Source organism: Pseudophryne corroboree, chromosome 7 (genome assembly GCF_028390025.1).
Source record: "Pseudophryne corroboree isolate aPseCor3 chromosome 7, aPseCor3.hap2, whole genome shotgun sequence".
NCBI lineage: Eukaryota > Metazoa > Chordata > Amphibia > Anura > Myobatrachidae > Pseudophryne > Pseudophryne corroboree.
The window spans coordinates 80,462,840-80,907,562 of NC_086450.1; the positions used below are offsets into that span (position 1 = coordinate 80,462,840).

Below are 444,723 nucleotides of genomic sequence, written 5' to 3' on the forward strand. Positions count from 1 at the left end.
GTAGCCCCTTGCGACGGTGTGAAGAGCGCCCGTAGGGCGCGATGAAGCACCTAGTTATGAATATTAAGCCCACTCCACTATCCACCACTCCCCTACATATTAAACACCCCTTACCACCCTGGAAGCCATATACCGGGGCCCCTTCATTTAGCCCAATGCCCCCTTCTACAGTTTAGCCCCATCTGTGCAGTAAAGGAGTAATTAGCAGAAATTACTGCTGCAGGTCCTAAATGCTGAGCAGAAGATAGAACACCCCCTACTGCCCGCGGGACATCAAAGCTGCTGCTGATAGCACCCCCCACCCCTACCGCTAGAGGATAAGTAGGGAGCCCAGTGCATTGCTGTGCCCAGGGGCCTACACTGCTGTTAAGACGGCCCTGCACTCGCCTTGGTGGGGCTTGCGAATAGTTCCCTCAGGAGCTCAGTGTTCTGTCAGCGGGGAACGGGACCATTAACCCTTCAAGAGGTTGGGCCGTCCCCCCCCCCCCCCCACGAAGCAGGCAGGCTGGTGCTAACCAGCCCTGCCTGAAAATAGCAAACATATAAAATAAATGCAGAAAACTCTTCAGAAGCTCTTCGGCGTGACCGCCTCCTCCGGGCACATTTTCTAACCTGAGTCTGGTAGGAGGGGCATAAAGGGAGGAGCCAGCCCACACTATCAAATTCTTAAAGTGCCCATGGATCCTAGTGGACCCATCTATACCCCATGCGACTTAATAGACCTCAGTATCCTCTAGGAAGGAAGAGAAATCTCGTTCATTAATGAACGAGATCGTTCATATCTTTCAGTGTAATTGGCCAGTGTGTATTACTCTCAGGGGGCCCCAGTGGGATGAACCAGGAGTTCCACCCATGAAAACCAGAATATTGTGGTATATTGGGGTTATGTGACAACTGCCAGGCACATTTACAAAGGGCTCTGCTTATAAATGCAGTTATTTTATTTCCAGGTATTGCATGTGAGTATCCTAGGAAGTGCTGTAGTGTCAGATCAGTGCTCTAGATCATACAGCACATGTGTGTGTTGCACAAATATCACCTTCTCTTGCAGAACTCTCATTTTCCAGAATTGCTGCTTATACCAGTAGTCTTTGCTAGCAATATGGTCATATTTTCCACTGTCACACACTACATAATATACAGCAGTAATGTGAGTGTGTGTGTGTGTATATGTGTGTGTGTGACACGCCCCTCATTCCCTAATTCCCTCCCGACCGCATCACTTTCATTGTTTCCACGTCTGCGGTCGCCAAGGAGGGAATCGTCCCAGTCTCCCAGAGGGGCGGGGACAGACGTGGGGAGAAGCGCCCACGTGGATGCGCCGCAGCCAATCAGATCACTAGCATCCGCCTCGCTCCCTTTGATGCCTTACCTCTCGTGGGCGTGGCTCTGGAGGAGAGTGGGCCGGAATGTAGTGGGGAGGGGACGCAACAGGAAGTGTGGAGCGTACTAGCCGGAGCCGCCGTGGTCGCTGCTTCAGCTCATGTAAATATATTGATGGGGACGGTGTGAGTGTTGGCTGGGGGCGGGGGAGAAGGGATAGCTACCGGGCCGGTGCTGTGGGCGAGTCGCACCCTTGCCCCAGGGTGGATGAGGAGGATAGGCTGCTGGGGCAGCTGTCTGATTCCATGGGAGCTGCGTATTAATATTCATGTCAGCGCCGTGTGTGGTGTGCTGGCTGCATGGTAGCATCACGTTGTGACAATGAGCAGTGTAGGGGTTATGCTGGTAAAGATGCAGGATGGGACCTGCCATCTCCTGCCCAGTGCTATTCCCACTGTGTCTCCTATGCACTGGCATTGGGATTGCTAAGTCAGTCATTCTGCATGCAGTCATTCAGTTCACAAGTTTGCTGGACCTGTATTGGAAGATGATGTGTGCATGGTTATGGAGGGGATTTATGTTCTTTTTATGTTGTATATGATGATTTGTAAGAAATACGGTATTCAATTGTACGTGATGTGCTGCATGCTTCAAGCGTTGCAAGTTCTCCGTGCGGGACAACTTGCGAAGTTGGCACTACCGTATATTGGGCAATATAGGCACAGTCTGGTATCACCCGTGTTCACCGGCAATGCGTTGCTTTGAATTGAAGGTCATCCATACACATATTTGTGGTTCACTCTATAGCAGCGGTTATCAATCATTTGCCACCTGGGTACCCCCTGGCAGGCCATTTGCGTTATTTGTCCCCCCCAACATGTGCAAAGCAGTACATCCGTAACGAGTATAGTTGCTATTAGATAGAATGTATAGGTGATGTGTATAACAGCAATATATTTACTTCTTGAACCAAGATTTATTAAAAAGTTAAAAAAAAAGACCAAAATAAAATGAATTCCCCATGTAGATGTCTCACCTGACCCTTTCTAAAAACCAACAACTTTTAAATTGACATTAAAACTATAGTCACATGTGCTTTTTTTTATTTTTACATGAATGGACGTTTTCATTTTATCAGCGTCTTACTGTGATACATGGAAGTCAAGATCCCTAGGATGCTGCATTCCTTATTATCACCTGGATGTCCCTTCCTGTCATTACAGGAGTACCCCAGTAGTTCCCCAGGTTATGAACTGCTGCTCCTAGACTGTTGGAAATGTATGGACTTATGGGTTGGAAATGTATGGACTTAGGGGGTCATTCCTAGTTAATCGCTCGCTAGCAACTTTTTGCAGCGCTGCGATCAGATTAAAACTCGGCAAAACTGCGTATGCACCGCAATGCGCAGGCGCGTCGTATGGGTACAAAGAGGATCGGCGATGAATTTAAGGAAGAATCCATTCACACAGTCGATCGCAAGGTGATTGACAGAAAGAGGGCTTTTATGGGTGTCAACTGACCGTTTTCTGGGAGTGTTTGGTAAAACGCAGGCGCGTCCAAGTGTTTGCAGGGTGGGTGTTTGACGTAATTTCTGGGACCAAAAAGACTGAAGTGATCGCAGCGTCTGAGTAATGCTAGCCATACATCAGACCAACTTTTCTCCAACACTCCAAACTTCCAACCATCCAACTTGTCTGTTCAACTAAAACAGTGCCCCACACATCTCACCAACTTTTTACCAGTGCTCCACACATCTAACCAACTTTTCATCAGACCAACCAACCTTCCAACTTCTGTCCAACTTGTGATGTCACCAAAGTAGGCGGACAGTGCCTGCCTACAGTTCTTCAGTTTTGTTTTGTTTTTTAATTTCAAAACATGCAGACGTGTCTTTTTTTCAGTGAAACTGGGCTTTTCTTTCACCACCATACATTTATTAGATTTACTTATTTTTATACTGAACTATGGATACCAGCATGGTTGGGCTGCCAAGGCAAATTTTATATATATATATATATATATATATATATATATATATAAGATGTAGATATTCGGCACTATATATTTTTAAAAAGATTATTATTATATATATATATATATATATATATATATATATTTTTTTTTTAAATGGAATGGGAAAAACCCGGAAAAAAATTGCGTGGGGTCCCCCCTCCAAAGCATAACCAGCCTCGGGCTCTTCGAGCCGGTCCTGGTTCTAAAAATCCTGGGAAAAAAGGGACAGGGGATCCCCCGTATTTTTAAAACCAGCACCGGGCTCTGCGCCTGGTGCTGTTGCAAAAAATACGGGGGACAAAAAGAGTAGGGGTCCCCCATATTTTTTACACCAGCATCAGGCTCCACTAGCTGGACAGATAATGCCACAGCCGGGGGTCACTTTTATACAGTGCCCTGCGGCCATGGCATTAAATATCCAACTAGTCACCCCTGGCCGGGGTACCCTGGGGGAGTGGGGACCCCTTCAATCAAGGGGTCCCCCCCCCCTGCCACCCAAGGGCCAGGGGTGAAGCCAGAGGCTGTCCCCCCCATCCAAAGGCTGCGGATGGGGGGCTGATAGCCTTGAGAAAATTGAAAGAATATTGTTTTTTTTCCAGAAGTACTACAAGTCCCAGCAAGCCTCCCCCGCAAGCTGGTACTTGGAGAACCACAAGTACCAGCATGCGGGAGAAAAACGGGCCCGCTGGTACCTGTAGTTCTAGTGGAAAAAAAATACCCAAATAAAAACAGGAGACACACACCGTGACAGTAAAACTTTATTTCACACATGTCGACACACACATACTTACCTATGTTGACACGAAGCAGTCGGTCCTCTTCTCCAAGTAGAATCCACGGGTACCTGAAAATAAAAGATAATTATACTCATCTGATCCAGCGTCCTTATACGTAATGCCACCCCTGTAGTAGTAGCATCCTTATACGTAATGTGCCCCCAGTAGTAGTACCGTCCTTATACATAATGCCCCCTCAGTAGTAGTAGCATCCTTACATGTAATGCCCTCCCAGTAGTAGTAGCACCGTCCTTATACATAATGCCCCCTCAGTAGTAGTAGCATCCTTACATGTAATGCCCTCCCAGTAGTAGTAGCACCGTCCTTATACATAATGCCCCCCAGTAGTAGCGTCCTTATATGTAATGCCCCCCCAGTATTAGTAGCCTCCTTATACATAATGCCCCCCAGTAGTAGTTGCATCGTTATATGTAATGCCCCCCTGTAGTAGTAGCGTTCTTATACATAATGCCCCCCCAGTAGTAGTAGCATCGTTATATGTAATGCCCCCATGTAGTAGTAGCGTTCTTATACATAATGCCCCCCCAGTAGTAGTAGCATCGTTATATGTAATGCCCCCCTGTAGTAGTAGCGTTCTTATACATAATGCCCCCCCAGTAGTAGTAGCATCGTTATATGTAATGCCCCCCTGTAGTAGTAGCGTTCTTATACATAATGCCCCCCAGTAGTAGTAGCATCGTTATATGTAATGCCCCCATGTAGTAGTAGCGTTCTTATACATAATGCCCCCCAGTAGTAGTAGCATTGTTATAGGTAATGCCCCCCCAGTAATAGTAGCGTCCTTATACATAATGCCCCCCCAGCAGTAGTATCGTTATACGTAATGCCCCCCCCCAGCAATAGTAGCATCCCTATACGTAATGCCCCCCCTATAGTAGTAGCGTCCTTCCATGTAATGGCCCCCCCAGCAGTGGCGTCCATAAAGCACGCACACACACACAGACATACCTCACACACACACAATTCACACATATATATACACACACACACACACACACACACCCCCCCTCTCACCCTCCACTTACCAAGTCTGGCTGGCCATCACTGCAAAGCTGTCTGGTCCCGTGTAGCTCCGCCCCCTCGTGCCGCCGTAGCTCCGCCCCCTTTTCAGGCCTCGAACTGCACAGCCCGCTGTCACAGGTGATTGGGGGGGGGGGGGATTCATGCTGCCGCGCAGTAGGCGGACACTAGCAGGCAGTGTCCGCCTACTTATCGTTCAGTTGGGGGGAAAGTTTCCCCTACACCTGAACGATTGGTTGGGAAAATCAAGCAGGTTTGATTTTCCCAACTAGTTGGACAGACCGTTTCTGTCCGTTTTTCAGCGTGTGGGAGCAAACGGCTGATAATCGTTTGCTCCCACACACTGCCACATTATCTTTCCAACCAGCCAACTAGTTGGCTGGTTGGAAAGATATCGTCCTGATGTATGGCCAGCTTAAGTCCAGAGCTACTCAGAAACTGCACAAAATGTTTTTGTACTGCTCTGCTGCAAAGGCGTTCGCACACTTGCAAAGCGAAAATACACTCCCCCGTGGGCGGCGACTATCTAATCGCAGCGCCGCAAAAAGTTGCTAGCGAGCAATCAACTCGGAATGACCCCCTTATTTCCATCATTCTAGTTTGTCAATGTTTTTGTATATCGCACCTATGATTGCTATTTGGAAAAATGACGAAGCAGAATACAGGTCTTAATGTGATTTCCCCCCAACTGACCTGCCCACAGAGATTAGCTAACCCTGACATCGCCGGGGCATGTCCTTGATGATACAGGGGTCGCTTTCTTGTCCCAGTGTAATGATAATTCCCAGCTTTGTTATGTTCATGTTACTCTACAGCAGGGATGGGGAACCTTTTTTTTTTTACCAAGGGCCATTTGGATATTTTTAAAATCCTTCGGGGGACATACAAAAATTATCAACTTAAAAATGACACTACCCCCCAGTAGTTATGCCCCTTAGGGGTACTGAGTGCGGGTGGTCTTCAGTTTGCCGGCTGTCGGGATCCTGGCGCACAGTATACCGGCGCCAGAATCCCGACAGCCGGCATACCGTCACTTTATCTCCCTCTTGGGGGTCCACGACCCCCCTAGAGGGAGAATAAATAGCGTAGTGCGCCACCGTGCCCGCAGCATGGCGAGCGCAGCGAGCCCGCAAGGGGCTCATTTGCGCTCGCCACGCTGTCGGTATGCCAGCGGTTGGGCTTCCGGCGCCGGTATGCTGGTCGCCGGTGAGCCCGGCCGCTGGCATACCATAGTACACCCCTGAGTGCACGTGCCAAAAAATGGGTGTGGACAATTAAAATGGGTTGGGATACACCTATGCCCCAAATAGTGCAGTGCCAAATGCCCCCACAGTGTCAGATCCACAAATGCCCCACAGTGCCAGATCCAAAAATGCCCCCGCAGTGCCAGATCCACAAATGCCCCCCACAAGTGCCCCCGCAGTGCCAGATCCACAAGTGCCCCCGCAGTGCCAGATCCACAAGTGCCCCCGCAGTGCCAGATCCACAAGTGCCCCCACAGTGTCAGATCCACAAATGCCCCGCAGTGCCAGATCCAAAAATGCCCCCGCAGTGCCAGATCCACAAATGCCCCCCACAAGTGCCCCCGCAGTGCCAGATCCACAAGTGCCCCCGCAGTGCCAGATCCACAAGTGCCCCCCGCAGTGCCAGATCCACAAGTGCCCCCCGCAGTGCCAGATCCACAAGTGCCCCCCGCAGTGCCAGATCCACAAGTGCCCCCCGCAGTGCCAGATCCACAAGTGCCCCTGTGGCCCTCCAGTTGCTGTGGAACTATACATCCCAGCATGCCCTGTCTCAGTTTTGGCATGCCTTAATAGCAAAACTGTGACAGGGCATGCTGGGATATGTAGTTCCACAGCAGCTGGATGGCCGCAAGTTGAAGACCCCCCCCCCCTCGCTCTCTGTATCTATCTATCTATCTATCTATCTATCTATCTATCTATCTATCTATCTATCTATCTATCTATCTATCTATCTATCTGTCGCAAGAAAAAAACTGCGTCACTCCAGGTCTTGTGCAAAAGTAAATAATTTAAGTATAAAAATCACTATGGTAACCAAGCCGCGGACCTAGCGTGCAGCCTAGCAACGAGACGCCGGAAGTGGAGAGGCGGGGCAGATGACGTAGTTCTCGCGAGACGCCGGAAACCCCCGGCGTCTGGAGCGGCTGAAGGCGCGGGTTATGCTCCTCCTCACGGGTGAGTATTTCATGCTTTATAAGGTAAGATGAGTTCACACTGCACACAATCACTCCTTGACAAAGGGGATATGGGCCCCGAAACGTTGAAAATGACACTGTGATTTTTATACTTAAATGATTTACTTTTGCACAAGACCTGGAGCGACGCCGTTTTTTTTCTTGCCATGTTCAAACCATATGACGGAGGGCACCCAGGCTATTGATCCAGGGAGGACCAGGAGTGCCGGGCATTACAGCTATCTCTCTCTCTCTCTCTCTCTCTCTCTCTCTCTATACAGGTTGAGTATCCCATATCCAAATATTCCGAAATACGGAATATTCCGAAATACGGACTTGTTTGAGTGAAAGTGAGATAGTGAAACCTTTGATTTTTGATGGCTCAATGTACACAAACTTTGTTTAATACACAGTTATTAAAAATATTGTATTAAATGACACCCAGGCTGTGTGTATAAGGTGTATATGAAACATAAATGAATTGTGTGAATATACACACACTTTGTTTAATGCCCAAAGTTATAAAAAATATTGGCTAAAATGACCTTCAGGCTGTGTGTATAAGGTGTATATTAAACATAAATGCATTCTGTGCTTAGATTTAGGTCCCATCATCATGACATCTCATTATGGTATGCAATTATTCCAAAATACGGAAAAATCTGTTATCCAAAACACCTCTGGTCCCAAGCATTTTGGATAAGGGATACTCAACCTGTATCTATATATATATATATATATATATCTATATATATATCTATATATATCTATATATATATCTATATATCTATATATATATCTATCTATATATATATATATATATCTATATATCTATATCTATATATATATATATATATATATATATATATATATATATATATATATATATAGAGAGAGAGAGAGCAAAGACAAAAGAGGCGGCACTTCCAGATTTGTAAAGGTGAAAATGTTTTAAGTCATAGATCGACGTTTCGGGGGGTCTTACCTAGTGATGAGCGGGTTCGGTTTCTCGGAAACCGAACCCCCCCGAACTTCACCCATTTTACACGGGTCCAAGGCATACTCGGATTCTCCCGTATGGCTCGGGTAACCCGAGCGCGCCCGAACGTCATCATCCCGCTGTCGGATTCTCGCGAGATTCGGATTCTATATAAGCAGCCGCGCGTTGCCGCCATTTTCACTCGTGCATTGGAAATGTTAGGGAGAGGACGTGGCTGGCGTCCTCTCCGTTATTGTTGAACTTGATTGTGCTGTGCACTATTGCTTAATTGTGGGGAGGGCTGGGGAGCAGCTGTATATAGGAGGAGCACAGTGCAGAGTTTTGCTGATCAGTGACCACCAGTTATCCGTTCTCTGCCTGAAAAAAATGCTCCATATCTGTGCTCACAGTGTGCTGCATATATCTGTGCTCACACTGCTTAATTGTGGGGACTGGGGAGCAGCTGTATTATATAGCAGGAGTACAGTGCAGAGTTTTGCTGACAGTGACCACCAGTATACGTTGTCTGCCTGAAAAACACTCCATATCTGTGCTCAGTGTGCTGCTTTATTGTGGGGACTGGGGACCACCAGTATAATATTATATAGGAGGAGTACAGTGCAGAGTTTTGCTGACCAGTGACCACCAGTATATAATATATAGCATTACGGTACAGTAGGCCACTGCTGTACCTACCTCTGTGTCGTCATTAAGTATACTATCCATCTACATTCTATACCTGTGGTGCATTTTAGTTTTGCAGTTTGCTGACACAGTGACCACCAGTATACTATATATAGCAGTACGGTACGGAAGGCCACTGCTGTACCTACCTCTGTGTCGTCATTAATTAAGTATACTATCCATCTACATTCTATACCTGTGGTGCATTTTAGTTTTGCAGTTTGCTGACACAGTGACCACCAGTATACTATATATAGCAGTACGGAAGGCCACTGCTGTACCTACCTCTGTGTCGTCATTCATTAAGTATACTATCCATCTACATTCTATACCTGTGGTGCATTTTAGTTTTGCAGTTTGCTGACACAGTGACCACCAGTATACTATATATAGCAGTACGGAATGCCACTACTGTACCTACCTCTGTGTCGTCATTAAGTATACTATCCATCTACATTCTATACCTGTGGTGCATTTTAGTTTTGCAGTTTGCTGACACAGTGACCACCAGTGTACTATATATAGCAGTACGGAAGGCCACTGCTGTACCTACCTCTGTGTCGTCATTCATTAAGTATACTATCCATCTACATTCTATACCTGTGGTGCATTTTAGTTTTGCAGTTTGCTGACACAGTGACCACCAGTATACTATATATAGCAGTACGGAAGGCCACTGCTGTACTTACCTCTGTGTCGTCATTAAGTATACTGTCCATCTACATTCTATACCTGTGGTGCGCCTCTTTTTTTCTTTGCATCATGTGCTGTTAGGGGACAATTTTTTTGAAGTGCCATCCTGCCTGACACTGCAGTGCCACTCCTAGATGGGCCAGGTGTTTGTGTCGGCCACTTGTGTCGCTTAGCTTAGTCACACAGCGACCTTGGTGCGCCTCCTTTTTTTCTTTGCATCATGTGCTGTTTGGGGACTATTTTTTTGAAGTGCCATCCTGCCTGACACTGCAGTGCCACTCCTAGATGGGCTAGGTGTTTGTGTCGGCCACTTGTGTCGCTTAGCTTAGCCATCCAGCGACCTCGGTGCAAATTTTAGGACTAAAAATAATATTGTGAGGTGTTCAGAATAGACTGGAAATGAGTGGAAATTATGGTTATTGAGGTTAATAAAACTATGGGATCAAAATGACCCCCAAATTCTATGATTTAAGCTGTTTTTTAGGGTTTTTTGTAAAAAACACCCGAATCCAAAACACACCCAAATCCGACAAAAAATTTTCGGTGAGGTTTTGCCAAAACGTGTCCGAATCCAAAACACGGCCGCAGAACCGAATCCAAAACACAAAACCCGAAAAATGTCCGGTGCACAGACTCTCACCCCATCATCAGGATAACAGGTGTACATAAACAATAAAACATTTATACTCACAGTCTGCCTGCTCTCCCGCCCACCGCCGGCCGCAGCCCCGGGACCCGTCTGTACAGTTCCGGAAGCCAGCCGTTGACGTCACCGGAAGCGGGGAACCAACGGGGACCTGCGTCGGAAGGGTAAGGGAGGAACACACAGAGCACCCATGAGTCCCCATGACAACATATACACAAAAGGCACACCAGTAAGGTTGGTTTTATGGGGCCACGCTGTCCCTAATGAGTGCCGGGTTTTCTTCTTGGATATATATATATATATATATATATATATATATATATATATATATATATATGCGTGCGCGTATCTTGCGGTGTCTGCCACCATTTGTGTAATGGCTTGTCATTAGTGTGTATGTGCACCGCCATATGGTGGGTACATACGATACTACTGGAAACAGGTGTAACTGCACTTACATTGAAAACTGTACAGCTCGCAGTTCCATTAAGATGCCCTCACTAAACTTAACCCATGCGTGGATGGCCCATTACAAATGAAGAGGCATAACTGTGCTTTTAGTACAGCTGTGTTTGAAATGGGTTGGGCATGCGTGACTATCCCCGCTCTATGGGTGCTGTGGACACCCACGAGTGGAAATAGTCCCTGCTAATCGGCATGCCGATTGTCGGGATTGTCAGGGTGGCGGGATGTAGGGGGAGGTACTGTGACCGGCTGTCACATAACTATTTCCTGTTTGAAATGTGTACAATTCTGCATTGAGTAGCTTCTTCTCTGGGTCAGAGCATTTGCAACCTCCTCAGGTACTCCAGTGACGCAGGAGGAGTCGCCATTATCTGAGCCCTAGCTGTACTGTAGGAGAGGAATCACCAGGCTGTAGCGCTTACCACAAAACGGGTTGACTGCCTTTAAAAATGGGACTTTAAAACTCCTCCTGCCCAAACCCTTTTGTGCTCAGGGTATCCTGCTTCTTCTCACTTGGTAATAACATGGCTAATAACCTGGGCTTAACTTACATTATATCTGCCCATGCTATGATCTCTATTTCTGACATAGGGGGTAATTCAGACTTGATTGCTGCTGTGTGTTTTCGCACAACAGGCGATCAGGTCCAAACTACGCATGCGTATGACCCGCAATGCACAGGCGCGTCGCACAGGTACAAAGCGGATTGCCGCTCAGCAATAGGTATGTGCGACTGATCCGTTCGCACGGGCGATCGCAAGAAGATTGACAGGAAGAAGGCGTTTGTGGGTGTCAACTGACCGTTTTCAGGGAGTGTCTGGAAAATCGCAGGCGTGTCCATGCGTTTGCAGGGAGGGTTCCTGACGTCAATTCTGGTCCCGGATAGGCTGATGTTATCGCAGCGGCTGAGTAAGTCTTGGGCTGTGCAGAGACTGCACAAAATCTGTTTGTACGGTTCTGCTACACATATGCGTTCGCACACTTGCACAGATAAAATACACTCCCCCTGTAGGTGGTGACTATCTGATCGCAGCAGTGCAAAAATCGCTTGCTAGCAATCAGGTCTGAATTGGGTCCATAGTTTGGACGTCACATAAGTGTTATAATGGGGTAGATGCATGAAGCAGTGAAAAGATTGGAAAAGTTGTCCATGGCAGCCAATCAGCTGCTATGTATAGTTTGTTGGAATGTACTTGATAAAAGTTACCTCAGAGCTCCACTGGCTCACTTCTCCACTCTTTTCATTGCTTCATACATGTCACCCCTACACTTCTGCCTAAAACTGAGAGCTGAGCAGACTGCAAGCTTGTAGCATGAGGAAAGTTATACCTCTTTCAGACTAGAAGCAAAATACTGGGTTATTGTACATGAACGCGCTTCATCCCAGGATAGTCTGAAAGGGGCCCAGGTCATCTGACCTAGGACCCGTGTACAGCATAGCAAGAGCCGACTTCAGCGATTGGAGATGACATCATCTCAAAGTGCCAGCAGAAGTGGTTACACTCCATCAGTGTGCCGAGTAAACGGCCTGACCTGGGAGTAACAGCTCTAAATGCCAGGTCCGCCTCGGGAATTTGAATACGTGTCCAACACGGGTCGGACCTGGCATTTAGATCTAAAAGTCATATGAGTCTTTCTATTCCTTTCCCTTACAGACCAATAGGAACACTGCCTTGAGATCTGGAAAATTATGGACTTGCATTGGCTGTGTTGCAGTCTCATAGGGCAGACTAGTGTTCCCACTAGGATGTGGGCAGGGCAGGGCACAGAGTGCAGGAATAGTATCGCTGGCCGGGGAGGGGGGCACAGCCCTGCCATCATCACTATTGGGGGCGTGCCCAGACATCTGCGTCACATCTTGGGGGCGTGCCCAGCACTTACAGAGGTGCTGGGCTTCCCCCAAGCTCTGCCCTTAATTTGAACAGATGTCCTGTGTATGAACAAGGCATCTATTCAGGCGGTGTCAGCACGGCACTGGGCAGGCTAGTTTAGCAGGGTGCCGCTAAAGGGCTGGGTGCATTTTGCTCTTTAAAAATCAGCTAGGGCGCGACACCCTGCTAAAACAGCCTAGCGTGAAGACTAGCAGACTGTGCTAGATGCAGGCAACATAGGTGGTATCCTATTTGCTATGACGGGTGGTTTGGTAAAATAGAAAAGTCTTGTTTTAGAGCGCCACTGACAATTGTATTGCATACTTTTGTCTTAAAGCACTTTTTTGCACATTTACCTGCATGTCAGATTTTATTATGGTCTCCCGTTGTAGTGATACATTGTAGATTTGTTTTTGTGGCCTGGAAGATTGGGCCATACTTCTGTTGACTCATCAATGGCCAAAGAAGGCTTTTGCTTCGATAATCTTTATATTGCAGCATAGGCCAGGGATGGAAAGGTGATAGTTATAAATATGTCTCCCAAAAGTTATAGGCCCTACACACTGGTCGATCTGACTGAAAGATATGAACGATTTTGTTCATTAATGGAGGCACAAGCGATGAACGATGTGCGGCCCTGCGCTCGTTTATCGCTGGTGCCCCGTCGGCTGGGCATGCAGGCCAATATGGACGATCTTGTCCATATTTGCCTGCACTTCTATGGAGCCGGGTGACGGGGGGAGTGAAGGAACTTCACTGCCCCCCCACCGCCAGGTCGCCCGTATCCGCCGTCGGGCAGCTCGGCGGCGGATAGTTAAATGTGTAGGGCCCATTAGTCTCCAACATCCATGGCGCGGGTCTTTTCCTTATTTGAAATGGGTAATTGGCAGAAGACGGATGAATGGAGGTTTTATTTTTTTTCTTCACTTATCTTTGTTTTATTCAAGATCTCAGTCTGCTAGAGAGTGAACAAAGTATAGGACTATGGGATCTATTCATTAAGCAGTGAAAAGTGTGGAGAAGTGAGCCAGTGGAGAAGTTGCCCATGGCAACCAATCAGTTCCCCTGTATATTGTTAAAGTATGCAAATTATAAATGTTACATCAATCCTGATTGATTGCCATGTGCAACTTCTCCACTAGTTCAATTCTCCATACTTATCACTGCTTCATGAATAGACCCCTTAGCCAGACCATCTTTACAGTACCTGCCAAATTATTTTGCTTCCATGAAAGGTATTAGGTTGGTGCCAAGTACCAGAAAAGGACGTCCATAAGCTGAGTGCTGTCATTTATGGTTGTTACAGTTTGCCTTAAGTGTAAATAGTTAATTGGATAGTCTGCACTTACCCTGGACTCAGAACATAGTGAGCCTGTCTACTAAGATTGTGTGGAAGCTCATTTCTTGTCTCTCTAATTAGAAGAACACCTCGCCCGTCTCAGCATTTCCCTAAGCAGCGTCTGGGTAAATGACAAATGATTCTCTCTTCATATGCCGGCTCTCGGAAGCGTGCCTGTGGCCACATGTGAAGTATCTGCATTAGAAAGCGCTGCTCAAGCCTTTGTTTTTATGTCATTTTTCAATACACACAATGTTTCCTGTTCTTAGGGCTTTCTCATTGTGTCTGATTGAAAAAAAAAATGGCCCCATTTCACCGTCTATTGTTAATATTCCTGCTTGTATCTATTTATAACGTGCCAACACATTATACAGGGCAGCACAATAGGAAGCCAAAGGGCGTAAATGATACACATATACTTCCAATCCACAGCCCCAATGTCATGTACTGCCAAAGCTAGAACCTAAGATGCAGTCATAATGGTTAAAAAGAAGATTCATTTTTAGGGAGATCCAGCTATGCCATATTCTTCATCCAGCCGAGGGGGCTGAGATTCCCATGTTGTCTCTACATTCCCTAATGAAAGTGCCTTTTAGGGTAAAATCAATTTTCATTCCATCATGTACTCCCAACCTTTCCATATTGCAGCTGTGCTGAGATTTTTCGTTTTCCAAGTAGAATTTCTTGGATAACAATGATTATTAAACAATGGTATCATTTTTTGGCTGCAGTGTTTTGTACCTGGTTCCAGGTAATTAATGTGTATTTTCTTACTATTGTGTTCTTAATGAAAGCAACTGGTAAGTGGCCTGAGGAGTGTGTCTGCCAGTGGCCGGGATCTAAAAACATCCAGCTTGGGAGCTTGCAGTGACTTACTGCCTTCTGAGTGAATATGGTGAAATTACATGGTTTTCTGTTACGTCCTAGAGGATGCTGGGGACTCCGTAAGGACCATGGGGTATAGACGGGCTCCGCAGGAGACATGGGCACTTTAAGACCTTTAATGGGCGTGAACTGGCTCCTCCCTCTATGCCCCTCCTCCAGACTTCAGTTAGATCCTGTGCCCAGAGGAGACTGGTCACACACTAGGGGAGCTCTACCGAGTTTCTCTAGAAAATAGACTTTGTTAGGTTTTTTTATGTTCTGGGAGACCTGCTGGCAACAGACTCCCTGCTTCGTGGGACTGAGGAGAGAGAAGCAGACCCACTTTTCTGGACTGATGGGCTCTGCTTCTTAGGCTACTGGACACCATTAGCTCCAGAGGGTCTGAACACTGGTGTCGCCTAACTGTTCGTTCCCGGAGCCGCGCCGCCGTCCTCCTCACAGAGCCGGAAGATTGAAGCCGGGTGAGTATAGGAAGAAAGAAGACCTCACATGCGGCAGAAGACATCAGAGCTTCGGAAGGTACCGCGCAGCGGTCGCGCTGCGCGCCTTTGCTCCCGCACACACACTAGGCACTGCAAGGGTGCAGGGCGCAGGGGGGGGCGCCCTGGTCAGCAAGGAGTACCTCATAAAAACGACTGGCAAGCTATATACACTGCATTACAGGGTATTTGAAACCCCCGCCAGTATAAATATTAGCGGGACCGAAGCCTGCCGTCGAGGGGACGGGGCTTCGTCCCTCAGCTCTAACCAGCGCCATTTTCTCCACAGCTTGGCTGCAGAGACGCTGCTCCCGGACCCTGCCCTGATATCTGCAAGTAACAGGATACAAAAAGAGGGGGGGGGGCACAATATTTGGTGCTGATTTGATATATATTATATATATAAAACGCGCTATACAGGTCTGGGGTATTGTTATATTTCAGACTGGCGGCGTTGGGTGTGAGCTGGCAACTTCCTCTCTGTCTCTCCAAAGGACCTCCTTGTGGGTCTGTCCCCTATAATTCAGTGTGTGTGTGGGTGTCAGTACGTGTGTGTCGACATGTCTGAGGCGGAAGGCTATTCGAGGGAGGAAGAGGAGCAAAATGTGATAGTGACTGCGTCGGCACCGCCGACTGCTGATTGGGTAGACATGTGGAATGTTTTGAATGCAAGTGTGGCTTTATTGCATAAAAGATTGGACAAAGCTGAGTCTCAGAACCAAGCATGGAGTCAATCTATGGATATTGCTGTGTCTCAGAACCCGCCAGGTTCCCAGAAACGTCCCTTTACCCAGATAGCAGATACCGACACGGATTCCGACTCCGGTGTCGACTATGATGATGCAAGGTTACACCCACGGCTGGCCAAGAGTATTCAATACATGATTGTAGCAATAAGGGATGTATTACATATCACAGAGGACCCTTCTGTCCCGGACACAAGGGTCTGTATGTTTAAAGAGAAGAAACGTGAGGTAACGTTTCCACCATCTCATGCACTGAACGCGCTATTTGAAAAGGCTTGGGAAACTCCAGACAAGAGGCTGCAGGTTCCCAAGAGAATTATTATGGCGTATCCTTTCCCCTCACAGGACAGGTTACGGTGGGAATCCTCTCCCTCGGTGGATAAAGCCTTGACGCGGTTATCCAAAAAAGTGGCCTTACTGTCCCCGGACACTAAAGGATCCTGCGGACCGCAAGCAGGAAACCACTTTAAAATCAATTTATGCGACTACGGGAGCCCTCCTCTGACCGGCAGTTGCGTCGGCATGGGTGAGTAGCGCGATTGCAGCTTGGTCAGATAACTTGTCATCTGACATGGACACCCTTGACAGGGATACTGTTCTGTTAACTTTGGGTCACATCAAAGACGCAGCGTTATATCTAAGGGAAGCTGCGAGGGATATTGGCCTCTTGGGATCAAGGGCCAATGCCATGGCAATTTTAGCTAGGAGGTCGCTGTGGACCCGTCAATGGACTGGTGATGCTGACGCCAAGAGACTTATGGAGGCTCTGCCTTACAAGGGTGAAGTTTTGTTTGGGGATGGCCTAGCGGACCTGATTTCCACAGCTACCGCGGGTAAGTCTTTTTTGCCTTTTGTTCCCCCACAGCAAAATAAAACGCCTCAGTACCAGATGCAGTCCTTTCGGTCTCATAAATTCAGAAAGGTGCGTGGATCGTCTTTCCTCGCCAGAGGTAGAGGAAAAGGGAAAAGAACACCAGCTACGGCTAGTTCCCAGGAGCAAAAATCCTCTCCGGCTTCTGCCAAATCCACTGCATGACGCTGGGGCTCCCCTGCGGGAGTCCGCACCGGTGGGGGCATGTCTTCGGCTCTTCAGCCAGGTCTGGGTTCAGTCGGACCTGGATCCTTGGGTGCTAGGAATTGTGACCCAAGGGTACAAACTGGAGTTCGAGGACGTGCCTCCTCACCGATTTTTCTCTGACGTCCTAGTGGATGCTGGGAACTCCGTAAGGACCATGGGGAATAGCGGCTCCGCAGGAGACTGGGCACAACTAAAAGAAAGCTTTTAGACTACCTGGTGTGCACTGGCTCCTCCCACTATGACCCTCCTCCAAGCCTCAGTTAGATTTCTGTGCCCGGCCGAGCTGGATGCACACTAGGGGCTCTCCTGAGCTCCTAGAAAGAAAGTTTATTTTAGGTTTTTTATTTTACAGTGAGACCTGCTGGCAACAGGCTCACTGCATCGAGGGACTAAGGGGAGAAGAAGCGAACCTACCTGCTTGCAGCTAGCTTGGGCTTCTTAGGCTACTGGACACCATTAGCTCCAGAGGGATCGACCGCATGGAACTGGCCTTGGTGTTCGTTCCCGGAGCCGCGCCGCCGTCCCCCTTACAGAGCCAGAAGCAAGAAGAGGTCCGGAAAATCGGCGGCAGAAGACATCAGTCTTCACCAAGGTAGCGCACAGCACTGCAGCTGTGCGCCATTGCTCCTCATACACACTTCACACTCCGGTCACTGAGGGTGCAGGGCGCTGGGGGGGGGGCGCCCTGAGCAGCAATAAAAACACCTTGGCTGGCAAATATATCACAATATATAGCCCCAGAGGCTATATATGTGATAAATACCCCTGCCAGAATCCATAAAAAAGCGGGAGAATAGTCCGCGAAAAAGGGGCGGAGCTATCTCCCTCAGCACACTGGCGCCATTTTCTCTTCACAGTGCAGCTGGAAGACAGCTCCCCAGGCTCTCCCCTGTAGTTTGCAGGCTCAAAGGGTTAAAAAGAGAGGGGGGACACTAAATTTAGGCGCAATATTGTATATACAAGCAGCTATTGGGAAAAATTCACTCAATATAGTGTTAATCCCTAAATTATATAGCGCTCTGGTGTGTGCTGGCATACTCTCTCTCTCTGTCTCCCCAAAGGGCTGTGTGGGGTCCTGTCCTCAGTCAGAGCATTCACTGTGTGTGTGCGGTGTGTCGGTACGGCTGTGTCGACACGTTTGATGAGGAGGCTTATGTGGTGGCAGAGCAGATGCCGATAAATGTGATGTCGCCCCCTGTGGGGCCAACACCAGAGTGGATGGATAGGTGGAAGGTATAAACCGACAGTGTCAACTCCTTACATAAAAGGCTGGATGACGTAACAGCTGTGGGACAGCCGGCTTCTCAGCCGCGCTTGCCCAGGCGTCTCAAAGGCCATCAGGGGCTCAAAAACGCCCGCTCCCTCAGATGGCAGACACAGATGTCGACACGGAGTCTGACTCCAGTGTCGACGAGGTTGAGACATATACACAATCCACTAGGAACATCCGTTACATGATCCCGGCAATAAAAAATGTGTTACACATTTCTGACATTAACCCAAGTACCACTAAAAAAGGGTTTTATATGTGGGGAGAAAAAGCAGGCAGTGTTTTGTTCCCCCATCAAATGAGTGAATGAAGTGTGAAAAAGCGTGGGTTCCCCCGATAAGAAACTGGTAATTTCTAAAAAGTTACGCCAGAGGATAAGTTACGCTGGGAGATATCCCCTAGGGTGGATAAGGCGCTCACACGTTTGTCAAAAAAGGTGGCACTGCCGTCTTAGGATACGGCCACTTTGAAGGTACCTGCTGATAAAAAGCAGGAGGCTATCCTGAAGTCTGTATTTACACACTCAGGTACTAGACTGAGACCTGCAGATAGTGCTGCTGCAGCGTGGTCTGTGACCCTGTCAAACAGGGATACTATTTTGCGAACATATTAAAGACGTCGTCTTATATATGAGGGATGCACAGAGGGATATTTTGCCGGCTGGCATTCAGAATTAATGCAATGTCCATTCTGTCAGGAGAGTATTAGAGACCCGACACTGGACAGGTGATGCTGACTTTAAAAGGCACATAGAGCCTTATAAGGGTGAGGAATTGTTTGGGGATGGTCTCTGGGACCTCGTATCCACAGCAACAGCTGGGAAGAAAATTTTTTACCTCAGGTTTCCTCACAGCCTAAGAAAGCACTGTATTATCAGGTACAGTCTTTTCGGCTTCAGAAAAGCAAGCGGGTCAAAGGCGCTTCTTTTCTGCACAGAGGCGAGGGAAGAGGGAAAAAGCTGCACCAGTCAGCCAGTTCCCAGAATCAAAATTCTTCCCCCGCTTCCTCTGAGTCCACCGCATGACGCGGGGGCTCCACAGGCGTAGCCAGTTACGGTGGGGGGCCGCCTCAAAAATTTCAGCGATCAGTGGGCTCGCTCACAGGTGGATCCCTGGATCCTTCAAGTAGTATCTCAGGGGTACAAGCTGGAATTCGAGGCGTCCCCCCCGCCGTTTCCTCAAATCTGCCTTGCCGACAACTCCCTCAGGCAGGGAGGCTGTGCTAGAGGCAATTCACAAGCTGTATTCCCAGCAGGTGATAGTCAAGGTGCCCCTACTTCAACAAGGACGGGGTTACTATTCCACACTCTTTGTGGTACCGAAACCGGACGGTTCGGTGAGACCCATGTTAAATTTGAAATCCTTGAACACATACATAAAAAAATTCAAGTTCAAGATGGAATCGCTCAGGGCGGTTATTGCAAGCCTGGAGGAGGGGGATTACATGGTATCCCTGGACATCAAGGAGGCTTACCTACATGTCCCCATTTACCATCCTCACCAGGAGTACCTCAGATTTGTGGTACAGGATTGCCATTACCAATTCCAAACACTGCCGTTTGGACTGTCCACGGCACCGAGGGTCTTTACCAAGGTAATGGCAGAAATGATGATACTCCTTCGAAAAAAGGGAGTTTTAATTATCCCGTACTTGGACGATCTCCTTATAAAGGCGAGGTCCAAGGAGCAGTTGTTGGTCGGAGTAGCACTATCTCGGGAAGTGCTACAACAGCACGGATGGATTCTATACATTCCAAAGTCACAGCTGGTTCCTACCACACGCCTACTGTTCCTGGGGATGGTTCTGGACACAAAACAGAAAAAAGTATTTCTCCCGCAGGAGAAAGCCAAGGAGCTGTCATCTCTAGTCAGAGACCTCCTGAAACCAAAACAGGTATCGGTGCATCACTGCACACGAGTCCTGGGAAAAATGATAGCTTCTTACGAAGCAGAATTCAATTCGGCAGGTTCCATGCAAGAACCTTTCAGTGGGACCTCTTGGACAAGTGGTCGGGATCGCATCTTCAGATGCATCGGCTGATAACCCTGTCTCCAAGGACCAGGGTATCTCTACTGTGGTGGCTGCAGAGTGCTCATCTTCAAGAGGGCCGCAGATTCGGCATACAGGACTGGGTCCTGGTAACCACGGATGCCAGCCTTCGCGGCTGGGGGGCAGTCACACAGGGAAGAAATTTCCAAGGACTTTGGTCAAGTCAGGAGTCGTCCCTACACATAAATGTTCTGGAACTGAGGGCCATTTACAATGCCCTAAGTCTGGCAAGGCCTCTGCTTCAAAACCAGCCGGTACTGATCCGATCAGACAACATCACGGCGGTCGCCCATGTAAACCGACAGGGCGGCACAAGAAGCAGGATGGCGATGGCAGAAGCCACAAGGATTCTCCGATGGGCAGAAAATCACGTCTTAGCACTGTCAGCAGTGTTCATTCCGGGAGTGGACAACTGGGAAGCAGACTTCCTCAGCAGACACGACCTACACCCGGGAGAGTGGGGACTTCATCCAGAAGTCTTCCAACTGTTGGTAAACCGTTGGGAAAGGCCACAGGTGGACATGATGGCGTCCCGCATAAACAAAAAACTAGATATTGCGCCAGGTCAAGGGACCCTCAGGCAATAGCTGTGGACGCTCTAGTGACACCGTGGGTGTACCAGTCGGTTTATGTATTCCCTCCTCTGCCTCTCATACCAAAGGTACTGAGAATAATAAGAAAACGAGGAGTAAGAACGATACTCGTGGTTCAGGATGGGCCAAGAAGAGCTTGGTACCCAGAACTTCAAGAAATGATATCTGAGGACCCATGGCCTCTACCGCTCAGACAGGATCTGCTACAGCAGGGGCCCTGTCTGTTCCAAGACTTACCGCGGCTGCGTTTGACGGCATGGCGGTTGAATTCCGGATCCTAAAGGAAAAGGGCATTCCGGAGGAAGTCATTCCTACGCTGATAAAAGCCAGGAAGGAAGTAACCGCAAACCATTATCACCGTATTTGGCGAAAATATGTTGCGTGGTGTGAGGCCAGGAAGGCCCCAACAGAGGAATTTCAGCTGGGTCGTTTTCTGCACTTCCTACAGTCAGGAGTGACTATGGGCCTAAACTTGGGTTCCATTAAGGTCCAGATTTCGGCTCTGTCGATTTTCTTCCAGAAAGAACTGGCTTCACTGCCTGGAGTTCAGACATTTGTAAAGGGAGTGCTACATATTCAGCCCCCTTTTGTGCCTCCTGTGGCACCTTGGGATCTCAACGTGGTGTTGAGTTTCCTAAAATCACATTGGTTTGAGCCACTTAAAACTGTGGATTTGAAATATCTCACGTGGAAAGTGGTCATGTTATTGGCCTTGGCTTCGGCCAGGCGTGTGTCAGAATTGGCGGCTTTGTCATGTAAAAGCCCTTATCTGATTTTCCATATGGATAGGGCAGAATTGAGGACTCGTCCCCAGTTTCTCCCTAAGGTGGTATCAACTTTTCACTTGCACCAACCTATTGTAGTGCCTGCGGCTACTAGGGACTTGGAAGATTCCAAGTTACTGGACGTAGTCAGGGCCTTAAAAATGTATATTTTGGACGGCTGGAGTCAGGAAAACTGACTCGCTTTTTATCCTGTAGGCACCCAACAAAATAGGTGCTCCTGCTTCTAAGCAGACTATTGCTCGCTGAATTTGTAGCACAATTCAGCTGGAGCATTCTGCGGCTGGATTGCCGCATCCTAAATCAGTAAAAGCCCATTCCACGAGGAAAGTGGGCTCATCTTGGGCGGCTGCCCGAGGGGTCTTGGCTTTACAACTTTGCCGAGCTGCAACTTAGTCAGGGGCAAACACGTTTGCAAAATTCTACAAATTTGATACCCTGGCTGAGGAGGACCTTGAGTTCTCTCATTCGGTGCTGCAGAGTCATCCGCACTCTCCCGCCCGTTTGGGAGCTTTGGTATAATCCCCATGGTCCTTACGGAGTTCCCAGCATCCACTAGGACGTCAGAGAAAATAAGATTTTACTCACCGGTAAATCTATTTCTCGTAGTCCGTAGTGGATGCTGGGCGCCCATCCCAAGTGCGGATTGTCTACAATACTTGTATGTAGTTATTGCCTAACTAAGGGTTATTGTTGAGCCATCTGTTGAGAGGCTCAGTTATATTTCATACTGTTAACTGGGTATAGTATCACAAGTTATACGGTGTGATTGGTGTGGCTGGTATGAGTCTTACCCGGGATTCAAAATCCTTCCTTATTGTGTCAGCTCTGCCGGGCACAGTGTCCTAACTGAGGCTTGGAGGAGGGTCATAGTGGGAGGAGCCAGTGCACACCAGGTAGTCTAAAAGCTTTCTTTTAGTTGTGCCCAGTCTCCTGCGGAGCCGCTATTCCCCATGGTCCTTACGGAGTTCCCAGCATCCACTACGGACTACGAGAAATAGATTTACCGGTGAGTAAAATCTTATTTTCAAATCGGCCTTACCAGCTTCTCTCCCAGAGAGAACAATAGCTTCAGCGGCAATACAAAAGCTGTGTCAACAGCAAGTGATTATCATGGTTCCCCGGTTACACCAGGGGAAGGGGTTTTATTCAACTCTTTTCGTGGTTCCGAAGCCGGACGGCTCGGTCAGATCGATTCTAAACCTAAAATCCCTAAACCTGGATTTGAGAAGATTCAAATTCAAGATGGAATCTCTCCGAGCGGGGATCTCCAGTCTGGACGGGGGGGAGTTTATGGTCTCACTGGACATAAAGGATGCATACCTTCATGTCCCCATATACCCTCCACATCAGGCGTTCCTGAGATTCGCTGTACAGGATTGTCATTACTAATTTCAGACGTTGCCGTTTGGGCTTTCCACGGCCCCGAGGATTTTCACCAAGGTAATGGCAGAAATTATGGTGCTCCTGCGCAAGCAGGGGGTCACAATTATCCCGTACTTGGACGAGCTCCTGATAAAAGCGAGATCAAGAGAACAATTACTGAAAAATGTGGCGCTCTCTCTGAGGGTGCTACAACAACACGGCTGGCTTCTAAATTTGCAGAAGTCGCAGTTGGTTCCGACAACTCGGCTCTCGTTCTAAGGCATGATTCTGGATACGGAAAGACAGAGGATTTTTCTTTCAGTGGAAAAAGCTCAGGAAATCCAGACCATGGTCAAGCATCTGTTAAAACCAAAAAGAGCATAGATTCATCAATGCGCTCGAGTGTTGGGAAAGATGGTGGTGGCCTACGAGGCCATTCCGTTTGGCAGGTTTGATGCAAGAGCTTTTCAGCGGGACCTACTGAACACGTGGTCAGGGTCCCATCTCCAAATGCATCGGTTGATATGCCTGTCCCCCAGGGCCACGATTTCTCTCCCGTGGTGGCTCCAGGGGCCTCACCTTCTAGAGGGTCGCAGGTTCGGAATTCAGGATTGGGTTCTCGTGACCACGGACGCGAGCCTCCGAGGATGGGGAGCGGTCACACAGGGAATAAACTTTCAGGGAATATGGTCAAGCCAGGAGGCTTGTCTGCACATAAATGTACATATACAACGGCCTGAGACAGGCGGAGCACCTTCTTCGCAACCTACCGGTTCTGATTCAGTCAGACAACGTCACTGCCGTGGCGCGTGTAAACTGACAAGGCGGAACAAAGAGCAGAGCAGCAATGGCAGAGACCACCAGGATTCTTCGCTGGGCGGAAAATCACGTGAGCGCTCTGTCAGCAGTATTCATTCCAGGAGTGGACAACTGGGAAGCAGACTTCCTCAGCAGACACTATCTCCATCCAGGAGAGTGGGGACTTCATCAAGAGGTCTTTGCAGAAGTGACAAGCTGCTGGGGACCCCCTCAAATAGACATGATGGCGTCACGCCTCAACAAGAAGCTTCGGACGTATTGTTCAAGGTCAAGGGACCCTCAGGCGATAGCGGTGGACGCGCTGGTAACACCATGTGTGTATCAGGCGGTCTATGTGTTCCCTCCACTTCCGCTCATCTCGAAAATATTGAGAATAATAAGAACAAAGGTTCAGACGATTCTCATTGTTCCAGATTGGCCTCGAAGGGCCTGGTATCCAGATCTTCAGGAAATGCTCACGGAAGATCCTTGGCCTCTTCCTCTCAGAGAGGACCTGTTACAACAGGGGCTGTGTGTGTTCCAGGACTTACCGCGATTACGTTTGACGGCATGGCGGTTGAACGCCAGATCCTAGCTAGGAAAGGTATTCCAGGGGAAGTCATCCCTACTCTACTTAAAGCTAGGAAGGAGGTTACAGCGAAGCACTATCACCGTATCTGGAGGAAGTATGTGTCTTGGTGTGAATCCAAGAATGCTCCTACGGAGGATTTCCTGCTGGGTCGTTTTCTCCATTTTCTATAGACAGGAGTGGATATGGGCCTGAAGTTAGACTCCATTAAGGTGCAGATTTCGGCATTATCAATATTCTTTCAGAAGGAATATCGGAGAAGCCACTCTTCCAGAAGTGCAGACTTTTGTGAAGGGAGTACTGCACATCCAACCTCCTTTTGTGCCCCCAGTGGCACCGTGGAACCTTAACGTGGTGTTACAGTTCCTTAAATCACATTGGTTTGAACCTCTTCAAACTGTTGACTTGAAATTTCTCACTTGGAAAGTGGTCATGTTATTGGCCTTGGCTTCGGCATGGCGGGTATCAGAATTGGCGGCCTTGTCTCACAAGAGCCCGTCTCTGATTTTCCATGTAGATAGAGCGGAATTGAGAACTCGTCCTTAATTTCTAACCAAGGCGGTTTCGTCGTTACACATGAACCAATCTATTGTGGTGCCGGTGGGTACGGATGTCTTGGAGGATTCCAAGTCCCTTGATGTGGTCAGGGCTTTAAAAATCTATGTAGCCAGAACGGCTCGTATTAGGAAAACAGAGGCACTGTTTGTCCTGTATGCGGCCAACAAGATTGGCGCGCCTGCTTCCAAGCAGACTATTGCACGCTGGATCTGTAACACGATTCAGCAGGCTCATTCTACGTCTGGTTTGCCGTTACCAAAATCGGTAAAGGCCCATTCCACTAGGAAGTTGGGCTCATCTTGGGCGGCTGCCCGAGGCGTCTCGGCATTACAGCTTTGCCGAGCAGCTACTTGGTCGGGGTCAAACACTTTTGCACAGTTCTACAAGTTTGATACCCTGGCTGATGAGGACCTCATGTTTGCTCAATCGGTGCTGCAGAGTCATCTGCACTCTCCCGCCCGGTCTGGAGCTTTGGTATAAACCCCATGGTCCTTACGGAGTCCCCAGCATCCTCTAGGACGTAAGAGAAAATAAGATTTTAAACCTACCGGTAAATCTTTTTCTCCTAGTCCGTAGAGGATGCTGGGCACCCCTCCCAGTACAGACTGAAATCTGCAATAATTGGACATAGTTATTGATAAGGTACACACAGGTAGTGTTGCTGTTGAAATCAGGTTGTTGCTGTTTTCTGTTGTTGTTCATACTGTTAACTGGTTTACTTATATACCATGTTGTACGGTGTTTTTGTGGTGTGAGCCGGTATGTGTCCCACCCTTGATTAACAAAATCCTTTTCCTCGAAATGTCCGTCTCCTCTGGGCACAGTTCCTATAACTGGAGTCTGGAGGAGGGGCATAGAGGGAGGAGCCAGTTCACGCCCATTAAAGGTCTTAAAGTGCCCATGTCTCCTGCGGAGCCCGTCTATACCACATGGTCCTTACGGAGTCCCCAGCATCCTCTACGGACTAGGAGAAAAAGATTTACCGGTAGGTTTAAAATCTTATTTGTTCTATAAAATATAGGATTAATGTAATTTGGAGAGATTGAATTATAAAGGCCTTCAGAATAGTGCTGCAAAGGTCTGACCCAATCATGGCTAAACAGATGGCCATTTAATTTATACATGTGTCCACAAATCACGACAAATACCCCGACTTAGGGCCTATTTCAGATCTGATTGCAGCAGCAAATTTGTTAGCTAATGGGCAAAACCATGTGCGCTGCAGAGGGGGGCAGATGTAACGTGCAGAGAGAGTTAGATTTGGGTAGGTTATAGTGTTTCTGTGCAGGGTAAATACTGGCTGCTTTATTTTTACACTGCAATTTAGATTTCAGTTTGAACACACCACACCCAAATCTAACTCTCTCTGCACATGTTATATCTGCCCCCCCTGCAGTGCACATGGTTTTGTCCATTAGCTAACAAATTTGCTGCTGCGATCAGATCTGAATTAGGCCCTTAGTGCGGAAGAGACTTTGCAGCTAATGGGGTCCATACTTCAGGCAGCTATTGGGGCAGTTACCTGGGTCGGGGATTGTGAAAACCCAACATGTTAGAAATCCTCAGTTCGCCAGTTCCAACCCAAAATTGAAGTATTTTTGGCATGCAGTATTTTGCAAGTTGCCCAACGGATTGTCAATCATAGATGTCTGCGGCTCAGCATGTTAGATCGTATATCATTGGATCCGCGCCATCAATCTGGGAATCGACCCATAGATGTATAGGCCCCATTAGCCACACCAAAACATTAATCTTAAGTACCTTGTAGAAGTAAGCGGACTCGTGTACGTGAGCCCTCCTCGCTCTTCCTATTTGTCAGCAGTGGAGGAGAGATTGTGGTGCCTGTGTGTTACTTAGCATGATGGGCACACTAAAGTACATCTACTCTCCTCAGTTATTATTATTTTCTCTAACGTCCTAGTGGATGCTGGGGACTCCGTCAGGACCATGGGGAATAGCGGCTCCGCAGGAGACAGGGCACAAAAGCAAGCTTTTAGGATCACATGGTGTGTGCTGGCTCCTCCCCCTATGACCCTCCTCCAAGCCTCAGTTAGGTTTTTGTGCCCGTCCGAGCAGGGTGCAATCTAGGTGGCTCTCTTAAGGAGCTGCTTAGAAAAAGTTTTTAGGTTTCTTATTTTCAGTGAGTCCTGCTGGCAACAGGCTCACTGCATCGAGGGACTTAGGGGAGAGAAGTTCAACTCACCTGCGTGCAGGATGGATTGACTTCTTAGGCTACTGGACACCATTAGCTCCAGAGGGAGTCGGAACACAGGTCTCACCCTGGGGTTCGTCCCGGAGCCGTGCCGCCGACCCCCCTTGCAGATGCTGAAGATGAAGAGGTCCGGAACCAGGCGGCAGAAGACTCTCAGTCTTCATCAGGTAGCGCACAGCACTGCAGCTGTGCGCCATTGTTGTCAGCACACAGCGGTCACGGAGGGTGCAGGGCGCTGGGGGGGGGCGCCCTGGGCAGCAATGTATAATACCTGTATGGCGAAAAATACATCACATATAGCCCTTGAGGCTATATGGATGTATTTAACCCCTGCCAGATATCTAAAACTCCGGAGAAGAAGCCCGCCGAAAAGGGGGCGGGGCCTATTCTCCTCAGCACACAGCGCCATTTTCCCTCACAGAAAGGCTGGTGGGAAGGCTCCCATGATCTCCCCTGCACTGCACTACAGAAACAGGGTTAAAACAGAGAGGGGGGGCACTGATTTGGCGATATGTATATATATTAAAATGCTATAAAAGGAACACTTATATAAAGGTTGTCCCTGGATAATTATAGCGTTTTGGTGTGTGCTGGCAAACTCTCCCTCTGTCTCCCCAAAGGGCTAGTGGGTCCTGTCCTCTATCAGAGCATTCCCTATGTGTGTGCTGTATGTCGGTACGTGTGTGTCGACATGTATGAGGAAAATATTGGTGAGGAGGCGGAGCAAATTGCCTGTAATGGTGATGTCACTCTCTAGGGAGTCGACACCGGAATGGATGGCTTATTTATGGAAATGACGTGACAATGTCAACACGCTGCAAGCCGGTTGACGACATGAGAGGGCCGGCGAACAAATTAGTATCTGTCCAGGCGTCTCAAACACCGTCAGGGGCTGTAAAATGCCCATTTACCTCAGTCGGTCGACACAGACCCAGACACGGACACTGATTTCAGTGTCGACGGTGAAGAAACAAACGTATTTTCTTTTAGGGCCACACGTTAAGGGCAATGAAGGAGGTGTTACATATTTCTGATACTCCAAGTACCACAAAAAAGGGTATTATGTGTGAGGTGAAAAAACTACCTGTAGTTTTTCCTGAATCAGATAAATTAAATGAAGTGTGTGATGATGCGTGGGTTTCCCCCGATAGAAAATTATTGGCGGTATACCCTTTCCCGCCAGAAGTTAAGGCGCGTGGGAAACACCCCTCAGGGTGGATAAGGCGCTCACACGCTTATCAGAACAAGTGGCCGTACCATCTACGGATAGGGCCGTACTTAAGGAGCCAGCTGATAGGAGGCTGAAAAATATCCTAAAAAGTATACACACACATGCTGGTGTTATACTGCGACCAGCGATCGCCTCAGCCTGGATGTGCAGAGCTGAGGTGGCTTGGTCGGATTCCCTGACTAAAAATATTGATACCTTTGACAGGGACAGTATTTTATTGACTATAGAGCATTTAAAGGATGCATTTCTATATATGCGAGATGCGCAGAGGGATATTTGCACTCTGGCATCAAGAGTAAATGCGATGTCCATATCTGCAAGAAGATGTTTATGGACACGACAGTGGTCAGGTGATGCAGATTCCAAACGGCACAAAGATGTATTGCCGTATAAAGGGGAGGAGTTATTTGGGGTCGGTCCATGGGACCTGGTGGCCAGGGCAACTGCTGGAAAATCCACCGTTTTTTACCCTAAGTCACATCTCTGCAGAAAAAGACACCGTCTTTTCAGCCTCAGTCCTTTCGTCCCTATAAGAGTCATATCTGCCCAGGGATAGAGGAAAGGGAAGAAGACTGCAGCAGGCAGCCCATTCCCAGGAACAGAAGCCCTCCACCGCTTCTACCAAGTTCTCAGCATGACTCTGGGACCGTACAGGACCCCTGGATCCTACAAGTAGTATCCAAGGGGTACAGATTGGAATGTCGAGAGGTTTCCCCCCTCGCAGGTTCCTGTAGTCTGCTGTACCAATGTCTCCCTCCGACAGGGAGGCAGTATTGAAAACAACTCACAAGCTGTATTCCCAGCAGGTGATAATAAAATTACCCCTCCGACAACAAGGAAAGGGGTATTACTCCACACTATATGGTGGTACTGAAGGCTAGGTGAGACCTATTCTAAATCTGAAAAATTTGAACACTTGCAAGGGTTCAAATCCAGATGGAGTCACTCAGAGCAGTGATAGCAAAGAACAAGGGGACTATATGGTGTCCCGGGACATCAGGGATGCTTACCTCCATGTCCCAAAATTTGCCTTTTCTCACCAAGGGTACCTCAGGTTCGTGGTACAGAACTGTCACTATCAGTTTCAAGACGATGCCGTTGGATTGTCCAAGGCACCCCGGGTCCTTACCAAGGTAATGACCGAAAGGAGGATTCGTCTTCAAAGAAAACGGACGACCTCCTGATAAGAACAAGGTCCAGAGAACAGTTGGAGGTCGGAGTAGCACTATCTCAAGTAGTTCTACGACAGCACGGGTGGATTCTAAATATTCCAAAACCGCAGTTGTTCCGACGACACGTCTGCTGGTCCTAGGGATGATTCTGGACACAGTCCAGGAAAAGGTGTTTCTCCCAGAGGAGAAAGCCAGGGAGTTATCCGAGCTAATCGGGATCCTCCTAAAACCAGGAAAAGTGTCAGTGCATCATTGCACAAGAGTCCTGGTAAAAATGGTGGCTTATTACGAAGCGCTTCCATTCGGCAGATTTCACGCAAGAACTCTTCAGTGGGATCTGCTGGACAAATGGTCCGGATCGCATCTTCAGATGCATCAGCGGATAACCCTATATCCAAGGACAAGGGTGTCTCTCCTGTGGTGATTACAGAGTGCTCATCTTCTAGAGGGCCGCAGATTCGGCATTCAGGATTGGATGCTGGTGACCACGGAGGCCAGCCTGAGAGGCTGGGGAGCAGTCACACAAGGAGTGTGATCAAGTCTGGAGAATTCTCTCCACATAAATATACTGGAGCTAAGAGCAAATTTATAATGCTCTAAGCTTAGCAAGACCTCTGCTTCAAGGTCAGCCGGTATTGATCCAGTGGGATAACATCACGGCAGTCGCCCACGTAAACAGAAAGGGCGGCACAAGAAGCAGGAGGGCAGTGGCAAAACTGCAAGGATTTTTCGCTAGGCGGAAAATCATGTGATAGCACTGTCAGCAGTGTTCATTCCGGGAGTGGACGACTGGGAAGCAGACTTCCTCAGCAGGCACGACCTCCACCCGGGAGAGTGGGAACTTCATCGGGAAGTTTTCCGCATGATTGTGAACCGTTGGGAAAGACCAAAGGTGGACATGATGGCGTCCCGCCCGAACAAAAAATGGGACAGGTATTGCGCCAGGTCACGAGACCTTCAGGCGATAGCTGTGGACGTCCTGGTAACACCGTGGGTGTTCCAGTCGGTGTATGTGTTCCCTCCTCTGCTTCTCATAACCAAGGTATTGAGAATTATAAGACATAGAGGAGTAAGAACTATACTCGTGGCTCCGGATTGGCCAAGAGGGACTTGGTAACCGGAACTTCAAGAGATGCTCACAGAGGACTAATGGCCTCGGGAGCTAAGAAGGGATTTGCTTTCAGCAAGTACCATGTCTGTTCCAAGAGGAACCGTGGCATCGGCCTTTAAGAAAGGACCTGCTCCAGCAGGGACCTTGTCTGTTCCAAGACTTACCGCGACTGCGTTTGACGGCATGGCGGTTTGAACGCCGGATCCTAAGGGAAAAGGCATTCCGGAAGAGGTCATACCTACCCTGGTCAAAGCCAGGAAGGAGGTGACCGCACAACGTTATCACCACATGTGGTAAAAATATGTTGTGTGGGTGAGGCCAGGAAGGCCCCACGAAAAAATTTCAACTAGGTCGATTTCTGCACTTCCTGCAAACAGGAGTGTCTATGAGCCTCAAATTGGGGTCCATTAAGGTTCAAGTTTCGGCCCTATAGATTTTCTTCCAGAAAGAATTGGCTTCAGTTCCTGAAGTCCAGACGTTTGTCAAGGGAGTATTGCATATACAGCCCTTGTGTGCCTCCAGTGGCACCGTGGGATCTCAACGTAGTGTTGGGATTCCTCAAATCATATTGGTTTGAACCACTCAAATCTGTGGATTTGAAATATCTCACATGGAAAGTGACCATGCTGTTGGCCCTGGCCTCGGCCAGGCGATTGTCAAAATTGGCGGCTTTGTCTTACAAAAGCCCATATTTGATTTTCCATTCGGACAGGGCAGAACTGCGGACTCGTCCCCAGTTTCTTCCTAAGGTGGTGTCAGCGTTTCACCTGAAACAACCTATTGTGGTGCCTGCGGCTACTAGGGACTTGGAGGACTCCAAGTTGCTAGACGTTGTCAGGGCCCTGAAAATATATATATATATATATATATAATTCCAGGACGGCTGGAGTCAGAAAGTCTGACTTGCTGTTTATATTGTAGGCACCCAAAAAGCTGGGTGCTCCTGCTTCTAAGCAGACTATTGCTCGTTGGATTTGTAGTACAATTCAGCTTGCACATTCTGTGGCAGGCCTGCCACAGCCAAAATCTGTAAATGCCCATTCCACAAGGAAGGTGGGCTCATCTTGGGCGGCTGCCCGAGGGGTCTCGGCTTTACAACTTTGCCGAGCAGCTACTTGGTCAGGGGCTAACACGTTTGCAAAATTCTACAAATTTGATACCCTGGCTGAGGAGGACCTGGAGTTCTCTCATTCGGTGCTGCAGAGTCATCCGCACTCTCCCGCCCGTTTGGGAGCTTTGGTATAATCCCCATGGTCCTGACGGAGTCCCCAGCATCCACTAGGACGTTAGAGAAAATAAGATTTTACTTACCGATAAATCTATTTCTCATAGTCCGTAGTGGATGCTGGGCGCCCATCCCAAGTGCGGATTGTCTGCATTACTTGTACATAGTTATTGTTACAAAAAATCGGGTTATTATTGTTGTGAGCCATCTTTTTTAGAGGCTACTTCATTGTTATCATACTGTTAACTGGGTTCAAATCACAAGTTGTACGGTGTGATTGGTGTGGCTGGTATGAGTCTTACCCGGGATTCAAGATCCTTCCTTATTGTGTACGCTCGTCCGGGCACAGTACCTAACTGAGGCTTGGAGGAGGGTCATAGGGGGAGGAGCCAGTACACACCATGTGATCCTAAAAGCTTGCTTTTGTGCCCTGTCTCCTGCGGAGCCGCTATTCCCCATGGTCCTGACGGAGTCCCCAGCATCCACTACGGACTATGAGAAATAGATTTATCGGTAAGTAAAATCTTATTATTATCATCATCCGTTATTTATATAGCGCACACATATTCCGCAGCGCTGTACAGAGAATATTTGCCCATTCACATCAGTCCCTGCCCCAGTGGAGCTTACAATCTATATTCCCTACCACATGCATACGCACACACATTCACACTAGGGTTAATTTTGTTGGGAGCCAATTAACCTATCAGTATATTTTTTTGATTGTGGGAGGAACCCAGAGTACCCGGAGGAAACCCACGCAAGTACGGGGAGAATATACAAACTCCGCACAGTTGGGGCCATGGTGGGAATCGAACCCATGACCTCAGTGCTGTGAGACAGTAATGCTGACCATTACACCATCCGTACTGCCCAGTTGAGCATATGACGGGAAAATAAGATTTTAAACCTACCGGTAAATCTATTTCTCCTAGTCCGTAGAGTATGCTGGGGACTCCGTAAGGACCATGGGGTATAGACGGGCTCCGTAGGAGGTAGGGCACCTAAAAAAAGAACTTTGACTATGGGTGTGCACTGGCTCCTCCCTCTATGCCCCTCCTCCAGACCTCAGTTAGAGAACTGTGCCCAGAGGAGATGGACAATACAAGGCAGGATTTAGCAATCCAAGGGCAAGATTCATACCAGCCCACACCAATCATACCATGTAACTTGGAACATACATAACCAGTTAACAGTATGAACAAACGACAGTAACGGTCCAAGACCTATTCCACCTGTAACATAACCCTTATGTAAGCAACAACTATATACAAGTCTTGCAGAGTTTCCGCACTGGGACGGGCGCCCAGCATCCTCTACGGACTAGGATAAATAGATTTACCGGTAGGTTTAAAATCTTATTTCTCTAACGTCCTAGTGGATGCTGGGAACTCCGTAAGGACCATGGGGAATAGCGGGCTCCGAAGGAGGCTGGGCACTCTAGAAAGATCTTAGACTACCTGGTGTGCACTGGCTCCTCCCACTATGACCCTCCTCCAAGCCTCAGTTAGATTTCGTGCCCGGCCGAGGTTGGATGCACACTAGGGGCTCTCCTGAGCTCTTAGAAAGTTATAGTCTTAGAATTTGTTCTTTTCAGTGAGACCTGCTGGCAACAGGCTCACTGCAGCGAGGGACTAAGGGGAGAAGAAGCGAACTCGCCTGCTTGCAGCCGGATTGGGCTTCTTAGGCTACTGGACACCATTAGCTCCAGAGGGATCGACCGCAGGCCCAGCCTTGATGTTCGGTCCCGGAGCCGCGCCGCCGTCCCCCTTACAGAGCCAGAAGCAAGAATATGGTCCGGAAAATCGGCGGCATGAAGACTCAGTCTTCACCAAGGTAGCGCACAGCACTGCAGCTGTGCGCCATTGCTCCTCATACACACTTCACACTCCGGTCACTGAGGGTGCAGAGCGCTGGGGGGGGGCGCTCTGAGGCAGCAATAAAAACACCTTGGCTGGCAAAAATACCTCAATATATAGCCCCAGGGGCTATATATGAGGTAAATACCCCTGCCAGAAGTCCATAAAAAACGGGAGAATAGGCCGCGAAAAAGGGGCGGAGCCTATCTCCTCAGCACACTGGCGCCATTTTCCCTCACAGCTCCGTTGGAGGGAAGCTCCCTGGCTCTCCCCTGCAGTCTACAAGGGTTAAAAAAAGAGAGAGGGGGCACTAAATTTAGGCGCAGTATACATTATATATATATATAGATATAAAGCTATAGGGGACATAACTCAGTTAGTCCCTGCAGTATATAGCGCTCTGGTGTGTGCTGGCATACTCTCACTCTGTCCCCCCAAAGGGCTTTTGTGGGTCCTGTCCTCGTTTAGAGCATTCCCTGTGTGTCTGCGGTGTGTCGGTACGGCTGTGTCGACATGTTGAATGAGGAGGCTTATATGGTGACGGAACAGAGGCCGATATATGTGATGGCGCCCCCTGTGGGGCCGACACCAGAGTGGATAGAGAGGTAAAAGGTATTAACCGACAGTGTCAACTCCTTACATAAAAGGGTGGATGACGTAACAGCTGTGGGACAGCCGGCTTCGCAGCCCGCGCCTGCCCAGGCGTCTCAAAGGCCATCAGGGGCTCAAAAACGCCCGCTCTCTCAGATGGCAGACACAGATGTCGACACGGAGTCTGACTCCAGTGTCGACAAGGTGGAGACATATACACAATCCAATCCGTGACTTGATCCCGGCAATAAAAAATGTGTTATACATTTCTGACTTTAACCTCTATAAATGGGTTTTAGGTTTGGGGAGAAAAAACAGGCAGTGTTTTGTTCCCCCATCAGATGAATAAATGAAGTGTGTGAAAACCGTGGGTTCCCCCGTTAAGAAACTGGTAATTTATAAAAAGTTACTGATGGCGTACCCTTTCCCGCCAGGAGGATAAGTTACGCTGGGAGATATCCCCTAGGGTGGATAAGGCGCTCACACGTTTGTCAAAAAAGGTGGCACTGCCGTCTTAGGATACGGCCACTTTAATAGGTACCTGTTGATAAAAAACAGGAGGCTATCCTGAAGTCTGTATTTACACACTCAGGTACTAGACTGAGACCTGCAGATAGTGCTGCTGCAGCGTGGTTGGTGACCCTGTCAAACAGGGATAATAGTTGGCAAACATAAAAACATATTAAAGACGTTGTCTTATATATGGGGGATGCACAGAGGGATATTTTGCCGGCTGGCATCCAAAATAAATGTAATGTCCATTCTGTCAGGAGGGTATTAGAGACCTGTCACTGGACAGGTGATGCTGACTTAAAAAGCGCATAGAGAGCCTTATAAGGGTGAGGAATTATTTGGGGATGGTCTCTGGGACCTCGTATCCACAGCAACTGCTGGGAAGAAATAATTTTACCTCAGGTTTCCTCACAGAAAAAGGTACAGTCCTTTCGGCTTCAGAAAAGCAAGCGGGTCAAATGGCGCTTCCTTTCTGTACAGAGACAAGGGTAGAGGGAAAAAGCTGCACCAGTCAGCCTGTTCCCAGAATCAAGATTCTTCCCCCGCCTCCTGTGAGTACACACCATGACGCGGGTGCTCCACAGGTGTAGCCAGGTACGGTGGGGGGCCGCCTCAAAAATTTCAGCAATTAGTGGGCTCGCTCACAGGTGGATCCCTGTTTCTTCCAAGTAGTATTTCAGGGGTACAAGCTGGAATTAGAGATGTCTCCCCCCAGCCGTTTCCTAAAATATGCCTTGCTGACAACTCCCTCAGGCAGGGAGGCTGTGCTAGAGGCAATTAATAAGCGGTATTCCCAGCAGGTAATACTCAAGGTGCCCCTACTTCAACAAGGACGGGGTTACTATTCCACACGGGTTGGGGTACCGAAACCGCATGGTTCGGTGTGACCCATTTTATATTAAAATCCTTGAACATAGAAAAATTCAAGTTCAAGATGGAATCGCTCAGGGCGGTTATTGCAAGCCTGGACGAGGGGGATTACATGGTATCCCGGGACATCAAGGATGCTTACCTGCATGTCCCCATTTACCATCCTCGCCAGGAGTACCTCAGATTTGTGGTACAGGATTACCATTACCAAGTCCAGACACTGCCGTTTGGACTGTACATGGCACCGAGGGTGTTTTATCAAGGTAATGGCCGAAATGATGATACTCCTTAAAAAAAAAAAAAAAAGGGAGTTGTAATTATCCCGTATTTGGACAATCTCGTTATAAGGGCGAGGTCCAAGGAGCAGTTGGTAGTCGGGGTAGCACTATTTTGGAAAGTGCTACAACAGCATAGGTGGATTCTAAACAGTCCAAAGTCACAGCTGGTTCCTATGACACGTCTACTGTTCCTGGGGATGGTTCTGGACATAAACCAGAAATAGTGTTTCTCCCGGAGGAAAAAGCCAAGGAGTTGTCATCTCTAGTCAGAGACCTCCTGAAACCAAAATAGGTAGCGGTGCATCATTGCACGCGAGTCCTGGGAAAAATGGTAGCTTCTTACGAAGCAATCCCATTAGGCAGGTTCCATACAAGAACTTTTCAGAGGGACCTGTTGGACAAGTGGTCCGGATCGCATCTTCCGATGCATAGGCTGATAACCCTGTCTTCAAGGACCAGGGTATCTCTACTGTGGTGGCTGCAGAGTGCCCATCTTCAAGAGGGCCGCAGGTTCGGCATACAGGACTAGGTCCTAGTGACCATAGATTCCAGCCTTTGAGGCTGGGGGGCAGTCACATAGGGAAGAAACTTCCAGGGACTTTGGTCAAGTCAGGTTATTTCCCTACACATAAATATTCTGGATCTGAGGGCCATTTACAATGCCCTGAGGCCAGCAAGGCCTCTGCTTCAAAACCAGCCGGTACTGATCCAATCAGACAACATCACGGCAGTCGCCCATGTAATCAACAGGGCGGCACAAAAAGCAGGATGGCGATGGCAGAAGCCACAAGGATTCTCCGATAGGCGGAAAATCATGTGTTAGCACTGTCAGCAGTGTTCATTCCCGGAGTGGACAACTGGGAAGCAGATCTTCTCAACAGACACGACCTCCACCCGGGAGAATGGGGACTTCCTCCAGAAGTCTTCCAATAGGATTGTACACCATTGGGAAAGGCCACAGGTGGACATGATGGCGTCCCGCCTTAACAAAAAGCTATAAAAGATATTGCTCCAGGTCAAGGGACCCTCAGGCGATAGCTATGGACGCTCTGGTAACACCGTGGGTGTACCAGTCGGTTTAGGTGTTCTCCCCTCTGCCTCTCATACCAAAGGTACTGAGAATAATAAGAAGGCGAGGAGTAAGAACAATACTCGTGGATGGCCAAGAAGAGCTTGGTACCCAGAACTTCAAGAATTTATATCAGAGGACCCATGGCCTCTGCCACTCAGTCAGGACCTGCGGCAGCAGGGGCCCTGTCTGTTCCAAGACTTACCGCGGCTGCGTTTGACGGCATGGCGGTTGAACGCCGGATCCTGAAGGAAAAGGGCATTCCGGAGGAAGTAATTCCTACGCTTACTAAAGCCAGGAAAGAGGTTACAGCAACTCATTATCACCGCATATGGCGAAAATATGTTGCATGGTGTGAGGCCGAAAGGGCCCCAACAGAGGAATTTCAACTAGGTCGATTTCTGCATTTCCTGCAAGCAGGAGTGACTATGGGCCTTAAATTGGGTTCCATTAAGGTACAGATCTCGGCTCTGTCGATTTTCTTTCAAAAAAGAACTCGCTTCAGTACCTGAAGTTCAGACATTTATAAAAGGAGTGCTGCATAGTCAGCCCCCGTTTGTGCCTCCTGTGGCACCTTGGGATCTCAACGTGGTGTTGAGTTTTCTTAAAATCACATTGGTTTGAACCACTAAAAACCGTGGATCTGAAATATCTCACATGGAAGGTGGTTATGTTATTGGCCTTGGCTTCTGCCAGGCGAGTATCAGAATTGGCGGCTTTGTCTTGTAAAAGCCCTTATTTGATTTTCCATATGGATAGGGCAGAATTGAGGACTCGTCCCCAGTTTCTCCCTAAGGTGGTGTCAGCGTTTCACCTGAACCAGCCTATTTGGTGCCTGCGGCTACTAAGGATTTGGAGGACTCCAAGTTGCTAGACGTTGTCAGGGCCCTGAAAATATATGTTTCCAGGACGGCTGGAGTCAGAAAATCTGACTCGCTGTTTATCCTATATGCACCCAACAAGCTGGGTGCTCCTGCTTCTAAGCAGACTATTGCTCGTTGGATTTGTAGTACAATTCAGCTTGCACATACTGTGGCAGGCCTGCCACAGCCAAAATCTGTCAATGCCCATTCCACAAGGAAGGTGGGCTCATCTTGGGCGGCTGCCCGAGGGGTCTCGGCTTTACAACTTTGCCGAGCAGCTACTTGGTTTGCAAAACTCTACAAATTTGATACCCTGGCTGAGGAGGACCTGGAGTTCTCTCATTCGGTGCTGCAGAGTCATCCGCACTCTCCCGCCCGTTTGGGAGCTTTGGTATAATCCCCATGGTCCTTACGGAGTTCCCAGCATCCACTAGGACGTTAGAGAAAATAAGAATTTACTCACCGGTAATTCTATTTCTCGTAGTCCGTAGTGGATGCTGGGCGCCCATCCCAAGTGCGGTTTATCTGCATTACTTGTACATAGTTATTGTTAACTAAATCGGGTTATTGTTGAGCCATCTGTTGAGAGGCTCTATTGTTTCATACTGTTAACTGTGTTTCATATCACGAGTTGTACGGTGTGATTGGTGTGGCTGGTATGAGTCTTACCCGGGATTCAAAATCCTTCCTTATTGTGTACGCTCGTCCGGGCACAGTACCTAACTGAGGCTTGGAGGAGGGTCATAGTGGGAGGAGCCAGTGCACACCAGGTAGTCTAAGATCTTTCTAGAGTGCCCAGCCTCCTTCGGAGCCCGCTATTCCCCATGGTCCTTACGGAGTTCCCAGCATCCACTACGGACTACGAGAAATAGAATTACCGGTGAGTAAATTCTTATTTTTCTCTTACGTCCTAGAGGATGCTGGGGACTCCGTAAGGACCATGGGGTTTATACCAAAGCATCCAATCGTGCGGGAGAGTGCGTATGACTCTGAAGCACCGACTGAGCAAACGCTAGGTCCTCATCAGGCAGGGTATCAAACTTGTAGAATTTAGCAAAAGTGTTTGACCTCGACCAAGTCGCCACTCGGCAAAGTTGTAATGCCGAGACGCCTCGGGCAGCCGCCCAAGAAGAGCCCACCTTCCTAGTGGAATGGGCCTTAACCGAATTTGGTACCGGCAATCCAGCCGTAGAGTGAGTCTGCTGAATCGTATTACAGATCCAGCGAGCAATAGTCTGCTTCGAAGCAGGAGCGCCAATCTTATTGGCCGCATACAGGACAAACAGAGCCTCTGTTTTCCTAATTCTAGCCGTACTGGCTACATACATTTTTAAGGCCCTGACTACGTCCAGGGATCTGAAATCCTCCAGGTAACTTGTAGCCACAGGCACCACAATAGGTTGATTCATATGGAACGAAGAAACCACTTTAGGCAAAAATTGCGGACGTGTCCTCAATTCAGCTCGATCCACATGAAAAATCAAGTAGGGGCTCTTGTGTGACAAAGCCGCCAATTCTGACACTCGCCTTGCTGATGCTAAGGCCAACAACATGACCACCTTCCAGGTAAGAAATTTCAACTCAACCTTGTTAAGCGGTTCAAACCAGTGTGATTTTAGGAACTGCAACACCACGTTCAGGTCCCATGGTGCCACTGGAGGTACAAAAGGGGGCTGGATGTGCAGCACTCCCTTTACAAACGTCTGGACTTCTGGAAGAGAAGCCAATTCCTTCTGAAAGAAAATCGAGAGGGACGAAATCTGTACCTTAACAGAGCCCAATTTCAGGCCCATATCCACTCCTGTCTGTAGGAAGTGGAGAAGACGACCCAGATGAAAATCTTCCGTAGGTGCATTCTTGGTCTCACACCAAGACACATACTTTCGCCAGATACGGTGATAATGTTTTACCGTCACCTCCTTCCTAGCCTTTATTAAAGTAGGGATGACCTCTTCCGGAATCCCCTTTTTCGCTAGGATTCGGCGTTCAACCGCCATGCCGTCAAACGTAACCGCGGTAAGTCTTGAAATACACAGGGCCCCTGCTGTAACAGGTCTTCCCTCAGAGGAAGAGGCCAGGGATCTCCTGTGAGCATCTCTTGTAGATCAGAGTACCAGGCCCTTCGAGGCCAGTCTGGGACTACGAGTATCGTCTGTACTCTTCTTCGTCTCATGATCCTCAACACTTTGTGATGAGAGGAAGAGGAGGAAACACGTAGACCGATTTGAACACCCACGGTGTTACCAGAGCGTCTACTGCTACTGCCTGAGGGTCCCGAGACCTGGCGCAATACCTCCGAAGTTTTTTGTTGAGGCGTGACGCCATCATGTCTATTTGAGGTGTTCCCCAAAGACGTGTTACATCTGCAAAGACTTCTTGATGAAGTCCCCACTCTCCTGGATGGAGATCGTGTCTGCTGAGGAAGTCTGCTTCCCAGTTGTCCACTCCCGGAATGAAGATAGCCGACAGAGCGCTTACATGATTTTCCGCCCAGCGAAGGATCCTTGTGGCTTCCGCCATCGCGACTCTGCTTCTTGTCCCGCCTTGGCGGTTCACATGAGCCACTGCTGTGACATTGTCTGATTGAATCAGAACCGGTAGGTTTCGAAGAAAACTCTCCGCTTGTCGAAGGCCGTTGTAAATGGCCCTGAGTTCCAACACATTGATGTGTAGACAGGACTCCTGGTCTGACCAAAGCCCCTGAAATTTTTTTTTTCTGTGTGACCGCTCCCCATCCTCGGAGGCTCGCGTCCGTGGTAACCAGGATCCAATCCTGAATTCCGAACCTGCGACCCTCCAGGAGGTGAGCACTTTGCAACCACCACAGGAGGGTCACTCTGGTCCCTGGGGTCAGAGTTATTTTCCGATGTAAGTGCAGATGGGACCCGGACCACTTGTCTAGAAGGTCCCATTGAAAAGTCCTTGCATGGAACCTTCCGAAGGGAATGGCCTCGTAGGCCGCCACCATTTTCCCCAGAACTCGAGTGCATTGGTGAACTGACACCCTTTTCGGTTTTAGCAGGTCTCTGACCATGTTCTGGATGTCTTGGGCTTTCTCTATTGGGAGGAAGACCTTCATTTGTTCCGTATCCAGTATCATACCTAGGAACGGTAGCCGAGTTGTCGGAATCAACTGTAACTTCGGTAGATTTAGAATCCAACCGTGTTGCTGGATCACTCTGAGAGAGAGCGCCACACTGCTCAGCAATTTCTCCCTTGATCTTGCTTTTATCAGGAGATCGTCCAAGTATGGGATAATTGTGAATCCATGCTTGCGCAGGACCACCATCATTTCCGCCATTATCTTGGTGAAAATCCTCGGGGCCGTGGAGAGTTATTATCGCTCTGAGAGATTCCATTTTGAATTTGCATCTTTTTATGTACAGGTTTAGGGATTTCAGATTCAAAATAGGTCTGACCGAACCGTCCGGTTTCGGGACCACAAATTGGGTTGAGTAGTAACCTCTTCCCTGCTGGTGCAGGGGAACCTTGATTATCACTTGCTGTATACACAGCGTTTGAATTGCAGCTAACACTACATCCCTTTCCGATGTGGAAGCTGGTAGGGCCGTTTTGAAAAATCGGCGCGGGGGCACCTCCTCGAATTCCAATTTGTAACCCTGGGAAACTATTTCCAACACCCAGGGATTCAGGTCCGAACTGACCCAGGCCTGGCTGAAAAGTCGAAGACGTGCCCCCACCGGTGCGGACTTCCTCAGGGGAGCCCCAGCGTCATGCTGTGGGTTTTGGAGCAGCCGGGGAGGACTTTTGTTCCTTGGCACCTGCCGAAGCAGGTGCTCTCTTGCCTCTGCCCTTACCTCTGGCGAGGAAAGAGCAATCCAATGTCCCTTTGAGCATCCCTCATAAATAAGACTGCGTCTTTAATATGGGCTAGAGTTAGGAATATAGTATCCTTATCCATATTATCAAATTGATCTGTCAGCTCATCTGTCCAGGCTGCAATTGCGCTACACACCCATGCCGACGCAATTGTCGGTCTTAGCACAGCACCCGTATGAGAATAAATACCCTTTAAGGTAGTTTCTTGCCTGCGATCTGCAGGGTCCTTAAGGCCCGCTGTGTCAGTAGACGGTAGCGCCACTTTCTTGGACAAGCGCGTCAGGGCCTTGTCCACAGTGGAGGGTGATTCCCAAATCTCCCTGTCCTGCTTAGGGAAAGGGTATGCCATATAAATTCTTTTGGGGATCTGCGGTCTCTTTTCCGGAGTCTCCCAAGCTTTTCCAAAGAATTCATTTAATTCATGAGATGTGGGAAAGTTAATAATCTGTTTCTTTCCCTTAAACATGTGTACCCTTGTGTCGGGGACCGAGGGTTCATCCACAATATGCAACACATCCCTTATTGCCACAATCATACACTGAATGGTTTTAGTCACCCTAGGGTGCAATTTTACTTCGTCATAGTCGACACTGGAATCAGAATCCGTGTCGGTAGTAGTGTCTTGTGTTAAGGGACGCTTTTGAGACCCCGACGGGCCCTGTGAGTCGGTCCAATCTGAGGATTGACCCCCTGAGTCCCCCCTAAATCAGCCTTATCAAGCCTTTTATGTAAAGATGCCACACTTGCATTCAACATATGCCACATGTCCATCCAATCCGGAGTCGGCATAACCGACGGGGACACACCACTCATTTGCTCCACCTCCTCCTTGGAGAAGCCTTCCGCCTCAGACATGTCGACACACACGTACCGACACCCCCCACACACAGGGATTAACCTATAAGGGGAAAAAAACCCCAACCAGGCCCTAAGGAGAGGCAGAGAGAGAGTATGCCAGCACACACCAGCGCTTAAAAACACTGGAAAAAATATGTCCAGATAGCGCTTTTTTATATATAATAAAGCCAATTCCCACTCACTGCGTCGCTAATGTGCTCCCCTCCTCTTTTTCAAGCCTGTGAAGTTCAGCAGGGGAGAGACCAGGTAGCCAGCGTTTTCTCATGCAGCTTCTGTGGAGAAAATGGCGCTGGTTAGTGCTGAGGATCAAGCCCCGCCCACCCGACGGCGGGCTTCGGTCCCAGTGATTTTTCAATAAAATGGCGGGGGATCATAGATTTACTGCCTCCGCAGTCTAATCCAACTGTATTTGTGCCAAAATGTGAGGTTTATTGCTGCCCAGGGCGCCCCCCATTGCGCCCTGCACCCTTCAGTGCTGCTCTGTGTGTGTGACTGGGAGCAATGGCGCGCAGCTTACCGCTGCGCGCCATACCTCATGAAGATCTGATGTCTTCTGCCGCCTAAGATGTCTACTGCCTTCTCTATCCGGCTTCTATCTTCGGCATCTGTGAGGAGGACGGCGGCGCGGCTCCGGGACGAACCCCAGGTGAGACCTGTGTTCCGACTCCCTCTGGAGCTAATGGTGTCCAGTAGCCTTAGAAGCAGTGCCCAACTTGACAAGCCAGCTCTGCTTCTCTCTCCTCGGTCCCACGATGCAGGGAGCCTGTTGCCAACAGGACTCCCGGAAAATAAAAAACCTAACAAAATTCTTTTTCAACAGAAAACTCTGGAGAGCTCTCTGCAGTGCACCCATTCTCCTCTGGGCACAAGATCTAACTGAGGTCTGGAGGAGGGGCATAAAGGGAGGAGCCAGTGCACACCCATAGTAAAAGTTCTTTTTAGGTGCCCTGTCTCCTGCGGAGCCCGTCTATACCCCATGGTCCTTACGGAGTCCCCAGCATCCTCTAGGACGTGAGAGAAAGTGTATTTTATTTTGGAGATTGTAATTTTTTTAATAAAACTGAACAGCACCCTTTGTTCCTCCAAGGACTGTTCCATGTTAATACTTGCATGACGTCACTCATTTTTAAAAAAATACCTCTTGGAGAGGGTTCAATTTGATTTGCCGATGGACAAGATGCCGGCTGTCAGTATACCGACAGCGTCATCCCATCAATCATAATCCCGATAGGCCAGCAGTAAGCCCCCCCTAACCCTTCTCTGCCCCCTACCCTATCCCTCCTCGCTTGGCGGCTAACCCTAACCTCCGCTTGTATGTGCCTAACCCTAATCCTCCCTCCCCGGTCCCTAATCTTCCCGGCCCTACACTGTAACACTAGCACCCCTTCTCATGCCTAAACCTAACTCCCGCTCCCCCCCCGCCCTGCCTGCGGAGGATGCCAGCTCACGGCGTCGGTATCTAGACGCTGGCACTGCATCCTATTTTGGGATCCCGGCGTCTGCGTATCGGCCGCCGTCTGTCGGGAAGCTAACTGCTTCCCTTTAGAGACATTGGGGGTAATTCCAAGTTGATTGCAGCAGGAAATTTTTTAGCAGTTGGGCAAAACCATGTGCACTGCAGGGGAGGCAGATATAACATTTGCAGAGAGAGTTAGATTTGGGTGGGTTATTTTGTTTCTGTGCAGGGTAAATACTGGCTGCTTTATTTTTACACTGCAATTTAGGTTGCAGATTGAACTCACTACACCCAAATCTCTCTCTCTCTGCACATGTTATATCTGCCCCCCTGCAGTGCACATGGTTTTGCCCAACTGCTAAAAAATTTCCTGCTGCGATCAACTTGGAATTACCCCCATTGTTTCACAGCAAGAAGTATATGTTTATGTAGTAACAGTTATTTATGTAGAGCATACATATTAGCAATTACTCTTTGGCCATTCACATCAGTCCTTGCCCCAGTGGAGCTTACAGTCTATATTCCGTACCATATGGACACAAATTAGGGTAATTTTTTTTTTGTCAGAAAACAGTTAATCTAGCAGTACGTCTTTGAATTATGGGAGTTAACTGGAGTGCGCAGAGGAAACGCACACAAACACGGAGAGAACATGTCAACTCAACACAGATAGGGCCATCAAATTTGTAGCAGCATCTTCGTTTGGGGCGTGGTTCATCAAATCGACAGTGTCTAGGTCGACAATGTTTAGGTCGACCACTATAGGTCGACAGTCACTAGGTCGACATGTGCTAGGTCGACAGGTCTAAAGGTCGACATGAGGATTTTTTTTTTGGTGTCGTTTTCTTCGTAGAGTGACCGGGATCCCAAATTAGTGCACCGTGTCCCCTCGCATGGCTCGCTTCGCTCGCCATGCTTCGGGCATGGTGCCTTCGCTTCGCTCGGCACACTTTGCCGTTCCAAACGTAGTCCACGTGGATTGTTAAGTATGAAAAAATAAAAAAAAATAAAAAAAATGTGAAAAACTCATGTCGACCTTTAGACCTGTCGACCTAGAAACCCTGTCGACCTAGTGACTGTCGACCTATAGTGGTCGACCTAAACATTGTCGACCTAGACACTGTCGATCTTCAGACCGGATCCCCTTCGTTTGTTAGTCTTAGGTCATGTTTCCCACCTCAATGGTTCTCAACCTCGGTCCTCAAGTACCCCCAACAGTTCATGTTTTCCAGGTCACCTAGCAGTTGAACAGGTGTATTTATTGCTCGCTGACACATTATAAAAGACCTACAGGTGGAGCAAATTATTTCACTTGCAATCCTGTGAGGAGACCTGGAAAACATGAACTGTTGGGGGTACTTGAGGATCGAGATTGAGGACCACTGTCCCACCTTATACATTGTGTTTTAACAAAGGGTTTCAAGCATACTATATTTAATTATGCATTAAATATATATAAATATCTGACTAGCCATAGCTGGTACAATAAGCTGGAGCATTATCCGCAAAAGTGCTGTGTACACATTATTCCTTAAAAGTTATAAGAGAAAAGGATACGGGAAAGGGTGGACAGAGGAAAATTATAGGGGAGAGCACAGAGCGAACGGGTCCATGACTAAAATATATTAAGATGGAAGTGAGGTCTGTGTGCCCCATACTGGGGGTAAATTTACTAAGATGGGAGTTCTATTTAAGATGGGATGTTGCCCATAGCAACCAATCAGATTCTACTTATCATTTATCTAGCACCTTCTAGAAGATAATACCTGGAATCTGATTGGTTGCTATGGGCAACATCCCATCTTAAATAGAACTCACATCTTAGTAAATTTACCCCATCGTGTTGGCAGTGGAGGAGAAAAGATTTAGTAAAAAGTGACCCCATGCTTTTGATGTGCTCTCCAAATTGTATTTAATGGCATTGAGTACTGCTGTATGCATCAGACTCAGAGACTGTAGATTTGATACCTTCTAAAGGAAAATGCAAGGTCTAAAATAAAATACAAATGCAACCAGGAATAAAATGTAGTTTGACTGAGTAGTTTCCGGCATGTGGATTACCTTCCTCCATATGCTGCATGTCACAGCCAAAGGAATTATGACAGGTGGGCTGGCCAAGCGTCTCACATCACCGTGCACTGTAGTCCAATCCCTAGTGTAAAACCTACAGCTCATTCATTGGCCTGCTCTTGTGAGTAGCCAGCAGGAGTGTACCCCGTACAGAGACATGCCCCTAGCAGGTGCTCATGGACAAGAAGGGAACATCTTGGCTCAGGCAGTGACTGTGTCTGACGTGTCACAGCGCAGTTGCTGATGGGTGGGTATGAATGTGCAATATTGCAGCTGCATACGGTTTCCCCTAGGTAACGAGATTGCTTTTGGAGAGCTGCCTGGTCACACAATGGAAGAGTGAGCAGACTGCAGAGGAGTAACTGTTGAACTTCGATTAGGGATTCTATTTGCAGAAATGTAGATGCCTGATCTATCTAGGACAAGTACTTTAAACTCTGAAAGGGACACTGTGACTGTGTATGAGGCATTTCAATATTAAAAGTCATACGTCAATATATTTTCCATATTGTCATTTTAATGCTATAATGCACAGCAAACCCACGTAACACATGAAAGTTCTATATTAGAGATACCTGATTGAGATGCGTATTCTGGCTCTTTAGTGTTCTAGCACCCTGCACCTAGTCAGTAAGGAGGGAATATTTTAATTGTCAAGGGCAAAAATTTTATTTGTGATGTATCACTACAGTAGCTGTAGAAATACATCACGTCTAAAGGTGCCCATACACTAGAGCGATATCGGCCCTTTAGGTGCAATTTTGGCATATCGGGCCGACGTATCGCGAGTAAAAGTGCCACATCGTGAGTATTCCACTTACGATTACGATCTGAGGCACATTCCCGGGGGGTGGTGTGATGGTGGATCCTATGATCTTACCTGCTGCTGGTAAGATCTGGCCATGTTGCATGCGATCTATCATGAGTACATTGTGAGTGAAGATGAGCGGCATGTATGATATGAGTCCAGGAGCTGCCGACGAGTTCAAGGGAAATCGCATGCAATATGTCGCTGTCGTGTATGGGGCCTTTAAAGTTTGCACTTCAAAATTATATTATGCTCCCCCCACACTGCCTAGGTACAGCAGTAGATACTCGATGATGACGGACCAATTTGGTTAACAACTACCAATCTTGACAATCATATTAGTTCAGCAGAAAAGTGGAAATAATAATTTGGTAACGGCAATTATCATTATGTAATGACTTGACTCAACAACAGTAGAATCAAGTCAGAATCTGGCAAAAGAGCTTAACTGCGTGCAACTAACTACAATAAATGTGTTTATGGTTTATTGTGCTTCGTCTAGGCCAGTGGTTCCCAAGGACCACTAACGGTCCAGGTTTTAACCACTTAACTGACAATTTTTCCCTTCAAAACTGTTCATAACACATTTTCTCTAACGTCCTAGTGGATGCTGGGGACTCCGTCAGGACCATGGGGAATAGCGGCTCCGCAGGAGACAGGGCACAAAAGCAAGCTTTTAGGATCACATGGTGTGTACTGGCTCCTCCCCCCATGACCCTCCTCCAAGCCTCAGTTAGGTTTTTGTGCCCGTCCGAGCAGGGTGCAATCTAGGTGGCTCTCCTAAAGAGCTGCTTAGAAAAAGTTTTTAGGTTTATTATTCTCAGTGAGTCCTGCTGGCAACAGGCTCACTGCATCGAGGGACTTAGGGGAGAGATTTTCAACTCACCTGCGTGCAGGATGGATTGGAGTCTTAGGCTACTGGACATAGCTTCAGAGGGAGTCGGAACACAGGTCACCCTGGGGTTCGTCCCGGAGCCGCGCCGCCGATCCCCCTTACAGATGCTGAAGATCGAGGGTCCGGAAACAGGCGGCAGAAGGCTCTTCAGCCTTCATGAAGGTAGCGCACAGCACTGCAGCTGTGCGCCATTGTTGCTACACACTTCACACTGAACGGTCACGGAGGGTGCAGGGCGCTGCTGGGGGCGCCCTGGGCAGCAATATTTAATACCTTTGATGGCAAAGAATACATCACATATAGCCATTGAGGCTATATGTATGTATTTAACCCAGGCCAGATATCTCAAAACCCGGGAGAAAAGCCCGCCGGATAGGGGGCGGGGCTTATTCTCCTCAGCACACAGCGCCATTTTCCTGCTCAGCTCCGCTGTGAGGAAGGCTCCCAGGACTCTCCCCTGCACTGCACTACAGAAACAGGGTAACAAAGAGAAGGGGGGCATATTTTGGCGATATTTATATATTTAAAGCGCATATAACAAAAACAACACCTTTTAGGCTTGTTTATATACATTTTATAGCGCTTTTGGTGTGTGCTGGCAAACTCTCCCTCTGTCTCCCCAAAGGGCTAGTGGGGTCCTGTCTTCGATAAGAGCATTCCCTGTGTGTCTGCTGTGTGTCGGTACGTGTGTGTCGACATGTATGAGGACGATGTTGGTGTGGAGGCGGAGCAATTGCCGGTAATGGTGATGTCACCCCCTAGGGAGTCGACACCGGAATGGATGGCTTTAATTATGGAATTACGTGATAATGTTAGTACATTACAAAAGTCAGTTGACGAAATGAGACGGCCGGAAAACCAGTTAGTACCTGCTCAGGCGTCTCAGACACCGTCAGGGGCTGTAAAACGTCCCTTACCTCAGTCAGTCGACACAGGTACCGACACAGATGAATCTAGTGTCGACGGTGAAGAAACAAACGTATTTTCCAATAGGGCCACACGTTATATGATCACGGCAATGAAGGAGGCTTTGCAGATCTCTGATACTGCAGGTACCTCAAAAAGGGGTATTATGTGGGGGGTGAAAAAACTACCTGTAGCTTTTCCAGAATCAGAGGAATTGAATGACGTGTGTGATGAAGCGTGGGTTAACCCAGATAGAAAACTGCTAATTTCTAAGAAGTTATTGGCATTATACCCTTTCCCACCAGAGGTTAGGGCGCGCTGGAAAACACCCCCTAGGGTGGATAAAGCGCTCACACGTTTATCAAAACAAGTGGCGTTGCCGTCTCCAGATACGGCCGCCCTCAAGGATCCAGCAGATAGGAGGCTGGAAACTACCCTGAAGAGTATATACACGCATACTGGTGTTATACTCCGACCAGCAATAGCCTCAGCCTGGATGTGCAGTGCTGGGGTAGTGTGGTTGGATTCCCTGACTGAAAATATTGATACCCTGGATAGGGACAGTATTTTATTGACTCTAGAGCAATTAAAGGATGCGTTTCTTTATATGCGAGATGCTCAGAGGGATGTTTGCACTCTGGCATCGAGAGTAAGTGCGATGTCCATATCTGCCAGAAGAAGTTTATGGACGCGACAGTGGTCAGGTGATGCGGATTCCAAAAGGCATATGGAAGTATTGCCATATAAAGGAGAGGAATTATTTGGGGTTGGTCTATCGGATCTGGTGGCCACGGCAACTGCCGGCAAATCCACTTTTTTACCTCAGACCCCCTCCCAACAGAAAAAGACACCGTCTTTTCAGCCGCAGTCCTTTCGCTCCTATAAAAACAAGCGGGCAAAAGGACAGTCTTATCTGCCACGAGGCAGAGGAAAGGGTAAGAGAGGGCAGCAAGCAGCCCCTGCCCAGGACCAGAAGCCCGCCCCGGGTTCTACAAAGCCATCAGCATGACGCTGGGGCTTTACAAGCGGACTCAGGAGCGGTGGGGGGTCGACTAAAGATTTTCAGCAATCAGTGGGCTCGCTCACAGGTGGACCCGTGGATCCTGCAGATAGTATCTCAGGGTTACATGTTGGAATTCGAAAGATCTCCCCCTCGCCGTTTCCTAAAGTCTGCTTTACCAACGTCTCCCTCAGAAAGGGCGACGGTATTGGAAGCCATTCACAAGCTGTATTCTCAGCAGGTGATAGTCAAGGTACCCCTCCTACAACAGGGAAAGGGGTATTATTCCACACTATTTGTGGTACCGAAGCCGGACGGTTCGGTAAGACCTATTCTAAATCTGAAATCCTTGAACCTGTACATACAGAAATTCAAGTTCAAGATGGAGTCACTAAGAGCAGTGATAGCGAATCTGGAAGAAGGGGACTTCATGGTGTCCCTGGACATAAAAGATGCTTATCTGCATGTCCCAATTTACCCCTCACACCAAGGGTATCTCAGGTTCGTGATACAAGACTGTCATTATCAGTTTCAAACGCTGCCGTTTGGTTTGTCCACGGCACCTCGGGTCTTTACCAAGGTAATGACCGAAATGATGGTTCTTCTACGAAGAAAAGGCGTATTAATTATCCCTTACTTGGACGATCTCCTGATAAGGGCAAAGTCCAGAGAACAGCTGGAAGTCGGTGTAGCACTAACCCAAGTAGTGCTTCAACAACACGGGTGGATTCTGAATCTTCCAAAATCTCAATTGTCCCCGACAACACGTCTGCTGTTCCTGGGAATGATTCTGGACACGGTTCAGAAAAAGGTGTTTCTCCCGGAGGAGAAAGCAAGGGAGTTATCCGAACTTGTCAGGAACCTCCTAAAACCAGGAAATGTGTCAGTACATCAATGCACAAGAGTCCTGGGAAAGATGGTGGCTTCTTACGAAGCAATTCCATTCGGCAGATTCCATGCACGAATATTTCAGTGGGATCTGCTGGACAAATGGTCCGGATCGCATCTGCACATGCATCAGCGGATAACACTGTCACCAAGGACAAGGTTGTCTCTCCTGTGGTGGTTGCAGAGTGCCCATCTGTTAGAGGGCCGCAGGTTCGGCATACAGGACTGGGTCCTGGTGACTACGGATGCCAGCCTACGGGGCTGGGGAGCAGTCACACAGGGAAGAAACTTCCAGGGTGTATGGTCAAACCTGGAGACGTCTCTTCACATAAATATACTAGAGCTAAGAGCGATCTACAATGCTCTAAGCTTGGCGAAACCGCTGCTTCAGGGTCAGCCGGTGTTGATCCAGTAGGACAACATCACGGCAGTCGCCCACGTAAACAGACAAGGCGGCACGAGAAGCAGAAGAGCAATGACAGAAGCTGCAAGGATTCTTCGCTGGGCGGAAAATCATGTCATAGCACTGTCAGCAGTGTTCATCCCGGGAGTGGACAACTGGGAAGCAGACTTCCTCAGCAGACACGACCTTCACCCGGGAGAGTGGGGACTTCATCCGGAAGTTTTCCACATGATTGTGAACCATTGGGAAAAACCAAAGGTGGACATGATGGCGTCTCGCCTCAACAAAAAACTGGACAGATATTGCGCCAGGTCAAGAGACCCTCAGGCAATAGCTGTGGACGCTCTGGTAACACCGTGGGTGTACCAGTCAGTGTATGTGTTTCCTCCTCTGCCTCTCATACCAAAGGTACTGAGAATTATACGGAAAAGGGGAGTAAGAACAATACTAGTGGCTCCGGATTGGCCAAGAAGAACTTGGTATCCGGAACTTCAAGAGATGCTCACGGAAGATCCGTGGCCTCTACCTCTAAGAAGGGATCTGCTTCAGCAGGGACCTTGTATGTTCCAAGACTTACCGCGACTGCGTTTGACGGCATGGCGGTTGAACGCCGGATTCTAAAAGAAAAGGGCATTCCAGAGGAAGTTATTCCTACCTTGATTAAAGCTAGGAAGGAAGTGACCGCACAACATTATCACCGCATTTGGAGAAAATATGTTGCGTGGTGTGAGGCCAAGAAGGCCCCAACGGAAGAATTTCAATTGGGTCGATTCCTACATTTCCTGCAGGCAGGATTGTCTATGGGCCTCAAATTGGTGTCTATTAAAGTTCAAATTTCGGCCTTATCAATCTTCTTCCAGAAAGAATTGGCTTCAGTGCCTGAAGTACAAACTTTTGTCAAGGGTGTACTACATATACAACCCCCAATTGTGCCTCCAGTGGCACCGTGGGATCTAAACGTAGTTTTGGAATTTCTCAAATCTCATTGGTTTGAGCCTCTCAAATCGGTAGATTTGAAGTATCTTACATGGAAAGTAACCATGCTATTGGCCCTGGCTTCAGCCAGGAGAGTTTCAGAGTTGGCGGCTTTATCGTACAAAAGCCCATATCTGATTTTCCATTCGGACAGGGCAGAACTGCGGACACGTCCTCATTTTCTCCCTAAGGTGGTTTCGGCTTTTCACTTGAACCAGCCTATTGTGGTGCCTGCGGCTACTAGCGACTTGGAGGACTCCAAGTTACTGGACGTTGTCAGAGCATTGAAAATATATATTTCAAGGACAGCTGGAGTCAGAAAATCTGACTCGTTGTTTATCTTGTATGCACCCAACAAGATGGGTGCTCCTGCGTCTAAGCAGACGATTGCTCGTTGGATCTGTAGCACAATTCAACTTGCACATTCTGTGGCAGGCCTGCCACAGCCTAAAACTGTAAAAGCCCACTCCACAAGGAAGGTGGGCTCATCTTGGGCGGCTGCCCGAGGGGTCTCGGCATTACAACTTTGCCGAGCAGCTACGTGGTCAGGGGAGAACACGTTTGTAAAATTTTACAAATTTGATACTCTGGCTAAAGAGGACTTGGAGTTCTCTCATTCGGTGCTGCAGAGTCATCCGCACTCTCCCGCCCGTTTGGGAGCTTTGGTATAATCCCCATGGTCCTGACGGAGTCCCCAGCATCCACTAGGACGTTAGAGAAAATAAGAATTTACTTACCGATAATTCTATTTCTCGTAGTCCGTAGTGGATGCTGGGCGCCCATCCCAAGTGCGGATTGTCTGCATTACTTGTACATAGTTATTGTTACAAAAATCGGGTTATTATTGTTGTGAGCCATCTTTTTTAAGAGGCTACTTCTTTGTTATCATACTGTTAACTGGGTTCAGATCACAAGTTGTACGGTGTGATTGGTGTGGCTGGTATGAGTCTTACCCGGGATTCAAGATCCTTCCTTATTGTGTACGCTCGTCCGGGCACGGTACCTAACTGAGGCTTGGAGGAGGGTCATGGGGGGAGGAGCCAGTACACACCATGTGATCCTAAAAGCTTGCTTTTGTGCCCTGTCTCCTGCGGAGCCGCTATTCCCCATGGTCCTGACGGAGTCCCCAGCATCCACTACGGACTACGAGAAATAGAATTATCGGTAAGTAAATTCTTATTTTTTTTTAATTTAATCTAGTTTAAAAAGTATTTTTTTTTATTAAATATTATATAATGCACACCTGCAGAGCGGTTTCATGTGATCTGACCATGCCAGTTAAGTATATCCATGCTTAGACATCGGTGATTTAGCTAATTAGTACCGATGATTTAACCATCTGTGCTGAGCCATGGATATACTTAAAACCTGGACTGTTATAGGCCCTACACACTTGGCGATATTCTGAAAGATATGAACGATCTCGTTCATAAATGAACGAGAACTCGTTCATATCTTTCAGTGTGGAGACTTAAGCGATGAACGATGCGCGTCCCCGCGCTCGTTCATCGCTGGTCTCCCGTCGGCTGTGCATGCAGGCCAATATGGACGATCTCGTCCATATTTGCCTGCACTTCAATGCAGCCGGGTGACGTGGGGAGTGAAGAAACTTCACTCCCCCCGTCACTGCCCCCCCGCCGCCGGGTTGCTCGTCGGCCGTATCGGCCGTCGGGCACCTCGGCGGCACATCGCCAAGTGAGTAGGGCCCTTTAGAGTTCCAGATAAGTGACAGAAGCTGGTTGGTTGGTTTGGGCACTCTCTGAGGCTTGATGCATCTCTCCCTCCGCCTGCTACCTCCTTACCTGCTCTCTGATTTATTTTCAGTCCTTCCTGCATCTGACCATGCCCACCATAACATCATACATGTGCATTGGTAAATATGACAGGAGAAATATGGGTAGAAGGTATTATGGATAAGGGAACAGAATGGCACTGCTAGCTGCAGGGCCATAAGGAGGGGCCTGTGGCCAGTGTGTGTGTGTGTGTGTGGGGGGGGGGGCAGTACCAGCTGTACCTGCCCTCGACTGCAGGGCACCCCCGGCTCACAGCTCCCACACTGTGTGGGGAGAGACACTATGGGTGGAATTCAATTTCTATCACTCCCGCTAGCAGTTATTCAAATGTTGTTGCCGACAGGTGCGACATCAGCATTTCAGCTCGCTTTCCCCGAGGGTGGCGAGCTGAAATGCGCAAAAAGTGACCCAAAGGTACTTTCCGCAATCGCGCCCATGACCCACGCATAAAGTAGCAAAACCCAACCGCTATGGGCACGATAGGGGCAATAATGGGGGTCAATTGTATATCCCCCCCCGCGATCTCCCGTCACTTAAGACGGGAGATCAGGCGCGATATATCAATTGAATATTGCCCTATGTCTTCTCCCCTAGTGCTGTGGGAGCTGTGCTGTTGCTTGGAGCATCTGTAAGCAGCAGGGCGGACGCAGTGAGACCCACCCGTCCGTCCTGGGACAATTAGTAATGACTGCTTGAGCAGGGGGCGGGTGAAGCACAGGGGGGTTATTGGGGCACTGTTATAGAGTTGGATAGCTGCCTTATTACTATCCTCATAAAAAAAAAATACACAAAGTTCCAAAAAACATTCGGTTGTATAACTGAAACCATTTAAAATGACATTAACCGAATGCAAATGGGAAAGTGAAACAATGCATTCAGCCAGATGTGCTCTTTATACACTTCACCTTCAGTTAGTGTACAGAGAGAGGCAGGATAAAGATCCACATGTCACCCAATGGATACACACTGCATTATGTTTAACCCCTAATAACTAAGGCTTGATTGTATTTGCTGGCACCTACCCATCACCATTAAAACGCATGCTGGAAGACAAAGCAATGGAGTAACTGAAAATAATATCACTGGTGAATCATTTTCTTTAGGGCTTTAGCGAACTGTGGGCTCAGAAAATACACTGCGTTCCCAGCACAGAATCTGTATTTGTACATATCAGTGCAGCCTTCAATCTGATGCCCATTCAGAAGAAAAGTGACTGCTTAAAGCATTTTAAATGGGTGTAGTACAAATTGGGAATCACAAATTTGTGGCCTGTGTGTGAAATATATCTTATCTGAGGCGGGCATAGCCAAATATGATCCAAATGCCATTGGGACAGAAGTACTGCACATTTCCTACAGAAGTGTCTTCATGCCTGAACTATTTTACTTCAGTCGGTTTAACTTGTGTGATTTAACGTTTCACTGTCCATTATTAGATTCAAGTTTTCTTATATTCTAAGAGATGCTAATAATATTCTGAACTACCCATATGGAGATATATAACAGCGTACAGATAAATTTAACTGTTGTCTATGCTCTGTGTATTGTTCAGAAAACGTCAGCAGTATGTGTGACTTCTGTGTGAAAATGATAGTGTGATGAAGCGCCTTGAGTCCTGTTGGAGAAAGAGCACAATATATATAAAATTATTATTACCTTCTTTAAATCTCTTGCACCCATAGGCGGTCAAATACTGATGCCTTGTTGTACATTACCTTAAAGTAGTGTGTCCCAAATGGAGTGCCACAGGTTGGTGGTCTATGGTCAAATCATATTATTTATACCCAGTGTGACAGACAAAACCAGTAATAAAATATGTGGAATAACAGAAGCACAACCTATCCACTGCCACATAACTGACCCTAAGGATGACAGGTCAGCACAATTTACTTAAGCTCATTTTACACTGCCATATAGTCTCAGGTTTTACACGGGATTTTGGTTGATGGGAAAGGAGACTACCCAGAACTAAGGGGGACATTTACTAAGCAGTGATAAGAGCGGAGAAGTGAGCCACTGGAGAGGTGCCCATGGCAACCAATCAGCACTGAAGTAACATCTATAATTTGCATGCTATAAAATTATACAGAGCTGCTGATTGGTTATTGTGGCAACTTCTCCGCTCTTATCACTGCTTAGTAAATGTCCCCCTAAGTCTACGTACGACATCGCCTGTGATGGAGCCCCGACATCAGCAAGTGCATACACACTTGCCAATGTTGCCTGCGATGTGGCGGGGGGGGGGGGAGTGGGGCAGCATGGCTCTCATAAGCAATATCTTATCTCATATGGGATTGCATGCAATGCTGGATATGACCTGCGGGAGCCCGCATCGTATCGTGCATACACACTATACAATATCGCAACAAACCGACTGATATTGCATAGTGTGTACGCACCCTAAGTCATGGTGCTAAGACCCGGGAATTTGACGGGTTGATAGACCCAGCAATTTCCTGGGACACAGTGCAAAAGGGGCTTTAATTTGATGAGTCTTCCTAAATTTCTCACCTTTTGGCCTAGTGGTACCATGGAAAAGATGCTGATACTCTGGGGCGCTGTGATTTAGGAACTACCTTATACCCTTTCACACCAGCACCTCAGAACACGGGTTATTGGCACATGAACGCGCATAACCCGTGTTCATGTGCGGTATGAAAGGGTACCGGGCTGAAATACTGGGTCCAGTGACCCGGTATTTCAACCCTGCTCTTGACCAGGGTTGAACCCGCGCTCAACCCGGCTCACTGTGCGGTCAATGCGCCCCGGCTCCCGTTCACTCTCTACGTACAGGCGGCGCTTGGAGATCATATGATCTCTAGCGCCGTCACGCTGACGTCAGCAACACGGCAATATGCCGGGCTGCTGACTGCGGTATGCAAGGCGTCTTACCCGGCAATGTCCCTGCATGATCCTGGTACCGTATTCCCGGGTAAGACCTGGCATTTTTGGTGTGAAAGGGGTATTAAAGGGAGAAGCACTTTAAACTTCCTCTAAACAGCCGTACAAATGAAGTACAGTTTCCATATTGGTGTCTAAAACATATACAGGCTAATGTTAATTCTAAACTTTAATCAGTTCCCGCTAGGAATTATCTGGAAGCTGCAGACGCTGCAGCTAATTATACTAGTGGGTGTCTGGTTTTGTACGCTATGCATATTCTAATGTAAATCTTTGGATCACCAATTATGTCAGTTTGCTTCAACGAATTAAGTAACATTCATTTGAATAAACGTTTGTAGTCTGGTCTGTTTAAACTTGGAAGATATTATGAGGACATTTTGCAAATCTAGTTTGTTTTCTTTTAACCACACAGTGATAGGACTGCCAGTTGAAATGTCAAGGCTTTGATTGGAGAGGTCATTCTGCATTTGCTGCATTACATGAAACAAGTGAAACACAAGTTCTCCATATGACAAAACAAATTCTAATCTTAATGGTTATCTTAACTTGAGCTTTACATTGTTGCTGTTGTTTCATAGCCAGGATTATACAGAGCTTTCCGTGCTGGAGGATTTGGAACTGACCTTCGCATTCAAGCTGCTAGGTCAGGTGGTGTTTATTGAGTGCAGGACATAACTGGATAGTCAGCTTCTCATCAGCCAGCTCCCAGGAAACATTATTTACTTGCTTAGAGCATTCTAAAGTGCAGAAGCTTACTCGTTCTGTAGAAGCAGGATTCTGCCGGTTTCCTTAGACAACAGTGGAGGTCCCAGGGTAAGGACTTGTACCAAAGTGATACACAGAGATTCAAGGTGGTTGTCAAAATGGGCAAGCTTTCTAAATGTGCAATTTGGGAATGCGTTGCATGTGTCTGAAGTTTTCCCAAAGTAGTTATACATTTTTAACCACTGTAAAAGTATTCTGAATGCTAATGTATCTGGCTTGGCAAGACTCGTGAGCTGCTGCTTTTGTCTTTAGTCTACAAATCCATATTTGTTTAATTGATTTACTGTAAGCACCCTGTACGCAATTACTCTTCCATCTATTACACTTTTGATTCATATACATTTCCGTAGATACCCTATTGTGACTAGTAGTAGTCGACAGGAAAATCTTTGATTTGCCATAAAGCACCTCTTAAACCCAAATTTGGAATACTCGGATATGAAACGTGATGGTAAACTAAATTGATCAGTTGCTCTGATTTTCCCACTGCATTTCCTCTGATAGATAGGATTTCCTCCTTCTCCTCTATAGACATGAATATCCTCCCCCGTCTTTATGACATGTATCGGAGGGATCAGCGACTCCGACCCTGTGTATTAATCCACTAATTCACACTTCTCTTCAGTTCTGCAAAGCTTCTACTCAGCGTTTGCATGCTTTGTTAGAGAAGTTTCCTAACATGGCATTGTCAGAACATGGTTGGCATGCTCTGACAATCCATCAGTTATTGCACAGCCTTAGGCTGTAATGCCCTCTAACTTAGTCTGTATCTTTAATGTATATCACTCTTGTTACCTGGAAGAAGAGAGATTGTTGTGTTAAGTGATCATTTACGTTGCTATAGTTAATACATATGATTGGCTACCATAGTCACATGACATGAAATGTAATGAACACGGCGTCCTGTTTTCAGCAGCCTGTGCCCCCTCCCTGCTTAGCCAATCAGCCATGAAGCTGTTTCTCAGTCACGTGATGGCAGTCAATCCAGGGAACAGGTTACACTTTCCCCTTTGAAATGGACCCAGTGCTTGTATTCAAGAGGTTATTTTTCTGTTTTTTTTTCTTGCAGTGACAGCCATGTAAATCTCCCACGACAGATTGATCTTACAGAATGAACACTAATTACTTATAGAATCTCCTGGAAAAATGAATCCGCTTCAGTTAATTTTAAAGCGGCACAAAACTTGCAGTTTAAAAAATAAATAAATAGAAAACTAAAAACTGCACCATTTCGTAGTAAATACATGTTAAAGACTTGTGATTCCCCTAGCAGGACCCCAAGCCCAATTACTGCAGCTCTTCCTCCAGTTCTCCAGTAACCAGCTAATTGGTTACATTCACCAAATGTCCGGGAAGGACAGGTGTGTGAGAGAACCTATCACAAGCCGCCATCGCTTGCTCCAAGGCAAAACTTGGCTGTGCCCCAGGGTTTAATCAGAAGCAGAGGCACACTGGCAAAGGTGCATACTCTTTGTAATGTTGGACACTTTAGTTTATTGTTCACAAAAAATATAAATTACTTCCTCTATGTAAGGGGATGAATGAATACCACTACTGTAATTGAAGTACAGTACTTCACGTAACAAACACAATTGGTATCTGTCTGAACAGTATTTTCCTGTTCTTTTTTTCCTCACAGTAAGCAGACTGTGGTTGCGTTTTACAAGCAGAGTTGTTCCCTTATCTTCACAGTTGTTTGTATAGTGATAAGATAAAGGCCCTAAGTGTAACAGATAGGGTGAAGTGGTGTATAACATTAGAGACAGGTGTTATTTCCAGGCATGTGTCTACATGTGTATATTTCCAATATATAAAAGTGTATGTCATGTATATAAAAATGGGCACACCAGGCATAACAGGCCATCCACTTTGGTTCTTTGTGGCCTCTTGGCTGGCCGTGTAGCCCATCCTGATACATGAATTCTGGGAATTTATCCATCGGGGCAGTTATTTAGGTTGGCTGACAGCCTCCATGGCCTCTGCTGTGAGGTTATTACAAATGGGGAATGGTGAGATCAGTCATGGGGGTCTATTTACTAAGACTTGGACAGAGATAAAGTGGATGGAGATATAGTACCAGCCAGTCAGCTCCTAACTGACATTTCTCTTACGTCGTAGAGGATGCTGGGGTCCACATTAGTACCATGGGGTATAGACGGGTCCTCTAGGAGCAATTGGCACTTTAAGAGTTTAATAGTGTGGGCTGGCTCCTCCCTCTATGCCCCTCCTACCAAACTCAGTTTAGAAAATGTTTCCGGAGGAGCCGGTCACAGCTAGGGGAGCTCCTAGAGCTTCTTTAGTTTTATTTTTTTCTAAGAGTTAGGCACAGGGAGCCTGCTGGCAACAGCCTCCCTGCTTCGTGGGACTTAGGGCGGGAGTAGTGTCCACCCTGAGAGGATCGAAGCCATTATCTCCGCTGACAGGACACTGAGCTCCTGAGGGTGATGATCGTTAGCCGCCCCCAGGCGACCGCTCACTCCCGCAGCATGCCGCCACCCCCTAACAGAGCCAGAAGATTCCGTTGGCGAGTGAGTCACCGACCCCCACAGCAAGCGGGGAGCCGGTGTGAAGATAGCGGCAACAGGGTGGGAGCGCAGTACTAGCTGTGCTCCGGAGGATCAGCGGTACACAGTGCGGCGCTTTGAGGGGCGCCCTGAGCCAGCGTCTATACCCTACACTGGTCACCAAGGCTGTCAGGGACCTTGGTAACGCTGCCAGCACCATTCCTCAGGCCAGTATAAAGAAGTGAAGAGCGGGAAGCAGCGCCCTGTTCAGGGGGCGGAGCTTCTCCTCAGAGCGGACCCAGCAGCGCTCAGCGCCATTTTTCTGCCTGCAGATCCAGTACAGAGACGCTGACAGGTAGAGCTGTCCTTCCACACACCTCCAGCTATCCTGTGCAGTACTAGGGGGTTGTAGTGGGGATAGGGGGTCTGTGTAAATACTGTGTAGTCTATTAAGGTACACAGTCAGCGCCAGGTAGTTGTATTATATCTACCTAGGGAAGCGCTGTGTGTGGGTTGGCTCCAAACGTATGATTCTCTGTGACATACTTGGGGGGGAAACTGTGTCCGACATTTTCCTGTGTGTGTTTGGTCTCACATAGCCATGTCTAGGGACTCTGTGTCTTATGCTGCAGAGGACATTTCCTCTCAGGAGGAATCCATTCCATGTACATAGGAATGTAATGTTTTGTCTCAGATCCCTATTACTGAGGCTGAGTGTTTAACCTCTATTAAGGGAATGATCTCTCAGATCTCTACAAGGGTAGCTCATACTGAGACTGAAACTCGGGTATTAAAGAAGTCTATGGCAGTTTGGTCGGCTTCTGTCCCTATTCCTTCAAAATCCCCTAGCATATACCCACAAAAATGTGCACTTGCCCAGATTATGCAAGATGACATGGATACCGACTGACACTGCTGACGGTGATTGGGATGTGCTGAGGGGGGCAGCATCCCTGGCCAAGGGGGTGCAGCTCATGATTGAGGCTGAGATGTGTTAAACATTTCTGACACAACACCTGAGCAGGTTGAGGAGGCTTACTTTACAGATAATAAGAAAGCCTCGGTAACCTTCCCTGCGTCTAAAGAATTAAACACTTTATTTGAAAAATCCTGGGAGAACCCGGAAAAAAAATTCCAGATTCCCAAAAGGGTTTTGTTTGCCTTTCCTTTTCCCATAGTTGACGCATCTGTTTCCAGACTGTCAAAGAAGGTGGTTTTAACTGTCCCTGGGTCTACCGCGTTAAAAGAACCGGCTGATCGTAAGATTGACACAACGCTCAAATCCATATACACTGCTTCAGGGGGGGAGGCTTTGAGGCCCGCTATTGCCTGTGCATGGATTTCTAAAGCTGTAGTAAAGTGGTCAGGCACGTTATTAGAGGATTTGGATTCAATGGATAGAAGTGACATTGAATTATTTTTATGTAACCTACAGGATTCTGTGGGTTTCATGGTGGAATCCATGAAGGACCTGGGTACGCTGACTGCAAGGGTATCTTCCATGTCTGTCTCAGCTCGCAGGGGTCTCTGGCTATGCCAATGGGCTGCAGACGCGGAATCCAGTAGAAATGTGGAGAACCTACCCTACACAGGTCAGGCTCTATTTGGGGAAGCATTGAATGCGTGGATTTCCACGGCAACCACGGGTAAGTCACCTTTTCTTCCCTCAGCTACGCCTTCTACGAAGAAACCCTTTTCTTCATCTGCATTGCAGTCCTTTCGGACTGCTAAGACAAAAAAGTCAAAGCCTCCTACCACCTTCTTTAGAGGTGGTCGTGCAAAATCCAAAAAGCCTGCACCCGCAGGCTCCCAGGACCAGAAACCGGCTTCTGGTTCCTCAAAATCCTCAGCATGACGGTGGTCCGCGAAGCCTGCAAGATGGGCTGGTGGGTGCGAGGCTCAGATGTTTCAGCCACGTCTGGGTGTCGTCCGGCCTGGATCCCTGGGTACAGGATGGTATCCGTTCACATGGTCGACCATGTTATGGTCGACAGTCATTAGGTCGACCACTATTGGTCGATATTGACATGGTCGACATGGACACATGGTCGACACATGAAAATGGTCGACACATGAAAAGGTCGACATGAGTTTTTTAACTTTTTTTTCTGTTGGGGAACTTTTCCATACTTTACGATCCATGTGGACTACGATTGGAACGGTAATCTGTGCCGAGCGAAGCGAAGGCACCATGCCCGAAGCATGGCGAGCGAAGCGGTGCACTAATTGGGGTTCCCAGTCACCTTACGCAAAAAACAACACCAAAAAAAGTAAAAAAACTCATGTCAACCTTTTCATGTGTCGACCTTTCATGTGTCGACCATGTGTCCATGTCGACCATGTCAATGTCGACCAATAGTGGTCGACCTAATAACATGGTCGACCATTCATACCGGAACCGTACAGGATATTGTGTCCCAGGGGTACAGACTAGAGTTTCAAGACCTTCCGCCGCACCAATTCTTCAAATCAGGCTTGCCAGTTTTGCTGGCAGACAGGGCTGTCCTACAGGAAGCCATCCAAAAATTGGAAAAGTCACAGGTCATTGTCCCTGTTCCACCTTGTATGCAAACCAAGGGGTATTATTCAAACCTTTTCGTGGTACCGAACCCGGATGGTTCGGTCAGACCAATTTTGAACTTGAAATCGTTAAACCCTTATCTGAGGGAGTTCAAATTCAAAATGAGAGAGAGGGAGAGTTTCTGGTATCCGTGGATATCAAGGATGCGTACCTCCACATTCCGATTTGTCCGCCAAACCAGGCTTATCTCAGGTTTGCACTGTTGGACTGTCACTATCAGTTCCAGGCGCTGCCATTCGGCCTCCCCACGGCACCGAGGATGTTCACCAAGGTGATGGCAGAGATGATGGTTCTCCTCCGCAGACAGGGGTGAACATAATTCCATATCTGGACGACCTGCTGATTAAGGCATCGCCCAGTGAGAAGTTGTTATAGTCCATTGCTCTCACGACTCATCTACTCAGGGAGCACGGTTGGATCTTGAACCTTCCAAAGTCACATTTGGAGCCGACAAGGAGATTGTTGTTGCTGGGAATGATCCTCGACACAGAGGTGCTGAGGGTGTTTCTACCGGAGGAGAAAGCGTTGGTGATTCAAACAATAGTCTGGGATGTCCTGAAACCAGCCCGGCTATCGGTTCATCAGTGCATTCGCCTTCTGGGGAAGATGGTTGCCTCTTACGAGGCTCTACAGTACGGAAGATTTCATGCTCGGTCATTCCAACTGGATCTCCTAGACAAGTGGTCGGGATCTCACCTACACATGCACCAGAGGATACATCTGTCGCCGAAAGCAAGGATTTCACTCCTCTGGTGGCTGCAGCTGCCTCACCTTCTGGAGGGCTGCAGGTTCGGGGTTCAGAACTGGATCCTTCTAACCACGGATGCAAGTCTCAGAGGTGTGGGTGCAGTCACCCAAGGGGAAACCTTCCAGGGAAGGTGGTCAAGTCAGGAATCCCTTCTCCCAATAAACATCCTGGAGCTAAGAGCCGTGTACAACGGTCTTCTACAAGCAGCACCACTTTTTTAAGATCAGGCCATTCAAGTGCAGTTGGACAATGTAACGACGGTGGCCTACATAAACCAACAGGGCGGAACGAAGAGCAGAGGTGCAATGTCAGAGGTAACAAAAATCTTCCTCTGGGCAGAAAGGTACGCAGTGGCGCTGTCAGCAATCTTCATTCCGGGAGTGGACAACTGGGAAGCGGACTTCCTCAGCAGGCACGATCTCCATCCAGGAGAATGGGGCCTCCATCCGGAGGTGTTCACGGAGTTGACCAGTCGTTGGGACGTACCTCAAATAGACATGATGGCCTTGCGTTTCAACAAGAAACTTCGGAGGTACTGTTCCAGATCGAGAGACCCAAAAGCGGTGGATGCCCTGGTTACGCCGTGGGTGTTCAAGTCAGTGTATGTGTTCCCTCCACTTCCACTCATTCCAAGAATTCTAAAGCTTGTAAAAAGAACGAAAGTTCAGGCGATCCTCATTGCTCCGGACTGGCCAAGGAGGGATTGTTACGTGGATATGCTGGATCTATTGCTGGAAGATCCAAGGCCTCTTCCGGAGGATCTTCTACAACAGGGGCCGTTCCCTTATCAAGACTTACCACGGCTACGTTTGACGGCATGGAGGTTGAACGCCAGATATTAGCTCGAAGGGCATTCCGAACAAGGTTATTCCTACCCTGATACAGGCTAGGAAAGGAGTTACGTCTAAACACTACCATAGCATTTGGAAAAAGTATGCGTCTTGGTGTGAATCCAAGAAGCTTCCTGCGGTGGAGTTTCAACTTGGACGGTTTCTCCTCTTTGTGCAAGCAGATTTCTGCTTTATCTATTTTCTTCCAGAAACAATTGGCTGTCCTCCCTGAGGTTCAGTCTTTCTTGAAAGGGGTTCTGCACATCCAGACTCCCTTTGTGCCTCCTACGGCACCTTGGAATCTTAACGCGGTGTTGCAGTTCCTGCAATCGGATTGGTTCGAGCCTCTACAGTAGGTTGAGGTCAAGTTTCTCACTTGGAAGGCGGTCACACTGTTGGCATTAGCTTCGGCTAGGCGTGTGTCTGAATTGGGGGCATTGTCCTGCAAGAGCCCCTGCTTGATTTTCCATGAAGATCGAGCTGAGCTCAGGACTCGTCAGCGGTTTCTTCCAAAGGTTGTGTCGGCTTTTCATATCAACCAACCTATTGTGGTGCCAGTGACTACTGTCTCCTCTTTTACCTCAAAGTCTTTGGTTGTTGTGAGAGCTTTGAGGATTTATGTGAAGAGGTCTTCACGTCACAGAAAGTGGGACTCTCTGTTTGTCCTTTATGATCCCAACAAGATTGGGTGTTCTGCTTCTAAGTAGACGATTTCTCGCTGGATCAGGTTCACTATCCAGCATGCTTATTCTACGGCAGGTTTGCCGTGTCCAAAATCCGTTAAGGCCCTCTCTACTCGTAAGGTGGGTTCTTCCTGGGCGGCTGCCCGGGGTGTCTCAGCTTTACAGCTTTGCCGAGTAGCTACTTGGTCGGGGTCGAACACGTTTGCTAAGTTCTACAAGTTCGATACTTTGACCTCTAAGGACCTAAAGTTTGGTCAATCAGTTCTGCAGGAGCCTCCGCGCTCTCCCTCCCGTACTGGGAGCTTTGATACATCCCCATGGTACTAATGTGGACCCCAGCATCCTCTAGAACGTAAGAGAAATTAGGATTTTAATTACCTACCGGTAAATCCTTTTCACATAGTCCGTATAGGATGCTGTGCGCCCGCCCAACGCTTCGTTTTCCTGCAGTTGTTGCTTGTTTCAGTACTGCCTTCTTACTTGGTTTAGTACTGTGTTGTTACTTGATTAAGTACTGTTATTCAGCTGTTGCTGAGGTTGTTCAGGCTGGTTGGCCTGGTTTACCTTGTTATGTGTGAGCTGTTGTGAATCTCATCACTATCTGTGTATTTTTCTTCTCTCGAAGTATGTCCGTCTCCTCGGGCACAGTTTCTAGACTGAGTCTGGCAGGAGGGGCATAGAGGGAGGAGACAGACCACACTATTAAACTCTTAAAGTGCCCATGGCTCCTAGTGGACCCGTCTATACCCCATGGTACTAATGTGGACCCCAGCCTCCTCTACGGACTACGAGAAAAGGATTTACCCGTAGGTAATTAAAATCCTATTTTTTGTTTTACCGTAAACATTATATTTTGCAAATTCATTGTGGTATTATAAATGCTATTCCGGAAGTCAGATTAGATTTTTGGGCATATGAAATTGTGCAATTCACAAATTGCTATTTCATGTGCTCGCATTTCTTGGCTCATTGTCCTTATGGGCTCATTCACAGAGAAATACTTTGAAAATGGATCAAAGTAGCATGAAAACGAATGCCCACTTTTGTTGTATATATTCCATATTTTGTGCTTTTACCAATGCAATCTATTGTAACGGTTGCACACATTATTGTGCGACAATTAGAAGCACCCCTTCATATCGGGACCACCTGTTGCAGAGGCGTACAAAAAAAAAAAAAAAAAGCTGAAAGTATTTAGTTAAGTGTAAGCTCTCCAGTTATTTTATGTATATTATTTAGCTTCTGCTGGGCATACATTATGCAATTATCTGGGCGATCTGCCTGACAGACGCAGATCGCCCAGATAATTGTACTGTGTATGTGTGCGGCCTATCTCAAAATATCAACCGGCCGAACATGCCGGATCGTCCAGCATGTCTGTCCAATGCAATATTTTTAGAGTTGCAAGTTGGCTGCGTCGGGCAGGGAACACACTGCCAACCAACGGACAGTAGAGGAACAGGGAAATGTCTCCAGGAACCCAGATATTATGTGGCCACACGCTATGCATAGAGAGCAAGACCCTGAGCATGCTTGACGTTACATGGCAGAATATCTGGAAAGCCTTGAAAGAACAAACTGGACAGTCGTTTGGTCAGCTGGACTTAAACTACAGACCCCCTCTTTCTGATCACCACTATACTAGTCATTGCTGGTCGTATAGAACACCTATTGGATATGTGAAAATAGAGCTAGTGCCACCCCAAGGTAGTATTGAAACTTTGGTGTAAGGATCGCTTTCAGTGTGCAGCCTAGAAGGGTCTGAAGGGTCCCCAGTCTCCTTCCAAGTTATTTTTTAAGCCCAAATATTCCCTCGGCATTGACCAAAAAAATTGAAGAGGAAAGGTAATAGTGCTGTATGCTCCAAGAGGGACGTTCTGATAATAACCCAGACTTTGTTGACCTTGATGAGTGTTATTTGAGGCATATAGGTAGTAATCTTTAATAACTTCTACACAGCACTTTGGATTGCAATCAGAAAGTATTCAGAGTACCGGTACTCAGTCGTTTTTTTTTCTTTTTAAAAAGAAAAACTATAATTATGTGATACAGAACCAAGAGATTCTAAACGTCAACGGTGCACTCACAATTTTGTTCTAGGTAATTGCCATTTAATCACTGTAGTCCTTGGTACTGTGTAATTTGAATATTACGTTGCCTGTGTCCGTACCCATACTGTATGCTTCCCATTGCAGGTGGTGGTAGCTGCATTCTGTAGGGAGAGTTGGGAGGGGTGCTCTGTTGTGTCCAGGGTTTTCACTGTTGTGGACCGCTGTTGATCGTTCATTAAGCCAGTGGTTGTGCTGCATCGTTGCAGAAGCCGGGGAGCTGGCAGCCAGCCCTTGCTCAGAGCCGCAGAAACTTGTAGCTAGCTGGCAGGGACTTTCTGAACTTTTTCCTTTGGCAAAGTCACAATTTCAAGTAGGTTTTAACATAATTGCCAACACTAAATCTGACCCTTGAATCAAATTCCCATTTAGTGTAGACTTCTGCACTGCTGCCAAAATAGTGTTGGGTAGGTTCAGTTATTTTATAGGGTGTGTTCTTTCTCTGTATGTTTTTTTCCGTGGTGCTTCTTTGTAGAGGAGAAGTTTTAAAGCAATGTCTAATTATAATGGGGTAATTATCCATGATGTGTGACTGTACAAATCACGGATAATTGCAGGAGAGCAGTATGCCTCATTTCCAGAGCCGGCCCTAACCAATATGATGCCCTAGGCAAGATTTTGGCTGGTGCCCCCTAGCACCACCGCTGGTTCTGCCTCTGACCTTGCACCTCTTTCCCAGCACCATCACCCCTCACCCATAGCAGTCCTTGTACCCCCTATATTTTAAATAGGAACAGTTCGCACATTTGACGCACAGCCCAAATAGGGGCATCTTCTTGCTGGGAAGGGGCATGGCCACACAATAGTAACCCCAATTCCAATTACGCCACACAGTACTGCAACTTTATTTACATTTTATCTTGCGATAGTGTCCATAATTCATATTACATCCCACAGTAGTATCACTTTACCTTATAAACGTTACTCCTCACAGTAGAGCCCCTTATTCACATTACATCACACTGAATTGCTCCTTATTCACATTACACCATACCTTATTGCTCTTTATTCACATTAGACGACACAGTAGTGCCCTTTCTATTTGCAACGCCACATAGTAGAGCACCTTATACACATAATGCCACACATTCGTAATGCATTTATACACAATTCCACACAGTAATGCCCCTTACACATATGAGACACATTAATGTCCTTATAAACATAATGCACCTTACACATTATAACAACCTTTATTAATGCCCTTTTACACATAATGTCCCTTACACATATGCCGCACATTATTAATGCCCTTATACACATAATGACACACATAGTGCCCCCTACACATTTGCTGCACATTATTAGTGCCCCTATACACATAATGACACACATACAGTAGTACCCTGTTACACATATGCCGCACATTATTAATGCCCTTATACACATAATGACACACATAGTGGCCCTTTACACATATGTTGCACATTATTAATGCATTTTTACATGACACACATAATGCTCCTTACACATATTCCGAACACTACTGCACAACCAACCCTCTCACATGCACACAGCACTCACACTTCCACTAACACTGTGACCTCTGCCTCTGCTTGGATACAGATGTGTCCTCACAAATCTTGCATCAATGCTAACGTTGGGCACCTTTTTTTTAATGAAAATGCATCTTATTTGCATTGCTATGTGGCTAGGATGCACAAGCAGCTTCTGCTGATTAAACTGATATGTAGCATGCCTATATACTGTGTGAGACTGTGGCTGTATCTGCATATGAAATGCTACATACAGAATATAGGCATGCCGCATATCATTTTAATCAGCAGAAGCTGATGATGCCCCTAGGCATATCAAATGCCCTAGGCAATTGCCTAGTTTGCCTATGCCTATGGCCGGCTCTGCTCATTTCTCTTACGTCCTAGAGGATGCTGGGGACTCCTTAAGGACCAAGGGGATAGACGGGCTCCGCAGGAGACATGGGCACTTTAAGAAAGACTTTAGGAATGGGTGTGCACTGGCTCCTCCCTCTATGCCCCTCCTCCAGACCTCAGTTTACTACTGTGCCCAGAGGAGACTGGGTGCATTACAGGGAGCTCTCCTGAGTTTCCTGTCAGAAAGTATTTTGTTAGGTTTTTTATTTTCAGGGAGCACTGCTGGCAACAGACTCCCTGCATCGAGGGACTGAGGAGAGAGAAGCAGACCTACTTCTGTGAGTTTCAAGGCTTTGCTTCTTAGGCTTCTGGACACCATTAGCTCCAGAGGGAGTCGGAAAACAGGTCTCACCCTGGAGTTCTTCCCGGAGCCGCGCCGCCGTCCTCCTCACAGAGCCGGAAGATAGAAGCCGGGTGAGTATGAGAAGAAAGAAGACTTCAGAGGCGGCAGAAGACTTCAGATCTTCACAGAGGTAATGCACAGCAGTAAAGCTGTGCACCATTGCTCCCACACAGCACACACAAACGGCAGTCATTGTAAGGGTGCAGGGCGCAGTGGGGGCGCCCTGGGCAGCAATATAACCTAATTTTCTGGCAAAAGTACATATATACAGCTAGGCACTGAATATATAAAGAGCCCCCGCCAGTTTTTTATATATTTTAGCGGGACAGAAGCCCGCCGCTGAGGGGGCGGGGCTTCTTCCTCAGCACTCACCAGCGCCATTTTCTCCACAGCCCAGCGCTGAGAGGAAGCTCCCCGGACTCTCCCCTGCTTATCCACAGTGAAAGAGGGTTTTAAAGAAGGGGGGGGGGGGGGCACATAATTTGGCGTAAAAATAAAGATTACAGCGCTATCTGGGTAAACATATTGTGTGTTTCTCTGACGTCCTAGTGGATGCTGGGAACTCCGTAAGGACCATGGGGAATAGACGGGCTCTGCAGGAGACTGGGCACTCTAAAAGAAAGATTAGGTACTATCTGGTGTGCACTGGCTCCTCCCGCTATGCCCCTCCTCCAGATCTCAGTTAGAATCTGTGCCCGGCCAGAGCTGGATGCACCTAGTGGGCTCTCCTGAGCTTGCTAGAAAGAAAGTATTTGTTAGGTTTTTTATTTTCATTGAGATCTGCTGGCAACAGACTCACTGCTACGTGGGACTGAGGGGAGAGAAGCAAACCTACCTGCGTGCAGCTAGCTTGTGCTTCTTAGGCTACTGGACACCATTAGCTCCAGAGGGTTCGAACACAGGGCCTGACCTCGATCGTCCGTTCCCGGAGCCGCGCCGCCGTCCCCCTTGCAGAGCCAGAAGACAGAAGAAGGAGATAAAATCGGCGGCAGAAGACTCCGGTCTTCATTAAGGTAGCGCACAGCACTGCAGCTGTGCGCCATTGCTCCCACTGCACACCACACACTCCGGTCACTGTAGGGTGCAGGGCGCTGGGGGGGGGGGGCGCCCTGGGCAGCAATAAGAATACCTTTTGGCAATAAATACAGATAATACAGTCTGTGACTGTATATGTGTAAAACCCCCGCCATTTTTAGTCAGAAACAGGACAGAAGCCCGCCGCTGAGGGGGCCGGGCCTTCTTCCTCAGCACACCAGCGCCATTTTCTCTTCACAGCTCCGCTGGAAGGAAGCTCCCCAGGCTCTCCCCGGCAGTATCCTGGTACACAAAGGGTGAAAAGAGAGGGGGGGGGGGCACATAAATTTAGGCGCAAAATTTGTATATACAGCAGCTACTGGGTAAACACTGAGTTGTAGTGTAATCCCTGGGTTATATAGCGCTGGGGTGTGTGCTGGCATACTCTCTCTCTGTCTCTCCAAAGGGCCTTGTGGGGGAACTGTCCTCAAATAGAGCATCCCCTGTGTGTGTGGTGTCGGTACGCGTGTGTCGACATGTCTGAGGTAAAAGGCTCCTCTAAGGAGGTGATAGAGCGGATATGTGTGTGAGAGGGTGTCTCCGTCGACAACGCCGACACCTGTTTGGATATGTGTAAGTGCTAAGGTGAATTTATTGCACAAAAGGTTAGGGAACAGACAGGATATCTACCTAGGTCTGTCCCTATGTCACAGAGACTTTCAGAGTCTCTCAATGCTCACTATCCATAATAACAAACACTGGTATCGACATGGAGTTTAACTCCACTGTCGACTACGATAATGCAAAGTTACAGCCAAGATGGCTAGAAGGTATTCAATATATGATTATTGAAATAAAAGATGATTTGCATATCACTGATGACTCATCTGTCCCTGACACGAGAGTACACATGTTTAAGGGGAAGAATGCTGAGGTAAATTTCCCTCCTCTCATGAGGAAAAAGAGCGGGAATCTCCAGACAAGAGACGGCAGCTTCCCACAAGAGAATTCTCAGGCTGTATCCTTTCCCCACTAGGGCCAGGATATGTTGAGAATCTTCCCCTGGGGTGTCCTGTTTGCACAGACGGTAGCACTTGCTATTCTCAGGGATCCTGCAGATAGCGTCCACATTCTAGTATACTACCTAGACCGTCGATTGTGTCGGCATGGGTTTATAGCGCTGTGGCAGCGTGGACAGGTACCTTATCAGCAGAGATGAGACCCTAGTATGCAATATAAATATATTAAAGATGCTGTCTTAAGTGATAGATATATAGTTATAAAGCATGCCCAAAGAGATATGAGTATACTGGGTCCTAGAGTCAAAGCTATGTCGATCTCTGCTTGACGTGTCCTGTAGAATATGCATTGGACAGATGATGCCGACTTAAGAGGCATATGGAAGGCTGAGGATTGTGTGGAGAAGGGTTCTCGGGCCTGGTCTCCACAGTTATAGCTGGTAATTCTGCTAGTTTGCCTTATATTCCTGCACAGCCTAAGAAAGCACGACATTATTAATTGCAGCCTTTCGAATAAAGAAACAAGAAAGTCTGAGGTGCGTCCTTTCTAGTCAGAGCCGGGCAGCTAGTTCCCAGGAACAGAAGTCCTCCCCGGCCCCTACAAAAATCCACCAATGTCGCTGGGGCTCCACAGGCGGAGCTAGGCCCGGTGGGGACACGCCTTCGTAAGTTCAGCCACAAGTGGGTTCACTCCCTGTTCGATCCCTGGGCAATAGATATTGTGTCTCAGGGATACAAGCTGGACTGTGAGAAGATGCCCCCTCACCGACGGCCCTGCGGGCTTCCCCCCAAGAGAGGGAGCCAGTGTTAACTGCAATTCACAAATTGTATCTTTAACAGGTGGTGGTCAAGGGTCCACTCCTTCAACAAAGAGGGTGTTATTATTAGACCATGTTGTAATCCCGAAACCAGACGGTTCGGTCAGACCCATATTGAATTAAAAATCCCTGAACATATACCTTAGAAGGTTCAAGTTCAAGATGGAATCGCTAAGAGCGGTCAGTGCAAGCCTAAAAAGGGGGAGACTTTATTGTGAATCGGGACATAAGGGATGCATACCTTCAGGTCCCCATTTATCCACCTCATTAGGCGTACCTAAGAATTGCGGTACGGGATTGTCATTACCAATTTCAGATGTTGCCGTTTGGTCTCTCCACGGCTCCGAGAATATTCACCATGGTAATGGCGGATATGATTGTGCTCCTGCGGAACAAGGTGTCACTATTATCACGTACTTGGACGATCTCCTCATAAAAGCGAGATCAAGAGAGCAGTTGCTGAACAGCGTATCACTTTCTCTGGAAGTGTAACGGCAACACGGCTGGATTCTATATATTCCAAAGTCGCAGTTGGTTCCTACATATCATCTGCCTCTCCTAGGCACGATCCTAGACACAGACCAGAAAAGGGTTATCTCCCGATAGAGAGAGCTCAGGAGCTCATGACACTGGTCAGGAATCTATTAAAACCAAAACAGGTGTCAGTGCATCACTGCACTCGAGTCCTGGGAAGGATGGTGGCATCATACGAGGCCATCCCCTTAGGCAGGTTCCATGCGAGGACCTTCCAATGGGACTTACTGGACAAGTGGTCCGGATCACCTCTTCAGATGCATCGGTTAATCACCCTATCCCCCAGGGCCAGGGTGTCTCTCCTGTGGTGGCTGCAGAGTGCTCACCTTCTCGAGGGCCGCAGATTCGGCATTCAGGACTGGATCCTGGTGACCACGGATGCAAGCCTCCGAGGGTGGGGGGCAGTTACACAGGGAAGAAATTTCCAAGGTCTGTGGTCAAGTCAACTGACTTGCCTTCACATCAATATCCTGGAACTAAGGGCCATATACAACGCCCTAAGTCAAGCGGAGATCCTGCTTCGCGACCAACCGGTTCTGATCCAGTCAGACCGCAGGGGTTCATGTAAACCGCCAAGGCGGCACAAGGAGCAGTGTGGCGAGGGTAGAAGCCACCAGAATTCTTCGCTGGGCGGAGAATCAAGTAAGCGCACTGTCAGCAGTGTTCGTTCCAGGAGTGGACATCTGGGAAGCAGACTTCCTCAGCAGGCACGACCTCCACCCGGGAAAGTGGGGACTTCATCAGGAAGTCTTCACGCAGTTTGCAAATTGATGGGAACTGCCTAAGGTGGACTAGATGGCGTCCCACCTCAATAAAAAGCTAAAAAAGGTTTCTCTAACGTCCTAGTGGATGCTGGGGACTCCGAAAGGACCATGGGGAATAGCGGCTCCGCAGGAGACTGGGCACAAAGTAAAAGCTTTAGGACTAGCTGGTGTGCACTGGCTCCTCCCCCTATGACCCTCCTCCAAGCCTCAGTTAGATTTTGTGCCCGAACGAGAAGGGTGCAATCTAGGTGGCTCTCCTGAGCTGCTTAGAGTAAAAGTTTAAATAGGTTTTTTATTTTCAGTGAGACCTGCTGGCAACAGGCTCACTGCATCGAGGGACTTAGGGGAGAGAAACGAACTCACCTGCGTGCAGAGTGGATTGGGTTTCTTAGGCTACTGGACATTAGCTCCAGAGGGACGATCACAGGCCCAGCCATGGATGGGTCCCGGAGCCGCGCCGCCGGCCCCCTTACAGATGCTGAAGCAAGAAGAGGTCCATAAATCGGCGGCAGAAGACTTTCCTGTCTTCATAAGGTAGCGCACAGCACTGCAGCTGTGCGCCATTGCTCTCAGCACACTTCACACTCCGGTCACTGAGGGTGCAGGACGCTGGGGGGGGGGGCGTCCTGGGAAGCAATGAATTTACCTTAGTTGGCGAAAAATACATCACATATAGCTCCTGGGCTATATGGATGTATTTAACCCCTGCCAGTTTTCCAGAAAAAAGCGGGAGAAGAGCCCGCCGTGAAGGGGGCGGGGCCTATCTCCTCAGCACACAGCGCCATTTTTCCCACACAGCTCCGCTGGTAGGAAGGCTCCCAGAATCTCCCCTGCATCCTGTAACTACAGAAACAGGGTAAAAAAGAGAGGGGGGCACTTATTTGGCAAAATAACAGATATAAGCAGCTATAAGGGATAGACACTTATTGTAAGGTTGTCCCTATACATATATAGCGCTCTGGTGTGTGCTGGCAAACTCTCCCTCTGTCTCCCCAAAGGGCTAAGTGGGTCCTGTCCTCTATCAGAGCATTCCCTGTGTGTGTGCTGGGTGTCGGTACGTGTGTGTCGACATGTATGAGGAGGAAAATGATGTGGAGGCGGAGCAATTGCCTATAATGGTGATGTCACCCCCTAGGGAGTCGACACCTGAATGGATGGCCGTAATTAAGGAATTACGTGACAGTGTCGGCACGTTACAGAAAACTGTTGACGACATGAGACAGCCGGCAGCTCAGTTAGTGCCTGTCCAGGCGTCTCAAACACCGTCAGGGGCTATTAAATGCCCGTTACCTCAGTGGGTCGACACGGACCCAGACACAGACACTGACTCCAGTGTCGACGGTGAAGAAACAAACGTATTTTCCAGTAGGGCCACACGTTACATGATCACTGCAATGAAGGAGGTTTTGCACATCTCTGATACTGCAAGTACCACAAAAAGGGGTATTATGTGGGGTGTGAAAAAACTACCCGTAGTTTTTCCTGAATCAGATGAATTGAATGAAGTGTGTGATGAAGCGTGGGTTACCCCCGACAGAAAACTGCTAATTTCTAAAAAATTATTGGCACTATATCCCTTCCCACCAGAGGTTAGGGCTCGTTGGGAAACACCCCCTAGGGTGGATAAGGCGCTCACACGCTTATCAAAACAAGTGGCGTTACCGTCTCCAGAAACGGCCGCCCTTAAGGAGCCAGCAGATAGGAGGCTGGAAAATATCCTTAAAAGTATATACACACATACTGGTGTTATACTGCGACCAGCAATCGCCTCAGCCTGGATGTGCAGTGCTGGGGTGGCTTGGTCGGATTCCCTGACTGAAAATATTGATACCCTGGACAGGGACAATATATTATTGACTATAGAGCATTTAAAGGATGCATTCCTATATATGCGAGATGCACAGAGAGACGTTTGGACTCTGGCATCAAGAGTAAGTGCGATGTCCATTTCTGCCAGAAGAGGATTATGGACGCGACAGTGGTCAGGGGATGCGGATTCCAAACGGCATATGGAAGTATTGCCGTATAAAGGGGAGGAGTTATTTGGGGGCGGTCTATTGGACCTGGTGGCCACGGCAACGGCTGGGAAATCCACCTTTTTACCCCAAGTCACCTCGCAGCAAGACAGCTTCTTCCCACGACCAGAAGCCCTCCCCCGCTTCTGCCAAGTCCTCAGCATGACGCTGGGGCCTTACAAGCGGACTCAGGCACGGTGGGGGCCCGTCTCAAGAATTTCAGCGCGCAGTGGGCTCACTCGCAAGTGGACCCCTGGATCCTGCAGGTAGTATCTCAGGGGTACAAATTGGAATTCGAGACGTCTCCCCCTCGCCGGTTCTTGAAGTCTGCTTTACCAACGTCTACCCCCGACAGGGAGGCGGTATTGGAAGCCATTCACAAGCTGTATTCCCAGCAAGTGATAATCAAGGTACCCCTCCTACAACAGGGAAAGGGGTATTACTCCACGCTGTTTGTGGTACCGAAGCCGGACGGCTCGGTGAGACCCATTTTAAATCTGAAAACCTTGAACACTTACATAAAAAGGTTCAAGTTCAAGATGGAGTCACTCAGAGCAGTGATAGCGAACCTGGAAGAAGGGGACTACATGGTGTCTCTGGACATCAAGGATGCTTACCTCCATGTCCCAATTTGCCCTTCTCACCAAGGGTACCTCAGGTTTGTGGTACAGAACTGTCACTATCAGTTTCAGACGCTGCCGTTTGGATTGTCCACGGCACCCCGGGTCTTTACCAAGGTAATGGCCGAAATGATGATTCTTCTTCGAAGAAAAGGCGTCTTAATTATCCCTTACTTGGACGATCTCCTGATAAGGGCACGGTCCAGAGAACAGTTAGAGGTCGGAGTAGCACTATCGCAAATAGTACTACGACAGCACGGATGGATTCTAAATATTCCAAAATCGCAGCTGATTCCGACGACACGTCTGCTGTTCCTAGGGATGATTCTGGACACAGTACAGAAAAAGGTGTTTCTCCCGGAAGAGAAAGCCAGGGAGTTATCCGACCTAGTCAGGAAACTCCTAAGACCAGGCCAGGTGTCAGTGCATCAGTGCACAAGGGTCCTGGGAAAGATGGTGGCTTCTTACGAAGCGATTCCATTCGGCAGATTCCACGCAAGAACTTTTCAGTTGGATCTGCTAGACAAATGGTCCGGATCGCATCTTCAAATGCATCAGCGGATAACCCTGTCTCCAAGGACAAGGGTGTCTCTCCTGTGGTGGTTACAGAGTGCTCATCTCCTAGAGGGCCGCAGATTCGGCATTCAGGATTGGGTCCTGGTGACCACGGATGCCAGCCTGAGAGGCTGGGGAGCAATCACACAGGGAATAAATTTCCAGGGCTTGTGGTCAAGCATGGAAACGTCACTTCACATAAATATCCTTGAACTAAGGGCCATTTACAATGCCCTAAGTCAGGCAAGGCCTCTGCTTCAGGGTCAGCCAGTATTGATCCAGTCGGACAACATCACGGCAGTCGCCCACGTAAACAGACAGGGCGGCACAAGAAGCAGGAGGGCAATGACGGAAGTGGCAAGGATTCTTCGCTGGGCGGAAAATCATGTGATAGCACTGTCAGCAGTGTTCATTCCGGGAGTGGACAACTGGGAAGCAGACTTCCTCAGCAGACACGATCTTCACCCGGGGGAGTGGGGACTTCACCCAGAAGTCTTCCACATGATTGTAAACCGTTGGGAAAAACCAAAGGTGGACATGATGGCGTCTCGCCTCAACAAAAAACTGGACAGATATTGTTCCAGGTCAAGGGACCCTCAGGCAATAGCTGTGGACGCTCTGGTAACACCGTGGGTGTACCGGTCAGTGTATGTGTTCCCTCCTCTTCCTCTCATACCAAAAGTACTGAGAATCATAAGAAGGAGAGGAGTAAAGACTATACTCGTGGCTCCGGATTGGCCAAGAAGGACTTGGTACCCGGAAATTCAAGAGATGCTCACGGAAGACCCGTGGCCTCTACCTCTAAGACAGGGACCATGTCTGTTCCAAGACTTACCGCGGCTGCGTTTGACGGCATGGCGGTTGAACGCCGAATCCTGAAGGAAAAAGGCATTCCGGATGAAGTCATCCCTACCCTGATCAAAGCCTGGAAGGATGTAACCGTACAACATTATCACCGTATTTGGCGTAAATATGTTGCGTGGTGCGAGGCCAGGAAGGCCCCTACGGAGGAATTTCAACTGGGTCGATTCCTGCATTTCCTGCAAACAGGACTGTCTATGGGCCTCAAATTAGGGTCCATTAAGGTTCAAATTTCGGCCCTGTCGATATTCTTCCAAAAAGAACTAGCTTCTGTACCTGAAGTTCAGACGTTTGTCAAGGGAGTACTGCATATACAGCCTCCTTTTGTGCCTCCAGTGGCACCTTGGGATCTCAATGTAGTGTTGGGATTCCTAAAATCACATTGGTTTGAACCACTCACCACTGTGGACTTGAAGTATCTCACTTGGAAAGTGGTAATGCTGTTAGCCCTGGCTTCAGCCAGGCGTGTATCAGAATTGGCGGCTTTATCCTATAAAAGCCCTTACCTAATTTTTCATACGCACAGGGCAGAATTGAGGACTCGTCCTCAATTTCTCCCTAAGGTGGTTTCAGCATTTCACTTAAACCAACCTATCGTGGTGCCTGCGGCTACTAGGGACTTGGAGGATTCCAAGTTGCTGGACGTAGTCAGGGCCCTGAAAATATATGTTTCCAGGACGGCTGGAGTCAGAAAATCTGACTCGCTGTTTATCCTGTATGCACCCAACAAGCTGGGTGCTCCTGCTTCTAAGCAGACGATTGCTCGTTGGATTTGTAGTACAATTCAGCTTGCACATTCTGTGGCAGGCCTGCCACAGCCAAAATCTATAAAAGCCCATTCCACACGGAAAGTGGGCTCATCTTGGGCGGGTGCCCGAGGGGTCTCGGCTTTACAACTTTGCCGAGCAGCTACTTGGTCAGGGGCAAACACGTTTGCTAAATTCTACAAATTTGATACCCTGGCTGAGGAGGACCTGGAGTTCTCTCATTCGGTGCTGCAGAGTCATCCGCACTCTCCCGCCCGTTTGGGAGCTTTGGTATAATCCCCATGGTCCTTTCGGAGTCCCCAGCATCCACTAGGACGTTAGAGAAAATAAGAATTTACTTACCGATAATTCTATTTCTCATAGTCCGTAGTGGATGCTGGGCGCCCATCCCAAGTGCGGATTGTCTGCATTACTTGTACATAGTTATTGTTACAAAAATCGGGTTATTGTTGTTGTGAGCCATCTTTTCAGAGGCTCCTTCTGTTATCATGCTGTTAACTGGGTTCAGTTCACAAGTTGTGTGATTGGTGTGGCTGGTAATGAGTCTTACCCGGGATTCAAAATCCTTCCTTATTGTGTACGCTCGTCCGGGCACAGTATCCTAACTGAGGCTTGGAGGAGGGTCATTGGGGGAGGAGCCAGTGCACACCAGCTAGTCCTAAAGCTTTTACTTTGTGCCCAGTCTCCTGCGGAGCCGCTATTCCCCATGGTCCTTTCGGAGTCCCCAGCATCCACTACGGACTATGAGAAATAGAATTATCGGTAAGTAAATTCTTATTTTTACGCCGGGTCAAGGGACCCTCAGGTGATAGCTGTGGTCGCACTAGTAACACCGTGGGTGTTCCAGTCGGTCTCTGTATTCCCTCCTCTTCCTCTCATACCCAAGGGCTGAGAATTGTAATAAAAGGAGGAGTGAAAACAATATTCTTTGCTCCGAATTGGCCAAGAAGGACTCGGTACCCGGAGCTGCAGGAAATGCTCTCAGAGGACTCAGGGCTTCTGCCTCTCAGACAGGACATGTTGCAACAGGGGCCCTGTCTGTTCCAAAATTTACCGCGGCTGCATTTGACGGCATGGCGGTTGAACGCCGGATCCTAGCGGAAAAGGGCATTCCGGATGCAGTTATTCCTACGCTGATAAAGGCTAGGAAAGACGTGACAGCAAGACTTTTTCACTGTATATGGCGAAAATAGGTTGCTTGGTGTGAGGCCGGGAAGGCCCTACAGAGGAATTCCAGCGGGGTCGATTCCTGCACTTCCTACAGTCAGGAGTGACTATGGGCCTAAAATTAGGATCCATAAAGGTCAAGATTTCGGCCCTATACATTTTCTCTATAGATGAACTTGCTTCACTGCCTGAAGTTCAGACGTTGTTCCGGGGGTGCTGCATATTCAGCCTCCTTTTGTGCCACCGGTGGCACCTTGGGATCTTAACGTTGTGTTGGATTTCCTGAAATCCCACTGGTTTGAGCCACTTAAGACCATGGAGCTAAAATATCTCACGTGGAAAGGGGTCATGCTATTGGCCTTAGCTTCGGCTAGGCGTGTGTCAGTATTGGCGGTTTTGTCATGTAAAAACCCTTATCTGATCTTCCATATGGACAGGGCAGAATTGAGGACTTGTCCCCAATTTCTTCCTAGGGTGGTATCATCGTTTCATTTGAACCAGCCTATTGTGGTGTCTGCGGCTACTAGGGACTTGGAGGATTCCAAGTTGCTGGACGTAGTCCGGGCTTTGAAAATGTATGTTTCCAGAACAGCGGGAGTCAGAAAGTCTGACTCGCTGTTTATTCTGTATGCAGCCAACAAGGTTGGCGCTCCTGCTTCGAAGCAGACTATTGTTCGCTGGATCTATAGCACGATTCAGCTGGTTCACTCTGCGGCTGGATTGCCGCATCAAAAATCGGTGAAAGCCCATTCCACAAGGAAGGTGGGCTCTTCTTGGGCGGCTGCCCGAGGGGTCTCGGCTTTACAGCTTTGCCGAGCTGCTACTTGGTCGGGGTCAAACAAGTTTGCTAAGTTCTACAAGTTTGATACCCTGGCTGAGGAGGACCTTGCCTTTGCTCATTCGGTGCTGCAGAGTCATCCGCACTCTCCCGCCCGTTTGGGAGCTTTGGTATAATCCCCATGGTCCTTACGGAGTTCCCAGCATCCACTAGGACGTCAGAGAAAATAAGAATTTACTCACCGGTAATTCTATTTCTCGAAGTCCGTAGTGGATGCTGGGCGCCCGTCCCAAGTGCGGACTCTCTGCAATACATGTATATAGTTATTGCTTAACTAAAGGGTTATTGTTATGAGCCATCTGTTACTGAGGCTCAGTTGTTGTTCATATTGTTAACTGGGTATGGTTATAATAAGTTGTACGGTGTGATTGGTGTGGCTGGTATGAGTCTTACCCTGGATTCCAAATCCTTTCCTTGTTGTGTCAGCTCTTCCGGGCACAGTTTCCTTAACTGAGGTCTGGAGGAGGGGCATAGAGGGAGGAGCCAGTGCACACCAGATAGTACCTTATCTTTCTTTTAGAGTGCCCAGTCTCCTGCGGAGCCCGTCTATTCCCCATGGTCCTTACGGAGTTCCCAGCATCCACTACGGACTACGAGAAATAGAATTACCGGTGAGTAAATTCTTATTTTTATTTCCTGGGTCATATAGCGCTGGGTGTGTGCTGGCATACTCTCTCTCTGTCTCTCCAAAGGGCCTTGTGGGGGAATTGTCTTCAGATAAGAGGATTCCCTGAGTGTGTGGTGTGTCGGTACACGTGTGTCGGCATGTCTGAGGTAAAAGGCTCTCATAGGGAGGAGGTGGAGTTAATGACTGTGGTGTCTCCGTCGGCAACACCGACACCTGACTGGTTGGATATGTGGAAGGTTTTACTGCTAATGTGAATTTATTGCACTGAGTCTAGGGAATGTACAGGCGTCAAACCCTGCCTTTCCCCTATGTCACAGGGACCTGCAGGGTCTCAAAAGCGCCCACTATCCAAAATAGTAGACACTGACGCCGACACGGATTCTGACTCCAGTGTCGACTACGATGAGGCAAAGTTACAGCCAGAATTGGCAAATACAGTAGTATTCAATATATGATTATTGTAATAAAAGATGTTTTGCATATCACAGAGAAACCCCCTGTCCCTGACATGAGGGTACACATGTATAGGGTAAAGAAACCTGAGGTAACCTTTCCCCCATCTCATGAACGAGTTATTGAAAAGGCTTGGGAATCTCCAGACAAGAAACTGCAGATTCCCAAAAGGATTCTTAGGGTGTATCCTTTCCCGACTAAGGACAGGATACGGTGAGAATCTTCCCCAAGGGGGGAAAAAAGCGTGGACACGCTTATCCAAAAGAGTAAGCTGCCATTCCAAGATATGGCTACCCTCAGGGATCCTGCTGATCGCAAACAGCAGGCTACCTTAAAGTCCATTTACACACATTATAGTACCTTACGCAGACCGGCAATAGTGTCGGCTGGAGTTTGTAGCGCGGTAGCAGCGTGGATAGGTACCTTATAGACGTAAATTGATACCCTGGATAGGGGTACCATTTTATTGACCCGGGGTCATATTAACGAAATCAACGCTATGTCGATTTCTGCTAGACGAGTCCTATGGACCCGGCAATGGACAGGTGATGCCGACTCAAAGAGGCATATGGAGGTTTTACCTTACAAGGGTGAGAAATTGTTTGGGGAAGGTCTCTCGAATCTGGTCTCCACAGCTACAGCTGGTAAATCAAAATTTTTGCCTTATATTCACTCACATTATAGGAAAGCACCACATTATCAAATGCAGTCCTTTCGGTCACACCTCCCCAAAATCCATAGGGCTCCGCTAAGGGAGTCCGCCCCAGTGGGGGCACGTCTTCGAATTTTCAGCCACATCTGGGTTCACTCATGGGTGGATCTCTGGGCAATAGAAATTGTTTCTCAAGGTTACAAGCTGGAATTCGAAGAGGTGCCTCCTCGCCGGTTTTTCAAATCAGCCATGCTGACTTCTTCCCCAGAAAGGGAGATAGTGGTAAATGCAATTCACAAATTGTATCTTCAACAGGTGGTGGTCAAGTTTCCCCGACTTCAACAAGGGAGGGGATATTACTCAACCCTGTTTGTAGTCCCGAAACCGGACGGTTCGGTCAGACCCATTTTAAATTAAAAATCCCTGAACCTATACTTGAAAAAGTTCAAGTTCAAGATGAATCGCTCAGGGCGGTCATCACCAGCCTGGAAGGGGGGGATTTTATGGTATCTCTGGACATAAAGGATGCGTACCTGCATGTTCCCATGTATCCACCTCATCAGGCGTACCTGAGATTTGCGGTACAGGATTGTCATTACTAATTTCAGACGTTGCCGTTTGGGCTTTCCACGGCCTCGATAATTTTCACCAAGATAATGGCGGAAATGATGGTGCTCCTGCGCAAGCAGGGTGTCACAATTATCCCGTACTTGGACGATCTCCTCATAAAAGCTAGATCAAGAGAGCAGTTGCTGAACAGCGTCTCACTTTCACTGAAGGTGTTACAGCAACACGGCTGGATTCTCAATATCCCGAAGTCGCAGTTGGTTCCTACGACTCGTCTGACCTTCTTGGGCATGATTCTGGATACAGACCAGAAAAGGGTTTATCTTCCGATAGAAAAAGCTCAGGAACTCATGACTCTGGTCAGGAACCTATTGAAGCCAAAACAGGTGTCAGTGCATTACTGCACTCGAGTCCTGGAAAAGATGGTGGCATCATATGAAGCCATTCCCTTCGGCATATTCCATGCGAGGACTTTCCAATGGGACCTACTGGACAAGTGGTCCGGGTCACATCTACAAATTCATCAGTTGATCACCCTGTCCCCCAGAGCCAGGGTATCTCTCCTGTGGTGGCTGCAGAGTGCTCACCTTCTAGAAGGCCGCAAGTTCGGCATTCAGGACTGGATCCTGGTGACCACGGACGCGAGCCTCCAAAGTTGGGGAGCAGTCACACAGGGAAGAAACTTCCAAGGTCTTTGGTCAAGTCAAGAGACTTGTCTTCACATCAACATCCTGGAACTGAGGGCCTTATACAACGGCCTACAACAGGCGGAGACCTTACTTCGCGACCAACCAGTTCTGATCCAGTCAGACGACATCGCTGAGCGGAAAATCATGTAAGCGCACTGTCAGCAGTGTTCATTCCGGGAGTGGAAAACTGGGAAGCAGACTTCCTCAGCAGACACAACCTGCATCCAGGAGTGGGGACTTCATCAGGAAGTCTTCGCACAGATTGCAAGTCAGTGGGGACTGCCCCACATAGACATGATGGCGTCCCGCCTCAACAAAAAGCTACAGAGGTATTGCGCCAGATCAAAAGACCCTCAGGCGGTAGCGGTAGACGCCCTAGTGACACCGTGGGTGTTCCAGTCGGTCTATGTGTTTCCTTCTCTTCCTCTCATACCCAAGGTGTTGAGAATAATAAGGAAAAGAGGAGTGGAAACAATTCTCATTCTTCCAGATTGGCCACGAAGGACCTGGTATCCAGATCTGATGGAAATGCTCACAGAAGATCCGTGGCCTCTTCCTCTACGACAGGACCTGTTGCAACAGGGGCCCTGTCTGTTCCAAGACTTACCGCGGCTGCGTTTGACGGCATGGCGGTTGAACGCAGGTTCCTAGCGGAAAAAGGCATTCCGGATTAGGTCTTTCCTACGCTGATAAAGGCTAGGAAGGACGTGATAGCTAAACATTATCACCGTATATGGCGAAAATATGTTTCTTGGTGTGAGGCCTGGAATGCTCCTATGGAAAAATTCCATCTGGGCCGTTTCCTTCACTTCCTACAGGAGTGAATATGGACCTAAAATTAGGCTCCATTAAGGTTCAGATTTCGGTCTTATCCATTTTCTTTCAAAAAGAATTGGCTTCTCTCCCAGAAGTACAGACTTTTGTGAAGGGAGTGCTGCATATTCAGCCTCCTTTTATACCTCCGGTGGCGCCTTGGGACCTTAACGTGGTGTTGAGTTTCCTTAAGTCGCACTGGTTTGAACCACTTCAAACGGTAGAGTTAAAATATCTCACTTGGAAGGTGGTCATGTTATTAGCCTTGGCTTCGGCTAGGCGAGTGTCGGAATTAGCGGCTTTGTCTCATAAAAGCCCCTATCTGGTTTTCCATATGGATAGAGCGGAATTGCGGACCCGTCCTCAATTCTTGCCTAAGGTGGTGTCATCTTTTCATATGAACCAACCTATTGTGGTGCCTGTGGCTACGCGAGACTTGGAGGATTCCGAGTCCCTTGATGTAGCCAGGGCTTTGAAAATTTACGTGGCCAGAATGGCTAGAGTCAGAGAAACAGAAGCACTGTTTGTCCTATATGCAGCAAACGAGGTTGGCGGCCCTACTTCAAAGCAGACTATTGCTCGCTGGATCTGTAACACGATTCAGCAGGCGCATTCTACGGCTGGATTGCCGTTACCAAAATCGGTTAAGGCCCATTCCACAAGGAAGGTGGGCTCGTCTTGGGCGGCGGCCCGAGGGGTCTATGCCGAGCTGCTACTTGGTCGGGTTCAAACACCTTTGCAAAGTTCTATAAGTTTGATACCCTGACTGAGGAGGACCTCCTGTTTGCTCAATCGGTGCTGCAGAGTCATCCGCACTCTCCCGCCCGTTTGGGAGCTTTGGTATAATCCCCATGGTCCTTACGGAGTCCCCAGCATCCTCTAGGACGTAAGAGAAAATAAGATTTTAAACCTACCGGTAAATCTTTTTCTCGTAGTCCGTAGAGGATGCTGGGCGCCCGTCCCAAGTGCGGACTACTTCTGCAAGACTTGTATATAGTTTTGCTTACATAAGGGTTATGTTATTGTTATGTTATTGTTTTCATCGGTCTTGGACTGATGCTATGTTGTTTTCATACTGTTAGCTGGTTATTATATCTCAAGTTATACGGTGTGATTGGTGTGGCTGGTATGAATCTTGCCCTTGTATTAACAAAAATCCTTTCCTCGTACTGTCCGTCTCCTCTGGGCACAGTTTCTCTAACTGAGGTCTGGAGGAGGGGCATAGAGGGAGTAGCCAGTGCACACCCATTCCTAAAGTCTTTCTTAAAGTGCCCATGTCTCCTGCGGAGCCCGTCTATCCCCTTGGTCCTTACGGAGTCCCCAGCATCCTCTACGGACTACGAGAAAAAGATTTACCGGTAGGTTTAAAATCTTATTTTTACTGTGCACCTGTATGGGGGTGTAAGGTGCCGCTGTTATGCGCGTCCTAAACACATTACCAGCATTGCGGATAATTGAATTACTCACAGTGGGGGGAAATCAATTTGCCGCTGGATATACGGTTTTTAGCTCCTGGGTTAACTGTTCAAAGCTATTCAATTGTTTCCCACAATAATCCCGCGGCTAACATGAGGTTAAGGGGTAGCTGCCAATTTACGTGCCCATAGCTATGCTTATACTATCCGCATTTAACTCTGAAAGCACTAGTTAACATGTTTATCTGCCCCCACCCCTGGAAGGTGCAAGCAGAAATCCACATTAAGTGCTCTTTTGGTGCTAATCGCGGGCTTTCCGTGGGTAGCAATTGAATGGCTCCAGGCTCTCATTCCTGAGCAGTTACTGTGGGTTTTCTGCCCGCACCTCAGGAGGGTGCACGCAGAAAGTGCTCTGTTGGTGGTATTCGCGGGTTTACCGTGTGAGGCTCCAGGCACTCATTCCTGAAGGTAAAAACCCACAGTAAATCCTGCAGCTTATTGATTCCCCCCCAAATGTGTGAAACATTTCTTGCTAAGTAAGACCAGTGTAAAAGCATTGGTCACTGCAGTAAAGTGTACGGCTGGTGTTTCAGTTCTGCAGAATGGCAGCGCCCACTGATAAATCAGTGGCAGCAGCAACTATGTGTACTGAACAAATATTCATGAGCGTATTCGCCTGCAGGAATATACAAGCAATTGGATAAAAAGCTAAATGTAAACTCTTGTACTAGGAAAGTCATAGGATATTCTGGCCTGCTCAAGATGCATAGAAAGTATGACTGAAAAGTAAAGACTCTAGTGCCTGCCTGGCTCTTTTAGTTCTTAGACATTGAAAAGGAAACCATCCTGCAGCCATTATCATGTTATTGCGTGTATGCTCTGCGCCCTCTTTACACCTCCCCTCTTTATAACACCTTGATTGCTTACCCACCAGGATTGTCTCTGCACAAGAGTAAATAAAGGTGACTTCATTCCACATGATACACTCTTTGAATCCCTGTCTTTGGCATGTGTGTCAGGCCAGTGTTCAAACGGGAACCACTGTAGAAACACATAAGTAAAAGAAATAGATAAAACCTTTCATTCAGGACCATAAGATATTTTTATGATTGGAAAGCTCTGATCTACTGCTAACTATTTAGTATTAACTACTTTAACTGTCATTGCCCTCATGTGTTACCCAGGAGAGGACGCCAGTTTAATGCGTAGTTTCTGATGTCTGTGATGTCTTATCTGTAGGGGGCTGGTTGTTCCAGGTGTTGCTGTGTTGTTTTATAACTACTATTCGTGTGGCATTATGTTAGTGTCTTTTAGATGTTTTATTTTCAGAACGTGTACATTTCAATAATTTGCTTTATTTATTTTGATTTGCAGAACAGTAACTAAGCAAGATGGATGCCACTGTGATCCTACCAATACTGAAGAAGAAGCTGGCTTTCCTTTCAGGTACGGGCAGCTTGGCAGCACTTGTACATTTATTTGAAGTAGTATGAACTACTAGTCCCTTTCGTTGTTTTTCTTACACACAGGATTTTCAGAAGCAATTTAATTTGTTTTAACATTTTAGTACATGTGTTAGTGGTTTTGGCAGGGCAGTATCTGGGTGCACCTTAGCTTGGTTAAACTGATCTTTCCAATGTAGGTCTTAAAAATATATCAGAGCTTTATTTTCCTTCCAGCTAGTTAGTTTGGAGACAGAGGGGCAGATGTATTAACCTGGAGAAGGCATAAGGAAGTGATAAACCAGTGATAAGGGCAAGGTGATAAACGCACCAGCCAATCAGCTCCTAACTGCTTATTTGCATATTGGAGCTGATTGCCTGGTGCGTTTATCACCTTGCACTTATCACTGGTTTATCACTTCCTTATGCCTTCTCCAGGTTAATACAATCTGCCCCAGTATCTGCAGCACCCTTCTGCAGGAAGCCAATCAGATAAATGTCTGGTGACACCACTTGTATAGAAGATCCGTGCTAGAACTTGGCAGGTCATTCCAAAGCTCTGGTCTTTTTTGTTTTCGTATATTCCTTTATGGAAGATCCAGATTATTTGGAGAGTCCTTATTTCATAGTTATGATATATTTGCTGGGACTTATGTTTGCGTAGATTGTGCCATTCATTTTACTTCTCCCTTATTTCATTTTTAAAATGTGCTTTGAACTTCACTCACGTGTCACATCTCATGGACTTTTTGGAGGAGATGTACTCAGCCTTTGAGAGAGATAAAGTGGACGGAGATAAGGTACAGTACCAGCCAATCAGCTCCTAACGGCTGTGTTTGAAAAATGACAGTTATGAGCTGATTGGTTGGTAGCTTTTCTCTCTTCACTTTATCACTGTCCATGGCTTAAAACATCTGGCCCTTTGTGTGTTGTGTTATAAAAGTGTGACCACTTATTTAGAAATGGGTCTGAATTCATGGTGTTACTCCTCAGTATGTCTATACTACCAAGTACAAACCTATAAATCTCTCTCCTCTGTCTCTCTCCATCCCCACCCCCTCTTTCTCTCTGTTTCTCCCTCTTCTCTCTCTCTCTCTCTCTCTGTTTCTCCCTCCTCCCTTCCCCCCTCTATCTCCCTCCTCCCTCTCTCTCCCCTCTATCTCCCTCCTCCCTCTCTCCCCCCTATCTCTTTCTGTTTCTCTCTTCTCTTTATTTTTCTACACCCCTTCTCTCTTTCTGTCTATCCCTTCCCCCCCCCCCCCACTCTACAACCTCGGTCTCTCTCCTCAGTCTCTCTCAAGTTTGATCAGGATCACTTCTTTCTAGGCTTTCCTCACATGAATAAAATGATTAGACATAAATGCTTATACCTCTTATCCTATATTTCTGCAGCGGGGTACACTGGTAATTCCACAGGGAATAACATCGGGGTGTAGAGTTGGATCTTGATCTGAGGCACCAACAGGCTAAAAACTGACTGTTCCCATGATGCACCGCACCACTTCCTCTATATAGCCCCTCCTCCGTGCACAGGAGCTCAATTTTAAAGGTGGTGCCTGCAGTGCAGGTCACTAACAGAGGGGGCTGCCTTAGGCAGCCTTGAAGACTTTGATGAAATGAAGAAAGCTTTTACTATGCTACTGAGCCGCAGCACTTCTATGTCTGGGAGACATGCTGTGCTGCGGCTCCATCACCTTGCGGCGCTGTATACTCCCGCGGCCTGGTTCCCGGGTACTTACAGCGGACGGTACTTACAGCGGGGACGCACCAGTGTTTTGGCACACCGCTGCTGCTCATCTCCAGGATTGCGTGGCTGCAGGACTTGGGGAAGGAGGTAAGAGGGTCCCCCAGGGGGACCCGCCGGGTACAAATCGCAGTTCGCTTGCGGCCCATGGGAGACGGACCGCGCTGCTGGCGTGGGCACTGTACTGCTCAGGGACCCCACTATATCCACCAGGGCCGTAAACGGAGCACAGGTATTTCTTTTAGGCTCCTTAAGTTACCGGTTGTGAAGTAAAGCCTTGTGGGGATAGAGTGCTGCCTGTAGCCCCTCCCCACAGCTTCGGGCGCCATCTACTGCAGATGTTCCCGCCCTGGAGTTATTCACTTTCCCCTCACTCCCTGCTGAGACCTAGCGCCATTTTAGCTGAAGGGCTGCTCTCTATGGGATTGCGGTGTGCTGTCTCCTCTGTATAGCCACCTGTTCCAGTGCCGTGCTTATACAGGACACTTGAGTATTCTACCTGTCTTTTGACTGTGTTAAGGCCAGTACTCACCGGCAGATGTGGGGAGAGATGTGTGCTGAGCATGCGGGGGGAGACGGGGGGGGGGGGGGCGCTCGCTTCACCCAGCGGGTGGAGTGAGCGACCTGCTTGATTGGCCTGTCTAGCACCAATGATAGCGATGCGCGGGGCAGCGCATCGCTATCGCTGTGAGGGGTACACACGGAGTGATCGCTGCTTAAAATCTAAGCAATCTAGTCAGATTGCTTAGGTTTTAAGCAGCTATCGCTCCGTGAGTACGCCCCTTTAGTTAATATATAAGTGTGTTACTGACAGAATAGATAGTACAATTATTCTGTGGTATACATCCAGTACTGCTGTGCATTGTTATATCTCTCTGCATATACATATCTGCTATTGTATGTAAATTGCCTGTCCAGTACAGTATTATTGTTGTGTACATTATTCCTGTATTGTGTTTGTGACTGAGTGTGCCATATAGGCACGCATTATAGTTAATATAACTAGCCCTAACATAAAATTAACTAGTCCTATAATAAGACTGCATAGGAGACCACAAATAAGTTGAACTCAATGGACAATTGTCTTTTTTCAACCTTAGTTACTATGTGACATGGATGAGATATAGCTACTGTGTGTGCTCTCCTTTTCAAGTGTATCACACCCTTGCTATCACTATATCCTGAATCCTGTGAGGATAAGTGCGTCATGGTCCACATTTATTTGTCAATGAATATACATATATAGTGCTACACAGTCTATACATCTCAGTGTATTTTTTCTGTGTATTTCAGTCACCCCATACAGATTCATTTCTCTGTTTGTGTCCTGCTTTTATTAGCACATACACCAGGGGATTGCGGTATTACTATTGTTTGGCTAGGTTGTACTGTGTGCCCCACGGCTACATTCCTCATAATGTGTGCCACACAGGGCGGAAATTCCGTGGACACTTCTGCATCAGGCAGTACTGCTCCCACAGATTTACCAGGAGGGGAACCTGCTGCTGGGGATGTGGGTACTGGGTCCCTTACATCTCCCACTCCACCTGTTGCCCCCGTGGCCAACTAAGAGCCACCGTGGGCCACCTTTTCTTGTATGTTAAATACTTTGGTAACACGTCTTACGCTCCCTGGGGGACGTCCTGTACCATTTCAGCCACAAATTGTCCCTGTAGCAAATCCGCCTTGGGCGGACACTATCTAACCAGATACAGGTTTTGAATAAATCCTTGGTTAAACAGAAGTCTACACCTCAGCCTTCTAAGCATGTGATTTTCTCCTCTCAATCCACTCATGTTTCAGATACTTCTGATGAAGATGGGGCCTATACAGATCCGACTGATTCTGACTCAGCAGACTCTGATGGGGAGCATGTACCTCAGGTTGATGTCCCTGAATTAGTGGAAACTATCAAAATGGTTCTCCAGATTGATGATGAAGCTAATCCCAAAAAAGCCTGATAAATTCAAGCATCAGAAGGTGGCAAAGGTAGTTTTTCCTCACTCTGACCTTGTAATTGACATGCGTCAAGAGGCTTGGGTCTCCTCAGGAAAGAAGTTTGCCTTATCCAAGAAGATGTTGGCTCGTTTTCCTATCCCTGTGGAGTTAACTAACAAGTAGGAAACTCAACCGCTGGTCGACTCGCAGGTCTCACGGATCGTGGTTTCCCCTTCTTTGCCTGTCACCACTGTCACCTCCCTGAAGCAGCCGACAGTTAAGCGTGTGGAGGGATGCCTGAAGTGTATTTATTCCCTAACTGGGGCAACTCACTGGCCCACTGTTGTGGCCTCCTGGGCTGCAAAAGCTATTGATGCATGAGTCCAGGTACTGGAGGAAGAGCTACCTCAGGATATTTCTGACATTGCCAAACAGTGTCCGTCTCATATTACCACCGCTTCCCATTATATTGAAGAGGCGTCCTCTGAGGCAGGTATTCTGGCGTCCAAAGCGTCCACTACGTCTATTTTGGCTCGCCGGATTCTGTGGTTGCGGTCCTGGAAGGTGGACCTAGATTCTAAGAAGACTCTGGAGGTGCTCCCTTTTAAGGGAGACTTCCTTTTTGGAGAAGATCTTAATAAGATCGTGACTGACTTAGCCTCTGCTAAGACTGCGTGCCTTCCTAACACTACTCCTTCTGCTCCGAAAGCTAAAAGTACTACTTTTCATTCCTTTCGGACCTCAGGTAAATCATAGGGTCAGGGGTACTCGAGCAAGCCTCGTACTTCCAAGACCGGTAAGCCTAAATCTAAACAACCCTGGGCTGCCCGTCAGCCTGCTTCCAAATAGGACAAGCCTTCAGCATGACGGGGCGGGCCTCCCCTGGGGGCCCCAGGGTGGGTAGGCTGACTCCTGCAGTTCACCCAGGTCTGGTTAAGGACCACCTCAGACGCGTGGGTGCAGGAAGTTGTCTCTCACAGGTACGCGGTCTCTTTCAAGAGACGTTCCCCTCGCCAGTTCTGTGCAACGGTCATTCCATTGGACCCGTTGAAAGGCGCAAGCTCTACACTTGGTTGTTAAATCACTACTGGAGACAGCAGTGGTGGTGCCGGTGCCTGTCTCCTAAACGGGGAGGGGCTACTACTTGACCCTGTTTCTAGTACCGAAACCCAGTGGGTCTTTCCGGCCTATTCTCAACCTCAAGTCACTGAACAAGTTTGTGAGAGTTTCCAAGTTCCGTATGGAAACACTGCGCTCCATTGTACTGGAACCCGGGAACTACATGACATCCCTGGATATACAGGATGCTTACCTGCATATACCTATTGCCATTTCGCATCAGCAATATCTGCGGTTTGCTATTGGCAACCTCCATTGTCAATTCAGGGCTCTGCCGTTTGGTCTGACTACGGCCCCTCGGATTTTCACCAAGGTCATGGCCGTGATGACAGCTCATCTCCGTCAACAGGGAATCAGGATCCTGACGTATCTGTATGACCTGCTGATCCTGGCAAGCTTCCAAGATGTCATTCTGAGTCATTTCCAGCTGACGGTGCAATTCCTCACAGCCCACGGATGGATGATCAATTGGAAAAAGTCCTCCCTGGTCCCTGCGCGGCGCATGGTGCACCTGGGGGCCCTGCTGGATACGCACAGCCAGAGGCTGTTTCTGTCTCCAGAGAAGGTCCTGAGGCTTCAGGACAGAATCGGATACTTCCTCTCTCGCCTAAAAGTGTCTATTCACTCGGCGATGCAAGTACTAGGCCTGATGGTGTCGACTTTCGACTTGGTGGAGTATGCTCAATTCCATTCTCACCCTCTCCAATGGTTAATCCTCTCCAAGTAGGACGGTCTGCCTCAGCGGATCAGGTCTCAAATGATGGTCTGGACTCCGGAGGTCCGCTTATTCCTGTCCTGGTGGCTCCAGGATCAACAGTTGAGCAGGAGCTATCCCTTCTGGATTCCTCACTGGGTCCTCCTGACGACGGACGCCAGTCTGAGCGGCTGGGGCGCCGTGTTTGAGCAACACACTCTCCAGGCTCGCTGGACCAAGGAGGAGTCTCTCCTCCCCATCAATATTCTGGAACTGCGGGCAGTGTTCAACGCTTTGACACTAGCCTTGCCTCTGTTAAGGAACAGGCCTGTTCAAGTACAGTCGGACAACACCACCGCGATGGCGTACATAAATCGTCAAGGAGGCACTCGAAGCCGAAAAGCAATGATGGAAGTGTCCAGAATTCTTCAATGGGCGGAACGCCATCTGCCAGCAATATCGGCAGTGTGCATTCCGGGTGTCCTCAACTGGGAAGCGGATTTCCTCAGTTGTCAGGATGTACACGCCGGAGAGTGGAGCCTTCATCTAGAGGTGTTTCAACTCCTAGTGGACAAATGGGGCCTACCAGACGTAGACCTGATGGCGTCTCGACACAATCACAAAGTTCCTGTCTTCGGATCACGGACAAGGGATCCTCAAACAGCATTCGTGGACGCACTAGCAATTCCATGGAAATTTCGACTGTCATACGTGTTCCCTTCGGTGTCACTCCTGCCCAGGGTTCTGCGGAAGTTCAAGCAAGAAGGAGGAATACTACTTCTAGTCGCTCCAGCGTGGCCCAGACGGCATTGGTTCTCAGACCTGCAGGGTCTATCGATGGAACGTCCTCTACTACTTCCTCAACACCAAGACCTCCTCGTTCAGGGCCCTTGTGTCTATCCAGACCTGGCCAGACTGGCTTTGACGGCGTGGCTCTTGAAGCGTCACTCCTGAAGGCCAAAGGTTTCTCTGAGGCAGTCATCCAAACTATGTTGAAGTCCCGTAAACCGGCTTTGGCTCGGATTTACTACAGGGTCTGGAACTCTTGCTTCACCTGGTGTGCTGCTAAGAACTATGATGTATACAAGTTCAGAACCTCATGGCTTCTGGCTTTACTGCAACAGGGCCTGGATTTAGGTCTTCGTCTGGCCTCCCTCAAGGTTCATATTTCTGCCTTGTCGGTGTGGTTTCAGAGGAAAGTTGCGTCTATTCCTGACGTTCATACCTTCACTCGGGGTGTCTTGCGGATACAACCTCCCTATGTCCCTCCTGTGGCTCCATGGGATCTATCTGTTGTCCTTAATGCCCTGCAAGGGTCTCCCTTTGAGCCTCTTGATTCTGTGGACCTGAAATGGCTTACTATTAAGGTCCTGTTCCTGTTGGCTATTGCCTTTGCTAGAAGAGTGTCGGACTTAGGTGCTTTGTCCTGTCGTCCTCCTTTCTTGATATTTCATCGTGACCGGGCAGTTCTCCGTACTCGCCCTGGTTATCTGCTTAAGGTGGTGTCAGCTTTCCACCTTAACCAAGAGATTGTGGTTCCGGCCTTTATCTCTGCTGGTTTGTCTTCCAAAGAAAGGTTTTCGGATGTGGTACGGGCTCTCCGTATATATGTGGAAAGGACTGCCTCCATTCGGAAGTCTGATTCCCTCTTCGTACTGTTTGGTTTTCACAAACGTGGCTGGCCTGCAAACAAGCAAGCAAACCTTGGCCAGATGGATTAGAATGGTGATTGCACAAGCTTATTCGCAGGCTGGTCTCCCAGCTCCTGCTGCTATCAAGGCCCATTGTACTCTGTTTGTTGGACTTTCTTGGGCGGCCCGCCGTGGCGCGTCCACAGAACAATTGTGCAAGGCGGCTACGTGGTCCTTAGTGAACACGTTCATCAGGTTCTATGCCTTTGATACTTCGCCTCCCAGGATGCCTTCTTTGGACGCCGGGTTCTTGTGCCAGCTACAGTGCGTCCCCTCCCTTGAGGAACTGCTTTACGACATCCCCAATGCTATTCCCTGTGGAATACCAGTGTACCCCGCTGCAGAAAAGGAGATTTATGGTAGACTTACCATTGTTAAATCTTTCTGCGAGGTACACTGGATTCCACAGGGCGCCCACCCTGACGCACTTTGCTTCTTTGGGTTTGTATGGCATTAGTCACTGGTCCCTTCTCCTGTCGTGAGAACGTGGTTCTATGTGACTAACATCTACCGTCTCTTTACCTGCTACTGCATTGGACTGTTTAACAAAACTGAGCTCCTGTGCACGGAGGAGGGGTTATATAGAGGAGGCTGTGCTGTGCATCCTGAGAACAGTCAAAGCTTTAGCCTGTTGATGCCTCGGATCAAGATCCAACGCTACACCCCGATGTTATTCCCTGTGGAATTCAGTGTACCTCGCAGAAAGAGATTTAACAATGGTAAGTCTACCATAAATCTCCTTATTGTCTGTTTAATGTAATGTTTCTTTAGTGGCTACTGATTGTTAGCTAGAGTATCTGTGGCGAAGGCTTGGATTAAACCTTAAAAATGAAATATGTATGTTATGCAGAGTAAACAAGCATACTCATTGTGCTCTTGCAAAGCTTCCAGCAGGAGTACACTCTTTCAGGGATGGAAATAAAGGATTTAATCTAAAATTTTCTCTATGCGAATGCTCTGAAAGCATTTCTGAATGCAAGAATGAAAATGCTTCTATTAACACTCCATACAAGAGATTCAGGTCTTCAAAATGACAAATGCGTAGTATGTAAAGTATGACTTTACATCTGTCTTGCTCTTGTTGACTGTAAGTTGCCATAATGTCCTCTTTAGGGGGTCTATTCATGAAGCAGTGAAAAGAGTCGAGAATTGAGCCAGTGGAGAAGTTGCCCATGGGAACCAATTAGCAATGAAGTAACATTTATAATTTGCATACTATACAATTGTACGGAGCAGCTGGTTGTGGAGAAGTTGCCTATGGCAACCAGGCTCACTTCTTCACTCGTTTCACTGCTTAATGAATAGATCCCTTAGTGCTTGGCGCAGTGTTCCTATGGTCCGAGGCTGGAGAATGAGGGTCTATCACCAGCTATGGTCAACTTCTCCAAAGGATCACTTCTCCACACTTTTCACTACTTCATGAATAGACCCCTAGGTGCGGATTAAATAGAACTAATTACACATGGAGAAGACAAATTCGGGTGCTATGCTGTGTTAACCCCTTCACTGCTGAGCCTATTTTGGTAGTTTTTGGGCATGTCAATATCTGTTATTTCTCTAACGTCCTAAGTGGATGCTGGGGACTCCGTAAGGACCATGGGGACCAGCGGCTCCGCAGGAGACTGGGCACAACCATAAAGAAAGCTTTTAGACTACTGGTGTGCACTGGCTCCTCCCACCAAGACCCCCCTCCAGACCTCAGCCAAGATTCTTGTGCCCGGCTGAGCTGGATGCACACTAGGGGCTCTCCTGAGCACCTAGAAAGAAAGTATATTTAGGTTTTTTTATTTTCACTGAGATCTGCTGGCAACAGACTCACTGCAGCGAGGGACTAAGGGGAGAAGAAGTGAACCTACCTAACAGGTGGTAGTTTGGGCTTCTTAGGCTACTGGACACCATTAGCTCCAGAGGGATCGACCGCAGGACCCGACCTTGGTGTTCGTTCCCGGAGCCGCGCCGCCGTCCCCCTTACAGAGCCAGAAGCAACGAAGAGGTCCAGAAAATCGGCGGCAGAAGACTTCGGTCTTCACCAAGGTAGCGCACAGCACTGCAGCTGTGCGCCATTGCTCCTCATGTACACCTCACACTTCGGTCACTGATGGGTGCAGGGCGCTGGGGGGGGGGGGCGCCCTGAGGGCAATAAATAACACCTTGGCTGGCAAATATACATCATATATAGTCCTAGAGGCTATATAGATGTAAAATTACCCCTGCCAGTATTACAGAAAAAGCGGGAGAAAGTCCGCCGAAAAGGGGCGGGGCTACTCCCTCAGCACACTGGCGCCATTTTTCCCTCACAGTTCCGCTGGAAGGAAGCTCCCTGGCTCTCCCCTGCAGTCTGAATACTACAGAAGGGTAAAAAAGAGAGGGGGGGCACTAAATTTAGGCGCAGTATAGTTATTATATATACATAAGATATATAAAAAAGCAGCTATAGGGAAAACACTCATTGATAGTGGGATCCCAGTGTTATATAGCGCTCTGGTGTGTGCTGACATACTCTCTCTCTGTCTCCCCAAAGGGCTTTGTGGGGTCCTGTCCTCTGTCAGAGCATTCCCTGTGTGTTTGCGGTGTGTCGGTACGGCTGTGTCGACATGTTTGATGAGGAGGCTTATGTGGAGGCGGAGCAGATGCCTGTAAATGTGATGTCACCCCCTGCGGGATCGACACCTGAGTGGATGGTGCTGTGGAATGAGTTACGTGATAGTGTCGACTCCTTACATAAAAGGTTTGACGACATACCAAATGTGGGACAGCCGGCTTCTCAGCCTGTGTCTGCCCAGGCGTCTCAAAAGCCATCAGGGGCTCTAAAACGCCCGCTACCTCAGATGGTTGACACAGATGTCGACACGGATACTGACTCCAGTGTCGACGACGATGAGACTAATGTAACTTCCAGTAGGGCCACACGTTACGTGATTGAGGCAATGAAAAATGTGTTGCACATTTCTGATGTTACCCCCGGTACCACAAAAAAGGGTATAATGTTTGGAGAGAATAAACTACCAGTAGCTTTTCCTCCATCTGAAGAGTTAAATAAAGTGTGTGTAGAAGCGTGGGCTTCCCCTGATAAAAAGCTGGTAATTTCTAAGAGGTTACTAATGGCGTACCCTTTCCCGCCAGAGGATAGGTCACGCTGGGAAACATCCCCTAGGGTGGATAAAGCGCTCACACGCTTGTCAAAGAAGGTGGCACTACCGTCTCCGGATACGGCCGCCCTGAAGGAATCTGCTGATAGAAAGCAGGAGGCTATCCTGAAGTCTATATATACACACACAGGTGTTATATTGAGACCGGCTATAGCTTCAGCCTGGATGTGCAGTGCTGCTGCTGTGTGGTCAGATTCCCTGTCAGAAAATATAGATACCCTAGACAGGGACACTATTTTGCTAAACGTAGAGCATATAAAAGACGCACTTTTATACATGAGGGATGCACAGAGGGATATTTGCCGGCTGGCATCCAAAATTAGTGCAATGTCCATTTCTGCCAGGAGAGGGTTATGGACTCGGCAGTGGACAGGTGATGCAGATTCCAAACGACACATGGAAGTTCTGCCTTATAAGGGTGAGGAATTGTTCGGGGATGGTCTCTCGGACCTTGTTTCCACAGCAACAGCTGGGAAGTCTACATTTTTACCCCATGTTCCCTCACAACCAAAGAAAGCACCGTATTATCAGGTACAGTCCTTTCGGCCCAATAGGGGCAAGCGGGTTAAAGGCGTGTCCTTTCTGCCCAGAGGCAGAGGTAGGGGGAAAAAGCTGCAGCATACAGCCAGTTCCCAGGAGCAAAAGTCCTCCCCCGCTTCCTCTAAGTCCACAGCATGACGCTGGGGCTCCACAGGCGGAGCCAGGTACGGTGGGGGCCCGTCTCAAAAATTTCAGCAATCAGTGGGCTCGCTCACGGGTGGATCCCTGGATCCTTCAAGTAGTATCTCAGGGGTACAAACTGGAATTCGAGACGTCTCCCCCCCGCCGTTTCCTCAAATCTGCCTTGCCAACCACTCCCTCAGGCAGGGAGGCAGTGTTACAGGCAATTCAAAAGCTGTATTCACAACAAGTGATAGTAAAGGTGCCCCTACTTCAACAAGGAAGGGGTTACTATTCCACAATGTTTGTGGTACCGAAACCGGACGGTTCGGTGAGACCCATTTTAAATTTGAAATCCTTGAACACGTATATAAAAAAATTCAAGTTCAAGATGGAATCGCTCAGGGCGGTTATTGCAAGCCTGGACGAGGGGGATTACATGGTATCGCTGGACATCAAGGATGCTTACCTACATGTCCCCATTTACCATCCTCACCAGGAGTACCTCAGATTTGTGGTACAAGATTGTCATTACCAATTCCAGACGTTGCCGTTCGGTCTCTCCACGGCTCCGAGGGTCTTTACCAAGGTAATGGCGGAAATGATGATACTCCTTCGAAGGAAGGGAGTTTTAATTATCCCGTACTTGGACGATCTCCTGATAAAGGCGAGGTCCAGAGAGCAGTTGTTGGTAGGGGTAGCACTATCTCGGGAAGTGCTACAACAGCACGGCTGGATTATAAACATTCCAAAGTCACAGCTGGTCCCTACGACACGCCTGCTGTTCCTAGGGATGGTTCTGGACACAGAACAGAGAAAAGTGTTTCTCCCGGAGGAAAAGGCCAAGGAGCTGTCATCTCTAGTCAGGGGCCTCCTAAAACCAAAACAGGTGTCTGTGCATCACTGCACGCGGATCCTGGGAAAAATGGTAGCTTCCTACGAAGCGATTCCATTCGGCAGGTTTCATGCAAGAACCTTTCAGTGGGACCTGTTCGACAAGTAGTCAGGATCGCATTTTCAGATGCATCGTCTGATAACCCTGTCTCCGAGGACAAGGGTGTCTCTGCTGTGGTGGCTGCAGAGTGCTCATCTTCAAGAGGGCCGCAGATTCGGCATACAGGACTGGGTCCTGGTGACCACGGATGCCAGCCTTCGAGGCTGGGGAGCAGTCACACAGGGAAGAAACTTCCAAGGACTATGGTCGAGTCAGGAGACTTCCCTGCACATAAATATTCTGGAACTAAGGGCCATTTACAATGCCCTAAGTCAGGCAAAACCCCTGCTTCAAAACCAGCCGGTACTGATCCAGTCAGACAACATCACGGCGGTCGCCCATGTAAATCGACAGGGCGGCACGAGAAGCAGGACGGCGATGGCAGAAGCCACAAGGATTCTCCGATGGGCGGAAAATCACGTGTTAGCACTGTCAGCAGTGTTCATTCCGGGAGTGGACAACTGGGAAGCAGACTTCCTCAGCAGGCACGACCTCCACCCGGGAGACTGGGGACTTCATCCAGAAGTCTTTCAAATGATTGTAAACCAGTGGGAAAAACCACAGGTGGACATGATGGCGTCCCGCCTAAACAAAAAGCTAGAAAAATATTGCGCCAGGTCGAGAGACTCGCAGGCGATAGCTGTGGACGCTCTGGTAACACCGTGGGTGTACCGATCGGTTTATGTGTTCCCTCCTCTTCCTCTCATACCAAAGGTACTGAGGATAATAAGGAGAAGAGGAGTAAGAACTATACTTATTGTTCCGGATTGGCCAAGAAGAGCGTGGTATCCGGAACTTCAAGAAATGATGTCAGAGGACCCATGGCCTCTACCGCTCAGACAAGACCTGCTGCAGCAGGGGCCCTGTCTGTTCCAAGACTTACCGCGGCTGCGTTTGACGGCATGGCGGTTGAACACCGGATCCTGAAGGAAAAGGGCATTCCGGAGGAAGTCATTCCTACGCTGATTAAAGCTAGGAAAGAAGTAACCGCAAACCATTATCACCGCATACGGCGAAAATATGTTGCGTGGTGTGAGGCCAGGAAGGCTCCAACGGAAGAATTTCAGCTGGGCCGGTTCCTGCACTTCCTACAGTCAGGGGTGACTATGGGCCTTAAATTGGGTTCCATTAAGGTCCAGATTTCGGCTCTATCGATTTTCTACCAGAGAGAATTGGCTTCACTACCTGAAGTTCAGACTTTTGTTAAGGGAGTGCTGCATATTCAGCCCCCTTTTGTGCCTCCAGTGGCACCTTGGGATCTCAACGTGGTGTTGGATTTCCTAAAGTCACATTGGTTTGAGCCACTGAAAACCGTGGATTTGAAATATCTCACGTGGAAAGTGGTCATGTTGTTGGCCTTGGCTTCGGCCAGGCGTGTTTCAGAGTTGGCGGCTTTGTCATGTAAAAGCCCTTTTCTCTATCGTCCTAGTGGATGCTGGGGTTCCTGAAAGGACCATGGGGAATAGCGGCTCCGCAGGAGACAGGGCACAAAAAGTAAAGCTTTAGGATCAGGTGGTGTGCACTGGCTCCTCCCCCTATGACCCTCCTCCAAGCCTCAGTTAGATTTTTGTGCCCGGCCGAGAAGGGTGCAATCTAGGTGGCTCTCCTAAAGAGCTGCTTAGAAAAGTTTAGCTTAGGTTTTTTATTTTACAGTGAGTCCTGCTGGCAACAGGATCACTGCAACGAGGGACTTAGGGGAGAAGAAGTGAACTCACCTGCGTGCAGGATGGATTGGCTTCTTTGGCTACTGGACATTAGCTCCAGAGGGACGATCACAGGTACAGCCTGGATGGTCACCGGAGCCTCGCCGCCGGCCCCCTTGCAGATGCTGAAAAGAGAAGAAGGTCCAGAATCGGCGGCAGAAGACTCCTCAGTCTTCTTAAGGTAGCGCACAGCACTGCAGCTGTGCGCCATTGCTCTCAGCACACTTCACACGGCAGTCACTGAGGGTGCAGGGCGCTGGGAGGGGGGCGCCCTGGGAGGCAATGTAAACCTATTTTTTGGCAAAAAATACCTCACATATAGCCTCCGGGGGCTATATGGAGATATTTAACCCCTGCCAGAATCCGTTGAAGAGCGGGAGACGAGCCCGCCGAAAAAGGGGCGGGGCCTATCTCCTCAGCACACAGCGCCATTTTCCCTCACAGAAAGGCTGAAGGGAAGGCTCCCAGGCTCTCCCCTGCACTGCACTACAGAAACAGGGTTAAAACAGAGAGGGGGGGCACTAATTTGGCGTTAGAAATATATAAAAAGATGCTATAAGGGAAAACACTTATATAAGGTTGTCCCTATATAATTATAGCGTTTTTTGGTGTGTGCTGGCAAACTCTCCCTCTGTCTCTCCAAAGGGCTAGTGGGTCCTGTCCTCTATCAGAGCATTCCCTGTGTGTGTGCTGTGTGTCGGTACGTGTGTGTCGACATGTATGAGGACGATGTTGGTGAGGAGGCGGAGCAATTGCCTGTAATGGTGATGTCACTCTCTAGGGCAGTGATTTTCAACCTTTCTCGACTCGCGGCACGCCTAACAAGACTTCAAAATTTCCAAGGCACACTATCGGTTACCCACGGGGGGGAAAAACAAACATTGTCCCCCACAGATATCAAATAAGCACATTGGTCCCCACAGTAATTAAACACATTGGCCCTAACAGTTATGAAGCACATTGGCCCCCACAGGTATAAATCAAACGCACTGGCCCCTACAGTAATTTCACACACACTGCCCCCCCCCTTGTAATGGCACTCACAGCCCCCACAGAAATGGCACACACTGCTAACTCCTGTAATAGTAATAACAGCCCCCACAGTAATGGTACACACACACACTGCCCTCCCCCTCCTCCCATGTAATAGTACTCACAGCCCCCTCTGTAATGTCAGCCTGAAGTACTGCACATCCGAGCTGGAGTAGTATGAGTAGTGCAGGGCAGTCCGTAGCACACATCAGCACCAAGCGCGGGCGGAAATGCGCACGTCACCATAGGTCACGGACCGGGCAGCAGGAGAGCTGACTGTGCTGCCGTGCATGACTGCTGGAGGACCCAGGTATCTCTGGTGTGCGGCGGAGGAGCACTGTCGGCGGGCAGCGGAGCACTGTGCAGGGCAATTCTGGTGGCCGGTGACCGGCAGGCTGCGGCACACCTGACAACTGCTGGCGGCACACTAGTGTGCCGCGGCACAGTGGTTGAAAAACGCTGCTCTAGGGAGTCGACACCGGAATGGATGGCTTATTTAGGGAATTACGTGATAATGTCAACACGCTGCAAGGTCGGTTGACGACATGAGACGGCCGACAAACAATTAGTACCGGTCCAGACGTCTCAAAAACACCGTCAGGGGTTTTAAAACGCCCGTTTACCTTAGTCGGTCGACACAGACACAGACACGGACACTGAATCCAGTGTCGACGGTGAATAAACAAACGTATTCCTTATTAGGGCCACACGTTAAGGGCAATGAAGGAGGTGTTACATATTTCTGATACTACAAGTACCACAAAAGAGGGTATTATGTGGGATGTGAAAAAACTACCTGTAGTTTTTCCTGAATCAGATAAATTAAATTAAGTGTGTGATGATGCGTGGGTTCCCCCCGATAGAAAATTATTGGCGGTATACCCTTTCCCGCCAGAAGTTAGGGCGCGTTGGAAAACACCCCTTAGGGTGGATAAGGCGCTCACACGCTTATCAAAACAAGTGGCGGTACCGTCTATAGATAGGGCCGTCCTCAAGGAGCCAGCTGACAGGAGGCTGGAAAATATCATATAAAAGTATATACACACATACTGGTGTTATACTGCGACCAGCGATCGCCTCAGCCTGGATGTGCAGAGCTGGGGTGGCTTGGTCGGATTCCCTGACTAAGAATATTGATACCCTTGACAGGGACAGTATTTTATTGACTATAGAGCATTTAAAGGATGCATTTCTATATATGCGAGATGCACAGAGGGATATTTGCACTCTGGCATCAAGAGTAAGTGCGATGTCCATATCTGCCAGAAGATGTTTATGGACACGACAGTGGTCAGGTGATGCAGATTCCAAACGGCACAAAGGTGTATTGCCGTATAAAGGAAGAGGAGTTATTTGGGGTCGGTCCATCGGACCTGGTGGCCACGGCAACTGCTGGAAAATCCACCGTTTTTACCCTAAGTCACATCTCTGCAGAAAAAGACACCGTCTTTTCAGCCTCAGTCCTTTCGTCCCTATAAGAGTCATATTTGCCCAGGGATAGAGGAAAGGGAAGAAGACTGCAGCAGGCAGCCCATTCCCAGGAACAGAAGCCTTCCACCGCTTCTGCCAAGCTCTCAGCATGACGCTGGGACCGTACAGGACCCCTGGATCCTACAAGTAGTATCCCAGGGGTACAGATTGGAATGTCGAAACGTTTCCCCCTCGCAGGCTCCTGAAGTCTGCTTTACCAAGGTGATAATCAAATTACCCCTCCTACAACAAGGAAAGGGGTATTATTCCACACTATATTGTGGTACTGATGCCAGAAGGCTAGGTGAGACATCTAAAAAAATTTGAACACTTACAAAGGTTCAAATCAAGATGGAGTCACTCAGAGCAGTGATAACGAACCAGGAAGAAGGGGACTATATAGTGTCCCGGGACATCAGGGATGCTTACCTCCATGTCCCAAATTTGCCCTTCTCACTAAGGGTACCTCAGGTTCGTGGTATAGAACTGTCACTGTCAGTTTCAGACGCTGCCGTTTGGATTGTCCACGGCACCCCGGGTCTTTACCAAGGTAATGGCCGAAATGATGATTCTTCTTCGAAGAAAAGGCGTCTTAATTACCCCTTACTTGGACGATCTCCTGATAAGGGCAAAGTCCAGGGAACAGTTGGAGGTCGGAGTAGCACTATCTCGGATACTGCTACAACAGCACGGATGGATTCTAAATATTCCAAAATCGCAGCTGATCCTGACGACACGTCTGCTGTGCCTAGGGATGATTCTGGACACAGTCCAGAAAAAGGTGTTTCTCCCGGAAGAGAAAGCCAGGGAGTTATCCGAGCTAGTCAAGAACCTCCTAAAACCAGGAAAAGTGTCAGTGCATCATTGCACAAGGGTCCTGGTAAAAATGGTGGCTTCCTACGAAGCAATTCCATTCGGCAGATTTCACGCAAGAACTTTTCAGTGGGATCTGCTGGACAAATGGTCCGGATCGCATCTTCAGATGCATCAGCGGATAACCCTATATCCAAGGACAAGGGTGTCTCTCCTGTGGTGGTTACAGAGTGCTCATCTTCTAGAGGGCCGCAGATTCGGCATTCAGGATTGGATGCTGGTGACCACGGAGGCCAGCCCGAGAGGCTGGGGAGCAGTCACACAAGGAAAAAATTTCCAGGGAGTGTGATCAAGTCTGGAGACTTTTCTCCACATAAATATACTGGAGCTAAGGGTAAATTTATAATGCTCTAAGCTTAGCAAGACCTCTGCTTCAAGGTCAGCCGGTATTGATCCAGTGGGAAAAACATCACGGCAGTCGCCCACGTAAACAGACAGGGCGGCAAAGAAGCAGGAGGGCAATGGCAAAAGCTGCAAGGACTTTTCGCTGGGCGGAAAATCATGTGATAGCACTGTCAGCAGTGTTTCATTCCGGGAGTGGAAACTGGGAAGCAGACTTCCTCAGCAGGCACGACCTCCACCCGGGAGAGTGGAAACTTCATCGGGAAGTTTTTCCACATGATTGTGAACCGTTGGGAAATACCAAAGGTGGACATGATGGCGTCCCGTCTGAACAAAAAACGGGACAGGTATTGCGCCAGGTCAAGAGACCCTCAGGCAATAGCTGTGGACGTTCTGGTAACACCGTGGGTGTACCAGTCGGTGTATGTATTCCCTCCTCTGCTTCTCATACCTAAGGTACTGAGAATTATAAGACGTAGAGGAGTAAGAACTATACTCATGGCTCCGGATTGGCCAAGAAGGACTTGGTACCCGGAACTTCAAGAGATGCTCACAGAGGACTTATGGCCTCTGCCGCTAAGAAGGGACTTGCTTCAGCAAGTACCATGTCTGTTCCAAGACTTACCGCAGCTGCGTTTGACGGCATGGCGGTGGAACGCCGGATCCTAAGGGAAAAAGGCATTCCGGAAGAGGTCATTCCTACCCTGGTCAAAGCCAGGAAGGAGGTGACCGCACAACATTATCACCACATGTGGCGAAAATATGTTGCGTGGTGTGAGGCCAGGAAGGCCCCACGAAGAAATTTCAACTCGGTCGATTCCTGCATTTCCTGCAAACAGGAGTGTCTATGGGCCTCAAATTGGGGCCCATTAAGGTTCAAATTTCGGCCCTGTCGATTTTCTTCCAGAAAGAATTGGCTTCAGTTCCTGAAGTCCAGAAGTTTGTCAAGGGAGTATTGCATATACAACCCCCTTTTGTGCCTCCAGTGGCACTGTGGGATCTTAACGTAGTTCTGGGATTCCTCAAATCACATTGGTTTAAAACCAGTCAAATCTGTGGATTTGAAGCATCTCACATGAAAAGTGACCATGCTCTTGGCCCTGGCCTGGGCCAGGCGAGTGTCAAATTGGTGGGTTTTTTCTCAAAAAAGCCCATATCTGTTTGTCCATTCGGACAGGGCAGAGCTGCGGACTCGTCCCCAGTTCTCTCCCTAAGGTGGTGTCAGTGTTTCACCTGAACCAGCTTATTGTGGTGCCTTGCGCCTACTAGGGACTTGGAGGACTCCAAGTTGCTGGATGTTGTCAGGGCCCTGAAAGTATAGGTTCCAGGACGGCTGGAGTCAGGAAAACTGACTTGCTGTTATCCTGTATGCACCCAACAAACTGGGTGCTCTTGCTTCTAAGCAGACTATTGCTAGTTGGATGTGTAATACAATTCAGCTTGCACATTCTGTGGCAGGCCTGCCACAGCCAAAATATGTAAATGCCCATTCCACAAGGAAGGTGGGCTCATCTTGGGCTGCTGCCCGAGGGGTCTCGGCTTTACAACTTTGCCGAGCGGCTATTTAGTCAGGGGCAAACACGTTTGTAAAATCCTACAAATTTGATACCCTGGCTAAGGAGGACCTGGAGTTCTCTCATTCGGTGCTGCAGAGTCATCCGCACTCTCCCGCCCGTTTGGGAGCTTTGGTATAATCCCCATGGTCCTTTCAGGAACCCCAGCATCCACTAGGACGATAGAGAAAATAAGAATTTACTTACCGATAATTCTATTTCTCGGAGTCCGTAGTGGATGCTGGGCGCCCATCCCAAGTGCGGATTATCTGCATTACTTGTACATAGTTACAAAAATCGGGTTATTATTGTTGTGAGCCATCTTTTCAGAGGCTCCGCTGTTATCATACTGTTAACTGGGTTCAGATCACAGGTTGTACAGTGTGATTGGTGTGGCTGGTATGAGTCTTACCCGGGATTCAAAATCCTTCCTTATTGTGTACGCTCGTCCGGGCACAGTATCCTAACTGAGGCTTGGAGGAGGGTCATAGGGGGAGGAGCCAGTGCACACCACCTGATCCTAAAGCTTTACTTTTTGTGCCCTGTCTCCTGCGGAGCCGCTATTCCCCATGGTCCTTTCAGGAACCCCAGCATCCACTACGGACTCCGAGAAATAGAATTATCGGTAAGTAAATTCTTATTATCTGATTTTCCATATGGATAGGGCAGAATTGAGGACTTGTCCCCAGTTTCTCCCCAAAGTGGTATCAGCTTTTCATCTGAACCAACCTATCGTGGTGCCTGCGGCTACAAATGACTTGGAGGCTTCCAAGTTGTTGGATGTAGTCAGGGCCCTAAAAATTTATGTTTCCAGGACAGCTGTAGTCAGGAAGACTGACTCGCTCTTTATCCTGTATGCGCCCAACAAGTTGGGTGCACCTGCTTCTAAGCAGACTATTGCTCGCTGGATCTGTAGTACGATTCAGCTTGCACATTCTGCGGCTGGACTGCCGCATCCTAAATCAGTAAAAGCCCATTCCACGAGGAAAGTGGGCTCTTCTTGGGCGGCTGCCCGAGGGGTCTCGGCTCTTCAACTTTGCCGAGCTGCAACTTGGTCAGGGGCAAACACATTTGCAAAATTCTACAAATTTGATACCCTGGCTGAGGAGGACCTTGAGTTCTCTCATTCGGTGCTGCAGAGTCATCCGCACTCTCCCGCCCGTTTGGGAGCTTTGGTATAATCCCCATGGTCCTTACGGAGTACCCAGCATCCACTTAGGACGTTAGAGAAAATAAGAATTTACTCACCGGTAATTCTATTTCTCATAGTCCGTAGTGGATGCTGGGCGCCCATCCCAAGATCGGATTGTCTGCAATACTTGTATATAGTTATTGCTTAACTAAATCGGGTTATTGTTGAGCTATCTGTTGAGAGGCTCAGTTGTTATCATGCTGTTAACTGGGTATTGTATCACGAGTTATACAGTGTGATTGGTGTGGCTGGTATGAGTCTTACCCGGGATTCAAAATCCTTCCTAATTGTGTCAGCTCTTCCGGGCACAGTATCCTGGCTGAGGTCTGGAGGGGGGTCTTGGTGGGAGGAGCCAGTGCACACCAGTAGTCTAAAAGCTTTCTTTATGGTTGTGCCCAGTCTCCTGCGGAGCCGCTGGTCCCCATGGTCCTTACGGAGTCCCCAGCATCCACTACGGACTCTGAGAAATAGAATTACCGGTGAGTAAATTCTTATTTTTTTATTCCGTGCCCACACAGATTATACCTTGTTTTTTTCCGGAGCCTTTAAATTTCTAGAAAATTGCATTAGCTTGCTTATTTCTCCTCATGCGAAAAAACCAGACCCATATAACTGTTTTTTTTTGTAACTGCAATTGCAAGAACGTGAATAAAAACACACTGTTTCTTGCCATAATTATGTACTATTGCAGCAGTTATCGCAGGTCTAAGGCGCATTTATTGCGGATTATGCTTCACGTGACTCAGGCGAAGCATAATCCCCGATAAGTGCCGGTATCGGGGATAAACGCTGGTTTATCAGGGCTGATTGGATACCACCCTGTGCAGTTCTTGCCTCAAAAATAATCCCCATCTTTAAAATAGCAAAAATCATAATTCTATTTGTAGATTTTCAAAATAAAAAATGTGCACTTGAAAGTAATCATTTTTTTTCTTTACATGTTTGACTGAAAAGCATAAATTGTGTTGGAATAATAGGACAGCTCAGCAAGCCATTACATTTTCAAAAGTAGACAACTTACTCAAATGAGTTCTGAGCCAGTGGTTTCCAAACTGTTTTGAGTCATTGCGCAATAGAGCACAGGTTCTCAAACTCGGTTCTCAGGACCCCACACAGTTCATGTTTTGCAGGTCACCTGTGAATTTTTTAAAATGTGACAGTTGGTGATACACAGTGCACCTGCCGGGTGACCTGGAAAATGTGACCTGTGTGGGGTCCTGAGGACGGAGTTTGAGAACCACTGCACTAGAGTATCAGAATTTTTTGCACAGCACCCCTAGGCCAAAAGTTTCTTTTTGAGAAATTCAGAAGAAAATATGTCTTCCTTCGGTTCAGTTCTTTGGTGAGTGGAGTGATTTGCTTTTGTTTGACCACATATTTTATGAGTGGAAGCCACAAACACTGGTTTTGCCTATTACATTGATCATAAATAAATTGAGTTGGTCATGGACCACCAACTCGAGGCTCCCCTGCAAGTTCCCTAAGGCAAACCCGGGGGCGCCATGACACCCTGTTTGGGAAACACTGTTCTGAGCATTAGAACCCCCACCCCCTTCTACACGCAACTGTCAAATGAGGGTGTCCCTGAGTTCATTGAAGCCCTCAACTTCATAATGATGTTTTTTGGTAATCACAACTGTTCACAGAGAATTAAGCTGGGTACACAATAGGCAATATGCACCATGAGTGATATCATCAATGTTTGCCCTTGAACTACTGGGCAAACAACATAGGGCCTAATTCAGAGTTGATCGCAGCAGCAAATTTGTTAGTTGGGCAAAACCATGTGCACTGCAGGGGGGGGGGGGGGGCAGATATAACATGCGCAGAGAGAGATAGATTTGGATGGGGCGTGTTCAAACTGAAATCTAAATTGCAGTGTAAAAATAAAGCAGCCAGTATTTACCCTGCACAGAAACAAAATAACCCACCCAAATCTAACTCTCTCTGCAAAAGTTATAGCTGCCCCACCTGCAGTGCACATGGTTTTGCCCAACTACGTTTCTAGTTGTCGTGGGTATGTATGTATGACAGTACAGGTGTGTGATTTATTATGCTGATTGATTCGCTGTATCTGGTAATCATCTTTGAGTACTATGCCTCATATATAATTAACATGGCACCCAGCGTTCTTTTCCTCATTGCTATATCATGCCGGTCAGCGTTGCAGTGCTGGGGTCTTTTGATTTTATTGCAAACATTGTGCAGTGTTCATGGAGTTAATATGTTCTTCATGTGTTTTGGTGGACTTTCTCCAGTCCTCTGGTTCCTTTTGCAGACGAAAGCCTATCTTAGTGATCGTTCTAGCACTCTGTACCTATCACAACCCGTGCAGTTCCTTTTTCCTGCCCTGGGTGTCGCTCTCTACTCTAGTGCTCCTAACACACTCTGGCCTGTATCTCAGCGCTGAGGTACAGGCCAGAGTGTGCTAGAAGCACCAGAGCAGAGCGACACTCCAGGCAGGGAAGAAGAACTGCATGGTTTGTGACAGGTGCAGAGTGCTAGAATGAACACTATCTGATAGTCTAAATAGTGCAGGTGTGTGAATTTCTGTCCCTGTGATAGAGAATTAGGTTATAGCTTCCACTGGGGTAGTAACTGTTGTCTCCTTTCAGACCGCCACCTGTGAACTTGGGGTATTGGCACATGAGTGCGCATAACCCGTGTTCAGGTGCGGTCTGAAAGGTACCAGGGTTGAAAGACTGTGTCGTGCGCCCCGGTATTTCATTCCTGGTTGCAAGCAGGGTTGAACTCGTGTTCAGTCCGGCTCGCTGTGTGGTGTGAATGGGAGCCGGGTCGATGCGACCCGTTTCCTGTTCACTGTGTGTGTAGTACGGGCGGTGCTTGGAGATCATCTGATCTCCATCGCCGCCGCGCCATGTCACCGCTGATGTCAGCAACCCGGAAATATGCCGGGTTGCAGACAGTGACAGCGGGGCGCCTGAGGCTGGTCGCACTCTGGGAGCTCCTGGGTGCGGCCCACCTCACGCGGTCTGAAAGGGGTAGAGTACTATGTAATATGCTTCCGCTATACAAAGAATAGTCACAATAGTAAGTTGTTTATCAGTGCTACTTACTATGTCTGTAGACTTTGGGGCAGATTCAGATCTGATCGCTGCTGTGCGTTTTCGCACAAACTGCGCATGTGTATGCTCCGCAATGCACAGCTGCGTCACACAGCTACAAAGTGGATCGTCGCTCAGCAGTTGGTTTGTGCGAAAGATCCATTCGCACTTGCGATCGCAAGGAGATTGACAGGAAGAAGGCGTTTGTGGGTGTCAACTGACCGTTTTCAGGGACTGTTTGGAAAAACGTAGGTGTGTCCATGCGTTTGCAGGAAGGGAGTTTGACGTCAAATCCGGTCCCGGACAGGCTGAAGTGATCGCAGCGGCTGAGTAAGTTGGGGTTGGGCTGCGCAAAGACTGCACAAAATCAGTTTGTGCAGCTCTGCTACACATGCGTTTGCACACTTGCACAGCTAAAATACACTCCCCCCATTGGTGGCGACTATCCAATCGCAGGGCTGCAAAAATCGCTGCCCAGCAATCAGGTCTGAATACTTCCACTGAGAGATCCTGCCTGTGTGTGTGGTGTAACATTAGTAGTTACTGGAAATATATGCAGTATAGTGTATATTTTGTAAATAAAGTGTGTATATACAGCAAACAAAACCATCTATCAGGATCCTTCCTTTTGTGGCTATTTCTCACTGCAGAGAATACTTGTTTAGTAGTTCTAGGTCCTACACTAAAAACGTTTATTTGGTATAAAAGAAACAACAACCGTATTTCTTCCTGCAGATGATGTAAAATGCAGTAATTCTGGGTACAACAAGCATGTTGTTCCCTACCTGATAATGTGTCTGGCCGCTGTATCCATCAACATTGATTTACCAGACTTTGAGTTAGGGCAGGTGGTAAGAAAATCCATATTTATTATCATTATGGCCCTTAGATTTATTCGTCCCTGCTGCTACAGTCATCCCTTATCTTCTACAATGAAAACAACTATTTTTAAATATGGACAGAGTTTATTTTATTCAGTTTGTTATGATTGGCAATGTGTGTATGTATATATATGTATATATATATATATATATATATATTTCTCTAACGTCCTAAGTGGATGCTGGGACTCCGTAAGGACCATGGGGAATAGCGGCTCCGCAGGAGACTGGGCACAAAAGTAAAAGCTTGAACTAGCTGGTGTGCACTGGCTCCTCCCCCTATGACCCTCCTCCAAGCCTCAGTTAGATTTTTGTGCCCGAACGAGAAGGGTGCATGCTAGGTGGCTCTCCTGAGCTGCTTAGAGTAAAAGTTTATTTTAGGTTTTTTATTTTCAGTGAGTCCTGCTGGCAACAGGCTCACTGCATCGTGGGACTAAGGGGAGAAGAAACGAACTCACCTGCGTGCAGAGTGGATTGGGTTTCTTAGGCTACTGGACATTAGCTCCAGAGGGGCGATCACAGGTTCAGCCTGGATGGGTCCCGGAGCCGCGCCGCCGGCCCCCTTACAGAGCCAGAAGAACGAAGAGGTCCGGTGAAATCGGCGGCAGAAGACGTTCCTGTCTTCAACTAAGGTAGCGCACAGCACTGCAGCTGTGCGCCATTGCTCTCAGCACACTTCACACTCCGGTCACTGAGGGTGCAGGGCGCTGGGGGGGGAGCGCCCTGAGACGCAATAAAAACAGAAATACCTTAGGATGGCAAAAGAAATACATCACATATAGCTCCTGGGCTATATGGATGTATTTAACCCCTGCCAGTTTTCCAGAAAAAAGCGGGAGATAAGGCCGTCGTGAAGGGGCGGAGCCTATCTCCTCAGCACACAAGCGCCATTTTCCCTCACAGTTCCGCTGGAAGGACGGCTCCCTGACTCTCCCCTGCAGTCCCTACAGAATCAGGGTAAAAACGAGAGAGGGGGGGCACTATTGGCAGCTAAATTATAAACAGCAGCTATAAAAGGGAGTAACACTTATATAAGGTTATCCCTATATATATATATATATATATATATATATATAGCGCTCTGGTGTGTGCTGGCAAACTCTCCCTCTGTCTCCCCAAAGGGCTAGTGGGGTCCTGTCCTCTATCAGAGCATTCCCTGTGTGTGTGCTGGGTGTCGGTACGATTGTGTCGACATGTATGAGGAGGAAAATGATGTGGAAGCAGAGCAATTGCCTGTATTAGTGATGTCACCCCCTAGGGAGTCGACACCTGACTGGATGTTTGTATTTAAAGAACTACGTGACAATGTCAGCACTTTACAAAAAACTGTTGACGACATGAGACAGCCGACAAATCAATTAGTGCCTGTCCAGGCGTCTCAGACACCGTCAGGGGCGATAAAACGCCCGTTACCTCAGTGGGTCGACACAGACCCAGACACGGATACTGAGTCCAGTGTCGACGGTGAGGAGACAAACGTAATGTCCAGTAGGGCCACACGTTACATGATCACGGCAATGAAGGAGGCATTGAACATTTCTGACACTACAAGTACCACAAAGAAGGGTATTATGTGGGGAGTGAAAAAAACTACCAGTAGCTTTTCCTGAGTCAGATGAATTAAATGAGGTGTGTGATAAAGCGTGGGTTTCCCCCGATAAAAAAGTGCTAATTTCTAATAAATTATTGGCACTATACCCTTTCCCGCCAGAGGTTAGGGCGCGTTGGGAAACACCCCCTAAAGTAGATAAAGCGCTCACACGTTTATCTAAACAAGTAGCGTTACCGTCTCCTGATACGGCCGCCCTCAAAGAACCAGCGGATAGAAGGCTGGAAAATATCCTGAAGGGTATATACACACATACTGGTGTTATACTGCGACCAGCAATCGCATCAGCCTGGATGTGCAGTGCTGGAGTGGCGTGGTCTGATTCCCTGACTGAAAATATTGATACCCTGGATAGGGACAGTATATTACTAACTATAGAGCATTTGAAGGATGCATTACTATATATGCGTGATGCACAGAGGGATATTTGCACCCTGGCATCAAGAGTGAGTGCTATGTCCATTTCTGCCAGAAGAGCGTTATGGACGCGACAGTGGTCAGGGGATGCGGATTCCAAACGACATATGGAAGTATTGCCGTTTAAAGGAGAGGAGTTATTTGGGGCCGGTCTATCGGACCTGGTGGCCACGGCAACGGCCGGAAAGTCCACCTTTTTACCCCAGGTCACCTCTCAGCAGAAAAAGACACCGTCTTTTCAAACTCAGTCCTTTCGTTCCCATAAGTACAGGCGGGCAAAAGGCCACTCATTTCTGCCCCGGGGCAGAGGAAGAGGAAAAAGACTGCACCAGGCAGCCTCTTCCCAGGAGCAGAAGCCCTCCTCTGCTTCTGCCAAGTCTTCAGCATGACGCTGGGGCTTTACAAGCGGACTCGGACACGGTGGGGGCCCGTCTCAAAAATTTCAACGCGCAGTGGGCTCACTCGCAAGTGGACCCCTGGATTCTGCAGGTAGTATCACAGGGGTACAAACTGGAATTCGAGACGTCTCCCCCTCGCCGGTTCCTGAAGTCTGCTCTACCAAAGTCTCCCTCCGACAGTGAGGCAGTTTTGGAAGCCATTCACAAGCTGTATTCCCAGCAGGTGATAATCAAGGTACCTCTCCTACAACAGGGAAAGGGGTATTATTCCACGCTGTTTGTGGTACCGAAGCCGGACGGCTCGGTGAGACCAATTTTAAATCTAAAATCCTTGAACACTTACATAAAGAGGTTCAAATTCAAGATGGAGTCACTCAGAGCAGTGATAGCAAACCTGGAAGAAGGGGACTATATGGTGTCTCTGGACATCAAAGATGCTTATCTCCACGTCCCAATCTACCCTTCTCACCAAGGGTACCTCAGGTTTGTAGTACAAAACTGTCATTATCAGTTTCAGACGCTGCCGTTTGGGTTGTCCACGGCACCTCGGGTCTTTACCAAGGTAATGGCCGAAATGATGATTCTTCTTCGAAGAAAAGGCGTTTTAATTATCCCTTACTTGGACGATCTCCTGATAAGGGCAAGGTCCAGGGAACAGTTAGAAGTCGGAGTAGCACTATCTCAGTTAGTGTTACGTCAGCACGGGTGGATCCTAAATATTCCAAAATCGCAGCTGATTCCAACGACACGTCTCCTGTTCCTAGGAATGATTCTGGACACAGTCCAGAAAAAGGTGTTTCTCCCAGAGGAGAAGGCCAGGGAGTTATCCGAGCTAGTCAGGAAGCTCCTAAAACCAGGCCAGGTGTCAGTGCATCAGTGCACGAGGGTCCTGGGAAAAATGGTGGCTTCTTACGAAGCGATTCCATTTGGAAGATTCCATGCAAGAACGTTTCAGTGGGATCTTCTGGACAAATGGTCCGGATCGCATCTTCAGATGCATTAGCGGATAACCCTGTCGCCAAGGACAAGGGTGTCTCTTCTGTGGTGGCTGCAGAGTGCTCATCTACTAGAGGGCCGCAGATTCGGCATTCAGGATTGGATCCTGGTGACCACAGATGCCAGCCTGAGAGGCTGGGGAGCAGTCACACAGGGACCAAATTTCCAGGGCTTGTGGTCAAGCATGGAAACATCTCTTCATATAAACATTCTGGAACTAAGGGCCATTTACAATGCCCTAAGTCAAGCAAAACCCCTGCTTTAGGGTCAGGCGGTATTGATCCAATCGGACAACATCACATCAGTCGCCCACGTAAACAGACAGGGCGGCACGAGAAGCAGGAGGGCGATGGCAGAAGCTGCAAGGATTCTTCGCTGGGCGGAGAATCATGTGATAGCACTGTCAGCAGTGTTCATTCCGGGAGTGGACAACTGGGAAGCGGACTTCCTCAGCAGACACGACCTTCACCCGGGGGAGTGGGGACTTCATCCAGAAGTCTTCCAAGAGATGGTAAACCGTTGGGAAAAACCAAAGGTGGACATGATGGCGTCCCGTCTCAACAAAAAACTAGACAGATATTGCGCCAGGTCAAGGGACCCTCAGGCACTAGCGGTGGACGCTCTGGTAACACCATGGGTGTACCAGTCAGTGTATGTGTTCCCTCCTCTGCCTCTCATACCAAAAGTACTGAGAATCATAAAAAGGAGAGGAGTAAGAACTATACTCGTGGTTCCGGATTGGCCAAGAAGGACTTGGTACCCGGAACTTCAAGAGATGCTCACGGAGGACCCGTGGCCTCTACCTCTAAGAAAGGACCTGCTCCAGCAGGGACCTTGTCTGTTCCAAGACTTACCGCGGCTGCGTTTGACGGCATGGCGGTTGAACGCCGGATCCTGAAGGAAAAAGGCATTCCAGAAGAAGTCATCCCTACCCTAATAAAGGCCAGGAAGGATGTAACCGCAAAACATTATCACCGCATTTGGCGAAAATATGTTGCGTGGTGTGAGGCCAAAGAGGCGCCTACAGAGGAATTTCAACTGGGTCGCTTCCTACATTTCCTGCAAACAGGACTGTCTATGGGCCTAAAATTAGGGTCCATTAAGGTTCAAATTTCGGCCCTGTCGATTTTCTTCCAAAAAGAACTGGCTTCAGTGCCTGAAGTCCAGACGTTTGTCAAAGGGGTACTGCATATACAGCCTCCTTTTGTGCCCCCGGTGGCACCTTGGGATCTCAATGTGGTTTTGGGGTTCCTAAAATCACATTGGTTTGAACCACTCACCACTGTGGAATTAAAATATCTCACATGGAAGGTGGTAATGCTGTTAGCCCTGGCTTCAGCCAGGCGGGTCTCAGAATTGGCGGCTTTATCTTATAAAAGCCCTTACCTGATTTTTCACACGGATAGGGCAGAATTGAGGACTCGTCCTCAGTTTCTCCCAAAGGTGGTTTCAGCGTTTCACGTGAACCAGCCTATTGTGGTGCCTGCGGCTACTAGGGACTTGGAGGACTCCAAGTTACTGGACGTAGTCAGGGCCCTCAAAATATATATTTCCAGGACGGCTGGAGTCAGGAAATCTGACTCGCTGTTTATCCTGTATGCACCCAACAAGCTGGGTGCTCCTGCTTCTAAGCAGACGATTGCTCGTTGGATTTGTAGTACAATTCAGCTTGCGCATTCTGTGGCAGGCCTGCCACAGCCAAAATCTGTAAAAGCCCATTCCACAAGGAAGGTGGGCTCATCTTGGGCGGCTGCCCGAGGGGTCTCGGCTTTACAACTTTGCCGAGCAGCTACTTGGTCAGGGGCAAACACGTTTGCTAAATTCTACAAATTTGATACCCTGGCTGAGGAGGACCTGGAGTTCTCTCATTCGGTGCTGCAGAGTCATCCGCACTCTCCCGCCCGTTTGGGAGCTTTGGTATAATCCCCATGGTCCTTACGGAGTCCCAGCATCCACTTAGGACGTTAGAGAAAATAAGAATTTACTTACCGATAATTCTATTTCTCATAGTCCGTAGTGGATGCTGGGCGCCCATCCCAAGTGCGGATTGTCTGCAATACTTGTATATAGTTATTGTTACAAAATTCGGGTTATTATTGTTGTGAGCCATCTTTTCAGAGGCTCCTTCGTTTATCATACTGTTAACTGGGTTCAGATCACAGGTTGTACGGTGTGATTGGTGTGGCTGGTATGAGTCTTACCCGGGATTCAATATCCTTCCTTATTATGTACGCTCGTCCGGGCACAGTATCCTAACTGAGGCTTGGAGGAGGGTCATAGGGGGAGGAGCCAGTGCACACCAGCTAGTTCAAGCTTTTACTTTTGTGCCCAGTCTCCTGCGGAGCCGCTATTCCCCATGGTCCTTACGGAGTCCCAGCATCCACTACGGACTATGAGAAATAGAATTATCGGTAAGTAAATTCTTATTATATGTATGTGTGTATATATATATATATATATATATATATATATATTTCTCTAACGTCCTAAGTGGATGCTGGGGACTCCGTAAGGACCATGGGGAATAGCGGCTCCGCAGGAGACTGGGCACATCTAAAGAAAGCTTTAGGACTATCTGGTGTGCACTGGCTCCTCCCCCTATGACCCTCCTCCAAGCCTCAGTTAGATCTCTGTGCCCGAACGAGAAGGGTGCACACTAGGGGCTCTCCTGAGCTTCTTAGTGAAAGTTTTAGATTAGGTTTTTTATTTTCAGTGAGACCTGCTGGCAACAGGCTCACTGCATCGAGGGACTAAGGGGAGAAGAAGCGAACTCACCTGCGTGCAGAGTGGATTGGGCTTCTTAGGCTACTGGACATTAGCTCCAGAGGGACGATCACAGGCCCAGCTTGGATGGGTCCCAGAGCCGTGCCGCCGGCCCCCTTACAGAGCCAGAAGGCAGAAGAGGTCCGGAAAATCGGCGGCAGAAGACGTCCTGTCTTCAACAAGGTAGCGCACAGCACTGCAGCTGTGCGCCATTGCTCTCAGCACACTTCACATTTCGGTCACTGAGGGTGCAGGGCGCTGGGGGGGGGGGCGCCCTGAGACGCAATAAAAACACCTTGGATGGCAAAAAAAATGCATCACATATAGCTCCTGGGCTATATGGATGCATTTAACCCCTGCCAGAATCCATAAAAAAGCAGGAGAAAAGTCCGCGAAAAAGGGGCGGAGCCTATCTCCTCAGCACACTGGCGCCATTTTCCCTCACAGCTCCGTTGGAGGGAAGCTCCCTGTCTCTCCCCTGCAGTCACTACACTACAGAAAGGGTTAAAAAAAAGAGAGGGGGGCACTAATTAGGCGCAGTATTAACTATACAGCAGCTATAAGGGGAAAAACACTTATATAAGGTTATCCCTGTATATATATATATATAGCGCTCTGGTGTGTGCTGGCAAACTCTCCCTCTGTCTCCCCAAAGGGCTAGTGGGGTCCTGTCCTCTATCAGAGCATTCCCTGTGTGTGTGCTGTATGTCGGTACTTTTGTGTCGACATGTATGAGGAGAAAAATGATGTGGAGACGGAGCAGATTGCCTGTAATAGTGATGTCACCCCCTAGGGGGTCGACACCTGAGTGGATGAACTGTTGGAAGGAATTACGTGACAGTGTCAGCTCTGTATAAAAGACAGTGGTTGACATGAGACAGCCGGCTACTCAGCTTGTGCCTGTCCAGACGTCTCATAGGCCGTCAGGGGCTCTAAAGCGCCCGTTACCTCAGATGGCAGATATAGACCCCGACACGGATACTGACTCCAGTGTCGACGGTGAAGAGACGAATGTGACTTCCAGTAGGGCCACACGTTACATGATTGAGGCAATAAAAAATGTTTTACACATTTCTGATAATACGAGTACCACCAAAAAAAAGGGGTATTATGTTCGGTGAGGAAAAACTACCTGTAGTTTTCCTGAATCTGAGAAATTAAATGAGGTGTGTGATGATGCGTGGGTTTCCCCCGATAACAACGGATAATTTCTAAAATGTTATTGGCATTATATCCTTTCCCGCACCGTTGGGAAACACCCCCTAGGGGGGATAAAGCGCTCACCCGCTTGTAAGGGCTCTACCTTCGCCTGAGATGGCCGCCCTTAAGGATCCTGCTGATAGAAAGCAGGAGGGTATCCTAAAAGGTATTTACACACATACTGGTGTTATACTGCGACCAGCAATCGCCTCAGCCTGGATGTGCAGTGCTGGGTTGGCGTGGTCGGATTCCCTGACTGAAAATATTGATACCCTAGATAGGGACAGTATATTTTTGCCTATAGAGCATTTAAAAGATGCATTTTTATATATGCGTGATGCACAGCGGAATATTTGCCGACTGGCATCAAGTCTAAGCGCGTTGTCCATTTCTACCAGTCAGTGGTCAGGTGATGCGTATTCCAAACGGCATTTGGAAGTATTGCTTTATTAAGGGAGGAGTTATTTGGGGTCGGTCTTTCAGACCTGGTGGCCACGGCAACAGCTGGGAATTCCACGTTTGTACCCCAGGTCGCCTCTCAACATGAGAAGACGCCGTATTATCAGGCGCAGTCTTTTCGTGGACAAGCGGGCAAAAGGTTCCTCATTTCTGCCCCGTGACAGAGGGAGAGGAAAAAGGCTGTAGAAATCAGCCAGTTCCCAGGAACAGAAACCCTCTCCCGCCTCTGCCAAGCCCTCAGTATACGCTGGGGCTTTACAAGCAGAATCAGGCACGGTGGGGGGCCCGTCTCAATGAATTTCAGCGCGCAGTGGGCTCACTCGCAAGTAGAACCTTGGATCCTTCAGGTGATATCTCCGGGGTACAAATTAGAATTCGAGACGTCTCCCCCTCGCCGTTTCCTAAAGTCGGCTTTACCGATGTCTCCTTCTGACAGGGAGACAGTTTTGGAAGCCATTCACAAGCTGTATTCCCAGCAGGTGATAATCAAGATACCCCTCCTGCAACAGGGAACGGGGTATTATTCCACACTGTTGTGGTACCGAAGCCGGACGGCTCGGTGAGACCGATTCTTAATCTAAAATTTTTGAACACTTACGTACAGAGGTTCAAATTCAAGATTGAGTCACTCAGAGCAGTGATTGCGAACCTGGAAGAAGGGGACTACATGATGTCTCGGGACATCAAGGATGCTTACCTTCATGTCAAAATTTACCCTTCTCACCAAGGGTACCTCAGGTTTATGGTACAGAACTGTCACTATCAGTTCAGACGCTGCCGTATGGATGGTACACGGCACCCCGGGTCTTTACCAAGGTAATGGCCGAAATGATGATATTCCTTCGAAGGAAGTGAATTTTAGTTATCCCTTCCTTGGACAATTCCCTGATAAGGGTAAGATCCAGGGAACAGTTGGAGGTAGGTGTAGCACTATCTCAGGTAGTGTTGCGGCAGCACGATTGGATTCTCAATATTCCAAAATCGCACCTGGTTCCGACGACGTGTCTTCTGTTCCTAGGGATGATCCTGGACACAGTCCAGAAAAAGGTGTTTCTCCCGGAGGAGAAAGCCAGGGAGTTATCCGAGCTAGTCAGGAACCTCCTAAAACCGAGCCAAGTCTCAGTGCATCAATGCACAAGGGTTCTGGGTAAAATGGTGGCTTCCTACGAAGCAATCCCATTCGGCAGATTCCACGCAAGAACTTTCTCGTGGGACCTGCTGGACAAATGGTCCGGATCGCATCTTCAGATGCATCAGCGGATAACCCTGTCACCAAGGACAAGGGTGTCCCTCCTGTGGTGGTTGCAGAGTGCTCATCTTCTAGAGGGCCGCAGATTAGGCATTCAGGACTGGGTCCTGGTGACCACGGATGCCAGCCTGCGAGGCTGGGGAGCAGTCACACAGGGAAGGAATATCCAGGGCTTATGGTCAAGCCTGGAGACATCACTTCACATAAATATCCTGAAGCTAAGGGACATTTACAATGCTCTAAGCTTAGCAAGACCTCTGCTTCAAGGTCAGCCGGTGTTGATCCAGTCGGACAACATCACGGCAGTCACCCACGTAAGCAGACAGGGTGGCACAAGAAGCAGGAGGGCAATGGCAGAAGCTGCAAGGATTCTTCGCTGGGCGGAAAATCATGTGATAGCACTGTCAGCAGTATTCATTCCGGGAGTGGACAACTGGGAAGCAGACTTCCTCAGCACGACCTCCACCCGGGAGAGTGGGGACTTCACCCAGAAGTCTTCCACATGATTAAAAACTCGACAGGTATTGCGCCAGGTCCAGGGACCCTCAGGCAATAAGCTGTAGACGCTCTGGTAACACCGTGGGTGTACCAGTCAGGGTATGTGTTCCCTCCTCTGCCTCTCATACTCAAGGTACTGAGATTGATAAGATGGAGAGGAGTAAGCACTATATTCGTGGTTCCGGATTGGCCAAGAAGGACTTGGTAACCGGAACTTCAAGAGATGCTCACGGAGGATCCGTGGCCTCTACCTCTAAGAAGGGACCTGCTCCAGCAAGGACCCTGTCTGTTCCAAGACTTACCGCGGCTGCGTTTGACGGCATGGCGGTTGAACGCCGGATCCTGAAGGAAAAAAGGCATTCCGGATGAAGTCATCCCTATCCTGATCAAAGCCAGGAAGGATGTAACCGCAAAAACATTATCACCGCAATTGGCGAAAATATGTTGCGTGGTGCGAGGCCAGTAAGGCCCGACGGAGGAAATTCAACTGGGTCGATTCCTACATTTCCTGCAAACAGGAGTGTCTATGGGCCTGAAATTGGGGTCCATTAAGGTTCAAATTTCGGCCCTGTCAATTTTCTTCCAAAAAGAACTAGCTTCAGTCCCTGAAGTTCAGACGTTTGTAAAAGGGGTACTGCATATACAGCCTCCTTTTGTGCCTCCAGTGGCACTTTGGGATCTCAATGTAGTTTTGGGTTCCAAAAGTCACATTGGTTTGAACCACTTAAATCTGTGGAGTTAAAATATCTCACATGGAAAGTTGTCATGCTGTTGGCCCTGGCCTGGGCCAGGCGCGTGTCAGAATTGGCGGCTTTATCCTGAAAAAGCCCTTATCTGATTTTCCATTCGGACAGGGCGGAATTGAGGACTCGTCCTCAGTTTCTCCCCAAGGTGGTTTCAGCGTCTCACCTGAACCAACCTATTGGTGGTGCCTGCGGCTACTAGGGACTTGGAGGCCTCCAAGTTGCTAGACGTTGTCAGTGCCCTGAAAATATATGTTTCCAGGACGGCTGGAGTCAGGAAATCTGACTCGCTGTTTATCCTGTGTGCACCCAACAAGCTGGGTGCTCCTGCTTCTAAGCAGACTATTGCTCGTTGGATTTGTAGTACAATTCAGCTTGCACATTCTGTGGCAGGCCTGCCACAGCCAAAAATCTGTAAATGCCCACTCCACAAGGAAGGTGGGCTCATCTTGGGCGGCTGCCCGAGGGGTCTCGGCTTTACAACTTTGCCGAGCAGCTACTTGGTCAGGAGCAAATACGTTTGTAAAATTCTACAAAATTGATATCCTGGCTGAGGAGGACCTGGAGTTCTCTCATTTGGTGCTGCAGAGTCATCCGCACTCTCCCGCCCGTTTGGGAGCTTTGGTATAATCCCCATGGTCCTTACGGAGTCCCCAGCATCCACTTAGGACGTTAGAGAAAATAAGAATTTACTTACCGATAATTCTATTTCTCATAGTCCGTAGTGGATGCTGGGCGCCCATCCCAAGTGCGGATTGTCTGCAATACTTGTACATAGTTATTGTTACAAAAATTGGGTTATTATTGTTGTGAGCCATCTTTCAGAGGCTCCTCTGTTATCATGCTGTTAACTGGGTTCAGATCACAGGTTATACGGTGTGATTGGTGTGGCTGGTATGAGTCTTACCCGGGATTCAAAATCCTTCCTTATTGTGTACGCTCGTCCGGGCACAGTATCCTAACTGAGGCTTGGAGGAGGGTCATAGGGGGAGGAGCCAGTGCACACCAGATAGTCCTAAAGCTTTCTTTAGATGTGCCCAGTCTCCTGCGGAGCCGCTATTCCCCATGGTCCTTACGGAGTCCCCAGCATCCACTACGGACTATGAGAAATAGAATTATCGGTAAGTAAATTCTTATTATTAGACCCGTCATTGCAAATGAAGCATTAAAGTACTAGTAGTTGTTTACTTTGCCGCCATAACAAGGATTTTTAAAAAAAAACTTTTTCCCCCCTGGACTAAAACTCTGTGCCTGATTCAGAGATGTGTGTAATGTCGGTGTTGTACGCAGCCGAGCAGATTAATTTGCCACTGCACATGTGTCGCAATGGTCCTGCGACAGCGGATGCTGAAAGGATTTATTCTTAAACTGATTGTCAGTCAGGGAGCATTTAGGGGAGTGGTGACTGGAATGCAGGTGTGTTGCGACCGTTTCGGGAGCGTGTTACAGTTTCCGACTGTGATTCCTTATGGCTTAGGCATCTTACTTCCGTCAGCCGTGCTGTGCAACTATACAGTCACTCAGAAGATTGGTGATCGACTGATGTGGGTCCGATGGTTGCCTCTTCGTACACAAGTGGCGGATCTTAGAGTCCTCCAGTGGCGTCTTTATACAGATCCCGGCAACCTTGACATTTGCATATTTTCGCACACTTGCTGCGTACTGAATCTGCGATGGCATTTGCGCCCATTTCTCTATCAGGCTCATGGTTTGTTGAGTTGGTGTACCACTAATGTCCAAATGATATTTGTAATATGTCCTATTTCTTGAAAAAGTTTGTGGTATAATACATCGACAGTGTTATGGTCGACACCAAATGGTTGACATTTATTAGGTTGACAGGTCTAAAAGGTCGACATGACAGTGGTTGACACGGAAATAGTCAACACATGTTTTTAAGTTTTTTTTGTTTTTTTTTAGCTAAACCTTGTATATTTCATGTTCTCTGACCCCCATCAGTACAAACGTAGACCTTCACAGACTCGCTCCACTCTCCTCCCAATAGATGTCCACATGGATAGTAAATCTAGGAAATGTTGGGAAAACATGACGCCTTTTGTACCTGCCGACCTAACGCAAGTCAACCACATGGTGTTGACCAATACACTGTCGATCTATCATCTGGATACCTTGTAAAAAGTATGTTCTATTAATATACTCCCGATCACTGGCTTTCTGTATAATACACTTAAGCTGAGTACACACTTGAACAATATTGTGCTGACTTGTCCGATCCAGGCGAATCGGACCGACAAATCGTATATTTCGTGTGGTCTGTGTGGCCGATTGGGCACTCCCGCGGGTCGCATGCAAGGTCGTGTGAATGGCCCTGGTGCACGGCCAATTACACAACCACGCATGCGATGCAGTGAATATTAATGAGGGACGGAACAGTGATCGTTCCGTCACTCATTAATATCTGCCTAGTGTGTACTGGCAATCTCCTGACGGACAAGCCAAAGGGTAATCTCCCTGCACATTGGCACAATTTCTAGCCACACTGAGGTGTACCCAGGCTTAAAGAAAGCCAAAGACCTTTATAAAGAAGATTATAAGTGGCTCACTGAGTGACAGTCGATATTGGCTTCTTCAAAAGGCAAATATGAAGCGGTCAACTCATTACTCCTGGTTGGGGATGGACCGACTGAGGCCGAAGGGCTGCGTATGGCTAGCAGTGAACACGCTCTGTGTATACATTGCTCTTATTGTGGGACACAATTATAAGCAAAGGCCTAGAGGAAGAATATGGAGAAGCATTTGCAGACTATATCAGTGCTCAATACCAGGCAGCTGCTGCATAGATTAAAGTGCATTACTTGGAGGCCTTTTTTGTTTGGCCAGGGCTTAATCCTTACTAACATGATATATTGGTTGCTGTTTCCATTATGTCCGATCAATGGAAAGTAAATGAAAGTACATATAAAATGGCAATTTAATAAAAAGGAGGCAGGAAGCATCTTCCTTAAAGACGCACAACATGCAATTAAAAAAAAGAAAGCAAAAGCAAGAGGAAAATAAATCTTTGTTTCTCTTACGTCCTAGAGGATGCTGGGGACTCCGTAAGGGCCATGGGGATAGACGGGCTCCGCAGGAGACATGGGCACTTTAAGAAAGACTTTAGGTATGGGTGTGCACTGGCTCCTCCCTCTATGCCCCTTCTCCAGACCTCAGTTTACTACTATGCCCTGAGGAGACTGGGTGCATTACAGGGAGCTCTCCTGAGTTTCCTGAAAGAAAGTATTTTGTTAGGTTTTTTATTTTCAGGGAGCCTGCTGGCAACAGACTCCCTGCATCGAGGGACTGAGGGGAGAGAAACAGACCTACTTCTGTGAGTTTCAAGGCTCTGCTTCTTAGGCTTCTGGACACCATTAGCTCCAGAGGGATTGGTACGCAGGTCTCACCCTCGCCGTCCGTCCCAGAGCAGCGCCGCTGTCCTCCTCGCAGAGCCGGAAGATAAAAGCCGGGTGAGTATGAGAAGTAAGAAGACTTCAGAGGCGGCAGAAGACTTCAGATCTTCACTGAGGTAACGCACAGCAGTAAAGCTGTGCGCCATTGCTCCCACACAGCACACACAGGCGGACACTGTAAGGGTGCAGGGCGTGGGGGGGTGGGGGTGGGGGGTGGGGGGGGGGGGGGTGGGCGGGCGCGCGCGCCCTGGGCAGCAATAAACCTTGTTTTCTGGCAAAAATATATATATACAGCTGGGCACTGTATATATAAAGAGCCCCAGCCAGGTTTTTTTACATATTTGAGCGGGACAGAAGCCCGCCGCTGAGGGGTGGGGCTTCTTCCTCAGCACTCGCCAGTGCCGTTTTCTCCACAGCACAGCGCTGAGAGGAAGCTCCCCGGACTCTACCCTGCTTATCCACGGTGAAAGAGGGTTTTAAAGAGGTAGGGGGGGGGGCACATATTTGGCGCAATATACAGATTACAGCGCTATCTAGGTAAACATATTGTTTTTTCCTGGGTCATATAGCGCTGGGTGTGTGCTGGCATACTCTCTCTCTGTCTCTCCAAAGGGCCTTGTGGGGGAACTGTCTTCAGACAAGAGGATTCCCTGAGTGTGTGGTGTGTCGGTACGCATGTGTCGACATGTCTGAGGTAGAAGGCTTTCCGGGGGAGGAGGAGGAGAAAATTTATGTGGTGTCTCCGTCGACAACGCCGACACCTGACTGGATCGATATGTGGAATGTTTTAAGTGCTAATGTAAATTTATTGCACAAAAGATTAGACAAAGCGGAAGCTAGGGAACAGCCAGGGAATCAACCCATGTCTGTCTCTATGTCGCAGGGACCTTCAAGGTCTCAAAAGCGCCCACTATCCCAAATAGTAGACACAGATACCGACACGGATTCTGACTCCAGTGTCGACTACGATAATGCAAAGTTACAGCCAAAACTGGCTAAATGTATTCAATATATGATTATTGCAATAAAAGATGTTTTGCATATCACAGAGGAACCCCCTGTCCCTGACACAAGGGTACACATGTATAAGGATTAGAAACCTGAAGTAACCTTTCCTCCCTCACATGAGCTGAACGAGTTATGTGAAAAGGCTTGGGAATCTCCAGACAAAAAACTGCAGATTCCCGATAGGATTCTTATGGCGTATCCTTTCCCGCCAAAGGACGGGATACGGTGGGAATCCTTCCCTAGGGTGGACAAAGCGTTGACACGCTTATCCAAGAAGGTAGCGCTGCCATCCCAGGATACGGCTACCCTCAGGGATCCTGCTGATCGCAAGCAGGAGGTTACCTTGAAGTCCATTTACACGCATTCGGGTACCTTACTCAGACCGGCTATTGCGTCGGCCTGGGTGTGTAGCGCTGGAGCAGCATGGACGGATACCTTATCAGTGGAAAGATGCTGTCTTATATATGAGGGATGCTCAAAGAGACATTGGTCTATTGGGTTCTAGAATCAACGCTATGTCGATTTCTGCTAGACGAGTCCTATGGACCCGGCAATGGACAGGTGATGCCGACTCAAAGAGGCATATGGAGGTTTTACCTTACAAGGGTGAGGAATTGTTTGGAGAAGGTCTCTCGGACCTGGTCTCCACAGCTACAGCTGATAAATCCAATTTTTTGCCTTATATTCCCTCACAGCCTAAGAAAGCGCCACATTATCAGATGCAGTCCTTTCGGTCACAGAGAAACAAGAAAGTACGAGGTGCGTCCTTTCTTGCCAGAGGTAAGGGCAGAGGAAAGAAGCTGCACAACACAGCTAGTTCCCAGGAACAGAAGTCCTCCCCAGCCTCTACAAAATCCACCGCATGACGCTGGGGCTCCGCTACGGGAGTCCGCCCCAGTGGGGGCACGTCTTCGACTTTTCAGCCACATCTGGGTTCACTCACAGGTGGATCCCTGGGCAGTAGAAATTGTTTCTCAGGTTTACAAGCTGGAATTCGAAGAGGTGCCTCCTCGCCGGTTTTTCAAATCGGCCTTGCCAGCTTCTCCCTCAGAGAGGGAGTTAGTGTTAAATGCAATTCACAAATTGTATCTTTAACAGGTGGTGGTCAAGGTTCCCCTACTGCAACAAAGGAGGGGATATTACTCAACCCTGTTTGTAGTCCCGAAACCGGACGGTTCGGTCAGACCCATTTTAAATTTAAAATCCCTGAACCTTTACTTGAAAAGGTTCAGGTTCAAGATGGAATCTCTCAGAGCGGTCATCGCCAGCCTGGAAGGGGGGGATTTTATGGTATCCCTAGACATTGGGCAGTACGGATGGTGTAATGGTTAGCATTACTGCCTCACAGCACTGAGGTCATGGGTTCGATTCCCACCATGGCCCTAACTGTGTGGAGTTTGTATATTCTCCCCGTACTTGCGTGGGTTTCCTCCGGGTACTCCGGTTTCCTCCCACAATCCCAAAAATATACTGGCAGGTTAATTGGCTCCCAACAAAATTAACCCTAGATTGAATGTGTCTGTGTGTACATGTGGTAGGGAATATAGATTGTAAGCTCCACTGGAGCAGGGACTGATGTGAATGGGCAAATATTCTCTGTAAAGCGCTGCGGAATATGTGTGCGCTATATAAATAACTGGTAATAAATAAATAAAGGATGCATACCTTCATGTTCCAATATATCCACCTCATCAGGCGTACCTGAGATTTGCGGTACAGGATTGTCATTACCAATTTCAGACGTTGCCGTTTGGGCTTTCCACAGCCCCGAGGATTTTCACCAAGGTAATGGCGGAAATGATGGTGCTCCTGCGCAAGCAGGGGGTCACAATTATCCCGTACTTGGACGATCTCCTGATAAAAGCGAGATCAAGAGAGCAGTTGCTGAGCAGCGTGTCACTTTCACTGAGATTGTTACAGCAACACGGCTGGATTCTCAATATCCCGAAGTCGCAGCTGGTTCCTACGACTCGTCTGAACTTCTTGGACATGATTCTGGATACGGACCAGAATAGGGTTTATCTTCCAACGGAAAAGGCTCAAGAACTCATGACTCTGGTTAGGAACCTATTGAAGCCAAAACAGGTGTCAGTGCATCACTGCACTCGAGTCATGGGAAAGATGGTGGCATCTTACGATGCCATTCCGTTCGTCAGGTTCCATGCGAGGACCTTCCAATGGGACCTACTGGACAAGTGGTCCTGGTCACATCTACAGATTCATCAGTTGATCACACTGTCCCCCAGGGCCAGGGTATCTCTCCTGTGGTGGCTGCAGAGTGCTCACCTTCTAGAGGGCCGCAGGTTCGGCATTCAGGACTGAGTTCTGGTGACCACGGACGCGAGCCTCCGAGGTTGGGGAGCAGTCGCACAAGGAAGAAACTTCCATGGTCTTTGGTCAAGTCAAGAAACTTGTCTTCACATCAACGTCCTGGAGCTGAGGGCCATATACAACGCCCTGCGTCAAGCGGAGACCTTGCTTCGCGACTTAGCAGTTCTGATCCAGTCAGACAACATCACCGCAGTGGCTCATGTAAACCGCCAGGGCGGCACAAGGAGCAGAGTGGCAATGGCGGAAGCCACCAGGATTCTTCGCTGGGCGGAAAATCATGTAAGCGCACTGTCAGCAGTGTTCATTCCGGGAGTGGACAACTGGGAAGCAGACTTCCTCAGCAGGCACGACCAGCATCCAGGAGAGTGGGGACTTCATCAGGAAGTCTTCGCACAGATTGGAAGTCAGTGGGGACTGCCCCAGATAGACATGATGGCGTCCCGCCTCAACAAAAAGCTACAGAGGTTTTGCGCCAGGTCAAGAGACCCTCAGGCAGTAGCGGTGGACGCCCTAGTGACACCGTGGGTGTTCCAGTCGGTCTTTGTGTTTTCTACTCTTCCTCTGATTCCGAAGGTGTTGAGAATAATAAGAAAAAGAGGAGTACAGACAATTCTCATTGTTCCAGATTGGCCACGAAGGGCCTGGTATCCGGATCTGCAGGAGATGCTCACAGAAGATCCGTGGCCTCTTCCTCTAAGACAGGACCTGTTGCAACAGGGGCCCTGTCTGTTCTAAGACTTACAGCGACTGCGTTTGACGGCATGGCGGTTGAACGCCGGAACCTAGCGTAAAAGGGCATTCCGGATGAGGTCATTCCTACTCTGATAAAGGCTAGGAAGGGAGTGACAGCTAAACATTATCACCGTATATGGCGAAAATATGTTTCTTTGTGTGAGGCCAGGAATGCTCCCATGGAAGAATTCCACCTGGGCCGTTTCCTTCACTTCCTACAGACTGGAGTGAATTTGGGCCTAAAATTAGGCTCCATTAAGGTTCAGATTTCGGCCTTATCCGTTTTCTTTCAAAAAGAATTGGCTTCTCTCCCAGAAGTACAGACTTGTGTGAAGGGAGTGCTGCATATTCAGCCTCCTTTTGTACCTCCGGTAGCGCCTTGAGACTTTAACGTGGTGTTGAGTTTCCTTAAGTCGCACTGGTTTAACCACTTAAAACGGTGGAGTTAAAATATCTCACTTGGAAAGTGGTCATGTTGTTAGCCTTGGCTTAGGCTAGGCGAGTGTCGGAATTGGCGGCTTTGTCTCATAAAAGCCCCTATCTAGTTTTCCATATGGATAGAGCGGAATTGCGGACCCGTCAATTTTTGCCTAAAGTGGTGTCATCTTTTCATATGAACCAACCTATTGTGGAGCCTGTGACTACACGAGCCTTGGAGGATTCCGAGTCCCTTGATGTGGTCAGGGCTTTGAAAATTTACGTGGCCAGAACGGCTAGAGTCAGAAAAACAGAAGCACTGTTTGTCCTGTATGCAGCCAACAAGGTTGGCGCTCCTGCTTCAAAACAGACTATTGCTCGCTGGATCTGTAACACGATTCAGTAGGCACGTGCGACGGCTGGATTGCCGTTACCAAAATCGGTAAAGGCCCATTCCACTAGGAAGGTGGGCTCATCTTGGGCGGCTGCCCGAGGGGTCTCGGCACTACAGCTGTGCCGAGCTGCTACTTGGTCGGGTTCAAACACCTTTGCAAAGTTCTATAAGTTTGATACCATGGCTGAGGAGGACCTCCTGTTTGCTCAATCGGTGCTGCAGAGTCATTCGCACTCTCCCGCCCGTTTGGGAGCTTTGGTATAATCCCCATGGTCCTTACGGAGTCCCCAGCATCCTCTAGGACGTAAGAGAAAATAAGATTTTAAACCTACCGTTAAATCTTTTTCTCGTAGTCCGTAGAGGATGCTGGGCGCCCGTCCCGAGTGCGGACTACTTCTGCAAGACTTGTATATAGTTTTGCTTACATAAGGGTTATGTTATAGTTTTCATCGGTCTACGACTGATGCTATGTTGTTTTTTCATACTGTTAACTGGTTAGTTTATCTCAAGTTATACATTGTGAATGGTGTGGGCTGGTATGAATCTTGCCCTTGTATTAACAAAAATCCTTTCCTCGTACTGTCCGTCTCCTCTGGGCACAGTTTCTCTAACTGAGGTCTGGAGGAGGGGCATGGAGGGAGGCGCACACCCATACCTAAAGTCTTTCTTAAAGTGCCCATGTCTCCTGCGGAGCCCGTCTATCCCCATGGTCCTTACGGAGTCCCCAGCATCCTCTACGGACTACGAGAAAAAGATTTACCGGTAGGTTTAAAATCTTATTTTTTATTTATCTGTACTTTTCCTAATGAACAAACTCTCTCACTTTTATTTAGTCATTCTATAAATAGTCCTTTCATTGCACAACCTTCCATGTTGCCTAGCTTATTGACAGGCTTATGGTACATACTGTATGTGAAAGTGCCATAGTATATAATACTTACATACAGTGATTTATTGGTGCAGATGAAACAGTAAATGTGAGAATGACACCTGTTATCTACCCGGTATTGTGGCTGCTGTATCCTGAAACTGGCCACAAGTAAATATGGATTCTCACACCACCTGTCTGCTATCACTTTCTTCATTGAATGAATCCATGTTATGACGGAAAGACTAAGCGAAGTTGAACAGATTCTGGTGTTATTATAAATACAGTTATAAATCTGGTATTATTATAAATACATTTACAGTTACAGGTCTATTAGTAGTTCATTAAAAGTTCATAAATCGGGTTCAGTATGATTTACCGAGGGACACAATACCGACGGTCATAATCCCGACAGCCATTGACCGACAGTCAAAATATGGACACGGTCAAAATACAGACATTCATTATGTCGACATGTTCAAAATGTCGACATAGGCCCTCATTCCGAGTTGTTCGCTCGCTAGCTGCTTTTAGCAGCAGTGCAAATGCTAAGCCGCCGCCCTCAGGGAGTGTATCTTAGCAGAAGTGCGAATGAAAGGATCGCAGCGCTGATACAAAAAAAGATTGTGCAGTTTCAGAGTAGCTCGAGACCTACTCCTAGCTTGCGATCACTTCAGACTGTTTAGTTCCTGTTTTGACGTCGTAAACACGCCCTGCGTTCGGCCAGCCACACCTACGTTTCCCCAGCCACTCCTGCGTTTTTATCTGGCACGCCTGCGTTTTTTCACACACTCCCCGAAAACGGTCAGTTACCTCCCAGAAACACCCACTTCCTGTCAATCACTCTGCGGTCAGCAGTGCGACTGAAAAGCGTCGCTCGACCTTGTGTGAAACTGCAATGGCTTTTGTGAAAGTACGACGCGCATTGCGCACCATACGCATGTGCAGAAGTGCCAATTTTTAGCCTGATCGCTGAGCAGCGAACAACGGCAGCTAGCGATCAACTCGGAATGACCCCCATAGTCAGAATACCGACATTTGAAATGACGACATTTCAAAATATCAACATTAGTTTTTCTGTGGTTTGTTGTATGTGTCAGTGTCGACATGGGCATAGTGTAAGTGTACCGCGTCCCCTCGCATGGCTCGCTGCGTTCGACACATTATTATATTACCACTCCTGGTCCACTGGGATGGTAAAGTATAAACAAGTCTGTTTTTGGCAAAAAAAAAATTAAAACCGCAAGTCGGCATTTTGACACGTTGCCATTTCAAATGTCAGTATTCTGACTGTTGGCATTTTGAACATGTCGGTACAACGAATGTTTGTATTTTGACCATCGGTCAATGGCTGTCGGGATTATGACCGTCGGTATTGTGTCTATCGGCAAATCAACTGCTACCTCGTAAATCCTATAGATTCCCCTTTATACATCTGTCTGTTTTGTATTATCCAGTCTTGTTTTACTACAGTGTTTGTACCCAATAAGAAAATGCTATGCGGTATACTGGTGCTAATGAAATACGTGTTAATAAAATATGTGGTCTGTTTTCAAACTCCAGAACTTTAGTTTCCATCTTACCTGCAGCTTCCCGCTATATTGACTCACCATCGGCAATTGTATGATGGAGTTGGGGTTCTCTTACGGGCATTAGCTGGACAATTGCATTTTCTTTCTTTTTCATAAGGTTTCTTCCCACTGTGGGTGTTTGAAAACATTGGTTCAAATCATCAGATTATTTGTTGTTGATTATTTGATTATTGGCTGTTTTAAGTACTGCAACTTTTTTCTTCCTTGTAGCCTGGCGTCAAATATCCGAAACGTTTCCTGTCGCTGCGTTAGAAGTTGATATTAGTATCCTCAGAGGTAGAGAGGAATCTGGGTAATGGATATAGGTAAATAGAAAGTCAGCCCTTTATATAGAGGATATGAACTCAGAAGATGTAATGTACTGTGAGGCAGTGATCTAACCATAGTGCCACCCTGTTGTGTTAGCCCCTCACAAACCATGTCTACTCTTTGTGGGCCAAAGGCAAAAATGTGTACGGTCCAGAAGCCTGTGTCCTGTCAGTTGGCCAACATGATCTGCTTTCATAGGTGGAAAAAGGAAAACCAAGGTTAGGTATATTAAGTTCATATAAAAGATCCTATAGATTCATGACTTAAGGGCCCTACACACTGGCCGATCCGCCGCCGAGCTGCCCGACGGCGGATACGGCCGACGAGCGATCCGGTGGCGGGGGGGGGGGGGCAGTGACTGGGGGGAGTGAAGCTTCTTCACTCCCCCCGTCACGCGACTCCATTGAAGTGCAGGCAAATATGGACGAGATCGTCCATATTGGCCTGCATGCACTACCGACGAGGGACCAGCGATGAACGAGCGCGGGGCCGCGCATCGTTCATCGCTGGAGCCTCCACACTGAAAGATATGAACGAGTTCTCGTTCATTTATGAACGAGATCGTTCATATCTTTCAAACAAATCGGCCAGTGTGTAGGGCCTATTACAGTAAGTGCATTGAACTCTTAAGCTGTTCCTAAATAAGTTTGATACTTCTGTTGAGAAAGCCTTTACGTGTGTATTTGTCCCTCTATGTTCTTATAGTTATGGTCAACAAAGATTAAAATATATTCGGCATTGAATGCTTCAGTTGCCCAATAAAAGCAAATTATACTTACCGATAATTTCATTTCTCCGAGGTACTTCATGGCAGCCCTTACTCTTGGGATTGTATCCCATTCCTAGACTTAGACAGGGAATCCTCTCCACACTTTAGGACCACCCACCTTGGGTATATAGCCCTGCTCCTCCCCTTCCTCCATTAGTCTTTTGAGTGTCTCTTGTGACCAGACTATATTTAAACTTCACTAAGGGAGGGTATATTGTAGGCTGCCATGAAGTACCTCGGAGAAATGAAATTATCGGTAAGTATAATTTGCTTTTTTCTCCTACACTACTTCATGGCAGCCCTTACTCTTGGGATATACCAACACTCAATATAGGGAGGGCAATAAAAAAATACCACAGACATCTTGTCAATGCTGAAAACTATAATTTGTTTAATTCAATGCTGCATCAAAGACACGTTTCCCAAAGTGTGCCTCCATAACATCCACCGCATAATGACTGGAGAATGTATGCATAGAAGACCATGTGGCTGCTGCACATATATCCTTCGCCGAAAGCCTTGCCTTCTTAGCCCAGGAAGCTGCCATGGCCCTGGTAGAGTGTGCCTTTAGCTGCTCCGGAACCTCTTGACCATTCTGTTTGTAAATAAACGCCAGGAGTTTTGTGATCCATCTGGAGATGGTCTGTTTCGTAGGTTTCTCACCCTTCCTTGCACCTGAACATAGCACAAACAGGTGTTTCGTCTTACGGAACTCCTTCACTCTGTCCAGATATACTGAAATTGCTCTGATTAGATCCAAACTATGCATTCTCTTCTCCTCCTCATTCTGCGGCTGTGGGTAGAATGATGGTAACACGATGTCTTGATTCAAATGGAAATCTGACACCACCTTAGGCAAAAATTCTGGATTCGTCCTTAAAACAAGTCTACCCGGAAGGAAATTAAGGTAGGGCTCCTCTGACCACAGGGCCTGTAGCTCTCCAACTCTTCTGGCTGACGTAATGGCTACCAGGAACACTACTTTCCAAGTTAGAAATTTAACTGAGACGTCCTGCAATGGCTCAAACGGAGACAACATTAATGAATTTAAAACTAAATTCAGATCCCACGGAGCGACCACCGACCTGAAGCGAGGTCTTATCCTTTTAATTGCCTGACAGAACTTCCTCACTAAGCTCTCATCAGATAATCTTCTCTCCAATAGGACACTCAGTGCTGCTATCTGGACCTTGATGGTAGATACCGCCAGCCCCTTCTCAAATCCATCAAACAAGAATTGAAGGACCTGCGATGTCTCTGCTTCCTGCGGGTTAAATCTTGAGCCCGACCAGGAAATGAAAGTTTTCCAGACTCTATAGTAGATCTTAGAGGATACCTTCTTTCTCGACTGAATCAACAAGTTAACAACTTGCTCAGACAACCCTTTATCTCTCAATAATTGCCGTTCAATTTCCATGCCGTCAAATGCAGTTGTCGCAAATTCGGGTGCAGCAATGGACCCTGATGCAACAGATTCGTTATTAGCGGCAACGTCAAAGGTTCCCCTGCCGCCATCCTCAGTACTGAAGGAAACCACGCTCTCTTTGGCCAATATGGAAGAACTATTATGACCTGCGCCCTCTCTTCTCTGATCTTCCTTAGGATACGTGCAATCATTGGAAACGGAGGGAAAACATATGCTAGTCTGAACCCCCATGGGAGAGAGAAGACATCCACCCCGCTTGATCCTGGGAGATGATATCGGGAGAAGAACAGAGGAACTTTCGTATTGACGTGTGTGGCCATCAGATCCACCTGTGGCTGGCCGAACCTTTGTACAATCTGATTGAACACTGCGTCGTTCAATTCCCACTCTCCCGGTAACACCTCTTGTCTGCTGAGGAAATCTGCCACGTAATTGTCTACTCCGGGAACATGTAGTGCTGATAGGGATTCTAGATGACGTTCCGCCCAATGAAGTATGTTTGACACCTCTTCCATTAATACATGACTTCTGGTGCCTCCTTGCCGATTGAGATAGGCTACCACTGCTACATTGTCTGAAAATATCCTGAGATGTTTCCCCTGTAACTGCTTCTGGAAATATTTCATCGCCTTCCACACAGCTCTCATTTCCCTGTGGTTTGAGGATAATCTTCTCTCCTGGTGGTTCCACCTTCCTTGGCAGTTCTGTTGCAACAAGTGGGCCCCCAACCGACTGCACTTGCATCTGTTGTTAGAATGAGGAAGTGACGATCCGACAGAGTCGTCTTCCTGTCGACCAGTTCTGTTTCCATCCACCAGTCTAGAGAACGTTTTGCCCCTTGACTTAACCCTATGCGATGATTCAGGGAATAACGTCTCCGACAATAGCCTAGTATCTCTAGCTGAAGGTCCCTCATCCGCCATCTTGCCCACGGGACCACGTCTATGGAGGAGGCCATCATACCCAAAAGACTCATCCCCTGACGCAGAGTCACACTGTTGCATTCCCTTAGCAAAGAAGCCAGACTCCGAATCTTCGAGCATCTTTCTTCTGACAGACCTATTGTATAACTGGCAGTATCCACCTGTACTCCGAGAAACTGAATTTCTTGTCTTGGTTCTAGTTGACTTTTCTTCCAATTTATTAACCAGCCATGTTCTTGTAGGATCTGCAGCGTCACTTCTAACGCCATCTTTACTTCCTGTTTTGACTCTCCGCACACTAGTAGATCGTCTAGATATGCCCAAATTGCAATTCTTTGACCTCTTATTACGGTTACCAGTGCCGACAGTACCTTGGTAAATATCCTTGGAGACGATTTCAGACCGAAAGGGAGGCACGTAAACTGAAAATGCTTGCCCATGACCGAAAACCTCAGGTATCTTCTGTGCCGTGTGTGTACCGGCACATGAAAGTAAGCATCCTCTAGGTCTATGGACGCTAGGAAATCCTCCTTCCTTACCCCTGACAGAATGGATTTCATCGTCTCCATACGAAATTTTATCGTCTTTACATAATCGTTGAGCTGTCTGAGATCTAGTATCGTTCTGAAATCTCCCGACGCCTTTCTTATCAGAAAAATTCTGGAATAAAACCCCCTCTTTCTTTCTGAAGGAGGAACAGGCTCTACCGCATTCACCTGGATCAATTTTTCCAAACTGTCTTCCAGAGCCTTTAGTTCCAGACTCGCAGCTGGGCTTCTTGAACTCACAAATTTGTCCCTCTTTGGAACTTCGGAAAACTCTATCCGGTATCCCTGAGATATCACATCCAGTACCCAAGTGTCCTGAATTGAATACTGCCAGAGACTGGCAAACTTCTGAAGCCTGGCTCCCACCGGAAAGGATACCAGAACTTCGCGACAGTCATTGTCTCCGTCCACCTCTCCTATAGGCCTGGCGAAAGGACTGCCTATTCGTCCCCGAGGAATACCTTCCCATATAAGCTCGCCCCGGCCTATAACTTCTTGCTTCCTTAAATTGTTGTTTAGAAGAAGGAAACGGAAATTTATTCCTCTTGTCCTGAGGCAGCCTCGCTGACTTACCCCCTGACATCTTTTGTATAATAGCCTCAAGCTTATTTCCAAATAATAGGGAACCCTCATACGGTAATGACACCAACCGGTTCTTGGAATGCATATCCGCCGACCATGATCTAAGCCACAAAGCTCTTCTAGCCATAACACCTGCCGCCATGGATTTCGCTGCGAAATCTAACACATCCAAAGAAGCTTCGCACAGATACTCTATGCCCTTGAGCATAATACCCAGGCTTCTCTGCAAATATTGCCTTGAGATTTTCTCTTCAATATCTGTGGACAACACTGATCCCCAAACTCTCAAAGCTCTGGAGACAGATGCAACAGCCACACCGGACCTTAAGGATACTGCCGAGGACATATGTAATTTTTTTAGCGCACTCTCCATACGCTTATCCATGCCATCCTTAAGGACAGCTCCGTCCTCTAACAGAATCGTAGTTTTAGACACCATTTCTGCCACTGCCGCATCAATCTTAGGCACTGTGCACCAGCCCAGAAATTGCTCTTCTTCTACTGGAAACATCCGATCCACTCGTTTAATACTTCCAAGTCTCTTATCTATGTTTTGCCACTCCTTAGACACTACATCCTTCAGTGCTCTGTGAACCGGAAAGTATCTGCTCCTTTTGGACTTATCTCCAAACAAGACATCCTTATCTTCATCTCCTTTATCCTTTTGCCTATAGTTCATGGTCTTAAATATATTCTTTAAGAGACTGTCAACGAGATCCAAATTGAACTCTCTAACTTCCTCCTTCTCTTCTGACCCAGAACTAGAGGAAACCTGATAATCAGCATACAAAGAGGCCGACTCGTCCTGAGAGTCAATACTAGCCAGGGATCTAGACCTCTTATTTCCCTGCAAATCAGCCAGCTGTTCTCTCGTAACAAAAGACCTCTTCATCCAGTCCTTCAATTGCTGAATCTGACTGGTTTGACTGGCCTGCTGAATGTCACTCTGTATACAGTCCTCACAGAACTTCACATTCTCAGTAGAAGAAAAGATCTTATCGCATGCTGCACACTGTATATCCATATGCCTCTTCTTGCACAGCCTCTTCTTAGGAGGAGACACACTAAAAAATGAACAGCAGTAGCACTACATTAAAATCCTAACCACGCAGAAAATAAAAAACCATATCCTTTATGAGGACTTACCTCTTCCGGGCACTCATCGGCTTATGGGGAGAAGGCTCCCTATCCATCCTGCTGGTAAGCATACACCTGCCCAGCTCATAGGAGACTCTCACTCCTAGTGTGCAGCGCCATATTTAAGCTCCAAATCAATCATAGAGAGCGGCGCTGAGCAGACCGTCCCAGCTACAGGACGGCCGCCCCAGCACTTCCGCCCGCCAACCGCCGCACGCTGTCTCTCACAGCGCTTCCGCCCGCCAGCCGCACTTCCCCTTCGCCCCGCTGCCCTTCCGGCCACCCGCACTTCCGGTCTCGCCGGAGATACAGGCGCTGCGGCTAGTGGAGCAAAGCACCCGGGGAAACGGCTTCAGACAGCGGCACTAGGGAGAGGGACCAGCAGCAAAACAGCGGGCGGACACCTTAAGCTGAACAGCGGGGACTTACAATCGCCCCAAGCACACTCTGCCTTCTCCAGGGAGCCACCCTCTTCCAGTACGGCTACACAGAGGCGTATTACTGGGAATAGAGGTAAAAACGTTTCTCAAAAATTAAACACATAATCCCCTGTCAAGCTAGGAGACAGGAAAAAGACTAATGGAGGAAGGGGAGGAGCAGGGCTATATACCCAAGGTGGGTGGTCCTAAAGTGTTGAGAGGATTCCCTGTCTAAGTCTAGGAATGGGATACAATCCCAAGAGTAAGGGCTGCCATGAAGTAGTGTAGGAGAAAAATGGTTAATACAATAAATATCAAGATTTCTAAAGGGTTGTTTTTATATTAGAACAGGGTTTCCCAAATTCAGTTTTCAGTGTTCAACAATCCAGGATTTAAGTATATCGATGCTTGAGCTCAGATGGTTTAATAAAAGTATGGTAGTAATTAAATCTCACCTGTGCTTAAGCATGGATATCCTTTAAAACCTGGACTGTTAGAGTGCCTTGAGGATTGAGTTTGGGAAATACTGCATTAAAAGATAATGTATAAGTCTCCCAGACTATTACCCAGTGTGAACCATAGTACGCCTTGTCTTATCACTTTGTTAAACATGTTGGGTTATTGGGGATGAGGGATGAAGGATGTAGGGCCTGATTCATATTACCACAGTATAGCGATGTTTTCCTATCAGCGCATGCGCAGAAGCGGCACGGTATGTGTGCAGATCCTGATGTATGATCTTGCTCGTGGTGCCCCAAAGCTACAGAATGATTTACACACTGCGGTCATTTGGGGATGGGGTGGCACGGGGCAGGGTTCCTGAAAATGCAGGTGTGCTGGCACCTTTTTCTGGGAGTAGCTATGTCAGGGGCCAGTGGGCTCAGCTTCACTGGCCCCGGCAGCGTGAAACGACCCTTAATCGTAACCGTTGAGTAACCTTGTGGCGTCCGGATGCAGCAGCGTGTCACATAAGCGTGCAGTGAGCAGCTTTCTACAACAGGTGCCTGCTGTTGCTTTGACATACTATTGCATCACAGCTGCGCACAAAGACGCGATGGCGATGCCATTACCGTGATAGTGTGAATCAGGCCCATAGGGAGGTGACCTACAACAGTCAGGCATACAAGTGAAAATAAAATAGGCTTTAGTACCATTCATTTTTTTCTTCGACACTGATAATGTTGATATTATCTTTAACCATAAAGCTATACCTTTAAACACACCTTTACCATGGAGCCGCTACGGCCGCTAAACTTAATATTCACTCTATATACCTTTTACGCTATTTGCGTAATGAGTCCCGTACCGTGTACGAACTCTGCTTACAAACGCCGCGCTGGGGGTACAAAGTACACGCAGCGCGTACACACTTAATTAATACACTTTAAAACCTTATACAGTTAGGCAATGTAATACACTTTAAACCCTAGCAGGGAAAAGAGGACACAACACCGATTTGTAGTTAATCACTGGGTTCCGACACCACAGAGTAATATATCTGAAAGGGGGTTTACAATACAAATTATGCACTACAATACAACAGAGTAAATGGCTACAGTCAATGTACATACGTGAGAATATTCGCATGCGCTTCCTGGTCCAGTCCTCCGCTAATCAGGTAGATAGCGTTGAGAGTCTTGTGTCTTGCCGGGCTGCAGCAGGCTTTATTTATACAAGTCTTCCAAAAGCAATACAATGGATACTGTAATCCCTTTGTCCATTGGACACAGGGATGCATCTTTACAGTACAGGAGAGGTCATAGGTTGATTTGAAAAGGTGGGCGATGTCTTTCTCAACTGCTCTTGTGGGTGGTCTCCTCTGGATTCCCGCCGCATACATAATATACAGTAAATACAGTTTATATCTATATTCTGCTTCTGCACATAACTATACGCATGAACATGCGATCTTCCTCAAACCAACACCGGAATGTTACCCTTAAAATACCCTACAGCTGGATACCAGACACCACCTTATAACCTTAGTCTGTCCCCTCCTATCATGCAAAGGGGAATCCCTTTGTTCTGGAATCATTTAAACTGTTGATACTTGCTGATGTGGTGCAGGGGCACTATGTGTACAATGTGCACTATTTGGATTAAATATGTAATGTTTTGATAGCCCTCCATGCGTTCACAAACTCCGCCGTAAATACCCATACCACGCGCAGGACCGCGTGAGCGACCATACGCAAATTGCGGATATGTGCACGCACGACGGAACAAGTGCACGCGCAGTGGGCATGTGTGTGTATTTTATACGTGCTGTGTGTTCTGTAATATTTTTCGACTTTGACAACACAGAACAAAAATATATTTTCTCTTCTATATAAAAGCATTTTGTTTGTAGAAGAAGCAATCACTGTCCGTAGTTTATACTAGATTAAAGTAGAACTAATGCTCTTTCATACGTGACGTCCATGCTGGCACACTGGTTAGAACATTATTAAGGCTTGTCTTTTACTAGGGCTCACAGCACATTTGTTATAAAGCTTCATCTTCCGCTCATTTCTATGTAACTAGGTTTAAAGAGTGTGGGGATAGAACAACCTGGAGAAAATCAGAGAATCGTGATTGTCCAAACATGGCTGATAATCTCAGTAGATGTATCTTGTTAGAGCTAGTTACTTGTCCATTCTTGTGATTGTGTAAATTAAGACAGGGATTCATGAGAAGTTGCAGTTTGAAGAAGGGAATAGAGGTAGGTGGGAATCAATAGACAGAGGGTTGAGAGTGCAATGGGGCAGATGTATTAAGCCTGAAGAAGTGATAAGTGGAAAGTGATAAAGCACTAGCCAATCAGCTCGTAACTGTCAAGTTACAGGCTGAATTTGAAAAATAACAGGAGCTGACTGGCTGCTGCATTATCACCTTCTACTTATAACTTCTTTATCGCTTCTCCAGGCTTAATACATCTGCCCCTGGTTACTAATCCCCTGTCCTCAGGACCACTAAGCTGGGTACACACTAGGAGATATAACGAGCCCGTCGGTTGGTATGTACCACCTATATGTCTGTGAACGACGTTTCTCACAGATATATTTCATTGGCTGTGCGTCGCAGGTGATGGCCAATATATTTTATAATATATCATTGCATCTGGCTGTGTGTGCAGACGGTCCGTCGACCACCTGTACACTTGCTTTGAGGGGCTAATGTCACAGCCGTGAAGGAAAATTAAAATGCCTGGCCACCTGGGTTATCTGACTGGCACGTCGAGCTCCCGTTCGGTAAGTGTGTATACTTACCTGGATCGGCCACTCAGTTGACGCAACTGTGGGTCTGCCGCCGTGTTGGTCAGGTGTGTATCCTGCCTAACACAGCCAGCCCAACCAATATGAAGCCCTAGGCAAGATTTTGTCTGGTGCCCCCTCTCTTCGCCGCTAGTTCTGCCTCTGACCCTTCACCCCTTTCCCAGCACCATCACCCCTCAACCATAGCAGTCCTAATTTTGGTGCTCCTACCGCCTATATTTTAAATAGGAACAGTGTGCACATTCGGCACGCAGCTCAAAAAGGAGTGTGTTCTTGCTGGGAAAGGGTATGGCCCCACAATAGTACCCCCAATTCAAATTACACCACACAGTAGTGTAACTTTAATCACATTATATCATGCGATAGTGTCCTTTATTCACGTTCCATCACACAGTGGTACCACTTTACCTTATATACGTATACTCCTCACAGTAGTGCCCCGCATTCACATTACATCACACTGAATGCTCCTTTCTCTGACGTCCTAGTGGATGCTGGGGACTCCGTAAGGACCATGGGGAATAGCGGCTCCGCAGGAGACTGGGCACAGCTAAGAAAGATTTAGGACTACCTGGTGTGCACTGGCTCCTCCCACTATGACCCTCCTCCAGACCTCAGTTAGAATCCTGTGCCCGGCTGAGCTGGATGCACACTAGGGGCTCTCCTGAGCTCCTAGAGAGAAAGTATATTTTAGGTTTTTTATTTTACAGTGAGATCTGCTGGCAACAGACTCACTGCAGCGAGGGACTAAGGGGAGAAAAAGCGAACCTACCTAACTGGTGGTAGCTTGGGCTTCTTAGGCTACTGGACACCATTAGCTCCAGAGGGATCGACCGCATGGAACCGGCCATTGATGTTCGGTCCCAGAGCCGCGCCGCCGGCCCCCTTACAGAGCCAGAAGCAAGAAGAGTCCGGAAAATCGGCGGCAGAAGACATCAGTCTTCACCAAGGTAGCGCACAGCACTGCAGCTGTGCGCCATTGCTCCCCATACACACTTCACACTCCGGTCACTGATGGTGCAGGGCGCTGGGGGGGGGGGGGGGGGGGGGCGGCCCTGAGCAGCAATAAAAACACCTTGGCTGGCAAATATATCACAATATTTCTCTGACGTCCTAGTGGATGCTGGGAACTCCGTAAGGACCATGGGGAATAGCGGCTCCGCAGGAGACTGGGCACAAAAGTAAAAGCTTTATGACTAGCTGGTGTGCACTGGCTCCTCCCCCTATGACCCTCCTCCAAGCCTCAGTTAGATTTTTGTGCCCGGCCGAGAAGGGTGCATGCTAGGTAGCTCTCCTGAGCTGCTTAGAGTAAAAGTTTAAATAGGTTTTTTATTTTCAGTGAGACCTGCTGGCAACAGGCTCACTGCATCGTGGGACTAAGGGGAGAAGAAGCGAACTCACCTGCATGCAGAGTGGATTGGGCTTCTTGGCTACTGGACATTAGCTCCAGAGGGACGATCACAGGCTCAGCTTGGATGGGTCCCGGAGCCGCGCCGCCGGCCCCCTTACAGAGCCAGAAGAGCGAAGAGGTCCGGAAAAATCGGCGGCAGAAGACGTTCCTGTCTTCAATAAGGTAGCGCACAGCACTGCAGCTGTGCGCCATTGCTCTCAGCACACTTCACACTCCGGTCACTGAGGGTGCAGGGCGCTGGGGGGGAGCGCCCTGAGACGCAATAAAACACGTTTTAAACCTTATATGGCTAAAGAAATGCATCACATATAGCTCCTGGGCTATATGGATGCATTTAACCCCTGCCAGTTTTCCTAAAAAAAGCGAAAAAAGAGAAAAGGCCGCCGAAAAGGGGGCGGAGCCTATCTCCTCAGCACACAAGCGCCATTTTCCCTCACAGCTCCGCTGGAAGGACGGCTCCCTGACTCTCCCCTGCAGTCCTGCTACAGAATCAGGGTAAAACAAGAGAGGGGGGGCACTAATTGGCAGATAATACAAATACAGCAGCTATAGAAGGGAGAAACACTTATATAAGGTTATCCCTGTATATATATAGCGCTCTGGTGTGTGCTGGCAAACTCTCCCTCTGTCTCCCCAAAGGGCTAGTGGGGTCCTGTCCTCTATCAGAGCATTCCCTGTGTGTGTGCTGTGTGTCGGTACGATTGTGTCGACATGTATGAGGAGGAAAATGATGTGGAGGCGGAGCAATTGCCTGTAATAGTGATGTCACCCCCTAGGGAGTCGACACCTGACTGGATGGTCGTATGGAAGGAATTACGTGACAGTGTCAGCACTTTGCAAAAAACTGTTGACGACATGAGACAGCCGGCAAATCAGTTAGTTCCTGTCCAGGTGTCTCAAACACCGTCAGGGGCTCTAAAGCGCCCGTTACCTCAGATGGTCGACACAGACCCAGACACGGATACTGACTCCAGCGTCGACGGTGACGAGACAAACGTAATGTCCAGTAGGGCCACACGTTACATGATCACGGCAATGAAGGAGGCTTTGAACATTTCTGATACTACAAGTACCACAAAAAGGGGTATTATGTGGGGTGTGAAAAAACTACCCATAGTTTTTCCTGAATCAGATGAATTAAATGAGGTGTGTGACAAAGCGTGGGTTTCCCCCGATAAAAAACTGCTGATTTCTAATAAATTATTGGCATTATACCCTTTCCCGCCAGAGGTTAGGGCGCGTTGGGAAACACCCCCTAGGGTAGATAAGGCGCTCACACGCTTATCAAAACAAGTGGCGTTGCCGTCTCCTGATACGGCCTCCCTCAAGGAACCAGCTGATAGAAAGCTGGAAAATATCCTAAAGGGTATATACACACATACTGGTGTTATACTACGACCAGCAATCGCCTCAGCCTGGATGTGCAGCGCTGGAATGACTTGGTCGGATTCCCTGACTGAAAATATTGATACCCTGGATAGGGACAGTATATTTTTGACTATAGAGCATTTAAAGGATGCATTACTATATATGCGAGATGCACAGAGGGATATTTGCACCCTGGCATCAAGAGTAAGTGCGCTGTCCATTTCTGCCAGAAGAAGTTTATGGACACGACAGTGGTCAGGTGATGCGGATTCCAAACGGCATATGGAAGTTTTGCCGTATAAAGGGGAGGAGTTATTTGGGGTCGGTCTATCGGACCTGGTGGCCACGGCGACGGCTGGGAAATCCACCTTTTTACCCCAGGTCACCTCTCAGCAGAAAAAGACACCGTCTTTTCAAACTCAGTCCTTTCGTCCCCATAAGGGCAAGCGGGCAAAAGGCCACTCATTTCTGCCCCGGGGCAGAGGAAGGGGAAAAAGACTGCAGCAGGCAGCCTCTTCCCAGGATCAGAAGCCCTCCCCCGCTTCTGCCAAGTCTTCAGCATGGCGCTGGGGCTTTACAAGCGGACTCAGGCACGGTGGGGGCCCGTCTCAAAAATTTCAACGCGCAGTGGGCTCACTCGCAAGTGGACCCCTGGATCCTGCAGGTAGTATCACAGGGGTACAAATTGGAATTCGAGACGTCTCCCCCTCGCCGGTTCCTGAAGTCTGCTCTACCAACGTCTCCCTCCGACAGGGAGGCAGTATTGGAAGCTATTCACAAGCTGTATTCCCAGCAGGTGATAATCAAGGTACCCCTCCTACAACAGGGAAAGGGGTATTACTCCACGCTGTTTGTGGTACCGAAGCCGGACGGCTCGGTGAGACCGATTTTAAATCTGAAATCATTGAACACTTACATAAAAAGGTTCAAATTCAAGATGGAGTCACTCAGAGCAGTGATAGCGAACCTGGAAGAAGGGGACTATATGGTGTCTCTGGACATCAAAGATGCTTATCTCCATGTCCCAATCTACCCTTCTCACCAAAGGTACCTCAGGTTTGTGGTACAAAACTGTCATTATCAGTTTCAGACGCTGCCGTTTGGATTGTCCACGGCACCACGGGTCTTTACCAAGGTAATGGCCGAAATGATGATTCTTCTTCGAAGGAAAGGCGTCTTAATTATCCCTTACTTGGACGATCTCCTGATAAGGGCAAGGTCCAGGGAACAGTTAGAGGTCGGAGTAGCACTATCTCAGGTAGTGCTACGTCAGCACGGGTGGATTCTAAATATTCCAAAATCGCAGCTGATTCCAACAACACGTCTACTGTTCCTAGGGATGATTCTGGACACAGTCCAGAAAAAGGTGTTTCTCCCGGAGGAGAAGGCCAGGGAGTTATCCGAGCTAGTCAGAAACCTCCTGAAACCAGGACAAGTGTCAGTGCATCAATGCACAAGGGTCCTTGGAAAGATGGTGGCTTCTTACGAAGCGATTCCATTCGGAAGATTCCATGCAAGAACTTTTCAGTGGGATCTGCTGGACAAATGGTCCGGATCGCATCTTCAGATGCATCAGCGGATAACCCTATCTCCAAGGACAAGGGTGTCTCTCCTGTGGTGGTTGCAGAGTGCTCATCTTCTAGAGGGCCGCAGATTCGGCATTCAGGACTGGATTCTGGTGACCACGGATGCCAGCCTGAGAGGCTGGGGAGCAGTCACACAGGGAAGAAATTTCCAGGGCTTGTGGTCAAGCATGGAAACGTCTCTTCACATAAATATCCTGGAACTAAGGGCAATTTACAATGCCCTAAGTCAAGCAAGGCCTCTGCTTCAGGGTCAGTCGGTATTGATCCAATCGGACAACATCACGGCAGTCGCCCACGTAAACAGACAGGGCGGCACAAGAAGCAGGAGGGCAATGGCAGAAGCTGCAAGAATTCTTCGCTGGGCGGAAAATTATGTGACAGCACTGTCAGCGGTGTTCATTCCGGGAGTGGACAACTGGGAAGCAGACTTCCTCAGCAGACACGACCTCCACCCGGGGGAGTGGGGACTTCACCCAGAAGTCTTCCACGTGATTGTAAACCGTTGGGAAAAACCAAAGGTGGACATGATGGCGTCTCGTCTCAACAAGAAACTAGACAGATATTGCGCCAGGTCAAGGGACCCTCAGGCGATAGCGGTGGACGCTCTGGTAACACCGTGGGTGTACCAGTCAGTGTATGTGTTCCCTCCTCTGCCTCTCATACCCAAAGTATTGAGAATCATAAGAAGGAGAGGAGTAAGAACTATACTCGTGGCTCCGGATTGGCCAAGGAGGACTTGGTACCCGGAACTTCAAGAGATGCTCACGGAGGACCCGTGGCCTCTACCTCTAAGAAAGGACCTGCTCCAGCAGGGACCTTGTCTGTTCCAAGACTTACCGCGGCTGCGTTTGATTGAACGCCGGATCCTGAAGGAAAAAGGCATTCCAGATGAAGTCATCCCTACCCTGATCAAGGCCAGGAAGGATGTAACCGCGAAACATTATCACCGCATTTGGCGAAAATATGTTGCGTGGTGTGAGGCCAAGAAGGCTCCTACAGAGGAATTTCAACTGGGTCGTTTCCTGCATTTCCTGCAAACAGGATTATCTATGGGCCTAAAATTAGGGTCCATTAAGGTTCAAATTTCGGCCCTGTCAATATTCTTCCAAAAAGAACTGGCTTCAGTGCCTGAAGTTCAGACGTTTGTCAAAGGGGTACTGCATATACAGCCTCCTTTTGTGCCTCCAGTGGCACCTTGGGATCTCAATGTAGTGTTGAGTCTCCTAAAGTCACATTGGTTTGAACCACTCACCACTGTGGAATTAAAATATCTCACATGGAAAGTGGTCATGCTGTTAGCCCTGGCTTCAGCCAGGCGTGTCTCAGAATTGGCGGCTTTATCATATAAAAGCCCTTACCTAATTTTTCATTCAGACAGGGCAGAACTGAGGACTCGCCCTCAATTTCTCCCTAAGGTGGTTTCAGCGTTTCACATGAACCAGCCTATTGTGGTGCCTGCGGCTACTAGGGACTTGGAGGACTCCAAGTTGCTGGACGTAGTCAGGGCCCTGAAAATATATGTTTCCAGGACGGCTGGAGTCAGAAAATCTGACTCGCTGTTTATCCTGTATGCACCCAACAAGCTGGGTGCTCCTGCTTCTAAGCAGACGATTGCTCGTTGGATTTGTAGTACGATTCAGCTTGCACATTCTGTGGCAGGCCTGCCACAGCCAAAATCTGTAAAAGCCCATTCCACAAGGAAGGTGGGCTCATCTTGGGCGGCTGCCCGAGGGGTCTCGGCTTTACAACTTTGCCGAGCAGCTACTTGGTCAGGGGCAAACACGTTTGCTAAATTTTACAAATTCGATACCCTTGCTGAGGAGGACCTGGAGTTCTCTCATTCGGTGCTACAGAGTCATCCGCACTCTCCCGCCCGTTTGGGAGCTTTGGTATAATCCCCATGGTCCTTACGGAGTTCCCAGCATCCACTAGGACGTCAGAGAAAATAAGAATTTACTTACCGATAATTCTATTTCTCATAGTCCGTAGTGGATGCTGGGCGCCCATCCCAAGTGCGGATTGTCTGCAATACTTGTATATAGTTATTGTTACAAAAATCGGGTTGTTTATTGTTGTGAGCCATCTTTTCAGAGGCTCCTACGTTTATCATACTGTTAACTGGGTTCAGATCACAAGTTGTACGGTGTGATTGGTATGGCTGGTATGAGTCTTACCCGGGATTCAAGATCCTTCCTTATTATGTACGCTCGTCCGGGCACAGTATCCTAACTGAGGCTTGGAGGAGGGTCATAGGGGGAGGAGCCAGTGCACACCAGCTAGTCATAAAGCTTTTACTTTTGTGCCCAGTCTCCTGCGGAGCCGCTATTCCCCATGGTCCTTACGGAGTTCCCAGCATCCACTACGGACTATGAGAAATAGAATTATCGGTAAGTAAATTCTTATTATAGCCCCAGAGGCTATATATGTGATAAATACCCCTGCCAGAATCCATAAAAAAGCGGGAGAAAAGTCCGCGAAAAAGGGGCGGAGCTATCTCCCTCAGCACACTGGCGCCATTTTCTCTTCACAGTGCAGCTGGAAGACAGCTCCCCAGGCTCTCCTCTGTAGTTTTCAGGCTCAAAGGGTTAAAAAGAGAGGGGGGGGGCACTAAATTTAGGCGCAATATTGTTTATACAAGCAGCTATTGGGGGAAAAATCACTCAGTTATAGTGTTAATCCCTGTATTAGAAACCCGGCAGTGGACAGGTGATGCTGCCTATAAAAGGCACATGGAGATTCTGCCTTATAAGGGTGAGGAATTGTTTGGGGATGGTCTCTGGGACCTCGTATCCACAGCAACAGCTGGGAAGAAATTTTCTTTTTACCTCAGGTTTCCTCACAGCCTAAGAAAGCACCGTATTTTCAGGTACAGTCCTTTCGGCTTCAGAAAAGCAAGCGGGTCAAAGGCGCTTCCTTTCTGCACAGAGACAAGGGAAGAAGGAAAAAGCTGCACCAGCAGCCAGTTCCCAGGATCAAAAATCTTCCCCCGCTTCCTCTGAGTCCACCGCTTGACGTTGGGGCTCCACAGGTGGAGACAGGTGCGGTAGGGGCGCGTCTCGGGAACTTCAGGGACCAGTGGGTTTGCCCACAGGTGGATCCCTAGGTTCTGCAAATAGTATCACAGGGATACGGGCTGGAGTTCGAGGCGACTCCCCCTCGCCGTTACCTCACCTCAGCCTTGCCTGCTGCCCTCGGAGAAAGGTAGTACTGGCGGCAATTCACAAGCTGCACCTCCAGCAGGTGAAATCAAGGTACCCCTCCTTCAACAAGGCCGGGGTTACTATTCCAAAATGTTGTGGTACCGAAACCAGACGGTTCGGTGAGACCCATTCTAAAATTGAAAGCCTTGAACACTTATATACGAAGGTTCAAGTTCGAAATGGAATCGCTCAGGGCGATTATTGCAAGCCTGGAGAATTTCATGGTATCACTGGACATCAAGGATGCTTACCTGCATGTCCCTATTTACCCTCTTCACCAGGAGTACCTCAAAATTGTGGTACAGGATTGTCATTACCAATTCCAGACGTTGCCGTTGGTCTGTCCCCGGCACCGAGGTATTTACCAAGGTAATGGCCGAAATAATTATCCCGTACTTGGACGATCTCCTTATAAAGGCGAGGTCCAAGGAGCAGTTGTTCGGCGGAGTAGCACTATCTCGGGAAGTGCTACAACAGCACGGCTGGATTCTGAATATCCAAAGTCGCAGCTGGTTCCTACGACGCGTCTACTGTTCCTGAGTATGGTTCTGGACACAGAACAGGATAAAAAGGATTTCTCCCGGAGGAGAAGTCCAAGGAGTTGGCGTCTCTAGACAGAGACCTCCTAATACGTATACAGGTGTCGGTGCATCAATGCACGCGAGCCCTGGGAAGGATGGTAGCTTCTTACGAAGAAATTCCATTCGCCAGGTCCCATACAAGGATTTTCCAGTGGGATCTGTTGGACATGTGGTCCGGGTCGCATCTTCAGATGCATCGGCGGATAACCCTGTCTCCAAGGGCCAGGGTGTCACTGTTGTGGTGGCTGCAGAGTGCTCATCTTCTAGGGGGCCGCAGATTCGGCATACAGGACTGGGTCCTGGTGACCACGGATGCCAGCCTTCGAGGCTGGGGGGCAGTCACACAGGGAAGAAACTTCCAAGGCTATGGAAAAGTCAGGAGACTTCCCTACACATAAATATTCTGGAACTAAGGGCCATTTACAATGCCCTAAGTCAGGCTAGACCCCTGCTTCAACACCGGCCGGTGCTGATCCAGTCAGACAACATCACGGCGGTCGCTCATGTAAACGACAGGGCGGCACAAGAAGCAGGATGGCGATGGCAGAAGCCACAAGGTTTCTCCGATGGGCGGAGAATCATGTGTTAGCACTGTCAGCAGTGTTCATTCCCGGAGTGGACAACTGAGAAGCTGACTTTCTCAGAAGACACGACCTCCACCCGGGAGAGTGGGGACTTCATCCAGAAGTCTTCCAAATGATTGTACACCGTTGGGAAAGGCCACAGGTGGACATGATGCCGTCCCGCGTCAACTAAAAGTTACAAAGATATTGCGCCAGGTCAAGGACCCTCAGGCGATAGCTGTGGACGCTCTGGTAACACCGTGGGTGTACCAGTCGGTGTATGTGTTCCCTTCTCTGCCTCTCTTACCCAGGGTAATGAGAATAATAAGAAGGAGAGGAGTAAGAACTATACTCATTGTTCCGGGTGGCCAAGAAGAGCCTGGTAACCAGAACTCCAAGAAATGATCTCAGAGGACCCATGGCCTCTGCCGCTCAGACAGGACCTGCTGCAGCAGGGGGCCTGTCTGTTCCAAGACGTACCGCGGCTGCGTTGGACGGCATGGCGGTTGAACGCCGGATCCTGAAGGAAAAGGGAATTCCGGAGGAAGTTATCCCTACGCTATTTAAAGCTAGGAAAGAAGTGAACGCTAACCATTATCACCGCATATGGCGGAAATATGTTGCGTACTGTGAGGCCAGGAAGGCCCCAAAGGAGAAATTTCAGCTAGGTCGATTTCTGCACTTCCTACAGTCAGAGGTGACTATGGGCCTACAATTGGGTTCCATTAAGGTCCAGATTTCGGCTCTATCGATTTTCTTCCAAAATGGAACTGGCTTCACTGCCTGAAGTTCAGACTTTTGTTAAGGGAGGGCTGCATAGTCAGCCCCCGTTTGTGCCTCCAGTGGCACCGTGGGATCTCAACGTGGTGTTGGATTTCCTGAAGTCGCATTGGGTTGAGCCACTTAAATCCGTGGAGCTGTAATACCTCACGTGGAAAGTGGTCATTCTGTGGGCCTTGGCGTCGGCCAGGCGTGTATCAGAATTGACAAAAGCCCTTATCTGTATTTTATATGGGAAAGGCGAAATTGAGGACTCGTTCCCAATTCCTTCCTAAGGTGGTATCAGTTTTTCATGTGAACCAACCTATTGTGGTGCCTGCAGCTACTTGGGACTTGGAGGATTCCAAGTTACTGGACGTAGTCAGGGCCCTGAAAAGTATATGTTTCCAGGACAGCTGGAGTCAGGAAGACTGACTCGCTATTTATCCTGTATGCACCCAACAAGCTGGGTGCTTCTGCTTCTAAACAGACGATTGCTCGCTGGATCTGTAGCACGATTCAACTTGCACATTCTGCGGCTGGACTGCCGCACCCTAAATCTGTAAAAGCCCATTCCACGAGGAAAGTGGGCTCTTCTTGGGCGGCTGCCCGAGGGGTCTCGGCTTTACAACTTTGCCGAGCTGCTACTTGGTCAGGGGCAAACACGTTTGCAAAATTCTACAAATTTGATACCCTGGCTGAGGAGGACCTTGAGTTCTCTCATTCGGTGCTGCAGAGTCATCCGCACTCTCCCGCCCGTTTGGGAGCTTTGGTATAATCCCCATGGTCCTTACGGAGTCCCCAGCATCCACTAGGACGTCAGAGAAAATAAGATTTTACTCACCGGTAAATCTATTTCTCGTAGTCCGTAGTGGATGCTGGGCGCCCGTCCCAAGTGCGGACTGTCTGCAATACTTGTATATAGTTATCATTAACTAAAAGGGTTATTGTTGAGCCATGTGTTGAGAGGCTCTGTTATGTTCATACTGTTAACTGGGTATCATATCACGAGTTATACGGTGTGATTGGTGTGGCTGGTATGAGTCTTACCCGGGATTCAATATCCTTCCTTATTGTATCAGCTCTTCCGGGCACAGTATCCTAACTGAGGTCTGGAGGAGGGTCATAGTGGGAGGAGCCAGTGCACACCAGTAGTCCTAAATCTTTCTTAGCTGTGCCCAGTCTCCTGCGGAGCCGCTATTCCCCATGGTCCTTACGGAGTCCCCAGCATCCACTACGGACTACGAGAAATAGATTTACCGGTGAGTAAAATCTTATTTATTCACATTACATCACACCATATTGCTCTTTATTCACATTAGACCACACAGTAGTGCCCATTCTATACGTTACGCCAAACAGTAGAGCAGCTTATACACTTAATGCCACATATTAGTAATGCCTTTATATGCATAATACCACACAGCAATGCCCCTTACACATATGCCGTAGGTTATTAATACCCTTATACATTGAATGACACACATAGTGCCCTTACACATATTCCGTACATTTTTAGTGCATTTATACACTTGACACACATAATGCCCCTTATGCCGAACACTATTGCACAACCAACCCACCTGCACACAGCACTCACATGGCCACTAACCCTGTGACCTCTGCCTCTGCTTGGATACAGATGTGTCCTCATACATCTTGCCTCAATACGCCATGCAGCAGGCAACGCCTGGTGTGAGTCAGCTGGCAGCTCTGCTAACGTCAGGCGCCTTTCTTGCCGAAAATGCATCTTATATTGAGTGCTATGTGGCTTGGATGCACGAGCAGCTTCTGCTGATTAAAATGATATGTGGCATGCCTATATTCTATGTGTAATTGCGGCTGTATCTGCATACGAAATGCTACGTTACAGTGATTTACAGGAATATACTGTAACACAGCATTTCGTATGGAGATACAGCCATAGTCGCACACAGAATATAGGCATACCGCATATAATTCAAAACAGCTAGGGCCGGCTCTGCAACCTAACAATTCATTTTTTCCAGGTCACCTAGCAGTGACATAGGTTTATTACACACCATCATATTTTAAAGATACAGGTGACCGGGAAACATTTACTATTTGGTGTACTGGGGACCGAGCCTGAGAACTTCTGAGCTAGAGGAAGGAACAGGTTCTTCAAAAAGCAATATAGGTATATGAGAGGCTTTTATCAACTACAACTCTGTGTGATACGTCTTCATACATTTATTTATTGATGCATTTACTTTAACTGCATAGTGCTTTTCTGCATTGGCTCCCTCTAGTCACTTGTTAATGCTGAATGTTGACGTATGCATACAGCCTAGTATCCATGACTGAATCGAGGACCAGGGCCCATCTATGAGTCCCTTGAGTACTGGTCATAGGTGGACAAGGAAAACCACTCAGACACAAGCTGGTAGTGCTTCCCCCCAACTCAGTCTGACCACCTCCATAATAACACATGAATAGTGTATTCTCTGTGCATATTACCTACATCCCCAGAACATGTATCTAGTCTCCAATTGAATGGATTTAGTATGAAATACCTACAATCAAAATCCAGATGGTCAAAGGGGTGTGGTATAATAGACTGTGTCTAGTTAGACAGTCAATAGATAGACACCATATTTTGACAGTCAAAAGGTTGACAGGGTCAAAAGATAGACATGAAAAAAGTAGATATCATTTTTTTGTGCATTTTTGGGATTTGTGTGGATAGTTTTGTCATCTGGGACCCCCAATTGTTGAAAGGCCTCCGCTCGCCACGCTTCGGGCTCGGTGGCTCGCTGCGCTCGCCACAAAGTTTATAACCGACTCTATGCCGACATGGATAGAGAAGGCATGAAAAAGTCCAAAAACATGTAAAATTTACAAAAAAATCTGCCTACCTTTTTTGTCTACCATTTTCATGATGACCTTTTGAGCCTGTTGACCTTTTGTACTGTCTACCCTGTTCATGTCAACCTAAAGTTGTCTGTCTATTGACTGTCTAACTAGACACTATCTATCATTTACCTGTCAAAAAATCCCGACAACAGTTGACTGACCGTCAAAATAGAGACAAGCTCAAAATACCGACATTTAAAATGTTGACAGGTCAAAAAGTTGACATGAGTTTTTCAGCGGTTTTTTTGTGCGTGTATGTCGACATATGTTGATATGGGCACCGTGTCCGCTCGCCGTGCTTTGGGCCCGGTGCCTCGCTGCCCTTGGCACACTATTATATTCCCCCTCCAGGTCCACTGGGATGGTAAAGTATGAACAAGTCTGTTTCAATGAAAAACTTGTGTCGACTTTTCGGTCAGTGGTTGTTGGGATTTTGACCGTCGGGATTTTAATTGTACAGTTGTAAAATGACATTACATGGGAGTCGAGCACTTAAACAGTGGTAATATCTGGCGTTTTAAAACAAAAGTGTTTTTTTTAATGGAAATTTAGAAGGAGCTGGACTTTGGATTTTTTTCAAGTCTGGGCCTCATGACTCTGTTATGTCACTATTTTCCAGTAAATTGATATGGTTCCCTCCCCTCTAGGTGTATGAAACACGAACACTTCAAATTTGTCGTATTCGGGGTAACCACCAGCATGTGTTGTTTTCTGTAGCTCAGTGCAAGCAGTTCCGTGTGACCGATTTAGGTAATAAGTTCCATTGAACATACTAGGCATTCTTCTACGTAATTACACTTCTGCAATAAATGCATCTTTGTGTGCAGTCTGAGGCCTCGATCCTCCGGGGACTTTAAATCAACAGCTTGTGTTTCTGATTCTTGAGAGTTCTTGACGTTGCTGGTTAAATTGAAAGCATTTTATATGGAAGCTCAAAGCCTGCGCTCTAATTAATTTCCTGATTTTAATAGTGAAGGTAAAGCTAATTTTAGGTATTTCATCAAAAGTGATCTGGCTTCATCCTATGTTCAAACAGATTGCATAAGAGACGTTAAATTAAATCATGTCTCCCAATGAGTCGAATGAATTAACTAAGACATTCTATAATTGGTAATGCAGATTGCCTCTTGACTTTTCTACAGTATGTTGCAATACCACTGGCGTGCCTGGAAACCGATACGCCATAGTATATGAAATACTCATTTTTTTGTTAGCTAATTGTACAAAAAAAATATATAAATAAAAAAAAATGTGTGTATGTATATAGATATATAAACACATAGCTGAGTTCAGAACAATTCCATTCAGAACAGACACGGCACTACAGGTCTCAGTGTGAATAATTTATATAGCCATAAGTTCAACGCACTGATACATACAAATCCGGTATGGCAGCATCATTTATTTATTTATTTATTTATTAACAGTTTCTTATATAGCGCAGCATATTCCGTTGCGCTTTACAATTAGAACAACAGTAATAGAAAAAAACTGGGTAAAAACAGACAGACAGAGGTAGGAAGGTCCTGCTCGCAAGCTTACAATCTATAGGATCATAAATGTATCCCGTTCATGATATGCATTCACAAAGGCGTAAGCACTAGCATATTAACAATGCAGCATTTCGGGCCACAACAGGACCCATCATCCGGTACAGCAAGTGCTAGAAGAGAAGAATCTTACACATCACAACACATCATACTTACCTAAATAGTCACCCTATGTTGGCGTTCAGGTCCGTGGCGCGGCGAGGAACTTCCGAACTCCCGGGGGCGCAAGGCCGATGATGTCATCGGGAGGCGGCGCTAACCATGTCAGAGCTACAGCATTCCTCTGTCGAGGGAGGAGAACCTTCCAGAACGACAACTATCTCTACAGCAATCCCCAAATCAGGTCTGTATGATAAAGTGGCCAGACGGAAGCCACTCCTTAGTAAAAAGCACATGGCAGCTCGCCTGGAGTTTGCCAAAATGCACCTGAAGGACACTCAGACCATGAGAAACAAAATGATCTCGTCTGATGAGACAAAGATTGAACTGTTTGGCGTTAATGCCAGGCATCATGTTTGGAGGAATCCAGGCACCACTCATCACCAGACCAATACCATCCCTAAAGTGAAGCATGGTGGTATCAGCATCATGCTGTGGGGATGTTTTTCAGCGGCAGGAACTGGGAATCTAGTCAGGATAGAGGGAAAGATGAATGCAGCAATGTACAGAGACATCCTGGATGAAAACCTGCTCCAGAGCGCTCTTGACCTCAGACTGGGGTGACTGTTCATCTTATAGCAGGACAACGACCCTAAGCACACAGCCAAGATATCAAAGGAGTGGCTTCAGGACAACTCTGTGAATGTCCTTGAGTGGCCCAGCCAGAGCCCAGACTTGAATCCGATTGAACATCTCTGGAGAGATCTGAAAATGGCTGTACACCGACACTTCCCATCTAACCTGATGGAGCTTGAGAGGTGCTGCAAAGAGGAATGGATGAAACTGCCCAAAGATAGGTGTGCCAAGCTTGTGGCATCATATTCAAAAAGAGTTGAGGCTGTAATTGCTGCCAAAAGTATTGAGTAAAGGCTGTGAATACTTATGTACATGTGATTTCGTGGTTTTTTATTTTTCATAAATTTGCAAAAATCTAAAAAAAAACTTTTTTCACGTTGTCATTATGGGGTATTTTGTGTCTAATTTTGAGGGGAAAAAATGAATTTCTTCCATTTTGGAATAAGGCTGTAACATAAAATGTGGAAAAAAGTGAAACGCTGTGAATATTTCCGGATGCACGGTATGTGTGCGTATGTATGTATGTATGTATGTATTTATGTGTGTGTGTGTGTGTGTGTGTGTGTGTATATATATATATATATATATATATATATATATATAGGCAAAAAATGGGAGCACTCACCAGTCTTCATTTGAGCAGAGTTTTAATTTATAATTTCATACCAGACAGAGTAATCGACGTTTCGGTCCTCACTTGGACCTTTTTTGCCTGTGTATTGTACTGGTGACTTCTAATAGGTCTTCAGTTTTGGACGGCACCCCAGCATAAAACCTTGAAACGTGAGTGTGGACCCAACGCTTGGTATATATATATATATATATATATATATATACTAGGTGGTTTATCGCGCCCTACGGGCGCTCTTCACACCGTCGCAAGGGGCTGCGCCCCCTTAACCCCTGCACGCCTTCCTGGGGTTTAATATTTTTATTATGTGGAGTATTACCTGAGAGCTGTTTGTAGCCATTTTGGACCCCAGTGGGAGTCTTAAAAATGTTTCCCCCACATTGACATAAAAAAAACCCCCACCCCAAATCTAAAAAAAAAATTTGTGTGCATGCATGACAAGGGGGAGTGGCCTTGTTAAAATGTGCATGATTTCTGTAAAATGGGAGTGGGCTTGTGTGAAAAGATGACCTCACACCCCAATTGTTGCCCCTGGACCAACAGATCACCGGCACCACAGGAAAAAAATAATAAATCCACCATAATAAGCCCCACACAGTAATGCCCCCTGCACCATATTATGCCACACACTGCAATGGCCTTGATACACTAAATCCCCATTTTACACATTACGGCAGGCAAGAGTCCCCATTTTACACATTACGGCAGGCAAGAGTCCCCATTTTACACATTACGGCAGGCAAGAGTCCCCATTTTACACATTACGGCAGGCAAGAGTCCCCATTTTACACATTACAACAGGCAAGCGGATGAGGAAGGGGGTCCGTGGGCGATGCAGGTGAGGGAGGGGCCAGTGTGTGGGTGCCACGGGTGGGGGAGGGGCAGGTGCTGGTGTGTGTGTGTGTGGGAGTGGGGGAGTAGGGTGTCGGGAGGAGTCGCGGGTGGGAGCAGTGGATGAGGGTGGTGGTGCGGGGGCGCTGTGGGTGCATGGGTGGGGAAGGGGCGGGTGCGTGGGTGGAGGAGAGATGGGTGTGGTGCGGGCAGGGGGAGTAATAAGTTCCGTATGTAAGGACAATTGGTGGGGAGGATGTAGCTGTATTGTAATCTCTCCTGCCAGGGGTTACACAGGGAGACCCTTTTTTTTAACTCTCAGGCAGAGTGGCACAGTGTAGGCATTGTATATCTGGCAAAGTGTCGGCATTGTATATCTGGCACTGTGGGGGCAATGTCTAGCTGGCACTGTGGGGGCAATGTCTAGCTGGCACTGTGGGGGCATTGTATAGCTGGCACTGTGGGGGCAATGTCTATCTGGCACAGTGAGGCATTGTATAGCTGACACTGTGGGGGTTATGTGTAGCTGGCACTGTGGGGGGCAATGTCTATCTGGCACTGTGGGGGCATTGTATAGCTGGCACTGTGGGGGCAATGTCTATCTGGCACTGTGGGGGCATTGTACAGCTGGCACTGTGGGGGCAATGTCTATCTGGCACTGTGGGGGCATTGTATAGCTGGAAAGTGGGGGCGTTGTATAGCTGGCACTGTGGGGCATTGTATAGCTGGCACTGTGGGGGCATTGTATAGCTGGAAAGTGGGGGCGTTGTATAGCTGGCACTGTGGGGCATTGTATAGCTGGCACTGTGGGGGCAATGTATAGCTGGCACTGTGGGGGTAATGTATAGCTGTCACTGTGGGGGCAATGTCTATCTGGCACTGTGGGGGCATTGTATAGCTGGAAAGCGGGGGCATTTTATAGCTGGCACTGTGGGGCACTGTATAGCTGGCACTGTGGGGGCATGCAGGTAGGAGGGGGGCCTGTGCGGAGGGTGTGTTGGGAGCTGTGGGGTGAGGGTGTGCAGGGTGTGCGTGATTTGGGGTGTAGGTGGCTGTTTTGGGGGGTAATCCTAGGGAGTGGTGCATGGTTACCACTACCAGGCACTGTGGGGCGTCCGTGCACTGGTGGCTTGTGGCTGGGGATGGTGGGGGGATTGTGTGGCTGCTGCTCCAGTTCTGCTAGTGGTATAAAACAATAGATAATGGAAAAGAGAGAAAACACCAATTTCTGCGCAATTAACACTCCGAGTGCAGCCAAGTTTTAAACAAGGGATTCACCAAAAACCCGAACAAGTGCACAATACAAACTGAATAAAACCAATGGCGCAAAACAGAGAAATAACATGCATATAATGGCAACACCACGACCTGATTCACTTCTTGATGGGTGTTCGTGTTGCTTCCTTATTGGTAACAAGTCCATTCCAGATATTGACCTCAAAAGAAAAGGATAAATAGTGCAACACCGTTTGATAAAAGAGTATCCCAATTTTTATTAATATTCCACTCACATGAAGGAAATATATATATATATATAGAATTCCACAATGTGGCCACGGCAATACTCCTTTCCCGTTGTTCTTTGGATCAATACCTCGGAAGAAATTTATTTAGTGCAACACTGTGAGATTTTTAACAGCTACAGTAACAGACACACATATAGCGGAGAAGCGGCACTCACGGCTGGATACAAATGAAGACAACACCACAGAGGTATGTATCAACTTTTCAGTTCAGCAGAATTTTTCGTCAGGATACAAACAATCCAAAATACTCACCTTATATCCCACACCAACTGTGTTCAGGTGTGCACGCTGATCGGTCCGGAAGCGGCACCCAGAAATGACGTCACCGCGTGTGCGTCAGACGTCGATGCGTCCCATCACCATGGTAACCCGGGAGTGTATACACGGGGGAACTAGGGAAAACGAAAGCTGCACATTGATATAACAACAGTGTCGAACTCATAGCAGTACATTCAGCGTACTAAGTAGTCATATAACATTACTGAAATCATCAGCAAATATGCAGATACAGCGTGAGAGACACATATGAAAAATATGAAAAATAGCACATATAAATATAGACATCACTCATATACCATAAAGCGTAATTCATAATAAATAAAGATGCTGCCTACGTTATATATAGAAAATTAATTAATACCAAGTATCAATTAAATCATTAAAACAAGACAGGGGGATTAAATTAAATTAAATGATATGCCCTCCCTGTCTTGTTTTAATTAATTATTTAATTGATACTTAGTATTAATTAATTTTCTATATATAACGTAGGCAGCATCTTTATTTCTCTTACGTCCTAGAGGATTCTGGGGACTCCATAAGGACCATGGGGTATAGACAGGCTCCGCAGGAGACATGGGCACCTCTATGGAACTTTTAGTATGGGTGTGCACTGGCTCCTCCCTCTATGCCCCTCCTCCAGACCTCAGTTAGATCCTGTGCCCAGAGGAGAAGGGTGCACTGCAGAGAGCTCTCCTGAGTTTTCTGTGGAAAAAATAATTTTGTTAGGTTTTTTATTTTCAGGGAGCACTGCTGGCAACAGGCTCCCTGCATCGTGGGACTGAGGGGAGAGGAGCAGACCTACTTAAATGATAGGCTCTGCTTCTTAGGCTACTGGACACCATTAGCTCCAGAGGGAGTCGGAACACAGGTCTCACCCTGGGGTTTGTCCCGGAGCCGCGCCGCCGTCCTCCTCACAAAGCCAGAAGATAGAAGCCGGGTGAGTATGAGAAGCAAGAAGACGTCAAAGGTGGCAGAAGACTTCAGATCTTCATGAGGTAAAGCGCCATTGCTCCCACACAGAAAGCACTGATGGGTGCAGGGCGCAGGGGGGGGCACCCTGGGCAACAATAAACCTCGTTTTTGGGCAAAAAAGGTCACATTAGGCTGCGGAGGCAGCAAATAGATGATCCCCCGCCATTTTATTAAAATGGAAGATGGACCGAAGCCCGCCGCTGGAGGGGGCGGAGCTTGATCCCTCAGCACTAACCAGCGCCATTTTCTCCACAGAGGCTGCAGAGAACGCTGGCTCCCCGGACTCTCCCCTGCTGAACACTTCAGAGGGCTGAAAAAGAGGAGGGGGGCACATTGGAGCGCAGTGAGTGGGAAGATTGGCATTATATAATAATATAAAAGCGCTGTCTGGATTTTCCAGTGTCAGTTTGGCGCTGGGTGTGTGCTGGCATACTCTCTCTCTGTCTCTCCTAAGGGCCTGGTTGGGGATTTGTCCCCTTATAGGTATATCCCTGTGTGTGTGGGGTGTCGGTACGTGCGTGTCGGCATGTCTGAAGCGGAAGGCTTCTCCAAGGAGGAGGTGGAGCAGATGAGTGGTGTGTCCCCGTCGGTAGTGCCGACTCAGGAATGGATGGACATGTGGCATATGTTGAATGCAAGTGTGGCATCTTTACATAAGAGGCTAGATAAAGCTGAATCCAGGGAGGCATCAGGGGGTCAATCCTCGGATTGGACCGACTCACAGGGCCCGTCTTGGTCTCAAAAGCGTCCCTTGTCACTAATTGTGGACACAGATATTGACACGGACTCTGATCCAGTGTCGACTATGATGAAGCTAGATTGCACCCTAAGGTGACAGAGTATTCAGTGTATGATTATTGCAATAAGAGATGTGTTGCATATTGCTGATGAACCCTCTGTTCCAGACACGAGGGTACACATGTTTAAGTAAAAGAAACAGATGATAAACTTTCCCCCATCTCATGAACTTAACGAGTTATTTGAAAAAGCTTGGGAGACTCCAGATAAGAGGCTGCAGATTCCCATAAGAATTAATATGGCATGCCCTTTCCCTACACAGGACAGGGTACGTTGGGAATCCTCTCCCACTGTGGACAAGGCTTTAACACGCCTGTCCAAGAAAGTGGCGCTGCCGTCTTCAGACACAGCGGCCCTCAAGGACCCTGCGGACCGCAGGCAGGAGACTACATTAAAGTCTATTTATTCACATACTGGTGCTTTGCTCAGACCGGCAATTGCGTCGGCATGGGTATGTAGCGCAGTTGCAGCTTGGACAGATACCCTGTCGGCTGACCTTGATACCCTAGATAGGGATGCTATTTTGTTAACTCTAGCCCATATTAAAGACGCAGTCTTGTATATGAGAGACGCTCAAAGGGACATTGGGTTGCTGGGTTCCAGAGCCAATGCCATGGCTATTCCAGCGAGACGATCCTTATGGACCCGCCAATGGACGGGTGATGCGGATTCGAAAAAGCATATGGAGGTTTTACCCTATAAGGGTGACGTGTTGTTTGGGGATGGGCTCGCGGACCTGGTTTCCACAGCTACCGCGGGTAAATCTACCTTTTTACCTTTTATTCCCCAACAGCAAAAGAAAACTCCACAATATCACATGCAGTCCTTTCGGTCGCAAAAGTCCAGAAGAGGTGGGGGATCCTCCTTCCTTGCCAGAGGTAAGGGTAGAGGAAAGAGAACACCTGCTTCGGCTGGTGCCCAGGAACAGAAGTCCTCCCCGGCTTCTACAAAACCCACTGCATGACGCTGGGGCTCCCCTGCGGGAGTCCGTACCAGTGGGGGCACGCCTTCGACTCTTCAGCCAGGTCTGGGTCAGGTCAGACGTGATTCCTTGGGCATTAGAAATAGTTTCCCAAGGCTACAAACTGGAATTCGAAGAGGTGCCCCCACACCGATTTTTCAAGTCGGCCTTAACAACTTCTACCCCAGAGCGTGATGTAGTGTTAGCTGCAGTTCAAACGCTGTGTCAACAGCAAGTAATTATCAGGGTTCCCCTGAACCAACAGGGAAAAGGGTACTATTCGACCCTCTTTGTGGTCCCGAAGCCGGATGGTTCGGTCAGACCCATTTTAAATCTAAAATCCCTAAACCTGTACTCGAAAAGATTCAAATTCAAGATGGAATCGCTCCGAGCGGTAATAGCCAGCCTGGAGGGGGGGGGGGGATTTTATGGTGTCACTGGACATAAAGGATGCTTACCTTCATGTCCCCATATATCCCTCTCATCAGGAGTACCTGAGATTTGCTGTACATGATTGTCATTACCAGTTTCAGACGTTGCCGTTTGGGCTTTCCACGGCCCCGAGGATTTTCACCAAGATAATGGCGGAAATGATGGTGGTCCTGCGAAGCAAGGAGTCACAATTATCCCATACTTGGACGATCTCCTGATAAAGGCGAGATCAAAAGAGCAATTGCTGAGAAACGTGTCACTCTCTCTGAGAGTACTCCAGCAACACGGTTGGATTCTCAATCTACCGAAGTCACAGTTGGTTCCAACAACTCGACTAGCGTTCCTAGGTATGATACTGGACACAGAACAAAAGAAGGTTTTTCTCCCGTTGGAAAAAGCCCAGGACCTCCAGAACATGGTCAGAGACCTGCTAAAGCCAAAAAGAGTGTCAGTTCATCAATGCACTCGTGTTCTGGGAAAAATGGTGGCAGCCTACGAGGCCATCCCCTTCGGCAGGTTCCATGCGAGGACGTTTCAATGGGACCTTCTGGACAAATGGTCCGGGTCCCATCTACAATTACATCAAAAGATAACACTGTCCCCCAGGGCCAGGGTGTCTCTTCTATGGTGGCTGCAAAGTGCTCACCTCCTAGAGGGTCGCAGATTCGCCTTTCAGGTAGAGATGAGCGCCTGAAATTTTTCGGGTTTTGTGTTTTGGTTTTGGGTTCGGTTCCGCGGCCGTGTTTTGGGTTCGAACGCGTTTTGGCAAAACCTCACCGAATTTTTTTTGTCGGATTCGGGTGTGTTTTGGATTCGGGTGTTTTTTTCCAAAAACACTAAAAAACAGCTTAAATCATAGAATTTGGGGGTCATTTTGATCCCAAAGTATTATTAACCTCAAAAACCATAATTTACACTCATTTTCAGTCTATTCTGAATACCTCACACCTCACAATATTATTTTTAGTCCTAAAATTTGCACCGAGGTCGCTGTGTGAGTAAGATAAGCGACCCTAGTGGCCGACACAAACACCGGGCCCATCTAGGAGTGGCACTGCAGTGTCACGCAGGATGTCCCTTCCAAAAAACCCTCCCCAAACAGCACATGACGCAAAGAAAAAAAGTGCAGTGGAGAATGATTTCAACGTTGTGCAAGGTTCTGATGCCCTTTGAACTTGCCACACGTGAAGTCAGTTCAGACACTGCCAGCCTGAGTCAGGTCATTCCCCTCATCAGGCTTTTGCAGAAGAAGCTGGAGGCATTGAAGAAGGAGCTAAAAGGGAGCGATTTCGCTAGGCATGTGGGACTTGTGGATGCAGCCCTTAATTCGCTTAACAAGGATTCACGGGTGGTCAATCTGTTGAAATCAGAGCACTACATTTTGGCCACCGTGCTCGATCCTAGATTTAAAGCCTACCTTGGATCTCTCTTTCCGGCAGACACAGGTCTGCTGGGGTTGAAAGACCTGCTGGTGACAAAATTATATAATATATATAGATGATGCAGCACACTGGCCTGAGCCTGAGCAGTGCACACAGATATGGTATGTGACTGACTGAGTCACTGTGTGTATCGCTTTTTTCAGGCAGAGAACGGATATATTAAATAAACTGCACTGTGTGTCTGGTGGTCACTCACTATATAATATATTATGTACTCCTGGCTCCTGCTATAACCTATAACTGGCACTGCAGTAGTGCTCCCCAGTCTCCCCCACAATTATAAGCTGTGTGAGCTGAGCAGTCAGACAGATATATATAATATTATATATAGATAATAGATGATGCAGCACACTGGCCTGAGCCTGAGCAGTGCACACAGATATGGTATGTGACTGAGTCACTGTGTGCTGTGTATCGCTTTTTTCAGGCAGAGAACGGATTATAAATAAAAGTGGTGGTCACTGGTCACTATCAGCAAAACTCTGCACTGTACACTACTGAGTACTCCTAATGCTCCCCAAAATTAGTAAATCAAGTGTCTCTCTAATCTATTCTAATTCTAAACGGAGAGGACGCCAGCCACGTCCTCTCCCTATCAATCTCAATGCACGTGTGAAAATGGCGGCGACGCGCGGCTCCTTATATAGAATCCGAGCCTCGCGATAGAATCCGAGCCTCGCGAGAATCCGACAGCGTCATGATGACGTTCGGGCGCGCTCGGGTTAACCGAGCAAGGCGGGAAGATCCGAGTCGCTCGGACCCGTGAAAAAAAACATGAAGTTCTGGCGGGTTCGGATTCAGAGAAACCGAACCCGCTCATCTCTACTTTCAGGACTGGGTTCTGGTAACCACGGACGCGAGCCTCCGAGGATGGGGAGCAGTCACCCAAGGAAGACATTTTCAAGGACTATGGACAAGCCAGGAGTCCTGCCTGCACATCAACGTGTTGGAATTAAGGGCCATATACCACGGCCTTCGACAAGCGGAGAGTCTTCTTCGAAACCTATCGGTGCTGATTCAATCGGACAATGTCACAGCAGTGGCTCATGTGAACCGCCAAGGCGGGACAAGGAGCAGAGTCGCGATGGCAGAAGCCACCAGAATTCTTCGCTGGGCGGAAAATCACATAAGCGCTCTGTCAGCTGTCTTCATTCCGGGTGTGGACAACTGGGAGGCAGACTTCCTCAGCAGACACGATCTCCATCCAGGAGAGTGGGGACTTCATCAAGAAGTCTTTGCAGAGATAACTGGTCTTTGGGGAGTTCCCCAAATAGACATGATGGTGTCACGCCTCAACAAGAAGCTGCGGAGGTATTGTGCCAGGTCCCGGGACCCTCAGGCAATAGCAGTAGACGCTCTGGTAACGCCATGGGTGTTCCAATCGGTCTACGTGTTTCCTCCTCTTCCTCTCATCACAAAGGTGTCGAGGATCATAATGCGAAAAAGAGTACAGACAATACTCATTGTTCCAGACTGGCCTCGAAGGGCCTTGTACTCAGATCTTTAGGAGATGCTCACAGAAGATCCTTGGCCTCTTCCTCTAAGGGAGGACCTGTTGCAGCAGGGGCCCTGCATGTTCCAAAACTTACCGCGGTTACATTTGACGGCATGGCGGTTGAACGCCGGATCCTAGCTGAGAAGGGTATTCCGGAAGAGGTCATACCTACTCTAATAAAGGCTAGGAAGGAGGTGACAGCAAAACATTATCACCGTATCTGGCGGAAATATGTCTCTTGGTATGAAACCAAGAATGCTACTACGGAAGATTTCCATTTGGGTCGTTTTCTCCACTTCCTACAGACAGGAGTGGATATGGGCCTAAAATTAGGCTCTGTTAAGGTACAGATTTCGGCTCTGTCGATATTCTTTCAGAAGGAATTGGCTTCTCTTCCAGAAGTCCAGACTTTTGTAAAGGGAGTGCTACACATCCAGCCTCCTTTTGTGCCCCCAGTGGCACCATGGGACCTGAACGTGGTGTTGCAGTTCCTAAAATCACACTGGTTTGAACCCCTTAACACGGTTGAGTTGAAATTTCTCGCCTGGAAGGTGGTCATGTTATTGGCCTTGGCATCTGCAAGGCGGGTGTCAGAATTAGCAGCCTTGTCTCACAAGAACCCCTACTTGATTTTTCATGTTGATAGAGCGGAATTGAGGACTCGTCCTCAATTTTTACCTAAGGTGATTTCTTCATTCCATATAAACCAACCTATTGTGGTGCCTGTGGCTACGAGTGACTTGGAGTATTCCAGGTCCCTGGATGTAGTCAGGACCTTAAAGATTTATGTAGCCAGGACGGCTAGAATTAGGAAAACAGAGGGTCTGTTTGTTCTGTATGCAGCCAACAAGATTGGCGCGCCTGCTTCAAAGCAGGCTATTGCTCGCTGGATCTGTAACACGATTCTTCAGGCATATGTTACGGCTGGATTGCCGTTACCACATTCAGTAAAGGCCCGTTCCACTAGGAAGGTGGGCTCTTCTTGGGCGGCTGCCCGAGGCGTCTCGGCATTACAGCTTTGCCGAGCAGCGACTTGGTCGGGGTCAAACACTTTTGCTAAATTCTACAAGTTTGATACCCTGGCTGATGAGGACCTAGCATTTGCTCAGTCGGTGTTGCAGAGTCATCCGCACTCTCCCGCCTGATTGGGAGCTTTGGTATGAAACCCATGGTCCTTACGGAGTACCCAGCATCCTCTAGGACGTAAGAGAAAATAAGATTTTAAACCTACCGGTAAATCTATTTCTCCTAGTCCGTAGAGGATGCTGGGCGCCCGTTCCAGTGCGGAAAATCTGCAAGACTTGTATATGGTTATTGCTTACATAAGGGTTATGTTACAGTTGGAATCGGTCTTGGACCGTTGCTGTTGTTTGTTCATACTGTTAACTGGGTATATGTATTCCAGGTTATATGGTATGATTGGCGTGGGCTGGTATGAATCTTGCCCTTAGATTTACAAAATCCTTTCCTCGTATTATCCATCTTCTCTGGGCACAGTTCTCTAACTGAGGTCTGGAGGAGGGGCATAGAGGGAGGAGCCAGTACACACCCATACTAAAAGTTCTTTATAGGTGCCCATGTCTCCTGCAGAGCCCGTCTATACCCCATGGTCCTTACGGAGTCCCCAGCATCCTCTACGGACTAGGAGAAATAGATTTACCGGTAGGTTTAAAATCTTATTTTATTATGAATTACGCTTTATGGTATATGAGTGATGTCTATATTTATATGTGCTATTTTTCATATTTTTCATACGTGTGTCTGACGCTGTATCTGCATATTTGCTGATGATTTCAGTAATGTTATATGACTACTTAGTACGCTGAATGTACTGCTATGAGTTCGACACTGTTATATCAATGTGCAGCTTTCGTTTTCCCTAGTTCCCCTGTGTATACACTCCCGGGTTACCATGGCGATGGGACGCATCGACGTCATTTCTGGGTGCCGCTTCCGGACCGCCGGGCCGGTCAGCGTGCACACCTGAACACAGTTGGTGTGGGATATAAGGTGAGTCTTTAGGATTGTTTGTTTGTATCCTGCCGAAAATTCTGCTGAATTGAAACGTTGCTATGTACATCTGGGGTGTTGTCTTCATTTGTATCCAGCCGTGAGTGCCGCTACACACACACACACACACACACACACACACACACACACACACACACACACATGTGTCCTCTTACAGAGGTGTTCAATCGGATTCAAGTCTGGGCTCTGGCTGGGCCACTCAAGGACATTCACAGAGTATGGGGACTTCTACCAACTATAGGAACAGAAAATGGAACAGGAAAATTGCATCTCCAAAAAGGACTGCACTTCTCTTGGGAGATATCATTATTAGAGGAATACATCTGGGAAATGCAAATGAAGTAGAGAAACAAGTAAGGTGCTTACCTGGAGCCACAGCTCCAAGGGATAAAGAGTGCATGCTAAGAAATGTGAAGGCAGCAAGAAAAGATGGGGATGTGGATGTCATTTTCCACCTAGGGACAAATGACCTGGCAAATGCTGAACTCATGGCCGTAAAAGATGAATTTAGGAAGTTAGGGACTGCTCTGAAGCAGCAGGTGGCAACCACTGTATCTTTTTCAGAAGTACTGCCAGTACACAGAGGGGAAGACAGAACTCATCGCATCAGAAACTTCAATGTTTGGCTAAGGACATGGTGCAGTGAGGAGAGATTTGGATTTATAGGCCATAGTCACACCCTCTGGCAAGATAGGAGCTTATACAAAAGTGACGGCCTGCACCCATCTTCAAGGGGAACGAGAATACTAACTTAACAGTTTGGATGCTTCATCAAGAACTATTTAAACTAACAGAGGGGGGCAGTGAACCAAACAGGAATAAAGAAATCTGCTCCCCAAACACAGAGGTATTGTTTCTGCAGGCAAAGGGAATAGGAAGCATAGCCACAGCAACAGAAGATAATTCAGATCAAAACCAAATAAACATAGGCAGAGAGAAGAACATAGCTAGGAACAGAAAAAGCACAAACAAAACTCTAAAAGCTATCTGTGCAAATGCTAGGAGTTTAGGAAATAAAATCCCAGAACTAATTGCAATAATGACAAGGGATGATCTAGACATTGTGGCAATTACAGAGTCATGGTACAATGAAAATCATGACTGGGACATAGCTATACCGGGATATACTTTATTTAGGAAGGACAGAATTGGAAAAATCGGAGGAGGGGTAGCAATGTATGTAAAAAAAAAAGCATAAATACTACGTTAATACAAAGTATTGAAGAAAAAACTGAGGCCCTTTGGGTGACCATAGAAACAGGAGAGAAGTTGATTATTCGTATTGGCGTGATATACAGGCCACCAGGTCAGGAAGAGGAATTCAACAAGAACCTATTGCAGGACATAACTAAAATGGCATTAAAAGGAGAGGTAATAATCATGGGAAACTTTAATCTTCCTGATGTAAACTGGGAGGTGTCTGTTGCTAGTTCCACTAGAAGTAGGGAAATTTTAAATTCCCTTCAGGGAGCATCCCTCCACCAATTGGTGAGGGAGCCCACTCGGAAAGACGCAATATTAGACTTAATACTTACAAATGGAGACAGAATATCGGACGTAAAAGTGGGTGAAAACCTGGGACCCAGTGATCATCAAGCAGTATGGTTCAGCATAAAGACAGAGACTGACTCATCCCATACAAAAACAAAGGTGTTGGATTTTAGGAAGGCTGATTTTGTAGGGATGGGAAAATGTGTAATCGATTGTTTGGCAGAGTGGAGGAATTTGGAAGCAGTGCAGGAGAGGTGTGAAACATTAAAATGTGCAATATTAAAGGCAACAGACCTTTGTATCAAAAGTGTTAGGAAAAACACAAGGAAAAGGAAGCCAGTGTGGTTTGCGAAAGAAGTAGCAAATATTGTGAAAGCACAAAAGATGGCTTTTAGGAAATATAAGCAGACACAAAATAATGAAGACATAGAGATATATCTTGTTAGACAGAAGGAGACTAAGAAGGTAATCAGATGTGCAAAGGCACAAGCTGAGGAGAAAATGGCCCAGTCAGTGGGTAAAGGAGGCAAAACTTTTTTTAGGTATATAAGCGAAAGGAGAAAAACAAAAGGCGGAATAATAAAACTACAGACAGAGACTGGGAGTCTTGTTGAGGGAGACAATGTAATAGCAGATCATCTTAATAATTATTTTTGCTCAGTATTTACTACTGAAAGAGAGGGGAAGGGGCCACAGTTAAGTTGCAGGGATATTCAGGAAAATTAAACAAGTACATTTACAGAGGAGAAGGTCCTAACAGAACTCTCAAAGCTGAAAGTGGACAAATCTATGAGGTCAGATGGGATACATACAAGGATACCAAAAGAACTTAGGGGGTCATTCCGAGTTGATCGCTAGCTGAAAATGTGCGCTGCGCAGCGATGATGCCAAAAAACGGCACTTCTGCGCATGCGGTGCAATGTGCACGCGCGTCGTACTGTCACAACGGCCGATGTAGTTTAACATAAGGTCTAGCGAAGCTTTTCAGTCGCACTGTTGGCCGCAGAGTGATTGACAGGAAGTGGGCATTTCTGGGTGTCAACTGACCGTTTTCAGGGAGTGTTCGTAAAAATGCAGGTGTGCCAGGAAAAACGCAGGCGTGGCTGGCCGAACGCAGGGCGTGTTCGTGACGTCAAAACAGGAACTGAACAGTCTGAAGTGATCGCAAGCGCTGAGTAGGTCTGAAGCTACTCTGAAACTGCACAAATTTTATTTGTAGCCGCTCTGCGATCCTTTAGTTCGCACTTCTGCTAAGCTAAAATACACTCCCAGTGGGAGGCGGCATAGCGTTTGCACAGCTGCTTAAAACAGCTAGCGAGCGATCAACTCGGAATGACCCCCTTAAAGAGGTGCTGGTAGCACCATTGACAGAATTAGTCAACCAGTCATTAGCTACAGGAGTAATTCCAGAGGACTGGAAAAGAGCAAACGTAGTCCCACTGCACAAAAGTGGAAGCAAGGAAGAGGCAAACAACTACAGACCAGTGAGTCTTACATCAGTAGTAGTGAAATTGATGGAAACACTCTTAAAAGAAAGAGTTGCAGATTATTTCAAATCCGGCAATTTACAGGATCCCAAACAGCATGGATTCACTGGGGGGAGATCATGTCAAACAAATCTTATTGACTTTTTTGACTGTGTGATTAAAGTGATGGATAAAGGTGGAGCCATGGATATAGCTTATCTAGACTTTAGTAAGGCTTTTAACACTGTTCCACATCGCAGACTGCTAAATAAACTTGAAAGTTTGGGATTGGATATTAGGATTATTGAATGGAGAAGATCTTGGTTGAAGGATAGAAAACAGAGTTGTGGTAAATGGAGTGCATTCAGAGGAGGGAAATGTTACCAGTGGAGTACTCCATGGATCTGTACTTGGACCAGTGCTTTTTAATATCTTCATTGGTGACTTTGCAAATGGCATTAAAGGGAAAGTATGCCTTTTTGCAGATGACACAAAGGTATGCAACAGGGTAGACACACCAGGTGGTGTAAAACAAATGATTGAGGATCTAGGTAGACTAGATGAATGGTCAAGAGTGTGGCAATTACAGTTTAATGCCAAAAAATGCTAAATCATGCACTTGGGTCTCAAAAATCCAAAGGCTAAATATAGTATTAATGGCACTATACTGGAAACTACTGAGGAGGAAAGGGATCTAGGAGTCACTATTTCAGGTGACTTAAAGGCAGGTAAGCAACGTAACAAAGCAATGAGGAAGGCTAGTCAGATGCTTGGCTGCATTGGGAGAGGAATCAGCAGCAGAAAGAAGTAATAATGCCACTGTTATAGGTCATTGGTACGGCCTCATCCAGAATACTATGTTTAATACTGGAGGCCATATCTTCAAAAGAATATTAATACATTAGAAACTACAAAGAAGGGCAACTAAAATGGTGCATGACCTACATCACAAAACTTACCCAGAAAGACTAAGAAATCTCAATATGTATAGTTTGGAGCAGAGAAGGGAAAGGGGAGACATGATAGAAACTTTCAAATATATCAAGGGTTTTAACAAAGTCCAGGAGGGAGACATTCTCCAAATGAAGAGAAGCAATAGGACACGAGGACATGCACTGAGACTGGAGGGGGGGGGGGGGGGGGGGAGGTTCAGGGGAAATTTGAGGAAAAATTACTTCACATAAAGGGTAGTGGACAAGTGGAATAGCCTCCCATCAGAGGTGGTAAAGGCTAAGAAAGTGGAGCAATTTAAACATGCATGGGATAGACATAAGGATATCCTTACAAAGAAATAAGGATCAAACAAGGTTAGGGAAAAAAATAATGTAAAAAAAAAGGGGCAGACTAGATGGGCCCAAGTGGTTCTTATCTGCCGTCAAATTCTATGTTTCTATGTTTACAGCTTTGCTCTGTGCGCTACAAGTTGCAATACACATAACGCTGGTGTGTTGCATGACTGTATCCCCCATCATCTTCTTTTAAGTTTTTTCCACGAAAATGCATCAAAGTAATGTAATAAGACCCACAACCAGCTTCTTCTGTTTAAAATTATATGCAGCATGCCTATATTCTGTGTGTGACTGCGGCTGTATTTGCATACACAATGCTATGGCATTTCGTATGCAGATAGATCCGCAATTGCACACAGAACATAAGCATGGCACATATCATTTTAATCAGCAGAAGTTGCTTGTGCATCCTCTTACTGTATATTACTTTGTGTCTAAGACGCATTCTCACGGGAAAAACACAAAATAAGACGGTCGGTGCTACCGAGTCCTGCCATGACATAGCACCACTTCAAGGGCTTTTCAACGTGACTGCAGCAAGGATTAAGAGGACACGTATGTGTATGTATGTATGTATGTGTATATATATATTGTGTGTGTATGTATATATTACATAGGTCCAGTTGTTTCTGTGCAAATACACTGAGTGGTATGGAGGCGATCTCTTTGCTTTTCTGGAATGGATTTGGCACCATTAGACGGAAATGAAGGTTGGTCTGGGCTGCAGTATGACTGCACACTGGCCAGTCATGGGTTGCACACTTCTTTCCATGTCTGCTCACTTGCACCTGCCGTTTATTTTATGAGGATTTTTACTGTAGTCGTTCAGCCAGGGTGTAACACACAGACATTATTCATATGCCCTTGAGGAAGAAATCAAATTACTTCCCAGCCTGTGGAAGCACTTGTTGAGTGCACCTGAGTCCTTTGCAGTAAAACAGATTGCAGATGCAGATTAGCGGCATGATGACATGCTTGCGATAACCACAGGTTTCTTACAGCAGGTTATCCAGTTCCTCCGATTGCCTAATTGCTTAAACTGGAATGTTATATCATTTAGAAGCAGCAGTAGCGTTCTCAGTAATACTGCACTTGCTCCAACACTTCCAGACAGGGAAACTATTTTCTTTATAGTAGTCTGAGAAATTGATTGAATGTAAAAACTATAGAATGTAGCAGAAGTCTAGAAAAAGAGGTAACCAACCCAAATTAATATCAACTGCAGTGTTAAAGGGGTTTCTACGCAGATTAATTTAATATGTTTGCTTTTAATTGCCCTTCTTTAATTTTTAGCAAATACATTGCTTTCTGGTTTCCCTCTGTTCTATTTCAGCCGTCTATATTTCATTTGTTTCCATTACCTTGGATATGAGACAGCATTGCTTGCTGAATATAACTGCTTTCAATCTAGACAGCAGAACTGTATTCAAGGGAAGAGTAAAAAAAATAAACACCATTGTTCGATTTATACCTGGCTGAGAAACGCAGGATGCATAAATACTTTTTGGTTTTGTAATGTTTCATGAAATGTAGAAGTCAAAGTGTTCTTACAACCGGTATGTAGTCATGTGCGCCGGTCACTATACAGACACCGGAATCCCGAGCATTCGACAGTCGACATGCCAACTAACAGGGACTACTCCCACTCGTGGGTGCCAATGACACCCATAAAGTGGGAATAGAACCTGTTCCGAGCGCAGTGAGCCTACAAGGGGCTCCGTTGCGCTTACCCCCCTGCCGGCATTCTGGAGACCGGGATCCCGGGGTCGGTATGGTGACCTCCGGGTTCTAAAAGCCGGTCTCCCAATACCAACCCCTCACAGCCTGTTCAAGTAAACCTTTAAGGGGCTGTTTCAATTACAAGCTCAGTCATGTGGGCGTCAATAGGGTCACACAAGCTTTCTTGGGTCTTGTAGTGTTAGCCCAGAGTCTGTAAAATGATGAGCGCTGTCAGCATGCACTTAAAGCTTTCTTAAATGGCTGTAACTCTGGGGTCTATTTACTAAGCCTTGGACGGAGATAAAGTACCAGCCAACCAGCTCCTAACTGTCATCTCACAGGCTGTGTTTGAAAAATGACAGGCGCTGATTGGCTGGTACTTTATCTCCATCCACTTTATCTTCATTCAAGGCTTAGTAAATAGACCCCTCTGTCTCCAAATCATAGGTGTAAATTGTTTTCACAAAAAAAAAATACAACAGGTTTACATTAAAGCCTCCATATCGTGTAAGCGTTATTTTTCTGGTGCTAAGCGCACCCAAAATCTTAATATATGCATGAGCTGTAAAGAGGGCACCACAAGGTGTCTGCGGTTTGTTGCTAGTGGCTGTTGTCAAGCCCTCGCAAATGATACGGGTTGGACAGGGGTGTGTATATGCATAACTGCAATAGATGGAAACCTGGGGGTATCTTTACTAAAAGTCGATTTTGGGCCAATTTAAAATCGACAAGAATAGAACCAACATCCCCACAAAATTGATTAGTGTTTCAGCTACAAATCGCTCATTTCAAAAGTCAATTTTGGGTTCCATTTTTTTAATTACTGGGTTATGTGAGTTCTTTTTGAAGTTCTAAATGTGTTCTATTGCCCAATAATCGACCCAACATAGACAGCATTCCTATTGGCCATGTTCACTGTCACATGCACTATATTACCCACAAACACCTTCATTCCTGTGCTAATTTGCATATCCACACTTTTTTTTTTACAATCATTGTTGTGCCTTTAGATGCCATGATTTATGCAGCCAGGGTGTCGGCACCCACATGCTTCTTTCCCATGTTTTTCCAATATATTGAGGTTTCAGATAATTCTATATGATTTAAATCAAATAGAACTGTTTTTGATGGTTCTGTTGAGAATGGTGATTTGTGGTTGATTTTGAGTCGATTTTCAAATCGACTTATAGTAAATATGGTTTGGAATTGAACTCTATGTTAAAGTATTGAAGGTTCTATTTAAGTGCAAAGTTCTATGCCAGTTGATTTTGACTTTAGTAAATTTCTGTCACACAAAATCGACGGATTTTTTGTTAACTACATAGCCACCCTTGATTTGCAGTCAATGACTTTTATAAACCGTTTCCATCCCCGAACCTTATTAAGATGTGTGATACAGTATAAGCTTACAAACTTGACTGTAGAGTATCTTCATCAACAGTCTGATACTCTCCTACTTTGCAGCGGTATCCGGTCTTGACATGACAATGGTCGACACAGCATATGGTTCGACATGAGTTTTTCATCATTTTTTTTTTCTTTAATTTTTTTTACTTACTTTGCCATCCCTGTGGACTATGTTTGGGAATAGTAAACTTGCCTGAAGCTCACTCACCATGCGAGGGGACGTGGTACACTAATTTGGGGTCCATGTGCTAAAAGTTAAACTGACACCCCAAAAACCTAAAAAAAACCCTCATGTCGACCATTTTATATTGACTATATTCACGTTGACCTTTTGCTTGTGTCAACCTTGTACAAGTTGACCTTTTGGGGTTGAGCTAGACACTACTGACCTGTTTACTGTTGACCTATTGAACCATACCCCTTTGTACCAAACTACGCTCATTAGCAGTGTAACAAGCCATGCGTTAGCTCCCACCTGGCCATTGAGCACTGTGAGTGGATAATGACAATCGGGCAATTCTTCTGCACTGAAAAGTATGCAATCCATGCAGTATTAATTGCTATTATCTAGTAAAGAAATCCCTGATTGCATAATAAGGCTGTTGGAACGGCATGTAGTTATGTGACTAACGGTCAGGAGACCGACGGTCACAATAACTTCCCCTGCATCCCGAACCTTCACAATACCAACAGTCGGTGTGCCACCAAGCCCACAAGGAGGTTCAGGATGCTGGCCGCCGGTAACGCAGCCCCAACCCATTGGATCAGTGCTTCCTTTTGCTGGAGCAGGTAGACTCCCTTTCCCCACACCTTTTAGCAGTTACACCTGTATAACATTCCCATACGGCACATACTATAGTGTGTTGCTATCAGTGCGTTAAATCCAGCATTGTACTAAATAGCTATAAAGGGATTTACCCCATCTGCAATGCTGCAAGTGATCATTGTGCCTTACATTTGGTTAAAAAAAAATGGAATAAAATGTGTTTTTTTTTTTCCATGTCCCTTTATATATATGTATATATATATATATATATATATATATATATATATATATATAGGGGTTTAGTTAGTGAATTGGCCAATGCACGGAAGCCTGCAAACCGCTCGCCAAGGTACCCCACCTTCTTGCAGGTCCTACACTATCACAAAGTCTTAAAAATTAAAACCTGGCAACTGTATCACACATAATCAGTGGTGCAAGTGGGCGGGTACGGGTGGGTACGGCGTACCTGTAAGAATTTAGCCGTGGGTACGCCGTACCCACACCGACGGGCCGCCGCTCCTCTTCCTTCCCTCCCTCCCCCACGCCGCACCGCCGCACACGCCTCTGATGTGAGGGCAGGAGAGTGCAGCCTGCGCCTCTCGTTCCCCTCAGTCTCCGGTGGGTGTTTCAGTTTACTTCAGCGCCGATCCGTGAGCCAATCAGAGCTCGCACCCGCGAGCTCTGATTGGCTCACGGATCGGCGCTGAATTAAACTGAGACACCCGCCGAAGACTGAGGGGAACGAGAGGCGCAGGCTGCACTCTCCTTCCCTCACATGACAGACAGGAGGACAGCGACGGCAGCGGTGAGTAGGGGAGGGGGGCATGTTATACCTGGCACTGGGGGGGCATGTATACCTGGCACTGGGGGCATATCTGGCACAGGGGGGCATATATTATATACCTGGCACTGGGGGCATATCTGGCACAGGGGGGCATATATACCTGGCACTGGGGGATATCTGGCACAGGGGGGCATGTATACCTGGCACTGGGGGCATATCTGGCACAGGGGGGCATATATACCTGGCACTGGGGGCATATCTGGCACAGGGGGGCATATATACCTGGCACTGGGGGATATCTGGCACAGGGGGGCATGTATACCTGGCACTGGGGGCATATCTGGCACAGGGAGGCATATATACCTGGCACTGGGGGATATCTGGCACAGGGGGGCATGTATACCTGGCACTGGGGGATATCTGGCACTGGGGGGGCATGTATACCTGGCACTGGGGGATATCTGGCACTGGGGGGGCATGTATACCTGGCACTGGGGGATATCTGGCACTGGGGGCATATCTAGCACAGGGGGGCATATATACCTGGCACTGGGGGATATCTGGCACAGGGGGGCATGTATACCTGGCACTGGAGGATATCTGGCACTGGGGGCATATCTGGCACTGTAGGGGCATTTCTGTATCTGGCACGGGGGGCAATGTATATCTGACACAGTGGGGGCATTTGTGTATCTAGCACTGTGGGGCAATGTGTATCTGACACTGTGAGGCAATGTATGGCACTCTGGGGGCATTTCTGTATCTGGCACTGTGGGGCAATGTGTATCTGGCACTGTGGGGCAATGTGTATCTGGCACTGTGGGGCAATGTGCATCTGGCACTGTGGGGCAATGTGCATCTGGCACTGTGGGGCAATGTGCATCTGGCACTGTGGGGCAATGTGTATCTGGCACTCTGGGGACATTTGTGTATCTGGCACTGTGGGGCAATGTGTATCTGGCACTGTGGGGCAATGTGTATCTGGCACTCTGGGGACATTTGTGTATCTGGCACTGTGGGGCAATGTGCATCTGGCACTGTGGGGCAATGTGTATCTGGCACTGTGAGGCAATGTGTATCTGACACTCTGGGGACATTTGTGTATCTGGCACTCTGGGGACATTTGTGTATCTGGCACTGTGGGGCAATGTGTATCTGGCACTGTGGGGTTATATGTATCTGGCACTGTGGGGCAATGTATATCTAGCACTGTGGTGCAACGTGTATCTGACACTATTGGGGTCATACGTGTATCTGCCCCTCCCCCATATGTGTATCACGCCCCCATTTTCATTGGCCACGCCCCATGTGGCATTTGGCCACACCCATTTTTTTTGCGCGCGCGCCTTCGGCGCGCGCACACAGTACCCGTAAGACATTTTTTCTACTTGCACCACTGCACATAATATAACTGAAAATATGCCCACTAGGTTTAAGGTATACCTGCCACATATCTTATGGCTTTTAAAGGTACACTAGTCACCTGACACTGGCTGATAAATTACTAAGGAACAGCTGACACAGGTTTAGAACAAATGAGTTTACACAGGGGTGCATGAAAAAGGCCTGTGGCCACAGTTAATAAGAGTTAACCAAAGATTAACCCCGCAATATACAAACAAATATAGAAAACTATATATATATTTTTTTTTATAATTTATTTATTTTTATTTTTTCATTGATACATAATGAAAAATGGAAACTATAAACTGGATATTAACAAGTTCTTTTTATGTGTGTATTGTATTATGACCAACATGTATTTTTCCAATAACTTTTATCTTTAATTCTGTGGGAAGCTCTATTCTCTTGCATCTTGGCCTGGCTGACTCAGAGGGCTTCTTCCTGCTGCTAACATTGTGTGTCCTCTCTCTAGGTGGGAAGGACAGGAGAAGCGGCCTCATTCTGACAATCCCATTGTGCTCTGAGCAGACCAATATGGATGAGCTGAGCGTCACCCTGGACTACCTGCTCAGCATCCCAAGGTGACATTTACCTCTAGCATAAATCATTTACACTGAGCTTTACAGCTTTATGCAAGTGCATGTTTTATTCCAGATTGCTTTTATTCCTTTTATGCTTAATTGACCGTCTTTGTTTTTTTTAAATTTGTTTTAAACTGCAATTTTGGTGGGTTAAATCCTTGATCTGGTCACATTGCGCCGATTTGTATCTGATAGAATGGTTTGACAATAGAACGTTCAGATTAGTGACCACTGGAGATGCATGTGCAATAAAAAGAATACCTTCACTGCTGGTTCCCACCATAAACAGGGAAACCCCCAGCATGGAGTCCTTCTGTCTGCTTGGGGATGGAGACTGTATGAAGAGAGGTAGAAACCCCAAAAGCAGCTTGTTCCAAATTTTACAAGCCCTGTACTAAACCATTCTGGGGCTCTTAATAGGGGTAGCAGTTGATTTACCGACGAACACAGTACCGTCGGTCACAATCCCAACAGCCATTGACGGTCATTATGCCGACGGTCATTATGCCGACATGCTCAAAAATGCAGACACACTAAAAAATGCCGGCATGATAAAAATGCCGACATGCTCAGAATACCGACAAGCTCGAAATGACGACATACTCAGAATGCAGGCATTTGAAATGCCGACATGTCAAAATGTCGACATGCGTTTTTAAGGAATTTTTACCCTAAAACAGACTTGTTCATACTTTACCATCCCAGTGGACCTGGAGGGGGACTATAATAATATGCCCAAAGCATGGCGAGCGCAGCGGTACACTTTGACGGTGTCCATGTCAACCTATGTCAACATTGACACAAAAAAAAAAGAAAAAGAAAAACTAATGTCGGTATTTTAAAACAAGACAGAATTGTACCATGAAAGCTGAAAGAGTTGGATAGTGTACAGTAGAAAGTGAGAGTTCAGTTGTGTCAAAAAGCAGGAGAGAGGTCCAGAAAGAGTATGGAGAAGAGATGCGTATCTCTTGCTGTAGGTAGATCATAGATCAATTATAAGGGCAATCTCTGTAATACATTGAAGAACAGAAGCCCATTTGCAGACAGCCGAGAAGTGAGAGTAGAGAAACTGATAAGTACTGTATATAGGTGTTTGTAAGAAAATTGCTCAAGTACAGTAGCTTGGCGGTTAGGGAGCGTTGACATACATATGGTGGTTACTGGTGAGAAATGGTTTTCTTTTAGGTTTGGTGAGGAGAGCGCAAATAGGCGCTGGAAATGTGCCAATGAGAGAGGCAGGATGAAGAAGTGTGCAAGAGTTGGGTATGCAGGGTGCAAGAGACGTTGGGAGGGAAGATAGGAGGTTTAAGTAAAGAGATTGTGCAGGGACTATGTCCTCGGCTACTGAGGAGATTTAACTTCGGGTGGTTTGGGGAGGGTAGAAGAAGGTACAAACACTTTCCAGTCCCCAACTCTGGTATATAAATGCCAAGGGAAAGGTCAGTGCACATGTGTCTGGTGCACCATCACCAGGACAGTCCCATCTGTAGAGTAGTGTTTCTCTAGTAGAATAATAAAGGGTGAAAGTTAAGAAAGAAAAAGTGATGTGCATTGGCACGAGTCTTGTCAAGGAAATAAAATCCTAGTACAGGTTGAGTCTCCCTTATCCAAAATGCTTGGGACCAGAGGTATTTTGGATATCGGATTTTTCCGTATTTTGGAATAATTGCATACCATAATGAGAAATCATGGTGATGGGACCTAAATCTAAGCACAGAATTCATTTATGTTTCATATACACCTAATACACACAGCCTGAAGGTCATTTAATACAATATTTGTAATAACTTTGTGTATTAAACAAAGTTTGTGTACATTGAGCCATCAGAAAACAAAGATTTCACTATCTCACTCTCACTCAAAAAAGTCCGTATTTCGGAATATTCCGTATTTCGGAATATTTGGATATGGGATACTCAACCTGTAATCCTTTATAGGCACATCACCAAAAGCGTGTTATACGGCCGTGTTTCTTCTATTAAATATTATTATAGAATAAAAACATTAGTGGCGATATTTCTTCTGTTAAATATTATTATAGAATAAAAACATTAGTGGTGATTTATTTGCCAAATACATCCAATGAAATGAGAGATTGTTATGTTCCCCAGTGTGTCTCAGCATACTGTCTCATTTAATAGAAACACGCAGGCTGTAGAGACTAGGTTTGTTCCTTCAGTGACTGCGGTGATGAAAAATAAAAGTCTGGGAACATCTGTTATTAGTCGCTGCCTCCCCTCCTTTCTATAAAATAGAATCCCTCTCATTTCCCCTGTGCCCACCTGTTCTCCCAGCCCCACTATAGAATTACTTATTTGTACTGTACTAGTGATATTTGTAACATACCAAACGTACAGGGTACTGTGGTCCTGGTGTTTATTGGCCACAGAACTTGTATAATTATGTGTTTGTAGTGAGTTCAGAACCCTGCTTGGAACCTGCTGAAAAAAGGTCCCTATGTATAATGACTAGTGGACTCATGACTTGTATTTAATGCTTATAGGACCTGATTCATGTTTGTAAGCAAGCAACTGCAAAACCATGTTGCCCTGCAGGTGGGGGCAGATGTAACATGTGCAGAGAGAGAGAGTAGGATTTGTGTGGGATGTGTTCAAACTGAAATCTAATTCTGGGTACACACTAGACAATGTGTGTACCCGGCGATATTGGCGGTGACGGGAACCAGCGGGGTGCAGACATCAGCAAGGGCATACACACTTGCCGATGTTGGCTGCGACGTGGTGGGGGGAGGAGCTGGGCCATACTACGTTCGACAGCATAGTATTGAGAAAAAGGAGAGGACTGATTGTACAGCTAAGCAGCTACTGAGGAGTGTGTAAGGCTCCTTAAAAATAGAATAAATATAAAATTAATAGAAGCGCTAGGGTTTTAAGAAAATAAACAATATACTGCGGTTTGAGAAAATAAAAATATATTTATTTATACAATCAATATCATATTAAAAATTCATGCATGTAAAATAGAATAAAGTGCTTTTGAGGAATGTATACGCTCTAAATGCCAATTTATAAAAGGTGGAATGCCGACTCCTGATTCTGGAACAATATAGAATATAGAGTCTTGCAATATAGGGAGATGCCAGTTAGTATATGATGTATCCGGTAGATTACCCAGTTTAGGATGAGAGGTTTATATTACCCAATCCGTGTTTGTAGTCCTTCTGATCCTCTGATAGAGGCGCTGTTATATGAACGGACAAGTGATGGGCTCTGAAGATGGATCTCTCTCTCTCTCTCTCTCTCTCTCTCTCACTTAGCCGAAAGATATAAGGTGGTTTCAATTGGTGTGTCTCCTTTGCATCTCTCTTCTCTTACGTCCTAGAGTATGCTGGGGACTCCGTAAGGACCAATGGGATAGACTGGCTCCGCAGGAGACATGGGCACTTTAAGAAAGACTTTAGGTATGGGTGTGCACTGGCTCCTCCCTCTATGCCCCTCCTCCAGACCTCAGTTTACTACTGTGCCCAGAGGAGACTGGGTGCATTACAGGGAGCTCTCCTGAGTTTCCTGTCAGAAAGTATTTTGTTAGGTTTTTATTTTCAGGGAGCCTGCTGGCAACAGACTCCCTGCATCGAGGGACTGAGGAGAGAGAAACAGACCTACTTCTGTGAGTTTCAAGGCTCTGCTTCTTAGGCTACTGGACACCATTAGCTCCAGAGGGATCGGTACGCAGGTCTCACCCTCGCCGTCCGTCCCAGAACCGCGCCGCCGTCCTCCTCACAGAGCCGGAAGATAGAAGCAGGGTGAGTATGAGAAGAAAAGAAGACTTCAAAGGCGGCAGAAGACTTCATGATCTTCACTGAGGTAACGCACATCGGTGAAGCTGTGCGCCATTGCTCCCATACACCTCACACACGGCAGTCACTGTAAGGGTGCAGGGCGCAGGGGGGGCGCCCTGGGCAGCATATAAACCTCTTTCTGTCAAAAATAGACATATATACAGTTGGGCACTGTATATATAATGAGCCCCCGCCAGTTTCAGTATATTTGAGCGGGACAGTAGTCCGCCGCCGAATGGGCGGGCTTCTCCCTCAGCACTCACCAGCGCCATTTTCTCCACAGCACAGCGCTGAGAGGAAGCTCCCCGGACTCTCCCCTGCTTATCCACAGTGAAAGAGGGTTTTGAAGAAGGGGGGGGGCACATAATTTGGCGCAATTATACATGTACAAACAGCGCTACTGGGTAAACATATATTTATATAGTGTTTTTTCCTGGGTCATATAGCGTTGTGGTGTGTGCTGGCATACTCTCTCTCTCTGTCTCTCCAAAGGGCCTTGTGGGGGAACTGTCTTCAGATAAGAGGATTCCCTGAGTGTGTGGTGTGTCGGTACGCGTGTGTCGACATGTCTGAGGTAGAAGGCTTTCAGGGGGAGGAGGAGGAGGAGAGAATGAGTGTGGTGTCTCCGTCGACAACGCCGCCACCTGACTGGATGGATATATGGAAGGTTTTAAGTGCTAATGTAAATTTATTGCACAAAAGGTTAGACAAAGCTGAAGCTAGGGAACAGCCAGGGAGTCAACCCATGTCTGTCCTTATGTCACAGGGACCTTCGGGGTCTCAAAAGCGCCCACTATCCCAAATTGTAGACACAGATACCGACACGGATTCTGACTCCAGTGTCGACTACGATGATGCAAAATTACAGCCAAAAGTGGCTAAATGTATTCGATATATGATCATTGCAATAAAAGATGTTTTGCATATCACAGAGGAACCCCCTGTCCCTGACACGAGGGTACACATGTATAAGGGGAAGAAACCTGAGGTAACCTTTCCCCCCTCACATGAGTTGAATGAATTATGTGAAAAAGCTTGGGAATCTCCAGACAAAAAACTGCAGATTCCCATAAGGATTCTTATGGCGTATCCTTTCCCGCCAACGGACAGGATACGCTTATCCAAAAAGGTAGCGCTGCCATCCCAAGATACGGCTATTCTCAGGGACCCTGCTGACCGCAAGCAGGAGGTTATCCTGAAGTCCATTTACACACATTCTGGTACCTTACTCAGACCGTCGATTGCGTCGGCCTGGGTTTGTAGCGCGGAAGCAGCATGGACAGATACCTTATCAGCGGATATTGAGACCCTAGATAAGGATACCATTTTATTGACCCTAGGGCATATAAAAGATGCGGTCTTATATATGAGAGATGCTCAAAGAGACATTAGTCTACTGGGTTCTAGAATCAACGCGATGTCCATTTCTGCTAGACGAGTCCTATGGACCCGGCAATGGATAGGTGATGCCGACTCAAAGAGGCATATGGAGGTTTTACCTTACAAGGGTGAGGAATTGTCTGGGGAAGGTCTCTCGGACCTGGTCTCCACGGCTACAGCGGGTAAATCAAATTTTCTACCTTATATTCCCTCACAGCCTAACAAAGCACCACATTATCAAATGCAGTCCTTTCGATCACAAAGAAACAAGAAAGTACGAGGTGCGTCCTTTCTTGCCAGAGGTAAGGGCAGAGGAAAAAAGCTGCATAACACAGCTAGTTCCAAGGAACAGAAGTCCTCCCCGGCCTCTACAAAATCCACCGCATGACGCTGGGGCTCCCCTACAGGAGTCCGCCCCAGTGGGGTCACGTCTTCGAATTTTCAGCCACATCTGGGTTCACTCACAGGTGGATCCCTGGGCAATAGAAATTGTTTCCCAGGGTTACAAGCTGGAATTCGAAGAGGTGCCTCCTCGCCGGTTTTTCAAATCGGCCCTACCAGCTTCTCCCCTGGAAAGGGAGATAGTGTTAAATGCAATTCACAAATTGTATCTTCAACAGGTGGTGGTCAAAGTTCCCCTGTTTCAACAAGGGAAGGGATATTACTCAACCCCGTTCGTGGTCCTGAAACCGGGCGGTTCGGTCAGACCCATTTTAAATTTAAATTCCCTGAACCTATACTTGAAGAGGTTCAAGATGGAATCGCTCAGAGCGGTCATCGCCAGCCTGGAAGAGGGGGATTTTATGGTATCTCTGGACATAAAGGATGCATACCTTCATGTTCCCATTTATCCACCTCATCAGGCGTACCTGAGATTTGCGGTACAGGATTGTCATTACCAATTTCAGACGTTGCCGTTTGGGCTTTCCACGGCCCCGAGGATTTTCACCAAGGTAATGGCGGAAATGATGGTGCTCCTGCACAAGCAAGGTGTCACAATTATCCCGTACTTGGACGATCTCCTCATAAAAGCGAGATCAAGAGAGCAGTTACTGAACATCGTGTCACTTTCACTGAGAGTGTTACAGCAACACGGCTGGATTCTCAACATCCCGAAGTCGCAGTTGGTTCCTACGACTCGTCTGACTTTCTTGGGCATGATTCTGGATACAGACCAGAAAAAGGTTTATCTTCCGATAGAAAAAGCTCAGGAACTCATGACTCTAGTCAGGAACTTATTGAAGCCAAAACAGGTGTCAGTTCATCACTGCACTCGAGTCCTGGGAAAGCTGGTGGCATCATACGAAGCAATTCCCTTCGGCAGGTTCCATGCAAGGACTTTCCAATGGGACCTATTGGACAAATGGTCCGGGTTGCATCTACAAATGCATCGGTTGATCACCCTGTCCCCCAGAGCCAGGGTATCTCTCCTGTGGTGGCTGCAGAGTGCTCACCTTCTAGAAGGCCGCTGGTTCAGCATTCAGAACTGGATCCTGGTGACCACGGACGTGAGCCTCCGAGGTTGGGGAGCAGTCACGCAGGGAAGAAACTTCCAAGGTCTTTGGTCCAGTCAAGAGACTTGTCTTCACATCAACATCTTTGAACTGAGGGCCATATACAATGCCTTACGTCAAGCGGAGACCTTACTGCGCGACCGACCATTTCTGATCCAGTCAGACAACATCACCGCAGTGGCTCATGTAAACCGCCAAGGCGGCACAAGGAGTAGAGTGGCAATGGCGGAAGCCGCCAGGATTCTTCGCTGGGCGGAAAATCATGTAAGCGCACTGTCAGCAGTGTTCATTCCGGGAGTGGACAACTGGGAAGCAGACTTTCTCAGCAGACACGACCTGCATCCAGGAGAGTGGGGACTTCATCAGGAAGTCTTCGCACAGATTGCAAGTCAGTGGGGACTGCCCCAGATAGACATGATGGCGTCCCGCCTCAACAAAAAGCTACAGAGGTATTGCGCCAGATCAAAAGACCCTCAGGTGGCAGCTGTAGACGCCCTAGTGACACCGTGGGTGTTCCAGTCGGTCTATGTTTTTCCTCCTCTTCCTCTCATACCCAAGGTGTTGAGAATAATAAGAAAAAGAGGAGTGAGAACAATTCTCATTGTTCCAGATTGGCCATGAAGGACCTGGTATCCGGATCTGCTGGAAATGCTCACAGAAGATCCGTTGCCTCTTCCTCTACGACAGGACCTGTTGCAACAGGGGCCCTGTCTGTTCCAAGACTTACCGCGGCTACGTTTGACAGCATGGCGGTTGAACGCAGGATCCTAGCGGAAAAAGGCATTCCGGATGAGGTCATTCCTACGCTGATAAAGGCTAGGAAGGAAGTGACAACTACACATTATCACCGTATATGGCGAAAATATGTTTCTTGGTGTCAGGCCAGGAATGCTCCTACGGAAGAATTCCATCTGGGCCGTTTCCGTCACTTCCTACAGACTGGAGTGAATTTGGGCCTAAAATTAGGCTCCATTAAGGTTCAGATTTTGGCCTTATCCATTTTCTTTAAAAAAGAATTGTCTTCTCTCCCAGAAGTACAGACTTTTGTGAAGGGAGTGCTGCATATTCAGCTTCCTTTTATACCTCCGGTGGCGCTTTGGGAATTTAATGTGGTGTTGAGTTTCCTTAAGTCGCACTGGTTTGAGCCACTTCAAACGGTGGAGTTAAAATTGAGTTTCCTTAAGTCGCACTGGTTTGAGCCACTTCAAACGGTGGAGTTAAAATATCTCACTTGGAAGGTGGTCATGTTATTAGCCTTGGCTTCGGCTAGGCGAGTGTCGGAATTGGCGGCTTTGTCTCATAAAAGCCTGTATCTGGTTTTCCATATGGATAGAGCGGAATTGCGGACCCGTCCTCAATTCTTGCCTAAGGTGGTGTCATCTTTTCATATGAACCAACCTATTGTGGTGCCTGTGGCTACGCGAGACTTGGAGGATTCCGAGTCCCTTGATGTAGTCAGGGCTTTGAAAATTTACGTGGCCAGAACGGCTGGAGTCAGAAAAACAGAAGCACTGTTTGTCTTATATGCAGCCAACAAGGTTGGCACCCCTGCTTCAAAGCAGACTATTGCTCGCTGGATCTGTAACACGATTCAGCAGGCGCATTCTACGGCTGGATTGCCGTTACCGAAATCGGTCAAGGCCCATTCCACTAGGAAGGTGGGCTCGTCTTGGGCGGCTGCCCGAGGGGTCTCGGCACTACAACTATGCCGAGCTGCTACTTGGTCGGGTTCAAACACCTTTGCAAAGTTCTATAAGTTTGATACCCTGCCTGAGGAGGACCTCCTGTTTGCTCAATCGGTGCTGCAGAGTCATCCGCACTCTCCCGCCCGTTTGGGAGCTTTGGTATAATCCCCATGGTCCTTACGGAGTCCCCAGCATCCTCTAGGACGTAAGAGAAAATAAGATTTTAAACCTACCGGTAAATCTTTTTCTCGTAGTCCGTAGAGGATGCTGGGTGCCCGTCCCAAGTGCGGACTACTTCTGCAAGACTTGTATATAGTTTTGCTTACATAAGGGTTATGTTATAGTTTTCATCGGTCTTGGACTGATGCTATGTCGTTTTCATACTGTTAACTGGTTAGTATATCACAAGTTATACGGTGTGATTGGTGTGGCTGGTATGAATCTTGCCCTTGGATTAACAAAAATCCTTTCCTCGTACTGTCCGTCTCCTCTGGGCACAGTTTCTCTAACTGAGGTCTGGAGGAGGGGCATAGAGGGAGGAGTCAGTGCACACCTATACCTAAAGTCTTTCTTAAAGTGCCCATGTCTCCTGCGGAGCCCGTCTATCCCCTTGGTCCTTACGGAGTCCCCAGCATCCTCTACGGACTACGAGAAAAAGATTTACCGGTAGGTTTAAAATCTTATTTTTTAAATTCTGTCCAGATAGAGCCAGTGGATCCAAGCATATAGGTCTGTATTGGGGCTCAACGCGTTTCAGTGTGGAAGTGCACCCACGCCTTCCTCAGGAGCATATGGACCATTAAAAAAGAGATGCAAAGAAAGAAATACGCATCTTCGCAAGCGTATGCCCTATTTAGAGATCTCATTAGTTTCTATTCAGCCGCTAAATCGCCGTTCCTGGGCGGTAACAATTTGAATGCAAGAGAACCGTTTTGTAGGAGTGTCCGTGTGCGTCATGGGCGTGTTGCTCACTGTTCTGACCTGTGCATATACGTTCTAGTTGTCACATTCAGACAGCTCTCTTGCACCTGGTTTGGGTTATGTGCAAGTGTCAGTGATGATGTTGTTGGCTACTCAGTCACGTGTATGGGGAAAGGTGGGGGTTCGTTGGCAAGGGTGCTTATGCTTTACAATGTGCTTATAGTCACATTAGCACCCTAAAAGCAACAGAGAAAGTAATGCTGCGCCTGTGTCTTTATTTGCTCAGTGAATCAATATCTTATCTTAAGACAGGGACTAAATAATGTCAAATGCAAGGGTGCCTCTATAAGGAGATGTGCGAACTCCTATGTAAATTAATTTAAAAAAAAGAAAAAATAGAAGCGCTCATGTCACTCAAACATTATAGTGCCCTGAAAACAACCAATGAGTCAAGGAATTAAAAAATATGTATTTATTATTATAGAAATAAAAAAAAAAAGCACTTGCTTTAAAATATCCTAATCAATGAGCATGTTATGCTAACCTTATTAACACTGAATTGCCATAGTACAAGAATATAAGATAATCACACGAATATATAAATATGAATCCAATAGCTGGTTTAGAATTGTCAAGTAAAATAAATTAAATGGCTACTTGTAATCCAAATGTAACGAAATGTTCTTCAGCAGATGTGCAACAAAGTAACCAGTCCTGCTATGAGGGATTGATTCTAATTGTATCGGGCACAGTTACTTCAGTGTATGGTAGTCGCTGATTACAAGTATAGGCTCTAAGATGGTATTTAACCGTTAGTGGCTAACTTCAAGGTTCAAGTGCTTTTTTTTTATTTCTATAATAATAAATACATATTTTTTAATTCCTTGACTCATTGGTTGTTTTCAGGGCACTATAATGTTTGAGTGACATGAGCGCTTCTATTTTTTCTTTTTTCTTTTTTTACATTAGCACCCTGTTTACATTTCATTTACATTCAGAAGGCAGCAGAATTTCGGACTTGAACATTTATTAACAGGACTAAACCTATTTTAAATAATATATTTATTTAAGTGATTAGCAGAATCTATTCACACTGTGTGTGTAATGGAACAGAGGAACCATTGACTTTGGATCTTGGGTACAGTTTAACTTAAATCCACATTTATTGTCCAGCTTTCTATAACCTTCCTTTGCCATGCCAGATACATTCTGTTCCTTCAGTCACATGAGACAATGTAATGCATTTGGCAGCTAGAATATAACTGATCTAATATTTCTATTGCTGGTTCTGTCCGGAATTCTAACTCTCCATTCTGGAATGTAAGTGTCCTTCAGTATTCTATTCATTAAATAGAAATCCCTGATGCAGAAAGGGTCCGAATCAGAGATGGACGCAACCGCTCGTCTGTATGCAGCAGCCACGTCCATCTGGTATGTGCACACACAGCAGCCGGAGTGCGCATGCGTTACCCTTCTCCTAACAGCGGTGGGCATTCGGCAAGCAGCGTTTCGACGGGCAAAATGGGGGCGTGTCGCAAGCGTTTTCAGGGCAACTGCGTGACGTCACACGCAGCAGCTCCCATAGACAAAATAGCAATGGACCGCCACGCAGCGCAGCCAGGCTGCATTGGCAGGGGTCGACCTTAAATCGAATTGCAGACTCGTTGTGAGGCGTCGCCACACACATTCTGGGCGGCCTTGCCCTGTGCTGGGCGCCCCCCATCATGTGAGGAGATGGAGGCAGATGTTGCTGCGGGAAGTAAGATCTGCATCCATCTCTGAATAACTCGCCATAATCTTTTCTATTATAAATTGGGTTTTATGGTAGAATACTATTACTGTAATAATAAAAACACAACTGTAGAGTTTTGCAATGCTGTGTTACTTATCCTATAGGCAATGGATAATGGAGAAATGGCCAAACCGGGTTCACTACGATATGCCGGCGGTCGGGCTCCCGGCGACCAGCAAACCAGCGCCGGGAGCCCGACCGCCGGCTTACCGACAGTGTGGCGAGCGCAAATGAGCCCCTTGCGGGCTCGCTGCGCTCGCCACGCTACGGGCACGGTGGCACGCTATTTTATTCTCCCTCCAGGGGGGTCGTGGACCCCCACGAGGGACAAGAACTGTCGGTATGCCGGCTGTCGGGATCCCGGCGCCGGTATACTGTGTGCCGGGATCCCGTCAGTCGGCATACTGAAGACCACCCGGCCAAACCTACACACTCTACAAACTGAGCGAGAACATTATTTGTAATCAATGCGTCATATACCACATATAAACTAACCTGGGGGGCTAACGGTGAGCTTTAAAAATGTATAGAGGGCAATATTTCCATGCTTCTCTGCCGGTTGGAGCTAGAAATTTAAAGCAGGACTAACATTTAGTGTAATGCCCAGCGTGCTTTATACTGAGTGTTGGCGCCACTTTAAATTTTCAGCTCCTTTCCGCCAAGAAGAAACTGCTGACAAAAGCTGTCGCTCCGCCAATATAGCCCTGAGTGTATGTCAGGGAAAAGAGTTAATGGTGTGCTTTTGGAAAGCAATTGTCCAGCATGTAATGTAGGCTTCTTTCTGTGACATAGACCCTGTTTAAGCTCTAAATGAATGATGCAGTGAAGCAATCAGATGAAGTGATCCACTTTAAAACAATTCCTTTTATCTGATCCTTCTACAAGGACTGGAAATGGGAGCAGGGTCTCTATAAAGTAATACATCTTTATTAGTGCCTCATTGACCACGGAACACAGCTGATGGTATTTTCCGGTTGGTCACTCAGGTGACAATCTTTTTAACTGTAGTAATAATTTAAACACAGTGTTGGGTAAATGACTCTCATGTTGCATTATTCTGTTTGAATTTGAGTCAAAAACTTGTTATAAGGATGAATTAACTGAAATCCTACATGGGTGAAGTTTACATAACAGTTGACATTGTTTAACATGATAACTAAAGTGGATCCTGGTACCGACAGAAGAAGCTCTATTCACAAGAATGTAGACCAGCCTACAGATCAGTCTGGTGTGATAGGGCTTTCTCTTCTCGTGTGGAACAATTACCTCAAACTCGCTTGTGTAAGAAATAGTGACCAACATGTTCTGAAATGTAATATTTTATTTTCCAGCGACAAATGCAAAGCCAGAGGGTTTACAGTCATTGTGGACGGAAGGAAGTCACAGTGGAACATAGTGAAGACTGTTGTTCTCATGTTACAGGTAATGAATCGTATGGTGGCTTAATTTGTGTTGATGCTTCGATGAGGTAGCAGGATCTGAGACCGAATTAATCAGGCACTAACAATTAACAAGCACTAGTAGTAGACTAAGGTGGCGATTCAATTCTTTCAGAGCAATTTAGCTCCCAGTTTAAGTGCTGCCCACTATTTCCCGCAATGATGCCCGGTATTAGCCGTGATAAGCTACTCAATAAAGCTGTCAGGTTGCGACTATCTCCGAAACACTACTTAACGTGGATTTCTGCCTGCACTTCAGAAGGGTGTGAGGCGAAATCTGTGGTGATTGTAGTCTCTGGGCTGGCCGCTAATTGAATAGCTCACGGGAGTTAAATTCCCACAGACTACATGAATTGCCATCCAGCTGCTGCTCTTAAAATAATGGGATACTGAACTATTTTGTGAAAAACTATTAATATTTTTTAAATTCAGTGTTTTTTATTGAGTTTTTTGCAATTATAATATACAACTTAACTGTAAACCCCCCCCCCCCAAAAAAAACAAAAAACAAAAACAAAACAACAGTCATCACTGCATGTAATATTGCAAATGCAGGCAAGGTTTCTAGTAAAGAGCATTATAAACAAAATATCGTCCATGGTCATTGCTTTTTGTGATTATATACTGTAGAAATACAAATATAGAGCACATAACAGAGTCACCAAAATGTACTCTTAAGTAGACAACTTTTATAGGCAGCACATTACTAGCAGCAGATCTAATTTAGATTCTCATTGCTGCATAAACGGAGAGTCTAACCATCTATCCCAGATTTTATAGTATTTAGCTTCCGCTTGTCTAGACAGATACACATATTTCTCATGCTTGACAACCTCATTTGTGAGCGATAGCCAAGCTGCGGTCCTAGGGCCATTAGAAGACAGCCATAATCTGGCTATACAAACTTTTACCAACGTACAAAGGTTGACGATATACCGCTACGTATTTTTGTCAAGACATCATCATCAAAGGCAGCCAACAAACACACTGAAGGAGTACACACGTCCAGGGGAACACCAGTGGAGGCAATAATCCAAATAGTTTCAGTCCAAAATAGGTTAATCACTGGGCAAGACCATAGTAGGTGCCAAAACGTACCATCCAATGATTTACACTTAGGACATCTATAATCCTCCCTACCTCCTATCCTAAGTAGACGCTCAGACGTCCTGTACACTCTATGAAGTATAAATAGTTGGTTTTGCTGAAACCTTGTTGAAGTGGAGGAAATACGTGGACCAGTCAAGGCAGCATCCCAGGTATCCTGGGATATTGGACCAAAGTCAGCTTCCCATTGTGCACTAAGGTGGGGCAAGTCATTCCAAGCAGAGTAGAGTATATCTGGGAAACAAGGTGAGAGCCACCCAATGATATCAACATTTGTTTGACATGTGATTGTTGTAGATTAAGAGAGTTATCAGGGAATTGAGCAGTGTAGGCATGTCTTTATTGTAGGTAACGATAGAAATGGGTATAACCTATACTTACAAAGTTATGGATTTTCACTGTTCAGTACACGCAGCTCAGAAGTCACTATACAGAGCGTTAATCAGATGTATAATCAGATGTATTGTAGGTTACAAAAATAATTAATGTGGGTATGCACAACAGCCTGAATATAAAGGACAATCCGTTCTGCACATAAGATGAACATAAGACGAAAGAGGATATCTTTAATTCTTAGTAGTGTTTTGTCAAAAGCTTAGGTGTCTAAGTATAAATGCAGACAGATCGCAGCTGTAAGGACAGTTGGAGCAGATTCCTCTATAATCAAACTCAGATTAGGAAGCCAAGCTTATATACAGTTCAATGAAGGAAGCCAATCTTTAATACAATTGATGGTCTTGTCCAATTACCTTATTACCTTATAAAATCTCCAGTGTTAGTATAGGCTTAAATATGCGTGAAGGTCGCAACCGTGCCCAAAGTGTGGCCAGTGCAGCGAGCCCGTGAGGGGACACACTGCGCTTGCCGCCGGTATTCTGGCTGTCGTATCCCAACTTCGGTCTCCTGACAGCCGGCATATCATACTGAATACCTGTCAGCTGATCTTGATAACACAGCTACTAAGAGGTTGGTGATAGGCAATGTCAGAATCTGAGACCGATGCGCCTGCATCTGTTTTTCACACTTTGAGAATTTGGGATCTTAAGCACTCATCCCATTTTGACCTTATCCTCCCTACTAGAAATGTTTATTTTCGGACGTCAGAGAGATCATTGCACCATCTTCAGATCTCCTATTGGGTACGGCTAGGCATTGAGTCCTTAACGGATTTTCTCTTCCAACCTCTATCCTACCATTTAGTGACCTTAGTGTTAAATTTAATTTAGGTCCCTCTGCTTGGTTTTATTATTTCCAACTTCAGCATTGGGTAGATAAAATAGGTATTAATTATGCTGTATTTCAGACTCCCTCGTGTCTAGTGTCTCGAGTAGAGTGTCTAAATCCTCCTCCCGTGGTGCCATATGTTTTTGGTATGGCTTATTGTCTCCCCTTAACGGTCAAATCTTCTGTTCAGCTTCAGTTATAGGCGGGCCATAAACATACCTTCACCCTTAACAACGGGAATTTATCCACCTCTCCTCCTCCATATCTAAATGTACCAACCATACTGAAATGTACATAAATCTATTCGATTTTATCTAACCCCTTCCAAACTACATAAGATATGGTCTACCACTTCCAATCTTTGTTGGCGTCTTTGTTACTCTGATGGTACCATTTTCCGCGTCTTCTGGGAATGCCCCATTTTGCTCCCCTTTTGGGTGGAAGTGTTTGCCCTAGTTCTTACACTGACCCCAGACCCTTAGCCCTTTTACATTGTTACCCTATAATGTTCCCAAATCTGCCAGTTATGTTCTTGGTTACATTTTAATATCTGGCAGTGCCACTGTTGCTCAGCATTGGAAATCTCCCTCCCCTCCTCCATTTGCGAACGTTATCTCTAAAACTCAATTCTATCTTGAAACGGGGACTAGAGATGTCCCTTATTCTACAGCGCTCTTATCCCGTTATGAAATGACTCCCATGGCAGGTATATATAACAGAAGGTAGGGCTGCTCCCCCCGCACCACTCTGAGAAGCTCTTCCCCTCTTTTAATTTAAATGAACCCCCAACCAGAGACTCAGATGAATTGATTTCTATATTTTGTGATTTGTGATTTATTGTTTGTTTGATGCCTATAGTTGACCTGTCTCCCTTGTGTTTTTGCTCTCCCCCCCCCCCCCCCCCCCAGTTAGCTATCCCCTTTCTTTTTTCTGTATCCCCATGCTTTACTTTATACAGTACATTTTCAATACAAAGTTAATGTTGAAAAAAAAAACTGAGACAGATGTACAGAATACAAAGTATTCTCTTCACCTCTCTAATTTGATGGTTTCCTTAGGAGGTAACAGAACTGGCACTGAGGTTCCATTTGGGGATACACTAGCATGTTTATCATTATATTTTTTTGGGAAACTAGAGGATCTAGATAACCTGAAACAAATAATCAAACTTATTGGCACTTGGCGTGTCCAATATTATGGTGACTTTTAGCTCTCGCTACTCTGGGGAAGGAGCAGGCTGTAGTGTATCTGAGTTTGATACATTGGAGGAACCCAGCTAATGCCAGTAATGGTGGGTACACACTAAGCGACGTGCTATATGAGCGACGTCGCCTAGTGTTTCCCCTCCCGGGCCAGGGCGGTCGGCGGCAGTGCATATACACTGAGAGATATGACGACCATATCGCTCAGTGACATCACACCGCGGCTGGGCCCTGCATGCAGCTCTTGGACGACAGTTTAAATTGAGCTGCATGCACTGCCGACAGCGAGGGTCGTTAACGACCCGCTGGGCCGCGCATCGCCCATCGTTGGCATACACACTTGCCGAGAAAGTTAATGACGTTGCTTAGGAAGGATGAAAATGAGCGATGTCGTTCATTTTCTTGGCAAAGTCAAACTTTGTATTTTGTTTCAGGTCACCTAATTTAAAAAAAAAAAGCTAATTATTATTTTCTTCTTTTGTGTATGTGTTTATATTATTTGTTTGTACTTTTAGTTTTGAGTGGGATTAGCTGTTGCCTCGACCTTGCACAATGTTTTTTTGTTGTTGTTGTTTTTTAGACTATTGCATATCTGTACCATCCGTATAGAAGACTGATATTTCATTGCTGTCTCACCATTATAATTAGGTATGTAGTAAGAAAACTGATCTGATAGATTGGGAAGACCTTTACATGGTGCACATATACTATATATATGCTAGTGCATTATAAGATTTCTTTAGGATCATTCAGCTTCAATTGCAAGAGTACAGTACACATGCTGCAATCTACTCTATACAGTATATAGGATGCTTTCCCCACATAAATAATATGATTAATCTACACCTATTGGATACTCGCACTCATTAAGCTTTAAAAGGTTGATGTGTGCAAACCTTTTTGTTTTATTGATAGAGGAGGAACACGGAGAAACAGTAGCGTTTCTATGAAGGGTCTTCAGCAGCACAATGGATTCATTAATCTGGGGCTGGTGGTGTTTCCCATGTTCTTGAGTGACATAACACATTTTACTGGCTGCACCAATATCCCCTTAGGTAACCTCTTAATCTCCAGGTTTATTTTACCAGCAGTAATTCCGACAAACCTGTTCAGCGTAGCCTATTAACCGCCTACTTGCTTATATAATGCCAGACAAAGAAGATTAGCACGGCTTTGTTTTCAGTGTTTGGGTGTTTTTTTTTTACTAGTAAATGTCTTTTAGAGAGATTTCACAAAATACAGATGTTCTTAACTTCAGTGGGTTGGTCATGTGGTCAGATGTGCCTTGTACACGCTTGGAAAGAGCACATTTGTGGCATGTTTATAGGGCACCAAATCCTGTAATAACTCAAGTGTAAATACATGGGACTTTAATCTGCTTTCAGTTTGTCTTGAGCAGAAATCGCCCCATTGATTAGCTGCTAGCCTGGAAGCTATGAAAAGGAAATACCATGATAGTGTTAGTTACCCTTCATTACGATTGATTCAGGCTCCGAGCAATGCTGAAGGTGGATGAATGATGGAGGCACACGTCTCACACTACTGCACCCCCCAGGCCTGTCACTCGCACCGTGCGACCAGTAGCAGCAATTAAGATAATACATTTGTTTTGCCCAGAGGCTTCTTTCCTAATGTAAAATCTCTATGACCTGCTTAGAGGTTGAAAGCAGCTCTACTTCAAAGAGGTGACAGAAGTCCGTAATCGCTAGAGTTTACCTAATATTTACATGCTAAGAAAAATAAAATATCAGGGTATGTATAAGAATTTATACTTTGTTTTGTGCCCATATTTTCCATATTTGAAGCATTTGTTCAATACATGCAAAAATTAGAAGAATGCATTTAAGAATAAAACCGTAATACAGACCATGTACAATTTTATATCAGAGCTCTGAATGAAAATCAAGCACCATTTCGAAGGCGGAAATGAAATAATCTTCTATGTAATAGCCCAGATCTGTCACTCTGTGTCTGTGTGTATAACGCTGGGCGTGGCTAGGAGCTCTCATTGGGTTAGCAGCAGGTCTATCACAACCAGTTCACAGCTGATTGGACGAGAAACGCCCTCTCACACAGGTTACATCCAATGGGAGGCTCTGCCCTTTGGCACTGTGTGTTCCCAGAGCAGGATTAACAATGGGGCTGATGGAGCTGCAGCTCCAGTTCCACACCCCAAAATAGGCCCACTGCATCTGCAGCAACATACCCTCCAACAATTTACACATAAAAATCGCTACAAAATCGAAAAGGGGGCATGGCCACGGGTAAAGTGACGTGGCCACGCCCCTTTTCCTATACTTTCAATGGAAGTGTGGAGAGCCAAAAATCGGTGCAGACCATAAAAAAAGGGACTGTACCTGCCAAAAAGGTACAGCTGGAGGGTATGCCACTGCATCTGCAGCAAGTCTCTGCGCTGTAGATAGGGGGGGAAAAAAATCCTTTTACTGCAGCGTCCTATGTCCTGCTGCTAGTCCGCCTGCCCCCTCCGACATCAACAATCCCCACTCCCTAGCCGCGGAGCAGGTAGAACAAAAGCTGCTGCGGCCACCGGCATAGATGTGTATGAAAGCGGCGCAGCGTAAGGCTTTCATAGCCCTCCCTTCGCCGCATACTTTCTGAGCCCCGGAGCCTCCTCTGCGTGTGATGTCACTGACACTGCACAACACTCTCACCTTTTACATTGATTCAGCGAGTCAGTCAGTTCTGCCAGCCAGTCACTATTGTTAGCACCGGTGTCCCAACATGCTGCATTACAGGGAAGTAGACGCACTAAATAAACTACAGCTCCCAGCAGCCCTTAGCGCCGAAGCATTCCAGCACTAAGGCCTGCTGGGAGCTGTAGTTTATTGAGTGCATCATCATCCCTGTAATGCGGCACATTGGGTCACCGGCGCTAACAATAGTGACTGGCTGCTTGGCTGCTGTGCGAGTCTCCGGGAGAGCCACTGCCAAAGGGAGGACAGCAGCTTAGCTGCTTCCAGGAGGAGAAGCAGGAGAAGCATTACCCGCCTCTCCCCCACTCACAGTACCTCTGGGCCCCATCGCGGCACCCCCACACACACCCCTCCACCACCCGCGGTGGCTCCGTAACCTCTCCCCCACCCGCAGCAACCCCGCACCCGCCCCTCCCCCACCTGCGGCACACCCGCCCCTCCCCCACCCACGGTGGATCCGGACACCCTCCCTCCCCAGCAGCACCCACGCACCCGCCCCTCCCACACACGAGGCACCCCCGCACCAGTCCCTGCCCCATTCGCGGCACCCCCACAACCACCCCTCACCCACCAGCGGCACCCCCGGACCCCCTCCCCATCCATGTCTCCCCCACACCCGCCACTCCTCCAACCACAGCACCTACTAGGTGATTCGTCAGGACCTGCGTGCGCTGTTCACACTGTTTGCAAGTGGCTACGACCCCTTAACCATTGCACGCCCTTTGTCCGTGCATTATTTAACCACTCACACAACTATATTTGCAGGTAATACTCCATATTATACAAATATTGCATGCCACAAGGGCATGCAAGGGTTAAGGGTTCGTAGCCCCTTACGACAGTGTGAAGAGCGCCCGTAGGGCACGCTGAATCACCTGTTACAACACATAAATACCATTATTAAAGACAATCCTAAGACAAATAGAGTAAATAGAGCAAATAGGCGTGTGGGGGATATCCAAGTGTGAAGAGGAAAAAGGAAAAAAGTAGAAGGTTTTGGATCTTCCTGGGGAAGCAATCTAGTTTCTGACCACGTTGATTGAAAACATCTATGAAGGTGGGCTTTAATGGAAGGTGACAATTTACCAATAAAGCAATCCCACATATTAAACAATTGTTGTACACGTTTTTCTTTGTGAATAGATGCCTCGACCCAATCCATGTGGAATATATAATATAATTAAACTCTAAAAAGGGGCATTATTAGGATAGTTATGTAACCACATGTGTAATACACTCTTATGAGCTGATGATGATACAGCTAACATTATTTTGGGGCCTTTCTGAATACGAGAACCCTCAATGTCCCACTCTGGAGCGGGGAAGAGACTAACTAAATGATGGATAGCAAATTTCCAATCAATAGCAAGACAGTACCAAAGGTAGTGAAATAAATGAGCGGGTATTCTTCTGTATGCCGAATGTCGGGATCCCGGCGCACAGTATACCGGCGCCGGAATCCCAACACTCGGCATACCGACAAGTATTCTCCTTCGTGGGGGTCCACGACCCCCCTGGAGGGAGAATAAAATAGTGTGGCGCGCGCCACCGCGCCCATAGCGTGGCGAGCGCAGCGAGCCCGCAAGGGGCTCCTTTGCGCTCGCCACGCTGTCTGTATGCCGGCGGTCGGGCTCCCGGCGCCGGTATTCTGGTCGCCGGGAGCCCGAGCGCCGGCATACCATACTACACCCAAATGAGCCATAGAAGCCGCACAGTTTGGACATTTATTATCAGTGGTCAAACCAATTTGGAAGCTACTCTTTGGAGACAAATAAGCCTTATGATATAAATTATAAAACATTCCTGTATAAGTTATGGCCGGAATGGTACGAGAGGAAGTGGCTAGATCGTAGGAGAACCTCAATTGTTAAATGAGGAAAATGTTCCCTCCTGTAGAGGTCTTAGAATAATCCAGTGGAGAATGTAACAAATTATAAAGTATTGAAATGGCCTTATGTGTTATGGGTGGCAATTGTAACCTCATGTCCAAAGAATTGGACACATCGGGGTGGAATTCACTCATGTCCAAAGAATTGGACACATCGGGGTGGAATTCAGTTGCAATGGGAGCGAATTACAGTTGCTGTGGCATTTAAGCGCTGGCAATGGCACGTCCTCTCGCACCCATCATCCACCTGGCTGAATCCCAAATTCACACAAAACCTTATGTTGCTGCAAGCAGTTTTGAGGGAGTTTGCGCTGCCGTAAAGTCCGGCTGATGTTGCACTGATTTGGCCCAGTGCCGTAACTAGACATTGTAGTGCTGTGTGCAAGAAATATCATCGGTTCCCCCCTCCCCCAACCCTATATACAAATAAGGACCAGTGCGCGCCGCAGGTGTGCGCCAAGAATATAGGTTTGTGGCTTCATGGGAAAGGGGCTTGGCCGCATAGCTTCCTTTTACACATTACGGCAGGCAGAGCTCACTTTTACACATTACGGCAGGAAGAGCCCCCTTTTACACAGCACGGCAGGAAGAGCCCCCTTTTACACAGCACGGCAGGAAGAGCCCCCTTTTACACAGCACGGCAGGAAGAGCCGCCTTTTACACAGCACGGCAGGAAGAGCCCCCTTTTACACATTAGGCAGGTAGTGCTTTCTTTTACAAATTACGGCAGGTATATCTCCCTTTTTTACATTACAGTAGGCAGAGCTCTCTTTTACACATTAGGCAGGCAGAGTCCCCCTTTTACACATTACAGCAGGCAGAGTTCCCCTTTTTACACATTAGGTAGGCAGATTCCCCCTTTTTGACACATTAGGCAGGCATAGTCCCCTATTGTACACATTATGGCAGGCAGCCCCCCTTTTTTACACATTATGGCAGGCAGTCTCCCCCCCCCCCCCCCCATTTTTTTTTTTTACACCTTATGGCAGGCAGTCCCCCTTTTATGGGAGGAAGGGAGGGGGGGGGAGAGAGAGAGAGTGTGTGTTATACTCACCCACATTTGTGATCCGGTATCCACGGCAAGCTGTCAATGGCAGAGACCTGGGAGCTGGCGGCGGCAGGAGGCTGGGCGGCGGCAGGACTCGGAGCCCTAAGATCGCGGCAGGGGGGTGGGGGTTGCCAGTGGATTTGTCTAAAAGGTGACCTAGAGTCCATATTCTCATCTCATCCCAACAAGTAAAAGGGTAGGCTGCCTCGTCATCTTGAATTTCCAAATTTTTGAAACATGGGGCTTTAAACTGGACTTTTTTTGCAGTAAGAACCATATTTTTCCAATGGGCATCAGTGAAGGGTTGTTGGAGACACTAGGGGTTCAATTTACTAAGATGGGAGATTTTTAGAACTGGTGATGTTGCCCATGGCAACCAATCAGATTCTACTTACCATTTATCTAGCTGCTTCTAGCAGATAATAGATATAATCTGATTGGTTGCTATGGGCAACATCACCAGTTCTAAAAATCTCCCACCTTAGTAAATTTACCCCTAGGAGTAAGTTCTGCGTGATACATATGTAAAAAAAATCTAAAAGATGGGTATCTAACAAAAATCCTTGTTCTAGAGTCATGTCCGTATAGACATGGGAATTTTGAATCCAGTCCCTAAGGTCAGAGCCAGCTCTAACCAAAATGATGCCCTAGGCAAGATTTTGGCTGGTGCCCCCTAGCACCACCGCTAGTTCCACCTCTGACCCTGCACCCCTTTCCCAGCACCATCACCCCTTACCCATAGCAGTCCTTATTTTGGTGTTCCCACCCCCTATATTTTAAATATGAACATTGCGCACAACCCAAGGTGTGTGTTTTTGATGGCAAGGGGCATGGCCACACAATAGTGCACCCAGTTCAAATTCTGCCACACAGTAGTGCAACTTTATTCACAATTTATCATGTGATAGTCCCTAATTCATGTTACATCGCACAGTAGTATCGCTTTACCTTGTATACGTTACTCCTCACAGTAGTGTCCCTTGTTCACATTACATCACACTGAATTGCTCCTTATGCACATTACACCACAACATATTGCTCTTTATTCTCATTGGACCACACAGTAGTGCCCTTTATACACATTATGCCACACATTAGAGCAACTTATACACATAATGCCACACATTAGTAATGCATTAATGCACATAATACCACACAGTAAGGCCCCTTACATATGACACATATTATTAATGTCCTTGTAAGCATAATGCGCCTTACACATTATGCCAACCTTTATTAATGCCCTTATACACATAATGTCCTTTACACATATGCCACACATTATTAATGCCCTTATACACATAAAGACACACATAATGTCCCTTACACATATGCCGCACATTATTAATGCATTTATACACGACACACTTATTGCCCCTTACACATATGCCGAACACTATTACACAACCAACCCACTCACACAAACACAGCACTCACATGGCCACTAACACTGTGACCTCTGCCTCTGCTTGGATACAGATGTGTCCTCATAAATCTTGCCTCAGTGCGCCATGCAGTAGGAGATGCCTGGCGTGAGTCAGCTGGCAGCTCTGCTAACGGCAGGTGCCTATTTTTGATGGAAATTCACCTTTTTTTTGTAAAACTTTTATTATTTTCTTATTTTCATGAGGTAAAGGGTACATACAGCGGCAGATCAAACAATAAAAGAGAAGCAGACATACATACAGCCACACATTTCTGAAATTGCGGGTATCTCATTACACTATATCTTGTGCCATACAATTCTGCATACCCTGCACCTATACACTGTAAGCTAATATACACTACCAATAAACATCAGAAAATGATAAGGGGACACACAAGAAGGGAGGGAAGGAGGGAAAGACCAGACATTTCACTCCGTAGTCGCGTGGAGCACGTATAGTACATAGAATCTATGAACTCATCATCTGCAGAACATCAAGGTACATAGATATCATCAATTAGCATCTACACGTTTATGAAGAATCCAAGAGGTATTTTCAAAGAGCTTTTCAATATGAGCCTGTCTAAGCTGTCGATGTAAAGCCCCCATTTCGAATAAAAGCAAGCAACACCCCTCTCAATGTCTGGCAAGGTGGCTTGGCGTTCAAAGTAGAGAACACGTAGAAGTACATTTTTTAGTTCCCCTAAAGAGGGAGACGACCTTTTCGTCCAATGATTCAAAATAACTTTGTTAGCCACCGTGAGAATGGGCGTAACTCACCTCCTATCTGGGCCAAGAGGCCAACTCTCATAACAGTTACACAGACACGCTATGGGGTCCCTATAAACCCCCAATGAGAGAGTCTGATTAATAAATACAATAACTTTGTTCCAAAACGTAGCAATTTTCCCACATGTCCAAAAGCAATGGAAAAAAGAGGTCCGTGACACGAGGCATTTTAAACATTCACTAGTCCCGTCCGGGATCATATGCACTCTTTGGGCTGGAGCTATATACGCCCTATGCAGTATCTTAAAACACACTTCCTGAAGCTGTGCCGAGTGCAAATATTTAAATGAAGACTGACACGAACTCAGTAGAGTTGACTGAGACGGACAGCCCGGTACATCACCCTCCCAATTGGAAAACGTACGGTACCACAATTTTTTCTGACGTCCTAGTGGATGCTGGGGACTCCGTAAGGACCATGGGGAATAGCGGCTCCGCAGGAGACTGGGCACAAAAGTAAAGCTTTAGAACTACCTGGTGTGCACTGGCTCCTCCCCCCATGACCCTCCTCCAAGCCTCAGTTAGATTTTTGTGCCCGAACGAGAAGGGTGCACACTAGGTGGCTCTCCTGAGCTGCTTAGTGAAAAGTTTAGTTTTAGGTTTTTTATGTTCAGTGAGACCTGCTGGCAACAGGCTCACTGCATCGAGGGACTAAGGGGAGAAGAAGCGAACTCACCTGCGTGCAGAGTGGATTGGGCTTCTTAGGCTACTGGACATTAGCTCCAGAGGGACCGATCACAGGCCCAGCCATGGATAGGTCCCAGAGCCGCGCCGCCGGCCCCCTTACAGAGCCAGAAGACAGAAGAGGTCCGGAAAATCGGCGGCAGAAGACGTCCTGTCTTCAACAAGGTAGCGCACAGCACTGCAGCTGTGCGCCATTGCTCTCAGCACACTTCACACTCCGGTCACTGAGGGTGCAGGGCGCTGGGGGGGGGCGCCCTGAGACGCAATAAAAAACACCTTGGATGGCAAAAAAAATGCATCACATATAGCTCCTGGGCTATATGGATGAATTTAACCCCTGCCAGAATACACAGAAAAACGGGAGATAAGGCCGCCGAGAAGGGGGCGGAGCCTATCTCCTCAGCACACTGGCGCCATTTTCCCTCACAGCTCCGTTGGAGGGAAGCTCCCTGGCTCTCCCCTGCAGTCACTACACTACAGAAAGGGTTAAAAAAGAGAGGGGGGCACTAATTACGCGCAGTATTAAAAATACAGCAGCTATAAGGGGAAAAACACTTATATAAGGTTATCCCTGTATATATATAGCGCTCTAGTGTGTGCTGGCAAACTCTCCCTCTGTCTCCCCAAAGGGCTAGTGGGGTCCTGTCCTCTATCAGAGCATTCCCTGTGTGTGTGCTGTGTGTCGGTACGTTTGTGTCGACATGTATGAGGAGAAAAATGATGTGGAGACGGAGCAGATTGCCTGTAATAGTGATGTCACCCCCTAGGGGGTCGACACCTGAGTGGATGAACTGTTGGAAGGAATTACGTAACAGTGTCAGCTCTGTATAAAAAACAGTGGTTGACATGAGACAGCCGGCTACTCAGCTTGTGCCTGTCCAGACGTCTCATAGGCCGTCAGGGGCTCTAAAGCGCCCGTTACCTCAGATGGCAGATATAGACGCCGACACGGATACTGACTCCAGTGTCGACGGTGAAGAGACAAATGTGACTTCCAGTAGGGCCACACGTTACATGATTGAGGCAATGAAAAATGTTTTACACATTTCTGATAATACGAGTACCACCAAAAAGGGGTATTATGTTCGGTGAGGAAAAACTACCTGTAGTTTTCCTGAATCTGAGAAATTAAATGAGGTGTGTGATGATGCGTGGGTTTCCCCCGATAACAACTGATAATTTCTAAAATGTTATTGGCATTATATCCTTTCCCGCCAGAGGTTAGGGTGCGTTGGGAAACACCCCCTAGGGTGGATAAAGCGCTCACACGCTTGTAAGAACAAGGGCTCTACCCTCTCCTGAGATGGCCGCCCTTAAGGATCCTGCTGATAGAAAGCAGGAGGGTATCCTAAAATGTATTTACACACATACTGGTGTTATACTGCGACCAGCAATCGCCTCAGCCTGGATGTGCAGTGCTGGGTTGGCGTGGTCGGTTTCCCTGACTGAAAATATTGATACCCTAGATAGGGACAGTATATTATTGCCTATAGAGCATTTAAAAGATGCATTTCTATATATGCGTGATGCACAGCGGAATATTTGCCGACTGGCATCAAGTCTAAGTGCGTTGTCCATTTCTGCCAGTAGAGGGTTATGGACACGACAGTGGTCAGGTGATGCGGATTCCAAACGGCATTTGGAAGTATTGCCTTATTAAGGGGAGGAGTTATTTGGGGTCGGTCTTTCAGACCTGGTGGCCACGGCAACAGCTGGGAAATCCACGTTTGTACCCCAGGTCGCCTCTCAACATAAGAAGACGCCGTATTATCAGGCGCAGTCTTTTCGTGGGCAAGCGGGCAAAAGGTTCCTCATTTCTGCCCCGTGACAGAGGGAGAGGAAAAAGGCTGCAGAAATCAGCCAGTTCCCAGGAACAGAAACCCTCTCCCGCCTCTACCAAGCCCTCAGTATGACGCTGGGGCTTTACAAGCAGAATCAGGCACGGTGGGGGCCCGTCTCAATGAATTTCAGCGCGCAGTGGGCTCACTCGCAAGTAGACCCCTGGATCCTTCAGGTGATATCTCAGGGGTACAAATTGGAATTCGAGACGTCTCCCCCTCGCCGTTTCCTAAAGTCGGCTTTACCGATGTCTCCTTCTGACAGGGAGGCAGTTTTGGAAGCCATTCACAAGCTGTATTCCCAGCAGGTGATAATCAAGGTACCCCTCCTGCAACAGGGAACGGGGTATTATTCCACACTGTTGTGGTACCGAAGCCGGACGGCTCGGTGAGACCGATTCTAAATCTAAAATCTTGAACACTTACATACGGAGGTTCAAATTCAAGATTGAGTCACTCAGAGCAGTGATTGCAAACCTGGAAGAAGGGGACTACATGATGTCTCGGGACATCAAGGATGCTTACCTTCATGTCCCAATTTACCCTTCTCACCAAGGGTACCTCAGGTTTATGGTACAGAACTGTCACTATCAGTTTCAGACGCTGCCGTATGGATGGTCCACGGCACCCCGGGTCTTTACCAAGGTAATGGCCGAAATGATGATACTCCTTCGAAGGAAGGGAATTTTAGTTATCCCTTACTTGGACGATTCCCTGATAAGGGTAAGATCCAGGGAACAGTTGGAGGTCGGTGTAGCACTATCTCAGGTAGTGTTGCGGCAGCACGATTGGATTCTCAATATTCCAAAATCGCAGCTGATTCCGACGACTCGTCTTCTGTTCTTAGGGATGATCCTGGACACAGTCCAGAAAAAGGTGTTTCTCCCGGAGGAGAAAGTCAGGGAGTTATCCGAGCTAGTCGGGAACCTCCTATAACCGAGCCAAGTCTCAGTACATCAATGAAATGGTTCTGGGAAAAATGGTGGCTTCCTACGAAGCAATCCCATTCGGCAGATTCCACGCAAGAAAGATGCATCAGCGGATAACCCTGTCACCAAGCACAAGGGTGTCTCTCCTGTGGTGGTTGCAGAGTGCTCATCTTCTAGAGGGCCGCACATTCAGGACTGGGTCCTGGTGACCACGGATGCCAGCCTGCGAGGCTGGGGAGCAGTCACACAGGGAAGGAATTTCCAGAGCTTATGGTCAAGCCTGGAGACATCACTTCACATAAATATCCTGAAGCTAAGGGCCATTTACAATGCTCTAAGCTCAGCAAGACCTCTGCTTCAAGGTCACCCGGAGTTGATCCATTCGGACAACATCACGGCAGTCACCCACGTAAACAGACAGGGTGACACAAGAAGCAGGAGGACAATGGCAGAAGCTGCAAGGATTCTTCGCTGGGCGGAAAATCATGTGATAGCACTGTCAGCAGTATTCATTCCGGGAGTGGACAACTGGGAAGCAGACTTCCTCAGCAGACACGACCTCCACCCGGGAGAGTGGGGACTTCACCCAGAAGTCTTCCACATGTTTATAAAACTCGACAAGTATTGCGCCAGGTCAAGGGACCCTCAGGCAATAGCTGTAGACGCTCTGGTAACACAGTGGGTGTACCAGTCAGTGTATGTGTTCCCTCCTCTGCCTCTCATACCCAAGGTACTGAGAATTATAAGATGGAGAGGAGTAAGCACTATATTCGTGGCTCCGGATTGGCCAAGAAGGACTTGGTAACCGGAACTTCAAGAGATGCTCACGGAGGATCCGTGGCCTCTACCTCTAAGAAGGGACCTGCTCCAACAAGGACCCTGTCTGTTCCAAGACTTACCGCGGCTGCGTTTGACGGCATGGCGGTTGAACGCCGGATCCTGAAGGAGAAAGGCATTCCGAATGAAGTCATTCCTATCCTGATCAAAGCCAGGAAAGATATAACCGCAAAACATTATCACCGCATTTGGCGAAAATATGTTGCGTGGTGCGAGGCCAGTAAGGCCCCGACGGAGGAATTTTCAACTAGGTCGATTCCTACATTTCCTGCAAACAGGAGTGTCTATGGGCCTGAAATGGGGGTCCATTAAGGTTCAAATTTCGGCCCTGTCAATTTTCTTCCAAAAAGAACTAGCTTCAGTCCCTGAAGTTCAGATGTTTGTGAAAGGGGTACTGTATATACAGCCTCCTTTTGTGCCTCCAGTGACACCTTGGGATCAAAATGTAGTTTTTGGGTTCCAAAAGTCACATTGGTTTGAACCACTTAAATATGTGGAGTTAAAATATCTCACATGGAAAGTGGTCATGCTGTTGGCCCTAGCCTGGGCCAGGTGCGTGTCAGAATTGGCGGCTTTATCCTGTAAAAGCCCTCATCTGATTTTCCATTCGGACAGGGCGGAATTGAGGACTTGTCCTCAGTTTCTCCCTAAGGTGGTTTTCAGCGTTTCACCTGAATCAACCTATTGTGGTGCCTGCGGCTACTAGGGACTTGGAGGACTCCAAGTTGCTAGACGTTGTCAGAGCCCTGGAAATATAGGTTTCCAGGACGGCTGGAGTCAGAAAATCTGACTCGTTGTTTATTCTGTATGCACCCAACAAGCTGGGTGCTCCTGCTTCTAAGCAGACTATTGCTCGTTGGATTTGTAGTACAATTCAGCTTGCACATTCTGTGGCAGGCCTGCCACAGCCAAAATCTGTAAAAGCCCATTCCACAAGGAAGGTGGGCTCATCTTGGGCGGCTGCCCGAGGGGTCTCGGCTTTACAACTTTGCCGAGCAGCTACTTGGTCAGGAGCAAATACGTTTCTAAAATTCTACAAATTTGATACCCTGGCTGAGGAGGACCTGGAGTTCTCTCATTTGGTGCTGCAGAGTCATCCGCACTCTCCCGCCCGTTTGGGAGCTTTGGTATAATCCCCATGGTCCTTACGGAGTCCCCAGCATCCACTAGGACGTCAGAGAAAATAAGAATTTACTTACCGATAATTCTATTTCTCGTAGTCCGTAGTGGATGCTGGGCGCCCATCCCAAGTGCGGATTGTCTGCAATACTGGTACATAGTTATTGTTACCAAAAAATCGGGTTATTGCTAGCCATCTTTTCTAGAGGCTCCTCTGTTATCATGCTGTTAACTGGGTTTAGATCACAAGTTATATGGTGTGATTGGTGTGGCTGGTATGAGTCTTACCCGGGATTCAAAATCCTTCCTTATTGTGTACGCTCGTCCGGGCACAGTATCCTAACTGAGGCTTGGAGGAGGGTCATGGGGGGAGGAGCCAGTGCACACCAGGTAGTTCTAAAGCTTTACTTTTGTGCCCAGTCTCCTGCGGAGCCGCTATTCCCCATGGTCCTTACGGAGTCCCCAGCATCCACTACGGACTACGAGAAATAGTATTATCGGTAAGTAAATTCTTATTTTTCCGTCTGCGCCACCCGTTTGTGATCATATTAGTATGATAGTCGATAGGTAGAGGTATTTATGAGAGTGAGGAGGGTGGCTAAAGGGTCCGGGATGTCTGGTGAGGACATTGGGGCGGCCATAGTAGTGATAAAGTGTCGGGCTTGCAAGTACATATAGAAATTGGAATTCGATATAACATATCTGGATTTCAATTCCTCAAAGGGCAACACATGCCTCCCACGTCTCTAATAGTCGAAATTCCCCGCTCCCTCCACAGCTTAAAAGTAGCATTTTCCAACCCAGGACTGAAGCAAGGGTTCCCCCAGAAAGTTGTGTATCGGGAAGAGCTCGGGTGTCTATGTAATTAGAATTGGAATAATGCCAGGCTTCGTGAGTATCAAAAAGAAGAACATTCGTCCTGAGCGATGCCGGCAGTTTGTTTTTTGGGGTGTGAAGAAGAGCGCTGGGGGAAAAGGGGGCAAACAATTCCTCCTCTTATGGATAATTGGTAAAACAGGAGCGCTGCCATAGCCAGTCCGTGACGTAGCGGAACATGACAGCTCTACTGAAAACTTCCAAGTCTGGGATACCCAACCCCTCCTCCACGCGCGGCAGCTGAAGCTTAGCATAAGAAATCCTCGGCTTCCTCCCTCCCCATAGAAACCTAGAGAACATGGAATTCACAGACCTGCAGTCCTTTTTTGTTAGGCGTAATGGCAACATCTGTAGTATATATGAAAGCTTTGGGAACACCATGCTCTTTAGGACAGTGGCTTTACCTAGCAAGGACAAAGGCAAATTTACCCACCCGTTCAGGAGGTTACGGAGAGCCGTCAGGACCGGTGTAACATTAACAGCATACAGCAATTCCAGTGATGTGGGAATCATTATCCCCAAATACTTAAGAGCCCTCTTGGTCCTAGGAAACAGATAAAACAGGGTGATCTTTAAAGATGACGAATCTCCCGATAGAGGCAGTAGTTCTGATTTGGAAAGATTAACCTTGTAACCAGCAAAAGATCCAAAGCTATCAATGATAGAAACAATAGGTTCTATTGAGTTGCAGGGGTCAGAGATAAATAGCAACATGTCATCAGCAAACAATGCTATCTTAACCTCCAGTCTGCCAACAAAAATGCCTTGAAAGGAAGAAGCGTCACGGAGAGCTATCGCCAGCGACTCCAGGGCCATAGCAAAGAGTAGTGGGGACAAGGGGCACCCCTGGCGAGTGCCTCTCTGAATGTAGAAGGGGGAAGAAATATAGCCATTTCCTAACACCTGGGTGGCAGGGTCCTTGTATAAGCGAGCCAGCACATCTACAAAGGCAGACAGGGCACCAAACCTATGTAGGGTATCTAATAAATGGTCCCAAGTCACCATATCGAATGCCTTTTCGGCATCAAGTGGCAGGATAACATAGGTACCTGTATCTGAGGAAGAATGTAACCCCTGCATCACTGTTAAGACTTTTCTGATATTGACAACAGCCCGACGGCCCCAAATTAATCCCGACTGATCTGGGGGAACAATGGAGGGCAAGATAAGTTTCATCCTGTCGGCTAAAATCTTTGTGAATAACTTATAGTTTGTGTTGAGCAATTAGATGGGCCGAGAGAAGGGTTTTTGGGAGCCGCACCGGTCTGACAATAATTTTTGTATGAATAGAGATCTGGATAAAGTCCTCTGAGAAACTGAAATTTCTATCAAAGAATTACTTCGGATTACGGTAACTGTGCATATAGAAAGATATCATATCTCTTCAGATGCACAATGTTTAGTTACCATTCAGTGGTGCTTCCCATGAGTCAAAAATATATTGAAGAAAATACCCAATAAGAGAAATGGAGAAAGAAGTAGACTCTTTTTTGGGAGCACTCTACCTCAGAGGAACTAAAGTGTATCAATATCTTATACTGGTAAAATCATAATTTTAATAGATTCTAGATAAAATATGTAGAATTGTCGGAGTTCAAAAATATGTGTGATTCAAGACTATTAAGCAAAAATATTTATATCAATTAAAGTAAATAATTAGCAAAAAATCGCTATGATATAATTTAAGCCGGAAAAGCTTTAAATAAAAATACAAAATGAAGGAGGGAAAGTCGCCTTTTAGTCTCAGTAGTGTCCGTCAAATGAGTATATGACCATCATTCATACTGCAAGAATCCCAAATGGAAAAAGTGATTAGGCTGCCTAATCTTAAGTCACAGATAGGTACTCGGATCTTTATGACCAATGATTTAATTCTCTGCAACCACTTTTTCCATTTGGGATTCTTGCAGTATGAATGATGGTCATATACTCATTTGACGGACACTACTGAGACTAAAAGGCGACTTTCCCTCCTTCATTTTGTATTTTTATTTAAAGCTTTTCCGGCTTAAATTATATCATAGCGATTTTTTGCTAATTATTTACTTTAATTGATATAAATATTTTTGCTTAATAGTCTTGAATCACACTTATTTTTGAACTCCGACAATTCTACATATTTTATCTAGAATCTATTAAAATTATGATTTTACCAGTATAAGATATTGATACACTTTAGTTCCTCTGAGGTAGAGTGCTCCCAAAAAAGAGTCTACTTCTTTCTCCATTTCTCTTATTGGGTATTTTCTTCAATTAGATGGGCCTATAGCAGTGATTTTCAACCTTTTTTTATTCACGGCACACCGAACAATATTTTAAATTTGCCAAGGCACACCATCAGTTCCCCACAGAAGAAAACAAAAAACACACATTGGCCCTCGTAGTAAAAAATATCCACACATACATTGGCCTACACAGGAAAAACAATCACATTGCTCCCCACATAAATCATATTGCTCCTTACATAAATCATATTGCTCCCAACATGAATTATTCACATTGTTCCCCCCATAAATCCTTATTCTCCAAACATAAATCCTATTGTTCCCCACAGGAGAAATAAAATAACAAATATTAACCCCTACCGGTCAGCTGTCCTCCCCCCTGTCCCTCAGTGGCGGGGGTTGTTCATAGTGGATTGCAGCAAATACTGAGCAGCGGGCGGTCGGGCAGGTGTTGATGTGGGTGGGCAAGGAAAGCTGTGGATGCAGGCAGGAACTGGAAGATGTGTGTGCCGGCGGGTGGGCTGGCTGGGTGGTGAGATGCGGCGGCTGTGACCTCTGATATCACACCGCCGCGTCATCAAGGCATACGTCACAGCCGAAGCACGACTGATCTCTAAGAAGAGCCTGGGCCAACAGTAAACTCTGAAGGTGCAAGAAGCTGCTCTGGCTCCGCGGCACACCTTGCAACTGGTCGCGGCACACTAGTGTGCCACGGCACGCTGGTTGAAAAAGCCTGGCCTATAGGATTCCGGGAGTTCTGGATCCCTACCCGGCTTTGGCAGCACCCTAAGAAATGCTGCGTTAAAGAAACTTGGCAAGGCCTGACCTGAAAGCAACTCATTAAAAAATACCTGTAATGTGTCACGTATATGGGGCAATAGGATTTTATAATAATCATTGGAGAGGCCATCCGGTCCCGGCGCCTTTCCAGTCTTTGGTGCTTTAATCACCCTTTCCACCTCCTCCACCGAGATAGGTGCCATAAGAGAAGAGGCCTGAATGTCAGACATCCGAGGCAAACTGAGATTAGCCCAAAAGGCTTCTTTATTGGGTAAATTCCTAAGAGGCTGAGAGTACAATTGGGAGTAGAAAGAACTCAGCACCTCAGTAATCTTGGCATTAGTCCTGACTCTAGTATTGTCACCAGTGCGGAGGGATTTAATTACCGTAAAAGAATGACGCCCTTTCAATAAAAAGGACAGTAATTTACCCGGTTTATTACCATATCTATAAAAGGAGGCATTCCTATAAAAAGTATGTTTAGCTTCTAAATGGTTCAGTATATTATCAAAAACGGCCTTTTTATTATTATAATCAGCCCTATTAGTTGGGGTTGAGAATTGCTTGAACCGTTGAAAGGACGCTGTCAAGTTAGCCTGGGCTTCCAAATATGAACCAATTGTCTATCCCTGTATGCACAATAATACAAAATAACCCCACTCATGACGGGCTTGGATGTCTGCCAGAACGTCAGAGGCTTCTCAGACTCAAAGCCAGCATTATTACTCTTGTAATCTAACCATGCTGCTTCCAACATGTTACGAGATTTAAATTAATTAGCCAGATGTGCCGGGAAACGCCATTGTCTCACTGGACCCTTGTCTACTTGCACCGACATTTTCATCCAGCACAGGGCATGATCAGAAATGTTAATAGCTTTGATCCTAGCATCCATAACTTTCGGGAACATATGTTCTGACAACAGCAGGTAGTCAATGCGGGAGAGCGTACCATATGCAGCAGAAAAGCAAGTATAATCCCGTTCAAGCGAATAGCACGCCCTCCACACATCCACCACCCACAATCGGCGTGTCATATAAGGGATACCAATTTTCGGGGTGCTATTCCCCTGACCCAAAGCCATATTCCTATCCAAAACAGGAGACGAAACCACATTAAAATCCCCACCTAGCACAATATTAGAATCTGTATGACCATATAGTTTGTTCAATAAATCTAAGAAAAATGCTTTGGGGCGACTATTCGGAGCATATATGTTACATAGCAATAAGCGTGTGCAATCTACTGTAACGTCTACGATAACATACTGACCCTGCGGGTCCATATGCACAGAATGAACAGTATGGGATAATGGCTGTCTAATTAGAATGGCCACCCCCCCGGGCCTTAGAGTTGTATGAGGCAGCGGCCAACACCGACCACCTTAGTGTGTTAAGTTTGGCAATCTCCAGAGGGAGGAGATGCGTCTCCTGTAGAAATGCTACATCCATACGAAGCTTATTCAAATACATGAGGATTTTCTTTCTCTTAGCCGGGGAGTTAATGCCCCCCACATTCCACGTGCTAATTGTTAAAGAAGACATGCAACCAATCTTAACAATCCAATAGAAATAATGACGAGTACATGGAGGAGGCAGTGGTCCAGCCACCGCTTCTCAGTCCACCACGACTCTTGAGCAAACATACAAGGGAGACAGAACAGGACACAAATAGGGTAACGACACATAGAAAAAAGAAACATAACAGGACATGAGGCAACAAAGCACCCCAGCCGTCCAAGAAATAAGAACTTCCAGCCATGTAGAAACCCGTAAGGCTAACTTCAAACATGACATGCTTACCCCTAGCACACCACAGCCAGTAAAGACATTCAAAGAGGTAAATGAGAATCCCAGCTTCCCCCCAGCCTAACTAAACAGAATAAACTTGAGGCTTAGAAGAAGAGGGTGCCGGATACGTATAAACTAGATGATAATCATTTAGGCAGTAATAATTCCCAGCTCGTGGATATCATACACCTTTCAAGCAAATAAGCAGTCCCGTCCGGAACCCACAGGCCATCCACCAGGTATCACATGTAACCCTCAGCTCGGGGCCTATGATGTGGAACGTGGAGAGTTAGGAGAAGATGAATGTCCCGATTTCCTGCCTTCAGATAAATACCCAGCCTCATCCGCTGCATTGGAAAAGTCCCGAAAGGAGTCCCCCTCAAAGAGCCATAAACGTGCGGGGTACAGCAGTGCAAACTTCCTGCCCTCCTGGACAAGGCGGGAGCAGATCTGAAAGAAGTCCCTGCGGGCTCTGGATACTTCCGCAGAATAATCCTGAAAAAGACGAATGTCACAACCATACCATGAGAGATCCCTGTGTCTCCTGGAAGCAGTCCAAATAGCTTCTTTGTGAACAAAGTTTAAACAGCGAAAAATCACCACACGCGGTCTCGCATTCTGACCCGTCCGGGGCGGTCCTAAGCGATGGGCCCTCTCCACTACCATGTCTGCACATGTTTCTTGGATCTCCAACATCTCCGGGAGGGACACTTGTAAAAAACGGTATACGTCTGGCCCTTTAAGGGATTGTACTAAGCCCATGATCCTGAGGTTATTTTTCCTCGACCTGTTTTCCAGGTCATCTAATTTATTCATAACTTGATAATAAGATTTGTGCGTAGTGTCAGCATTCGTTTTGAATTCCGCCACATCTTGGAATACTTCCCCCAATCTTTGCTCAGTAGTTAATACTCTCTGGGACAACTGTTTCAGCTGAGACTTAATGTCCTGTGCCACCTGCATCAGGTTAGCAGCGTGCGCGTCCATAAGGGGGCCCCATCGTTACCTGAATTGCTTTCACTACATCCCCATATGAGACCGGAGCTGCAGGGTCAGGGGAGGCAGGCTCAGATCCGTCATCCAGCGTCTGTGTGCCCTCCAGTGTGTCTGGTGCGGCGGCCATGTTAGATTTCACACACCACCGTTCAGAGCGGGATCTCTGCTGCTTTGCCAGCATGGGAGAGGTGAGGAACTTCTCCATATGCTGGAGGCGGCTTTCCCTTCACCTAAGCTGCGGGTACCGCCGGGATTCAAGCCGCTAACGCGGCGCTGCGTGCTGTGATGACTGGAGTAGCTGCGGAGCTCTCACACCAGGCACCCGTTCACATGGGAGCCGGAACCGGAAGTCGGAAATGCACCTTATTTGCATTGATATATTGCTAGGATGCACAAGCAGCTTCTGCTGATTAAAATGATATGCTGCATGCCTATATACTGTGTGCGACTGTGGCTGTATCTATGAAATGCTACACACAGAATATAGGCATGCCACATATCATTTTAATCAGCAGAAGCTGCTGGTGCCCCTAGGCATGCCAAATGCCCTAGGCAGTTGCCTAGTTTGCCTATGCTTAGGGTCGCCTCTGCCTAAGGTGTCCAAGAAGAGCTGCCTGATTTGCTGTTTTTGTGATTTGATCGTTTGTTGTCATTTTCTAAAACTTACCCAAATAATTCTACTGTACAGGCATTTACTTCACCATTTTTTGAAAGAGCAAGAACATGGAAAATCAGAAGCATGCTTCAGAAGAGATACCTATATCTAGGGTTGGGTGGTGCTTTCCATGTGCTTAGTGACTCAACCATAGCAACACTATACACATATATATGGCAGGATTATTTTGCTGGTATTCATGCTGTCAAAACTATTTCCAAATAATGGTCATAGCTCTTTAACCACTTGACTGTCGTGATTGCATCAGATGCGACCACACCAGGCTAGGCTTTTTCCTGACATATTAGCTTCTGATGTGACCAATCAGAAACGTCGCCTGTGCGGCTGCTGGAACATAATCTTCCTGCAGCTGCCAATCTCAGAGGGACCTTATTCTTTGTCCATGTAATTTTAATATTTTATTTTACACCGGCCATATGTATTGTTATTCAAATTTGATATTATTATTTGATATTATTAATAAACCTATTAAGTGATTGAAAGTGCCTCTATTACTTATTTGTTCTGTTTGTTAAGTGGTTAATAGCTTTTGTAATGCTATATGGATATGGAAAAGAAAGGTTTTACCCAACAATTTCTGTAATGTTAGAAAAGAGATTACACATACTGCAATGTTCATGAGCAGATAGAGATAATATAAAATAACTGTGTTTATCAACTCTACTCATTGGAGACGGCATATATGGAAGGCTAGGTATCCTGTCATCTCAGTAGGAATTAGGCAGAGGACAAGTTGAGATGGTGCCCATAGCAATAACCTGCTCACACAACACCCTTGAATTGCTGGTGAAATGGTACTGACCTCCCAATTCCCAGCAAATTGTGCCATTGGTAGTACAGCCCCCAAAGGTTTGGACTGTCCTACCAGAATCGGGATAGATAAGAAGTACACATGCTGGTTTAATTTTTCGGCAAGTACTGTGTCACGGTGCACTTTTTTCGGGGGCTAAACCCTCTTCAGGTGTAAATGAATTTGTTGAAGGATATAAACCCCACATTTGCTTTGTTTTATCACATTCACTTTTGTGGCCCATAATTTGGTAGATGGGTACATTTTATTAAATTCTGCTAAGAAACATAACAATGTCAACACAGAATGGGGAGGGATTGAGCATTTTTCCTGGAAAACACCAAGCTGGAAACTGCCTGAGGGCCTTTCCAGACAATGGGGCAGATGTATTAAGCCTGGAGAAGTGATAAAGAAGTGATAAGTGAAAGGTGATAACGCACCAGCCAATCAGCTCCTAAAGGCCCATACACACTAGACGAGAAAATAAAAGATCTCGCTCAGAATGGCCATTCTGAGCGAGATCTTTTACAATCTCGTCTAGTGTGTACACTCAATATCGTTAACTATACGCGCTCCCGCGCATCGTTAATGACCCTCTCCATCGTCTGAACATGTACAGACGAGGAAGGTCCTCGTTAAGGACAGCTATGTTGCAGCATGCCCCCTCCCCCCACCATTGCTCCCTTCCCCGCTGGCATCGGTAAGTGTGTATGCCCTTGCCGATACCAGCACCCTGCTGGGTCCTCGCCGCTGCCAATATCTGTGTTGTTGGGGGCTCGTTTAGTGTGTATGGGCCTTTACTGTCATTTTTCAAACCCGTAATGATTGTCTGGTGCGTAATCTACTTCCACTTATTACTTCTTTATCCATTCTCCAGGCTTTATATATCTGCCCCCATGGGTGGGCAAAGTGGAGCAATAATATGTTGAAGAAATGTATACAAAGAGACAGAGATGACTCTAAACTAAAATATTCAGTTACAAACATATATGTTAATAAGACGTGAGAGGAAGTTAATTTTCACCTAAAACAAAATGGCAGACTAACATTTTTTTTTTCTAGATAATTTACTATAGTTTGGTTTTCAGTCAAATATACCTGTTTGTGATGGTTTTTTTTTTTTTTGTATATCTGCAATAAATTCACAAGAATTTAGTGTCCTGTTGTATGTACCCTCTTTCCATGATGCAAATTTAATAGGCCCTACATACTGGGCGATATTAGTCAAAGATATGAACGATCTCGTTCATTAATGAACGAGATACCGTTCATATCTTCCAGTGTGTAGGCACCAGCGATGAACGATGCGCGGCCGCGCGCTCGTTCATCGCTGGTGCCCCGTCGGCTGTGCATGCAGACCAATATGGACGATCTCGTCCATATTTGCCTGCACTGCTATGGAGCCGGGTCGCCCGTCAGCCGCATCCGCCGTCGGGCAGCTCGGCGGCGGATCGTTAAATGTGTAGGGCCCTTAACTGACTGGAATTGTTTAGTGAATGGTTAAGAGCTGTGCAGTATTTTTGTTTGTTTTTATGACCATCATTCCATCATTCACCATCTTTTTCGGTTATTCCCTGTTCTCTCCCTACTACCAGGCAAAATTTGCCTAAAAATCTCCTTTTGTTTCTTAATGACCTGAAACTGTTCACTTTTAGCAGGTACAATGAACTTGATTAAACCAATTAAATACAGTTTAATGTACAAAATGAATTCTTATTAGCCGTGTTGAAGTATTTGTAACCAGTTTGTAATATATTGTGGGAGTATTATGTGACCACCGAGGGAAAAGATATAGACAGTTTTTTTTATATTTGACAGCTTTATGAGTTGCTGCAATTCTGCATGCTCGTTAACTTAATGATCACAGAAACACTTCATATGCAGTGAGTCATTATATATGAAAACATGAGGCTATTTCTTTTTATTTATTTTTATATGCGAGCAACATGAATATTCTGCCGTAAATAATACACTGTTCCGGAGTGCCAGGCACTTATCTGTACTAAATACCCGTACACGTACTGAGAAATAACATTAGATTACAATAGGGCGCATTTATGATCCAAAAATAGTGTCCCTAGATTTCAGACGCTGACCATAATAAAGTTTACATCCACGTTCATTGTCACTTGTGTGATTACTGTAAATTGTTTAGTGACTCAACTTGTTAAAAACTATAGTGTCTAGTTTGAGGCATATTCTGTAATTTTTCTAGCAACGTACTTTGAATGTAATCACTGTTAGCATGTTCTAGCCAATTAGCTGCTGTCGGTGAAATCTTCTTTCTGAATTCTTTAGAATTTTTGTCTTTTTTTTTTTTTTTTTTTTTAAGTGGCATCAAATTCATTTTTCATTAGAGCGATCGGTGGCCCGTGTTTTAGGGGTCTATTTACTAAGCCTTGATGGATGTAAAGTACCAGCCAATCAGCTCCTAACTGCCATGTCACAGGCTGGGTTTGAAAAATGATAGGAGCTTGTTGGCTTGTACTTTTATCTCCGTCCACTTTATCTCCAGCCAAGGCTTAGGGGGGAATCCAATTGGGAGTGAGGTTTAGCAAGGTAAGAAGTGGGGCTACTGGGAGTCCCGGGGGCTTGCAGGGAGATGTAGTTCCACACACCTTGCATACCGCTGCTGCAGAGGACCGGCTTCCGATGCTGGATGAAGACGACCCGCTTCGGAAGGTGAGTAATAACTGAGTAATTAAGCCAACTGGAAACTTCCAATTGCTTAATTCGTCCTCAGGGGGTGGGGTAGGGGGGGGTCCCAGAGCAAGCTCCACTGATTTTTTTCTAAAATTAATGATTTTAGGAAAAATCAGACGTGCTCTGGAGATGCGAGAAAAAGGACGCAGTGATTTCTATAGAAAGCTGCGGGGTTTTGTGGGAAAAACTTTTAAAAATCCCACCTGCAATTGGATTTCCCCTTTAGTAAATAGACCCCTTTGTTTTTAAATTTTTGTCTGTTTTGTATACCTTAATCTGGCATAAATTTAAAGTTGTTAAACAACCTTTCTGGAGGCCAAAGCAAGAGACGGCCAACCTGGGACTCACAACATCAAGTGGTTTCCCAATGTCCACTTTTGTGGTTTCGTGATAGTCACGTATACAATTCATTGTATGCCATGATTGTCACATATGCAATTTATTCTGTTGGGAACCTCCACTGTTGGGTTCTCTGAACAGTAGCAAAAAATGTTAGGAAAATAGGGTATACTGTATGGCTGTCCGGATCCCAAATGTAGTTTAGCTGGTTATATCCGTTCTTGTTCCTGCAGCATGAAGAAAGCCATCACAATATATTCCTTATCTCTAGTCATAAGCAGCTCCAATAATTATTCATGCCTTTAGGGATGGTGATTGGCTACATGCATGCTGGAAATATAACCTTTGAACACTTTTGTGTGCAAATTATATTGTGTATACAGCAAATATTCCCTCCTGCTGAGAGTGCAGTTAATAGGCTAGAGTTTGGAGAACTCTGCTGTTTTCATACTTTTCCCTTGGAATGGCAGCATTGCAATGTGACTTCACTGGCAGACTTGTTGTATAAGGAAACACTGAAACATTGCCACATTATGGAGAAATCTGCAGTTCCATTCTTGCATGTGTTTCTGATATAAAGTTATATTTAGGATAAATTGTGAAATTACATTTTTGTTAGAGATTTGTTAAACAAAGATTGCAGCGTCCTAATGTTATTAAGGGGGAGATGTATTAAGCCGGGATACGGTCATTAGGTCGACACCACTTAGGTCGACAGTCATTATGTCGACCACTATTGGTCGACAGGGTCATGAGGTCGACATGGTCATTAGATAGACATGTACTAGGTCGACAGTTCAAAAGGTCGACATGAGTTTTTCCCAATTTTTGTACTTTTTCATACTTTACGATCCACGTGGACTACAATTGGGAACGGTAACCTGCGAGGGGACACGGTGCACTAATTGGGGTTCCCCGTTACTTTACGAAGAAACCGACACTAAAAAAGAAAGAAAAAAACTCATGTCGACCTAATGACTGTCGACCCAATGACCCATGCCCATTAAGCCTTGGTGACTGATAAAAGTGGAGATAGAGTACCAGCCAATCGGCTCTTGTCAAATTACAGGCTGTTTTTGTTAAATGACAGATTATCACTCTCCAAGGCTTAGTAAATCTGCCCCGTAGTGAGGAAATTGAGCATTTGCCAATGTAGACTTTTCTCTAATTCCACAATTAACAGTTGCATTTTTTTTTTAACCTCTGCTAGAGTTTAGATGGCTTTTTGGGTATATTGCAGATGTAATTATGTGTCATATTGTTATTGTATAGGTGCTCTTTGAACCAGTCCCCCCCCCATGGTATTTAGCATAACATGGGCCTTTTAAAGGGGGTACACATGGAGAGATCTGTGTTTAAAATCTAAGCAATCTGACTAGATTTCTTAGATTTTAAGCACAGATCTGCCGTGTGTATGCCCCCCAGCGATAGCCGCGCATCGCTATCGCCGGTGCTAGATTGAGCCCGCATGCAGGCTCAATCTAGTGGGTCGCTCACTTCAGCGCTGTGTGAAGTTAGTGCCCCCCCCCCCCTCGCTCAGCACATCGCACTGTGCTGAGCGGGGGGAGAGATGTGTGCTGAGCGGTCTGTGTTACGATCACTCAGCACATATCTTTCCCGTCAGTACTGGCCTTAAAGGGGGGTACTCACAGAGCGGTATTCTAAGCAATCTGACTAGATTGCTTAGAATGTCAGCCTGATCGCTCCGTGTGTAGCCCCCTCAGCGATAGCGATGCGCGGCCCCGCACATCGCTATCGCTGCTGCTAGATTGGCCTGCATGTGAGTGCCCCCCCCCCCCCGTCTCCCCCCGCACGCTCAGTACACATCGCGCTGTGCTGAGCGGCGGGAGAGATGTGTGCTGAGCGGTTCGCCCAACACACATCTCTCCCAAATCGGCCCGTCTATATGGGCCTTAAGTCCAGTATACACTGGAGAGATGTGTGCTGAGCGATCTGTCACAGACTGCTCAGCACAACGCGATCTGTGCTGAGGGAGGGGGAGGCGCTCATTTCACCCAGCGAGTGAAATGAGCAATGTGCCTGCATGCAGGCCAATCTAGCACCGGCGATAGCGCGCTTCGATATCGCTGGGGGGCATACACATGGAGAGATCCGTGCTTAATTTCTAAGCAATCTAGTCAGATTGCTTAGGTTTTTAAAGGGGGGTACTCACGGAGCGATCGCTGCTTAAAATCTAAGCAATCTGACTAGATTGCTTAGGTTTTAAGCAAGATCGCTCCGTTTGTACCCCCCAGAGCGATAGCGTTGCGCAGCTCCCCCGCACGCTCAGCACACATCGCGCTGTGCTGAGCGGCGGGAGAGATGTGTGCCGAGCGGTTCGCTCAGCACACATCTCTCCCACATCGGGCCGTCAGTACTGGCCTTTAGAACAGACCTCTCCATGTGCACCCCCCTTTAGGAGATAGAATATGCCCTGCAGGCAGTCTTTGTCCTGATTGTGGACTATCACTGTAAGCTTAGGAGCACACTGCACGGGAATTTCAGTTCTGTAGAGTAAACCTTAGTGGGAAAGTGAATAACATTAAGATGATTTATAAATCCCCCATTAGTACCTTTATCCAAGTAATTAGCTCCATAGTGAGAAGTCATGCAAATGAGTAATGCATTAACACAATGGTATGTAAATATTACTCTCTGAAGTAGAAACTACTGTAATTGTATTTTGTTCAAGATATAGATGAATGAAAAGATTTGTGTGTCCTAGGCTTTTAAATGTCAAAATTACGAAAATAAACATTTGTACGATGGTTTGTACGTATTATTTTGGAATCACTGCGTGTTGTGATACATAGCATGTTGTGATACATTGATGCTACAAGAGCCTTATGCAAGCATGGTCCCATGTGTATTATCTTGCAGTAAACATTGAGCTGGTCAGATACTGGCAATATCAGGGTTTGCAGTCCCGGAAAATGGGTGCGTACATGTAAATGCCCTTTGGAAGATGACAACTCTGCCTGTGTATGCTGGCACGGATCTGTTCCATTGGCTGCAGTCATTTTATTCAGTTTAGTTGCCGACGTGACTTTGGTGGGGCTATGTATTTGTTTCAGAATGCAGCGGGTCTTAGTCAGAGTTGGACAGAAACGGAACCACACAATGGGGGTAATTCCAAGTTGATCGCAGCATGAAATTTTTTAGCAGTTGGGCAAAACCATGTGCACTGTAGGGGGGGCAGATATAACGTGCAGAGAGAGATAGATTTGGGTGTGGTGAGTTCAATCTGCAATCTAAATTGCAGTGTAAAAATAAAGCAGCCAGTATTTACCCTGCACAGAAACAAAATAACCCACCCAAATCTATCTCTCTCTGCACATGTTATATCTGCCCCTTCTACAGTGCACATGGTTTTGCCCAACTGCTAAAAAATTTCCTGCTGCGATCAACTTGGAATTACCCCCAATGTATCTAAAAAGAAAGCCTCTGTGTCCAATTTTTTTTGTTGGTTATGTAGCACTTACAAACATACTGTATGTGTAGTCTTCCCCTACCACAACATGACACACTTTTAGTTGTGCAAAAGGAGTGTTCAGTGGTTATGTATGGATTTTATTTTTTTTATTTTATTTTTAAAACAGGGTTGCAGTGTTTTCATGTGTTTGTATAAATGGGTGTGCTTGAGATGTGTTCGTCCAGTTAGAATCAGGTTTTGTCTGTCATCATCCATGTGCATCTGCAAGCCAGGACCTAGCTGTATATGCAGCAATATCAGCAGTAATACAGATTGACCTAATGCCTGGTCACGTGTGGCATTTGGTAGACATCAGTTACACTGACAGAAGGGTTCTGGGATAAGGAGAATGGATTCTGCAGAAGAGAAAACAAGCGGTGAGATTATAGTAATTAGTAAGCTTTGCAAACAGCCTTTTATTTGCACCATCATAGAAAGTCCTGAAACAGGAAACCTATTTAAATACAAGTAAATATACACAAACATTTAAATTCACCAGAAGAAGTATTAATAAGATTGCTTATTGTAAGGTGTGTCATTCCTCATTCAGAAAAGCATGGAAGTGACAGTGCCTGTGATTAATTCTTCTTGCATTGGTAAAGAGACGTGCTGCCACAAAATTTTTGTTTGTGTACATATTGGGCATATATATATTGTTATGCAGCTGGTACCTTGTACAGTAGACATAGTGCAGGCTTATTGTTTTTCTATTTCTCTAACGTCCTAAGTGGATGCTGGGACTCCATAAGGACCATGGGGAATAGCGGCTCCGCAGGAGACTGGGCACAAAAGTAAAAGCTTGAACTAGCTGGTGTGCACTGGCTCCTCCCCCTATGACCCTCCTCCAAGCCTCAGTTAGATTTTTGTGCCCGAACGAGAAGGGTGCATGCTAGGTGGCTCTCCTGAGCTGCTTAGAGTAAAAGTTTATTTTAGGTTTTTTATTTTCAGTGAGTACTGCTGGCACGGACACGGTGGGGGCCCGTCTCAAAAATTTCAACGCGCAGTGGGCTCACTCGCAAGTGGACCCCTGGATTCTGCAGGTAGTATCACAGGGGTACAAACTGGAATTCGAGACGTCTCCCCCTCGCCGGTTCCTGAAGTCTGCTCTACCAAAGTCTCCCTCCGACAGGGAGGCAGTTTTGGAAGCCATTCACAAGCTGTATTCCCAGCAGGTGATAATCAAGGTACCTCTCCTACAACAGGGAAAGGGGTATTATTCCACGCTGTTTGTGGTACCGAAGCCGGACGGCTCGGTGAGACCAATTTTAAATCTAAAATCCTTGAACACTTACATAAAGAGGTTCAAATTCAAGATGGAGTCACTCAGAGCAGTGATAGCAAACCTGGAAGAAGGGGACTATATGGTGTCTCTGGACATCAAAGATGCTTATCTCCACGTCCCAATCTACCCTTCTCACCAAGGGTACCTCAGGTTTGTAGTACAAAACTGTCATTATCAGTTTCAGACGCTGCCGTTTGGATTGTCCACGGCACCTCGGGTCTTTACCAAGGTAATGGCCGAAATGATGATTCGTCTTCGAAGAAAAGGCGTTTTAATTATCCCTTACTTGGACGATCTCCTGATAAGGGCAAGGTCCAGGGAACAGTTAGAAGTCGGAGTAGCACTATCTCAGTTAGTGTTACGTCAGCACGGGTGGATTCTAAATATTCCAAAATCGCAGCTGATTCCAACGACACGTCTCCTGTTCCTAGGAATGATTCTGGACACAGTCCAGAAAAAGGTGTTTCTCCCAGAGGAGAAGGCCAGGGAGTTATCCGAGCTAGTCAGGAATCTCCTAAAACCAGGCCAGGTGTCAGTGCATCAGTGCACGAGGGTCCTGGGAAAAATGGTGGCTTCTTACGAAGCGATTCCATTCGGAAGATTCCATGCAAGAACGTTTCAGTGGGATCTTCTGGACAAATGGTCCGGATCGCATCTTCAGATGCATCAGCGGATAACCCTGTCGCCAAGGACAAGGGTGTCTCTTCTGTGGTGGCTGCAGAGTGCTCATCTACTAGAGGGCCGCAGATTCGGCATTCAGGATTGGATCCTGGTGACCACAGATGCCAGCCTGAGAGGCTGGGGAGCAGTCACACAGGGACAAAATTTCCAGGGCTTGTGGTCAAGCATGGAAACATCTCTTCATATAAACATTCTGGAACTAAGGGCCATTTACAATGCCCTAAGTCAAGCAAAACCCCTGCTTCAGGGTCAGGCGGTATTGATCCAATCGGACAACATCACGTCAGTCGCCCACGTAAACAGACAGGGCGGCACGAGAAGCAGGAGGGCGATGGCAGAAGCTGCAAGGATTCTTCGCTGGGCGGAGAATCATGTAATAGCACTGTCAGCAGTGTTCATTCCTGGAGTGGACAACTGGGAAGCGGACTTCCTCAGCAGACACGACCTTCACCCGGGGGAGTGGGGACTTCATCCAGAAGTCTTCCAAGAGATGGTAAACCGTTGGGAAAAACCAAAGGTGGACATGATGGCGTCCCGTCTCAACAAAAAACTAGACAGATATTGCGCCAGGTCAAGGGACCCTCAGACAATAGCGGTGGACGCTCTGGTAACATCATGGGTGTACCAGTCAGTGTATGTGTTCCCTCCTCTGCCTCTCATACCAAAAGTACTGAGAATCATAAAAAGGAGAGGAGTAAGAACTATACTCGTGGTTCCGGATTGGCCAAGAAGGACTTGGTACCCGGAACTTCAAGAGATGCTCACGGAGGACCCGTGGCCTCTACCTCTAAGAAAGGACCTGCTCCAGCAGGGACCTTGTCTGTTCCAAGACTTACCGCGGCTGCGTTTGACGGCATGGCGGTTGAACGCCGGATCCTGAAGGAAAAAGGCATTCCAGAAGAAGTCATCCCTACCCTGATAAAGGCCAGGAAGGATGTAACCGCGAAACATTATCACCGCATTTGGCGAAAATATGTTGCGTGGTGTGAGGCCAAAGAGGCCCCTACAGAGGAATTTCAACTGGGTCGCTTCCTACATTTCCTGCAAACAGGACTGTCTATGGGCCTAAAATTAGGGTCCATTAAGGTTCAAATTTCGGCCCTGTCGATTTTCTTCCAAAAAGAACTGGCTTCAGTGCCTGAAGTCCAGACGTTTGTCAAAGGGGTACTGCATATACAGCCTCCTTTTGTGCTCCCGGTGGCACCTTGGGATCTCAATGTGGTTTTGGGGTTCCTAAAATCACATTGGTTTGAACCACTCACCACTGTGGAATTAAAATATCTCACATGGAAGGTGGTAATGCTGTTAGCCCTGGCTTCAGCCAGGCGTGTCTCAGAATTGGCGGCTTTATCTTATAAAAGCCCTTACCTGATTTTTCACACGGATAGGGCAGAATTGAGGACTCGTCCTCAATTTCTCCCAAAGGTGGTTTCAGCGTTTCACGTGAACCAGCCTATTGTGGTGCCTGCGGCTACTAGGGACTTGGAGGACTCCAAGTTACTGGACGTAGTCAGGGCCCTGAAAATATATATTTCCAGGACGGCTGGAGTCAGGAAATCTGACTCGCTGTTTATCCTGTATGCACCCAACAAGCTGGGTGTTCCTGCTTCTAAGCAGACGATTGCTCGTTGGATTTGTAGTACAATTCAGCTTGCACATTCTGTGGCAGGCCTGCCACAGCCAAAATCTGTAAAAGCCCATTCCACAAGGAAGGTGGGCTCATCTTGGGCGGCTGCCCGAGGGGTCTCGGCTTTACAACTTTGCCGAGCAGCTACTTGGTCAGGGGCAAACACGTTTGCTAAATTCTACAAATTTGATACCCTGGCTGAGGAGGACCTGGAGTTCTCTCATTCGGTGCTGCAGAGTCATCCGCACTCTCCCGCCCGTTTGGGAGCTTTGGTATAATCCCCATGGTCCTTACGGAGTCCTAGCATCCACTTAGGACGTTAGAGAAAATAAGAATTTACTTACCGATAATTCTATTTCTCATAGTCCGTAGTGGATGCTGGGCGCCCATCCCAAGTGCGGATTGTCTGCAATACTTGTATATAGTTATTGTTACAAAATTCGGGTTATTATTGTTGTGAGCCATCTTTTCAGAGGCTCCTTCGTTTATCATACTGTTAACTGGGTTCAGATCACAGGTTGTACGGTGTGATTGGTGTGGCTGGTATGAGTCTTACCCGGGATTCAATATCCTTCCTTATTATGTACGCTCGTCCGGGCACAGTATCCTAACTGAGGCTTGGAGGAGGGTCATAGGGGGAGGAGCCAGTGCACACCAGCTAGTTCAAGCTTTTACTTTTGTGCCCAGTCTCCTGCGGAGCCGCTATTCACCATGGTCCTTACGGAGTCCCAGCATCCACTACGGACTATGAGAAATAGAATTATCGGTAAGTAAATTCTTATTTTTATCTTATAAGTATCCTATACTGTAGGTCAGAAAAAGCTTCTTTTTTTTTTTGTGTGTGTGCGCGCGCGCAACTTAATTGTACTGTGCACTTAATACCACACAACTTGTCTGGGATGGCGGTATCCATAGTTACAATGATAACCAAGAGACTAGACAACTATTAAGTATGCGATTCCAGGCTCTTGATTGGATAACAAAGTACCAACATTATTATCTGTGGGAGCATGGCACAACCCGCCCAGGATGTCAACTTACCCATAAACCAAATATAGTTACTCCTTTTATTAAATCCTCCCTCTACAAAAAAAGCTTGCCAGGCAATTGCCACTGCTGTTCAGGAAAGCCTGGCAATTCTGCTAAACTTGATCTACATAATTGTGGATTTAGCCATTTGTGAATACAGCGCTTAAATCCCTGTATTGCATGACTATATTGGCCTGATCAACTGTGAATACTGGTGTATCCAGCATTGTTGTTTTAATATTGTATCATACTGATTTTACATGTGGGAACAACACTACCGTTAAAGCGGTTATTTGCCCCATAAAGCTCTTCCAGTAGCCATTGATATGAACCCCTGATTAAGTCCTTTGGGACGAAACGCGTTGGGTTTGGCTCTATTGTGAGAACATCAGGCATCTTTTAAGGAACACCATTGGATGAAATAATCAAGATGCATTTTACAAAATTTAAGTCTGCATTTTAATTGTATTTGCCGCTGTACATTAATGCAAATTCTTTTATGTCCTACATTGTTCTGTTCAATAGTAATGTGTGAATAAATCGAACATTTTTTAATTAATTTTTGGTCAAAATTTGGGAGAGAGTTTCTTGTATAAAGTAAATATCTGCCTAGCTCCCTTAAGACACATTCTGTTCCTAATATATATATATATATATTATCTGTAATATGCAAATAACCGTAGCAAATAAGTAAAGAATAAAGAATGATTCTGTACGGTTTATAAAGAATTGTAAAATATATACTTTCAGAGCAGATTTATATAATTAATGTAAAAAAGACGTTTTAAAAGGTGTATGTTCCTAATACCGGTATACAAACACAGTACAAAAAGACAAAATAGACAACATATAAATAAAGAAAGGATAAAGATTAAAGAAAATTGTTAAAAAGTTTTAAACAAGTACAGTAGAAACGCAAGTGCGGTTTACTCTACTGACTGGTGCAGAATAAATGTCTGATAGTTTTGTCTCCGTTCAGTAGAGTAAACCGCACTTAGAAGTTGTCTATTTTGTCTTTTTGTACTGTTTGTATACCGGTATTAGTAACATACACCTTTTAAAACATCTGTTTTACATTAATCATATAAATCTGCACTGAGAGTATATATTTTACAATTCTTTATAAACCGTACAGAATAATTCTTTTTCTCTGACGTCCTAGTGGATGCTGGGAACTCCGAAAGGACCATGGGGAATAGCGGCTCCGCAGGAGACTGGGCACAACTAAAGAAAGCTTTTAGGTCACCTGGTGTGTACTGGCTCCTCCCACTATGACCCTCCTCCAAGCCTCAGTTAGATTTTGTGCCCGGCCGAGGTTGGATGCACACTAGGGGCTCTCCTGAGCTTCTAAAAAGAAAGTATATAATTAGGTTTTTTATTTTACAGTGAGACCTGCTGGCAACAGGCTCACTGCAGCGAGGGACTAAGGGGAGAAGAAGCGAACCTACCTGCTTGCAGCTAGCTTGGGCTTCTTAGGCTACTGGACACCATTAGCTCCAGAGGGATCGACCGCATGGAACTGGCCTTGGTGTTCAGTCCCGGAGCCGCGCCGCCGTCCCCCTTACAGAGCCAGAAGCAAGAAGAGGTCCGGAAAATCGGCGGCAGAAGACATCAGTCTTCACCAAGGTAGCGCACAGCCCTGCAGCTGTGCGCCATTGCTCCTCATACACACTTCACACTCCGGTCACTGAGGGTGCAGGGCGCTAGGGGGGGGTGCCCTGAGCAGCAATAATAACACCTTGGCTGGCAAAAATACCACAATATATAGCCCCAGAGGCTATATATGTGATAATTACCCCTGCCAGAATCCATAAAAAAGCGGGAGAAAAGTCTGTGAAAAAGGGGCGGAGCTATCTCCTTCAGCACACTGGCGCCATTTCTCCCTCACCGCTCCGCTGGAAGTAAGCTCCCTGGCTCTCCCCTGCAGTCTACACTACAGAAAAGGGTAAAAAAGAGAGGGGGGGCACTAAATTTAGGCGCAGTATATATAACAGCAGCTATAGGGGACATAATTCAGTTAGTCCCTGCATTATATAGCGCTCTGGTGTGTGCTGGCATACTCTCACTGTCTCCCCAAAGGGCTTTTGTGGGTCCTGTCCTCTGTCAGAGCATTCCCTGTGTGTGTGCGGTGTGTCGGTACGGCTGTGTCGACATGTTTGATGAGGATAATGATGTGGATGTGGAGGCGGAGCAGATGCCTATAGAAGGGATGTCACCCCCTGCGGGGCAGACACCTGAGTGGATGGACTTATGGAAGGAATTGCATGCACGTGTCGACTCCTTACACATAAAATTTGACGACATGCCAAATGCGGGACAGCCGGCTTCTCAGCTCGTGCCTGTCCAGGCGTCTCAAAGGCCATCGGGGGCTCTAAAACGCCCGCTACCTCAGATGGCAGACGCGGATGTCGACACGGATACTGACACCAGTGTCGACGACGATGAGTCTAGTCTAATGTCCACTAAGGCCATTCGTTGCATGATTGAAGCAATGAAAGAGGTGTTACAAAATTCTGATATAAACCCAGGTACCACTAAAAAGGGTATTATGTTTGGGGAGAAAAAACTACCCGTAGTTTTTCCCCCATCAGAAGAATTAAATGAAGTGTGTGAAGAAGCGTGGGCTTTCCCTGATAAAAGATTGGTAATCTCTAAGAAGTTACTAATGGCGTTCCCTTTCCCGCCAGAGGATAGGTCACGTTGGGAGACACCCCCTAGGGTGGATAAAGCGCTCACACGTTTGTCTAAAAAGGTGGCACTACCGTCTCCGGATACGGCCGCCCTCAAGGAACCTGTTGATAGAAAGCAGGAGGCGATCCTGAAGTCTGTATATACACACTCAGGCATTATACTTAGACCAGCTATTGCGTCAGCATGGATGTGCAGTGCTGCCACTGCGTGGTCAGATTCCCTGTCAGAAAATATTGACACCCTAGACAGGGACACTATTCTGCTAACCATAGAGCATATAAAAGACTCAGTCTTATACATGAGAGATGCACAGAGGGAGATCTGCCGGCTGGCATCTAAAATAAGTGCATTGTCCATTTCTGCTAGGAGAGGCTTATGGACTCGCCAGTGGACAGGGGATGCAGATTCAAAAAGGCACATGGAAGTTTTGCCTTATAAGGGTGAGGAGTTATTTGGGGATGGTCTCTCGGACCTAGTTTCCACAGCAACTGCTGGGAAGTCAGCATTTTTACCCCATGTTCCCTCACAGCCTAAAAAGGCGCCGTTTTATCAGGTACAGTCCTTTCGGACTCAGAAAAACAGGCGTGGAAAAGGCGGGTCCTTTCTGTCCAGAGGCAGAGGTAGGGGAAAAAGGCTGCAACAAACAGCAGGTTCCCAGGAGCAAAAGTCCTCCCCCGCTTCTTCCAAGTCCGCCGCATGACGGTGGGGCTCCACAGGCGGAGCCAGGTACGGTGGGGGGCCGCCTCAAAAATTTCAGCGATCAGTGGGCTCGCTCACAGGTGGATCCCTGGATCCTGCAAATAGTATCTCAAGGGTACAAACTGGAATTCGAGGCGTCTCCACCCCACCGGTTCCTAAAATCTGCCTTGCCGATTACTCCTTCAGACAGGGAGGCTGTGCTAGCGGCAATTCACAAGCTGTATTCCCAGCAGGTGATAATCAAGGTGCCCCTACTTCAACAAGGACGGGGTTACTATTCCACACTGTTTGTGGTACCGAAACCGGACGGTTCGGTGAGACCCATTTTAAATTTGAAATCCTTGAACACATACATAAAAAAATTCAAGTTCAAGATGGAATCGCTCAGGGCGGTTATTGCAAGCCTGGACGAGGGGGATTACATGGTATCCTTGGACATCAAGGATGCTTACCTGCATGTCCCCATTTACTATCCTCACCAGGAGTACCTCAGATTTGTGGTACAGGATTGCCATTACCAATTCCAGACGCTGCCGTTTGGACTCTCCACGGCACCGAGGGTGTTTACCAAGGTAATGGCGGAAATGATGATACTCCTTCGAAGAAAGGGATTTTAATTATCCCGTACTTGGACGATCTTCTAATAAAGGCGAGGTCCAAGGAGCAGTTGTTGGTGGGAGTAGCACTATCTCAGGAGGTGCAACACCAGCACGGTTGGATTCTGAATATTCCAAAATCACAGCTGGTTCCGACGACACGTCTACTGTTCCTGGGTATGATTCTGGATACAGTCCAGAAAAAAGTGTTTCTCCCGGAAGGAGAAAGCCAAGGAGCTGTCATCTCTAGTCAGAGACCTCCTGAAACCAAAACAGGTATCGGTGCATCACTGCACGCGGGTCCTAGGAAAGATGGTGGCTTCTTACGAAGCAATTCCTTTCGGCAGGTTCCATGCCAGAATCTTTCAGTGGGACCTGTTGGACCAATGGTCCGGATCGCATCTTCAGATGCATCGCCTAATAACCCTGTCTCCAAGAACCAGGGTGTCTCTGCTGTGGTGGCTGCAGAGTGCTCATCTTCTAGAGGGCCGCAGATTCGGCATACAGGACTGGGTCCTGGTGACCACGGATGCCAGCCTTCGAGGCTGGGGGGCAGTCACACAGGGAAGAAACTTCCAAGGACTATGGTCGAGTCAGGAGACTTCCCTACACATAAATATTTTGGAACTAAGGGCCATTTACAATGCCCTAAGTCAGGCAAAATCCATGCTTCTACACCAGCCGGTACTGATCCAGTCAGACAACATCACGGCAGTCGCCCATGTAAATCGACAGGGCGGCACAAGAAGCAGGATGGCAATGGCAGAAGCCACAAGGATTCTCTGATGGGCGGAAAATCACGTACTAGTACTGTCAGCAGTGTTCTTTCCGGGAGTGGACAACTGGGAAGCAGACTTTCTCAGCAGGCACGACCTCCACCCGGGAGAGTGGGGACTTCATCCAGAAGTCTTCACGCTGATTGTAAATCGATGGGAACGGCCACAGGTGGACATGATGGCGTCCCGCCTAAACAAAAAACTAGAGAGATATTGCGCCAGGTCAAGGGACCCTCAGGCGATAGCTGTGGACGCTCTAGTGACACCGTGGGTGTACCAGTCAGTTTATGTGTTCCCTCCTCTGCCTCTCATACCAAGGGTACTGAGAATAATAAGAAAACGAGGAGTAAGAACAATACTCGTGGTTCCGGATTGGCCAAGACGAGCGTGGTACCCGGAGCTTCAAGAGATGATCTCAGAGGACCCATGGCCTCTGCCGCTCAGACAGGACCTGCTGCAGCAGGGGCCCTGTCTGTTCCAAGACTTACAGCGGCTGCGTTTGACGGCATGGCGGTTGAACGCCGGATCCTGAAGGAAAAGGGCATTCCGGAGGAAGTCATTCCTACGCTGATTAAAGCCAGGAAAGATGTAACTGCAAAGCATTATCACTGCATATGGCGGAAATATGTTGCTTGGTGTGAGGCCAAAAAGGCCCCAACAGAGGAATTTCAACTAGGTCGATTTCTGCATTTCCTACAAGCAGGAGTGACTATGGGCCTGAAATTAGGCTCCATTAAGGTACAGATCTCGGCTCTGTCGATTTTCTTCCAGAAAGAACTAGCTTCACTACCTGAAGTTCAGACGTTTGTGAAAGGAGTGCTGCATATTCAGCCCCCGTTTGTGCCTCCAGTGGCACCTTGGGATCTCAACGTGGTGTTGAGTTTCTTAAAATCACATTGGTTTGAGCCACTTAAAACCGTGGATCTAAAATATCTCACGTGGAAAGTGATCATGTTTTTTGCCTTGGCTTCAGCCAGGCGTGTGTCAGAATTGGCAGCTTTGTCATGTAAAAGCCCTTATCTGATTTTCCATATGGATAGGGCGGAATTGAGGACTCGTCCCCAGTTTCTCCCTAAGGTGGTATCAGCTTTTCACTTGAACCAACCTATTGTGGTGCCTGCGGCTACTAGGGACTTGGAGGATTCCAAGTTACTGGACGTAGTCAGGGCCTTGAAAATTTATGTTTCCAGGACGGCTAGAGTCAGGAAAACTGACTCGCTATTTATACTGTATGCACCCAACAAACTGGGTGCTCCTGCTTCTAAGCAGACTATTGCTCGCTGGATTTGTAGCACAATTCAGCTGGCGCATTCTGCGGCTGGACTGCCGCATCCTAAATCAGTGAAAGCCCATTCCACGAGAAAGGTGGGCTCATCTTGGGCGGCTGCCCGAGGGGTCTCGCCTTTACAACTTTGCCGAGCTGCTACTTGGTCAGGGGCAAACACGTTTGCAAAATTCTACAAATTTGATACCCTGGCTGAGGAGGACCTTGAGTTCTCTCATTCGGTGCTGCAGAGTCATCCGCACTCTCCCGCCCGTTTGGGAGCTTTGGTATAATCCCCATGGTCCTTTCGGAGTTCCCAGCATCCACTAGGACGTCAGAGAAAATAAGATTTTACTCACCGGTAAATCTATTTCTCGTAGTCCGTAGTGTATGCTGGGCGCCCATCCCAAGTGCGGATTGTCTGCAATACTTGTACATAGTTATTGTTAACTAAAGGGTTATTGTTGAGCCATCTGTTGAGAGGCTCAGTTGTTTTCATACTGTTAAACTGGGTATAGTATCACGAGTTATACGGTGTGGCTGGTAGGAGTCTTACCCGGGATTCAAAATCCTTCCTTATTATGTCAGCTCGTCCGGGCACAGTGTCCTAACTGAGGCTTGGAGGAGGGTCATAGTGGGAGGAGCCAGTGCACACCAGGTGACCTAAAAGCTTTCTTTAGTTGTGCCCAGTCTCCTGCAGAGCCGCTATTCCCCATGGTCCTTTCGGAGTTCCCAGCATCCACTACGGACTACGAGAAATAGATTTACCGGTGAGTAAAATCTTATTATTCGTTACTTATTCGCTACGGTTATTTGCATATTACAGTCATATCTTTTTGTACCAGAAAATAAACATTTATACATTTTCTTTTTCTGTGTATAATTGTCCTTTGTTTAAAGTATAGCGCTGGGAGTTACCAACACACACATACTCTAATAGGGCTAGTGGAATCCCTCATCCTCCATAGCTGCTTTTTTAAACATAAGGTGTTAGCGCAGGTTCCGGTATGAATGGTCGACCATGTTATGGTCGACAGTCATTAGGTCGACCACTATTGGTCGACATTGACATGGTCGACATGGACACATGGTCGACACATGAAAATGGTCGACACGCGAAAGGTCGACACATGAAAATGTCGACACGGGTTGTTGTTTTTTTACTTTTTCTGGTGTCGTATTTTGCGTAAAGTGACTGGGAACCCCAGTTAGTGCACCGCGTCCCCTTGCATGGCTCGCTTCGCTCGCCATGCTTCGGGCATGGTGCCTTCGCTCCGCTGCCGCTTCGCTCGGCACAGATTACCGTTCCAGTCGTAGTCCACGTGGATCGTAAAGTATGGAATAGTTCCCCAAAAGAAAAAAAAGGTAAAAAAACTCATGTCGACCTTTTCATGTGTCGACATTTCATGTGTCGACCATTTTCATGTGTCCATGTTGACCATGTCAATGTCGACCAATAGTGGTCGACCTAATGACTGTCGACCATAACATGGTCGACCATGTGAACGGATACCGTTAGCGCAGCCCTCACAATATTTTTAATACATATTCCCACAGTACCCAAGAAAGATTATTCCTTTTTGGATGATCATAGTCTTCTAGGAATATTTATCCCACATCCTATATATTTCATTTGCATAATGTGATTACCAATAATATTAGCATCTTTGTGCTTTAGAAGTCTTTCATCTAATGAATGTTTTCCTTGTAATTACCTGTTTAGTTGACTATTCATTGAATTGTAACAATATATGAAAATATTGGGATCCGGTCTGAAGATCGACAGTGTCTAGGTCGACAATGTTTAGGTCGACCACTATAGGTCGACAGTCACTAGGTCGACATGGATGGAAGGTCGACAGGGTTTCTAGGTCGACATGTGCTAGGTCGACAGGTCTAAAGGTCGACATGAGTTTTTCACATTTTATGTTTTTATTTTTTCATACTTAACGATCCACGTGGACTACGATTGGAACGGTAAAGTGTGCCGAGCGAAGCGGTAGCGGAGCGAAGGCACCATGCCCGAAGCATTGCGAGCGGATGCGGTGCACTAATTTGGGATCCCGGTCACTTTACGAAGAAAACGACACAAAAAAAAAAAAAAAAATCATGTCGACCTTTAGACCTGTCGACCTAGCACATGTCGACCCAGAAACCCTGTCGACCTTCCATCCATGTCGACCTAGTGACTGTCGACCTATAGTGGTCGACCTAAACATTGTCGACCTAGATACTGTCGATAAAACGAACCACACCCGAAAATATTCTACTGTACCCAATCCATAAACGGCTGTCGTCCGTCCTCAGGTGACAAGTATGCTGAATAATGCGCCAGTGGCCTACAACCCCTCCCCCTTTTAAAAAAAAAAGAAAGAAAATGATGGATGTGCCGTATGGTTAAAGGGAATACATACGCTTTGCCGGCGGCCAGGATCCCGGCCACCAGTATGGTATGCCGACAGCGGGGCGAGCACTTGAAAGCCCCTTATGGCCTCACTGCACTCGCCACACTGCGGGCATGGTGGCTCGCTGCATTGCTACAGGTTATATTCTCCCACTATGGCTGTTGTGGACACCTACAGAGGGAGAATCACCTACCTCACCGGTATTCCGGCGGCGAGATTGTACCCCTGTCGGGATAACGGCCTCGTTGTTGTGATAGCCAGGATCCTGACGGGCGGTATTGTAACTGCATACCTTTGTAGGTTATATTCTGTATAATATGTTTACATGAATCTATTATGTTTTTGAATCTATTATGTATTTTTCCCTACATGTTCCCATATCGTTAACATTAAGTAAGCCCATAGTGGGAGAAAAGCCTGTGGCGCTTGTATTCCGGTGTCGGCATTTCACCACCTGTCGGGATTCCGGTGTCGGCGTTATGACTGCTGGGATCCCGACAGGCGGTCTCAGGATTGCCTCCTGGTTAAAGGGTATGGCACTTATCTCCATGACCTCATCATCAACACCCATAACTATAGCTATTCTGATATTTAACAAGGGCCATAAAGATTAACTTCTACCTTATAAGCTTTAGTTACATACTTTGAAGTACAAATTTTCCTCAGCACATGTATTCAATTACAAGTGTGGTTGGTCATATAAATGATGCATAGAACAATAGGAGACAAAGTGGTTTGTCAAAGATTACAAGAACCAGACACTGATTTACACCAGTGGGCAGTCAGTAGCTCTCGTACGGCCCTGTCTCTGCAGCGCCCCTCAGTGAGCCCTTTCTACAATACAGATGTTTGTCTCACGCACTCCCCTGTGTGTAAACTAATCCTCTCAACATTGAGCAGAGAACAGGCTACACTCACAGTACTTATACATATTTTTACTGTTTGACAACACAAGATAAGTGCTCCCATGATTAATGCAGGTTGGGCTAAGGTTCTGCCCTGTATATTGTTACCAGCTGAAAGCACTGAATTATGGATTGAAATAGGAACTGCTGGCAATAATAGAGCTTTGTGGACCTTTTCTATCAGATAATCTACATTTGTTTGTTCTCTATATCTCATGTCATTTGGGGGAAAATATAAACGACTTCCTTATTTTTGGGCAGTGTGCAGGATCAGCTCTTTCGGAATGTTTGACTTATCTTCATTGCTTTTAGTGTAATATACTGTATTTTTGAAGAAGAAGCTGGTGATTGGGAAAGGAGATAGATATATATATATATATATATATAAATAGAGAGAGAGAGAGAGAGAGAGAGAACGAGAGTAACAGCGGCACTCCACAGTCTGTTGCAGTTGAAAGTGATGTTTATTGCATCCTATGTCGTTTCGGGAACTAGCCCCGTCGTCAGGGATATGCGTTCCACAATGATACACATCAAATGAACAACATTTATACCCTTTAACAAACATACATTACTCAGATTGCACTCACCTGTCCGGCGCCGCTGCTCCCGTCGCGTCATATATACATACACACACTTAGGAATGGATGAAAGGGAATACTATCTTATCCACATAATGTGATTTGTTGCTTCCAGGAACCTGTCATATTCTTTTAAACTAAAAAAATATTTTAGTGGAAATTTACTAAGGTCCCTGAATCCATTCGAGTTTGTCTTTTTTTCCTAAGGGTCTTCTCGGTACTAAACACAAATCTCGGCAGTGTTGGGGCTATTCGTATTGAGATACACTGCCGTCCACACAAATACGAATCAATAGACCATCGGTCAAATGCAGCTGTTAATTTATAAAGCACTGTAATTTACTGTCCCGGCAGTGTTTGGCCAACAATAGCCAAACACTGCCGGGAAAGCATTGAATTCATACAGAAATAGTACTTTCAAATAGAACTGCTTTTGGCTGGCGTGTTTGGAGAGTCATGCACGGATTAGTGAGATCCATGCATGCATCTCTGTGTAAAAGTGTCCGAAATAGGTAAAAATATAAAAAAAAAATGTGTGGGGTACCCCCTTCTAAGCATTACCAGAACCGGGCTCATTGTGCTGGGGCTGCTTGTTAAAATACGGGGGGGAAATGCGCAGGGAACCCCAGTATTTATACAACCAGCACCGGGCTCTTGGGCCGGTCCTGGTTCCAAAAATATGGGGGACAAAAGACGTAGGGGTCCCCTGTATTTTTAAAACCCGCACCGGGCCCCACTAGCCAGGGACATAATGCCATAGCCGGGGGACACATTTATGTAGGTCTCTCTGGCCGTGGCATTACCCCCCAACTAGTCACCCCTGGCCCGGGGTTCCCTGTGGGAGTGGGGACCCCTTAAATCAAGGGGTCCCCCCCTCCAGGCACCTAAGGGCCAGGGGTGAAGACTGAGGCTGTCCCCAGCACCCCTGGGTGGTGGGTGCCGGGCTGATAGCCAAAAGTGTGTAAAAATCAAATGTTGTGTTTTGCTGTGGAACTAAAAATCCCAGCAAGGCCCCCCCCCATGCTGGTACTTGGAGAACCACAAGTACCAGCATACAGGGAATTAACGGGCATGCTGGTACCTGTAGTTCCACAACAAAAGAAATACCCCAAAAAAACCACAACACACCGTGATAGTAAAGTTTTAATAAAACACACTTACACACTCATACATACTTGCCTACATCCCACGCTGCCATTCACGCCCACTTGTTCATGTAGAATCCAATAGGATACCTGTAAAAAAATAAAAAAAAATAAATATATATATATATATATATATATTCACAAAAAATCCCGTGTAGATCGGTCCTCTTCTTTCCCTGTCGGCATCTATGGGTTCAAAAAATAACAATCCGAACAACCCGAACCAACACAATAAAGGGGATTCATGTTTAGACATGGAACCCCGTTCCCCTAATGCCGGAACCCCCTGTGACTGCTGTCACTAGAGGACCCGGCAGCCAATCAGGGAGCGCCATGTCATAGTGCTCTCTTGATTGGCTTGTACGCACCTGTCCTGTCAATCAGGTGGAGTGCACCGGCTATAACGGAGTTTCGCGGTCCTCCATTATAGCCAATGGTGGGAAAATTGCGGTCTGCGGCTAACCGTAAGGTTAATTGAGGTCACCCACAAGAGTGAGATACCTTTAGCAAATAACAGACAGCCACAAATGAATTTATTTCTTCCTAGAGTGGGTATTTAAAACAAGTGGCTCCCATCATATATGTAATGCCCCAAATGTACATATTTGTCATTACAAGCTGGTATCACCAGTCATTACAAGCTGATATCACCTGAGGTTTAGCTCCGAGGATAAAGCTATGAATATCCAACACTGCTATGCAGACGTGTAACCAATGGGCTGCCCATCCTGCTTCACACTCAATGCTGTGTTCTAGGTTAATACCAAATGGTCTCTTATATGTAACCCCAATTAAATGTGTAATTGTTTGCTAGCAACATATATACTACCCATTATGCAAAGAGAGTTATCCCCTATTTATATTTTGTAAATTTAGGGGCAGATGTACTAAGCCATGGACAGAGTTTAAAGTAGCAACCAGTGGCGGATTTTACCTATGGGATACAGGACTGGAGCCCCACCAGTAAAATCTGCCACCTTAGCTCAGTGAGCCTGTTGTAATCCATAAGTGGCAGTGAATTCCTATTGGAAGTCTTACCTGTCATGTTTCCTCCCGCCGGGACTGCAAGACCGGGCTGCGATTAGCAGAGAGCTGGCTTTCTGTAAGGCCTTTCAGCCCTAGTGGGTTTCTATGGGCTGCAGCCGAAGCAGTCCGTAGAAGCTGGTGTTTTGCGCATGTGCAGTACCGCCGCCGCTACTGCGCATGCGCTGGTCCAGGCACCTGTCTGCTACATTGTACAGGTTCCGGGATCCGGCCGACTGCGGGAACAAGGTGGAAGGGACCAGGCAGCCCACCTCCTCCATCCAGGTAGGAACCACAGCTGGTAGCAAACATTCAGCCTTCTAACTGCAATTGCTCAAACACAGTCTGTAACATGACAGGAACTTATTAGCTGGTACTTTATCTCTCTCTCTACTTTATCACTTTCCAAGGCTAAGTACATCTCCCCACATGTCTTCTCTCTGCCTGCTTACTAGTCCACGTTGCCTGGAGAATTGCTTTGCTTCTTCACTCAGTGGTAGCTAATGACTGTGATATGAGTGGAGAACATGGAGCCCTTGGACAGGCCTAGCTGTCCAGCTGTTGTGAAACTACAAGTCCCAGCATACCCCCCCACCAATCAGCTAGTTAAGCATTCTGGAACTTGTAGTTTCACATTAGCTGGAGAGCAGCATGTTGACCAGGTCTGCCATAGAGCATGTGACTTGTGGAGGGCTGTGCGATGGAACATTCCCTATACTGCTGGTTGCAGTGGAAACCATTGGTTATCATGTAGGATGTCCATCTGTCTTTAAACTGAATGCATATGGGCATGAAACACCTATGCATCATCTAATATATAGGCCCAGTAGTAGGTTATATTCTGTATAATGTTTACATGAATCTATTATGTTTGTAATATGTTTTTCTGCAGCGGGGTACACTGGGGTTCCACAGGGATAACATCGGGGTGTAGAGTAGGATCTTGATCTGAGGCACCAACAGGCTAAAAGTTTTGACTGTTCCCAGGATGCACAGCGCCGCCTCCTCTATAACCACGCCTGGAGCTCAGTTTTTAAGTTGGTGCCCTGCAGGCAGGTCACTAACAGGGGGGCTGCTCCAGCAGCCCTGAAAAGAGCTTTTATAAAAAGAAATAGAAGACTTCAAGGGCTGCAGCATAGTCACTCACAGTGCTAGATGTCATTCTGACAACTCATGATGCAGCTTCATCACCTCCCCCGGCGGCGGTGTATAATCCCGTGCCCTGGTTGCTGGGCGCTTACAGCGGAGGACTCCAGCGCTGCCTAGCATACACACACCTGCCGCTGCTCTCCGGGATTGCGTGGCCGCACCAAGGGAGGAGGTAAGAGGGTCCCCCAGGTGGGACCCGCTGCAAACCGAGATCCAGTGCGGCCTTTGTGAGACGGGCCGCGCTGGCTGGTGTGGACACTGTGGTAGTACAGGGACGCCACTAGACCACCAGGGCAAGGACACAGGTTGGATTACATTATTAATCTGTTTTACAAGGCCCGCAGTACCCGGTGGTAAAGTCCAGCAAGGGGATAAGGCTCTGGCCTGTATCCCCTACCCCAGCCCCAGGGCGCCATTTACTGAAATGTTCCAGCCCTGGAGCTGCATATTTCTCTCTCTCTCACTCCCTGTCAGCGTTTGGCGCCATCACTACATGCTGGGCTGATTCTGGGACTGCATGGGCAATGTCTCCTCTGTAATGCCGCCTGCATCATCAGCGCTGTGCATTTACAGGACACTTAAGTATTCTACATGTCTTTAGACAGTGTTAGTTAAGAAACAGTGCATTACTGCAGGGTTATTTAGTGCAAGTACCCTGTGATATACATCCAGTCTTTACTGTGCATTGATATATCTATAAGCCTATATAGCTTTACTTGGTGTTACTTAGTATTGCTAGTCCAGTGCAGTTTTATTGTTTGTCATAATTTCTGCATTGTACATGTGACTGTGTGTACATATAGCTGCTGTGTGATACCTACTCCGTTTATCTCACTCATACTGCTATCCCTATATTCTGTACCCTGAGGGGGGCTAAGTGCGTCAGGGTTTTTGTTTGATATAGGTAGTTCACAGGATATACTTATTTTGTATTTTTCTCTGTGATTTTCAGTCACCATATACCTCTTGAATATTCTATTTGTGTTGTCTCACTGCACAGGGGGTTCTTGGTCAGGTATTTTATCTGCTGATATTGTACTGTGTCGCCCATGGTTTACGCTTTCATATCATGTCAGCTGCAAGGGGCGATAGTTCAGTGGCTGATAGCGCAATACGCGGTGATGATGCCGCGGACTGATTGGAGTATAACATAGCAGCTGAGGGTTCAGGTTCTGGGGGTTCTCTACCCCCCAGTCGGGTTGCGGCAATGGGGGCACATCAAGACCCGCCTTGGGCTGCTTTCTCTACTTTACTGACTACGCTGGTAACTAGATTCGCGCCCCCCTAAGGGACCTCCCGTGCCTTTACAGCCACATATCGTTCCTGGGGTTAATCCGCTGTGGGCAGATCACCTGTCCACTCAGTTACAGCAATTGAATCACTCATTGGCTAAACAGAAACCTAACCCTCACCCGCCTAAGACCAAGGGGTCCTGTAAGCGGGCCATATCTTCCTCACAATCCACTCATGTTTCGGATACTTCTTCCGTTGAAAATGGCGTATATACTGACCCCTCAGACACTGATGCAGATGCTTCCGATGGGGAATCTATTTCACAGGTGGATTTTTTTGACCTCCTGGAGGCTATCAGGCTGATTCTTCAAATTGATGATGAAAAGAACCTGCAGATACCTCTAAGAAACCTGATAGGTTCAAACGTCAGAAGGTTACTAAATTAGTTTTGCCTCATTCTGACCATTTGGTTGACATACATCAGGAATCCTGGGAGAGTCCAGGAAAGACATTCACACCTCATAAGAAGATGCTAGCTTGCTATCCCCTCGCTGCAGAGTTAAGTAAAAATTGGGAAACGCCACCACCGGTGGACTCGCAAGTCGCTCAGCTGGTGGTGTCATCTGCTCTGCCTGTCACTACCATCACCTCTCTTAGGGAACTGACAGATAAGCGTGTGGAGGGTTGCTTAAAGTCTATTTACACACTTGCAGGAGCTGTGCATAGGCCCACTCTTGTGGCTTCTTGGGCTGCAGAAGCTATTGCAGCCTGGGTTCAGGAGGTGGAAGCGGAGCTGCCATCTAATTTTCCTGATAATGCTAGACAATGTCTTTCATATATTGTTACAGCCTCTCATTACATTCAGGATGCGGCTTCTGATGCCAGTGTTCTGGCTGCCAAAGTGTCTACTACGTCCATTCTGGCTCGCGGATTCTCTGGTTGCGGTCCTGGTCTGTAGATCTGAACTCTAACAAAACCTTGGAGGTGCTCCCTTTTAAGGGGAACATCCTTTTTGGAGAGGATCTCAACAAGATTGTCGCTGACTTAGCTTCTATTAAGACTGCATGTCTACCTAGTACTGCTCCTTCGGCTCCAAAGGTTAAGAGTACCTCCTTTCGTTCCTTTCGACCTCCAGGTAAAGCAAAGGGTCAGGCGTACCCGAAACAGTCTCGCACTTCCAAAACCAATAAGCCCAAACCTAAGCGTGCCTGAGCTGCCGGTCAGCCTGCTTCCAAAACAGACAAGCCTGATGCATGACGGGACGGGCCTCCCCCTGGGGGATCCCAGGGTGGGAGGCCGACTTCTACGGTTTACCCAGGTATGGTTGAGGACCACTTCGGACGCCTGGGTAAGGGAAGTCGTCAGTCACGGATACGCCATCTCTTTCAAGAAACGTCCCCCTCGTCAATTTTGCCTGACAAACATCCCTTCGGATCAGGAAAAGGCAAAAACTCTGTCTGGTGGTACAATCCCTCCTGGACACAGGAGTGGTAGTGCCGGTGCCTCTGGCTCAGAGAGGCAGGGGGTACCATTTAACGCTGTACCTAGTCCCGAAACCGAATGGTTCCTCCCGGCCCATTCTCAACCTCCAGTCTTTGAACAAGTTTGTGAGGATATCAAAGTTTTGTATGGAAACTCTTCGCTCTATTGTTCTGGCTTTGGAGCCAGGGGACTATATGGTATCCCTGGAACCTCTATTATCAATTCCGGGCCTTACCTTTTGGACTGACCACGGCTCCGCAAATCTTCACCAAGGTCATGGTGGTGATGACGGCCCTGCTCCGCCGTCGGGGTATCAGGATCCTGCCATATCTGGACAACTTGCTGATCCTGGCGAATTCCCCAGAGGTTCTCCTCCGTCATCTGGATCTGATGGTCCAGTTTCTGCAAGCCCGCTGGTGGCTCATCAACTGGAAGAAATCATCCCTGGTCTCTGCCAGAGCATGCTGCACCTGGGGGCGTTGTTGGACACACACAGCCAACGGTTGTTCTTGTCACAGTAGAAGGTCCTGAACCTTCAGGACAAGATACGATGCTTCCTCTCTCAGCCGCGAGTGTCGATACACGTGGCGATGCAAGTATTAGGCCTCATGGTGTCGGCTTTCGACATGGTAGAGTACGCTCAATTTCATTCCCGCCTTCTGCAGAAGCTGATTCTTGCCAAGTGGGATGGCCTGCCTCACCGGATCAGGTCTCACATGATCTTATAAACAACAAAAAAAGAAGAACACCTACACTCAAGTAGTCCCCCTGGCGCCAGTATAATTAGTTTTATTCAATTACCAACATGTATATGTCCCAAATCCGCATGCAGCTCACCATACACAGAGGGACTTCCCAACCCCCTTCAAATGGACAAGAAAACTAAAACAAAAGAAATACAGATAGCGCTTGCAGATTTATTATTATAATAAATTTATTAATTAACTATTATCTCAATGATAATTCTCCACTAGTACTATTATAGTACCAAGGATATAGATTAGTAAAAAATCTTTCCCTTGCCTTGACAACAAATTTTCATATATAAAAAAAAAAAACTAAAACCACATTGACATCAATTAATAATATATAAGAAAATGCTCTGCTCCACAAATTGGTTTAGCTAGCCCTCTTAGTACAGAAAGAGATACAATAGTTTCAATGAGTCCAAGTGTTTCACTTAATTGCTACAAAGCTGTAACAGCTGAGTCCATTGTCTGGTTACTTAGTTTCATTTAGTTCATTGAGTTGAAACTCTTGGAAAAGGGTATTAATTTTGCCCCCGCAAGTAAGCCAAATTTGTTCACCCTCTTTGTTGATCTAAATAAATACGTGCGTACATTAAGCCGTAAAAGGTATTTTGCCTTAAAAGCACTGAAAAGATCTAATATATGTGGTACTCCAATTATGTTGGATGCCGAGGATCAAGAGATCTTGGACATTTTGGAAGAACTCCAAGATGCCCCAGAAGATCAGGAATATTCAGCTGTAAAGATCTATGATACAAGGAGGGTGGACAAATTTAAAGAAAGATCTGAGTTTTACCCACTTCAATATAAAGGCCCCTATATTAAGAGCTTCTACAGTAGTACATTGGAGAACTTCAAAAAACTCTGTGAAAAGGCAGAAAAGGGAAGTTTTAAAGATAATCTGCAGAGGGGAGAAAGAAAAGCTCTGAAAACTTTATACTCAGATGAAAGCATAATCATCAAGCCGGCTGATAAGGGCGGCGGGATTGTGATCTTGGACGTAGAGGATTATATATCCGAAGCCATTAAACAGCTAGGCAATAGGACCTTCTATGTCGAGTTGGGCCACAATCCCTCCGCCCTCTATCAAAGGCAGCTTAAAGATCTGTTGGATGATGCCCTTAGGAGTGGTGCAATTTCAAACGAGACGTTTAAATTTCTTTATAGTACACATCCCATCACACCCACATTTTACTTTTTACCTAAAATACACAAGTCACTTACCTCACCCCCGGGTCGTCCCATAATTTCTGGTGTTGGGTCACTCACAAATAATTTATCTTTTTTCGTTGATTATTATCTACAAAGCCACGTGGGGAGCCTTAGGTCCCATATTAAGGACACCAAACACTTCCTAAATCTGATTAATACGGTTAAATGGAAAGAGGGCTATTCTCTTATAACATGTGATGTGGAAGCTCTATACTCCAATATCCCCCATGATTTGGGATTGGAGGCGGTAAAATATTACCTTGATACAGATGAGGAGATGCCTGACTCCCTGCGTGGTTTTATTCTAGATTCAATAGATTTTATTTTAAAGCATAATTATTTTTTGTTTCACAATAAAATATATTTACAGACACGGGGGACTGCGATGGGGACGAGATTCGCGCCGAGCTTCACCAACCTGTACATGGGGAGGTTTGAGGAGGAACATGTGTGGGGGGGCGGGTTCGGTGCGAGTCTCGTCCTCTATGGCAGATTTATAGATGATTTATTTATTATTTGGGATGGTGATGCACTTTCGATAGACACTTTTTTCAGAAGATAAATCAGAATGAATATGGTTTGAAGTTCACATGCAATCAAAGTAAAACAAGGTTGAGTTTTTTGGATATTGCACTATCGGTAAAGGCGGGGCAAATTCTAACGGAGACTTACATTAAACCGGTAGATCAGAGTAGATATCTAAATTATAGAAGCTCTCATGCTAAAGTATGGAAAGTTAATATCCCAAAAGGGCAGCTAATTAGGATTAAACGTAATTGCTCCAATCAGGAGTCTTTCGAGAGACAAGCTGATCTTCTGTGTGGGTCCTTTTTGGAGCAGGGTTACCCAAAAGAAATTCTACAGAAGGCCCTTAGGGAAGTAGAAATGTTGGGGAGAGAGGATTTGCTTGCTATGGATCTACAGCATACATCAAAAAAAGGAAAGAAGGAAGATAGATCATCTCTGTTTATAACAAAATATAATAATTATTCATCTGACATAAAAAAGATAATTAAAAAGAACTCAGAACTTTTGAAGCTAGATGCAGTATTAAGTAAGACCGTGGATCTTAATGGAAAGGTGGTGTTTAGGAAATCAGACAATCTAAAACAAAGGTTAACAAGGAGTCATTTCAACCCAAAGAAGAACGAGGGGGGACAGACAAGAAGGAATTGGATACCTATAAGACCGATAGGCTTTCATAAATGTGGCACTGATAAATGCACTACTTGTTCACACACAAATAGGAAAATAACTGAATTTAGTTCAAATAAAAATGGAGAAAAATTTCAGATAAAAAGCTTTATAAACTGCAGATCAAAATTTGTTATATATGTTGTGCAGTGTGGTTGTGGGAAACAATACGTCGGACGCACGACACGTATGCTCCATACGAGATTTATGGAGCACTGGAGGAATATAAACAAGAATGTTAGAACACATCCCCTCTCCAACCACATTGCACAATGTAGTGTATGTGTATCTAGCAATGTCAAAATAATAGGTATTGAACAAGTGAAGAGTACTGCACGAGGGGGGGATAGGTTCAATACTCTTTGTCGAAGGGAGGCTTACTGGATTTTCAGATTGGGGACCATGTGTCCTGATGGTCTGAACGACACGGTTGAATTGAATCATATCCGTTAAACCGTGGGTAATTGGAGTATGGTGGTCTGTGGGAACTCTTGTAAAGTTGGTAGGTTAAGGGATTAGTATTGTGACGGAAGATGTGCTGTCCAATTGATGAATTAATTTTACTGGTTGATATTTATTCTCATAGCAAAAATCTGGATGTGACCATTCAATGGGTTAAAAGTAAAATAAGGGATAGGTTAGATAGAAAAAATTTAAATAATAATAATTACAGTATTTGCTGGCGTATAAGACTACTTTTTTGCCCTGAAAAACATGCCTCCAAGTGGGGGGGTCGTCTTATACGCAGGGTGCACTTCAGTTGGGATAGACATAGCTGCCATAGTGGCCTTCTGATACTCGCCCAGTGCCCATAGTGGCCTCCCGATGCCCGCCCACCTCATTCTACATACCATCCAGTATCGCGCGGTATCCAGTGCGGCCGCGGCGGGTCACTAGTACCAATTACAGGGAGATGCAGGGACTGGCCGGAGGCGCTGCAGTCACGTTGTGGCCGTACAATGGTGACAATGACAGGTACTGTAATGGCACTAATACTAATACTAATGGCACTCATGTGAAACCGGTAACACTAAATGCACACAGGGGTATACTTTTATACATTTTACAACTTTCTCCTCGCCCCCTCCCCCCTTCTTATGCATACCTTGATAAATACTCCCTATCCAAATCTCTTATCAGGTCATAATATACAGTATGTCACAAATCTGATGTTCTTTTACGTTTTATTTGGTGTGTGGAAGGGGGTAGTCTTATACGGCGAGTATATAATAAACTCTATATTTTGAGTGGAAATGTTGGGGGTCGTCTTATATGCCCAGTCGTCTTATACGCCGGCAAATACGGTATAAAAAATATACACTTCTCTATATAGGATTCTGAATTCAACAGGTTAATGTAGTCAATAGATTGAAATTAACCACTGCCCTTTTTAGATAGTCTAAATATGTGGATATATGCAGGTTTTGATTTGATCTGCATATTTATCTATACACTGTATATCTAGACAGGTAATATGATGTATGAATTTGGAATTTATGTTATAAAAATAGGATGCAATATGAGCCATATAGAATATGGCGTGTATATGTCTCATAGTAAAGGATTGTGTTTTTTTAAATGTAATTTTAGCTAAATGTTGCTCTGTTCCTAGATAAAGGGTTGCTGTATATCATAATGTACATATGTTACCAATTTTAGCTAAATGTTGCTCTGCTCATAGATAAAGGGTTGCTGTATATTATAATGTACATATATTATCAATGAGCTTTGAGCCCGCTGAACCTGCTGGGGCTCTATACAATTATTACGTGTCAAAATACCTGAGAAATCAGCTGTGTGATACTGAAGGAGTATGAATAGCTGTCATTGATGGGCCGAGATCTGATTAAGTCACACACAGCTGGGCAATATCAAGCTCAGAAACACTAATTTGAGTAATATGACAACAAGGTGTGGAACGCATGTAGGACGCGTCGGTGCACCGGAGAAATCGCGAGGATAAAAAGGAGCAGGGCGGCAGATGCAAAGTATCAGACTGAGGAAGCTGCCGATGCCAGGAGGTAGTGAAACGCGTCTCTGTATTTGTACCTGCCAGTGTCAACCTACTCTACCACTCACGCCGAGCATCAGGAGGACTTTGGACGTATCTCCGGATAAGGCTCGTTTGGAACGGTAAATTAGTACCAGAGCCGGGAGGACTACAAAGACGGAAACCTGAGGCGGAGTGGTAATAAAAACTTAACATGGCCATGTCTTATAAAAACTGTGACTATATTCATTAATCCTACTGCTTCATGATGAAATTGCTGTTAACCTGATCAGCGTCATTTAAAGTGGACAAAAAAGCTGCTAAATACTATACGTATTATGTGTGATTGAAAGCAAGCCCTATTATATATATCATACATTATCTAATGTTATAACATCTATTTCAAGATTACCATCACCAAAGAAGGGAAACAGCAGTGAACTAAATGAAACTAAGTAACCAGACAATGGACTCAGCTGTTACAGCTTTGTAGCAATTAAGTGAAACACTTGGACTCATTGAAACTATTGTATCTCTTTCTGTACTAAGAGGGCTAGCTAAACCAATTTGTGGAGCAGAGCATTTTCTTATATATTATTAATTGATGTCAGCGTGGTTTTAGTTTTTTTTTTTATATATGAAAATTTGTTGTCAAGGCAAGGGAAAGATTTTTTACTAATCTATATCCTTGGTACTATAATAGCACTAGTGGAGAATTATCATTGAGATAATAGTTAATTAATAAATTTATTATAATAATAAATCTGCAAGCGCTATCTGTATTTCTTTTGTTTTAGTTTTCTCACATGATCTCCTTGTCTCTGGAGGTTCATCTGTCACTGAGCTGGTGGCTACAGGACCTATGATTGAGCAGGGGTCGTCCCTTCTGGATCTCCAACTGGGTCCTCCTGACAATGGATGCCAGTCTGAGGGGTTGGTGCGCAGTGTTTTATAGCAACACTCTCTTCAGAGTCGGTGGACCAGGGATTAGTCTCTCCTCCCGATAAACATTCTGGAATTGCGGGCGGTGTTCAATGCTCTAAAACTGGCCCAGCATCTGATACAGAACAGGCCTGTTCAAGTACAGTCGGACAACGCCACCACGGTGGCGTACATAAATCATCGAGGCGGCACTCGAAGCCGCATGGCAATGATGGAAGTGTCGAGAGTTTCCGTTTGAACCTCTTGAATCTGTGGACCTTAAGTGGCTTACTCTTAAGGTCTTGTTTTTGCTGGCTATTGCCTCTGCTAGACAGGTTTCAGACTTGGGTGCCTTGTCCTGTCGGTCACCCTTTCTGATTTTTCACCGTGACCGGGCAGTTCTCCGAACTCATCCTGGTTATTTGACTAAGGTGGTGTCGTCTTTCCACATTAATCAAGAGATTGTGGTTCCGGCCTTTACCTCTCCAGGTTTATCCTCCAAAGAGCGGTCTTTAGATGTGGTACAGGCTCTCCGTATTTATGTGAAGAGAACGGCTTTGCTTAGGAGATCTGATTCTCTCTTTGTCTTTTTTGGTTTTCACAAACGTGGCTGGCCTGCTAACAAGCAGACCTTGGCCAGATGGATTAGAATGGTGATTGCACATGCTTATGTACAAGCTGGCCTTCCAGCTCCTAATACCATCAAAGCCCATGCTACTCGGTCTTTTGGACCTTCTTGGGTGGCCCGCCGTGGTGCGACCCTTGAACAATTGTGCAAGGCGGCTACGTGGTCCTCAGTGAACACGTTCATAAGGTTCGATGCCTTCAATACTTCCACCTCCCAGGATGCCTTCTTTGGATGCCGGGTACTTGTGCCCGCTATAGTTCGTCCCCTCCCATGAGGAACTGCTTTAGGACATCCCCGATGTTATGCCTGTTGAACCCCAGTGTACCCCGCTGCAGAAAAGGAGATTTATGGAAAGAACTTACCTTTGTAAAATCTCTTTCTGCGAGGTACACTGGGTTCCACAGGGTGCCCACCCTGACGCACTTAGCTTCTTTGGGTTTGTGGGGGATTAGCCGCTGACACCTTCTCCTGTCGTGAGAATGTGGTGTATGTGGCTACTAACGGCTGTCTATTTTACCTGCTACTACATTGGACTGGTTAACAAAACTGAGCTCCTGTGCACGGAGGCGGGGATATAGAGGAGGCGACGCTTTGCATCCTGGGAACAGTCCAAGCTTTTAGCCTATTGGTGCCTCGGATCAAGATCCTACTCTGCACCCCGATGTTATCCCTGTGGAACCCAGTGTACCTCGTAGAAAGAGATTTAACAAAGGTAAGTTCTTACCATAAATCTCCTTGTCTCCTGCAGGGTCCACAGGATAAACATAGGGATATGAGGTAGCGACAGCGGATTGGCACCAAGGATCAAAGCTTTCGTCCTCCCAGAATGCAACAGGCCAGTCCCCTATATCCCCACCTCCTGGCTCAGGCAATTCAGTTTTTTGTTAGGTGCAGGAGCAAGACCATGGTCAAGTGGGCTGCTGTTTTAGCATTCATAAGCTTTTTTTTTTGTAGTCTTACACTTTTTTTTTGAGCGATCTTTCTAAAAAGCGTCTTATACGTACCTTAGAAAGAGTAGCTCCAAAAACTCCCCGCCTGGTCGCGACAACGCTTACCCCACGTGTACAGTGCTGTTTTGGCGGGCGTCTCTTTAGGATGTACTAGTGAGTCCAGCAGACCGTTACCAGGCTGTGACGGGAGTACAGGGAGAAGGTAAGGAATCGGTTCTGCTTAGCAGGGGAAATGCGAGACACTGCCGCACTGTTTTAGTGATCATAGGCTCCAGGGGTAGTATGAGGCCACGATTCCTTGGGTTGATGTCAGCAGTGGGGAGTTAGACGCTCCCCTGGTTGCCCCTCCCCCCGGTTCATGAAGTTTCCTCTGAGTTTCAAGCCATGACCTGTTTTAGCGCTTCCGTCTGAGACGCTGTGTATCTAAAAGGACCCAGTCGCAGCATAGGCGGCTGTATGACTGGTACATCGGTGTTCACTTTGGCGTCTGTGTTCACTGTAGATTCACGCGGTGGTTGTGTACACTAATAGCGTCTGGATCCACTCAGCGTTCACTAACGTTTTGATCGATCCTGGAAGCGGTGTGAAGTGTCCCTGTATCCCACTCTCCTGAGCAGGGTGATACAGCACTAAGTCTCTTATCTGCCATTGAGTACGAATAGTTGTATAAGTTCCTGATGCATATGAGTCTGTAAACTATTGCTGCTGTTTCTTTTGCTGTGCGACTGAATATGTTTAAAGTAAGGTAATGCAGAAATATGTTTCTTCTACATACTTGAAATGTATCTGTAGTTGAATATGTGCTAATATTGCTTATTATACTAATGTATAACCTGTGACTGATTGCTAGTGTGATTGCTGACTTTACTAATTTCTGTCAGTTTTCTGTGTACCGATCCTCAATGCTGGTGCAAAGCAGGGAGGGATCAGATTGTATGTCACTTTAACAAGTTTTAAAGTGATTTCAGTCACAAATTGTGTAGTTAACACCGAACAGGTGTGTTATTTGTTTAACATGTCTAAGAGGCAAGTATACACTCTCCACAACAGCACCAACACTCATTTCATGTTTGTCTTGCAAAGCTGGGTTAACCTCTCAGGACCTTGTTCAAAATGGATTATGTGCAAACTGGTTTAGTTTTCACCAAAGCCTCCTGAATAATCTAAGGTAGGCACAGGTGAAAATGGAACCCCCGTGGTCTACGTTTGCACAGACATTATCCAGTATAGCTGAGCGGGTAATGCCAGCTCCTATACCAGGGATAGGTTACCTTATTAACCCTTACATGCAACATTCCGCCTGGGGTTTATCACATCCAGTACAGAAATCTTCAGCCTTTCATCAAAAACAGGCCGAAAGGCCAATGGAAAGTAAATCACATAGACATGAAACAACATCTTCACAATCTACACGTTTCAGATGGGGACTCGTCGGAGGATGAGGACTCATCACACTCTGAGTCTGCATACAGAGATGAGAATGAAGGTCTCAGCTCAGTGGACATACCTTAGCTAATTAGTGCTATGAAAGTCATTCTATCCTTAGAGGAAGCAGCAAAGCATTTGTTAAAATCTAAGGCACCTGTGTTTAAACGTCCCAAAACTGAAGGACTGAATTTCCTGGGTTAGAACAGCTGACGTAAATTATGCAAGAGGCTTGGGTAACACCCAGTAAGAAGAAATGGAATTCCCATTATCCTCTTCCGGCTGGGGACTGTTTACAAAAAGGAGATGGCTCCCAAAGTAGATACGCATGTCATTCGATTGGTGCGAAAATCTACATTACCTCTGCCTTCAACATCATTAAATAATGTCACGTATAGGAAAATAGATGGTTTTCTTAAAACCATTTTCTCCTTTTCTGGGCCAATCATAAGACCAGCCATGGCTTCAGCCTGGATGGCAAAAGCAGTGGCAGCCTGGGCTGATGCATTGGAGGATGATCTTTCATTGTCATCTAGAGAGCAAAAATCCCATATTGCACATATCAAACAGGCAGCTATTTTTATGGAAGAAGCAGTCTTGGATGTGGGTACAATTGCCTGTCAGGCATCAGCCTCAGCAGTAGCAGCTCGCAGAGTGGTTTGGCTACATAAATGGAAAGCTGACTCAGAATCCAAGACGGTTCTGGAATCTCTGCCTTTTACTGGAGATATTCTTTTTGGTAAAGAATTAAACAGTGTTTTCTACTCGGAAGCAGACTCCAAGAAAGTGACGTTTCCTTCCACACACAGAGCAAAACCTATATTTCCAGCTTTTCTTCCCTTTTGAACTCAGGGAAAAGCAGAAGGAAAAGGCTATGGCAAACAGTCTCAATCTGACAAGTCTGGTAAGACTAAAAAGTACATTTAGGTACCTCTGTTTCATATGGAGACTTTACGTTCCATTATTTTGGCCATGGAGGATTTTATTAAGGATTTTATGGTATCCCTGGATATCCAGGATGCTTACCTACATGTTCTGATAGCATTGTCCCATCAGTGCTATCTCAGGTTTGCTATCGTCCAGCAACATTTTCAGTTTCAGGGCCTACCATTTGGACTGGCCACAGCTCCCAGAGTATTTACCAAAATTATGGTGGTAATGGCAGCTTCTCTCCGTCAGCAAGGGATAAGGATTTTTCCATACCTCGACGATTTATTAATCCTGTCAGAATCTCAGGAATTGCTTCAGTGTCATCTGCAACAAACAATGGGGGTAATTCTGAGTTGATCGCAGCAGCAAGTTTGTTAGCAATTGGGCAAAACCATGTGCACTGCAGGGGGGGCAGATATAACATGTGCAGAGAGAGTTAGATTTGGGTGGGTTGTTTTGTTTCTGTGCAGGGTAAATGCTGACTGCCTTATTTTTACACTGCAAATTAGATTGCAGATTGAACACACCCTACCCAAATCTAACTCTCTCTGCACATGTTAAATCTGCCTCCCCTGCAGTGCACATGGTTTTGCCCAATTGCTAACAAAATTCCTGCTGCGATCAACTTGGAATTACCCCCAATAGCTTGTTTGTAGAGACACGGTTGGCTCATAAATTGGGCAAAGTCGTCCCTGGTTACGTCACAACGGATGACTCACTTGTAGACTGTGTTGGATTCGGGTCTTCAGAGAGTAATTTAATTTCTGAACAAAATATCCAAAATTCAGTCAAGGATTCAGGAGCTGCTAAACAGTCAAAGTGTATCCATTCACGCAGCAATGCGCGTGATGGGATTGATGGTGTCGACATTTGACATGGTGGATTATGCTCAGTTCCACTCGAAGCCTCTGCAACATCTGATCCTTTCCAAATGGAATGGTTTTCATCAGACCATAAAAACGCAGCCTATGGTCCTTCCTCTGGTAGTAAGGAGGTCATTAACCTGGTGGCTACAGACATCTAATCTGGACATAGGAAGACCCTTTTGGATATCAGATTGGGAAATTCTGACAACAGATGCCAGTCTTCAGGGCTGGGGAGCAATGTCAGGAAGAAGTTGCTACCAAGGGCAGTGGACCAAGGAAGAAAGTTGCCTGCCAATAAAATTATTGGGGAAACCAGTTCAAATTCGCTCGGACAATGCAACAGCAGTAGCGTACCTCATCAAGGAGGAACACGCAGCCAAAAAGCAATGAAGGAGGTAAGCCACACGTTAAAGTGGACAGAACTTCATCATCCAGCCTTGTCTGCAGTGTTAATTCTGGGAGTCCTAAACTGGGAAGCAGATTTTCTTAGTCGACACGCAATTCTTGCAATCGAATGGGCTTTACACCCGAGGTCTTCCAGAATCTGGTAGACAAATGGGGGTTACCGAAGATCGATCTCATGGCGTCCAGTCAGAACAACAAAGTTCCCGCGTACAGCTCAAGAACAAAGGATCCCAGAGCAACCTTTGTGGATGCCCTGTAAGTGAGATGGGACTTTTGTCTGGCCTATGTGTTTCCACTGATCGCCCTGTTGCCCAGGGTGATGCGAAAGGTAAAACAAGGAAAGGGCGCCTTGATACTAATAGCTCCGGCTTGGCCCAGAAGACATTGGTACACAGATCTGCAGAGGCTGTCGATGGATGCTCAATTCCTACTCCCTCAACATCCAGAACTGCTGTCACAGGGTCCTTTCTATTACAAGCACCTGGATCAACTGTCTTTGACAGTGTGGCTCTTGAGACTTCCATTCTGAAAGCAAGAGGATTCTCACAGCAGGTAATTCAAACAATGCTCAGAGCAAGGAAACCATCCTCAGCTCGCATTTTTCACCGAATATGGCAAGCCTATATTCAGTGGTGCAGTGACCGGAAATTTGACCCTAGGTCTTTCAGAGTTTACAGAGTCCTAGCATTCCTTCAGGCAGGAATGGACAAAGGGTTACGGGTGGCTTCCTTGAGAGTGCAGGTGTCAGCATTGACTGTATGGTTCCAAAAGAAAATTGCTAACCTACAGGATGTTCGCACTTTTTTTCCAGGGAATACTTCACATCCAACCTTTCTTTGTTCCTCCTGCAGTGCCTTGGGATTTAAGTTTAGTCCTAAAAGTGCTTCAAGTTACTCCATTTGAACCACTAAAGCAAGTGGATCTTAAATGGTTGACAGCTAAAGCTTTCTTTCGACTGGCTATTGCTTCAGCTAGAAGAGTTTCAGATTTAGGGGCATTGTTATGTCACCCTTCTTTTTCTGATTTTTCATCCAGATAGAGCGGTTTTTAGAACCAAATCTGGGTATCTTCCTAAGGTTGTGTCTAAATTCCACCTCAACGAAGAAATTGTTGTCCCGGCCTTCCAAGGGCCGGACCTTTCTGTGGGAGATGCATCACTGGACGTAGTCCATGCCTTAAGAATCTACGTGGATCGTACCAGTGCCATCAGAAAGACAGACACTCTCTTTGTTCTCTATGGATTTCACAAGAGAGAATTGCCTGTTGACAAGCAGACATTGGCGAGGTGGCTTTGGATGACGATTTCAGAAGCATATTCTCAAGCTAATCTTCCTATTCCGGCTAATGTCTCTGCTCACTCTACTCATAAGGTAGGTCCGTCATGGGAAGCACAACGTGGTGCTTCAGCTGAACAGATATGTAAGGCAACCACATGGTCTTCCATTAACACATTCATTAGAAATTATGCCTTTGATACCTTTGCCTCTGAGGTCGCTGAATTCGGGCGAAGGATTCTCCTGTCCAATCATGAGCATCCCCACCACTAAATTTGCTTTGTGACATACCAATGTTTATCCTGTGGATTACCTGTGGACCCTGCAGGAAAAATGTTATGGTAGACTTACTGTTGATAACTCTATTTCTCCTAAGTCCACAGTATCCACAGAGATCCCACCCGGACGCACCTGATTTGAGGATCCTTTCACCTACTAACCTCTTCCCTCTTGTACAGAAGGGTGTGCATGTGTGTTCTTCTCGTCTGATTAGTGCGCTCTATGATGCTCCTGCCTTGAGCTTTGGATAACAACTGAATTGCCTGAGCCAGGAGATGGGGATATAGGGAACTGGCCCGTTGCATTCTGGGAGGCCGAAAGCTTTGATCGTTGGTGCCAATACTCTGTCGCTACCTCATATCCCAATGTTTATCCTGTGGATACTGTGGACTTAGGAGAAGTTAGTCTACTATAACTATTATTCTTCCCTACATGTTCCCATATCTTTAACATTAAGTAAAACTTAGATGTCGTTAGATGACCCTCAATTGTGTTCTGCTGGGTTGACACTTGATTTAAATGAATAATAGACACTAAGGGGTCAATTTACTAAGGTGGGAGGTTTTTTTTTTTTTTAGAACTGGTGATGTTGCCCATAGCAACCAATCAGATTGTATCTGTTATCTTCTAGAAGCAGCTAGATAAATGTTAAGTAGAATCTAATTGGTTGCTATGGGTAACATCACCAGTTCTAAAAAAACAACAACCTCCAAATTTGGTAATTTTACCCCAAAAGATATAAAAAGATATAGTGTTGTCATTAAGAATGTCGTTATTATGAATGTTGACACAAGACTGTGATGAGGGCTAGGTTTAGGATCAGTAATACGGCCTCTAAGGACATCCTCATGGCCATTGGTATTCACAGTGTCAACATCTCTGCAATATCGACATTTGACATACCAAGTGTCGACATATTTTACCCAATGAGAATAGAGTGTTGATATATTTGGTTTTTTTACAAGTAAAATATACTCTGTATATGTATGATAAGGAACAGAGAAAAGTACAGAAGTTCCATTTGTGTATATACAATAAATGATAAAATATTGCTAGTGACCAGTGTCTCCGCTCTTGATTGTCAGCCTTTCAACCTCACTCTGCTGCATGAATCCTCTAATTCCATTTCCGTCTTCTCTTACAGAATGTAGTTCCAGCTGAGGTGTCGCTAGTGTGCGTAGTGAAGCCGGATGAGTTCTGGGATAAGAAAGTAACACATTTTTGCTTCTGGAAGGAAAAAGATCGACTGGGGTTTGAGGTATGTTTTTGGGGACTTAAAATGTAGCTGAAGATGTTGCTTTGCGGGGAGGGGGGTGATGTGCAAACTCTATACATAACATCACTGTTGGGCGTTTACAGTAATACAGATAAATGTATTATTATTATTATTATTATTATTCTGATGCAAAATATTACTTTCAAAATCAGTATTGACTGTCTTGAACAAACTGTATCCTGCCTGATGTCTCTCATATATTTCTATAGAAAATACAAAACTACTGATTAGTTACATGCATCCGCTTAACTTAAATCAGTCAGGTGTTAGTTGATTGACACCTTATTGTATGGCTAGTCACGCATGTCCATTTAAGCGCTGTCCATAGTGCTGATTGCTACTTCATGCCACACTTGATTGTTTTACTCGTGGTAAATAAGATGGGGCGGTCCAGCAGTATATGGCTCAGTACATTCAGTCCTCTACAGCATTGCTGTGAGCTGCAGCCACCAACCTGCTACATTATTCCTATAACAAATGTATGGAAATCGATACATGTAGAGGGGTACATGTATTTATTACATGACAAATTGCTTTTCTTCCTATAAGCTGATTTTAAGTAATGTCTTTTGGGCAGGCAGAGGCAAGTTTTATTTTATTTCTCTGACGTCCTAGTGGATGCTGGGGACTCCGTAAGGACCATGGGGAATAGCGGCTCCGCAGGAGACTGGGCACAGCTAAGAAAGATTTAGGACTACCTGGTGTGCACTGGCTCCTCCCACTATGACCCTCCTCCAGACCTCAGTTAGAATCCTGTGCCCGGCTGAGCTGGATGCGCACTAGGGGCTCTCCTGAGCTCCTAGAGAGAAATTATATTTTAGGTTTTTTATTTTACAGTGAGATCTGCTGGCAACAGACTCACTGCAGCGAGGGACTAAGGGGAGAAGAAGCGAACCTACCTAACTGGTGGTAGCTTGGGCTTCTTAGGCTACTGGACACCATTAGCTCCAGGGGGATCGACCGCATGGAACCGGCCATTGATGTTCGGTCCCAGAGCCGCGCCGCCGGCCGCCTTACAGAGCCAGAAGCAAGAAGAGTCCGGAAAATCGGCGGCAGAAGACATCAGTCTTCACCAAGGTAGCGCACAGCACTTCAGCTGTGCGCCATTGCTCCTCATACACACTTCACACTCCGGTCACTGAGGGTGCAGGGCGCTGGGGGGGGGCCCTGAGCAGCAATAAAAACACCTTGGCTGGCAAATATATCACAATATATAGCCCCAGAGGCTATATATGTGATAATTACCCCTGCCAGAATCCATTAAAAAGCGGGAGAAAAGTCAGCCGAAAAAGGGGCGGAGCGATCTCCCTCAGCATACTGGCGCCATTTCTCCCTCACAGCTCCGCTGGAAGGAAGCTCCCTGGCTCTCCCCTGCAGTCTACACTACAGAAAGGGTAAAAAAGAGAGGGGGGGCACTAAATTTAGGCGCAATATACATATAGCAGCTATAAGGGGATATAATTTAGTTAATCCCTGTATTATATAGCGCTCTGGTGTGTGCTGGCATACTCTCTCTCTGTCTCCCCAAAGGGCTTTGTGGGGTCCTGTCTTCTGTCAGAGCATTCCCTGTGTGTGTGCGGTGTGTCGGTACGGCTGTGTCGACATGTTTGATGAGGAGGCTTATGTGGAGGAGGAGCAGGTGCCTATAAATGTGTTGTCACCCCCTGCGGGGCAGACACCTGAGTGGATGGACTTGTGGAAGGAATTACGCGAAAGTGTCGACTCCTTACATAAAAAATTTGACGACATGCCAAATGCGGGGCAGCCGGCTTCTCAGCCCGTGCCTGCCCAGACGTCTCAAAGGCCATCAGGGGCTCTAAAACGCCCGCTACCTCAGATGGCAGACACAGATGTCGACACGGATACTGATACCAGTGTCGACGACGAAGAGACTAATGTAATGTCCAATAGGGCCACTCGTTATATGATTGAGGAAATGAAAAATGTTTTACACATTTCTGATGTGACCCCAGGTACCACAAAAAAAAAAAAGGGTATTATGTTTGGGGAGAAAAAACTACCAGTAGTTTTTCCCCCTTCTGAAGAATTAAATGAAGTGTGTGAAGTAGCGTGGGCTTCCCCCGATAAAAAATTGGTAATTTCTAAAAAGTTACTAATGGCGTACCCTTTCCCGCCAGAGGATAGGTCACGCTGGGAAACACCCCCTAGGGTGGATAAAGTGCTTACACGCTTATCAAAAAAGGTGGCACTACCGTCTCCGGATACGGCCGCCCTAAAGGAACCTGCTGATAGAAAGCAGGAGCATCTCCTGAAGGCTATTTATACGCACACTGGTATTATACTGAGACCAGCTATTGCTTCAGCATGGATGTGCAGTGCTGCAGCTGCGTGGTCGGATTCCCTGTCGGAAAACATTGACACCCTAGACAGGGACACTATATTGCTAAACATAGAGCATATTAAAGACGCTGTCTTATACATGAGAGATTTACAGAGGGATATTTGCCGGCTGGCATCAAAAATAAGTGCGCTGTCCATTTCTGCCAGGAGAGGTTTATGGACTCGGCAGTGGACAGGTGATGCAGATTCTAAAAGGCACATGGAAGTTTTGCCTTATAAGGGTGAGGAGTTGTTCGGGGATGGTCTTTCGGACCTAGTTTCCACAGCAACAGCTGGGAAGTCAGCATTTTTACCACATGTCCCCTCACAACCAAAGAAAGCACCGTATTATCAGGTACAGTCCTTTCGTCCCCAAAAGAACAAGCGGGGTAGAGGCGCGTCCTTTCTGCCCAGAGGCAGAGGTAGGGGAAAAAAGCTGCAGCATACAGCCAGTTCCCAGGAACAAAAGTCCTCCCCCGCTTCTTCTGCTAAGTCCGCCGCATGACGCTGGGGCTCAACAGGCGGAGCCAGGTACGGTGGGGGCCCGTCTCAAAAACTTCAGCAATCAGTGGGCTCGCTCACAAGTAAATCCCTGGATCCTTCGAGTGGTATCTCAGGGGTACAGGCTGGAATTCGAGACATTTCCCCCCCGCCGTTTCCTAAAATCTGCCTTGCCAACGACTCCCTCAGACAGGGAGGCTGTGATAGAGGCAATTCACAAGCTGTATTCTCAGCAGGTGATAATCAAGGTGCCCCTACTTCAACAAGGACGGGGTTACTATTCCACAATGTTTGTGGTACGGAAACCGGACGGTTCGGTGAGACCCATTTTAAATTTGAAATCTTTGAACACATATATAAAAAATTTCAAGTTCAAGATGGAATCTCTCAGGGCGGTTATTGCAAGCCTGGAAGAGGGGGATTACATGGTATCTCTGGACATCAAGGATGCTTACCTGCATGTCCCCATTTACCATCCTCACCAGGAGTACCTCAGATTTGTGGTACAGGATTGTCATTACCAATTCCAGACGTTGCCGTTCGGCCTGTCCACGGCACCGAGGGTATTTACCAAGGTAATGGCCGAAATGATGATACTCCTTCGAAAAAAGGGAGTTTTAATTATCCCATACTTGGACGATCTCCTGATAAAGGCGAGGTCCAGAGAGCAGTTGTTGGTCGGCGTAGCGCTATCTCAGGAGGTGCTACACCAGCACGGTTGGATTCTGAATATTCCAAAGTCACAGCTGGTTCCTGCGACACGTCTACTGTTCCTGGGGATGATTCTGGACACAGTCCAGAAAAAAGTGTTTCTCCCAGAGGAGAAAGCCAAGGAGCTATCATCTCTAGTCAGAGGCCTCCTGAAACTGAAACAGGTGTCGGTGCATCACTGCACGCGAGTCCTGGGAAAAATGGTAGCTTCCTACGAAGCAATTCCATTCGGCAGGTTCCATGCCAGAACTTTTCAGTGGGACCTGTTGGACCAGTGGTCCGGATCGCATCTTCAAATGCATCGGTTGATAACCCTGTCTCCAAGGACCAGGGTGTCTCTGCTGTGGTGGCTGCAGAGTGCTCATCTCAAAGAGGGCCGCAGATTCGGCATACAGGACTGGGTCCTGGTGACCATGGATGCCAGCCTTCGAGGCTGGGGGGCAGTCACACGGGGAAGAAACTTCCAAGGACTTTGGTCAAGTCAGGAGACTTCCCTACACATAAATGTTCTGGAACTAAGGGCCATTTACAATGCCCTAAGTCAGGCAAAGCCCCTGCTTCAAAACCAGCCGGTTCTGATCCAGTCAGACAACATCACGGCAGTCGCCCATGTAAACCGACAGGGCGGCACAAGAAGCAGGACGGCGATGGCAGAAGCCACAAGGATTCTCCGATGGGCGGAAAATCACGTGTTAGCACTGTCAGCAGTGTTCATTCCGGGAGTGGACAACTGGGAAGCCGACTTCCTCAGCAGGCACGACCTCCACCCGGGAGAGTGGGGACTTCATCCAGAAGTCTTCCAAATGATTGTAAACCGTTGGGAAAGGCCACAGGTGGACATGATGGCGTCCCGCCTAAACAAAAAGCTACAAAAGTATTGCGCCAGGTCAAGAGACCCTCAGGCGATAGCTGTGGACGCTCTAGTGACACCGTGGGTGTTCCGGTCGGTTTATGTGTTCCCTCCTCTTCCTCTCATACTCAAGGTACTGAGGATAATACGGAGAAGAGGAGTAAGAACTATACTCATTGTTCCGGATTGGCCAAGAAGAGCTTGGTACCCGGAACTTCAAGAAATGATCTCAGAGGACCCATGGCCTCTACCGCTCAGACAAGACCTGCTGCTGCAGGGGCCCTGTCTGTTCCAAGACTTACCGCGGCTGCGTTTGACGGCATGGCGGTTGAACACCGGATCCTGAAGGAAAAGGGCATTCCGGAGGAAGTCATTCCTACGCTGATTAAGGCTAGGAAAGAAGTAACCGCAACCCATTATCACCGCATATGGCGAAAATATGTTGCGTGGTGTGCGGCCAAGAAGGCCCCAACGGAGGAATTTCAGCTGGGTCGATTTCTTCACTTCCTACAGTCAGGGGTGACTATGGGCCTAAAACTGGGTTCCATTAAGGTCCAGATTTCGGCTATGTCGATTTTCTTCCAAAAAGAACTGGCTTCACTACCTGAAGTTCAGACATTTGTCAAGGGAGTGCTCCATATTCAGCCTCCTTTTGTGCCTCCAGTGGCACCGTGGGACCTCAACGTGGTGTTGGGTTTCCTAAAGTCACATTGGTTTGAGCCACTTAAAACCGTGGATTTAAAATATCTCACGTGGAAAGTGGTCATGCTTTTGGCCTTGGCTTCGGCTAGGCGTGTGTCGGAATTGGCGGCTTTATCATGTAAAAGCCCCTATTTGATTTTCCATATGGATAGGGCAGAATTGAGGACTCGTCCCCAGTTTCTTCCTAAGGTGGTATCAGCTTTTCACTTGAACCAACCTATCGTGGTGCCTGCGGCTACTAGGGACTTGGAGGACTCCAAGTTACTGGACGTAGTCAGGGCCTTGAAAATTTATGTTTCCAGGACGGCTGGAGTCAGAAAGACTGACTCGCTATTTATCCTGTATGCACCCAACAAGCTGGGTGCTCCTGCTTCGAAGCAGACTATTGCTCGCTGGATTTGTAGCACAATTCAGCTTGCGCATTCTGCGGCTGGCCTGCCGCAGCCTAAATCGGTAAAAGCCCATTCCACGAGGAAGGTGGGCTCTTCTTGGGCGGCTGCCCGAGGGGTCTCGGCTTTACAACTTTGCCGAGCTGCTACTTGGTCAGGGGCAAACACGTTTGCAAAATTCTACAAATTTGATACCCTGGCTGAGGAGGACCTTGAGTTCTCTCATTCGGTGCTGCAGAGTCATCCGCACTCTCCCGCCCGTTTGGGAGCTTTGGTATAATCCCCATGGTCCTTACGGAGTCCCCAGCATCCACTAGGACGTCAGAGAAAATAAGATTTTACTCACCGGTAAATCTATTTCTCGTAGTCCGTAGTGGATGCTGGGCGCCCGTCCCAAGTGCGGACTGTCTGCAATACTTGTATATAGTTATTGTTACCTAAAAGGGTTATTGTTGAGCCATCTGTTGAGAGGCTCTGTTGTGTTCATACTGTTAACTGGGTATAATATCACGAGTTATACGGTGTGATTGGTGTGGCTGGTATGAGTCTTACCCGGGATTCAAAATCCTTCCTTATTGTGTCAGCTCTTCTGGGCACAGTATCCTAGCTGAGGTCTGGAGGAGGGTCATAGTGGGAGGAGACAGTGCACACCAGGTAGTCCTAAATCTTTCTTAGCTGTGCCCAGTCTCCTGCGGAGCCGCTATTCCCCAGAATGGTCCTTACGGAGTCCCCAGCATCCACTACGGACTACGAGAAATAGATTTACCGGTGAGTAAAATCTTATTTTTTTTCTGAGCTCATAGTAAATCTCAAGCCTGCTTCATATTTTCACAAGGATTACAGCTAACCAGTGCAAACACAGAAAGGCTAACATCCCAGCCACAAGTCTGCATACTGCGAAAATATATGTATTAAATTTTTTTATATATATTGCGTGATTCCATTCTTTGCCAATCGGTTATTAGTGCCGCATCAGCATCCAGTTCTATTTGAATCTTTATGAGGGCACCAAACCAAGTAAAGGTATTCATGTGGAGTGCCGGGACATTTGTGTTATATATATATATATATGTGTGTGTGTGTGTGTGTGTGTGTGTGTGTGTGTATATATATATATATGTGTGTATATTATATACAGGTGCCTGGCACTCGCCGCAGACTTTAGGTAAACCTGGGTACCCTCCGCAATTAGTAAAAGTACAAGCAAGGAAGAACGCAGCGGCACTTTGGGATTTGATGAAAATGTACAAAAACTTTATAGAAAAAACGTCGCTTACAGCCAACGTTTCGGGACCCGTAGCCCCTTTGTTCAAGCCTTGACCGGTATCTTTCAAATAAGATTTGAAATCTTATTTGAAAGATACTGGTGATGTTTTGAGAAAATTAGCTGATATAGATGATGTATAGAATTGCTTTTTGGTTAGTGCTGATGTAAGCACTTTAGACACGATTTTCCAATATGAAAAGGGCTTACAGGCTGTATCGTTCTGCTTGGATATAAATGGAGTTCAACAATACTTAAAAGAATTTATATTGGAGAGTATTAGTTTCACCCTCACAAATAATTATTTTTATTTTGACGGTTATATGCAAATGGGGACCAGGTTCGCCCCCAGCTATGCAAACTTATTTATGGCCCATTGGGAAGATACGTTTGTATGGCAAGATGGACAGCTGGGGGCGGACCTTATCTGTTGGTATCGCTTTATAGACGATCTCTTGTTTTTGTGGAGAGGGGATAGGGAGAGTCTCACCTGTTTTTGTGATAGGTTAAATAACAACTTGGATATAAAACTTACCTTCTCTATTAGTCAAAAGGAGATTTCTTTTTTGGACTTATGTATCTATAAGGAAAATATCAAACTAGAAACAAAAATTTGCCGTCAGAACACTGATGAAAATTCTTATATAGAAAAACAGAGTGTGCACCATAGAAAATGGTTAAATAATATTCCTTTGGGGCAATTTAAGAGAGTTAAGCAAAATTGTTCACAACCTGCGGTTTTACAAACTCAGATGAAATGAAGGACCGTTTTGTGAAAAAAGGCTACCAAGAGGATTCTATTAATCTGGCAATTGAAAAAATGAACAACATAGATAGGAAGGACCTCTGTACGGTGTTGGATTGGTGTACACATTTGATTAAGTTTGTGCAACCTCACTTCTTTTGGGGTTACAAATTAGGTAACCTCATAAACTATAGGGATTATTAAAGTGGGTGCGTTTTTTCCTATAAATTCCGTTGTAGATTGGGTACTTCTACATTTATTGTCATCTATGGTGATTGTTATAAAAAAAAAAAAAATCTACTACACCAGTGGTTCCCAAACTGTGTGCCGTGGCACCCTGGGGTGCCTCGGGACACTTGTAGGGGTGCCTTGGATTGGTGGTCCAGGACCAATTAAAATTATTTATGGTCAATGTAATAGGCAAAGCCGATGCTGGTGGCTGCTAATCATAAAATACGTGGACAAACAGAAGCAAATCTTGTCCCTCACCACACAATTTAACTTATGGATGACATATAAACACAATTTACTTCATTTAATATTTCTTTCTAAATTTCTCAATAAGAAGCTTTTGTCCATGAGGTGCCGTGAAAAAAATTCTGATGCTCGAGGGCGCCGTGATTCCAAGAAGTTTGGGAACCACTGTACTACACTATTAAAAAAAAATGTATTTCTTTTTTTTCCTCTAAGGAAACATTAAAACAGAAAGGTCGCCATTCCCATAGATATTTTGCTTTGGAAACCCATAGACTCAGGGCTATCCGAGTGGGTGGAGTTAGAGACCGATATTGATGAGCCTTGTAGACACTCTTTGGTACTCTTGGGGAGTCCATAAATTTGTATACTTTGGACCCAATATAAAGTGTATTGGGGGCTAATTTCCAAAATGATACCGTACTAGAAATACAAGGATGCATGTATGGTTCGTGAAATTGGTTTCCAATGACACTTAGAAGTTGTAGCCATTGTTCATTCTTTATCTGTATTAAATCCAGAATTACTTTCACTCATGACCACTTTGCTACGTTTGGAAACACTGGACCCAGTATCCACACTTCACTTCATTATAGGTAAAATGAGTATGGTATGTTAGGCCAAAAGTTATCATGTTGACCTTATTAGGTTGCTGACAGTGACGATGTTAACATTCATATTGTCTTCACATGATAGAATGTCAATGTAGTGTCCCCGGCGGGTCAGTGGTCACCTACCTGTCCCAGTGGCTGCTGCGTTTCAAGCTTGGCCTCCGGGTCTTGATGGTCATGTGCCCGTCACTTGTGGTGCAGACCTCTGACAGCACTTTGGTTTTGGTAAGTATTTTAGCCCTAACCTTAACATCCCTGCAGCCTAATCCTATCCCTCCCGGCTGCACCTAACCCAGACAGTCGACATTCTGAGGATGTTGACATGGGAATGTTGAAATAGTAACTGTTGACAACTGTGACTGAATCCCATGTAAAACGTGGTAGGCAAAGAATTAATAAAGAAACTACATATGTGAAGGTGGCCAATTTATGTCCAGAAGGTGAGAATCTCTTTACATTCTATAACATTTCCCTTGTAATTCTGATTGCGGTGTCCTTCAGTGACATTACTGAAAGAACGTCTTCCGCAGGAAGTATTAGTAATTTCTGTATTTTATATTAACCACCGTGTTTTGGGCTTAGATACCTGAGCTGACTTTTTTTTTTTTTTATGAATTACTTGTCTTTATAAAGTTTTCTGGGCACTTTTGAGTAAGTTTTGGTAAGTATTTTAGCCCTAACCTTAACATCCCTGCAGCCTAATCCTATCCCTCCCGGCTGCACCTAACCCAGACAGTCGACATTCTGAGGATGTTGACATGGGAATGTTGAAATAGTAACTGTTGACAACTGTGACTGAATCCCATGTAAAACGTGGTAGGCAAAGAATTAATAAAGAAACTACATATGTGAAGGTGGCCAATTTATGTCCAGAAGGTGAGAATCTCTTTACATTCTATAACATTTCCCTTGTAATTCTGATTGCGGTGTCCTTCAGTGACATTACTGAAAGAACGTCTTCCGCAGGAAGTATTAGTAATTTCTGTATTTTATATTAACCACCGTGTTTTGGGCTTAGATACCTGAGCTGACTTTTTTTTTTTTTATGAATTACTTGTCTTTATAAAGTTTTCTGGGCACTTTTGAGCACAATCTGGAAGACGTCTGCCATCATTTCTTTGTTCCAAGTAAGCACATTAGCAGATTAGGGAGTCCGTTTTAACAACTGTACACTGTTTGCATCGCAGTCTTGCCCTCATTCGTCACTACAATTGGCGATTTGTGGTATCTCTCAGCTAGGCCATGATGACATGTTTCGCAATGAATCACAATCATCATGGGTCCACACACTTCACTAGGAAATTTGATATCTAATCCGGGAGGATGGTCTACTCCAGGAGGACTCCCCAAAATTCTCGAGTCACCAAACATTCTGAGAGAGGAGACAAATATGCTGTAAAATAATACTTGCCCAGACAGGAAATCTAGTTGCTTTTCTGCTTTTTGCTGAAGTCCTTGTACGGTCACTAATTACATAACAGGTTCTTTTCCAGCTATAGGCTGTTCCAGGGGAGTATGCAAAATGGAAGAAAGAAACAAAACTGTCTTTATGTATTTCACTGGAGCAAAAATAATAAAAATTTCTCTGACGTCCTAGTGGATGCTGGGGACTCCGAAAGGACCATGGGGAATAGCGGCTCCGCAGGAGACTGGGCACATCTAAAGAAAGCTTTAGGATCACCTGGTGTGCACTGGCTCCTCCCCCTATGACCCTCCTCCAAGCCTCAGTTAGATTTCTGTGCCCGACGAGAAGGGTGCACACTAGGGGCTCTCCTGAGCTCTTTGTGAAAGTTTTAGTTTAGGTTTATATTTTCAGTGAGACCTGCTGGCAACAGGCTCACTGCATCGAGGGACTAAGGGGAGAAGAAGCGAACTCACCTGCGTGCAGAGTGGATTGGGCTTCTTAGGCTACTGGACATTAGCTCCAGAGGGACGATCACAGGTTCAGCCTGGATGGGTCACCGGAGCCGCGCCGCCGTCCCCCTTACAGAGCCAGAAGAGCGAAGAGGTCCGGAAAAATCGGCGGCAGAAGACGATCCTGTCTTCAGATAAGGTAGCGCACAGCACCGCAGCTGTGCGCCATTGCTCTCAGCACACTTCACACTCCGGTCACTGAGGGTGCAGGGCGCTGGGGGGGGCAGCGCCCTGAGACGCAATAAATCGATAAAAAAACCTTATATGGCTAAAATAAATGCATCACATATAACTCCTGGGCTATATGGATGCATTTAACCCCTGCCAAAACATACAGAAAAAGGATGATAAGGACGCCGAGAAAGGGGCGGAGCCTATCTCCTCAGCACACTGGCGCCATTTTCCCTCACAGCTCAGTTGGAGGGAAGCTCCCTGGCTCTCCCCTGCAGTCACTACACTACAGAAAGGGGTTAAAAAAGAGAGGGGGGCACAAATTAGGCGCAGTATATAACAATACAGCAGCTATAAAGGGAAAAACACTTATATAAGGTTATCCCTGTATATATATATAGCGCTCTGGTGTGTGCTGGCAAACTCTCCCTCTGTCTCCCCAAAGGGCTAGTGGGGTCCTGTCCTCTATCAGAGCATTCCCTGTGTGTGTGCTGTGTGTCGGTACGTTGGTGTCGACATGTATGAGGAGAAAAATGATGAGGAGACTGAGTAGAGTGTCTGAAATAGTGTTGTCACCCCCTAGGGGGTCGACACCTGAGTGGATGTACTGTTGAAATTGCGTGACAGTGTCAGCTTTGTATAAAAGACAGTGGTTGACATGAGACAGCCGGCTACTCAGCTTGTGCATGTCCAGACGTCTCATACAGGGGCCCTAAAGCGCCCGTTACCTCAGATACAGACGCCGACAAGGGTACTGACTCCTGTGTCGACGGTGAAGAGACAACCGTGATTTCCAATAGGGCCACACATTGCATGATTGAGGCAATGGAAAAAGTTTACACTTTTCTGATAATATGAATACCACCAAAAAAAGGGGTATTATGTTGGTGAGGAAAAACTTCCTGTAGTTTTCCTGAATCTGAGAAATAAAATGAGGTGTGTGATGATGCGTGGGTTTCCCCCCGATAACAATTGATAATTTCTAAAAAGTTATTGGCAGTATACCTTTTCCCGCCAGAGGTTAGGGTGCATTGGGAAACACCCCCTAGGGTGGATAAAGCGCTCACACGCTTGTAAAAACAAGGGCTCTACCCTCTCCTGAGATGGCCGCCCTTAAGGATCCTGCTGATAGAAAGCAGGAGCGTATCCTAAAATGTATTTACACACATACTGGTGTTATACTGCGACCAGCAATCGCCTCAGCCTGGATGTGCAGTGCTGGGTTGGCGTGGTCGGATTCCCTGACTGGAAATATGATATCCTAGATAAGGACAGTATATTATTGCCTATAGAGCAATTAAAAGATGCATTTCTATATATGCATGATGCACAGCGGAATATTTGCCGACTGGCATCAAGTATAAGTGCGTTGTCCAATTATTCCAGTAAAGTGGTCAGGTGATGCGGATTCCAAACGGCATTTGGAAGTATTGCCTTAAAAGAGGGGATGTACCCCAGGTCGCCTCTCAAAATAAGACGCCGTATTATCAGGCGCAGTCCTGGTTGGCAAGCGGACAAAAGGGTTCCTCTTTCTTTTTCATCCACTAGGGGTCACTGGAGTACTCTTGGGATATGGACGGGCGGAGCCGAACAAAGGCACTGAATATTCAAATTTAGGACCCTCCCACCCCTCCATATCCCCGAGTACCTCAGTGTACTATCTCAGTGTTTTTTCGGTGCTCACAGCACGAACATCGGCTTGTGGTATAGCCACACTTGGATTTTTATTTTTATTTTTATTTTTACATACATCCCTTCCCAGTTTCTGGAAAAACATGGGTCCGGGATAGTGCCGCTGCACGGGCAGCGCATGGCGTGTCGGTCCTCACAAAGAGCACCCTCACAGCCACAGACAGCATGGCGTGTCGGTCCTCACAAAGAGCACCCTCACGGCCACAGACAGCACTGCCTCTACAAACAGCAGCCAGGACTAGAGAGCTGGACGGGCTTGCAAGAAGCCGTCGCAGCCATAGATCACTGGAAGCTGACTGGAGCTGGACGGAGCTTACAGACATAGAAGCCCCGTCACAGCCAGGACTACAGAGCTGACGGAGCTTACAGAAGGCCGTTGCAGCCATGAGTCACACCACTGCAGCTGGCCGGAGCTTATACAGAAAGTCCCGTCACAGCCAGAAGTTACAGAAAGGTAGGCTGGGGAGCGGGGCGGTCAGCGCAGGCTGCCGCCCCGCTATGTGTGGGTTAAGGTGCAGTAGGTTAATACAATACAGCTCCGTCCCGCCGCACAGCAGGGGGAGCTCATACCCGCCAAGCCAGCCACTACCTTCTGAGGAGACAAGCCGTCCCCCGACAGCCGCCAACTCCGTCCTGCCGCATAGCAGGGGGAGATCAGACGACGCTAAACAGCCGCTATGTATCAAGACGGGGACATCAAACGCCCGTCCCAGCGCTCCGGTCGCCGCCAAGCTCCCTCCTGCCGCACAGCAGGGGGAGATCATACGAAGCAGCTGCTCCGTCTGACATCAGGCCGCCCGTCCCAGCGCTCCGGTAGCCGCCAGCTCCGTCCTGCCGCACACTGGGCTCCGTACGGCTGCACAGCAGACATACTTAGTACCAGTATGACCGCCGCTCCGTCCCGGCCTGCATACACAAATGCCAGGGCAGGCTTCCAACACGGCCGCCCAGCTACGTCCGGCCGCCCATCAGTCTCAGTACAGAGACGATCACAAGTGCAGGCTTCCCGCAGATGATCATAGGGGGGGAAGAGGCACGGTGGAAGCTGGCGGATATATGACCAGCTGGGTATATATATATATATATATCTATCACAGATATAAGCTTGTTACCGGTACTGACAGTAATAATTGAACTATATTACTGGCTGTGATTTTCAGAGTTGAACCTATATTAATGGCTGCGATTAACAAGGCGAGGGAGCCTATATTAATATATTAATATTAATGTCTGGTGTGATAATGGCCTATCAGCTTATGTATATATTTATTCATAGAACAGTTGTAACCGTCCTGTGGTTATACTGTATAATAACCTATACGGAAAGGTCAGCATGGCAAAGGGGCCATTTTAACCATGCTGCCTGTTGTTTTCCAGTTTGTGATTCTGGAACATTCCTGCCCTACATCTCTGAGCCACCAGAGGCGCAGGGGTGTTAGTGGGAATTTTTAATCAGCATAAGTAAGCCATGTAAACTGTTTTTCTACATGATTCTAGAACATTCCTGCCCTACATCTCTAAGCCACCAGAGGCGTAGGGGGGTTAGTAGGAATTTGGTTCGGGTTTCATAGGCCATGTGAACTGCTTTTCACATAAAGATTACTCTGTTTTTTCTTCACAGCGAATAAATCTTTTGTTTTTCCTAAAGATTTCCGTAGAGAGAATCAACCTTGAGTTAATATTATTTTGCTGTTCACCAATACAATATATATATATGACATGATAACGTCATAAGGCGTGCAATGGCTGTCCGTGGCCTATTGGGGTGTCTGTCTGCATAGCGAATAAGGCTCTAGTGCAGACTAAAAATAACATTGGCATCGGAGTCTCGGAAGTTATTCCGCCAGCTCTAACAAAAGACAGTTTTCCAAAGGAATTCCCTTTGGGTACCACAGTGTTTATTTAACTGGTCTTCTAATGTAATGCACGATTCTATGTCAAATCTCACACAGATAACTACGAGTGAGAAGGGTTCATTAGACCTGCACTCAGATAGTGCAGGGTTGTTGCCAACATACATTGCTAAATTACAGGGAGTCAAGGTCTCCATTGTTCCACTTAGTAGACTTTGACCACTATTTAATCGTTTACAATATGACGCCATCCGACATTGGTAAATGCGTCTGTGTCAAACATTATAAAGACCCATGAAACATTTGGGTCACTAGACATTACGGTTAAAAGAAGCTACAGAGTATATCTGTAAAGCTTCTAACGACGTTTCATCGTCGCCAGTTCAGCACAAGGCCACAGCTTGTTGGTCCTACATTTGATATTCAGCCGTTAATCGAAACGGAATTCTTGTGCCGGCATTTAATCCCTTTAGACTTCAGTTTTCAAGGCGGTGATACACACACTCACGCCTTGTAACGACAGGTCGCTACGGTCTGCAAGCCAGTAGTTTGATGACCTCTTTTCCAATTGTGGGAGCGCGTCTTTACATGTTACCTTTGCGGGGTTTCCAGACTTCAACAGGGACATGACTGCCTCTGTCGAACGGATTGGCAGGTAGCCATTTGGTTTCTACTGGGTTTCAGCTGTCTTTATAATACAGGCAGAGTCAGGGTGGCTTATTCCCCTCTGGTTGGGGGAACCAATCCATACAGCTCCGTCGCAGTTTCAATCAGCAAATCACTTACTGCAGTTTGAAAATGGATTTGCTGCGGGTAGTATTGACATATTGGAGCCACAAAATTGAATACTGGCATTTGATCTTCACAATGCGTATATACCCATTCCGGTTTGTTCATCACAGGTTTTAGCGTTTGCAATTCGCCACAACCATTAACCATTTCATGTCTACCGTTGCTTATCGCTTTGGGTATTTACCAAAAGTGATGTTGGGATGATAGCTCATCTCACATAAGAACTCTGTCTCAACAAAGTTCCTCTAACTTGCGCTACTAAGGTATACTGCGGTAGCAGATCAAGTTCGAAAACAATCGCATCTAATTCCGTCTAAACGATGTCAAGGCCTAGGTAAGATGATAAATACGGTAAATCAAAGACTTTTACCTACTACACCAGCAATAACAAATGTACGTCTAGTAATTAGTGCAAAGCACGCACACTAGCGGTACATTGGTGTATTCACCTATTAAGAATAACGATGGGTTTTTCAATTTAGTTCGCCACCCTTCACTCGCATTTCCCACAGAGGGAAAAGGGTGCATATACTCTGGACGACAGTCGCAGAGGGTCAGGATTTGTAGTTAAAATCAGCAACAAAGGTTCTAAAACACGACAGATTGCTGTCGATATATGTCCTAGAACTCTGTGCATTTTACAATGCTATACATGATTCGCTTTCAGTCGGACCAGGTATATACTCTGGTTTCTCTTCAGGACGAATAAATCTTTCGCCTTGTACTAAAGATTGCTGTGGAGAGGAACAACCATGAGTTTCATGTAAATTTTTGATGCCTGTCTCACGCTGGCCTTAAGCAGTCAAACAAGGCAACGGCAGTTGCATACACAACAACCAGTGAGAACCAAGTAGCCGCATGGCAATGCGGCAGGTAACTCAAATCCTCAATGGCTCAGAACACCATTATGTGAAAATGTCAAGAGATCATTATGTGAGTGGACATCTGTTAGACAGAGGATCTCACCCGTCAGGATTTGGATCCTGAAAACTGGACATTAAATCTAGAGGTGTTTCATATGTGAGTCCACAGAAGGGGGTTACCCTCAAGTATACATGATGGCATCTCGCCACAATTACGAAAGCTCAGTATGTGTACAAAACAGATCACAAGGGCAGTGGCGGTGGAGTCTCTCACATTCATGTGGTCATTCAGCATCGTGTATCTGGCTCCACCATTTTCCGCTGCTCTCTCCGTTGTCAAAACGGATCATAAGACAGTTTGTCACAGTCATACTGGTGGTATCTCATGGGTTTCGGAGAAGTTTGCTTCTCGAATTTTCAAGGAATACTTGCACACGATCTTGGCCCGCTCATAATACGTCCAACCTGTTACATCAGGGAACGTTAGTTTACCCATAGTTACCTATGTACCTATTATCTAAGTACCGCAGCTGCGGTTGACGGGGTGAGGGTTCAGACCGCCCTCTTAAGAAATTGAGCATTACAGTATCGGTTATACTAACCATGTTACGAAATAGTAAGCCGTTTAAGGCAGCTCATTTTTACAAAATTTCGTGTGCTTACATAGGTTGTAAACCTCGGAAGTTCCAACATCATCCTTCAAGTAACCCGTATTCTGTTAAACGGGGTGGGATGGAAAACTGCGTGGATCTGCACGAAGAGTGCAGGTATCTGTGTGGTAAACTTATTTTCAAAGACGTTTGCTTCTGTTTGCGTCTGTACACATCTTTCTACAAGGTGTCATCAAAGTTCACACTCTATTTATCCCACCTACAGCGCCAGGCGACTTGAAGTTGGGTTCAGATTTCTTACAGTTTTCATATTTTGAACCCTTCAACAAATGGGAATTAAGTTTCTCACTTTGGGAAAACATTTTTCTTCTAGCCTTGGCTTCGGCAAGGGTTCTGTTTTCATATTTGGGTGCCTTGTATTCCAAGCCACCGTATTTCAGTTTTCTCATGACAAAGCAGATCTTCGGACGAATCACGCTTTCGTATTCTTCACATCAATGTACCAATAGGGGTTCCTGTGTGGACAGCACATTCTAGAATTCTGAATGTGGTACACGCATTACGCGTTTATATATGTCCCGAACGTCAACAGTACGTGATATGAATACGTTGTTTGTTCTCTATGATACTGCCAACTGGGGTTAGCCAGTTTCTCAGCAGACATTATCCAGTTGGGTAATAATAATGACTACAAGTCAGGCTTACTTTAAGGCTAGGTTACAATCGCCTACGTCAGTAATAACTCATCCCACAGGTTCTGTGGGAATGTCAGACCCAGTGGGTCGTGGAGTGTCTAAAACGCGGCTATATAGCCTTCATGTGCACCATGTTGGTGCACGTTTACACGTTATAAATGGGGCGCCATCAGCATCTAGCCTTGGGCTGCCTACTGTTACAAGTATCAAACAGCTCTCCCGCCCACGAGGGAAGCTTTGGTACGTCCCAAGAGTACTCCAGTGACCCCTAGTGGATGAAAAAGAAAATAGGATTTTGGTACTTACCAGGTAAATCCTTTTCTTTGAATCCATAGGGGGCACTGGACGCCCACCCAGAGCAGTTTACCTGGGTTGTTTTAAGCTCAAGGGAGCTTAGGGTAACAAGTTTTACTTGATTGATATTAAGCTCAGAGGAGCTTATGGTAACACATTTTCACCGATTGGTTCAAATTATAAAGTTCTATCGGTTATGGCGTCAACTGTTTAGTTGACAGTAAGGTTATGGGTCAACATTGTTGTTGTCCGTTATGTATAGGTATTCTCCATTGTCAACCTCTCTATATCGTTCCTGTTCGCTCAGTAAAAAACACTGAGATAGTACACTGAGGTACTCGGGGATATGGAGGGGTGGGAGGGTCCTAAATTTGAATATTCAGTGCCTTTGTTCGGCTCCGCCCGTCCATATCCCAAGAGTACTCCAGTGCCCCCTATGGATTCAAAGAAAAGGATTTACCTGGTAAGTACCAAAATCCTATTTTTCTGCTCGTGACAGAGGGAGAGGAAAATGGCTGCAGAGATCAGCCAGTTCCAAGGAACAGAAACCCTTTTCCGCCTCTGCCAAGCCCTCAGTATGACGCTAGGGCTTTACAAGTTCAGGCACGGTGGGGTCCCGTTCTCAATGAATTTCAGTGCGCAGTGGGCTCACTCGCAAGTAGACCCCTGGATCCTTCAGATAATATTTCAGGGGTACAAATTGGAATTCGAGACGTATTCCCCTCGCCGTTTCCAAAAGTCTGTTTTACCGACGTCTCCCGCTGACAGGGAGGCAGTTTTGGAAGCCATTCACAAGCTGTATTCCCAGCAGGTGATAATCAAGGTACCCCTCCTGCAACAGGGAACGGGGTATTATTCCACACTATTGTGGTACCGAAGCCAGACGGCTCGGTGAGACCGATTTTAAAATCTAAAATCTTTGAACACTCGCATACAGAGGTTCAAATTCAAAATTCAGTCACTCAGAGCAGTGATTGCAAACCTGGAAGAAGGGGACTACATGATGTCTCGGGACATCAAGGATGCTTACCTTCATGTCAAAATTTACCCTTCTCACCAAGGGTATTTCAGGTTATGGTACAGAACTGTATCAGTTCGGACGCTGCCGTAGGGATGGTCCACGGCACCCCGGGTCTTTACTGAAGTAATGACCGAAATGATGATATTCCTTCGAAGGAAGGGAATTTTAGTTATCCTTTACTTGGACGATTCCCTGATAAGGGTAAGATCCAGGGAACAGTTGGAGATCGGTGTAGCACTATATCAGGTAGTGTTGCGGCAGCACAATTGGATTTTCAATATTCCAAAATCGCAGCTGATTCCGACGACTTGTCTTCTGTTCCTAGGGATGATTCTGGACATAGTCCAGAAAGAAGGTGCTTCTTCCGGAGGAGAAAGCCAGGGAGTTATCCGAGCTAGTCAGGAACCTCCTAAAACCTAACCAAGTCTCAGTGCATCAATGCACAAGGGTTCTGGGTAAAAATGGTGGCTTCCTACGAAGCAATCCCATTCGGCAGATTCCACGCACAGTGGAACCTTCTGGACAACTGGTCCGGGTCGCATCTTCAGATGCTTCAGCGGATAACCCTGTCACCAGGGACAAGGGTATCCCTCCTGTGGTGGTTGCAGAGTGCTAATCTTCTAGAGGGCCGCAGATTCGGCATTCGGGACTGGGTCCTGGTGGCCACGGATGCCAGCCTGCGAGGCTGGGGAGCAGTCACACAGGGAAGGAATTTCCAGGGCTTATGGTCAAGCCTGGAGACATCTCTTCATATAAACATTCTGGAACTAAGGGCCATTTACAATGCCCTAAGTCAAGCGAAACCCCTGCTTCAGGGTCAGGCGGTATTGATCCAATCGGACAACATCACGTCAGTCGCCCACGTAAACAGACAGGGCGGCACGAGAAGCAGGAGGGCAATGGCAGAAGCTGCAAGGATTTTAGCTGGGCGGAAAATCATGTGATAGCACTGTCAGCAGTGTTCATTCCGGGAGTGGACAACTGGGAAGCAGACTTCCTCAGCAGACACGACCTTCACCCGGGAGAGTGGGGACTTCACCCAGAAGTCTTCCACCTGATTGTAAACCGTTGGGAAAAACAAAAGGTGGACATAATGGCGTCCCGTCTAAACAAAAAACTAGACAGATATTGCGCCAGGTCAAGGGACCCTCAGGCAATAACGGTGGACGCTCTGGTAACACCGTGGGTGTACCAGTCAGTGTATGTGTTCCCTCCTCTGCCCCTCATACCAAAAGTACTGAGAATTATAAGAAGGAGAGGAGTAAGAACTATACTCGTGGTTCCGGATTGGCCAAGAAGGACTTGGTATCCGGAACTTCAAGAGATGCTCACGGACGAACCGTGGCCTCTACCTCTAAGAAAGGACCTGCTCCAGCAAGGGCCTTGTCTGTTCCAAGACTTACCGCGGCTGCGTTTGACGGCATGGCGGTTGAATGCCGGATCCTGAAGATCCCTACCCTGGTCAAGGCCAGGAAAGACGTAACCGCAAAACATTATCACCGCATTTGGCGAAAATATGTTGCGTGGGGTGAGGCCAAGAAGGCCCCTACAGAGGAATTTCAACTGGGTCGTTTCCTCCATTTCCTGCAAACAGGACTGTCTATGGGCCTAAAATTAGGGTCCATTAAGGTTCAAATTTCGTCCCTGTCGATTTTCTTCCAAAAAGAACTGGCTTCAGTGCCTGAAGTTCAGACATTTGTAAAAGGGGTGCTGCATATACAGTCTCCTTTTGTGCCTCCAGTGGCACCTTGGGGATCTCAATGTTGTGTTGAGTTTCCTAAAGTCACATTGGTTTGAACCACTCACCACTGTATACTTAAAATATCTCACATGGAAGTGACGAGTTAGCCCTGGTTTTCAGCCAGGCGTGTGTCAGAATTGGCGGCTTTATCATATAAAAGCCCTTACTTAATATTTCATTCTGAAAGGGCAGAATTGAGGACTCGTCCTCAAATTTTCTACCTAAGGTGGTTTCTGCATTTCACATGAACCAACCTGTTGTGGTGCCTGCGGCTACTAAGGACTTGGAGGATTCCAAGTTGCTTGACGTGGTCAGGACCCTGAAAATACATGTTTCCAGGACGGCTGGAGTCAGAAAATCTGACTCGCTGTTTATCCTGTATGCACCCAACAAACTGGGTGCTCCTGCTTCTAAGCAGACGATTGCTCGTTGGATTTGTAGTACAATTCAGCTTGCACATTCTGTGGCAGGCCTGCCACAGCCAAAAATCTTAAAATGCCCACTCCACAAGGAAGGTGGGCTCATCTTGGGTAGCTGCCCGAGGGGTCTCGGCTTTACAACTTTGCCGAGCAGTTACTTGGTCAGGAGCAAATACGTTTGTAAAATTCTACAAATTTGATACCCTGGCTAAAGAGGACCTGGAGTTCTCTCATTCGGTGCTGCAGAGTCATCCGCACTCTCCCGCCCGTTTGGGAGCTTTGGTATAATCCCCATGGTCCTTACGGAGTCCCCAGCATCCACTAGGACGTCAGAGAAAATAAGAATTTACTTACCGATAATTCTATTTCTCGTAGTCCGTAGTGGATGCTGGGCGCCCATCCCAAGTGCGGATTGTCTGCAATACTGGTACATAATTATTGTTACCAAAAAATTTGGGTTATTGTTGTAGTGAGCCATCTTTTCTAGAGGCTCCTCTATTATCATGCTGTTAACTGGGTTCAGATCACAAGTTGTACAGTGTGATTGGTGTGGCTGGTATGAGTCTTACCCGGGATTCAAAATCCTTCCTTATTGTGTACGCTCGTCCGGGCACAGTATCCTAACTGAGGCTTGGAGGAGGGTCATAGGGGGAGGAGCCAGTGCACACCAGGTGATCCTAAAGCTTTCTTTAGATGTGCCCAGTCTCCTGCGGAGCCGCTATTCCCCATGGTCCTTACGGAGTCCCCAGCATCCACTACGGACTACGAGAAATAGAATTATCGGTAAGTAAATTCTTATTTTCTCTTACGTCCTAGAGGATGCTGGGGTCCACATTAGTACCATGGTTATAGACGGGTCCACTAAGAGCCACTGGCACTTGAAGAGTTTGAGAGTGTGGGTTGGCTCCTCCCTCTATGTCCCTCCTACCAGACTCAGTTTAGAAAATGTGCCCGGAGGAGCCGGTCACAGCTAGGGGAGATCCATAGTAGTTATTTTATTTATTTATTTATTTTTATATTTTTTTCTAGAGTTTAGGCACAGGGAGGCTGCTGGCAACAGCCCTGCTTCGAGGGACCTTGGGGGGGAGTAGTGTCCGCCCTGCGGGGTCGGAGCCACTATCTCCGCGAAAAGGACACTGAGCTCCTGAGGGAATCGAACGTTCGCTGCCACAGGGGATCGCTCACCCCAGGAGCATGCCGCCACCCCCTTACAGAGCCAGAAGATCAGTGGTGTTAGTCACCGCCCCCCCCTGGCAAGCGGGGAACCGGTGTGAAAATGGTGGCAACAGGGTAGGGAGCGCAGTACTAACTGCGCTCTGGGGCTCAGCGGTACATGGTGAGGGGCGCCCTGAGCCAGTGCCTACGCCCTACACTGTCCAGCAAGCCTGTCGGGGTCCCAGGATCGCTGCCAGCACATTTCCTCAGGTCAGTATAAACTTCAGAAGAGCGGGAAGCAGCGCCATGAAAGGGAGCAGAGCTTCTCCTCAGAGCGGACCCAGCAGTGTTCAGCTCCATTTTCCTTCCTCCAGAAGCGCTGACAGGGAGAGCGGTCCCTCCAGAGCAACTCCAGCTATCTTGTACGGTACCAGGGGGTTGTAGAAGGGGGGGGGGAGGCTGTGTTTCTGTACTGTGTAACCTATTAAAGTGCACAGTAAGCGCTGGGTAGGGGTTTCCCTATATCTTGAGGCGCTGTGTGTGGGTTGGCTCCAATCTCTGTGTCTCTCTTGGCATTCTTAGGGGGGAAACTCTGTCTGCCCTTTACCTGTATGTGTGGAGTGTTTGTTTGTCTCCATAAAACTATGTCCAGGGTCTTTGTGTCATATGTTGCAGAGGATAATTTATCTCAGGACATTCCATGTAATCAGGATTGCACTGTTTTAGCGCAGGTCCCTGCAAGGGAGCCTGAATGGTTAGCCTCTCTTAAAAGTATGATTTCTTAGATCTCTATTAGGGTTGCACAAAAGAAACTGTAACTCAGGTTTTACAGAACTCTATGGCAATTTGGTCCGGTTCTGTTGCCTCAGGGCCCCCTAACGTACGCTCTCAAAAACGTGCTCTTGCCCAGATTATGCAGGATGACACGGATACCGATTCTGACACGACAGATGGTGATGGGGATGTGCTGAGGGGGGCCGCATCTCTTGCTAAAGGGGTGCAGTTGATGATTGAGGCCATTAGAGATCTGTTAAACATTACTGACACTACACCTGAGCAGGTTGAGGAGGCTTACTTCACTGACAATAAGAAAGCCTCGCTGACCATCCCTGCATCTAAGGAATTAAACGCTATATTTGAGAAATCATGGGAAAACCCAGAGAAAAAATTTCAGATCCCTAGAAAGGTCCTGGTTGCTTTTCCCTTTCCTGAGGAGGATAGGAAAAAAATGGGAAAACCCACCCATAGTGGACGCATCTGTTTCCAGACTCTCAAGAAAGGTGGTTTTACCAGTTCCAGGATCTAATGCGTTAAAAGAACCGGCTGATCGCAAAATTGACACTACGCTCAAATCCATATACATGGCTTCGGGGGCGATATTACGTCCTACTATTGCCCTTGCATGGATTTCTAAAGCTATAGTAAAGTGGTCAGGCACGTTACTTGAGGAATTGGATTCAATGGATAAAAGTGACGTTGAATTGTTTTTACGTAACATACAGGATTCTGCAGGATTTATGGTGGAATCCATGAAAGACCTGGGTTCGATGGCTGCAGGGATATCTTCCATGTTTGTCTCGGCTCGCAGAGGACTTTGGCTGCGCCAGTGGTCTGCCGACGCGGAATCCAGGAGAGGTGTGGAGAACCTACCCCACACAGGTCAGGCTCTCTTTGGGGAAGCGTTGGATGCGTGGATTTCCACGGCAACCGTGGGTAAGTCACCTTTTCTTCCCTCAGCTGCGCCTGCTTTAAAGAAACCTTTTTCTTCAGCTGCGTCACAGTCCTTTCGGGCTGCCAAATCAAGAAAGACCAAGCCGTCTAACACCTTCTTTAGAAGTGGTCGGGCAAAATCAAGAAAACTGCTGCTGTGGGTTCCCAGGAACAGAAGCCTGCTTCAGGTACGTCAAATTCCTCAGCCTGAAGGTAGGGCCGGTGTGGGCGAGGCCTGGTACAGGATATTGTGTCCCAGGGGTACAGACTGGAGTTTCAAGGTCTCCCACCTCACCAATTCTTCAAATCGGGTTTGCCAGTTTTGCTGGCAGACAGGGCTGTCATACAGGAAGCAGTCCAAAAGTTGGTAGAGTCATAGGTCATTGTACCAGTTCCACCTCATCTGCAAAATAAAGGTTACTATTCGACCCTTTTTGTGGTACAGAAACCGGATGGTTCGGTCAGGCCCATTCTGAACTTGAAATCGCTAAACCCCTTTCTGAGGGAGTTCAAGTTCAACATGGAGTCTCTGAGGACGGTGATATCAGGTCTGGAGGAGGGGGAATTCCTGGTATCCCTGGATATCAAGGATGCGTACCTCCACATTCCAATTTGGCCGCCGCATCAGGCTTTTCACCGATTCCACTGTTAGACAGTCATTTTCGGTTCCAGGCACTGCCATTCGGCCTCTCCACGGCACCGAGGGTGTTCACCAAGGTGATGGCGGAGATGATGGTTCTCCTCCGCAGACAGGGGTGAATATAATCCCGTATCTGGACGATTTGCTAATAAAGGCATCGTCCAAGGAGAAGCTGTTGCAGTCCATTGTTCTCACGACTCATCTGCTCAGGGAACACGGTTGGATCCTGAATCTTCCAAAATCACATTTGGAGCCGACCAGGAGGTTGTCTTTTCTGTGAATGATCCTCGACACGGAAGTGCAGAGGGTGTTTCTTCCGGAGGAGAAAGCTTTAGTGATACAAACAATGGTCCGGGATGTCCTGAAGCCAGCCCGGGTTTCGGTTCATCAGTGCATTCGTCTTCTGGGGAAGATGGTGGCCTCTTACGAGGCTCTGCAGTACGGGAGTACTCGGCCCTTCCAACTGGATCTCCTGGACAAGTGGTCGGGATCTCATCTACACATGCACCAGAGAATACGTCTGTCCCCAAAGGCCAGGATTTCTCTCCTCTGGTGGCTACAACTACCTCACCTTCTGGCGGGCCGCAGGTTCGGGATTCAGGACTGCATCCATCTAACCACGGATGCAAGTCTCCGGGGCTGGGGCGCAGTCACTCAAGGGGAAACCTTCCAAGGAAGGTGGTCAAGTCTGGAATCCGGCCTGCCAATAAACATTCTGGAACTAAAAGCCGCCTACAACGGTCTTCTCCAAGCGTCCCATATTCTGCGAGATCGAGCCATTCAAGTGCAGTCGGACAATGTAACGACAGTGGCTTACATAAACCGACAGGGCGGAACGAAGAGCAGAGCTGCAATGTCATAGGTAACAAGAATCATCCTCTGGGCAGAAAAACACGCGTTGGCACTGTCAGCAATCTTCATTCCGGGAGTCTACAACTGGGAAGCAGACTTCCTCAGCAGACACGATCTCCATTCAGGGGAGTGGGAACTCCATCCGGAGGTGTTCACAGAGGTAACAGATCTTTGGGGTGTACCTCAAAGAGACATGATGGCCTCTCGTCTCCAACAAGAAGCTTCGGCGGTATTGACGCCCTAGAGACTCCGTGGGTGTTCCATTCGGTATACGTGTTTCCTTCATTTCCTCTCATTCCAGGAGTTCTAAAACTCATAAGGAGAACAAGAGTTCAGGCGATCCCCATTGCTCCAGACTGGCCAAGAAGGGCTTGGTACGTGGATCTTCTGGATCTACTGCTAGAAGAGCCGAGGCCTCTTCCTCTTCGGGACGACCTGCTACAGCAGGGGCCGTTCGCCTATCAAGTCTTACCGCATCTACGTTTGACGGCATGGAGGTTGAACGCCAGATATTAGTTCGGAAGGGCATTCCGAACAAGGTTATTCCTACCCTGATACAGGCTAGGAAAGGAGTAACGTCTAAACATTACCATCATATTTGGAAAAAATATGTATCTTGGTGTGAGTCCAAGATGTTTCCTACGATGGAGTTTCAACTGGGACGGTTTCTCCTCTTCATGCAAGCAGGTGTGGATATGGGCCTGAGGTTGGGATCCGTAAAGGCCCAGATTTCGGCCCTATCCATTTTCTTCCAGAAACAGTTGGCTTCCCTCCCGGAGGTTCAGACTTTTCTGAAAGGGGTTCTGCACTTCTAGCCTCCCTTTGTGCCTCCTACGGCGCCTTGGGATCTTAACGTGGTGTTACAGTTCCTCCAATCGGATTGGTTTGAACCTCTACTGAAGGTTAAGGTCAAATTTCTCACTTGGAAGGCTGTCACTTTGTTGGCCTTAGATTCTGCTAGACGTGTGTCGGAGTTGGAGGCTTTGTCTTGTCAGAGCCCCTACTTTAACTTCCATGAAGATAGAGCCGAGCTCAGGACACGTCAGCAGTTTCTTCCGAAGGTTGTGTTGGCATTTCATATCAACTAACCTATTGTGGTGCCAGTGGCTACTGACTCCTCAATTGCATCAAAGTCCTTGGATGTTGTAAGGGCTCTGAAAATCTATGTGAAGAGGACTGCTCATCACAGGAAATTGGACTCTCTGTCCTGTATGATCCCAAGAAACTTGGGTGTCCTGCTTCTAAGCAGACGATCTCTCGCTGGATCAGGTTCACTATCCAGCATGCGTTTTCTACGGCAGGATTGCCGTGTCCTACATCTGTTGAGGCCCACTCTACTCGTAAGGTGGGTTCTTCCTGGGCGGCTGCCCGGGGTGTCTCGGCTTTACAGCTTTGCCAAGCAGCTACTTGGTCTGAGTCGAACACGTTTCCAAAGTTCTACAAGTTCGATACTTTGGCCGCTGAGGACCTGAAGTTTGGTCAATCAGTTCTGCAGGAGCCTCTGCACTCTCCCTCCTGTTCTGGGAGCTTTGGTACATTCCCATGGTACTAATGTGGACCCCAGCATCCTCTAGGATGTAAGAGAAAATAGGATTTTAATTACCTTCCGGTAAATCCTTTTCTTGTAGTCCGTAGAGGATGCTGGGCTCCCGCCCAGCGCTTCGTGATCCTGCAGTGGTTACTTTGTTCAGTACTGCTTAGTTCTTGGTTAAGTACTGTTTTGTTACTTGGTTAAGTAATATTTTCTTCAGCCGTTGCTGATGTTTCATGCTGGTAAGCTTGGTTTGCCTTGTGTGTGAGCTGGTGTGAATCTCGCCACTATCTGTGTAAAATCCTTCTCTCGAAGATGTCCGTCTCCTCGGGCACAGTTTCCAGACTGAGTCTGGTAGGAGGGGCATAGAGGGAGGAGCCAGCCCACACTCTCAAACTCTTAAAGTGCCAGTGGCTCCTAGTGGACCCGTCTATACCCATGGTACTAATGTGGACCCCAGCATCCTCTACGGACTACGAGTAAAGGATTTACCGGTAGGTAATTAAAATCCTATTTTTACTTTTTATGTTTTCATATTTAACAACCATATCATGAAACAGCGGAATATGATAAAACAAAGTAAGTGTGTCTAAGTTAGGTGTATTGTGTATTCATGAAGTTTATGTCTTGGATGCATGAAAAATGGGCAAGCGTAATGATCTGAATGACTTTGATAAGGGTCAAATTCTGATGGCTAGATAAGCATCTCCAAAATGGCAGGCCTTGTGGGGGTGTTCCCAAATATTCAGTGGTTAGTAGCTACTAAAAGAGGTCCAGGAAAGGACAATTGGTGAACTGTTGACGGGGTCATGGGTGCCTAAGGCTCACTGATGCAAGTGGGGAGCGAAGGCTATCCCATCTGGTCCGGTCCAACAGAAGTGCTGCTGTAGAAAACATGCTGAAAAGGTTAATGTTGAAATGTGTCAGACCACATAGTGCATCTCAGCTTGGTGCCCAGCTGTAGACTGATCAGAGTGACCCCTGTACACCACTAAAAGTGGCTACAATGGGCACAAGGATGTCAGAACTGGACCGTGGAGCATTGGAAGAAGGTGGCCTGGTCGGGTGAATAATTTTATTTGACATCATGTGGACGGCAGGATAGTGTTCACTCTAGAATCCGGGCAGGGCAGGGCGCCGGATCTAGAGGGGCACTAGCGCGCGTGCGGCGAAAAAGTTGGCGTGGCCATGCAAAATAGGGGCGGGGTCACCGCGGGTAATACAAGGGGGCGTGGGTGGCCGGCGGCGTCACTGTTGGGGGCGTGCCCAGCTCCTACGGAGGTGCTGGGCTTCCCCCAAGCGCTCTCTCAGCATGAATGGAGGCATCTTTACACGCTGTGAGGGCAGGAAGCGGGCGGCAGTTTTAGTAGGGTGCCGCAGAATGGGCAGGGCAGATTTTGCCCCAAAAAATCGGTCAGGGCGCGGCGCCCTGCTAAAATTGCCTAGCGTGAATACTAGCATGAGATGTGTGTGTTTCCTGGGGAAGAGATGGCACCAGTATACACTATGGGGAAAAAGGCAAGCTGGCAGAGGCAATGTGGTGCTCTGGGCAATGTTCTGCTGGGAAACCTTAGGTCCTGGCATTCATGTGGATGTTACTTTGACATGCACCACCTACCTAAACATTGTTTTAGACCGTGTACACCCCTTCATGGCAAGGGTATTCCCTGATAACAGTGTCCTCTTTCATCAAGATAATGCTTTCTGCAACACTGCGAAGTTTGGTCAGGAATGGTTTGACGACCATGACAGAGTTCAATGTGTTGATTCGGCCTACAAATTTCCCACATCTCACTCCGATCGAGCATCTATGGCATGTGCTGGACAAACAAGTCCGAGCCATGGAAGCCCCACCTTTCAACTTACAGGAAGCAACGGATCTGCTGCTAACGTCATGGTGCCAGATACCACAGGAGATCTTGTGGGGTCTATGCCGCAATGGGTCAGAGCTGTTTTGGTGGCATGAGAGGAATCTACACAACATTAGGCAGCTGGTTTTAATGTTATATATGGGTATATATAGTATATGGGTATATATAGTATATTTTTTGTTTTATTGTGTTTTTTCGGTGATTATAGTTCTTAACTATCAAAATTTTTGTTCCAGTGTACTACATAGAGACCATCTTGTTTCTTAAATGTTGCTTTTAACCACAATTACCTGTACTAGCACACCCCTATGGGGTATATTCAATTAGGGTCGGATCCATTCCGACATGCATTTGTCAGAATGGATCCGACAAGTGCTATTCAATGGCCATCTCAATTCGACTTTAAAAAAGTCGAATTGAGATGAGGGACCGGAGAGGGGGGAGACGGGGGACAGCAGCGCTGCATGTGGATGGGGCACAGCCACCAGACCTCACGGCAGCGTCCACCCGGCTCCAGCAAGTGTGACCTCACTTGCTGGAGCCAGGTGGATGCTGCCGTGAGCGGCGGCTGTGACACATCCTCCTGCAGCGCTGTGCTGTAGTGCTGCTCTCCCCCGTCTGCCCGCGACTCTCCCCCCTCTCCTATTCTCAGGTCCCTCATCTCTTTTTAAGTCGAACTGAGATGGTCAGAAACGGGGCCAAAACCTGTCGAATTTGGCCACGTTTCCCTCAGAAGCACGGCAGCTACACTGTCGATTCACGTACTATTCGACAAGTCGAATTCCCCGACTTGTCGAATAAAAATGCTGGGGACTGAATAGGTCGGAACCCCTTCCGTCCTGAAAAAGTCGACAACTGCCGTCTTTTCGACAAGACTGCAGTTTCGACCTTAATTGAATATACCCCCATATCTTCTATTCTATATCATACTGTATACTTTGGCAACTAATAAAATATATTTTCTAGTGAAGGTGCTAAACGCCTCCTGTTGAGTGTGCCAGGGCAGTGCCAGAGTGACATGTATATTTAATTGTCTATTACACATAACTTATGCAAGCGACTTGCACCACAAGGAAGGAATTGGTCTTCAAGATTTCTCCTCCCAGTGGGTATTTTATACCCCTTTCACACCAGAAATGCAGGGACAAAACCCGGGAATTCTGCCACGGGCTCATGCAGGGACATTCCCAGGTTGGCACCATTCACACCAGCATTTTTTGCCGAGACATCCCGGGTCTGCACCTTTCATACTGTATCCGGGATGGCCCTGCATTTTCTGAAAATGGGCGTCTCAGAAAAACCACAAGACCAGGAAGTGCCCTGAATAGCCAATCAGCATCAGCAGAGGCAACTCGGGAAGGTGGGACATGTCCCTGCACCATTCACACTGTCCAGGGACGATCCCGGGACCAACCCTGGTCAATTGCAGGGACAGAAATCCCGGATTTTTGTCCCTGTACCCTTTCACACCAAGAAATTTCTTGGGTTGATGCGCGTTCATGTGTTTTAACCCGGGAAATTTATGGCTGTGTGAAAGGGGTATTAGTGTTTTGTTTTTAGTACTAATTTACATTGTGCTATTTTTAAAAATTGTCTAATTATTAAGGCAAACAGCTTGGAGGCTTAGAATAAAACTTTTCTTTTTTCCATGAGCAATCTGTGTTCCAAATGAACTAGACTTAAATTATTCATACATTGGGTTTTTTAATGAATGCAAATTAATTACAACACACTTCCTTTAGAAGTTAGTGTTTCTAGTATTTGAAGGCACCTGATGTCACTTATGTCTAATGGTCCAAAATAAAAAATATGTAAAAAGACTTCTTTAATATGAGTGGTATTTTAATTGTTTTTCATATTTTATATATGTATAGGGTGTCAGACAGGCTTACAAATAGGACAAACACAAATGCAATGTAAACAAAATGACAGATACATGGCTAAAGGTAAGCATAATGAGACCTATGTGGATAGTCATGGGCCAGTATAGATATAGGTACGCATTCCGTGGGTGTTAATGAAAAATTGCAGATGATGCAGCTAAAGATGAGTCGGGGTTTTACAGAAACCACAGACGCAAGACACGGGGGGATTCAGCATCAATTTGCCATTATGGGTTGCCCAGGAAGGATACGTTCACTCGATTTTGCTCTCACCTCAGATATGAGCAAGGTTCCCCCTCTGTAATAACGTGCTCTGTGCACAGCACTTTCATGCAGTGGTGGCAGCCATTTTTTTTTTAAAGGGGGGGGGGGGGGGTAAGATCTATTTCCCAGATGGGGAAAGTCAACAATAACTAGAGACAAGAGATGGAACTGAGACAGCGGTGAATATCTCCTAGTGAGTGGTCTACATTCTCCAACAAAGTCTTGTTATTACTTTTAATGTACTTAGATTCACTTTGTTTCCTACAGATTATAGTGTTTTGAGATTTGTCAGAATGACGGTTACCCTGAAAATGTCTGAGTGCTTTATTGCTTTAAAATAATGTGACCTTTGAATAATGCATCTTTCTAACATACAAGTGAGCTTGTTTTAATGCACAACATCTGCTGCTTTTCTAGTTCGTATGATTTTAGGTTTTAGGTTTTTTGTCTGTTCGAAGAGAATCTGTTTTGCTTTTAGTTTTGTGTTAATGACATAATGCTCAAGACACTGTGTATCAAATAAAAATAGCCACTCGCAGCCAGGTTCTGGTCCACTTACAGTGCTGAGCGGTTTTCTCTCTCAAAACATGCATTTTATTTACATGAATAAAACATCTGAGAGTGACAAAACTGCTAGATTTCACTAATCAATTAGATATCTGACACTTGTATGTCTGTGTGCGTACGAGTCTGAATCTGTTTAAAAAGTGCTACAATGCAGTAGCTGCGGCTTCCTCTGCAACTTTTGTACATGTTTAAAATTAATTCCTGTGCCATTAATGTTGCAGCCTAGCGCCTGTAGCACACTGGTGAGTGGCACATCACTGCCTCACTGACAGCAGCCCATGCCTGCCTCACTGACAGCAGCCCATCCCTGCCTCACTGACAGCAGCCCATCCCTGCCTCACTGACAGCAGCCCATCCCTGCCTCACTGACAGCAGCCCATCCCTGCCTCACTGACAGCAGCCCATCCCTGCCTCACTGACAGCAGCCCATCCCTGCCTCACTGACAGCAGCCCATCCCTGCCTCACTGACAGCAGCCCGTCCCCCGCCGCATTTGACCGCAGCCCGTCCCCCGCCGCATTTGACCGCAGCCCGTCCCCCGCCGCATTTGACCGCAGCCCGTCCCCCGCCGCATTTGACCGCAGCCCGTCCCTTGCCTCATTTGACAGCAGCCCGTCCCCCCGCCTCATTTGACAGCAGCCCGTCCCCTTCCTCATTTGACAGCCGCCCGTCCCCCGCCTCATTTGACAGCCGCCCGTCCCCCGCCTCATTTGACAGCCGCCCGTCCCCCGCCTCATTTGACAGCCGCCCGTCCCCCGCCTCATTTGACAGCAGCCCGTACCCCGCCTCATTTGACAGCACAGCAGCCAGTCCCCGCCTCACTGACAGCAACCCATCCCCGCACATCTGCAACTTTGTACGTGTTTAAAATGAATTCCTGTGCTGTTAATGTCGCAGCCTAGCGTTTGTAGTACACTGAGTGGTGAGTGGCACGTCGCTGCCTCACTGACAGCAGCCCGTCCCCACCTCACCCAGCAGCCCGTCCCCACCTCACTGACAGCAGCCCGTGCCCGCCTCACTTGACAGAACAGCAGCCCGTCCCCACCTCACTGACAGCAGCCCGTCCCCGCCTCACTGACAGCAGCCCGTCCCCACACCTCATTTGACAGCAGCCCGTCCCCACACCTCATTTGACAGCAGCCCGTCCCCCGCCTCATTTGACAGCAGCCCGTCCCCCGCCTCATTTGACAGCAGCCCGTCCCCCGCCTCATTTGACAGCAGCCCGTCCCCCGCCTCATTTGACAGCAGCCCGTCCCCCGCCTCATTTGACAGCAGCCCGTCCCCCGCCTCATTTGACAGCAATCTGTCCCCCGCCTCATTTGACAGCAATCTGTTCCCCGCCTCATTTGACAGCAATCCGTCCCCCGCCTCATTTGACAGCAATCCGTCCCCCGCCTCACTGACAGCAGCCCATCACCGCCTCACTGACAGCAGCACATCTGCAACTTTGTACGTATTTAAAACAAATTCCTGTGCTGTTAATGTCGCAGCCTAGCGTTTATAGTACACTGAGTGGTGAGTGGAACGTCGTTGCCTCACTGACGGCAGCCCGTCCCTGCCTCACTTGATAGCACAGCAGCCCGTCCCCGCCTCACTGACAGCAGCCCGTCCCCGCCTCACTGACAGCAGCCCGTCCCCGCCTCACTTCACAGCACAGCAGCACATCACTGCCTCGCTGACAGCAGCCCGTCCCCGCCTCGCTGACAGCAGCCCGTCCCCGCCTCACTGAGAGCAGCCCGTCCCCGCCTCACTGAGAGCAGCCCGTCCCCGCCTCACTGAGAGCAGCCCGTCCCCGCCTCACTGAGAGCAGCCCGTCCCCGCCTCACTGAGAGCAGCCCGTCCCCGCCTCACTGAGAGCAGCCCTTCCCCGCCTCACTGACAGCAGCCCTTCCCCGCCTCACTGACAGCAGCCCTTCCCCGCCTCACTGACAGCAGCCCTTCCCCGCCTCACTGACAGCAGCCCTTCCCCGCGCCCGTCCCCGCCTCACTGACAGCAGCCCGTCCCCGCCTCACTGACAGCAGCCCGTCCCCGCCTCACTTGACAGCACAGCAGCACATCACTGCCTCACTTGACAGCACAGCAGCACATCACTGCCTCACTTGACAGCACAGCAGCCCGTCCCCTCCTTACTGACAGCAGCCCGTCCCCTCCTCACTGACAGCAGCCCGTCCCCTCCTCACTGACAGCAGCCCGTCCCCTCCTCACTGACAGCAGCCCGTCCCCTCCTCACTGACAGCAGCCCGTCCCCTCCTCACTGACAGCAGCCCGTGCCCGCCTCACTGACAGCAGCCCGTGCCCGCCTCACTGACAGCAGCCCGTGCCCGCCTCACTGACAGCAGCCCGTGCCCGCCTCACTGACAGCAGCCCGTCCCCACCTCACTTGACAGAAGCACCTCGCTGTCTCACTTGACAACAACATGTCACTGCCTCACAGATAGACATACACATTTTTGACGGAAAAATTATTTTCTGCAGGTTACATTGGTTTCCACAGGGAAACATCGGGGTAGAGTGGATCGTGATCCAAAGGCACCAACAGGATAAAGCATTAGGCTGTCCCAGGATGCATTGGGGCCTCCTATAACCCTGCCTCCAGGCACTGTGAGCTCAGTTTCAGTTGGTGTCTGCAGCAGCAGGTCACTAAAAAAGCTTTTTCTGACCGAAAGTTTCTTCAAAGCTGGGCTGTCAGCACTGTATGTCTTGGTGCCACTTCAACGCTGCAGCTCCATCACCTCCCAAGCAGCGTCACATACTACCGCGGCTTGTTCCCGGGTACTTGCGGCGCAGACGCTCCGGCTTTAGGCAGACGGTCACAGTCGCTCTCCTGATTCATGTGGCTGCTACGGGGAGGAGGTAAGAACGTCCCCCAGGTGGGACCCGTCATTAAATCGCGTTTTGTCCGTGACCAATGGAGACGGGTCAAGGTGCTGTCATGGACACTCAACGAGCAGGGACCCCGCTAGACCACCAGGGCAATAGAGCACAGGTCAGGTGTACTAACGCCCCATTTAATAAGGCTTGCTAGTACTTGGGTGGAAGTCCAGCATAAGGGAGCTGGCGCTTGACCTGTAGCCTCTCCCCGGCTCAAGGCGACATTTACTGCAGATTTTCCCACCCTGGAGCTGCCTCACATCCTCCCTCATTCCCTGACTGAGACGATGGGCGTTATCTTATAAGCATAGTTGCTGCTAGTCTCTGGGACTGCAGGGCAAGGTCTCCCTTGTAAAGCCGCCTGTATACAGTGCTGTGACTTTACAAACACTTGAGTATTCTACATGTCTTTATACAGACAGCATTAGTTAAGAAAAAGTACCTATTACAGGATATATTGTACGAGTATTCTGATATATACCTCCGGTCTAGGACAGTGTTGTGTTATATATACTAGTCCAGTGCAGTTTTGTCATAATAATTATCTGCATTGCCTGTGACTGTGTGTGCCTGTATCTGCTGTGTGGTTTCACTTTCAGTGTTTCCCAGATAATATCTATCACTATATTCTGTACCCTAAGGGACTAGGTCAGTATCATCTATATAGTGCGTCACCGTATTTACCTAATATGTGTATTCTAATGTGTGCACAGTCACGTAATACCGGATTTATTCGCTGGTGTTGTGTACTGTGGCTACAGTCACATACTAACGGATTTATTTGCAGGTTTTGTACTCTGGCTTTATCGTACTAATTCGCTCTTGTTGCATTTCTATACAATGTCTAACAAGAAGGGCAGTAAGTCTGTGGATGCTCCTGCATCATGCAGAGCATGTGCCAAAGATTTACCAGAGGGGGAAGCTGTGTGTGATGGTCTGTGTACTATGGGGGTCATTCTGAGTTGTTCGCTCGTTGACGATTTTCGCTATTCTGCGATTAGTCGCTTACTGCGCATGCGCAAGGTTCGCAGAGCGCATGCGCTTAGTTATTTTACACAAAAGTTAGGTATTTTACTCACGGCATAACGAAGCTTTTTCATCGCTGTGCTGATCAAAGTGTGATTGACAGGAAGTGGGTGTTTCTGGGCGGAAACTGGCCGTTTTACGGGAGTGTGCAGAAAAACGCAGGCGTTTGAGTTGCAAAACGCAGGAGTGGCTGGAGAAACGGGGGAGTGGTTGGGCAAACGCTGGGTGTGTTTGTGACGTCAAACCAGGAACGAAAAGGACTGAGCTGGTCGCAATGGCTGAGTAAGTCTGGAGATACTCAGAAACTGCTAAGAAATTTCTATTTGCAATTCTGCTAATCTTTCGTTCGCACTTCTGCTAAGCTAAGATACACTTCCAGAGGGCGGCGGCTTAGCGTGTGCAATGCTGCTAAAAGCAGCTAGCGAGCGAACAACTCGGAATCACCCCCCATGTATCATACATTTCCCAGTCAGTCTGCAGCTCCTGTAACCAATCAGGAGCCACCCTGGGCTGCTTTCACAAACCTACTGGGTACTCTGGTGGAACGCCTTACGCCCCCTATGGGACCACCTGTGCCATTACAGCCACAAATTGTCCCTATGGTTAATCCAACTTGGGCGGAAAATTTGTCTAACCAGGTGCAGCAATTAAATAATTCCTTGGTCAGACAAAAATCTACTCCAGGTCACTCTAGTATCTCTGGCTCACCTAAGTGGGCTGCTTCCTCCTTACAATCCACGAATCTCTTAGCTGTTTCATCTGAAGAGGAGGGGGAGCATACTGTCCTATCAGACACTGAATCAGGTGTTTCTGACGACGATTCTCCATTGCAAATTGATGTCCCTGCCCTTGTGGTTGCTATTAAGCAAATCCTACAAATCGTTGTTAATGAGGATTCCACTACTGTGGCTAAGAAAACTGATATGTTTAAACGGCAGAAGGTGGCTAAAAATCTATTACCCCATTCTGACCATTTGGTGGACATTAAGCAGAAGCCCTGGTCTAATCCAGGGAAGAAATTCCCTCTGTCTAAACGGGCCTTGGCTCGCTATCCTCTCCCTGCAGAGTTATGTAACAAGTGAAAAAAATTCACTGCCGGTGGATTCTCATGTTACTCGCCTAGTGGTGTTGTCCTCTCTGCCTGTCACCACTGTCACTTCACTGCAGGAACTGACAGATAAGCATGTGGAGGATGCCTGAAGTCTATTTACTCCCTTACAGGTGCTGTACATAGACCCACTATTGCGGCCTCTTGGGCTGCAAAAGGAATTGAAGCATGGGTTCAGGCATTAGGGAAGAGCTGCCCGAGGATATATCTAACGATGCCAGACAATACCTGTCTCACATTACCACCGCCACCTATTACATTCAGGAGGCGTCCTCTGAGGCGGGTGTGTTGGCAGCCAAGGCGTCGACTATGTGTGTCCTGGCTCGCCGTATTCTGTGGTTGAGGTCATGGAAGGTGGACCTAGACTCTAAAAAGTCCTTGGAGGTACTCCCCTTTAAAGGGGTAATTTTGTTTGGGGAAGACCTAAATAATATTGTGTCTGAATTGGCGGCTGCTAAGACTGCCTTCCATCCAAATACTAATCCTTCTAAAGGTACCTCTTTTGGTTCCTTTCGACCTCAAGGGAAAGCAAAAGGTCAGGGATATCTGAAACAATCTTGTGCTCCCTAAACCACTAAGCCCAAGGCAAAGCAGTCCTGGGTGGCCCGTCAGCCTGCTTCTAAACAAGATAAGCCTGCCGCATGACGGGTCTTTTTTGGCCTATACTCAACCTCAAATCACTGAACAAGTTTGTGAGAGTGTTTTCTGTATGGAAACACTGCGCTCAATTATACTAGCTATGGAACCCAGAGACTATATGGCAGGCATGTCCAAACTGCGGCCCTCCAGCTGTTGAGAAACTACACATCCCAGCATGCCCTGACACAGCTTTAGCATTCTCTGACATCAAATCTGTGTCACCACTGGTGGTGAAGTCAAGCATAGGGGATAAGACGCTGACCTGTAGCCCCTCCCCCAGCTCCAGCCGCCATCTACCTCTGTTGTTCCTGCTCTGGAGCTGCAGTATTCTCTCCCTCACTCCCTGACAGAGATTTTGGTGCCTTCACATAGCTGGGCTGGTCTCCGGGACTGCTGGGCACTGTCTCGTCTGTAAATCCGCCTGTATCATCAGTTCTGTACACTTACAGACACTTAAGTATGGGTGTAGTACGGTATGCCGGCGGTCGGGCTCCCGGCGACCAGCATACCGGCGCCGGGAGCCCGATCGCCGGCATACCGACAGCGGGGCGAGCGCAAAGGAGCCCCTTGCGGGCTCGCTGCACTCGCCACGCTGCGGGCACGGTGGCGCGCTACGCGCGCCACACTATTTTATTCTCCCTCCAGGGGGGGTCGTGGACCCTCACGAGGGAGAATAGCTGTCGGTATGCCGGATGTTGGGATTCCAGCGCCGGTATACTGTGCGCCGGGATCCCGACATTCGGCAACCTGAAGACCACCCTTAAGTATTCTACATGTCATTTTAAACACAGTTAGTTAAGAACAAGTGTACTGCTATCTGAATATTTAGTACAAGTATTCTGTGATATACATCCAGTGTTTACTGTGCATTGTTATATCTGTATACATACATATCTATGTGTAACTACTAGTCCAATGCAGTTTTATTGTTTATATGTAATAATTCCTGCATTGTACCTGTGACTGAGTGTGCCTGTAGCTGTGTGGATTCCATTCTTGTGTATCACAAGTTTTGCTATCACTATAGTCTGTACCCTGGGAGCTTGGTGCGTCAGGGTCTCATATAATATATAGTGCTACACAGGGTATACTGTTTTGTATTTCTCACTGTGTTTTTCAGTCACCCCACACCGCTTAAATCCTCTGTTTGTGCTCTGTGTTTACTGTCACAAAACATAGGGGATTATTTGCTGGTTCTCTGTTTGTCTGGCTATATTGTACTGTTACGCCCTAAGGCTACATCCCATACAATGTCTGCTACACAGGGCGGGACATCCGCGAACGCTCCTGCATCATGCAGTACTGTCACCATGGATTCACTAGTGGGGAAAGTGTTAGCTGCTGGTTCAGGTCCTGGGTGTCATACATCCAATGCATAACATCCAATGCTTAACCTAGTTCTTAGGCTGCTCCTCCATCCCCCTGCCCCATGCCTTGGACATCTCTGCTTTGCTCGCATACCACCATCAGGCTTCTACCTGCTTGGTTGCACCTCATGTCATCTGTCTGTCGCTCCTCCCCACCTAGATTGTTAGCTCTTCAGAGCAGGGCCCTCTTTCCTCTTGTCTAAGCCCTCTTCTCGACACATTTCACTCAGCGACCATTTTTATTTGCTTTTTCTCCTACTGGTAAATGGCCCCCCTCTATCTATGGCCGCCAGCCCCAAGTAGTACAATGATTACTCCCTCGCTACTTACATCTAAGCTGTATTATGTTTTGAGAATTGTGGTGTTCTTTGTTACCTGTACTCCATTTTTGTTATTTATTTATTGTTATGCTAAGTTTTGTCTCCCTGTACTGTCCTTTGTTCGGCGCTGCGAAACACTTGTGGCGCCCTATAAATAAAATATAATAATAATAATCTCCCAGTCCGCCTGCGGCATCTGTGACCAATCAGAACCCACCATGTGCAGCGTTTTCAAATATGCTGACTACGCTTGTAACATGTCTTACGTCCCCTTTGGGACCTCCTGTGCTATTACAGCCACATACTATGTATTGTCCTTGTAGTTAATCCGCCATGGGCGGATACTCTGTCTACCCAGTTACAGCAATTAAATCAGTCTTTGGTTAGACAAAAGTCCACCCCACGCCCCTCTGGGGCCAAGGGGTCATCTAAGCAGGCCATTTCTTCCTCACAATCCACTAATATTTCGGATAAATGTTCAGATGAGGATGGGGAATATACTGATCCGTCAGACAGTGATACAGTTGATTCTTACGAGGAATGTACAACCCAGGTTGATATTCCTGACCTTGTGGAGCCTATCAAGCTGATTCTCCAAATTGATGATGACATTGAGCCCCCTGCTACGTCTAAGAAACCTGATAAGTTCAAACGTCAGAAGGTTGCTAAAGTAGTTTTACCACATTCTGACCTCTTAATTGACATACATCAGGAATCCTGGTCATCTCCAGGACAGAAGTTTTCCCTGTCTAAAAAGATGCTAGCTCGCTATCCTATCCCTGCGGAGTTGAGTAACAAGTGGAAAACTCCACCACCGGTGGACTCTCATGTCGCCCGTCTTGTGTTGTCATCTACTCTGCCTGTCACCACTGTCACCTCACTGAAGGAACCAACAAATAAGCGAGTGGAGGGATGCCTGAAGTCTATTTACACTCTTACCGGTGCTGTACACAGACCCACTATGGCTGCCTCTTGGGCGGCAAAAGGAATTAAAGCATGGGTTCAGGCAATTGAGGATGAGCTGCCTCAGGATTTTTCTGACACTGACAGACGATATCTGTCGTATATTACCACAGCCTCTCACTATATTCAGGAGGCAGCCTCTGATGCAGGGGTCATGGCGGCCAAGGCATCTACTACGTCTATCCTGCCTCGCCGGATTCTGTGGTTGAGATCCTGGAAGGTGGACCTGGACTCTAAAAAGACCCTGGAGGTGCTTCCTTTCAAGAGAAACATACTATTTGGGGAGGATCTGAACAAGATTGGGACTGACTTGGCGACAGCCAAGACTGCGTTTCTCCCTAGTACTAATCCTTCTGCTCCGAAGGCTAAGAGTACAACTTTCGACCTCCAGGTAAAGCAAAAGGTCAGGCGTACCCGAGACAGGCGCATACTTCCAAAACCACTAAGCCCAAATCTAAACAATCCTGGGCCGCCCGTCAGCCTGCTTCCAAACAAGACAAGCCTGCTGCATGACGAGGCGGGTCTCCCCCTGGGGGACACCAGGGTGGGAGGCCGACTTTTGCAGTTCGCACAGGCCTGGTTAAAGACCACTTCAGACGTCTGGGTGCAAGAAGTTGTCTCTCACGGGTACACAATCTCTTTCAAGAGACGTCCCCCTCGCCAGTTCTGTTCAACGGTTATCCCCTCGGTTCCATTGAAAGCACACACTTTACACCTGGTTGTACAATCCCTCCTGGGAACAGGAGTGGTAGTGCTGGTACCTCTGTCCCAAAGAGGCAGGGGTTACTATTCGATCCTGTTTCTAGTCCCGAAACCAAATGGGTCTTTCCGGCTTATCCTCAACCTCAAATCATTGAACAAGTTTGTGAGAGTGTCCAAATTCCATATGGAAACCCTACACTTTATTGTGCTAGCCATGGAACCCGTGGACTATATGGTATCCCTGTACATTCAGGATGCTTACCTGCACATACCTATTGCCATTTCGCATCAGCAATATCTGCGGTTTGCTATTGGAAACCTTCATTTTCAATTCCAGGCTCTGCCATTTGGACTGGCCACGACACCTCAGATTTTCACCAGGGTCATGGCCGTGATGACTGCTTTCCTCCGTTGTTAGGGAATCAGGATCTTGCCGTATCTGGATGACTTGCTAATTCTGGCGAACTCCTAAGAGGTCCTCCTCAGTCGACTGGAGATGTCTGTCCTATTCCTACAAGCCCACGGGTGGCTCATCAATTGGAAGAAGTCCTCGCTGGTTCATGCTCGGAGCATGGTGCATTTGGGGGCGCTGCTGGACACACACAACCAAAGACTGTTTCTGTCTTCGGAGAAGGTCCTGAAACTTCAGGACAAGATCAGATACTTCCTCTCTCGCCCAAGAGTGTCGATAAACTCGGCGGTGCAAGTTCTAGGCCTCATGGTGTCGGCTTTCGACATGGTAGAGTACGCTCAATTTCATTCCAACCCTCTGCGGAGGTTAATCCTTTCTAAGTGGGATGGCCTGCCTCATCGAATCAGGTCTCAAATGATCTCCTTGACTCCGGTGGTTCATCTGTCACTGAGCTGGTGACTACAGGACCGACAGTTGAGCAGGGGCCGTCCCTTCTGGATCTCCAACTGAATCCTCCTGACAACGGACGCCAGTCTGAGAGGTTGGGGCGCGGTGTTGGAGCAACACTCTCTCCAGGGTCGGTGGACCATTGCGGAATCTCTCCTGCCGATAAACATTCTGGAATTGCGGGCAGTGTTCAATGCGTTGACGTTGGCCCTGCCTCTGGTACAGAACAGGCCTATTCAAGTACAATCAGACAACGCCACCACGGTGGCGTACATAAATCATCAAGGCGGCACTCGAAGCCACATGGCAATGATGGAAGTGTCAAAAATCCTCCTTTGGGCGGAACGCCATCTGCCAGCTGTATCGTCAGTGTTCATTCCGGGAGTCCTCAACTAGGAAGCGGACTTCCTCAGTCGTCAGGACGTGCACGCCGGAGAGCAGAGTCTTCATCCTGAAGTCTTTCAACTCTTAGTGTACAAGTGGGGCTTTACCAGCTGTAGACCTGATGGCGTCTCGACACAATCACAAGGTTCCGGTCTTCGGATCAAGGACAAGGGGTCCTCAAGCAGCGTTCGTAGACGCACTGGCAATACCATGGAACTTTCGGCTGCCATACATGTTCCCTCCAGTGTCACTCCTGGTAATACGAAGCTCAAGCAAGAAGGAAGAATACAACTTCTAGTTGCTCCAGCGTGGCCCAGATGGCATTAGTTTTCAAACCTGCATGGTCTCTCGATAGAGCATCCTCTTCTACTTCCTCAACGCCCAGACCTCCTCGTTCAGGGCCCTTGTGTCTACCTGGACCTGGCCAGACTAGCTTTGACGACGTGATTCTTGAGACATCACTCCTGAGAGCCAAAGGATTCTCTAAGGTGGTCATCCAAACTATGTTGAAAGCCCACATACCGGCATCTCCTCAGATATATTACAGGGTCTGGAATTCTTACTTCACCTGGTGTGCTGATAAGAATTATGATGCATACAGATTCAGAAGTACCAGATTTCTGGAAAGAGGCCTAGTCTTAGGCCTTAGTCTAGCCTCCCTCAAGGTTCACATATCTGCCTTGTCGGTATGGTTTCAGAGAAAAATTGCATATATACCTGACGTTCATACATTAACTCAGGGTGTCTTACAGATTCAGCCTTCCTATGTCCCTCCTGTGGCTTCATGGGATCTGTCTCTTGTCCTGAATGCCCTGCAAGAGTCTCAATTTGAACTTCTTGAGACGGTGGATCTTAACGGTCTTACGGCCAAGGTCTTGTTTTTACTGGCTATTGCCTCTGCAAGAACGGTGTTTGACTTGGGCGCATTGACCTGTCGTCCACCCTTTCTAATATTTCATCATGACCGGGCAGTTCTTAGAACTCGCCCAGGTTATTTACCTAAGGTGGTGTCATCTTTTCACCTTAACCAAGAGATTGTGGTTTTGGCCTTTATCTCCTCTGATTTGTCCTACAAAGAGCGGTCTTTGGATGTGGTATGGACTGCCTATATCAGGAGGGCAGATTCCCTTTTTGTTTTGTTTGGTTTTCAGAAACGTGGCTGGCCTGCGAATAAGCAAACCTTGGCCAGATGGATTAGAATGGTGATTGCACAAGCTTATGCGCAGGCTGGTCTCCCAGCTCCTGCTGCTATTAATGCTCATTCTACTCAGTCTGTTGTGCCTTCTTGTGCGGCCCGCCGTGGCGCATCCACAGAACAATTGTGCAAGGTAGCTATGTGGTTCTCTGTGAACACGTTTATTAGGTTCTAATCCTTTGATACTTCTGCCTCCCAGGATTTGGATGCCGGGTTCTCATACCCGCTAAGGCCAGTCCCCTTCCTTGAGGAACTGCTTTAGAACATCCCCGATGTTTCCCTGCGGAAACCAATGTAACCTGCTGCAGAAAAGGAGAGTTAAGGTAGACTTACCATTGTTAACTCTCTTTCTGCGAGATACATTGGGTTCCACAGGGCGCCCACCCTGACCCACCTAGCTTCTATGGGTTTGTATGGCATTAGCCGCTGCTCCCTTCTCCTGTCGTGAGAATATGGTTCTATGTGACTAACATCTACCTCCTCACTTACCTGCTCCTGCATTGGACTGGTTAACGAAACTGAGCTCACAGTGCTTGAAGGCGGGGGTTATGGAGGAGGCCCCAATACATCCTGGGACAGCCTAAAGCTTTAGCCTGTTGGTACCTCTGGATCCAGATCCACCCTACCTCAATGTTTCCCTGTGGAACCCAATGTACCTCGCAGAAAGAGAGTTAACATTGGTAAGTCTACCATAACTCTTCTTTTATTCACTTAGACTGTTATTCAGTTACATGTTTATTCATTACAAATCATTCAAAGGAAATAGCCTATTCTGAACAAAGTTTTCCTCCTATTCTGCATGTTTCACCCTATTTCACCACAACAGTCATTTTCTAAGATAACTATAACACTTTTCAGTGTGTGGTTGTGCTCTGATATACGCATGCCAAGATATGCGTATATCAGAGCATGACCTCACGCCCAAGAGTGGTATATCTATTACATATACAGATGGGTCCACGTTTATCTTGGCCTTTAATAGGATTAATTGAGCCAGGTCAGTCAGACTTAATCCCCTGCTGTAATGACTTAATCCCCTGATGTATTGTTCTCTGTATTGTATTGCAGCTGAGGACAATAGATGGAAGGGTTTATGTTAATAAACCATGGTGTGCCTAGGCGCAAGAAAGAAGTCAAGATAAAGGTGGACCCATCTATATATACTGTACATAATTTTATTGTATGTCTAGTGTCCACCGTCTTAATACAACTCACTTATGTCTTAAATTTGGAGATGCCTATTTAAGTTACTGAATATTCCATTTCCACCTTGTAACTTTATTGTATAATGTGTCCGTTATTAAACATCGAATGCTAAAATTGAAAAAACCTGATTCATATTTCACACATGGGATCAAAGTGCAGCTTTAACGTTGATGAGTTATCTTCTTGCTTTGCTAAGCGAGATTTAGAAACCTCTTTAAAAGAAAAATATTGCAGTGACGATTTTTTTTTATTTTTTTTTTACAAAAGTGACAAACCCCTCTAGAGCAAATGAAACGTTCCACCTCCCTCCCTAGGAATATGTATTGCTGTAACAACGCAGTGCACCAATAAAACAGAGGAGTCTTGTTAAGTATTTTGCTTATACAAATTCCATTACACTCATAGCATTAAGTGAATGTGTTTCCCAACTGTCCAGATGCTTAGGTAAATCCTGCTATCAATTTACAAGCTTAAAAACTCATTACAGGTTGAGTCTCCCATATCCGACATGCTTGGGACCAGAAGTATATTGGATTTCGGATTTGTTTCGTATTTTGGGATATTTGTATACCATAATGAGAGATCTTGGGAATGGGACCCAAGTCTAAACATGAAATGCATTTATATACACCTTATACGAGACTCAGTCAGAATCCTGACAGCGGAATCCTGACGGTCACAATGACAACTGATCCTGACAGTGAGTGTTATGGTTAGTTTTAGGGTTGCGGTCAGGCACTAGGGGGAGGGTTAGGGTTAGGCTGCAGGAAGGGATGGTTAAGGTAAGTTTGCAAAGGGGACGGTTAGGGTTAAGCTGTGGGGAGGGATGGATTAGATTTAGAAGAATACACACCAAGATCCCGTCAACATTGTGACTGTTGGGATTCTGACCATTAGGATCCTGATCAATGGCATGTCTTACCCAACCCCCTTACACATGTAGCTTGAAGGTAATTTTACACAATATTCTTAATAATTTTATTTCTGAAACAAAATTTTTGTACATTGAACCATCAGAAAGCAAAGGTGTCTCTACCTCAGTAACGCTAAGATAAAAATTGGTATCGGCTTTTCGGATAACTTTAACAATGTATCTTTTTATGTATGGGGAGTGATATTTATAATCTTTTCTTATTGAATCAGAACAAGGATGGATCTAAAAAAACAAACCAAAAAAAACCTGCAGTATGAAAAACATGCACCAACATAACGTGCTCAAAATAAGAGATAAAGTTAAGGCACATAAGGAGTGATAAATGTCCAGCCTATCAGCTTCCTAACTATCATTTTTCAAACACAGCCTGTGACATGGCAGTTAGGAAGCTGATTGGCTGGTGCTTTATCTCTCCTTGGGCCTAATTCAGACCTGATCGTAGTTTTGCACGGCTACGATCAGCCACCCTGACGTGCACGGCGGCTATTCTAGTGCACCCGGCAAGTAAGTCCCTTCTGTGCTGGTAGGCGACTTTTCGCCGTGTCCCGAGTCGCAGCAGCTGCGTGTAGCGTCTCGCAGCTGCCCCTCCCCCCGCACGGTTCGGACCGCGCCCCCAAAATGGCGGCCGAACGCTGCCGGCCGGCCCTCTCCCGCCCAGCGATTGTATCTCTAGAATGCACATGCGCACTGCAACGCATGCACAGTTCAGACCTGATCACCGGCTGTGTGAAAACGTACAGCAGCGATCTGGTCTGAATTAACCCCTTATGCGTCTCAGATTTATCTCTTGTGAAGTCTTAATACATTTGGGCCTGTATGCATAACATGTACTGCAATTGGCTTTTCCCCAGGTAAAGTCACCTACAGGCTGTAACAATTAGCGCCCAAGTGCATATCTATCATTTTCACAAGCTGATTCATCCTCTTCCACTTTAAATCTGGTTGAATAGACAGAGCTAACGAGTCACACTGACACTTACGGGTTTTGGCCTCATTCCACAGACTCCTCACTCTGGGCAATTATTGTACTTGTAATTTGTATCTGTTGATCTGACATGTAAATGTTTCTTCATGGTTAAAAGAAGATATCAGTTTAGGACAGTCTGAGTAGCAGAAGCCACCAGGCTGTGAAGGCATGAAATTAATTTGAATTTAGATGATATTTTCTCCGAGTGAAGAATCTGCTTTCCATCCATATCCAATATTGTGGTTTTAATCAAGTTCCGTGGCTGGCAGCCAGAGATTTGTCTAACTGAAATATTTGCACATTGTTACATTCAATATTAGAGTTTACAAAGATTTGAAAACCACATATTAACTTTATGGCCTAGAGTTCAGACCATACTTTTATATCCATGTTCATTATAGGGGATTAACCCTGTTCTATTTGTTCAGCTTTTATTGGCTTTAATTTCTTAATACGTTTATAAAAGCATATCAATGTTCATTTAAAAGTTGACATTAATACCTGTATATGCACAGAGAGGTGCAGGTGTAGTGTGATCATGAGTGGAAAACATTGAAAGGTCATTGGCTTAATTGTTTCATTTTCTTTAGTGTTAATGTTTTGTTCTAGCAACTACTGTTGGAATGATAAGTAGGACGATTAACATTATGGGGTGTAATCAATTGGGGGCACTTTTCGCTGTTTTTTTTTAGGGAGAATGGGGGATTCGTCCTATTCAATAGCAGGGCCGTTTTTTCGCCTAGGTGAAAGATTAAGCAGGAGCGAAAAACATGTGGATTGGCACAGGGCGTTTTCATCGGTTTTGAGACATTTTTCGACAATGCCTTTTCACTAAAAGAGTGAAAAGGCATTGGCGAAAATGCCTTAAAAAGAGGCGAAAACGGACCACAATTGAATACGCAGGGGGGCGAATTCGATAGCGCCAAAATTGTTGGAGGTAATTGAATACCCCCCTTTGACCTTCTAATGGCGCTTACTATACATTTGTCTAGGAATGTACATTTTTATTTATATGAAAAGGAATAATAATTTAGCTTTATAATAATTTAAAATAAATAAAAACAAAATATAAAATTATTGGTATTGCATACTGAGCTGCAAAGCAATCTTTATTTGTTGTGTGTCTTCTTAGATTCTGTTATCAGTGCTTTGATGTTCTCTGTATACTTTTTGCTATACATTATGATTTTGCCCTACAAAGGGGCTGATGGAGAGATGAAGGCAAGTCGGTTGGTGAATGTATGTTGTCCAGCTCCGCCCTGCACATGTGCCAGAGCTGAGTGTTTGCAACTAGGGGCGAGGCACAGTCGTTCCCAACTCTGGGCCTAATTCAGATCTGATCGGATCAGTTTCTCTGACATGCGGGGTCCGACCAGCACATGGCTAGTCCGCCCCCAGCAACCCCCCCTCACAAGGGTGCTTTTGCACCCACTGAGTAGCTCCCTGCCAGCGCAGCTCCTGCGTGCTGGCAGGGGGCTACCCAAGTCGCATCGGCTTTGTGTGACATCACGCAGCCGCCATGGCCCGCCCCCGATACGGTCCGGACACACCTGCGTTGTCCGGACCGCACCCTGCCAACGGCATTCTAACGCTGTTGGCATGCCCCCTCCCGCCCCACAACCGCCTCTGCCTGTCAATCAGACAGAGGCGTTCACAGCCCTGAGATGCTTTTAACATCTCACTGGGCTCCCGGGGTCCATGTGCGCACTCCACAAAGGAATTCAGTCTGCGATCGCTGCCGCTGCAGCGATCGAGTCTGAATTACACCCCCTGTTGTAGTTACTCTTATGACTGGAGGGAGTATAACCTGGCTGGAAATGGGTCATTCGCTAGTAGGCAAAGTTCAAAGGTATACATTCAATTTCTCAACATAGCGCTTTGCTCTTCTGCAAGTTTGTCCTCATGTAGCCCATACACTTGTGAGATATCAGGTACAATTCTTCGATTTCGACCGCATCTGTGAGAGAAATCGAAGGATTGTATGCACACCGGTCGAGTCTGGCGTCTCAAGATAGTATGTGCTGCACTTGATATTTATTGCATCGCAGTGTGATCGCATGTGTTTTACCATGCGATCTATCACATAATCGCATGGTAATCACTTTGGCAGTACAGGTGCAATTTCATTGCACCTGAACTGCCGGTGCGATGACGCGTCACGGGGCATCACACAAGTGTATGGGCACCATAACACTATATAGAGGTACAAAGGCAATCTTGCAGTGTCGGCATTACCGTAATTTCTTTTAGGCTTGCAGTCTGGCATTGTGGCATACCCAATGCTTAATTGAATTCCTTCCAGAGAGTTGCACGTTTGTGTAAATATGACTGATTTCAGATGGATCGTTGGCACCAGGGATAGGGCCGGTACATGTACGAACTGATTTGACTGACTGCTATGAACCCAAGCACATTGGATTTTGGATAGTCCATCCTCAGCAATGTGCACAACTTTGCATAAGGGTGTATATACACAATGCTGGAGCAATTATGGCGGACTTGGGTTCAATTGTGTATCAGCCCCGCAGTATATATGCCTTTAGTCCACTACATGATCTGCTTAATTTGCCCTGTGCTTCCCTCCTGAGAGACACAGGCAGTATTATAGTAATGGCAGAAGGATATGGGTTTTGGTATTCATGTATTCTCTGTGGCCATTGCTTGCACTGCTGACAGATAGTTGTAACCTTGGAACATGGCATATTCATGGGTTTAACAGAGATGGTAGCAGGAAATATTTACTAACAGTGTAGACCTTTGTTTTGACTTGGGGACACATATTAATGGTTTAGCACAGTAGTGTTGTCATTGCTCTTCACATGTAGAAAACAGGTAACATTATACTTGGCATATTTCACATTCTGGCGTTTTAGCACGTATTAACGTGTGATGTGCAGTGCACCAAGCTGGACAGCTGCACCGTGGATGGCTGGGTCAGCCAAGAAAAGATTCTTTGTTCTTGCCCAGAATCATAAGTTTGTAAGTTGCATAGATGCCCGGAATGTTTGAGAGTTCATGTATGCATTGCCGGCAGAATAACGGGAAACTTTATAGCACTCATAAAATTTTTAACATCTAATCTAATGTCATGCAAACCACATCGTATCTAAACCCACCTCACATTGCGCATATGTCTCTCAGCCTTTAACAAAAATTAAGCTGGCCATGATATCATCACATCACACCAATAGTCTCAGTTTATAGTCCTGTTCGAAAATCTACCCAACACTTGATCCCAGTGCACCTGTGTGTGTGTGTGTGTGTGTGTGTATATCTGCTGAATGCAGCACGTCCCTGTGAGGTCCGGAAGCTCATCCTAAGTGCTGCACATCCAACTCATCCTGTAGCCATGGCTGTCTTAACAGCGTTGTAGACTCTGGGCAAAGCAATGTGCTGGAGCCCCTATCCTCCCATACATGGGAATAAATGAAAAAATAAATAAATCATAAATTACCCCTCCTGCGTGCTTCCATACAGTGAATGGCTGTCAGCACTTTGACTGGTGGGTAGCCCCAGCGGTATCCGTTTGGATGGTCGACCATGTTATGGTCGACATTCATTAGGTCGACCACTATTGGTCGACATTGACATGGTCGACATGGACACATGGTCGACACATGAAAAGGTCGACATGCAGTTTTCAAAAAAAAAAAAAATATTTTGTGGAACTTTTCCATACTTTACGATCCACGTGGACTACGATTGGGAACGGTAATCTGTACTGAGCGCAGCAGTAGCGGAGCGAGGCACCTTGCCCGAAGCATGGCGAGCGAACGTGGTGCACTAATTGGGATTCCCCGTCACTATACGCAGAAAACGACACCCAAAAAAAAACAAAAAAAAAACTCATGTCGACCGTTCACGCGTCGACCATTTGTCCATGTCGACCATGCCAATGTCGACCAATAGTGGTCGACCTAATGACTGTCGACCATAACATGGTCGACCATTCATACCGCAACCAGCTCCAGCCAGCCACAAATCAGAATGCTGATAGCCATTCACTGTTTGTTTGCAGGCCTGGAGGCAAGCTGAGAATGCTACCTGGCTGCTCTGATTGTGTGTAGTTCAAAATCTGAGCAGCATTCTCTAAAGTATAATTGGGAACGGACTGTAAATTCAGTGAATGTTGACTGTATTGACGCTGTATGCAATATTGCGCAATCTAGCTATTATTGCTGTCTGCCAGTCTTTATATGTGGCTGAATATGAAAGCCATCCGGGAGAGCAGGTCTGCAAGTATATGGCCACTTTGGCATTACAGACAGTCTTGGTGGGGTTTTAACCCTAACCACCCCTTCCGCGGCCTAATGGTGCGTACACACTGGCCGATTGAACGGCCGATATATCGTGGGTCTGTCAGCCAGTATGTAAGAGCTATATGTCTGTGAATGCCATAGTTCAGACATATCGTGTCGGCCCTGTAGCACAGCCAATGGCCAGTATATATAACAATATATTGGCGCATCGCTGTGTGTGTGTGTACGGGTGGTCAGCCGACCGTCCATACACTGATTGACAGCTGAACTGGTGTGTAAATGCCCACCCAGTTCATGGTGTCAGTCCCGACGGATCGGGCAGTGTGTATGCTCAATAGGCTGCCAGGTCCGTCCATAGCTATATCTGCAGATCAATTGATATATCTCCCATTCCCTCCCGTAGTCTAACGCTAACCGTCCCCTCCTGCAGCCTAACCCTAACCTCCTCCACAGCATAACCCCAGTAGTTAACGGGGGGGATCTGTCGGGATTCCACTGTCAGGATCCTGACTGCATTCCGCCTGGGAGAGCTAAAATGATTAGCTTAATAGCTCAAAGTGATGCAGTTCTCAAGGTTCCTTAAAATGGCTGTTGGTATCCCGGCAGTCAGAATACCGACGCTGGAATACCGACCCTATTCTGAATGTCAACACCATCATCCAGAATAGGTACACCATCCCAGCGCCGGAATATCATCAGCCAAGATCCTCAATGAGGACACACCATGCCGCAAGCCAGGTAAGGCGCGGGTGGGGGGGGGGGGGGGGGGGAGGGTTAGGTTTAGGCAGTGGGGACAGGGGGTTAGGTTTAGGCAGCGGGGACAGGGGGTTAGGTTTAGGCACCTACGGGGGGTGATTAGGGTTAGGCTGCAGGGAGGGTTGGGGAGAGGGGGTAATACCTCTTACTCACCCCTGTTGGCTTCTCAAACATCGGGATCCCAACGTCGGTAGTACTACCGTCGGGATCCCGCTCGCTGGCAAGTCATACTGATCCCCTTAAAATCACATTTGCACAGTATGTAAAAGTTGGGCCCCAGTTGTCACTTTGCATATTTCACTGAATCTCTGAAATGAAGCTGCCACAAACTATGCGGGGAACGTGCTGAAATGTGACCTATTTCTTCAGATTTTACTGAGGATTGACAGTGTATTGGTTGAATTTGGTTTCAGTGTTATTGGTCCCTGCCAGTCAGTACTTAGTATCGGCTCCTTATAGCAGAAATTGCAGCATCCACACATTCATTTTGTAGCCAGGAATTCTTTTTCCACTTTTTCCACTTTTCCTAGCAGAACTGTTCTAGCTTATGTTTAGTTTACTATCTCCCAACAAGTAATAGTATCCAACTCTAGGAGCCCTGTAAAGACCATTCCACAGCTTTACTATCCTGTTCCTCTAAATACTTCATGGTTGGTTTTGAGTTTACCAAGCTTCTCGCTAGTCTGTACCCTACCCCTAGGCAGAGAGGGCTGCGTCATGCAATGTATAGTAATAATCATCTGGAAGACTGTAGAAGCTGTCGCACAGGTCATTGTTAGATTTTGATTTTATGTGTTAACTCCAGCACAAAAAAAGTTATTGTATTACATTGTACAGAAATGTTATGTGTAAAGTTTTCTACAGATTAGTTACAGGTTTGATGAAACATTCAAAGTAATCTAAGGTGTCTGAACATTTGCATCCAGCTGTAGTTATATTTTTATGGATGTCACACAATGCCTTTCCATATTATATCAATGTATATGTTCTATTTTGGCATGATTTAACCTCTGGGTATTTCTCTAACGTCCTAAGTGGATGCTGGGGACTCCGTAAGGACCATGGGGATTAGCGGCTCCGCAGGAGACTGGGCACATCTAAAGAAAGCTTTAGGACTATCTGGTGTGCACTGGCTCCTCCCCCTATGACCCTCCTCCAAGCCTCAGTTAAATCTTTGTGCCCGAACGAGAAGGGTGCACACTAGGGGCTCTCCTGAGCTTCTTAGTGAAAGTTTTAGTTTAGGTTTTTTATTTTCAGTGAGACCTGCTGGCAACAGGCTCACTGCATCGAGGGACTAAGGGGAGAAGAAGCGAACTCACCTGCGTGCAGAGTGGATTGGGCTTCTTAGGCTACTGGACATTAGCTCCAGAGGGACGATCACAGGCCCAGCCATGGATGGGTCCCAGAGCCGCGCCGCCGGCCCCCTTACAGAGCCAGAAGACAGAAGAGGTTCGGAAAATCGGCGGCAGAAGACATCCTGTCTTTACCAAGGTAGCGCACAGCACTGCAGCTGTGCGCCATTGCTCCTCAGCACACTTCACACTTCGGTCACTGAGGGTGCAGGGCGCTAGGGGGGGGGGCGCCCTGAGCAGCAATAAAAACACCTTGGCTGGCGAAAATACATCACATATAGCCCCCAGGGCTATATGGATGAATTTTAACCCCTGCCAGAATCCATAAAAAAGCAGGAGAAAAGTCCGCGAAAAAGGGGCGGAGCCTATTTCCTCAGCACACTGGCGCCATTTTCCCTCACAGCTCCGTTGGAGGGAAGCTCCCCTGGCTCTCCCCTGCAGTCACTACACTACAGAAAGGGTTAAAAAAGAGAGGGGGGCACTAATTAGGCGCAGTATTAACAATACAGCAGCTATAAGGGGAAAAACACTTATATAAGGTTATCCCTGTATATATATATATAGCGCTTTGGTGTGTGCTGGCAAACTCTCCCTCTGTCTCCCCAAAGGGCTAGTGGGGTCCTGTCCTCTATCAGAGCATTCCCTGTGTGTGTGTGCTGTATGTCGGTACGTTTGTGTCGACATGTATGAGGAGAAAAATGATGTGGAGACGGAGCAGATTGCCTGTAATAGTGATGTCACCCCCTAGGGGGTCGACACCTGAGTGGATGAACTGTTGGAAGGAATTACGTGACAGTGTCAGCTCTGTATAAAAGACAGTGGTTGACATGAGACAGCCGGCTACTCAGCTTGTGCCTGTCCAGACGTCTCATAGGCCGTCAGGGGCTCTAAAGCGCCCGTTACCTCAGATGGCAGATATAGACGCCGACACGGATACTGACTCCAGTGTCGACGGTGAAGAGACAAATGTGACTTCCAGTAGGGCCACACGTTACATGATTGAGGCAATGACAAATGTTTTACACATTTCTGATAATACGAGTACCACCAAAAAGGGGTATTATGTTCGGTGAGGAAAAACTACCTGTAGTTTTCCTGAATCTGAGAAATTAAATGAGGTGTGTGATGATGCGTGGTTTTCCCCCGATAACAACTGATAATTTCTAAAATGTTATTGGCATTATATCCTTTCCCGCCAGAGGTTAGGGTGCGTTGGGAAACACCCCCTAGGGTGGATAAAGCGCTCACACGCTTGTAAGGGCTCTACCCTCTCCTGAGATGGCCGCCCTTAAGGATCCTGCTGATAGAAAGCAGGAGGGTATCCTAAAATGTATTTACACACATACTGGTGTTATACTGCGACCAGCAATCGCCTCAGCCTGGATGTGCAGTGCTGGGTTGGCGTGGTCGGATTCCCTGACTGAAAATATTGATACCCTAGATAGGGACAGTATATTTTTGCCTATAGAGCATTTAAAAGATGCATTTCTATATATGCGTGATGCACAGCGGAATATTTGCCGACTGGCATCAAGTCTAAGTGCGTTGTCCATTTCTACCAGTAGACGGTTATGGACACGTCAGTGGTCAGGTGATGCGTATTCCAAACGGCATTTGGAAGTATTGCCTTAATAAGGGGAGGAGTTATTTGGGGTTGGTCTTTCAGACCTGGTGGCCACGGCAACAGCTGGGAAATCCACGTTTGTACCCCAGGTCGCCTCTCAACATGAGAAGACGCCGTATTATCAGGCGCAGTCTTTTCGTGGACAAGCGGGCAAAATGTTCCTCATTTCTGCCCCGTGACAGAGGGAGAGGAAAAAGGCTGCAGAAATCAGCCAGTTCCCAGGAACAGAAACCCTCTCCCGCCTCTGCCAAGCCCTCAGTATGACGCTGGGGCTTTACAAGCAGAATCAGGCACGGTGGGGGGCCCGTCTCAATGAATTTCAGCGCGCAGTGGGCTCACTCGCAAGTAGACCCCTGGATCCTTCAGGTGATATCTCAGGGGTACAAATTAGAATTCGAGACGTCTCCCCCTCGCCGTTTTCCTAAAGTCGGCTTTACCGATGTCTCCTTCTGACAGGGAGACAGTTTTGGAAGCCATTCACAAGCTGTATTTCCAGCAGGTGATAATCAAGGTACCCCTCCTGCAACAGGGAACGGGGTATTATTCCACACTGTTGTGGTACCGAAGCCGGACGGCTCGGTGAGACCGATTCTAAATCTAAAATCTTTGAACACTTACATACAGAGGTTCAAATTCAAGATTGAGTCACTCAGAGCAGTGATTGCGAACCTGGAAGAAGGGGACTACATGATGTCTCGGGACATCAAGGATGCTTACCTTCATGTCAAAATTTACCCTTCTCACCAAGGGTACCTCAGGTTTATGGTACAGAACTGTCACTATCAGTTCAGACGCTGCCGTATGGATGGTCCACGGCACCCCGGGTCTTTACCAAGGTAATGGCCGAAATGATGATATTCCTTCGAAGGAAGGGAATTTTAGTTATCCCTTACTTGGACGATTCCCTGATAAGGGTAAGATCCAGGGAACAGTTGGAGGTCGGTGTAGCACTATCTCAGGTAGTGTTGCGGCAGCACGATTGGATTCTCCATATTCCAAAATCGCAGCTGGTTCCGACGACTTGTCTTCTGTTCCTAGGGATGATCCTGGACACAGTCCAGAAAAAGGTGTTTCTCCCGGAGGGGAAAGCCAGGGAGTTATCCGAGCTAGTCAGAAACCTCCTAAAACCGAGCCAAGTCTCAGTGCATCAATGCACAAGGGTTCTGGGTAAAATGGTGGCTTCCTACGAAGCAATCCCATTCGGCAGATTCCACGCAAGAACTTTCCAGTGGGACCTGCTGGACAAATGGTCCGGGTCGCATCTTCAGATGCATCAGCGGATAACCCTGTCACCAAGGACAAGGGTGTCCCTCCTGTGGTGGTTGCAGAGTGCTCATCTTCTAGAGGGCCGCAGATTCGGCATTCAGGACTGGGTCCTGGTGACCACGGATGCCAGCCTGCGAGGCTGGGGAGCAGTCACACAGGGAAGGAATATCCAGGGCTTATGGTCAAGCCTGGAGACATCACTTCACATAAATATCCTGAAGCTAAGGGCTATTTACAATGCTCTAAGCTTAGCAAGACCTCTGCTTCAAGGTCAGCCGGTGTTGATCCAGTCGGACAACATCACGGCAGTCACCCACGTAAACAGACAGGGTGGCACAAGAAGCAGGAGGGCAATGGCAGAAGCTGCAAGGATTCTTCGCTGGGCGGAAAATCATGTGATAGCACTGTCAGCAGTATTCATTCCGGGAGTGGACAACTGGGAAGCAGACTTCCTCAGCACGACCTCCACCCGGGAGAGTGGGGACTTCACCCAGAAGTCTTCCACATGATTATAAACCGTTGGGAAAAACTCGACAGGTATTGCGCCAGGTCAAGGGACCCTCAGGCAATAGCTGTAGACGCTCTGGTAACACCGTGGGTGTACCAGTCAGTGTATGTGTTCCCTCCTCTGCCTCTCATACCCAAGGTACTGAGATTGATAAGATGGAGAGGAGTAAGCACTATATTCGTGGCTCCGGATTGGCCAAGAAGGACTTGGTAACCGGAACTTCAAGAGATGCTCACGGAGGATCCGTGGCCTCTACCTCTAAGAAGGGACCTGCTCCAACAAGGACCCTGTCTGTTCCAAGACTTACCGCGGCTGCGTTTGACGGCATGGCGGTTGAACGCCGGATCCTGAAGGAAAAAAGGCATTCCGGATGAAGTCATCCCTATCCTGATCAAAGCCAGGAAGGATGTAACCGCAAAACATTATCACCGCATTTGGCGAAAATATGTTGCGTGGTGCGAGGCCAGTAAGGCCCGACGGAGGAAATTCAACTGGGTCGATTCCTACATTTCCCGCAAACAGGAGTGTCTATGGGCCTGAAATTGGGGTCCATTAAGGTTCAAATTTCGGCCCTGTCAATTTTCTTCCAAAAAGAACTAGCTTCAGTCCCTGAAGTTCAGACGTTTGTAAAAGGGGTACTGCATATACAGCCTCCTTTTGTGCCTCCAGTGGCACTTTGGGATCTCAATGTAGTTTTTTGGGTTCCAAAAGTCACATTGGTTTGAACCACTTAAATCTGTGGACTTAAAATATCTCACATGGAAAGTGGTCATGCTGTTGGCCCTGGCCTGGGCCAGGCGCGTGTCAGAATTGGCGGCTTTATCCTGTACAAGCCCTTATCTGATTTTCCATTCGGACAGGGCGGAATCGAGGACTCAGTTTCTCCCTAAGGTGGTTTCAGCGTTTCACCTGAACCAACCTATTGTGGTGCCTGCGGCTACTAGGGACTTGGAGGACTCCAAGTTGCTAGACGTTGTCAGGGCCCTGAAAATATATGTTTCCAGGACGGCTGGAGTCAGAAAATCTGACTCGCTGTTTATCCTGTATGCACCCAACAAGCTGGGTGCTCCTGCTTCTAAGCAGACTATTGCTCGTTGGATTTATAGTACAATTCAGCTTGCACATTCTGTGGCAGGCCTGCGACAGCCAAAAATCTGTACATGCCCACTCCACAAGGAAGGTGGGCTCATCTTGGGCGGCTGCCCGAGGGGTCTCGGCTTTACAACTTTGCCGAGCAGCTACTTGGTCAGGAGCAAATACGTTTGTAAAATTCTACAAAATTGATACCCTGGCTGAGGAGGACCTGGAGTTCTCTCAATTGGTGCTGCAGAGTCATCCGCACTCTCCCGCCCGTTTGGGAGCTTTGGTATAATCCCCATGGTCCTTACGGAGTCCCCAGCATCCACTTAGGACGTTAGAGAAAATAAGAATTTACTTACCGATAATTCTATTTCTCGTAGTCCGTAGTGGATGCTGGGCGCCCATCCCAAGTGCGGATTGTCTGCAATACTGGTACATAGTTATTGTTACCAAAAAATCGGGTTGTTATTTGTTGTGAGCCGTCTGTTCAGAGGCTCCTCTGTTATCATGCTGTTAACTGGGTTCAGATCACAAGTTGTACGGTGTGATTGGTGTGGCTGGTATGAGTCTTACCCGGGATTCAAAATCCTTCCTTATTGTGTACGCTCGTCCGGGCACAGTATCCTAACTGAGGCTTGGAGGAGGGTCATAGGGGGAGGAGCCAGTGCACACCAGATAGTCCTAAAGCTTTCTTTAGATGTGCCCAGTTTCCTGCGGAGCCGCTAATCCCCATGGTCCTTTCGGAGTCCCCAGCATCCACTACGGACTACGAGAAATAGAATTATCGGTAAGTAAATTCTTATTTTTTACTACAGTTTCTAAATCATACGGCTACACTTCTGTACGGCTGTCTCTCCCTGGCCCCGTCTACCTAATGGATTCAGTTCCCCTTATTCCTACTTCCCTCCTTATTTTGATATATGCACCCCTCCTTACCTGTGACTACTTCTCATAGGTATGATGTAAGCTAATGTAATATATCAGGCAGCAGACAAGACCCTTTTTTATTTTGTTATTACAATGATGTTTTCTTTTTTATTGTTATTATATAGGTTATATTGGTGTCAGGTAACAAGCTCACCAGATATATAGAACCTTCCCAGCTCACAGAAGAATTTGGGGGAAGCCTTACATATGATCACATGGACTGGTTGAATAAAAGGCTAGTAAGTAGTTTTGCAGCATTTTCATTCAAAAGTATATATACAGTACATACTGTATATAAAAATCCGTGTACATAATGTGTATCTGTTATTACTGATGCCATCTGCAAACTGCCCGCTGAACTTCAGTTGTTTCATTGGTAAATTGTTCTTTGCCTTACTGGGCAGAAAACAATATATGGGAGGCGGTTATGTTACCGGCGCTCGGGATCCCGGTGGCCAGCATGCAGACGCCGGGTTCCCAAACACTAAAAATGCCACTAGTTGGAATACCGACCCACAGGGTCTGTTCCCACTCGTGGGTGTTCAAGACACCCATAGAGTGGGAATAGAACCCGTGGTGAGCACATCGAGCCACCGAACCAGCTGCATGGTGAACGCAGCTTTCCCGCAAGGAGCTTTGTTGCGCTCGCCCTCCCCCCCCGCCAGCATTCTGCAGCTGGGATCCCGGTGTCTGTATGCTGAACGCCGGGATCCCGGCAGCCGGCATAACTAACCCAACCCCAATACTGTACATAGATATTTTTTATGTAGATAAGAGGTGGTTCAAAGTCAAACTGTTTTAAACAATATTTGTTAAGACCTTTGGCTGCGACATTTGTGATATCACTGGTCCCTCCTGATTTGTTTTTTGGTGTTTTGCTAAACAAAAACATCATTATATTGTCTATTTTTCTATTAATTTCCTTTTAAACAAATATTATCTTATATTCTCTTAAATAAATTGATGTTAAAATAATATCCGTGTAATGGTGGCCATACAGCTACAATTTCCCGTTCTGCTGATCCGATCTCCACCCATATCGTCAATCAGCGATCTGTCTGTTAATCTGTAAAAGAACAGCGCTTTTCAAGTCCCAGACTCACATAGAAATAACTTTTAACCCATACATTTTCATTATATAAAAGTACATTATTTGTGACTTCAGATATGATATATTGTGCCTTATTTTAAAGCTGTGTGTCATTTATTTTAAGAGTTTTGTATTCACTGTCTGTAGTCTGGCAAAGTCCTTGTTCTGTTGAATGGGATAATGTTTTTGCCACCGCATTGCAGGTATTTGAGAAATTCACAAAAGAGTCGACGTCGCTGCTGGACGAGCTAGCTGTTATCAACAATGGGAGCGATAAGGGAAATCAGAACGAGAAAGACAGGTTTGTGATTGTACTTTACATGTGCTAGGTAGCGCTATCATCATAATCCCGTTATCAGGAACCATGTGTGCTGACTGCCTTTCACGTCTGACAGAGGCAGGAGTGGAGAGCTTTATGCCTGCTCTATAAGAAGCCTTGTTCAGTCAATCACAGCCAAAAGCAGTCTGTAATGAATTGTTTCCTACAATATTTGGGGGGACTTAATTTCCTCCAGATAAGGGGGGTCATTCCGAGTTGATCGCTAGCTTCCGTTGTTCGCTGGGTAGCGATCAGTGAAAAAAACGGCTAATCTGCGCATGCGTATGCACCGCAATGCGCACGCATGTCGTACGGGTACAAAGTCCTTTGTGGTTTTGCACTGGTTCTAGCGACGATTCCAATCGCACAGCCGAACACAAGGAGATTGACAGGAAGTGGGAGTTTCTGGGTGGCAACTGACCGTTTTCTGGGAGTGTTTGGAAAAACACAGGCGTGGCCGGGCGTGTATCTGACGTCATTACCGTGTCATTCGTCGCAGCAATCATCGCACAGAATAGGTAACTACAGGGCTGGTCTTGTTCTGCACAAAATGTGTTTGGTGCCGCGCGGCTGCACAGGCGTTCGCACTTCTGTAAAGCGAAAATACATTCCCCCGTGGGCGGCGACTATGCGTTTGCACGGCTGCTAAAAGTAGCTAGTGAGCGATCAACTCGGAATGACCCCCCATGTTTGATTCAGGTCCCCGTTTTGGGCTGCCCCTTTCCTAATCTATACTATAACCCACTCGGGGACCCCTTTGTAAATAATTCCCTTGCCAGGATCATATCCTGCCTCCCCCTTGTTACCGGAGTCTTAAAGCAGTGTGAATCAGCTCTCTTTATTTTGGAAAATGCAGAGTACTTTCTGGGGAAGAAAAATCGGAGCTCTAAGATTGTATCGCTGTAACGTTTCACCTATCAGAATATTTCCTATTCTGGCTCTAAATACAATATGTGCAACGTTTTGCCGTGACTTCTAATTTCTAGCTGTTTTTGTTTATATGTTGCATGCACTTTAGTTTTGTTGCTTTTTGTTTTTCGACCAATGTCCCTTTGGTTCCATGGCTTAAAAATAAAGCAACATACCTGTGTGAAGTTCCAAAATATAAAGATCACTTTCAGATGCATCTGGGTTTGTTTGAACCCTATTCCGTGCTTATTCAGTTAAGTATTTGGTTGTTTTCCATAAGCCAGATAGGTGTCGTTCATAGGGTCGACAATGTCTAGGTCGATCACTATAGGTCGACAGTAACTAGGTTGACAGGGATGCTAGGTCGACAGGGTCTCTAGGTCAACATGGTGTAGGTCGACAGGTCAAAAGGTCGACATGAGTTTTTAATGTTTTTTGGTGTCGTTTTCTCTGTACAGTGACGGGGAACCCCAATTAGTGCACCGTGTTCCCTCGCATGGCTCGCTTCGCTCACCATGCTTCGGGCAAGGTGCCTCGCTGCGCTGGGCACAGGTTACTATTCCCAATCGTGGTTCACGTGGATCGTTAAGTATGAAAAAGTTCAAATTTTTTTATTTATTTTTTTTAAAAAAACCCTCATGTCGACCTTTTGACCTGTCGACCTAGAGACCCTGTCAACATTGACACCCTGTCGACCTAGTTACTGTCAACCAATAGTGGTTGATCTAAACATTGTCGACCTAGTTACTGTCGACCGGATCCCAAGCCAGATGCCCATATTAATTCCAGCGATGCATTAAATCTGCAGTAACGCTTTGCACCATGCTTATGTCGCATACTGAACAACTCTCGGTAGTACGGAAGGTGTAATGGTGAGCATTACTGCCTTAAAGCAATGATGTCATGGATTCGATTCCCACTATGGCCCTAACTGTGTGGAGTTTGTATATTCTCCCTGTGCTTGCGTGGGTTTTCTCCCACAATCCAAAATATACTGGTAGGTTAATTGGCCCCCAACAAAAAAATGAACCCCAATGTGTACATGGGCAGACTAGATGGGCCTAGTGATTCCTATCTGCCATCACTTTCTATGTTTCTCTCCTGGAATGTTCAGGAGAGTCCTGATTTTGGGGGGAACTCTCCCAGACTCCCGAGAGGATTGAGTATCCTCCCATATGCCCCTTTTCCCCATCTGACGTCAATGGCCCAGAGGATTGATCATGTCTCCTCTCTCCACTGTACAGTGCTGCAAATTTGTGTGCTTGAGCAGTGGGGCAGAGCTACAACAGTACGATCACTGCACCACGCAAGCTGCACCGCCATTATGGAGTCTCTCAATTGGGGCTTTGCCAGAGTTTGCATCATACTACCTGCATACTCTCATGGTGCAGATACTCGGGGAGAATATCTATTCAGTCCTATAGTCTGTTTACAGCATAACGTGGATTTTCGTCATTATAATCAAACTATACTTCATCTTTTTTACATTTCTTTTAAATAGTAGCACAGGCTGTGTTTTTTTTCCCCATGGGAGCACACTAGTTTTGTTGTGTATCAGGCTGTAAAAAGCGGAAATGAATTCATCACGGTGAGCAGTCCTGTGAGACGTGAAATGAAATGTAACCGCTATGAATGAGGCAGAGCAATATGTTCATTCTATGAAGAAATGTTTGTTTGTTCGTGCAGAATGTTTCCTAGACACTGCAGTGTAGTACAGGGGTTCTTAACGCCAGTCCTCGAGTACCCCCTGCAGGTCATGCTTTCTGGATTTCTTTGATCATGCACAGGTGAGTTCATCACTGTTTCTGGGTCAGTAATTATCCTGCTGTACCTATTTCCACAGATAGAAATTCTGAAAACTTGACCTGTTGGCAGTACTTGAGGATTGGAGTTGAAATCCCCTGCTATAGGAGATGGTGGCAGCAAACAGAAAAAACTTACTTTTTTGTTTTTCATTTTAAGGTCCATGGAATTCAGTTACCTTCCCTCTGTTGACCCCGAAACTGTTCTTCAAACAGGTACAGTTTGTATTATTGTAATAATAAGATCTATTATAGTGTGTGGGGTCACTCTTGTCTTGTGTTTCTCTTGTGCATTGCTATTCCCTTTTGCTGAGATTGTTTGCGCTTGCCTATAGCATTGCTTATTAAGAGTCAAGAGGTTCTGATGAGTCTGCAAGCATCCCGTCTGGCATTTTTTCTCCCCCAATATGGGGTGAATCTGAGTTGGAGGCAGGTAAAGTATTAGGCACAAGTGTCTTCGGGCTAAATTCAGACCTGATCGTTGTTGTGCAAAATCGCACAGCGTCCGATTATCAAGCGACTGCGCATTCGTATGCACCGCAATGCGCAGACGCATCTCCAAACAGCGACAGGTAGCGGGCGTTTGTGGGTGGTAACTGCCCATTTTCTGGGAGTAAATATAAAAGATAGATAAGGAAGCGGGGTGTGGGGATGAAAGTTGGCGCACTGGGTTGGTCCCTTGAGGGGGGAAGAAAATATGAATCTTATTAACTGAACCGGTATGTGAGTAGAATATCCATTTGATTAATTATCATGCAAAAATTGAGAAACCGGCGGTGCTCCCCAGGGTTGTAAATGATACCTTTAGAATTGAGGAGAAAAAAAGACAACTCTATTGTTTGGGGCACTCTTGAAAAAATATTTATTGATAAATATTCTTTCAAGCGTGCCCCAAACAATAGCATTTTCTGGGAGTGTCAGGAAGAACGCAGGTATTCCCAAGCGTTTTCAGGGAAGGTGTGTGACGTCAGCTCCGGCCCCGATCAGCCCGTTTCTATCGCACTGTAGGAGTAAGTCCTGGGCTATGCACAGACTGGAAAAATCATTCGATGGTGAGCTGTCTGGCGGAATTTTTGCATGCCGTACACATGCATTCGCACACTTCCAGAGGGCGGGTTTTCACTGTCTATGGGCGGTGGCTATCTGATCGCAGACTGCTGCAAAAACGCACAGCAGCGATCAGGTCTGAATCGGGCCCTTAGTTTTACCTCAGCACATGTGTCTGAGATGCACTGCATATGTGTCCCGATGTTTGCCACCGGGGGAAGCACATTGAAATTGCATGGAGATCCATTTTTCAATATCAATAGGCTTTCTGGGAGGTAGCGAGGGGGTGGGGGAGGGGGGGGGGGGGGTGCTGGCTACAAGTGGCACCTAAAGATGCATTTGCACTGATACCGGTGGCCTTGGTGAGTCGACATTTGGCAGGCGCAACTTCCAATGGCCAGGCCAGTTCTCAGCCTATAGTGCGTCTTTGTACATGCCCATTGGCAACAGCATTCCCATAAGCTTTCCTATCCAATTATATTCCCACTGTACAGTCCTCCACATGTTTTCTCTTTCTTCACTTTCCCTTCCTTCTGACCATGATTCATCATTGCTGTGATGTGATATTAGGCAGCCCACCTAGAACATTTGCAATCCGGTGGACAACTATGCAATAGATAGCACCTATCCTTGTGTATACATGCCTATTTCCCTATAGATTGTAAGCTTGCGAGCAGGGCCTTCCTACCTCTATGACTGTTTGTTATTACCCAGTTTTGTTTTATCATTGTGTATATTTGTAAAACACAATGGTGTTTGCTGCGCTATATAAGAAACTGTTGATAAATAAATAATAAAGATGCAGTAACAGCTGCGGCAAAAGATACAGCTTCTACTGCAAATGCGTCATACTCAGAATTACCCTCTATGTGTCATCAGTTCCAGGCATTGCCTTTTCTGCCCAGTGTAGTCCTATGTCGTGCATCTAAAATGGCGACTCTACCTGGATCCTTTGTGGGTAGGATGAATAATCCTTGCAACTGATGAACCAAAATGGCTGCCGCACCATTGTATTATCTGCACGGTCTCTGTATTTGAAGTACTGTAGAGAGAGACATTTGGGGAAGAGAAACAAATTGGAAATGACCTGGTAAAGCCATGTACAGTATATTATGGTTATGCTCTTAATAAATAAATATATATATATATATATATATATATATATATATATATATATATATATATTGTAACGTTTGTCCATAGTTAAACTGATTCCTTGCCACAATAGTTCTCATGTTACAGGATATTCATATCTGGAGATGTTTTAAGTGAAACAATAGAAGTAATTAATAGAAACCTTTGTTTGATTACTTTCACCCTTACTCTGAAGATCCAGATCTCTGTTTAAAACTGTTTGTATTCTATATTCCCTTATGCTCCTTTAAATATAGGTAAAGTGCATGCTGTGACGGGATCAGTATGATATGTCAGGAGACCATTGCTTGGATCCCGACAACCGGATTACCGTCCGCGAGCGCAGCATGTCCCCTTGAGGGCTCGCTGAGCTCGCCACTAAGGTCGCCACTGGGTTATATTCCCACTCGGGTGGTGGCGTGGACCACCACCCGAGTGGGGATTGCGGTCGGATTCCGACCACCGGTATTTTACCGGGTGTTCAGGATTCCAGTGTCAGTCTCCTGACAGTCGGGATCTCGACAACCGCCAAATTGAGTGCCTCCCACTGTGACATTGATATTGTATTGTAATATTTGTCATGTGTATTTGGATAACTGTAATAAAAGCATCTCGTTGTTGTGTATCCTGATAACGTGGACCAGTTAGGTGGTCTGACAATTATTCTATATAGTAGCAGCTCACGGTCAATGGACATTCAGTTTTTCCTCTGTCCCTGACTGATAGAACCTGATTATCCTGCTTGTTTGCAAGTGACGCTGGCAGGATGAGGAGATTATACCTGGTATTTGCGGCTCCGTACAGAGAGGTCGGGGATAAATGACACATCCCCACCTCCTCCCCGCAAGTCATGGCATTTTGCAGTGATGGGGCGGGGCTTAGCAATAAGATAGCTCGACCAGAGAGGAGACCATAAAATAGGTAAGCATGGCAATGGAAATTTCAAGATTTGACACATCTCCCCCAGATTTATTTATTGGTGAATTTGACTTATTACATGCATCCTCTCTTTTTGCAAGCTAGCGCTAATCCTCCCCCCAGTGCCTAACACTAACCCCCCTAGTGCCTAACCCTAAGCTTAACTCCGATACTTACCTTCAGGATGGAAGCTGTTGGTGTTCCACCGCTGGTCTCCTGAGTGGTGTCGGGAATCCAGCATGAATGCTTCCCATGTGTAGCCCAACTTGCTGTTATTTACGGTGTTTCAGTATAAGGCTAATAAGCCAACCTACCTTAGTGTAAAGGCAGACACTCATTTAGTTGCCAAATTTTCAGGCTTTATGATAATAAAGAGCAAAAAAGAACAGAACGGTTATTAATACTGTAATCTCGTCTTTCCTGGCTCAAATCCTGCATTCCCCTCAATCTGTTTCTATGTTGCTCTCCCTCTCTCATTTAATAGTTTCCCCTTCTGTTTTGACTGCACTGTGTAGTACACATTACTTTTAATGTCCTTCCAACCGTAGTGTAGAATGCCCAGTTCAGCCGGTTCGCATACATTGCAGTCTCTTTCCAAGGTCCTTCCTCAGTGAGACATTTCCAAATGCTTTTTAACAGCTGCCTGTTCTTTTGCAATGGTTTCAGCATATGAACCACATCTGAGAGAGAAAGAGAGAAAGAAAACGGCAGTATTATTCTGCAGTCTCCATACAATGCGGTAATACCAATGTGCCCGAATAGCAGCCTGTGATCTTACCGTTCACTGAAGCTACGACACTGAGGCGGTTTCTCTTTTTGTGGTTTGTTGATGTAACATCAACAAATATTTTATAAAGAAAAAAATACAGTTCTCTGGTGCACCCAGAGGCGAAAACTCTTCAGTCATTCACATATCTAACTCAACTTGCTATGCTTAAGAGGATCACCGGGATATAACGCCAAATAAACAGATGGATTAGATTTATTAATGCCACATGCTCCTACCTCTGCGTTTGCTCTTTAACACCCAGAGGGTAATTCAGATCTGATCGCTGCTGCGCATTTTCGCACAGCATGCGATCAGATCCCTACTGCGCATGCATCTGAGCCGCACTACGCTGGTGCGACGGGCGGCTGCTACAGGGATCGGCACCCTGCGACAGGATGGTGCGAAGGAGCCAGTCGCACTGGCATTCGCAAGTAGATTTACAGGAAGAGGCCGTTTGTGGGTTGCAACTGAGGGTTTTCCGGGAGTGTCTGGAAAAACACAGGCATTCTCAGGCGTTTTGAGGGTGGGTGTCTGACGTCCGCTCTGGCCCCAATCAGGAGGATTCATTTGCAGCGGCTGAGTAAGTCCTGAGTTACGCAGAGACTGCACAAACTGATTTTTGTGCAGCTCTCCTAACGAAGCGATCGCACACTTGCATGGCATTTTCCCCTCCCCCTGTAGGCGGCGACTATCTGATCGCAAGCCAGCAAAAAATGCAGCCCAGCGATCAGATCTGAATTATGCCCTCAGTGTTATTTTCTGTATTTGCTCCAAATTCGAGTCTACTGGTGCTACATATATAAAAGTAATATATAATGCCCACCAATAAGGTGTCTTCTTATTATTAAAATAGTCATTAATATAACATTTGTTTTAATGCTTAATTTCTTTCCTCTCTTTTTGTGCCATGAAGGTCATGAGCTGTTATCTGAACTTCAGCAGCGGCGCTTTAATGGTTCGGAGGGAGGGGTTGCTTGGTCTCCAATGGATGATGAACTTTTGGCTCAGCCCCAGGTTATGAAACTTCTCGATTCCCTCCGAGAGCAATATACACGTTACCAGGAGGTGTGTAGGCAACGTAGCAAACGCACACAGCTTGATGAAATTCAGCAGAAGGTTATGCAGGTAAGAGAACCAATGTTGTCTTGTCTACTCCAACCTCGTCCACCTTGGGTGTCCTTGTGTTATGTCTTTGAATGTGTTGTGATCAATGCTTTGTGTGTCCTACACCCAGCCTATTATGTCCTACATGACCAAATGTATTGATGTAGATATAACTTCTCAAACTGAAGTGGCCCTGTTGGACTGGAGATATCTGACCTCTGTAAAATAATAATGACAAAGGCGGAGAGTCTAACGCAATACTTCTAGGTGTTGGGTTTTAAAGGGGTTGGTTATGTGACGCACACACATAACATAACCAACCCCTTTACAAGACACCCAACAAGTAGAAGCACAATGCTTGGACGCTCTATGTTTTCACGATCAACGTACGTGTCCAACCTAACATTGCAGTCATATGTGCTTGTTAAACATTTCATTGCAACACCATGGGCCTTCATTTGGAGTTGGTCACTCCTGTTGATGGTAAAGCAGCATCCATGCTTCTCGGATAGCTTTCCTCTAGACTGTGGTACATCAGTATAAAATGGTAGCTGCTCAATTATCATGTAGACTAACAATAAGCAATTGTATGACCCAGGGTGGGTGCTATTGTTACGTAGTGTTAGGGACCACCAGTATCAGAAGCCTTGACATGGCTTAGCCATATCTTTGCATATATATGCAACTAAGGTCTCTGAATTTTCGAGTTTTATTGCTGATACCTTTTGGTGGCAGTGGTGATCTGCATCCACCTAGCTGCAAGAGCATTATTTTGCATCATTACTGCGCAGTCCTGTTGTGTGACCTTGCATGGTCTACTGCTCTTAAGGGGAGATGTATCAAGCCTTGCAGAGAGATAAAGTGGAGAAATTGGCCACATCTACCAATCAGGTTCTGTCATTTATCTAGCCCAGTCTATGAAATGACAGATAGAAGCTGATTGGACAGCACTAGGAGGTTGGTTGACATAAAATCAATGCAGAGGTGTTTTTAGGGGAGGGAAGCTCTGGGCTGTCTAGTGCTTCAGAAGTAAGAATCGCTACCCAATATGGGGTGGCCATACCCCCCAGTGCTCTCTTAACTTTGACACACACTGCCCCAGTTAGCACAGTAATGTTGGGAGGTATATGACACTGCTTTATTACACTGAGTTCATTGGAAAAAGGATTTCATAGCTTTAAAGCAGACTTGTCACTGAGATACACCAGAGTCAGCCATTGCGTTGCTAAAACTGTGGTTAGCCTGTTTTTAGCATCTAGTTTCCCTTTGTTAAAAAGAGGACCTTTCTCATAAGTCACTGGGTCCACATCGCAAACTATTTGGAACAGTAACCTATGGTGAGCGAAGCGAGACATCGTGCCCAAAGCGCGGCGAGCTAAGTGTGCCCGTGAGGGTCCAATGCAGCATAACCATTTCCATCCTTACTTGATGTCACATCCAGCTCCTTTCCATGAAGAGGAAATAGACACAACCTTACCGTTGTGTTACCAGGGAAGTCATTCCGAGATGATCGTAGCTGTGCTAAATTTAGCACAGCTACGATCATTCACACTGACATGTGGGGGAACGCCCAGCACAGGGCTAGTCCGCCCCACATGTCAGTACAGCCCCCCGCCCACAGAAGTGCAAAGGCATCGCACAGAGTCGATGCCTTTGCACTTCAAGAATAGCTCCCGACCAGCGCAGCTTTAGCGTGCTGGCCGGGGGCTACTCATCGCTCCCCGACCCGCAGCGGCTGTGTGTGATGTTGCGCAGCCGCTGCGGCCCGCCCCCCGTTCAGTCTGCCACGCCTGCGTTGGCCGAACCGCGCACACGAAACGGCGGCAAAACGCAGCCATTCTGCCCCCCCCCCCCCCCCGCCCAGCGACCGCCTCTGCCTGTCAGTCAGGCAGAGGCGATCGAAGCGGGCCAACGGCCTTCGGCCGTCTGCCATGCACGGCGCATGCACAGTTCTGACCCGATCGCACCGCTGCGATAAACTGCAGCGTGCGATCGGGTCAGAATGACCCCCCAGATGCTATGGTCACTGAGGCATAATGTATATTATGTAATTTAGCATTTACAGCTGCAAAAGTAGGAAAACAAAAAAATCACACTAAGAACTAAATGTATTCATCAAGTTGTTATGCAATTTAATACTTTCCTGTTATTACAAGTTTCAACATTTTTATGAGATTGCATTGCACTTTATTTTTATTTTTTTGATTGGCTACAATCCACACACTTCAGCGTAGGATTTGTTTTGATCCCAGAAGTCTACACAGATTTATTTATTTTTTGATCCCTGCAATCCACACATATAACATAGAAATCTGGTAAATGTAATATTACAGCAGCAGACACTCATACTGCGATATAAGGACAAGGGTCAACAGGGAAAATTGCCAAAGCCCAAGAACCATCCAGAATCCATCCAGTTGAAACGCATGAATTTGATGTAAATTATGTACTGTGATTTGTGGCAGATTTGGGGGATTTAATCGGATTAACGTCCAAACTATCTGATTCTGCCACCTCCGGTATCTTCTGCATCCAAACAAATCTGACTTAGATGGTAAATCCATCGTAAGCACGTTAGACCGGAAAACTGTATATGGTAATTGTTCCGAAGCACTTACACCTACTATCTGGTCCAATTAATGAAACTAGGGACATGGGAAGTTGGGTGACCACACAGAGGAAAATAAATCCGAATGTAAGCACATATGATATGAAATAATTTTCTGTAGCTGTAATGATTGCTGCATAGTATGATGAATAATTAGGTTTAGTCCATTCAGGGAAGTTATTCCTGTGCTGTGGTGTGATTTACATAAGAGGTAATCTGTAGTCTGGGATGTGTCCTTCATGATTACATGAAATACCACATGGTGAGGTTGCTCTGACAAAACTACTTATCCTGGAAGTCTTAATCCCAGTCTGAAATGAGTCCGTAATATATCTGAGAATGGTGATTTAGTCGGTGCCAAGTCAGTCACCCGACACCACCGGCAACAGCAGACAACTGTGCAGTGTGGAAATAGAATTATTAGCCCAGATGTCTGGCTTATGTAGGGTCATAAGGAAGATTTAATATACTTCAGTGGAAGAAATGTCATTCTAGGACCAGTGTTAGTGTACAGTAATAATGAATTGCACAGCAGAGTTGTCTGTACTGGCACACAGCCAGGGACTTCAGGTTGATTCTCCAGAAAGTGAACATAAAGTTCCGCGCATCACACGCTCTAAAAAAAACTTTTCATTTTAAACTAGCCTCTAAAGAAATTGTTGTCATATGAAACCTTAATTACTTAGTAGCAATGCCTTACTCTATAACCCTATAACGTAAGACCCACTAACATCTTGGTATTTTGGAGAAGCATGTAGTTTGAATTTGTGTAGCTGTCCTGTACATAACGGTGAACTGCCCTCCATTACTTTTTGTTAATGCTGTATATAGGGCAAAATATATTTTTTCTTTACTGTACATTTAATATAATGTATTATCGTACAAAGCAGTTTGTATATGGTATTACACTCTGAGAGCCAGAGAGTGGCGTGTGCGTCCCACGCTGACAGCACCCTCTTCCACTAATGGGGAACATAATGCCACATAAGAACACTTACTGCACCCTGGGCATGCTAGACCACCTTCACCATTGACTCCCCCAAACAGTTGCCCACAACACTCTGTTTGCAGTCTGCGATTATGTGCATGGCGCATTACCAGAAAAGAAAGTACTTTTACTACCAGAGGGGGAGATTTAGCAAATCTTGGAGAGAGATAATGTACCAACCAATTCGCTCCTGTCATTTTTCAAACACAGCCTGTAATATGGCAGAAGCTGATTGGTTGGTGCTTTACCTTTCTCCACTTTATTGCTCTCCAAGCTTTGATACATTTCCCAGAGAAATAAACTGTAAAGGCGAGAAAGAAAGTACACACGTAATGGGGGAGAGGGTGCTGGGACAGGTCTGATGCGAGATGCCAGCACTTAAAATGCCACTAGCATCCCAACAGAATCCCGACAGGGCTTCGTAAATACCGTAATCTCAATCTTTACCTTCCCCATAAGCCCAACCCTCCTTCCCCGCAGCCTTACTCTAACCCTCCACCAACACCCCTCCCCCGCAGCGTTATCCTAACCTTCACCTCCTGCAGCCTAACCTTCCCTTTTCTGCTGCCTAACATTCCAGTTTAACCTCTATCCCCGCAGCCTAGCCCTATCCCTCCCTTCCCACAGCATAACCTCCCCTCCCGCATCTACTTGGACAACCCAGGGGTGGCTCCTAGGTAAGCTTGCCCTCAATTTGGATGTATTTCTGTATGGGCCTTTGTCATTAGGCCTCACAATAGACAATTACATGGTCCTAAGTGTGTACTGTTATCATGCAGTGTAGGGGCTGCTGATAATCAGAGAGGCCGTGACAGGGTTCAGCTTATAATGTATATGCAAATTTCTGCAGCGGGGTACACTGGTATTCCACAGGGAATAACATTGGGGTGTAGAGTAGGATCTTGATCCAAGTCACCAACAGGCTGAAAGCTTTGACTGTTCCCAAGATGCTCTACTTAGTGTGCACAGGGATACCGGGGGGGGGGGGTGGGGGGGCTTCGGGGGGTTGGCGGAGAACCCGAGAAGCAGAGAAACCCCCCCTTTCTATTTTTTCTACTTACGTTCCGGAAGTTGGGTTTCAGGATTCCAGCGTCCGTATTCTGTCGGGTGTCAGTATTCCGGCGCTGGGTTTCTGTACGCTGGCATCCAGAGCACAAGGATGCTAAGAACAGTAGACAGGGACAGAGGAAGAGGGTCAGAGAGGTGTGAGGGAAAGGGGGTGGAAGAGGGAAAGGCAGAACACGACAGGGAGACGGAGAAAGAGTTGGAGAGAGATGGGAATAAAAAAAAAATAAAGGCCTCACAACAGCGAACCATGCCGATCACATTTTGTGCTTGCGACATGTCAAATGACAGGCCTATAATGCTATTGATTAAATATGCTTGTTGGTTGTGCTTGACCACACGTGGGCTGGTCCTACTCCTCTTTTCAAGCCATAAAAACATCAATTTGCAAATTAACCATACAGGGAAGGGCTTGCTAAATTGGACTGATCCTCCGGTTTGGTGCTCAGTCCAAGCCACTTGATCACATTTCGTATGACCTGTAGCTTAGTGCGCACACAGGCTGACAATTGTCATCTCTCAGTCAGATTTATGGCTTTACTAGAAAATGATCCAATTCATTTAGATAATGTTAGGACAATGAGTATAAGGCCTGAATATTGTGACACTGAGGTTCTTGTTATAAAATCCAATGCGCAGTTCTGCAGGATCATTAATACAATCCTATGGTCTTCCTGAGTTCTCATCTGAATAGGATACATTTGAGGGTTACGGCCGTTAGGTCGACACATCTTAGGTCGACCACTGAATGTCGACAATGCCATTAGGTCGACATGTACTAGGTCAAAAGGTCGACATGAGTTTTTAAAAAATTTTTATTTTTTCATACTTAATGATCCACGTGGACTAACATTGGAACGGTAATCTGTGCCGAGCGAAGCATGGCAAGCAAAGTGAGCCATGCGAGGGGGGACACGGTGCACTAATTTGGGTTCCCCGTCACTTTATGGAGAAAACAACACCAAAAACCACCAAAGACCTTTTGACCTGTCGACCTAGCACATGTCGACCTAATGCATGTCGACATAATGGCAATGTCGACCTATTGAGTGTCGACCTAAGTTGGGTCGACCCAACGACCCATACCCACATTTGACAAGTCACTTTCTATGTACAACAACGTGCAACTGTAAAGGCTACATAAGAGAAAGTAAAACTATGCAGGAACCGTTCCAGATAAAAAAATTATATTGGGTTACAGTGTGTAATTCCTATTAGGGCTTTACCAACATAGAAACAATTATAACCCACTTAACACCACTTAATTTTGTAATGACATTTAATTACAGGGTGGTGTTGCCCATTTAAACCAATCCGATTCTGTCTACCATTTTCTAGATTGCGATAGAGAAATACTAGCTAGAATCTGATTGTTGATGTAAAGGAGGAGGCAGAGCTTTCCCTGTACTACGGGGGAGGAAATCTGGTGCAGGTTTTGTTTTCCAGAGATGGGGGGAGAACACATCTTCATGATGGCATGTACACACTTGGAGACACCCTCATATGAAAGGGGGGAATCCCCTCTTTGAAGTGGTATGTCCCTTAATATTGATCACTAGACAATGACACCCAACAGTAAGTTTTCCAGAGATAAGTGCCCATATCTTCCCCATGTTGTGTCAAATAAAAGCAGGGGACCCCTCCTTTAATGCAGGAAGCTTTTCAGTATCCCTTGCTGGGCTGCCATATTTCTCTTACACATTGAAGAACTTCAGTAGAGGCGGTGAATATTTTAGTATTGCGTATACTCCTTTAGGGATTGTTGCTGCTTTGGAAAGGTGGTTTAAAGCAGAAGCAAGAGACGCAAAGTATTTCTTAGTGGTGTGTTTAAAAATAAATGAATAAAAACTAACATTTGCCTTTAGTTCACTTACCTGCAGCTTCAGTAAACATGTCATTGGGTACATATTATTTGCCGTGTTAGTAAGTGTCACACTCTGCTTACGGACATTGAGGTTGGAAGATTACCAGTGCAAAAAGTGCTAAAATAGGTTCAACACAGGAGCGAACAAACCGTTTAGCATCAAAGGTGTTAAAGAACAAGAATATTTAAACAATGAGTCAGCAAATGGGGCATTGAAAAGCGCATCTTTATTTGGCAACCCCTGTAATTTAGGTGCCCTCTTCTATTTAGGGAACCTCTCCATATACTCCGTAAGTGGGATTGCCTTTGAACATTTTAAATGGGTTTCCCAGCTCTCATGCTTCTTTTCTCAAAGCTGTAAGTTCTGAAGGAGCAAGCCAATTCCAGTGGGCCGATCATTATTTTACATGGGAGAATATCTTTAAAAAGCCCACTTAATACTGAATTTTTTTCCCCTCTTACGTCCTAGAGGATGCTGGGGACTCCAAAAGGACCAGGGGGTATAGACTGGATCCGCAGGAGACATGGGACACTATAAGACTTTGAATGGGTGTGAACTGGCTCCTCCCTCTATGCCCCTCCTCCAGACCTCAGTTAGATTCTGTGCCCAGAGAGACTGGACACACATTAGGGGAGCTCTCCTGAGTTTCTCTGAAAAGACTTTGTTAGGTTTTTTATTTTCAGGGAGACCTGCTGGCTACAGGCTCCCTGCTTCATGGGAGTGAGGGGATAGAAGTCAGACCTACTTCTACTGAGTTAAAGTCTCTGCTTCTTAGGCTACTGGACACCATTAGCTCCAGAGGGTTCGATCACTTGGTCTGCCTAGCTGCTTGTTCCCGGAGCCGCGCCGTCAACCCCCTCACAGCAGCCAGAAGAAAGAAGCCGGGTGAGTATATAGAAGAACAGAAGACTTCAGTGACGGCAGAAGACTTCAGTAACGAGGTACAGCGCAGCGGTTGCGCTGCGCACCATGCTCCCACACACGCTTCCAATGGCACTTGCAGGGTGCAGGGCGCAGGGGGGGCGCCCTGGGCAGCATGTTACTGAAGGTTAGACTGGCTTAAAAAGTTATATTATAAGTGCCTAGGCACTAAATATAAGCCCCCGCCAGTATACATATTCAAAATTGAGCGGGACTACAGCGCGCTGGGAGGGGGCGTGGCTTAGCCCTCACAGCTTACAAGCGCCATTTTCTCTCTTCACAGACTTGCAGAGACGCTGGCCCGGACCTCCACTCTCCTGATCAAGTACAGGGAGCAAAACGGCGGGGGGGGGGGAATGGGGGGCACAGTTACTTGGTGCTATTATAACAGCGCAGACATCATATATTCTTTCTCAGTATTATATGGGCGCTGGGGTGTGAGCTGGTAAACTCCCTCTGTGTTTCTCTAACAGGCTTACCTGTGGGTCTGTCCCCTATAGCCAGTGTGAGTGTGTGCGTGTCGGTACGGTGTGTCGACATGTCTGAGGCTGAGTGCTCCTCCCCGGAGGAAGTTACTGGGGGCGCAGAGAAGGATTTGGGAGTGACTCTGTCGGCACCGCCGACTGCTGATTGGGTGAATATGTTGAGTACGTTGAATGCAAATGTGGCGTTATTGTCTAAAAGGCTGGATAAATCCGATTCTCAGACACAAACGTGGAGAAAATCCATGGAGGACGCCTTGTCCCAGGTACAGGTTCCCTCAGGGTCACAAAAGCGTTAATTTACCCAGATAGCTGATACGGATGCCGACACGGACTCTGACTCCAGTGTCGACTATAGTGAGGCCAGTTTACATCAAAAAAATGGTTAAGAGTATTCAGTACATGATTGTGGCTATTAAAGATGTTTTACATATATCTGAAGTACCTGCTGTTCCTGATACAAGGGTTTGTTTGTATAAGGGAAAGAAGCCTGAGGTGACGTTTCCCCCCTCTCATGAACTGAACGCTCTTTGTGAAAGAGCTTGGGAATCGCCTGATAAACGGTGGCAGATTCCCAAGAGAATTTTTATGGCATATCCTTTCCCTTTTGACGACAGGGAAAAGTGGGAGTCATCTCCCAATGTGGACAAATCTCTGTCACGGCTGTCCAAGAAGGTGGCACTTCCATCTCCCGACACTGCTGCCCTCAAGGATCCTGCGGATCGTAAGCAGGAAACGACATTAAAGGCCATTTATGTCACTACGGGTGCATTCCTCAGACCTGCCGTGGCGTCGGCATGGGTGAGTAGTGCTATTGCTAAGTGGGCTGATAATTTGGCATCTGACATGGATACCCTGGATAGGGATAACATTCTTTTGACTCTCGGTTATATCAGGGACGCTGCAGCTTACCTAAAGGATGCGGCGAAGGATATTGGCCTCTTGGGATCAAGGGCCAATGCCATGGCAGTCTCGGCCAGGAGAGCGCTGTGGATTCATCAATGGAATGCGGATGCCGACTCCAAGAAAGCTATGGAAGCCCTCCCATATAAAGGTAGTGTCTTGTTTGGTGACGGCCTCGCTGACCTGGTGTCTACCGCTACAGCGGGTAAGTCATCTTTTCTTCCTTATGTTCCAGCACAACAGAAAAAGGCACCCCATTATCAGATGCAGTCCTTTCGGCCTAATAAATACAAAAAAGGAAGAGGCTCGTCCTTCCTTACTTCAAAAGCTAGAGGAAGGGGAAAAAGGTCGCCTGCTGTGTCAGGCTCCCAGGACCAAAAGTCCTCCCCGGCCTCTGCCAAGTCCACCGCATGACGCTGGGGCTCCCCTACGGGAGTCCGTGCCGGTGGGGGAGCGTCTCCGACTCTTCAGTTGGGTCTGGTTTCACTCGGGCCTAGATCCTTGGGTGTTAGACATAGTGTCCCAAGGGTACAAACTGGAGTTTCAGGAAGTGCCCCCCCCCCCACCGATTTTTCAAATCAGCCTTGCCAGTTTCGATCCCAGAAAGGGAAGTAGTGAGTGCTGCGATACAAAAGCTGTGTCAACAGTGTGTCATTGTCCCGGTACCCCCGTCCCAACGGGGAGAAGGGTTTTATTCGAGTCTCTTTGTCGTGCCAAAGCCGGACGGCTCGGTCAGACCGATCCTGAACCTAAAATCCCTCAATCTGTATTTAAAAACTTTCAAGTTCAAGATGTAATCTCTTCAAGCAGTGATCTCCAGTCTAGAAGGGGGGGATTTTATGGCGTCAGTCGACATAAAAGATGCCTACTTACACGTCCCAATATATCCTCCACATCAAGCTTTCCTCAGATTTGTGGTGCAGATTATCATTACAAATTTCAGACGTTGCCGTTTGGGCTTTCCACGGCCCTGAGGGTCTTCACCAAAGCGATGGCGGAAATTATGGTACTCCTACGCATGCAAGGTGTCACAATTATCCCGTACTTGGACGATCTCCTGATAAAGGCGAGATCAAAAGACCAGTTGCTAAGAAATGTGGAACTCTCCCTGACGGTTCTGCAACATCATGGTTGGATTCTAAATTTGCCAAAGTCTCAGTTGATTCCGACAACTCGGCTGCCTTTCTTGGGCATGATCCTGGAAACGGAACTGCAGAGAGTGTTTCTTCCAGCGGAAAAAGCTCTGGAGATCCAATGCATGGTCAAGGAGATTCTGAAACCGGCAAGAGTGTTGATTCATCAATGCACTTGAGTGCTAGGGAAGATGGTTGCGGCTTACGAAGCCATTCCGTTTGGCAGGTTTCATGCCCGGGTGTTTCAGTGGTACCTGCTGGACAAATGGTCCGGGTCTCACCTGCACATGAACCGGAAAATAAGTCTATCTTCCAGGACCAGAATATCTCTCCTGTGGTGTCTGCAAAGTTCTCACCTTCTAGAGGGACGCAGGTTCTGGATCCAAGAATGGGTCCTGCTGACCACGGATGCAAGTCTCCGAGGCTGGGGAGCAGTCACACAAGGAAGAAGTTTCCAGGGAAAATGGTCAAGCCAGGAAACTTGCCTCCACATAAACGTTCTGGAGTTAAGAGACAATTTACAACGGCCTTCTGCAAGCGGAACACCTTCTTCGAGGTCTACCTGTCCTGATTCAGTCGGACAACGTAACAGCGGTGGCGTACGTAAACCGCCAGGGCGGAACAAAGAGCAGAGCGGCGGAGGCCACCAGAGTTCTCCGCTGGGTGGAAAAGCACGTGAGCGCTCTGTCAGCAGTCTTCCTTCCGGGCGTGGACAACTGGGAAGCAGACTTCCTCAGCAGTCACGATCTCCATCCAGGAGAGTGGGCTCTTCATCAAGAGGTATTTGCAGAAGTGACAAGGCGTTGGGGAATTCCTCATATAGACATGATGGCGTCTCGCCTCAACAAGAAGGTATTGTTCCAGGTCAAGGGACCCCTAAGCCATTGCAGTGGACGCCCTGGTAACTCCGTGGGTGTTTCAGTCGGTATATGTGTTCCCTCCACTTCCTCTCATTCCAAAAGTGTTGAGGATCATAAGACGAACAAGGTTCCGGCAGAACTTGTCGTTCCAGATTGGCCATGGAGGGCCTGGTATCCGGATCTTCAGGAATTGCTCATAGAAGATCCTTGGCCGCTTCCTCTCAGAGAGGACCTGTTACTGCAGCGGCCATGCGTATTTCAAGACTTACCGTGGCTGCGTTTGATGGCGTGGAGGTTGAATGCCAAATCCTAGCTCGAAAGGGTATTCCCGGGTAAATCATCCCAACTCTCCTTAAGGCTAGAAAGGAGGTCACGGCGAAGCATTATCACCGTATTTGGAGAAAATATGTATCGTGGTGTGAAGCCAAGAAAGCTCCTACGGAGGAGTTTCAGCTGGGTCGTTTCCTCCATTTTTTGCAGGCAGGTGTGGATGCAGGCCTAAAATTGGGTTCCATCAAAGTGCAGATTTCGGCTTTATCTATTTTCTTTCAAAAAGAATTGGCCACCCTTCCTGAAGTTCAGACTTTCGTGAAGGGAGTGCTGCATATCCATCCTCCTTTTGTGCCACCCGTGACACCGTGGGATCTTGACGTGGTGTTACAATTTCTTATGTCTCACTGGTTTGAACCTTTGCGAAAGGTTGAGTTGAAATTTCTCACTTGGAAAGTGGTCATGCTTTTGGCCTTGGCGTCCGCCAGACGGGTGTCGGAATTGGCGGCTTTGTCTCACAAGAGCCCATATTTGATTTTCCATGTGGATAGAGCGGAATTGAGGACTCGTCAACAATTTCTGCCGAAGGTGGTTTCTTCGTTTTACATAAATCAACCTATTGTGGTGCCTGTGGCTACGGATACTGTGACGGTGCCAAAATCTCTCGATGTCGTAAGAGCTTTGAAAATGTATGTCGCCAGAATGGCTCTTGTTAGGAAAACAGAGGCTCTGTTTGTCCTGTATGCTTCCAACAAGATTGGAAATCCTGCTTCCAAGCAGACTATTGCACGCTGGATTTGTAATACGATTCAGCACGCTCATTCTACGGCTGGGTTGCCGAAGTCAGTGAAGGCCCATTCTACCAGGAAGGTGGGCTCATCTTGGGTGGCTGCCCGAGGGGTCTCGGCACTTCAACTTTGCCGAGCAGCTACGTGGTCGGGTTCAAACACTTTTGCTAAGTTCTACAAGTTTGATACCCTGGCTGATGAGTACCTCGTGTTTGCTCAATGGGTGCTGCAGAGTCGTCCGCACTCTCACGCCCTGTCTGGAGCTTTGGTATAGACCCCATGGTCCTTTTGGAGTCCCCAGCATCCTCTAGGACGTAATAGAAAATAGGATTTTAATACCTACCGGTAAATCCTTTTCTCCTAGTCCGTAGAGGATGCTGGGCGCCCGTCCCAGTGCGGACTGTTACTTGCAGTTGTATTGTTGTTGTTTTCGGTTACACGAAGGTTGTATATCAGGTGTGTTCAGCTTGTTGCTGTCTTTCGTTCATACTGTTATCTGGTATTCCTGGTAATCCAGTTGTACGGTGTGTTGTGGTGTGAGCTGGTGTGTGTCTCACCCTTAGTTTAACAAAAATCCTTTTCCTCGAAATGTCCGTCTCCCTGGGCACAGTTCCTATAACTGAGGCCTGGAGGAGGGGCATAGAGGGAGGAGCCAGTTCACACCCATTCAAAGTCTTATAGTGTGCCCATGTCTCCTGCGGATCCCGTCTATACCCCCTGGTCCTTTTGGAGTCCCCAGCATCCTCTACGGACTAGGAGAAAAGGATTTACCGGTAGGTATTAAAATCCTATTTTTTCCTCCATGGTTTAGGTCTTGTAAACATTTTGAGTTAAGCTTACTGTCATAGTATTACCTCCTCACTACATTACAGACCATTGGTGCTCCGCCTTCACTTTTAGGACTCATCCCCATTACATTACAGATCAAAAGAGCTCCGCCTTCAGTTTTAGGACTCATCCCCACCACATTACAGACCATTGGAGCTCCGCCTGCATTTTTATGACTGTCATTACTCACACCCCTCAGTATAAATGACCCAGTCCACATAATCCATATCTGCAAACGAAGCCATTCGCTGTCTGCTTGTTTAGCTAGAGAAGCGCATCCCATCTAACATTTGCTTCAGAGGAACAGAAGAGAACATGATAGACATAATCATTTCAGTATAACCAGTCCAGTTAATTGATGTCTATAATTGATCTCTGTATTACACAGCCTTTAACAATATGGAATACTTGGTTTCACTCGACAAGTGGAATTTCCGAACCTTGTCCGGTGTAAAATTCTATGCTTTTGTCTTTGTGCTCTCCAAGATGCCTAAATATCTCAGTAATGGCATTTTTCCCCTTACGCAGGTTGTAAATTGGCTGGAAGGGCCAGGATCAGAACAGCTGAGGACCCAATGGGGGATTGGAGATTCTATCAGAGCATCTCAGGCTCTACAGCAGAAACACGAAGAGATTGAGAGTCAGCACAGTGTAAGAATAGACATGCCAATGTATTGCAATCATTGCTGATGACGAATATTAGTACGTTGTGGTAAACTGGAAGCCAGAAATCATGCTGCTCCTTTCTCCCTGTGTCACTCATTGTCATTCCTTGGCATACTCCCTGTAATCAGCCATATAAGGCACTCTGATCCTGAAACCGTAGCACATATGTGATCTGACATTTCAGCAGGTCACGAAATTCATCAAATCTTTATTCGTAATAAACATTTACTGACAACGGAACCACCAGATTGTTTTCAGAATGTGAACATTGAACATGTGTAAGAAAAAAGAACAAGTTTTGAGGATATGAGGGTAGAGATAATGAGCATTAGAGGTTTACTAGCTCAGGCCAGGTTTTGAATATAAAATATGACGGTTGGTAAAAAGAAAAAAAAAAGCACAATATTTTACTTGTTGGGGGAAAATACTGTAACGTCATCAGGGGAATCTAGGCCAATATATATACAGTTAATCTGCCTTTAATTGAGAATCATCGTTGTAGGAGAATAAAGATTCGGAGTTGCAGATTTTCTGGGGAAAAACTATGATTGTGACAGGAAAAGAAAGACCCATAGGACCATGACGGCAAATTTATTAGACTATATTATCAAACTATTGGGCCTTCGTGTAGTAGAGGAATATTTAGGTTGTGGGTTTCCTTGTGAGGTAAAGGGAAAAAACATGATCTGACAGGGATACAGTGGGACATTGCCTTATCCCCCAAGCCAGAACGGGTTCCAGTGTATAGGCTGACAGTCAATAGATCGCCCCCATATGGTCGACATGCATTAGGTCGGCAGGTAAAAGTTAGGCAGTTTATGGTCCACAGGGTCAAAAGGTCTACATGACACTGGTCGACACAAGTTTTTTGGGGAATTTTGTTAATTCACCCCCCCAACTTTTGCTTGATTTAATATCTACGTGAACTACAATTGGGAATAACCTGTGGCAAGCGCAGCACGCCACCTTGCCCGAAGCGTGGTGAGCAAAGCGAGCCCGCTAGGGTACATGTTTCCACTGACAGTGTACACTTACACTGACAGGGTTAAACATACAAAGTGACACCCAAAAACATTTATAAAAGTTGACATTTTGACCCCTCTTGGCCTTTTGTGCTTGTAGAGTTCACCCACTGTCTACGATTTACACTGTTGACCTTTTGACACTGTCGATTTAATGCATGTTGACCATATAGGGTCAACCTAATGACTATCTAGACCAGGCATTCCCAACCACGGTCCTCAAGGCACACTAACGGTGCATGTTTTAGTGATATCCAGGCTTGAATACAGGTGACTTAATTAGTAGCTCAGTTATTTTTATTTAACCACCTGTGCTGCAGCCTGGATATCACTAAAACCTGCACTGTTGGTGTGCCTTGAGGACCGTGGTTGGCAATGCCTGATCTAGATCGTGTAGATCTTCTATACTACACCCATCCGCAGCGTGACTGGGACGGGACGGGGACTGTTTTCAAAAAGGAGGCGTTGATGAAGCCAGTGTCTGCGTTGTGTATGTGCCGGAGTTCCATGTAATGGTGACCTTCACTCTCCATGTCTTTATAAACCTAGTAGAACCGTGGGAGTTCCTCCTCCCGTCTGTCGCTGCCTTTAGAGTCTCTAAGAGAACAAATGTTTTTGGGATCCTGATTTTTTTCAGCCCTAGTGAATGACGGGTAATACCTGGTACGTTACTTCATTACATTAAACTGTTTTTACAGCATGTTTATATATAAACTTTTTAAAGGGGATTTTCACCTCCTGCAGCGTTTGCCACAAACACTGCTTTATCTTTCTAGCTTTTTTTGTCTGTGCTTTTCAGCCATGCCTTTCCTATCATCTTGCAGCATTCTTTGTTCTTTTTCCCCAGGATACAGTTGTATCATCATGGCTCATACACAAGACGAGCACGGTTGTCTCTAAATTGATAACTTTTACCAATAGAGAGAACATTGATGTTACAATGTCCGCAAGAAATTATTAGAACTAAACTTGGATACGTATGAAGTGCATGTGTCACCTATACATGGCGGAGACAGTTGTTATATAGCCTGAGCATGCATCTAGCCATTACTACGACCCAGGGCCTCATGATGCCTCCAGCTCATACAGCATTGTCAATGGTTTGCAGGGAATAGATGGGGGCTGCCTTCTTGAAAACATAGGTTCGGCCCAAAGTAGTCCCCAGTAAGGACATTACAGTCAGGTTTTATTGCTCGTTATCCGTGGGTGTTATTTCTGTCCGATGTCTCTCCCCATGCTTCTGGGCAGAGTAATAATAATAATGACAGTTTTGTCATATTGCAGGAATGGTTTGCGGTCTACGTTGAACTGAACCAGCAGATCGCAGCACTCCTGAATGCTGGCGATGAAGAGGATCTGGTGGAACTGAAGGGTTTGCAGCAGCGGCTGAGCGATGTCTGTTACCGGCAGGCGAGCCAGCTAGAGTTCCGGCAGAACCTGCTGCAGACGGCACTAGAGTTCCATGGAGTCGCCCAAGAGGTATAGTTCAGAATAATGTAACAAGCATCAGCAAGACTTTCCCGTACAGGTGCTAACAATCTAATAATAAAGGTACTGTGTCTTAATAGAAAACTATTCATTTGCATATTTAATGCATTTTCAAATAAAACAACAGTGTGGAAAGTTTCTGTATGGCAAGTGCTGCTCACTGAGCCCAGCGTCTAGATCTAGCAGAATGTGCTGACATATAGCTAGTTCTAATCCACATTGGGAAGATTATTGCTGAGTGTTACATTTATTGCATTCATTCCTGTGATGAGCAGCATAACATCATCCATTACTGTTCATTCAGTCATTTTCTAGGCAGTTTTCATTTAAAGAAGTGTTTTGTAATAATAGAATTGTAATTCAACAATCCTACAACTGTCCTACATAGTGGCCCTCATTCATGTGAGGTCGCAGGGCAGCTCATGCCGCAAAGTACAGGTGTTCAGTACTTTGCGCATGTGCAGCACCCGTTCTGTACGAGCGTGATCGGGTTCTGCGACATTGCAAGCAACCCGACAGTCTGATGCGATGTCAGGGGCGGTGGCGCAACGGGCTCCGTTTGTGAAAACTGAGGTGTGTCGCCGCCGTTTAGGGGTATGGAAGAGGTCAGAGATCTCCGTACTTGGACGGAGATTTCCTGGCCTCTGCGACGGATGGCTTATGTGCTGTAAGCCACCCAGTGGTGGGTACCTGATACTCACTAGTGCAGCAGGAGGCGTCTGCTTGTAATAGACGCCTCCTGCTGCATTTACCATACAGCGCTATCACTGCTGCTTCCAAGTGCAACTCCAACCACACCTGCACGACCCTCTATGTGTGTCAGGGTGGTGGCTGGTGGCAGCTGCATATTGTGTCTTGCCAGATTGATCTGTGTGAGAAGGTCATAGGCCTGTACGCACTGCATTTTATATCATGCAGTAGCTAAACCAAAGTACTGCAAGCGGCGTACAGGATTGGCCATTGCATGATGAAAAAATGTCAGTGGGGTACATACTGTGGGTTTAAATGACAGTTATATGTGTATATTAAAAATGTGTAAGTATACGTCCATATATACTGTAGACTTTTTCGTGACTGAGATGCTCCAAGAGGCGCAGCGTACCGTCTTTTTCTTCCAACTTTGCGTCTTATTCTCAGATGCAGAAAAACACTGCAGTGTACCAGAAACACTGGGCTGTGACATTAGCCACACAGGAATTGCTTGTAAACATGTAGAAAGTCTCAGATGATGCGCCACGGATCTCAGCGTGAGAAAAAGCTGCATCAGATGCCTTCATAGACAGATTCAGACGCACACAGGTGCACAAATGTTGCAAAGCAAAGTGATCAGTGTAATCTACCAACGTAGTTTTGTCGCTTCCAGTTGTTTTATTTGTGCGAATAAGACACACACTTTGAGAGAGAAAGGCACTCGGTGCGATCGAGTTGTCCAGGACCGAGAGGGGCAGTTTGGTACGACTAAAGCCACAATGTATGAGGACATATCTGTACTGAAATCATCACCGTTGCAGCTACAGTATGTTACATCAAGTCATGGCCGTATGTCACATTACTCAGCTGATGCTCCCATTTGGACTACTGCAGGAAAGGAATGGAGAGAAGTTCAGACCAGATCCACCATGGAAGTACATGGTGACCTTTGCACGCTGATACTTAGTACTGTTCTAGCAATTACTGTCGGTAAAATCCTATAACTGGAACGCTGATTACAGTTATCCCTCAGTATGTACATTAGACAAACACAAAGGGTAGAACAAATTGCTGTGAAATGTGCATGTTCTGTGGAGCGCCAGCACATTGTCAAAGTAATTGGTTTTAGTATTGGCTACTTTTTATTATTTTTTGCACACACAATTATTTTTCTCCGTGCCGGTAGAAATAAAATATTTACGCCTAAAATCCTTTTGTTTGCCAAGCTTAGTAACAGCTTGCTTCCCAGTTCTCGCCATCGCAGAGCTCTGATTTCTAAATATTGTTTTCTTTCTCAGTTGTCGCAGCAATTGGACAGCCTGCTGGGGATGCTGTGTGTTGATGTGGCCCCTACAGATGGAGCAGCCATTCAGCAAACATTAAAACTCCTGGAAGAGAAGCTAAAAAGTGTTGGTAAGGAGCAAACAGCCACATATGCACAATCTTTACTCTGCAAACTTGGATTAACCCATTCCTCCCTTCTGGTCACAGCAGTAACCTGCACATCGGGTATACATTGTCACACACTCTGTATGGCTATGGATCCAAAACTGGATTCAGTACAGTGCCCCCCTCCCCCGCCCCCCCACCCCCCCTCCCCGCCCCCATAGAGGTGCGCAAAAAAATCTGTGATAATTCCAATGGTTCCAATGGCGAATATACGCGCATCACAACCTCTAACTGGTTTCACTCTATAGCAAAATTGTCAGACTTGGTCTGATAAAGAAGTTACACGATATTAAACCAGAACAATTGCATTTTAATATAAAGACCCCCAACTAGCTAGTCCAGCCAGTTATCTCAGTAGTCTCCTAATTGGCTGCAGGGGATTGGATGTATGGTTGCACACAACATAGATCTGCTTAGCTACAATGGTTTTAAACTGACCATTACAACTAGCTTCATGTTGTCACAATTACCAGACTTCCTTTGCAGGAGAAAATAATTCCATGTATTAGGTGTCTGACTGCAGTGTATGAGGTTGGAAGTTCAAGTCCTGTGTCTGGCATGCTCCGAATTGTCTTTTCTCTGACGTCCTAAGTGGATGCTGGGACTCCGTAAGGACCATGGGGAATAGCGGCTCCGCAGGAGACTGGGCACAACTAAAGAAAGCTTTAGGACTACCTGGTGTGCACTGGCTCCTCCCACTATGACCCTCCTCCAGACCTCAGTTAGAATCTTGTGCCCGGCTGAGCTGGATGCACACTAGGGGCTCTCCTGAGCTCCTAGAAAGAAAGTATATTTTAGGTTTTTTATTTTACAGTGAGATCTGCTGGCAACAGATTTACTGCAGCGAGGGACTAAGGGGAGAAGAAGCGAACCTACCTAACTGGTGGTAGCTTGGGCTTCTTAGGCTACTGGACACCATTAGCTCCAGAGGGATCGACCACAGGACCCGACCTCGATGTTCGGTCCCGGAGCCGCGCCGCCGGCCCCCTTACAGAGCCAGAAGCAAGAAGTGTTCCGGAAAATCGGCGGCAGAAGACTTCTGTCTTCAACAAGGTAGCGCACAGCACTGCAGCTGTGCGCCATTGCTCCTCATGCACACCTCACACTCCGGTCACTGATGGGTGCAGGGCGCTGGGGGGGTTAAAAAGAGAGGGGGGGGCACTAAATTTAGGCGCAATATGTGTATACAAACAGCTATTGGGGGAAAAATCACTCAGTTATAGTGTTAATCCCTGCATTATATAGCGCTTTGGTGTGTGCTGGCATACTCTCTCTCTGTCTCCCCAAAGGACTTTGTGGGGTCCTTTCCTCAGTCAGAGCATTCCCTGTGTGTGTGCGGTGTGTCGGTACGGCTGTGTCGACATGTTGGATGAGGAAGGTTACGTGGAGGCGGAGCAGAGGCCGATAAATGGGATGTCGCCCCCTGTGGGGCCGACACCAGAGTGGATGGATAGGTGGAAGGTATTAACCGACAATGTCAACTCCTTACTTAAAAGGCTGGATGACGAAACAGCTGTGGGACAGCCGGCTTCTCAGCCTGCGCCTGCCCAGGCGTCTCAAAGGCCATCAGGGGCTCAAAAAACGCCCGTTACCTCAGATGGCAGACACAGATGTCGACACGGAGTCTGACTCCAGTGTCGACGAGGTTGAGACATATACACAATCCACTAGGAACATCCGTTGCATGATCTCGGCAATGAAAAATGTGTTACACATTTCTGACATGAACCCGAGTACCACATAAAAGGGGTTTTATGTTTGGGGAGAAAAAGCAGCCAGTGTTTTGTTCCCCCATCAGATGAGTGAATGAAGTGTGTAAAGAGCGTGGGTTCCCCCGATAAGATAAAAGTGACTGCTGGCGTACCCTTTTCCGCCAGAGGATAGGTCACGTTGGGAGATATCCCCTAGGGGGTGGATAAGGCGCTCACACGTTTGTCAAAAAAGGTGGCACTGCCGTCTTGGGATACGGCCACTTTGAAGGAGCCTGCTGATAAAAAGCAGGAGGCTATCCTGAAGTCTGTATATACACACTCAGGTACTATACTGAGACCTGCAATTGCCTCAGCATAAATAGTGCTGCTGCAGCGTGGTCTGATACCCTGTCAGATAAATTAATACCCTAGACAGGGATAATATTTTGCTAACATAGAGCATATTAAAGACGTCGTCTTATATATGAGGGATGCACAGAGGGATATTTGCCGGCTGGCATCCAGAATTAATGCAATGTCCATTCTGCCAGGAGGGTATTAGAGACCCGGCAGTGGACAGGTGATGCTGCCTTTAAAAGGCACATGGAGATTCTGCCTTATAAGGCTGAGGAATTGTTTGGGGATGGTCTCTGGGACCTCGTATCCACAGCAACAGCTGGGAAGAAAAATTTTTACCTCAGGTTTCCTCACAGCCTAAGAAAGCACCGTATTTTCAGGTACAGTCCTTTCGGCTTCAGAAAAGCAAGCGGGTCAAAGGCGCTTCCTTTCTGCACAGAGACAAGGGAAGAAGGAAAAGCTGCACCAGACAGCCAGTTCCCAGGATCAAAAATCTTCCCCCGCTTTCTCTGAGTCCACCGCATGACGCTGGGGCTCCACAGGTGGAGACAGGTGCGGTGGGGGCGCGTCTCGGGAACTTCAGGGACCAGTGGGCTTGCCCACAGGTGGATCCCTAGGTTCTGCAAGTAGTATCACAGGGATACAAGCTGGAGTTCGAGGCGACTCCCCATCGCCGTTACCTCACATCAGCCTTGCCTGCTGCCCTCGGAGAAAGGGAGGTAGTACTGGCGGCAATTCACAAGCTGTACTTCCAGCAGGTGAAATCAAGGTACCCCTCCTTCAACAAGGCCGGGGTTACTATTCCAAAATGTTTGTGGTACCGAAACCAGACGGTTCGGTGAGACCCATTCTAAAATTGAAATCCTTGAACACTTATATACGAAGGTTCAAGTTCAAAATGGAATCGCTCAGGGCGATTATTGCAAGCCTGGAGAATTTCAGGGTATCACTGGACATCAAGGATGCTTACCTGCATGTCCCTATTTACCCTCCTCACCAGGAGTACCTCAAAATTGTGGTACAGGATTGTCATTACCAATTCCAGACGTTGCCGTTGGTCTGTCCCCGGCACCGAGGGTATTTACCAAGGTAATGGCCGAAATAATTATCCCGTACTTGGACGATCTCCTTATAAAGGCGAGGTCCAGGGAGCAGTTGTTCGTCGGAGTAGCACTATCTCGGGAAGTGCTACAACAGCACGGCTGGATTCTGAATATTCCAAAGTCGCAGCTGGTTCCTACGACGCGTCTACTGTTCCTGGGTATGGTTCTGGACACAGAACAGGATAAAAAGGGTTTCTCCCGGAGGAGAAGTCCAAGGAGTTGTCGTCTCTAGACAGAGACCTCCTAATACAAATACAGGTGTCGGTGCATCTATGCACGCGAGCCCTGGGAAAGATGGTAGCTTCTTACGAAGAAATTCCATTCGCCAGGTCCCATGCAAGGATCTTCCAGTGGGATCTGTTGGACAAGTGGTCCGGGTCGCATCTTCAGATGCATCGGCGGATAACCCTGTCTCCAAGGGCCAGGGTGTCGCTGTTGTGGTGGCTGCAGAGTGCTCATCTTCTAGAGGGCCGCAGATTTGGCATACAGGACTGGGTCCTGGTGACCACGGATGCCAGCCTTCGAGGCTGGGGGGCAGTCACACAGGGAAGAAACTTCCAAGGACTATGGACAAGTCAGGAGACTTCCCTACACAAAAATATTCTGGAACTAAGGGCCATTTACAATGCCCTAAGTCAGGTTAGACCCCTGCTTCAACACCGGCCGGTGCTGATCCAGTCAGACAACATCACGGCGGTCGCTCATGTAAACCGACAGGGCGGCACAAGAAGCAGGATGGCGATGGCAGAAGCCACAAGGATTCTCCGATGGGCGGAAAATCATGTGTTAGCACTGTCAGCAGTGTTCATTCCCGGAGTGGACAACTGGGAAGCAGACTTTCTCACCAGACACGACCTCCACCCGGGAGAGGGGGGACTTCATCCAGAAGTCTTCCAAATGATGGTACACCGTTGGGAAAGGCCAAAGGTGGACATGATGGCGTCCCGCCTCAACAAAAAGCTAAAAAGATATTGCGCCAGGTCAAGGGACCCTCAGGCGATAGCTGTGGACGCTCTGGTAACACCGTGGGTGTACCAGTCGGTGTATGTGTTCCCTTCTCTGCCTCTCATACCCAGGGTAATGAGAATAATAAGGAGAGGAGTAAGAACTATACTCATTGTTCCGGATTGGCCAAGAAGAGCTTGGTACCCAGAACTCCAAGAAATGATCTCAGAGGACCCATGGCCTCTGCCGCTCAGACAGGACCTGCTGCAGCAGGGGGCCTGTCTGTTCCAAGACGTACCGCGGCTGCGTTTGACGGCATGGCGGTTGAACGCCGGATCCTGAAGGAAAAGGGCATTCCGGAGGAAGTTATCCCTACGCTAATTAAAGCTAGGAAAGAAGTAAACGCAAACCATTATCACCGCATATGGCGGAAATATGTTGCGTGCTGTGAGGCCAGGAAGGCCCCAACGGAGGAATTTCAGCTAGGTCGATTTCTGCTCTTCCTACAGTCAGGGGTGACTATGGGCCTAAAATTGGGTTCCATTAAGGTCCAGATTTCGGCTCTATCGATTTTCTTCCAAAATAGAACTGACTTCACTGCCTGAAGTTCAGACTTTTGTTAAGGGAGTGCTGCATAGTCAGCCCCCGGTTGTGCCTCCAGTGGTACCGTGGGATCTCAACGTGGTGTTGGATTTCCTGAAGTCGCATTGGGTTGAGCCACTTAAATCCGTGGAGCTAAAATACCTCACGTGGAAAGTGGTCATGCTGTTGGCCTTGGCGTCGGCCAGGCGTGTATCAGAATTAGCGGCTTTATCATACAAAAGCCCTTATCTAATTTTTTTATATGGATAGGGCGGAATTGAGGACTCGTTTCCAATTCCTTCCTAAGGTGGTATCAGTTTTTCATGTGAACCAACCTATTGTGGTGCCTGCGGCTACTGGGGACTTGGAGGATTCCAAGTTACTGGACGTAGTCAGGGCCCTGAAAAATATATGTTTCCAGGACGGCTGGAGTCAGGAAAACTGACTCGCTATTTATCCTGTATGCAGCCAACAAGCTGGGTGCTCCTGCTTCTAAGCAGACTATTGCTCGCTGGATCTGTAGCACGACTCAACTTGCACATTCTGCGGCTGGACTGCCGCACCCTAGATCTGTAAAAGCCCATTCCACGAGGAAAGTGGGTTCTTCTTGGGCGGCTACCCGAGGGGTCTCGGCTTTACAAATTTGCCGAGCTGTTACTTGGTCGGGTTCAAACACTTTTGCAAGAGTCTACAAGTTTGATACCCTGGCTGAGGAGGACCTAGAGTTTGCTCATTCGGTGCTGCAGAGTCATCTGCACTCTCCCGCCCGTTTGGGAGCTTTGGTATAATCCCCATGGTCCTTACGGAGTCCCAGCATCCACTTAGGACGTCAGAGAAAATAAGATTTTACTCACCGGTAAATCTATTTCTCGTAGTCCGTAGTGGATGCTGGGCGCCCATCCCAAGTGCGGATTGTCTGCAATACTTGTATATAGTTATTGCCTAACTAAAGGGTTATTGTTGAGCCATCTGTTGAGAGGCTCAGTTATATTTCATACTGTTAACTGGGTATAGTATCACGAGTTATACGGTGTGATTGGTGTGGCTGGTATGAGTCTTACCCGGGATACAAAATCCTTCCTTATTGTGTCAGCTCTTCCGGGCACAGTATCCTAACTGAGGTCTGGAGGAGGGTCATAGTGGGAGGAGCCAGTGCACACCAGGTAGTCCTAAAGCTTTCTTTAGTTGTGCCCAGTCTCCTGCGGAGCCGCTATTCCCCATGGTCCTTACGGAGTCCCAGCATCCACTACGGACTACGAGAAATAGATTTACCGGTGAGTAAAATCTTATTTTTTTTATATCATGGGAGATTTAGCTAAAAGTAATTGACAAGGTGCGCTCAAATCACACTAAGGGGGGAATTCAATTAGCCGCCGTAATTTACAGCAGTCTAATTGATCCCCCGTGGCTATTCAAATCGTCCATGAAGGCAGCCCGCAGGCTGCACTTAACAGGGATTTAGACCTGAAAACAAATCCCCGGTAAGTAGCCTGTTTTCTGCCGCCGCAGCCAAGTTGACACACAAGTCCGGGAATTTATCCTGGACTTTATGGGTTATGACCCGAAAACAGATTACTTTAACGAGCAAGAAAAAGGGTCTCTAATTTAATAGCCTCTGGCATTAAAGCTGGAGTCTGCCCACCTTTTCACCTTTATTAAATTAACAGGGCTAATTGAATTCCCCCCGAAAGTAAGTGTATTATAAATGTGTTGTGTGTGTGTATATACTACATATATGCAACCCACCCCCCTTGCAAATCATGCATTTGCTCCTTAATTAGTGTTCTGGCCACTGTGAGTGACACAGGTTGATGTGGAGTTACAATTGTAAGGGTTGCCAATCGGATTTATTATTATGCAGTTTGTCCATTTGCCCATTATATAATAATTCTATTCCTCATCCACCTGTTTGGATAAAATATTATAGCTGACCGTTCCGTAGACTAATATTTGTTGCAGATGCTGGAAGGAGAACGGGATTCATATTCTGCTCTGTAGTAAATGAATACACAGTAGTGCTCATTGTTCCTGTCCCGTTCAGTCTGTACCATGTTAGCTAATTATGCAGCTGGACCCAAGTTAATGATTTGTCAATAATGACTGGCACAGCAATGTCCAGTTCAGACAAGTCACTTATGCTGCTTTCACATCGCAAAACCTGCTTTTGAAATGGTTCTTTAAACGGTTCTTAAAACGGGTCTGAGCAGTTAAACCCCCTTCACATCGCATGTTGTAACCAGTATATTACCATTTCATTACCGTTTTTGGTACCTTTCACACTGAACCCGTTTCACCCATAGAAAACAGTGGTTGTCTTATATGTTTATTTCCTGCTTCTGCCTGGTGAGATCACACATGGAGACAGCCTATCACCTTCTGGGGCTTGCAAATACCATTTCAGACCCTTTCACACTGCACAATGAAACGGGTAGGACCCTGCTTTTTTACCGTTTCAAAATACCGGTATTTTGAAAAGGGTAAATTGAAGGTGACCCTTTCACATCGCAGCTCGAACCGTTTAGGAAGCCTGAAAAATCGGCAATTTACCGGGTTCAAGCTGCGGTGTGAAAGGGGTATTACTGATATGTACATATAGAAAATAAATGATACCGAACAAAAAGTATAATATATATAAGGAGGATATGTGCGAAATAGAGGAGGAAAAAAATAAATCCTTTTTACGGCATAATTATTCTCCCTGTATCTGTTACTGTACCTTGAAAAACACTTACTATATGTGTAAACTTGTCTACAGCTATGGCCATTGAAAGAGCTAATCTGATATATTATATATATACCTAAAGCTCTGTACTGTATGTTTTTTGTGGCAGATACATGCTTGTATGCGTACAGATATGTCCTCATACATCGTGCCTTAATACGCCATACAGCAGGAGAAGCCAGGCGTGAGTCAGCCGGCAGCTCTGCTAACGTCGGGCGTCTTTTTTGTCTGAAAGTGCATCTTATTTGCATCGCAATGTGACTGTATCTGCATACGAAATGCTACGTGATTTCCAGAAATACACTGTAAAGTAGCATTTGGTATGCAGAAACAGCATCAGTCACACACATAATATAGGCATGCCGCATATCGGTTTTAATTTACACATAAAGACGCTCTGCACTACAAGGGCTGAGTAATGTGACTGCAGCAAGGATGTTGTAGGAGGACACATCTGTATTTAGACTTAGGGGGATATCCAGTTATCCCCGGTAAAACATAGAGTCCGAAAAACGGGCATTTTTCGGACTTTTTTCCGATGTTTCACCGTTTTTTTTTTGTTTGTTTTTTTTTTACAGGCTATCCAGATGGATCGCCTGTAAAAAAACAAAAAAGAACCTTTCTCCCGAAAACACACAGGTTTAGTGAAACCTGTGTGTTTTCGTGTGAAACAACCCTGTTTTCGGGGATTCTGCTTCGCCTGCCGGAGGCAGGTAAAACAAAATCCCTGATAATTCTCGGGAGAAAGGTTTTTGTTTTTTTACAGGCGATAAATCTGGATAGCTTGTAAAAAAAAATAGGTGAAACATCGGAAAAAAGTCTGAAAAACGTCTGAAAACGGCCATTTTTCGGACCTGATGTTTTACCAGGGATAATTGGCTATCCCTCTTAGTGTTGTGTAGGTGAGGAACACACTATTTGTGTGCATTATTAAGCCTCCTACTAGATTCTGTGCTTTTGGAGATAATTATCTGATGAGTGATCAGGGAGTGTCCGGTGAATGTATCCCAGATATTCTCCACTATTTGAATACACCCGATCCCTTAGACATCATATTTCATTCACATGCACGAGGCCGAGTTAGATACTTGCTTGTAAAGATGTGTTGATAGATACGAGGCCCTAATATCAGGGAGTCTTGTTCTTCTCACACTGCTGGTGATAAGTATTAGATGATTTATATTTGGAAGTCTTGTTTGTATATGAGTGTGTGGTTTCAGAACTGGTTCCGTGTGTCCCTTTTTTATCTTCCACTTAGGTCATTATTTAGACGTAAAAGGTAAGTTTCATTATTATCATCTTACGAAATCCCAGCAGTAACAGTCTCGACGGTCAGGATGCCGAGAGGCTTATTCTTAAGCCTAAACGCCTCCACCTCCGCAGTGTGACCCTAACCCTAACACCGGTACTTATCGTTGGGATTCCGCTGCTGGTATTCTGACTGTTGGGATCCCAACTGCCGAGATCCTGACCGCATCCTATACAACAGGGGTGGCAAAGAGCCGAAAAATATCTCTAGTCAAGCCAAAGAGCCAGTATCATGCGTCCCCATTTTACACATTATAGCAAGCAAACTCCCCTTTTACAAAGAGAGGGTGAGTGAGTGTATGTTACACAGACGTTTGCAGCAGCATCCGCTGGCCAGCTGTCCTCTTGTCCATCCTGCTTCCCGCCGTACGCTGGGTTCTTCGCAGTGCAGGGCACCGGGGGTGGGCTGGGAGAGACGTTATCTCTGCCAGAAGACTGCCAGGGGCGGAGAAGGGGGAACAGGGAGGCTGCCCTGCTCACGGATAGCCGCGGAGGCCATCCTCTGTAAGTCTAGAGAGGGAGATAAAGCAATCTCTGTCTCCATTAGGGGGGTTTCTGCTGCCGCGCGTCCAGTGTCAGGGAGCGGGCGGCAGAAGCCACAGCTCAATATAGAAAGAGTCGCGGGTTGGCCGCCGCTGCTATACAAAATGGATAAAACTCACAACAATATACATAATCACAGAGTAATACTGACAGTGTATCAGTTCACAATTACAATTGTGAATGTCACAAGTACAATGTCCAAATAGCATAATTATGTAGAGAAGACAAAGGAGAAAGGGCCCTGCTCTTAGATAATGGAAAGGATAGTTGTGCAGTAGTGAGGGGGTTTTCTTTTTTTTTGTGCATTAAAATTGTGCAGTCTACTGGGTGGTTGTTGCCCATTTCTTTGTGAGTGGTAGAGTCCAGCTTGAACTGCATTGATGCCTCTTGGAACATCTTCAGGATTCCAGCATTCATGTTGTTAAAAGGAGGTGTGACACCTACATTATCACGAGTCTTCCGAACTAAAGCAAGAAATTAAAAGGTTGCCTATTTATTAGTCAACCCTTGCTCTATGAACATGCCTCCCCCATATGTAGCCTATGGTGGGCGTCATTCACCCCCAAAAAATATCTTTACCCTTTTCTCTAACGTCCTAGAGGATGCTGGGACTCCGTAAGGACCATGGGGATACAAAGACTTTGGATTTGGTGTGCACGAGCTCCTCCCTCTATGCCCCTCCTCCAGACCTCAGTTTGATACTGTGCCCAGTGGAGAATGGGTGCTTTCAGGGAGCTCTCCTGAGTTTCCTGTAAAAGAAAGTATTTTAGTTAGGTTTTTTATTTTCAGGGAGTCTGCTGGCAACAGACTCCCTGCATCGAGGGACTGAGGAGAGAGAAACAGACCCACTTCTCTGAGTTTCAGGGCTCTGTTTCTTAGGCTACTGGACACCATTAGCTCCAGAGGGATCGGTATGCAGGTCTCGCCCTCGCCGTCCGTCCCAGAGCCGTGCCGCCGTCCTCCTCGCAGAGCCGGAAGAAAGAAGCCGGGTGAGTATGTGAGGAAAATACTTCAGAGGCGGCAGAAGACATGATCTTCGTAAGAGGTAACGCACAGCAGTGAAGCTGTGCGCCATTGCTCCCATTCACCTCACACACTTCGGTCACTGTACGGGTGCCGGGCGCAGGGGGGGGGCGCCCTGGGCAGCAATAAACACCTCAGGTGGCAAATACACATATATACATGTACAGCTGGGCACTGTACATGTATAAAAAGAGCCCCCGCCATGTTATTGGTAAATTTGAGCGGGACAGAAGCCCGCTGCCGAGGGGGCGGGGCTTCTCCCTCAGCACTCACCAGCGCCATTTTTTCTCCACAGCACCGCTGAGAGGAAGCTCCCCGGACTCTCCCCTGCTTGACACACGGTGAAAGAGGGTTTTAAAGTAGAGGGGGGGCACATAATTGGCGCATATACATTATACATAAGCGCTACTGGGTAAACATTCTGTGTTTTTTCTTGGGTCATATAGCGCTGGGGTGTGTGCTGGCATACTCTCTCTCTGACTCTCCAAAGGGCCTGGTGGGGAACCTGTCTTCAGAAAAGAGCTTCCCTGTGTGTGTGTGCTGTGTCGGTACGCGTGTGTCGACATGTCTGAGGTTGAAGGCTCACCTAAGGAGGAGGGGGAGTGTATGAATATTAGGTCTCCGTCGGCAGCGCCGACACCTGACTAGATGGATATGTGGAATGTTTTAAGTGCTAATGTTAATTTCTCTGACGTCCTAGTGGATGCTGGGAACTCCGTAAGGACCATGGGGAATAGACGGGCTCCGCAGGAGACTGGGCACTCTAAAGAAAAGATTAGGTACTATCTGGTGTGCACTGGCTCCTCCCTCTATGCCCCTCCTCCAGACCTCAGTTAGAATCTGTGCACGGCTCGAGCTGGTTGCACACTAGGGGCTCTCCTGAGCTTCTAGTAAAGAAAGTATTTATTAGGTTTTTTATTTTCAGTGAGATCTGCTGGCAACAGACTCACTGCTACGAGGGACTTAGGGGAGAGAAGCGAACCTACCTGCTTGCAGCTAGCTTGGGCTTCTAGGCTACTGGACACCATTCGCTCCAGAGGGATCGAACACAGGCCCAGCCTCGGTCGTCCGGTCCCGGAGCCGCGCCGCCGTCCCCCTTGCAGAGCCAGAAGACGGAAGATTCCGAGGACAAAATCGGCGGCTGAAGACTTCGGTCTTCATTAAGGTAGCGCACAGCACTGCAGCTGTGCGCCATTGCTCCCCATGCACACCACATACTCCGGTCACTGATGGGTGCAGGGCGCTGGGGGGGGGGCGCCCTGGGCTGCAATTAGATTACCTTACAAAATGGCAAAAATACACATAATATAGTCTAATAAACTATATATGTGTAAAAATCCCCTGCCATAATATTAATATAAAGAGTGGGAGAAGCCCGCCGAAAAAGGGGCGGGGCTATCTCCCTTAGCACACTGGCGCCATTTTCTCTTCACAGCTCCGCTGGAAGGACACTCCCCAGGCTCTCCCCTGCAGTTTCCAGGCTCAATAGGGTAAAAAAGAGAGGGGGGGCACTAAATTTAGGTGCAATACTGTGTATTATAGCTGCTATAGGGAAAAATCACTTTGTGTAGTGTAATATCCCTGTGTTATATAGCGCTGTGGTGTGTGCTGGCATACTCTCTCTCTGTCTCCCCAAAGGACTTTGTGGGGTCCTGTCCTCAGTCAGAGCATTCCCTGTGTGTGTGCGGTGTGTCGGTACGGCTGTGTCGACATGTTTGATGAGGAGGCTTATGTGGAGGCGGAGCAGGTGCCGATAAATGTGAAGTCACCCCCTGCGGGGTCGACACCAGAGTGGATGGATATGTGGAAGGTATTAACCGACAGTGTCAACTCCTTATATAAAAGGCTGGATGACGTAACGGCCGTGGGACAGCCGGCTTCTCAGCCAGTGCCTGCCCAGGCGTCTCAAAGGCCATCAGGGGCTCAAAAACGACCACTACCTCATATGGCAGACACAGATGTCGACACGGAGTCTGACTCCAGTGTCGACGAGGATGAGACATATACACAATCCACAAGGGGCATCCGTTGCATGATTACGGCAATAAAAAATGTGTTGCACATTTCTGACATTAACCCAGGTACCACTAAAAAGGGTATTATGTTTCGGGAGAAAAAGCAACCAGTGGTTTTTCCCCCATCAGATGAGTTGAATGAAGTGTGTGAAGAAGCGTGGGCTTCCCCCGATAAGAAACTGGTGATTTCTAAAAAGTTACTGATGGCGTACCCTTTCCCGCCAGAGGACAGGTTACGCTGGGAGACGTCCCCGAGGGTGGATAAAGCGCTCACACGCTTGTCAAAAAAGGTGGCACTGCCGTCTCAGGATACGGCCGCCATAAAGGAGCCTGCGGATAGAAAGCAGGAGGCTATCCTGAAGTCTGTATATACAAACTCAGGTACTATACTGAGACCTGCTATTGCTTCAGCATGGATGTGCAGTGCTGCAGCAGCGTGGTCTGATTCCCTGTCTGATAACATTGATTCCCTTGACAGGGACACTATATTGCTAACCATAGAGCATATTAAAGACGTAGTCTTATCTTTGAGAGATGCACAGAGGGATATTTGCCGGCTGGCATCTAGAATAAATGCAATGTCCATCTCTGCCAGGAGAGTATTATGGACTCGGCAGTGGACAGGGGATGCGGATTCTAAAAGGCACATGGAGGGTTTTGCCTTACAAGGGTGAGGAATTGTTTGGGGATGGTCTCTCGGACCCCGTTTCCACAGCAACAGCTGGGAAGTCGACATTTTTACCTCAGGTTCCCTCACAGCCTAAGAAAGCACCGTATTATCAGGTACAGTCCTTTCGGCCCCAGAAAGGCAGGCGGGTTAAAGGCGCGTCCTTTCTGTCCAGAGGCAGGGGTAGAGGGAAAAAGCTGCACCATACAGCCAGTTCCCAAGAACAAAAATCCTCCCCTGCTTCCACTAAATCCTCCGCATGACGCTGGGGCTCCACTGGTGGAGCCAGGTGCGGTGGGGGCCCGTCTCCGGAACTTCAGCGACCGGTAGGTTTGCTCACAGGTGGATCCCTGGGTTCTACAAGTGGTATCTCAGGGATACAAGCTGGAATTCGAGACGTCTCCCCCTCGCCGTTACCTCAAATCGGCCTTGCCAGCCACTCCCCAGGACAGGGAGGTAGTACTGGCGGCAATTCACAAGCTGTACCTCCAGCAGGTGATAAAAGTTCCCCTCCTTCAACAGGGAAGGGGTTACTATTCCACAATGTTTGTGGTACCGAAAAACCAGACAGTTCGGTGAGACCCATTCTAAATTTGAAATCCTTGAACACTTATATAAGAAGGTTCAAGTTCAAAATGGAATCGCTCAGGGCGGTTATTGCAAGCCTGGAAGAAGGGGATTACATGGTATCACTGGACATCAAGGATGCTTACCTGCATGTCCCCATTTACCCACCTCACCAGGTGTACCTCCGTTTTGTGGTACAAGACTGCCATTACCAATTCCAGACGTTGCCGTTTGGTCTGTCCACGGCACCGAGGGTATTTACCAAAGTAATGGCCGAAATGATGATACTCCTTCGAAAGAAGGGAGTTATAATTATCCCTTACTTGGACGATCTCCTTATAAAGGCGAGGTCCAGGGAGCAGTTGTTGGTCGGAGTAGCACTATCTCAGGAAGTGCTACAACAGCACGGCTGGATTCTGAATTTTCCAAAGTCGCAGCTGGTTCCTACGACGCGTCTGCTGTTCCTGGGTATGATTCTGGACACAGAACAGAAAAAGGTGTTTCTCCCGGAGGAGAAGGCCAAGGAGTTGTCATCTCTGGTCAGAGACCTCCTAAAATCAAAACAGGTGTCGGTGCATCACTGCACGCGAGTCCTGGGAAAGATGGTAGCTTCTTACGAGGCAATTCCATTGGGCAGATTCCATGCAAGGATCTTTCAGTGGGATCTGTTAGACAAGTGGTCCGGATCGCATCTTCAGATCCATCGGCTGATCACCCTGTCCCCGAGGGCCAGGGTGTCTCTGCTGTGGTGGCTGCAGAGTGCTCATCTTCTTGAGGGCCGCAGATTCGGCATACAGGACTGGGTCCTGGTGACCACGGATGCAAGCCTCCGAGGTTGGGGGGCAGTCACTCAGGGAAGAAACTTCCAAGGACAATGGTCGAGTCAGGAGGCTTCCCTACACATAAATATTCTGGAACTAAGGGCCATTTACAATGCCCTACGTCAGGCAAGACCCCTGCTTCAAAACCAGCCGGTGCTGATTCAGTCAGACAACATCGCGGCGGTCGCCCATGTAAAACGACAGGGCGGCACAAGAAGCAGGATGGCGATGGCAGAAGCCACAAGGATTCTCCGATGGGCGGAAAATCACGTGATAGCACTGTCAGCAGTGTTTATACCGGAAGTCGACAACTGGGAAGCAGACTTCCTCAGCAGGCACGACCTCCACCCGGGAGAGTGGGGACTTCATCCAGAAGTCTTCCAACTGATTGTAAACCGTTGGGAAAGGCCACAGGTGGACATGATGGCGTCCCGCCTAAACAAAAAGCTAAAAAGATATTGCGCCAGGTCAAGGGACCCTCAAGCAATAGCTGTGGACGCTCTAGTGACACCGTGGGTGTACCAGTCGGTTTATGTGTTCCCTCCTCTTCCTCTCATACCAAAGGTGCTGAGGATAATAAGAAAGAGAGGAGTAAGAACTATACTCATCGTTCCGGATTGGCCAAGACGGACTTGGTACCCGGAACTGCAAGAAATGATCTCATAACCCTTGGCCTCTGCCTCTCAGACAGGAACTGCTACAGCAGGGGCCCTGTCTGTTCCAAGACTTACCGCGGCTGCGTTTGACGGCATGGCGGTTAAACGCCGGATCCTGATGGAAAAGGGCATTCCGGTTGAAGTCATTCCTACGCTGATAAAAGCTAGGAAATATGTGACAGCAAAGCATTATCACCGCATATGGCGAAAATATGTTGCTTGGTGTGAGGCTATGAAGGCCCCCACAGAAGAATTTCAGCTGGGTCGTTTTCTGCACTTCCTACAGTCAGGACTGACTATGGGCCTAAAATTGGGTTCCATTAAAGTACAGATTTCGTCCCTGTCTATTTTCTTTCAAAAAGAACTGGCTTCACTGCCTGAAGTTCAGACGTTTGTTAAGGGAGTGCTGCACATTCAGCCCCCTTTTGTGCCCCCGGTGGCACCTTGGGATCTCAACGTTGTGTTGGATTTCCTAAAATCACATTGGTTTGAGCCACTTCAGACCGTGGAATTAAAATATCTCACGTGGAAAGTGGTCATGCTTTTGGCCTTGGCTTCGGCTAGGCGGGTGTCAGAATTGGCGGCTTTGTCCTGTAAAAGCCCCTATCTGATTTTCCATATGGACAGAGCAGAATTGAGGACGCATCCCCAATTCCTCCCTAAGGTGGTATCAGCGTTTCATTTGAACCAACCTATTGTGGTGCCTGCGGCTACTCGGGACTTGGAGGCCTCCAAGTTGCTGGACGTAGTACGGGCCCTGAAAATCTATGTTTCCAGGACGGCTAGAGTCAGAAAGACTGACTCGCTGTTTATCCTGCATGCATCCAACAAGCTGGGTGCTCCTGCTTCTAAGCAGACTATTGCTCGCTGGATCTGCTCCACGATTCAACTTGCACATTCTGTGGCTGGACTGCCGCATCCTAAATCAGTCAAAGCCCATTCCACGTGGAAGGTGGGCTCTTCTTGGGCGGCTGCCTGAGGGGTCTCGGCTTTACAACTTTGCCGAGCTGCTACCTGGTCGGGATCAAACACGTTTGCAAAATTCTACAAGTTTGATACCCTGGCTGAGGAGGACCTTGTGTTTGCTCATTCGGTGCTGCAGAGTCATCCGCACTCTCCCGCCCGTTTGGGAGCTTTGGTATAATCCCCATGGTCCTTACGGAGTTCCCAGCATCCACTAGGACGTCAGAGAAAATAAGAATTTACTCACCGGTAATTCTATTTCTCGTAGTCCGTAGTGGATGCTGGGCGCCCATCCCAAGTGCGGATTGTCTGCAATACTTGTATATAGTTATTACCTAACTAAAGGGTTATTGTTATGAGCCATCTGTTAGTGAGGCTCAGTTGTTATTCATACTGTTAACTGGGTATAGTATCACGAGTTGTACGGTGTGATTGGTGTGGCTGGTATGAGTCTTACCCGGGATTCCAAATCCTTTCCTTATTGTGTCAGCTCTTCCGGGCACAGTTTCCCTAACTGAGATCTGGAGGAGGGGCATAGAGGGAGGAGCCAGTGCACACCAGATAGTACCTAATCTTTTCTTTAGAGTGCCCAGTCTCCTGCGGAGCCCGTCTATTCCCCATGGTCCTTACGGAGTTCCCAGCATCCACTACGGACTACGAGAAATAGAATTACCGGTGAGTAAATTCTTATTTTATTGCACAAAAGATTAGACAAAGCTGAAGCTAGGGTACAGTCAGGGAGTCAACCCATGTCTGTCCCTATGTCGCCGGGACCTTCGGAGTCTCAGAAGCGCCCACTATCCCAAATAGTTGACACAGATACCGACACGGATTCAGACTCCAGTGTCGACTACGATGATGCAAAATTGCAGCCAAGGGTGGCTAAATGTATTCGATATATGATTATCGCAATTAAAGATGTTTTGCATATTGCTGAGGAACCCCCTGTCCCTGACACGAGGGTACACATGTATAAGGGAAAGAAACCTGAGGTCACCTTTCCCTCTTCACATGAGCTGAATGAATTATGCGAAAAAGCGTGGGAAACTACAGACAAAAAACTGCAGATTCCCAAAAGGATTCTAACAGCGTATCCTTTCCCGTCACAGGACATAATACGGTGGGAATCCTCCCCTAGGGTAGACAAAGCTTTGACACGCTTATCAAAAAAGATAGCGCTCCCGTCCCAAGATACGGCTACCCTCAAGGATCCTGCTGACTGCAAGCAGGAGGTTACCTTGAAGTCCATTTACACTCATTCTGGTACGTTGCTCAGGCCGGCAATTGCGTCGGCCTGGGTTTGTAGTGCTGTAGCAGCATGGACAGATTCTTTATCAGCGGATATTGAGACCCTTGATAAGGATACCATTTTAATGACCCTAGGGCATATAAAAGATGCTGTCTTATATATGAGTGATGCTCAAAGAGACATTAGTTTACTGGGTTCCAGAATAAACGCAATGTCCATTTCTGCTAGGCGAGTCTTATGGACCCGACAGTGGACGGGGGATGCCAACTCAAAGAGGCATATGGAGTTTTTGCCGTACAAGGGTGAGGAATTGTTTGGAGAGGGCCTCTCGGACCTCGTCTCCACAGCTACGGCAGGTAAATCAAATTTTTTGCCTTATGTTCCCTCACAATCTAAGAAAGAGCCTCATTATCAAATGCAGTCCTTTTGTTCAAATAAAAGCAAAAGAGTACGTGGATCGTCCTTTCTCTTACGTCCTAGAGGATGCTGGGGACTCCGTAAGGACCATGGGGTATAGACTGGCTCCGCAGGAGATAGGGCACCTAAAAAGAACTTTTACTATGGGTGTGCACTGGCTCCTCCCTCTATGCCCCTCCTCCAGACCTCAGTTAGATCTTGTGCCCAGAGGAGAATGGGTGCACTGCAGAGAGCTCTCCAGAGTTTTCTGTTGAAAAAGAATTTTGTTAGGTTTTTTATTTTCAGGGAGTCCTGTTGGCAACAGGCTCCCTGCATCGTGGGACTGAGGAGAGAGAAGCAGAGCTGGCTTGTCAAGTTGGGCACTGCTTCTAAGGCTACTGGACACCATTAGCTCCAGAGGGAGTCGGAACACAGGTCTCACCTGGGGTTCGTCCCGGAGCCGCGCCGCCGTCCTCCTCACAGATGCTGAAGATAGAAGCCGGGTGAGTGTGAGAAGGCAGAAGACATCTTAGGCGGCAGAAGACATCAGATCTTCATGAGGTAAGGCGCGCAGCGGTAAGCTGTGCGCCATTGCTCCCAGTCACACACACACAGCAGCACTGAAGGGTGCAGGGCGCAGGGGTGGGGGGCGCCCTGGGCAGCAATATTCCTCACTTTTGGGCAAATTCAGATAGATTAGGCTGCGGAGGCAGTAAATCTAAGATCCCCCGCCATTTTAATAGAAAAGTCACTGGGACCGAAGCCCGCCGTCGGGTGGGCGGGGCTTGGTCCTCAGCACTAACCAGCGCCATTTTCTCCACAGAAGCTGCATGCATGAACGCTGGCTCCCTGGTCTCTCCCCTGCTGAACTTCACAGGCTGGAAAAAAGAGGAGGGGGGCACATTAGCGACGCAGTGAGTGGGAATTGGTATATTATATATAAAAAAGCGCTATCTGGTCATATTTTTTCCAGTGTTTTTAAGCGCTGGTGTGTGCTGGCATACTCTCTCTCTATCTCTCCTAAGGGCCTGGTTGGGGTTTTGTCCCCTTATAGGTTAATCCCTGTGTGTGTGGGGTGTCGGTACGTGTGTGTCGACATGTCTGAGGCGGAAGGCTTCTCCAAGGAGGAGGTGGAGCAAATGAGTGGTGTGTCCCCGTCGGTTATGCAGACTCCGGATTGGATGGACATGTGGCATATGTTGAATGCAAGTGTGGCATCTTTACATAAATGCTTGATAAGGCTGACTAAGGGGGGACATCAGGGGATCAATCCTCGGATTGGACCGACTCACAGGGCCCGTCGGGGTCTCAAAAGCGTCCCTTAACACAAGACACTACTACCGATACGGATTCTGATTCCAGTGTCGACTACGACGAAGTAAAATTGCACCCTAGGGTGACTAAAACCATTCAGTGTATGATTGTGGCAATAAGGGATGTGTTGCATATTGAGGATAAACCCTCGGTCCCCGACACAAGGGTACACATGTTTAAGGAAAAGAAACAGATTATTAACTTTCCCACATCTCATGAATTAAATGATTTCTTTGGAAAAGCTTGGGAGACTCCGGAAAAGAGACTGCAGATCCCCAAAAGAATTTATATGGCATATTCCTTCCCTAAGCAGGACAGGAAGATTTGGGAATCATCCCCCACTGTGGACAAGGCCCTGACGCGCTTGTCCAAGAAAGTGGCGCTACCGTCTCCTGACACAGCGGCCCTTAAAGACCCTGCAGATCGCAGGCAAGAAACTACCTTAAAGTGTATTTATTCTCATACGGGGGCTGTGCTAAGACCGACAATTGCGTCGGCATGGGTGTGTAGCGCAATTGCAGCTTGGACAGATGAGCTGACAGATCAATTTGATAATATGGATAAGGATAATATATTCTTAACTCTAGCCCATATAAAAGACGCTGTCTTATTTATGAGGGATGCTCAAAGGGACATTGGATTGCTAGCTTCTAGGGCCAATGCCATGTCTATCTCAGCGAGAAGATCCTTATGGACTCGCCAATGGACGGGTGATGCGGATTCCAAAAAAACATATGGAAGTACTACCCTATAAGGGTGAGGTATTGTTTGGGGATGGGCTGACGGACCTGGTTTCCACAGCTACAGCAGGTAAATCAAATTTTTTACCATATATTCCCCAACAGCAAAAGAAAGTAACACACTATCAGATGCAGTCCTTTCGGTCGCACAAGTTCAGAAGAGGTCGGGGATCCTCTTTCCTCGCCAGAGGTAAGGGCAGAGGCAAAAGAGCACCTGCTTCGGCAGGTGCCCAGGAACAAAAGTCCTCCCCGGCTGCTCCAAAACCCACAGCATGGCGCTGGGGCTCCCCTGAGGGAGTCCGCACCGGTGGGGGCACGTCTTCGACTTTTCAGTCAGGCCAGGGTCAGTTCAGACCTGAATCCCTGGGTGTTGGAAATAGTTTCCCAGGGTTACAAATTGGAATTCGAGGAGGTGCCCCCGCGCCGATTTTTCAAATCGGCCCTACCAGCTTCCACATCGGAAAGGGATATAGTGTTAGCTGCAATTCAAACGCTGTGTATACAGCAAGTGATAATCAAGGTTCCCCTACACCAGCAGGGAAGAGATTACTACTCAACCCTATTTGTGGTCCCGAAACCGGACGGTTCGGTCAGACCTATTTTGAATCTGAAATCCCTAAACCTGTACATAAAAAGATTCAAATTCAAAATTGAATCACTCAGAGCGATAATAGCCAACATGGAGGAGGGGGAGTTGATGGTGTCTTTGGACATAAATACCTTAGATTCGCTGTACAGGATTGTCATTACCAATTTCAGACGTTGCCGTTTGGACTTTCCACGGCCCCGAGGATTTTCACCAAGATAATGGCGGAAATGATGGTGGTCCTGCGCAAGCATGGAGTCACAATTATCCCATACTTGGACGATCTCCTGATAAAAGCGAGATCAAGGGAGAATTTGCTGAGCAGTGTGGCGCTCTCTCTGAGAGTGCTCCAGCAACACGGTTGGATTCTAAATCTACCGAAGTCATAGTTGATTCCGACAACTCGACTACCGTTCCTAGGTATGATACTGGATACGGAACAAATGACGGTCTTCCTCCCAATAGAGAAATAAAGCCCAAGACATCCAGAACATGGTCAGAGACCTGCTAAAACCGAAAAGGGTGTCAGTTCACCAATGCACTCGAGTTCTGGGAAAAATGGTGGAGGCCTACGAGGCCATTCCTTTCGGAAGGTTCCATGCAAGGACTTTTCAATGGGACCTTCTGGACAAGTGGTCCGGGTCCCATCTGCACTTACATCGGAAAATAACTCTGTCCCCAGGGGCCAGAGTGTCTCTCCTGTGGTGGTTGCAAAGTGCTCACCTGCTGGAGGGTCGCAGGTTCGGAATTCAGGATTGGATCCTGGTTACCACGGACGCGAGCCTCCGAGGATGGGGAGCGGTCACACAAGGAAAACATTTTCAGGGTCTTTGGTCAGACCAGGAGTCCTGTCTACACATCAATGTGTTGGAACTCAGGGCCATTTACAACGGCCTTCGACAAGCGGAGAGTCTTCTTCGAAACCTACCGGTTCTGATTCAATCAGACAATGTCACAGCAGTGGCTCATGTGAACCGCCAAGGCGGGACAAGAAGCAGAGTCGCGATGGCGGAAGCCACAAGGATTCTTCTCTGGGTGGAAAATCATGTAAGCGCTCTGTCGGCTGTCTTCATTCCGGGAGTGGACAACTGGGAAGCAGACTTCCTCAGCAGACACGATCTCCATCCAGGAGAGTGGGGACTTCATCAAGAAGTCTTTGCAGACATAACACGTCTTTGGGGAACTCCTCAAATAGACATGATGGCGTCACGCCTCAACAAAAAGCTTCGGAGGTATTGTGCCAGGTCTCGGGACCCTCAGGCAGTGGCAGTAGATGCTCTGATAACACCGTGGCTGTTCAAATCGGTCTACGTGTTTCCTCATCTTCCTCTCATCACAAAAGTGTTGAGGATCATAAGGCAAAGAAACGTACAGACAATACTCGTTGTCCCAGACTGGCCTCGAAGGGCCTGGTACTCAGATCTACAAGTGATGCTCACAGGTGATCCCTGGCCTCTTCCTCTGAGGGAAGACCTGTTGCAACAGGGGCCCTGTGTATTTCAAGACTAACCGCGGTTACGTTTGACGGCATGGCGGTTGAACGCCGAATCCTAGCGAAAAAGGTGATTCCGGAAGAGGTCATCCCTACTTTAATAAAGGCTAGGGAGGAGGTAACGGTTAAGCATTATCACCGTATCTGGCGAAAGTATGTGTCTTGGTGTGAGACCAAGAATGCACCTACGGAAGATTTTCATCTGGTTCGTTTTCTCCACTTCCTACAGATAGGAGTGGATATGGGCCTGAAATTAGGCTCTGTTAAGGTACAGATTTCGGCCCTCTTGATTTTCTTTCAGAAGGAATTGGCTTCTCTTCCAGAAGTCCAGACGTTTGTAAAGGGAGTGCTGCATATCCAGCCCCCTTTTGTGCCTCCAGTGGCACCATGGGACCTGAACGTGGTGTTGCAGTTCCTAAAATCACACTGGTTTGAACCGCTTAACAAGGTTGAGTTGAAATTTCTTACCTGGAAGGTGGTCATGCTGTTGGCCTTGGCATCAGCAAGGCGAGTGTCTGAATTGGCGGCTTTGTCACACACGAGCCCCTACTTGATTTTTCATGTGGATCGAGCTGAATTGAGGACACGTCCGCAATTTTTGCCTAAAGTGGTTTCTTCATTGCATATGAATCAACCTATTGTGGTGCCTGTGGCTACAAGTGACCTGGAGGATTCCAGATCCCTGGATGTAGTCAGGGCCTTAAAAATGTATGTAGCCAGAACGGCTAAAATTAGGAAAACAGAGGCTCTGTTTGTCCTGTATGCTGCTAATAAGATTGGCGCACCTGCTTCGAAGCAGACTATTGCTCGCTGGATCTGTAATACGATTCAGCAGGCTCATTCTACGGCTGGATTGCCGGTACCAAATTCGGTTAAAGCCCAATCCACTAGGAAGGTGGGCTCTTCTTGGTCGGCTGCCCGAGGCGTCTTGGCATTACAGCTTTGCCGAGCGGCAACTTGGTCGGGGTCAAACACTTTTGCTAAATTCTACAAGTTTGATTCCCTGGCTGATGAGGACCTAGCGTTTGCTCAGTCGGTGCTGCAGAGTCATACGCACTCTCCCGCCCGATTGGATGCTTTGGTATAATCCCCATGGCCCTTACGGAGTCCCCAGCATCCTCTAGGACGTAAGAGAAAATAAGATTTTAAACCTACCGGTAAATCTATTTCTCGTAGTCCGTAGAGGATGCTGGGCGCCCGTCCCAGTGCGGAAACTCTGCAAGACTTGTATATAGTTATTGCTTACATAAGGGTTATGTTACAGTTGGAATAGGTCTTGGACCGTTACTGTTGTTTGTTCATACTGTTAACTGGTTATGTATGTTCCAGGTTACATGGTATGATTGGTGTTGGCTGGTATGAATCTTGCCCTTGGATTGCTAAATCCTGCCTTTGTATTGTCCATCTCCTCTGGGCACAGTTCTCTAACTGAGGTCTGGAGGAGGGGCATAGAGGGAGGAGCCAGTGCACACCCATAGTAAAAGTTCTTTTTAGGTGCCCTATCTCCTGCGGAGCCTGTCTATACCCCATGGTCCTTACGGAGTCTCCAGCATCCTCTACGGACTAAGAGAAATAGATTTACCGGTAGGTTTAAAATCTTATTTTCTTGCCAGGGGTAAGGGCAGAGGAAAAAAGCTGCACAACACAGCTAGTTCCCAGGAGCAGAAGTGCTCCCCGGCTTCTGCAAAATCCACCGCATGACGCTGGGGCTCCCCTGAGGGAGTCCGCTCCAGTGGGGGCACGTCTTCGACTTTTCAGCCACATCTGGGTTCAATCACAGGTGGATCCCTGGGCAATGGAAATTGTTTCCCAGGGATACAGGCTGGAATTCGAAGAGGTGCCTCCTCGCCGGTTTTTCAAATCGGCGCTACCAACTTCTCCCCTGGAAAGGGAGATAGTGTTACAGGCGATTCAAAAATTGTGTCTTCAACAAGTGGTGACCGAGGTTCCCCTGCTTCAGAGAGGGAAGGGGTACTACTCAACCCTGTTTGTGGTCCCGAAACCGGACGGTTCGGTCAGACCCATTTTGAATTTAAAATCCCTGAACCTTTACTTAAAACGGTTCAAGTTCAAGATGGAATCGCTCAGAGCGGTCATCGCCAGCCTGGAAGGGGGGGATTTTATGGTATCGCTGGTCATAAAGGATGCATACCTGCATGTTCCCATATATCCTCCTCATCAGGCGTACCTGAGATTTGCAATACAGGATTGTCATTACCAATTTCAGACGTTGCCATTTGGGCTTTCCACGGCCCTGAGAATTTTCACCAAGGTAATGCGGTAATGATGGTGCTCCTGCGAAAGCAGGGTGTCACAATTATCCCGTACTTGGACGATCTCCTCATAAAAGCGAGATCACGGGAGAAGTTGCAGAACAGCGTATCCCTTTCACTGAAGGTGTTACAGAGACACGGCTGGATTCTCAATATTCCAAAGTCGCAGCTGGATCCTACGACTCGCTTGTCCTTCTTGGGCATGATTCTGGACACAGACCAGAAAAGGGTTTTTCTTCCGGAAGAAAATGCGCAGGAACTCATGACTCTAGTCAAGAACCTGTTGAAGCCGAAACAAGTGTCAGTGCATCATTGCACTCAAGTCCTGGGAAAAATGGTGGCGACATACGAAGCCATTCCCTTCTGCAGGTTCCATGCAAGGACTTTCCAGTGGGACCTATTGGACAAATGGTCCGGGTCACATCTGCACATGCATCAGCGGATCACCCTGTCCCCCAGGTCCAGGGTTTCTCTCCTGTGGTGGCTGCAGAGTGCTCACCTTCTAGAGGGCCGCAGGTTCGGCATTCAGGATTGGATCCTGGTGACCACGGACGCGAGCCTCCGCGGTTGGGGAGCAGTCACACAGGGAAGAAATTTCCAAGGCCTTTGGTCAAGTGAAGAGACTTGTCTTCACATCAACATCCTGGAACTGAGGGCCATATTCAACGCCCTACGTCAAGCGGAGACCTTACTTCACGACCGACCGGTGCTGATTCAGTCGGACAACGTCACCGCAGTAGCTCATGTAAACCGCCAAGGCGGCACAAGAAGCAGAGTGGCGATGGCGGAAGCCACCAGAATTCTTCGCTGGGCGGAGAATCATGTAAGTGCACTGCCAGCAGTGTTCATTCCGGGAGTGGACAACTGGGAAGCAGACTTCCTCAGCCGACACGGCCTGCATCCAGGAGAGTGGGGACTTCATCAGGAAGTCTTCGCACAGATTGCAAGTCGGTGGAGATTGCCCCAAATAGACATGATGGCGTCCCGTCTCAACAAAAAGCTACAAAGGTATTGCGCCAGGTCAAGAGATCCTCCGGCGGTAGCTGTGGACGCCCTAGTGACACCGTGGGTGTTCCAGTCGGTCTATGTATTTCCTCCTCTTCCTCTCATACCCAAGGTGTTGAGATTAATAAGAAAAAGAGGAGTGAGAACAATACTCATTGTTCCGGATTGGCCACGAAGGACCTGGTATCCGGATCTGCAGGAAATGCTCACAGAAGATCCGTGGCCTCTTCCTCTAAGACAGGACCTGTTGCAACAGGGTCCCTGTCTGTTCCAAGACTTACCACGGCTGCGTTTGACGGCATGGCGGTTGAACGCCGGATCCTAGCGGAAAAAGGTATTCCGGATGAGGTCATTCCTACGCTAATACAGGCTAGGAAGGGCGTGACATCTAAACATTATCACCGGATATGGCGAAAATATGTTTCTTGGTGCGAGGCCAGGAATGCTCCTACGGAAGAATTCCATCTAGGCCGTTTTCTTCACTTCCTACAGACTGGAGTGAATTTGGGCCTTAAGTTAGGCTCCATTAAAGTTCAGATTTCGGCCTTATCCATTTTCTTTCAAAAAGAATTGGCCTCTCTGCCTGAAGTACAGAATTTTGTGAAGGGAGTACTGCATATTCAGCCTCCTTTTGTGCCTCCGGTGGCGCCTTGGGACCTTAACGTGGTGTTAAGTTTTCTTAAGTCACATTGGTTTGAACCACTTCAAACAGTGGAATTGAAATATCTCACTTGGAAGGTGGTCATGTTGTTAGCCTTGGCTTCGGCTAGGCGAGTTTCGGAATTGGCGGCTTTATTACATAAAAGCCCCTATCTGGTTTTCCATATGGATAGAGCGGAATTGCGGACCCGTCCTCAATTCCTACCTAAGGTGGTCTCATCCTTTCATATGAACCAGCCTATTGTAGTGCCTGTGGCTACACGGGACTTGGAGGATTCCGAGTCCCTTGATGTGGTCAGGGCTGTGAAGATTTACGTGGCCAGAACGGCTAGGATCAGAAAAACAGAAGCACTGTTTGTCCTATATGCAGCCAACAAGGTTGGCGGCCCTGCTTCAAAGCAGACTATTGCTCGCTGGATCTGTAACACGATTCAGCAGGCGCATTCTACGGCAGGATTGCCGTTACCAAAATCGGTTAAGGCCCATTCCACTAGGAAGGTGGGCTCGTCTTGGGCGGCTGCCCGAGGGGTCTCGGCACTACAGCTGTGCCGAGCTGCTACTTGGTCGGGGTCAAACACCTTTGCAAGGTTCTATAAGTTTGATACCCTGGCTGAGGAGGACCTCCTGTTTGCTCAATCGGTGCTGCAGAGTCATCCGCACTCTCCCGCCTGTTTGGGAGCTTTGGTATAATCCCCATGGTCCTTACGGAGTCCCCAGCATCCTCTAGGACGTAAGAGAAAATAAGATTTTAAACCTACCGGTAAATCTTTTTCTCGTAGTCCGTAGAGGATGCTGGGCGCCTGTCCCAAGTGCGGACTACTTCTGCAAGAATTGTATATAGTTATTGCTTACATAAGGGTTATGTTATAGTTTCATCGGTTTTGGACCGATGCTATGTTGTTTTTTCATACTGTTAACTAGATAGTATATCACAAGTTATACGGTGTGATTGGTGTGGCTGGTATGAATCTTACCCTTGGATTAACTAAAATCCTTTCCTCGTACTGTCCGTCTCCTCTGGGCACAGTTTCTCTAACTTAGGTCTGGAGGAGGGGCATAGAGGGAGGAGCCAGTGCACACCCAGATCCAAAGTCTTTCTTAAAGTGCCCTCTGTCTCCTGCGGAGCCCGTCTATCCCCATGGTCCTTACGGAGTCCCAGCATCCTACACGGACTACGAGAAAAAGATTTACCGGTAGGTTTAAAATCTTATTTTTACAAAGCCAGATAACAGTTTTGTGCCTCCCTCTGTCATTTCTTTTCTTGTTATTTAACACTTCAGTGATACCACATAAAACTTCACACAGTCAGCGACTTATACCACAGACGGAATGTCAGAGCCTAAAGTTGGGCGCAGATAGCATTGATCTAACTGTTTGGAGTGTCTGTATCTTTCCTAAGTTTAGTTGTGTTTTGTTTTTGCTTTTCTAATGTTTTTGTTAAATACCAATACTATTGAGATGTCTTTGCTTGTAGACACCGGTCTCCAAGGCTTACGGGAGAAAGGTCAGAATCTTCTGGATCAAATTACAAGCCAGGCATCTTGGGCTTACGGAAAAGATGTTTCTAATGAAAACAAGGATAATGTAGATCATATCCAAGGCGTAATGGACGACATGCAGCTACGGAAGCAGAGGTAAATTCGCAGAGCACGGGGGATCCATAGCATGTCAACGAAGAGATAAAGGTGCTTGATTCAGTGAAACCTTACAGTATATAAAGTGATGCATACCAGATAACCTAAAAAAGCACAGTAATATGTATAAAAATACTCCCTTATGTAAAACTGTAAAAAAGAGAAAAAAGAGGTGCCAGTATTGTAGCAGGAATATAATGCTCGCCAGATTGTGTTAATAGGTGGCTGCATAATAAATATAAATGAGACATGGCCTCACCCAGAATGATCTGTATGGATATCAGAGTTCTTCCATTGCAAATGTCAGGGCTTCTACCAGGTTCTGGTACTTGGAGTCCAAGAGAACATGGACTGAGAACAAGTAAATATACTGTAGCTTAGTGACTTTCTATAAACACTTTCAAGAAGCAAAGAAGAAAACAACGTACATCATTAAAATCTATAAAACAGCTTCAGTAATATCAGTAGTAGAATCCATGGGGCTGTTTTGGGCATGCGTAAGTTCGAACTGAGACTGTCAAAAATGTGACAGTGGCCATGTCGACATTCATTATGTCTACACAGAGGACATGTTGACATGCTAGAATGTCGACCTAAAGTCGCTGGTTGCCCAGAGGTCACTTACCTGCACCTGAGGGTTTAGCCTGACTTCTGGGTCCCAGCAGTCAGGTTACCGTCACTTCCAGCATTTCAGCAAGCATCGTTCCTTTGAACCATAACCTCCCCCGTACTGCAGCCTAACCCTAACTTGTCCCCACAACCCCCACGGTGACCCCTAACTCGCGTCTTTCTGAGAATGGTGACATTTCACATGGAGACAATACAGATTTTGACATTGTGAACATGTTGGCATTCTGAGGATGTGGAAATGGGGTCTACCGGCATGTTGAACCATGTCAGAAGTCTAGTGTCGGCATTAAAAATGTCAACATGGTAACTTTCGACCATATGACTGGATACCGGCTGTTTTAGTTTATATTAATTCTCACAAATTTTAAATAAAGTTTTGTATGTTAAATAAATTATGGATTTGTTTTATTCAACATGCAGAGATCAATAAAACAAAAAGTTCCATCTATTTCCCTTAACATTTTCATTGCTTTATTGCTTTCACCTCAGTAATCTTCAAACGCTTAATATTTTATCTTCTGCCACCTTTTTATCACAAGTATCAATTCAGTTCAATGTAAAATTCTGAGACTTATATTTTTTTTTTTATCTAGAGCAGACTTCTCATCCCATCAAGGGAGTAAAAGAACACTAACGTTTGATTGACACTTTAAAATAAAAAATAAAAAGATGAGAATCAGAAAAAAATATCACAAAAATTTCCCGAGCTTGGAGGTGAAGGTCTAGATAGATTAATCTGTTCCCATCACTGTCGTCATACTGTGCAGAATCCTTTTGTGGTTTGATCAAGAGCAGTTCAGCCTCCAGCACATTTATTAAGATGAAATCAGCTGATTCTCATGCCAGCCTTCAGCTCTGCCAGGATCACGGCGAGTTCTAAGTAGGGCTGAGAGTGATCTCTATCGTTCCTGTGTTTCCAGGCAGGGTGCGTGTGGATGTGAGGTTATCATTATGTTACTCTGCACTATACATAGAATGTTACAGTCACAGTGGAGCTTGCACTCATTCTTCTCATTGGGAGATGAGGGGGAAAGATAACTTTTCCAAGTCACAGGGGACTCGCGGGAAAAGTTAGTCTTTCAGTTGACATTCATGATTGAGCTAAAAATTGGAATGGTGCTTATCAGACATATAATAAACATCTGCTTCAGGAATGTCGTATACATCAGTTTGGTAAATTGAGAGTCGTTATTACATTTTGATGCATTTGCTTTGGTTTAAACTTTGCTTCAGTTTGTGGACGTCCCTTAAAAAGTGATATGCAACCTGATACTCAGGCCCTCTAAACTACGAAGGATAGCTGTGCATTGTCCTGTATTCTCAGCAATAAATGAAAACAATCCATTTAATTAAAAAAAAAAGAGATGCCTATCTGTTATAACATATCGGCAAGCATTCTAATGGAAGATAATCAGGTGCTACAAGTTATAAAAAACTCATCTGACAGTAAAGCGGGAAAGAGGTGGCGTGGGGGCCACAGGAGGCCCCCAACCATGCGGTATGAAGTGTGTACACATATCTTTATATATGAATTGTTTACGCATAGCTTTAATTTTTTATATATGAATTGTGTACGCATATCTATATGGCTCCAGCGGGGGAGGGCACCTGCCATTATTTTGTTACTTTATGTTTTGAGCAGTGCTTCCTGCATTAGTGGGGATATATATATATATATATATATATATATATATACACAGTATCTGAATCATCCGGCACTCCTGATAATGTCCAACCGCCTGTGTGCCTTTGTCCAAACATAAATACTTGGTGGAGTCAGAACAATTGAATGTTCAAGACGGACACGGCACTCCAGGACTCAGTGTAAATAAATGTTAATGTTCCAGCTTAGTCAACAACCTGCAACACTCTCGGTCTGGGGTGTAAATATCCACAAGTACCAGTGGGGCAGTATGCAAGACATAACTTCAATGCACAAGCATGTTACATACAAAATGTATGTAACATGCTTGTGCATTGAAGTTATGTCTTGCATACTGCACCACTGGTACTTGTGGATATTTACACCCCAGACCGAGAGTGTTGCAGGTTGTTGACTAAGCTGGAACATTAACATTTATTTGCACTGAGTCCTGGAGTGCCGTGTCCGTCTTGAATATTCAATTGTTCTGACTCCAAGTATATATATATATATATATACATATATATACATATATATTTAGATGTGTCCATTGGCAGCTATCAAGTGATGTGTGCGCATACCACGGTAAGATATCCGCGGCAAGAGTGTCTGGTCTGTGGGCCATTAGTTTTGAGTGGCTGAGTCGTGGATGCGGCTACGTGCAGAGAAGCACAGCTAAAAATGTGAGGTTTTCTACATTGCTGCCTATTATGGTAGGAAAATCTCACATTTCTTGTTTGCATCTCTGGGGCTAAAAAAGGTTTATGTACAGTATGTCACATGGTTCAGTGTGTTGTAGTTTGGACACTCACCAGCTCAGTCACACCTGGACACACAAATAAACGCATCGTATTCCACTTCCTGGGGAATGAACTCTATAATGACAGCTTCCTAAACCAAGAGGTCTATAAGTGTGTACCGACAGATTTCTTTCAATAAATATGTCATATATACATCGCATCATGGTTTATTATCATGTGTTGTGAAAGGGAAGATAACATATAAAATGTTCGTTCTCCTCCCAGGTGTGAAGACATGGTCGATGTCCGGAGGTTAAAAATGTTGCAGATGGTTCAGCTATTTAAGTGTGAAGAAGACGCAGCTCAAGTAAGCAGTAATACAACTATAGCTTTAGTGATGTTCTAATTTAAAACCTTGAGAAGACCTTTGGATCTCCTTATCTGTTCATTTTTGCTAAACAACTTCTGTAATGCTCCACTACCATATACTGATCCCTGGCCTGGTGTAATGGGTAGATACACTTGTAGACTGTGTATGTGTATGTGTATATTTATCTGGCATTTTTTAAATTAGAATCTTTTTTGTCTTTTTTTTTTGTCTTTTCTTTTTCTGTCTGTTTTCCTCCCGAGAGAATGTTGGATATCTAAGATGAAACTCTAAATTACCCTGTGTAGCTATTGGCCTAAGCAGTTGCCGGTATGACCGAACCCTGTTCCGGGCCACGTTACATCACTGCTCAGCCTTGTGCCACCCGGTTGCTGGCTCTAGCGCCTACCTTCCTACTGCAGACAGACCATCTGTTCCTGTCCTAGTCTAAGGCCCTTCAAACAGCCCAGTCGCCTTGTTCTGTCTGCCAGACAGAGCGGTGTGTATTCTATTCAGATTCATTTTATGCAATCAAATTAAGTACACATTAGCAGTAAAATAAATATGAAAGGAAGGAAAGAAAAGAAAAAAGTCATTTGATACATAATGAAGCAGATGTTGCTAAAAATGTGGACAGTAAGTGTTGATTGTTATAAATCTTTTTCCATTTTCGAAAGCGCTGTACTTTTCCAGCTGAAGATAAAATAAGCTGTTTGTATGGTTAGTAGGGAGACAGGTTAGATTGCAAACTTTTAAAATAAGTTGTCTCCTTACAGAAGATAAAATATTATAATGGTCATGTGCCAACATGTCAGTGCCCCATATGGTACGTTTCTGTATCCGCACATCAGCTATCTGCCTGCCTTGCACGCGTGCGTACGTACGTACGTACGTACGTACGTACGTACGTACGTACGTACGTACGTAGGTATACACCCTCATACCAATCTGTAGAATTGCACCAGTCATTTCAGACCACACACTCTTGTTAGATGACTTAAAAGTTCCACCTACTATCACTTTAGAACAACTGCTTCTGCCTGGTTTGTTCTCCTGAAATACTTCTGTTTCAGCCTTGTTTATTTCTCCAGAGAGACAGAGACAGCATACTGGAACATAGGGATGAGCATTGATCTCCATTGTTTCTAACCCATGGATATTTCCAAACTATTTGATGTGATGCACCTTCCGCTATGCACTGAGTGATTATATCAGTTGGATAGACTCTAGATTTGTCAGAGATCTTTAAACTGCTTTGTCCTACCATCCTCAGCCTCAGGGCTAGTGGATATGGCTAATCCGCATGCACAACACAATATATCATGATTTAATTTGACATACAGTATCTTCTTTCCCAAATCACACAAGCCGATTCCATACCAATTTGGAATAGTGATATCGAAACGGCAATTGGACATCTCTGCTGTAACAGCCTTTTATACTTGTCACTATTGTGCATTTTAAATGTTTCTATTACATAGCCACCTATATACTTATAAATGTGCTTACACATTTTGTCTGGCAAAGTTACATCCTTAGACCTTTTCCATAATTCCCAAAGAGAACTGGTGAACGATTTAGTGGGAATGATGGGCAGCTTTGAGGGTAGACAGGTCATTTGCATATGTAAATGATGGTGGGAGATAGCACCATTCACAGAAAATTCTAAATGCCAGACATTCCGGATTACAGCTCACATACCTCTACTCAGGTTTGGACTTTCCACTGACTGTGAGGTGCAGGCGGACAGAATGGATGCATATCCTATGTGGTGCATTGATCCTTGCTGTGTTCCAGCTCAGAATGAATGTGGCACCTTGAAGATTTGGCAAGGGATGAATTTATTTTGTGTTGCTTAGTCTGACTATTGAACCATTATCTATTTGTGCACGTATTATCTTCCAGGCGGTAGAATGGTTAAATGAATTGCTGGATGCTTTGTTAAAGACGCACACTAGACTGGGGGACGACAGTCAAGAAACCAAAATTTTGATAGAAAAGCATAGGAAATTTGTGGATGTCGCTCAGGTAAATAGGTTATACCCGAATATTGTGTGTAATTGTTTCCTATATACAGTATATTATGTATGTAATTGGGTCTCCAAAGTTCTCTCTAATGGTCTTCCACATTATGTTGATAGATTTGCTCAGATGTTCCTAAAGTCCAAAAGTGATTCCTCATATGTGTTAGCCAAAATGAATCTGTAACATATTCTATAAAATCAGCCAGTAGTACTAAAAATAAATGCTTAATAGTCAAAACGTAGATGGACGTAGCAGGTATAAAATTTCTGCGTGCACAATCCCCCTACTTTAACAATCGCAACCAAGATAAGAAAAAATGAATGCAGTTGATTAAAGTTCATTAATATGATTTGGAGTTTACAGTGACTGAAAAGTGTGTGTTGTGATCGGTATCCGGTTAATAAACTGCCTGTCGGGCTCCCTACGTTCAGGATCCCGACGCCGGAAACCCGACAGGCGGCTAAATGCCAATGGTCGAAACCCCGTATTCCCACTCGGGTGGTGGGTCCACGCCACCACCCGAGCAGGAATATAACCTGTGGCCAGCAGGCCAAATACGTGGTGAGCTGACTCGCTGCCGGGATGCCACTGTCGGGATACTGACAGTCGTTATATCGTAAGTATTCCTTGTGATCATATGAAGTTAATCTGCAGGGTGTGTACTGTATACATAGATTAGAAGTGAACAGAATGATGTAAGCACACACATATAAAGTCACTTAATAGGGGGTTCAGCCGCGGCATGGTGCCAGTATAGCCTGTTTGCACCTTGGCATGGCGATTACTGGTATACAGAAATGGGTAGGAGGGATGTAGCACCACTTTTCCAGACAAGTCACTAAACTGACTGGTTAATTGGTGTGGGAAAGCTGTCTCAGGTATCATTCCTGTATATCCCATAAATGGGATGCTTATCATGCTTAACAAACAAGTAAGGGAGCAAACATACTATGGGGGTCATTCCGAGTTGTTCGCTCGTTATTTTTTTCTCGCAACGGAGCGATTAGTCGCTAATGCGCATGCGCAATGTCCGCAGTGCGACTGCGCCAAGTAAATTTGCTATGCAGTTAGGAATTTCTTTTTCATCCACTAGGGGTCACTGGAGTACTCTTGGGATATGGGCGGCTTAGCAGAAACAAAGGCACTGAATATTTAAATTTAGAACTCTCCACCCCTCCATATCCCAGAGTACCTCAGTGTACGACCTCAGTGTTTTTTCCGTGCTCACAGCACTAACATCGGCTTGTGGGAGTTCCCACACTTTGTGGAAGATTTTATTAATTTTTCATTTTTACTTTTTCATTTTTACACTTAGCACATCCCTTCCCAGTTTCTGGAAAAACATGGGTCCGGGATGGTGCCGCTGCAAGGCAGCGCATGGCGTGTCGGTCCTCACAAAGAGCACCCTCACAGCCACAGGCAGCCCACTGTCTCCTGCAACAGCTGGACGGAGCTTACACATAGAAGCCCCGTCGCAGCCATGACCTGAGGAGCTGGACGGAGCTTACAGACAGAAGCCCCGTCGCAGCCATGACCGGAAAGCGTCGCAGACCTTCCTACAAAAGGTATGCTGGGGAAACGGGGCGGTCGCTCCGTCAGCGGTGCTCTCAGAGACAGACCCGCGCAGCTTGCCTAGCGACGCCGCGCTCCGGCCAGCCGATCTCTGCTGCTCTGGACTATGGTCCCTCGCCTCCCTGCAATGAGCTTCCCGGCTCCCCGCTGAGAGACAGCGCTACAGGGAGTACAGGGAAGGGGGGGGGAATGGGGGACCTGGCTGATTACTGCGTGGCTGCAGCTGCCAGATGCTGCAAGGGGAAAATCACAGAATAGGCTGTTGAGCCTATATATATATATATATTAACAGGCTGCCATATCTATAGAAGTTATTAATATTAACAGGCTGCCATATCTATAGAAGATATTAATACATAATTAACTGCAGGCAGAGCTTATATTAAAGGTTACCTGCCTGTGATTGTATTGTAATCTGCATGAAGTGTATACTAGACTGTGATTATCAGTGTATACTAGACTGTGATTATCAGTGGCAGCAGGTATTGTGACTTCTCCTGTGAGTTTCAGTGTAAGCATGGCATGGGGGCCATTTTAATCATGTTTCCTGTTTCTTCCAGTGGTAATTCCAGAACATTCCTGCCCTACATCTCTACGCCACCGGAGGCGCAGGGGTGTTAGTGGGAATTTTGGTTCAGGTTTCACATAGGCCCATGTAAACTGTATTTAGCCATAAAAAAAAAAATATATATATATATATATATATATTACGCACCTTAAGTACACATTTTACTGAGTCGTGCAAGTGTCTGTCCTTTGGCTATTGTGGTGTCTGTCTGTATAAGGGGTAAGCCTCCAACACAGACTAAATATAAGGTTTACTACAATGTCTGTACATAAATCTACCACAGATTCAGTTGGTTTGTAGGTTTCCACTCCGGAAGCCGGGTCAGTCCCAGATCCTAGGTTAAGCATAACTCCGCTCGACAGGAGCGGTAACATCGGAGTCTCGGAAGTTACTCCGCCAGCTCTAACAAAGGAGTCTCAGTCTTTCCAAAGGTCCAATTTCCCTTTGGGGACCAGGGTGTTAATTTAACTGGTCTTATAACTTAATGCAGTCTGACAATTAAATGTCAAACCTCACAGCGATACCTACGAGTGAGAAGGGAACATTAGACCAGCAGTCAGATAGTGCGGGGTTTTGACAACCATACATTGCTAATAACCAGTGAGTCAGTGTCTCAATTTTTACAGAGACTAAGTAGACTCTAACATCTAATCCGTCGAATGTAATAAATCTTCAATGAGTTATTATTTAGAATATCTGACTAACATTTAACTCTATTTACCCGTTTCCACATCTAAATGGGACAATCCGCCATTGGTGAATTCGTCTGTGACAAACATTATAAAGACCCAAGATACATTTGGGTCACTAGGCGCTCTATGTATGGAAACAATGACGATCACGTTAGACTTATCGTTAATGAGAATCTGCAGAGTATCTCTGTAAAGCTTCTGCTGACGCCTGTTACCTCGATTCTCGCTTTTCATCGTCGCTAGTTTCAGCACAACAAGGCCAGAAGTTGTTTGGTCCTAAATTTGATATTCAGGCCATTGCCGCCTCCGGTATCAAAACGGAAATACTTTGGCCCGACGTTTAATCCCTTTAGACTTCAGTCTTTTCAAGGCTGTGGTACAAAAACAGTCACGACTTGTAACGCCAGGGTGCTAAAGTCAACAAGCCAGTGGCTTGACGGCCTCTTAGGCCATTTCGATTTTCCAATTGTGGAAGCGCGCCTTTACATCCAGACTTCCACTCATGGATGTATCCGCTATTTACAGTTTAAAAGACAAGACTGCCTATGTCGGACGAAATTAGGCATTTTGGCAGGTTGCCATTCAGTCTCTGCTGGTTTCAGCTGTTTTTTATTTCCAGGCCTGGTACACCAACAGAGTCAGGGTTACTTATTCCCCTCTGTTTGGGGTAACGAAGCCGGAGGGCTCCGTCGCAGTCTCAATCAGCAAGTCACTTACTACAGTTTGAAAATGGATTTACTGCGGTTAGTACTTGCATATTTGGAGCCACAAGATTGCATGATTGCGCTTGATCTTCACAATGCGTATTTACCCATTCCGGGTTGGTCATCGCATCACAGGTTCTTGCGTTTTGCAATACGCCACAACCATTAACCATTTCAGGTTCTACCGTTTGGCCTCTTGTCAACGCCTCGGGTATTCACCAAAGTGATGTTGGTGATGATAGCTCATCTCAGAGCCCTGGCGGTGACAATCGTTCCATACTTAGACGATCTGCTCATAAGAACTCTGTCTCAACAGAGGTTCCTCTTAATGGCGCTACTAACGTACACCACGGTGGCAGGTCAAGTTCAAAATATAATTCCGTCTGAACGACTTTAATTCCTAGGTATGATTATAAATACGGTAAATCAAAGATATTTACCTACTACACCAGAAAGAACAAATATACCATCTAGTACAATTAGTGCAAAAGCCACGCACACTAGCGGTACATTGGTGTATTCGCCTATTAGGAACAATTATGTGTTTTCAAAGCGCTTTAGTTCGCCGGGTTTCATTCGCGTTTCCTACAGGGGGGCGAGGGTGTATATACTCTGGACGAGAGTCTCAGAGGTTGAGGAGTTGTAGTTAAAAAGGTCAGCGACAGGGGTTCTAAAACGGATCACGACAGATTGCTGTCTATAAATGTCCTGGAACTCCGTGCAATTTACAATGCACTACATGCTTCGCTTTCAGTCTGTCCAAGTGCAGTCAGACAACGCAACGGGAGTTGCATACACAACAACAGGGAGGACCGAGAAGCCGCATGGCAATGGGGGAGGTAGCTCGAATCCTCAATTGCCCAGAACACCATTAGGTGATGTTGTCGACGGGGTTCATTCTGGGAGTGGACATCTGTTAGACAGATGATCTCACCCGTCGGGATTTTCATCCAGAAAACTGGGCATTAAATCCAGAGGTGTTTCACTTGTGGATCCACAGATGGGGTTACCCTCAGGTGTACATGATGGCATCTCGCCACAATTACAAACGTTCAGTATGTGTACAGAACGACAGATCACAAGAGCAGTGGCGGTGGAGGCTCTCACATTCGTGTGGTCATACAGCCTCGTGTATCTGGCTCCACCGTTTTCCGCTGCTCTCTCCGTTGCTAAAACGGATCATAAGACAGTTCGTCACAGTCATACTAGTGATATCTCATGGGTTTCGGAGAGCTTGCTTCTCGAATCTCCAAGGAATACTCGCACACGATCTTTGCCCGCTCATAATACGTCCACCCTGTTACAACAGGGACCGTTCTTTTACCCATATTTACCTATGTGCTGCGGTTGATGGGGTGGTGGTTCAGACCGCCCTCTTAAGAAAAAACATAGGGCATTACAGTATCGGTTATACCAACCATGTTACGAACTAGAAAGCCGCTTACGGCAGCTCATTATTGCAAAATTTGGTGTGCCTATATAGGTGGGTGTGAAGCTCGGAAGTTTCCGACATCATCTTTCAAGTTACCCGTATTCTGTTCGTTTACAGACGGGGTGGGATGGAGAACTGCGTTTATCTACACTGAGGGTGCAGGTATCTGTGTGGTCAAGTTATTTTCAAAGACGTTTGACTCTATTGCGTCGGTACACACCTTTCTACAAGGTGTCATCAGAGTGCAGCCTCCATTTATCCCACCTACAGCGCCATGCGACTTGAAGCTGGGTTCAGATTTCTTACAGTTTTCATATTTTGAACCCTTACAACAAATGGGGATTAAGTTTCTCACTTGGAAAACATTTTTTCTTCTAGCCTTAGCTTCGGCAAGTGGTTTTGTTTTCACATTTCGGTGCCTTGTATTCCAAGCCACCGTATTTGGGTTTCCTCATGACAGAGCGGAACTTCGGATGAATTCCGATTTCATATTTTTCACATCAATAAACAATAGTGTTTCCTGTGTTGACAACACATTCTATAATTCTGAATGTGGTACGCGCAGTACGCGTTTATATGTCCCGAACGTCTACAGTTCGTAATACGGATACGTTGTTTGTTCTCTATGATGCTGCCAACTGGGGTTAGCCAGTTTCTCAGCAGACATTATCCAGTTGGATAAAACTGACTACAAGTCAGGCTTACCTTAAGGCTAAGTTACAGTCGCCTAGGTCAGTAATAGCTCATCCCACAGGTTCTGTGGGAATGTCATGGCCAGCTGGTCGTGGAGCTTCTACGACGCGGCTACATAGTCTTCAGTGCACACGTTTGTGCGCGTTTACACGTGTTGAAACGTTTGCGGCATCAGCATCTAGCTTTGGCCGCTTACTGTTACAGGTGTCAAACAGCTCTCCCGCCCACGAGGGAAGCTTTGGTACGTCCCAAGAGTACTCCAGTGACCCCTAGTGGATGAAAAAGAAAATAGGATTTTGGTACTTACCAGGTAAATCCTTTTCTTTGAATCCATAGGGGGCACTGGACGCCCACCCAGAGCAGTTTTACCTGGGTTGTATTAAGCTCAGAGGAGCTTATGGTAACACATTTTAACCGATTGGTTCAAATTATAAAGGTCTATCGGTTATGGTGTCAACTGTTTAGTTGACAGTAACGTTATGTGTCAACTTTGTTGTTGTCCGTTATGTTATAGGAATTCTCCATTGTCAACCTCTCTATAGTTCCTGTTCGCTCAGTAAAAAACACTGAGGTCGTACACTGAGGTACTCTGGGATATGGAGGGGTGGAGAGTTCTAAATTTAAATATTCAGTGCCTTTGTTTCTGCTAAGCCGCCCATATCCCAAGAGTACTCCAGTGCCCCCTATGGATTCAAAGAAAAGGATTTACCTGGTAAGTACCAAAATCCTATTTTTACTCACGGCATTACGAGGTTTTTTCTTCGGTCTGGTGATCGTAATGTGATTGACAGGAAGTGGGTGTTTCTGGGCGGAAACTGGCCGTTTTATGGGTGTGCGCGAAAAAACGCTACCGTTTCTGGGAAAAACGCGGGAGTGGCTGGAGAAACGGAGGAGTGTCTGGGCGAACGCTGGGTGTGTTTGTGACGTCAAACCAGGAACGAAACTGACTGAACTGATCGCAGATGCCGAGTAAGTCTGGAGCTACTCAGAAACTGCTAAGAAGTGTCTATTCGCAATTCTGCTAATCTTTCGTTCGCAATTTTGAGAAGCTAAGATTCACTCCGAGTAGGCGGCGACTTAGCGTGTGCAATGCTGCTAAAAGCAGCTTGCGAGCGAACAACTCGGAATGACCACCCATGTGCATCGGGACATTGTGTTTCTGGAAGACAATGAATTGGCGTCACATGAGCACTCAGTACCGTTATTTAATAATTAGAATTGATCTCTCGCCAAAACCGTTCTAGAAATATGACCCCATAGTACATGACCACAAACCCCTTCACTTGTGGACTGCGCTTCTCCTACTCACTGTTGCCCTTTTGCTTTTTGTTTAACCTTGGAGTTCCATGCTGACCTCGTCTTAGACCCTGATGCTTATGAAGCATTAAGGAGCAGAAGCACTTTGGTTATTGTACTTCCCGCCATGCACAGCACCTCAAAAGTCACCCTTCTTTTATTGTCATTGTTGTTTGCCATAATTATATTCATCCAGGGCAATCCAGCATTTATTTACAATACATAGCCTTTAGTTAATGAATGAACCTCACTTTGCTTTCAGTAGTCTGACATTTACCCAGGCGTTTCCATTTTATACATTTATGTTTGTATAGTCCGTACTGTGGCACTCGCGTTCTCCATAAGGATGCACAGCGTCAGCATCCTCAGTAGGGAACTAGACCTGATAAGACCCGTGAATGCCGCAGTATTTTCTACATTTTGCATTGCTTCCTCACTGAAAGCATCTGGGCATACCTACAATTTCTCCGGCTGGGTCCACAGCTTATCCACAGGATAACAGTGGGATAAGATGGAGCGATAGCGGATTGGCACCAAACGATCACAAGCTTTCAGTCCTCCCAGGATGCAACAGGCCCGTCCATATATCCCCGCCCACTGGCTCAGGCAAATCAGTTTTTTGTTTGGTGCGGCAGGAGCCGAACCATGGTCAGAGGGCTGCTGTTTTTGGCAGCCCTAAGCTTTCTTATTTTATTTTTCATAGTCTTACTATGTTTTTCAGTGATCTTTCCTAACAGCGTCTTATACGCATATTGGAAAAGTCGCTCCAACAACTCTCCGCCTGGTCGCAACAACGCTTACCCACGGTACAGTGCTGTCTCGGCGGGCGTCTGTGTCGGATATACTAGCAGGTTCAGCAGACATTACCAGGCTGTGGCAGGAGCATGGGAGAAGGTAAGGCATTGGTTCCGCTTAGAAGGGGAATACGGACACAGCTGCACTGGTTTGGGAGGAGACTACAAAACAGCTGGCGCGCCGCCACCACGGGTGCTCCAGCGCTAGGCCTTAGGGATCATAAGGCACCAGGAATAGTATGAGGCTGCGATCCCTAGGGTTGATGTCAGCGGTAGGGAGTCAGACGCTCTCCTGGTCGCCCCTCCCCCCAGTTCATGACCAGTTTTCGTCGGTCTCCCGCCATGAACTGTTGCCTCACTTCCGTCTCAGATGCTACCACGAGGGGTCTCGGTCGCAGCATAGGCTGCTGCGTCTGTGTTCACTAAAAAGCTACCGCGAGGAGACCCAGTCGCAGTACAGGCATCTGTGTGACAGGAGCGTCTGTGTACACAGTGCGTCTGTGTTCACCTAAAGTTCCAGGAGCGAAAGTGTACACTAGTAGTGTCTGGATCCACTCAGCGTTCGCTAACGTATTGATCGATCTTGGAAGTGAGGTGAGTCTCCCTGTATCCCACTCTACTGAGTACGGGTTATACAGCACTAAATTTCTATCTACTTCGGTTAGTATGAATAGTTAAGTTTAGTGCCCATTGCATATGAGTCTGTGTACATTACTGTGGTTTTCTTCGCATTGCGTCTGAATACGTTAAGATTTGTATAGAACAAAATGCAGTAATATGTACTCCTGCATACTTTGAAATCTGTGTGTAATATGCTCATATGACTAATATATAACATGTGACTGACTGCTAGTGTGATTGCTGACTTTATATATGTTTGTCAGTGGTTTCTTCTGAGCCTCAATGCTGGTGCATGGGTAGGGTCAGATTGATATCACTTTAAATGGTAAAGTGATTACAGTCACAAATTGTGTAGTACACTGTGGAAGTGCTGATTATTTATCATGTCTAAGAGCGGCAAAAGTGACGAGGTTACACTGACAGTAATACCAACACTCATATCATCATGTTTGTCCTGCAAAACGGTATTATCCTCTCAGGATCTGGTACAGGATGGTTTATGTGCAAATTGTTTTGCTTTTTAGCAGATTACAAGGCAGACCCTGTTCAGCGTAAGGTAGATCCACCTTGGGCAATGTTTGCACAGACCTTGTCCAGTATAGCTGAACGGGTAATTCCTACAGCTTCAATACCAGGAGTAGGGTACACTATTAACCAATACATGCAGCTCCCTTCCTACGGTATATCCCCAACAGCTTCTCCAATGAAACAAGCTGATAAACCGAGTGTAAATAAATCATCAAATTCACAGGCTACACAGGATGATACATCAGATGATGATAGCTCTATCTACTCCTCTTCAGCATACGAAGAACAGGTAGAAGGTATCAGCTCAGTGGATGTAGCTGAATTAATTAGAGCAATGAAGGCTATTCTGTCCTTAGAGGATTCAGCAGAGCCGGTGTTAAAAACTAAGGCACCTGTGTTTAAATGTCCCAGAAGAGTTAGGATAGAGTTTCCAGGATCAGATTAGCTGACGGAAATCATGGAAGAAGCTTGGGATACACCCAATAAAAAATACAGAATTCCCAGAAAATGGGATTCCAGTTATCCTTTTCCAACTGGGGACTGTTTAAAAAGGGAAGTGCCTCCTAAAGTAGATACGCATGTCATTCGATTCGTGCAAAAATCTATGTTGCCTTTGCCGTCATCGTCATTAGATGATGTCACAGAATGGATGGATTTTTAACTGTCGGGGTCAGTTATAAGGCCAGCTATGGCTTCAGCTTGGATGGCAAAAGCTGAATGGGCTGAGGTACTGGAATATGGGCTTTCAGCACTTTCTTGGGAGCAAGAATCCCATATAGCTCACCTGAAACAGGCTGCAGTATTCTTGGAAGAAGCGGCAATAGATATGGGTAATATTGCTTCTAAAGCATCACCCTTAACAGTAGCTGCTCATAAAGCAGTTTGGTTACGTACATGGAAAGCCGATTCAGAATCAAAAAAGGTTCTGGAATCTTTGCCTTTTGCTGGCAATATTCTGTTTGGTAAGGAATTGACAGATATTCTGGAATCAGAATCCAAGAAAGTCAGGTTTCCTGCCACATAAAACCCCAGGCCTAAGGGTCCGGTTTTTCGGCCATTTCGGTCGCAAGGAAAAGCAAAAGGAAAAAGTGAACGTAAGCAGCCCCAATACAATAGGTTTGGTAAGGCAAAGAAGCATTGGGCCGCCAGAGGGCCAGCTTCCAAACCAGTAGATAAGTCATCAGCCTGCTGGTGTGGGCCTCCACCTGGGGGACCCCAGGGTAGGGGGTTGACTTCTTCATTTTGCACAGATATGGCAGCAGTCTACAACAGATGCCTGGGTGCAAGATGCGGTATCTTCGGGCCATATTCATGGCACTGATTCAGGCAAAGGACACTCTGCAAGGAAAACCAATCCAGAGCCGCTCGGACAATGCAACGGCAGTAGCGTACCTCAACCATCAGGGAGGAACTCGCAGCCAAAAAGCAATGAAGGAGGTAAGTCACATACTAAAGTGGGCAGAACTCCATCTTCCAGCATTGTCCGCAGTGTTCGTTCCAGGAGTCCTAAGCAGACTTTCTCAGTCGACACACCATTCAAGCAAGCGAATGGGCTCTTCCCCCCTGGAAGTATTTCAGACTCTGGTAGACAAGTGGGGTTTGCCAGAGATAGATCTCATGGCGTTCCGTCTGAACAACAAAATGCCAGCATATGGGTCAAGAACAAAGGATCCCGGAGCGATCTTTGTGGACGCCTTGTCAGTGAAATGGGACTTTCATCTGGCATATCTGTTTCCTCCGATCATCCTGCTACCCAGGGTGGTGAGGAAAATAAAACAAGCAAAGGGTGCCGTGATTCTAATAGCTCTGGCTTAGCCCAGAAGGCATTGGTACATAGATCTGCAGAGGATGTCGATGGATGCGCCAATTCTGCTCCCTCAGCGTCCAGATCTACTGATGCAGGGTCCTTGTTATCGTATGCATGTGTGTTCTTCTCGCCTCTACATGATGCTCCTGCCTAATTGCTTTGGAATCCAACTGATTTGCCTGAGCCAGTGGGCGGGGATATATGGATGGGCCCGTTGCATCCTGGGAGGACTGAAAGCTTGTGATCGTTTGGTGCCAATCCGCTATCGCTCCATCATATCCCATTGTTATCTTGTGGAACCTGTGGGCATAGGAGAAATACCGTTATCAACTGTAAGTTCTTACCATAAAGTATATACCGTTATCAACGGTAAGTTCTTACCATAAAGTATATATTTGGACTTACAGTGAGTGTCAGCCACTTCTGCGTATATGTACTGTGTGTATAGTTAGCTATATTGTTGTGTATGTACAGTTAGTTCCATATATATTTGGACACTGACACAATTTTCATAATTTTGGGTCTGTATGCCACCACAATGGATTTGAAATTAAACATTGGAGATGCAATTGTAGTGCAGACTTTCAGCTTTGATTCAAGGTTTTGAACAAAAATATTGTATGAAACACGTAGGAATCGCAACCATTTTTATGGACAGTCCACTATTTTCAAGGGCTTACCCACTTGCCTGGCATGGTCGCATCAGGTCCCTGACATGGTCGCATCTGATGCGACCAGTCAGAAATGCCCACTTAGCAGGACCTGCCATCCCTCCTGCACTTGCCGCAGCTCTGCCCTTAGTCAGTGTATCCCGATCACTGCTGCATACAGTGAATGGGCAGCCCCGCATCAAATTAGAAATCATAAATAAAATGTTCATTTGTAATACTTTGTTGAGAATCTTTTGCAGGCAATGACGGCCTCAAGTCTGGAACCCATGGACATCGCCAAATGCTGCGTTTCCTCCTTTGTTCTGCTTTGCCAGGACGTTACTGCAGCTGTCTTCAGTTGTGGTTTGTGGGTCTTTCTGCCTTTAGTATTGTCTTCAGCAAGTGAAATGCATGCTCAATAGGGTTGAGATCAGGTGACTGACTCGGCCATTGCAAAAACTCCTGGGCTGCTTTAGCAGGACGTTTTTTGTCCTTGTCCATATGTATTGTGAAGCGCCATCCAATCAGCTTTGTTAAATGTGCCTGAATGTGAGGCGACAATATAGCCCTATATACTTATTCATCCGACTGCTTCTGTCACGTCATCAATAAACAGTAGTGACCCAGTGCCATTGGAAGCCACACATGCCCGTGCCATCACACATCCTCCACTGTGTTTTACAGATGATGTGGTGCAGTAATAAGACGCACACGCAGTGTATGCTGATTAAAATTATATGCGGCATGCCTATATTCTGTGTGCGACCGTGCCTGTATCTGCATATTATATGGATAGCGTAGCATTTTGTATGCAGATACAGCCACGGTCGCACACAGAATATAGGCCTGCAGCATGTTATTTTAATCAGCATACACTGCATGTGCGTCTTATTACCATCAGTAATTTGCACGAAAATACTCTCAGCGCTACCAAGTCGCGCCACGGCATTGTGTGACTAGAAGGTCTGTTAATGTAAGTGGATACATCTGTATATGGACCTAACTGTATATATCGTTATTTGTTCCCAGCCTACTCCCAGGAGAGTGAACCTGATGCCTTATTTCTTTGTGAGACTATTACACACTTTGTCATATCACATAGGAGTAGATGTATTAAGCCTGGAGAAGTGATAACACAGTGATAAAGCAGTGATAAATTGAACGTGATAACGCACCAGCCAATCATTGCGGGTTTGAAAAATGACAGTTATAAGCTGATTGGCTGGGGCGTTATCACCTTCCACTTATCACTGCTTTATTACTTCTCCAGGCTTAATACATCTGCCCTATAGTTAGGCCACTCTATACTGGAATACATTGTATTTATAGAATGTTATATGTTCTAACTTGTAGCTGAGGACACTGAACTTAAGAAAAAATACTATGAATGGTTTCTAACAGTAAGACCCATTTCTCTTTGCAGCCAATTTTATGTGACCTCTTGATTTCAGCAAATAATTTTCCACTTGACTTTTTTCTTCTTACAGAGTACATATGATTATGGGCGCCAATTGCTGCAAGCCACAGTTGTCTTATGCCAGTCTCTGCGGTGTACGTCCAGGTCGTCAGGGGACACGCTTCCCAAACTGAACAGAGTATGGAAACAGTTTACGATAACCTCAGAAGAGAGGGTGCACCGGTTGGAAATGGCTCTCGCTTTTCATTCAAATGCAGAAAAGGTTAGAGTCATTTGCATTTGACCCACACCAAGTGGTTCTATTCATCCAAAGGTCGCTGACTTTTCTGAATCAATGCTTGCCAGCTTTCGCTGTCAGTACAATACAATTCTCTTCCATTTTCACACTGTGGTAAAATGTATTTTAGTTTTATATTAAGAGTTTGTGATTGATGTAAATTATGTTCCCTATGAACGTCCTGGCACCATTTCATTTTTAACAGATTTTGTTTTTTGTTTATATATATATATATATATATATATTTATTTATTTATTTATTTTTTGTTTTTTTTAATTTATTTACAGTTATCAAATATATGTTAGCTGCTCCTGCTCATTACTAAATGTATGAAACCTGGTTCTGTCCATGGAACCACCTTGTTTTCAAGCCATTAAATGTCTACATCGCTGTTGGGACTCGCGTAAGACTGGGATCCGGTCTGAAGATCGACAGTGTCTAGGTCGGCAATGTTTAGGTCGACCACTATAGGTCGACAGTCACTAGGTCGACATGGATGGAAGGTCGACAGGGTTTCTAGGTCGACGTGCTAGGTCTAAAGGTCGACATGAGTTTTTCACTTTTTTTTTTTCTTTTTTTGAATTTTTTCATACTTAACGATCCACGTGGACTACGATTGGAACGGTAAAGTGTGCCGAGCGAAGCGGTAGCGGAGCGAAGGCACCATGCCCGAAGCATGGCGAGCGAAGCGGTGCACTAATTTGGGATCCTGGTCACTCTACAAAGAAAACGACACCAAAAAAAAAATCCTCATGTCGACCTTTAGACCTGTCGACCTAGCACATGTCGACCTAGAAACCCTGTCGACCTTCCATCCATGTCGACCTAGTGACTGTCGACCTATAGTGGTCGACCTAAACATTGTCGACCTAGACACTGTCGATTTGATGAACCACACCCGTAAGACTATGGGGGTAATTCAGAGTTGATTGCAGCAGCAACTTTGTTAGCAGTTGGGCAAAACCATGTGCACTGCAGGGGGGAGGGGGGGGGGGGGGCAGATATAACATTTGCAGACAGAGTTTCTGTGCAGTGCAAATACTGGCTGCTTTATTTTTACACTTCAATTTGGATTTCAGTTTGAACACATCCCACCCAAATCTAACACTCTCTGCACATGTTATATCTGCCCCACCTGCAGTGCACATGGTTTTGCCCAACTGCTAACAAATTTTCTGCTGCGATCAACTCTGAATTACCCCCTATATCTTCTATTACCTGAGTTGCTCCTCCGCTGGCTTCCTGTGCTACAATACTAGCATATAATATGTGTTAATGCTGGTCATTTGCACCACAATTAATAGTGACACGCCATTAAGACAGACAAACAAACAAACAAGAACTGCAACTCTATAATGCAAGTACAAAAATAATACCATTTGACTCCAAACGAAATACATGAGTTTAGTTCCCAATTATGGTCATGTTAAATGTTTGCAGTGTTTGCTTGTGCCCCTTGTTTGCAGCTTTTACAATGCAAAGTCATAATTGCTGTAATATTTTGGTTGATGTGTAAGGTGATACAGTGCCCTGCAGCGCCAGACAGTGGTCAAAACAGGACGTACAGAAAACAGGGACATGCATGACAGATGGAATAAATGCAAATATGGGAGAGTGACGCTAATGACAGAGCTTACATTCTAGTCGGTAGGACACAGCGGAAACAAGGGGGGGGGGGGTGGCTTAGAGAGGAGATTGGGGCACGTGTGTGCGTCCGCTAGTGCTTGTAGGTGATATGGAAGTAGGGTAAGCTTTGGTAAATAGATGGGTTTTCAGAGAAGATATGAAGGTTTTGGGATAGTGGGGCCTCCATACAGATGTGTCCTTATAGCAGGCACCGGGCAACTTGACCGCACTGAGCGTCTGTCTCGCTCAAAATGTGCATTTTATTCACATAAAGTACCTGGGAGCAACAGTGCTACTCACTGGCTTCCACTGATCAATCTGATGTACGTCATTTGGAGATCTGTGCGAGACGGAGACTGAATATGTGTAAAAAGATCTCTGATGCGAGCGGCTGCGGCTTTTTCTCCAGCAAAGTTCCGTTGTGCTTCATCTGCGACTTTCTGTGTGTTTAAAACTAATTCTCTGCGTTTCTCGTACTCTGGAAGTGCTGTTTCACTGCATCCACAAAATGTAAAGAAAAGCACGGTACGCTACTTCTCTTGGGGCGTCAGTGTTGCGCCAGGTGTCCCTTGCCATATACCTGTAGATGCTAGGTGAACGCAGACACATCCCTAAGCGGGTAGCAGCACAGGGGGGGTAGAGTGATGGATGGCAGGCAGGAGTGAGAGCTGGGGATCAGAGGCGAGGCGCAGGTCAGAGGGAGGGAGGTTGGGTATAGTTGAACATGAGATTTGAGGTATATGCAGGTGGTGGTGGTGGTCAGGGCTTTGTTGGAAAGGTTGGTATCTGGAGGACACAGGGAGGGTGATTGTAGAGTGTAAGAGAAAGTTGTGTGAGTATGCGGAGTCTAGCATTAGGATATACATTATAATGTTACATCTTTTTGGTCTGTAGGTGCCATGCTGTTGGAGTGAGTGAAGCAGAGTTGATGCAGGTGGTCAGATGGGTAAAGCGGCATTGGGAGGTAGAAGATTGGGTGGATATTAGAAAAGTAAATTAGGTTTGCTTGCGTTCCTCATGCTTTTACTAACAGCCTGTGTAACAGGAGACTTGCTAGAATGCACTCTGCTACAAAAATTCCACCAACGACCGACTCCAGGCTTGTGCAAAAACAACAAATACCTTTTATTCAGGTAGCTCAAAACAAAGATATACATAAAACAAAGATCACTGTCTTTAGTATAAACTACCAAGGAGGTTAGGCCCTGCCTCACTCCTTCTTACTTAATAAGGAACCCTTTAGGTCCCGGCATCCTGACACTGGTGGCCCAGCCCTCCGGATCCCACTGTCCCTAGCAGGCCTATCACCTGGACACTAACTGCCTTCAGGAGCCCGGACTCATGGGAAAGACTCTGCTTTAAACCCAGCACCCAGGTGCTGGCTGCTGAAGCAGCTTCATGGGCTAAGAAGCCTGTAAGACCTGGTCTGGGCCAAATGGATGGGAACCCGGTCCATCCACACTTCCCATCCACCCCCAGGACCCTGTGTGTAGCTTACAGGTGGCCAAGCACCTCTCCTGCCACACCTGATTCCAGCCAGGACTTTCAGGGACCCCTGCGATCTCCTAAACATCTCCTCTGTACCAACTCTTATTCCAGCAATAGCAGCACAAGTCTTGCTAGTGGCTAGTATACAGGGTAGAGCCGCCACAGCCATTAGTATGTGCTGATTACCTCCAACGCCTTATGGCGTTTAGTCTGGTCGCTATTATTTATGGCAGACATGCAGTTTGGCATATAATGCATAGCAAGCCATTTATTCCGGTATATGAAAGGACTTTCAACCAAAGGTCCAATGGAGACTTATGGACTTGAATATGTGTATCTCTTTACGGTGAGATTGGCAGGAATAAATGAAAGTAAAAAATAAAATTAGTATGGCATAACCCAGCACTCACATGCCGTGAAGCAGTTAAATATACATGCAGTCAGGGTAAAGGAACGTGTAATACACTGCATATAGGAAAATAATTCTATAAAACTATTATTGTTCCCCTATCTGTGTGTGGAGGTCCTATGTTTACCCATACAGGTTGAGTATCCCATATCCAAATATTCCAAAATACGGAATATTCCGAAATACAGAATTTTTTGAGTGAGAGTGAAACCTTTGTTTTCTGATGGCTCAATGTACACAAACTTTGTTTAATACACAAAGGTATTAATAATACTGTATTAAGTGACCTTCAGGCTGTGTGTATAAGGTGTATATGAAACATAAATGAATTGCGTGCTTAGACTTGGGTCCCATCACCATGATATCTCATTATGGTATGCAATTATTCCAAATCACGGAAAAATCCGATATCCAAAATACCTCTGGTCCCAAGCATTTTGGATAAGGGACTCTCAACCTGTATTTGCGTGGGTTGCCCACCGTTGCTCCGATTTATTCTAACCTTCTACGAGTAGGTTCTGATAAAGGTTTACCCCCAGTGTGTATGTATTCCTTTGTGAGAGAGAATATAGATTGTAAGCTCTCTGTAAAGATCTGTGTAATATGTTTGTTCTACATAAATAACTGATAATACATAATCACACTGCTGTTTTAAGCAATGAATAAAAAAGCGTTGAGAAGAATTACCTTGCATTACTTAGCAGTATGAGCCATATCAGCCTTCTGGCAATGGATTGTCACCATCGTTCTGTCTCTTTCAGATTTTACAGGACAGTCCAGATCTTCCTGATTCTGTGATGGATTTTGAACAATTTGATGAAGTTGAAGCTGTTGGGAAATCTCTGCTGGACAGGCTAACAGTGCCCGTAATTTATCCTGATGGGTACGTTGTGTCTCTTCAGTGTGCTTGGCTCTGGATGATGGCATGCGTCGTTCTAGAGAAATAGCAATAATAAAATCTCTATACTGTGCGTAAGTGAAAGCAGGATAGAGAGGAAATGGGGAAAATAATATACACCCATCCCAATATCTCCATATTCCAGTAATGTCCAGTTGCTGAAGCCTTCTAATGATGACATATGAAGGTTTTTCATATATCCACCAATCAGATTCTAGCTATCTTTTATCTAGTTAAAATAATATCTGGAATTTAATTGGTTGCTGTGGACAACACCCACTTGTCTTCCTTAGAAGGTTTGCTGAATCTTCCCCGTGTGCCATATTGGTTATGCAAGCAGTTGAGTGTAGGGTGTCTATAGTCTTTCAAACAGAAGACAATGGCCTTCATTCCGAGTTGATCGCTAGCTGCCGTTGTTCGCTGCGTAGTGATCATTTAAAAAAATGGTTGCTGTGCAATGCTTCTAGCGACAAATCCATTCGCACAGCCGATCGAAAGGAGATTGACAGGAAGAGGGCGTTTATGGGTGTCAACTGACCGTTTTCTGGGAGTGGTAGGGAAAATGCAGACGTTTGCAGGGCGGGTATCTGACGTCAGTGCCGGGACATCCGACGCTAGAATCATTGCACAGGATAAGTAACTACAGGGCTGGTCTTGTTTTGCACAAAATGTTTTTGTACCGCTCAGCTGCACATGCAATCGCACACTTGCAAAGCGAAAATACACTCCCCCGTGGGTGGCGACTTTGCGTTTGCACGGCTGCTAAAAGTAGCTAGCGAGCGATCAACTCGGAATGAGAGCCAATGTGCGCAGCCCAGTGGAGAGACGCTGTGCACAGTGACTGGTCGCTAACTAGGTCTCTTTAAAAGCAGTGGCCATTTTGTTATGGTATTAAAAAAAAAAAAAAAAAGAATAAAAGCATCTTCAGCATAGTAGGTTGTATGACTGACTTGGGTATTGATCGTTTGGTCGAACCCATATGGTTGACATGGAAAAGGTCGACAGGGTCAAAAGGTAATTAATGGAAAGGTCAACATGGAAAATTGTCGACACAAAAAAAGGTAGACACACCATTTTATTTTATTTTGTGGCGTTTTCGTTGTCAAAGCGCAGGGAACTCCAATTAGTGTACCACGTCCTCTTTGCATGGCTGGCTTCACTTGTTGACCTTTTGTACCGGTCGACCATAAGCACTTTTGACCTTCTACATGTCGACCTTTTGACCATGCAGACCTAATGCATGTTGGCCATTAGTGGTTGACCTATTGATTGTCAACCTTTTTACTCAGAGGTGTAGCTAGGTGCCATGGTGCCTGGAGCAAGGGTATATTTCGGTGCCCCCCTATTAAATTGGGTGCATGTTACATTTGAAAAGAAAAAATATTTAAAAATCCTAAATTAGTGACAGGCCAGTTTAGATCTTGTGGAGCTTAGGGCGAAAGTTTCCTTTGGGCGCCCCATGTTTAAAATAGGGACAGTGCGCGTTGATGGCGTGTAACAAAAATATAGTTGTGTGACCTCATAGGAAGGGGCGTGGCCACAGAATAGTACTAATTCAGATTACTCAGCACAGTATTGTCCGCTATTCACACTACATCACACAGTATTGTCAGTTATCCACATTACACCACACAGTGGTGTCCATTATTTACATTACACCACACAGTAGAGCCCCTTATACACTTTATACCACACAGTAGAGCCCCTTATATACGTTACACCACAGTAGAGCCGCTTATAAACTGTATGCCACAGTTGAGCAATCATACATGTTACTCTGCAACTAATAGTGCAGAGAGAAGTGTTGCAGCAGCGGCTGGGGCAGAGAGAGGTGCTGCAGCATCAGTGTAGAGAGAGGTGCTGTAGCAGCTGAAGCCGGGGCAGAAAGAAGTTCTGCAGCAGCGGGGGCCGAGAGTGGTGTAGCAGGACAGAAGTAACCCTGCTGCTCAGCTACAAGCAGACATTGAGACATTTAAAGAGGGCAGCAGAGCTCCAACATGTGCTAGCTACCAGTGTCTCCTGCTATCGTCTCTGGCCTGCCCTGTTCCCTACCTCCTAGTCTCCGAGTCAGTGTGTGCCGCCTTTGCTTCTCCTCCTCTGTGGCTGTCTGTACAGCGGCCCATACTGTAGCAGATGGAGGGGGTGGGGTGGGATTCAGCGCTGGGCGGCAGCGTGCCCTCTAACTTTTTCAGTGCCCGGAGCTCGCGCTCCACCGGAGCCATCCTCGCTACACCTCTGTTTTTACTGTCAACCAATAAACCGGATACGACGGCCTTTTGGGAATAAGTGTTTATGTTAAATCGAAGCAATCAAAATACATTTGTTGTAGGATGTATTCAAAATAGTCTTGTTTGACACAAGCAATAGGGAATTGTTGACATCCCTCCTCCTCCTCCTTGCTTTTAGGGCTGTGGATCATTATCACCTCCAATAACTACAGTTACATAAGGGCAGCAGAGAATGTTTAATGGTCTGGGGGCTGTTTCCACCAAAATAAACACTTCACACTTAAAAGAGCAATAAAAAAAAAAAAAAGTGCGTTTATTACACAGTATAAGCCAAAAATTAAATTGCAGTATTAAAAAAGGGCAGAGGAAAGCCGTTACCAATAGTATATTATCTGCATAATAATTATGTAGTGTCTGGCCGTCTTCTCAGTGTGTGCATAGTGGAAGCCTGGGTGCATGCCCCAGGCTCCCACTGCGGGTGGAGACTGGACAGACTTCATAGATGAATACCGGCCATTGGGAGGGGGTGGGGCAGGATTGTGCCATGGTTTGGGGGACAGCAGAGGCATAGCAAGCTGGTAAATGTGTAAAATACATAATCACACAATACCAAGCTTCTTTATCAAAGAGAGAGTGGTGCCTACATGAGTTTTACCCCGGAGTCACTGATAGTTTTGGCAATATAAGCAGTTTACCCAATGTGAATATCTGTGGCGGTTATTTAGCTGCCATTAGAATGACCAATCCACTTTAGGAACGGTTTATTGATTCTTCTACTTGTGATTTGAGTCAGGTTGCTGCAGTTTCCAGCATGATGAATCAATGAAGCCATGCTACAGCAGGGCTTTGTGCACCCAAGAATTGATTCCGCTCTTTGCTCAAGAATTGCTGTAATACAACCACTGTTGAAGGAGTCCCTGGTATATTTAATACAATGGGGGAGAGGGGAGTGAACTATGGCGCACTATATATAGTCAGCCCAATCAAATCTCTAAATGCCTGCCCAATCAGGTATGGTATCAGAAGAAATGTGAAGTGAAAGAGGAATGATCAAAGGAGACCAAATGGTGACAATAGTAAATGTAAAATAAAATAAAATAAATGAACGTTCCAATGTGATGAGTATTCCAAAGAGAGTCCTCAGATCATCGGGCCATGCTCCAAATGTCCACAGAAAACATGTAATAAAATAAATTAAACAGTCCAATGTGTAGTATTGTCCAAACAAATTTGTTTTGGTGATGTCCAGAAATGGAAACCTGATGTGAAGGTAAACTTGATAGGAGACAAGAATAGAATCTAGGCACCAGTTCGAGTACAGAATACAGCGTACCGAGACTCACATAGACAGAAATCGGTGAATTGCATATAAAGGTATCTTTACGTGAAGCTTTCAAAGTGGTTCATATAGGTACTGCGTACCCCACTCACGTGTCAGAAGTGATCTTTCTGCATACAAAGGTATCTTTAAATAAGCAGCCGATTCAATTGATTGAAGAGAAAATATAAATTTTATATACGGTGCAAGCTGAGATTGGACTACTTTTGAACTTTGTTTACAAGCTTTTGTCATCTGTTTCCACTGATCAGGTACACCAGGGTCATATATACATAGTGGGTATTCCGGACTTCCCACTTGTATTGGAGTTTTTGTTTACATCCTCTCCCTATCACCTCACAGTGACAGGCTTGACCAGCTTGTATTTTATTTTGGAATTTTATATTAAAATGTATATTTTTTATTCAATCAATTGAATCGGCTGCTTATTTAAAGATACCTTTATATGCGGAAAGATCACTTCTGACACGTGAGTGGGGTACGCAGTATCTATATGAACCATTTTGAAAGCTTCACGTAAAGATACCTTTATATGCAATTCACCGATTTCTGTCTATGTGAGTCTCGGTTCGCTGTATTCTGTACTTGAACTGGTGGCGCGATTCTGTTCTTCTCTCCTATCAAGTTTACCTTCACATCAGGTTTCCATTTCTGGACATCACCAAAACAAATTTGTTTGGACAATACTACACATTGGACTGTTTGTTTTATTTTTTTACATGTTTTCTGTGGACATTTGGAGCATGGCCTGATGATCTGAGGACTCTTTGGAATACTCATCACATTGTAGCGTTCATTTATTTTATTTTATTTTATTTTGCATTTACTATTGTCACCATTTGGTCGCCTTTGATCATTCCTCTTTCACTTCACATTTCCCCTGGTATATTTAATCTGAGCGCGTTTCTTTGGTGCTTTGAGACCGTTTCATCAGAGAAGTTTCAGTATTGTATTTGTGGGCATCCCTGTACTTACACTTGGATTTTATGGTGTTACTACTGTAGGTTTTAATTGATATTTCTCTATCGTCCTAGTGGATGCTGGGGTTCCTGAAAGGACCATGGGGAATAGCGGCTCCGCAGGAGACAGGGCACAAAAAGTAAAGCTTTTCCAGATCAGGTGGTGTGCACTGGCTCCTCCCCCTATGACCCTCCTCCAGACTCCAGTTAGATTTTTGTGCCCGGCCGAGAAGGGTGCAATCTAGGTGGCTCTCCTAAAGAGCTGCTTAGAAAAAGTTTAGCTAGGTTTTTTATTTTACAGTGATTCCTGCTGGCAACAGGATCACTGCAGCGAGGGACTGAGGGGAGAAGGAGTCAACTCACCTGCGTGCAGGATGGATTGGCTTCTTGGCTACTGGACATCAAGCTCCAGAGGGACGATCACAGGTACAGCCTGGATGGTCACCGGAGCCGCGCCGCCGGCCCCCTTGCAGATGCTGAAGTCAGAAGAGGTCCAGAATCGGCGGCTGAAGACTCCTGCAGTCTTCTAAAGGTAGCGCACAGCACTGCAGCTGTGCGCCATTTTCCTCTCAGCACACTTCACACGCAGTCACTGAGGGTGCAGGGCGCTGGGAGGGGGGCGCCCTGGGAGGCAAATGTAACCTATAAAAAGGCTAAAAATACCTCACATATAGCCCCTAGAGGCTATATGGAGATATTTAACCCCTGCCTGATTTCTCTAAATAGCGGGAGACGAGCCCGCCAGAAAAGGGGCGGGGCCTATCTCCTCAGCACACGGCGCCATTTCCTCTCACAGCTCCGCTGGTCAGGACGGCTCCCAAGTCTCTCCCCTGCACTGCACTACAGAAACAGGGTAAAACAGAGAGGGGGGGCAAATTTATGGCGATATTTTGATATAACAAAGCAGCTATAAGGGAGCACTTATTATAAGGCTATCCCTGATATATATATAGCGCTTTTGGTGTGTGCTGGCAAACTCTCCCTCTGTCTCCCCAAAGGGCTAGTGGGTCCTGTCTTCGTTAGGAGCATTCCCTGTGTGTCTGCTGTGTGTCGGTACGGGTGTGTCGACATGTATGAGGACGATATTGGTGTGGAGGCGGAGCAATTGCCAAATATGAGGATGTCACCCCCTAGGGAGTCGACACCAGAATGGATGCCTTTATTTATGGAACTACGGGATAGTGTCAACACGCTAAAGCAGTCGTTTGACGACATGAAGCGGCCGGACAATCAATTAGTGCCTGTCCAGGCGACTCAAACACCGTCAGGGGCTGTGAAACGCCCTTTGCCTCAGTCGGTCGACACAGACCCAGACGCAGGCACTGACTCCAGTGATGACGGTGACGAATCAACCGTATTTTCCAGTAGGGCCACACGTTATATGATTTTGGCAATGAAGGAGGCGTTACATTTAGCTGATACTACAGGTACCACTAAACAGGGTATTATGTGGGGTGTGAAAAAACTACCTATAGTTTTTCCTGAATCAGAAGAATTAAATGACGTGTGTAATGAAGCGTGGGTTGCCCCTGATAAAAAGCTGATAATTTCAAAGAAATTATTGGCTTTATACCCTTTCCCGCCAGAGGTTAGGGAGCGCTGGGAAACACCTCCTAGGGTGGACAAGGCGCTAACACGCTTATCTAAACAAGTGGCGTTACCCTCTCCTGAGACGGCCGCACTTAAAGATCCATCAGATAGGAGGATGGAAAATATCCAAAAAAGTATATACACACATGCAGGTGTTATACTACGACCAGCTGTAGCGACTGCCTGGATGGGCAGTGCTGGGGTAGTTTGGTCAGAGTCCCTGATTGAAAATATTGATACCCTGGACAGGGACAATATTTTACTGTCGTTAGAACAAATAAAGGATGCATATCTTTATATGCGTGATGCACAGAGGGATATCTGCACACTGGCATCACGGGTAAGTGCTATGTCCATTTCGGCCAGAAGAGCTTTATGGACGCGACAGTGGACAGGCGATGCGGATTCAAAACGGCATATGGAAGTTTTGCCGTATAAAGGGGAGGAGTTATTTGGAGTCGGTCTATCAGATTTGGTGGCCACGGCTACAGCCGGGAAATCCACCTTTCTACCTCAAGTCACTCCCCAACAGAAAAAGGCACCGACCTTTCAACCGCAGCCCTTTCGTTCCTTTAAAAATAAGAGAGCAAAGGGCTATTCATATCTGCCACGAGGCAGAGGTCGAGGGAAGAGACAGCAACACGCAGCTCCTTCCCAGGAACAGAAGCCCTCCCCGGCTTCTACAAAAGCCTCAGCATGACGCTGGGGCTTCTCAAGCGGACTCGGGGACGGTGGGCGGTCGTCTCAAAAATTACAGCGCGCAGTGGGCTCACTCGCAGGTAGATCCCTGGATCCTGCAGATAATATCTCAAGGGTACAGGTTGGAATTAGAGACAGATCCACCTCGCCGTTTCCTGAAGTCTGCTTTACCAACGTCCCCCTCCGAAAGGGAGACGGTTTTGGAAGCCATTCACAAGCTGTACTCTCAGCAGGTGATAGTCAAGGTACCTCTTCTACAACAAGGGAAGGGGTATTATTCCACTCTTTTTGTGGTACCGAAGCCGGATGGCTCGGTAAGGCCTATTCTAAATCTGAAGTCCTTGAACCTGTACATAAAGAAGTTCAAGTTCAAGATGGAGTCACTCAGAGCAGTGATAGCGAACCTGGAAGAGGGGGACTTTATGGTATCCTTGGACATCAAGGATGCGTATCTCCACGTTCCAATTTACCCCTCACACCAGGGGTACCTCAGGTTCGTTGTACAAAACTGTCACTATCAGTTTCAGACGCTGCCGTTCGGATTGTCCACGGCACCTCGGATCTTTACAAAGGTAATGGCCGAGATGATGATTCTTCTTCGAAGAAAAGGCATATAAATTATCCCATACTTGGACGATCTCCTAATAAGGGCAAGGTCCAGAGAACAGCTAGAGATGGGATTAGCACTGTCTCAAGAAGTGCTAAAACAGCACGGGTGGATTCTGAATATTCCAAAATCCCAGTTAATGCCGACAACTCGTCTGCTGTTCCTAGGGATGATTCTGGACACGGTTCAGAAAAAGGTTTTTCTCCCGGAGGAAAAAGCCAAGGAGTTATCCGAGCTTGTCAGGAACCTCCTAAAACCAGGAAAGGTGTCTGTACATCAATGCACAAGAGTCCTGGGAAAAATGGTGGCTTCTTACGAAGCAATTCCATTCGGCAGATTCCACGCAAGAATTTTCCAAAGGGATCTGTTGGACAAATGGTCAGGGTCGCATCTTCAGATGCACCTACGGATAACCCTGTCTCCAAGGACAAGGGTGTCTCTTCTGTGGTGGTTGCAGAGTCCTCATCTATTGGAGGGCCGCAGATTCGGCATACAGGATTGGATCCTGGTGACCACGGACGCCAGCCTGAGAGGCTGGGGAGCAGTCACACAAGGAAGAAACTTCCAGGGAGTATGGACGAGTCTGGAAACGTCTCTTCACATAAACATTCTGGAACTAAGAGCAATATACAATGCTCTAAGCCAGGCAGAACCTCTGCTTCAGGGAAAACCGGTGTTGATCCAGTCGGACAACATCACGGCAGTCGCCCATGTGAACAGACAGGGCGGCACAAGAAGCAGGAGTGCAATGGCAGAAGCTGCAAGGATTCTTCGCTGGGCAGAAAATCATGTGATAGCACTGTCAGCAGTGTTCATCCCGGGAGTGGACAACTGGGAAGCAGACTTCCTCAGCAGACACGATCTTCACCCGGGAGAGTGGGGACTTCATCCAGAAGTCTTCCACATGCTGGTAACCCGTTGGGAAAGACCAATGGTGGACATGATGGCGTCTCGCCTCAACAAGGGACTGGACAGGTATTGCGCCAGGTCAAGAGATCCGCAGGCAATAGCTGTGGACGCGCTGGTAACGCCTTGGGTGTACCAGTCGGTGTATGTGTTTCCTCCTCTGCCTCTCATACCAAAAGTATTGAGAATTATACGGCAAAGAGGCGTAAGAACGATACTAGTGGTTCCGGATTGGCCAAGAAGGACTTGGTACCCGGAACTTCAAGAGATGATCACGGAAGATCCGTGGCCTCTACCTCTAAGGAGGGACTTGCTTCAGCAGGGTCCCTGTCTGTTTGAAGACTTACTGCGGCTGCGTTTGACGGCATGGCGGTTGAACGCCGGATCCTAAAGGAAAAAGGCATGCCGGAAGAAGTCATTCCTACTTTGATTAAAGCAAGGAAGGAAGTAACCGTGCAACATTATCACCGAATTTGGCGAAAATATGTTGCGTGGTGCGAAGATCGGAGTGCTCCGACGGAGGAATTTCAACTGGGTCGATTCCTACATTTCCTGCAATCAGGATTGTCTATGGGTCTCAAATTGGGATCTATTAAGGTTCAAATTTCGGCCCTGTCGATTTTCTTTCAAAAAGAATTGGCTTCAGTCCCTGAAGTCCAGACCTTTGTTAAGGGAGTGCTGCATATACAGCCTCCTGTGGTGCCTCCAGTGGCACCGTGGGATCTCAATGTGGTTTTGGACTTTCTAAAATCTCATTGGTTTGAACCACTAAATAAGGTGGATTTGAAATATCTCACTTGGAAAGTGACCATGCTTCTAGCCCTGGCTTCTGCCAGGAGAGTATCAGAATTGGCAGCTTTATCTTACAAAAGCCCATATCTGATTTTCCATTCGGACAGGGCAGAACTGCGGACTCGTCCGCATTTTCTCCCTAAGGTGGTGTCAGCATTTCATCTGAACCAGCCTATTGTAGTGCCTGCGGCTACAAGTGACTTGGAGGACTCCAAGTTACTGGACGTTGTCAGAGCATTAAAAATATATATTACAAGGACAGCTGGAGTCAGAAAATCTGACTCGTTGTTTATATTGTATGCACCCAACAAGATGGGTGCTCCTGCGTCTAAGCAGACGATTGCTCGTTGGATCTGTAGCACAATCCAACTTGCACATTCTGTGGCAGGCCTGCCACAGCCTAAATCTGTAAAGGCCCACTCCACAAGGAAGGTGGGCTCATCTTGGGCGGCTGCCCGAGGGGTCTCGGCGTTACAACTTTGCCGAGCAGCTACGTGGTCAGGGGAGAACACGTTTGTAAAATTTTACAAATTTGATACTCTGGCTAAGGAGGACCTGGAGTTCTCTCATTCGGTGCTGCAGAGTCATCCGCACTCTCCCGCCCGTTTGGGAGCTTTGGTATAATCCCCATGGTCCTTTCAGGAACCCCAGCATCCACTAGGACGATAGAGAAAATAAGATTTTACTTACCGATAAATCTATTTCTCGGAGTCCGTAGTGGATGCTGGGCGCCCATCCCAAGTGCGGATTATCTGCATAAATTGTACATAGTTATTGTTAACTAATTCGGGTTATTGTTGAAGGAAGCCATCTTTCAGAGGCTCCGCTGTTATCATACTGTTAACTGGGTTTAGATCACAGGTTGTACGGTGTGATTGGTGTGGCTGGTATGAGTCTTACCCGGGATTCAAAATCCTCCCTTATTGTGTACGCTCGTCCGGGCACAGTACCTAACTGGAGTCTGGAGGAGGGTCATAGGGGGAGGAGCCAGTGCACACCACCTGATCTGGAAAAGCTTTACTTTTTGTGCCCTGTCTCCTGCGGAGCCGCTATTCCCCATGGTCCTTTCAGGAACCCCAGCATCCACTACGGACTCCGAGAAATAGATTTATCGGTAAGTAAAATCTTATTTTAATAAAGTATGTGAATTTGTTCAGGCCTATCTTAATACATGCCTTTGACTATCCAGAACTTTTGAGAATAGAGGATTGTGCAACACTTGGAGGGACTATTACTGTGTGTAATGGGCTCACACTGTTTCATTTTCCATAGCAATTTATGCCTGAGATTTTAACAACCAGAACCAAGCAGGATAAGCTGTTTCGGTGGATGTGATATTTTCCTGTTTAGACTTGGAAAGAGAACTCCCCCTAGTGGTTAGAAGCATTCCGCAAAGTGGATGTGGTATAGAAGATCTACCGACGTGTCCATTTACATCTAGCCCCCCTGCACGTTAAACAGCCCTTCTAGTCATACCATCCCGTAGCGTGACTCTGTAGCGCCGAGCATCTTTGCAACTTTTTCTATTAAATGCGTAGATGCCAGTAGGATGCACAAGCAGCTTATGCGGATTAAAATTATATGCGGCATGCCTATATTATGTGTGTGACCGCGGCTGTATCTGCATACGCATTGGAACGTACATTTCGCATGCAGATACAGCCACAGACGTACAGAGAGTATAGGCATGCCATGTATCATTTTAATCAGCAGAGTCTGCTTGTGTGTCCTATTTACATAGCAATGCAAATTAGATGTATTTTCAGCAAAAATGACACCCGTCGCTAACGGAGTTGCATGGGACCTTTCAGCTCACTCATGCTAGGCATCTCCCACTATGTGGTGTATTGAGACAAAATGTAAGAGGACACATCTAAACAAAGTCTAAATCAGTGGTTCTCAAACTCAGTCCTCAGGACCCCAAACAGGTCACGTTTTCCAGGTCACTCGGCAGGTCACCAACTGTCACATTTTAAAAATCCACAGGTGACCTGGAAAACATGACCTGTGTGGACTGTAACTCAAGCAAATGTCGGGAAATCTTGGAAGAAAAAAAAAACGTGTCGACCTTTTGTACATGTTAACTTTAAGCACTGCTGACCTTTTGTACTTGTTGACCTTAAGCAGTGCTGACCTTTTGTACCTGTTGATCTATTGACTGTCTAACTAGAGAGTGTAGCTCTATCATCTGGATACCTACCAAAGTATATGCTCCAGGTACAAGAATAAGAGACATCTGATTGTGGTATTCCTGAAGTGTAATTGAATTCGCTCCAAGTACCCATAGCCATCATGATTACATTGTGTTTTCAAAAATAAAAAAGTGTATTTTGGAACATTGACCTTATAATAAAACTAACGAAGATAATAAAATACATTTCTCTCTCTCGTTTTCCAGAACCGAGCAGTATTTTGGTAGTCCGAGCGACATGGCCTCCACAGCGGAACATATAAGGGAGAGGGTCAAGCTGGTTTGCCTAAAAAAACAGCAGCTTCTAGAGCCCGACGTCTCCATAAGAGAGAGTTAGAAGAGACTGGACTGTTATATAACCAATAAGCTACAGTGTGTAACACAGCATGTCATCATAATCCAACATTCAGTATAATCCATGGAAACACATTTCACGACCATCCCATGAAGCCGCATCCCCTCAATCTAAGATATAGCTCTGTGTATTGTAACACTTCTGATCTCTAAAGCCTTACTTATATACTGTGCTGTGACATCATCCAAATACACTATAACATTGTAGTGTTCGCTCAACATTAAATTAGCCCTTTGGCTGCCAAGTGGGCCTGAGACACGTGGCAGGATAATGTGTCCCGAGGCCTGCTGCCAGCGGATGGGTGATAAGCTTTACCTTATATGGTAGTTCCATTCATAGATAAGCAGCTGGCATACGCTTCCAATGGTGCTACCGGAAATTAAGGATCTCTCCGCGACAATTACAGGATGGAGAAGGCTTAAATGAAAAGCGCTGTCCCTGTTCGGATAATGTAGTAATTTTAGGACGTGGGTAACTTACCTGTTGTTTTAGACTGTAGTGTACTTCTCTCGTCTTTTAATGTCTGAAGACATTTCATTTGTTTTTTATTTGTTTTTATTGTGCCATTATGCAACCTGTACATGAAACCTTTGATATATCATTTTCATGAAACAAATGTTTTCTTACTTGTATGGGGACTATGTATTTAAAGCTGTTTGTGCTGAATAAAACCATCTTTATAAGATTGGACATTTTGCCTTCTGATGAAATGTTACTCCACTGCAGATAATATTTTTTCTTTTACAAATGCTAAAGAGGGCACGGCATTGTACGTCATGAAATGGTACGGCAACATTGTATGTAAAAATTACATGTGTTGTGGCAGCACTGCTCATTTTAATACCTCCTAAAATCTACACCACGTGATCCAGAAACAGTAAGACTACATCCCACGTTCAGTTTATATGCCTTGTAGGACAATACTCGTGTACTGACGTGGGTGGCACCATATGGACTGGCAGGATAAGCCACACCCACCTGTCATGAGTGTATGATTTAAATACTGCTTATATGCTTTAAATAGGCTGAAGACCTCCGAGACAGGATTGTCTCGAGGCACAAATTTGGGGAAGGGTACAGAAAAATATCTGCTGCTTTGAAGGTCCCAATGAGCACAGTGGCTTCCATCATCCGTAAATGGAAGAAGTTTGGAACCACCAGGACTCTTCCTAGACCTGGCCGGCCGTCTAAACTGAGCGATCGGGGGAGCAGGGCCCTAGTCAGGGAGGTGAACAAGAACCCGATGGTCACTCTGTCAGCTACAGCATTCCTCTGTGGAGAAAGGAGAACCTTCCATAAGGACAACCATCTCTGCAGCAATCCACCAATCAGGCCTGTATGGTAGAGTGGCCAGACGGAAGCCATTCCTTAGTAAAAAGCAAGTGGTAACAAGCCTGGAGTTTGCCAAAAATGCACCTGAAGGACTCTCAGACCATGAGAAACAAAATTCTCTGGTCTGATGAGACAAAGATTTAAATCTTTACCATGAATGCCAGGCGTCATGTTTGGAGGAAACCAGGCACCGCTCATCAACAGGCCAATACATCATGCTGTGGGGAACTAGTCAGGATAGAGGGAAACATGAATGCAGCAATGTACAGTGACATCCTGGATGAAAACCTGCTCCAGAGAGCGCTCTTGACCTCAGACTGGGGCGACCCTAAGCACACAGCCAATATATCAAAGCAGTGGCTTCAGGGCAACTCTGTGAATGTCCTTGAGTGGCCCAGCCAGAGGCCAGACTTGAATCCGATTGAACATCTCTGGAGAGATCTGAAAATGGCTGTGCACCGACTCTTCCCATCCTACCTGATGGAGCTTGAGAGGTGCTGCAAAGAGGAATGGGCGAAAATGCCCAAAAATAGGTGTGCCAAGCTTGTGGCATCATATTCAAAAAGACTTGAGGCAGTAACTGCTGCCAAAGGTGCATCAACAAAGTATTGAGCAAAGGCCATGAATACTTATGTACATGTGATTTGTTCGTTTTTTATTTGTAATCAATTTGCAAAAATCTTTTTCACGTTGTCATTATGGGGTATTGTGTGTAGAATTTTGAGGGAAAAAATGAATTTATTCCATATTGGAATAAGGCTGTAACATAGCAAAATGTGGAAAAAGTGAAACGCTGTGAATACTTTCCGGATACACTGTACATCTAAGATGGATTGAGGCAATTCCCTGATCCCCCATCGCCTAGGTCAGGGAATCGGGGAAATTGAACATGTTGAATTTCCTTGACTTGGCAATCCCGACCGAAAAAATGACCAGAATCGGTAAATTGGGGAATTTTAACATGCAATATTTCACCAATTCCCTGACGGATTGCCAGTCGTCGCTGGCCATCAATTGGCATATTTGATCAGCAAAATGGATCGGATTGGGGAATCGGGGTAAGCTGGCGCAGATGTATTAGGCCAATAACTTTTCTTCATGGTTCAGACCTGCCAATGTAATGCGCAGCCACCTGGCTTTGTATGTGAAATACGAAATAGTTGAAAGAGGCACCGCAAAGAAGTTCAGCCCTACAGGGAGAGATCTGAAACCATCTCTGACCAGGTGAACGCCATCTGAAGATAGCATTAGTTATTGCAGTCAAGTTACAAAAAATCTTAGCTTTTCTGAGCTTGTTAAACCTTAACGCCGCCCCAATAGAAATCCGCGGATAGCTCCTATGAGCGGAGATATCTCCAATATGTTTTGCTTTTCAGCTTTGTTGAATAAGGGGGAAACTTAATTCTGTCCTTCAAACTTTCAGAAACCGTTTTTGCATGTTTTACGGACAGAGCTAGTTCTATAAATAGGTCCATTAGTGTTACAGAGGTCATGGTAGCACAGATAAAGAGGCCTGGTATATAGTCTTAATTCTATTATTGGCCAGTATATCACAAAGGAAACAAAGTACCATGAATCACAATATTTCTATTAATAACAGCAGCTCAAGTGTTTTCCACATGCCATGATTTTACGTTTAAACTTTAATAAGAACTCTGAGGGATTAAGCAAGGTCTTGATATTTCCTATTTGTTCTTGTAGAGTCTTGTAGGGTCTGATCTAAATTTAACACAAACTGCGTGGGTTAGAAAATGTAATATAAAGTGCAGCGCTTAGTACAAGACCACTTGTGAGCTCTGATGAATACGTCTGACTTCCTGTAATAGCCGTTGTAATAATGCACAAAAGTTATTACTTAATCAAATCAGGGATTCAGAGTGGTCTATCTAGAGTTTTAGTTACGTCTAGAAATATTAAGTTGTTCCCCTATATACCTCAGAAATGACTGAGCTTGGCGGGTGCACTGACAAGCTGTCAAGATTGTAGAACTGAGATTATAGCCCTCGTGCCCCATCGTTCTTGCAAATTAACTGGTGGCAAATTTCTACTTTATACAAATTGTCCTCATTCAACAGAGTCTCAGGCGAGTTATAAGCCATTGTATTAGTGGAACGCTACAGCTATGTCCTAATACATCTTTGCTCCAGTCACGCCACACAGCCCCTCTTGGCGCGCCAGGTTGTGTGAGAATGTAATTGCTCCGGGCTCCTTTTCCGAAAATGCATCTCAGCTGCAACGCAATGCGACTACGCCGCACAAAGAGACTGTGCTGATTAATTTGATATGACACTTGTACATATATGTGTGCGACGGAGTCTCTAAATCTGTACATGAAGTGCTACAACTATACAAGTTCTGTTCTGCTCAGTATACAGACTCACACTCATAATATACAAGTGTCATATATAAAATGTATCAGTACAGTCTCCTTGTGCATCCCAGTCGCATTGCGTTGTGAATAACTCATTTTCGGCAAAAAATGTATCCAGATGTTAGCAAAGTTGCATGGGACCTGGCAGCAGCTCACTCACACCAGGCGCCTCGTGCTGCATGGCGTATTCAGGCTGGATGTATGAGGACACATCTGTATAGCGTTTTTATTATATAAACTATAAAGGTAAATGACATTGTTCAGTATTAAAACGGCATACCACTAGAGTTATGTAAAAAAAAAAAAATTATATATATATATATATATATATATATATAAATCTATACACACACAATCCCGGCAGTCAGGATCCTGACAGCCAGAATGGCGCTAGATCCTGGAAAGTATTTTCACTCTGACCCTGACCCACCACTCCTGTAGCCTAACCCTAACCTCTTACACCCATGCAGCCTAACCCTCCCCCTAATGCCTAACACCCTTCCCCCCCACACACACTTCCCGGTGGGATGTGTCCAGGTCTCTGACCGTCGAGATCCTGTCTGTTGGGATATTGACTGCATCCCACATTACAACCCACTCTATTACAGATGGAAAGCTCCTCCCACCTCTCTAGGACCATGATATTGGGATTTAACACAGTTAAAAAAAAAAAAAATTGGTTGAGTACAGTCATTTAAGCTGCCATAAAATTACTAGCCTTTCCCCGTGTATGAAAGGACTAATTCACAGAGTGTATTTCTACAAAGCAAGTCGTCCAAGTATGAAGTCACTCTGTCTGTTCTGCTACAGATACTCCTCCCGCCTGACTTGGAAATCTGCTGCAGGAAAGTCAAAGAGAAAATAATGGACTGTCTGGCGGGTGCTGGGCTTGCCGGGGGCGTGGATGGCGGGCATGCTGCGTGGTGTGGCCTTGCGAATGCGTCATCATGGCTCTGCCCCTCCCTGCTCTACATTGCCGAGGAAACAGGCCCCCCTTTCGCCCCCTTTCGCTAAAAGCTGAAGTGGGGTGCGGGCCAGGACCGGGGAAACTTGCCTGCCTTTCCAAGGGGCCGGGATGGTCATCCGATTTTCGGGAGCCTCCCGGCCATTCCGCTAGGGTAAGCTAGTCTGTTTTGAGTAAAATATAAACTGTACAGTTACTTCATGTATGATATTCAGTTTGGTAATATATTGCATTTGATCTGTAATAATGGCACAGTGGTTGTGCATGCTAGCCTGCAAATGTAAAAATACAGATATTAAATAGTACGTTTTATTTAACTAATTGATGAGAACAAAAAATAACATCTTTGAGGTCTGTTTGTTGTAATAATCTCCCAATAATCTCCACCTTTCATAGATCACAAATCATTAATACAACACATCCATGACTTTAACCATAAGGTGCAGTATTGTCACAAATAATACATACAGTACAAGTATGAAAAAAGCACTAGCTTACCTATGTAGATTTAAACAGGATCCGGTCACCATACTGGCGATTGGGAGGCCAATGCCAGGAATCCCGACACTGGTCAGAAGACCGGCTTCGGAACTCCAACAGATCAAAATACCGGTGCCAGAATCCCGATCGTAAGTATGCTGGGCCGGGTTAGGATCAGGCTGTGGGGGAGGGGGTTTAGTGTTAATATACTTGCCAAACAGGCTTCGGAATGAAAATGTCTGTATTCTGACCGCCAGCATCCCAAGCACCGGGAGCCCGATACCAACCTGACATAAACCACCCTTATGATAAGAAATAGCAAAAATACAATTTCTTGAATATTCCTGGCGGCTATTACGTTAAACCATTTGCCGGTAGTGAAGTGCTTAGTTTATATGCCAATGTATGTTCCAGAAACAAAACCATGACTTAAATTCTCAAAGGAAAAGACAATTAATTTAAAATATGTTTAAATACATCTAAAGCTATAATTATTAGAGAGGTGCGGCTTGCACTTTTCGTGTTTTGTGTTTTGGTTCTAATTTTGCCAAAACCACCCTTTCGTGTTTTGGTTTTGGATCTGGATGATTTTTGAAATAAAACATAAAACAGCTAAAATCACAGAATTTGGGGGTAATTTTGCTCTTACGGTATTATTAACCTCAATAATATTCAGTTCCAGTCTATTCTGAACACCTCACACCTCACAATATTGTTTTTAGGCCTAAAAGTTGCACCGAGGTGGCTGTATGACTAAGCTAAGCAACACAAGTGTGCGGCACAAACACCTGGCCCATTTAGGAGTGGCACTGCAGTTGCAGACAAGATGGCACTATTCAAAAACTAGTCCCCAAACAGCACATGGTGCAATTAGGTAGCTGAATGGCCAAGCTAAGCGACACAAGTGTGCGGCACAAACAATTGGCCCATCTAGGAGTGGCACTGCAGTGTCAGACAGGTTGGCACTTTTCAAAAACTAGGCTCCAAACAGCACCTCATGCAAAGGTGTATAAGAGGTGCAATGAGGTAGCTGTATGACTAAGCCAAGCGACACAAACAATTGGCCCATCTATGAGTGGCACTGCAGTGGCAGACAGGAGGGCAGACATCAAAAAAAGGCCCCAAACAGCACATGATGCAAAGACGAAAAAAAGGTGCACCGAGGTTGCTGTATGAGTAAGCTAAGCGACACAACCACCTGGCCCATCTAGTAGTGTCACGCAGTGGCTGAATGTCGAGAGTGGGACGCAATTGTTCAGTCCACTGACAGCATCTCTAGCACGCCCCTGTGATTTTTTAAAAATTCTGCAATTGGTGGACTTATACAGCAGTATCCCTAGACTCATACGGCAGTGTCAAACAGGATGGCACTTTTCAAAAACTAGGCCCCAAACAGCACCTCATGCAAAGATGTCGAAGAGGTGCAATGAGGTAGCTGTATGACTAAGCCAAGTGACACAAACAATTCCCACTGGAATTATACATCCAAATCACTGGAATTAAATGGCAAAATCACTGGAATTATACGTCCAAATCACTGGAATTAAATGGCAAAATCACTGGAATTATACGTCCAAATCACTGGAATTAAATGGCAGTAGCACTGGACATATACGGAAGTGTCAGACAGGATGGCACTTTAAAAAAAATAGTCCCCAAACATCACATGATGATAAGAAAAAGAGGTGCAAGATAGAATTGTCCACCCTTACGTAGTATAAACAGGACATGCACACTTTAACAAACCAGTCATTTCAGCGACAGGGTCTGCCACACGACTGTGGCTGAAAGGACTGGTTTGTTTGGGCCCCCACCAAAAAAAGAAGCAATCAATCTCTCCTTGCACAAACTGGCTCTACAGAGGCAAGATGTCGACCTCATCCTCCGATTCCTCACCCCTTACACTGTGTACATCCTCCTCACAGAGTATTAATTTGTCCTCACTGGAATCCACCATCACAGGTCCCTCTGTACTTTCTGGAGGCAATTGCTGGTAAAGGTCTTCCCGGAGGAATTTATAATTCATTTTGATGAACATCATCTTCTCCACATTTTGTGGAAGTAACCTCCTACGCCGATCGCTGACAAGGTTATCGGCTGCACTAAACACTCTTTCGGAGTACACACTGGAGGAGGGGGGCAACTTAGGTAAAATAAAGCCAGTTTGTGCAAGGGCATCCAGATTGCCTCTTTTTCCTGCCAGTATACATACGGACTGTCTGACATGCTTACTTGGATGCTGTCACTGATATATTCCTCCACCATTCTTTCAATGGTGACAGAATCATATGCAGTGACAGTAGACATGTCAGTAATCGTTTTCAGGTCCTTCAGTCCGGACCAGATGTCAACACTCGCTCCTGACTACCTTGCATCACCGCCAGCGGGTGGGCTAGGAAATCTTATCCTTTTCCTTGCAGCCCCAGTGGTGGGAGAAATTGAAGGAGGAGCTGTTGACTGGTCACGTTCCGCTTGCCTTGACAATTTACTCACCAGCAGGTCTTTGCACCTCTGCAGACTTGTGTCTGCTGGAAAGAGAGATACAATGTAGGCTTTAAACCTAGGGTCGAGCACGGTGGCCAAAATGTAGTGCTCTGATTTCAACAAATTGACCACCCTTGAATCCTGGCAAAGCGAATGAAGGGCTCCATCCGCAAGTCCCACATACTTTGCGGAATCGCTCCGTCTTAGCTCCTCCTTCAATTTATCCAGCTGCTTCTGCAAAAGCCTGATGAGGGGAATGACCTGACTCAAGCTGGCAGTGTCTGAACTGACTTCACGTGTGGCAAGATCGAAGGGTTGGAGAACCTCGCACAAGACAGAAACCATTCTCCATTGCGCTTTAGCCAGGTGCATTCCCCCTCCTTTGCCTATATCGTAGGTGGATGTATAGGCTTTAATGGCCTTTTGCTGTTCCTCCATCCTCTGAAGCATATAAAGTATTGAATTCCACCTCATTACCACCTCTTACTTCAGTTGATGGCAGAGCAGGTTCAGGAGTGTTTGCTGTCGCTCCAGTCTTCGGCACACGGTGGCAGAATGTCGAAAGTGGCCCCGCAATTTTTCGGGCCATCGACAGCATCTCCTGCACACCCCTGTCATTTTTCAAAAAAATCTGCACCACCAAATTAATTGTATGTGCAAAACATGGGACATGCTGGAATTTGCACAGATGTAATGCACGCACAATATTGGTGGCGTTGTCCGATGTCCCAAATCCCCAGGAGAGTCTAATTGGGGTAAGCCATTCTGCAATCATGTTCCTCAGTTTCCATAAGAGGTTGTCAGCTGTGTGCCTCTTACGGAAAGCGGTGATACATAACGTAGCCTGCCTAGGAACGAGTTGGCGTTTGCGAGATGCTGCTACTGGTGCCGCCGCTGCTGTTCTTACTGCGGGAGGCCATACATCTACCCAGTGGGCTGTCACAGTCATGTAGTCCTTAGTCTGCTCTGTTCCACATGTCCGTGGTTAAGTGGACACTGGATACAACCGCAGTTTGTAGGATAAGAAGATATTTCTAACATATTATTTGTATTTTTCATATACTTTATACTGTGAAAACTATGGCGCAAATGTTAGTATGACAGGAATGGCTCTGCCTCACCGCACTGCTTGGTAGATAAGTCATATAAGTAGATAAGATATGCCATATTAGATTGGAAACAACTTGCCTTATATAATATTGGTCTATTAATGGGGTGTTTTTTTAATAACTGGTACTGTTTAACAGTATCCCTGACAAAGCATGCCCAATCAAAATGTGCCATTTCAACTGCTGAGCCAACATTGACACACCTGGAGGGCACTTAATGGTGTCATTGGGCGTACTGTGTCATACTTGGATAATGACGCCAATTTAGACACAAGAATAGGGTTGGTATCGATATCCCGATGCACAGAATCCCGATTGGCATCCCAACTCTGGCATCCTGACGGATTTTGATAAGTATTTCAATCCTAACACGCGTGGAATGGTTCTTACCTGAGCGCTTGTTTCACTATGAGATGCTGTTACACAATTGTATTGCTCTGCCTTTTTTCCAACATTCTAGAACACTGATAAGATCACTTGTGATGGTTAAAGAAAAAACGGAGAATGGTTCAATTAACAGCATTTTTAGAGATGCAGTGATTTGTTATTGTAGCAGTGACGAGCCATTTATCAAGTTATTTTTAATGCGCCAGTAATTTAAAAGGCAAAACTTGGTATAAATGATTGCCGCTTTAGAAATATGGCTGACTGGCTGGAGTCTAGCAGGCTACTATATAGTCCGAAGTGTGTTTATGATGTTCTATTTATCGTGCGTGCCTTTAAAAATGGATGAACAAGGTTTCGGTAAGTTTCATTCGATTTAAAATGTTGCAATTTTTGGAGGAAGGTGAAACAGGTGGAAAACTGGAAGTAAAACTATATAAACTGTATGTAATACATAAACTGTATGTAAGACTCATTATTAACTGGAATTAAAACAGAAAACTAGGTAAGGGTGGTAATAAACTGGAATAAAATATTAAGATAAACTGAAATTTAAAGTGTTAGCATTCTTGCAGTTGAATTGTACGTCACCTTTCACCTCCAGTTTACCAACCTTTTTGCCTCTAATTTGCCATCACTTTTACCACAATCTTTACGTCTAGTTTATGAATGAATCGTCATGTTAAAGCACAGTTTCCCAAACTCTCCTATTACAGCCCAGGTTTTAAATATATCCATGTTTGAGTCCAGATGGTTAATTAAAATTGACTGAGGTACTACTTAAGTCACTTGTAGTCAAACATGGATATCCTTGAAACCTGGACTGTAATGGTGGAGTCTCTAACAAATAAAACTTGAGGATTCACATTTAACTTTAGGTGACTACACACAGTAATGCCCCTGATACCATATTACACCCCATACAGTAATTCCCCTGACACCATATTATACCCCTATGGTAATGCCCCTGTCACCATACTATGCCCCACAGTTATGCCCCTGTTACCAAATTATGTCCTAGTACCTGCTCTCACGGGTTTTGCTCATTGGGCCTAATTCAGACTTGATCGCAGCAGCAAATTTGTTAGCTAATGGGCAAAACCATGTGCACTGCAGGGGGAGTTAGATTTGGGTGGGTTGTTTTGTTTCTGTGCAGGATAAATACTGGCTGCTTTATTTTTACACTGCAATTTAGATTTTAGTTTGAACACAACCCACCCACATCTAACTCTCTTTGCACAAGTTATATCTGCCCACCCCACAGACGATGATGCTGCCGCCACCACCACCACCACTGGTCTGCTGTCCCGGCAGGGGGCCGCCTGTACCTTTCAACCTTTTGAAAATATCCCTCCAAAAATGGCCACCACATCCTCTAGCACTTAAAGCAACTGTCTTCTCTGAGGCGGTGGACATTTTGGGAGGTGCATTTTCAATACTAAGAGCGGGGGCCCTCTCGGTAGCGGGTGGCATGCAGCCCGGGCCCTCCACTCAGTCAGAGCGGCTGGGCTCGGGACAGTAGTGCCCTCAGCACCCCCTTGATGGCAGCGATGTTTGCAGCAAAAATTGGGTGAGGTAATAGTATTTAAAAGAGACACACACTTAAATACACCCCAAGAAGCAGGAGTGGGCTGATGCATCATCATGTCCCCGCCACATTCCGTGTACAGGGGAAGTGGGAAATATACAGGCGAGCTGATGATTATGCCCAGGACTAGTACAACACCCTTTGGTTATGTCCCCTGAGGTCTCTGTTTTGTTCATATGTTTGTAAATCCAGTCATAAGGACACAGAGAGATGTGAGTTCACTGCTGTGCTGTTTTTATTCCATCACCAACTCAAGACACACTGCACACTGGACCACCCACTTCCCAGCATCCCCCTGGTCCCAGGGACCATCACTGAAGATTCAGGCTTACACATATTAGTAAGGGAGTGTCTACAAATATTAAGCATTCTAATACACTAACATCACATCCTCTTTTCTTTAAAGATAAGCCCTGTACGCTTCAATGCAACAATTAAAAACGTCATATTAAGAACATCATCTAACACGTTTCAATGAGTCTCTCAGGTCTGCGTATTTCCCTTTTGGGTCTTTCATACGCAGTCTGTGTTTCATCGACCATGTTGGACCTTTCTAGAATCCTGGTTTGTTCACCATTATGAGGATCATCATGCATGTCAGATGAAGGGTATTCTTCAATCATGTTGTCTTCATTATGGTTAGGTTGAGATCTTAAATCCACCCGATTTCTTCTTACTTCCGTTCCACGCTCTGTACGTATAGTATAAGATCTTGGTGCTACTTGTGCTTGCACAATACCTTTCTGTACCCAAATACCTTTCTCGTGATCTCTGAGACGGACTTGGTCACCCGATTTTATATCAGATAAGCTTTTTGATCGCCTGTCATGGAACAGTTTCTGTTTCGCCTGTCTGACCAACGCTGAGTTATGTGTATTAAGCAGTTCATCATGTATCGGGAGATTTGCTCTAATCCTCCTTCCCATCAGCATTTGTGCAGTAGAAAGTCCATTCTGTAAAGGTGTACTGCGGTAGATTAAAAGACTTTTGTAGAAATCTTCTTTACCTTTTTGAGCTTTTTTCATGAGACTCTTTACAGTTTTTACTGAAGTTTCCACCAACCCATTTGAGCGTGGATAGTGGGGACTTGACGTAGTATGGACAAATTCCCACTCATCAGCAAATTGTCTAAATTCAGCACTGGAAAACTGAGGACCATTGTCAGTGAACACTTCCATAGGAACACCATTCCTTGCAAGATTGACTTCATGCAATTGATTACGGCTTTACTAGTAGTTGTATGTAGTGTCTTCACCTCAGGGTAGTTAGAGAAATAATCAGTCACGACAATGTACGTTTTCCCATTACAATCAAACAAATCTGCGCCAACTTTCTGGTACGGTCTCTCTGGCACTGCGTGAGGACTCAGTGGCTCAACTTGTTGTTTCGGTCTATATGTAAGACATAATTCACATGTAGCTGTAGTCTGTGCTATGTCTTGTTTCATTCTTGGCCAATACATAACTTCACGTGCTCTCCACTTACATTTTTCTTCTCCTAAGTGGCCTTCATGTATCTTGCACAGCATAGTTTTTCTTAGTCGTGCAGGTATGACAAACCTATTGCCTTTGTAATTAATACCATCGACAACTGTAAGGTCACTGCGGTACATCCAATAATCATGGATACACAGTGGGCACGCATGTTTTTCTGCTGGCCAACCTTTCAGAATGATATCTTTCAACACTTTCATTGTGTCATCTGTCTCAGTTTATTTCCTAATCTGTTCTTGTCTTGCAAGAGACACTGGTAGAGAAGCTACGATCAAATTAACATAGGCTTCTATCTCTTCATCCATCAGACTTTTGTAACCTTCACTTTTGTCCACAGCACGAGAAAGTGTATCAGCAATGTACATGTATTTGCCGGGACCGTACAGCAAGTGTACATCATATTTCTGTAGTCTGATAAGCATTCGTTGAATTCTCATGGGACAGTCATGTAATGATTTAGTCATGATAGCTACCAATGGCTTGTGGTCAGTTTCCACTGTAAATGTTTGACCATACACAAACTGATGAAATCGCTCACATGCATATGTGATCTCTAGAAGTTCTTTTTCTATCTGCGCATACCTTGTTTCAGCACTTGTCAGTGCTCTTGATGCATAGATTACTGGTTGCCATGTATCTTCATGTTCTTGTAACAGCACTGAGCCTAGGCCAAATTGCGAAGCATCTGCTGAAATTCTTCTTTTCGCAGGATCAAAGAATTTTAGCACTGGTTGCTCTGTAATGATCTGTTTCAAGTTTTGCCAACTTTCTTCTTCATGTGACCACATCCACTCGTTATCTTTGTCCAACAACCATCTAAGAGAGGCTGTTCGTTCAGAGAGTTGAGAAATAAACTTTCCTAAGTAAGTAATCATTCCTAGGAATCTTCTGACGTCGTCTTTGTTGTTAGGACGTTCCATGTTCACTATGGCTGATATTTTCCTTGGGTCTGGTTTTACACCTTGATCCGAGACCACATCGCCCATAAAGGTAAGTGTATTCATTCCAAATTCACATTTGTCCTTGTTTAGCTTTAGATTCACTTTCTTGACAACTTCCATTACTTGTCTCAATCTAAAATCATGTTCTTCCTTTGTAGATCCCCAGACAATAATGTCATCCATCATTGTTTCAACACCTGGAATATGTTCATAAATCATGTGTATCTTTTTGTGATATACTTCTGGAGCAGACAATATTCCATATGGTAGTCAAAGAAATCTGTATCGACCTTCTGGTGTATTAAATGTACAAAGCTTTGAGCTGGCCTCATCTAGCTTCATTTGTCAGAATCCTGAAGATGCGTCCAATTTACTGAACCATTTTGCTCCCGCAAATTGCGACATGATTTCATCTCTGGTTGGTAGTTTGAAATGTTCTTGTTTAATAGCTTTGTTTAAATCTCGGGGGTCTAGACATATTCTGAGTTGTCCATTTTTCCTTTCAACAATTACTAAGGAGCTTACCCATTCAGTAGGCTCATCAACTTTCTGTATCACACCCAAGGCTTCCATGCGATTTAACTCTTGTTTCAGTTTTTCTCTCAGCGCAAATGGCACTTTTCTACAGGGGTGTATCACTGAAGAAACTTGCGTGTCTATATTTATTTTATGCTCTCTAGGCAAACAACCTAGACCTTCAAACAAGTCTCTGTATTCTGTAAACATCGATTTGCAGTCATCTTCTACTTGTGATGTCACCATAAAAACTTTCTTTAACAAGCTTAGTTTCTCACAGGAACTTAATCCTAGAATCGGTTGCACATTTTTATCCACAATCAGTAGACATGTTTTAAACTGTTGTCCCTTATATTTCAGTGTCACTAAGCATGTACCTTTCACAGGAATTTCCTCCCCAGTGTACCCTGTAACTTTCACTTTGGCTGGATGAATTTTAGGTTTTACTCTAAAAGTTTTATAGTCTTGAAACAATATTAAATTCACCTGCGCACCAGTATCAAGCTTAAAGGGAATGACAATCTCGTTCACAGTTAAAGGGACAATCCATTCTTTCTTATCTGCACTGCAAAGTTCAAAGCAATACACAAAGTATTCCTCTGTTTGTTTAACAGCATGTACATTGGTTGTTTCACTTTTAATTTTACAGCATTTGGCAAAGTGATTAAGTCTACCACATTTCATGCAGGTTTTACCAATAGTCGGGCACATTTTAGGATTGTGAGCATTTCCACATCTACTACACATTTCCTTATTAGACTGTGGCTTAGACTGCTTCATTCTTGAGAATGGAGGTTTGCTTGGCTCTGTTTCCTGCACTACATGAACAGCAGCATCAACTTCCTTGTGTAACGTTTTGGCTTGAAATCTAATTATTTCTGCAGATCTGCACATAGTCACTGCCTTGTCTAGTGTTAGGTCTTGCTCTCTCAGCAGTCTCTCTCTGAGTCCATTATCAGGTATTCCACAGACAATACGATCTCTAATCAGTGAATCCTTTAAATCACCAAACTCACAGGTTTTACTGAGTGATTGCAGCTTTGTAACATACTGTTCAAATCCATCTACAGACTTCTGATCACATGTAAAAAAAACTTATATCTTTCATATGTCACATTTTTCCTTGGCAAAAAGTAATCTTCAAACTTTTGCATTATAGAAGATAGCACCATATTCTGCCCCTCAGCAAACTGAAAACTATTATAAATGTCCAGCACATCCTCTCCTATCACATGGAGGAAAACGGATGCCTTAGTTTTGTCAGCCTCTGTATCAGCTCCACATGCAGCAAGATATATATTAAACCTTTGCTTAAATCTTTTCCAGTTTTCAGACAAGTTACCAGACATCAGCATGCCGGTTGGAGGAGCCAGTTTATCCATGGTTACTCACTGTTTGAAGAGAGGAGCACACGGCAGGCTTTGCAGACACTGAGTATCACAGCCTTACAGACTTCTGCAGGATTCTTTCACACTATGAGAGCACTAGCAGTCCAAGTTACACTTCTTCTGACACTATGTTTTGTTCATATGTTTGTAAATCCAGTCATCAGGACACAGAGACATGTGAGTTCACTGCTGTGCTGTTTTTATTCCATCCCCAACTCCAGACACACTGCACACTGGACCACCCACTTCCCAGCATCCCCCTGGTCCCAGGGACCATCACTGAAGATTCAGGCTTACACATTTTAGTAAGGGAGTGTCTACAAATATTAAGCATTCTAATACACTAACATCACAGTCTCCAACTCCATGTATGAGGTGCAGGGCAGGAGTAAGTGATTCCACTACTCCTATGCAGTGCATCACCTCTGTAATCACTTCTTAGCACATTTTTGTGCCTGGTTTTACCATTTTAATTATGTGCCCTTTAAGTCTGTAGGCGAAATTGTGCTGCTTCTGAAAACTTGGATCCTATTACAACACCCATTATCTCTGCAGCATCCCTTCTCCTGCTGGTGAGGCAGTAGATGCTTGGCAGTGCCATCCTGCTTTCAGTGGGCACACACCAATCCAGGATTTGGGTATGAAGAAGCTGTACATTTAAATGGTTACAAGAGAAGCATTACATTTTTTATACAGTCTATAATATGTTTAAGTATCTCTGGAGATAGTTACTGTGTTATTTTAATAAATTGTGTTGTATTATACATTGGTGTTGTCAGACTCTAAAGTTGCCTTTGCACCATTGGGGTTTTTTCTTTTGTATTTCAATATTTTGAGGAAGGCATACCTCATACCGTGACGGCAGCAGGCAACTTGATTAATCAGCCACACACTAGCGCTTCTGCTATTTTGTCCGTTTATGAAGAAGCTGTATAGCTGATCAGACTCAGACATTCTCCTCAGCTTCTGCACCTTTACAGCCCATTCCTGCTTGCGCCCAGTTCAAGCTATCACAGGTTAGTTTGCTCTACGGTCACAATTTACAGTACAAATCCATCTTGGTACTCCTGGTCAGCCCAATAGGAATCATAATGGCCAGCCAGTTCTGTTAGCAAAGAAGTCCCGTGGGATCCAGGCACTATCTTTTCATTCGCATCCACAAATGGTGATTTCTGGGTACATGAAGGGACTCTCCTCTTTGGCTACAATAGTTGGAGGCTCTTACCTTACCGGGGGTTGTACAGGAACCAAGGCTCTGCTCATCTCCAAGAGCCCCTCCTGGCTGTGGCTCACCAAGTCTGGAGATAAATTGTGAACGCAATGATTCTCAATAAAGTGTAATAATCATTGGAGAGGCTTCTAGATGTGGTGCCCTTCCAGGAGTAACCCTTTTATTTTTTCCCCCCAGTTTTTCCGAGCACTGAACTAATTGACACAGTGGTGTCTGAGTGGAGTGTTTGTTTTAAACCCGGAAGATCTCAAACTCTTTTGGTCTGCCTATTATAGGAGAAAGCAGTCCAGACTATTATCCACTTGTGCTTGTTGAGGAATTTCTCATGTATTCATTAATCAAAATTGGGTGCAGTTCATGGGGACTACACTAGATGGCGATCTCATGTGCAGTGTGTTACATTACTGCATGTACAAATATTCTTCTCTGCTTTACTGATTCCATTAAAAGTACAGGACAATCCACATATCTGCTAGATTAGCTGGAGAAGCACATTTCTAGATGCACCCGAAGCAATGTAAAAAAAACACACAAAAAAACACCCACAGAAACTGACATGTAATAGAGCGGCCCTGAGAACTATTATTATAATGATCTAATTAATCAATTAATATAACTAAGAAGAATTTTAGGAAGAGAACTGGGGGACTGCAACACACAATACCCCTTTTCCACTGCTGCAATAACCCAGATTATTGCCGAGTCTAGCCTGGTCGCAGCTCAGTGAAAAAGGGTCTGAGAAAAATTACCCGGGACTAGTGACCTGAAAATCTGACCCATGGGGTCGGACATGGGTAACGGTGAAGTGTAAAAGGGTGAACACGTGTGCCGTGAAAAGCCTATGAAGAGCTGGATCACCAGCACTTGGAGATGATGTCTTCTCCATGCACCAGCAGAGGGGAGACCCGCCACTAACCCGGGTCCAGTCTGTGGTGTGAACATGGTTTCAAGCCGCTGTGACATGGCTTGAAACCATGTTCAGTTACCCATGCTTTTACTTACGTAACAGGGGTATTACTTACGTAGTCCCCACTTAAATATTGATTTAATAATCTATGCTAAAATTGTGACAGTCCCAAGTTCTGACCTCCTTGATTCTTTATGATTAAGTAGTCTTCGTACCAAGACATCAGGCCAGCGCCAAGATATGGTGTGCCAGTCATCTCATTCCTGTTCTTTCTAAGGCAACATAAGTAGTTTAACATCCCACAGAATCTTCTGCTCCTCTTCTACTCCGCAATTGTAGAATCTGTTCTGTGCTCCTCGATTATCGTCTGGTACAGCTCCACCAGTGAGAGAGACAAACGCAGGCTCCAAAGCACATGCGCACGCAGGGGGGGGGGGGGGGGGGGGGTCCGAGTACCTAGAAACCCCCCCCTGCCCGCCAATCTATCAGATCAGCTGTCTGATGTTTACCCAATTGTTAACAGTGCAGTCTGTGCGGCTGCCGGCAGCTGCCTCCTGGTTGGCCACGGAGATACAGGCGGGCCGATGGATGAATCATGTGAATGTGGGGGCGGGAGCTAGCTGTAGAGGCAGAGTGTGGCTCCTCCCAGGCAGACCCCCATGTGACTTCAGGACAGAGCTGAATGGACGGGAGACACTCCAGTGACTGTCCTCTACAGCTGAGCAGCCAGGTTGGGGGCATAATTATTATGGTGTCTTGGTGTAGTAGTATTGATGTTTGGGGGGGATGTATGCTATGTGTGTATGATATGTGTGTACAGTATGCTGTTTGTGTATATGATGTGTGTGTGTGTGTATTGTATATGCTATGTGTGTATTATATGAGTGTGTGTGTGTGCTATGTGTGTGTGTTTGTGTGTATATGGTGTGTGTGTGTGTGATATGTGTGTATGCTGTTTGTGTGTGTATATGCTTTGTGTGTGTGTTTCTGTGTATGATATGTGTATGTATGCTGTTTGTGTGTGTATATGCTTAGTATGTGTGTGTGTGTGTGTGTGTGTGTGTGTGTGTGTGTGTGTGTGTTCTGTGTATGATTTGTGTGTGTGTATATGCTTTGTGTGTGTGCATGTGTATATATGCTGTGTGTGTGTGTTTCTGTGTATAATGTGTGTGTGTTTCTGTGTGTGTATGCTGTTTGTGTGTGTATATACTGTGTGTGTATGCTTTGTGTGTTTGTTTCTTTGTGTGTGTATGCTGTTAGTGTGTGTATGTGTATATGCTGTGTGTGTTTGTGTGCATATGCTGTGTATTTGTGTGTATTTGCATGTATATGCAGTGTGTGTATGCTATGTGCGGAAACCCCCATGAAAATCCTGCGTTTGCCCCTGCAGAGTGGTAAGGTCTGCTGAGAAGATCATCAAAGTTGACCTCCCGCCTGTCCACGACCTGTACCGGTCCAGAGCCAAAAAAAGGGCGACCAGGATAGTCAATGATCCACCTCACCCGGGCTATGGCGAGCTCAACCTGCTGCCATCAGGAAAAAGATACAGGGCCATTCCCATCAGAACCAATAGAAGCCTAAAAAGCTTCTTTCCTCAAGCAGTGCACCTGCTGAACTCCTGGGAAACCGCCGGGTTGACTGTCCAGTCGCTCTACTCCGATCTTCTGATTGTAACAAACACTGTGTACTTTTACTTAAGCTGTTTACTGCATATATTCCCCATCCCCCCCTTCCCCCCTCTTGTCTACGTGTTCCCCCCTGGCTGCTGCACTGTAAACCGAAATCAAATTCCTAGTATACGCAAGTATACCAGGCCAATAAAGCTGATTCTGACTCTGATTCATTCATATTACAAACTCCAGGGAGGCGCTTATTGTGTAAATGTCAAGATTTGTGGTATATTTTCAGATTTAATACACACTGCTGATTTATCATAGCAAAACCATTTTACAATCCGTTGTAAAATTGCCCCAAAAAACACCATTTGAAACCTAACAAACTGCAAATCGACATCTCGTTTTTCCAAAATAAAATATGCGGTTGTGAAATGCGCGAGAGCTGAAACCGCTGTGGTCTCTGCTATCTGGCCTCACAGCCTGTTAATAAAAACACCTCCCTTCTCTTCAAATGTTTTGCTCATGCTATCAGGAACCACGGTTCACGCACTGCTCGCACACACCACTTACCGGCACGCTGGTGTATTCTGTGCCGCAGATCAGCCGCTGGTGCTTTCTGTGGTTACTGGCATGATTTCCACTGACTCTGGCAGAGTCACTTGATCCTGAGTCACATGGTCCTAAGTCACATGTTCCAGGTATCCAGGCAATTACTTCCTGATTCTGTGCATGCTGCTGCTGGCAGCAACCAATCAGCATCCTTCTGGGGGGATATAAGCAGGCTTCCCAGAGTCCTCATTGCCTTGAACAACTTGTCATTTCTCCTGCAAGTTCTCCAGCGTTAGCTCCCAAGGCTGCAGGCTTGATCCTGAGATCTGGTTACCTGTGCCTGCTGTACCTGTCATTCCTGGTTACTTACCTTCACAGGCTCCAGATATTCTCGGCTCCCAGGCTATACCATCAGTTCCTAGACCAACCCTGCTCTCAGCTCACAGGCCGCATCATCGGTTCCCTGCCCAGCTCTGCTATCGGCCATTTGGCTGCACCATCCAAACACAGACTGTCCTCATGCTATTAGCTACCCAAGTACTCCTGAGTTCCCCATCTCCGATATACTTACCTACCACATCACCATCGGACTCACTGTCGATGGTTAAGCACTTCGGTATAATCCAGTACTAAGCATCCCTGTATACCAGAACGTCTCACAGTCTCCACAGAGAAACCTGAGCAGAGGGCTGTGACCTGCTCGTCAGGCGCAGCGAAGGGGTGGGGGCCACTGGCGAAAACCCCTGGCGAGTTAGACTCCGCGCCTCTGCTTCAGGTCTCGACAATTCTCTGTGCTCACTGTGTAATCGTCCAGAGTGCCCCAGCATATGACTTGTCCATATCTCAAGCCACCTAACTTCTGCTTCCCTGCGCCCTCCACTGGCTCACCCAGATCATTACCGGGAACACAATCAGACCAGCCAGTGACACATGCTACTTTGTTCTGCCTTCCAGTCCTCTGAGGGTGAAGTACCAACCAGTCAGCTCCTAGCTATAAGTTTTTAAACACAGCCTGTACAATGGCAGTTATAAGCTGATTGGTTGGTACTATCTTTCTCCAAGGTTTGACACATCTCCCCAAAAGTGTCTTTCCACTATTCTTTGCTCTCACTAGTTAAAATAATTTCAAATCAATATGCTCAGTATTAAGTCTTTACGGACAGGAATTGATGATATCTAATATTATAGCATTATGTGAAATAGTGCTGACCCACTGTATATTGGACAATGTTCCATTAGATAATGCTGACTAGTAAAGGACTTTGAAATTCAGTTTAATTGAAAGCTGGCCTGACTCATTATATATTTAGTATAGTGAAATGCTTAATAAAGCACAAAGGATCCTGAAGCTCTCTGGCCTAAATGTAGCATTGCCTCACAAAGACAAAAATTAGGGCTTAAAGCTTGAAATTAATGACTATGGGAGGGAATGTAATAGGGTGCGAAAATCAGAAAGTGAGAGATTTTGTGAGAGTTTTCAGTTTTGTTTTGTTTTAAAGCAGCAATAATTTACACAGCAAAATCAACCTGGTTTTGTTGTGTAAATGATTGCCACTTTAAAAAAACAACTGAAAACTCTCACAAAATCTCTCACTTTCTGATTCTCACACCCTATTACATTCCCCCCCTGATCTGAGTCCGACAACAAGAAACAAAGAAAAATCTGCACTCTCGAAATGCCATAAAGAAATATCTGGAAAAGACCCCGATTATAATATCTGGAAAAGTCCTATAATCTCATGTCGGGGGTGCTACCTAAGACAACCATGAGTAACACCTAATAAACAAGAAGAAAATGGGGTTGTACTGCTAGGTGCACAAAACTGAAATATAATTTTACTTTTATTAATACATTGTGTTAAAAGACCGATATTTCGGACAGTGTGCGAAAAATAGGGTTAAAATTGGATAAAGGATCCAAAAATGTGCTCTAAGATAGAGAAGTGATGAGAGTTAAAAAATGTGTCTGCTCCTTTGATTGCACTGACTCTCTAATGGGGTGTATTTAAATATATATTTGGTATACTATATATGTGTTATATACCCCTAATAGAGAAAAAACAATTGAATTTAAGGGTACCGATCCTTTGATAACCCACTGTAAATTAAATGAACTGTATTATATAGGGCAGAAATGACCTCCGTAAATTCTGCTGCTACCACCTGTGACCATTATCTATAGATGTTCGGTATTATAGAGACTCAAATTGTAACGCAAGATACAAACTGCTCACTGTTTTCAAATATATTTGATGGGGCAATATGCTCAATGTAAGGGAATCTACCCTATTCCCCAATTGCCATGATGGCAGGATGCTGAATACCATATGTAAAATAGGCTGCTACAGACACACAGACCGCTAAGCCTGCGTCAATTGGAAGATGTGTGTGCAAAAAGCCATATATACTGATGTAATAAATCACGGGAATGGCTGTGGAGTGCCCAGTACCTTATGGATATATATCTCCTTTATATTAATTCACATAAGTATTGCCCTAATCACTTTATGGTGATGTGTTGTCCTAAATGCTATTAGGACAAACAGGGGCAATGTTGGTAATAACGCTGAAAAACACTGGGTAAATGATTGTATCTGTATATATTAATTACACATCTATCCAGTAAATTTCAAGTATTAAATGTTCCTATATTACCAGTGTGAATAGTCTGAACATGGGACACGCCTGATAAATGTTGTGGGACTTCTCTTGATCACTGACTGACAGTCCTCTGCATGTGCACGCAGCTGATTGGTACTATCATTTCTAAATCCCACTAAGTGTCTCCAGTCATACCACCTGGAACATGACTGGAGATTGGCCAGTACTGGCCATGAAGTGCTGGGACACCTCTGAATGCACACTAGCAATTGTGGAAACCTACTATGAATGTATGATACCGCTGCAGCGATCTGTGAGCTGCTCAGCAGTGGTCTGATTGACAGGATGTTTTATTATTCCTGGTGCTCTATACAGCACCTGTAATACGCCCCCACCAATATGTTAAGATCTATTCCTGAAGTGAGTGACAGCGCTACAACAGTGTTAATTCTAATCAACACTGGTCCGATTGGCCGCTGTTCCCAAATACACTGTGCAGAGCTTGTCAGTTGTCATGTAATCACAATGTATGCAAAAAGGTATCAAAGATAGTATTGTTATGGGTATCTCGACTGCATCAGCTTTTGATCGGCATTTGTCCGACCCACGGATGTGCCCGTGTTCGCTGTGCAGTACTCTGATAACCCAATGTGTGGTACAGGTATAAAAGCTAGTATTATTATGGGTATCACGAAGCCCCGGTACACAAAAAATATATAGATAAAGTCAGTGCAAGAACATCGGAGCAGACCACAATGCCGATGCGCGCATTTCGCAACTAGCTTTTTCAGGGCCAGCTCCTTATTTGTCCATTTTGAACAGCTGGTACAGTGGTCTGTAATACATGCAGATAGAATTATATATGAAACTGGCAGACACTGGTTCATTCTTATTAGATCTCACAATGTTTTTTTGTTTTCTTACACATTTTAGCCCTCCTCACCCAAACCTGTCTTGTTCCTCTGCATCACAATTGACATATGAGAAGGGTGGACATGCGTTAAGAGAGCGTGTACATTTCTGGCACCAGAAGATAAAAGGGGTTCTGCGCATGCGCGGCAGCCACAATGCGCAGGCGTATCATTGCCCAGCGACGGCCGCCGCTGGGCAATGACAAGAAGAACGAAGAGGAGGAAGGCGTTCAAGGGTGTCAACTGGCCGTTTTCTGGGAGTGGTGCAGCAACGCAGGCGTGTCCAGGTGTTTGCAGGGCGGGTGTCTGACGTCAATTCTGGGACCTGACAGGCTGAAGACATCGCAGCAGGTAAGTAACTCCAGAGCTATTCAGAAGCTGCACAAAATGTTTTTGCATAGCTCGGCTGCACAAGCGTTCGCAGCCTTGCTATGCCCCATAGGCAGCGTCTAGTTGATCGCATGGGCAGCAAAAAGTTGCTACGTGCGATCAACTCGGAATGACCCCCAAAGAGTCACCTTCTAGGTATTGTTAGATACACTTATATTTTTTTTAAAGTGGCAAAACCAACCAGGTTTGTCTCGAAGCTTCGGCCATCTTGCAAGCTATTACATTTTTCTAGAAAAAAAAAAAAAGGACCAGACCAGCTCCTGCAGCGACCTCTGCCACGCTGGTGTGTGCTAAGCTGGGAAAAGAAGCTGCTGCAGCAGCAGCTAGTCCTCTCTCTCCTTGCATGGAGAAGCAATCCCGCCGCCCGATTGGACCCACCGATGCCCCCCTTGTTCGGCATGTGCCCGCTTCACGTCCGCACTTTCATTTAATTTTCATTTTTTTAATAACAGGATCTGGCCACACCTCCCCTCAGTGGCCACACCCCTCCTTGTACCATGGCCCGGCAAAGCTGTCAACGTCCCTGCAAATATTACAAACATTACCCTTTGGCTTATTAACATAGGCCACAAACAAAAATCTGTCAAAACTGGATAATTGTTTTAATAGACATTGCAGCTGAAAGAAAGAGGTGAAGTGATGGTCCATACAGATTAATGCAGAATGTCATTACCTAACCATGGGGGTCATTCCGACCCGATCGCACGCCGCATTTGTTCGCAGCAGTGCGATCGGGTCAGAGAACTGTGCATGCGCCGGTGCCAAAGGCCGTCATTGCCTAGCGATCGCCTCTGCCTGATTGACAGGCAGAGGCAGTCGTTGGGCGGGAGGGGGCTGCACGGTGGCGTTAAGCCACAGTTTAGGGGGTGCGGTCTGGCCACACGCAGGTGTGGCTGGACCGTAGAGGGGGGGGGGGCGCGGCGACTGCGTGACGTCACACGCAGCCCTGAGACCCGGGCAGCGAAGAGCTGCTCCCGGCGAGCTGCAGGAGCTGCGCTGGCCAGGAGGTACTCCTGAAATGCAAAAGCATCGCTGCTGTGCTATGCTTTTGCACTTCTGCAGGGGGGCCGGCACTGACATGTCTGACCCCCACATGTCTGAGTGCCTGATCGTAGCTGTGCTAAATATAGCACAGCTACCATCAACTCGGAATGAGTCCCCCATGCCTTCAGTTTAATGGATCATTGACAGGCTAGAACCCTCACTGTTTATGAAGTACTGTGCCCAAAGTCAGCCAAGCTTGCCGTCGCAGCAGTGAAAGGTTTAACCTTCTGTACGGTGGCAGCAGTATTTAAAATATAAGTTACAGGTAATGTGCTGCTGCACTGCAGAGGTTGTTTATATGAACATAGTAAATTATATGAGAAAATGTGTACTCTGCATGTACTTCTAGTACCTTTAACTGAGTTTACTGTTCTTTCCGGATATATTATGGGATCTAATAAACATCTTCTTCCTTCAAAAAGACACCTGTTTTGTATCCTGCGACCAACAGATTCAGTAAACCCAAATGTTTACTGTTCTCTGGCTGCTGCGTTGAGCCCAGTGTCGCTGAGCTCACGGAGTAGTTGGGAAATCACCATACAAATTTGCACCCACAGGGAGAAAAAAACACACATTGCCCCACACAGGAAAAGAAAAACACACATTGCCCCAACAGGAAAAGAAAAACACACATTGGCTCCTACAGGGCAAAAAAAAAACCCACACACTAATACATTGGTCCGCATGGGAAATAAACACACATTGGGGGTGATTCAGAGTTGATCGTAGCTGTTCTAAATTTAGCACAGCTATGAACATCCATACTGACATGCAGGGGGACGCCCAGCACAGGACTAGTCCGCCCCGCATGTTAGCCCAGGCCCCACCACACAAGTAAAAAAGCATCGCACAGCAGCAATGTTTTTGTACATCAAGAGAAGCTCCCCACCAGTGCAGCTCCTACGTGCTGACAGGGAGCTACTCGTCGCTGTGAGGGTCGCAGCGGCTGCGTGTGATGGTCCAGTCACTCCTGCGTTGGTCGGACTGCACCCACAAAATGGCGGGCAAACGCCACCGTGCCGCCCCCTCCCGTCTAGCGAATGCCTATGCCTGTCAATCAGGCAGAGGCGATTGCTGGGCAACGACAGCCGTCGGCTGTCTGGCATGTGTCGGCGCACTGCGGCGCCGGCGAATGCACACTTTTGACCTGATCACTGCGCTGCGAGAGTCTACTGCTGCCGGAGAGGAGGGGGCCCGCGACGGAGGCTGCACTCCTCTCTTAAAGCGCCCCTGGGCCCACAGGGGGTTTCCCCTGTCCCCCTGTCGACCAGCCCGACCCTGTCTGACATATTAATGACAAGCAAATAAAATGGAATTCTTGCAGTAGCTGTAAATGCAGGTATCTACATGAAAGTGTTATTTCATATGTTAGGTCTTAAGACTGCGCTATATTTATATCAAGAAATAATAAATGCAGACACACAAAGCTGTCCAGCCTGGATGTTCTCTGGCAGACATGTGCCCTAAACTCCAGTCCTGTGTCTCTTTCTTCTGCTCTGTGGCAGTGTATCACGCAGCTGTCATCTAGACCCAAAAGCAACACCTGCTGAGCACCTAACCTCTAATACAGTGGCTGGTGGTCTGCAGTCATTTTCCAGGGTCTCAGATCCTCTCTACTCTCCACAAGTATTTTATTGTGATTTTATACATTTCCCTATAGACTGGGAGCAGACTGGCCCTAGAGCTTACCAGGAATTTATCCTGGAGGTGGTCTGTACCTGGACACCAGTACATCTGGCTGCAGCAGTGCCATCCAGCCTGGAGGAGGTAAGATTCATTTTTATTTTTTATTTTACAAAAGTTGGACCTTTGTTTGTAATACACTTTCCTGCGAGGATGGAGGAGAATTTTAATTCAAAAACTACCAAGGATTGCTGACATTTGTTAGTATATAAGTCAAAACAAATAGTTAAAATTGTGGTGGTAAATGTACGTATGTGATGTATGCCTGGCTGTACCTGGGTGAATGTGCTGCTGGTGCCGGCCTGCATGCCTCTCTCAATGGTTCTGGTATGAATGGTCGACCATGTTATGGTCGACAGTCATTAGGTCAACCACTATTGGTCGACATGGACAAACGGTCGACACATGAACATGGTCGACATATGAAAAGGTCGACATGGATTTTTAAACCGTTTTTGGTGTAATTTTTTCCTGTAACATGACCAGGAACCCCAATTAGTGTACTGCGTCCCCTTGCATGGCGAGCGACTGCGGGCAAGGTGCCTCACTCCGCTACCACTGCGCTCGGCACAGGTTACTATTCCCAATCGTAGTCCACCTGGATGGTAAAGTATGAAAAAGTTAAAAATCTTTAAAAAAAAAAGAAGCCATGTCGAACTTTTCATGTGTTGACCTGGCATGTGTCGACCATTTATTCATGTCGACCATGTCAGTATCAACCTAGTGACTGTCGACCTAAGTAGGGTCGACCTGCCAAACGGATACCTCTCTCGATATATACAGTATGCCTCAGCATATGGGTGTAAATAGGATATTTTTATATACAGCTTTATGAGCAACTTCACCTTAGGCCCCAGGTGGCTCTATGGATGGAGCAAGTTATACTGGAGGTTTCTGCAGGAAACAGGTGTGTAACACGTGAATTACCAAAGCTACATTTTACCACAATCGAAAGTCAGACATTTGTGATTGGGTCATATAACGCTTCCATTGCAAGGTCATGGCCTGTGAATATCACAGCCAAGTCAACTCAATCACGTACAAAACACACTTCACTCATAGAGACTTTTCATTTGTGTACAGCTACCATTATGCCATTGTGTTGTTGGCTGTTCACATAATCAAGGGCTCTAGGTACATGCAACCTATCAAATATAATACTCAGAATTCAACAATATGTCTAGTAATGCACATGGCATACCTCTCAATGGGATCCGGACAAGATCTTGGTTGTCGGGATCCCAGCAGTCAGAATCCCGATGCCAGAATCCCGACACTATTCGGGAATGCCGACACTGGCATCCCGAACAGGGGCACCATCCCAACAGCTGGGATCCCAAACGTGCATCCACTGAAACAATCCGTGGAGGGGGGGAAGGGAGGTTAGGTTTAGGCTGCAGGAGGAGGGTTAGGATTGGGCTGCACCCTGGGGAGGTTAGATTTGGGCAGCGTGGAGAGTGGTTTAGGTTTAGGCACAACGCCAGGGATAGTTAGAGATAGGCTGTGGAGAGGTGGGCAGGGATTAGGTTTAGGCTGTGGGGGGGGGAGGGGGGGATGGGGGGAGGTTTGGGCCCCTCCAAGAAGGGTTAGGGTTAGGCTGCCGGGAGAAGAGAGTTAGGTTTAGGCTGCGGGATGGAAGGGTTAAGGTTAGGGGGTCAGGGGGGAGGGTAGATATACTTACCTTCGCCGGTCGGGATTCCGTTCATTGAGATGCCGCCGTCGGTATTCTGACTACCAGCATCCGAGACGCCGGCAAATCAATCCCAACCCCCTCTTAGCAATGTAAGTATGCTGACCTGGGCAGGGGGCATGGAGGGGATGTGGCCCCTTATACATATCTGGCTGTTGTGCCTAAATAAAAGTTGGTTAGCCAAATCTGTAAAATCAAAATGTACTATCTCCTATATAATAGCCCTATTCTGTGACCTTGTGATTCATTTGCTAACGCTGGGCGGAGTCACAACACTGGGCGGAGTTAGTCAAATGAGTCACAGAGATCTGGCCAAATCTACAGGAGACTAGGAGCAGAAGCAGATAGCATGGGCATTGGGCATGTCACAGGCAGGGGTGCATACCTCCCAGCTTTCTGCAGGAGCTTTATCCAGGCAGAAGGAGGGAAACACACTTGGCGAAAAGGGGGCGTGGCTTCACGGGAGGGTCCCCGTTTTCGTCAGTGAGGGAGCATGCCCAGCGCTCTGTGAGCTGCTGGCATGCTCCCAGGGGCTGATTATGAGTCCGGGGGGCCCAGGGCACTTGAGACAGGGGAGCCCTATCTCATCGCTGTGCCTGCTGGGGGTTGGGGGCGTGGCCTAATCGCGGCCCGCACGGTCACGCCCCCTTATGCAAATTCCGATTTTAATTTTTATTTTTTAAAAGGGATTTTGGCCCCTCAGCTAGGGCTAAATCCAGAGGACGTGGTCGCTCCCCCTACACACCCGCACAGGGAGAAGAAAGCAGGGAGACTGCTGCCTCCCTGCAACACCACAGACCTGCCAATATGCAGCAGCGTGTGCTGACTGTAGCACAATGCTGCCGCTGTTGCTGGCAGGACGGGGGGAGCTTCTGAGCTGGGACAGAGCTACTCCAGCCGGGGGGCCCCCTAAAACTGTGGGGCCAACGGTACGTATCCCCTGCCCCCCCCCCCCCCCTTAATCCGGCTCTGCTGCTGGAACCCCCCCCGTAATCCGTACCCCCTGATGCCCCCTCACCCTCTGTCTCCACTATTCACCGCTGCTCTGCTAAGCAGAACAGCGAGTACAGGAGCTTTCCAACTGCCCCCCACCCACCGCCGGACACTGTGACCCGCGGGTGGGACAGCGGGACAGACCCCAAAAAATGGGACTGTCCCGCGAAAATCGGGACATTTGGGAGGTATGGGGGTGTGTGAGGGGTATGTCATACAGACAGACGGGCACCGGCTCACTGTGTGCTTGACCCCCCACATCGGCATACTCAGCAGGGTCTCTGGTGCAGAGGAGCGTCACTTTCTGGCACACTCCACGCTTCTTAGCTGCAGTTTAGTGGGGCACCTGCCGCTGTGCAGGTTCCATACTGCCTCTGTTATCTCCAGCCCCGGCAACCCCACCGCTAGCTGCAGCGCTGCCACCCGCAGTGGAGTGCGCCCAGCTCATTCACACACTTTAGCTGGCGGGTAGCGCTGCAGAAATCCGAGCTGCTTGCAGGCTCTGACCCACTCCTCCCTCCAGCCGCAGCGTCTCCTGGGAGCTAACCAGTCACTCCCAGTCTCCCCTTACCACAGTGCCCGGAAGCCGTGAGGTCCGCGCCACGTGCATGCTATGACCCCCTCCTCCCTCCAGCCGCAGCATCTCCTGGGGGCTAACCAGTCATTTCCAGTCTCACCTTACCACAGTGCCCGGCAGCTGCGCGAGGTCTGCGGTGTGTGACTGAGGATGGGGGGAGGGATGCGGACGGGCAGAGGAAGCAGGACTCCAGCCTGAGAGAGTCAGCCATGCCAAGTCTCCAGCAGCAGCAGATCCCAACAGGTTGGAGTGGAACAGCAGCAGCCAGCAGCAGTGACTCCGGTAAGACACATCTGTCTGTCACCACTGTTTTGTCCCTAATACCAATCTCTCCCGTGCCCTGTGTTCTGTCATGTCCCTGTCACCCCTGGCCTTGCCCTGCCACCCTTATCCTGGCCCTTTCACCCTTATCCTGGCCCTGTCACCCTTATGCTGGCCCTGTTACCCCTATCCTGGCCCTGTCACCCCTGTGCTTGCCCTGTCAACCCTATACTGGCCCTGTCACCCCTGTCCTGGTCCTGCCGCCCATACCCTGGCCCTGTCACCCCTATCCTGTCCCTATGATTTCTGTCCTGGCCCTGTCATCCCTGTCCTGGCCCCGTCACCCCTGTCCTGGCCCCGTCACCCCTGTCCTGGCCCCCGTCACCCCTGTCCTGGTACCGTCACCCCTGTTCTGACCCTGTCACCCCTGTCCTGGCCCCGTCAACCCTGTACTGACCCTGTCACCGCTGTCCTGGCCCTGTTACTGCATACCCTCCAACTACCTTTTATGGCATGTACAGTACCCGCAGCGCCTCCAGACCTCTCCCCAATGCACCACACCTCCGCACCTTCCCCTCCACCACATGCGGCACTCCACCCCTCCCCCACATGCTGTGCCTCCAGACCCCCTACACCACCCGTGGCTCCCACTCCTCCACCCCTTCACCACCCACAGCACCTCCAGGCCCCTTCCACCATTCACCACCCTTATATGTCTCCCCCCACACCTGCCCCCCTCCACCCGCAGCATCTGCAGACACCCTCCTCCATCAGCGGTCCCCCCCTCACCCACCCCTCCCCCACCAATGGCACCCCCGCACCTGCCCCTCCACCACCTGCAGCACCTCCGGACCTCCTTTCCCATCCGCCGCGACACCCGTACCTGCCCCTACCCTACCCATGGTGCCTGCGGTCCCCTACCCCACCCCCGGCACTCCCGTCCCTTCCCATCCCACAGCACCTCCGGAACCCTTCACCCATCCACAACATCCCCACACCTGCCCCTCTCCCACCCGTGGCACCCCTGCCCCTCCCCCACCTGCAGTGCCTCCACCCCTCCTCCATCTGCATCCCCCACTCCTCTGCCCCTCCCCCACGCGCAGCACCTCCCGAACCTTCCCCATCCGGGCCCCACCCCCACTTCTGCCTCCCCTCCACCCGCAGCATCTACAGACACCATCCGCAGTCCCCCCCGCACCCGCTACATTCTGTACATCGTGCCCTGCAGGTGCTGTTCACGCCGTCGCAAGGGGCTGCGCCTCCTTCACCATCGCACGCCCTTTCATTGTGCAATATTTAACCACTAACAAAGGAATGCAGGTAATACTCTATATAATACAAATATTAAACCCCAGAAAGGCATGCAAGGGTTAAGGGGGCGTAGCCCCTTGCGACGGTGTGAAGAGCGCCCGTAGGGCGCGATGAAGCACCTAGTATATCATAATAATGGAAATATATACTTTTATTAAAACTATTTTTTTTATAGTTTTATCCGAATGGTGATCATCTTCATGTGTGTAAAATATTGGTTAATAGTAAAACGTCAACCTACCATAAAAAATAACTGTGGTTTTGTTTTCTTGCTCATTGAATTTCTGTTTAAACTCTTTTTCAAAAACTGCAGTGCACCATGTTCTAGCCCAGTGATGGCTAACCTTGACACTCCAGCTGTTGTTGAACTACACATCCCAGCATGCCCTGCATCAGTTTTAGCAAGGTCAAATAGCAAAACTGTAGCAGGGCATGCTGGGATGTGTAGTTCAACAACAGCTAGAGTGTCAAGGTTAGCCATCACTGTAATCTAGACAGTAGTTTAACATGTATTAGGAAAGCCAAGTAAGTATTATAGCAGTGTTAATGATACTTGACCACTGGGGGGCGGCACTACTTTGGAGTGTATGCATGGGGATTTTTATTTTATTTAGGCCTTGAAATTTGTTTTGCACCTATTTACACTAACTGCAAAAATTGTTAAAAATTTGGTCAGTGTTCCCTCCTTGGGGTAAATTTACTAAGATGGGAGATCTATGTAAGGGGATCCGGTCTGAAGATCGACAGTGTCTAGGTCAACAATGTTTAGGTTGACCACTATAGGTCGACAGTCACTAGGTCGACATGGATGGAAGGTCGACAGGGTTTCTAGGTTGACATGTGCTAGGTCGACAGGTCTAAAGGTCGACATGAGTTTTTCACATTTTTTTTCTTTTTTTGAATTTTTTCATACTTAACGATCCACGTGGACAACGATTGGAACGGTAAAGTGTGCCGAGCGAAGCGGTAGCGGAGCGAAGGCACCATGCCCGAAGCATGGCGAGCGAAGCGAAAACGACACCAAAAACAAATCCTCATGTCGACCTTTAGACCTGTCGACCTAGCACATGTCGACCTAGAAACCCTGTTGACCTTCCATCCATGTCGACCTAGTGACTGTCGACCTATAGTGGTCGACCTAAACATTGTCGACCTAGACACTGTCGATTTGATGAACCACACCCCTATTTAAGATGGGATGTTAGTCATAGCAACCAATCAGATTCCAGGTATTATCTTCTAGGAGGTGCTAGATAAATGAGAAGTAGAATCTGATTGGTTGCTATGAGCAATATCCCATCATAAATAGATCTCCCATTTTAGTAAATGTACCCCTTGTCTTAAGTAATCAACAGTTAAAAAGAAAAAACTACAGGTCTATCAGCACCAATATCATATACTAGGTGCTTCATCGCGCCCTACGGGCGCTCTTCACACCGTCGCAAGGGGCTACGCCCCCTTAACCCTTGCATGCCTTTCTGGGGTTTAATATTTGTATTATATAGAGTATTACCTGCATTCCTTTGTTAGTGGTTAAATATTGCACAATGAAAGGGCGTGCGATGGTGAAGGAGGCGCAGCCCCTTGCGACGGCGTGAACAGCACCTGCAGGGCACGATGTACAGAATGTAGCGGGTGCGGGGGGGACTGCGGATGGTGTCTGTAGATGCTGCGGGTGGAGGGGAGGCAGAAGTGGGGGTGGGGCCCGGATGGGGAAGGTTCGGGAGGTGCTGCGCGTGGGGGAGGGGCAGAGGAGTGGGGGATGCAGATGGAGGAGGGGTAGAGGCACTGCAGGTGGGGGAGGGGCAGGGGCGCCACGGGTGGGAGAGGGGCAGGTGTGGGGATGTTGTGGATGGGTGAAGGGTTCCGGAGGTGCTGTGGGATGGGAAGGGACGGGAGTGCCGGGGGTGGGGTAGGGGACCGCAGGCACCATGGGTAGGGTAGGGGCAGGTACGGGTGTCGCGGCGGATGGGAAAGGAGGTCCGGAGGTGCTGCAGGTGGTGGAGGGGCAGGTGCGGGGGTGCCATTGGTGGGGGAGGGGTGGGTGAGGGGGGGACCGCTGATGGAGGAGGGTGTCTGCAGATGCTGCGGGTGGAGGGGGGCAGGTGTGGGGGGAGACATATAAGGGTGGTGAATGGTGGAAGGGGCCTGGAGGTGCTGTGGGTGGTGAAGGGGTGGAGGAGTGGGAGCCACGGGTGGTGTAGGGGGTCTGGAGGCACAGCATGTGGGGGAGGGGTGGAGTGCCGCATGTGGTGGAGGGGAAGGTGCGGAGGTGTGGTGCATTGGGGAGAGGTCTGGAGGCGCTGCGGGTACTGTACATGCCATAAAAGGTAGTTGGAGGGTATGCAGTAACAGGGCCAGGACAGGGGTGACAGGGTCAGTACAGGGTTGACGGGGCCAGGACAGGGGTGACAGGGTCAGAACAGGGGTGACGGTACCAGGACAGGGGTGACGGGGGCCAGGACAGGGGTGACGGGGCCAGGACAGGGGTGACAGGGCCAGGACAGAAATGATAGGGACAGGATAGGGGTGACAGGGCCAGGGTATGGGCGGCAGGACCAGGACAGGGGTGACAGGGCCAGTATAGGGTTGACAGGGCAAGCACAGGGGTGACAGGGCCAGGATAGGGGTAACAGGGCCAGCATAAGGGTGACAGGGCCAGGATAAGGGTGAAAGGGCCAGGATAAGGGTGGCATGGCAAGGCCAGGGGTGACAGGGACATGACAGAACACAGGGCACGGGAGAGATTGGTATTAGGGACAAAACAGTGGTGACAGACAGATGTGTCTTACCGGAGTCACTGCTGCTGGCTGCTGCTGTTCCACTCCAACCTGTTGGGATCTGCTGCTGCTGGAGACTTGGCATGGCTGACTCTCTCAGGCTGGAGTCCTGCTTCCTCTGCCCGTCCGCATCCCTCCCCCCCTCCTCAGTCACACACCGCAGACCTCGCGCAGCTGCCGGGCACTGTGGTAAGGTGAGACAGGAAATGACTGGTTAGCCCCCAGGAGATGCTGCGGCTGGAGGGAGGAGGGGGTCATAGCATGCACGTGGCGCGGACCTCACGGCTTCCGGGCACTGTGGTAAGGGGAGACTGGGAGTGACTGGTTAGCGCTACCCGCCAGCTAAAGTGTGTGAATGAGCTGGGCGCACTCCACTGCGGGTGGCAGCGCTGCAGCTAGCGGTGGGGTTGCCGGGGCTGGAGATAACAGAGGCAGTATGGAACCTGCACAGCGGCAGGTGCCCCACTAAACTGCAGCTAAGAAGCGTGGAGTGTGCCAGAAAGTGACGCTCCTCTGCACCAGAGACCCTGCTGAGTATGCCGATGTGGGGGGTCAAGCACACAGTGAGCCGGTGCCCGTCTGTCTGTATGACATACCCCTCACACACCCCCATACCTCCCAAATGTCCCGATTTTCGCGGGACAGTCCCATTTTTGGGGGTCTGTCCCGCTGTCCCACCCGCGGGTCGCAGTGTCCGGCGGTGGGGGGTGGGGGGGCAGTTGGAAAGCTCCTGTACTCGCTGTTCTGCTTAGCAGAGCAGCGGTGAATAGTGGAGACAGAGGGAGAGGGGGCATCAGGGGGTACGGATTACGGGGGGGGGGTTCCAGCAGCAGAGCCGGATTAAGGGGGGCGGGGGGCAGGGGATACGTACCGTTGGCCCCACAGTTTTAGGGGGCCCCCCGGCTGGAGTAGCTCTGTCCCAGCTCAGAAGCTCCCCCCGTCCTGCCAGCAACAGCGGAAGCATTGTGCTACAGTCAGCACACGCTGCTGCATATTGGCAGGTCTGTGGTGTTGCAGGGAGGCAGCAGTCTCCCTGCTTTCTTCTCCCTGTGCGGGTGTGTAGGGGGAGCAACCACGTCATCTGGATTTAGCCCTAGCTGAGGGGCCAAAATCCCTTTTAAAAAATAAAAATTAAAATCGGAATTTGCATAAGGGGGCGTGGCCGCGAGGGCCGCGATTAGGCCACGCCCCCAACCCCCAGCAGGCACAGCGATGAGATAGGGCTCCCCTGTCTCAAGTGCCCTGGGCCCCCCGGACTCATAATCAGCCCCTGGGAGCATGCCAGCAGCTCACAGAGCGCTGGGCATGCTCCCTCACTGACGAAAACGGGGACCCTCCCGTGAAGCCACGCCCCCTTTTCGCCAAGTGTGTTTCCCTCCTTCTGCCTGGATAAAGCTCCTGCAGAAAGCTGGGAGGTATGCACCCCTGCCTGTGACATGCCCAATGCCCATGCTATCTGCTTCTGCTCCTAGTCTCCTGTAGATTTGGCCAGATCTCTGTGACTCATTTGACTAACTCCGCCCAGTGTTGTGACTCCGCCCAGCATTAGCAAATGAATCACAAGGTCACAGAATAGGGCTATTATATAGGAGATATTGTATGAGGTTAATAGAGTTATATTTAAAAATTATATTTCTTTCTTCTGTGCAATATTAAAAATGTATCCATACATGACGCCAGACAGGTCCGCAGTACTCCCAAAACAGAGGTGTCTGTGTCACCTCTAATTGAAATGAAACATTCATTGATAATTACTGTATGTATATTTTTGTGCATGTGTCTACATTTTCAAGTATTCTTTTCAGTAAAAGTGAAGCCACAGTATAGAGTCTATGGGGTTTATAAAGCGTCGGGTTCTAAAACCCATTGCTTCCGATTATGTTTATGGGGGTCATTCCGAGTCGATCGCTCGCTAGCAGTTTTTAGCAGTCGTGCAAACGCTAAGCCGCCGCCCTCTGGGAGTGTATTTTAGCTTAGCAGAAGTGCGAACAAAAGAATCGCAGAGCGGCTAAAAAAAAAAATTGTGCAGTTTTAGAGTAGCTCCAGACCTACTCAGCGCTTGCGATGACGTCAGACCATTCAGTTCCGGATTTGATGTCACAAACAGGCCCTGCGTTTGGCCAGCCACGCCTGCGTTTTTTCGAACACTCCCTGAAAACGGTCAGTTGACACCCAGAAATGCCCATTTCCTGTCAATCACTCTGCGGCTGCCATTGCGACTGAAAAGCGTCACTAGACCTTGTGTAAAAATACATTGCCCGTTGTGAAAGTACGTCGCGCATACGCATGTGCAGAAGTGCCGCTTTTTCACTTAATCACTGCGCTGCGAACATTTTTCACTAGCGATCAACTCGGAATGAGCCCCTATGCCTGAAATTTAAAAGGGCAATTATTTAGAAGTAAAATCATTGCCTTTTTAAATTTCAGGCACAAGCACCATTGGAAGCGCCGGGTTTTAGAGCCCGACGCTTAGTAGATAAACCCACACTCTATGTTCTTTTGAAAACAGACTGGTAGAATGTCTACTTAATGTGACACTTATTTTTTGCATTGACTTTCACTAATGTTAGGTACCAGGACAGGAAAATGGGAGATGTACAATCAGTAGTTTGTATGATGCCATGTTTATTATAAAGTATATTTGGCACTAGCAGTTTATAAATGTTTTGTAATTCACTTTGAGGAATATTTATGAAAGAAGATAATTGCTATATTTTAGAGCCTAATTGCATGCACTAGATGATGGATGATGGCAATAATGTTAATTACAAACCTAAGGTCTTGAGTAGCATCAATTCCGAATGCGGTCAAATCGAGCGAAGTTTAGTTGTTTGGTCATTTGTCACTTGCAGCTGGATGGGCTGTACTGGATGGCAAAGGGGCAGTAACAGGGAATTTGCATGTAGTGTAACTTGATGGTGGCCTTGTCCACAGAGTCGCTGAGCTCATGCACAGATCTATCTGATTAAAACTCGCTCGATACAAGTGTGCGAATGCATTCGTTCGCTGTGCAAAAACTTCTCCAGACAGCGAACATCTGCAAATTCGTTCACAACTCACTCACCATCTAATGATTTTTCCAGTGTGTGCAGTCTGTGCGTAAGGACTTACTCCTGCAGTGCGATAGAATCATGCTGATCGGGGCCGGAGCTGACGTCACACACTCTCCCTAGAAACGCTTGGGCACGCCTGCATTTTTCCTGACCCTCCCAGAAAATGGCCAGCTACCACCCCCAAATGTCCGCTTCTTGACAATCAGCCTGCGTATGCCTAGAGGTTTAACGTTTAGCACCATTCTTTGCAGTTTGGCCTTGCGTCTGCGCATTGCGAACCATAAGCATGCTCAGTTTTTCGATAATCGCCCATCATGCGAAATCGCACAACAGCAATCAGGTCTGAATTAGGCCCTTAGTCGGATCTCCTGCACCAAAGATGCAGGTAGCAGTGAGGATAGCGCCGGAGACTGTGTGGATGCATAGATGCAATGGACTCAGAGTAATGGATGTTCACATGGGACTTCCAATCACGGGAAGCAGCCGTAATTGGAAACGCATTATGTGTGACTCAGGCCCTGAGCGTTCAGTGAGAATACAATAAGTATAGATACTATAGGCATGGCAGTTAGGAGCTGATTTGTTGGTACTTTATCTCTCTCTCTCTGCTTTATCTCTCTCCAAGTGTTGATGCATATGCCCCATAGTTACTACATTTACATTACGGATATAGTTGCGCTTTAATCATGATTTTGAGATCCGGGACGGGATGTACTTGAAAAGTGATAATTTCACTATGATAAAGTACCAGCCAATCAGCTCCTAACTCCCATGTCACAGGCTGAGTTTGAAAAATGACAGTTAGGATGTGATTGGTTGGTATGTTATCACAAAGAAATTATCACTTTTCAAAGCTTAGTACATCCCGTACATAAAGTACCAACCAATCAGCTCCTAACTGCCATGTTACAGGCATTTACAAGGCAAAACCATGCTCCGTAAATGATTGCAGCTTTAAAAAAAACATCCACGACCGTCCAGCATCCCGCACTTCCGGCAAACTCGGATCCTATATATGCCCCCCGCTTTGCAAAACAGAAGTTAGGAGCTGATTGGTTCATACTTTATATCTCTGTCCACTTTATCAATCGCCAGGCATTGATACATATGCCCCTTTGTGTGCATTGCCCTTATTAAGTCTTCATAAATGTATTTAGATATACAAGGCCTGATTCCTGCATCTGCTCTTGAGTCTGTCTCCGGAGTCACGGCTGCGATAATGTGCAAATGCTAGTTTCAGCCTTCGGGAGATGCAGATACTGAGACGACTCGCCCCGAGAAAGCTACCCAGCGCTGCCCTCTCCCTGACCCTAAAGGGCAGACTGCATGCCCAGTCCTAAAGTATGCAAAACGGGATACGGTCAATTTACCTACAATCAAAAATCCCGACGGTCAAAATACCAACAACCATTGACCAACGCCGATGGTCAAAATACTGACAAGGTCAAAATACCGACATTTAACATAAAGACAAGGTCAAAATACCGACAGTTAAACAGGTCAAAAAGTCGACATGAGTTTTTCATGATTTTTTCATTGCACGGACGGTGTAATGGTTAGCATTACTGCCTCACAGCACTGAGGTCATGGGTTCAATTCCCACCATGTGAAGTTTATATATTCTCCCTGTACTTGCGTGGGTTTCCTCCGGGTACTCCGGTTTCCTCCCACAATCCAAAAATATACAGGTAGGTTACTTAGCTCCCAACAAAATGAATCCTAATGTGAATGTGTGTGTACATGTGGAAGGGAATATAGATTGTAAGCTCCACTGGGGCAGGGACTGATGTGAATGGCCAAATATTCTCTGTAAAGCGCTGCGGAATATGTGTGCGCTATATAAATGACTGGTAATAAATAATAAAAATTGAAACCGACTTGTTCATACTTTACCATCCCAGTGGACGTGGAGGGGGAATATAATAGTGCGAGCCATGCGAGGGGGACGCAGTACACTTATAAGGTGTCCGTGTCGACCTATTTCGCCATACACATACAAAAATCCAACTTAAAACCTGTGTCGACTTTTTGACCCGTCGACAATTTAAATGTCGGTATTTTGACCTTGTCGGGAGTTCGACCTTGTCGGGATTTTGACCGTCAGTGAAATGTTCCCACTCCTTTCCCACTCTCAGATCACAACCTTATCACCTGCATGCTCTCCTCTAATACTTCAAAATCAGTGCCGCTGACATCCTCCAATCCTCCTCAAACCCGCAGAAATATTAAAGCAATTAATCTTCAAGAACATTCCACCTCACTGCAACAACTGCTTTCACCTATTTCTGCATTCACTTCTCCTGAGATGGCTGTATAACACCTGAACCAGACTCTAGAGATAGCCCTTGACGAAGTGGCTCCAGCTACCCATCACACTCCACATAAGCCTAGATGTCAGCCGTGGCACTCTAAAGTAACAAGACACCTACAAACATTGTCACGTAAAGTTGAACGCCAGTGGCGTAAATCTCGTATTCCAAGTGACTTCCTCACATATAAGACTGTCTACCACTCTTATCGTAATGCTCTGGACACTGCCAAACAAACATATTTCCAAACTCTCATCTCTGCTCAAGCCTCTAACCCCAAATGACTTTTTAATACATTTAAATCACTTCTCAACCCTCCTTCACCCAACCCGCCAGCCACTATCAAGGCGCAAAATCTTGCTTCCTACTTCAAGGACAAGATTGATAAGATCCAAGATGAAATGGTATGCTCTTCCTCAACCAGCGACCTACTCAATTCCTTATCTGAACCCTCTGGCACTCTCTCTTTATTTGATCCCACAAGTGAAGATGAAGTATCAACACTCTTCTCATCCTGCTACTCTACTACCTCTCCTCTTGATACTATACCCTCACAAATAAGTAAAGCTCTGTCTCCTGTGCTTATCCCAACCTTAACTAACATCTGTAATCTCTCTCTATCTATTGGTATCTTTCCTTCACTGTTCAAGCATGCAGTTATTACTCCCATTCTGAAAAAACAAAATTCTGACCCTAACTTTCTCTCAAACTACCGTCCCATCTCTCAGCTCACATGTCTCTCCAAGTCACTTGAGAAACTTGCCTACACTCGCCTCACACACTTTCTTAACTCATACAACTTATTGGACCCACATCAATCAGGCTTTCGCTCCCAACACTCCACAGAGACAGCACTGACTAAAGTAGTCAATGATCTGGTCACTGCAAAGTCCAAAGGCCATTACTCACTACTTATCCTTCTAGAGCTCTCTGCTGCTTTTGAAACTGTTGACCACTCTCTTCTCATACAAACACTGCAATCCCTAGGTCTTCAGGACACAGCCCTCTCTTGGTTCTTATCCTACCTATCTTATCGCTTTTTCAGTGTCCGTTTCTCTGAATCCACCTCCTCTTCGCTACCTCTTTCAGTTGTAGTACCGCAGGGCTCATTCTTAGGTCCTCTGCTTTACTCAATCTATACCTCATCTCTTGGGAAACTAATCAGCTCTTTTGGATTTCAGTATCATCTGTAAATCTACCTATCCTCCCCTGATTTGTCTCTATCTGTATTGGGCCGGGTCACTGGATGCCTCTCTGACATTTCATCTTGGATGTCATCTCGCCACCTCAAACTTAATATTTCCAAAACAGAGTTAATTATATTTCCACCGGCCAATAGCAGTTACCAACCTGATATTTCTATTACTGTTGAGAACTCTACAATCAACCCTACACCACTAACTCACTGCCTAGGTGTCATACTTGACTCAGAACTGTCCTTTGCTCCGCACATTCAATATGACTCAAAATCATGTTACATGCATCTAAGAAACATATCCAAAATACGACCATACCTTATACAAGACACTGCTAAAACCCTAATCCATGCTCTCATTATCTCCCGCATTGATTATTGCAATAGTCTTCTTACTGGTCTTCCCAAACCGAGACTCTCACCACTACAATCCATTCTGAATGCAGCTGCGAGGCTAATATTCCTCGCTAGATGTTCATCGTCTGCAGACCCACTCTGTCAGTCCCTCCATTGGTTACCTGTATTCCACCGTATTCAATATAAAATACTGTTACTTACACACAAGGCTATTAACCATACTACACCAACATACATCTCTTCGCTTATCTCAAAATATCTCCCAACCCATCCCCTTCGCTCTTCACAAGATCTATGTCTCTCATCCACACTCATTACTTGCTCTCATGCACGATTACAGGACTTTCTTCGGGCTGCACCCACTCTGTGGAATGCCCTACCATGCCCAATAAGACTCCCCTCTAGTCTTCAAACCTTCAAGAGTTCCCTGAAAACTCAAAAATTCAGACAAGCTTATCAAATTCCAGATCTGCTCACATTACCGTCATAGCTTTCCTATCCAATTATATACCCACAGTACAGTGGCAGCTATCCTTGTGTATCAATGCCTATTTCCCCATAGAGTGTAAGCTTGTGAG

The 444,723-nt window shown here is 46.8% G+C and overlaps 1 protein-coding gene, 1 non-coding gene and 1 pseudogene across 4 annotated transcripts; all 3 read left to right on the plus strand.

The window, feature by feature from the left end:
• The first annotated feature begins 1,366 nt into the window (after positions 1–1,366).
• Positions 1,367–404,327, plus strand: SESTD1 (SEC14 and spectrin domain containing 1). Of its 3 annotated transcripts, none has more exons than XM_063933342.1 (18): positions 1,367–1,485; positions 87,026–87,097; positions 178,468–178,576; positions 190,999–191,089; positions 257,094–257,207; positions 314,790–314,903; positions 315,958–316,055; positions 318,945–319,000; positions 323,566–323,777; positions 336,996–337,118; positions 339,440–339,634; positions 341,632–341,746; positions 368,935–369,094; positions 372,392–372,473; positions 374,379–374,501; positions 387,343–387,534; positions 391,835–391,956; positions 403,490–404,327. In XM_063933342.1, exons 2-18 carry the CDS (start codon positions 87,043–87,045, stop codon positions 403,617–403,619), a joined length of 2,091 nt encoding a protein of 696 aa, XP_063789412.1. In that variant the 5' UTR covers positions 1,367–1,485; positions 87,026–87,042; the 3' UTR covers positions 403,620–404,327. The 3 variants fall into 3 exon arrangements, with proteins under 3 accessions (XP_063789412.1, XP_063789413.1, XP_063789414.1); XM_063933343.1 differs by lacking the exon at positions 1,367–1,485 and adding an exon at positions 57,709–57,821; XM_063933344.1 differs by lacking the exon at positions 1,367–1,485 and adding an exon at positions 57,837–57,859.
• On the plus strand, positions 271,189–271,296 carry LOC134946930 (U5 spliceosomal RNA; annotated as a pseudogene).
• On the plus strand, positions 272,915–273,029 carry LOC134946877 (U5 spliceosomal RNA). Its single transcript, XR_010182453.1, has one exon. It is a non-coding gene; the product is annotated as a U5 spliceosomal RNA (small nuclear RNA).
• Positions 404,328–444,723: the final 40,396 nt, after the last annotated feature.

What these genes read in the sequence shown, in the direction of transcription:
- SESTD1 (XM_063933342.1), top strand. Translation starts at nt 87,043, where the DNA reads ATGGATGCCACTGTGATCCTACCAATACTGAAGAAGAAGCTGGCTTTC. An exon ending in TACCTGCTCAGCATCCCAAG is followed by an intron (nt 178,577 to 190,998) that starts GTGACATTTACC and finishes TTTATTTTCCAG; the next exon opens with CGACAAATGCAAAGCCAGAG. An exon ending in CGAAACTGTTCTTCAAACAG is followed by an intron (nt 319,001 to 323,565) that starts GTACAGTTTGTA and finishes TGTGCCATGAAG; the next exon opens with GTCATGAGCTGTTATCTGAA.